Here is a 576716-nt window from a genome sequence, read left to right on the forward strand (position 1 = left end):
GGGGAGGAGATGAGTACCGAATCATGGGGAGGAGGGAGATGGGGGCACCAGGACAATTCTGGCGAAGGAAGAGGGTGAGGTTCCGGGCTTCAAGGAGGGAGGGATCAGGACGGGAGAGGAGGTAGCGGTAGGAGGAGGGGATAGAGGAGGAGGAGGAGGAGGGGGCAGGGACGGGCGGGGAGACATCCATGGCATCAGGGGCGGGGGAAGGGGGACGTGGCGAAGCCTTTTTGGGAGCAGAGGAGGCAGGGGTGCCACTGGGGCGCTTGACGGCGGTGGAGGAGGTGTGGGGGATGGGAACAACTGGAATGTGGCGGGGAGTGGCAGGTCCCGGGGCTGGAGTCGGCGCCGGAGATGGTGAGGGCGATGGCGAAGGCGATGGTGAAGACGACAACGATGACGATGAAGGTGAAGGGGAGAGTGGAGCGTGGGCTGTAGCCCGCCGGGCGACCACCCTGGCGGGGGCCGCAGAAATGGAAGGAGCAGGGGGAGGGAGCGGAGGGAAGGGATCAGAGGAGGTGCGGGAGGGAGGAGCTGGGGACGGGGCGACAAAGAGGGAGGGAGATGAGAGAGTGAGGAGGGGGGGAATGGACTGAGGGGGAAGTGAAGCGGCATACCACGTGATAGTGGTGGCAGCAGCGGAGGGGGAGGTGTATATAATGGCAGTGGTGGTGGCTGTAGAAGACGTGGTGGGGGTTGACATTATGATAAGGGAAAAAAAGCAGTACTAGACAAAGGAGCAAACAAGAGACGGGCAGGGCGACGAGAGATACAGAGGAGAAAGGGACAGAGAGGGACGAAGGAGACCGGGGCCGAAGCCCCACTCTGCTGCCGCTGGGGGGGGGGGGACCCGGCTGGCTGGCTGGCTGGCTGGCTGGCTGGCTGGCTGGCTGGCTCGTGGGGACGCCTCTGCTGCTGCTGCTCCTGCTGCTGCTGCTGCTGCTGGCGGCGGATGGTGGGGGCAGCGAGGACCACCGCTGGTGGCGACCGCTGGTGGCGAGGACTGATGCTGGCCGCTGGATGCTGGATGCTGGTTGGTGGCTGCTGGCTGGGGCCGGCGCAGGCGAGGACCGCTGTGTGCTGCTGGCGGGGACGCTGCTGGCTGGTGGCGTAGACCGCTGCTGGCAGCTGCCGGGGACGGGGACTGCTGCTGGCTGCTGGCGGGGACCGTTGCTGGCTGCTGGCGAGGACCGCCGCTGGCGAGGACCGCCACTGGCGAGGGCCGCCACTGGCGAGGACCGCTGCTGGCTGCTGGCTGCTGGCTGGACTGCTGCACGCCGACGGGCTGGCTGGCTGGCTGGCTGGCTGGCTGGCTGGAACCTGCAACACCTATCACTTCGATTGGTACCAGAACAGCACAAATCGAAGGGCGGTATTCAACCGAATTACCGCCGGAGATCCATCTCTCTTTAGCATCAAAAAATAGTCAGCCATCAAGTTTGCATTCCACCTTCCTTGATATCTCTCTTCCAAGTCATTGACATGCTGGTGATGCCACTCTCCTTTCTCTTCACTGTCTTCACCAAGGTTTGCAGGGAAAAAATCAATATGTGAATGTCTAGAATTAAGCTTACCACTCATGTTACATCCTCATGTTTTGAAATTCTGCAACATTGTTTTAATTATGCTTTTATAATTTAGATCATTGTTTTTGTAGAAAAAGTTAATCACTACTTCTTTAAACGAAGCATTTTTTCCACTGGGTTCATTCTAGTTTCAAACAAACTGTCTTTCATTAAATTTCTGATCTGCAGACCTACAAAGATTTCTCCTTCAAGTTTCTCATAAAATACTTTGGGAAATCTTGTTACCAAGAACAGGAAGTAGTCACCAACTTTTTGCTGTGCTTTAGTGAAATGTTTCATTAATCCCAGCTTGATGTAAACAGGAGGTAATGGTATCTTGCTTGGTTGAACAACTGCTTCATTTGTTATAGTCCATGAACTGAGTTACAGGGTGTTTCATTCAGGTCAGTTAGTTGGCTTATAATGCATGTCTTTGGCTTGGCAGTCCCACTCACAATGAAACATGACACTTTTGTTTAGCTGGATTATTAACCAAGTAACATTCCAACTACTTTTAGTTTCCCACATATTGATCAAAAATGATTTTCGTATTCCACGTATTTCGACACAGCTTTGAATTTTTTGTATGTCTCCTTACAGTGTACTGAATAAGCAACAGGACTGAGCTAAAAAATTTCCATTATGTAAAAGTATACCATTCAGGCTACGGTTTGATAGGTCTTCAACTAACCTCCAATGACTTGAATCATAAGTGACATTAAAGAAATTCAATAAACCGTTAATATTACAACAAAAAACCATATAGTCTTCTTCTTTAAAGAATGTTATTACTTCCTTTTCTCTGGTCCTGTACCAATAGAACGATACTCTGGGAAATAAAAGATGTTATACTTTCAGTCTTGACACAAACAATGTAGCAGCATATTTTGCCAGATTCAAGTCATGAGTTGAATCATTTAGTTCATTACGAATAAACAATTCTGGTGCAGGACCTTCTTCCAGCTTGGTGTTATCACTATCATAACATACATTGTCTGATCTGCTCTCCTGTTGCAAATCTTCAAGAATGGTGGGTGGAATTGGAATAGGGAGAGATTCACTATACATAACTAGTCATAAGGCCGAAGAAATGTCAGGATGTTTTAGATCCTTCTCACTTTTTGTGTGATGACATTCAATGTTAATCATGCAAAACTAAGAATCATATATATGATTTTGTGGCTCCCTCCAAACCCAGGAAACTGAAATGACAATGATTCCATTTTCCCATGTTCCCACAGTCTCAGTCCCTCAACAAAGGTACTACATGCCTTTGGTGGTGCCCAGCTTTCATCTTGATCACCAAGCCTTATACCAAAGTATGTGTAGTAGATATTTTCCCCAAAAGTATTAATGTCCTTTCTTTGCTTAGCAATTATGTAGCTACCATAAGCACAATGGAATATGCTTGGGTTATTCAAACACTTGTGGGAACTCATTTCTAAGAAACTATAAAACCACATTTAACCTCACAACACTATGGCATGTCAGTAATGAACTAAAGGTTCCACCTAACTACCAGGTGGGTGTAACAGGTGTGACCAACTACTCCAGCTTACTAAAAAAAGTTTACCTCACATGCAATAAAATTTCCCCCCATAGAATTTAGGTTTAAATGAAAGATAGGTTCACTTGATTTGTGAAGAAACTGTATGTGGGTGAAAAGAAACCTAATAACAGATCGGAAAACAGCACAGGAAGTATCTGAAGAACAATGAAAATCACGCAAACATAAAACATCGTGTCGCATTGTAGAGTAATAAACGCCAGTTTTAGGTTGTGATTTCGAGAATTTGCTTTCGAATTTCGTGATTAATAGGCTATTAGATGAAATTTGCATGTGCATGTTCTGTTTGCAATACTCTGCTGCACTACTTGTGCACATGTTTTGCACTTATATAATGCATCTAGCTTACTGAAAGAAAAGTTTGTTTTCTCAGGTTTAACTCTTATTTGAGGGTACTGTGAAATTAGTATTACAGCTGTTAGCTCATGCTTCTGTGAGGTCACATATTTTCTGACCTGTTTTGATAATATTGCTATGAAAGTTCACGTGACATCAAGTTTTGTAATATCTTTTTAAGCTAAATGCTCATACGTGTATGGTGCACTTGTGTGATGTTCCAGCGTGCTGTACAACTTGGTTGTTGTTACACTTTACTCTTATTATGAATCGTTTGATTTTATGATTCTCAAATCTTTATGTATTATCTTTTCTTTTCACTATTTCTTTGTATTTTCCATAGTACAATTTTACAACTGAATTGCTATGTTGTTGTAATAGTTATGTTTTATAATTGTGCATTGTGTCAAAATAATGTTCTGAATTATGTACTGGTAACGACTGTCAGTACTGAATATATGAAGTAGTATGAGTTATATCTCTGTTTCGTTTGGTTTCCTGTAGCAATCATCTTTGGTTCTTACTCTGTAGTGTGTGTACACTACATGACAAAACAGTGGCATCATGGAATAGATTAAATTTTATTTTACCCTTTGCTTCATTATAAATTTCATACTGGGTTATCTCTTGCAAACTGTTCTTAAAAACATGAGTTCAGGAGTCATTAACTATTCTAACTGATTTCTACTGAGAAGTATCAGGAGTTTAAGGCACTATTTTATTTATCTTGACTATTGGTGAACGATGTAGAAAACAGAGTGCTAGTATGCTGATCTGACTACTCAGTAGCTTCATGTTATCCTCCAAGGGAAAGTTGTAACCACCTCAGTATAACTGCTTTATTCTTGGAAAAGTATGAGGAGTGCATTGTATCAGAGTATAATAGCACCTAACAGGAATGTAAAATTGGGATATGCTATCTGTCGATTTCATATTGTGTAATAGAGGTAATTTGGATAATAAACTTGATGAGTATGGCAGAAATAACTGTAGTATGATGCAGTGATGACAGGTTTTTGCAGAATTGTTCGCCTAAATGAAAAGCTGTAAGAAAATGAGGTATAGACCAAATAATTCGAAGAATTTATAATTGCATATCGCCTGCTGAAGGAAACTTCATTCAGCCTATTGAGTCCTCTGAATGTGAAACTGCAGCAAATGACTGACAGGTTAGTCTACACTTGAGCCTCAGCATACTTCTTTCGCCTATTTTATTTGTAGTATGTGACATTAACTGGGACACGCATTTTTCCTTACTGGTAGTTCAAAACTTCATGCTATTCCTCCATAATATAGTGAAAATCAGTATATTTGGTCGTTTTATGCTGAGAGACTGTCCATTTGCAGACCTATCCAGATAGACACGTATGTCAAAGTGCTGCTTCTGGGGCTGGGAGATACACTGGCCCTGGATCGAATCCACTTGGTGGATTAATGGCTAGGGTTGGTGTGCTGGCGAGCCTGGATGTGGTTTATAGGGGTTCCCCATATTCCAGTAGGTGAATACCAGGCTGTTACGCAAGTTGCACCTCAGTTACATGATTTGCAAACATTTAGAAAAACTTTCGCTCACTTTCACAGGAACAGCACTATACACAGACAGTTGGGGTACACATATTCCATTCTAGATGTAATGGGATGGCGACAGGAAGGGCATCCAACTGCTCCTTAAACTAATCATAGCAAGTCCATTAATAACCTTGCTGACCTTGCACCAATGCCAGACAAAGGCACAAAGAAAAGAATAAAAGAAGAAGAATATCCATCACACAGAAAGAAAGTTAAATTTAATTGGTGGTGAATGTATTTGTATCCCTGTGTTACCATTGCAAAGGTATTGGAAAGCAATACTTCTTTTTAAGTAACAAAAACAGTGCCAAAATAGGCATAGCCAAACTGAAAAAAATCGTTCAAGAGTTATAATAGGGTGGACCATGTTAGTTTTTCCCTCCCCTTACGATATTATTGTAATTTCTTGTGTTACTACAACGACAGTATTTTTATAGCAGAAACTATCATTCATCCCTTGACCTTTAGTAGCTGTGTTGTGTGTAGACACCCTGATAGTGTTGGAACAGGGTTGTCTCATTCAGTGGAAATATTAAGTTAACAGTCTTATAAATGTCGAAAGGCAACAAGATTATCTTTTACCTAGCTTCATTTTCAAATATTCTGGTGTTTGGGAGAAATTATTGTGTATCAGTCTGACAGCATTTTCACTTTTAAAGGACATATCTTCACTTTCGGTCAAACTGATTAGAGGAACCTGTAAGCTCTGTCACTAATGTTGACTTATTTCTAAGAAATATCAGATTTCAGTTTTCACATACTATATCACATGTAATTTTTTTTTCATAATTGACTATTTGGCCAATGAATCAGCTGCTTGCGAATCTCAGACACTTTTCTTCTGCACACTTTTTTCGATGTGTCAGTACTGACAAGGAGACAGCCAGCAGCACAACTGAAAGAGTCTCATAATCCATCCAGTGCCCCTGCATACATCAAGTTTCCCAATATACAAGAGAAGAATGTTACAGCACAAGAGTGTTTCTTCTAATTCAAAACAGATCCATTTCCACAAGTTTGCAATGTCACACATTGCAACCATAGAAAAGAAAAGTCCCTAGGCTGTGTTAAGACAAAAGCTGAAACAGCTGAAAAAAATGTTAAGCTTTTTTCAATGGGCAATCAGTAGCCAACTATGAACTGAAAATACTAGATGCTCTTTGTAAATGGCAGGGTTCAACATGAGTGTTGACGCATGTGGTGATATGGTGTATAATTCATTGACATATTTTGTACTGCTTCATAATGTTCAGAATGCATGACCTGAATTTTTATCTATCATGACGAAGCCTTTAGTGGATTAATCACATTTTAAAAATCAATAAACTGCCAAAACTGGTGATGTAAACTTAGTAATTATAAGGTGATTTTGACATAATAAATTTTTATTTAGAAGTCTGATTAATTCTAGTGTGACAGCTTAATTTGGGAACAGCAAACAGGCAATTGCGTGTTGTGCATTTCAGATGCAGCTTCTTCCTCGAACACCTAGTACATGAGGCCCAGTTGTGGCTCAGATAACTACTGTACCTTGAGGTGATATCCGCGCCTCTTGGGCAATTGCCTGACATAAATCCAAAGACGCTACAGAGTGTCGAACTAATAGGTGCCAATGCCTGCCATTAGGCCACCCCTTTGGCTGCAAATGTGACTTTTTACACAGACAGACCATAGCCAGAACATCTCACAATGTTGTTTATTATTGTGTGATCATGACTGATGACTGATGGCACGATGCCAATGGAGGATATGAAGCCAGGTGCTGTGCAGAAGGACCTTGTCATCGGTTTCCATCTGCAGCTTATTTTTCTCCTGGAACCCTACAAAATCTCCAGTGGTTTTCAGTATACAGCAGTAAAATAAACTGTAGACAGAAACAAGTGTCCAAAACCATCATCCACCAAGGCAACAGAGCGTTACATTCATAGGAGACATGGTCTTTCTAGGCAGGAGCTAACTCCATCTTCTCCACTGGCGATCATGGCAGTCAGTTGCAATCACTGAATAACAAAACAATATTACATGATGTTCTGCCTACACTCTGTCAGCATGCAAAGCCATGTTTGCTGCCAAAGGGGGCTGGCCTAGTGGTGGGTGCTGGCGGCTATAGCTTGAACACTCTGCATTGTCTTTGGGTGACATTTATATATGTGTGTGTGTGTGTGTGTGTGTGTGTGTGTGTGTATTAACTATCGCTAGTGCTCTGGTGGAATGCCTTTCTAACTTGGCAAATGGGAAACACATTGACTGATTCGAGTGCAGTTCCTATTATTTATTGTCAGTAATAAAGAGTAGTGTGTCGTGTGTGTGTGTGTGTGTGTGTGTGTGTGTGTGTGTGAGTGAGTGAGTGAGTGATACTCAAATCATAACAAGAAAAATTGGGATCTCTATCGGCAGTTTGATAGTGTGGGTGTGACATCATTGCTGGGCACAGTGCGAGATGGGATGGCAGATTGGCTTCTGACCTCACCACAGTGGTGATAGTCCCCATTAATTGCGGAAGCAGCAGCCACGCAGCCGACATTGGTGTGACATCAGCATGCCCTTCTCTGGGTATTGGGTAGGCAGTGCTCTGCCCACAATGGATGCTGATCTCGGACTACAAAGGCCAGTCATCTTTCATGAGGGGTACCAGCGACTGTGCCCCATTAGCACCTACCCATGTGACAAAGGAGGGTGGCCATGCACTGCTCCTCCCAGACAGTTGAGCCTTGTGCTCATCTCACTAACGTGATGCCTTCTTCAACTGCCATACACTCGTAGTACTTTACATGAAAATACAGACATCAATGCACACGAAAACATATTAACACCAACCGTTTTCTACAGAACATGAAGAGAAAGACATTTAGAGATGACAATGGTGATTCGTTGTCAGTGAAATTAATCTTCCTAAAGAATTATTTAAATTTACAATATCAGACAGACATACTGATGGTGTCCTCCTCATCAGGAGTTTAGTATCCATACAAGCAGAGAATCTGAACGCCATGTAGAGATGAAGCATGGAAATAATGACAATCCTGACCAACATGAAAGACTGTCATCAGCACATGGAAAACAGAGCAGAGTGTGAGGTGAGGATCTGGTTCCTTGCAGCTGAAATCAGTGTAAGAGCTAGCAGGCCAGGTCTATCAGCAAGAACAAGTAAACACCTCCATCAGTGGTTCTACCCATTCCATGTTTCACATGCTCACTCTGTGAGAGCATTTTGTACTATTCCACTTTGATAACCATGTCAACTCATCTGCATCCATCTTGACATCCGCTGATAGGATATGAAATCCGCTTCCCCTGGAAAAAGCCACATAGGGGCAAAAATGTCCTGACTTCTACTGGAACCATGGTCCCAAAACGTGCAAGGGCGAGAGATTCCATGCCAGCAGATCCACTACCGATGCAGGCAACGCCTTTCAGCTATCGCCACCACAGTGGTGGAAGGTTAGGGAGGCTGGGGTGATGGTTGGTCTGCCAGCACTGGCGGTGGTGAGTGCTCAACCATTGGCGAGTGGGGGCAGGGGGAGACCCAGGTCACATTCCATGGGCTCCACATTGGCAGTTGCAGGAGCGATCTCTGTGCACTACTCCAAAGTCAAAGATAGAATGCTGAAAGGCGTGGAAGGCGTGGAGGGAGTGGCAGTAGGCGTGCGTGCTGCCACAATTGTGAGCCTTCCATCAGATACCAACTGGCGTATGGGAGGTAGGAAAAATAACGTCGTCAGCAGCGCAATAACATTTCCTGTTTCATGAAGGTAACTCACAGAAGGCCCAACTTTCTTTTAATGCAGGGTATATTCAAGGTTTGCATTAAATTTACATTCCCTGGGAAATTCAGAGTGAATGGATGTGGAAGTATTTATTAATTGCTGGTCTAAGATCAGTCATCGCGAAATCTACTGTTCACAAAATTAATTTATTAATTGACACCAATATGGAAACCCTTACGGGTGCAATTCCAACAAGAATTTAAAAGAACAATGTGACATATTGTCATGCTGTAATGAGCTCTTAATGAACAATTGCTCATTAAAGGTTAGGAACATAAGAGGTAAAATAATGAAACACGGTTTGCTGCATGGACATCTGGGGAACAAAAATAGGAAACAGAGGAAGTAACATTCGAATCTTCTGTTCACTAATGCAATGCAGGATCTCAGCCATTCTAATCTAACTGGCTAACTATTCACGAAGACTGGGAGAGCACTGGCGAGCGCGCGCCACGGCGGGGAGGGGGGGGGGGGTATATAGATTGTTGGCTAGTAGTGGAGTAGACCACCAACACAGTGAAGGACACAAGAATATAAAAGTCATGAACTGGCAGAAATTTTCCACAGTTATACATAACCATGAAATTACAATGAAATGAACACCCTTAGCTGCTTACAGGGGTTGACATACGTCAACGGGGACAGATGAAAATGTGTGCCCCGACCGGGACTCGAACGCGGGATCTCCTGCTTACATGGCAGACGCTATATCCATCTGAGCCACCGAGGACACAGAGGATAGAGCGACTGCAGGGATTTATCTCTGGCACGCCTCCCGCGAAACCCACATTCTCAACGTATTGTCCCGCACTACATTCGTAGTGCCCCCGCCCATTATACTCATTACTCGCGGCGCGTTGCCGATTCCCGTAAGAGTTCGGGCACTGTGTGTGCATTCGCAGAGAAGAAGAAGACGGTCAAGTGGCCGGTGAGCCTGAACTATCTGTTTACTAAGATCGTATCTGTTATTTCGGACATGTCCATTGAGAATGTGTGCTTCGCGGGAGGCGTGCCAGAGATAAATCCCTGCAGTCGCGCTCTCTGTGTCCTCAGTGGCTCAGATGTACGGCCGGCACGGTAACTCAGCGTGTTCGGTCAGAGAGCTGGTTGGCCTCTGTAATAAAAAACTGAGTGGAAGGATCAAGGATCTACCACCGAACTTGAACAGGATGTCTTGCGACGTCTGCAACGACCAAACACAACGATAAAAAAAAAAAAAGATGGATAGAGCGTCTGCCATGTGAGCAGGAGATCCCGGGCTCGAGTCCCGGCCGGGGCACACATTTTCATCTCTCCTCGTTGACGTATGTCAACGCCTGTAAGCAGCTAAGGGTGTTCATTTCATTGTAATTTCATTCTAACGAGCTGCATGGTCACCGATGGTATCTGTTCTTTTGGACATGTCCGAAAGAACAGATACCATCTTAGTAAATATACATAACCATCTTACTCCGGAATAAGCTCAAGACTCTGTTCGTATTGTATTACGGTAGTATCTGTATGAGGATGAACAACACACAGTTGGCTGAAGGCCAGAAACTTCTCTGTCTTTCATAAATTGAGAAACTGCGAAATATATAAGAAACATACACATATGTGATTACTCATTGGAAACATGGGATTGAGATCTCTCGTTAAAGGATAGCCACAAGTTGGTAACCTTGATCTGACAAGTACATGGTTGACTGATGGCCAGAATCTAGTCTATCACTCACAAAGGAAACAGCACTAAAAACAAAATCCAACAGATGGAACGCAGTACGCGAATAGCAAGAACGCGGAAATACATTGCAAATAGAATCGCCCGTTTTGCAAAGTTTGGGCCTGACTGTAGCCAGTAGCCCTAAGAAATTATACTCATGAACTGTTTCTCTAACTGCACAAGATAATATCTGCAATATCATAAGAGTCCCAGTCTCCACCTCATGTTATTTTTGCGTGCCTCTCCTAGACTTTCCGGTAAGTAAAAATGTCCCCCTAATACCATTCCGCAATCGGAAAGTATAAGCACAACACAATCCAAATTTATTGTCCCTGAAATTTTCTGCCACTGCAACTCCTGAGGAAGGTGACCTGCAAAAGCAGCCGATTCCCATGTTTAACAAACCAGTGATTCATATATTCACCCAAATTGTTTTGCATTTGGAACATGTGATCAACTTACTACATATGATAGAGTTCTTTGTGGCAGCAAATACAGAACCACCACTGGCATACCCTCTCTTTGCGATACACACGTTATGACCACTGACCACCCCGAGATTGAATTCCGCCTGGTGGTACGTGATGTGGTAAGGAGAGTTTATTAGCAGACCAGAGACGAATGGGTAATATTTCTAGTGACGATACTGACCGCAAATGGTAAAATTTTCTGATATAAGACACCTTGACAAAAGACAGATTTTTATGACCTAGTGACTTCAGATGAGCATTTCGAAAACGGCGAACCTGGTCGGCTGTTCACGTGGCACTGTCGTGAGCATCTATGGAAAGTGGCTGAAGGATGGTAAAATTACGAGTAAGTGACAAGGTGTTGGATGCCAACACCCCATTATAGAAAGTGAAGGTCAGAGACTTGCCCATTCTCAAAACAAGATAGGTAGCGAAGGAAGTTTCAAGATAGGTAGCGAATTGTGGCAGATCTAGCGACAGAGTACAATTGCTGGTGTAGGCATGAGTGTTTCAGAGAACATCGCACAGCGCACTTTGTTGACCATGAGGTTCTGCAGCAGATGATCCCTACATTTTGACATACACTGACGGAAAAAAAATCGCAGCACAAGAACGAGTTGTGTGACCTAAACGAAGTTTGGTAGTCGTGTTTCTACGTCTGAAAGATGTCTATTAAAATTTCACGGAGGGGTGGCGCTAGTGGCGCCACTGTGAGGATCCAAATGTGGTTTGATTTAATTACACGCTGTAATGGACGCGAGCGTTAGTTGCCTTTCAGATTGGACGTGGCGAGTTGACGTTAGTCAAGAATGCCTTTAAGGCGACAAAGACGCCATTATCAACAAGTTATTGAGTTTGAATGAGGTCGGGTAAAAGGGCTATGAGAAACTGGATGTTTCTTCTGCGATACTACAGAAGGACTTGGCAGGAATGTAGCCACTGTACATGATTGCTGGCAGAGGTGGCCATAAGAAAGTACGGTCGCAAGACGACCAGATTTCGGACTGCCAAATGGTACTACAGACAGGGAAGAACATCGTGCTTGGCGTATCGCTCTGGCGCATCGTACTACATCTGCATCAGCAATCTGAGCATCAGTTGGCACCACAGTGACACAGAGAACCGTTACAAATCTGTTACTTCCAGGACAGCTCCGAGCCAGACGCCCTTTAGCGTGCAATCCACTGGTCCCAAACCACCGCCGTTTCCAGCTTCAATGGTGTCAAACGAGAGCTCATTGAAGGGCAGGACAGAAGTCTGTTGTGTTTTCTGATGAAAGTGAGTTCTGCCTCGGTGCCAGCAATGGCTGTGTGTTGGTTAGAAGAAGACCAGTTGAGGCCCTCGTACCAACCTTGAAACGTCTCTGTTAGATTCGTTTCATACTATTTAATTTGTATTTCGTGCTGTCACGTTCAATTGTTTACAATTTAGTTATGTACTTCGTGTTCGTCCCCACTCAGTGGTACACAGTTTCATTAAAGTATCAATTTTTATGAGTGAGTGAGTGTATCTTTAATTTGTCTTATATATGGTAGCAGTACAGCACCTGGCTGTCTGCTGTGATAGCAACAGTGTAGCCAGTGTCAAGGCAAAGAGATTTGTACCCTTTCGGTAGCAATTCTACAGTATGAAACTTCCTGGCAGATTAAAACTGTGTGCCCGACCGAGACTCGAACTCGGGACCTTTGCCTTTCGCGGGCAAGAACTTCTGTAAAGTTTGGAAGGTAGGAGGCGGGATACTGGCAGAAGTAAAGCTGTGAGTACCGGGCGTGAGTCGTGCTTCGGTAGCTCAGATGGTAGAGCACTTGCCCGCGAAAGGATAAGGTCCCGAGTTCGAGTCTCGGTCGGGCACACAGTTTTAATCTGCCAGGAAGTTTCATATCAGCGCACACTCCGCTGCAGAGTGAAAATCTCATTCTGGAATTCTACAGTAGTTAAGTTGGTGGCGGAAAGAACTCCTCTGGCCTCTTCCGGCAAATAAATGTCGTGTGACTAGGGCCTCCCGTCGGGTAGACCGTTCGCCGGGTGCAAGTCTTTCGATTTGACGCCACTTCGGCGACTTGCGCGTCGATGGGGATGAAATGATGCTTCCGGATATCTGGGGGAAGTTCGTTGCAGGGCGAGCTTGCTCTCAGCACTCAGAACTGGACCTTTGGTGAGAAAAGACGGTACTCTTAAGAGCGACTTGGCGCTCGTGAGTGTGTTAATGTGCGATGATGTGTAGCTATTGTAACTGATGTACACGTGTGATCTGCTAGTTCGTTTTCAAGTTCGGTAGTCGAATTCTTATAATTTTCAGAGTGTACTCACGAGTATATTTCTTGTATTTAGTAAGTTTTTCCGATCCTTGCTTTGTGTGACCAGAACACATGGTGTAAAAAGTTCGTTACTCGAGCACAGATTTAAAATTCAACTGTCTGACTTTTCTTTTAATTGGAATGTATGTGTGAACTTTTCTCATATGTATGTGTTTTATTTCTTCTACTTTTCATTTCGTTTTAGTTTTAAGATTGTGTGGCTTTGTTCATGCAAAATGGTGGTAGTTTCGCCGTTTGTAATTTCAGGACCATCTTGCATATGTTTTATTCTTAATTTCGTATGATATTTTATTGCTATTTGTGCTTATACGTTTTACATTTGTGTTTTTGAGGTTTTCAAGAGTCTTAGTAATTTCGCTTTGTTCATGAATATTCACGGCATTTGCGGGTGGTTCACGCCAACTTACCTTAGTTTCACGTGCAAGGTGACCCAGATAAATTTCTTTATTGGAAAGTGTTCCAGAGTATTCTTATTCAAAATAATTCAATCAGAGCGATAGGGATGAACTTCTGAGCCTCTGACTTACTGTGATGGGCAAAATTCTTTTTATCTATTTTTTGTGTGTGAATCGTGTATGCTTGTGCGAACTTTTTCCTTGCGCACTGAAGATTTCCTTTTTCATTTATCACCGCAATGTACCACACCATTCAATATAATAACGATATAAGTGAGTTAATTAACCACATAACAGCCAGCGATAGATCGTAGTTTAGAATTAGTTTGTGAATCTTTAATGTGATGTTTTATTTTAATAAATTATGTTAAACTGTGATGACTGTTTCTCGGACAAACCTCCCCCCTTTTGTAAGATAGATTTTAATACATCCCACCTGGCGTTTCTGAAGTGTAAAAGTCAGGCCTTATGTTTGTAGACTTTTGTCTGATTATCTTATTTCTTTGTTGTGGCTTAAGCTTCTGCTTGCTCTGAATTATTTGATTTATCGTTTGTGCTTATATTGTACCCATATTTTCGTTCCATATATGTACTCGGATCTCTTCATTACTATTAACACGTTAATTATGCTTACCAATTCAGTGATTAATTTTCACAATTCTAATGAAACTGGAAGGCGACCCAGCAAAATTTATGGCATACAAAACTTACAGTAGGCTGCAGAGTTCCACAGTGATAAACTTCCCCCGGTTTCTGTTTGAAAATCACTTTCCAGATAACCGTTCACTCATTAATAGCCTTTTAACCAGTCTGCGTGCTGGACACACTGGACCTATACCTTGAGTTACGGCGTGGGGTGCGATTTCATGACAGCTAGAGCACTCTCATGGTTATCCCACACACCCTGACTGCATGTGCGTCAGTCTGGTGGTTCGATCTGTTGTGCTGCCATTCATGAACAGCATTCCAGATGTTTTGCAACAGGATAATTCTCGCCCATATACTGTTGTTTTAACCCAACAAGCTCTTGTTGTCTTGGTCTGGTCGATCACCAGATCTGTCTCCAATTGAGCACATATGGCACGTAATCGGACGACAACTCCAGCATCATCCACAAACAGCATTACTCGTCCCTTTATTGACCGACCAAGTGCAATAGGCATGCAGCTCCATCCTACAAACTGACATATGGCATCTGTGCAGCACAATGCATGCATATTTGCATGTTTGCCTTCAACATTCTGGCAGTTACACCAGTTATTAATGTACCTACCAGCAACACTGGACTCGCATTCGGGAGGACGACGGTTCAATCCCGCGTCCGGCCATCCTGATTTAGGTTTTCCGTGATTTCCCTAAATCGCTCCAGGCAAATGCCGGGATGGTTCCTTTCAAAGGGCACGGCCGACTTCCTTCCCCGTCCTTCCCTAATCCGATGAGACCGATGACCTCGCTGTCTGGTCTCCTTCCCCAAAAACCAACCAACCAACCTACCAGCGTTTAACATTTTTAATGGCTTATATCGCGCTTACGTTAACCTGTGATCTTCCTACGTCAATCACTTCCATATGTAACCCTAGACAAACGTATTCCCGAAATTTCATTGCTCTGCATTAAATATTTTTTGTGTTACATGTGTATGTACTTAATGATATTCTCAGTTCTGTGGGCTACGAATCATTGACATCAATGGAAACGTGTCGCCTCGTCCGATGAAGTAGTTTGTTGTTACAACAGGTCGATAGTCGTGTGCGGAAACGCCCACATCTGGGCGAAAGTTTGCTCGAAACACACCGCACCACAGACACAGGCTGGTGGGGGCAGTATCATGTTATGGGGGACATTCATCTGCACTTTTGTGGGACTTGTGGTAGTAGCCGAAGGCACTATGACACCTGTGTGGTATAAGAACAATACTACAGAGCGCCTGCAACCCTTCACGCTTCGTATTTTCCGGAACGGTGACAGCATCTTCCAGTGGGCTAATTGCCCATACTAAATGGACAGAGTTGTGGTTCAGTGGTTTGGGAAGTATTATAGTGAACTCATGTTGAAGTGTTGCCCACCAAATTCACCTGACCTCAGCCGATTTAAATTGTTTGGGATGCTACTGCCCATAAACCTTCGGCTCGTAATTTACGGCAAATGTGTGGCCTTTCTGTAGACTTTTGGTGTCACATACCTGCAAGATCCCACTAAGAACATGCCAAATCCATGTCACACAGAAGAACAGCTGCTGTACTGCTTTCCAAAGGATCACCAACACTCTATTAAGCAAGGGGCCATAGTGTTTTGGAACATCAGTGTTTATTCGAAACATAAGTTAAAATTTTGCTGCCGTCCACTTCTTGTTTTTCAACCATCTATCTGTTCCTAGTATTACAGGTCCCGTGCGGGGTAGCCGAGCGGTCTATGGTGCCTGGCCTGCAAGAGGCTACATCAGCAGATAACAGAGCCACAATCGTGCACGCAGACTAGGCCACCAGGTGGCAGCGTGAGCGCCTCTAGAGGCCAGAGGCCACGCGGACCTCTTTGCTTTTCTTCTGATATTACTAAACTGCCAGGGTACTTAAGCCAGCAGAGACCCAATCTAGCCAGATTTACATCAAGTCTCTGAGCCAGGCGCTGACTCTGCACAAACAGTTCTTCAATGAGTGTGTCGTTGGAAAGTTCGTAACCTGTGGCGCCATGCTGTGCCAACCACTGCCGACCAAAGGAGTTGCCAGTGTCTGTAATCGCCATCGCTGTAACATGGTCTTTACATTGGGGACTGTAAGGAATTTTGGTACTGGCTGTCGACCTTACCTCAAGTTACATTGTTCTGCTATCAAGTGAATCTGAGACATGACTTATTCTTCATAGAGGCCATCAGCCCAAGTTCAGACTCGCGTAAATTCTGTAAAATCTGTGCACGTTACGAACATTCACAAACAGCTGTTACGATTAACCTTTTTGCCAAAGAGAGTTTTTTGGATTACGTATTTCTTAGTAAAACTCTTGTAGATTGTTTACTTGAGCTGTGTTCTCACTGCTCCCCAACTGATGCTAAACATGTCAAATGGAGACGAGGATTTTTCAGACCCCAGCACCCCCACCAGCTCCAATGCCACCTCGAAGTTCTTGGCAACCCAATACCTTCATGCCTATTCGACGTAGACAGTATCTCTGTGCGTGTGACTCCTGCATTATGACAACATTGGTAGTGACTTTCTTGTTCTCGATGTAGAAGAGACGCATCAGGAAATATCTTCACTGCAGCAGACGCACAGACACAGATGGCTGGCGTCCTTACAACACCGCAGTACCCAGCAACCATCTCAGGAGTACTTCTAGCGTCATTCACCTCCACGCACGTCCGTCATACTATCCTGCTTGTGGTATGCCACCAGAACTTTTAGCCAGCGTCATCGTGACACTGGACGACCCCAGCCACCCCCCCCCCCCCCCCCAACATTCTTCCTGCGTCAACAGCCTCCAGACAGCATCTGAACATTTGTCTGCATTTATCCTCAATGTATACTCCTTCTGATGACTCAGACCAGCGCACCTTCTTAGTCATGCCTATTCACTCCTGTCTGGCGCAGCTCGTGCCTCATCTGCACTTGCAATCTCTGGTCTGGTATTTTATCTCTGCATACGTTTTCCGAATATCGTTTCCAGACATGATCACTGTACTCGTTTTCCTATTTTTTTCTCCTGTGTTCATGTACCCACCTATGCCCTCCAGTCACAATACTATTCAATGTTACGTGCTCTCGCACCCACTTCTGTCCTCCAGGCACGATACTTTTCACTTTCAAGTGCCCCCACACCCATCTATGCCCTCTGGGCACAATACATCTCAATTTCAAATGTTCGTGCACCTACCTACGCTCTAAAGACACAATACTCTTCTATTTCAAGTGCTCTAGCACATACCTTTGCCCTCCAGGCACAATACGTTTCACTTTCAAGAGCTACCGCACCCACTTATGCCCTTTGGGCGCAATACTCCTCTATTTCAAGAGTTCTTGCACTCATTTATGCTCTCCAGGCACAGTACTCCTTACTTCCAAGTGCTCCTGCACGTACCTCTATCCTCTTGACACACTTTTCTGCCCTCTGAGCCCAACGATTTTACTTCTCACGTGCTTCTGAATGCCACTTTCACTTCTCACATGCTTCCGCTCTTATCTACTATACCTTCTGGTCACAACAGCGTACTTCTCTCATGCTTTGGGTACCACAGTTTTACTTCTCAAAATCTCCCACCCTCACATCCGTCCTTCAGGTGCAATTTTTCCATGTTCTTTTAGGAGTGCTTTGGCGCATTTTCAACTGTCTACGTCCAGTATGTCTATTACTACGTTTGGTCTCCTTACAGACTCACTCCTGATGCATCAGTTGCTGTCAGTCTTGCGAGACACTCCAGGTCCACCCCATGCCAACCTCGTGGCATCTCGGGTGCCACCATTACTCAACACTGCCCACACTGGACGCAAGCAGTGGTCACTCATCTCTTGGGTTAGGCCGTGGAAGAAGTGACACTGCCTGCTACATCAATATACCACCTACTAAACCAACCTGGCATGCCCCTGGAAAACACTGCCATCTCCTACAACAAGATTTTCATAGTGTTTTGTTCCAGACTTAGACTTTATCCCTCCCAGGACTATGGACAACGCTGAACAGCTGTATCAGCAGCAGGGTCTGCATTCTTCTGCCTCTTGCAAGGTCAGCTCATCTACAGTCTAGGAACTGACTTCGATGAATGTTGACCTCAATTTTCCTGGGTCGCAGGTTCCATGGGCAGGTGCATGCTTCGCGGGACTTTGAGACGTACCACATCCTCTCATCCTTCACGAGAGGAGCCAAACAGAGCAATATTTCAACTACAGACTGTCATTTTTCCACATAGTCACCAGCATACGTTATGCACTTTTGCCAACGATGAACGAGAGCTTGCTTGCTGCGCTTGTAAAAATCGAAACTGGATGAGGCTAACCACTTTCTTACAGTCTTGACAACTGCGTCCGAGTCTTGAAAATGTTTGTCATGTAGTCCATCTTTCAGAGGCCCAAAGAGATGGAAGTCTGAAGGCGCTAAATCGGGACTGTACTGTGAATGTGGTAAGTCAGTCTGGCAGAATTGTGCAATGAGTTGTGTGGTCGCAAAACGTGTGGAGCCTGGTGTTATCATGTTGCAGGTGAAAGTTGGCCTTCTTCTCTGCCCTTACCTTGGAAATTCAGACTTTCAGCTTATCAATGTCATCGTGTAGCATGCTGAATTGACAGTTTCTCCAGGCTCCTGGACATCCAAAAGAACCTCATCCTGGCTATCGCAGATGACTGTGCACATCACTTTGCTTGCAGATGACTGTGTCTTGAATTTCTTCTTTGATGGAGAATTCGCATGTCGCCATTCTGTGGACTATGTTTCTCATCTCTGGTAACGATACTATTCAGAAAACTGTCACCTTCAGCCTCATATTGGTCCATCATGTCCCAACAAATTTCAATTCAATGAGTTTTTAGTTCTTCTGTAAGCATCCGTGGGATCCATCACACACAAACTTTGCTATAACCAAGATGTACCCACACTGTTTCCAAGGTATTGCAGCCGACATTCAGCTTTGCACACAATTCTCTGGTCGTTATCCACTGATTAGTACGGATGAGGTGATTAAGACGCTGTTCACTACGAAGGATGACTGCTGTGCAGGGTCGACTGGGCTGTGGCTTGTCATGCACAACCATTTCACCACCTTAAAAATGCCGTACCCATCGCCTCACATCACTCACGTCTATTGTATCGTCTCCATACACATTTAGCAAGCGTCGATGGCTTTCAATCTTCAGCAGTGAGGAATTCAAACACACACCCTGTTTTGTACGTGCGTTCGTATCAGACGCCATTGTGGAACACTCCTCTGCTCCCACCAGCTACCACAGAACAACGGAACCACCTGCAAATGAAAGAAGAAGGTTCAAGCTTTAGCAGTACACCAACGACAATTGGCGCGGACATCCGAAGTCACAAAAAAAAAAAAAAAATAAAAATAAAAAATAGAAGGTATTTCTTTCGGAATGCCCCTTGTATGTCTTGCTTCGGCACAAATCACAGTGTGTGTGTGAGCATTAGGAGACACGGACAAGTGTGTCATATGGAGGTTTGTATCAGTCTTGGAAGTGTGCCTGGATAGCCAAAGTGTTTAAGGTGACCGCTCACATTGAGTGGGAAATCTGGGTTGAAGTCCTGGTTTGGCACAAATTTTCATACGTCACAAATAAAATAGTACTGCTGAAGTCAATTTAGGTTTGGAATATGTTAATCAACTTTCATAATATTCACGTTATATTGTTCCACTATCAAGTATTTCTCAGAATTGACTTATTCTTCATTAGGGCCGTCAGCCCAAGTATAGACTCATGTAAATTCAATGGATATTACACACCTTCACAAATAATTGTTATGATTAACTTTTTTCTCCAGGGGGGAGCTTTTTGTTTTGTGTATTTTTTAATAAAAGTGTTCTACATTGTCTACCTCGGCTGTATTCTCACTGCACCTCCACTTCTGTGAGACACATAACTCTCTGCTTGTCTTGACCATTCAGAAAGATTTGCCACAGTGTTAATCGATAAGCCATCCAGTTGCTGCTGCATATGCACCCCACCAGTGGCCAGTAATATTAAGGGCTTCAGATGACAGCGGAGACCTTGGCCATAAGAGTGCTAAGTTGGCGACAGTCGAGGGTAATAACCTAAAATCTGTCGACCATAACCAATGTAACATTGAGCTACCTACACACAGTAATGGATCCCATTTGTATGTCCACACAACATGTGTGGTTCCTACCAGTCATAGATTGTGTGCAAGTATAGAAAGTACTAAACCAAGCAATAGGATAAAAAATTAAATAAACAGTGAGCTAATTATTGTATATTGTTTTTGATCCACTAAAGCTACATTATAACTTGAATAAAAGAACTTTGTGATTAGCAGATTGTCATGGGGGTGGTAGTTTTACTGGCTCGCAACCCGCCACACTTGCTGAGGAACTGCAAGTAGAGTACATACAGAATTACTTTGCCCCTAGCTGCACAGTTAGTGCGGTAGAGAAGAGGACACTGGTGGTGGTGGGGGTTGTCTTGCAGATGGGTGTAGCACCATAGGAGAGATGCAGTTCTATTACTAAAGACATGTCACAAATTTCTATCTCACAAGACTTCTAACGTACAGCTAGCAAGTCTGCAAACGATCGTATTAACAGGTTATGCCTGTATAACCAGTAATTCGACAAGTCAATCATTTATTACTAAAAATACAGTGGGTTACAGGACTGCGCTGAAACTGCAAAAGGGGGAGTGATTTACTTTGGAATGGCTTGTAAACTTGGTTCTCTTTGTCTTGTTGCAATGTTAAAATTAGCTTCTTCTGCCAGAATACAACGGAGGTTACACAATTTCACCTCACTAACATGCTAATGGAGTTGGAATTCTGACCGAATCTTGAAAAAGTCTATTATTAAACAAACAATTGAGAGCAAACCAGAACATTTGCTTAAGAAAAGCTCATGCTCAGTATAAAAATAAATGTGTAATTTCTTCACTTATTTTGTTGCAAACCTATACTAAATCTCCTTAGACCTGCTATCGATTGCCATTGAAATAATGACATTATTTTACTGAAAAAATCCGTTGTTACTCATTTATTGCATAAGATAAGAAAGTGTCACATGTTAACTAGATGTAAAATACTTTGCACTTGACATTCTATGCTTTTCCAAAAACCTCATTTTAGCACTTCACACCGTTTATAGGTTATGAGGGATATTCTGAATATTTCACTTTCACTCTGTAATTTGCACACGTTAGTGGAAGAAAGTGTACTACACACAATCCATTTTCTCAAGACTGAAAGTAGATAAAGACATTGTCCCAAGTTTAAAAGAAAATTCAATGTATTAGCAACATTTTATATGCAGCAATATATTATGTAATGTGCACCAATAAACTTTTCGAATTTCTCATAGTACTGGTAACTCACTCAACGTTAAAATGTCAGAATATCTATGACCATAAACGAAATGAGACAGTTCATCATGAAGCTGATGACTAAGACTATGAGATGTGAAAGAATGATTTTTTTAACATGTAGTTTGTTTAAAATCGTTTGATAAATATTGAAGAGTAGCTGAAGTGTGCATGCCTCCATTGCAGACTTAGCATTGTGGGCAGAGAATGGTTCATTCATAATGAATGAAGTGCACATCTCAGTAGGTGACAGCAAAATGAGGCACCTGCCCCTTTAGAACAGAAGACTGGACTCGCCCACTGCTGAGAGCAAGAATGTTTTTCCGTGTAATGTCCAAGACACCTCGCACGAGTTCTACCTAGAAAATGATGCAATGTGTGACTCAATCATAAACCTCGATAGGCTAATGGCTGGCACCTTCCACCTGACTCACTGCATTGTGAATCACAGAGTTATTTTAATTGAAACATACTAATGTTCTCTTGAAAGTCTTAGAAATATTGGATCCATGTGGCTGTTTCTATGTGTCACTCTCAGGATATCCTTGGTGTGAAGGATGAACTTCATTACATATGACCAGTTTTCAAAATTCATGCTAATTACTAAGCAGAAAGCTTTTTTCTGTAACACAGATCATTATCATTGCATTTAGAATGTGCTGTATGATTGTGCTGTATAAACAGCAGAGATTAGTTCAGGTTCTTTTTTGTGTATGGATGTGATGATTGCTTTGCTCCATTCGCTAAGAGAATTTAGGGATTCAATAGTAAATTATAGTTAAAGTTAGCTAATTCACTACAAAATTTTGTGTAAAACCTGTAAAGGATCAATCAGGCCTTCAACCATTACTGTCTCCTATTTTTCAATGCCACTAATGACAAGATCAAATTATGAGTTTCACAATTTCTACTGTTAGAAATCATATAGAAGTATCCCTACAACAACAAAAAAAGGCATTTGATGGCTTGAAAAGCCATTTTAATTGAAACATACTAATGTTCTCTTGAAAGTATTAGAAATATTGGATCCATGTGGCTGTAAAAGTGCATATTCGTCTGCAATAGCTTGAAGTGTATCTGGAACAGGATCCCGAAACAGGCAAGCCATATCAAATACTTGCACATTATCTTCTAATGAATTTACCAAAATAACATTTGCAAATAATGAAAAATTTATTTGCATCAGCAATAGTCATGCAGAAGGAAATCTCCTCTTACAAGAAAATACTATTAACAAATGGTAGTCATTGTTCATTACCTACATTACTGTAAAAGTGCATATTCCAAGTGTTGGCATTCAATTTGCTTATGAGTAGAAACCACAAATGTATGAACAACTGTGAGTTACAGGTACATACTTGAAAATGACTGTGTAAAAGTAAGAAATTTCCAATTAAAACTCTTTAAAATACATTGTTTCACTCAAGATTAAAAAACACTCAATATTTTTGTACATAAATACAGTATCTTGATTTCTGCTCCTGTCTCTTACCATTATACAATAAAGCACTTTTTTTCTGAAGCACAGTATGTGTAAATACTATAATTGCCAGTGCCTATTACGCAGCTGGAATGCAATAGCAAGAAGCATGAGGTATTAATGTAGAAAGAAAATTTTATAATAGTTTACATACTGTGTTTCAGTTTACAAAATCGAAACAAATCTGAATGGGTTTGCTGTATTAACAAAGAATTTGTGAAGCAATATACAAAAATACATGAAAACAAGATATACTCTAAAATCTGTTAAGCAGCTTACTACAACTGTCAGTTTTCATATTAAATGTAGTAAAATTTATGCAGCAAATTACAGAAAACTAATGTTATGCATTAGTGTGAAATGCTTAAATGCCGAGTACCATTTCAAAACAATGCAGCAATTTTGAGATTTGTGAAAGACAGTGTATTATGCCAGAGACATTGTTCATATTTAAAGTACATTATTTTAGAGTGGGATTGCTGTACAAACATTCTGTTAAACCAGTTAAAGGCACTCAGTATTTTATAGGCATCTTTTACATTTTTGTATGTACATGACAAAAATATACAATAAAGTAAACTCCTGCATCAGTATCAAGAGATGCTTCAGGATTTTTTGTATACGATAAAGGCTCTCATAGGTTCTTCCTTCTCTTATGAATAGACCAAGTAAACAGAAAACTATGCCCGGCATGTGCAACTTTGTGTGGTCTACCTTATTTATTATCAAAAATATGTTTCAATAGAAAGCACTGTTAACTGTGACACAAATTTAGAATAAAATTTGTGCAATGTAAATTTTAAAAGCTTGCACATTTTACAAAGACAGCCATACACTAAACTTTAAAAACTGCTATACTTATTTGAGAATACATTAGAAATTGCAGAAGAATCACAAAACCCACACTTCTAATGTGAAATATCACAAAAAATTCCAACAATTTTTCTCAAATAAAGAGGAAAGGTTATAAGTTCCTGAAGAACTGTTTCTTTAAAATGCAAGTAATATATGACAGAACATATGTTACAATTACATAATTATCTTACTTTTCATTAGCTGTTATATTTAATAGTGTAATCTGTTAAACTGCCTTGCACTTATGAGAGAAAACATAGTAGCAATTTAAATACCTATCGCCTGAAGCACTTGTATATGTATGTATGCTCTGTACTTAAAACTAAGTTTGCTTCTGTTATTGAAAGAGTGGGTATACAATCTTTGTCACAAATCTGTAATGATACAATGCAGAAATGTAGCATAATTCGTTAGAAGTATATATAATACTTCTACAACCTACGAAGACTAAAATGCCCGTGTAGCTCATAGCCTGCATATGGCAACTTCTGTAAGACAAGAATTTCAATTTACTTTATAGACTCTAGAAAGTACAGTAACTTTGTGACGTAAATATCTTATTTTACAAAGTAATTCAACGCAATTCATCTAGTAACTAATTGATTTTCAAGTTGTTAACTGTTTTCTCTTTTTGTGTGTTGCATATTTTCCCCTTTTTTCCATCACAGTCCTGTTCACTGTAAATGTGAAAGCTTCTCTAGATATCCCTATATGAATAAAATACTAGGAAAACATCATAAATTAACAATTTAAAGAAATGATTAATAAAACAGTCAACTGCTTGAAAATAGGAGATTTAAGCATCAAACCTGGCACCAATGTATTGAAAATAAATTAAGTGGATGGAGGTACCACTAAGAGCAAACGATCATATCAACAAATACGGAATTTAAAAATACCCATCTGAACAGTACACCAGCTGCATTTACAGCATTAACAGTGTTACAGGGAATAATGCAGATATCACTCACGATTTTAGTGTTGTGTCCCAGGCAGACATAAAGAAAGTTATCATTTACAAAAAGAATGAGACTTTCTTTTCTTTTGGGTATCTAACTTTCCATTTTCAGAGGGTGAGTAACATTAAAGAAGATGTGCTCATAAAGTGCAATATGGTCACAAAATTTTAACTTAATAATATATGACAGTAACAAACAGGAATATCTGACTTGAAAATTATATGAGGATTTATGACAATTTGGCAGGTAGAATGGCTAATATAACATATTGTTTTACTGTATTCCAAACGTTACTATAATATATTACATAGATGAAAATTTTTGAGATTCTTAAAATAAACATAACAGATAGCTATCATAGTGTAACTTCCATTAGTTAGTGATTGTTTATATATTAATACTGTAGTGTAGTTAATATAGTATGGCAAAAATAATGAACAAATATAGTATTTCTGTACGCAGGTCATCAGAAAATGAGTACAAGCTCAGATTAACAATGATGGGAAGGAAATCCAACCAGCATTTTCGAAGGAACAACTTTAACATCCATCTTTTTGAATTTAGGAAACCCTAAAAATGAGTGACTATATTGATACTCCAGCCTTGCTTTTACCAAATATTACTGCTTATTCTACTACTGTTAAAAGCACAAAATGAAGTTTGTGTTTCATTAGTCTAAAAATTTGTTTTCAAGTGAAGCTAAGCTCAAGCAGTAATGTATTATATCCATTTTGATGTTGATATTCAAGAACTATAAACCTAGTTTCATTCATTGTTCAGACCATATAGGAATTAGTTCCATTAAAAACAGATTTCTGAATGACAATACCTGTAGAAGGTAGGTATAAAAATTCATTGCATTTTTTTGTGATGAAAGAGAATTAAAAGGCTGTGACTTTTTATGAGCTGTAGTGTTTCTTCTGAAGTGAGGAAATGAAATGGTTTTAGCTTGTGTCTCACCAGAATTATGAAGCACTAGGAACAGCAATATGATCTTTACTACTTGATAATTCTATGAATAGTACTATACGGTTCTGTTAATATTATACAATCAATAATTGGCAAAATTTCTGTTACCTATATTTCATAAACATACAAGTCCAAAAGAAAATATCCTTCCACTTTACTATTCAGTATATTTTTTATAAATTTATGAAGGCACTATGGAACATATGACAAAAGAATAAACAATAATTTTCATATTTGGCATTGATTTTTCTACACAAAACCTAGCCACAATCTGTTTCCAGTGTAATTTTAGATGACAGCAAATCTTGAAGGAATGTTATGGCAGGTTTACACAATAAAATAATATTAAATGTAAGATTCACCACTATGAGAAGAGTATGTGATAGAACAGAATTATACACACTGCTCTAAAAATATTTCCATGAATGCTGTTATGTCAAAACTGTCACTGTGACTGACTTTGAGTTCAAAGGACATAAGTATATAAAATTGTCTCACCTCTTCAGTATAATGATACAAACAGAATAATATTCGTTAAATTCTTCATTTGTTTGTATACACTATCAGTAGATGCTGTATAAACACTATCTAGAAACTAAACATGAGAAGTCTCTGTATGTCCATCTTTTCAGAGATGGTTGCAGGACCTCAGCTGGTAAGTGCAGAATGTCAAATCAATTTAGACGGCTGAAAAGTGTTTGATTTGACATTCTAAACATAAGAACGTTTGTGGGGGATTCTGTGAGATGATGTAGAACCTTGTTATTGCCACTGAATGTTTTACAGAATTTGCTTATTCTTAGGAGCCTTAATTAAACAAATTAAAACCTGTTACTGAATAGAGAAAAGGAAAGAAGGAAGATTAGAATTTAACATTCTATCAATGATGACATCATTAGAGATAGAGTACAAGCTCAGAAAATCAACGAAGCTTTTCAAAGGAACCTACCAGGCTTCACATTAAATGATTTAGGGAAAGCACAGAAAACCTAAATCAGGATGGTAAGATGAGGATTTGCACTGCCATCCTCATGAATACGTGTCCATTGTCTGAGCACTGTACTGTCTTACTTTAGTGGGCCCCAAATATATTGGGAATATTGTTTAGTTCAAGAATATTATTTCCCATTGCACCATTTGCCAGTTATAGTAACAGTGTCAACTATAATTAACTGTATGAATTCATTTGGTCATAAAATTTTTCTTCTCATTTCAGTGTATAACACAAAAAGGAACATTTTATCTTGCAAAAGTACTGTTTGATTGTCATTAAGACCAATACATAGTGGTTTGTTACTGAACACATGTTCAGAATGGGTTTGATTAGATGTTTCAGCTATGATGGTTTTCTTCTATGGCTTTCTTTCATATTTCTGCTTCTGGTACTACTGTAGACACATTTGAAATCCCTGTCTGTCTTTCAGAGGATGCAATGAGATTATTACTTGATGTTTATATTCAAAATTGAAATTTTAATGGTACTGCTCATATCCACTGAAATGTAATTCCTGTACATATTGGTAAGTAACAAAATTATGGAGGGTTTTTGTAAAGAGGAAAGCTATTTATATGCCTTTTCTGTCCATTACATTTATAAACACTTACTGGAAACAAAAGCAAGGAATTTGCCCCTCTCAGTATTGACTCTGACTGGAGCAAAAAAGACTCAAAAATTGTAATGCATCTTACTGACATTAATCTGCATATGTATGAACACTATACATCTAACTTTCTCTTAGATGGTGAAACTAATCAAATTTCTTGATTCTCAGAGGTAAATGTCTTTGTAAAATTAACGCATACCATATTTCCTTTGGAAACACACATATATATTGATGAAAAGCTTTTTGTATCAATCTTTGCATCCTGAAACACATGCTGTAGCTGTTTATGATCATAAGAATCTGTCTGAAATATGAGTGTAAATAGCTATTAACAAGATAGTCCAAATTTTTCCTGAGGCAATAGAGTGTTTGTGTGTTATTTATTTTACACTGGAAGATGATGATTATACCAATAAATATTTGCTTGGTCTGCTTTATTTTGAAACTCCTCATTAGTTCTAAATATATATCACATCAAAATGGATATACAAGCATGTATTTTGTGATATTTGATTTCACTGCAATGAAAAGTTCATTTCAGATTGTTGGCCATTAGTTCTGTTACCAAATACTATAAAATTAGAATATAAAAAAGCTCTTTCTCTATGAGTTCTAATATTTAAATCCCTAGTATAACTTTCATTAATGAGGCACCTATGAAATGTGTATGCTTCTCTCCTAGATGTGGGAGGTTTTCAGGCTGGAACTGGCTATGAGTGGTTTAAAAATGAATAAACTTTTTAGTTCATATGAGAGATGTATGAATATTTTATTCTGTTTAAGTGCTGAATTTGATGTTTTGTGATATGTGAGTTAAACAGATGCTAATCTATTACTAATTAAATAACCTTTACCTATTTACAAGCATGTGTATTATGAAACATTTCTGTTCCCAGTGATTTCTAGTCTTATGCCAGGAGCTTTACTTTCAAAGAAATTCTTCTTCATTATCTATGTTGTAAAATTGACTTTTCTATAAAAATATCTAGTGAAACTACTGATTATTAGAATAGGCATTTCTTTCGTAAGAGATCTACTTGGAAGATTTTTAGAGGCATCAGATTGACTTTGTTAGTCACAGCTTTTACCTTGGATAAAATTTTGTTGTCTTACATATTTCATCTATTTCAAATTCAAAAACTAGTTTATTCTTGTTATGGCTTTAAAATACACTACTTGCATTTGTATTAGTTAAGAGGTGAGGGCATCTTTGTGTCTCAATGATTTCAGCAGTCATTTATGTTTTGCTTAAAAGGACATTGTCAAAAAGAAAGGACTGGAACTAGGTTATTTACGTTTTAATGTAACGAATAATCAGATAAACAAAGAATATTTCATAAAATCATAGTGCTGTGATGTCTGACAGAGCATATATTTGTAGAGAATTGGAACTATAGCTGTATAATTTGTTTCATAATGTACTATCACTCATGCTAGGAAATAAAGGTAATAGTTGTTCAGGAAGCAATTGGTGTGAATTTTAAAACCTAATTTGCTACAGTATGTCTAAAATTTTATATTTATTTGAGCGTTTAGGTGCTTAATCTGTGAATACTTTCTAATGAGCAAATCTAGTAAGTATTAGAATTAAAATCCCTAAAGTAATCATGAATTGACACAGGTTTTGTTTTCCCACTATATGTAATCTGATTTCATTCTTAATAAAAGAGAGACATTTCAAGCGTTTTTCTTATCCCAACCAGTACTTAAATAACAACAGAATACATTAGTTGTTGATACTTGTTCCACCAGTTCCATCCAGTCACGTAGAAAAGCACAGACAGTTATGTGTTTCCTGTTTATGAGCTTCGAGAATGTGTCAAAAACGACACTGGAATAAAAATTGTTGAACTACGGATGAATCTCGCTGATGTTTGTTTTGATATCCCGCACTCTGAGAACCTCATGTTCCTGTGTGCGTTTCTCTCAGCTACTGGAAGAACAGTTGCTTGGGAAATTTGTTCTTGCACTAATGCAGGCGCTTGGAACACACAGACAATTAGGCTGGGTTGGCATACTCTCTTCCATAGGCTTCTTGAGACATCTGAAACAAAATAGAAAGTACTGAGACTTACAGCTTTTGTAGATTTATTGCTACATATTACAGATCAGAAACGGAGCGAGTACGAAGCTAATATTGAGGGATGCACACATTAGAAATCAAGGTGCTGCTTTTACGTCGTTGATATACTGGCTTCCTTCCGCTACAGGTCTGCGAATATGACAAGTCAGAACGGCGGAGATTCTGTTCCTTACTACTCGTCAACTTGTTCTTTCACTCTGAAGCGTGAAGGAGTGTAAGGCTAGTCGTGACTTAGTACGGAAGTTGAATACAGGTCTTGCTGTAGTAAAGTGGTACTGACGTCGAAAAAGATCGCTTGTCGGCCTCTAATGGAGCTGTGTTTTGTGACCCTATGGAGGGTGTAAGACGAAAATTAAGTGATGAAGAGTATGCGACTGCAAATATGCTTTATAATAGGAAGAGTGATGTCTGGAAAAAAAGTTCGATGCTATAGTCTACGGTTCAGACGAGAAACATACAAAGTTCATCCATGTCAAACAAATGAGAGCATGAGCGTGAGAGAACATATCTCCTCCATCAAACGAAAACAGAGTACAGAGCAACGTCACCACTATGTCTCCGCGACAAAACAGCGCGCCATTTCTGTATTCCTTTGGTCACGGGAACATCCTTTAATGGGCTAATAGTGAGATGTGATTGAGAAAGTGTCATGACGATCTCTCCGTTGGAAAACGATTCCAGACTAGTTCTCCATTCGGATCTCTGGCAATGGACTATCAAGGGGAAGGTGACCATGACAAAAAGGTTGAATAACTAGCGGAAGGATAGTGTGCTACGGGCCTGGAAATGGATTGGCAGAAGTTTGAACGTGGTAGAGAAGCTGTAAGATCTGTGAAGGGAAATGATAAGGCTCAATCTAGATATAGCGGGCGTCAGTGAAGTAATAGGGAAAGAAGACAAGGATTTCTGGTAAGACGAGTACAGGGTAATATCAACAGCAGCAGGAAGTGGTATAACAAGAGTGGGATTCGTTATGAACAGAAAGATAGGACAGAGAATGAGTTACTGTGAACAGTTAAGTGTTTGTTGCTCTCATCAGAATCAACCAACACTGACAACAATAGTTCAGGTATAGATGCCGACGTCGCATGCAGAAGACGAAGAGACAGAGAGAGTATATGAAGATATTGAACGGATAATTCAGTACGTAAAGGGAGTTGAAAATCGAACTGGGGGTTGGAATTCGGTTGTAGCGGAAAGAGTAGAAGAAAGGGCTACAGGAGAATAAAGGCTCGGTACTTGCAATGAGAGGAGAAAGACTGATTGAATTCTGCAATAAATTTCAGGTGGTTATAGCGAATACTCTATTCAAGAATCACAAGAAGAGGAGGTATACTTGGAAAAGGCCAGGAAATACAGGAAGATTTTAATTAGATTACATCGTGGTCAGGTAGAGATTCCGAAATCAGTATTGGATTGTAAGGAGTACCCAGGGACAGATATAGACTCAAAACACAATTTGGTAATGATAAAGAATAGATTGAAGTTTAAGAGACTAGTCAGGAAGAATTAATGTGCAAAGAAGTGGGATACGAATGTACTAAGAAACGGAGAGATACGCTTGAAGCTCTCACCTATTGCGAAATTTGAATATCTCAGTAGGCAGTTCAGTTGAAGAGGAATGGACATTTCTAAACAGGGCAATCACGTAAGTTGGAGAGAAAAACGTAGGTACAAGGAACGTAACTGCGATTAAATATGGGTAACAGAAGAAATACTTCAGTTGATCGACGAAAGAGGGAGGTACGAAAATGTTTAGGGAAATTCAGGAATACAGAAATACGAGTCACTTAGAAATATAAATAGGAGGTGCAGGGAAATTAAGGTGTAATGGCTACATGAAAAATGTGAAAAAGTCGAAAAAGAAACGATTTTCGGAACGACTGACTCAGCATATGTTGTTGTTGTCTTCAGTCTGTAAACTGGTTTGATGCAGCTCTCTATGCTACTCTGTCCTGTGCGAGCCTCTTAATCTCCGAATAACTACTGCAACCTACATCTTTCTGAATCTATTTACTGTGTTCATCTGTCGGTCTCCCTCTATGGTTTGTACCGCCCCCCCCCCACCCCCCCGCTTCCCTCCAATACTAAACTGGTGATCCCTTGATCTCTCACAATGTATCCTATCAACCGATCCCTTCTTTTGATCAAGTTATGGCACAGATTCCTTGTCTCCTCAGTTCTATACAGTACGTCCTCATTAGTTACATGATCGACCCATGTAATCTTCAGCATTCTTCTGTAGAACCACATTTCGAAAGCTTCTAGTCTTTTTTATCTAAACTGTTTATCGCCCATGTTTCACTTCCATACATTGCTGCACTCCAGACAGAGACCCTCAGAAAAGACTTCCTAACACTTAAATCTATATTCGATGTCAAGAAATTTCTCTTCTTCAGAAATGCTTTTCTTGCCATTATCAGTCTACATTTCTATATTCTCTGTACTTCAGCCATCATCAGTTATTTTGCTGCCCAAATAACAAATCTCATCTACTAGTTTAAGTGTCTCGTTTCCTATCTAATTCCCTTAGCATAACCTGAATTAATTCGACTACATTCCATTATCCTTGTTTTGATTTTATGTTCATCTTATATCCGTCTTTCAAGAAACTGTCCATTCCGTTCAACTGCTCTTCCAAGTCCTCTACTGTCTCTGAATTACAATGTCATCGGAAAACCTCAATGTTTTTATTTCTTCTCCGTGGACTTTAATTCCTACTCCAAAATTTTCTTTGGTTTCCTTTACTGCTTGTTCAGTGTATGTACTGAATAACGAAGGGGATAGGCTACCACCCTCTGTCAGTCCCTTTTCAACAACTCTCTCCCTTTCGCGCCCTTCGACTCTTATAACTGCCGTCAGCACATATAAAAATCAAAACAACCTTCGGTGAAATTAAAAGCAAGAGTGGTAACATTAAAAGTGCAATGGGAATTCAAGTGTTCAATGCAGAGGAGAGAGCGGATAGATGGAAAGAGCAGAGTGAGAGCCTCTATGAGGGGGAGGACTTATCCGTTGACATGACAAAAGAAGAAACAGGAGTCGATAAGGAAGACGTAGGTATCCAGTATTGGAATCGGAATTGAGAAGAGTTTTTGAAGGCCGAAATTTCTAAAATCATTGTGGGAAGTGGCAACAAACCTGTTATTCACGTTGGTGTGTAGAATGTATAAGACTGGCGATATACCATCAGACATCCGAAAAACATCATCCACAGAATTCCCAAGATTGCAAGAGCCAACAATTACGAGAATTATCGCACTCATGTATCCCAGTTGCTGACAAGAATAGTATACAGAAGAATGAAAAAGAAAATTGAGGATGTGTTAAATGACGATCAATTTGGCTTTAGGAACGATAACGGTACTAGAGAGGCAGTTCTGACGTTGCAGTTGATGATGGAAGCAAGACTGAAGAAAAATCGAGAAACGTTCATAGGATTTGTCCACCTCGGAAAGGCGTTCGACAATATAACATGTTGCAAGACGTTCGAAATCCTGACAAAAATAGGAGTAAATTATGGGGGAAGACGGGCAGTGTAAAATATTTACAGTAACCAAGAGGGAACAATAAAATGGAAAATCAAGAACGAAATGCACGGATTAAAAATGGTGTAAGACGGGGATATAGTGTTTCGCCTCCGTTGTTCAGTTTATACATCGAAGAAGCAGTGACGGAAATAAAAGAAAGGATTCGATGATGACATTGCTATCCTCAGTGAAACTGAAGAAGAACTACGGTACCTGTTGAACGGAATGAACTGTCTAATGAGTACAGAATATGGATTGAGAGTAAACTGAAGAAAGTCGGAAGTAATGGGAAGTAGCAGAAATGAGAACAACGAGAAAATTAATATCAGGACTGGTGACCACGAAGTAGATGAAGTTAAGTAATTCTGCTACCAAGGCAGCAAAATAGCCCATGATGGACGGAGCAAGGAGGACATAAAAAGCAGGCTAGCACTGGCAGAAAGGGCATTTCTGGCAAAGAGAAGTTTACTAGATTCAAATATTCAAAGTCTACTATATTCAGATAGGTCTTAATTTGAGGAAGAAATTTCTAAGAATGTACGTTTGGAGCACAGCATTATATGGCAGTGACACATGGACTGTGGGAAAACTGGAACAGCAGGAGAGAATAGCAACATTTGGGATGTTGTACTGCAAAAGAATTTTGAAAACCGGGTGGACGGATAAGGTAAGGAGTGAGGTGGTTTTTCGCAGAATCGGCGAGGAAAGGAATAAATGGAAGACCATGACAAGGATGATAGGACATCTGTTAAGACATCAGGGAATAACTTCCATGGCACGAGGAAGACAGAGATTGGGATACAGCCAGCAAATAATAGAAGACATAAGTTGCAAGTGCTACTCTGACATGAAAAAATTGGCGCAGGAGTAGGCTTCGTGGCGGGCTGCATGAAACCAGTCAGGAGACTGATGGAAAAAAAAAAAAACTAGATGTGTGCCATATTATCCATTTCTGTGATTTTTTCGAAGACTGGTCTAAATTTATATTAATAACTAATCACCATTTATAGAATATTATATATAAACGTAATTGTGACACATTCTCTGACTAGGGATTAAAGATTAAAATAAATGCACGGCAGTCACCGAAGAACCGTTCAGTTGTTGTATCCATACATACAACAAAAATGAACGTATGTATGTATGCATGTTCCACATCTCCTCCTAAACCACAGGATCGATTTCAGCGAAACTTGGTACAGGTGTCATTTACTGTCTATAAAAAATCTCTATGATGGGGAATAACCACTTACTTAACAATGGGGCTGGGGTGGGGGCGAAAAAACAGTGTGGCCGACGACGTGCGAATACCCATAATTTATTCATCCAGTATTTGAGAATGAGAGCACTTACTGACTTGTAGCACACTTCATGCATAATTTGAAACCTTTATGAACTTCTTCTCGCTTATACCTCGCACAAAATGATGAAAGGAAAAAAGTTTATCGCTTAAAACATTTTCGCTGTTCATGCAGTAAAACTGCGGAATGAAACATGACGTTTTACTTTTTACTTCTTTGCTACTAACTGTATCAGCAACATATTTTGTAAACTGTATTTACATGTGGCACTGGATGTATCAGCAAAATTATATAATCATACGATACCTAGTTCAGGAGACATGACATTATAAACACTCAGATGAGCGAAAATGAAACTGCAGGGCGAAATTCGATAGAAAGATACATGAATACATGACATGAAAAAAGCGTTAAAAATTGACACACATGCTTGGAATGACATGGGGTTTTATTAGAACAAAAAAAAAAAAAAAACACCCCATATTGCTAGACGCGTTAAAGATCTCTTGCGCGCGTCGTTTGGTGATGATCGTGTGCTCAGCCGCCACTTTCGTCATGCTTGACCTCCCAGGTCCCCAGACCTCAGTCCGTGCGATTATTGGCTTTGGGGTTACCTGAAGTCGCAAGTGTATCGTGATCGACCGACATCTCTAGGGATGATGAAAGACAACATCCGACGCTAATGCCTCACCATAACTCCGGACATACTTTACAGTGCTGTTCACAACATTATTTCTCGACTACAGCTATTGTTGAGGAATGATGGTGGAAATATTGAGCATTTCCAGTAAAGAACATCATCTTTGCTTTGTCTTACTTTGTTATGCTAATTATTGCTATTCTTATCAGATGAAGCGCCATCTGTCGGACATTTTTTGAGCGTTTGTATTTTTTTTTTTTTGGTTCCAATAAAACCCCATGTCATTCCAAGCATGTGTGTCAATTTGTACCTCTCTATCTACATTATTCCGTGATTTATTCAGTTTTCAAATTTATACTGACATTGTGATCACCCGGTATATGCAATATATATTTGACATGGGTGTACATGGGGAAAGCCATGGGTAAAAAGCTCATCTTAAGCCCCTCGAACGATTTAAACCAAATTTGGTACGCATATAAGCTACGGTCTGGAAAGAAATAATGTTGGTGTAAGAATCACTATCCTGTTACTGGAGTAGGGGTGATATCGTGGAGAGAGAAGGGGGAGGAGGAGATGGACAGACAGAAAGAGGAAAGGAGGAGATGGACCCAGATAGGGGGATAAGAGGAAATGGAGAGAGAGGGGGAGGGCGAAAGGACAGAAAGAGGTGAGAGTAGGAAATGGACAGTGGAAGAAGTGAGGAAAAGATGGACAGAGACATGGGGGAGGAAAAGATGGGCAGAGAGAGGGATGAGGGTGACATGTACAGAGAGAAGGGAGAGGAGATGTACAGGGAAAGGAAAGAGGAGGAGAAGGACAGAGAAGGAGGGAAGAGGAGATGAGCAGCGACAGGGAGGAAGAAGAAATGAACATTGTGAGGGGGAGAAAGAGCTGGACTGAGAGAGGGGGGTGGAGAAGATGAACAGAGAGAGAGGGTAGGAGGGGATGGACAGTGGAGGAAGGAGCAGATGGATTGAGGGGAAGGAGTTGATGCGCAGGGAGGGGAGGAGCAGAGAGGGGGGATGAGCAGATGGACAGAGGGAGGCCCAGGAGGAGGTGGACAAAGAGTGGTGGGTGGAGGAGATGGATACTGAGGGAGAGGAGAAGGAGGGGATCGACAGAAAGAGGAGGAAGGAGGAGATGGACTAACAGAAGACTAGAATAAATAGAGACCCAGGGAACGTCGGGTACTCATCTAGTTTGGTATATAATAACCGTTACGCCGAGCAGTTGCCTAAGAAACGGAAATGTCGAGAGTCCTCGTGTACTCGCTCTCCATTCTATGTTTGTAGAATCTTCTTGTATCCTACAACAGATTCAAGTGACGGGTTTTCAGTTAAATGGGCAGCGGCGGAGACTGTGAATCGACTCTTCGAGCGTACGGAGACGGCGAGGTCGGAGATGAGAGGTCGGAGATGACGTCACAGGACCCGACGGCGAGTTTTAAAGGTAGTATACGCTACTATGCGTATATCGCAAAGATTATATCGTCCCAGGTGATAATTTGCGAGTTAAGATAATGTTTGTCAGTAATTATATTTTCCTAGAAGAAAAGGAGCGATTGCAAATAATAAAATAAACTAAGAGCTGCCGAAGAAGAACAAATAAAAGTTTCCAGGTACAATCTACTTTGTACCCTTCCTTCTAAAGTCATATCACTTTTACTTTACCTGCATGTCAAAGATGTGATACTAAATGACTCTTATTTCCTACTGTATTACAGATGTTCTTTAAAATTACCGTTCTTTCTGAATACAGTTTAACGTCCCGTGTATTATCTAAGGTACATTTCTGTGTTGTAATTCCGGTGCATTTTCTGACGGAGGGAATGTGACAGTGCCTTTGGTGATGTAATTTGCCATGGTAGTCATTAATTTACTGGGAAACCTTATCATTAAATTTTGCTTATTTTCTTTAGTATTTTAGTTTTCTGTTTTGGAATAGAATACATACGATACACTTGTATAGACTCGACAGTTCGCCCCCCGGTAGCTGAGTGGTCGCCGGCACGGTAGCTCAGCGTGTTCTGTCAGAGGGTTACGTGCCCTCTGTAATAAAAAAAACTGAGTTAATCCTCATCAACGAACTTACATGGATGTCTTACGACGTCCGCCCCGAGCAGACGCAACGAACAAAGCGAACAAAATGAGATTAAAAAAAAAAAAAGGTGGTTAGCGCGACAGAACGTCAATCCTTAGGGCCCGGGTTCGATTCCCGGCTGGATCGAAGATTTTCTCCGCTCAGGGACTGGGTGTTGTGTTGTCCTACTCATCATCATTTCATCCGCATCGACGCGCAAGTCGCCGAAGTGGCGTCAAATCGAAAGACTTGCACCTGGCGAACGGTCTACCCGACGGGAGGCCCTAGTCACACGACATTTATACACTCCTGGAAATTGAAATAAGAACACCGTGAATTCATTGTCCCAGGAAGGGGAAACTTTATTGACACATTCCTGGGGTCACATACATCACATGATCACACTGACAGAACCACAGGCACATAGACACAGGCAACAGAGCATGCACAATGTCGGCACTAGTACAGTGTATATCCACCTTTCGCAGCAATGCAGGCTGCTATTCTCCCATGGAGACGATCGTAGAGATGCTGGATGTAGTCCTGTGGAACGGCTTGCCATGCCATTTCCACCTGGCGCCTCAGTTGGACCAGCGTTCGTGCTGGACGTGCAGACCGCGTGAGACGACGCTTCATCCAGTCCCAAACATGCTCAATGGGGGACAGATCCGGAGATCTTGCTGGCCAGGGTAGTTGACTTACACCTTCTAGAGCACGTTGGGTGGCACGGGATACATGCGGACGTGCATTGTCCTGTTGGAACAGCAAGTTCCCTTGCCGGTCTAGGAATGGTAGAACGATGGGTTCGATGACGGTTTGGATGTACCGTGCACTATTCAGTGTCCCCTCGACGATCACCAGTGGTGTACGGCCAGTGTAGGAGATCGCTCCCCACACCATGATGCCGGGTGTTGGCCCTGTGTGCCTCGGTCGTATGCAGTCCTGATTGTGGCGCTCACCCGCACGGCGCCAAACACGCATACGACCATCATTGGCACCAAGGCAGAAGCGACTCTCATCGCTGAAGACGACACGTCTCCATTCGTCCCTCCATTCACGCCTGTCGCGACACCACTGGAGGCGGGCTGCACGATGTTGGGGCGTGAGCGGAAGACGGCCTAACGGTGTGCGGGACCGTAGCCCAGCTTCATGGAGACGGTTGCGAATGGTCCTCGCCGATACCCCAGGAGCAACAGTGTCCCTAATTTGCTGGGAAGTGGCGGTGCGGTCCCCTACGGCACTGCGTAGGATCCTACGGTCTTGGCGTGCATCCGTGCGTCGCTGCGGTCCGGTCCCAGGTCGACGGGCACGTGCACCTTCCGCCGACCACTGGCGACAACATCGATGTACTGTGGAGACCTCACGCCCCACGTGTTGAGCAATTCGGCGGTACGTCCACCCGGCCTCCCGCATGCCCACTATACGCCCTCGCTCAAAGTCCGTCAACTGCACATACGGTTCACGTCCACGCTGTCGCGGCATGCTACCAGTGTTAAAGACTGCGATGGAGCTCCGTATGCCACGGCAAACTGGCTGACACTGACGGCGGCGGTGCACAAATGCTGCGCAGCTAGCGCCATTCGACGGCCAACACCGCGGTTCCTGGTGTGTCCGCTGTGCCGTGCGTGTGATCATTGCTTGTACAGCCCTCTCGCAGTGTCCAGAGCAAGTATGGTGGGTCTGACACACCGGTGTCAATGTGTTCTTTTTTCCATTTCCAGGAGTGTATTTATAGACTCGAGATATTTCTCTGAGCATAATGGAAGCTCTTCAAATTGTATATGTTTCACTATTCTCCTGGTACTGTTATTCCATGATAGACGCAAGTATGGAAATTTATGAGATAAACTGTACACTTCAACATTCTTGTTCACATAATCGTGGTCCCCAAAACTGTTGTTGCACTTAATTCTATGAAAAGTACGATTTTGTCAAGAGTATATTTGTAATAAGAATTCATTCTCAGAAGCTAGATTTTAATATTTAACATTCTAATGCACATCAGACTTAGAAATCTCAGTCAACTGCTCGAATGATTTAGTATCAAGGTACGGTGTTGTCCATTTTGCAAATACTTGCTAAGAGAGCAACATTTGACAAAAAGCTACACACTGATAATGTAACACAACATGAATATAGAGAAGCTGGAATGTATCCATTAAACCCATTTGGCAACTTATCTGAATCTACACTACTGACCATTAAAATTGCTACACCAAGAAGAAACGCAGATGATAAACGGGTATTCATTGGACAAATATATTATACTAGAACTGACATGTGATTACATTTTCACGCAATTTGGGTGCATAGATCCTGAGAAATCAGTACCCAGAACAACCACCTCTGGCTGTAATAACAGCCTTGATACGCCAGGGCATTGAGTCAAACAGAGCTTGGATGGCGTGTACAGATACAGCTGCCCATGCAGCTTCAACACGATACCACAGTTCATCAGCTTTTGGCATGAGGCTCGAAAGAAAGATTTGCATATGCTACAGCTTATGAGTACTTGCCCAGATGCAGAAGACACAAAAGGTACTCACACTGTTGCTAGGAGACACCTTTGGTATCTATCAGAAACAATCATAGGATTCGCTTTTTTTGGACGAACGTATTACTTAGGCCGTTAAGTAAAATATAACTAAAAATGAAGAATTGTTAAGTAAAATATAACTAAAAATGTAGAAATCAAACCTGTTAAGAAAAAGGCAAGGAAACTATTAGCAGGTAAAAACCTAATTTTTGATGGAGAAGCCCTGACTATTTCGTTACTAATAAAACAAAGGCGTTCTCTGAATTCTGGGGGTCCATGACGTGACAGAATACTGCAGTGATTCTCTAAGAGGCCATGTGAACGCTCTTAAAGTGGTCAATGATACTGCAGGAAGAGGGCTTACTCTGATAAAAAAGTTTAACGAATCGGTCGGGAACAAACAACAAAAACAATTCTTGCTGAGCATAGCCGAGCATCAAAGAAAATTTGTCACGAAGTAAGCAAAAGATGAGAGTGCATCATTTAAAATTCATTAATACAACACATGTTTTGTCTATCATACTACCTATTAATCTCAGTGTCTAGTTTTAATATTATTTTAAGTTTGTGATTTTTAATTTTCCCAATAAAAATAATTAACATTGAAATTTTTATTACTTTTCAGAACTAATAAAAGTGTGCAACACCTACATCCAGTCTTCTTGAAAACTGGAATATGTATCTCCTAGATCACTGGGATTCGGGATGTAAACAAAATCTGCAATTAATTTACATTTCATTTTTTGCCTTACAAAATAAAACACCTTCTTGAGCAGCTTGAACAACCAATTTCAGCAACTTTAACTCTTCATATAATTGCTAGTTTTGGAAACAAATAAACCATTTTGGAAACAACTCAACATCTTAATATATGTTGCACAGTTACACTCAATATCTTATGGCATAATTTTCTGGTGTAGCTAATTGCTTAGAATAAAAATACAGGCTGTATAAAAACGAGCATTGAGAGTAACATGTGATTTTCACCCACTGTCATCTAGTAGACACCCTTTCAAGGAATTATGCGTTTTAACTGCTCCCTTACAATCTATATATTTGTTAATGAAATTCATAATTACTATTCTTCCCAAATTTCGATTGATTATTTTCGTCCAAAGTTACAACATTCAAACCAAGAGAGGACTTAGTTTTCATTACTAAAACTTATAGTGGCTCAGAAATGAGTTCAACATGTAACGCCACACGTCATTGATCATTTGTCCAAAAACATAAATTGTTTCGTAGACAGCAAAGCACATTATAAATGTAGTCTAAAGCATCACTTCTGAACAACTCGTTATTTTCAATAGAAGAACAAAAAATGAGAGCAGCGGTGTTTGTATAGACTTGTCAGTGCTAACAGACCAGCAACACCGCGTGAAATAACAGCAGAAATCAATGTAGAACGTATGGCGAATGTATCCGTTAGGACTGTGCGGCGAAATTTGGTGTTAATGGGCAGCAGACGACCAAGGCGAGTGCCTCTGCTAACAGCACATCGCCTGCAGCGCCTCTTCTGGGGTCGTGACCGTATTGGTTGGACCCTAGACGACTATAAAACCGTGACCTGGTCAAATGAGTCCCGACTTCGGTTGGTAAGAGCTGATGGGAGGGTTCTAGTAAGGCGCAGACCCCACAAAGCCATGGATCGAAGTTGTAAATATGTGCAAGCTGGTGGTGACTTCATAATGTTGTGAGCTGTTCTTACATGGAATGGACTGGGTCATGTGGTCCGTTTGAACCGGTCATTGACTGGAAATGGTTATGTTCGGCTAATTAAAGACCAATTACAGCCATTGATGGACTTCATGTTCCCAAACAACGGAAGAATTTTCATGGATGGCAGTGCGCCATGTCGTTGGGCCACAGTTGTTCACGATTGGTTTCAAGAACATTCTGGATAATTCGAGCGAATGATTTGGTAACCCAGATCGCGTGACACGAATCCCATCGTACATTTATGGGGAATAAATGAGAGGTCAGTTTGAGCACAAAATCCTGCACCGACAGCACTTCTCGCAGTTATGGATGGCTCAGTATTTCTGCATGGGACTTCCAACGATTTGTAGAGTCCGTCACGACGAGATACTGCACCATGCCGGGCAAAAGGAGGTCCGACACAATATTAAGAGGTATCCCATGACTTTTGTTACCTCAGTGTATGGTGGGAGTGAGAGAAACCAATGGTCACTGCAGAGCTACAATAAAGAGTGAGTAAATTTAAAGTTGAAGATTACGCACTGGAGAGCTCAGAAGGAGGCAGTTGTGCGGTAGAGGCCGGTGTAGCCGCAGAGGCGCGCCCGCAGCGCCGGCAGCAGCAGCGCGGCCGCCGACAGGTTCTCCAGGAAGTTGGAGCACTCGCACAGCAGCAGGTACATCTTGTCGCCGCTCGACAGCGACTTGTGCAGCGTTATTCTGCGCAGGCCCACCGACTTGGGCAGGTACCGGTACAGCATCCTGGCACCTGCGCAGCCAAACACCGTATCAGAGCACGATTTATCCTCATATCCTTATAGGCGAATACCGGACTCATTCTCAACTGTCGAGTCAACAACATGTTTGTAGAAACGTAGATTAAAAAATGGTTCAAATGGCTCTGAGCACTATGGGACTCAACTGCTGAGGTCATTAGTCCCCTAGAACTTAGAACTACTTAAACCTAACTAACCTAAGGACATCACAAACATCCATGCCCGAGGCAGGATTCGAACCTGCGACCGTAGCGGTCTTGCGGTTCCAGACTGAAGCGCCTTTAACCGCACGGCCACTTCGGCCGGCAAACGTAGATTATGTGTGTAAACATCTACTAAGTTCTGATCTGACCCATCCTTTTCTGTTCCAATGTTTCCAGTTTCTATCTGTCATTCCAAATTCTTGAAACTATGAACTCCGTCTTGTTCGCCACACCTGCTTATCCTACACTACTAGAATTATTTACCAGCCTCTCAATTTCCCTTCCCTACTTATCAAGCCTTGCATATTTGACTCCGTCGACCCTTCGCTTCTCCCACAATTATCAATTCTGTCACGTTCCGAGCCTGTACCAACGCATCCCACTCACACCACACCTACGCACAGTATACAGGGTGTTACAAAAAGGTACGGTCAAACTTTCAGGAAACATTCCTCACACGCAAATAAAGAAAAGGTGTTATGCGGACATGTGTCCGAAAACGCTTAGTTCCCATGTTAGAGCTCATTTTAGTTTCGTCAGTATGTACTGTACTTCCTCGATTCACCGCCAGTTGGCCCAATTGAAGGAAGGTAATGTTGACTTCGGTGCTTGTGTTGACATGCGACTCATTGCTCTACAGTACTAGCATCAAGCACATCAGTACGTAGCATCAACAGGTTAGTGTCCATCACGAACGTGGTTTTGCAGTCAGTGCAATGTTTACAAATGCGGAGTTGGCAGATGCCCATTTGATGTATGGATTAGCACGGGGCAATAGCCGTGGCGCGGTACGTTTGTATCGAGACAGATTTCCAGAACGAAGGTGTCCCGACAAGAAGACGTTCGAAGCAATTGATCGGCGTCTTAGGGAGCACGGGACATTCCAGCCTATGACTCGCGACTGGGGAAGACCTAGAACGACGAGGACACCTGCAATGGACGAGGCAATTCTTCGTGCATTTGACGATAACCCTAATGTCAGCGTCAGAGAAGTTGCTGCTGTACAAGGTAACGTTGACCACGTCACTGTATGGAGAGTGCTATGGGAGAACCAGTTGTTTCCGTACCATGTAAAGCGTGTGCAGGCACTATCAGCAGCTGATTGGCCTCCACGGGTACACTTCTGCGAATGGTTCATCCAACAATGTGTCAATCCTCGTTTCAGTGCAAATGTTCTCTTTACGGATGAGGCTTCATTCCAACGTGATCAAATTGTAAATTTTCACAATCAACATGTGTGGGCTGATGAGAATCCGCACACAATTGTGCAACCACGTCATCAACACAGATTTTCTGTGAACGTTTGGGCAGGCATTGTTGGTGATGTCTTGATTGGGCCCCATGTTCTTCCACCTACGCTCAATGGAGCACGTTATCATGATTTGAAACGGGATACTCTACCTGTGCTGATAGAACATGTGCCTTTACAAGTACGACACAACATGTGGTTCATGCACGATGGAGCTCCTGCACATTTCGGTCGTAGTGTTCGTACGCTTCTCAACAACAGATTCGGTGACCGATGGATTGGTAGAGGCGGACCAATTCCATGGCCTCCACGCTCTCCTGACCTGAACCCTCTTGACTTTCATTTATGGGGGCATTTGAAAGCTTCTGTCTACGCAACCCCGGTACCAAATGTAGAGACTCTTCGTGCTCGTATTGTGGACGGCTGTGATACAACACGCCATTCTCCAGGGCTGCATCAGCGCATCAGGGATTCCATGCGACGAAGGGTGGATGCATGTATCCTCGCTAACGGAGGACATTTTGAACATTTCCTGTAACAAAGTGTTTGAAGTCACGCTGGTGAGTTCTGTTGCTGTGTGTTTCCATTCCATGATTAATGTGATTTGAAGAGAAGTAATAAAATGAGCTCTAACTTGGAAAGTAAGCGTTTCCGGACACATGTCCACATAACATATTTTCTTTCTTTGTGTGTGAGGAATGTTTCCTGGAAGTCTGACCGTACCTTTTTGTAACACTCTGTATAGTCTCTCCCAATGCAACTTCAGTAGCCTCCCTCTCCCACACAATGAAATACTCTCCGACATTTATCTTCCATATTTTAATAGTCGGTTGACCTAATTGAGAAAGAATCTTGACCCGACTATGTTGTTAAAATTCCCTTATTATGAAAGGTAAGGTTTCGAATAGGTACTGAAATGACAAACACTATGAATATTTTACAACTTCTAACTTTATTCAGAAAGTAGTATCAACTCCTGATAGACATGCTCTAAAGGAACTGTACCCATGAAAAGACCAAGTCTTTACACAGAGACGGTGACTAATTAGCACCGTTCCGTCTATTTAAAATGGAACTGTCAGTAATGAGTCCACACCCACGACACGACACACAGAAGTCCCTAGCTTAACGTCTAGGATTCCACCAGCTGCTCTCCAACTACTGCAGATAACTCTGCTTTGCCCTGCATGTCTACTCTCTTCGGCTGCCCTTCCGATTCTACTCTGATTGAAATAGACCCCTCGGCGGGTCCTGCTGTCGAGTTTTATTCAATTTTCCCCTTCGCCCCAGCCAGCCTCTGATATAGCGTGTTGAAGGGCCCACACCATCTCATTGGTTCTAACTGTGTACTATTCTTCGGAGGCTGAGTGGAGGGAGTGAGGCGCCTGTCGTTAAATCATGTTCAAATGGTTCAAATGGCTCTGAGCACTATGGGACTCAACTGCTGAGGTCATTAGTCCCCTAGAACTTAGAACTAGTTAAACCTAACTAACCTAAGGACATCACAAACATCCATGCCCGAGGCAGGATTCGAACCTGCGACCGTAGCGGTCTTGCGGTTCCAGACTGCAGCGCCTTTAACCGCACGGCCACTTCGGCCGGCTGTTAAATCATGCCTTAGGCCTACTATAGGCTCTGCCAAAGACTCTCTCCCTTTATCCCTACCTTACCCTCGTCTGCAATTATATCATTAGTCTTTACAACTTACAGTGTTATCGCTATACGCGACCGTTGCCACCCTGGGGTCTCTGGGCAGTATTTCCCCCAATGCGTTTAGGAGCATCTCCTCTGACATTTTATATAATCTCCATCCAAGGACTGTTCTTGCACCTAGGCGACCAGTATCTCTTGTCATGTTTTGAACTCACAAGACTTGGCCGTTTCCCGTGGGTACTATAACCCTTACCCCAAATTCTATGTCTCCTTCCAACCTCTGTCTCCCATTACACGTTCCCAAATATGAATCCACAAATCGCGCTGCTATCCTACTCCACACGTCAACACTTAACTATCCTACAACCTTATACTCTGCCAGTGGAAGTCCTACCGCTTCTAGTGTAGTGAAATGGAGTGTTTCATTGCCATAAAAAGGCTACCGTCAACAATTTTTAAAAAGGTAACAGCTTTTAGCATTAGCAGTGTACAAGAGACCAGTGACCGCTTTACACAGAATCTTTAATATGAGCTATATTGAACGTTAGTAGACTATTCTAAAAGCTAAAATTCATAACCACTGGCAGTAGCACTGACGGCCCAGAGTCATGTTAGAGACCAGCAGATCTGGACGTACTGTTGGGGATTCGTTGGACGAGCCACCAAGAACTGACTCTGTTGTTCGGATGAAGCAATTTGATGCAAAGTAAGTTAGTTTTCCGTCATTCTCATACGAAGTAATCTAGAAGGTTCAAACCAATCAGGCATTTTAACATAATTATTCCATCGACTCCATATTCGTCTGTACGATGTTTAAATTGCAAATACGTAATTCTTTGACGACGACATATATTCATGTTTCCCCACCGAGCGAGGTGGCGCAGTGGTTAGCACACTGGACTCGCATTCGGGAGGACGACGGTTCAATCCCGTCTCCAGCCATCCTGATTTAGGTTTTCCGTGATTTCCCTAAATCGTTTCAGGCAAATGCCGGGATGGTTCCTTCCCAATCCTTCCCTAACCCGAGCTTGCGCTCCGTCTCTAATGACCTCGTTGTCGACGGGACGTTAAACACTAACCACCACCACCATGTTTCCCATCTGAAAGAAGGATACGCCACGGCGCACACTCCGACGAAATCGCCCATGATATCTCTTCTGAACAATCGTGAAGAATGTGAAAAGCGACCTGTTCATGAGCACTTTGCACCGGGAATCAAAATCGGGCGTAAATAGCGGCACAGCATCAACAATACCTTATGTGTGACACTTGCTAGCAGACCCGACGAAGATACCTAGATGAGTCGTCGAAATATTGTGCATGAAAAGGAGTTGGCAAGGGAGAAAGGAAAGAAGGATTGGGTTTAACGTCCAGTCGGAGACTCGGTCGTTAAAGACGGAACGCAAGCTCAGATATGGCAAGGATTCTGAAGGAAATAGGCCATATACTGCTCTAAGTAACCATCCTGACATTCATCTTATTATATTTAGAGAAATCATAAAATATCTTCCCAAATGTGACGGAGGTAGGTGGCGCAGTGATAAGGCACAGAATTCGCATTCAGGAGGACAAAGATTGATATCCCCGTCCACACATCCAGATTTAGGTTTTCAGTGGTTTCCCTAAAACGCTTAAAGCAAATGACGGGGTGGTTCCTCGGAAGAGGACACGGCCGATTTCTTACCCTATGCTTTCCCAATCAGAGCTTGTGCTCTGTTACTAATGATGTAATTGTCGACCGGATGTCAAGTCCTAAATTTCCTTTTTCGTGCAGGTCTAGTGCACAGTCGGTTCTAGACGCTTCATCCTTGAGAGGCCAGTTGAGGAGCTACTTGACTGAGAAGTAGCGGCTTTGCTCACGAAAACTGACAACGGTCAGGAGAGTGGTGTGCTGACCACATGACTCTCATTATCCGCGTCCTGTGATGCCTAACGGCCGAGGATGACACGGTGGTCGGTCGGTGCCGTTGGGTCTTCCAAGGCTTGTTCGGAGGGAGGGAGGGAGGGAGGGAGTAGTTTTAGTCTTTCATTATCTACGACTCTAGTCTCTGAGTCCGATCGTTAAGGAGAGAGTGAAGGGAGAGAGAGAAGGGAGAGAGAGAGAGAGAGAGAGAGAGAGAGAGAGAGAGAGAGAGAGGTCAGGTTTTCTCAAGGTGAATGATTAATGATGTACTTCCAGATGTTCTGCCGAGTTGTTGTGTCCATTTTATGCACAACATTTTGACGACTGACTCAGCCTCCTTCTTCAGTTGCCTCGAGTTATGCTGTTACGTGTAATCGCTGGCTGGACTGCATTCCTATTGTGAACTACTGTTAGTCTCGCGTCGTCTTTTACAGTTGAGTTCGATTCCTGACGCCTACTAAGCCCTTCGATGCTCTTTAGTTTTCCAGAGCCCGCACTGATATTCCGTGAAACGCACATTCTCTCAGCGTTTCCCCGCTGTGGCGAATGTGGCGGCCGGCGATATCATAATAAACTGAGAGCTGGAACCCAAACCTTTTTTAAACTGAAACACCCGTCTCTGTTTATAGGACTTTCTGACATATTTTTTGATGGATTTTTAAAATTACGTATTCCTGAAACTTGGCTTTGTACCACGACACTGGCCGCTTCTTATTTAATTTGTTATTAATTCATATTTGTAATGTTAAAGATAGTGTAGGTCTCTGAAAGCTGGCTGTGCATTGCATTAGATGCTAATGTGGCATGTCTTACGTGGGACAGACTATGAAACAGCTGAGGAGAGTTGCAATTATCATCACTGACAAACACACGACTAGAACAGCCTAGCAAATCAGCTGATGCCGAGCAGTGTCTCGTATATATTAATGAAATGAAATACAATGAGACTAATATAGTTGTGCAAAAGTCAAGTTTCTAGGACAGTATAATTATGAAACCTGTCGAAATAAAGTTGTCAGAAAACCTGATAAATGGGGACGAAGGTTTTTTTAAAAAAAGCCTAGGGTCCGTTCCGTCATTCAGTTTGTTAATACCTAGCCTGCCATCTCAGCTACCACAACTGAGAGAATTGGCGATTCACGGAATATCAATGTAGTCTCTGAAAAAAAAGAACATCAGAAGGCGTAGTGGGAGTCGGAAATCGAACTGAGCTATAAATAGCGGTGCCAGAGTAACGGCATTCCGCAGTGTGGTTGGAGTCCAGGCAACGAGTTCAGAAAACGGCAGAACTCTCAGAATCTGAAGAAGACGCCTGGGTTGGGCAGATATTGTGCATAAAATAGAAACAACAACTCGGCAGAACACCTGCAAGCACATAATAAAAAATTATGGTGCTCTGAAGTGTAATATAGAGAATTATGATGCAACAGAAGTTGTATTAGAAACAACTCCGAGATTCGCCTGCACAGGAAAAGAAATTCACAACAACAGGAAATTCAAGAAATAGCAATAGTAAATATTGACTAACGGTTGTATACTGCATGGAAGTATACTGGTTGCAATCCTGCCAAATTTCCTCTTCTACCAGTTGGTTGCAAAATCCGAGAATTCAGTTCTGCTAGGAATACGATGAAAGTATTCCTAGGTTCTTTTACAGGTTGTATCCTTACATGACGTGGCGTAAGATGGATTTTTCAGTCCAAGGAAAAGAAACTACCTCGAATGTGTCTGAACCTGTAAACTGCGACATGAAAGACCAGCCCTCTGTCCACTCATTTATTGGTGCCAGTAAGAATAATAACGATAATCATATAATTATTACAGGAGTTTAACAGGTCCTGAAACATCAACCAAATGGAAGAAATATCAACTTAGGGAAGAGAGACAATAGAAAGTTCTTTTAATGCACATACTACACTATAATTTTGTACACGGCATATTGGAAACACTTTCCTAGGATAGCCTCGGGAACCACACATGACAGGTGCTCGCGTGGTGAAAAGAGTAATACTTTTGTATTGTGTAGATCAGGAAACAAAACGAGCAAGAACATAAATGGACAGAAAAACAGGTTTGCTGAATTTTCTAAATTTAGAGTTAAAATTTAACTCCACCATATTTTTGCGCCATAAGGTGCCGCCTAATTCGTCTATACGGTAGACTTTCTTCCTTGCAGAGTTAGTAATATTCAAGATATTATTCGACGACACAACAGCCGAGAGCAAGTTATGACTGTCTTACAGTGCAGTGCGACGTATAGGTCGCGTTTGCTACCAGACGCGGCATTCGAAGTGTAATTTACCTGTCCAATAGAGCCAGTTCTTCTCGAACTTCTCGCCGTCGTCGCCTTCGAACACCTTGTAGACGGAGATGATGTAGCCGGTGGCGGCCGAGTTGGGCCTCTTGGAGTGGGTATCGAGCGGCGGGCGCGCGATCGTCGCCACTTCGTTGAAGAGATCGAGGGTGTGGGCCGCCGTGTAGCGCAGGCTGCGCGGGTCGAACTTCCGCAGAGACGCCGCGCGCAGGTTCCGGAAGAAGTCCACCGGGTCCGTCTGGCTCTTGTTGATCACGTAGTACGAAATGAACGGGAACTCCGCTGCAACAACCACACTTCTATTCCACTACGTCAGTCGTGTGTGTGGTTCTTACAATCTTTCACCTGAACCTCTTCAAGATCTTGACACAGCAGCAAAGTTTATCTGGCAAGTTAGCTCATATAATCAGCTGAAAAATTCGTACAGGGCGTACCGTAATTAATAGCCAAAACTGCAATTTGAGCCCAATTAGAATGGGACTCATTGTGCCGAAAAGCTTACGTTTCAAATACGTAAGGTACGATTAGGGGCGAAATGGAAACCACTACGAAAATCTGACGGAACTTTGCACAGATGTGTTGGACAGTGTCTTTAGTGTGCCTGTCGATCGCTTCAGGTCGCTCTTTTCAGTTCAGAGCGCAAAGTGATCACATAGAAATGCCTAAAACAACAGTGTCTCCCGCCAAGTATGTGGATCTGGTGAGAGAGTTCGCCTGAAGCTATGCAGCCCACATAACTTAAATGTCATGCATTTCTTTCTTCAAGACTATTTGCAGCCGCATTCTGCAGTGGCAATAAAGACGCTCCTGCAGCGTTTTCGACGGTATGTGATCACGCACAATATAGCCCTTACTGGGCTCCTTCCGTTGTTCATCTCTGCTCACATGAACTGCTGGCTACGAAGACAACATTTTGGCACAGACAACGAAAGGCAGATCAGCGTAGAAAATTGGCAGAAAGCTCTTGTCTGTGGAGGGCACAGGAAGGGTTGTACAACGCCACGATAAATGTCTAACTCGGAGAGGTGACTATTCAGAGAGGTAGCTGGAAGGTGTGGCAAACTGTTGCGAATAAAAATTTTTTGATTTTCACCGTGGTTTTCATTTCGCGACCGATCGGACCTTTGTTTCCGAACATTTTCTAAGTGTCCTGTCAATAAAACTCAGTCTTTGGTTTGCCTTTCCCACAACATTTTCTATGTATTCTTTCCTATTTAAGTTGTTCGAAATAGTAATGCCTAGGTATTTAACTGAATTTACGGTCTTTATATTTGACTGATTTATCGTGTAACCGAGGTTTAACGGATTCCTTCTAACACTCGTGTGGATGACCTCACACAAATCCAGATTTGCGCAATAAAATCTAAAAAAGGACGACTGACTGCTGCACTCTATAATTTATAAGTCACATTGGCAATAATCTCTCAGACGGTTCGTTTGCAAACCCATGTTTATTATGATATACCCTATAACAGAATAGGATGAAGTAGAATTGATTTTTTGATGTCACATGACATGTCACACACAACCATTTGAGTGAAAGGTTGGTGGCTCATCAATGAATACATATCTATGCCTACTCAGGTATACATAAAAACAACGTAAACATATGTTAAAAGGAAGCCAACACACACACACACACACACACACACACACACACACACACACACACAGAGAGAGAGAGAGAGAGAGAGAGAGAGAGAGAGAGAGAGAGAGAGAGATTACAACGTAAAAATAAAAAAATGTGTTACATGTCTTCCTCTTCCCTTTTTAAGTATTTTTCAGCGTTTGATTCAGTAGTTTATAAATATGGATGTATACAAAAAGAACGCATGCATCTATTAAAATATAAGACACACATACACAGAGATTAGAACGTAAAAATTTTGAATGTCTGCTACTTGTCTTCCTTGTTTAGAAATTCTTTCACACTTAATAACATTGGCTTTTTAAGTACTTCTCAGTATTAGGTTCTGTAGTTTTTACCATGTAGTCTTTGAAATTGGACCGTATTTTATTCTACATCTACGTCTACATCTACATGTACATGGATACTCTGCAAATCACACTTAAATACCTGGCAAAGGGTTCATTGAACCACCTTCACAATAATTCTCCATTATTCCAATCTCGAACAGCACGCTGAAAAAAACGAACATTTATATACTTCCGTGCGAGCTTTGATTTCCCTACTTTTATTATGACGATCGTTTCTCCCTATGTAGATCGGCGTCAACAAAATATTTTCGCATTCGGAGGAGAAAGTTGGTGATTGAAATTTCGTGAGAAGATTCTGCCGCAACGAAAAAGGCCTTTGTTTTAATGATATCCACCCCAAATCCTGTATCATGTCAGTGCACTCCCTCCCCTATTGCGCCATAATACAAAACTTGCTGCCCTTCTTTGAATTTTCTCGATGTACTCCTTTAACCCCATCTGGTAACGATCCTACAACAAGCAGCCGTACTCTAAAAGATGACGGACAAGAGTAGTGTAGGCGGTCTCCTTAGTAGATCTGTTACATTTTCTAAGTGTCCTGCCAATAAAACTCAGTCTCTGGTTCTTTGGTTTGTCTTCCCCACAACATTTTCTATGTATTCTCTCCAATTTAAGTTGTTCGTAATAGTAATACCTAGGTATTTAGCTGAATTTACGGTCTTTATATTTGACTGATTTATCATGTAACCGAGGTTTAACGGATTCCTTCTAGCACTCGTGTGGACGACGTCTCACTTTTCGTTATTTAGGGTTCAAATCAAATGGCTCTGAGCACTATGTGACTTAACTTCTGAGGTCATCAGTCCCCTAGAACTTAGAACTACTTAAACCTAACTAACCTAAGGACATCACATACATCCATGCCCGAGGCAGGATTCGAACCTGCGATCGTAGCGGTCGCGCGGTTCCAGATTGAAGCGCCTAGAACCGCTCGACCACCCCGGCCGGCTATTTGGGGTTAATTGCCAATTTTCGTACCAAACAGACTTTAGTTTTCTAAATCTTTTTGCAATTTATTTTGATCTTCTGATAACTTTACCAGACGATAAACGACAGTATCATCTGCAAACAACCTAAGACGGCTGTTCAGATTGTCTCCTAAATCTTTGCTATAGATAAGGAACAACAAAGGGCCTATAACACTACCTTGGGGAACGCCAGAAATCACAAATGTTTTACTCGATGACTTTCCGTCAATTATTACCTCTCTGACAGGAAATCACGAATCCAGTGACATAACTGAGACGATATTCCATAAGCACGCAAATTCACTACAAGCTGCTTGTGTGGTATAGTGTTAAAAGCGTTCTGGAAGTCTAGAAATACGGAATCAATTTGAAATCCTTTGTCAATAGCAATCAACACCTCGTGTGTGTAAAGAGCTAGTTGTGTTTCACAAGAACGATGTTTTCTAAATTCTTGTTGACTGTGTGTCAAAGGACCGTTCTCTTCGAGGTAATTCATAATGTTCGAGCAGAATATATGCTCAAAAATCCTACTGCATATCGAAGTTAATGATATGGGCTTGTAATTTAGTGGATTACTCCTACTACCTTTCTTGAATATTGGTGTGACCTGTTCAACTTTCCATTCTTTGGGTACGGATCTTTCGTCGACCGAGCGGTTGTATACGATCTTTAAGTATGGAGCTATTGCATCAACGTACTCTGAAAGGAACCTAATTGATATACAGTCTGGACTGGAAAACTTACTTTTATTAAATGATTTAAGTTGCTTCACTACTCCGAGGATATCTACTTCTAAGATACTCATGTTGGCAGATGTTCTTGATTCGAATTCTGGAATGTTTACTTCGTCTTGTTTGGTAAAGGAATTTCCGAAGGCAGTGTTTAGTAACTCTGCAGCACTGTCTTCAATATTATCTCCACTACTAACAGGCAGAGAAGGCACTGATTGTGTCTTGCCGCTAACATGCTTTACATACGACCAGAATCTCTCTGGATTTTACGCCAGGTTTTGAGACAAAGTTTTATAGTGGAAACTGTTATAAGCATCTCGCATTGATGTACGCGATAAATTTCCAGCTTCTGTAAAAGATCGCGTATCTTGGTGATTTTGCGTTCGTTTAAATTTGGCATGCTTTTTTCGTTGTTTCTGCGGCAGTGTTCTGACACGTTTTGTGTGCCAAGGAGGATCAACTCCGTCGTTTGTTAATTTATTTGGTATAAATCTCTCAATCGCTGTCGATACTATTTCTTTGAATTCAAGCCACACCTGGTCTACACCTATATTGTTAATTTGGAAGGAATGTGAAAAGTGAATTTTTATCTACTTTTTTGAGTAGGTATATTTTTCGTTTATTGTTGAAGGGTTTGGGGGTTACTATATTCAATCTCCCTACGATAACCTTGTGTTCACTAATCCCTGTATCCGTTTTGATGCTCGTTATTGTTACGTTTATAGATGTAGATGTAGAATTATTTCTGAGTTTATCTTACATGAGATGTCGTTTAAGTAATACAGGAAGAGTAACGGGCCTAGTATCGTTTAAGTAATACAGGAAGAGTAAAGAGCCTAGTATGGATCCACGATGTACACCTGCTTCTATCTTCTTTCAGCTAGAACAAGCTTGCTCACTCTTTTGTAGCTTTCTATTTTTGAAATAGGATGAAAACTAGCTTTAAGATATTCCATGCAAGCAATAAACAGTTGTTTTTTGAAGCGGCAGCTTATGGTTTACCGTATCAAATGCATTAGTGGACGTCACAAAAGACACTAGATACGCACAACTTGTTATCCAACATTTGCTTATTTTAGTGATTAGTTCGTTAGTTGGGCACACAGTGTTTCATCTCGTCCTAAATCCATACTGCTTATTCCTAATGAATTTACGAGATTTGTTATACTTTTCTAATTGATTACACTCCATTCACTCACATATCTTCGAAACAATTGGTAACATTGGTACTGGACGGAAAATTTATCTCATCTTGTCTGCCCCTTTTGTGGATAGGTCGAATTCGTGTCTAATTCAGACTGCTGGGACATCCCTCAACAAAAACAAATAATTTTACTTTCTCGGATATTACACATGAGTTAAGTTTAAAGTTTGCAGAACTCTATGCATTCGCACACTCATAAAATGAATGTGGTAGAGCCTGAATACTCATCGTGATGTTGTGTGATGTCTGAGAAATGACTGTACAATATATGATTTGGGAATTGTCAGTTGCTAACATCAAATGATTAAATAAATAAATCGTACCACGGAACGGAAACACACAGTTGTGACTGTTCAGAAGACTGGTACATGACATTTCCCGTTTCAGTGCAATATCGATATATATATCATTACAGTCAAACAGTACGCTTGTATTGTCTGGATGCGTGATATCAGATCTTCGAAGCTTCCCACGCTAACCGAGCTGCCGTAACCGTACACGAAACATGCAAACGTGGGTTCGTGGAAGTCGTAAGTCACGCAAACCAACTACTGTTTCACTATAGATATACAGTGTCGCTATGTCTCCTTCAATCGGCGAGGTCCTGCAGCCCCTGAGGTTCTATTCATTATGAATGAATCATTCGTTGTAGTTTGAATGGATGCCAGATCCCGAATCGTTTATTTTTCAACACTTGGCAGCGTTTCGCATATTATGAATCCTACCGCTGCGTTAAAAGCGATGTCATTCTCAGGAGAACGAGGCAAAATTATTCGAGGCATATCATCGAATACTATGCAATGCGCTCAATAACATATACTGTGATTTTTGTGCTGTTATTTACTCCGACCGCCTCTCTCTCTTGATAAAAACATAAAAACGAGCAACGGCGTATCAAAGAGATTTTGCAGACCTTTTTTTGTTGCCTTCTGCCTCGATATGCTGCAGCAGAAAAAAGTTCCGTGGTCACACCATTCAATATGTGATGTCTTTCTTTCTTCAGCAAGATTGCCAGCTTTACTACTCCGTGAGATGTTATCACATGTAACGGGGTAACGTCTTCCTCACTGCGAAGCTCCTGTAGAAACACGAATCGGTCGGACTGTGCAGATGCCTGAAAATTTGTGGATGTGACTCAGGAAGTTATTCAGAACAATCGTGCACAAAGATGAAAAAGGTCCAACGAAGTAATTAACTCATTCTTCGCATCTGGGCAACACAATTGTTTCTGCTTGAAGAACAGCTATTCTTTTTTTCTTTTTGACAGGGCCGTGGTTCGTCACGGACTGTACGTGGAGAATAAAGGACAAATTATTACCTCTTGTAACGTCATGAGGGTGTTCGAAAACGTTTAAGGAACTGTTGCATTTGTTGTTCAAATGCGTGTGAAATCTTATTGGACTTAATTGCTAAGGTCATCAGTCCCTAAGATTTCACACTACTTAAGCTATATTACCCTAAGGACAAACACACACATCCATGCCCGAGGGAGGACTCGAACCTCCGCCGGGACCAGCGGCAGTCCATGACTGCAGCGCCTGAGACCGCTCGGCTGATCCCGTGCGGCGCATTTGTTGTCAACTGTGTTTTACTTGATCAGTGCTTATGAAATGGAAAACTCATTTGAGAGGCTCTTCTGGATTCCCATTTGTTGTACTGTGGTCAGCAGTTCGAAGACTGATTTGATGTAGCTCTCCACCCTATTCTTTCCTGTGCAAGTCTCATGTCCGTATAATTACTCCATCTGACATCCATTTGAACCTGCTTATTGTTTTGGAACCTTAGCCTCCCTCTACAATTTTATCACCCACATTTCCCTGCATTACCAAATTGGCTTTTACTGATGTCTTAACACGTGGCTATATTTTTAGCCAAGTTATGACATAAAGATCTTTTCTCCCTAACTCAATTCAGTACCTCTTTATGGGTAACGTATTATCTAGTTTTCATCATTGTTATGTAACAGTACACTTCAAAAACTTGTATTCACTTCTTACCTGTGCTGTTTATCCTACATGTCCAAATTCCGTACGAGGCTACTTTCCTGACAACTGTGTTCAGACAGTAGTTTCTGAAACCTAAATCTATATTTGATGTGAACTTAAATTCTATGGCCAAAGGCCACGGGTAGAGTTGTCCCATTTAAAGACGTGCCGTGTATGACCGCGAATGTTGTCCCTATGTTGTGTACATAGTTCCGCATAGTCAGCGCGTACACAACTTTCCCACTAGAGCGCGCCCCGTTAAGCACAACAGCGCAGACGCAGCGCTCGTCCGTCTCCGCACTATGAGATGGCGCTGCCTTAGAGACGGACCAAATTCTGCTTCCGCCGATCCGCGTATTAATATGTAACGCACCAAATGAGATTGCTGCTAACGTAGAACCTTTTCTCCTCGCAGATCACACTCGTGCAGTGATACCTGAACACGCGAGGTATTATAACGAATGTACAGACCTCCGATTAGTCAGTCTGCATTAGTCTGTACCAGTCTGCATTTGTCTGTACCAGTCTGCATTTGTCTGTACCAGTCTGTAGTCAAGTTTTAGTCTGCACCTAATAAGATTACCATATTCCTGTATATAGCCATGAAGATAAATGTGTAGACACTCTCTCAAGTATCAGAGATATGTGAGAACAAGATTAACGTACCAAGACCAAAGGAACTTCAGATTTCAATTGTAAACAGCATCCACAATCAAGTTACGTAATGTCTATGCTTTTTATTATTTTAATAAATGTGTGTAAAAATTAATCAAGTTCTGTTTAAAGCTGGTCACCGTCAATCTGCTACTCTAAGCATGCAAGTGGCATTTCTATCGTCTGACCTAACGGCAGAAGATAAACACGCCACGATAAGACCACGAGACATATTGCTGACACTCGCCTACTTCGTTAGAGCGACAAGTCAAATAATCTGATTGTGTGTGTACCGAAGGTCTTACAGTACGCACACCACACCCTAGATACGGTGTGTGGCACAAGTTTGCCGGCCGCGGTGGTCTCGCGGTTCTAGGCGCGCAGTCCGGAACCGTGCGACTGCTACGGTCGCAGGTTCGAATCCTGCCTTGGGCATGGATGTGTGTGACGTCCTTAGGTTAGTTAGGTTTAAGTAGTTCTAAGTTCTAGGGGACTGATGACCACAGCAGTTGAGTCCCATAGTGCTCAGAGCCATTTGAACCATTTGTGGCACAAGTTTACTACCCACCCACGAAATTTTGGACCTGGACCCCGCGGTCGTTATCCGAGACATATGGTGACGTGACAGTAAACTAGCACAGTCGTGACTAACGAAAACGCATCCATTGTCAACGCTTTCAGGTCAGTTGTGAAGTGGCTCGTGTGTCTTCGTGAAATATCGTCCGTAGTGCAGCACGCTGATATCTCCAATCGTGAACATCCCTGAGAGTGGAAAACAGAGGAAGACGTCGCGAAAGTGGACACATTCAGGTGAAAAAGAGCTTATGTTCAAAGTTGAACAATTGTTCCAGGGAGAAAAAAGGGAATGATACTTCTACAAAAGGTGATCTATCGGGCAGCGAGAAGAAGTCAGAAAGAACAGTAGAATCCATTTTTAAAGGCTTTAAGAAAGCAGAAGAAATCAATGAAAAAACTTTGAAGTGGGGGAAGAAAACATTACTGATAATTTTGAAAGAGAGAGGAGTCACTTTCAAAAAATGTAAAAAAAGGAGAACTATCCTAAAAGAACGTTCCGACATTTTTGCAAAGCGCATGGAATGCTTGACAGCAGCCAGAAATACTGAAAAAGGACCTAATACATCAGTGGTATTTAGGGATGAATCGTGGTTGCATACGCATTATACGACGGCAAAGTGGTGTCAGCATGAAGAAGTTTCGTGTGAAATGGCTGACAGCAGTGCAGGCCAGAAAGCTATTGTTGTCCAAGCTGAGGAGCAATGGGTTCCACAGAGGGAGCAGAATTAATTTATGATTCGAAGTCTAAAACCCATGATTATCACAATGATATAAATGGGGATAATTATCGCAGATGGTTAGAATAGAAACTGATTCCTAATATGCCAGCTGGTAGTACTGTTGTTCTTGGTAAAGCACCATATCATGTTGTTCAGACAAATAATGCTCCCACTATTGCAACTCGCAAAAGGACGCAATTGAATGGCTCATTCAGAACAAACTCAGTGTTGAACCGAGCTCTGGCGCTGCAGTCTGGAGCCGCGAGACCGCTACGGTCGCAGGTTCGAATCCTGCCTCGGGCATGGATGTGTGTGATGTCCTTAGGTTTGTAAGGTTTAACTAGTTCTAAGTTCTAGGGGACTAATGACCTCAGCATTTGAGTCCCATAGTGCTCAGAGCCATTTTTTTGAACCGAGCTTAACAAGGAATCTGCATTTACAAATTGTGCATTACAATAAGCCAAAGCCTATTTTTAAAGCAAATGCCGTTGATTTCACTGTGATTGAAACCTAGTAGAGCTAATATGGTATACAATGAAACAAAAAGTGCAGAAAAACGTTTCTTCCATTAATTTACCTACTACAAAACAAAAAACGAAAAGTATTTGTCTGAGATTGCTCAATATTATTGGTTAAAAGCTTACGAACATGTAAAAGGATATTAAATGAATATTGGAGCAGAGATGGGTTACTAGAAGAAGCTGTAGAGAATATAATAATCAATGTTGGTCTGAGTCAAGATGAATATGCAGCACATGACGACGACAGTGATTTGGGAACGGATTCCAGTGGAACAGGTACAGCAGATGAAGAAATTGGCGTCTCCCCCTTGTGCAATGGACCATTCACTTCATTACTCTAGCCACCGAGGTTAGCGTAGTTTTCGTTGTGTTACTGAAATTGTACCGCCTTGCTTCCTTGCTTCGCTCCGGAACACCGATTACGCATTGACTCATGATAAAGCTGACCGAAGCGGCCCCGCTTCCAGGTGCAATAATATTTTGGTCGACTAATAGACAGGGTGACTGAGCAGTCCGTTACAGATAGATGTGTTGTCAACATGGCGGCACGTCGCGAGTTTATCGACATTGAACGTGCGATGATAACCGGTACAAAGCGCATGGGTTAATTCAGGTTTCCGGTTCGTTAGTGTTTAAAGTGGGTCTTCAGCACGGTAGTACCGATGAGGTCGCAGGTTCGAATCCTGCCTCGGGCATGGATGTGTGTGATGTCCTCAGGTTAGTTAGGTTTAAGTAGTTCGAAGTTCTAGGGGACTAATGACCTCAGATTTTAAGTCCCATAGTGCTCAGAGACATTTTTAAGTACGGTAGCGGTAGTGTTTCTCACACCTGGAAATCGCCACACAGGACAATAACAACCTCCACAAAGCCTCACTGGTCTGCCGTGAGTCAGACAGCTGCTGATTGGTATGTGGTGTACGAGGAACACATTTCTGCCGCGACTGTACGGAGACAAAAGCACCCAAGACCGACATTAGGTCCAATGCCTTGCCGTCAGGTTTTAGTTGCTACTTCTCAAAAATGGTTCAAATGGCTCTGAGCACTATGCGACTCAACTGCTGAGGTCATCAGTCGCCTAGAACTTAGAACTAATTAAACCTAACTAACCTAAGGACATCACACACATCCATGCCCGAGGCAGGATTCGAACCTGCGACCGTAGCGGTCACGCGGTTCCAGACTGAAGCGCCTTTAACCGCACGGCCACACCGGCCGGCTAGTTGCTACTTCTGATCTGCATTTTATTTTCTCTGTACTTCTGCCATAATCTGTTATCCTGCTACCCAAATAGCAAAACCTGTGTCCTGCTTTTAGTGTCTCATTCTCTAAACCAATCCCCTCTGTGTTACATCTGTGTCCTTAGACAGTGAGATCGATAACTTGGTATAGAAGCTGCCGAAGACTCCACCTGCAGCCGTTAAAAACGACCCGCGAGCAATTGCAGCCGGACGTTGTGGACGAGCGGTTCTAGGTGCTTCAGTCCGGAACCGCGCTGCTGCTACGGTCGCAGGTTCGAATACTGCCTCGGGCATGGATGTGTGTGGTGTCCTTGGGTTAGTTAGGTGTAAGTAGTTGATGACCTCAGAACTTCATATGTTAAGTCCCATAGTGGTTCGAGCCATTTGAACCATTTTGAGCAATTGCATGTCCCTAGCCCCTGACGTCAGGCAGGAAATAAAACCGGTCACTTTGCTGTTATGAACTCACTTCGTATTGTGCTGTGTTATTATATTTACCTCACTGATGCTGTGCATATGTGCCACGCTCGTTATAGGATCTCACTCGGACAACTCTTTGGATTGCAATTACACGGATGCTGACGGACTTACGTGACCACGGACTGCCTGGATATTTCTCGTGACGTGCCTTCAATTTTACGACCAAATAGTGTGGACTAGTTTTGTGAACTGTCAAGTGATAATTATGTATCCACACTTACTGTGTGATAAAGAGCGTTTGTTGCACTTTAGCGTGTGCAATATTCTGCATCGTTTAATTCGACTGCATTACAAGTTCGTTTCAAGGCGCTCTACCCATTCTTTCGAAGTTATCTTCCAAGTATTTTCCCACCATGCATGATATACATTAATTTTTCGTGGTGACATTTACAAACATAGTAACCGAACCTTCTTTTTTTGTTCCTGGGCCATTGCACAAGTTCTTACGACAGGAAAAACGAGCTTCTGTGGTTTTTAAATATTCCTGTAGAACTTATTTGCCAAATGTTGGTCATTCTAAACTTTTGACAATTTAAAATTTCCTAACATTTTCGTTGTAAGTTATGCTGTAAAGGTATGTCCACGTTATGCCTCTCTTTACGCGAGTATGCGTCTAAATTTTGCCAGCGCAATGAACACATGGGTGCTATGGTGTTCGCATATTGCCCCAGTACTCTTAGCAGCCCATTGGAGACTCTTGTTTGCCTACCAATCTGGATACATTTTCTTCTTGAAAACTGAAACCAGTATACTGCGATATTCGTATACGGTTTGAACCAGACGAGTCATAGAACTCCACCTTGTGACAGACACTTTAAGCAACCGTTTCTTTTCGTCTTGATCTACAGCCTTGATTCATTTGGTTGATTTGGAAGAAAAGTAGCAAGGCCATTCAAACTCAGGAGAAAGTACCCGCATTCTTTAATTTTTGACATGGCTCGCAACAGCACTAAATTCAGTCCATGAGCGAAGCAGTAAACGAACATTGCAGGAGGAAACATGTTTTTGGTCTAGACTGCAATCGGTACAAATTACCAGCCATAACTTCAGCTCCATCTTTACACTGCGTGATTGGTTTTTCATTGGACCCATAGTCGTGTATCACTTGCAGCACATATGACATAATAACTCGATTTTTCTGTCATCAGAGCTGTTCATAAATTTTAAAAATCTTTCATGGACTTGACCATCGACTGTGACGTAGGGAAATACTGAGGATACCTGCAAAAAATTATTCGCATTAGTTGTGTCATCCAGGAGTACTGAGGCAAAACTGGATTCACCAATATCCTTTCTTATTTTATTTATGATAGCGTTTGCAACAAGAAGTGAAGTCATTCTCTATCAGATTTGATACTCCTGTAAAAACAGAAGAATATTTTAACTGATGTTTTTGCTTTTCGTCTAATTCACTGATGGCATGTAAGTATTCAACTAATTGTCTTTATTAAGGCACCAATGTGATTCACTACGTACTGTGAACTAGAAAAAGAAAAAATAGAACAGTTAAGCGTTTCATTATATCCCTATTCTTTCGTATGTGATTATCACGTTCTAAATTATGAAGTCTCTCCTGCCCAGCCAAAATGCAATTAATTCGTGTCCTCCCGAATGCTTTTTCATTGATTATGGAGAGGGAATACTTATAAGAGCAGTTATGCTTTTTAATGGCCTAATGAACGTTAGCCATGTCACAATAATCAACGCTATTCCGATGGATTTGTCATTTATCAACAATTATCATGATCCAACAACATAGCTTTTGCGTATTAGGATATCCCGTCAGGCACTCGTTGCTGTTGTAAAGTTGCGTATCGAAATGCCATATGCAAGATTTCACCTTAGTTGTTACATAACTGTGATGTAGGTCTACCCTATTGTGTTGTGTTTCGCTTTTCTTGGAAAAAGTGAGTGGCAAAGTTGTGCGGCAGAATTCCACAGACTGCACAATCACAACGCTGCTTTGTTTTGCACGCTTTCTCTGCTCAGAACTACGTTACGCATCGACCTAGGATAGCTGCCTTCCCGCCAATTGCAGTAAATCCATGCGATGTTAATCTCAAACTGTTAAAGCAATCTATGAGTTTGGGGTGACGTAAAACTATGTAGGCCCTACCACATGCGTAATTAGTCATTTGCCTCAACTACGAGAGAGCTTTCCGTGGCACCGCAAAGGAAAATACAAGTGTTAGATCTCGTAACCCCACAGTAAGGCCTGCAATCACCCAAGTGCGGGGCCCGGTGGCCGCGGGTAGCAGGTTAGCCACGCATCCCGGAGCTTCAGCGGTCGCCAGTACAGACCGTTCAGAAAACATCAGTCCTCACTTGAATTCTATCGTGCAGTGAGCGCGAAGTTCCAACGGTTGCTCAGAGTCATGAGAAATCAACAGTCGTAATGCAAATATATGGCATAAAGTTGCATTTATCGGCCAAAATAAGTAATAATAAGTAATAATAAGTAATAATAAGTAATAATAATATTTCCATTGGTTTCCAGTTTTTGCTGGTTAAGCAATGTTTACCTCGCATCCACTGAATACGCACCACTGGCTGCCAATTTCCACAGGCCACGTGTGGTGAGGAATGAAAAGCATCCCACGAATAACGATGAGTATTAGTGTTTTTATGGCATCTCTGTCGCCTGACATCTCACCATCAAACACCAGGAATATAGGCTTATTGGACAAAAAGGGTGGTTCACCTGGAAAGGAGACCGCATGTAGGACACTAGTGCGACCCATTCTTGAGTTATGCTCGACTGTTTGGGATCAGCACCAGGTCGGACTGAAGGAAGACATCGACGCAATTCAGGGAAGGGCTGCTAGATTTGTTATCGACAGGTCAGAAGAACGCATAAGTGCCACGGAGATGCTTCGGGGCCGGCCGCTGTGGCCGAGCGGTTTTAGGGGCTTCAGTCCGGAACCGCGCTGCTGCTGCGGTGGCAGGTTCGAATCCTGCCTCGGGCATGGATGTGTGTGATGTCGTTAGGTTTAAGTAGTTCTAAGTCTAGGGGACTGATGATCTCAGATGTTAAGTCCCATAGTGCTTAGAGCCGTTTTTGATGCTTTGGGAAATCAAATGGGAGATAGTTACCTTGCAATATGACATATCTCAGGGTGATACATAATATAGCTGCACACTTTCAGTGGGCCAAGCAACACAGAAATTCGACAGTAGCTGATCGAAGGAGTGTAGTGTGGTCCAACGAGTCGAAATTGATGTCTGTTCAAACGATACAAGTAATAGATTGCACCGACAAACCAACGACGTGTTTAGCCCACAGGGTGTGGAGGGTGTAGTTCAGGCGGTTTTGCGGTGTTTCGGGGACCTTTCTTGTACGAATACTTGTGCCCAGTCATTCACGTTACCGTCAAAATGAAAGAGGAAGTTTATTTCAACATTCTCTCTGCCTAGGTGTTGTCCTTACGTCCACACATTCATGATGAGTATGCTGTGGACACTACGTCTTCGAAGATGACAAAACGAATGTAAAAAGGGCCGCGTACTTACACGGTCCAGTCATATTAATGTGACGACCTCCTATGTTTTACGTCAACGCGCGATAACCACTCACAAACGGCACGTGGTAGCACTAGCAGTGGAGAATATATACAGCGTGTCGGGGGGGGGGGGGGGGGGGGGCACGAAAATGGTAAGTCGTAGTAATGCAAAAATGGAATGATTACCGGACGTCCAAAAATGCAAGATCATTGACTTGGAAGCATTTCCGAAGTGGCTAAGTTTGTAAATAGTTCTGCCGTGGTTAAAGTATACAGTGTAATGGAGAATGGCACTACGCAAAACCTTTCACCAAAGCAACTGTAGTAAACCACGGGCCATAGATGACAGAGGTGAGCGACAGCTGCAGAGAAGTGTACGTGCGAATAGACGTGCAACTGTTGAGGAAGTGACTGCCCACATGAACCAAGGGTCTAACAACATTGTCTCCTCAACGACAGTTCAGCAAACGTTACTGCGTATATGTTTCTAAAGCAAGTTCAAATGGCTCTGAGCACTATGGGACTTAACATCTGACGTCATCAGTCCCCTAGAACTTAGAACTACTTAAACCTAACTAATCTAAGGACATGACACACATCCATGCCAGAGGCAGGATTCGAACCTGCGACTGTAGCGGTCGCGCGGTTCCAAACTGAAGCGCCTAGAACCGCACGGTCACATCGGCCGGCTCTAAAGCAAGTGCCTGGTTCATGCACCCGTGGTGACTGCTGTTCATTGTCAACGAAGACTGGAATTTGCACGCCAATATCGTAACTCGACGTCCATCAAGTGGTGACAGGTGGCCTTCTCAGACGAATCGCGTTTCTTACTCTGTCGGACAGATGGGCATTGGCAGGTATGGCGTGAAATGTCTGAAAGCAAACACCCTGCAACAATCGCCGAAAGGTTCCAGGCGGAAGCAGCGAGCCTTATGGTCTAGGGAATGTTTTCGTGGCATTACCTGGGTGATATCCTCATTCTGAAGGCAAAATGGATCAACACAAGTATGCATCTATCCTTGAGGATCATGTCAACAACTATATGCAGTTTATTTTTCCTCGGCAAGATGACACCTACCAGAAGGACAGTGCAACATGTTACACAGCTCTCAGTGTACGTGCGTGGCTCAAAGAGTACCAGGATGAGTTTGCCGTAGTCCCTTGGCCACCAGACTCACCGGGTTTAAACTCAGTCGAGTATCTGTGGGGCCACCTCGATTGGGCTGTTCCTGCCATTGATCCTCATCCGAGAAACATAGCGCAGCTGGCCAAAGTACTGGAGTCGGCATGGCTCCTTAATGTAACTGGACAGTGTACGTTCCTGTTTTGAGAAACACTCAGGCATCGTATCACACCTCAACTGGTCCACTGAATCCCAATCCCACAGAAAATGTCTGGGACAGTTGAGGATGATGGGTCGAACGTAGAAATCAGCAATTTGGTACCTCTATAAGGGATCTCATCACCAGTGCGTGGTTTGAGATGGATGCGTCATATGTGAATAATTTGTAAAATCCCTTCCTCGCCGAATGGAGGCGACTATCAAGTCTAGGGGTGGTGTGATGTATGCTGAGTATGACTCACTTTTTGTTCGTTATGCTTGAATACTAGTAGTACCAGTGCATAACGTAGCACTGAATGCGCAGCTCACCATTCTTCTCCATGTTGGAGAGCAGCATGCCCTCGCTGGCGGTCTTGGCGCTGCCCACCTCGCACAGCAGGTCCGAGGCTGCCGTCTTCTGCTGCGCCAGCGGCCGCGCCAGCGGAGACTCCAGCACCGGCTCAATGGGCTCCATGGCCGTCATGAGGTGCAGCAGCACGCACAGCTTGGGGTCGTCCACCTCCAGCACGCTCAGGAAGCTGGGCGACTTCTCCGTCAGCGGCATCTGAAACCGCCACTCTTCGTTAATCACGTGATCTACTCGACATGTGTACGATATACGATATACGATAGTATATCCAAAGATGTGGAATTATTTATTTGCACATATGGCTGCATGCTGGCCATTTACACATTACTTCTCAGATATTGTTGAAAGGAAAGTGCGAGTATTAGTTGAGGACAAATTGGATGAAAATCAGTGTTGGTTTAGGCCTCTTAGAGGTTGTTAGGACCAGATCTTTAGCTTACGGCAAATAATGGAAAAGTGTTACGAGTGGAACACGGAATTGCATCTATGCTTTATAGATCTAGAAAAGGTATATGACCGGGTTACTAGGAGGAAGTTATTGGTTGGTTGGTTTTGGGGAAGGACACCAGACAGCGTGGTCATCGGTCTCATCGGATTAGGGAAGGACGGGGAAGGAGGTCGGCCGTGCCCTTTCAGAGGAACCATCCCGGCATTCGCCTGGAGTGATTTAGGGAAATCACGGAAAACCTAAATCAGGATGGCCGGACGCGGGACTGAACCGTCGTCCTCCCGAATGCGAGTCCAGTGTCTAACCACTGCGCCACCTCACTCGGTGAGGAAGTTGTTGTCTGTTCAAAAATGGTTCAAATGGCCCTGAGCACTGTGGGACTTGACTTCTAAGGTCACCAGTCCCCTAGAACTTAGAACTACTTAAACCTAACTAACCTAAGGACAGCACACACATCCACGCCCGAGGCAGGATTCGAACCTGCGACCGTAGCGGTTGCGCGGTTCCAGACTGTAGCGCCTAGAACCGCTCTGCCACACTGTCTATTCTACGAGATTATGAAATAGGAGGCAAACTTTTGCAAGCAATTAAAGGTCTTTACATAGATAGTCAGGCAGCAGTTAGGGTTGACGGTAAATTGAGTTCATGGTTCAGAGTAGTTTCAGGGGTAAGACAAGGCTGCAACCTGTCTCCACTATTGTTCATATTGTTTATGGATCATATGTTGAAAACAATAGACTGGCTGGGTGAGATTAAGATATGTGAACACGAAATAAGCAGTCTCGCATATGCGGATGACTTAGTTGTGATGGCAGATTCGATTGAAAGTTTGCAAAGTAATATTTCAGAGCTAGATCAGAAATGTAAGGACTATGGTATGAAGATTAGCATCTCCAAAACGAAAGTAACGTCAGTGGGAAAGAGATATAAACGGATTGAGTGCCAAATAGGAGGAACAAAGTTAGAACAGGTGGACGGTTTCAAGTACTTAGGATGCATATTGTCACAGGATGGCAACATAGGGAAAGAACTGGAAGCGAGGTGTAGCAAAGCTAATGCAGTGAGCGCTCAGCTACGATCTACTCTCTTCTGCAAGAAGGAAGTCAGTACCAAGACTAAGTTGTCTGTGCACCGTTCAATCTTTCGACCAACTTTGTTGTATGGGAGCGAAAGCTGGGTGGATTCAGGTTACCTTATCAATAAGGTTGAAGTTACGGATAAGAAAGTAGCTAGGATGATTGCAGGTACTAGTAGATGGGAACAATGGCAGGAGGGTGTCCACAATGAGGAAATCAAAGAAAAACTGGGAATGAACTCTATAGATGTAGCAGTCAGGGCGAACAGGCTTAGATGGTGGGGTCATGTTACACGCATGGGAGAAGCAAGGTTACCCAAGAGACTCATGGGTTCTGCAGTAGAGGGTAGGAGGAGTCGGGGTAGACCAAAGAGAAGGTACCTGGGTTCGGTTAAGAATAATTTTGAAGTAATAGGCTTAACATCAGAAGAGGCACCAATGTTAGCACTGAATAGGGGATCATGGAGGAATTTTATAAGGTGGACTATGCTCCAGACTGAACGCTGAAAGGCATAATCAGTCTTAAATGGTGATGATGATGATGATGAATGGCACAGTCGCTTGAAATGAATGAGAATTAACATATTGGTGGTAGTGTTTAATCGTTATCTGCCTACAGAACAGACTGAATTTTTCAGAGAAAATGATTTCTGAGTAGACATAAAATTTTCTCTCGCTCAGCGCTAAGTTCCAAGCGACTGAAAAAAAAGTGCAGGTGACTCCTGTACATACGAAGGGTAAAAGAACGGACTCGCAGAATTACAGACCGATATCCTTAACATCGATTTGCTGCAGAATTCTGGAACATATTGTGCAGATTTCCTGCAGATCGAGAAGCTTATGTCAACGAATCATCGCGGTTTTAGAAAGCATCGCTAGTGTGAAACCAGCTTGTTCTTTATTCACTTGATATACTTCGAACTATGGAGGCACATTTCCGGAAAGCGTATGACACGGTGGTCCAAATTGGAAATTTATGTTAAGGACTATGGGACCAAACTGCTGAGCTCATCGGTCCCTAGGCTGACGCACTACTTAATCTAGCATACGCTAAGGACAACACACACACCTATGCCCGCGGGAGGACTCGAACCTCTGATGGAGGGAGCCGCGCGAACCGTGACAAGACGGCCTAGAGCGTACGGCTACGCCACGCGGCGGTGCCCCATTGCGGGCTGTTAAACAGTTACGAGCATATGGAATGCGTTCACAGATATGTGGCCCGAAGACTTCAAGTTATAGAACCCAGTAGGGTGTCCTCGACGACGAGTGTTCATCAGAGACACGGGTGTCGTCAATAGTGTACCAGGGAGGTGTCACAGGGCCGCCATTATTCTCCATATACACTCCTGGAAATTGAAATAAGAACACCGTCAATTCATTGCCCCAGGAAGGGGAAACTTTATTGACACATTCCTGGGGTCAGATACATCACATGATCACACTGACAGAACCACAGGCACATAGACACAGGCAACAGAGCATGCACAATGTCGGCACTAGTACAGTGTATATCCACCTTTCGCAGCAATGCAGGCTGCTATTCTCCCATGGAGACGATCGTAGAGATGCTGGATGTAGTCCTGTGGAACGGCTTGCCATGCCATTTCCACCTGGCGCCTCAGTTGGACCAGCGTTCGTGCTGGACGTGCAGACCGCGTGAGACGACGCTTCATCCAGTCCCAAACATGCTCAATGGGGGACAGATCCGGAGATCTTGCTGGCCAGGGTAGTTGACTTACACCTTCTAGAGCACGTTGGGTGGCACGGGATACATGCGGACGTGCATTGTCCTGTTGGAACAGCAAGTTCCCTTGCCGGTCTAGGAATGGTAGAACGATGGGTTCGATGACGGTTTGGATGTACCGTGCACTATTCAGTGTCCCCTCGACGATCACCAGTGGTGTACGGCCAGTGTAGGAGATCGCTCCCCACACCATGATGCCGGGTGTTGGCCCTGTGTGCCTCGGTCGTATGCAGTCCTGATTGTGGCGCTCACCTGCACGGCGCCAAACACGCATACGACCATCATTGGCACCAAGGCAGAAGCGACTCTCATCGCTGAAGACGACACGTCTCCATTCGTCCCTCCATTCACGCCTGTCGCGACACCACTGGAGGCGGGCTGCACGATGTTGGGGCGTGAGCGGAAGACGGCCTAACGGTGTGCGGGACCGTAGCCCAGCTTCATGGAGACGGTTGCGAATGGTCCTCGCCGATACCCCAGGAGCAACAGTGTCCCTAATTTGCTGGGAAGTGGCGGTGCGGTCCCCTACGGCACTGCGTAGGATCCTACGGTCTTGGCGTGCATCCGTGCGTCGCTGCGGTCCGGTCCCAGGTCGACGGGCACGTGCACCTTCCGCCGACCACTGGCGACAACATCGATGTACTGTGGAGACCTCACGCCCCACGTGTTGAGCAATTCGGCGGTACGTCCACCCGGCCTCCCGCATGCCCACTATACGCCCTCGCTCAAAGTCCGTCAACTGCACATACGGTTCACGTCCACGCTGTCGCGGCATGCTACCAGTGTTAAAGACTGCGATGGAGCTCCGTATGCCACGGCAAACTGGCTGACACTGACGGCGGCGGTGCACAAATGCTGCGCAGCTAGCGCCATTCGACGGCCAACACCGCGGTTCCTGGTGTGTCCGCTGTGCCGTGCGTGTGATCATTGCTTGTACAGCCCTCTCGCAGTGTCCGGAGCAAGTATGGTGGGTCTGACACACCGGTGTCAATGTGTTCTTTTTTCCATTTCCAGGAGTGTATATAAGTGATTTGGTGGACAGGGTGGGCAACAATCTGCGGTTGTCTGCTGCTGATGCTGTGGTATATTGGAGGGTGTCGAAGATGAATGAGTGTGACAATACAAGATTACTTAGACAAAATTTCTAGCTGGTGTGATGAATGACATCTAGCTGTAAATGTAGAAAAAGGTAAGTTAATGCGGATGAGTAGGAAAAACAAACCCGTAATGTTCGTATGCAGCATTAGCAGTGTCCTGCATGACGCAGTAACTTCGTTTACATATCTGGTAGTAATGCCGCAAAGCGATATGGAATGGAACGAGCATGTGAGCGCTGTGGCAGAGAAGGCAAATGGTCGAGTTGGGTTTATTGGGATTGGGAGAATTTTAGTAAAGTATGGTTCATCTGTAAAGGAGATTGCATATAGGACGCTAGTGCGACCTGTTCTTGAGTGCTGCTCAAATGCTTTGGATCCGCACCAGGTCGGATTAAAGGAAGAAATCGAACCAATTCAGAGGCGGGTTGCTAGATTTGTTATTGGTAGGTTCGAACAGCATGTAAGTGTTACGGAGATGCTTCGGAAACTCAAATGGGAATCCCTGAAGGAAGGCGACGTTCTTTTCGAGGAACTCACGTTATTGAGCAAATGATCAAAGATTTCTACTGAACTCCTTTACGCGCCACTGATAGTGCTAGTTATGAGTAACTGAAGTAGCATTTCCGTCTTTTTGTAGCTGCGTTGTAGCTAGAGATTCAAGATACAAACAAGAAGATAACTGAAACCGTGTGATGTGTACACTGCAAGAATGGCATACCGTGAGCGAACTACACGTGGCAGCACATAAGACAGTATATCAGGAGCTTACAGGGAATCCGTCAATAAATAGAACTCCTACAATAAAAACAAATGAAAAACAGCTGAAGGAAGAACAGGAGACAAGACACACTGATGAACCAAACCTTTTAGACCATCTTTTTTTTTTTATATAGAATGTACATCCACGTTTGGAACGCAATGCAGCAGCGATTCTGCCTGAGGTAAATTGGGCCAGTCCATGGTAGGTTTCCAGAGATACAACGCACCAAATGTCGACGCACAGGTCACGAAATTCCCTGAAATTTCGGGCCGATGCTTTGTGAGCGCGGGTCCCGCACAAAAATAGGTCCCAAATGTATCTGATCAATAGAATTTGGCGGACAATACATCAACGTGAGTTCAATATACACTCCTGGAAATGGAAAAAAGAACACATTGACACCGGTGTGTCAGACCCACCATACTTGCTCCGGACACTGCGAGAGGGCTGTACAAGCAATGATCACACGCACGGCACAGCGGACACACCAGGAACCGCGGTGTTGGCCGTCGAATGGCGCTAGCTGCGCAGCATTTGTGCACCGCCGCCGTCAGTGTCAGCCAGTTTGCCGTGGCATACGGAGCTCCATCGCAGTCTTTAACACTGGTAGCATGCCGCGACAGCGTGGACGTGAACCGTATGTGCAGTTGACGGACTTTGAGCGAGGGCGTATAGTGGGCATGCGGGAGGCCGGGTGGACGTACCGCCGAATTGCTCAACACGTGGGGCGTGAGGTCTCCACAGTACATCGATGTTGTCGCCAGTGGTCGGCGGAAGGTGCACGTGCCCGTCGACCTGGGACCGGACCGCAGCGACGCACGGATGCACGCCAAGACCGTAGGATCCTACGCAGTGCCGTAGGGGACCGCACCGCCACTTCCCAGCAAATTAGGGACACTGTTGCTCCTGGGGTATCGGCGAGGACCATTCGCAACCGTCTCCATGAAGCTGGGCTACGGTCCCGCACACCGTTAGGCCGTCTTCCGCTCACGCCCCAACATCGTGCAGCCCGCCTCCAGTGGTGTCGCGACAGGCGTGAATGGAGGGACGAATGGAGACGTGTCGTCTTCAGCGATGAGAGTCGCTTCTGCCTTGGTGCCAATGATGGTCGTATGCGTGTTTGGCGCCGTGCAGGTGAGCGCCACAATCAGGACTGCATACGACCGAGGCACACAGGGCCAACACCCGGCATCATGGTGTGGGGAGCGATCTCCTACACTGGCCGTACACCACTGGTGATCGTCGAGGGGACACTGAATAGTGCACGGTACATCCAAACCGTCATCGAACCCATCGTTCTACCATTCCTAGACCGGCAAGGGAACTTGTTGTTCCAACAGGACAATGCACGTCCGCATGTATCCCGTGCCACCCAACGTGCTCTAGAAGGTGTAAGTCAACTACCCTGGCCAGCAAGATCTCCGGATCTGTCCCCCATTGAGCATGTTTGGGACTGGATGAAGCGTCGTCTCACGCGGTCTGCACGTCCAGCACGAACGCTGGTCCAACTGAGGCGCCAGGTGGAAATGGCATGGCAAGCCGTTCCACAGGACTACATCCAGCATCTCTACGATCGTCTCCATGGGAGAATAGCAGCCTGCATTGCTGCGAAAGGTGGATATACACTGTACTAGTGCCGACATTGTGCATGCTCTGTTGCCTGTGTCTATGTGCCTGTGGTTCTGTCAGTGTGATCATGTGATGTATCTGACCCCAGGAATGTGTCAATAAAGTTTCCCCTTCCTGGGACAATGAATTCACGGTGTTCTTATTTCAATTTCCAGGAGTGTAATTCTCCTTAAACCGCTGCAGCATGATTCTGGTCTTGTCTCGTGGACAGTTATTCTGCTGGAAGATGCCATCATCGTCGGGGTGGGCATAAAACATAAAGGGATGCAGCTGGTTTATAGTCTGCAGCTGTCATGGTGCCTTCGATTACTACCTCAGATCTCCTGGAAGCCCAAGTAAATGTCACAACATTTTGCCACTGATCCTCAGTCGAATCTCGATTATATCGTGCCCATTGCAATCATAATTAAAGATGTCGGTGACTCAACAAGTGAACAGGCTGGAGACGTCTGCTGCGAAGTCTCATATTCAACAATGTGCGTTGAAAGGTTCACCAATGTCTACTCTATCGCCACGTCGGGTACAGATCGCCTCCTGTCCTAATTTGGAGAGCAGGCAAGCCCTCAGCCTCCCTGATCTTTCCACGACTGTTGTACACGAACAGTCGACCAGCTTCGCTGTTTCCCAGATCCTAGTTCCCAGCCGTAGGTCATAACAACCTGCCCTTTGTCAGAGTCGTTTATATCAGTGGATTTCCCTATTTACGGCCTGTATCCTGACTAAAACGATTCGCTATTCATCTCTGCGCGACTTAAATGCTCTTACTTTCCTTCCTGTGCTACTTGCTCTCACGCTACCGGGTGGCAATCAGTCTCATGATGAACAATGGTCATAATATTACGAGAAACAGGACTTCAGTCGCCTTACGGGCGTCGAAATAGATCAGTGGTGTCGGTCGAAAATTTGTGCCGGACTGGGACTCGAACCTGGATGCTTCACTTCTCTGGAACGGTTACCTTAACCACCTCGGCCATCTGGACACGCTTTCTGGGTGACGCAAATTCTCAATCTGTCACATGCAGTTAGCGTCACCTTCCATTAGTCCCACTGTTCGTAGCATTCACAAAGTCCCACAGGGGTTAGGGAGATATGCTGCACCTTTCCTCGCGCATATACACTCATGCTCATAAATTAAGGATAATTGCCGAATGTGGTGCCACACAACGTGGCACTACAAAAAAAAACTGGCGCTAGTAACATAGGGAAGACACACGACACAGATCTGTAAGTCCACGGTATTGGTGATAAGTTGTGAAAACCGTCCTGAAACTCATGTGCTACAAAACGCCACTGTTTCCTGCGCATGCACCCCGACATCAGTATGGGATATGATCACCATGTACACATCCACAGGCCGCACAACGGGTTGGCATACTTGGATCAGGTGGTCGAACAGCTGCTAGGGTATAGCCTTCCATTCTTGCAGCAGTGCCTGTCGGAGCTCCTGAAGTGTCGTAGGGGTTTGAAGACGTGCAGCGATACGTCGACCTAGAGCATCCCAGACGTGCTCGATTGGGTTTAGGTCTGGAGAACAGGCCGGCCACTCCATTCACCTGATATCTTCTGTTTCAAGTGCTCCTCCACGATGGTAGCTCGGTGGGGCTGTGTGTTATCATCCATCAGGAGGAAGGTGGGACCCACTGCACCCCTGAAAAGGCGGACATACTGATGCAAAATGACGTCCCGATACATCTGACCTGTTACAGTTTCTCTGTCAAAGACATGCAGGGGTGTACGTGCACCAATCATAATCCCACCCCACACCATCAAACCACGACCTCCATACAGGTCCCTTTCAAGGACATTAAGGGGTTGGTATCTGGTTCCTGGTTCACGCCAGATGAAAACCCGGCGAGAATCACTGTTCAGACTATACCTGGACTCGTCCGTGAACATAACCTGGGACCACTGTTCCAATGACCATGTACTGTGTTCTTGACAGCAGGCTTTACAGGCTCTCCTGTGACCGGGGGTGAGTGGAATGCACCTTGCAGGTCTCCAGGCGAATAAACCATATCTGTTCAGTCGTCTGTAGACTGTATGTCTGGAGACAACTGTTCCAGTGGCTGCGGTGAGGTCCCGAGCAAGGCTACCTGCAGTACTCCGTGGCCGTCTGCGGGCACTGATGGTGAGATATCGGTTTTCTTGTGGTGTTGTACACTGTGGACGTCCCGTACTGTAGCGCCTGGACACGTTTCCTGTCTGCTGGAATCGTTGCCATAATCTTGAGATCACACTTTGTGGGCCACGGAGGGCCTGTGCTACAACCTGCTGTATTTGACCAGCCTCTAGTCGCCTGAGTATTCTATCCCTCATAACGTCATCAATATGTGTTCTTTGAGCCATTTTCTACACACAGTCACCGTTTGCACGTCTGAAAAAGTCTGCACACTTACTCGCTGTACTGTACTCTGACATGCACCAACACTCCTCTGTGTATGTGGTCTGCTGACAGCGCCACCGTGCGACGACCGCAGGTTAAATGCACCGCATGGTCATACCGCAAGGTGATTTAAACCCGCAAACCGCCCACCAGAGCGTTGTTTCACCATCTATCAGCATTATGCTTAATTAATGAGCATGAGTGTAGATATTGAAGTGCTGTGTCTGCTCTGTCAGTGTCAGACAGAGCAGTGGTAACATGAAGTCAATGGAAACTAGCTTTCCTCTCCTAATGCCACTGATGGGCTCCTCACAATGATCTTTTCATGACAGCTTTGCTGATCCTAATATCCAGATAACTATTTTAAGTCCAGGTTCTGTTGAAACTTAGTTTACTTCTAAATTACTATCCATGCCAAGCTGCAAAGAAAAGTGTTTAGTAATAGCTAGCATTGTAAATACACTCCTGGAAATTGAAATAGGAACACCGTGAATTCATTGTCCCAGGAAGGGGAAACTTTATTGACACATTCCTGGGGTCAGATACATCACATGATCACACTGACAGAACCACAGGCACATAGACACAGGCAACAGAGCATGCACAATGTCGGCACTAGTACAGTGTATATCCACCTTTCGCAGCAATGCAGGCTGCTATTCTCCCATGGAGACGATCGTAGAGATGCTGGATGTAGTCCTGTGGAACGGCTTGCCATGCCATTTCCACCTGGCGCCTCAGTTGGACCAGCGTTCGTGCTGGACGTGCAGACCGCGTGAGACGACGCTTCATCCAGTCCCAAACGTGCTCAATGGGGGACAGATCCGGAGATCTTGCTGGCCAGGGTAGTTGACTTACACCTTCTAGAGCACGTTGGGTGGCACGGGATACATGCGGACGTGCATTGTCCTGTTGGAACAGCAAGTTCCCTTGCCGGTCTAGGAATGGTAGAACGATGGGTTCGATGACGGTTTGGATGTACCGTGCACTATTCAGTGTCCCCTCGACGATCACCAGTGGTGTACGGCCAGTGTAGGAGATCGCTCCCCACACCATGATGCCGGGTGTTGGCCCTGTGTGCCTCGGTCGTATGCAGTCCTGATTGTGGCGCTCACCTGCACGGCGCCAAACACGCATACGACCATCATTGGCACCAAGGCAGAAGCGACTCTCATCGCTGAAGACGACACGTCTCCATTCGTCCCTCCATTCACGCCTGTCGCGACACCACTGTGGAGACGGGCTGCACGATGTTGGGGCGTGAGCGGAAGACGGCCTAACGGTGTGCGCGACCGTAGCCCAGCTTCATGGAGACGGTTGCGAATGGTCCTCGCCGATACCCCAGGAGCAACAGTGTCCCTAATTTGCTGGGAAGTGGCGGTGCGGTCCCCTACGGCACTGCGTAGGATCCTACGGTCTTGGCGTGCATCCGTGCGTCGCTGCGGTCCGATCCCAGGTCGACGGGCACGTGCACCTTCCGCCGACCACTGGCGACAACATCGATGTACTGTGGAGACCTCACGCCCCACGTGTTGAGCAATTCGGCGGTACATCCACCCGGCCTCCTGCATGCCCACTATACGCCCTCGCTCAAAGTCCGTCAACTGCACGTACGGTTCACGTCCACGCTGTCGCGGCATGCTACCAGTGATAAAGACTGCGATGGAGCTCCGTATGCCACGGCAAACTGGCTGACACTGACGGCGGCGGTGCACAAATGCTGCGCAGCTAGCGCCATTCGACGGCCAACACCGCGGTTCCTGGTGTGTCCGCTGTGCCGTGCGTGTGATCATTGCTTGTACAGCCCTCTCGCAGTGTCCGGAGCAAGTATGGTGGGTCTGACACACCGGTGTCAATGTGTTCTTTTTTCCATTTCCAGGAGTGTAGTATATGATAAAATGATTCGTTTCAGAAGAGCTAGAGATATTAACTACACAAGAACAGTTTTCCAAAGGAAAATAAGATGATAACTACATCAATATCACATATTTCCAAACTAGTATAACTTCAGTCAGTCTAGCAGCATAGTCAAAGGACAAAGTATGAATGTTCAATGAGGCTCTACAAAGTAGAGAACAATGCCACACTTGGCAGTCGGCATGTGGTTCCTTATTACAATTGAAGACAAAATTGCATCTAGCAAAAGCTAGTCCCACCAATAGTTTAATAGAAATGCGATTTAAAAAACGAGGCTCTGGCAACGTTTTAACTGTGTGCAGCGTGACCAAGAACAGGTAGCATGAACTCTACACTGTGCTGGAGCTGTTCCATCAGCTGGTCTGCGTTAGGCAGTGGCGTGGCTCGGACGTGTTGTCGCGGCAGCAGGCGCGCGTGGAGGAGGAAGTGCTTATACGCCTGATACTCGCGTATGTTTTCGTCTGAATAGATCACCAAGGCACATAATTTCAGAGAGACTGTGATCCAATTTATGTTACACAACGATTATGCCAGACCCAATGCTTTTGAAATATAGCGTTTTTTGAGGGAAGAAGTGCGTTTTCCTGCTGCAGACCTAGCTGGAATACATCTATCCATTGAAAGCAGCACAATGTATGTCAAGATGACCGATGAAGCTGCTTGTGAAAGAACTACCGTCGCTGCTCAAAGGGGACTTAAATTTCGGCGCTCTGATGGTCATATAAGCGATGTAACAGTAGCTCCTTCAGGCTTGGGAGTGAGGGTCATTCAGATCTTTGAACTGCCATTTGACATACCAGAATCGATGGTTACTGAATCGCTGCCACCACACGGGATGGTACTCAGTCATACGTCTGAACGCTGGGCGAGTTTTAGCACCTTTCCTATGTTAAACGGCGTCCGACAGGTGCGGATCGTCCTTAAAAAACATATCCCTTCATATTTATATACTGGAGGATGTCGAGCTCTTGTGATTGACGACGGCCAGCCGCCGACATGCTCTGGCTGTGGTGGAGAAGGACATATCCGCTCGGGGTGCATACAACGCCGTATCATGCAACTGCCACGAGAAGAAGCGCCACAGCGAGAAGTTCCCGCGCAACTGCCGATGACGTACGCGTAAGTGGCCCGCCGGGAGGTGTTGCCGAGTTCGGAGCGTGACACGAACGTGCTGATGCAAGAATGGACCAAGTTAGGGGAACAAGGAGGTAACACGGAGAATGCCTCTACACTCATCTCACGGCAGGTGTGGGAAGAGCCTTCCACACCCTCACAAATAGCACGTGGCATGGAAGTGGAGGTCGAGACTGTGGCGGCAGCAACAGACCAAGTAGCGCCCGATGAACAATGTGAGACGTCGCCTACGGCGGCAAGGGCAGAGCGCGCAAACAACGATCGCCGAAGCGTCGCAAAAAGCGTCGCCATAGTGACACGTCCTCCCCTAGCCTAGGGGCACGGAAGTTCTTCGAGCCGAAGAGACGTCAGACATAGTGATCGTAATTCTCATTGATAATTTGTTGTTGTGTTCTTGCATGTATTCCAGGAGGGGAACCACAGAATTAATCAAATTTCTCTTTTCAGAGTCTTAGCTTGCTTTTTTGCTATAACGTATTTGTGTAAACCGTGAATTCCCGGCCCTCCAACCCCTGCTCACGCCCCTCAGCCGCAGACGGCCAATGTGGTGGATCTAGCACTAGTTTTTCAGTTTCAGAACAAAGAAATGACGACCTTGCTGACGACGGTAGAACTATTCGCTGCACAAGCTGCGTCGGCCACACAACCACAACCAACCAACCAACCAGCCCAACAAGTGCCGCCGACCAGCATACCAACGTTCCGGCGATTTATGAAATCTGAAGAAGAATCCCTCGAATCCCTGACTCAGTTCCAACCATATTGTCGAGTTCATCGTGTTCAGGGTACTGTAAAGTTACAATACTTCCTTTTGATTGCGAGGTACACAGTGTTACACGTTAGTACAAAGACTGTTCCCAACTGGGTCTCCCGACCAAGTAATCGCTGCATTAACTAAATACTATTACCAGCAAGTCCAAGTAGCTGCAGCTCGATATCAGTTCTTTCGCTTGCAGAAAAAATCGGAACAGACGTACCGCCAGTGGTATACAGAATTAACGAGCATGACAAGAAAGTGTAAATTTAAGTGTGTGTGTGTGTGTGTGTGTGTGTGTGTGTGTGTGTGTGTGTGTGTGTGTGTGTGTGTGTGTGTGTGCATGTGTGCGTATTGAATCGGGGACCTAGAAGCGACGGAGAAGCTTCGTCCCGCCGTAGCCCTCAGTGGTTCACAACGCCAGAACAGGCCACAGAAGTCCAACCACCCCATCATCTGTACTAAAATCTACTTTATCCATTTTATAGTTATTAAAAAATCCTTTTTTAAATTTATTAACAAAAAATATTAAGTTTTTTGTGCAGAAAATATTTTTTTGTGAACTTCTTAATGGGGGAATATTAAAAGAATGCAGACCAGAGGTGGGTTTTTATGTTATGCAGAGTCTCTGAAAATTTCATTCATTTATCTATGATAGTTTCTGATATAACGGGCATATGTACTGAAAATTTTAGTTTGTGGGAAATTGACTTTAAAGAAAAAACTTATGAAATTTGTTACTTACAGTTAATTAAAACTGTTCTGCTGCATATGATGGCCCTTCTTTGGCCTCTAGCGGGTCTTACAGCTTCTTTTTCACCTTCCTGGATGTATGTCTTGCTTTCTTGGCCATATTAGATGCAGACCTGTCTGCATCGGCTATCCTCATTTTATCGCAGCCCAGTGATCATATTTTCAGCAGGATTAATTGGCTCTGAGCACTATGGGACTCAACTTCTGAGGTTATTAGTCCCCTAGAACTTAGAACTAGTTAAACCTAACTAACCTAAGGACATCACAAACATCCATGCCCGAGGCAGGATTCCAACCTGCGACCGTAGCGGTCTTGCGGTTCCAGACTGCAGCGCCTTTAACCGCACGGCCACTTCGGCCGGCAGCAGGATTAATTCCCAGCTTTCTCAATACCCAACACTTTCCAATATTACCACCATTGAATGTAATAACAGCATCATGAACTCCTAGTTTCACTGTATGCATGCCTACAAATACAGTTTTAGGAAGGCGGTTCCAAATTATGCTGTTGAAACATTCATTTGGGTTCTGTGTCTGCCTATGCAGACATTTCCTTAGAAGGTCAGGATGAGCCAAGTCACTGAAAATAGGTTTAGTTGCTGTAATAACAGCAGCAGGAAGAGAATGCTGGTGAGAATAAGATTCTCCAATTGCCTGAGCCCTATTGTATTTGCACCACGAATTTTCTCCTGATGGACACAATCCATGACATGGCTTACCATCAGTAGAGGACTTATGGAAGAATATGGCCCAAACATCTCTCTTCATTGCCTCCAGATTTTCTTTATTTCTCCAAATTGCCTGCCCATAGTATACCTGCAAGTTTTCTATTTCAGTTTTAGTTAACCGACCCTATCCTGTCAACAATTTTCCATCTTCTAATTTTTTTCCTCTCATATCAACAGTTAGTTTTCTCAGCCTTTTTCCCAAACGTTTTTGAACATGGCCTACACATCCTATTTTGCTAATAATGGCATCTACATATGGCTAAGAGTTCACCACATTGTTGTATGCCTTACTGTCACCATCGCCCAAATATTTGGTGTACCGTTCGTCTCTTGTTTCTACGGAGCGATGAAATATTTGTTATACTCCATGAACTTCCATACCACCACTTGTTCCTCTAAAATTAGCCACAGAGTTGTGTTCTTTATGTTCATTGACTTTACAACATTTGCAATATTTAGACATTATCTCCACATCTAAAACTTTACCAGTGTCTGCACTCTTGGCAGTCACTACTCCATTCAGAGAAGTATGTCCTCTTTTTGCCAAATGGTTCAAATGGCTCTGAGCACTATGGGACTCAACTGCTGAGGTCATAAGTCCCCTAGAACTTAGAACTACTTAAACCTAACTAACCTAAGGACAACACACACATTCATGCCCGAGGCAGGATTCGAACCTGCGACCGTAGCGGTCGCGCGGTTCCAGACTGAAGCGCCAGAACCGCTCGGCCACCAGCGGCCGGCTCTTTTTGCCAACTTCCATCAAATGCAACTGCAATATCCGAACATCCATAATTTTCTTCCACTGCTTCCCTAGCAGCCAGTTTTATGCTTTCCTCACTGACCTCACATACAGCTTTCTCTAATATTGCAGTCAGTTTTTCAAATTTATTTGGTGGTTGATGTAAGTTCATCACTGAACAAAATATTCTCCCTGCAGCCATGCCCTTCCAAATGGTTAGTAAGGCATAAACTAATCTAGTATTGATTTCAAAAGGGCCACTTCATCTGGTTTTGAAGAACTCATAAACGAAATCACAGCTGAGCATTTAGTGTTAATTAAATCCAAAACAATTCCTAGGACTTTTCTCCCACTGGCACTCTCACTAATTTTGACACTCTATGACTCACCACACTGTCTACATTGTGCAAATTTAGAAATTACATCTGATAATATTCTCAACTTCCCCCATGAACCATGGACCTTGCCGTTGGTGGGGAGGCTTGCGTGCCTCAGCGATACAGATGGCCGTACCGTAGGTGCAACCACAACGGAGGGGTATCTGTTGAGAGGCCAGACAAACATGTGGTTCCTGAAGAGGGGCAGCAGCCTTTTCAGTAGTTGCAGGGGCAACAGTCTGGATGATTGACTGATCTGGCGTTGTAACATTAACCAAAACGGCCTTGCTGTGCTGGTACTGCGAACGGCTGAAAGCAAGGGGATACTACAGCCGTAATTTTTCCCGAGGACATGCAGCTTTACTGTATGATTAAATGATGATGGCGTCCTCTTGGGTAAAATATTCCGGAGGTAAAATAGACCCCCATTCGGATCTCCGGGCGGGGACTACTCCAGAGGACGTCGTTATCAGGAGAAAGAAAACTGGCATTCTACGGATCGGAGCGTGGAATGTCAGATCCCTTAATCGGGCTGGTAGGTTAGAAAATTTAAAAAGGGAAATGGATAGGTTAAAGTTAGATATAGTGGGAATTAGTGAAGTTCGGTGGCAGGAGGAACAAGACTTTTCGTCAGGTGATTACAGGGTTATAAATACAAAATCAAATAGGGGTAATGCAGGAGTAGGTTTAATAATGAATAAAAAAATAGGAGTGCGGGTTAGCTACTACAAACAGCATAGTGAACGCATTATTGTGGCCAAGATAGACACAAAGCCCATGCCTACTACAGTAGTACAAGTTTATATGCCAACTAGCTCTGCAGATGATGAAGAAATAGATGAAATGTATGACGAGATAAAAGAAATTATTCAGGTAGTGAAGGGAGACGAAAATTTAATAGTCATGGGTGACTGGAATTCGTCAGTAGGAAAAGGGAGAGAAGGAAACATAGTAGGTGAATATGGATTGGGGGGAAGAACTGAAAGAGGAAGCCGCCTTGTAGAATTTTGCACAGAGCATAACTTAATCATAGCTAACACTTGGTTCAAGAATCATAAAAGAAGGTTGTATACCTGGAAGAATCCTGGAGATACTAATAGGTATCAGATAGATTATATAATGGTAAGACAGAGATTTAGGAACCAGGTTTTAAATTGTAAAACATTTCCAGGGGCAGATGTGGATTCTGACCACAATCTATTGGTTATGAACTGCAGATTGAAACTGAAGAAACTGCAAAAAGGTGGGAATTTAAGGAGATGGAACCTGGATAAACTGAAAGAACCAGAGGCTGTAGGGAGTTTCAGGGAGAGCATAAGGGAACAATTGACAGGAATGGGGGAAAGAAATACAGTAGAAGGAGAATGGGTAGCTCTGAGGGATGAAGTAGTGAAGGCAGCAGAGGATCAAGTAGGTAAAAAGACGAGGGCTAATAGAAATCCTTGGGTAACAGAAGAAATATTGAATTTAATTGATGAAAGGAGAAAATATAAAAATGCAGTGAATGAAGCAGGCAAAAGGGAATACAAACGTCTCAAAAATGAGATCGACAGAAAGTGCAAACTGGCTAAGCAGGGATGGCTAGAGGACAAATGTAAGGATGTAGAGGCTTGTCTCACTAGGGGTAAGATAGATACTGCCTACAGGAAAATTAAAGAGACCTTTGGAGAGAAGAGAACCACTTGTATGAACATCAAGAGCTCAGATGGCAACCCAGTTCTAAGCAAAGAAGGGAAGGCAGAAAGGTGGAAGGAGTATATAGAGGGTTTATACAAGGGCGATGTACTTGAGGACAGTATTATGGAAATGGAAGAGGATGTAGATGAAGATGAAATGGGAGATAAGATACTGCGTGAAGAGTTTGACAGAGCACTGAAAGACCTGAGTCGAAACAAGGCCCCGGGAGTAGACAACATTCCATTAGAACTACTGATGGCCTTGGGAGAGCCAGTCATGACAAAACTTTACCATCTGGTGAGCAAGATGTATGAGACAGGCGAAATACCCACAGACTTCAAGAAGAATATAATAATTCCAATACCAAAGAAAGCAGGTGTTGACAGATGTGAAAATTACCGAACTATCAGTTTAATAAGTCACAGCTGCAAAATACTAACGCGAATTCTTTACAGACGAATGGAAAAACTGGTAGAAGCGGACCTCGGGGAAGATCAGTTTGGATTCCGTAGAAATGTTGGAACACGTGAGCCAATACTAACCTTACGACTTATCTTAGAAGAAAGATTAAGAAAAGGCAAACCTACATTTCTAGCATTTGTAGACTTAGAGAAAGCTTTTGACAACGTTAACTGGAATACTCTTTTTCAAATTCTGAAGGTGGCAGGGGTAAAATACAGGGAGCGAAAGGCTATTTACAATTTGTACAGAAAGCAGATGGCAGTTATAAGAGTCGAGGGGCATGAAAGGGAAGCAGTGGTTGGGAAAGGAGTGAGACAGGGTTGTAGCCTCTCCCCGATGTTATTCAATCTGTATATTGAGCAAGCAGTAAAGGAAACAAAAGAAAAATTCGGAGTAGGTATTAAAATTCATGGAGAAGAAGTAAAAACTTTGAGGTTCGCCGATGACATTGTAATTCTGTCAGAGACAGCAAAGGACTTGGAAGAGCAGTTGAACGGAATGGACAGTGTCTTGAAAGGAGGATATAAGATGAACATCAACAAAAGCAAAACGAGGATAATGGAATGTAGTCAAATTAAATCGGGTGATGCTGAGGGAATTAGATTAGGAAATGAGACACTTAAAGTAGTAAAGGAGTTTTGCTATTTAGGGAGTAAAATAACTGATGATGGTCGAAGTAGAGAGGATATAAAATGTAGACTGGCAATGGAAAGGAAAGCGTTTCTGAAGAAGAGAAATTTGTTAACATCGAGTATAGATTTAAGTGTCAGGAAGTCGTTTCTGAAAATATTTGTATGGAGTGTAGCCATGTATGGAAGTGAAACATGGACGATAACTAGTTTGGACAAGAAGAAAATAGAAGCTTTCGAAATGTGGTGCTACAGAAGAATGCTGAAGATAAGGTGGGTAGATCACGTAACTAATGAGGAGGTATTGAATAGGATTGGGGAGAAGAGAAGTTTGTGGCACAACTTGACTAGAAGAAGGGATCGGTTGGTAGGACATGTTTTGAGGCATCAAGGGATCACAAATTTAGCATTGGAGGGCAGCGTGGAGGGTAAAAATCGTAGAGGGAGACCAAGAGATGAATACACTAAGCAGATTCAGAAGGATGTAGGTTGCAGTAGGTACTGGGAGATGAAGAAGCTTGCACAGGATAGAGTAGCATGGAGAGCTGCATCAAACCAGTCTCAGGACTGAAGACCACAACAACAACAACAATATTCTCAAATTTATAATAATGTTACCGCACCCCTTGTAACTTACAGTAAATTCGTTGAAACTCTCTTGAAATGGTGAGAGCTTCTTTGATGATGCACTTGTTGAAGAATTACAATTAGGAACATCGTTGCCAGGCGACATAATCTCTTGTACATAAAGCTTTCTAAAGTTGTTTCCTCTAAATTGTCGTTTCTTGAAAATGCCTTTACGTTTCGTCATCTTCAATAAACACAACAAAACACACGTAAACAAGCACTGCGAACGTAAGTATAACAACTACTCGCCATCACACTTGAACAAAACTAACCGCGTGTTTGAAAGCGCGTTGTTTACAAACATCAGAAACAAAAGAATACCGACCGTTACATTCCAAGGATAGCCAACGCACTCGGGAGTTAAAAAAAATGTCTAACGTGCAAGATCTAAAATATATGCAGAAAAGTGGGTGACAGGAAAGTGGGCGTGGCACATAAACACACGTGGTAGGAAAATGCTTTTCAAATGCTCGAAAAAAATTTTGTCCGCAAAATAATTTTCAGAGTACTTAAATAAAACCTTAATCTATCGAAATATGATGAAAACCGAAAATCGATTGTTTTCGACCTGAACCACGGTGTGGTCCCCCTAAACTAACTTATGCTAACAAGGGAACCTCCCCATCGCATCCCCCTGAGATTTAGTCATAAGTTGCCACAGTGGATAGGCCTTGAAAAACTGAACACAGATCAATCGAGAAAACAGGAAGAAGTTGTGTGGAACTATGAAAAAATAAGCAAAATATACAAACTGAGTAGTTCATGCGCAAGACAGGCAACATCAAGGATGGGCTGAACTCAGGAGCGCCGTGGTCTCGCGGTTAGCGTGAGCAGGTACGAAACGAGAGGTCCTTGGTTCTAGTCTTCCTTAGAGCGAAAAGTTAAATTTTTTATTTTCAGACAATTATCAAAGTTCAGGCACACACACACAATCAACTTCGCTCTCCAAAATTCCAGGACATGTTCAGATTTGCTTGGACATATGCAGGATTTGACGGTCTACACACGGGAAAATTTGAAAACGTTAAAAACATATGTTTTGACAGAGCACAGGGAAAAGTGAGTGACTGTGAAACTGTTGGATTCATTTCTTGCAGTTTATATGACAAACTCTTATGTTTTCATCACTTTTTTGGGAGTAATTATCACATCCAGAAGAAAACCTAAATCGGGCAACGTAGAAGAATGTTTTTACCCATTCGCCAAGTGTACAAGTTAGATGGGTCGACAACATATTCCTGCCATGTGACGCACATGCCGTCACCAGTGTTGTATAGAATATATCAGACGCGTTTTCCTGTGGAGGAATCGGTTGACCTATGACCTTGCGATCAAATGTTTTCGGTTCCCATTGGAGAGGCACGTCGTTTCGTCTACTAATCGCACGGTTTTGCGGTGCGGTCGCAAAACACAGACACTTAACTTATTACAGTGAACAGAGACATCAATGAACGAATGGACATATCATAACTTTGCGAAAATAAAGAAAAACTTTTCGCTCGAGGAGAGACTTGAATCAAAGACCTCTCGTTCCGCAGCTGCTCACGCTAACCACGGGACCACGGCGCTCCTGAGCTCAGAATGTCCTTGATGTTGCCTATCTTCGCATGGACTACTCAGTTTGTATATTTTGCTTATTTTTTCATAGTTCCACACAACTTCTTCCTGTTTTCTCGATTGATCTGTGTTCAGTTTTTCATAGCCTATCCACTGTGCCAACTTATAACTAAATCTGAGGGGGGTGCGATGGGGAGGTTCCCTTGTAAGAACAACACACACACCCATGCCCGAGGGAGGACTCGAACCTCCGGCGGGAGGGGCCGCGCAATCCGTGCATGGCGCCTCATACCACGCGGCCACTCCACGCAGATGGTACGAAACTCATAGAAACGTTGCCTCAAGACGGGCTACCGCTCGGGTGGTCATCCGAGAATATTTCATCACTGGAATACGCCGAGAAAGCCGGCAATCACAAGTTCGTTTGTGGATTCATGCTCAAAAGATTGGAATGACGTGGAACGTACCAATTTAAAGGCTATGAATACTTGATTTGTTGTGTGTGTGACTGCATGCTGGCCGTTTATTTAATAATAATTAGCACAGTGACTTAAATTATATAAAAATAAAATCTGTGTGGACAGCCTTGGGGAAAGGAAACACAAATCTAAATTCAAAACTACCTGTTTCTCAGTATACGAGAATCGTGTTTCTACACGAAGCATGAACCTCACCACTAGTACGACTTCTTTGCTGTAATGGGTGAAACTAGTCTCCAAAATGGTCATAAGTTACACGTAAAATGGGTTTGTGGAGCACTTTTCTAGACCTCTCAACATTAGTAGCTACGAGAAAGTCAAAACGAAGTATGTCTCAAAATATAGCATTGGGTCAGAAAATTTCAGTTTTCTGTTTTTCAGCGGGAATATTGACTCCTTTCAGAGAGTGGTGTACCAGGATAGAACGATTAACTGCAGTCGACGTGTGGAAAACAGACGGTTTGGGGACAATCTTGTAGTCGACGTGTTGAGTACAGAGGCTTAAAATACACGTGGTGTTGATTTTGTAGCTAGGTAATGATCCTGGCAGCAGATGGGGTGGGACAGCGAACTTTCACTGGGTGGGGAATAAAAAGGCATGTGTTGGCTGCCGGCCAGGAGCAGCACATCCTGCCTCGCCTGCGTTATGTAAGTGACTCACACTGCTGGCACTGAACTCCGTCTGTTTCTTCCCCGCTCTGTCGTCTGACGAACAGAGGGATGCCCCGCAGCAGACTAAGTGTCCCGCTGATTTCGCCGTCGGTTGGGTGATCAAACCGCATTGAGTTTTGAGGCACACTTTAGCCACCGAATGTCATCGGCACAGGCCTTGTGTACTCACGTGAAAAATGTTCAAAAAAGAAACAGCTTTCTTCATGTAGAGCCTAGTTTCTTAAGGAAATCGAAAAAAAAAAACAAAGTAGTTATCTGGTGTCTTGTAAATATGAACTCGTAATTCGCTTTCGCTAGTTCAAGGTCTACATTCAGTTTCGTTCGCATACTCTTACATCCAGTTTGTCCATTTTTAGTCTTTGGTATCATATAACGCCGTCATGGATCATATACACTAAAGACCCAAAGAAACTGGTACACCAGCAAAACATCGTGTAGGGTCCCCGCGAACACGCAGAAGTGCCGCAACACGACGTGGCATGGACTCGACTAATATCTGAAGAAGTGCTGGAGGGAACTGAAAGCATGAATCCTGCATGGCTGTCCATCAATGCGTAAGAGTACGAGGGAGTGGAGATCTCTTCTGAAACGCACGTTACAAGGCATTCCAGATATTCTCAATAATGTTCATGTCTGGGGATTTTGGTGGCCAGAGAAAGTGTTTAAACTCAAAAGAGTGTTCCTGGAGCCACTCTATAGCAATTCTGGACGTGTGGTGTGTCGCATTGTGCTGCTTGAATCGCCCAAGTCCATCGGAATGCACAGTGGACATGAATGGATGCAGATGATCGAGCGGTTCTAGGCGTTTCAGTCTGGAACGGCGCGACCGCTACGGTCGCAGGTTCGAATCCTGCCTCGGGCATGGATGTGTGTGATGTCCTTAGGTTAGTTAGGTTTAAGTAGTTCTAAGTTCTAGGGGACTTATGACCTCAGATGTTGGGTCCCATAGTGCTCAGAGCCATTTGAACCAGCTGATCAGAAAGGATGCTTACGTACGTGTCACCTGTAAGAGTCGTTATCTAGTCGTATCCCATATCATCCCAACTGTACACGCCCTACACCATTACAGAGCTTCAACCAGCTTGAACAGTCACCTGCTGACATGCAGGGTCCATGGATTCACGAGGTTGTCTCCATCCGCTCGATGCAACTTAAAATGAGACTCGTCCCACCAGGCAACATGTTTCCAGTCATCAGCAGTCCAGTGACGGTGTTGACGGTCCCAGGCGAGGCGTAAAGCTTTGCGTCGTGCGGTCATCAAGGGTACATGAGTAGGCCTTCGGTTCCGAAAGACCATATCGATGATGTTTCGTTGAATGGTTCGCACATTGACACTTGTTGATTGCCCAGTACTGAAATCTGCAGCAATTTACGGAAGTATTGCACTTTTGCACTTCTGTCACGTTGAACGATTCTCTTCAGTCGTCGTTTGTCCCGTTCTTGCAGGATCTTTTTCCGGCCGCAGCGATGTCGGAGCTTTGATGTTTTACCGGATTCCTGATATTGAAGGTATACTCCTGGAATAGTCGAACGGGAAAATCCCCAATTCATCACTACCTCAGAGATGCTGTGTCCCATCGCTCGTGCGCCGACAATAACACCACGTCCAAACTCACTTAAATCTTTATAACCTACCATTGTAGTAGCAGTAACCGATCTAACAACTGTGCTACACATTTGTTGTCTTATAGGTGTTGCCGACCGCAGCGCCGTATTCTATCTGTTTACATATCTCTGTATTTGGATTCGCATGCCTGTACCAGTTTCTTTGACGCTTCAGTTTAGCAGCTTAGTGCTAAGGAACTGGATGTGAGTGGCACGTAAGTATAACAACAGTCTTTCAAGGCATCACTCATGGAACAAAGAGAAGTGACATAGAAACTTCATCTTGGTTGCTCCTAAATTAAGGAACAACAGAGTTCACTGTATTTAATTTACAAGTAAAAAATACTCTCTGTAATCAGATTTTTCATTTTTTATCTCCTTTCCTTCGGGTACTGATTTTCGTAGCGTATGGATCACCGTCTTGGCGCTATCGAAGAGGTGATGTCAAAGGAAAGTACACCTTGAAACTGGGAATGTCTTCTTCACCTTTTTGGTAGTATACACTATTTGATCAAAAGTATCAGGACACCTGCTAGTGGACATTAATGAGGAGTGTGTCCACCCTTCGACTTAGCTTGAACTCGGCTGTGGACACTTTCAGTGGGGTACGTGATTGTCTGTGGAGGAGTGGCAGTCCATTCTCTCTCAAGAGATGAAACCGAAGTACGTAGTGATGACGGACCCTGGGGCCAGGAGCAAAGTCGACGCTCTGACTCATCCCAAAGATGTTCCAATGGATTCAGATCGAGCCTCTGGGCCGACCAGTCTATTTGAGCAGTGTTATTGTCCACGAACCATTTCTTCACCGCTACTGCTTTATGACAATGTGCGTTCCCATGATGATGCGAACAATCATCGTCTCCAGGCTGTTCCTCTGCTGTACGCTGTACAAAGTGCTGTAAGGCGTGTTCATACATTACAGAATTAACATTTACTTAAGCGCAATAAGGGGACTACACCCGAAGCACGAGAAACAACCCCATGCCGAAACACCACGTCCTCCGTACTTCACCGTTGGCACTACACGTTATGGCAGGTAACGTTCTCCGGGAATCCGCAAAACATTTCATCGGATTGCCACAGAGTATACCGTGATTCGTCCCTCCAAATAACTCGTTTCCAGTCATCCACTGCACAGCAGCATCGCTCTTTTCATCACCTCACCGAGCGTGGTGGCGCAGTGGTTAACACACTGGACTCGCATTCGGGAGAACGACGGTTCAATCCCGTCTCCGGCCATCCTGATTTAGGTTCTCCGTGATTTCCCTAAATCGCTTCAGGCAAATGCCGGGATGGTTCCTCTGAAAGGGCACGGCCGATTTCCTTCCCCATCCTTCCCTCACCCGAGCTTGCGCTCATCTCTAATGACTTCGTTGTCGACGGGACGTTAAACACTAATCTCCTCCTCCTCCTTCATCACCTCAAACGTCGCTCAGCTTTGACTACGGACATGTGTGGGTAATGAGGAGCTGCTCGATCATTGTACCCAATTCTTTTTAACTCTCTATGCGCAGTCATTGTGTTAACTGGACTGCTAGTAGCACTTTGGAGACCACGCTTGATTCCGTCCGCTGATTTCATCCCAGTTTTACAACCAGCTTCCGCAATTACTTCTGCTGATTTCACGCTATTTTTCAACTACCCTCCTCAATGCTCGACGGTCCCTGCCCGTCAGTGAGATCTGCCTGGTCTTGGTTGAGCTGTGGTTGTTCCTTCACTTTTCCATTTAACAATCACGTCACCAACAGTCCACTTGGGGAGCTTTAGAAGGGTTGAAATATGCCTGATGGAGTTGTTACTAAGGTGGCATTCAATTACACTACTGGCCATGAAAATTGGACTAATGTATTATACTAGAACTGACATGTAATTACATTTTCACACAATTTGGGTGCATAGATCCTGAGAAATCAGTACCCAGAACAACCACCTCTTGCCGCAATAACGGCCTTGATACGCCTGGGCATTGAGTCAAACAGGGCTTGGATGGCGTGTACAGGTAGAGCTGCCCATGCAGCTTCAACACGATACCACAGTTCATCAAGAGTAGTGACTGGCGTATTGTGACGAGCCAGTTACTCGGCCACCATTGACCAGACGTTTTCAGTTGGTGGGAGATCTGGAGAATGTGCTGGCCAGGGCAGCAGTCGAATATTTCCTGTACCCAGAAAGGCCCGTACAGGACCTGCAACATGCGGTCGAGCATTATCCTGCTGAAATGTAGGGTTTCGCAGGGATCGAATGAAGGGTAGAGCCACGGGTCGTAACACATCTGAAATGTAACGTCCACTGTTCAAAGTGCCGTCAATGCGAACAAGAGGTGACCGAGACGTGTAACCAATGGCACCACATACCATCACGCCGGGTGATACGACAGTATGGCGATGACGAATACACGCTTCCAATGTGCGTTCACCGCGATGTCACCAAACACGGATGCGACCATCATGATGCTTAAACAGAATCTGGATTCATCCGAAAAATGACGTTTTGCCATTCGTGCACCCAGGTTCGTCGTAGAGTACACCATCGCAGGCGCTCCTGTCTGTGATGTGGCGTCAAGGGTAACCGCAGCCATGGTCTCCGAGCTGATAGTCCATGCTGCTGCAAACGTCGTCGAACTGTTCGTGCAGATGGTTGCTGTCTTGCAAACGTCCCCATCTGTTGACTCAGGCATCGAGACGTAGCTGCACGATCCATTACAGCGATGCGGAAAAGATGCCTGTCATCTCGACTGCTAGTGATAGGAGGCCGTTGGGATCCAGAACGGCTTCCGTATTACCCTCCTGAACCCACCGATTCCATATTCTGCTAACAGTCATTGGATCTCGACCAACCCGAGCAGCAATGACGCGATACGATAAACCGCAATCGCGATAGGCTACAATCCGCCTTTATCAAAGTCGGAAACGTGATGGTACGCATTTCTTCTCCTTATACGAGGCATCACAACAACGTTTCACCAGGCAACGCCGGTCAACTGCTGTTTGTGTATGAGAAATCGGTTGGAAACTTTCCTCATGTCAGCACGTTGTAGGTGTCGCCACCGGCGCCAACCTTGTGTGAATGCTCTGAAAAGCTAATTATCTGCATATCACAGCATCTTCTTCCTGTCGGTTAAATTTCGCGTCTGTAGCACGTCATCTTCGTGGTGCAGCAATTTTAATGGCCAGTAGTGTACTATTCCACGTTCGAAGTCATTCAGATGAGAACGAAATAAACTCTTTGACCAATCTTTTTGTATGCCCACTATGACATTTTGCATCTTCAGGAGGTCCGTTTGGCTCTCAACCAATAGGAACCTGTTGCGGTTTTTGAAGCAATGAGCTGTTCCTTGTTTGAACGTGCTATCACAGTTCTGCTCTGTTCCGTTCCCTGTGCTGTCTCTGATTAGAATTTTGCTTGATTTGTGAGGAAGACTTGCTTTGCTAGCTGCGAGCTGCATTTTAGTTTCTACAACAGCGAAGAAATCGGTTGAGACCAATTCAGTTAGCTACCGTAGTGAATGTTAACCGATTTGTTAAGTTGTTCTGGGAGTGGATTCTAAATTGTTTCATAGTTTATTCGCTAGTACTCTGCACTGAGGCTTGGGTCAATATCCATTCGCTTGGTGAAATGGAATTTGCTCAGTTTTGTTTAAATGGATGCTGATTACAGGAGCGAATTTTTTCAATCTGTGGTGCTGTAGTTTCAAAGCCGTTAACCTCTCCTGAATTTTAAAAGAAACGTTGCTTTGTTTAAATGTGTGATATATTCTTTCGATTACGCGTTTTGAGGTGGACTTTTGTATTTACTGCTCTGAAGACCGACATAGACTCGTAAATCAACTGCATTTCTTTGGTATCTATATATTAATGGTATTATTTATTATTTGACACTGCTACGCCGCCATATTGCTATTAGTTATTGGTGTAAATTATGGCATGTGAATATTCAGATTCATAAGAGGCAATCCACTAAGTCTGCAATTTCAAAAGATTAGTAATAAGTATTTTATATTTGCATGAAATTGGCTTTCAGATGGAGAAAGATAAGTCAACGGCTGCTGTTACAGACGAGCTCCACTTTCTCAAACTGAGAGTTTTGTTGGAAATACGACTTGTGTGCTGATCTGAATGGTTGGATTATTCTTTCATGATTGGAATCAGTAATTACATATCTGAAGGGTTCAAAAATGGCTCTGATCACTATGGGACTTAACATCTTTAGTCATCAGTACGCTAGAACTACTTAAACCTAACTAACCTAAGGACACCACAGAACACCCAGTCATCACGAGTCAGAGAAAATCCCTGACCCCGCCGGGAATCGAACCCGGGAACCCGGGCGTGGGAAGCGAGAACGCTACCGCACGACCACGGGCTGCGGACATATCTGAAGGGATATGCACTGCTTGAACCTGCAGGGTGCTTAGGGTATAAGTGCAGATATTGTGGTCATTCGCTCCCTAATATGTACCTACTTCAGTGTGTTAGTTGTTTTGTCTCTTATTCTAATGGTGTCCCTGGAAACATGTCACTACCTGATGTTTTCTGCATGGTCATAACTGCACCACTAAGTGCACTACACCTGTCAGTGCTGTTGTTGTTGTGGTCTTCAGTGTTGAGACTAGTTTGATGCAGCTCTTCATGCTGCTCTATCTCGTGCAAGCTTCTTCATCTCCCAGTACTTACTGCAACCTACATCCTTCTGAATCTGCTTAGTGTATTCATCTCTTGGTCTCCCTCTACGATTTTTACCCTCCACGCTGCCCTCCAATGCTAAATTTGTGATCCCTTGATGCCTCAGAACATGTCCTACCAACCGGTCCCTTCTTCTTGTCAAGTTGTGCCACAAACTCCTCTTCTCCCCAATTCTATCCAATACCTCCTCGTTAGTTATGTGATCTACCCATATAATCTTCAGCATTCTTCTGTAGCACCACATTTCGAAAGCTTCTATCCTCTTCTTGTGCAAACTATTTATCTTGACTCCATACATGGCTGCACTCCATACAGATACTTTCAGAAATGACTTCCTTACACTTAAATCTATACTTGATGTTAACAAATTTCTCTTCTTCAGAAACGCTTTTCTTGTCATTGCCAGTCTACATTTTATATCCTCTCTACTTCGACCATCATCTGTTATTTTGCTCCACAAATAGCAAAACTCCTTCACTACTTTAAGTGTCTCATTTCCTAATCTAATTCCCTCAGCATTACCCGACTTAATTCGACTACATTCCATTATCATCGTTTTGATTTTGTTGATGTGCATCTTATATCCTCCTTTCAAGACACTGTTCGTCCCGCTCAACTGCTCTTCCAAGCCCTTTGCTGTCTATGACAGAATTACAATGTCATCGGCGAACCTCAAAGTTTTATTTCTTCTCCATGGATTTTAATACCTACTCCAAATTTTTCTTTTGTTTCCTTTACTGCTTGCTCAATATACAGATTGAATAACATCGGGGAGAGGCTACAACCCTGTCTCACTCCCTTCCCAACCACTGCTTCCCTTTCATGCCCCTCGACTCTTATAACTGCCATCTGGTTTCTGTACAAATTGTAAATAGCCTTTCGCTCCCTGTATTTTACCACTGCCACCACTAGAATTTGAAAGAGAGTATTCCAGTCAACATTGTCAAAAGCTTTCTCTAAGTCTACAAATGCTAGAAACGTAGGTTTGCCCTTCCTTAATCTAGCTTCTAAGATAAGCCGTAGGGTCAGTATTGCCTCACGTGTTCCAATATTTCTACGGAATCCAAACTGATCTTCCCCGAGGTCCGCTTCTACCAGTTTTTCCATTCGTCTGTAAATAATTCGCGTTAGTATTTTGCAGCTGTGACTTATTAAACTAATAGTTCGGTAGTTTTCACATCTGTCAACACCTGCTTTCTTTGGGACTGGAATTATTATATTCTTCTTGAAGTCTGAGGGTATTTCGCCTGTCTCGTACATCTTGCTCACCAGATGGTAGAGTTTTGTCAGGACTGGCTCTCCCAAGGCCATCAGTAGTTCTAATGGAATGTTGTCTACTCCTGGGGCCTTGTTTCGACTCAGGTCTTTCAGTGCTCTGTCAAACTCTTCACGCAGTATCGTATCTCCCATTTCATCTTCATCTACATCCTCTTCCATTTCCATAATATTGTCCTCAAGTACATCGCCCGTGTATAGACCCTCTATATACTCCTTCCACCTTTCTGCTTTCCCTTCTTTGCTAAGAAGTGGGTTTCCATCTGAGCTCTTGATATTCATACAAGTGGTTCTCTTTTCTCCAAAGGTCTCTTTAATTTTCCTGTAGGCAGTATCTATCTTACCCCTTACATTTGTCCTCTAGCCATCCCTGCTTAGCCATTTTGCACTTCCTGTCGATCTCATTTTTGAGACGTTTGTATTCCTTTTTGCCTGCTTCATTTACTGCATTTACACCTCTCAGTTTAGACGAACCGTTTTGCGTCCACGCATCCACCCTTCAACACCTGACCTGGTGTCCAGAGGAAAGTAAGCATTAATGGCTTGCTGTTACCACATGCGACCTACAAACTTACTACTCCTAACAGCTGTAATTACTGGTGTGCAAATGAACTAACGTAATGTGATCAGTACACTGCCCTCAGTCACCAACAAAAATATCTGCAGTTATACAAATAACATCCCGTAGAAGCCAGAAACGAAGACGCTATTCAGTTCTTAATCAGTTTCTTGATGAATCATTTATCATTTAATGTTTGAACAGAAGTCATGCAAGATCCATTTTCGTTACGCTTAGATTATGTAGACGGGTGTGTGTCGGGATTTATTCTGTTGTGTTTTCAACTTGTTTCCTGGGGTATAAAGAATCACATTTACCTCAAAGTTCAGTTTTCTAACACACATAAAAATTGCAGGGTATTATTATCTTTGCAGGAATAAGTGGCTTCTGCTCCGGTATAAATACACTAACAGGAGGTATGGGGGAGCGATGCTGAAGGAGAACGAAAAAAGAACAAGGGCGTGGGAATTCCTTCCTACGTAACCAGATAGCCAAAGGGCGAGAAAAGATTTCTTCTCGCGTTGTTGCTACCATGGAAACCTCAAACTGGCGCACATCAGGGTCCTCTCTGTTGGTAATTGTAACAACTGTAGAAAGTAATGTGTTGTAATAAGATTGTACATATTCTCTTTTACATTTTGGAAGAGCTAGATTCAAATCGCTGTCCAACCATTCGAACATACACTGCCGGAAAGTGAACTGCAACATTCTAAAGACTATGTTTAGTGCTCATCGGCAATCAGTTGATGCTCAGGAGGCCTGTATGTGCAGCCAGTGCTTTGACTTTGCAGGCAGTAACTGTGCTGGGTTAAGAGGTGAACAGTGTTTGTTACATTCCTTCTAGAGCACAACCATGCTCCATCGACGAGTATGTACTCCTGCTGAACAGCTACAGCCATTTGAACACTATTGCGTTCTTTTCCTGTGGGAAGCTGGATGGACGTATCATTCGATTGTTACACTTGTTGGGCACAATGTATCAGTAGTGTATTGCTGCTTTGAACAGTGGTCTGTGGAACATTCTCACGCCGGTAGACCAGGTTCTGGAGGTCCACATAGTATAGACACACTTCAAGATCGACGCATTGTGCGAGCAGCGATGGCCGAGCGAACGTCATCCAGGGACGAAATCTGGGCACATGTCGCACCTGCTGCGTTACAACACGACACCGCCAAGCATGGCTGCACTGGTGTCGTGGAAGAGTTGACAGGACAGTGGAATGGCGCTCTGTTGTCTTCAGAGATGAGTGGGTTCTGTCAGCATGCGAGTGATGGACTTACCACGTGTATGGCGTTGACCTGGTGAACTGCCAATTACAGAGTGCGTTCGCTCACTACACACAGCTCCCATCGCAGGCTTCATTGTTTGTAGGGCCATTAGTTTACACTCGCGCTCACATTTGGTGATTCAGCAGGGTAATGTAACCAGTGGCTGCAACATTGCACAGGCTTTTATCAACGTGCTACTGCCATTTCTTCGACAGGAATGTGATATGCTTTTTCGGCAGGTCAATGCACATTCGCATACATCTGCTGTGATGCAACATGCTCTTCGTGGAGCACTACAACTGCCTGGGGCAGAAAGATCATCAGATCTTTCGTCAAATGAACACGTATGGGACACGATTAACAGGGAACATACTCGTTCTCCAAAAAAAATTACTGAACTGAAACAGCGGGTGCAAGATTCTTGGGAAAATCTATCGCAGAATGCCATTCGACACCTTTAAGATCGTTCGCATGTGAAAATACACAACTGTGTTCGCACCAGCGGGGGAGGGGGGTAAACTGTGTATTGTTGTTGCTACTGTTTGGGTAGCCTTTTCTGTGACATGTATGTTTCAATTGGTCGTAATTTATTCAAATGGTTCAAATGGATCTAAGCACCATGGGACTTAACATCTGAGGTCATCAGTCCCCTAGACTTAGAACTGCTTAAACCTAACTAACCTAAGGCCATCACACAATCCATGGCCGAGGCAGGATTCGAACCTGCGACCGTAGCAGCCGCGTGGTTCCGGACTGAAGCGCCTAGAACCACTCGGCCACTGCGGCCGGCTGAATTTATTTTCACATGTTCCTACAATGATGAAATATTCATATTCTCATTTGTCAAAATAACGATCTTCACAAAGTGTGGATCTACAGCCATAAGGATGGGTCATCCACCGCAGTGCTCTTGCCTATAAGACGGCACCAGCTGTCTATTACAGGTTTTGTCAAGCACACACCGACTGAGCGAATGAAGTGTAGCGTAGGGGAGAGGCTTGTACCTTGAGTTGGCATGTACCTCAAGCCAATCTTATATCTCTGGTCTTTACTCTCAAACGTGAGTTTTTTTCACACCAAACGTAACCTATTATGAGTACAGCTAGCTATCATACAGGAACAAGGGGCAATTATTTCAATTTCGTAGATCTATCTTTGTTTTGTTTCACCAAAAAGTAAATTTTTTGAGTCAAAATTCAATGTTATTCCAGTTACAGATGCACAAATAAAATTAAATTTAAATGGTTAATAGCTATGATAGACATTTATCTTAATGACCACGTAAATTTTCCCACCATTTTATTATTTTAGGTCATCTTAAGCATTCATTGAAGTGGGAGACAAATTGTGCCTTGAACCAGTTAGTGATATTGCACCATGTTCATGATCCAAAGTACTTTGTAATAGACGTTTGCAGTTAACTGAATAGAAATACTACATTTGCTTAAAACAATAAGAATGAGCGAGAAGGTATTGAACTGTGATGGCGGATACTATCTGAGCAGTGCATGGGAACGAGCGTTCGATGCAGAGAAGCAGAAGGACATATCTTCCAAGGTTTACGTTCCAACGGAAGCGGTGGCGCCACCAGCGCACACACCGACACCGTCTGCGACAGCAGAACGTAATCGCCAACCAATCGCAAGTCGACCAATCAGAAGCCGTCCACGGGCTATATAAGGCTACCACAGCAGCCGCGAAGACAGTCAGTTGCTCCTGGCGATGACGATGGAGGCTATCGTCGAAAGTCTGAGATTTTATTCCGAATTGACACGGCAAGAAAACCGAGAATGTTTTACATATGTGTGAGACTGGTTCTGATCTATCTTCCTACCACAGTTGCGCAAGGATGCCCTGTGAGTGTTTTAGGAATTTGGTGTCGAACTTACGGCCTGCAAGGTAGGAAGATACCATCTCACGCATGCAGAGTTGAGAAGACTGCAGCAGTATGGACAGTGATGTAATCAGATAATGATCTCATTGTTGGATCCACTACACTCTCTGTAAAGGAAACATCATCAGTAACAGAAATTAGTGCTTGGGTTCAGGCGTAACCGCATGTTAGCAAAAATGAAAATCTTAGATTTTCGTTATTAAGGTTAATATTTACTCCAAGTATGACTTCATGTCATAGCAATGTTAGCAAAATTACGTACAGGATGGTAAAATAATGATGTTGGGTGTTCACAACTGTGAAGCGAAATTACTAACTATTATAAGGTTCTTTAATGGTAAGATGGTTAATGACCATGTCTGGTGGTCGATAAAAATACAAATAAAGTAAATACAATTGGGGTGAGAGATATCAAGTACACTAAAATGCACAATGAATATACCCAAAATTGAATGCGGGTCAGCAAAGAGCAATCAAAAAGAAGTCCACAATTAAAACAATTCCATAACTTAAGAGTATAAAGCACTCTACATTGGCTGATAATTATTTTCATTAAATCGGATATCTCACATTTCTGCTTCAATTAAGCCCGAAAACTGTGAATATGTTTAACTACAGGTCATCGTTGAATGTACAAAATTAGGAGAGATGCAGACAACCGTAGTTCTGAGTGTCAGTTGAATGTCACTTGCTGGCGTAGCGCCAGTGTGCATGTTTACCTTGCGTCAGTGGCGGCTATCAGCACGAGCTGTGAACCTGAGAATTTATTCTAAATCTCCCTCGACTGTTAAACACCAGTTGTATACATTTTCTACGTCTTTGGTGAAGCCGAGACTCCTAGATATTCCCTAGCTAAGTTAACTGGCATTGTACACGCTATTTGGTTGGAATAGCACGTATGTCGTTGCTCTCAAATTGGTCGCAAGCATCAACTGTCAGTCCTCGGTGCGATTCTCCATAATAGGAGACCCCGCAATTTAACTCCTTATGAGTTAAGACGAGTCTGTGAACAGGTGTTCACATAATGACTCTCGCAATTTTCTCAGCGTGGCATGAGTCGTCTTTCTCAAACACTAGACGATTTTCTTCAAGAGAAGCAGTTAATTGCTCTGTCCACAATTTGCCTACATCAAAGCTGGTGACCACACTTTTTCTTTCTGGCCAATCAGAGCGTTCGTACTTGTTATAACTCCACGCACTAGAGTTTTTGTAGCGCACCACAGGTGTAGTTTCTTTCGTAGGGCAGAGTTTAACTTGTGCTAAGTACTACTGAGATAAACAACTTTTTCTTTCATGTGAATTTCAACGCAGGTGGCTACAGTGTTTTGAGTTGAGTTTCTCAGATGTTTATATGGCATCTCCCGCTATGTGTCTCTTGAAAGGCTTTCCAAAGGGTCATCGTTAAAATAAGGGCCAAGGCTCCTTTTGCCGGCGGCCTACGCAGTGGCTTCGGCATCTCATTCTGTCCACTAGGTGTCCCGCTGTGAGGTTTCAGCCGTGTGGGACGGTCGTACTGTGATAAAATTCTCCTTCCCTGCAAGGCTGTCCATAAATCCGTAAGAGTACGAGGGAGTGAAGATCTCTTCTGAACAGCACATTGCAAGACATCCCAGATATACTCAATAATTTTCACATCTGGGGAACTTGGTGGCCAGTGGAAATATTTACACTCATAAGAATGTTCCTGGAGTCACTCTGTAGCAATTTTGGACATGTGGGGTGTCGCATTGTTCTGCTGGAATTACCCAAGTCCTTCGGAATGCACGATGGACATGAATGGATGCAAGTGATTAAACAGGATGCTTACGTATATGTCACCTGTCAAATTCGTGTCTAGACATATCAGGGGTCCCATACCACTTCAACTGCACATGCCCCACACCATTACAGAGCCTCGACCAGCTTGAACAGTCTCCTGCTGACATGCAGGATCCAAGGATTCATGAGGTTTTCTCTATACCTATACACGTTCATCCGCTCCGTACAATTTGAAACGATTCTCATCCGACCAGGCAGCATTTTTCCAGTCATTAACAGTCCAATATCGGTGTTGACGGGCCCAGTTGAGGCGTAAAGATTTGTGTTATGCAGTCATCAAGGGTACATAAATAGGCCTTCGGCTCCGAAAGCCCATATCGATGATGTTTCGTTGAATGGTTCGCACGCTGACACTAGCTGATTGCGCAACATTGAAATCTGCAGCAATTTGCGGAAGGGTCGCACTTCTGTCACGTTGAATGATTCTCTTTAGTCGTCGTTGATCCCGTTCTTTCAGGATCTTTTTCCGGCCGCAGCTATGTCGGTGGTTTGATGTTTTACCGGATTCCTGATATTCACGTTACATTCGCGACGACTATAACACCACGTTGAAACTCACTTAAATCTTGATAACCTACCATTGTAGCAGCAGTAACCGATGTAACAGGTGCACCAGACACTTATCTTATATAGCCGTTGCCGACCGCAGCGTCGTAATCTGCCTGTTTACATATATCTGTATTTGAATACACATGCCTATACCAGTTTCTTTGGCGCTTCAGTGTATAAACATGCTATCATACACTATGTGATCAAAAGTATCCGGACACCCCAAAAAACATATGTTTCTCATATTAGGTGAATTGTGCTGCCACCTACTGCCAGGTACTCCATATCAGCGACCTCAGTAGTCATTAGAAATCGCGAGAGAGCAGAATGTGTCGCTCCACGGCACTCATGAACTTCGAACGTGGTCAGGTGATTGGGATTCACTTGTGTCATATGTCTGTACGCCAAATTTCCACACTCCTAAACATCCCTAGGTCCACTGTTTGTGATAGTGAAGTGAAAATGTGAAGGGACACGTACAGCACAAAAGGGTACAGGCCGACTTCATCTGTTGACTGACAGAGACCGTAGACAGTTGAAGATATTCGTAATGTATAATAGGCAGACATCTATCCAGACCATCACACAGGAGTTCCAAACTGCATCAGGATCCACTGCAGGTACTATTACAGTTAGGCGGGAGGTGAGAATACTTGGATTTCATGGTCGAGCGGATGCTCATAAGCCACACATCACGCCTGTAAATGCCAAACTACGCCTCGCTTGGTGTAAGGAACGTAAACATTGGATGATTGAAGAGTGGAAAAATATTGTGTGGAGTGACGATTCACGGTACATAATGTGGCGATCCGATGGCAGGCTGTGGGTATCGCGAATGCCCCGTAAACGGCATCTGCCAGCGTATGTTGTGCCAACAGTAAAATTCGGAGGCGGTGGTGTTACGGTGTGGTCGTGTTTTTCATGGAGGGGGCTTGCACCCCTTGTTGTTTTGCCTGGCACTATCACAGCACAGGCCTACATTGATGTTTTAAGCACCTTCTTGCTTCCCACTGTTCAAGAGCAATTCGGGGATGGCGATTATATCTTTCAACACGATCGAGCACCTGTTCATAATGCACGGCCTGCGGCGGAGTGGCTACACCACAATAACATTCCTGTAATGGACTGGCCTGCACAGAGTCCTGACCTGAATCCTATAGAACACCGACTTTGTGATAGGCCTCACTGATCGATATCGATGCCTGTCCTCAGTGCAGCACTCCGCGAAGAATGGGCTGCTATTCCCTAGGAAACCTTCCAGCACCCCAAGAAACCTTTCAGCACCTGATTGAACGTATGCCTGCGGGAGTGGTAGCTGTCATCAAGGGTAAGGGTGGGCCAACACCATATTGAATTCCAGCATTACCGCTGGAGGGTGCCACGAACTTGTAAGTCATTTTCAGCCAGGCGTTCGGATACTTTGATCACATAGTGTACCTGACAGTATTAGTTTGTCCACTCCAGGAGTCCAATATCAGACAAAACAAATTATCAGTAACTTAAGTGATTACAATGTTCTCAGAATTTGTATTGTAAATTGAATTTGTCACTTCACCGGTTTTAGATCAAGAGACGTAAACATTTTTTAACGAGTTGGTTATACGATTGACCTCTTCTATACGCCGAGGACCAAATTAATTCTTAGCTTCCTACAAGCACCGTGAAACTTCAGGCAACAATTTTCCAGACGCTCTGATGGAATATTGCGCATTGTGCAAATGTGTTCTTTTATGCATACGACCAACTACGATAAGAATCCGTTTTTCTTCCTTATGCGATAACGCGCGTAGATGGTTCAAATGGCTCTGAGCACTATGGGACTCAACTGCTGAGGTCATTAGTCCCCTAGAACTTAGAACTAGTTAAACCTAACTAACCTAAGGACATCACACACATCCATGCCCGAGGCAGGATTCGAACCTGCGACCGTAGCGGTCTCGCGGTTCCAGACTGCAGCGCCAGAACCGCGCGGCCACTTCAGCCGGCAACGCGCGTAGAATGCTCGTCTTCGCAGCAGTATTATTTGGAACTGTTTTCATACAACGATGCTTGAAATCTTAATTCGTTACTAATCCAAGTCCTTCGAGACTTGATTTATGTACTTTATTATCCCTCTTATTACTACCAATTCCGATGCGGAGAAAATACAAATGGAAAGAAATAACTCCTTAATGTATCGAGGAATCGAATAAAGTTTCTCTGCTTTCCAGCCAGGTGCCTTGATCGCTACAACAGCGGTGCTTTCGTTGAGTTGCGAGTGCCTTATGGCTACATAAGCGACAGTCGTAATAATTCCTTTTCTCGATTTTTAGGAAATTATGCGTATGTGGACCCCCATAGATTATGATGATGAGAACTGCTCAGTTTTAAATTATCTATCAATTCCGTCAATTTTGAGTCGATTGCGTGTCATGAATCTTAGGGGCGCGTTTCTCATAAACGGGGGGGGGATGTTGACCGAATATATCTTAGTCTTTCATTTTACGTTGCACACAAGCGACCTAACAAATAATATGAGACGAATCGGTTGGCCTTCCCCTAGTAATTTCTAATGCACTGTTCAAACGCTATCATTCGTAAAATTTCAAAGTACTGAAACGGTGTGGCTGAATTTCCGGCCAAAAACAAAGTTCAGTTCCTGCCCAAAATTATCCAGACTCCGCATTCACTGTCTATGTGAACACAGTGACTCTTCGCAACCGACTGAAGATGGAAAACAGCATGAGAAAAGGGACACGAAGCACAGCAGTGCCGCCTATTAACACTTCGGTAACCAAACCACGCTAGTCATGTTCATAACCTGTTACGAAAGTACGTTAAAAAAAGGAAAGCACGGAAGATTAGTGTTTAACGTACCGTCGATTACGAGGTCATTAGAGATGGAGCATATGATGCGAGTAGGGAAGTATAGGGATGGAAATCGGCAGTGCCCTGTCAAAAACTATGCCGGCATTCGCCGTAAGCGATTTACGGAAATTATGTAAAACCCAAATCTGAATGCCTGGATGGGGTTTGAACCGTCATCCTCCGCAATATGTGTCCAGTTTGTTAATCAGTGTGCCACCTCGCTCGGTATTAAGTTGAAAAAGTGACCATAATTGGAAATATATTGTTTTCCTTACAGCTAACGCCGGCCGGAGTGGCCGAGCGGTTCTAGGCGCTACAGTCTGAAACCGCGCGACCGCTACGGTCGCAGGTTCGCGTCCTGCCTCGGGCATGGATGTATGTGATGTCCTTAGATTAGTTTGGTTTAACTAGTTCTAAGTTCTAGGGGACTGATGACCTCAGCTGTTAAGTCCCATAGTGCTCAGAGCCAGTTTTTTTTAGCTAACATACTGATACGAATAGCTCCCCATGCTGGTCACTTTCCGACCTTACAAAACATTCTAACATACATATTATACTAAATATTAATAAATCGTAATACGATGCCATCATGTACAACTGTCAAACCAAGAAAATACAAGTAAAAATTTGCATATACAAAAATATATCATGTCAAACTATAGCACAGTTTCTTGCTTGTTTACATTGTGCTTTTGTGTTCTTTCTTTCTCTCTTGGGCCGCGCAGGGTAGCCGCTCCTTGTCACGGTTCGCGCGGCTCCCCCCGTCGGAGGTTAGAGTCCTCCCTCGGCATAAGTGTGTGTGTTGTCCTTACCGTAAGTTAGTTTAAGTTAGATTAAGGGGCTCCGGAAAGGCTCAAAATCATGAAAAGTTCAATTTTTACTTTTTTGCGTTTTCTGAATCTGCAGACTATTACCTTTTAATAGATATATAATTTATTCAATTCCGAAGACTACAACTATTTTTAAATTTTTTTTGAAATGTGTTCTACATGGGCGTGACCCACTGTGGCGCTGTTAAACTGCTGTCAAATGGTGTTATTATGCAATATTATGCAATATTATGCAATAATGGAGGTGATAAAACCTATTTTCAGAGACTTAGCAGCACCTGAACTGTTGAAAAAGTGTATTCACGGAAAAACTCAAAACCCCAATGAAAGTGTAAATAGTGTTATATGGTCGAGAATCCCCAAGACTGTATTTGTTGGAATAGAAACACTTCACTTTGGTGTGTATGATGCTGTTGCGACTTTCAATGATGGCAACATTGTAAGGTGCAAGGTATTTAGAAATATGGGAATGAAGATAGGTTCTAACATGGTACGAGCGATGCTTGCTTTAGACAAGGAACGCCTTCGGGCTGCAGACAGGGCTGTAAAGAGTCTAGAAATACAAGCAAGAGTAAACAGGAGGAGGAACAAGAGGAAGCTGGAGGAGGAGTTTGCAGAGGATGAAGATAATCCATCCTATGGACCTGGAATGCACTAAAAAGTTAATCCAATCTTTGTCGCTCGATTCCCAAAACTTTTATTTTCTCATACTAATTACATGTTTTCTAAGGATCTTCCAAACATATTTGTTTCAAACTTTCAGTAAATGTTACACAGTACCTTCTGCATAATTTAACACAGCCTTTTTCCAAAAAAACTGTATATTTTTGAATATATAAATAAAAAATTGCAAAAAAATGTTGTGAATTTTCATCACAATTGAAAAAAAAATCATCTTTAATAACTGAACTAAAATTTTGTAAAATCCCTGTGTTAAGTTGTAGCCCATATTCCAATAAATAATCTGTAAAAAGTTCAACTTCCTACCTCAAATACTTTGTGAGGAAAGATGTAATTTATAAGCGTTATTTTAACATCGCAAGTATAGGGCGTTCCGGAGCCCCTTAAGTAGTGTGTAAGCTTAGGGACCGTTGACCACAGCAATTTGGTCCCAATAGATTTTACCACAAATTTCCAAAAAAAAATATTTTTTGAACCAAATCTGAATTACAGCCGATTTCATTGGTAGCCTGTCTCAGTAAAATTACCTAGTGTTTAAATTGGTACAAAAATATCTTACCTGTCTAAACACAAACACATTTATGACAAGGCTAAAGTTATATGGTATCATATACTGACGTCATGAAATGTGTGTTTGTGGAGTATATTTAGTACTGATCGATTTATTTGAGTAATATTAATCAAAGTCATAGATACTCTGGATTCAGTTAAGCTGCAGGTAAACTACGTTAGTGTCTGTTCACTGTTCAGTTCACCTCTAATTTGATGTATTGTTTATGAATGTGACAGTTTTGTTTCAGCAACAGTATTATTTAAAGTGTTTTTGTGATCAGTTTTTATAGAATTCAATGTCAATTAAAAACTAGAGTTTGCACAGCGTCGTGCAGTGCTGCAGTGAACTCTCGAGGTCGAGTCACAAAATTTGACATCGTCATTTATTACGTACCGAGCGAGGTGCCGCAGTGGTTAACACAATGGACTCACATTCGGGAGGACGACGTCTCAAACCCGAGTCCGGTCATCCTGACGTAGGTTTCCCGTGATTTCCCTAAATCACTTCAGGGAAGTGCCGGAATGGTTCCTTTGAAAGGGCGCGGACGACTTCCTTCCCCATCTTTTGCTAATCCGCTGGAACCGATGACCTCGCTGTTATGACCTCTCCCCCAAATCAACCAACCAATCATTTGTTACGTAGGCGCATTGACTTAAGTTTTAGTATTTTTGCATGTAAAATTTTCTGGTAATATTTCGTAGCTTATTCTGGTAATCTCAACTTTCACCTGCGGCCGCCCGCCATTGTGCTCAGAGCCGACCACGCTTCTGGAGGTCCACCTCGCAGCTGTCCGTCAGGCGAAGTTGGCACCTGACTTCCCTCAAATACGCATTTTTCTGAGTTCTTCATACACACGCGATAATTCTAGAGTTCTCGCTACAAAATTAGAAAATTCTGCAGCATTTCGAGACGAAAACAATAGTAACCGGAAAACTTTTAATCTCGTAAAGAAATCATTTACCAGTTTCCGAAAAAAAATCATGATCACAATCCTGAATAGTCCCCAAAAGTCCTACAAATGCACCGATGAAATTTTCTTGTGCAGATAGTGGTTTATAACTGCAATAATATGTGACCCATTTTCACTATGCTACATAAAAAAAAAATTCGTACAACAGTTCTGTTCACAGTGATGAATAGCACCTCAGTCAATACCTTCGCTGCGCAGTGCCGATGGTACTGTTACCGACGACTGTGCCGCTAGAGCGGAGCTATTGAACGCAGTTTTCCGAAATTCCTTCACCATGGAAGATGAATGGAATATTTCAGAATTTGAAACACGAACAGCTACTAGCATGAGTTTCTTAGAAGTAGATACCTTAGGGGTTGCGAAGCAACTCAAATCGCTTGATACGGGCAAGTCTTCAGGTCCAGATTGTATACCGATTAGGTTCCTTTCAGATTACGCTGATACAATAGCTCCCTACTTAGCAATCATATACAACCGCTCGCTCACCGATAGATCTGTACCTACAGATTGGAAAATTGCGCAGGTGGCACCAGTGTTTAAGAAGGGTAGTAGGAGTAATCCATCGAACTACAGACCTATATCATTGACGTCGGTTTGCAGTAGGGTTTTGAGCATATACTGTATTCAAACATTATGAATCACCTCGAAGGGAACGATCTATTGATACGTAATCGGCATGGTTTCAGAAAACATCGTTCTTGTGCAACGCAGCAGCTCTTTATTCGCACGAAGTAATGGCCGCTATCGGCAGGGGACCTCAAGTTGATTCCGTATTTATAGATTTCTGGAAAGCTTTTGACACCGTTCCTCACAAGCGACTACTAATCAAGCTACGGGCCTATGGGGTATCGTCTCAGTTGTGCGACTAGATTCGTGATTTCCTGTCAGGAAGGTCGCAGTTCGTTGTAATAGACGACAAATCATCGAGTAAAACTGAAGTGATATCAGGTGTTCCCCAGGGAAGCGTCTTGGGACCTCTGCTGTTCCTGATCTATATAAATGACGTTGGTGACAATATGAACAGTTCTCTTAGGTTGTTCGCAGATGATGCTGTAATTTACCGTCTAGTAAGGTCATCCGAAGACCAGTATCAGTTGCAAATCGATTTAGAAAAGATTGCTGTATGGTGTGGCAGGTGGCAGTTGACGCTAAATAACGAAAAGTGTGAGGTGATCCACATGAGTTCCAAAAGAAATCCGTTGGAATTCGATTACTCGATAAATAATACAATTCTCAAGGCTGTCAATTCAACTAAGTACCTGAGTGTTAAAATTACGAACAACTTCAGTTGGAAAGACCACATAGATAATATTGTGGGGAAGGCGTGCCAAAGGTTGCGTTTCATTGGCAGGACGCTTAGAAGATGCAACAAGTCCACTAAAGAGACAGCTTACACTACACTCGTTCGTCCTCTGTTAGAATATTGCTGCACGGTGTGGGATCCTTACCAGGTGGGATTGACGGCGGACATCGAAAGAGTGCAAAAAAGGGCAGCTCGTTTTGTATTATCACGTAATAGGGGAGAGAGTGTGTCAGATATGATACGTGAGCTGGGGTGGAAGTCATTAAAGCAAAGACGTTTTTCGTCGCGGCGAGATCTATTTACGATATTTAAGTCACCAACTTTCTCTTCCGAATGCGAAAATATTTTGTTGAGCCCAACCTACATAGGTAGGAATGATCATCAAAATAAAATAAGAGAAATCAGAGCTCGAACAGAAAGGTTTAGGTGTTCGTTTTACCCGCGCGCTGTTCGGGAGTGGAATGGTAGACAGATAGTATGATTGTGGTTCGATGAACACTCTGCCAAGCACTTAAATGTGAATTGCAGAGTAATCATGTAGATGTAGATGTAGAAGAGTTCTATCAAAAATGATCAGTTAAGCCCTTACTCGAACTCTGAAAACTATGTCTTCAGGTAGCAGGACGGTCCGACCGCCAGCTCGTTAGCAAACCTGCGCAAGGTTACATAGTGTTTCGTTGCCTAATTTGAGTTAACCGTTTAAAGTTAAGTAATGGCAGAGGTAGATACTGCATCGCCTTTAATTCTCGTCATAACGTATATTTAATTTGCAATGCGAAGTGTTCTAGAGTCTGAGGTACTATGGAGATGCTGTGGTAACAATTTGTGGAGCTCTTTTAATTTATTTACTGTAGGCGGCGCAAACTCATTTTCACGTTTGGAAGACGATAATTACCACACACCAGCTCCAGAATATTTTTCAGGCAAAAGAATATCATGAAATTCTGTTAATAGAAAAGGCGAAGATTAGGAAGACATGTCTTTAAAGCTTATTCGTAAAGAAGTAGATAACAATCGGACGACAAAGAACATGTTAACTAACAAGGAGCTAACGAGTACGCAGCAATACTACTCACGCTCGTTTGAACAGTGTCGTTATGCTCTTTCAGTCGGCACCCTTGTGCAGGCGTCGCTCTAGTGTAACTGATATTTATACTACAAAAACGTAAAGTCTACCAGAACTGAAACGATATTTTAAACATAGCTGCACAACAGCAACGGTTTCACGTAATACAATTATACACAGCCGACCAGTTGCAAAGGATAAAGAAATCCTTCACCTAGGTTTCGACAAATATAAATTTGTCTTCTTCAGAAGGTAGCAATTTTACATTAGTAAGGACTAATGTATCATCGCCGTTTTTACAATTTTTAGCATAGATCAGTGTGTCAAAAATATAATATAGCCCTAGAATTAGGGTTTGTCACGTAAATATAAAATAGCTCATGGATCTTGCAGAGCTCACAGCCGACTATTGAAACGTTTTCTCGGCTGGTCAGAATTTAAAGTGATCGATGACAGAAGCATTCTCTTCACTCTCTCACTACTGCAGTTATCGCATCTGCACAAAAAAAGTCTTTGGGGTCTTCTGCAGAACTCTTGGGGAGCTATTCAAGGCTGTGATTATAATTTTTTCTCGCAAATTCGCTAATAATTTTTAGAGGAAATTTACCCGAGTAATATTGTTTTCTTCGCGATATTCTGCAGAAATATTCAAATTTTGTACAGAGAACCCTAGAACTGTAACATATCTATGAAGAGCTGTAAAAAATGTATGATTCGGGTACCAGCTTCACGTGACTGCTGCTTTGCTATCTCCGCTCCGCTCACAGTCCACGCCAAACGCCAGCCAAGCTTGTAAACTCACAGCCCTTATTTAAGAATCCTAGGCCCATACTGTGGACTGAGCATTCACATCATGCAACAAACTCATGGAACGAAATTTAAGAGATACACATAACAAAAAAGCTGAGCTTTAGAATTCTATTAGCTTTAAAAAGGCATACGGCCAAAGTAATCATGAGCTAATCCCATTAGTTAATCAATGCCATGCTACATGAAGAGCTTTTCTCAAATATAAGGAGTATTTACTGCAGCCGGCCGCGGTGGTGTCGCGGTTCTAGGCGCACAGTCCGGAACCGCGCGACTGCTACAGTCGCAGATTCGAATCCTGCCTCGGGCATGGATGTGTGTGATGTCCTTAGGTTAGTTAGGTTTAAGTAGTTCTAAGTTCTAGGGGAATGATGACCACAGATGTTAAGTCCCATAGTACTCAGAGCCATTTGAACCATTCATTTACTGCAGGTGAAATATCAGATGTGACATTAATCTTATTACGCATCGTTTCAAATGCAGTTGGCTTTGTGACACGACAGACAGGTAAGAGACCACAAGTGGTTTCTTTTTGCTGAGCTTGGCAGCTCGTCTGGTGCACCGCAACACTGTCAGCCTCCAGAGCGGGACTCTGGAGGCTGGGTTGGCAGGAGCCACTCTGCGCCCGTGGGACTCACAAACTCGCTGTTCTAGACGTGAAGTTACAAGGCCGTGGAAATTAGCAAAAAGAACAGCCGGCAACTGTACGCGTTTGTGCACGTACTGCAGAGACCGCAAAACTTACAGCAGAGCGTGGCAGACCAGCTTCGAGAGCTCGGCTAGACGATTCTTCTAATATATAGATTAACTATGCAGATAATGTATTTAATTCGTTATTGAGTCAAAAAGGAATTTGTATTGACTTTTTACAGTACCTTTAATGACATTTATAATACACTACTGGCCATTAAAATTGCTACACCACGAAGATGACGTGCTACAGACGCGAAATTTAACCGACAGTAAGAAGATGCTGTGATATGCAAATGATTAGCCTTTCAGAGCATTCACATAAGATTGGCGCCGGTGGCGACACCTACAACGTGCTGACATGAGGAAAGTTCCAACCGATTTCTCATACACAAACAGCAGTTGACTGGCGTTGCCTGATGAAACGTTGTTGTCATTCTTCGTGTAAGGAGGAGAAATGCGTACCATCATGTTTCCGACTTTGATAAAGGTCGGATTGTAGCCTATCGCGATTGCGGTTTATCGTATCGCGACATTGCTGCTCGCGTTGGTCGAGATCCCGAGATCCAATGACTAATAGCAGAATATGGAATCGGTGGGTTCAGAAGGATAATACGGAACGCTGTGCTGGATCCCAACTGCCTCGTATCACTAGCAGTCGAGATGACAGGCATCTTATCCGCACGGCTGTAAGGGATCGTGCAGCCTCGTCTCGATCCCTGAGTCAACAGATGGGGACGTTTTCAAGACAACAACCATCTGCACGAACAGTTCGACGACGTTTGCAGCAGCATGGACTATCAGCTTGACGCTGCATCACAGACAGGAGCGCCTGCGATGGTGTACTCAACGACGAACCTGGGTGCACGAATGGCAAATCGTCATTTTTTCGGATGAATCCAGGTTATGTTTACAGCGTCATGATGGTCGCATCCGTGTTTGGCGATGTGAGGAGAACGCACATTGGAAGCGTGTATTCGTCATCGCCATACTGGCGTATCACCCGGCGTGATGGTATGGAGTGCCATTGGTTACACGTTTCGGTCACCTCTTGTTTGCATTGACGGCACTTTGAACAGTGGACGTTACATTGCAGATGAGTTACGACCCGTGGCTCTACCCTTCATTCGATCCCTGCGAAACCCTACATTTCAGCAGGATAATGCTCGACCGCATGTTGCAGGTCCTGTACGCGCCTTTCTGGATACAGAAAATGTTCGACCACTGCCCTGGACAGCACATTCTCCAGATCTCTCACCAACTGAAAACGTCTGGTCAATGGAGGCCGAGCAACTGGCTCGTCACAATACGCCAGTCACTACTCTTGATGAACTGTGGTATCGTGTTGAAGCTGCATGGGCAGCTGTACCTGTACACGCCATCCAAGCTCTGTTTGACTCAATGCCCAGGCGTATCAAGGCCGTTATTAGGGCCAGAGGTGGTTGTTCTGGGTACTGATTTCTCAGGATCTATGCACCCAAATTGCGTGAAAATGTAATCACATGTCAGTTCTAGTATAATATATTTGTCCAATGAATACCGGTTTATCATCTGCATTTCTTCTTGGTGTAGCAATTTTAATAACCAGTAGTCTAATTTAACCACAAAGATGATGGATCTACCAAGTTAAAGCTCTCATCGAGATAAATCGAATTAGCTATTTACATGTTTATTTATGTACTTGATTAGAGATTGAGAGGTGACTGAATCGGTTGTTTACATAAAGTCAGCATATTTAACAATGTAGTACAGATACACGAACAGCATGGCAGCACGCTGTGGATAACGTAAGCACACATTCATTAGTAAATGTCAGATCATAAGTTTTATTTGTTTAATTACCGATTTTAATTAATTGATTAGAATTTTCCATATGTTCTCTATAATTCAAATTCTATTAAATGTACATAATTTTCGGTAGGAGCTGTGAAAAGAGCAGGTCACTTCCTATAAGACTGATGCGTCGTTTCTACTTATATCATAAAGGTTTGAGTAGAGGTAACGTAAACAAAATATTTTTCTCATTATGTTAAATGTGCAGTCACTTTAATTGATATTGTGGGCGAGCCACTCAACCAAAAATTTATTATTACGTACGAGGATCGTCCAGAAAATAAAGAATGACTGTGATAGCGGATTAGAGAGAGAGAAGATTAAAATTCTGTGACAGGATCAACAACATAACAACGACGAAAACCTCCTGTAGTGCAAGTCGATATTGCCATTTGTAAAACAGCTGCCATCATTAAATATATTATGTTTTAGGATACAGATGCAGGTGTTGCTATATTAAAAGAACTGTCGAAACTAAATGCACCACAAGTGCCATGACTTGATCATTGAGATCTCACTAAACTTAAGGAACTGTAATGCAATAAATGCATACATTGTTGCGGGAATAAAGAAATAAAGGAACTGATTTCTTATTAATTTGTTTTCTTACTTTAAAGTCACCATCAACCGTTCTTCAACAGAGATAGGTCGCTGAACGTTAGTTAAATTCAATTGCAGAACACGTTTTACAGTGGCCACGACGTAATCAAACGTTATAGATAACATTAGAGCATACTTCTTGGATAGAAAAGATTGACATTTCAGTTCTTCATAGAAACGGTGAAATTCTCCCTGAATATTCCTTTCCAAATATGTAGTATTAGCTTCAGTCCTATGCCGTAAAAAATGTTTCTTCAGTATTTGATACTTCTTCCACGAACTGTTCGCATCTGATACGCAGGCAACAGAACGTGACGCGCTCAGGCAGTGTGCTCAGCACCAGTGCGCTCGGATGAAATACACTACTGGCCATTAAAACTGCTACATCAAGAAGAAATGCAGATGATAAACGGGTATTCATTGGACAAATATATTATACTAGAACTGACATGTGATTACATTTTCACGCAATTTGGGTGCATAGATCCTGAGAAATCAGTACCCAGAACAACCACCTCTGGCAGTAATAACGGCCTTGATACGCCTGGGCATTGAGTCAAACAGAGCTTGGATGGCGTGTACAGGTAGAGCTGCCCATACAGCTTCAACACGATACCACAGTTCATCAAGAGTAGTGACTGGCGTATTGTGACGAGCCAGTTACTCGGCCACCATTGGCCAGACTTTTTCAGTTGGTGAGAGATCTGGAGAATGTGCTGGCCACGGCAACAGTTGAATATTTTCTGTATCCAGAAAGGCCCGTACAGGACCTTCAACATGCGGTTGTGCATTATCCTGCTGAAATTTAGGGCTTCGCAGCGATCGAATGAAGGGTAGAATCACGGGTCGTAACACATCTGAAATGTAATGTCCGCTGTTCAAAGCACCGTCAGTGCGAACAAGAGGTGACCGAGGCGTGTAACCAATGGCACCCCATACCATCACGCCGGGTGATACGCCAGTATGGCGACTACGAATTCATGCTTCCAATGTGCGTTCACAGCGACGTCGCCAAACACGGATGCGACCATCATGATGCTGTAAACAGAATCTGGATTCAGCCGAAAAAATGACGTTTTGCCATTCCTGCACCCAGGTTCGTCGTTGAGTACACCATCGCAGGCGCTCCAGTCTGTGATGCAGCGTCAAGGGTAACCGCAGCCATGGTCTCCGAGCTGATAGTCCGTGCTGCTGCAAACGTCGTCGAACTGTTCGTGCAGATGGTTGTTGTCTTGCAAACGTCCCCATCTGTTGACTCAGGGATCGATACGAAGCTGCACGATCCGTTACAGCCGTGCGGATAAGATGCCTGTCATCCCGATTGCTAGTGATACGAGGCAGTTGGGATCCAGCACAGCGTTCCGTATTACCCTTCTGAACCCACCGATTCCATATTCTGATCATTGGATCTCGACCAACGCGAGCAGCAATGTCGCGATACGATAAACCGCAATCGCGATAGGCTACAATCCGACCTTTATCAAAGTCGGAAACGTGATGGTACGCATTTCTCTTCCTTACACGAGGCATCACAACAACGTTTCACCAGACAACGCCGGTCAACCTGTGTTTCTATATGAGAAATCGGTTGGAAACTTTCCTCATGTCAGCACATTGTACGTGTCGCCACCGGCGCCAACCCTGTGTGAATGCTCTGAAGAGCTAATCATTTGCATATCACAGCATCTTCTTCCTGTCGGTTAAATTTCGCGTCTGTAGCACGTCATCTTCGTGGCGTAGCAATTTTAATGTCCAGTAGTGTACTGAAACTTCTATTTTCTCCATGCTATTGTAAGATGGCTTTCGTTTCAGCTTTAAATACTATTTCGCCGGCCGGGGTGGCGGAGCGGTTCTAGGCGCTACAGTCTGGAATCGCGCGACAGCGACGGTCGCAGGTTCGAATCCTGCCTCGGGCATGAATGTGTGTGATGTCCTTATGTTAGTTAGGATTAAGTAGTTCTAATTTCTAGGGGACTGATGACCTTAGAAGTTAAGTCCCATAGTGCTCAGAGCCATTTAAATACTATTTCAATATGTTAGCGACATTTCGTACACAGCAATGTATCACCTCAAATGAACCAAATGCAAAGAAGCCAGCGACCACATTTTCCACTGGTAAACCTTTCAAATTATACGTGATATCCTACTTAGAAATTAAATATCACAATAACTATGACCAATATCGAAAAAATAGACACTTCGTCATCAAGCTGTGTTTTATGTGACTGTTAGTTTCCTCAGAATTGAATGAGAGGTATTATATTATAGTGAAGAAGAAAGCACAAAAAGGATGTGATTTTTAATTTTCTAAAGGAAAAGGAGAAACTCTGCCGAAAAACTTACTCCAAGAGTTGATGTAGCTTTGATTCATTAATATACAGTGTGTTTTACAGCAAGAAAATCGGAAACTCATTTTTTTCAAGTATGGGTATCAAAATGGCTCTGAGCACTACGGGACTTAACTTCTAAGGTCATCAGTCCCCTAGAACTTAGAACTACTTAAACCTAACTAACCTAAGGACATCACACACATCCATACCCGAGGCAGGATTCGAACCTGCGACCGTAGCGGTCACGCGGTCCCAGACTGTAGCGCATTTAACCGCTTGGCCACATCAGCCGGCGTATGGGTATCAGCTGCCGCACAGCTGAGCTGCGCAATTGGGACAGGGTAATACTCCAAGCACTAGGGATAAGTGATTACAAAAATTATTACCTGAAAACAAAAAAAAATATGGGCATATACCAAATTAAATTACTATTAAACTTTCTTTTTCATGAAACTCGATCCGAGATGCCGAACATGGCCAAATAATTCGCAAACCTGTAGGAAACGGCTTTTCTTAAATAAGTAAAGAATTATAGCTCCGATCGAAAACTTTTTAATAAGAAAGGTTTAGAGCTTAAAAAGATGTACCAAGTGCGCTTTTATAAATACCGATTGCTTTCTTACATTTCGAGATACATTGAAAAAACTGCGAAAATCGAGTTCACTATAACTCGTTAACTTTCACATTTCCATGCTTGCTATTTATTGTAAGTGTAGCCTGAGGCAAGTCAAAAAAGTATGTGTTTGAAAAATTAGAAAACTAATTATTTTTCGAGATAATCGATTTTTTGAGGAAAAAGGCGCTCTCGATAACTGGCCAGCTCCTCAGTGTATGGCCCTACAATAACGCTTTTAGGCTTATTTTCCTCGGAAAGAGTTGTGATACCGTGCTGTTAAATAATTTTTTCGATTTTTTAAATTGTACTTTCGTCGGATGAGTTTTTTTACTCTAAATTTATATTTTATCAAAAAACTTCTACAGAGAGAAATTGCTGAATTTCTTCGCGAATTTAAAGAAAGTTCTCTGACCTTCTGGAGCCGAGATAACTTTGTTTTTTTTTAAAAAAAAGTCTAGTGGGCACAGTTAACATTTTACAGCGATGCACTTGATGGAAGAGAAACTGAATACTCATATTTTCAAGAAAAAATAGTAGAATACGTTTCATTGACTATTAGTGTTAAAATTGTGTAGCAAAGATTATCTTCATTCTTTCAACATACTTCTTCATGAAAACGTGGAAGAAGAAGAACAAGCCGGCCACTGTGACCGAGCGGTTCTAGACGCTTCAGTCTGGAACCGCGCCGCTGCTACGGTCGCAGGTTCGAATCTTGCCACGGGCATGGATGTGTGTGATGTCCTTAGATCCAGAGGTTACTTAGATTTAAGTAATTCTAAGTCTAGGGGACTGATGAAAATGGTTCAAATGGCTCTGAGCACTATGGGACTTAACATCGGAGGTCATCAGTCCCCTAGAACTTAGAACTACTTAAACCTAACTAACCTAAGGACATCACACACATCCATGCCCGAGGCAGGATTCGAACCTGCGACCGTAGCAGTCGCGCGGTTCCGGACTGAAGCGCCTAGAACCGCGCGGTCACCGCGGCCGGCGGGGACTGATGACCTCAGATGTTAAGTCCCCATAGTGCTTAGAACCATTTGAGGAAGAGCAAGAACATGAATCAGAAGATAACCCAACAAAGAAAATGATATCACTCGGTAAATAACTTTATCAATATAAGAGGAATGCGTCCAGAAGAAAGAAGACGGGACCAAGGTGAAGACGGAGACATGGTGGCAAGACAGACGACGATGGAGCTCATGTTCCAAACAGACCCGGCCAGAGGCTGAAAACTGTCCAAGATAATAATGATGACGAGGGTGTGTATATAACATAGTTATTGTCACAATGATTTTATGCATATGTTACAGACAGTTACATTATTAAATATTTGTGTAAATAAATAAAATTCTTTCAACTTATTCCTATATGTTGTACTCCTTTAATTTTGTACCTAAAGTACTTAATTACTGAGGTTATGAAGTAAGTATTATACCAGCAACAAGTATAATGTTTGTATCATTAATTAAGCAAAAAAATTAAGGTACTACATGAAAAATACTGTTGTGATCACACAAAATTATCAAAATGACGATAAACGTTAATAAAATGTAAATGAGATGAAAATTAAATATTTGCGTAGCTATCTGCTACTAAGGCGAAAACGACAACATCGTGTTTTTTCGTCAAGCTACTGCAAAGTAAGAACAAGTGATTTTTGTACTATATGGTCCATAAGCAGAGATATCAAAACACGGAACGTTTAGAATCAGTTTTCAGTGGCAGAGTGCGCTGGTTCAGTCCATTCCACGCTCGTACGCTTCACTTTATTACTCAGTTACTAATACTAAAAATGAATGAAACGTATCCTACAGTAATTTTTCCTTGAAAATATAAGTATTCAGTATTAGTCTGTGTCAAAGTGCATCACTGTAAAATGTTAATTTGGTCCATCAGATAAAAAATAGGTTTTTTTCGACTCCCGACAGTCATACAGCAACAGTTTCTAAATTTGTGAAAGATATCAGAAATTTCTTTCCTTAAAATTTTTTCGTAAAATATAGATTAAGGTAGTCAGTTACAAAAAGCATGACCAACAGAAGCTTAAGTGTTTCGAAGTCATTATTGAGCCTTACTGTAACTACGAGAGTAGAAAAAATGGTTCAAATGGCTCTGAGCACTATGGGACTTAACATCTATGGTCATCAGTCCCCTAGAACTTAGAACTACTTAAACATAACTAACCTAAGGACATCACACAACACCCAGTCATCACGAGGCAGAGAAAATCCCTGACCCCAACTAGGAGAGTAGAAATTATTTAATAGTATGATAGGACAACTCTTTGCGAAGAAAATAATCCTAAAAACGTTACTGTACGGACAAGCACTGAGAAGATCTAGCCAGTTGTCGAGAGCGTCCTCTTTTCAAAAATCGACATGTCTCAAAAAATAATTAATTTATTCTAATTTTTCAAATAAGCACTTTTTTGAGGTACCGTGTGATATTCTTACACTAAATGTGAAGTATGGGGCCGAGAACGCTAACGAGTTGTCGACAACCCGATTTACAGCTGTTTTTTCGGTATAGCCTATCAGGAAATATAATAAAGCAATGGATACTTATAAAAATGCAATCATGAGATCTTTTAAGTCCCGCAACATTCTTATTCGACATTTTTCGATCGGAGCTATAGTTTTTTACTTATTCAAGAAACACAGTTTTGCGAATTTGCGGGTTTTTTGTCCATGTTCGCCATGTTGGATCGAGTTCCGTGAAAAAGAAACTCCATTTGTAATTTAATTTCCTACACGCTCATATTTCTTGTTTTTAGGTAATATTTTTTAAATTTAACAATAGGCCGTCATATTTGTTTGGACTATCATTGCATCGCACCGCGCTCCTCTGAACTGTTCGCCTATTCGCGCGTTCCCGTGCCGCGTTCGCATCAGACCGCTCGCGTAGGACCCGGTGATACAATTTAAAATCCTCTTAGATATAGTCAAGGCAGTCGTATAGTAAATACCTGATGTTTTTTTTGTTTAGCTTCGTCAAACTAGCATCCCAGTGGGATTGTGAAGTGATTAAGACATTGAACTAGTATTCAGTAGAAGAGGAATTCAAATCCCTGATCAGACAATCTAGATTAGGCTTCTCGGTTTGCAGGATCTCGATATCGACGCATCATTAAACCCTAATATCGCTCTTTCGTTTCCTTCTAGAATTAATTGTCGTACCCTGACACTATACTTAGAAGGTCATTGTCACGATCTACGAAGTGTACGAAAACCAAGTTCGACGCTAAGTCGATAAACGAAAACACAATAGAGAGCGAACGTTGAAACTACAAGTAACGAGAGTCCGAGATGGTACTGATGAACGAAAGCTGGAAAAACATTACACAACAACACACACAGCAAAAATGTTCCAAATCTAGGTCCACTCCAGAAAGCGAGTTAAAATACTGACGACCCACAACATTATGACTACCTTCCTAATAATGTGTTGGTGCATCTGTGGGACGCAATACAAAACCGATTCTACGTGTCGTGGATTCTACGCGTCCTTAGTACGTTTCCGAAGCCATGTGGTACCAGATATTTACGCACCGTTCAAGAAATTCCCATAAATTACAGACTGGTGGATAGTAGGTACGGATCTGGAGCCCAATAGCGTTTCTGATATGTTCCATTGGGTTCAGTCCAAGCGAATTTGGTAGCAACATGTTAACGTGAGTTCACTGTTGTGCTCGTCAAACAACTGTAACATGGTTCAAATGGCTCTGAGCACTATGGGACTTAACATCTGAGGTCATCAGCCCCCTAGGCTTAAAACTACCTAAACCTAGCTAACCTAAGGACATCACACACATCCATGCCCGAGGCAGGATTCGAACCTGCGACCGTAGCGGACGTGTGGTTCCAGACTGAAGCGCCTAGAACCGCTCGGCCACTCTGGCCGACCAACTATAACATGTTGTGGCCTTCTGAGACGGACTGTTATCCAGCTTGAAGATGCGATCGCCGTTCTAGAAGACATCAAGCATAATTTTCAAGCAGTCCACAGCGGTCATAGTGCCTTTGGTTACTACGACAAACCCCAGAGGAGCTCAGGTGAATGTTCCTCACAGCATAGCACTATCTGCACCGGCCTGCGCCGGTGGCTCAGTGCATATTTCAAGCTGCCAATTTCCTGTACCCATATGTCGGCTTATCCAGACACTACCATCGACTTGGCATAACAAGAAACGTGATTCATCCGACCATGTGACACGTTTCCACTCATCTATGGTACAGTCTCTGACAGCCCGCGCTGAGTGCAATAATAAATGACGATGTCGTTGGGTCAATTTGGGACCACGCAGACGTCGTCTGCTGTGGAGGCCCAGAATCAACAATGTGCGCCGAATGACGCGCTCTGAAACACTTGTGCCTGCACCAGCATTGCATTCTGTCTTCAGCTCTGCCGCAGATTGGCACCTGTCCTGTTTTCAAGAGTGAGCAAACCTCCAGTTCCCTCGTTCTATGATGAGACGTGGGAGTCCAGCATCATGTCGCCTACTTGCGATTTCACTGTTATTCAAGCACTTTCCATAGATGCACACGAGAGTAGCACGCAAACAGCCCACCAGCTTCGCCATTTCCGAGATGCTGGTTCCCAGGTCCTAGGCCATAATAATCTGCCCTTTGTCGGAGGCGTTTATGTCAGTGGATGTCCTCATTATTGGCCCACATGGTCGCTAGGATGATTACCTATTCGTCTCTGCTCCGCTTATACAGTGTTACTCTCTTTGTCGCACCACATGTCTGCAACGCCACTAGGTGACATTCTATATCATGGTGACCAGTTGGTAAAAAGTTTTGACTCCAAAAATAAGATACGCAACTGCTTGATCCGCCCGTCGCGTGGGGTATCTGTCCAGTAGCCGACTAACGGCCATCCCCATGTGATGTGTTTGTCGAAGCACCCAGTTTTTTTGCTGCTTCATTCGGAACTAGGATACAATATCGACACCACTGCTAGCGTCCGTCTTCACAGTGCTGGAGTGGCGGGACGTTGCAATTACCTCTTATTCCTTACCACTGACGCTAGAACAAGCCTACATTTCGTCACAAATTCCAAACACTGCTAGAGCCAATGAGATCATCTTCTGTTCTACTGTGCACGGAGTCCAAGATTCGACTACTGAGAGCCCCAGGATTAATCTCCTGCTATTACCGAGACTCGTGCCTGAAATTCTACTGTCATGTGTCAGCGCACCTCGCATTAATTGTCCCACTCCCAAAAGTGTCCCCATTAGCCACCCCTCCTCGCAGCTGCATTGCATTATATATCTGCTGGTGTCTCCTTGAAGCTGCTTGCCTGCAGATACAATCCACAAATAGAAAATTGTTTGCTGCTGGTTGCAAGTATACAGTAAAGAGTTAATATAAAAACTGATAAATCAGTAAATTAAATAGATGATTTGATGATGACTGGGCAGAAAGTCAAAACTGGAAATATTACATGTGACCTATGGTAGAAAAATGTGATTAAAGGAACAATTTGTGTCCCCTTAAAGCAACTTTAGTAGATTCATGAACATGTTGTAATAAATTCGAGATTGTTTGCACAACCATCTCCAGAAATATTTGAGACTTCTCCACAACAGTCACAGATTCTCAAGTATGAACAAAATCAAATGCTTCGAGTTTGGAGGCTGTGAAAAGTGGGATACCCAAAGGCAGCGTTAGTAAACTGTATAAAGTTCCCAGAATAGCTCTGATGTCTAAAAATTGTGATGTTGATGTATTGGGTTATTTGTTATAATTTTGCTATAACATGGCAATTTATGAGTTTATCAACAGAAGATGACAAAAATTTTACACTGCAAGATAAATGTTAATGATTTATCTTTACACTTCTTAAATTAAATGGCTGTTTGGGCTGCACCCATAATTTTGAGTATTACAGAGATGGTGGGAAGAAAGTGCGATAACTGACATGATTCTACATTATTTTTCCATGTTTGCCTTCAACAGACGTATGTCTTATCGCACATAATGTTATTATAATTCATAACAAAAATTTGCTATTGCTCTACAACAGCAATTGCTATAAAGTCGGTGGATGAAATCATTACATTACTTGCGTTGCTCACGCTGCAATGACTCCCGTGCTAGGATATTAATTTTGTGTTTCAGTGCAAACCATTTGTCATCTACTTGTGCTGTTACATGTGGAAACTACATGACACTTCTCTGAAATAGCATATTGAAGAGTATTGATATACATTCATATAGGTAAGAAATGAGGATTACTATGCTTTCAACTACCCACTTTCAAAGTCACCCAAACATTACTATGACCCATGACAGTGTATTAACTTTATCTTTCAGTACAAAAAGTTTGTCACCTTCTGCTATCGCACAGTGGAGACTGTGTGACATTGTACCTCCCATGCATAATCATCTTAGAGCAAAAGTGTAACAAATTGCTCCATACACCTTCATGTAGTAACAAAGTGAGTCAATGAGGGTCAGATTATTAGTGAAAACTGTCTAAAAGCAGCCAAAATAGTTAAAGCAAAATTATAACAAAATACCACATACATCATGACTTGCATGCAATTATAAGAAACTGCTCCATGTTATAGCGAAATTGAAATCAATTGCTCCACCAAAATTCTAAGAAATTACACATAGAGCAACATGTTATAGCAAAACTCTAATAAAAGTGCCCCATACATCATCATGTTCCAGCAGTATTGTACAAATTGCGCCTGTTATGGCAAAAATGGAAGAAACTGGCCCAAAAATCACCATTGTTACAAAAAAATCTGGGAAATTGCCCCATACACTGCCCGACTAAGCAAGTTGAGACTTGTTCTCACAGGTTTCAACTTTTTCCAGGAAGTGAAAGTGATTAGTCAGCAGTCTGAGACTTATCAATGTCAGTGAGTCAAGACCTGTCCCAACAAGCAAAACGCTTTGTTAGATTTGTGACTCAGACGCCTAGATCAGCACCCTATCCATGGTAACACGAATTATGCATCCCTTACTATCACATGATCATGACATCACACACATATTATTAACCTTGATTGTATGACATCACAATCCAAGATGGTGGAATATATGACGTCACAGTGGCATTTGTTTTAATGAGTGGTGAAGTACTGCACTATGTTCAACTGTTTCGTTTTTATGACACAATACCACTGCGACGTGGTTTCCATCATACTGGATCATGATGGTATGTGGTCAAGGTCAATGAGCTGTGCATGAAACCATGATGACATCACAGTAAAGGGGTGTGGTTTGTGATGTTATGGATAGAGTGCTGATCTGCACACATGATGTCACGAATCTAAGTAACTGTTTCGCTTGTTGGAATAAGTTTTGATTTGCTAACTAATCGCATTTGCTACTTTGTGGAACAAGTCACAATTTGATGGAACAAGTACCACTTCGCTTAGCCGATGATGAATGGGGCAGTTTGTTGGGCATGAGTCTCAATTTGCCTAGGTGAGTGATACATGGGGCGATTTGTCACAATTCTGTGTCACAGTGGAGATGTATGGGAGAATTTTTTACAATTTCGCTGTAAGATATCGACTTACCATAGAGCAATTGTTTACAATTATACTAATAAAATTTCTTCATATAAGTAACTAATCCACTGTTGTTTGAAAATATTGTTATGTGAAATTTCAGTGCTACTTGGTTTCGTAAAGTGCGTAAGAAGAGGCTATGTTATGACTAATTGTTTGCAGAAGTCTGAAAGTAGTGAGTAACTATCAGACTGATCAGATATAATTTATAGGTAAGTGCGTGAAGACTATGTATGCAGAGTTTTTTGATTAATGGAACAGTGTCTTAATTATTGTTAAGGTAAGCTGGTATGTATGTAAATGCGGTAAAATGCACACACTGTTTTATATTGTATTTGTGATTAAACTTATTAACTGGAATGCAACATGTGCACAATAATATACTCAATAGTGTGTGTAATAGTAAGCAAATTAAGCTATGGGCTGTAGGGTAAACGTTAAAAGAATGGTTAATAACACGCCAGCAGTTTCGGATGGGTGAGAGAACTGCTTGAATAATTGAACGTGAAATTGATGTAAGGGGTATTGAGATTAGTGAAACATTATTATTGTGCTGGAAAGCAGCATGCATGTACAGTACGATCAGCTGCATGTGAGTCACCAAGTGTGGAATGGAAATAGAATATGGGATCAACCCGCACAGGGACAAACTACATAAGTGAAATAGTATTTAAAAATCCTTCACCTAAGGGTTTTTGTTAGTAAGAATGGCAGTTCCTTATAGATCACTGTATGAGCCTACATAACTAAAAACCAGTAAGAGTGTCGAGTATCTACACAATGAAAGACAAATATTTTAGCTGTTCTAACTAAGATAATTGGTGCAAATGTTGTATAATCTTATTGTAATACAATAGACTGGTTAATGAGCGTTCAATGTTTAATCGCATGTGGAAAACATGACAAAGGAGCAATCGAAAACTCTTTTCTATGAATGACTGAATTCTGATTAAACACAAATAACTTACTTTACAAATCTATTGTATTCATATTTTTGAAATAACTTGAAATTGTATTACATAACTAGGTACAATAAGTCTTTCTCTGAGTTTACAGCTAGTAATAATAATATCTTGCAGCTCAGCGACCTGATGCAAGTATTTCAATTAGACGCCACTTCGGCGACTTGCGTGTCCCTAACCTACCCTTGTAATCCTACCAGGGAAAGGGGATCTACAGTTTAACGTGGAATCAGAACTACCTGTTCTTCCTAGCAAATCTTCACATCATTGAGAGGGGGAAACTAGGTCAAAGTCAGACTGAAATATATCATGGCCCGACCAGGATTCGATCTAGCAAACTTTCGATTTCAAGATCCACAGTGTACCATTAGACCACCAGGCCCGACAGTTTACCAATAAAAAATATACATCACGAAAATGAAATTTCGACATTAGCCGCAATTGGACACTGAAATAAAATCAATGACGATTAGTGACTTTCAATGCTCGAATACAACTAATGTCGGAATTTCAATTTCCTCATATGATTGCGAGATCAAAAACATGTCCAAAAGAACAGACAACACACATATAAAAAACATATGTATACTGAATAATTGCTTTTTTCAGTTGCCCAGTTCAAAACGAATTTTTGATACTGTTAAAAGCCACACACGCATTATTTTTAATTTTTATTCTTCTTGTTCTTTTGTGCAATTAAGTACTTTCATCCAAGTATAGTCATAGAATAACTAAGTGAGAGACGAGGAGATATTACTCATAAAAATTACTGTAACGTTAGTATAATATCTATCTCATGTAGTTGGCTTTTTCTATAGTCACTAACCCTATCCACTTATAGGGAATGGAATGAAGGTTAAGATTCCCAGAAGGCTTTTGACACCGTTCCTCATAGGACAGTTCTAATCAAATTACGTGCCTACATAATACCGTATCAGTTGTGCGACTTAATTCGTGATTTCCTTTTAGAAATTTCACAGTACGCACTAACTGATGAAAAGTCGCCAATTTAAACGGAAGTGACAGTTGGCGTTCTCCAAGAAAGTGTTATAGGCCCTTTACTGTTCCTAATCTACATATACGATTTAAGAAACAATCTGTGCAGCTCTCTTGGATTGTTTGCAGATGATGCTGACATTTACCGTAAAGTAAAGTCATCAGAAGATCAAAGCCAACTACAAAATTACTTAGCCACGATGTCTCTATTGTGCGAAAAATGGCAATTGACTCTGAATAACGAAAAGTGTGAAGTCATCCACATGAGTACTAAAAGAAATCCATTACACTTCGGTAACACGACTAATAACACAGATCTAAAGGGTATCAGTGCAACTAAATATCTAGAAACCACAATTACGAACAACTTCATTTGGAACGGTCACAAAGAGAATGTTGTGGGGAAGGCAAACCAAAAACGTTTTACTGGCTGAATATATAGGAGATGCAACAGATCTACTGAAGAGACTGTCAAAACTATGCTTGTCAGCCCTATGCTAGAGTAATGCTATATGGTATGGGATCCTTACTAGTTAGGATTGACGGAGGACATCGAAAAAATCCAAAGAAGGGCAGCTCGTTTTGTATTATCGTGAAATAGGAGAGAAAATGTCACGGATATGAGAAGCGATTTGCGGTGGCAAACATTAAAATAAAAGCGTTTTCCGTTGCGGCGAGATCTTTTCACGAAATTTCAATCACCATATTTCTCCTCTGAACGCGAAAAATTATTATTATCGCCAACCTGCATACGGAGAAATAATCGCCGTAAGAAAATAACGTAAATCAGAGATCGCACGGAAACATTTAAGCGTTCATATTTCCCACGCGCTGTTTTAGAGTGTATAACGGTAGAGAAATAGTCAGAAGGTAGTTCGAAGAACTCTCTGCTAGGCACTTAAACGTGAATTGCGGAACAGTCATGTCGATGTAGATGTAGATGTAAATTTAACGCCTAGACATTCGAATTAAGAAAATGCTATGTCTTTGTCACAGGAAACATTCTGTTATTCACCTTAATTAATTTAGGGAAGTAATGGAATACTTAAATATTATACCCAGACGGGTATCTTAGCCCCATTCCATCCGAATGGAAATCCATCGAATTAACCTTTGTGCCATCTCGCTCTGTTCGTATGAAAAGATTGAACGTGCCCTACTCCACATGTGTGTGCTTTTCACAAGAACGTATTAACTCTGTCTGTGAAACAATGAGGTTTTTAAGAGTGAAACAGGAGTACTTCTGTAGTGGATTGGTCGCTTGGTCGCACCCGCTGGTCCTACCCAATTCCGACCAGTAACAACCAGAACTGATGTTTTCGGCTGCCAGCAGGCAAAAATACCCTGCTCTGCGCTGATACCGCGTGGGCCTCAGTTTTCTTACAGAAGTAGTATATGCAGTTTCCCTTGTGCTAACAAAGGATCGAGTGTCGCAAAGGCACATAGGCCTATGGAACGTTCTGTTTAGGCCTATTCACTCCGTAAATATCAACTGTTGCGTGCAAGTCTTGTAAAATTAGCAGGGTATGTACGGAAGGTAAAACAGGTGAAGCTGTCATCACCCCGAAGGTTAAGTGGAACACCGCAGTTACAAGGTATGGTCTTCCGACCTTTTAACTGACTGACCAGGCCAGTCATATGGTCTCTCCAAACCACGATGTAATGGTCATTTTTTATATTAACAAACGTTTCCATAGAAGAAGCAAGTGGCAAGTAGTACCAAAATCTTACGTCTCATCCGGAACGAACCTCAGAGCTTTGGCACTGTAACCAGGTACTTAAACAATGAGGCATCGACCCCTCGTGGTATGTAAGTCCGGAATTCAATAGGCGAGGCCATTGTGCATAGTATCAACTGTCGGAATTTAGTCTCAGAATTATCAGTCAATGGAACGTGAAAAGCTGGCGGCACTGCTTTTTATGGCGAAAGCCATGATCTGTTCGAATGTCACTCTCGTGAAATGTATCGTGTGTGTATCAATAACATCTACATCTACATACATACTCCGCAACCCACCATACGGTGCATGGCAGAGGGTACCTTTTACGACGGATAGTCATTATCTTCACAGTTCCACTGTACGAGCTCTAATGTCTTATATCTTGTGTTCGCGGCAATTGCGCGAAATATACGTTGACGGCAGTAGAATCGTTTTGCAATCAGCTGCGAATTCCAGCACTCTAAATTTTCTCAACAGTGCTTCGCGAAAAGAACGTCGTCTTACACTCCAGGGACTCCAATTTGAGTTCACGAAGCACCTCCGCAATACTCTTGTGTTGGTCGAATTTTATGGAAGCAAATCTACAAGCTCGTCTCTGAACTTCTTCACTGCCTTTCTTTAATCGGATCTGGCGAGCATCCTGAAAACTTGAGCAGTACTCAAGAATGGGTCGCACGCGTGTTCTATTCACGGTTTCCTTTATAGATGAGTTACACTTTCCTAAAATTCTCCCAATAAACCAAAGTCTACCATTCACCCTCCGTACTGCTGAACTTGCGTGCTCGTTCCATTCCACATCGCTAGGTAACGTTATGCTTAGATATTTAATCGTTGTGACTCTGTCAAGCAGTATGTCACAAACACTGTATTCGAACATTACAGAAATGTTTTTCTTACTGATCTGTATTAACTTACATTTTTCTACATTTAGAGCAAGCTGTGATTGAACACACCTAATAGAAATTCTGACTAAGTAATCTTATATTTTCCTACCGTCACTCAACAAAGGGTTCAAATGGCTCTAAGCACTATGGGACTTAACACCTGAGGTCATCAGTCCCCTAGATTTAGAACTACTTAAACCTAACTTAAGAACATCACACATATCCATGCCCGAGGCAGGATTCGAACATGCGACCGTAGCATCGGCGCGGTTCCGGACTGAAGCGCCTAGAACCGCTCGGCCACAGCGGCCGGCGTCACTCAACATGTCCTGTATACTACAGCCGGGGCACTCCTGACGATACCCTTGCCTCTGATGAACACCTGCCGTCCAGGACAACGTAATGGGTTCTGTCACATAAGAAGTTTTCGAAACACTCATATCATTATTTGGGAACCTATTGTGCATGCCCAGACCTTCGTTAAGCCTGTAGTGGGCACCGCGTCAAACATTTTCTGGAAATCTAGGAATATGGAATCTGTTGCCCTTCATCGATGGTTCCCACTATATCATGTGAGAAAAGGCAAGCTGAGTTTCGGATTAACGATGCTTTTTAAATCCGTGATCATTTGTGGAGAGAAGATTTTCTGCCTCAAGGAAATTGATTATATTCGAACTTAAAATATGCCCAAGAATTCTGCAGCAAACTGATATTAAGAATACTCATCTGTAATTTTGAGGGTCCGTTCGTTTACGCTTCTCATATACAGGAGTCACCTGCGCTTTTTTCCAGTCTGTTGGGATTTCGTGCTGGACGAGAGATTTCCTATAAATGCAAGCTAAGTAAAGAACCAATGTCCAAGAGTACTCTCTGTAAAGCCGAGAATGGGATGCGGTCCTGACTTGGCGACTAATTTGTTTCCAACACTTTCAGTTGCTTCTCTTCGTCACGGATGTCTATTTCTATGTATGCCATACAGGAGTCTGTGCGACGGCCAAACGATTTCACGTCTGTACAATACTCCTGCGTGAATGATTTCCTTAAACGCTATTTGAAAACTTCAGCTGTCCTTTTGCTGTCTTCTACTGTCACACCAGACTGGTCGACGAGTGACTCGATGGAAGCCTTCGACCCGATACGTAATTTTGCGATAGGGCCTGAATTTCCTAGGGTTCTCGGCTATATCATTCGCTAACGTATGACGGTAGAAGTTGTAGACTTCGCGCAGCGATATTTTTACAGGCGCAAGATTTTCTGCTAACTTTTGCCTGCCGACATGTCCACGTCCTTTATTCAACTGAGAGTGCAGCAGTTCCTGCCACCCCATCATTTTGAGAATTTTGTTATTAAACCACGGTGGGTCTTTTCTGTCCTTAATCCACTTACTCGGCACATACTTTTCCAGAGCGTGAGTTACAATAAGTTCAAACATTCCCGTAATTCGTCTGCGCCCATCATGTGTCCTCTCATTGTCTAGGTAGCATACTAACAACTGCTTACCTGCTATTTCTATCATAGAAACTGTCCTAGACTTCTTGGTGGATTTATGAACTTTAGTAACCATTGGCGAAATGATGACATCATGATCACTAATCCCTGTCTCCATACGGACACTGTCGATGAAGTCAGGCCTGTTTGTAGCTAAAACATCAAAAATATTTCCATTTTGTGTGGGTAATCGAACTAGCTGGTCAAGACAGCTCAAAACAACACCGAAGTGATTAAATTTAGCTGAAAATGCGGAGCTACACGTGCCACTGATTTTCAAGGCGAAAGGCGATTACAGCGTTTGTAAGTTGTCATTTTCATTTATGGTTGGTTACATTTTTCTCTGACATACTCCATTTTCAGTGTAATGAAATTTTTCAGAACCATCAATTTGTCTCATTGCGTGGTATGAAGCAGGCGATAATTTATTGGATCTGTGTTCTATTATATCCCACTTTACAAACTCGGAAGGAGCAACAAGCGAAACAATTAACATAGCGTCCACAGCTATATCTATATTTCGTCTGCCATCTTACGGTGTGTGGCTGAATGTACTTCATGTATCCGCCACTTTCCTTCATTCCCGTTGCAGGTGCAGATTGTTCACAAGAATAGCGACTGTTGGCAAGCCTCCGTATGATCTCGCATCTGTCTTCATGTTGTTGTACGGATATAAATACGGGAGAAAGCAATACACTGATTGACCCTTCTACTATCGTATGCGCTCGGAATTGTATCTGTAAACCGCACCGTGATGCATAAAGCCTCTCTTGTGAGTCTACCACTTAAATAGGATGAACATCTCAGTGACGCTATCACGCTTCCTAAATGAACCTGTGATGTAGCGCGCTTCTCTTATTTTGATCTTCTCTAATTCATCAATCAATTATGTCTGATAAAGGTCGCAGACTGAGGAGCAATATTCAAGTTTTGGTTGAACGAGAGTTTTGTAAGCTGCCTTCTTTGAGGGTGGACTGCATTTCCTGAGCATTCAACCAATGAATTTCAGACTGTTATCCGCCTTTACCAGGTTTAGTTTTATGTAGTCGCTCCACTTTAAATCGCTTCGTACGCATACCCGCAAATATTTGATGGATGTGACTGCATCTAGTGACTGTTCGGCAATTGTGTAATTATTCAGTAACGCGTCTTCCGCAATGTATGAGCAGTGCGTTACATTTTTCTGTGTAGAATATCAACTCCCAATTCGTGCACCAGTCGCCAATTCTCTTAACGCCTATCCGTATTTAACTACAAGTTCATACAACTGCGACTTCTCTTTATGCAACAGCACCATTCTCACGCAGCCTGGTGGAGTTTCTGGCGTTATCCACTGAATCAGTTGTAGATAACTCCAATGGTAATAGTTATATAATACGTTATTGGGGTACTCCTGAAGCTGCTTTTACTTCCCAAGACTTCTCTCCGCTAAGAATATCATACTGTATTGGTTTTTATGAAACTGCTACTATTTCACTATAAGCGTTTTATTATTCATTTATTTCACACTGCCGTGATTTCGGCTGCATAGCCATTAACAAGTGCAAACGGGAATTGAAACCAATAAAACGTATGGATTATATAGTGCAAGACATAATGTGATAACGCAAGATCAACACAAAATTTAAGGAGAATTAGGTACACAGTCATTAAATAACCGATATGTCTAAACGACATCTCACTGTCGGAATATTACAACACATATGTGGTCATATACGCCAGTCGTCGCATTATAAGTTCTGACTACGAATTAAAAATAATCTTATAACGAGACGACTGTTGTATATGACCACATACGTGTTACAATATTCCCACGATGACATGTCGTGTACACATTTCAGATATTTAATTAATATGTAAGTAATACTGATTAAAACTTGTGTTGATCTTACGTTATCAAATTATGCCTTTCACTATATGATCTATGTGTTTTGTTGGTTTCAGATCACCTTTGCAGTTGATAATGGATACGAAGACAAAATTGCGATAGTGTGCAACAAATGAATAATAAAATCTTATAGTCAAATAGCGGCAATTTCATTCAAAAAGTTCACTATAACTGTTGTTCCCAACAAAGTAGAAAAGTAACGTTTCCATTTTCCTAGGAACTGTCCAACCTAATCACGGTTCTATTTTCTTCATAATGCTTCAATATGGAACTATACCAAACACCTTTCTGAAGTCAGGGAACACGGGAATGTCAATGACCTAAATACTTTTTTAATCATTTGGAATGCTTCGCCTCCCCAACGACCTACGACAGACTTCTGGTAGAAGAGGAGGGATTTACTTCGCTTACTCTATGTAGAATCATATCGTTTCCCCTCAGGTCTAGTTGACTTTCGTGTGGTGAGTCATTTTAGTTGTTTTTTAATCCCGCATCACTTATTTTAATACCTGTTATTTCGGTGTTGGTGTGGCGGTTCAAACGAGGAACCACAATACGGCAATCCTTAGTGAAACAAACTTCGGCGAACTGAATTTAGTACTTAATTCGTCCTGCTGCTATCCTCTTTTCGGTGCCAATATGGTCACTGAGTAGCTGGAAGGAGGTGTTTGGTCCATTACTGAAATATCATAAGACATAAAAGTTTTAGAATTTTGTGTCTAACGGTAGACAGTTTTTTTTAAGAATTCGTTGTTCCCCTCACACATGGGTCTCCTTACGCTTATTTTGACTTTGCCCCGCTATTGTCTAAAAATTTCTGTCTACGCTTAAACGCTTAAACCTGCAGGAAGCTCTTCTTGTTTTCGGAGCAGGTTTCTAGCGCGGCTGTTAAACCACTGTGAGTCTTTCCCATCTCTCAGAACATTTTCTCAACTCATACCCGTCTGGGCAATTTTTTTATTAAACATTTTCAATATTAGAGATGAATATTGGGTGTTGACTGTCAGGTAATCTGCAGTCAGTGTCTTGTCGTACATGCAAAGCGCAAATACTTTCTTACCTTCTTTTTTTTTCAGTTGAGCCCTCATAGCCAGTGACTCTATAACAATATTATGATCATTGATTCTCTGCTCTAAGTTGACGGAGTCGTAAATCGTAAAGATTATGCCTCATTGAGATCAGAATACGAAGGCTTCCAGATAATCTGCTTGAGATAATTGTCGGATAAGGCATGTAGAACAATATCACATGAATCTTTGTCCTTCCCAACCACCACCCTCCCTTTCCCATCTACATCAATGAGCTGAGTTTTCAGTCTATAGGACGTAAGATGAAATTACACCCTAGTACTTTAACATGGCCGGGAAAAGTACATGCGGCCTTCTTCAATATTTCCCTGAAATATCAGACCATCACTGTTCTTGAGGCAGGAAGTCTGTAAAAGCAACCGATTAACGTGTTTGACCCAATCTGCACCCTCCTCTTTGCCCAAATAATTTCGGTTTCAGAATCTGTACTGAACGCGCTAAATATTAGTGTATTATTTACGGCTATACACCATCCCTCCAATAAGTTTCATGTCTGATTTCATTCCTGGCGAATAAGTGGCGTCAGTGCAGAAACTATGATGGCAGCTAGAACCTACAAACCCCCGTGGTGGTAGCAGCGTGTGAATGTGTGGTTGCCTAATGTTTTCTCTGCAATGGAATTCTCACGCCTACAAATGATTAAAGCGACCATGTCACTGACAACTTATACCTAGTATCTTGTTATCGTTTTATTTCACTTCAGTCTTGGAAATCATACCAATAATTCCTATCGGGATTCCATTAGAATAAGTCACGACTTGGATACCGTAAATGATTTGCTGTCAAGAAAACATGTAGAGTGCATCAGTATGAAGTACACAATGTCAGATTCTACCCTATACGTAATTTCGAGGTTGGCAGAACATAGGTTTGACTTTCTTCACAACGTGCCCTTTTCTACTAGACGGAATTCAAGGTGGCTGATACTGATTAGCGGTGAGAAACAGAAGAACTACATTCTGACTGACACTTTCAGAAAAAGCTCAGTGAACAAGCAAATAGAACTCAATACATTTGCTATGAATGCTTCCTTATCCGCCGAACCAAAGGGCGCATATCACCTATTGAAGTCTGGACAGCAGTTATACTACATCGATTATTTGCTCGTTGGAGCTTTGGCCGCTGTGCAGATGATGTACATGGCGTACCTGTAATGCTCTGCCTACACAGTGGACACAGTATGCTGCCCGAAAAACTCCTAGGGCAGAAATTACTTCAGTATAAGACAGAACACGTGTTAAGATTTCTGCTTGTTCATTAGCCAGGAAGAGAAATTCGACTCAAGTATTGTTCCGTAACGAAGCGCTTCAGTGTGTGTCAGGCTCCACAGAGAGGTAAAGAATCGTCACTCGATAAACAGATAACAACTCTGTTTATAGAGAAACGACTTCATGCGCTCCTTGTGGCGAAATCGAAACCTCTCGAAATCTAACAGCCAGATTCTCTGTTGTGGCTCTCGCCAGCGGTTTCTCCAGGCCGATCCCTGGAGAGAAGTTCCTTCGACTGATCCCGGCAGGGAAGTGACTCCATGCCATATGCCTACTGCCTCCTGGACATGCAGCGTCTACGTTTGCACTCAGGCGACGAATTCCAGCTGCCGCTACTGAAACATTACCTTCCACAACATTGGTCATTAATCTGCCAGCCTACATCCTTAGCACTCCGCAAATCAAATATGCGTTTGGCATTTCGGTGGGAAGCATGCCCCCCACTACCTGTAAGAAAATTCCTTGGAGGTCAGCTCGCGACCATCGTTTGTGACCACACGAATTTGTAAACCACCTACTTGCTCTGTTCTCTCTCAGGGCAGTAAATGTGAGTCGCTGCTGAACATGACAACTCTCTTGCCAGAGCCTCTTTAGCCGATAGCGGCTTCCGAGGAACATGTTGTCCACGTCGCCCTTTCTGTCAGCGTTCAGCTCTAATTAACTCCCAGACATACAAAAATCGTTAGTAAGAGGTACCAGAAAGTATCAGTCAATGAAATGATTAACAATCCGATTGTCTATCGTAAACAGTGACATAAGATACCAGGTGTATAAGAATGAAACCGGAATTTCCCTGTAGATGATGCTAGCCGTCAGTGTAGGGTCCGTGAGACCGCATCTGCAGCGTCATCTAATTCCTGTCACGGCTGACGAAGAATGTCAGCACACCGTAACCCAATTTACATACATCGGTATCTGTTTCAAACCCGTAAACAAGTCGAATTTTGTGCCTACGAACTATGATTTGCGGACAGCATTGGCTTTCTGTTATCATTTGGAGAAAACTGCTGCAGAATCGCATAGAACGCTTTTCGAAGCTTTCGGCGGACATGCTCTTGGGAAAACACAGTGTTTCGAGTGGTTCAAAAATTCGAAAGTGGTGATTTTTACGTGAGAAACGACGAGCGCGGGAAAGCACTGATAAAGATCCAAGACAACGAACTGCAGGCCTTCCTGGATGATGATGATACCCAAACTCAACAGGAACTCGCGGAACAATTGAATGTGACGCAGAAAGCCACTTCTCTTTGGTGTGAAGCTATGAAAAAGGTGCAAAAAGTAGGAAAATGGGTTCCACATTAACTGAATGAAAGACAGCAAGCAAATCGAAAGACACTTGTGAAATTCTGCTCGCCAGATACAAAAGAAAGTCGTTTCTTCATCGAATAGTGACAGATGATGATGGATATATTTTGACAATCCTAAGCGTCGTAAATCATGGGTAAATCCAGGAAAACTATCGACATCCACTGCAAGACCAAATCACTTTGGAAAGAAGTCAATGCTCTGTGCCGGCCAGAGTGGCCGAGCGGTTCTAGGCGCTACAGTCTGGAACAGAACGACCGCTACGGTTGCAGGTTCGAATCCTGCCTCGCGCATGGATGTGTGTGATGTCCTTAGGATAGTTAGGTTTAAGTAGTTCTACGTTCTAGGGGACTGATGACCTCAGAAGTTAAGTCCCATAGTGCTCAGAGCCATTTGAACCATTTGGAACAATGCTCTGTGTTTGATGGGATCGGAAGGGTGTCATCTATTATGAACCGCTAAAACCTGGTGAAACTGTTAACATTGTTCGCTACCAACAGCAAATGACCTGTTTAAATCGAGCATTACGCGAAAAACGACCGGAATATGGAAAAAGGCAACACAAAGTCATTTTGCTCCGTGATAACGCCCCATCACACACAGCAAAACGGGTCAGGGAAACGATCGAAGCGTTCAGTTGGGAAATACTGGGGCATGCGGCTTATTCTCCAGACTTGGTTCCGTCCGATTATCATATGTTTTAATCACTGGGACAAGCTCTCGCTGAACAACGCATCAATTCGTATGAAAATGTACGAAAATGTCTAGCCGACGGGTTCGCTTTATGAGAAGAACTGTTTTTTTTTTTTTTTGGAGTGGCATTGATAGCCTGCCGGAGAGGTAGGAGAAATGTATAAATAGTAATGGGGATTATTTCGAATAAAATATTGTTTATCAGTTTCAAACAACAGACTTGTAATTATTGCAACGAAATTCCGGTTTGATACTTCTACACCTTGTAAATATAAATGGAACAGAATTTACAGAATATTAAATGTATGGTGGCAAAATCTTGCCACCTTACAAACAAACAACGGTAAACAACAGATGTACACCTTACCAGTCAGTTGCGAGCATGCAATGTTAAATGGTTGGCGAGCAAGCAGTGTTAAATGGTTGGCGTGCGGCTGTAGAATGTCAGTGTTTTTGTGTTATGTAAAACACCTGAAGCATTAAAACTGTCATCTTAAGGTTTCCCTATGTTTTAGTTATCCAGTCTCGAAACTTTTTCGGCTTTTTGACACGCCTTCGCCACCGGCGTCCAGTCAACATTACGATGTTCATTTCAAATGGAATATAAAATTTCGTTGCTATCCACTTCCGATCTGCCAGATTTGTGGTCCTAATACTATGTGAACATTATTAATGTACAATCAGGTGTTGGGCAAAAATATGGGAACACCGCGAGAAATTCAAGCTTGAACATAAATGCAGATGCTAGCCAAACCTGAAGGTTGCGCTGCTGTATTTGACCACGAACGGCATCTATGCAGTGTCCTCAATACAGTCGTGACCAGAACAGCGTTCTGTGTAGTTGTGAGTGCATTATGTCGGAACTAAGTGAATTCGTAACTCGGCATATTGTTGGTATAGACATGTTTGCTGTTTAAAAAGGCATCGAATGGAAGATTTATATTGCAAACAAGTAAAGCGGGAGAAGCTCATCCGCTAAGTCACTGCGAGGATGAAAGTGCGTGTCGAGTGATCGTGACGGACTGTCATTGAAGAAGATTCGTACGATAAGTATAAGGGCAGCAGTTGCAAACGTCACTGCAGGACTGAATGTCTCACTTGCGAAACCTGTCAGCAGCAAAACAACACGAAAGTAGCTGCAGAAGCAGTGAGTTGCAGGGCGAGCTGGAATTCCAAAACCACGCATCAGTGATACAAATGCCTGTAACTGGAAAACGTGGTACCGAGCCCATAAATCCTGGACTATGGAGCAATGGAAGAAAGTCATTTGGTCGGATAAATCTTGTTTCACACTTTTTCTAACTTCTGGTCGCGTCTATGTCCCAGGGGTGAAACACGGCAAGGGTTCGGTGATATTGGGAGCCATATCTGGGTATTCCAGGGGTCCCACGGTCATTCTGCAAGGTAGCATTACTGTGACAATTTTGGCTGATCAAGTCCATCCCATGGTGATGCTGCGTTCCAAAACGACAGGGTTTCTGTCCACACAGCTTGCATCGTCCAGGACTGATTTTGTGAGCACGATGAAGAATTGTCGCACATCCCCTGGCCACCGTAGACACCAGATCTCCATACTATTGAGGCTTTGTGGTCTGCGGCAGTGGGGAGTCTGGTGCGTTGCATGCTACACCCCAGGGTTTACATGCTTCACCCACTGTCCCTGCTGTCGAGACATCTTCGCGGGTACCGGGCGCGGTTGGGCCACCCTCTCCCCAAGGGGAGTGGCGGGTTCAGCGGCGTTCGCGGCGCACGAGGCGGAGGGTCAATGTGGACGCTGGCCGTGTGGCATCGCCCGCTCTGCCTGTGAGTGGACATGTGGCCGCTCCTTCAGCAACGTCCGAGCAGGCACACGGGGGGAGGGGTTTATTAGTTATTGGGAGATCCAACGTTAGGCGGGTGATGGAGCCCCTTAGGGAAATAGCGGAAAGGTCGGGAAAGAAGGCCAGTGTTCACTCTGTCTGCTTGCCGGGGGGTCTCATTCGAGATGTGGAGGAGGCCCTGCCGGCGGCGATAGAGAGCACTGGGTGCACCCGACTGCACCAATGACTCCTGCCGTCTGGGTTCAGAGGTCATCCTCAGTTCGTACAGGCGGTTGGCGGAATTGGTGAAGGCGGAAAGCCTCGCTCGCGGGGTGGAATCAGAGCTAACTATTTGTAGTATCGTTCCCAGAACCGATCGCGGTCCTCTGGTTTGGAGCCGAGTGGAAGGCTTAAACCAGAGGCTCAGACGATTCTGCAGAGATCTGGGGTGCAAATTTCTCGACCTCCGCTATCGGGTGGAGAAATGTAGGGTCCCCCTGAATAGGTCAGGCGTGCACTACACGCCGGGAGCGGCTACAAGGGTAGCGCAGTACGTGTGGAGTGGGTTTTTTAGGTTAGAGAATTCCATCCCTAGGCCCGATAAGATGCCTCCTGAGACGCGGCAAGGTAGGAGTAGGTAAAATGCAACAGGGAATAACAATATTAATGTGCTAATAGTAAACTGCAGGAGCATCTATAGAAAGGTCCCAGAACTGCTCTCATTAATAAACGGCCACAACGCCCATATAGTACTAGGGACAGAAAGTTGGCTGAAACCAGACGTAAACAGTAATGAAATCCTAAACTCAGACTGGAATGTATACCGCAGAGACAGGCTGGACAGTGAAGGGGGAGGCGTGTTTATAGCGATAAGAAGTGCAATAGTATCGAAGGAAATTGACGGAGATCCGAAATGTGAAATAATTTGGGTGACGGTCACGGTTAAAGCAGGCTCAGACATGGTAATTGGATGTCTCTATAGGCCCCCTGGTTCATCAGCTGTTGTGGCTGAGCACCTGAAGGATAATTTGGAAAATATTTCGAGTAGATTTCCCCACCATGTTATAGTTCTGGGTGGACATTTTAATTTGCCGGATATAGACTGGGAGACTCAAACGTTAATAACGGGTGGCAGGGACAAAGAATCCAGTGAAATTTCTTAAAGTGCTTTATCTGAAAACTACCTTGGGCTGTTAAACAGAGAACCGACTCGTGGCGATAACATATTAGACTTTCTGGTGACAAACAAACCCGAACTATTTGAAACAGTTAACGCAGAACAGGGAATCAGCGATCATAAAGCGGTTACTGCATCGATGATTTCACCCGTAAATAGAAATACTAAAAAAGGTAGGAAGATTTTTCTGTTTAGCAAAAGTGACAAAAAGCAGATTACAGAGTACCTGACGGCTCAACACAAAAGTTTTGTCTCAAGTACAGGTAGTGTTGAGGATCAGTGGACAAAGTTCAAAACCATCGTACAATATGCGTTAGATGAGTATGTGCCAAGCAAGATCGTAAGAGATGGAAAAGAGCCACGGTGGTACAACAACCGAGTTAGAAACTGCTGCGGAAGTAAAGGGAACTTCACAGCAAACATAAACATAGCCAAAGCCTTGCAGACAAACAAAAATTACGCGAAGCGAAATGTAGTGTGAGGAGGGCTATGCGAGAGGCGTTCAATGAATTCGAAAGTAAAGTTCTATGTACTGACTTGGCAGAAAATCCTAAGAAATGTTGGTCTTATGTCAAAGCGGTAGGTGGATCAAAACAAAATGTCCAGACACTCTGTGACCAAAATGGTACTGAAACAGAGGATCACAGACTAAAGGCCGAAATACTAAATGTCTTTTTCCAAAGCTGTTTCACAGAGGAAGACTGCACTGTAGTTCCTTCTCTAGATTGTCGCACAGATGACAAAATGGTAGATATCGAAATAGACGACAGAGGGATAGAGAAACAATTAAAATCGCTCAAAAGAGGAAAGGCCGCTGGACCTGATGGGATACCAGTTAGATTTTACACAGAGTACGCGAAGGAACTTGCCCCCCTTCTTGCAGCGGTGTACCGTAGGTCTCTAGAAGAGCGTAGCGTTCCAAAGGATTTGAAAAGGGCACAGGTCATCCCCGTTTTCAAGAAGGGACGTCGAACAGATGTGCAGAACTATAGACCTATATCTCTAACGTCGATCAGTTGCAGAATTTTGGAACACGTATTATGTTCGAGTATAATGACTTTTCTGGAGACTAGAAATCTACTCTGTAGGAATCAGCATGGGTTTCGAAAGAGACGGTCGTGTGAAACCAAGCTCGCGCTATTCGTCCACGAGACTCAGAGGGCCTTAGACACGGGTTCACAGGTAGATGCCGTGTTTCTTGACTTCCGCAAGGCGTTCGATACAGTTCCCCACAGTCGTTTAATGAACAAATTAAGAGCATATGGACTATCAGACCAATTGTGTGATTGGATTGAAGAGTTCCTAGATAACAGAACGCAGCATGCCATTCTCAATGGAGAGAAGTCTTCCGAAGCAAGAGTGATTTCAGGTGTGCCACAGGGGAGTGTCATACGACCGTTGCTATTCACAATATACGTAAATGACCTTGTGGATGACGTCGGAAGTTCACTGAGGCTTTTTGCAGATGATGCTGTGGTGTATCGAGACGTTGTAACACTGGAAAATTGTACTGAAATGCAGGAGGATCTGCAGCGAATTGACGCATGGTGCAGGGAATGGCAATTGAATCTCAATGAAGACAAGTGTAATGTGCTGCGAATACATAGAAAGATAGTTCCCTTATCATTTAGCTATAAAATAGCAGGTCAGCAACTGGAAGCAGTTAATTCCATAAATTATCTGGGAGTACGCATTAGGAGTGATTTAAAATGGAATGATCATATAAAGTTGATCGTCGGTAAAGCAGATGCCAGACTGAGATTCATTGGAAGAATCCTAAGGAAATGCAATCCGAAAAGAAAGGAAGTAGGTTACAGTACGCTTGTTCGCCCACTGCTTGAATACTGCTCAGCAGTGTGGGATCCGTTCCAGATAGGGTTGATAGAAGAGAGAGAGAGGATCCAACGGAGAGCAGCGCGCTTCGTTACAGGATCATTTAGTAATCGCGAAAGCGTTACGGAGATGATAGATAAACTCCAGTGGAAGACTCTGCAGGAGAGACGCTCAGTAGCTCGGTACGGGCTTTTGTTAAAGTTTCGAGAACATACCTTCACCGAAGAGTCAAGCAGTATATTGCTCCCTCCTACGTATATCTCGCGAAGAGACCATGAGGATAAAATCAGAGAGATTAGACCCCGCACAGAAGCATACCGACAATCCTTCTTTCCACGAACAATACGAGACTGGAATAGAAGGGAGAACCGATAGAGGTACTCAGGTTACCCTCCGCCACACACCGTCAGGTGGCTTGCGGAGTATGGATGTAGATGCAGATGTAGATGCTTTGGAGAGAAGAGTGCATGATCGCTATCCACCTCCATCATTGTTACCTAAACTTGCCACTATTTGGTAGCAAGCCATCTGTAGCAGGGTAGCGACAGCAGCTGATTCGTCATTGCTCTTAACACTAATTACGAAACTTAATATTCGAGCGAATCTCCAACACTCTTTGTGATGTGCAAAAAGGATTTGATAAAAAGTATACGGTGACATACTAGTGGACATTAATATGGGATATGTGTACTCGTCGAACTTTAAAAAAAAGAGAAAACAGCTGCTGGAGAGGTTTAGATCCAAGCGCTAGATTTGTGATGCATTTTAAGTGTTTAGTTATGTGGTACTCTCGCTTAAGAACCGGTGATGATGCAGCTCTATAATTTAGACATTGCTTAGAGTAATATCTCTACATAAGAACACTCTTCCACCGCACAATATGGGCATGGCGAAGACAAAACCACCACCAAACACCCTCCACCGTATACAGTGATCTGTGATATATGTGGGCCGATAAGTCGAGGTATGCGTGTGTATACATTAAAGATCAATGATGTATGTAACAGATGGAAATAATGTTCGAGGAACTGACAGAGAGAAATCTTGAAACGTAAAAGTACGTTAGAGTGTACACTAGGGGTGTGGGAAACTCAGTTTTTGCCTTTTTTCTTGCATGACATCTAACGAATGACGGATGAAGAGCAACAGACAGATTCAATTTCCCCATGTTTTCGGAAAGCAATTGACACTGTGGTCCACTGCAGACGGTTAATGAAGATCCGAGCATAAGGAATAAGTTTTTAGATATGTAAGTAACTCAAAGACTTTATAAATAATAGGAGACAGTATGACGTCCAGTATGCCGAGTGTTTGTTAGACACGGGTATTGTGTAAAGAACCCCAGGAAAATGTTTATATTTACGAAACGATCTGCGACTGTTTGCTGATGACGCTGTAGTATACGCAAAAATGACGTCGTTGAGGGACTGTACAAGGATACCGAATGATTTAAATAGAACTTCTCTTTGGTTTACTGAATGGCAGCTTTCTGCAGATGAGCGAAAAATGTAAGCTAATGTGGATGTGTAGGAAACACAATATTGTAATTTTCGAATACAGCTTGACGCAATCAGGTGGTTTAAGTATGTCGTTACAATGCTACTGACAAGGGAACCTCCCCATCGCACCCCCCCCCCCCCTCAGATTTAGTTATAAATTGCCACAGTGGATAGGCCTTGAAAAACTGAAATCAGATCAATTGAGAAAACAGGAAGAAGTTGTGTGGAACTGTGAAAAAATAAGCAAAATATACAAACTGAGTAGTTCATGGGAAGATAGGCACCGTCAAGGACACTCGGAACGCAGGAGCGCCGTGGTTTCGTGGTAACGTGAGCAGCTGCGGAACGAAAGGTCCTTGGTTCGAATCTTCCATCGAGTGAAAAGTTTAATTTTTTATTTTCAGTTTATGTGACAAACTCTTATGTTTTCATCACTTTTTTGGGAGTGATTATCACATCCACAAGAAAACCTAAATCGGGCAAGATAGAAGAATCTTTTTACCCCTTCGCCAAGTGTACAAGTTAGGTGGGTCGGCAACATATTCCTGTCATGTGACGCACATGCCGTCACCAGTGTCGTATAGAATATATCAGATGTGTTTTCCTGTGGAGGAATCGGTTGACCTATGACCTTGCGATCAAATGTTTTCGGTTCCCATTGGAGAGGCACGTCCTTTCGTCTACTAATCGCACGGTTTTGCGATGCGGTCGCAAAACACAGACACTAAACTTATTACAGTGAACAAAGACGTCAATGAACGAACGGACAGATAATAACTATGCAAAAATAAAGAAAATAAAATTTTCACTCGAGGGAAGACTTGAACCAAGGACCTCTAGTTCAGCAGTTGCTCACGCTACCACGGGACTACAACGCTCCTCAGCTCACTTTCTCCATGATGTTGCCTATACGATCCGTGGACTAATCAGTTTGTATATTTTGCTTATTTTTTCACAGTTCCACACAACTTCTTCCTGTTTTCTCAATTGATCTGTGTTCAGTTTATCAAGGACTATCCACTGTGCCAACTTATAACTAAATCTGAGGGGGGTGCGATGGGGAGGTTCCCTTGTGAGTGATATGAAACGTAACAATCATGCTGGTTTAGTTGGCCCTGAGCACTATGCGACTTAATTTCTGAGGTCATGAGTCGCCTAGAGCTTAGAACTAATTAAACCTAACTAACCTAAGGACATCACACACATCGATGGCCGAGGCAGGATTCGAACCTGCGACCGTAGCGGTCGCTCGGCTCCAGACTGTAGCCCCTAGAACCGTACGGTCACTCCGCCCGGCTCTAGTTTAGTTGTAAATGACGTCGTTTACTGGGAAAATTATTCGAATGTGTATCTTGTCTATAAATGGAACTGCGTACAGACCACTTTTTTGCAACCCATATATTACTGCTCGAGTGTTTCGGATTCCTATGGGAGCTTATACGGAGAACGAAATTTTATAATATGCAGTTGTTCTCCACAGAGAAGTGCTGGCTGCCAAAAGCATTCCTTGCATTAAATGGACCTAAGCAGGTCTCTATTAAAGAAATTACTTCTAGGTTTCTGCAACTGATGTTCGCTATCCTCCCATAAATCCTATGTCAGAGTCATTCCACTTTCGAGTTGGACGTTGGCAAAATGAACAATGCTCTAAATCTTTACATATCTCGCTGTTCTGCGTGTGATGTTGTTAACTACTCATACCTCGACTTTTCGGCCGACATATACACCATAGACCACCGTACACGGCCGTAGGTGGTTGGTAGGGGTTTTTTTCTTCCTTGTATCCACATTGTGTGGTGGAATAGTGTTCCTACGTAGAGATGTTACTGTAAGCAATATCGAAATTATAGTGCTGCATCATGATCGGTTATTACGTCACAATACCCCAAAACGAAAGACATGATCGGTTATTACGCCGCAATACCTCAATACGAAAAACTTAAAATGCACCACAAATCCAGAGCTTAGGTCTAAGCCCTACCAGCCGCGATTTTATCTTTTTAAGTTCGACCAGAGCACAGATTACGTATTAATGCCCACTAGATAGCTTATGCACATCGTAAAGAGTGTGGGAGATTCGCTCGAATAATAAGTTTCATAATTAGTGTTAAGAGCAATGACGAATCTGCTGCTGTCGCTCCCCTGCTGCAGCTGGCTTACTGCGACTTGTGTTATCTGGCACTGGAGATGAGCGGGTGGCATTACCTCTGCTGATAGCAGGTGTGTCGCGTCTTGTAGGCTATGGTGGTGGCCGGCAGCTGTGCCTCTGGTCACTTCATGCCCAGCCGAGCCGGAAGGTGGTAGTGTGCAGTGGCTGCTAGCATTAGTGGTGGCTGGAATGTTGTGGCAGTCTGCATGGGCAGCTTAGAGGTCGTGTGTACTTATCGTGCAGGTCACAGAATATGTTTTTTGCTTGTTTTAAATAAAGTGCATACCTCCTCCTCCATTCCTATCCATGTGCTAGCTGCCCTGTAATTAAGCGATGTATTGGGTTTGTGACCTGCAGTGTGAGATACAGCTGTATAAGAGTTCGTAATTTCAGCGCTTATTTACAAGAAGAGTGAGACTCCCCTTATGGAACCTGATGTGTGAGCCATTGTTTTTAACACACTTCAGTACCAGGTTAGTATACGTGTTACTAATTTAAGTATTTATTTCCAAGACCATAGTAGGTTGTCAGTTGTTTAAACGTGGGATATCAATGTAAATTGTTTGAATAATCCACTGTGCTGTTTGTTAAATATTTAAAGGCTCGTATTTACGAACTAGAAAATGTGGCTATTTTGGAAAATTAGAAGAATGGTAACAAACAGACTCTGGATCGCAATAGAGGAAGACGATCATACGTTGGAGTGCTTGTAGAAATGCTATTAAGCATGATAATCTGCCGCAAAACTGAAAAAAAATTCATAGGAGGTTGAGGCACATGTCAGAACCCAAGTGAGGAGGAGTCATGAGCCGTCCATTATGGTCTACAGAATGCATGTGAAGCTCAGTCGGCCTAGAGTGGGGCGGGGAGGGGAGGAGAGGGGTATTGGGAGGAGGAGGGGTAGGGGAGTGGGGTGGGGAGGGGAGGAGAGGGGTTTTGGGAGGAGGAGGGGTAGGGGAGGGGATGGGGCTTGGTTTTGCAGATAAGTCACACAACTGCCTCAGAACGGACATTGTCCTTGGAGGCCATTGACCTCTGACCTTGCACCTGTGGTACAGCTGCCCCTAAGGTATTCAAACAGCACAACACGGGACAGCACTGGTAAACTGTGTGTGGAAATTATGACGTTCAAACAATTTATGTAGACTGTGAACTCCTTTGTCAAGAAGGTTACACGGTACATGAAGGCCAGATAAGATGCTACAGTATTACCTATTATTGTCCTCATAAAACAGGTGCAATCTGAATTCAGACTACTATAAAAGTTTATCAAAGCCTGTTGCATATAAGCATCCGTGTCAACGACGGCGCATCGACGGAAAATACTTTATAACCATCACAAAAAATTTAAAAGATATACAGATTTCGTTAATTGTCGTTGACTTTTATTAAGAACATACGTTTTAGAGATACGCAGGGTGAACATTAATAAAACTGACAAACTGAGGCGACGGTTTACTGATTAGAAATGGAGGAAAAATGATCCTATGGATTTGTGTCCAGAAACTGACGGTGAGCGTGCAACGAAAACAAATCGTCCAGTAACAAAGTACAGAGCTGCATCGTATCCACGCCAAAACAAATGTCTAAAGTGGCCTCCATGGGATGCAACGCACGGGTTCACACGTTGCATCACGAATCGACACACTCTTTTACGCTTTCTGGTCTCTCTCCGAGACGCGTCACAGGCATCGTGAATGAAATGTTCAAGGGTCTGCACGTTAGGAACTGGTTCAGCATGCACAACGTTTTTCAGATGTATCCAGGGGAAAAAATCTAGGGCGTTTAATTCCAGTGACCTTGCAGGCCATCCGCATCCTTTCCAACGTCCGGGGAAGATGTTGAGGTGTCGGCGAACTGTAATGCGGAAGTGGGGTGGTGCTCCGTCATGCAGGAACCACGTAACCAGTGGTATTGCCAAAGGCACGTTCCTATGTCAAGGCGTTGTCGAATAATAATCGGTCCAACTATTTAGTCGCCAAGAATCCCAGCCCAGACATTGGTGCTGAACCAATGCTGATCAGACGCCTCAACACTCCCGCAATGAGGATTATGCAGACTGATGATTCCAGTTCTGGTAAAGGTTTCTTTGACAGTAAAGAGGACGGATGACAGAAATTGCATAATTGTGATGCTCTGGTGCAAAAACCATTGACAAAATCCTTCCTGTAGAGGGCAATCCGCTGCGGATAATCATTGCACTCGTTGCAGGTGGCAGCGATAGTATTTGTTATCATGCAGGATACACATAATCGTACTTTGGCTTACACCAGGTTGGCTGGCCATTTGCCTGGAGCTTGTACTAGGGTTCATCTCAATATCCAGTAGAACCTGGTCCTTCAAATACTGGAGTAGGCACAGTCCGCCGGTTCTCTGCACGTTCGTCTGTCTGAAAGGACCCATGATCACACAAACGCCCAAAAAGCGTTGAAATGTTCTGTGGTGTGGTTGGTGTCTGTGAGGGTACTTATTTTGGTATAGCTGTTCTGCCACTCGATCGTTTCCATCTGCTTGGCCGTCCACAAACACCATCTCGGATGGTTTCCGACACGAATATCGGACTGTTCTGCTGCTTACATTACGCTGCTGCGTCCATCACACAGCCTGCAAAACACAAGGAACACACGCCACGTGGTCAGAAAAACTTTCATTCGTCAGAGCCATCTTCGGTGGCAACGATGCGTTCCCAAACATATGTTCATAGAATCTTTTCTCCTCTATTTCTAGTCAGTGGTCCGTCCATGCAGTTTGTCGGTTTTATTAATGTTCACCCTGTCTGGATGTCTAAGAAGGGCCCTGAACCTAGAAATATGAATACAATATTTGTCGTGGAAAGTCACATTCGCCACTAAGACTTAAGTTTTTGTGTTAAGTGTTACTGAAAAAATTAAAACAACTATCAAATCTGTTGTAAGACATCATTAAACAAAAAAAATTTTTTTCAACATTTTGAAATATAAAATACGTTACTAGATTACGATATTTTCAAAAGGTGGGCATAAAGCACTCCTCCACCCCTCTTTTCATCGTTACGGAGTGTGCATTGTTTTCAAACTTATATATATATATATATATATATACTACTGGCCATTAAAATTGGTATTCATTGGACAAATATATTATACTGAACTGACATGTGATTACATTTTCACGCAATTTGGCTGCATAGATCCTGAGAAATCAGTACCATTGACCAGACGTTTTCAATTGGTGACAGAACTGGAGAATGTGCTGGACAAGGCAGCAGTCGAACATTTTCTGTATCCAGAAAGACCCGTACAGGACCTGCAACACGCGGTCGTTCATTACCCTGCTGAAATGTAGGGTTTCGCAGGGATCGAATGAAGGGTAGAGCCACGGGTCGTAACTTGTCTGAAATGTAACGCCCACTGTTCAAAGTGCGGTTACTGCGAACAAGAGGTGACCGAGATGTGTAACTAATGGCACCCCATACCATCATGCCTGGTGATACGCCAGTAGGGCGATGACGAATACACGCTTCCAATGTGCATTCACTGCGATGTCGCCAAACACGGATGCGACCATCATGATGCTGCAAACAGAATCTGGATTCATCCGAAAAAAGGACGTTTTGCCATTCGTGCACCCTGGTTCGTCATTGAGTACACCATCGCAGGCGCTCCTGTCTGTGATGCAGCGTCAAGGGTAACCACAGCTATGGTCTCCGAGCTGATAGTCCATGCTGCTGCAAACGTCGTCGAACTGTTCGTGCAGATGGTTGTTGTCTTGCAAACGTCCCCATATGTTGACTCAAGGATCGAGACGTGGCACCACGATCCGTTACAGCCATGCGGATAAGATGCCTGTCATCTCGACTGCTAGTGATACGAGGCAGTTGGGATCCAGCACAGCGTTCCGTATTATCCTTCTGAACCCACCGATTCCATATTCTGCTAACAGTCATTGGATCTCGGGATCTCGAACAACGCGAGCAGCAATGTCGCGATACGATAAACCGCAATCGCGATAGGCTACAATCCGACCTTTATCAAAGTCGGAAACATGATGGTACGCATTTCTCCTCCTTACACGAAGCATGACAACAACGTTTCACCAGGCAACGCCAGTCAACTGCTGTTTGTGTATGAGAAATCGGTTGGAAACTTTCCTCATGTCAGCACGTTGTAGGTGTCGCAACCGGCGCCAATCTTGTGTGAATGCTCTGAAAAGCTAATCATTTGCATATCACAGAATCTTCTTCCTGTCAGTTAAATTTCGCGTATGTAGCACGCCATCTTCATGGTGTAGCAATTTTATTGGCCAGTTATATATGTGGTGTCCCATTTATCTTGACCACCCTAAATGACTGTTTGTCCAGAGCCGGCCGATGTGACCCAGCGCTTCTAGGCGCTTCAGTCCGGAACTGCGCTGCTGCTACGGTGTCAGATTCGAATCCTGCGTCGGGAATGGATGTGTGTAATGTCCTTAAGTTGGTTAGGTTTAAGTAGTTCTAAGTCTAGAGGACTGATGACCTCAGATGTTAAGTCCCATAGTGCTCAGGACCAGTTCTTTGTCCAGACGCAAATTACAACATGTTTCAAGCCAATATTCTTCAGCCGTCAGGGGGACATCAATCAGCATGACTGCCTTCGTTGTAGCTTTGTTTCTTACAAAGATATGAATAGCGGTATGACTTTTTTAAATGGCACCCTGTCTTTTTTATTCGGTAATTCATTTCCTCTCCTAAAGACATATTCAAAAATGTTTCACAGTGTACCACTCACTGAAACACAACGTTATTAATTACATAACACAACACTGATTTTGAGCCTGGGATCACAAACTCGTCCACTTGCTGCAGTTGTCAGAAAACAAATGAAAACCAAGTAAAAACATAACACAAAACTGACTTTGACTCTCCTCTGGAGTTGTTGGAATATCGCGATAGACAACGTCTTTAATGCATCCCCAAAGAAAAAAGTCCAGATGATTTAAATCAGGAGACCTGGCAGGCAAGTAATTGTTCCTACTCGACCAATCCATCTGGCAGGATACCTCCGGTTCAGAATACGACGTGCACGCAAGGCATTATGTGCTGGACATTCATCGTTTTGATACCACATAACCATTCTGGTACTTAGTGGCACTTCGTCCAGAAGAGAAGGAAGAATTCGTCTGAGGAAATATGCTGGGCCGTTTAGACTACTACTGATGAAACAAGGGCCAATAATTGTAGTACCAAGCATCCCACACCAGACCTTAACTCTCCACTGACGCTGATGTTCCAACTGTATAAAGGCATCGTGGGTTGTCGCTGGACCAATAATGCATGTTCATTGTATTCACCTGTCCTTTGTTTGAGAAGGAACATTCGTCGGTAAACAGAACATTGGAGAAGAAGTTCGGGCTGGCGAGGATTTGCTGCTGTGCCCACTGACAGAACTGTACACGATTCTGGAAATCATTCCCATGCACTTCTTGATGTAGGTGTACATGGTAAGGATGGAACCGGCGACGTGTAAGAATAAGATGTACACTGGTATTAGGAATGCCAATCTCGTGTTCAAGCTGTCGTGTGCTCACATGTGGATTCATAGCAACGGAAGCGAGAACAGTAACTTCGCCGGCCGCTGGTGGCCGAGCGGTTCTAGGCGCTTCAGTCTGGAACCGCGCGACCGCTACGGTCGCAGGTTCGAATCCTGCCTCGGGCATGGATGTGTGTGATGTCCTTAGGTTAGTTAGGTTTAAGTAGTTCTAAGTTCTAGGGGACTGATGACCTGAGATGTTAAGTCCCATAGTGCTCAGAGCCATTTGAACCATTTTTGAACAGTAACTTCGGCAGCTTCGTCTGTGCGGGTACTACGATGATTGCGTTGTAGTGGGTTGAAACTTCCCGTTTCCTGAAGCGTCGTAACAAGACGAGAAAACATCCGTCGGGAAGGTGGGTTGTTGTCAGGATATCGCTCTCTGTACAGTTCTGCTGCCTGCGTAGCATTTCAGCTACCTTCAACAACAACAACAACAACAACAACAATAAAAGAAACGCTATTTCGACGCAGTTTGTAGGAATGACAGCCTTTACTGTATGCCTACTCTACACAACAGTATTTAAAAGGACTAAACTACTGTACTAAATGTACCTGTTCATAAGAAAACAGTATTGCAATTACTCTTCTGCTAACTTACATTGCCTATAGATGTAGCATTTTTACCTTATCTTCTTTGGTGTACACTCTACTCACACAACTCTTCAAGTGACGATGGTTGAGGGAATGACGGGTGTGCATTCTACTTATGTTTATATTTGTCCTCTGTCAACGTCAGCACGTGGATGTGTTCCATTACCCCGAGTACCTGCACTAAGCGCTGGGAGCGTCAACGTCAATGAGTTATGTAATTAATAACGTTGTGTTTCAGTGAATGGTACACTATGAAACATTTTTGAATAGGTCTGTAGGAGAGGAAACGAATTACCGAATACAAAATACAGGGTGCGATTTATAAAAGGTCATACCGCTGTTCATATCTTTGTAAAAAACAAAGCTACAACGAAGGCAATCATGCTGATTGATGGCCCATGGCTGCTAAAGAACATTTGCCTGAAACATTCTGTAATTTGCATCTGGACACAAACAGTTATTTAGGGTAGTCAAGATGAATGGGACACCCCGTATATGAGGGTGGCCCAGGAAGTAATGCATCGCATTTTTTTCTCATCCGGAAACAATGCTACGAATGCAAAACGTTAGGTATGTATTATTTGAAGTCTCCTGAATGAGCGAGCCAAGTTTCCGTCACTTCCGACAGATAGCGTAGCTACAGGATAGTTTCAAAATGGCGTCTGTAGGTGATGTACGTTACAAGCAACGTGCCGTCATTGAAATTCTCACTGCAGAGAAAGACACTGTGGGGAATATTCACAAACGCTTGTACAAAGTCTACGGAGCATCTGCTGTAGACAGAAGTACAGTTTGTCGCTGGGCACGGAGCATGGGATCATCAGAAGGCGGTTCGGCGGAGCTCCACGATTTGCAGCGGTCGGGAAGACCATCCACGGCTGTCACACCTGACATGTTGCAGCGAGCTTCCACTTGCTTGGGCCATTAAAGAATGCCATTCGTGGAAGACATTTTGATGGTGATGAGGAGGTGATTCACACAGTGAAGCACTGGCTCCGCCGCCAGGACAGGGATTGGTACCGACAGGGTATACACGCCCTTGTTTCGCGCTGGAGGAAGGCCATAGAACGAGATGCGGATTACGTGGAAAGCTAGGGTGTGTAGATAAAACACCATTCTGTCGTGCGTGTAATTCTTATTATGTTCAATAACGAGCTGTTGAAGAAAAAAAGGCGGTGCATTACTTTCTGTGCAACCCTCGTATACAGGGTGTTACAAAAAGGTACGGCCAAACTTTCAGGAAACATTCCTCACACACAAGGAAAGAAAATATGTTATGTGGACATGTGTCCGGAAACGCTTACTTTCCATGTTAGAGTTCATTTTATTACTTCTCTTCAAATCACATTAATCATGGAATTGAAGCACACAACAACAGAACGTACCAGCGTGACTTCAAACACTTTGTTACAGGAAATGTTCAAAATGTCCTCCGTTAGCGAGGATACATGCATCCACCCTCCGTCGCATGGAATCCCTGATGAACTGATGCAGCCCTGGAGAATGGCGTATTGTATCACAGCCGTCCACAATACGAGCTCGAACAGTCTCTACACTTGGTACCGGGGTTGCGTAGACAAGAGCTTTCAAATGCCCCTATAAATGAAAGTCAAGAGGGTTGAGGTCAGGAGAGCGTGGAGGCCATGGAATTGGTCCGCCTCTACCAATCCATCGGTCACCGAATCTGTTGTTGAGAAGCGTACGAACACTTCGACTGAAATGTGCAGGAGCTCCATCGTGCATGAACCACATGTTGTTTCGTACTTGTAAAGGCACATGTTCTAGAAACACAGGTAGAGTATCGCGTATGAAATCATGATAACGTGCTCCATTGAGCGTAGGTGGAAGAACATGGGGCCCAATCAAGACATCACCAACAATGCCTGCCCAAACGTTCACAGAAAATCTGTGTTGATGACGTGATTGCACAATTGCGTGCGGATTCTCGTCAGCCCACACATGTTGATTGTGAAAATTTACAATTTGATCACGTTGGAATGAAGCTTCATCCGTAAAGAGAACATTTGCACTGAAATGAGGATTGACACATTGTTGGATGAACCATTCGCAGAAGTGTACCCGTGGAGGCCAATCAGCTGCTGATAGTGCCTGCAAACGCTGTACATGGTACGGAAACAACTGGTTCTCCCATAGAACTCTCCATACAGTGACGTAGTCAACGTTACCTTGTACAGCAGCAACTTCTCTGACGCTGACATTAGGGCTATCGTCAACCGCACGAAGAATTGCCTCGTCCATTGCAGGTGTCCTCGTCGTTCTAGGTCTTCCCCAGTCGCGAGTCATAGGCTGGAATATTCCGTGCTCCCTAAGACGCCGATCAATTGCTTCGAACGTCTTCCTGTCGGGACACCTTCGTTCTGGAAATCTGTTTCGATACAAACGTACCGCGCCACGGCTATTGCCCCGTGCTAATCCATACATCAAATGGGCATCTGCAAACTCCGCATTTGTAAACATTGCACTGACTGCAAAACCACGTTCGTGATGGACACTAACCTGTTGATGCTACGTACTGATGTGCTTGATGCTAGTACTGTAGAGCAATGAGTCGCATGTCAACACAAGCACGGAAGTCAACATTACCTTCCTTCAATTGGGCCAACTGGCGGTGAATCGAGGAAGTACAGTACATACTGACGAAACTAAAATGAGCTCTAACACGGAAATTAAGCGTTTCCGGACACATGTCCACATAACATCTTTTCTTTATTTTTGTGTGAGGAATGTTTCCTGAAAGTTTGGCCGTACCTTTCTGTAAGACCCTGTAGATACGAGGGTGAGCTGAAAAGTAATGCCTCATAATTTTTAAGAAGACAAAAGTTACTAGCGTTCTACATCTTTATTCTTCATGTGTACATTTTTCCAGCCCTCTGCTGCTAGAGGGCTCCGAACTGCAGCATGTAACATGGCTGTTTGTAACGTAACTACGTCGGTGCGTGAGAAACAGCGTGCTGTAATTGAGTTTCGAATTCAAAGAGCTCATCCACACATGGAGCACCCTCTCCTTCAGCATCATAATGACAGTGCACCCAAGAGCGCTGCGACATCTGCAACAACCCGACGCCTTGGGTTCACTGTCATCGATCATCCTCCCTACAGTCCCGACTTGGCCACATCCGATTTTCATCTGCTTACAAAACTTAAAGAAAACCTTCGAGGCCTTCACTTCGATAGTGATGAAGCGATGCAAGGAGAGGTAAGATCGTGGTTCCGTCAAAAAAGTCAAACATTCTACAGTGCCGGCATCAACAAACTGGTCCCTCGTTGGGAGAAATGTGTTCACCGCCAGCTTGACTGTGTTGAGGTATAAATATGCAGACACGAAGAATAAAGATGAAGACTGTAAATAAGGTTTGTTTTATTTAAGTAGCTTTAAGAATTTCAGATCTAAAATTCTGGCCTACCGAGGTGGCCGAGCGGTTCTAGGCGCTACAGTCTGGAACCGCGCGACCGCTACGGTCGCAGGTTCGAATCCTGCCTCGGGCATGGATGTGTGTGATGTCCTTAGGTTAGTTAGGTTTAAGTAGTTCTAAGTTCTAGGGGACTTATGACCTTAGAAATTAAGTCCCATAGTGCTCAGAGCCATTTGAACCATTTTATAAAATTCGGAGGTATTATTTTCCAACGCGCACACATACACGTACATGCATACTGCGCAAACTACTGGCAGGGTACTTATCATTTTAGCTAATGTAAGGGTTTCTTCCGGTTCCAATCGCGTGTAGAGTGTCGGAAGAATGAGTGTTTAAATGCCTCTGTGGGCGGTGTACTGTAATTAGCTAAACCTTCTCTTCGCGATCCCCATGAAAGCCCTACTGCTGCAGTATATCCTAGATTCTTCGCTTACTATTGGTTTTTGAAACATTGTATGCAGACTTGGGCAGGATAATTGATGTCCGCCAATTCAGGTTTTTCAGCGTTTCAGTGACGAGTGACGCTCGTCCGTGAGTAAAACAACCTGTTAGCATTCCTACATCCCTTTCTTGTAGACGATACCGGGTGAGGTGACGCAGTGGTCAGCACACTGGACTCGCATTCGGGAGGACGACGGTTCAATCCCGCGTCCGGCCATCCTGATTTAGGTTTTCCGTGATTTCCCTAAATCGCTCCAGGCAAATGCCGGGATGGTTCCTCTGAAAGGGCACGGCCGAATTCCTTCTCCGTCCTTCCCTGATCCGACGAGACCGATGACCTCGCAGTTTGGTCTCTTCCCACAAACAACCCAAACCAACCCAACTTTCTTGTAGACGTCCAGTATCCTCTGTTGGCGCTTAAATGATTGAAATGGCTCTGAGCACTATGGGACTTAACATCTGACGTCATCAGTCCCCTAGAACTTAGAACTACTTAAACCTAACTAACCCAAGGACATCACATAAATCCATCCCCGAGGCAGGATTCGAACCTGCGACTGTAGCAGTCGCGCGGTTCCGGACTGAAGCGCCTAGAACCGCTTGGCCACCGCGGCCGGCTCTGTTGATGCTTTATGGTTTTGATCTAATATAGGAACCACAAGAGATTTGTCTCTTGTGTGCACTGACTAAATATCCGAGTATCCTGCCAATGAAACTAAGTCTTCCACCTGCATTGCCAACGACTGGAGCTACACTCCTGGAAATGGAAAAAAGAACACATTGACACCGGTGTGTCAGACCCACCATACTTGCTCCGGACACTGCGAGAGGGCTGTACAAGCAATGATCACACGCACGGCACAGCGGACACACCAGGAACCGCGGTGTTGGCCGTCGAATGGCGCTAGCTGCGCAGCATTTGTGCACCGCCGCCGTCAGTGTCAGCCAGTTTGCCGTGGCATACGGAGCTCCATCGCAGTCTTTAACACTGGTAGCATGCCGCGACAGCGTGGACGTGAACCGTATGTGCAGTTGACGGACTTTGAGCGAGGGCGTATAGTGGGCATGCGGGAGGCCGGGTGGACGTACCGCCGAATTGCTCAACACGTAGGGGCGTGAGGTCTCCACAGTACATCGATGTTGTCGCCAGTGGTCGGCGGAAGGTGCACGTGCCCGTCGACCTGGGACCGGACCGCAGCGACGCACGGATGCACGCCAAGACCGTAGGATCCTACGCAGTGCCGTAGGGGACCGCACCGCCACTTCCCAGCAAATTAGGGACACTGTTGCTCCTGGGGTATCGGCGAGGACCATTCGCAACCGTCTCCATGAAGCTGGGCTACGGTCCCGCACACCGTTAGGCCGTCTTCCGCTCACGCCCCAACATCGTGCAGCCCGCCTCCAGTGGTGTCGCGACAGGCGTGAATGGAGGGACGAATGGAGACGTGTCGTCTTCAGCGATGAGAGTCGCTTCTGCCTTGGTGCCAATGATGGTCGTATGCGTGTTTGGCGCCGTGCAGGTGAGCGCCACAATTAGGACTGCATACGACCGAGGCACACAGGGCCAACACCCGGCATCATGGTGTGGGGAGCGATCTCCTACACTGGCCGTACACCACTGGTGATCGTCGAGGGGACACTGAATAGTGCACGGTACATCCAAACCGTCATCGAACCCATCGTTCTACCATTCCTAGACCGGCAAGGGAACTTGCTGTTCCAACAGGACAATGCACGTCCGCATGTATCCCGTGCCACCCAACGTGCTCTAGAAGGTGTAAGTCAACTACCCTGGCCAGCAAGATCTCCGGATCTGTCCCCCATTGAGCATGTTTGGGACTGGATGAAGCGTCGTCTCACGCGGTCTGCACGTCCAGCACGAACGCTGGTCCAACTGAGGCGCCAGGTGGAAATGGCATGGCAAGCCGTTCCACAGGACTACATCCAGCATCTCTACGATCGTCTCCATGGGAGAATAGCAGCCTGCATTGCTGCGAAAGGTGGATATACACTGTACTAGTGCCGACATTGTGCATGCTCTGTTGCCTGTGTCTATGTGCCTGTGGTTCTGTCAGTGTGATCATGTGATGTATCTGACCCCAGGAATGTGTCAATAAAGTTTCCCCTTCCTGGGACAATGAATTCACGGTGTTCTTATTTCAATTTCCAGGAGTGTATTTGTCATTCCATTTCACGAATGGGACGGAAATCGGTAGATGTGATGTACATGTATAGACAAACAAATTATTACAGTTTTAGAAAGATTGGCTAATTTATTCAGGAGAAAGAGATTCACAAACTGGGCAAATCAATAACGTGGTGGTCCGTTTCAGGTCCATATGCAAGCAGTTATTCTTCTTGGCACTGGTTGACAGAATTGTTGGATATACTCCTGAGAGATATCGTGCCAAATTTTGTCTAACTGGCGCATTAAAATGCTCAAATGGCTCTGAGCACTTTGGGACTTAACATCTGAGGTCATCAGTCCCCTAGAACTACTTAAACCTAACTAACCTAAGGACATCACACAGATCCATGCCCGAGGCAGGATTCTAACCTGCGACCGTAGCTGTCTTGCAGTTCCAGACTGAAGCTCCTAGAACCGCTCGGCCACACCGGCCGGCTTGCCGCATTCAATGTCCCGAGATGGTTGAAGGGCCCTGCCCATAATGCTTCAAACATTCGCAATTGGGGAGAAATCCGGAAATCTTGTTTGCAAAGGCGGGGCTTAGCAAGCAAGAAGTCAAGCAGCAGAAACTATTGCCTTGTGCGGGCAGGCATTATCTTGCTGAAATGTAAGCCGAGGATTGCTAGCCGTGAAGGGCAACAAAACGGGGCGCAGAATGTCGTAGGTGTACCACTGTGCTGAAAGGGTGCCGCAGATGACAACCAAGGGATCCTGCTGTAGTAAGAAATGGAACCCCAGGCTATCACTCCTGTTTGTCCGGATGTATGGATCACGTTAGTGAGGTTGGTACCGTATCACTGTTTGGGGCGTCTGCAGAAAGGTCTTCGGCCTGGAATCTCATTGACGAGAGACCGCTACGGTCGCAGGTTCGAATCCTGCCTCGGGCATGGATGTGTGTGATGTGTTAGTTAGGTTTAAGTAGTTCTAAGTTCTAGGGGACTGATGACCTCAGATGTTAAGTCCCATAGTGCTCAGAGCCATTTGAACCATTTTTGAACGAGAGTAGAATTGTCTGTACTGAGGCCCGATGACCACCGAAAGCGTGTCTGGGGACGCCAAGGACAGTGGTGGAATTCCAACCTGACTGTCGCCCGCCGTAAGGCCTGACAGCCAGGAGCGATGGTCTGGAGCGCCATTTTATTTCAAAACAGGACCCCTTTGGTTATTGTCCGGGGCACTCTTACAGCACAGCTTTACGTCGACGACATTCAACGCCCCGTTTTGTTGCCCTTCATGGCAAGCAACTATGGGCTTACATTTCTGCAAGATAATGTCCACCCTCACACGGCGAGAGATTCTACTGCTTGTCTCCGTGCTTTCCAATCTCTGAACTGGCTAGCAAGGTCGCCGGATCTCTCCCCAGTTGAGAACTCTTGGAGCATTATGGGCAGAGCCTTGGAACTAGCTCTGGATTTTGATGAACTAACCCACCAATTTGATAAAATTTGACACGATAACCCTCAGGAGGACATCCTACAACTCTGTCAATCAGTGCCGAGCTAAATAACTGCTTGCATTAGGGCCAGAGGTGGATCAACGCGTTGTTGACTAGCACAGTTCCTGAAGCTCTTTCTCTTGAATAAATCACCCATTTTTTCTAAAATTGATATCATTTTCTTGTCTATGCATGTACATCACATCTACTTATTTCCGTCCCATTCCGATGATTTCTTAGTGGCGAGTGATTTTTATCCTACATTGCATTTGTACGAATTTGCTTATTTCAACTGTGACTCGTTTGTAGTGTAGTTATGGGAACTTTTCTGTGTTTTGTGACGTGCCCAACATTTGTACGTTTGCAGCAAGTAGCCAGTCTTCCCACCACTTTAAAGTTTTATCAACATCTACTTGGATACCTGTACAACATTTTTCAGATAGTACTTCGTTATAGGTAACTTCGCCGTCTGCAGAAATTCTGAGGTTTACTCGTATTAATGTTGTGTGCCAGGTCATTAAAATGTATACAACATGAACAGTATGGAACCCAGTACACTTCCGAAGGCACGCCCAAAGTTTATTATACTTCTGTAGATGACCTATCAACAAATCCTCAATCCACTCACAAATTTTGTTTGATACACTATGTGATTTTTCTTTTGTTGATAAATATTGGTGTGGTACTGAACCAGACTCAATTAGGAAGTCAAGAAATACTACATTCAGCTGATTATCTTGATCCTTGACTTCTAAGAAGTTGGGAAAGTATGGGAGAGGTACTGGTGGGAGTAGAGTTGTGAGTCGAGCGTGGATAGCTCAGAGGCTAGGAAAAATGCTCGCTAAAGGCAACGTTTCCGATTAGGGACTGGCAAGCAATTTGCTTCTGGCAGGAAGTATCGTAGAGCTTTTAGACAACAAACAGCAGACACAGAGAAAGTCATTGAAGATTATGACTACAGAACGTTTGATAATTTGGGGATGCATATGTAAATTCCTTTCGTATTTGACACAAAAATGATTTTGATTGTGTGCTGCTACGGTCGCAGGTTCGAATCCTGCCTCGGGCATAGATGTGTGTGATGTCCTTAGGTTAATTAGGTTTAAGTAGTTCTAAGTCTAGGGGGCTGATGACCTTAGATATTAAGTCCCATAGTGCTTGGAGCCATTTGAACCATTTTTAATTGTGTGTAAGTACACGAATCAGCTTTACGATTTTAAAACATTTTCATTTCAAAATGACATTTAGTGATAGTGCCTAACAGTACACTTTCAAAAGAAAAATGCTGAAATTCTTGGAAAACACGCCATAAGACAGCTGCACGAAAATAAATGTTGAAGTCACTTGATATCCAGGTTGAGAGAGAAATACTGTTTTTGTCCACATGCTTTCTTTTCCTTGCGAAAAGTAGGCGACACACAGAAGCCTTTTCTCCGTGTTCACTTGCTCCGGTGTGAAGAGCCGTAGCGTGCCAAGAAGCGGTCACACTGTCAACATGAATCACCGCCGTAAATCACCACGTACTTGGTTCTATTTGAGAACAGCAACTCGTATTTATATGTCGCGACGAGTCCCAGCACCTATCGCCTTTGCAGACGGCGGCACTAGCAGTGTCCCAGTAGCAGGGCCAGACATTTCTGCTCAATTTTAGTTCCGTGTTGAAATCGTGCGCATGTTTCAATATAGGGCATTGCTGGAAACAGCCTCTTCATAGTTGTTTTAACCGAAACTAGTTTTAGAAACTGATTGGTGTTCCCATCAAAGGTCGATTGTAACACATTGTCTTAGATGGAGAAACACCCACAGAGTGGAAGCAGAAAGGAAAAAGACGCTTTCAAGAACATGGTAATGTTTTTTGACTAAAATACTTCAAAAAAATTGATCCATAGCAACACACATGCGGTACAATGATCACAAAAGGCTCTCTCAGTATACTTCACACCACAGTAAAGAGTAGCAACCTCTATTTGCTATAAGCAATGGAATTTTATTTACGCAGATTTGAACGGCAAGAAATCTTCTGCATAACAAAACTGAATTCTACAGCTACGATATTTTTACTAACTTTGCTGATGGATCTTCGTCGAAACTCTTTCGGCTCTTTTTGTTGTATAGACTGTTTCGGCCAGCGTCGCAGAAAGCCGTCGTAAGTTTCACCCTTCTTTAAAATGACAATGCCAGATCACGCCTACGCTTGCACATTTTCTGACGCACATCTACTATATTTTTAACCGTTTTGAATAAGGAGCAAAATTGCTAATAAATGTATTTATTCATCTAGTCTCTGAAATTAACAAGAGTGTATATATCCTAATATGTAACAACTTAGTACCTTTGGAAAGGTTTTATCAGCGAATGTTACAAGTAGTTTTGTAATGACTTTTTTACACAAAACTTTATCCTTGGTTTGTTGACATGTACTATTTATATCGTGTAGCATCCATAAGATAAGTGTTGTGACTTAGAACTATTTTCTGTTATCCTATTCTCTGTGTTTCTCGATCTATATATGGTAAGATACATCCCTATAGACAATAAATAAGTAATTTTTTCGTAATTTTCAATATGTATAGTTTTTTAAACTTCCTGGCAGATAAAAACTGTGTGCCGGACTGAGACTCGATCTTGGGACCTTTGCCTTTCGCCGGCAAGTGCTCTGGCGGAAGTAAAGCTGTGAGGACGGGGCGTGAGTTGTGCTTGGGTAGCTCAAATGGTTGCCGGTACGGTAGCTCAGCGTGTTCGGTCAGAGGGTTTAGCTAGCCTCTGTAATAGAAAACAGAGTGAGCGGATCAACGAAAAACCTGAACCAGTGTCATCGGACGTCCGCCACGAACAAATTTAATGAACAATATAGAACAAAAAATGAGATAAAAAAAGATGGTAGAGCACTTGCCCGCGAAAGGCAAAGGTCCCGATTCGAGTCTCGGTCCGGCACACAGTTTTAATCTGCCAGGAAGTTTCATATCAGCGCACACGCCGGTGCAGAGTGAAAATCTCATTGCATAGTTTTTGTTAACACCGGATGCAACAAACCACATAGATAGACAAGTGTGGGCACTGCAAGAGCCAAAGAACTGGAGGATATGTTGACAAGGGCTGAAATACCAAGGTGCATGGTTTAAAATAAGATAAAATTATTGTTCATCAATCAAGGCGGAATATATTAACATGTGTCCTATAAAACTAACATCTAAGGTGCACAAGAAACTTGATAATATTGTTGTTATTATTCATGAAATACACTATGTCAATGAGTGAACAGTCAATATTAGGGAAAAAATGACAGGCGGCTAATGGAGAAGGGTGATTGAAGTATTATACATTTTTCTTTACTTTAGACCCACTCGCTATTATGTGATTGTGTCCAAAATGAAAATAAGTGTACAGTAAACATTAACTGGAATCTTATATTTTTATTTATTTACTACTAAAATAATTGTACTAATATACAGTTGGATCAAGGCAAGCTATTAACCTCGTTAAACACTGCCAACTTTCTACGAATGCCTCCTACATCTGCTTAAGAGTAACACATCCGCCTGACTGCCACAAAACACTCTGTCCTCGCTCTTTCCACGAGTCAACCACTAACGTCATAGGAGTTACAGCCATCAATCATCTTAGGAAAAAGTCACCTACCAGTTCCTTACTTGCAGTAGGTGCTGAAATCTAATTTCTTCTTGACACCCTTCTGAATGGGAGCCGAACTTTGTTCTTCACTCCTACGCTGCTCCAGAAACCGCTTCACAGTTTGGAAAACCATTAGTTGGGCTCCATTTTTGGCGTATTAAAGTTTAAAGTGATGCTGATACATGTAGCAAGCGGAAAAATTGGTGTCCGGTAGTGTTCTGGTGCCTACGATTGCCGTTGTCCGCTACGCTTACCATGAAATCATCTGGACCGTCATAGATTCTGCTGCGGATATAGCGACCGAGTTCATATTCCAAGATCACGTGAGAAGTTCTTCTCGCTAAAGTTCATAATAAAGAATACATATCAATGAGTTCCTTACCCTCCCCTGACCACTTCACAGATAGAGCATAGGAAGAATTATGAGTCATATTAGCCTAATGTTGTCTTATCTTTACCCAAGATAACGGCATGTAGACCACTAGAGTATAATGAAACACTGGGCCGAATCTTCAAATTTTCTAAGCAGAAGTCCGCCGGGTAGTGCAGGTCATATTTCTAAGCAAAGAGGAGGCAAGAACCCTGTGACCAATAACTTTCCTCTTTTTTGTACACTGTCTGATCAAAGTATAGTGACACATATATGAGGTGTGCCTGGTCTTGGTTTAACCATGGTTGCTCCTTTGTGTTTCCACCTCACAACCTCATCACCAGCAGTCGTCTTGTATGGGTTGAAATGTCTATGATGGTTTTGTGACTCAGGTTCCATCCAATGAGCAGGCCACGTTCGAAGTCACTAAGCTCTCCTGTCCGACCCATTTTACTGTTACAACTCCTCTATTGTCAACACAATACTCTCCGCCTTCCTTCACCATGGCGGATCCGCCTTTCGTGACATCTAAGGGCTTATCCTGCGTTACAGAGCGGTGTCCAGATTCTTTTGATCAGATAGTGTACATACATGATTTCTACTCTTACAAGATGAGCATACAGCATTCGAATTTCAGTAATTTTTTATATTTATGGTACGTGAAGTTGAGAACACAAAGAGAAAATCTACGTTGAAGTTTTTTGACTACGTTTAACATGCTAAAAAGAGGTCGACGCTTTTCGACAAGCAGTGTGGCTCTATGGTTGCTTACTCGCTTACTGTATGGGGAATCTGGGTTCTCATCGTGGCAGAAACAAATTTTTGAACAAAGTTGCATGTTCTATGAGCATTTACGTGAAGTGTAAAAATTTAATTCGTAATTTTTAAATTATGCAGTCTTGATTAACAATCTGTTACACAGGATCGGCAGTTAAAAATTTTTGTTTGCACTGAAAGTTGGATTTTTGTGTGCAGTGTATAACTAGAAATAAAAAGACGTGCATCCATAAAAATAGCTATTAGGCTGTTAATTAGCATGTATTTGACGAATTTTGTATTTAAATAACGTTGATATCCGAACTGAATGGAAAAAAACGGAAAAATAATGACCGAAATCGAGTCTGAATCTTCGAAAGGGAAGATCTTGCACAGAACAGATTTTTAACTTAAAATCAATAACTCGCCACAGAAAGTTAACAAGCGAACCTACAGAAAGTTAACCAGCGAACATATAATAGTATCATTTATTGATGTCAAGAAAGCATTTGAGTCGATAGACAGAGATACATTAGATAAAACCATCAGAGAATTTGATGTTAAAGCAAAATTAGCAAAAATAATTCGTGGTAACAAATACGATATCTAAACTTCAATTTGTGGAAGAAGTATCTCAGCCATTTGAAATAAAAACTGGTGTTCGACAAGGGTATGATTTATTAACTTTATTGATTAATTACTTTCTGGACAAATACTGTAAGGATCTGGAATTTGAAGCTAAAAAACCACAAAATTTAACCAGTAATTCTGGGAAAGAAACAAATGGAATTAAGGCAAACTGCCTGGCTTTGCAGACAATTTTGCAATACTTTCAGAAAAATCTAATAGATGCAGTTACTCAAATAAATCTTCTGGAAGAAATAGCAAATAGAACTAGTCTCAAAATTTCAGCTGAAAATTCAAAATTCATTAAAATCAACTAAAATTCATAGAAACACAAATAGGTAAAACAGAATGAGTAATTAACCTCGTATAAACACTGCCAACTTTCTACGAATGCCTCCTACATCTGCTTAAGAGTAACACATCCGCCTGACTGCCACAAAACTCTCTGTCCTCCCTCTGTGGAGCAAATATACAAAAGAATGGGCTAAAAAATTTGTAGTAGATGGAAGAGTTAACAAAATGAATGAGCATGAGGATATTTACAACAAGAAATGCTTATCCAGAAAAACAAAACTAAAACGCCCTACCACAGTGGTACGGCCAGAATGTTTATATGAATGTGAATGCCTAACAAGGAATTCTGTGCTGGACAAAATAGAGGTACTTTAAATACGGATTATTAGAAAAATAATGGGTACGATACAAACTACAGATGGTTGGGAAATGAGAAGTAGTGAGGAGATCTACAAAAATGTAGATAATATATCAGAAGTAATGACTAAGTGAAAATTAATCTTTTTTTAACATCCCTAGCAAATGACTGAGAACAGGCTAACGAAACACATATTCCTGTATTTCTGGAGGAAGAAATCGACAGTAGCATGGATTACAGAAATAAGGAAATAACTGGAAAGAAACAACATCAAAGAATCAGAAATAATAGACAAAAGCCTTCCAAGAATAAAATACTACTAAATTTAGAAAGTTTTCAGTGGAGAAGAAATAAGAAATCGGGAACAACTTCGACAGCAGGAAGGAAAAGGCAACATGGGGAGAAAATGAGGGAGTACTGGACAAATAGGAAAAAGAACAGAGGAAGAAGAAAAACTGATGGTATTAGGTCATCTCAGTTGGTTAATTCGCAAATAAAAAAATGACCGAAACGAGACTCGATATAGCGAGTTCCAGTCTCATACGCCTTATATATTCTGCACTTCATGGGAATGCTCGTAGAATGTGCACTTTTGTTTAAAATTTGATTCCACCTGGAATCGAACCAACGTCCCTCTGCAGCGAGTGAGCACTCTACTACAGCCCCACACTGATTGTCGAAAGGTATCTACATTATTTTAGCATATTAAACGTGGTCGGGGAATTTCAAAGCCAATTTTCTTGAGAATTTTGGAGAGTTTCGTCGAACTGCTTTGGGAGATGTGTACATGAGTTCTGATCTTCACGTATCATAAATATAAAAAATTACAAAACCCGTTGCTGTGTGGTCCCCTACTTAGTACAGCCTGATGCAGTGTGAACTGTATTCCAGTGTGAACAATTATGCCGGCCGCGGTGGTCTCGCGGTTCTAGGCGCGCAGTCCGGAACCGTGGGACTGCTACGGTCGCAGGTTCGAATCCTGCCTCGGGCATGGATGTGTGTGATGTCCTTAGGTTAGTTAGGTTTAAGTAGTTGTAAGTTCTAGGGGACTGATAACCACAGCAGTTGAGTCCCATAGTGCTCAGATCCATTTGAACCATTTTTTTTGAACAATTATGTTTGAAAATTTTTCTGGGTACATTACGTGATGCCACCTCTCAGCGTATGGGTATACACCCAGCATTGTCAAATATGATCATTTTGGTGGTCCAAGTGTTACTGTGTGACAAGACCTAATCTTTGAGCCGGCCGAAGTGGCCGTGCGGTTAAAGGCGCTGCAGTCTGGAACCGCATGACCGCTACGGTCGCAGGTTCGAATCCTTCCTCGGGCATGGATGTTTGTGATGTCCTTAGGTTAGTTAGGTTTAACTAGTTCTAAGTTCTAGGGGACTAATGACCTCAGCAGTTGAGTCCCATAGTGCTCAGAGCCATTTGAACCATTTGAACCTAATCTTTGAACAGGTACAGTCATCAGTCAGCGTTATTGTGACAGTGTCCTCGTCCCCCATGTGCATCACTCCACGGGAAATTCAGCTCTGACATCATTATTATGGACGACTGTGCGAGACCGCATCGAAGAGCGCAGCTGGAGGAGCTCTCGGATCGAGGGAATATTCGCGCGAATGGACTGACCTGCCCGTTCCGCCGACTTCAGTACCATCGAGCGCAGGTTGGATGCGTTGGGGAGACGTTTTGCAGAACGTCCAAAATACACCAACGACCAACCACCAGGTGTTAACCGCGCTTGTTGATGAATGGAGCGCCCTGCCAAGAAAACCCTTACCAACCTTGTGGCCAGCATACGAGCACGTTGCACAGAGTTCATTACCGTCTTTGATGATGGTTCAAATGGCTCTAAGCACTATGGGACTTAACATCTGAGGTCATCAGTCCCCTAGACTTAGAACTACTTAAACCTAATCAACCCTAGGACATCACACACATCCATGCCCGAGGCAGGATTCGAACCTGCGACCGTAGAAACAGCGCGGTTCCGGACTGAAAGGCTTAGAACCGCTCTGCCAGTCCTTGGTGATCACAACCCTATTAATATCCAGCCTTTTGTAATGTCGAGGGGACCATCATGATTCGAGTTGACTTCAGTATAATTATTGTCTTCGAGTAAAAGTGTCGCCCCTCTTCGTCTCATCGGCAATTTCTTTCCGTTACCTCTTTACTACATTGTAGCAGTTCTTTCTATGTATGCTCCAAGTTTCATCGTGATATGCTACTTTGCAGTGAGACAGAATGTGAAAGTTACTTCATCCTTAAGTTTTGCACAGCAGTGCATATTATGGCCTCTCATTGTAAGGTGGTTTGGAATTTTCCGAAATTTTTCCCGACTGTTGGCGCGAAGTCTGATGATCAAAAACTTCTTCTCCGCAATATACGGGCTATATCTGTGCGACGAAAATTTGCTTCACAGTGACAATTCGAACCATCTAGGTAACAGACTGCCAGAATCATAACACTATTTAGCAATCCTTGCGAGGGATGAGCGTAGAAATCACATACCTGTACTGTATAAATCATGCTCTAACTCCACATTCTTATAGGTGTTGCAATTTTCGGAAATAAAAGTGCACACTTTCTTTATAAAGAGCAATACAACCATGGATTTGTCGACTGAAGGCGAAATTATTCCATTCTTTTCTTAATAAGTATTACAGTCTGAATGGACAAAAGTTTCCGCCGTTTAATAGAATTGTATATATGAACAGTTGTCAGAAGCGGTGTAAGGGGGAACTTTGCAATCAATAAAATAATTGCAGCTTACTACTCACTGGAACAAATTCTATGACGAAATTTCTTCACAAATCTTTCGTCTGATCTATTTTTGCCAATTTTTTTGTTACGTAGAAATTTTATTGAACGTGAAGAGTAGGTACCAACACGATTTAAAACACCTTTTTCGCTTGGAAGCTGTTTACTACATCAAATGTTCAAATGTGTGTGAAATCTTATGGGACTTAACTGCTAAGGTCATCAGTCCCTAAGCTTACACACTACTTAACCTAAATTATCCTAAGGACAAACACACACACCCATGCCCGAGGGAGGACTCGAACCTCCGCCGGGACCAGCCGCACAGTCCATGACTGCAGCGCCTGAGACCGATCGGCTAATCCTGCTTACTACATCAAAAATCCTCTTTGGGTGTCTATTGTTGTCCATTGTATGTGTTTGTCCATAAGATGTTAATCGCTTTTTTTATCATGTCCGTGAGTCTGTGTGTGTTCGTATAATTCTGAGATTGATCTCTTCATCCATATACCATCTTTGTGTACTGCTCCAAAATTTATTCTGAGAATTTAACTGTTTCTTCTTTTTTTTTCTTTGTGACGCCATATTCTCCGACTGTGACCGTTTCTGATGCATACAGAGCTTCTGGTACTTCTGCTGTATTGTAGTGCCCCACTTCGGCGTGTTTTGAAATTTTTTTTAATGTAGTGCGTCCATGTCAGTTTGTACGATTTGTGAAGTTTTTCTGTTCGTTCAGTTTTGGATGCCTTTTTTGATCCCACTATTTGTACGGTATATATTCAACGAGATACTTGTGTTTTTCCACTCTGATAACCTTTCCGTATTCTGTGTTCATGACTTGTGTGTTGTTGTTCTTCCTTTCCATGTACTGCGGTTTCTCATGTGATATCTGTCCCACCCCGGTAGCTGAGTGGTCAGCGCGACAGAGTGTCAATCCTAAGAGCCCGGGTTCGATTCCCGGCTGGATCGGAGATTTTATCCACTCAGTGACTGGGTGTTGTGCTGTCCTAATCATCATCATTTCATCCCCATCGATGCACAAGTCGCCGAAGTGGCGTCAAATCGAAAGACTTGCACTCGGCGAACAGTCTACCCGACGGTAGACCATAGTCACACAACATTTACATTTATATGGTTCCTATAGACCCGTTTTGGCAAAGGCTTCATATATGTACTCCAGTGCTTCTTGTGCCTCTTGTCTGTTAGTGCTGAGTATTGCCAGGTCATCTGCAAATGCCAGGCATTTTATAGTCTTGTCTGCACACGTTCTACGTAACTGAATTCCTTTTATTTTTTTCTTCCCTTTGTCTGATAATTTTATCCAGTACCATATTGAACGTATATAAATACTGACACATTTAATAAAACATTTTTTGTGGGTGGGGGTGGGGGTGGGGGTAGGGGTAGGGGTAGGGGTAGGGGTAGGGGTAGGGGTAGGGGTAGGGGTAGGGGTAGGGGTAGGGGTAGGGGTAGGGGTAGGAGAAGCAGTAGGGGTAGGGGAAGTGGTAGGGGTAGGGGAAGTGGTAGGGGTAGGGTTGGGGGTAGGGGTAGGGGTAGGGGTGGGGGGTGGGGATGGTGGTGGTGGTGGGTGGTGGTGGTGGTGGTGGTAGTGGTAGTGGTGGTGGTGGTGGTGGTGGTGGTGGTGGGCTGGCGGGTGGGCAGGATGTCCCCCAACCCCTTTTGAACATGGCATGCATAAGAACCATCCAAAACTTCGCTTTAAGCGATTTAAGGAAACCGTGATAAACTTAAATCAGTATAGCTGGACGTGTATTTGGACCACAGTCCTCTCGATTGTTAGTCCAGTGTCTTCTTAGTGCGCCACCTTGTTCGGTCCATAGTCACACTCAGCATTCATGGAAGGTAGAAAATGTAATGATTCAATACGCCGAGCTTTCAATGTTGAGAGAACGTTTGAAAACTTCCTCTAGAAGATAATTAACATTCATCACAATGCGAAAGTGGCAGGGTTTGAATGCTATCAATTGTTATAGCCAATGCGGTCAGGGCACTCAAAACGTGTTTTCCCAGAAGTAGTCTTGCATAGTGTCTGTCGGACTCCAGGGGGTAGAGTGGATAGGCGCGGGGCGGCGAGGGGTGTAACTAGTCGTTAAACGACCAGCAACAATGGCCAAAGGCGGTACACCACACCGAAACCTAACTACAATAGCCCGGCAGGAGCCGAGAGGAAAGCTTCGCGGCCGGCCGAAGTGGCCGTGCGGTTAAAGGCGCTGCAGTCTGGAACCGCAAGACCGCTACGGTCGCAGGTTCGAATCCTGCCTCGGGCATGGATGTTTGTGATGTCCTTAGGTTAGTTAGGTTTAACTAGTTCTAAGTTCTAGGGGACTAATGACCTCAGCAGTTGAGTCCCATAGTGCTCAGAGCCATTTGAACCATTTGAAAGCTTCGCGGTTTCGCCACGCGAAACTCAGGTCATTGAACTAAGCAGGAATCTCGAGTAGCTAACAGCAAAATTAGCGAGCCCTGCCAAGAGAGGTTAGCTCAATAGAGCGAGTCTGTGGGGAAAGATAGAGAGCCGAACAACTATGAACATAAAGGAGGAAAGCACGGAGTTGTAACAAGAATGTAGATGGGGGAAGGGTCATTAAAATATCTACCAATGAAAATCAAGCTGTGAGCCAGAGGAGACAACTAAGTTTCCGAGCCGGCCGAAGTGACCGAGCGGTTCCAGGTGCTTCAGTTTGGAACCGCGCGGCCGCTACGGTCGCAGGTTCGAATCCTGCCTCGGGCATGGATGTGTGTGATGTCCTTAGGTTAGTTAGGTTTAAGTAGTTCTAAGTTCTAGGGGACTGATGACCTCAGATGTTATGTCCCATAGTGCTCAGAGCCATTTGAACCATTTTTTTTTTTAAGTTTCCGAAGTTTTAAAAATTGGTCACCAAGAATGACAAAACACATAGCATCTGCTGCCAACAGTAATCACTTAAATGCTGAATTCAGTTCCACAAACACCTTGATGACTTGGCCGCATGCCACTAAGTGGAGTCGTCCACAACAATTTTCCTGTCAGTATGGCTGATGGGGACGTGACACATTTCCGTTTGAACGCCACAGCAATGTTAACATAAGCGCCACTGTAGTCAAGATCTTACAAATTGCGAAATTGTTACACACTACCCGTAAAATAGAGCCTGGCAAAGCACCCAGACTTCGATCTATACTTTTTAAAGCTCATATATTCCATAATGATTATTTATTACTCGTTTGAAAAAGGGAATGAAAGTCAGTGGGAAAGGATACATTGTATCAGATTTGTTGATGACATCGTAGTAGTTACAGACTCCGAAAAAGAAATAAAGAGAGTACTGTAGACCCTATTAAATACTCTTAAACTATGGAAATTAAAAGTGATCAAACGGAAAACGAAAGTAATGGTAGTACGGAAAAACATAGAAGATTGACAAAACATGCATTGACGACTAAGATAAAAATTTAGCACCAAACATATGATTGTAGATGTCAAAAAAAATTTGTGAAAAAAAATTGTTGATCATAGTTCTTTACGGAAGTAAAAGGTGGACTCTGGAATAATTGGAAAGAAACCAACTCGAACGGCTGAAATGTAGATATAGCGGAAAATGATAAAACCTGTTGGACGGAAAGAAAAGCAATCCTTTGTGTCTTAAGGGAAGTCAATGAAGAGAGAAGATTATTAAAAGAAATGGAATAGTGAAAAATTAACTTTACTGAACATATCATCAGACACAATACTTCCGTCGTTAGCATTCTTGAACGGAAAGTGCTAGGAAAGAAAGGAAAATGACGGCCTAGAAAGAAATGGCATTGAGAAGATGTGGAACTGAAACGAACAGCTAGTGACGGAAAAGAGTGGTTGTATCGACAAAGCATTTGCATCTAAAATATTCACATATAAAAATAAACCAGAATGACATAGAATTGGTGTTACTCATTCGGTTATACTTCAGATTCTCTTAGGAGGAGTACTTTATGTGCCTTCAAAGCACGACATACTCAGACGAAATCATGGCTCAATGGTGAGCGTAAAATCTCGCTACATATATCTGTGACAGGCGGAGGGGTACTCACGGGCACTCCGGCAGGCAGGAAGCGGTCGAGGCTGGCCACAGGGATGATGAAGCAGTCCCTGTTGAGAGTCGCCAGCGTCACCGGCTCGGCGGGCGCCTGCTGCTGCTGTTGCTGCTGCTGTTGTTGGTGTTGGTGTTGCTGCTGCTGCTGTTGCTGCGGCGAGACCGTGTTGCTGAAGCTCACCTGGAACGTCACCCAGTACTTCAGTCTTGTTGACCATTGCTCAGTTGAGATTCCATACATCATCTTCAGTCTTCTACATGCAGTTAAGGGGGGTGGGACGTCAAACGGGCCGACTTGAAGTAGGAGAGGCACCACAGGACATTTTAATTTCCACTGTCTATACTTTTACACATAAATACATAAAACTTTGTCAGAATGACCAGGAAGAATTCAGGATTCACAATCATAGCAGTGGAAGTTCAAAAACATACCAAAATAATTTTTTTTTACATGTGAAATTTCATAATTTTTTCACTTACTATTGGCTGCATGAAAGAGAGATTCTGCGATGATTTTGCACATCATACAAACCATACTTGTAAGTGTATGAAACTCTAGAATTTATTTAATTTATGAAAAAATGAATGATCTGTTACATAAAAATCTCAAATTTTACACTTAATTATCTCAATGTTTACCACAGTTTTTAATAGATATAGAAAATTCTAGAGTTTCATACACCCGTAAGTATGGTTTGTATACTGTGCAAAATTCATCAAAGAATATCTCTTACTTTTGAAGAAAAGTGCACCTATAGCAATAAATGCAGCAAATAAGTGAAAAAATGATGAAATTTCACGTATAAAAAATATTTTGTTACTTTTTTGAACTTCCACAGCTATACGTCTGAATCCTGAATCCTTCTTGGTCATGCTGACAAACTTTTATGGATTTATTTGTAAAAGTATAGACAGTGGAAATTAAAATGTCCTGTGGCGCCTCTCCTGCTCCAAATCGACCAGTTTGACGTCCTACCCCCTTAAGTACATTCTAATACTGTAGATTCAAACCTAAATAACATATTATCAATATATGTGGTACCTAAACTGTATCTTTTATCTTTTTATTTGATTACTGAAAGTGCGTAAATTGTACAGCACGAGAATGTTGACGAAACGTGTAATTTCTGTTTGAAAAACTTATTGAACAACACATATTTTGACGAGTTGTCAGTTTGGCAATGTCGTATGATCTCTCAGGTCTTCTCGACGTGAAAAAGTTAATAGTGAGTTTCCATTTTCTGCTCCATATTTCGACTACCGACCCAGCCATCTTCTTCAGGTGCTGCGAGTATTATTGTTATGAGTACACGCTGCCTGCACTCCAACCAGACTGTGAGCTATTGTTCGTCTCACGCCCTTATTTACAGCCGAGTTCGATTCCAGATGTCCACTGAGTCCTTTTATGCTCTTTTGTTTTACAGAGCATGTACTGATAGCAATTCAAATCCAAATTCCCACGGTGTTTTTCAGCTCAGATGAATGAGATGGTCGGCGAGATTTTAATAAATTGAGTGCCGGACCCCAAGCGTTATTTAAACTGAAGCCCCATCCCTGTTTATTAGGTTTTCTGACATCTTTATTTCGACAGACTCCCTAATTATGTTGTCCCGGAAATTTGGCGTTTGAAGCACGATGCTGGTTTCATCAAATTTCATCTCATGATGATATCAAGGCAGTGCTCGGTGACAGCTGCTTTGTTTGGCTGTTTTCAATGGGTGTGTCGCTGATGTTTCTTGCATCTCTCCTTGACGGTTCTGACTGTATTGTATTGTATGTTAACTGGAGGCCTAGAAGCGACGGATAGGCTCCGTCCTCGCCGCAGCCGCAGCCGCAGTGATCCACAACCCCACGATGGCTACCGCAGTCCACTTCACCCCTCCGCCGCCCCATAGAAGACAGAGGGGTCGGTCGTCGAAATATTGTGCAGAAAATAGAAACAACAGATCGGTTGAACACCCGGAAGCTCACTATTAGGCACTGCTGACTGTTCTTGAGCGACAAAAATACGTTGCAACGCAGCAAAATAGAAGAGATTTACTTGCTGATGATATCTCTTCCAACATAAACACTATTTGAACACTTTTTTTATAAGGTCTGTTCTGTACAGATTTTTCAATTGATTTTTAACTAACTTCCTGATCAGCTAGAGATCTGAAACTTTCAACATACAGTCTATTAAGTAAGAGCGTGTTCAGGATTACACAGATGGTAAAAGATAATGTTCACAAAGCATTAGGGGTTTGAGTCGCGTTTATAAAAGGTGTCTGATGCCGATTGCTTGACGTTGGTTTATCGACAGAAATGAAAATTGGGTACTGTAGGAGGGCAATTATCCGAAGTACTTCAGAAAGCTTTGCGGCTACTGGAAAAAGGAGAAAGGTGTTCGGGTACTGGACTGGCTCTCAAAGTCGCCGGACGCTAATCCTATTGAAAATGTTTGGTCTAACGTCAAAAAAGTTGTTAGGAAAAAAGATCTTCACTTTGAAACAGCTGTTAACGCGAATTTGACACATCTGGAGGTCCCTTCCATGTGAATATGTGGAAAACTTCTGTTCAAGCATGCCTCGGAGATGTCACGCAATTATCGACGCTGCGGATGACTATACATATTATTAGCTGTAGTTGCATTTTCCTTTGTTTATATATGACGTATGTATATGTTTTAGTTTGTTGTCAGATACATTTCTCCACTGATTAACTCGACCACGATCTTACTCAAGAGACTGTAGCTCAGAACTGGGTGATAATGCGATATTACCTCTCTTTCTTGTCTAGTGTGCGGCAGAGGATTCCTTGCGTACCACTGTTATTTCCCCCTTTCCTCTTCCAGTCGCGAATGCTTCGCTAGCTTCCGTGTGAGTTCGATTGCCTTTTAACTCTTACCTTCACGGTCTTCTTGCGAGATATACGCAGGAAGAAGCCAACATATCGTTTGACTACTGAAGAGAAACTGAAATAAAACTTAAATGTACCACATATCTTTGTTGTTGTCTCATCCAAATGTTTGAAAGCGATTGAAAAATTTCACATACACAAGACTAAAAAGCAGAAAATAATTGTGTAATAAAACCTTTTTTATTTTACACGGTTTTTAAACGTAGTAAAAAGTAGAAAATGTTTATCCTAACCCCATACAGATTTTTAACCATGTACAGATAATCCTGAAAATTTGTGTTTGTGAATTTTAATAGTTATGACAATGCTTCTAACATCTAAAACGAAAAATGTGGAGCACATGCAACAGATAATAGTAAGGAGTGTAGAAAGTAGGTGTCATTGATAAAAATCATACAACAATTCGTATCATTTACAGTACAGTAAAATTGTTAGTGTCTTAGGTGAACTTTCATGCACCAGTTATCTGTTGGTTGCGTCCTATGGTTTTCGTTTTAAATTTTACAAGTATTGTCATAACTACTAAACATTCACAACGACACATTTTCAGGACTATCTGTATAGGAATAGGAATCAGTATGGGTCTAGGAGAAACTTTTTTCTTCTAGGTAGTCCTTTTAGAAAACGTGTTCAATTAAATAGTTTTTTCATTTAAATGACTCTCCTCCTTTTATCTTGCCTAATCCACATACAGTATTTACCCATAATGTCAAAATTCTTTTGCAGGAGGTTTTTTTCTGATCCTTATTGGTTCGAGGCCAACTTAAATTTGATTGGCGACCACGATATACTGTACAGAAATATTTTACTTAAGGAAGTATTCAAGTTTTAAGAATTGGGTAAACCACATGCACTCAAACCTTCGACCCCACTAATAAGCGCTTGATTCAGGATTGTTATATCACATTTTGAAGCCGTATTTTCTTCTATATAAATAACATTTTCTTCTTTCAGTTCTTTTTAGTTTAGGAAATACTAATATCCAAAAATATTAGTGCCACATAAAACAAAAGATTATTAAAATTTTAGAATGTTAACCATCCAAAATTCCTGTATTGCCATTTTGTAGCCTCAAGTTTTCAGTTGATAAAAGAAATGTATATTATTGCTTGGCAAAAACTGTTACTTAATGAAATATGCCAAATATAAGATTCTGTCTCTAGAATAATCTCGCCTGTGTTTCTTGGAAAATGCGGGAGAAATATGCTCATTCAAAAATCCTTTCATGAAAGTAGATCTTAATATAACAGCCATTTAAAGAATTCACAGTCAACAGTTAAACAAAATAACTGATAAGTAACGCGTACAACAATGCTTACAACTTCTGTCGTTTATGTCATTATTAAAAATAAAATTAGTCTGTATTTTAACTTTTGATATTGTCTGTAGAAAATTTATAATGCTAGTCTTTAAATATGCATCATGAACAATGCCGTAAGTAGTAGTTAGATAGTCAATCAGACATGTTGTGGAAGTCGTCTTTTGAGCATACACTTTCGGACATTCACTGCAAGTCACCGCCATGCTAAAGTCATGTTTAGTCAGTGTGAGTCCCCTCCAGCAGTTACGTACTCATAGAACAGTACTGGAGTATTGTTAATTGCCACTCATACAAGCAGATTAGACTCCATCGAGTCTATGCAGGTTACTGGCCTGGTTCTGTGATAAGTTAGGAACAGTTTCAACTGCAAGCTGACCATCATGTGAATGGTTCTGAAAACAGATGCAATTAACCTGCAATTTAAATTTGTGAAGTTTCACCTTGGTTACTGGAAATACTTACGAGCATATGTTTTACCGTTAGTTGAACCACAAAGAGGACACCGCACGTACATAAGATCAATGATATTACAACTTGTGAGGTAAAGTAGACCAAGAGACCCTGGTCAAACTTAGAAGCGAGTAACGTAGACAAGAAATGGTGGTTGTAACGAATAGTAGGCATAATTAGTAGCGTTATTAATGGGGGAAGATGCCAATACCCACATTATGACAAGTTCAAGCGAACATGGGTTCGCTCGTACGTTGAACACAAGCGCCAGAGGCAACTTCAACTTTACAACTGCTACAGTGAAATGTCGACGGAGTACTACAGCCTTCATTATTCAAATTGTACCTTGACCACTCAGTAGCTTAAAATACTTTCGATTTCAGAAAACAAGCGATTTCAGTCAAATCTAAATTTATAGTTAGGTGTAAACTTTTTGTATCTGCCTGCAGGTAGTTTGTCCTGATTAATAGTGGCATACAGGAGACATAATTGGTATCGAATTCAAAATGTGCACCTAAGGAATGAGTTATTAAATACGAGCCCGCATGTTTATTAGTTCTGAGCTGAAGTGCAAAATGGTTCAAATGGCTCTGAGCACTATGGGACTCAACTGCTGAGGTCATTAGTCCCCTAGAACTTAGAACTAGTTAAACCTAACTAACCTAAGGACATCACAAACATCCATGCCCGAGGCAGGATTCGAACCTGCGACCGTAGCGGTCTTGTGGTTCCAAACTGCAGCGCCTTTAACCGCACGGCCACTTCGGCCGGCCGCTGAAGTGCATATTAATGAGAATTACCCAATATGGTACCTGACAACTTATATATGAAATTACGAAATGTGTTGGAGCACAAACGCAGTTGGCATTGCTTTCTCTAATTTCAGTACCATGTATTTGGGTTTGTATGACTGCGAACCGTAACTGAAGTGTCTTTATGCTGATGCAAATGTGTGAAGGCTTGTGTTTCCCTCTGCGATCTTGATTACTGTGTTTCGTATGTTGAGACCTTACTGCGTGGTATAAACACGGCGAGGTGCAAATACATGTGCTCAGTGATCAATATTTTGCCTGATGTACTCTATAGCGATTTTTCGGTGTTTAAATGTGTTATGCTGCTATTTTGTTTACGTATTTTATTTTGTTCATGTACGAATACTGTGTCTTGTGTGGTACGCAACAAACTGTGATTACTTAGGTCAGTTCCAGTTAATTATGAGGAATGGATAGATTATTGAAGGAAATTAAAGTTTAATGTGTTGCAATGGTGGTGGTATATTGCGAGTCTGACACGCAGGTAGTGTTAACGGTTCTCTATATATCCGTTTGTCTATTTTTTGGACAGTTCATTGTGACTTTAGCACGGTCACTATTTCTCGTTTCGTGAACTGCAGAGAAAGGTCATATTTTGCGAAAGCGTGAGAAAAGCTGATGAGAGCTGTTCCGATATAAGATCTACGCCGAATGACGTAGCAGCTGAGGCAAAGTATACACATTTGATAGATGTCAAGTCGAAATGCCATCTCCAGATTCGGATTTAATTTACGTAGTTCCACTTCGTTTCCCTCTCCCATATCAAGGGGAGACGAGCTTGCGACTATTGATAAATTATCATACCGCAATGTTACATATACTATCAAACGTCTAAAATGACACATCAACATTAATGCTAATACCATGATCGAACCTAGATTTCCTGCTTTTCATCAGCAGTCGCCTTAACTATGAGGCTCTCCAATTTAGTTGGGCTGAAAAGCGAATTTTTATTAGTAATATTCTGTACAGGAAAGTTTTTAATTACTGTCCGTAGAAATGTTTTATATGTTTCTAACGTCTCTAAACTAAACGTTTACAATTAGTTTTGCTTACATTAATTGGAAGCTCCATGTATATAACTTCCCACAGAAAAGTATTGTTTTCGACTAGAGTTGACTAACAAAAAATCGGTATCGGAAGGCGAATACGTAAGTCTTGTATACCAGACATGTAATACAAGTTACACGCGCGCTTTCTCCTGCAGCTTTGTCAAACTGATGTAACACACTGATAAATTTGCTGTCGATGTGAAGTTAAACACTAGAGACAAACAACAAGCACTTATTTCTTGCACGCCCATTAACCCATGTGACAGTTTAAATTAATTGGTGCATGCAAAAAATGCAGATTGACTTGACGGCTGTGCGGTTAGTGACAATCCATAAATCCAAGGGTATACCTTAAGATCACCTGTGGCCTTAGTTTCTTTTCTGTAGGTAACGTGACTATAATCGCTGGCAATCTTTTTAAAATGTTAAAAAAAGAGTTACACTGTGGTTCGGGGTTACACGTTAAGATTTAATTTCCCTTATAACTGACTGAGTGAGTCACTTCTCGGGTTAGAGGACAGTAAGGGCACATCAATTCGAACAGGACCATGCCCAGTAAAGCGCTGTTACGTGCAAACAAACCTTCGGACTGTGGTCAGCTTTACGTATGCACATACTACACATCTTCTTGAACATCTGCAACAAAGGAAATACTTAGTTCACTATCCCCAAAATACGAGCGTGTATGTCAAATCATTTGTCCATCATGATTTTCACATTTTTAACCCATAAACAAAAGTGGGATCGTACTTTTTCACTCTCAATAAAGAAGTATGTTTACTTCTTGTGAGAAGCGTTTGATTAATGAAAAGACATGGATACACAATTAATGAAATATGTTTCGGAAAATATATTGCTGTAGTTCGAAGAAAGGTATAAAAGCGTCAGCATTGAAAAAAGAAAGCTAAAGGTTGACAAGAAGTCTGTCTTAGTCTAAAAGGATGTCGTCCACACCAGTACGTGGACGATGGGACAGTTCTGGTTGGTTGGTTGATTTGGTGGAAGGGAACGAAACAGCGAGGTCATCGGTCCCATCGGATTAGGTAAGGATGGGGAAGGAAGTGGGCCGTGCCCTTTCAAAGGAACCATCCCGGCATTTGCCTGAAGCGATTTAGGGAAATCACGGAGAACCTATATCAGGATGGCTGGAGGCGGGTTTGAACCGTCGTCTTCCCGAATGCGAGTACAGTGTGCTAACCACTGCGCCACCTCGCTCGGTGGACAGTTTTGGGTAGAAGCAATGGTATTTCAGTGCCTGCAATCATCTGCTTTATGTATGTGGCAGACTCAGGAATTGGTAATATATGCGATGCTTTTAGCGGATGAAGAGCAAAGAATGTATGTTACTCTCTTTGAGTAATACGTCTGCCGTGTACGAATATATGTACCTATCGCTGTTGTCGTATCCACAGTGAACGTAATCATGCCGAACTGTAATAAGGTGCACGACATATTATTAAAATAGTAAACAGCTGTTCATGAGCACCATTAATTCTTGGCGTGCTCTCGTTTGAGTGCCGTATCGAGGGTTAGAAGAAAGCTATATTTGAATCACACATTGCGCAGAAACCTCGGCCATATATTCCAAATCGGAGTTTCCTACAGTCTGTTTTCAGTTGATAGGAACAAATTTCGTGAGGGAAAGGGAAGAAAAGATTCGAGTCAGAAAATTGTATGAAGTATGATATCCGCATTCCAGTACGTTTTGACTGAAGCTTACGAAAGGTGTCTGATGATGAATATTCTAGGTAACTGAATTTTAGCTTAGATGGTGCACTGGACTGTGGTTACATAAATTCCAAGAATAGTCAGGGAACGTACAAATTCCTCCCATACATATCGTATGAAATCAGAGAAATTCTGGTCTTTACTGAGAGTTATGAACGAAAGCACACTCAGCACTGCTGTAATATTCTACAATACTTATTATTTATTTCACAAAACGGTTTTCGGCTGCTACACCATTAGCAGGTGTTGAAATGGTGGATAACTGTGCTGTCTTTCCACATTTAGTTGCATTGATTGACTGTTCCGTCGGTTCTTGGCAAAATATCTTATACATTTGTGAATGAAAACACACAAAACATTGGGGTAAAGTTTGGAAGGTAGGAGACGAGATACTGGCAGAAGTAAAGCTGTGAGGACCGAGCGTGAGTCGTGATTCGGTAGCTCAGTTGGTAGAGCACTTGCCCGCGAAAGGCAAAGGTCCCGAGTTCGAGTCTCGGTCGGGCACACAGTTTTAATCTGCCAGGAAGTTTAATATTCTACAATATCATTTATTTATTTACTTATTTTTCCGTGCAATTAAATGTGCCAAAACAGCACAGTCATCCGTCATTTAAACACCTGATGATGGCGTAAGAGCCGAAAACCGGTTTGTGAAATAAATAATAAATATTGTAGAATATTAAAGAAGTGTTCTGTGCATTTTCATTCATAAATGTATGAAATATTTTACCAAGAACCGAGGAAACAGTCAGTGAACGCAATACTGAGATTTATCGACAGGCGTTCTTCCCGCACACCATTCGTGAACAACGAGCAAAGGGAAGAAATGACAGGAGAAAGCAAAGTGAACTTCGCCACATGCCATAAGGCGGCTTGTAGAGCATAAGTGTAAATTGGCATTTCTGTTATGGCGAAGCCTACTCTTAGCCAGCTTTCGTCATTGCCGAAGCCACAAGCCACATTACTTTGGAAATGAATGAAACTAAGTGCGACTGGGATACGGGAAAAAGGCTAACAACAGACAAACCGATCCATAATTTACGAAGTAGGCAAATATTTGGATTAGTTTTACTTTCCTGGAACTCTGAGAAATACTGCACCGGCTCAGTTGATTCAGTCTCTATCAGCAACTCACATCTCTGAAAATAAATATTTTGATGGGGAATAAACTATAGGCAGCATTCGTGTACAAAGCAATGAAAACAGAAACAACAACGAAGCTACTAAAAGTCTGCTTACTAAGAAGTTCTTTTCTACGTACAAGAAATACAGGCCTGAAATCTATAAAAGTTTGCTTACTAACAGACCGCCTGAGTGTGGCTCAACGAAGGGAAGTGGGTCCTGGCAACGTGAGCACCACACTGGCTGTTATTCTTCTGAAAGAAGCGGATGGTATTCGTAAATTTGTGGCAAAGAATAAACAGAAACGGGATACACAATAAAAAAATATATCCAAGTCTCACTACACCTGGAGTTGCCCAAAAATGAGTGTCTGTCCTTCTAGGCAGTTAATGCGCTTGGGCTACCTATATCCACAATTTATACGAATTCTGAATTACTTCAAAAACATTTGTTACCAGACTCCATCACTGGCGACAACGCATGACTTGTGAATACGCCAGTTAATAGAGCATGCTGCTTATTGGATATGAATATAGCCGGTGATGGTCGTAAACTGTGAACAGATAAAATGATTGAATGTAGCAATGAATTTATTAGAACATCTTATTTTAGTGAAAACTAAACATTTCTCGTCGAAGTACTGTAGTTGTTTGCTTCAGCTGTCAATTGCTGGACTAGCGTCACGCGTTTATCTGGTGAGAGTTTTATTGATATCCTGATGTGCACAACGTAAATCACTTCCTCCCATCAAAATTAGTTTCAACCAACTGCCCACCTATCTGTTTGGACTTAAATTGTACTTCACCTTCAAAGAGATTGCGAAACACTGCAGCAACATCAATAATCGTAGGACATATATTTTCCTTCTAAAAAACGTTTGGAAAATCCTTGCTTTATTATGTTTACTACGATGGTTTGTGCAGTTTAAGATTGAAATATTAAGCAATAAAAAAGGTTTTAACTAACAGATATGGGACTGTCGCTTTGGTTGCACAGTACATATACACGGCAAGCACTTATATTGGTCAGGGTTTTGCGCTCACTGAGATCTAATCATCGTGTAGAACTTTGGTAACGCTGAGCTTTATTAGCGTTATGCTAAAGTTATCTAATAAATAATTATTTGTCGAAACAATTCATAAGTTACAATATGTATTAAGAATAGGAAATAATAATAACGGATTACAATAACTCACTTGGTCGTGGTTTGCAGATTTCAGATATGGATTTATATTTCAAAGAGGACAGGTGATAATGCCAGCGGAATCAGACGGAAATTCTAATTACAGCAAGAATTTCAAGGAGCAAAGACTCAATTGCTGTTTTCACATAAGAAAAATCTTACGACTTAACGAGTCGGACTGGGAGACGAAAGTCGTAGATAATGAAAGACTACTGCTCCATAAATGACCACTTTGCCACTATCCGGTGTAACAAATGAGTGCGTGGATCAGTTTTTCTGCATCGTCTTGGGGTACCCGCGTAGCGCGGGGTGCAAAACTTACTGGCTGAAAAATTTACAAATTTCAGTATAAAGTGGACCATCTTAAAAATTCAGGTGACACTTAGATCGGCGAAAATTTTAAACAGAGTTTATTCCACCAAAATGGATCAGAAGGATCATTCGAAAGCAAGGAGTATGTACTTGATATAAGCAGGCGTGTGAGAAAATATCAATAATCAATTCCGCAGAATAGTAAAGTTCATACTCAGTTCAGTTTAAGACAAAGTACACCATTAGTTTACAGAAATTCGAACAGCGTTCAACAGTTCCTTTCCTATCATCAAACTAACCTCATTCTTAAATGCTCAGCATGATTCGTAATTTGTAGTAAGTCGCACTCATGACTAACACAGAAATGTTTATGAGTACCGAAGGACGCTAGCAGTGAATGCGTGTGAGCCGCCGCCCAAACCGCCATACGACACGACGACCCGCTACTACTGAGTTCGCAAAACAGTGTTCGCTCTCTCCATAGAACTGACTGACAGGGACGTAGCAAGGTAGTCTGTCCTCTGGTGCGGAGTTTTAGCTTGTCACCCCCCCCCCCCCCCCCCCCCACCACCACCACCACCACACCGCACCCCTAACAACTTCCCAAAACATCACACAATTTTTTATGGAGAAGCAGATTTTTATGCTAGTGGTTAAGTAAGTGTACTGTTAACTATTTTGAAAAGAGATTTTACTAATTGAAAAAACACATTTTATAAATAACACAGTTTAATTTATTATTAATGAAGCAGTACAACTAACCAAAGGTCTTCTTTGCGATAGACGACTTTAATATCTACATCTACATCCACATCTACATCTACATACATACTCTGCAAGCCACGGTACGGTGCGTGGCGGAGGGTACGCCGTACCACTACTAGTCATTTCCTTTCCCGTTCTGTTCGCAAATAGAGTGAAGGAAAGATGACAGTTTATACACGTCCATATTAGTTCAAATTTCTCGTATCTTGTCCCCATGGTTCTTAAGCGAAATGTATGTTGGCGGCAGTAGAATTATTCTGCAGTCAGCTTCAAATGCCGGTACTCTAAATTTTCTCAACAATGTTCCTTGAAAAGAACGTCACCTAACCTCCAGGGATTCCCATTTTAGTCCCGAATTATTTCCGTAATACTTGTGAGTTGTTCGAACCTACAGGTAACAAATGTAGGAGCCCTCCTCTGAATTGCTGAATTGTTTCGATCTCTTACTTTAATCCGACCAGGTGCGGATCCCTGATGTGGTGTCACCGCCACACTTGCTAGGTGGTAGCCTTTAAATCGGCCGCGGTCCGTTAGTATACGTCGGACCCGCGTGTCGACATTATCAGTGAATTGCAGACCGAGCGCCGCCACACGGCAGGTCTAGTCTAGAGAGACTCACTACCACTCGCCCCAGTTGTTCAGCCGACTTCGCTAGGATGGTTCCCTGCCTACATACGCTCTCATTTGCAGAGACGATAGTTTAGCATAACCTTCAGCTACGTCATCTGCTACGACCTAGCAAGGCGCCATATTCAGTAATTAGAATGAATTCTGAACAGACAATCTTGTGAATCATGTACCGTCAAGAGCGACATTCATCATTAATGGATTAAAGTTAAGTATCAAATTGATTTCGTACGCTTTCTGAATTCTCATTCTTTGTCATGTTCCAGACCTCACGTCAGTATCGTTCTTCCCTCCTCACGCCAGCCTGCGTGAGCTAAAACGCGTGCATTTCGGCCTCCTCTAGAATCTTAAAGGTATACAAACAAGACATTCTTCTTTTGGAAAATTGGTAGCTTACAGAAATATTCTTAATGGTGGAATTCCTGCGATGAGACTATCTTAAGAAGTTTCATCATAACTCTCAGCTAAACTTTGTACCATTGTGGATCGCTTCGTTTCTTGGGTTTTAATCCGATTGCTGTACTCTAAAACAGCAAAAAGGTCTTATATACGTTCCATGGTTTTGCAACTTATGTCATGTACATCTAAATCTACGTGACTAGTCTGCATCTTAGAATTAAGTGCCTAGCGCAGGTTTCATCGAACCACCTTCAAGCTATTTCTCTACCATTCCACCCTCGAAGAGCACGCTGGAGAAAGGAACACTTAAATCTTTCCGTGCGAGCTATAATTTCTCTTACTTAATTACAATGGCTATTTCTTCCTATCTAGGTGGGGGGCAACAAAGCATTTTAGCATCCGGCTAAGAAAGTTGGTGACTGAAATTTCGTGAAAAGATCTCGTCGCCACGAAAAGCACCGTTGTTTTAATGATTGCCTCTCCAACTCACGTACACTATGTGATCAAAAGTATCCGGACACTCCCAAAAACATACGTGTTTCATATTAAGTGCATTGTGTTGCCACCTACTGCCAGGTACTCCATTTCAGCGACCGCAGTAGCCGTTAGACACCGTGAGAGAGCAAAATGGGGCGCTCCGCGGAACTCATGGACTTCGAACGTGGTCAGGTGATAGGGTGTCACTTGTGTCATACGTCTGTACGCGAGATTTCCACACTCCTGTACATCCCTAAGTCCACTGTTTCCGATGTGATAGTGAAGAAGAAACGTGAAGGGACACGTACAGCACAAAAGCGTACAGGCCGACCTCGTCTGTTGACTGACAAAGACCGCCAACAGTTGAAGACGGCCATAATGTGGAATAGGCAGACATCTATCCAGGCCTTCACACAGCAATTCCAAACTGCATCAGGATCCACTGCAAGTACTGTGACAGTTAGGCTGGAGGTGAGGAAACTTGGATTTCATGGTCGAGCGGCTGCTCATAAGCCACACGTCACGCTTGTAAATGCCAAACGACGCCTCGCTTGGTGTAAGGAGCGTAAACATTGGACGATTGAACAGTAGAAAAACGTTCTGTGGAGTGACGAATCACGGTACACAATGTGGCGATCCGACGGCAGGTTGTCGATATGGCAAATGCCCGATGAACGTCATCTGCCAGCGTGTGTAGTGCCAACAGTAAAATTCGCAGGCGGTGGTGTTATGGTGTGGTTATGTTTTTCATGGAGGGGGCTTGCAACCCTTGTTGTTTTGCGTGGCACTGTCACACCACAGGCCTACATTGATGTTTCAAGCACTTTCTTGCTTCCCACTGTTGAAGGGCAATTCGGGGATGGCGAGTTGCATCTTTCAACACGATCGAGCACATGTTCATAATGCGCAGCCTTCGGCGGAGTGGTTACACTACAATAACATCCCTTTAATGGGCTGGCCTCCACAGAGTACTGGCCTGAATCCTATAGACACCTTTGGGATGATATGGAAAGCCGACTTCGTGCCAGACCTCACCGACCGACATCGATACCTCTCTTCAGTGCAGCACTCCGTGAAGAATGGGCTGCCATTCCCCAAGAAACCTTCCAGCACATGTTTGCACGTATGCCTGCGAAAGTGGAAGCCGTCATCAAGGCTAAGGGTGGGCCAACACCATATTCAATTCCAGCATTACCGCTGGAGGGTGCTACGAACTTCTAAGTCATTTTCGGCCAGGTGTCCGGATACTTTTGATCACATAGTGCACCATATCCATGATACTCTCTCCTCTACCTCGTGATAATAGAAAACGAGATGCCCTTCTTTGAACTTTCTCGGTATCCTCCGTCAGTCCTATCTACTGCAGATCCCACACGGCGCATAAATATTCCAAAACAGGGGTACAAGCGTAGTGTAAGCAGTCTCTTTAGGACACTGTTGCATCTTCTAACTTTTCTGCCAATAGATCACACGCTTTGCTTAGATTTCCCACATCAGCTATGTGATCGTTTGAGTTTAATTTATTCATAATTGTAATCCCTAAGTATTTAACTAAATTCACAGCCATTAAATTTGCGTGATGTATCGTGTAACCAGAATTTAGTGTATTTCTTAAAGTACTTTTGTGGACGACTTCACATTTTTCATTATTTAGAGTAAATTGTCATTTTTCACACCATACAGATATCTTTTATAAGTAATTTTTTAGTTGGTTTTGAGCATCTGATGATCTTACGACGTGGTAAATGGCAACATCATCTGGAAACAATCGAAGAGGGCTGCTCAGAGTGTCACCTAAATCGTTTACATAGATTACGAACAGTAGAAAGCACATGAAACTTCGTTACCGAATGTCAGATATCGCTTCTTTTTTACAGGATGACTATCCGCCAGTTACTACGAACTATGAGCTTTCTGACAGGAAATCACGAATCCAGTTGCCCAATTGTGACGATACTCCGTAGGCACGCAATTTGATTAGAAGTCTCTTTCGGGGAACGGTGTCACAAGCTCTTTAAAAATGTAGAAATATGAAAACAATTTGAGATCCTCTGTCGATAGCACACATTACTTCATGAGAATAAAGAGCTAGTTCTGTTGCAAAAGAAGGATATTTTCTGAATCAGTGCTATGTGCCAATAATCTTTTTTTTCGAGGTAATTTATATTTTTCAAGAACAGTATATATTCCAAATTCCTACTGCATAAACGAGAGCAGTGATATGGGTCCGTAATTCAGCGCATTACTCCTATTTCCTTTCAGGAGTGTTGGTGTGACCTGAGCAACTTTCCAGTCTTTAGGTACGGATCTTCCGTCAAATGAATGGTTGTATATCATTGCTGTGTATGGAACTATTGTATCAGCATACCCCGAGAGAAACCTAACAGATATACAGTGTGGACTGGAGGACTTGCCTTTATTAAGTGATGTACACCGAAGATATCTAATTCTAAGTTAGTCATGTTGGCAGCTATTCTTGTTTACAATCATAGAACATTTACTACATCTTCTTTGGTGATGGAATTTTGGGAAACTATATTTAGTTCAAATGTGTGTGAATTCCTAAGAGACCAAACTGGTGAGGTCATCGGTCCCTAGATTTACACACTAGTTAAACTAACTTATGCTAAGAACAACACACACATCCATGCCCGTGGGAGGATTCGAATCTGCGGCGGGAGAGGCCCCGCAGTCCGTGGCGCCTCTAACCGCGCGGCCACTCCGCGCGGCCTCTATTTAGTAACCCCGCTTTAGTGCCATTGTCATCTGTAACATTAACATTGCTAACTTGCAGTGGAGATATTAATTGTGATTTTTCGCAGGTGTACTTTACATACTACTAGAATCTCTTCGGATTTTCTACCAGATTTTGAGACAGGGCTTCGTGCCACGCGGGGTAGCCGCGCGGTCTAGGGCGCTTCAGCATAGTTAGCTCTGCTTCCCCCGTCGGAGGTTCGAGTCCTCCCTCGGGCATGGATGTGTGTGTGTGTGTTTTGTCCTTAGCGTAAGTTGAAGTTCGATTAAGTAGTGTGTAAGCTTTGGGACCGACGACCTCAGTAGTTTGATCCCATAGGAACTTACCACACATTTCCAAATTTTCCAGTGCTTCGTTGTGGAAACTTAAAAGCGTCTCACGCTGAAGTCCGCTGTAAATTTCGATGTTCAATAAAACGCCGCGAAGCTTGGAGATTTTGCGTTCCTTTAAATTTGGCATACTTCTTTCGTTGCTTCTGCAACAGTGTTTTGACCTGTTTTGTGTACCATGAGGGATCGGCTCTGCCTCTTTTAAAATTTATTTGGTATAAATATCTCAAAAGCTGTCTGTACTATTTCTCTGAACTTATGTCACATCCGATCTACAATTACGTAGTCAGAGAGGAGTGGAAGCTTTCGGCGTCAAGCGAATTTTTATATGATTTTTTTTTCAATAGATATATTTTGCATTTATTTTTGTTGGACTTGGATGTGACTGTGTTCAGTCTTGTCACAACGACATTGTGGTCACTAATCCGTGTATCCGTTGAGACGTTGGATTTTTGTAGAAACCTCTCGATGCACTCTAACATTGACCCCCTCAGTTCCTGGTGTAAAGTCAGCGTCTCACCTGCAGCCTTTCTTCAGGAATTTTTTTTTCTGTTAGTTCTTCTTTTTCTCACAGTAATGCGTATTTCGCATTCTCACCACATGTGTCCTTCACAAATCGAAGTGATTCGTCAAGAACATGATCTCTCTTCTGGTTTAAGATGAGCTTTAGACTCCAAGAATGTGTAAATACTTTTGAGCATGGCTTACTTCTTCTGAGACAGGACTCTATAGGGGTTAGATCCCAGATTCCTAAAGTTGTCGGGAGAGAATTGGGTGGTATGTGGTGGTGAGGTACCAATTACGCTCGAGAGCCCAAAAAAGTGGTAAAATCTTAAGGTTCTATAAGTGAACTCAGCTTGTATTGTTGTGGTTGTATTTTAAAAATGCGTCAATAACCATTACATAGTTTTGCTACATAAACAAATGGTACAGGTCTTGTCAGATAATAACATCATGTGTACTGTAGTATTATAACACCAGAAGCTGGCAGCTAATGTCAGATTCTGATATACACATGTAACAAAATTGTGAAGGTTCTCTAATATAAAGTGGAACTTGATGACTTTAAAATGGTTTTACTAATGGATGAACTACTTCAGATATTGCAGCAGCTCTGTGTAGACAATTATTATTTTATGGACCTATATATAATGTAAGATTAAGTTCGGATTTTTAACAAATCTTAGTTGTGGAAGTACGTAAATCAAACCATGACTTGCATGTGTAAAAAAGCTACCAAGAAACAGATGTTTTGTGCATGGAGCAGTTTGTTACAATTTAATTAAAACATAGCGATGTATGGAGAGAATGGTTACAATTTTGTTTGTTGCTTACCTGTAACTAAGAACACTATTGCAAATCCTTAAGGCATCTTTTATATGAATCGATTTTGATACAAAATTCACTGCTTTTGGTAAAAATTCTCTCATTTAGAAATGAAATTGACTGATTTCAACAAAAAAACCTCCTATTTCGCAAATCTTTCCGGTAGTTTCATATTTTTGATGAGTGCTTTCTGCAGATATACGTCCATACATCGACTCTATGTAAATTATCCTTGTATGAACACATAAATTGACCGTTTTTAATAATGACTTTGGATATAAAAGAACATATTGTGCTGTTAAACACTTAAGCAGGAAGTTGGAAACTATTTGTAAATACCAATTAAATTATATGACATGGGTTCCTGTATACATTAGGTGACGTTGGAGATGTACATAAATATTTTGACATGTGTGTGGGAGCTTAATGACTGAACTGTAAGTAATGTTCTGTAAAGAGTGTTGGTTATATATCATTGCGATAGCTATATATAGGGTGTTTATTTGTGTAATGGCTTGGTGTTTTTTAGTGTGGGTCTTATGTAGTATGTTCATCTGTTGAATAGAGGATGCCCATCAGTAGTAATGTATGTAACTTTGATGTGCAGCAGATGTGTCGTTTATTTTTATTGCTGTGCGTGAGTGATGTGTCGAGTTCTATTCTTGTAGAGGCCAACTGCTCCTTCACAATGTTCCTATGTGTAATGCTAAAGTAATAGAAACTTATTGAGTCCCATACGAAAATTCCGCTAGGATATGGGGAGAGTTTGTGGGAAACATAGACAGTCCTATTACTGAATGAATGTATGCTTTCTGCAGTTCCTGACCCATTGTTTTCGTTGACATCGTTCTCTAGACTCATTATCTTTCTGGCATACATCAGTTGCAATAACGTTTGTTTAATCATTTATGTTCTGTGATTACCTTTTGCATTTTGTAAGCATGCGAACTTTAAGTTTTTGTGTAGTTTTTCTATTTTAATTTCTGATTCATCTACCATAAGTGCATCTGTCATATGTATAAATCAGAGTAATATTAATAAACTGTAAATATTTCCAACATACAGGTGTCTTGGTGGCTGTCACAGTCTAGCAAATGACTGTAATACTGTTTTCAACTTTCACCCGACTCCTCGTGGAGTCAGTCGGCTGTGGTTGCATACACATTTACACACGTTAAGACAATAGATGATTTTCAGATGTACATAGCTTTGTCAGAATTTCCATATATGTTATCACATGTTGTGATGTTCTTATGAGACTGTAGGTGTGTTGAGAAATTGTGTAGATATATATTTTGCATGAATCAGGTCAATATTACTAAAGTGAGAATTGTAAAGGATTCTGACATATGGATGCAGGCAGCATGAATTCCCACAGATGCTATGATGAGGCAACGAATTATAATTGTTATGTTATGGGGGGTCTGTGTGTAGGCAGCTCGATAACGGAATCATACATTTTCCGTGGCATACATCAAACGAAGCCTGTTCCCTAACATCGTTTTACTGCTGATGGGTGGTTAGTGGTGTGTGACTTGTCGTGTCCAAGTTGTCTCCCTCGGACGTTTTTCAATTAGATTCTGAATGCTGCTGTATTCTTCCTGAACACCAGAGATCTCTGACTCATGTGTATTTGTAATATATCACCTCGCAAAGCACCATTTACAGATGATATAGAGCTGTGTAGTATTGGTATAAACACATTAATAATATTACTGTTTTGGGAATAAAATGACCGCTGACAAACTGTCGTATTGTGCTGGGGTACCTCTACTGACAAGTGTCTGACAATTCTATAATCCTACTACATTTTGGTATTAAAATATTGGTTCTTCAGTATTAATCAGGTATTGGTCGGTTTTTTCGAACGACGTGTTTGAAACTTAAAGCTCGCGTTGTAAACAAGGCAAATGTGTTAATATATTGCTGTGCGTGGAATAAAATGCAAATGGATGGAATTGAAACAAATGAGCCCTCGGTCACTATTATTTTTAGTCTTATTGACCAGGTTTCAACACTTCTAAGAGTTTCTTCATCAGATTTAAAACAATTAAAATGGCCTATAACATAGTTACAAATTTATAGGAAAAGACATTTTTTATATAAAAAGTGTAAGTACTGACTAACAATAAAGGGCAGAGGCAGTACTTACATGTCACATACAAAATAATTAACGAGCCAGAAGGGCCTTAGTCACAAAATATATAAAAAGTAATGTGTGAAAGCGAGCCAGTATGGGCTGCTCGTATCTGTACAGCCACAGGTTGCAACGGATGGTTTGTTTTAAACCTGTAGAATATTGTCTAAGAGTGTTAAACGTCAACAAACAGTTGTAATGTGCTTCAATACCTCTGATAACCCTTACTACCATCAATATGTCAATTTTATAAATCTCCTACGTTGTGACAGTAAAATCTATGGTCCTTTAGTGTCTAGTGTTTAAGATCATAATGTAAACATAGCTGTCATATTAAACACAGTGGTTCGGTCCTCGGGTTTAAAAGGACAGAGAAAGTGCTGGAGCGTTGGCCACCTCGGCTCACTCTGAAGGTGGGTGGTTGGTATTCAACCGAAATATTAGAAGAAGAAGCTGAGTTTATGCGGCTGCACCCCCGAAATTTGATGGGCCAGTATTTGCGCCGCGAAAACATGAAGATGCGTATCTATGATTATCTATTTCGATATAAAACGTTGTTCTGCATTTGGAGCAGTTGTTTCTCACTTTAACTAAAACGAATTCCGCAGCTACATCCTTTGGGTGTATGTAATTTAACATATTATAATATTTTGCTAACTCTGACGCAGGATCTGTGTCCGTCTCTATCTAATGCAGTGTTAACTGTGCAGAAAATTCAAAATGTCTGTTTAGTGTCATATATGTTTATCTTCTATGTCAGTGGCCTCTCATACAAACTAATGTTCTTTGCTATATGTCACAGTAGTACCTCACACATGACTAACATTATTCGAAAAACCATCAGTTGTGCAAATCTCACTTCTTCGTGTTTAATATTTGTTATGAGTGTTTTTCTGGATTAAACATGTAATTGGAACGATTGTGGATTTTTGACATCTGTGTTTGAACACAGCGATCCAACTGTAATTTGCAAGGATTATACAGGGTGATTCAAAAAGAATACCACAATTTTAAAAATGTGTATTTAGTGAAAGAAACATAATATAACCTTCTGTTATACATCATTACAAAGAGTATTTAAAAAGGTTTTTTTTCACTCGAAAACAAGTTCAGAGATGTTCAATATGGCCCCCTCCAGACACACGAGCAATATCAACCCGATACTCCAACTCGTTCCACACTCTCTGTAGCATATCAAGCGTAACAGTTTGGATAGCTGCTGTTATTTCTCGTTTCAAATCATCAATGGTGGCTGGGAGAGGTGGCCGAAACACCATGTCCTTAACATACCCCCATAAGAAAAAATCGCAGGGGGTAAGATCAGGGCTTCTTGGAGGCCAGTGATGAAGTGCTCTGTCACGGGCTGCCTGGCGGCCGATCCATCGCCTCGGGTAGTTGACGTTCAGGTAGTTACGGACAGATAAGTGCCAATGTGGTGGCGATCCATCCTGCTGAAATATGAATTGTTGTGCTTCTTGTTCGAGCTGAGGGAACAGCCAATTCTCTAACATCTCCAGATACTGTAGTCCAGTTACAGTAGCACCTTCGAAGAAAAAGGGACCAAAAGCTTTATTGGCTGAAATGGCACAGAAAACGTTCACCTTAGGCGAGTCACGTTCATACTGAGTTGTTTCCCGCGGATTCTCAGTGCCCCATATACAGACATTGTGACGGTTGACTTTCCCGTTAGTGTGGAAAGTTGCTTCATCACTAAACACAATCTTTGAAACGAAAGATTCATCTGTTTCCATTTGAGCAAGGATAAAATCACAGAAATCGATTCTTTTAATCTTATCAGCTGCAGACAGTGCTTGAACCAATTTCAGACGATAAGGTTTCATAACTAACCTTTTTCGTAGGACTCTCCATACAGTTGATTGTGGAATTTGCAGCTCTCTGCTAGCTCTGCGAGTCGATTTTCCTGGGCTGCGAACAAATGCTTGCTGGATGCGTGCTACATTTTCATCACTCGTTCTCGGCCGTCCAGAACTTTTCCCTTTGCACAAACACCCATTCTCTGTAAACTGTTTATACCAACGTTTAATACACCACCTATCAGGAGCTTTAACACCATACTTCGTTGGAAATGCACGCTGAACAACTGTCGTCGATTCACTTCTGCCGTACTCAATAACACAAAAAGCTTTCTGTTGAGCGGTCGCCATCTTAGCATCAACTGACGCTGACGCCTAGTCAACAGCGCCTCAAGCGAACAAATGTACAACTAAATGAAACTTTATAGCTCCCTTAATTCACCGACAGATAGTGCTTAGCTCTGCCTTTTGTCGTTGCAGAGTTTTAAATTCCTAAAGTTGTGGTATTCTTTTTGAATCACCCTGTAGTATTCTATATGAAACCCTAAGGTGCTCCCATATAACGTATCTCTTTGTAATGGGTCAGTGCATAAATTAGCAGCGTTTTTCCGTAAGTTTACTAAACACAACGGATACATATAACAGAGACTTTAGTCACCAATAATACATTCTCCTTCACTGTTTACAACAGCCTTCCAACGCTGGGATAGCTTTTCGATTCTGCGAGTGTAGAAACCACGTGGTTTTGAGCCGAATAGCTCGTCGAGCCATGTTCATACCGCATTTACATCCGCAAAGGAAGTTCCCTGGCCGGCCGCGGTGGTCTCGCGGTTCTAGGCGCGCAGTCCGGAACCGTGCGTCTGCTACGGTCGCAGGTTCGAATCCTGCCTCGGGCATGGATGTGTGTGATGTCCTTAGGTTAGTTAGGTTTAAGTAGTTCTAAGTTCTAGGGGACTAATGACCACAGCAGTTGAGTCCCATAGTGCTCAGAGCCATTTTGAAGTTCCCTGATGAGTGCTCGATACAGAGCGGAAAAGATGAAAATCTGGGGACGCAAGACCAAGTGAGTGAGTTCCCATCACAACTACCGTATAGTGTTTTTTGTCAGTTTAGCAGGATCCGAGAGAGTGTTATCGTGGAGTACCATCACTGCAAGCGTTCTTCCTGATCGTTATTCTTGGACTGTGCCTGCAAGACGTCTCAGTTGTCGGCAGTGATGGCTACACCTCGAGGAAGCAATTCGCATTACACCACACCGTCGCTGTTCTACCACATGCATAACATCTGTTGTGCATGCGCGCAGTTGCTGCTTTGTTTGGGCCTTACGTTACCATAAAGACACAATTTCTGATTACCAGTAGGAATGGTTGGTACTGTTCCCGAGCCAATTGATGACGAGCAAGCAGAGATGCACATATAGCCACTCGCTAATTTTCATGATTTTGGCTTATAGCATTCGGTACCTATACATCTGATTTTTGTACCTTCCCCACTGTATGCAAATGTCGCACGATGTTGGAACGATCACAGTTCATCACATTTGCCGGTTCTAGAGTACACTGACGTGAGTCATTGTGTATTAATGCGTGTAAACGACCTTCATGAAACCCTGAAGGTCTTCCTGAACGTGGAGAGACACTAATGTCAAAACGATCCTTCTTGAAACAAGAGAACCATTTTCTTGGCGTGCTCGGGACAATGACATTATCCCCGTACACGACGCAAACGTTCCTGGCTGTCTCCGCTGCTGTCATCCCCCCACTGAACTCTAACAGAAGAGTATGTCGGAGATGTTCCAATTTCTCTACTTGGCGCACTATTTTGTAGCATCCACAGCTCCACTCACTATCTCCAAATGACAAGACAATATGCAAAGTCAAATAGCAACTGTGGACTACAAATAAGAAATGACCATCGATAAATAAACCCATAGCAACCGGAATACCAACATGTAAAACAAAAACGCTACGAACCTATGCACAACCTAACATGTTCGACGGTTCAATCGCGCGTCCGGACATCCTGATTTAGGTTTTCCGTGATTTCCCTAAATCGCTCCAGGAAAATGCCGGGATGGTTCCTTTGAAAGGGCACGGCCGACTTCCTTCCCCGTCCTTGCCTAACCCTATGAGACCGATGACCCCGCAGTTTGGTTTCTTCTGCCAAACAACCCAAACTCCCCCCCTCCCCCCGCCCCCAAAATGTTGCATGCATACTACTTATGCATAGCAACCGTAAAAGCATGTTCTTTTAAATATGTTAAGTCTTGAAAAGTTTACGCATGGAGTCATTACTGCTTTTATTCATTGTTTTTTAGTATGTTATTAACCTTGCTTTCATGTGTGTCAACTTGTTATTTAAGTGAATCAATGGTGGAGTGGCAATGCTCCGTAAATAATAAAGTTTACTTCGATTTTTGTAACCACTATGAAAAAGACAGCGTTTTTGAATGTGCTGCACAGTCCAGAACACAGATCTGTGATTCGAAACTCAGCACAACGTGCGCCTGCAGCGAGCAGCGTTTATGTAGGACAATTTTTTACTGTTAAGATGCGTTTGTATGTCTATGTACCAAAATTTAAGAGCTGTTGTGTAGCAGGGTAGGTGATATTGCAATTATACTGTTTAAATGATATACATTTAGCCATTCACTATCGAGTGCGAATAAAATTTTTATAAATTGATTAAAAACGTAGTGCAGATATATGTTGACAACTCCATCCAGAAAATTGTGAGAAAGTTCACATAATAATAGCGTTTAATTTTGCCTATCATGCCACTCGTATTGGTCCACAGGAACATGATCATAGTCAATTATATAGATGTATCAGAAAACTGGGAACAATTTGTCTGCTATACTGAATGGAAGTCACAAAAGTTATATGTGATATGTGCAAGAAATTACATGAGTAAGAAGGTTTTTACAAATTATCAGTCTCCAATATCTTTTATCTACACTTACTGAATGTCTGTTAATACCTCATTCGAAACATCTGCTTGGTGTTGAATATTTATTAAAGTAAGTATACATATGAGACGTCAACTCCCGCTTATATTACAACTTGTGTTTACATCATATACAGTCGTGGATAGTAAGTAAAGGAACTGTCTAGTTTCAAACATGGGACTGATGTAGGTCAATGAACCCTACAGCCAACAATGTCTATTTTTAAACAGAGTGATGGGGTAATATCCAGAAGTCTGCCCGGCAGCAGCGTTCTGGTGGCTGTGGAAGCTGGGTGGGCCACAGGGGGTGCACTTGCGAAATTTCGCTTACATCACTTGAAATTTAAGGAAGTTAAACATGATAAGGTTTGACCTAAGACCTTTTGTCTTAGGACACTTCGCTGGATGTGAAAGTTCGTGTGGGGGACTTCTGCGGATGTGGGGGATTGTTGTAATAGTTTAAACAGGAAGTGTGGCCAACCTCCTTGAAAATAAACGAATTTTCAGAAATTTAAACATACCAGTGCTCGAACCCAGAACCTTAAGATTCCGATTATATTCTGAGCACCATCATTGTTTAAATTACAAGCGTGTAGAAAATTAAAGATGCTGGGGGTTGAACCCAGAAGTTTCCAACTTAGGAAAATTACACAGGCCAATGTTGGAAAAACTTTTTTGCTGAAAATACCTTATTCTCATGTTTCTTAGGGTGGGAAATCCAAATATGATACTTAAAAAACTGTATCACCCACCATTTCTTCACATTTTACAGTTAAATTTGTTAAATTAAGCGATTTTTGAAGAATTTAACAGCTTTTATATAGTTAAAATAATTTAAAAAGGAGGTGTAATGAATGTAGATGACGTTGGTAGCACTGCTGAAAAACATTTGCTTGGAAAAAAACGTCGATTCTATTTTTGTGTTAACAGGTGGTGTTTTGTTTACTGTCAACCTAACCTCACTTTCCCATTTCCTGTACATGTGATCAGTACAATGTCTAATCGTGGTTGTAAAATCTCTGCTGACAGTTTTTGTTATATTTGTGGTGAATTTGTGATTAAAAAACACCAAAGAAACATTACAGACTTTGTGAAAGAGGTTTATCTATCATAGTTTGCATCTGAACTTGGTACTGAAGATAAATCTTGGGCGCCGCAGAAGGTTTGTTGTGTGTGTGTTGAAGATCTGAGAAAATGGTCCAAAAAGGAGAAAAAAGCCTTTAGATTAGCTGTTCCTATGAAATGAAGGGAGCCAAGAAATCATTCCGATGATTGCTACTTTTGCAGTGTTGATATTACTGGTCATAATTCGATAAACAAGATTAAAAGTAAAGAACTTATTGGCAGTCGGAACAAGCATATACATGTATAGAAAGAGACAGAAGCAATTTTCCTAGTTTTTTCAACAAGGAGGTGATTTAGTGTACTGCTCAGACATTCCCGGTCTGATGAATGAGTTTGGTATCGAATACAAAAAAGAAGATTTGAGGCTGTTTATTGATTCATCCAAAACTAGTTTACAGGTTGTTTTATTACACAATGGTAACATGTATGTATCTCTGTCTGTTGGACATTCTGTACACATGAAAGAAAGGTATTAAAACATAGAAATAGTGCTAAATAAAATAGGGTATTCTTCTCATGGTTGGATGATATGTGGCGATCTAAAAGAAACATGCATACTCCTTGGTCAACAAGGTGGCTTTACCAAATTTCCATGTTTCTTGTGTGAGTGGGACAGGAGGGCTAGGGACCAACATTGGTGGAGAAAGAGCTGGCCTGTGAGGGAGTCTTTAAAACCTGGTGAGAAGAACATTCTACGCAAAAATCTTTTAGATATAAATAACGTACTCCTACCACCTCTGAATATAAAGTTAGGCGTAATGAAGCAGTTTGTAAAGGCTTTGCCTAAGGATGGACCATGTTTGAAATATCTCTGCCAAAAGTTTCCACACCTTTCAGAAGCTAAACTAAAAGAAGGCGTCTTTGTCGGACCTGACATTAGAAAACTAGTGTTTGACGCTAACTTTGGATCCACAATGACCTTAAATGAGACAGAAGCATGGGTATCATTCAAGCAAGTCGTTACAAAGTTCTTAGGACATGAAAAAGACCCAGAATATGTTTCTATTATAGCTACAATTGTAACGAGGTTTAAAACTTTAGGATGCTTAATGAGTCTGAAAGTTCACTTTTACCTGGACAATATGGGAGATGTTAGTGAGCAGCAAGGAGAGCGTTTTCACCGGGACATTAAAGTGATGGGAGAACGCTACCAAGGCCGCTGGAACACCAACATGATGGGAGACTACTGTTGGTCACTTCACCGAGACGTTCAGCAAGCGACTCGTCGTAGAAAAAGCCACACAAGAAGCTTCAAAGAAAAAAGAGAAAGAAAATACAAACCGATTCCAGCTGACAAGTGAAACCTCAATTAACATCATTGTTTTAAGTAGCTTAGTGTAAATACAAACCATGCTTACGCTGTAACAAAGCGTTTCATTAATTTCCCCGTTTACCGTATAGATAGGATTTTTATACTATATAGTAAAAATCATATTTCTCGAAAAATATGGGTGATAAAAAACTAAAGCTAGATTTGGATTCAGCTCATAACAATCTATAAAGATCAGCTATCAAAGTCTCAAAAGTTTTTCAAAAAAAATTTTCTTTGGCCTGTCTTATAAAAGTGGTGGTTGCACTTAGGTACTTGCATTGCGAAATTTCACTTAAATTGGATGATATTTAAGAAAATTAAAAGTGGCAGGACTCTAACTCGGAACCTTTCTGATGTATGGGCTGGGACGGGGGCAGGCGTGGGGCTGGCAGAGGTAGTCTGGGGACGAGGGGGGCGGGCGTTGGACAGTTGCCTAAAAGTGAAAGTAGGTCGAGAATTTAGCTAGGACAGTTGATCGGATGTGATAGTGTTTCTGGGTAATTAGTGTGACGTAGTTTGTCCGCAGCTCGTGGTCGTGCGGTAGCGTTCTCGCTTCCCACGCCCGGGTTCCCGGGTTCGATTCCCGGCGGGGTCAGGGAATTTCTCTGCCTCGTGATGACTGGGTGTTGTGTGCTGTCCTTAGGTTAGTTAGGTTTGAGTAGTTCTAAGTTCTAGGGGACTGATGACCATAGATGTTACGTCCCATAGTGCTCAGAGCCATTTGAACCATTTTTGTGACGTAGTTTGCACCTGCTCTGCCTATTGCTCCTTGCTAATAGCAGCTGTAAATTAACAGAACAATATTAAAGGTGTCTGCCTACTATCAGGCTCCGCATAAGTTGAATAACCGCCAGAGGAAATGCACCTAAACGACCGCTAGAGAACACAGTATCGCCGCAGCGTTGCACTCGCATAGCGAGTCCCCCACCCATCTTACCATGTGAATACGCTGGTCAATAGTCTTCTTCGCGGCTTCTGTAAATACGGCCGCCCAACGAAAGGCCATTCATTTCTACACTAATGTCTGATATTGTCGGTTAATATCATCACTGTACTACAGACTATTTAGATAAGAGCCCCGCTTGGTACTTGGTCTTCCCCTCTGGTCACGATTCGGATTGTGTCTGTCTTTGTTCTTGGCCTATTGAGATTGTTGTGATGAAGGTTCCAGTTATGCATCTCGTTGTTTCATAGGTTTCTTTGATCCTGTCCTAGTCTGTGTCTCGTCTGCCATATGTCAGCCGTGTTTAGCCCGACTACCGCTCGGTGTTCTCTTCCACAGGCGTCCCTCCACCTTGTGGTTTCTCCCGTTTCTCTCCTGGGTTCTGACACATGCTCTGATACTAGGCTACTCGCGGGTATAGCACTGGTGAAGTTGTTCAGTAGCATGGACGCTAAATTGGTTTGGCTACTGGAGCAACAGCTGCAGCTACTGCAACAGCAACAGTTTGAGACTTGTCACAAAAGTCGGTATAGTTCAGGTTGACAAACTTCGAGAGCACAAACCCACTTTTCACCAGGCCTCAGCATCCCCTGCAGTCAACGTCCCCTTTCGTCCTCTGTTGTTTCCTTGTTTCAGTGACGCTATGAAGGACTGAGACACATATTTGCATCGACTATAGCAACAGTTCACTGCGTTTCACGTCCCGGATGCTTTACTGTAGCGGTCGTTATTTCTGTCTTGGGCTTCGCCAGACATATTGTGTCTGCTTCAAGAATTGGCATCTCTGTCTGACCTTGTCACGCTCTACTTTCAGGAGCTATGTGCTCTGTTGACTAATTATTATTCTGAGAGATATCATGTTGTTACCTTCAGGCTCAGGATTCACCAATACCATAAACAGCCGGGACAATCATACTGCTCCTGGGTCACTGACTTGCAAGCTCTAAACTGCAATTGCGGTTGCACTTGGACCAGTCAAGATTCAAGGCTTTGTACGTGGATTCTTTAATTCGTGATGTCATGCTTCAGCCGGCACCCGATCCTAAGGTCCGCACAGAGACGTTGATACTGGATAATCCATCGGTGGAGGACATCTTGCACATTGCACACACATTCGAAACTGCGCAGGCTACTGACGAACGACTCGCGGTGAGGCCACAAGTTGTGAAAGTTGACGCGGCACCACTCATACCATCCATGAGTCTGAGGACTAGGACGACCCCCAGGTTGCAGCAGCGCTCGGATTCGTTGTTGTCCGCCGCCTGTAAGGCATCCGAACTTCCGGTCGACCCTTGTCGACAGTCACGAGGCCACTTCCTTCATGCCTGCAGTGTTTTCCCCCTTACTACCGAACAGACTGTCCAGAGCGCTGTGGGTCCTGCATGCATTGTGCCTAAGAGGGGCTTCTCCACTCAAAGTGTCGAAGCCGAGCGATCCGCCCCATTCCCGCCCCACGAGTGCAGTAGGTCACCGTACATGCGCTGCAGTCAATAGCGCCTCTGGGCGACCCCTTTCGTATGGGAACTGCTTCTGATGCTTCGCATTTCTCACCAAGACCTCCGTTTCCTGGTGGACACAGAGCCACCTTTTCTTTGATCATTCAGGTGACGTATGAACAATTAAGCTCGCCCGAATTGCCCCCGCCCTCGCGCGGTTTGGTGGCCTATGGGGATGGTTCTATTCCTCTTTGTGGACAGTTATCGATCACTGTAACCTACAAAGGCGTTACGTTACTCATTATGCTACTTGTTCTCGATCACTTGTCTGCTACCAACTGTCTTGTTATAGATGCCTTTACATTATTTGGATTTTATATTTCTGATGAAGCCAAGGCCATGTCAAACACAATTCATTTCCAGGAACTGGGTGATCTCTGCACGGCGTTTCCATCTATTTTCAGCCGCGTTTGGGATCGGCTACAAGCGTTCAGGTGCACATCACCCTTTGGCCAGACGTTACGCTTCGTTTTTACTGCACCAGACCAATTATCGTTATCTTACGTTCTGCTGCTATGCGGGAGCTGGACCATCAACAGGCTGATGGAGTTACCAGGCTGGCGAAATCTAACATATCAACCACTTCACTAGTCATCATCAGAAAACCCAGTGATTCACTTTGACTGTGTGGAGATTTCAAGACTACAATCAATGGTCGATTGCGAGTGGAAACTTGTCCCATCCCTTGGCCAGAAGGCTCACCAAACTTGCTGGAGGGGCATAATCCAAGGTCTGCTTCACCTATGCACACCTCCAGTTACCCTTATATGAGGAATCGCTGACCATAATTGTCATTAATACCCGTTTTGGATTATATTAGTACAATTGACTCCCATCTGGCATTGCCTCAGCCCTGTAATCTTCCAAGGGTTCCTGGAGCAGCTGGTGCAGCAGGTTGTGTAAATTACTTGGATGATCTCTCTGTAATGAGACCATTCCGGCAGGAGAATTTTTATAATGCTGCAGACCTAGACCGGAATTGTCTTTTGGAAAAGTGTAGATTTTTTTAGCATGCAGTGGGGTAACCAGGGCACTGGCTCACGAAAGAGGAAATGAGGCCCACTGATTGGGATGCTCCTTCTACAGACTCCTTGCTCCATAGACCAACTTACCTGAACTTCAGGTGTTCCTGGGTGAAAAAAACTGGCTGTGACTGGACTTTAGCCGCCTGGGGTAGCCGATCGGTCTGAGGCATTTTGTCACGGTCCATGCAGCTTCCCCCGTCAGAGGTTCGAGTCCTCCCTCGGGCATGAGTGTGTATGTCGTCCTTAGCGTAAGTTAGTTTAAATTAAATTAAGTAGTGTGTAAGCTTAGGGACCGATGACCTCAGCAGTTTGGTCTCATAAGACTTTACCACAAATGTCCAATTTGACTGGGCTTTAACCTAACTGAAGACAACGCTAACATCGGCTGCTTGCCTCATGTCGTTATTTCCCAGTTCCCCGTTGGTTGTGGTGGCCAATGCATCTGCCTGTGGCATCGTGGCGGCCTTGGTGTACAGGAATGGGGCTGGCTCTAAATGGCCTATAGCATACACATCCAAGACATTGACTGCTGAACAGTGGTTCGAAAAGGAGAGATTGGTGATAGTATTTGCAGTTAAAAAAATTCATGTCTATCTTTTTTGGACACAGTTCTCTCCAATTACGTATCAGAAACTGTTGGTTGCATTATCTGGGTCATGCCTCAGCCTCCCAGAATAGACAGCCCAGTGCCTCCAGTGCCGGGCATTGTTCCTGAGTGCATACAATTATACCATCTAGTATAAGCCCATCGTGCAGCATTCCAATGCCGACACATTTTTGCGTCTCTCTTCTGGCCTGGAGACAGATTTCGACCAACAGGAGGTCTTATGCTTCCACATCGACACTGAAAAGCAACATACATTCGACAGTTTCCCCATTATGGCCACCTGTGCCGCCACCACCATGCACTGGGACCCCACCTTGTGGCAGGGTCTCCGCTATATGACCCATGGATTGCCACATTACCTCACCTGCTGGTTGGTGAATGAGCTCATCTCTTGGCTGTTGAAAATGTCATTATTCTGGAGACTGAGATGAACATGCATTGTGTGACCTTCCCAGCAGAAATGCTCCTACGGGTATTGAGCTTGCTGCACCAGAGACATTAGGGTATGTCCTTCATAAACACATTACCATGCCTACATGTGTACTAGCCAGGGATCAACAACGACATTGAAAGAGTGGTCCGCAGCTGCATTGCATCTGCCTGGCACCATGAAGCACCCCTACAATCTTTTGCCCCCCTCATCTACCGTCCATCTCCCTTGGGACCTCATCCATCTTGATCATGTGGGCTCATTTTAGGGATCGATGTGGTTGCACATTGTGGATGCTTACTCAGAGTAAGCCAGCCGAAGTGGTCATGCGGTTCTAGGCGCTGCAGTCTGGAACCGCGAGACCGCTACGGTTGCAAGTTCGAATCCTGCCTCAGGCATGGATGTGTGTGATGTCCTTAGGTTAGTTAGGTTTAACTAGTTCTAAGTTCTAGAGGACTAATGACCTCAGAAGTTGAGTCCCATAGTGGTCAAAGCCATTTACTCAGAGTAAGCTCATGTTACACATGGTGTCTAACACAACCGACACCAACCTCAACACCTTGGCCCAAGTGTTGTCCATGAAAGCATTGCCTCACACATTGCTCTCTGATAATGGGCCACAATCCACAGAATCCAACTTCAAAGATTTCTGTGGTACCAATAGCATAAAACATATTTCCAGCCATCAAATGGTTCAAATGGCTCTGAGCACTATGGGGCTTAACTTCTGAGGTCATCAGTCCCCTAGAACTTAGAACTACTTAAACCTAACTAATCCAAGGACATCACACACATATATGCCCGAGGCAGGATTCGAACCTGCGAACGTAGCGGTCACGCGGTTCCAGACTGTAGCGCCTAGAACCGCTCGGCCACCCAGGACAGCTTCCAGCCATCCATTCCATCCTTGCTCAAATGGTTCAAATGGTGAAGCGCAATATCGCATTTAGACTTTTATGCAGCTATGAAAAAACCTGTCAAATAGTCTGCCATTAAATCGGCCCCCACCCTGTTTTTGAGCACTTTTAGAACCATGCTGGTTAACAATTTTAGCCTCACCAAGCTGCTTCATGGGCAGCGATCATGGACCCAGCTTCATCTTCTAGGCCGGCCGAAGTGGCCGTGCGGTTAAAGGCGCTGCAGTCTGGAACCGCAAGACCGCTACGGTCGCAGGTTCGAATCCTGCCTCGGGCATGGATGTTTGTGATGTCCTTAGGTTAGTTTGGTTTAACTAGTTCTAAGTTCTAGGGGACTAATGACCTCAGCAGTTGAGTCCCGTAGTGCTCAGAGCCATTTGAACCATTTTTTTCATCTTATAATGCCAACCCCTTCAGAACCCTGTTGTCATTCCTCGCACCACTAATGTGTCTGGCATGGTTATGTGCGCCCATTCCTATGGGAGTACTGAGGCTTGGAAACTGATGATAGTTTTTGTATGTCCATCCTTCTGATTGGAGGTTTGAGGAACTTTGGCCACTTACTTATGTAATAAAATGGAACACCTACAGCCATCGTTGTGATGTTATTTATTATATGGCTACCAATTTCGGTGTTTTAGTACACCATCTTCAGGCCTTAACTGACGCTGAGGGGGTTAACTCCAATTATATACGTGATTCATTGGTGGCCAACATCTGTAAACTCGGTTTCGCAGACTACCTGATACCTCGATGATGGGTCTTCAACCATCAGCTACAGCTGTTAGTTGTTGGTTTGAGACACAACAATTTTGTTACAGGTGGTCCGGGAAAACCAGTTCGCAGAGTTTGGCCACTGATGAATCGTGTATACGATTGGAGTTAACTCCCTTGGCGTCAGTTAAGGCTTGAAGATGGCGTACTGAAGCACCGAAACGGGTAGCCATATAATAAATAACACTGTAAGGACGCTATAGCTCTTCTATTTTATTACATTGATGATGGTGGTGGAGACCCACCTTACCTTGGTCCATACACAGAAAGGAGTTCCAGCACTGGCACCACAGTCAGCTTTGGCCGCAGGTACAGAGTTGCACTTACCACTACCTCCTCCACTGCCTACTAGTAACAATGTGGTACCACAGACGTCCCCCCCCCCCCCCCCTTGCGGCACTCTAGGACTCTCCTCTATGGCATGAACGATCCATTCGATATACATGCGGATAGGTGGAACCCCCTGGCATGTCCACTGCTAGCGATGTCCTGATGGATGCCTCCGAACACCCTCCCTTCACGCAGCTGGTAGCTGAAGGGATCGGGTCTTCACCTGTGCCTCCCTTCAACCTCATCAAAGCAACGTCCAGGCTGCTTTCTCCCCTACATACCTGATTCAGGGGGAGGGGGATGAAGAAACTGGTATCAGACTCTGCAGAAGATGAATGCCCGCCAGAGGAAATGGACGGAGATAGTTGCTAGAGGGCATAGCATCGCCACAGTACTGTGCTAGCATTCTGAGTGCACCATCTGTCTCACGACGTGGACACGCCTGGCAGTAGTGTTCCTCGCGGCCGGCATAAATACAGCCACCCAGCAAATGGTCAGTCAGTTCTATATTCGCGACCAATATTGTCGGTTACTATCATCATTGTACAATGGACTGTTCGGCAACTATCTCGCTTGGCACTTGGTCTTTCTCCCCAGTCGCGATTTGGATTGTGTCTCTCTTTGCTCTTGACCTGTTCAGATCGTTGTGGTGAACGTTTCCGCTTTTCACCTCGTTGTGACGTAGGTCGCTTTGGGCTTGTCCTGGTCTGTGTCTCGTTCACAGTTTCAGCTGTGTTCAGCTTGACTATCACTTTGTGTCCCGTTCTCTTCCGAAGGAGGCCCTTCCACCTTGCGGCTTCACTCGTTTCTCTCCTGGGCGCTGATAACCGGCTATTCGGAGACATAGCAGTTAGTGTAGTGTATTACTCGTTAAATATACAGTGTGGCGTTAGTTCTGCTGCTCACTTTATGCTCTTTAGTGAGCTTATTTAATGAGCGGATTTATGCCACGTAAATAATTGCAACTACGGTGCCTCCGTGCTTGCCCCAAAGGTCATAATTGAGATTCAGATCTCTCTGTTCATCGGTCCAAATTAAAATATTCTATTGTTTCCCTATACCGTTAAGGTATATACCAGGACGGTTTCTTTGAAAATCCCCAATCCGAGCATGTGCTTCGAGTTTAATGTCACTACACTAGTCTCTGCTGTGCCGTGTATAAAAATCATACGCAGTGCTTGTTTCTGTCCGCCTATCGTGTGCCGCGCCGATCTGCCCCGATAGTACAGCGCTTCCGGGATACTGGGAGTCGTGCGGCTCGGTATGGAATCTGCCAGGAGGATTACCGATGAAGGCCAGAGTGCCGGCCAGCCTGGACGTGGTTTACAAGCAGATTCACACATCCCAATAGGTGAATACCTCGCCAATGCCAACGTCTCGTCTCAGTTACACGATTTGCAAACATTTGGAACACATTCTCACACTCACATTTGAGATTACGCTAGCCACAGACAGATGACTATACAAACTTCGCTCCAGGGGGAAGTGGTGGCGTTAGTAAGGGCGTGCAGCCATCCACTGTCACTACAGTTGGAGTCAGGAACGATGGTGGTCGGATTCAGGCTTGTTCTGCGCACCTACGTCACGCATACTTCGATAGCCAATGAGCGTTCAGTAGTGTTCTGTGCACTCCTCTCTGAATGTCGTAGCTAATGCGAGCATTAAATGTGATCGTAGCGAACTATTTAGTGAATTTCTATTTCATTTATTGCGACCTATCATCGCTGATGGTGGTGGTAAGACATAAATTCTGCATAAGCAAGCGAGAGATATACTTTGCAGGATATACGCTTCATTCAAGCGGAAAGCACGCGCATGCGCGTAGGGCAACTTCGCTTGGAATCGTGAGCAGTGCCATCACCGGCGACATGCGCGAACCGCTATCGTTCGTGGTTCGGACTGTAACATCGTCTCCTCCAAAAATAATATGCCGATCCTGTGGAGACACAAAATGAGGCAACGAAGAAGAAGAACTCCCAACCATGTGGTTTTCGAGTGCCCTCTCTTCAATGATGTCGCGACAACACTCCGAGACAGACTTCCGAACAACGACACATACCAACTACTCAGACAATGCACTGGCAGATGAGGTATCACGGAAAGTGTTAGCAGAATACCTGGGGGACCAAGAATAGGTACCAACTGACTGAGACCGACTGAGACCAGATCCCATTCCCATACCGCCTGTGCGTGGAATGGCCGACTTCCATCATAGTTGGAAACCGCCACGTACGGGACTAGGGGGAAGGGGGGGGGGGGGCAATACCACCGATTATGACAAAAGCACCGGATATGACGTAGGCTAAGTTAGTTTTTTGTAGGATTTAAATTTAGGACATTAATTCAGGAAACTGCAGCGAATACCAACTTTGGCCAGCCCAGTGCCAGGGGCATGCTCCTCGGGGTTAGCTCGTGGAGCCTGGCTATTTTAAGTAGGTTTGTACTTTACTGGCACACCTGTGACGCTGCAGGTAGTAGTCATTCTAGATTAGTTAATTAACAAGTAGGTTAAATCAAACTGCCCATTGTTGTGCCGGCCGAAGTGGCCGCGCGGTTCTGGCGCTGCAGTCTGGAACCGCGAGACCGCTACGGTCGCAGGTTCGAATCCTGCCTCGGGCATGGATGTGTGTGATGTCCTTAGGTTAGTTAGGTTTAACTAGTTCTAAGTTCTAGGGGACTAATGACCTCAGCAGTTGAGTCCCATAGTGCTCAGAGCCATTTGAACCCATTGTTGTAGAAAACTAATAGACTGTAGTAATTTAAACTGTAGCACTAACATAACTGTAATAGAAAGCTGCATTGTAACTCAATTTATGTATCACTTTATGACCCACTAATCATGTTAGGAGGTGGGTTAACATGTATAATTAGTATTGTTATGGAAATAAAGACTTTTTTTAGAGAAAAGGAAGAAGAAGTAGAAGAAGAAGAGCCTATGTCTTGAAGCCTAGTCCGTGCGCTATACAAGCCAGTTCTGCTGGCTCAGCGACTGCACTGTTGACGTATGACGTCAGCGTGGGCCACCCCGGTCTGGTTGACATGCCATCGCTTTCCCAGTCTCTACATCTCCATGCACATACATACTCCGCAAGTCACGGTAGGGTGCCTGGCGAAGGGTACCCTATACACTACTAGTCATTTCCATTCCTGTTTCACTAAAAACATAGAGCGAGAGAAAAATGACTGTCTATATGCCTCCGTATGAGCTTAAATTTCTCGTATCTTGTATTCGTGGTCCTTAACCGATATGTACGTTGGCTGCAGCAGAATCGTTCTGCAGTCAGCTTCAATGCCAGTTTTCAAAATTTTATTAGCAGTGATTCATTTAAAGAACGATCCCTTCCCTCCAGGGTTTCCCATTTTAGTTCCCGAAGGATGTCCGTAACGCTTGCATGTTGTTCGACCCCACAGGTAACAAATCTGGGAGCCCGCTTCTGAACTGCTTCGATCTCTTCCTTTAATCCGACCTCGTGCCGATCCCAAACACCTGAGCGGTACTCAAGACTAGGTCGCACTAGCATCCTGTACGCGGTATCCTTTAGGGATGAACCACACTTTCCTAAAATTCTCACAGTAAACCAAAGTCGACCATTCGTCATCCCTACCACAATCCTCAAACGCTTGTTTCGTTTCACATCACTTTGCATCGTTACGCCCAGATATTTAAACGACTTGATTGTGTGAAGCAGGACGTTACTAATACTGTATCCGATCATTTCGGTTTTTTTCACATTAACATATGTTTTTCTCCATTTAGAGCTAACTGCCGCCGGCCGCTGTGGCCGAGCGGTTCTAGGCGCTGCAGTCCGGAACCGCGCTGCTGCTGCGGTCGCAGGTTCGAATCCTGTCTCGGGCATGGATGTGTGTGATGTCCTTAGGTTAGTTAGGTTTAAGTAGTTCTAAGTGTAGGGAACTGATGACCTCAGATGTTAAGTACCATAGTGCTTAGAGCCATTTGAACTAACTGTCATTCATCACACCATCTAGAAATTTTGTCCAAGTCATCTTGTATCCTACTACAATCACCCTACTTCGACACTCTCCCTTACACGACAGCATCAGCAAGAAAATTGCTGCCCATCCTGTCCGTCAGATCATTTATATGTATAGAAAATAACAGTGGTCTTATCACGCTTCCCTGGGGCGCCCCGGACGATATTACTATCTCTGATGAACACTCGCCGTCCAGGGCAACATACTGGAGTCTTCGAGCCATTCATATATCTGGGAATCTACTCCGTATGCTCGTACCTTCGTTAACAATCTGCAGCGGGGCAGTCTGCAGTGGGGCACCGTGGCAAATTGTTTTTGGAAATCTGAAAATATGGAATCTGCCTGTTGCCCTTCACCCATAGTTCGCAATATATCGTTTGAGAAAAGGGCAAGTTTCACAAGAGTGATGCTTTCTAAAACTGTGCTCATTCGTGGATAGAAACCTTTTGGTCTGTAATTTTGCGGATCCATTCTTTTTACCCTTCTTATGTACAAGAGTCATCTGGTCTGTTCTCCAGTCGCTTGGGACTTGGCGCTGGGCGAGAGTTTCGCGATAAATGAGTGCTAGTAATGCGCAAACGCCATAGAGTACTCTTTGTAAAACCGAATTTGGATTCCATCCGGACCTTTCAACTTACTTGTTTTCAACTCTTTCAGTTGTTTCTCTACGCCTGGGATGCTTACTACTGTCTACTACATAGCCTCTCGCTATGTTTGTACGAGTCTCCTGCGTGAAAGATAAACTCGAAATTTAAAACTTTGGCTTCAGTTTTGCTATTTGTGCTACCACACCAGACTGGTCAACGAGTGACTGGATGGAAGCCTTAGAGCCGCTTAGCGATTTTACATAGGACCAGAAGTTTCTCTGATTCTCGGCCAGACCTTTTGCTAATGTATGGCGTTGGTGGCTGTAGTACGCTTCGTTCATAAATCTTTTCACAGACGCAAGAATCTCTACTAACACTGCCTGCTATGTTGTGCGCTGAGGTTACTCGCCGGACCAGCCTGTTGTGCAATGGCTCTATAAAGCCCTAAATTTATCCTCCTTTATTAACTATTCAGTGGTTAGTTGGGAACGGTTTCACATTTCCAGTTCATGTAGAGCCAGTTTATCCATTTTTGTACGTCTAGCCAGTTAAAGAATTGACAAAGGTATTTTTTTATGATTAGAAGTGTGTACGTGGTACCAAGAGCAATTACAGAATATCTTTACTCTGGATGGATTAATCTAATTATACAAATACTTTTTAATTTCCAAAGAGAGGAAGTCAAACAAATATTGATGGAATTAAAAGCATTAAAATTCTTGTAGGTTAGAGCTGCTGACAATCACAATGTAAGAATACATAGACGAATAGCAGAAATCACGTAATAAGCAATATCAAACACCTATATCTCCTCCCCGTAAGATTTATGAAGTTGCAGACTGGTGAAACGCACGTCATAGTACAAGAAACGGATTGGTGAGCTGAAAAACGGGCGGGGTGGACTACTAGTGCATTGTCTCTGACCAGGCGGGATAGCCCATTGACCGGGACTCTCACTTCCACATGCAGCACAAAGATGGCCAAGTTCACACGAGATACAATAGAGATGACTACCGTAGCCCCACCTCTCCTGTCTAGCATCGTGCCAAACTACGCCTTAGAGTGACAATTTTTCCGCCATCAGATTTTGTGGCCGCTCCCAACTGCTCTGAATGTCACCTACTCTTGATACGTTGCACTATATTAGTGTTGTTTTCCAACAGAAAGTGGCATACTTACCTCGTTTTATTCCAGGTGCTGTATTCCAAGAGTATGGTGGTTGCTGGTTTGTGAGAAGGAACTTCCACAAATCCTTTAATGGGGGACAGGTAACTCGTATTTCCTGCCCTGCTAATTCAGAAGAAAAACAATCCACTGAATACGTCAGAGGTTTCTTCATCCAGCAACTGATGCAGCAGCCTGTACAGCTGAATTTTGGAATAGATGTTATAAGCCTACGTTGATGGTATGATTTACAGATACTATTCTTTCAGAAGAAGGCATGTTGCCCAAATACTAATTTTGTACATCTAAGATTATTTTACTGTAATATATGTTTAAACGTTTCTTTATAGTAATTAAGTTCATATGCGAACTAAATTTTGTTGCTCTCCTTTGATTCCTTCAAAGTGCTGCAATTTTCGAAGGCAGTAATAAATGATCAGCCATAATATTCTTATACATTAAATGTTTTCGCAGTTGTGAATATGGATTATCATTAGCTGTATAATGGAATGACTACAGTGCATATTTGTGCCGGACTGGGACTCAAACCCTTATCTCCTGCTTATCGGAAGTTCCATGCGGCTTTTCGCGGATGATGCTGTAGTATACAGAGAAGTTGCAGCATTAGAAAATTGTAGCGAAATGCAGGAAGATCTGCAGCGGATAGGCACTTGGTGCAGGGAGTGGGAACTGTCCCTTAACATAGACAAATGTAATGTATTGCGAATACATAGAAAGAAGGATCCTTTATTGTATTATTATATGATAGCAGAACAAACACTGGTAGCAGTTACTTCTGTAAAATATCTGGGAGTATGCGTACGGAACGATTTGAAGTGGAAGGGTCATATAAAATTAATTGTAGGTAAGGCGGGTACCAGGTTGAGATTCATTGGGAGAGTGCTTAGAAAATGTAGTCCATCAACAAAGGAGGTGGCTTACAAAACACTCGTTCGACCTATACTTGAGTATTGCTCATCAGTGTGGGATCCGTACCAAATCGGGTTGACGGAGGAGGTAGAGAAGATCCAAAGAAGAGCGGCGCGTTTCGTCACAGGGTTATTTGGTAACCGTGATGGCGTTACGGAGATGTTTAATAAACTCAAGTGGCAGACTCTGCAAGAGAGGCGCTCTGCATCGCGGTGTAGCTTGCTCGCCAGGTTTCGAGAGGGTGCGTTTCTGGATGAGGTATCGAATATATTGCTTCCCCCTACTTATACCTCCCGAGGAGATCACGAATGTAAAATTAGAGAGATTAGAGCGCGCACGGAGGCTTTCAGACAGTCGTTCTTCCCGCGAACCATATGCGACTGGAACAGGAAAGGGAGGTAATGACAGTGGCACTTAAAGTGCCCTCCGCCACACACCGTTGGGTGGCTTGCGGAGTATAAATGTAGATGTAGATGTAGATCGCGAGCGCTCGTCTTACCATTTGGCTAGCCGAGCTCTACCCACGGCCAGACCCAAACTTCCATACGTCATTAACCATTTGTGTCTACAACCTGAACACGCACATCCATTATGTGTATTCCCGTACAGAGGAGTCATTTTACTTGAAAGTTGCTTGCCCGGTGTCGGCGGATAAAAACGATATTGCAGTGCCTGTGGTATTCCGCATTACATGCACAGTTCCTTTGGACATGCATGCATGTCCGAAGGATCTTTTCATCGTAATTCGAAATAACACAGGCACTGCAATATCGTGTAATATTGTGAAGACCACAATGCTATCGGGATATGTAGACGTCGGTCTTACACAGGGAACATAATGCAATACGAAAACTGTTTAACAGGTACTAAGAAAATGTAGAAGTATTTAGTGTGACTTGGAGTGTAGAGAAATGAGGAAAACGCTCAGGTTTAAAATATAAAGAGCACACAGATTATGGTGGCCCCTGTGCTAGGCGCGCTTGCCATGTAAACGGAGGGCCAATTGGGTAGTCATGTAATTACTTCATTAGCGATATGGAAGTGGGTGAATGGCGGTGATTCCGTTCGTACACTGCAAAATGGTCGAAGTCTACGCATCATTCAAGACCGTAATTTTCGGAAGGTTCAAAAAATGGTTCAAATGGCTCTGAGCACTATGGGACTTAACTGATGAGGTCATCAGTCCCCTAGAACTTAGAACTACTTAAACCTAACTAACCTAAGGACATCACACACATCCATGTCCGAGGCAGGATTCGAACCTGCGACCGTAGCGGTCGCGCGGTTCCAGACTGAAGCGCCTAGAACCGCTCGGCCTCACCGGCCGGCTTTTCGGAAGGAAAACAGAAGGAATTATGTGGTGCAATTGACAATGGAGTACTTATTTGTTAATTGGTTTGGCCTACTAGGGACCACATGAAATAACTAATGTAGTCTTCCTTTTCTCCTTCTTTCTTTCCTGTAATTTTTCATTCTTTCCCTATGTTTTTCTTTCCTTTCATCTGTTCATATTGCACCTGTATTTTTCTTCGTTTTCTTTTGGAAGCCCTTGACCTTTTAATTTTGCTCTGAACCTTTCTCTTTCTCCTATTTCTTCCTCCATGACTTCCATTTCCATCAGGTCTGCTTTAATTTCTTTTGTCAAAATCATTGATATTTTGGGATTTCTGTTAAAGAAGTTAAAAATTCTTTTTGTTATTCTTTTTTCACCTAGCCTTTTTAGGCGTCTGTAGAATGCAACTCTTCTGCTCCTCATCGTGTCTGATATTCGCTATATTTTTTCATAAACTTGTTTATTACTTCTTATTTCCATTTCCCATTCTCATATTTTGGTCCCAATATTTTCCTGATTATTTTCCTTTCCTTATTTTATATTTCACATGATGCTTGGCTGCATTTAAGGAACGGCATTCTGATGCATAAAGACAGTCTGGTTTAATTACAGTATTGCAGTGCCTTACGCCAGTTTTGATCTCAAAAGCCTTGGAGTTTTCGCCTAAAAATTTAATTTTGCCTTTTGTATTTGTTAGTGTGTATTTTATGATTACTACCGATTTGTTGTCAGCTCCAAACTCTTTTAAGGTGTTGAATAATGCTTTCCTGTCAATAGAATCATATGCTTATTTGAAGTCTACAGATGTTATATTCATGCTTTTAGATCTCATTCTTCTACATCTGATTATGAATTTCAGAATTAAAATTTGTTCCACACAGTATCGTCCTTTTCTAAACTCCCCTTGACACTCTCCTAACTGCCGATCCAGTTGGCTTTCCAGCCGGTTTTGTAACGATTTTGAAAGGAGTTTGTAAGTCACTGGAAAGAGAGATATTTCTCTATAGTTATTGGGTTCAGTTTTAGCTCTTTTTTGTTGATTGGTTGAATTAATGCTGTTTTCCACTACTCTGGTATAGTTTCTGTTTCCCAGATTTTTTTCAAGAAATCCATGTTGCTTCTTGACTCGTCCAGCACCTGCAATTTTTCACATTTCAGCAGTTACTGAATCTTTAATGATATTTTGAATTTCATCGATGTTGTGTGGTTCTAAGTTTGTGTGAATGTATCCTGGATTTTGGTCTGGGAAGTTTGCTTTTGGTTCCTCACAATTTAACAATTAATTGAAATAGCTTGCTAATATTTCACAATTTTCTTTGTTATTTAGGGATAGTTTTCCGTCTTCATTCTTAAAGCACAATTTAGGTGGATGGTACGTTTGGAGGCTTTGTTTAAAAGTTTTCATATAAGTTCCTAGTACTGTTCTTTTGGAAGTCTTCTTCGATTAGTGATAGCTGGTTTCTTTCAAACTTCCTTTTGATTGCTCTTATCTTTTTTGATGTTTGAGACCTTTGTTGTTTAAAGTTGATAAAGTCTTCACTATTTTGTGGAGTATTGTTTCTGACAGTTTTTTTTTCTAAATAGTATTGCATTTTCAAATTGTACATTCCACCATATATGCTTTTTGTGTCTATTGAGGGGTGCTATTTCAAGGGCTGTTTTGACTAATTTCGCCTCCCAGTGTTCTGAGTCTATATCTAGCCGTTCTTGAAGGACGGCCACTGTGGCCGCGCTGCTGCTATGGTCGCAGGTTCGAATCCTGACTCGGGCATGGATGTGTGTGATGTCCTTAGTTTAGTTAGGTTTCAGTAGTTCCAAGTCTAGGGGACTGATGACCTCAGATGTTTAGTCCCATAATGCTTAGAGCCATTTGAACCATTCTTGAAATTCATGTTTGTTTACTTTCAAAGTTTCTGGATTTATTTTACAAATCCTACGTCCTTCTCTTGGAATCCTTGTTTGTGGCACAAATTTCATTTTTATTGTGGTTAGACAGTGATCCGTTTCGACATTCGCACCGCTTCTAACTTTTACATTCACGATTTCTTTTTAATTATTAAAAGATATAGCTACATGGTAAATCCGAAATTTTCCTGAGTTAGTATTAAGTGATTTCCAAGTTTTCTGTTTCCTCGGCAGTTTCTTAAAATTTGTGGATATTAATTTGCGGTTAAAGCCTTCGCATAGTCTGCTGGATAGTCTCCAACAGTTTTGCTGAACTTTCTTTCTTTTCTAATCTGCACGTTGAAGTCCCCTAACAAAATTTTAACAACATAATTTCAATATACAATGGAGTATTTTGCTATGGAATACATACGCGTTTCGAATAAACCACTAATTTCACCTGGATATAAGTGGGGTTTCAGAAGATGTAGCTGTAAATGTATTCATGTTGATACAATAAAATCATGTGTATCAACTGTAATACTCACTCTTTACGACGGGAGCGACTACGTAACGGAACGAACCATAATTCTTGTTAAATAAGGTAGATGGTCATACCCGTACATGCCGTCCTCAGTAGAACGCCAGCTCGACACATGCCCAACGAGATGTCATTAGGGATGCTGTGGTAGTGTTGTGTTATAAGGAAATTCACCTAGACTATACTGTGAAATGCGAGAATAAGTATGGAAGAGTGTGACATCTCGTTGCCTGGAACGACTGTTTATTAAAAACCTGGCCATCAAAGCCGTGACCTAATTTCCTTTTATTGCTGACTGTCTAAATTCCTTCATGATCGACGCCTTCCCTACAGAGTATTACATTTACCAGCAGCCTAACAGTCCTTCCAATAAGGTCAGAATTATGATGCAGTGTTTGGGGGCAGATTCCAGATGACCTCAGTGTTCTGCACTCCACAGACTGCCTTACCACATTCTGTCCTGATCCGCATACAGCAACACCTGGTACAGCGCTTTTCAGGTGGTCGTGGCACCAAACCGGGCTGTTCTGCCCCAAAAACGCTGCCCAAAAGAATATATCGTTTCCTCCAGCCCAGCCAGAGATCACTTGCACTGGGACTGTCAATGGAGAGGTGTTTCTCGGTAGCTGACGTGAGGCATGTCCCGTTCTGACGTCAGACGGCGCTTGTGATATGACCACCGCTGGTGCCGTGCTCCGCTTCAGCTTCGACCCTGACTTCAGCCTCGCCACCGGTGCAGTCTCAGCGCCAGACGACTGCCTCCTCCGCCCGCACCGGCTACTAGATGCAGTTACGGCCCTATCAGCGCCAGCTACATAATGCTCTTGGGCGTCGAATTGGGTCCACTCCGGTGGAGCCGCTCAGCGCATTCCAGCGCCTAGCACTCCGCTGTCTCCGGAGGTCCTGACTTCGTCCTGCGTCACACCGATGCGGCTTGCCGCCGCCGTGCCTGCCGACAGCGTTGCTGGCAGTTACTTCGCGATGGGTTGTGCTGAGAGGGTCTACCTCTGCATGCCCACCCCTTACATTTGCCGCCAGCGTTGCTGATGTCGCATATTGCCGCGTCAAATTTGGAAATTTGTGGTAAGATCAACTGCTGAGGTCATCGGTCCCTAAGCTTACACACTATTTAATTTATCTTAAACTGACTTACGCTAAGGGCAACACACAAACCCATGCCCGAGGGAGGCCTCGAACCTCAGACGGAGGGAGCCGCACGGACCGTGACAAGGTGCCCCAGACCGCGTGGCTACGCTGCCGCGTCAGCAGTTCCCGACCACGGGCACTGGCCGACTTTGCTGGTTACAATGAGCTGCCAATAAATCTGTCGAATGTCTGATATCATTCTCTTGCTTCGCTGTCACCACAGACCCGGCATTACCCATTCCACTAGGTCACCCCTAATCGCCATTCTGACGGACAGGCAGACATTATGCTGACCTTGGCTTACTATGTAGCGATTAACAACCTGGGCCGCTATACCTGATAAATGTGTAACATCATTACATGGGATAACGAGTGAAGCCTTATTTAACAGTATGTAATGGTTAAAAATCTGACGACGAGAAATTGTTTTTTTTTTTACTTTTTTGTATTTCAATTCCCCATCGGGGCAGGCTGGCAGCAGCGTATGCGCTGTTCTTCAGCCGAAAGACATAGAACAAACAATAGAAGACATTTAAAAATAACAAAGGAGAGAATACGGTGAACATAGATATAAAAAAAGGGGGAACATCATGGAAGGCAATAGACAAAAAACGAGGTGACTGTAAAATGGAGATAAAAAACTGTTTAAAAGTAGCACACACAAAAAGCCACACACTGCGACAATTAAAAGAACACAAGGCACAGTATGACTGGAGCATAAAAGGTATCGATGGATGGTGTAGCACATAACAAACACTGTCGACGAACCTCAAGGTAGTACACAATTAAAATCACACCTCTTGACGCACAGGAGAAACGGCACTAAACACAACACTGATGTGGCACACTGACGATGATCAAAACAGAGGATCTGCCAGGCGCAAGGAGATGAGGGAGACCGGAAGAAGGGAGGGAGGGGAAGAGATGGGGGAGATGAGCGGGGGGCGCGCTGAAGAGGGCCAGGTAGGGAGGGATGTGGAAAGGAAAGAGGCAAGTATGGGGTGCAGGGTCTCAGAGGAAGGGGGGACGGAGGAAAAACCGCTCTGGGAGAAGGAGGAAAGAGGAAAAGGGGGCCCTGGGGAGGGAGGGGGAACAAGGCCAGGTTATAGTTGGAAGGAAGGGTAGATGTCACGGCGAAGTTCGTCATCCGGGAGGGGGAGGCGTTGGAAATTGCCCTGATGATGGAGATGGATGGTGTGGAGGTGGAGAGAGGGAGGGATACAGTGATAGAGGCGCGGCAATGGGCAGGGGATGGAGAGGAAGGAGGAAACCAGAGGGCGGGGGGGGATCATGCCTGCGGACAATGTAAAGGATGCGGAGATGTTGGAGGAACAGGAGGAGGTGGGGGAAGGGGATCAGTTCATACAGGAGCCGTGTGGGGGAAGGAAGGTGGATACGGAAGGCAAGGCGGAGCGCATGGCGTTCAAGGATTTGGAGGGCCTTGTAAAAGCGGGTGGGAGCGGAGATCCAGGCAACGCTGGCATAACAGAGGATAGGACGGATGAGGGATTTGTAGGTGTGGAGGATGGTAGAAGGATGCAATCCCCATGTCCGGCCAGACAGGAGTTTCAGAAAGCGGAGGCGGGAATGGGCTTTCTGCTGGACGGTCTGGAGATGAGGGGTCCAGGTGAGGTGTCGGTCGAGGGTGAGGCCAAGGTATTTCAGGGTGGGGGTGAGCTGAATGGAGAGAAATTGTTCCCACTATCACTTTTTATATATATGGGGTGTAAAAAAGAACTACGTACACAAAATTTTAGAAGTTTAGATAACATCAGGAAAAATAATTTTTTTGTGTGACAAAAATGTCAGACATGCACCGTTTACTCTACAGGGTGGTCCATTGATCGTGACCGGGCCAAATATCTCACGAAATAAGCAACAAACGAAAAAACTACAAAGAAGAAAACTTGTCTAGTTTTAAGGGGGAAACCAGATGGGGCTATGGTTGGCCCGCTAGATGGCGCTGCCATAGGTCAAACGGATATCAACTGCGTTTTTTAAAACAGGAACCCCCATTTTTTACTACATATTCGTGTTGTACGTAAAGGAATATGAATGTTTTAGTTGGACCAATTTTTTCGCTTTGTGATAGATGGCGCTGTAATAGTCACAAACATATGTCTCACAATTTTAGACGAACAGTTGGTAACAGGTATGTTTTTTAAATTAAAATACAGAACGTAGGTACGTTTGAACATTTTATTTCGGTTGTTCCAATGTGATACATTTACCTTTGTGAACTTATCATTTCTGAGAACGCATGCTGTTACAGCGTGATTACCTGTAAAGACCACATTAATGCAATAAATGCTCAAAGTGATGTCCGTCAACCTCAATGCATTTGGAAATACGTGTAACGACATTCCTCTCAACAGCGAGTAGTTGGCTTTCCGTTTTGTTCGCACATGCATTGACAATGCGCTGACGCATATTGTCAGGCGTTGTCGGTGGATCACGATAGCAAATATCCTTCAACTTTCCCCACAGAAATAAATCCTGGGATCCTGGGACGTCAGATCCGGTGAACGTGCGGGCCATAGTATGGTGCTTCGACAACCAATTTACCTGTCATAAAATATGCTATTCAATACCGTTTCAACCGCACGCGAGCTATGTGCCGGGCATCCATCATGTTGGAAGTACATCGCCATTCTGTCATGCAGTGAAACATCTTGTAGTAACATCGGTAGAACATTACGCAGGTAATCAGCATACAATGCACCATTTAGATTGCCATCGATAAAATGGGGGCCAATTATCCTTCCTCCCATAATGCCGCACCATACATTAACCCGCCAAGGTCGCTGACGTTCCACTTGTCACAGCCATCGTGGATTTTCCGTTGCCCAATAGTGCATATTATGCCGGTTTACGTTACCGCTGTTGGTGAATGACGCTTCGTCGCCAGGTAGAACGCGAGCAAAAAATCTGTCATCGTCCCGTAATTTCTCTTGTGCCCAGTGGCAGAACTGTACACGACGTACAAAGTCGTCGCCATGCAATTCCTGGTGCATAGAAATGTGGTACGGGTGCAATCAATGTTGATGTAGCATTCTCAACACCGACGTTTTTGAGATTCCCGATTCTCGCGCAATTTGTCTGCTACTGATGTGCGGATTAGCCGCGGCAGCAGCTAAAACACCTACTTTGTTGCAGGTAGTGGTTGACGTTTCACATGTGGCTGAACACTTCCTGTTTCCTTAAATAACGTAACTATCCGGCGAACGGTCCGGACACTTAGATGATGTCGTCCAAGATACCGAGCAGCATACATAGCACACGCCCATTGGGCATTTTGATCAGAGTAGCCATACATCAACACGATATCGACCTTTTCCGCAATTGGTAAACGGTCCATTTTATCACGGGTAACGTATCACGATGGAAATACCGTCCGCACTGGCGGAATGTTGCGTGATACCACGTACTTATACGTTTGTGACTATTACAGGGCCATCTATCACAAAGCGAAAAAAGTGGTCCAACTAAAATATTCATATTTCTTTACGTACTACACGAATATGTAATAAAAAATGGGGGGTTCCTATTTATAAAACGCAGTTGATATCCCTTTGCCCTATGGCAGCGCCATCTAGCGGGCCAACCATAGCTCCATCTGGTTTCCCGCTTCAAGCTAGACGAGTTTCGTTCTTTGTAGTTTTTTCGTCTGATGATTATTTCGTGAGATATTTGGCTCGGTCACTATCAATGGACCACCCTGTATAGTGCTCCATAAAGGTTTTGACGCTGATGGTGTTCAGAGACGGGGTTCCAAATGCCGTATGTTGAATATTGTTTTAGAGAAGTTCCTGATCTCCGATTCATTTCTTTTTGTGCGGGGAGAGACGAAGCATTTGGTATACGAGTTACCGATAGACACTCCAGAAAACCTGATTGCCTGTTTGGCTGAAGCCATTATTCTTGAATCACCTGGTTCTTTTGAGCGTTTTTTACTATTATTAGTACGCAGTTGTGTGTTAATGTAAATGGACGAAATTTGCAGCAGCATCTCTAAAACAATATTCGTCACTCGTCAGTTTGAACAGCGTCTCTGAGCAGCACTAGCGTCGAAGCCCTCATGGACTCCGACTGGGGAAACGCCTGTCACATAAAGGAAGTGTTTCGTTTTATATCCTCTAATCACTCTAAAATTTTGTGTATATATTCGTTTTTACATCCTGTGTTGATATCCAAATGAAGATGAGAACAGTGCTGTCCCCAGCAGTGCTTCTACACTGTTAGTTTCACGTCGTGCATCAAAGTAGAAACTGTATTCCGCGAGGTCGATCATGCAGGCCGAATGCGACGGATTAATACTCGTAGTACGAACGAGACAGACGTAATAGGGAATTTGTCTACTTCTTATTACGGCCTTCCTTAGTTTGACAATGTGAAGGATATACACAAGACACTGACAATATGGATACGTAGAAGACGACTGAAAACATGCAGATCCATAGCTGTCGGCAGATGTCTGCTGTCTCTAATTGGGTGTTACATCTTTAAAACATATCACGTAATCGAGCGATCATAATTATATGAATTTATCAGAAATTCTCATCGCTCGAAATCTGGGAGCATAGTATTCTGTGATGCATTTTCCTGCTGTAGGAAAGGAAGGAGGAACGGCTGAACGTTCCGTCCAATATGCGATTATCTGCTGAAAGTCCGTAATTTTTGTGAATTCGGAATATGAATACCGCGTTCTGTCCTGAAAGCCCACCATCACGTGTTGTACACCAGAGGGGTGGTGAATGGAATTCTAAAGTTGAGGCAGTGTTCTACCGACACATTCTGGCCTTCTTGACAAACAGGATCTTCAGACCATATCGATCTGTCTCATCTTCCAATACTACCATCAACTCAAGATATTTATCCAAACTATGCTTCCAGTTATTGCACCTAAGTAGAATAATTCGTGAATCTGTATCAGAAGAGGAGGTTCTTTTGGGAATACGAAAAGACGTAGCATATGGTGCTGGCCACACTCTGAGAGATGTTGATGGACACCCGGTCACAGATCCATCGTAGCTCACTATCACCTTCTTCAGTCGCTCACTGGACGCTCATTCTGGAGGAAAAATGTTCCAAATACTATCCAGCGATCCTGGTTTGTACTTTCCGTAGTTTTCCTGTATAAACTGAGGCGAATTCCACCATGTATCCTTTGAAAAGAACACAACCGATTTGTTTCCTCGCTCCGTCTTTAACGTCCTCATCCTGGACGGGACGTTAAAATCTCTCCTTCCTTCCTGTGGCTCATGGAGTTTAAGATTCAGTCTATGTGTGAACCTGTTACATACGAGGTGCGACAATAAAGTAATGAGACTGATGTGAAAAAAGAGTTTCTTACCGTTTTAGTCAAGTTTAGTGTTGTCTCCTTCAGAGTAGTTCCCTTCTGATTGTACACACTTTTTCCAGCACTTCTGCCATTGATGGTAACATTTCTGGAACTCATCTTCTGTAAAATCCTCCAAGACCCTCGTCACAGCTTTTTGGACATCTTGTGTTGTTTGAAAATAGTGTCCCTTGACCGCCGTTTTGACTCTTGGAAATAGAAAAAAGTCGCACGAAGCTATACCTGGTGAATAAGGTGGCTGTGGTAGTACTGAAATTTGTTTTGAGCTTAAAAATTGCTGTAGTGACAGAGCAGTATGGGATGGCGCATTATCGTGATGCAGCATCCAACTATCAGCAATGTTGGCAAGGACACGAAGAACTCTTTTACGAAGTCTTTCTAAAATTTCTTTGTAGTAATATTGGTTAACTGTTTGTCCAGGAGGCACCCACTCTTTATGAACAATTCCCTTGGAATCAAAGAAGCACACAAGCATGCATTTCACTTTTGGCTTTGACATGTGAGCTTTTTTTGATCTAGGTGATCCCTTTGCGCACCATTGCAAACTTTGGCGTTTTGTCTCTGGATCCGCGCGACCGCTACGGTCGCAGGTTCGAATCCTGCCTCGGGCATGGATGTGTGTGATGTCCTTAGGTTAGTTACGTTTAAGTAATTCTAAGTTATAGGGGACTGATGGCCTCAGAAGTTAAGTCCCATAGTGCTCAGAGCCATTTGAACCATTTTTTCTCTGGATCTTACTGGAAAAACCAACTTTCATCACCAGTGATAACGCGGCTCAACAATTCTGGATTGATTTCCGTTTTGCTCTAACAGATCGGCTGCCACATTTTTCCGTGTTTCTTGCTGTTGTGGTGTGAGATTTTTGGGGACAATTTTTGCACAAATATTTGTCATACCAAGATCTTCAGTTATTATTAGACGAACCGTTTCCGGATTGATGTTCAGTTCTTCTGCAATCATTTTCACGGATAATCTTCTATAAGATCGCACGAGTTCATGCACCCTGGCCAAGTTGACATACGTCCATGAGGTTGATGGTCGTCCACTGCGGTCTTCATCTTCAAAATTCGTTATACCTTCACTAAACATTTTATGCCAACAAAAAACTTGAGCTCTTGACATAACCTCCTCTCCGAAAGCCTTCTGAAGCTTACCGCAAGTTGTTGTAGCGTTTTCACCCAATTTAACGCAAATAGAAATGGCATACCATTGCGCAATATCATGCGGTTCCATTTCTGTGACGAAAGACACAAACATGTGTTAGCTTACTACAGCACAACTCACGACTGAGCAGTTGCATCGATGCACCACTTGGACTAGAAGCAGCTTGTAGACTATGGTCAAGATATTGTTCTTACGCAAGCCTGCAGGGTTGCCACATCTTGCAAAGAAAACAGGTCTCATTACTTTATTGTCGCACCTCGTATTTGTCATATTTACATAGTCAGGACGTAATTTATGTCCTACAATCACTACGCTATATATGTCGAAGATGGTTTAATCTTGTAAAGTAACTAAGTAGCGATGGCGGGAGTAAAATAAGGAGAGACTCTGCATTGACATACACCATTGTAAACTAATATGTCTGAGAAAGGCTCTTATGCACTACTGATTTGCTTATATACAGTATGTTGACTCAGTCCATCTAACCGTTTACAACAAGTGTTGTTCAAATGGTTCAAATGGCTCTGAGCACTATGATACTTAACTTCTGAGGTCATCAGTCGCCTAGAACTTAGAACTAATTAAACCTAACTAACCTAAGGACTTCACACACATCCATGCCCGACGCAGGATTCTAACCTGCGACCGTAGCGGTCACCCGGTTCCTGACTGTAGCGCCTAGAACCGCACGGCCACTCCGGCCGGCACAAGTGTTGTTACCCCAATGTATGGGAAAGAGTAGCTCCACTGTTCTGCGTGCAGAAAGGGTCTGACATATTCCTCTTACCTCACAGATACGGCTTCAAGCGTTCTCGATCGTAATGAGAAACGAATTCATAAGGATAGCGGTGAATGTGCACATTCTATTGGAACGATAAGCATCCGAAGAACTCTAAACGTCAGATTCTTTCAGATTCCGCGGTTCTACTGCGGTACATGGTAAAAGCTACAAAATTCTAATCCCACATTTCTCTTCTTAGCAAATGCGTCTACTTCGTCCTCTTTCTTTCCATGTGAGACATTTCACGCCCATTTTGGGTGTATCCGAAGAGGGTGGTTCATCATTTGCTCTTTTACAATGTTCATACGCAGAGCGAATGCGCTAAATGTGTTCTCCACAATTTTCTGTGATATCTGGAAAACACCCAGGTACCGTATTACATCAAAACAAGTATTTCGTCAATAAATGGTTACAGAAGGTTTTCAGAAATCGAATCGCTGAAACTGGAGTTAACTAAAATAAACAGAACAAAGCGTAAACGAGACCTGTGACTTGGAGTACTGTGTGAAATACAGACATGAACAGAACCTTTCTTAGTAGAATATGAGAGAAGAATCAGCAAGAGTATGATAATTTTTAAATAAGAAAAATAGCAACAATAAGTAAAAAATGATCATTCCATTCACAGTTCGACTTAACAAAGCACCGTGCTCGCCCGCTGAAGTTTCGGCTATATCATTTGACGTGACAAGGATTCGCCGTTTTCAAGTACACTCCTGGAAATTGAAATAAGAACACCGTGAATTCATTGTCCCAGGAAGGGGAAACTTTATTGACACATTCCTGGGGTCAGATACATCACATGATCACACTGACAGAACCACAGGCACATAGACACAGGCAACAGAGCATGCACAATGTCGGCACTAGTACAGTCTATATCCACCTTTAGCAGCAATGCAGGCTGCTATTCTCCCATGGAGACGATCGTAGAGATGCTGGATGTAGTCCTGTGGAACGGCTTGCCATGCCATTTCCACCTGGCGCCTCAGTTGGACCAGCGTTCGTGCTGGACGTGCAGACCGCGTGAGACGACGCTTCATCCAGTCCCAAACATGCTCAATGGGGCACAGATCCGGAGATCTTGCTGGCCAGGGTAGTTGACTTACAGCTTCTAGAGCACGTTGGTTGGCACGGGATACATGCGGACGTGCATTGTCCTGTTGGAACAGCAAGTTCCCTTGCCGGTCTAGGAATGGTAGAACGATGGGTTCGATGACGGTTTGGATGTACCGTGCACTATTCAGTGTCCCCTCGACGATCACCAGTGGTGTACGGCCAGTGTAGGAGATCGCTCCCCACACCATGATGCCGAGTGTTGGCCCTGTGTGCCTCGGTCGTATGCAGTCCTGATTGTGGCGCTCACCTGCACGGCGCCAAACACGCATACGACCATCATTGGCACCAAGGCAGAAGCGACTCTCATCGCTGAAGACGACACGTCTCCATTCGTCCCTCCATTCACGCCTGTCGCGACACCACTGGAGGCGGGCTGCACGATGTTGGGGCGTGAGCGGAAGACGGCCTAACGGTGTGCGGGACCGTAGCCCAGCTTCATGGAGACGGTTGCGAATGGTCCTCGCCGATACCCCAGGAGCAACAGTGTCCCTAATTTGCTGGGAAGTGGCGGTGCGGTCCCCTACGGCACTGCGTAGGATCCTACGGTCTTGGCGTGCATCCGTGCGTCGCTGCGGTCCGGTCCCAGGTCGACGGGCACGTGCACCTTCCGCCGACCACTGGCGACAACATCGATGTACTGTGGAGACCTCACGCCCCACGTGTTGAGCAATTCGGCGGTACGTCCACCCGGCCTCCCGCATGCCCACTATACGCCCTCGCTCAAAGTCCGTCAACTGCACATACGGTTCACGTCCACGCTCTCGCGGCATGCTACCAGTGTTAAAGACTGCGATGGAGCTCCGTATGCCACGGCAAACTGGCTGACACTGACGGCGGCGGTGCACAAATGCTGCGCAGCTAGCGCCATTCGACGGCCAACACCGCGGTTCCTGGTGTGTCCGCTGTGCCGTGCGTGTGATCATTGCTTGTACAGCCCTCTCGCAGTGTCCGGAGCAAGTATGGTGGGTCTGACACACCGGTGTCAATGTGTTCTTTTTTCCATTTCAAGGAGTGTAATTTTACTTTAACTTTCTGTTTCAGCTTATTCGCAAGTATCTTCCAGTGTATCCATCAGCTTGTTTCTTATCTAACTTGCTAAACACGCGTTATTAAAATTCCTATTACTAAATAAACCAAATAACATTTTATGTATAAAATATGCTAACGTTTGATATAATTATTAGGAAAAGTCATGTAGGCGTGAAAAGTATGTAACATACCAGAAAAAACTTTAGGAACAATACAAAATACAGCTCCCAGAAACTTTTCACTTCATAAATATTTCCTGTCTAGATTACATCTGGCAACGGCCTTGCCGCAGTGGATACACCGGTTCCCGTGAAATCACCGAAGTTAAGCGCTGTCGGGCGTGGTCGGCACTTGGATGGGTGACCATCCAGACCGCCATGCCCTGTTGCCATTTTTCGGAGTGCACTCAGCCTCGTGGTGCCGATTGAGGAGCTACTCGAGCGAATTGTAGCGGCTTCAGTCAAGAACATCATCATAACGGCAGGGAGAGCGGTGTGCTGACCCCACGCCCCTCCTATCCGCATCCTCCACTGAGGATGACACGGCGGTCGGATGGTTTCAGTAGGCCACTCGTGACCTGAAGACGGAGTGCTAGATCACATGATTTTTCTTTGTCTGTCTGAAATTTATCTATTCGTTTTAATTTCTTCTATATACACTCCTGGAAATGGAAAAAAGAACACATTGACACCGGTGTGTCAGACCCACCATACTTGCTCCGGACACTGCGAGAGGGCTGTACAAGCAATGATCACACGCACGGCACAGCGGACACACCAGGAACCGCGGTGTTGGCCGTCGAATGGCGCCAGCTGCGCAGCATTTGTGCACCGCCGCCGTCAGTGTCAGCCAGTTTGCCGTGGCATACGGAGCTCCATCGCAGTCTTTAACACTGGTAGCATGCCGCGACAGCGTGGACGTGAACCGTATGTGCAGTTGACGGACTTTGAGCGAGGGCGTATAGTGGGAATGCGGGAGGTCGGGTGGACGTACCGCCGAATTGCTCAACACGTGGGGCGTGAGGTCTCCACAGTACATCGATGTTGTCGCCAGTGGTCGGCGGAAGGTGCACGTGCCCGTCGACCTGGGACCGGACCGCAGCGACGCACGGATGCACGCCAAGACCGTAGGATCCTACGCAGTGCCGTAGGGGACCGCACCGCCACTTCCCAGCAAATTAGGGACACTGTTGCTCCTGGGGTATCGGCGAGGACCATTCGCAACCGTCTCCATGAAGCTGGGCTACGGTCCCGCACACCGTTAGGCCGTCTTCCGCTCACGCCCCAACATCGTGCAGCCCGCCTCCAGTGGTGTCGCGACAGGCGTGAATGGAGGGACGAATGGAGACGTGTCGTCTTCAGCGATGAGAGTCGCTTCTGCCTTGGTGCCAATGATGGTCGTATGCGTGTTTGGCGCCGTGCAGGTGAGCGCCACAATCAGGACTGCATACGACCGAGGCACACAGGGCCAACACTCGGCATCATGGTGTGGGGAGCGATCTCCTACACTGGCCGTACACCACTGGTGATCGTCGAGGGGACACTGAATAGTGCACGGTACATCCAAACCGTCATCGAACCCATCGTTCTACCATTCCTAGACCGGCAAGGGAACTTGCTGTTCCAACAGGACAATGCACGTCCGCATGTATCCCGTGCCACCCAACGTGCTCTAGAAGGTGTAAGTCAACTACCCTGGCCAGCAAGATCTCCGGATCTGTCCCCCATTGAGCATGTTTGGGACTGGATGAAGCGTCGTCTCACGCGGTCTGCACGTCCAGCACGAACGCTGGTCCAACTGAGGCGCCAGGTGGAAATGGCATGGCAAGCCGTTCCACAGGACTACATCCAGCATCTCTACGATCGTCTCCATGGGAGAATAGCAGCCTGCATTGCTGCTAAAGGTGGATATAGACTGTACTAGTGCCGACATTGTGCATGCTCTGTTGCCTGTGTCTATGTGCCTGTGGTTCTGTCAGTGTGATCATGTGATGTATCTGAGCCCAGGAATGTGTCAATAAAGTTTCCCCTTCCTGGGACAATGAATTCACGGTGTTCTTATTTCAATTTCCAGGAGTGTAGTTGTATGACAGAGTGGAAAATTTGACTGATGTGTGTTGGACAAAGTCTGAAATATCGTTGCTAAACCAACGTTTGAAGTGCAGTAACTCCCTAAATTATCTGCTAATCTTATTATGAATACAATCGCAGAAGTAAAATATGCGTAAAATCCTGCACGCTTAGACAAAATTAAAGAAATTGAAACCCTTCCGGTCTTGATAAGGCGCTCACTAAAGCTTGTCAATGTCTAGGAATGGGAAAGATTAGCCAGAGCTACTGCAAACAAGGCAGACAATGGTTCAAATGGCTCTGAGCACTATGGGACTTAACTTCTCAGGTCATCAGTCCCCTAGAACATAGAACTACTTAAACCTAACTAACCTAAGGACATCACACACATCCATGCCCGAGACACGATTCGAACCTGCGACCGTAGCGGTCGCGCGGTTCCAGACTGTAGCGCCTAGAACCGCTCTGCCACTCCGGCCAGCACAGACAATGAGGACGTAACTTTTATTATTCATGATTGTGATCATCTTCGAAAAGTAAATAAAAATCGAATGGATAAAACTGAGAAGAATCCGTTGATGAATTTTAGAGAGATTTAAAAAACGAATATTTCGTACATCATCCATGCGATCTAGACAGAAAAGTTTTAGTGAAGTGCAATAAGATCGTATATTCATGTTTGGAATTCGATTCCCTTTATTCACAAACTCAAGGAAGTCACAATGAAAGAAAAATGTTTTTATTAAAAAACGCACGTGGCCACGAAACACGATGTCAGAATTGTGAGCGGAAAATGATCCTGAATGAGAGGGACTGGAAACACGTTTCACAGCTTGTGAATGAAAATGGCTTCCAACCCGACTGGAATTGCTACAGGCAGTCCTACATGTTAGCGAGAGAACATTGCGACGGGAACTGAATGCAATGAACTTTTGGAGTCGGTCACCTGGCAAGAGGCTATTATTGCTCACACAGGCACGTTAAGTTGGGGCTAGAAATCATCGAACGTGGACAGTAACTGACTGGCAGACTGCAAAGTGGTGTGAAGAATAATGTTTTTTCCTATACATTATTCAAATGACGCACCTCTTCGAGCGCACCGAAGGCCAAATGAAGCATGTCATCCTGAATGTGTCCAAAGTCAGGTGAAACGAAGAGGTGGGCGTGATGTTTCGGGGGGTGCTTTTCTTATCATGAATTAGGCTCGCTCACGGATGTGACCACTAACATGAACTTGTTTATTTAAACTTCCAGAATGACCAGGTGATGCCTTTTAGTCAATATCTGCGTGATGAATATGCTACTGATACTTCTGTTTTTCACGACAACTTCAAATGTCACCGGGCTAGAAGAATAAGTGACTGGTTTTTGAACACTCTCCCATTCTACTACAGCTGGACGCCTGCAAAATCACTCCATAGAAAATCAATGGGACGTATTAGAACAGCGGGTAAAACGTCGACATCGGCATCCCCGGAATTTGGTGGATTTGGACGATCTAAGCCTCGGCGAATGGCTTAACGTGGATGTGACGAATCCGCAAAACCTCGTGGACTCAATTCCTAACCAAATCCAGGCGGTTATCAATTACACGGTATTAAAAGTCGCTTGTAAGGATTTCTCTATTGGTGATTAATTTTTTGTCCGGTGAGCTAACGATTCGTTCCCTCAACGACATTTGTCAAGTATAACTGTCGGCCAAGCCCGGTGACTCCAGTTACGACTAACTTTCGTCTGGTTCACTGCTGAAATGTTTCACTCTTTTCGTTTAGAAGAAGCTGCTCGATTAAATCTCTATAACGTGATCATTTTACGTTCGAACTAGCTAATTTTATGTTGTTCCAACTTATCGTAAGTGAGCTACATAAAAACTGCGTGAAAAATGGCACGTAACCGTTACAATTTCTTTTTGTGTGATTGGACTTGATTTGATTAACACAGGGAGACAAAAGCAACAGTGATCTTAGCCCACTGTTTTCCGAACGGAAACTAAGTTTATTGTGGGGTTTCGCTCCCTGAGATTCAAGAAAAGCCAGCCGGTATCGTTAAAAAGTAGTAGGAGACACTTAACTAGTTCCTTATCATACCCGAGTTTTTCAGGACTAATGACCAGAATATTTTATGTCTTTTGTCCTCCAATGCTTCGCATTGGAGGATTAGATGTGGTGTGATTTAATTCTCCTCATCAATTAGTCTACATTTAGGGGCATCTTCCTCCATACACACCGTGTTCGTTTCTTGAAGTTTCCATAGCCAGTCATAAGTCCTACAATGAGTTTAATCTGTCTCCTGTTGAAGTACAAGATTACAGGACTTATCTTGAAACATGGTTTTGGCGTCATTAGCTTGCCTTGTTTTTTTTTTTTTTTTTTTGGATCATGGTCCAGTATTGTACGCGCTGCCTCCAGATCCAGGTCCATAGTTTTGATTTTATCATCGCCTTAGTGATGTTTAGGCCATGGTCTGGTCCAATAGATGGAGTCGTCACGCTTGTCGCTTTTAGCATTGTCTATATGTCATTTGATCTTCCGTTCGCATGGAAAAGTCAACCTGCATATAAATATATGCTTCGATTTTAAATAAATTCTACGATACTAGCGTTTTCTTAATCCTTTTTAAGTTCTCATCAGCAGTTAGGGTGATAGGTTGGTATTATAATTTATGGTTTTTGACTTAAAAGTCCTTTCAAAAGCAAAGTGGGGGACGTAGTTAAAGGCAGTATGAGAAGGAAGAAGGATGGAAGATTATGGCGCGGATGCACTAATATCGTCCGAACTCCTATCGGAATCAATAACTTGGCTGGGGAGCAAATATACGAGGGACGCTGCACTGCAGCGTGCGATTGGTTTGAAAATTTGAGTCGGCCAGGGACTATGTCCGGATGGCCGAAGGGTTTACGGCAAAAGGTAACCACTCATGAGAAGCGGTAAATTCGGGTTCGAGCCACTTTCCGGCACAAATTTTCAACTTTCATCATTGCGTTACCATAATGCCCTGTGTGGATGGAAGTCACGAATCCCCATCCGTCCCTCCCTTTCTTTTCCCATTCCCTATTTCACATAAGAAAATTATAGCTTAACATCTCATTGAGAACGAAGTCATCAGAGGAGCAGTTGTTGGCCGAAAGCAGTGCTCATGCCACATTTTCCCACTATTGCTTGCTGTGATGGAAATATTCTTTCCTGCCCTTGCAATATCACGCATACAAGAAACAATGGTAGGGGGCAGAGCACGTCCAGCTTCTCGCAGCAAACTAAATAACTTTCCAGCCAATTTACCATAGAGATTAACAGTTGGCATATTGCATACGAATGCCTAAAGGCATTGATGTTATTTGACTTTGATACAAGTCTCTTGGTTCCTCTAATTCCAAGGATTCCTTTCATATGCATGTCCCGATTGGTCCGAGTTCAAAACAACTTCCTTACCGAAAGATGGGATAATTTTGTTTATCTCATCCACAAATTTTCGGAACGATTTCGCAGTTTTCTGTGCATCTTCAAGTTGACCCTTTGTTTGAAATTTCGTTATCTTACGACTTCCAATTCTGTAGCACTGTTAGAAGTTATGCAACCATCCACTGGTTCTCTTGAATCGCTATAATCTATGTCTCGCGCAATTTGATGTGCATAACACCGTATGTCAGTATCAGGCACTGATCAGGCAACCTCGCTCGGTGTTCTTGCTATATAGCCGACTCCAGTGAATCATATTACCAACAGTGGAAACATATCTTCAGCATCGACACTAGAAGAGTATAAAAAACTTCAGAACTTAGTTCATCATCCACTACAAGGTGTTCCCTAGGCAGCTGATATGCACAACACTATGATATCTGTTAAGTCATGTACGATCTTTCCCTAGTTTATGGAGGACGGTGATAATTGCTTTCCTCCAACATAGTTACAAATATTCTCTACGCCAAATTTAATTTTTAAATAATATGAGGAGAAATTTCTTTGGCTGAATATTAAATTTTCGCAACTGGCTGTTGACTCTGCTATCAGGAGTATGTTGAGAAAGAGCAATTGTACTACTCTTGCATGCTGGAAACAAGAATCCCAACTACTTGTCTCCATGTCACTCTGTGGCGGCGAAATGCTACCTGTGGCGGTCACCCCAACATAATGTTCTGCCATTGTCTGACAAGTGTCTGCATTGCTCGTGTGTAGACTCCCATGTGTAAGTACAACTCGTTCGTGTAAGTGCAGCTGATGAACTGGGAATGACTTATCGACATACAATCGAACATTTTTGTGGATTATTTTGGCTAAGAAAATTGCACTGTGAAGACTGGTCTACCCTTTAGCCTGTGCAGCCAAATCTGCTTGTCCACCCGCAACTGGACGCTGATTCAATATTTGAACACAGGTAATTGGTTGTACAATTTTTAATGAGCCCTGCCGAGAATTAATTTCAGCAGCTTCCTTTTGGGCACTGACCTGTCTTGAAAATGAATACATGTAGGTAGGGACGCTAGGAATGGAGAACATAATGCAATGCTAAGGAGCTTGAAGTAATGCTAAAACGAGTGATATGCCAAGTTCTGAAGATGACAGAATCATTAGATATAATAACACTCTCATTGATTCTTTCCTTGAGGCGGATAGAGATAGACCTCCATTTAACATTTTGAAAGTTAAAGTCCCCCAGACATGAGAATGGTTCTAAAAGTCTCTATAGTCTCACTCTTTCCGAAATACACTCCTGGAAATGGAAAAAAGAACACATTGACACCGGTGTGTCAGACCCACCATACTTGCTCCGGACACTGCGAGAGGGCTGTACAAGCAATGATCACACGCACGGCACAGCGGACACACCAGGAACCGCGGTGTTGGCCGTCGAATGGCGCTAGCTGCGCAGCATTTGTGCACCGCCGCCGTCAGTGTCAGCCAGTTTGCCGTGGCATACGGAGCTCCATCGCAGTCTTTAACACTGGTAGCATGCCGCGACAGCGTGGACGTGAACCGTATGTGCAGTTGACGGACTTTGAGCGAGGGCGTATAGTGGGCATGCGGGAGGCCGGGTGGACGTACCGCCGAATTGCTCAACACGTGGGGCGTGAGGTCTCCACAGTACATCGATGTTGTCGCCAGTGGCCGGCGGAAGGTGCACGTGCCCGTCGACCTGGGACCGGACCGCAGCGACGCACGGATGCACGCCAAGACCGTAGGATCCTACGCAGTGCCGTAGGGGACCGCACCGCCAATTCCCAGAAAATTAGGGACACTGTTGCTCATGGGGTATCGGCGAGGACCATTCGCAACCGTCTCCATGAAGCTGGGCTACGGTCCCGCACACCGTTAGGCCGTCTTCCGCTCACGCCCCAACATCGTGCAGCCCGCCCACAGTGGTGTCGCGACAGGCGTGAATGGAGGGACGAATGGAGACGTGTCGTCTTCAGCGATGAGAGTCGCTTCTGCCTTGGTACCAATAATGGTCGTATGCGTGTTTGGCGCCGTGCAGGTGAGCGCCACAATCAGGACTGCATACGACCGAGGCACACAGGGCCAACACTCGGCATCATGGTGTGGGGAGCGATCTCCTACACTGGCCGTACACCACTGGTGATCGTCGAGGGGACACTGAATAGTGCACGGTACATCCAAACCGTCATCGACCCCATCGTTCTACCATTCCTAGACCGGCAAGGGAACTTGCTGTTCCAACAGGACAATGCACGTCCGCATGTATCCCGTGCCACCCAACGTGCTCTAGAAGCTGTAAGTCAACTACCCTGGCCAGCAAGATCTCCGGATCTGTCCCCCATTGAGCATGTTTGGGACTGGATGAAGCGTCGTCTCACGCGGTCTGCACGTCCAGCACGAACGCTGGTCCAACTGAGGCGCCAGGTGGAAATGGCATGGCAAGCCGTTCCACAGGACTACATCCAGCATCTCTACGATCGTCTCCATGGGAGAATAGCAGCCTGCATTGCTGCGAAAGGTGGATATAGACTGTACTAGTGCCGACATTGTGCATGCTCTGTTGCCTGTGTCTATGTGCCTGTGGTTCTGTCAGTGTGATCATGTGATGTATCTGACCCCAGGAATGTGTCAATAAAGTTTCCCCTTCCTGGGACAATGAATTCACGGTGTTCTTATTTCAATTTCCAGGAGTGTAGTTTCACTGAGAAAGATCATACTCCTTTAAATTGTCACACGAACAAAAAATGACAGACATGGAAATCAGTGACCGCATAATAGAAAATCAGCTAACGTTGCTCTGTAGAGAAAAGATGACCTGATGAGATATCTTTGTGATTCTACATACAGTAAACGAAATAAGTCGCTCCTCTTCTAGGAAGTACGTTACTGGAAAAACGAAGCGTTTCATGTGATTAGAAAAATACACAGGTCTTTCTCGTTTCCAAGAATGGAAGTCAAAACAGATATAAAAAGCTACGTGCCTGTATTCCTGACGTTTTGCTGTAGAGTTTTGGAACACGTTTTATGCTCGCATATTGACGTTTCTCTGGGGACCAAAAATGTTCTCTGTAGAAACCAACATGGATTCGACTTATAGCAATCTTGTGAATCTTAGATCGTTCTGCTCCTCTACGAGATCCAAAGACAGAAGATCCGTTCCTGAATTGATTTCGTGTTCATTGACTTCCAGATGTCTTCGATATAGTTTCGCACTGACCTATTACGAGCAAAATACGAGCGTACGCAATATTAGACCATCTTCGCGATTGTGTCGAGGAATTCCTAGCAAACAAACCACAGGACGTCCTTCTAAATCCAGAGAAATATTAGGAAATGAAACTATCTTCGGGTGTAGCGCATGGGAGTATTACAGGATCATAACTGTTGACCTTATATATAAATGATCTCGTCGATAACGTCAGAAATTCACACCATAGGTGCTGTTGTGTATGGAGAAGCACCTATGCTAGAAAATTCTAGCAAAAGTTTTCAAACTTGCAATCGACTGCTTATTGGCCCAGGGCATAGCAGTTGATCCTCAACATAAACAGGTTGACAGCCATTAAATATCTGCAACTGTGTGGATGAAGTGGTTTGAAGTGGAAAAACCACCAGAAAGACAGATGCCAAACAGATGAGCCATTGGAAGGTTCCTCTGGCAGCCTGGCCCACCCATTAAGCAGGTAGTCTACAAAACCCATGTTCTCTTGATGTATGAGTACTGTTCTTCAGTTTCTGACCGTACCAGGTGTAATTTATTAAGAAAAATGGAGAAGATCCAAAGAAGAGCAGCACGTTTCGTCATATATGTGATATAACATGAACCATCCAGAACATCAATAAGCATTCGCTAATATTAAATATGAAGAAGATTTTTATGAGTGATTTCACGCCCATATATTCAAAAAGGGCTAGAGGTCAGCAGAATGACTTGACGAACCTGGCCCATTTCACATAGAATTGTGACGTCGCGTGTGCAGGTCAGTGCTCTACCCCATGACGTCACAAGCCACACACTACTGTTTTTAACGTCATCATAATGGCATGACATGGCCCTTGTCTATAAAGTCATCATCAAGATTGTACAACTCACACCCCCTTTTCAATGATGTATAATCATTACAAGACGAATCTACATTGTCGGGAATTTCGAGACAAAATACCAATGAAACAGGCAATCAGTTTGTAGCAAGCATCTTCAGAAATATATCCAATAGACTTTTATCATTTCTCAAAATAATCTTCACCTGAAATGCGTAAATTGGCCTCAGTTTAAAAGTGTCCTAACGATTTGAATTTTGTGCCATGTTCAAAAGCAGTCGATTATTTGCCAGAAATACGTAACAAAATTGACAATAATGGTGTAACTTTACGCTAGTGATCTAACTTGCTGCTTAACCAGCATTTGGCATCAAACTTATTTCGGTCTCTGAACCACACTTGCTGCACGGAACAATGGAACCCTCAAATATTTCCGCCTTCAGATTATCTGTATTATTTGTCAAAAATACATAAGTGAACAAATACACACACACACACACACACACACACACACACATACATGAAATGTTTATGTCATGTGTCAGAATGTTGTTTCCATTTCTAGACTATGTAAAGGGTAACGTTTTGAGAAGCTGTTTAATGCATTATATCTTGTAATCTACATAGTTTCGTTGTAAGCAATGAGAGCTTTGTAATACATGAAATACGAATGTAAACAAAACACAACACAACACAGGCAAAGAAAATGATGGAACATACTTCCAAACACAGTGAGGAAAGTTCGAATTCTTGAAAATATAACATTTGCATCAAAATAAAATTATTTTTTTAATACACGTAAGGATTTTGAATACTGTTGCCATAATCTAATTGTTCCACATTGTTAACTAAAAATCACAAGGGTTGCATAATAACACTAGTGCTCCAACTTAAATGTTAAGCAGCAGTAGTTGAAAAGCTTAGATAAGTCTTTGTACCTCATATTTACGAAACGAAAACTGTCTATATTATTTATCAAAAAAGGTAAGAATTTGTTCTATAACATTACTAAACATGCATGGCACTTTTGCTAATCTAACTTACAGCTTATCGTACAGTTGTTGATAAGAGTGATTTGGTATTTTCCAGTTTTATTTCCCGGTCTAAATCGTTTCTATTAGTTGTCAAAAGCTCGCCTTAGTTCAGCTTAAAACTGATATTAGAGTCATAAAAACATTATAGTGAACCAATGAGAGGGTGATAACTTTATCTTGCAGTACAAAATATTTGTCATCTGCTGCTGATAATGAAAACCTATGCTGTCACACAGTTAAGATTACATGACACTTCGATGTGGCAGCGTACTTAACAGTGGTAACATACATTATTACAGGTAAAAAATGAGGACTACTATGTTTTCAACTATTGAAATTCAACGACTTTTCAAAGTCATCCAAAGACTATAGCAGTTCAATACCAGGGGAGTGACTTTATCTCACTGCACAAAACATATATCACCTTCTGGCGATGCTCTTGCGGAGTAGGAACCACAAGACACTTTGTCCTATACATCATTATTTTACTTCAGAATTGCAGCAAGTTTTCCCACAGATTCCCATGCTCCAGAACATTTGCTTCAGTTCAGCTAAAACCAGTACAGCATCTGCCAAAGTCTAATGTTCAGAGCACAGCTTTTGCTGCAAGAAGAGCATCCGTTCTTCAACTGGATTCTGTACCACACTGGACAAAGCACTTGAGTACTCCTTCTACAACACTCATTTCACAGTCTTATTATACTGGCACAGCGTATGTTATGATCTGAGTCAACCTCCCTAGTAGTGGAAAAGAAGTAACCATGACGAAACTGTAACAAATGGCCACAAACATGGACTTTTTTTGAGAAATTATATCACATTGTCCCCTACAGCGTCATGTTAGAGCAAAATAGTAGAGAACTGCCCCATACATTGCCACATTACAGTAAAATTTTAGCAAATTATCTTAGACATTACCATTGTTACACAAAATTCTAATAAACTGCCCTATTTACTGCGAACACATGGTAGTCATTACTGTGGGGCAATAGGGGATACTTGACATATGATGACTGTTATTATCCCAGATATGATCAGTTCTTATGATGAGCACTCTATCCAGGATACTGTTGGGTCGGGCAATGATGACCAGTTGACATGGTGACTGTCATCATCCCTTAATCATGGTAACTACCACTACCCAGAATGCAGTTGGGGCAATAATGTTCAGTCGGCAAGATGACTACCACTACCACAAACACTAGTTAGTGGGGCAATGACGTTCAGCTGATATTTTGACAGCCATTACCCCCAATCATGGTGTCCACCAATACCCCAAAGGTGTGGTGACAGAATATGGACCATAACCTGATAATGGGTGTCTGCTGGATCTCAGACAACATTGTAACACCAGAGGGTGACACCATTTGCTATAATCAGATAGTAGGTCTCAGCTGCTGTATGGTAAAACTCCATTGTAACACCAGAAAGTAACAGTGCATGTGGCATAACCTGACAGTGGGTGTCCGCTATTGGATCTCATATATTATCATAAGCGTCAAACAAAACTGCTCAATACTTCACCATTGTCACACGAAATAACAAATAGACACATACATTGCCATTGTTACATAGAATTTTAGGACATTGGCTCATACATCACCAGTGTCAAAAAAATGTAACAAATTGTCCCACTTGTCACTGAGTACACAATCTGAGTTTTGTCGTGGCAAATTACAAGGTGTTACAACAAGCAAAAGTAAGTAGGCAGAAAACTGACACTTGGCAATGCCCGGCAAGTCAAGAGTTGTTTCAGTAAGCCAAATCCTTAATCTGATTTGTGACATAATGTGGGCAAGCCACTTCCCTATCCATGACATCACAAAGCATGCCTCTTACACTATCATATCGTCATGATGTCAATTGTGGGTCATTGACCTTGCCTGTACGACACCACGATCGAAAATTGTGGCTATACAGGATGTCCCAGGAGGAATGGTCAGTATTCAGGGATGTGACAGGAATGGTCATTTGACGCAAAAAAGTCTAGCAAACATGTTTTCTAAAATGTATACCTTAAGAGTATACCTTAGAAGTCGTTTGACAACTGAAAATGCTATATTCTCTTTTCTCTGTGAGGTACTGGATGGGCTAAACAAAAAGTTTCGAACTCTTGGCGTATTTTTTGATTTAACAAAGGCATTTGACTGTGTTGATCTCACAATATTGCTCCAGAAGCTGGACCATTACGGAATAAGGGGAGTAGCTCACAATTGCTCCACCTCTTACTTTAGCAACAGGCAGCAAAAGGTCATTATTCACAATGTTGATTACGGCTGTGATGTGGGATCTGAGTGGGGTACTGTCAAGTGGGGGGTGCCCCAGGGATCAGTGTTGGGGTCGCTCCTGTTCCTTATTTATGTAAATGATATGCCCTCTAGTATTATGGGTAACTCTAAAATATTTCTGTTTGCTGATGACACTAGCTTGGTAGTAAAGGATGTAGTGTGCAAACTGACTCGGTTTCAAGTAGTGCAATACATGACCTCAGCTCATGGCTTGTAGAAAATAAACTAATGTTAAATCACAGTAAGACTCAGTTTTTACAGTTTCTAACACACAACTCAACAAAACCTGACGTTTTAATCTCACAGAAGGGGCATATGATTAGTGAAACTGAATAGTTCAAATTCCTAGGTGTTCAAATAGATAGTAAGCTGTCGTGGAAAGCTCACGTTCAGGATCTTGTTCAAAGACTTAATACTGCCATTTTCACTATTCGAACGGTATCAAAAGTGAGTGACACTTCGACACGTAAATTAGTCTACTTTGCTTATTTTCATTCACTTATGTCGTATGGTATTATGTTTTGGGGTAACTCTTCCCATTCCAGGAGGATATTTTTGGCTCAGAAACGGGCGGTTCGGGCAATAAGTGGTGTGAGTTCACGAACCTCTTGTCGACCTCTGTTCACGAGTCTGGGTATTTTGACATTGGCCTCTCAATATGTATACTCCTTATTGTCGTTTCTTGTTACCAATATTAATTTACTTCCAAGAATAAGCAGCTTTCACTCTGTTAATACTCGGCAGAAATCAAACCTCCATTTGGATCGGACTTCCTTAACTCTTGCGCAAAAAGGTGTGCAGTATACTGCTGCATCCATTTTCAATAAGTTGCCACTCGAATTCAAAAATCTTAGCAGTAATCCACGCGCTTTCAAATCGAAACTGAAGAGTTTCCTCATGGGTCATTCCTTCTATTCTGTCGAGGAGTTCCTTGAAAAATTAAGCTGATTCTCATTGTATTGCTGATAGCGTTTGCTTAAACTTATGGACTGACTTTTTTCAGGTTCATGAACATTTATTTTTATCTGTTATTACTTTTATGTTGTAAGTTCATGTAAGTTCCGTGACCTTGGAGATTTGCTCCTCAATTTGGTCCTACGGAACTTGACAAGTAAACATCTTCCTCGCGAAAATTTTTGAAGGCAGATTACTATGTAAAACTTAACGAGGTAGTTCCAGGAGAGTTAGTTTGCAGATCTCTAAAGAACCATGTAATTCAGGCATGATCAGGAAATGAAATACACGGACGAATATAAAAGATGTTGGTTGCAACGAAAAGTCATAGCCTTTACAACATGACATAAGAGTTGACACATTGAGATCAAAAACGTGACTTGACATCATTTCTGCTGAATATGAGTTATTACTGAAGTCGTTATTTTCACACGGTTCAGCAACTGTTGGTTCTAAAATGGGACTTACTCAGTGATTTTTTTCCCTGTCTAAACCACTGTTGAAATTCCGTTTCGTGCTGGAGGAGGGCTTGTCACTGAGTCAAGTTCCTATATTGCAAAAAAGAACTTGGGTCACGATGGCAGCACTGCAGCAGGATGCAGTAAAGAGCTGTTCAGATATCAAAATGGCGTCAGTGATGGAACCGTCAGACGAGGCCGGAGATGATGTACATGAATTTAGAAGGAAGAAACACATACCGGTTACTGAAATCTTTTATTTGCGGCAGTAAGTGTATTTGGCATTCATAGATTTTCGGATAAGAAAGCTTTCACCTGTATGTACGATGAAGTAACCGGAACGAAGGGTCCTCATGCAGTAGTTTCTCTCTTTATGGATTTCGTAACGAAAGATGAGGCCTCTAGTGGGAAGACTTTGTATGCATTTTCAGATGCCCGTACAGGAAAGAACGGGAATCGCACAATAGTTTAATTTTGCTACAATTTAGTTCATAGTGGTGGATCTTCAAACGTTTTCCATATGTTCTCTACCTGTGGACATCCTTACTATGCTTGTGGTAGGGTTTTCACAAGTGTGGAATTACGAAAAAGGAAACAGGACACAGTACATACTCCCGAACAATGGTTCACAATACTACAGAAAGCAAGGAAACACACGCATCTTGAACTAAGCCCACGAGACGCATTTCTTGAGTATCAGAAACATCTAGACTCACTTTTTAAGAAGTCTGCAGCTATGAAAGGAGAAAATTGGATTGTTACAGAATACAAAATACTGGAGCACGCTGTTCGGTAAAAATGCGTCTCTGTTTCACCTAGTAGCATTGAAATCGTGAAATAAGAATTTCCTTTGATTAAGACTGAGATAGTCCCTCATTTTCACAATGTGCTGAGAGCGTACAGGGACGTCGTTCCTCTGAAATCTAAGAAACTACAAGATGTTTCACTCATAACTGTCACTATCCATTTGCAGTTTTGTGAATAATTTTGATAATATTCTTGAAAAAAAAAATGTGCCATTAATAAAGTGACTGGTGGAGACGAAGACATTGAATCTGAAAGTGAAGTTTCGGACAATGGTAAACAGTGACAAGTTTATGAACATATGTGTCTGTCAAAATAAACAGGGCTGTTTAATAAGTAAAAAATCTGGAATTAACTCTTCCACGTTACAATCTAAGGCACTATAAAGGATACTGAGGTCCATTATATTATCTATTTTGATACGTATTGTTTAATTATGCGTTTTATACAAATAATAATAATGTGTATGAACATGTTGAAATGATTAAATAGTATACTTTGTTTGAAAATATGCTATTTTTTAGTTAGACGATGTTTATGATAAAATGAACGTTGTTTCAATCAAAAAGGGTATGTCAGACATTTTCTGTTACTATTATCTTTTATTTGCCTCTATTCTATGATTACAGATTTTGGTATAAGGTTGTATTCTTCCTGAGGAGCATGTGGAATTATCTAGAGGGCTAGAGAATAACAGTTTTCAAGATTATACAGTTTCTTCAATAAATCTAAAAACTACTGTTGAGTGACCTGTCCCCCTTTTGATCTCAACACCTCGGTTATGTAGGGTGAGTCACGTAAGATATAAGGCCCCATTTGTTCCAGGTTTTCAGAACAGTACGTAGAATAACACATAGTCTTTTAGCCATTTAATATTCTTAATCTTTATAACAAATAGGTATTTGGAAAGTAATTTGGATTTGAATGTAACTGCATATTTTCTTAATGGAATTCTAACGATGTTCTATTTGAAAGAGATTGAAAATCCTATAAAAAGACGTATACATTGACATAAGGCTTGCTAATGTTGGCACTGAAAATCTTTTGAAAGTGCATGAGAAATGTGACGTAGATGAGGAACAAGGCGGCCGGCATACACTAATGCCGTGTTGACACAGCCAAGCGAGAGATCTCATTTCAGGATATATCGCAATATGCAACTTGTGTTGAAGATGTGGACAACAGGTATTTTCAATGATTTGGCTGTTCCCTCACTGACTCGGTAGTTGTAAATATACAGTTCTACTGACCGAAATCGTAGCTGGCAGTGTATCACATAAAGTTGGGACAAGGGGAAATTCGTTTTATCTTAGTAGACTAGGCCTATCTTCTTGCAGCAGTCCGGTACGAGAGCCCCACGGAGCGTTGAATGTGGTTACACCGCGATAGCGGATTCTAGTTGAGTTGTCTCTCAGTGTTAGTAATACTTTAGATAATTTTATAAAAATATCAACGAAAAAGATAACGAAGAGTCTATCACTCCACTCGTCGTTTCAAGAGCTCTTAAATGCTACTAAGAAGTACGCCATTCGATTACAAAAACGTATCTGCTTTAACATCTGGATTGATATAAGAATTAATAAACTCATTCGACAACATATTAGCCATGAAATTACAATGAAATAAATACCTTTAACTGCGTACAGGCGTTGATATAAGTCAACGGGGACGGCTGAAAATGTGTGCTCCGACCGGGACTCGAACCCGGGATCTCTTGCTTACATGGCAGACGCACTATCTATCTGAGCCACCGAGGACACAGAGAATAATGCGACTGCAGAGACTTACGTCTGGCACGCCCCCCGTGAGACCCACATTCTCAATTTATTGTCCTGCACTATATTCATAGTGCCCCTGCCCATTATACTCATTACTCGCCGGGTACTGTTTGTGCATCCGCATAGAAGAAGAAGATGGTCAAATGGCCGGTGAGCCTTATATATACAGGACATGTCCGAAGGAACGGATACCATCTTTAAATTGGCTCAAATGGCTCTGAGCACAATGGGACTTAACTGCTGTGGTCATCAGTCCCCTAGAACTTAGAACTACTTAAACCTAACCAACCTAAGGACATCACACACATCCATGCCCGAGGCAGGATTCGAACCTGCGACCGTAGCGGTCACGCGGCTCCAGACTGTAGCGCCTAGAACCGCACGGCCACCCCGGCCGGCTAGATACCACCTATATATATATATATATATATATATATATATATATATATATATATATATATATATATATATATATATATATATAAGATTCACCGGCCATTTGACCATCTTCTGTGCGCATGCACAAACAGTGCCCGAACTATGAATATAGTGCAGGACAATAAGTTGAGAATGTGGGTCTCACGGGAGGCGTGCCACAGGCAAGTCCCTTCAGTCGCACTATCCTCTGTGTCCTCGGTGGCCCAGATGGATAGAGCTCCTGCCATGTAAGCAGGAGATCCCGGATTCGAGTCCCGGTCTGGTCATACATTTTCAACTGTACCCGTTGACTTATATCAACGCCTGTATGCAGCTAGGGGTATTCATTCCATTGTAATTTCATTCTAACTAGCTGCATGGTCACCGATGGTATCTGTTATTCCGGACATGTCCGAAAGAACAGATACCATCTTCATATAATCATATTAGCCACCCACTAGTTGCTTTGGAGCGCTGTAGACCATGCACTACTGGCACCAGGCTGCCATGTAACCTTCCACTGCTAACGTCAGCCATGGCAGTGATGTGGTTTTTAAGAGGGAGTGGGTTGTATGGTATCAACGCAGTATGGTAGGCCGACATGGAGACATGGTAGAATGTTAGAAAGGAGCTATCGTATTTGAATCGTATTTAGAGGTGCCAATGACCAACCCGTGAACGGAGTTACCCAAACAGTGTACCATTCGCAGCTACATAACATTACTAGTTTCAAATACTATGATAATTGCTACTGTGAGTGAATTCTGTTTCTGAGCGAACATTGTGAATGCAATTGACGTTTGGAGTTAGATACCTCGCAAAAAAAAAAAAAAAAAAAAAAAAAAAAAAAAAAAAAAAAAAAAAAAAAAAAACTACTCACAGTGGCACTGGCACACCGAGCCGCAGATCTTGAGTGGTCCAAACAACACAGAAACTGAACAATAGCTGCCAGGCGCTACGGTCGCAGGTTCGAATCCTGCCTCGGGCATGGATGTGTGTGATGTCCTTAGGTTAGTGAGGTTTAAGTAGTTCTAAGTTCTAGGGGACAGATGACCTCAGATGTTAAGTCCCATAGTGCTCAGAGTCACTTGAACCATTTGAAGTAGCTGCCAGGAGGCGAGTAGTGCGACCCGACGAGTGTGGATGATAACGGCAAATTGGCGGGATGTCTCGCTCAAAGTCAAGGGTGCTTTAATAGATAACGTCCATCGCAGCATGGACCAATTTCAGAGGGTTGAATTTATAAATACATGTATCCTGTCGAGAGCAGGTCTTTCCACTCCCCACCGTCATAGCCAAACAGATAATAAGCAAGTTGACCAATTTTCTGTGGCGGGGGGAAATATTTCGAGTTGACGTGAAGACTGTGAACCGCGACCCTCTGCATGGCAGTATGTGTCTGGCCGAACTGAACGCCAAAGCAATGGCTTTGTACATTAAACGGATGACATCCTTAATCCAAAGCTACTCTGACACACTTACGGCTAAGTTGTTTGAGGCAGTCGCGCCGAAAAGCGTAGAACCGCCGATCAATGTGCAGACGATCAACTACCAGCTCTCCCACATCCGCACATATTATCTGGAAAAGAGCTACTTGAGCGAGGTCCTTCTCCAACATCGACCCTTAACTGCCAAGGACATTCTGGAGCACAGGAAACAATATGAGGGCAAGAACAAAATCGAACAAAAGCATCCTGGTGTCAATTGGGATGTCCTGTGGGCGAACATCAGCAGCAGTGTACTTCCGTCCTTGGTCAGGTCGACGTGGTACAAAACGGTCAACACTGTCAGCACAAATGAGCGCCTGCATGCGATTGGGCTAAGCGACACAGCCCATTGTCCAGATTGTCACCAAGTGGATACTGTTCTCCACAGATATACTTGCAGTCACCGCATGCGCAATTGGCAATGGGTTCGTCAAAAAGTCGCCCTTATAACTATGACTTCTGAAAATAACATAGACACGAACTTACTGCACAGGCCAGACGTCAAATATTTTCCGCCAACTAAACATAATGCCGTCATGTGGTTGTTGGGCCACTATACAAGTTACGTATTCAATCGGCTGACGGGCGACGATTACACCGAATTTCTGTTACACTTGGGAACGGAATATCTTAAAATTAGAAACTACGTGGATCACCGTTGCAAGTACGGTAATATGCTCCACATTGCATTCAATAGAACAGGGATTGGCTCAAATACCGTATTGATGCTTTACCAAAAAAGAATAAAAAATTCAATGTTCCTTTACAGTCAATGTGAGTGGTGACGGATGTGGGGGCGGCACCAGCCTCGGACTAATTGACCCCTGACCTCCTTGCCGCCACCAGCCTGCCACGCTCGTCGCACGGCCATTGCAGTGGAGTGGCTTCAGTACTTATATATAATAAAAAAAAGTTGGATTCATGATAGGTTCATATAAAAAAAATGTGGCCGAATGGGTAAGGCGTAGAACTTAAAAAAAAAAGTTGGATTGTAGATAGATTAAAAAATAAATAAAAAAGGTGGTCTGTTGGATTGATGATTGTTTCATATACTTATGGTCTGGAAAAAAAAAGTGTCAGACGTGGTCAGAACAATGTTCTCATTGTTGTGCGTGCGTGTCAGAGATAAGTGACTTAAAAGTGGGGGAGCTGTTGGCTCTCGTATTGTGGGTGCTTCCACATTCAAGGTAGCCGAAGTGTTCGGTGTTTCCAGAGGCACCGTATCGAAGATTTATACAGCATACAGGGAAAGCGGAAAACCACCATCCGCTAAGTCACAAAGCGGACGAAAGTATGTGCTGAGTGATCGTGACAGACGGTCACTGAAGAGCACTGTGACGAAAAATAAGAGTACTACAGCTGCAGCTATCACTGCAGAACTGAATTTCGCACTCGTGAATCCCGTCAGCACCAAAACAAAACGAAGCGATCTCCATAAGCTAGGAATTGCAGGACGAGTTGGAATTCCAAAACCCACTCAGCAGTGGTGCAAATAGCCGTAAAAAGGAAAACGTGATGTCGAAACCAAAAGCATGGACTATGATGTAATGGAAGAACGTTACTTGGTTGGCCGAGTTTACGTCCCGAGAATGAAATACGGCCGGGATGCGGTGATGATTTGGGCAGTCATACCATGGTATTCCATGGGCCCCATGGGTACTCTGCAGTGTCGCTTTACTGTCAAGGATTATGTGACCATTTTGGCTGATCAGGTCCATTCCATGATACAGCGTATGTTCCCCAATGGTGATACTGTGTTCAAAGACGAGAGGGACCCTGTTCAACAGCTGCATCGTCCGGGACTGGTTTTGTGAGCATGAGGATGAATTATCGCCTCTCCCCTCGTCACCATAGTCATCCGATCCTCAGTGTTATTAAGCATTTGTCGTTTGCTATGGAGAAACGGATACATGATCGCTACCCATCTCCACCTTCGTTACCTGAAATTGCCACTATTTTGCTGGAGCAATAGTATAAGATCCTATTGGAAACAATACAGGACCTAAATGGGAATGCAAGTTTTCTCGGCGAATCCCGTGACGTTTTCTCGAATTATCAGCAGAGTCTAGGTATCATTCTGTGTTTAGACAATTTTACACTACTGGCCATTAAAGTTGCTACACCAAGAAGAAATGCAGATGATAAACGCGTATTCATTGGACAAATATATTATACTAGAACTGACATGTGATTACATTTTCACGCAATTTGGGTGCATAGATCCTGAGAAATCAGTACCCAGAACAACCACCTCTGGCCGTAATAACGGCCTTGATACGCCTGGGCATTGAGTCAAACAGAACTTGGATGGCGTGTACTGGTACAGCTGCCCATGCGGCTTCAACAGGATTCCATAGTTCATCAAGAGTAGTAACTAGCGTATTGTGACGAGCCAGTTGCTTGGCCACCATTGATCAGACGTGTTCAATTGATGAGAGATCTGGAGAATGTGCTGGCCAGGGCAGCAGTCGCACTTTTACTGTATCCAGAAAGGCACGTACAGGACCTGCAACATGCGGTCGTGCATTATCCTGCTGAAATGTAGGATTTCGCAGGGATCGAATGGAAGGTAGAGCCACGGGACGTAACCCATCTGAAATGTAACGTCCACTGCTCAAAGTGCCGTCAATGCTAACAAGAGGTGACCGAGACGTGTAACCAATGGCACCCCATACCATCGCGCCGGGTGATACACCAGTATGGCGATGGCGAATACACGCTTCCAATGTGCGTTCACCGCGATGTCGCCAAACACGGATGCGACCATCATGATGCTGTAAACAGAACCTCTATTCATCCGAAATAATGACGTTTTGCCATTCGTGCACCCAGGTTCGTCGTTGAGTACACCATCGCAGGCGCTCCTGTCTGTGATGCAGCGTCAAGGGTAACAGCAGCTATGGTCTCCGAGCTGATAGTCCATGCTGCTGCAAACGTCGTCGAGCTGTTCGTGCAGATGGTTGTTGTCTTGGAAACGTCCCCATATGTTGACTCAGGGATCGAGACGTGGCTGCACGACCCAGTACTGCCGTGCGGATAAGGTGTCTGTCATCCCGACTGCTATTGATACGAGGCCGTTGGGATCCAGGACGGCGTTCCGTATTACCCTCCTTAACCCACCGATTCCATATTCTGCTAACAGTCATTGGATCTCGACCAACGCGAGCAGCAATGTCGCGATACGATAAACCGCAATCACGATAGGCTACAATCCGACCTTTATCGAAGTCGGAAACGGATGGTACGCATTTCTCCTCCTTACACGAGGCACACAACAACGTTTCACCAGGCAACGCCGGTCAACTGCTGTTTGTGTATGAGAAATCGGTTGGAAACTTTTCTTATGTCAGCACGTTGTAGGTGTCGCCACCGGCGCCAACATTGTGTGAGTGCTCTGAAAAGCTAATCATTTGCATATCACAGCATCTTCTTCCTGTCGGTTAAATTGCGCGTCTGTAGCACGTCATCTTCGTGGTGTAACAATTTTAATGGCCAGTAGTGTACTACACGTCATCTTCAGGGAATGTGTTGGGTTCATTCCATTGCGTGTCTTCATAGCCGCTGGATCATAGGCTCCTCTGCCTCGTCTGCAAAAGCTGTGCCAATTGCGCGCCTCTGGAAGGCGTGTCACGGACGGTGGTAGTGAAAGCCGCGGACAGTGACCACGAGGGGGGGGGGGGGGGAACTCGCGGCGCGCGGAGTATTCGGGCTGCGCGTCCTGACGCTGCCTGTCTGTTCCATCTGCTGCCTTCGTCGCCTTCACATCAGAACATTCTTGGCGTATTCTTGCAACGGTCACTTCCCATGCGAAGCTCAGCTGGAAATCAGTATCCCGGTTGACAAGATCATTATGGACCTATATCTCCACTGCCTCTTTGATGATCAAGTCCCAGGACCCATTCCGGCCGGGGTGGCCAAGCGGTTCTAGGCGCTACAGTCTGGAACCGCGCGACCGCTACGGTCGCAGGTTCGAATCCTGCCTCGGGCATGGATGTGTGTGATGTCCTTAGGTTTGTTAGGTTTAAGTAGTTCTAAGTTCTAGAGAACTGATGACCTTGGAAGTTAAGTCCCACAGTGCTCAGAAGCATTTGAACCCAGGACCCATTCACTCGGCACAGCACGTTGGTCTGTTCAAAGTTGAACATACGACCTTCGTTGAGACTGTGGTCTGCGACTACAGGTTTGTCCATTTGGCCGAGACGAACGCTTATCCCATGTTCTGAGCGGATCCACTTTCCGTTCATCAGCTAAAATCAAAAATATGCTTGGCTCAGTGAAAGACAAATTACGACTACGCGCACCTGGAATGTAGAGCATCAGTTGCGAATGTGGCAAATAATACATCGGCCAGACGCAGCAGCGGTGTATTACGTAGCGCCGCTCGGAACATGTTTCACCCACAATGTGGAACCTCTCAAGCAGATGATGGTGGTCTTCAGTTCTTTTCCAATGAAATGGAATCCCACCACCTGACGAGGGAACTCGAGGTCGTGTGTTTCCCGATGCGATTTACAAGTGTGCTGAAATCGCCTAGGACTCTCAGGAACATGTCGCTGTTTCTCGCTGTTCTAGTCGATAACGTTCAAACCGGATTTAAAAGATCGCGGACATCCCAGTCACAGTGGAACGCATCCGAGCTAAGGGCAAGATAGCTCAGTGCTACACACGCCAAGGCACCGATCATGTAGCCCGCTACTGCCACATGCCAGCATGTTGTGTGAAATGCGCAGGCCCACAACAGAGCAAAGAATGCTTAAAGGAAAAGGAAGGCACTCCTCTGTAGTGATCTACATGTAGCCAGCCAGGCTGCAATGCCTTCAGAAGACCTGCCAGAACATTTCCGCCATGCGTCGGCTTCTCGTGCATCGCCAGGGGGACGTACCCACCCGCCCCCAGCAGATGAATCGGCCAGCAGAGGCACCACAGGAGGGGCGCGGACGCCAGGGGAGCGTCCCAAACCCTCTATGCAGCCGTATCAGCCGGATCATGATGGACCGCGATCAGCAGTCCCTGCCTAGAAGCGGCTCGCTGCCCTAGCTCCGAAGGCGGCCACATTCAGGAAGCCATCGAACTCATATCGCTTCTGCAGTCACTGAACGACGTCACAGGTCAGCTTCTGTCTCTCGTCGATCCAGTCACGACGGCCCTCCAGCTTCGCTGTCGTCGCCAACCAGACCCAACATGGATATGGCCACATACAAGGTATGACTCAGAAGTTTCAAGACTGAATCATTTCTGAGTAGGGGAGCGCGCGCGTACCGGTTCCGCCAAGTGGGAGTAGTAGTGGGGGGTCCCGGGGAACGAACTGACTCTGCGGCAGTTGCCTCCGGAACCCTGGAGAGTGCGCATTGCTTGCAGCGTGAGTGCGTGTCATTGACCTCGGTCGAAAAGTGGGAGAGGCGAAAATGGACCAGCACTTGGAGCAGCGTTATGCGATTAAGTTTTGCGTGGGACTGAACAAAACAGCCACGTGGACTCTCGGTATGATTCAAGAGGCCTTTAAGGAAGAAGCCATGTCCCGTGCAATGGTTTTCATGTGGCGCAAACGTTTCAAAGATGCCTGCGGGAATGTTGAAGACGACGACTGCTCTGGGAGGTCATCATCAAGCCGAGCAGATCAAAATGTGGCGACAGAGTGCGGGAACTTTTAAACAATGACCCCCGTCTTAGTACTAGATTAATTGCCGATGAACTGGGACCCAGTCAGAGGTCGGTGTGGAGGATTGTGACGGAGAATTTGATAATGCGAAAAGTGGGTAACAAACTGGTGCCAAAAGTTTTGTCGGTAGATCAGAAGAAACGGCGCATGGCTGTTTGCAAGGCAATGCTCCAATGGTTGAATGTTGATCCGATACTTCTGGAGAAAATGGTTACTGGCGATGAGACCCGGGTCTACAAGTACGATCCTGAGTCAAAGCGTCAAAGCTCAGAATGGCACACTGCTTCCTCGCCGAAGCCCAAGAAAACCCGCATGAGCAAGTCGTGTGTGAAGTGCGTGCTGATTTTTTTTTAATGGTTCAAAAAATGGTTCAAATTGCTCTGAGCACTATGGGACTTAACTTCTAAGGTCATCAGTCCCCAAGAACTTAGAACTACTTAAACCTAACTAACCTAAGGACATCACACACATCCATGCCCGGGGCAGGATTCGAACCTGCGACCGTAGCGGTCTCGCGGTTCCAGACTGTAGCGCCTAGAACCGCTCGGCCACCCCAGCCCGCTTTTAATGGCAAAGGAGTGATTCAAAAGGAGTTTGTTGCTCGTTGATAGACTGTCACATGTGACTTTTATGCTGGAGTGCTCCGCCGCTTGAGGGATCGAGTTCGCCGCGTCCGCCCGGCGATCAAGGGCGATTGGATTCTCCACCACGACAACGCGCCAGCTCACACGTCGCGCGCCGCTCCAAAATTTTGGTCACGTTCAACGTGACAACATTGCCGCAGCCACCCTACAGCCCCGGCTTGGCACCATGTGACTTTTTCCTCTTCCCACGAATCAAGACAGGCCTAAAAGGGAAGCGATTCGACTCCATCGACGCCATCCTGCAGGATTCGACGAGAGGCCTTGACAGCATGATGCCCGAGACCTTCCAGAAGGGCTACGAACAGTAGAAGACGCGCTGGAAGCGCTGTGTTGATGCTGAAGGATCAGATTTTGAAGAATTTTAGTCCGCCGTACTTAAATGTCCAATAAATTTCTAGTTCTGAATTAATTGTTGAAACTGTACCCTGTACATGGGATAACCATCTGCACCTTTAATGCAGGAATACTGTGACCCCAACAGGGTGAATTTCGCTAATTCCTCTGAGACGAAGCAATAGGCATCTGCCTCGTAACTGAGACTTGGCTCAAAGCTGGGGTGAATGTAAAAGCAGCCAATTACTGCTTTTGCCGCACCGACAGGCCGATGGCGGGGAGCGGAACAGCTGTCTACGACAAGTCTTCGCTGTGGCACTACAAAGTCGTGCTTCCAGAGGTAGACACATCGGAAGGCCAAGGGGTAGCCCTAACACTTCAACTGGGAAGATCACCTTCACCTCAGTCTATTGACTACCCAGAGGCTTGCTCCAGGAAGCAGATTTCGACGCTCTGTTCACTAGCGTGTGACTTTTCATTGCCGGGAACTTCAATGCGAAAAACTTGGAGTAGAATTCTCGCCTCACCAGCACCAGTGGGCGTCGTCTCTCTCACGCTCAAAAATAACAGGAAGCCTAAATCTGGTGAACCGGATGGTGAAATGAACCGTCGTTCTCCGTATTGTTAGTGTTTTAGCACAGCGTTAGCTTGTTCGCTCTCCTGAATAGACTTAAATGTCGATATATCATTAAAATAATGTTGCACTTGCCTCCTGTTGGGACGTGATTGACATTGCTCTACTGAAAGGAGGTGGTTAACACACGTCCGCCACGACGCAGAACGATCGTCTAAATTATCGTAACATGAAGAGCGAGCGCTACAAAGACGAAGTGTTCCACCTGCTCGAAGACATCCCTGACGTGGATGAAGTGGGTGCTGATGCAGCCCTGGCCTTCCTCAAACGAAGAATGCTCCGGGCGACACTCAGATGGCCGCAACGACCGCGAGATCTTTCACATCAACTACCGCCACACATTCTGGAGGCAATCAGTTTCAAGAAACGGCGATTCCGTGAATGGCAGATCACCCGCCAACGAGATACAAATCACCAGCTGAACCGCATGAGGAGAGAGATCAAGGCGGCCGTTGAGGAACGAGGAACTGGGAATGGGGCGACCTAGTGAACACACTAAACCCTGATGACGGCAGCTCCTGGAGAATCGTCAAGAACCTCCTGCGTCGACGACAACCCATCCAGCTGCTGCAGGACGACCAGGATTTCAACTTGGAGCCAGATGCTACTGCAAGCGTAGTTGCTGATGCCTTTGTAGCAAATTTTACGCCTGTGACGGACTTGGTGGACGAAGACCACACTCGTCACGTTGAAGAGCAGGTGGCCGCCTTCCTGGAAGCAAGACCTAATAACGACATAATTCAATCGGTCACCGAGGAAGAAGGCGTAACACAGCTCTGCTGCCTTGACATCAGGAGGGCAAGAGGCAGTGATGGGATCAATAAGATCTGCTGAAGAACCTGCCACCGTCGGTCCACCGACCATTAACGGGTATCTTTAAGCGGATTCTGCTCTTGGGGGTCTACCCTACTGTTTGGAAACATACGGAGGAGGTACCCATTCCGAAAACCGACAAGGACCCTCTGCAGGCCGTCAGCTTACCGGCCCGTCAGCTTACTCCCACCCCTCTCGAAAGTCTTCGAGGGGTTGAAGACGAAAAGGCTGATGCAACATGTCACCCAGAAGAACATTGTACCAGATGAACATTTAGGATTCTGGAATGGCCACTACACTACTCATCAGATAATGAGGTTGGTGGAACCGCCCATGAGAGCACTGAAATCAAGAGAACACATTGGGGCGTGTCTAGGATCTTCGTCTGGCTCTTTGAGCCTGAGAGATAACGACGTCACATGCAGTTCTTCTGTTGTCTTACCTCTAAGGTAGGATCTTCCACGTCACAGCAGACGACGGAACGTCCACACAGCGGCAGTTGTGTGCAAGGGTGCCGTAGGGGTCGGTACTTGGCCCACTGCTGTAGTCACTGTACACGGCCGATGCATCACGAATGGGGAACGTATAGTTAGTGCTTTACGCCAACTATACAGCACTGTTCAACTGTAGCATGAATGCATATGCTATTAGACGCCGACTCCAGTTCGCGTGCGATGCACTGGGAGCATGGTCGACGAAGTGGCGATTGTAGTTCAAGGCAGCCCAGAACCAGGCAGCAGTCTTCATCCGAAGCCGGCTTCCGCCAAAACGGTCAACATCCTGGGAGGTCCCATCCCACGGAAAAAGACGGCGAAATACCCAGGGATAGCTCTGGAACAGCGGCTCACTTGGAAACCGCACGTTCGTGACGTCAAAGCTAGCGAAATAGGGCGACTTCGCGCCTTATATCCGCTGCTGAAACCGAAGTCGCCGCTGACCCCCTAACACGGCAAAACGCTATATCTATGATATGCAGCTGACTAGCACATCGGAGCGCTGGAGAGGGTGCAGAACAGAGCTCTCAGACCCGCTCTGCGCCTCGCCAGGGTCCGCAGCTCGTGGTCGTGCGGTAGCGTTCTCGCTTCCCGCGCCCGGGTTCCCGGGTTCGATTCCCGGCGGAGTCACGGATTTTCTCTGCCTCGTGATGACTGGGTGTTGTGTGCTGTCCTTAGATTAGTTAGGTTTAAGTAGTTCTAAGTTATAGGGGACTGATGACCATAGATGTTAAGTCCCATAGTGCTCAGAGCCATTTGAACCATTTTTGGAGCCTCGCAAGGCTGTACCCAACTCGCCTACTGCACGAAGACACAGGTACCGCGCTTTTGCAGGACATATTCCGGAAAATGGCACGTGCGTTCTACGAGAAGTCGGGACAATCCCCGAATCGACATATCCAGGCCTTGGGCCACCAACAACACCGCAAGCTGACCGCACGCTGGCCTGATGTATAGCGAGAATAATTTTCTCCGCATTAGACAAAAATAACATACATCCTCACCCACAATCACATCATCACCAACATTGTTAGCTCGATTAGCACGTAATTTTGTTTTCATTTCAGGTAAACATGATGCCAATTCATCAACGAGAGGTCACCAAACTCTGACCAACTGAAGGATCACCAGGAGTCATTCCTAATAAGCGTGCACTGCTAACATCTGGAGCCAAGGAATGGCTCGTCATTCGACGAACAAACGAACAAATGAACCTGATACTGAAAATCACTAGCAGGAAACTTGTCGAAACGTTTCTGCAGGACGACGCCTTGACTCGGCTAATACCCCGAGAAAACTTCATTATACACGACCTATATCCGTTTCGAGACGAATGGAAGCCGTTTTGAATGGCAACAGCTTTCCTACACCATATTAGGCACGGTAATGTGTTGTGTTTGTGGTGTTTCCATTTTTTGTTCATACCCCGTACGTAGTCTGATGACATCTTAAGGAAGATGACATTGATTCATCCTAAATTGGGATCCTAAGAAATGTACTCAGCAATGCTCAGCATTTATTAGAGTTTGTCAGGACAGTGGCAAACTCAGAAGTAAAACATTATTCAAGCATACCAACTCCATATCAACAAAACTATTCTCAGCAGCCGCAGAGGAGTTTTCAAATCCTTAAACTTATAAAAATAAGAAGCAAAACGTGTTCACGAAACACACCCGAACTGCTTTCGCTTTTCTGATGATATTTGTTTTGTTTTTGGTGTGAACTGATTTCAAGAACTAATGGAAGAACTGCAGATTTGAAAAAAAATCGGAAAATCGATTATAATGAGAGTAAAATAATTTATAATCAACACTGAGAATGAACAGTGAAATAATTGAACGAGATGATGAGTTTTTTTTTTTTTTAATGTGGAGCAGCCGACGAAAATGGATGGACTCGTAGGAAAAGAAATAAGCCGAAGTGTAAAATGCCATGGAGTGCTTTTGGTTAACTACATAATTTTTTTTTTCAATTAAACTTCCGATGCGACGGGCGTGGGAAGTTTATGGTTAGTGTATTTTACCAGTTCTGAATGTGGCAGTGAGAGATGGATTTTCAACGCAACAACCATTCCAAATTTGTGACTGCTCATTGGGAAATGGAAAGATGGTTTTAGGTAATTACCAGGAGAGACAGAGACATAGTGAAATTCATCGCTGAACAGAGTGGAATGGAAGACGTACTTGTGGATGGAATGAAAAGGAAATGTAAATCGACGGGACACGTAGGCTGGCGAATGGATGGAAAATAGTCGAAGGAAGTTCTTCGACAGACGTCAATAGATAAGAAAAGATGGAGTCAGCAGCCTAATGGTAGGTAGTTGGGTTGGGTTGTTTTGGGGAAGGAGTCCAGACAGCGAGGTCATCGGTCTCATCGGATTAGGGAAGGACGGGGAAGGAAGTCGGCCGTGCCCTTTGAAAGGAACCATCCCGGCATTTGCCTGGAGCGATTTAGGGAAATCACAGAAAACCTAAATCAGGAAGGCCGGACGCGGGATTGAACCGTCGTCCTCCTGAATGCGAGTCCAGTGTTTAACCACTGCGCCACCTCGCTCGGTGGTAGGTAGTTATACGACATTACAAAACATACAGGAGCAATGTGGATGCCCGCAATGCATGAAACCGTGTGGAGCAATGTTTTGTTTAGCACTGGGTACTGAATGGCTGACTCTCGCGGTGAACAAGAATAACTCTTCACATTACAGCTTTTCAACAACACGTGTATGCTGGAATTTCACGACAGAAGTACGTAAGCCACTTAGGGTTCAGTATAACAAACTGGACATGCCAACATCATTAGGAGTATCTATCACATGATGCGGTTCATCTTTAGTGTAATTTTCTTAGACAGAGTTTTATTACAGGCCGCTAGTGATATATGGAATGAATCTCTGTCTCAGCAGAACAGGAATAGGTTGCAGCAGGAGTCTCGTAGTAAATATATTTGTACACTATTTTGAACGGTTTGTTTCTTATTAAAATTAGTCGAATAACAGTTACCTGTTTTGGTCACATTGGAAAACCTACCGAGGAAAGCGACATGTATAGTAAAAGAATAAAACGTGACTCATATACGAATTAAAATTAAAGCTTGTGCAGTAATGTTTGCGAAAAATTCTCTCCCTTCAGCGAATGTGAAGTACGATAAAATGTTTTTATGTAGGCTTTCGGCTGACATCGGCTAATTAAATTTATCTCTCAATTTTTACCTTGTCTGGGAGTTCCGATTCATGTCTGATCCAATCTCAAACTGCCTTTTTAGCTGTAGTAGTTCGATGATTAATGTCGTTGAAGACAAAAGCTCGTCCTCATTATTTAAAGGCTGCGGCCCTGCTTATGTCTGCATCACTTTCGATAACAGGATGTGTGGGAGAAGAAAGGCTCTTTACTTAAAACACGCTGGACAGAGGCATGTAGTTTTTCGGTCAAATCAACGTTTCTAAACCAGAATTCAACTTGGTGCAAACAATAAGCGTTAATTCAGTATTTCCCGCCTGGTGTTTGTATAGATAACGCAGAACATGGTCTGTTTATTTTTACGCACAGCAGCAGATGATTGTCATGACTTGGGAACGTAGTTTTTCGAGGCTGCATTCTTAAATAAATGCTTCATAGAGATCTTGTCACGTCAGATTGTCAGGCTCGAAGCTTTCGATGACTTGCTTCGTCGTCCTCACCAGGAGATATTTCAAGAGACCATTAGGTGCTTTAGTTGTAAAAAGAACAAGCTCCTACGTTATTACCTCAAAGCAATTATACTACACTCCTGGAAATGGAAAAAAGAACACATTGACACCGGTGTGTCAGACCCACCATACTTGCTCCGGACACTGTGAGAGGGCTGTACAAGCAATGATCACACGCACGGCACAGCGGACACACCAGGAACCGCGGTGTTGGCCGTCGAATGGCGCTAGCTGCGCAGCATTTGTGCACCGCCGCCGTCAGTGTCAGCCAGTTTGCCGTGGCATACGGAGCTCCATCGCAGTCTTTAACACTGGTAGCATGCCGCGACAGCGTGGACGTGAACCGTATGTGCAGTTGACGGACTTTGAGCGAGGGCATATAGTGGGCATGCGGGAGGCCGGGTGGACGTACCGCCGAATTGCTCAACACGTGGGGCGTGAGATCTCCACAGTACATTGATGTTGTCGCCAGTGGTCGGCGGAAGGTGCACGTGCCCGTCGACCTGGGACCGGACCGCAGCGACGCACGGATGCACGCCAAGACCGTAGGATCCTACGCAGTGCCGTAGGGGACCGCACCGCCACTTCCCAGCAAATTAGGGACACTGTTGCTCCTGGGGTATCGGCGAGGACCATTCGCAACCGTCTCCATGAAGCTGGGCTACGGTCCCGCACACCGTTAGGCCGTCCTCCGCTCACGCCCCAACATCGTGCAGCCCGCCTCCAGTGGTGTCGCGACAGGCGTGAATGGAGGGACGAATGGAGACGTGTCGTCTTCAGCGATGAGAGTCGCTTCTGCCTTGGTGCCAATGATGGTCGTATGCGTGTTTGGCGCCGTGCAGGTGAGCGCCACAATCAGGACTGCATACGACCGAGGCACACAGGGCCAACACCCGGCATCATGGTGTGGGGAGCGATCTCCTACACTGGCCGTACACCACTGGTGATCGTCGAGGGGACACTGAATAGTGCACGGTACATCCAAACCGTCATCGAACCCATCGTTCTACCATTCCTAGACCGGCTAGGGAACTTGCTGTTCCAACAGGACAATGCACGTCCGCATGTATCCCGTGCCACCCAACGTGCTCTAGAAGGTGTAAGTCAACTACCCTGGCCAGCAAGATCTCCGGATCTGTCCCCCATTGAGCATGTTTGGGACTGGATGAAGCGTCGTCTCACGCGGTCTGCACGTCCAGCACGAACGCTGGTCCAACTGAGGCGCCAGGTGGAAATGGCATGGCAAGCCGTTCCACAGGACTACATCCAGCATCTCTACGATCGCCTCCATGGGAGAATAGCAGCCTGCATTGCTGCGAAAGGTGGATATACACTGTACTAAAGCCGACATTGTGCATGCTCTGTTGCCTGTGTCTATGTGCCTGTGGTTCTGTCAGTGTGATCATGTGATGTATCTGAGCCCAGGAATGTGTCAATAAAGTTTCCCCTTCCTGGGACAATGAATTCACGGTGTTCTTATTTCAATTTCCAGGAGTGTACAACAGCATTTCCTAAGGATCTTATCTAATCCATGGAGCTAGACATTGCTGTACGTTGTTCTTGATGAACACCACCACCAGCTCCACCATCCCTACTACTGCAACTACGAGTACTATTACTTCTACTACTAGTACTATTTCTACTGCTACTATTATTACTACTGCTACTACTTTTATAGTACCTCGAATAATGGCACCGGTAAAACAAACATAGCTGCTTCTACTAGCGCTGAAAAAAGAACAACAACAGCAACAACAACTACTACTACTACTGCTGCAACAATAACAACAACAACAATAGCTACTACTACTACTACTACTGCTACTACTACCACTACTGCTATAACATAACCTACTACTACAACTACAACTACTGCTAACTACCACTATCAGAACAACAAAAATGTCATTGTAAAACATCTGATATTACTATGCTACGCACAATTTCTTTAAACTCTACTTTCGTACGTTAGACGATATCAGTTTCCCATCACTCTTGATTTCAGTCTTGTAGCTGAAAACTGGTGACGCAGATCTTGAATTCATTGGGCCAGTCCTCAGGCTGTTTCATCGACGATCATATTTGTTGGATGTTTTGAACAGTGCCAAACAATTCCATCAACGTTCTATCTAACTGTATGACAAAACTAACGATCTTATATATGTTTTGCTATAGTGAAATGTAGTGCGGAAGCTGTTTGTTGTAATGTTAGAGGGGAAGCGATATCGCCAGCAACAAGTCAGCTGTACTTATTGCCCTGGTGCTGGGACTCGCTCTAAATACTTCAAACGGGATGAAATGTGTTGTTCGAGTTCCAAATCGTGGTCGGAAATGTGCAGGAACTGTCATAGTGACGAATAGAAATTACCTCGTGCTGGCAGGGAGGACAGATCTCGCACACCCCGCAAGTCGTTGATAGACATGTCTGTAATAAAATAATTGTTGCCGTAGAATCATCAGAAGAGGCAAGAATTAATATAGAAAAGAACTATCTTTAAGCGCAGCTGGAAAATGCCAGGGGTGGACGGTGGTAGTTTATTCCTTAGCTCTGCAAGGTAGTTTGTTTTTAATTTTAATTTCCTAAAATGTATAAAGAAGTCTGTAATGTAGTTTATATAATATCTTTCCCTGCAAGAGTTTCCCGGGATGGTTTCAGGAATGCACGTGCAGCCTCTTTCAGATTTGCAGCTTGTTTATTGATTGATATTGGTGCTGCAACCTTTAAGGGATACAGCGAGGAAGTGCAACGGCTAAGGCACTGGACACGTATTGGAGATGCTCGGGGTTTAGATCCCCGATTGCCGCCTTCCTTGGTCCTGAGGCAGCACCGCTGTCTTAGAACGCCGAGGTAGCGGGCTCGAGTCCATCTCAGCAACTGTTGTAGGTTTCAGTTTGCCGTCCCTGTTCTGTATGGGTTAGCAATCAAAGGATTTAAAGGGAAATGCATTCATGCGGTAGAGGTGTCGGAAAAAGATTAATATTCGCTTTGCTATTGCTTCTGTTGTCTTCTGTATATTTTCCTAGATCTCCACAGTAGTTTCCATTTTCCAGCCACTTGTAATTTTATTGCACCCACTATTTTCCTAACAATCTGTCTTTCAGGTTTCTCTATTCTATCCAAGGGCGCCCATACCCGGGGGCAAGCTGGCGAGTGCCCCCCCCCCCCCCCTGGCTCTTAAGGAAAGGAAGAGAAGTAGTATATCAGGTCTTTTTCTTTCGATAAAATGATTTGGAAGTCTGTATGATGCAGGTTTTTAAAAGGGTCGGAACTGGAACTTTCTTATGGTTGCTTACAAGTCGCCATTCGTCTTCCAAAATATTAAAAATACATCATAACCCCAGGTGTATACCCCCCTTCCCCGCTAACTATCATATAGGCGCTTTTGATTCTGTTCAGCATATAGTTCATCGTTAAATATTCAAATGCATATAAACATTCTGATCATACTACTGTACTATATTGTTTTAGATTTACTTTTATAGCTACACAGCTTTTTTTGTAGAAATCTTGTGAGAAAACCATATGCTTTTTCCATTTTATTAACTATTACATTAACAGCAGATTTTTCTAGACCATTTTGCTATTTGATTTCTCCAAGATATATCTGTTGGTTCCCATCGTCCGTTACCCACATTGCCTCGGTAACTAGCCTAGAAAACGTACTGTGTTAAGCAGTCGTGGTGTCCTAAGAGAAGAATCCTCACCCAGAAACCAGCAGTGGGAACCTTTGTTTCTTTGTAGACACACAGAACACTGTGCATAGCAGACGATACAGGAGAGTGTAGCGGAGCTGCAACCGAGTCTCAGTCTCCAATTTGCGAGACTGCCCAGGTTGACAGGAGCTAGAGTACACAGACCAGGTATGTCTTATGTGATATCGAAAAACACAAACAGGATCCTTATGGGAAGGCAGAAATCACGAGAAATATTTAGCTTTATAATCAGCAGCGACCTGGTCTGACCGAAGTGGTGCCCCAGTATTTAATAGAAATGGTTCTTCCAATTTCCTGTGTTGTGGTCCAGTCGTGCAGAAAGGTACTATTCGTGCGATACATAAAGCTCTTAACATCCATGCCGGCCGGCGAGTCAATATCAATGCCACTGTCCAGGTAACCACGAGGAGTTTGCGCCACTGAAGTATGCGTACAGCGGGTGTAGACTCAAATTCCACGTTAGCGAGAGCTACACGCTATCAAGCCAAGATTACCTCCGGTTATCAGCAGTTTTCTATGAAACCCATCGTACTCATAGTAGAGTTTTCGTTTTGGCAAGGTTACTCTCATCACATTTGACGATTCGCAGCAAAGTCGCTTACACCATATCGCTAATGCACTTTAACGATTCCAGTGTACACTGGTAAGTCTCGCATGAGGATTTGGATAATCCAAATACCACTCTAGAAGTGACTCCTGAATTAACCAACGGAACATCTATCACAGTAGCAACCTGATTTGGTGCTAAAGAATTTAATTCTGCCTCTTTTTCACACACTACCACTCTACTAGACAAATTGTTAATAGAGTTAGTGGCCACTTCCTCAAGTCCGTTTTGCCTCAGCATACAGTTCTTATCATTGTCACCCAGCTCATACTGCATCTTTTCCAACGTTTCTCCGAAATCTTCTTTCACATTGTCGACTCTGGTGTTAACCAGGCCATCCTCCTCGGAAATTTTGCCTGTATCTGCCGTCATAGCTTATAGTATTTATGAACAGAAATCAAATGTTATTGACCATGTGAACTGCTGCAATTAATGTTGTACCATATAATCTATTACATTCTGATTGTCTATTCTTAGTTTCAAACGATTTTCTCACACCACGCACTTGTAAGGTTGCTACCTTCGCTATTCGAAGGTACGGCGCCGACTTCAGTGCAGTTATCTGTAAATCATCTAGATACGTTCCAAAGATATCCGTTTCTACGAAGGGAAGCAACATTTCATTAGTGAAGTTTTCATCTTTTCGCAGTAAGTCCTTCTTAACTGCCTTGTCAATGTGAAGCTGGACGGCAGCTATAACTGACGAACCGTTTCCGGCAGCCCCATCGGGTCGCCGTCGAACCTTCACTATATTACCGTTTCTTTCTGTCTATGAGCGTGATAATAATCCCGACTACAACCTCCTCAGAAATGGCAGTCATATTCATATGGCAGACGTCTGTTATTTTATGCATCTGCACGCCTGCCATCTTGAGATGTGTCCCCCAGGAGTCATTGCTCTAATATCGTGTAACAAAGCCTCTAGCGTGGATAATGGCCTTAGTTCGGCGAGGAAGGGAGTCCAAGAGTTTCTTCAGGAATGTCATAGCCAGCAGAAGTCACTCGTTGATGATGACATGCCGTAGAGCTGCCATACCGCGGAGACGTTGATTCCTACGTTACAGCCGCTGTCCCAAATACTTACAGGCATTTTCTATGGGTTTAAGATCGGGTGACTTCGTGGGCCAGCCGAAATGTGATTGGCTGCCAGAGTGTTCGTCAAACCAGAAGCAGTTCTGTGAACAGGGCTGTTGCCATCTTAGAAGATGGACATGTTCACACCGCACTCAGTATGAAGTGCAAGATTTAATGTAGAAACAACATACTGGTTAATGTTCACGGTAACCTGAGTGATCTGGCCACGGATATGGTACGAGAAACACACCCAAAATATCAAAGAAACACTTCCGGCCTGTTGCTGTTGCTGTTTTTGTCTTCAGTCCGTAGACTGGTTCGGTGATGCTCTGTGCGATACTCTATCCCGTGCAAGTTTCGTCATGTCGCGATAACTAATGCACCTTACACCCATTTGAACCTGCTTATTGTAAACATCTTTTGTTTTCCCGTTACAATTTTTACTCCCCAAACTTCCTGAAATTACTAAATTGACGATTTTTTGAGTCTCAAGAAGTACCCTGACAACAAATCTCTTCTTATAGTCAAGTTGTAACATAAATTCCTTTCCCCGATTCTATTCAGTATCTCTTCATTAGTTATTCGATCTACCTATCTAATCTTCAGCAGTCTTACGTAGCACCACATTTCAAAGGATTCTATTCTCATCTTGTCTGAAATGTTTATGGTCCATGTTTCCCTTCCGTATAGGCTACACTTCGCACAAATCTCTTCAGAAAAAAACTTCTCGACACTTTAATTTATATTAGATCTTAACAAATTCCTCTTTTTCAGAAACGCTTTACTTGTTAGAGCCAGTCTGCATTTTATATCCACTATTCCTCGGCAGACGTCAGTTATTTTGCTGCCCAAATAGCAAAACTCATCTACAACTTTTATCGTCTAGTATGCTAATCTAATCCTCTCAGCGTCACCTGATTTAACTCTACTACTTCCCATTATCTGGTTGGAAGAACCATTTCTATTAAATACTCGGGCACCACTTCGGTCAGACCAGGTCGCTGCTGATTATAAATCTAAATATTTCTCGTGATTTCTGCCTTCCCATAAGATCCTGTTTGTGTTTTTCGATATCACATAAGACATACCTGGTCTGTGTACTCTAGCTCCTGTCAACCTGGGCAGTCTCGCACTTCCTTTGCAAATTGGAGACTGAGACTCGGTTGCAGCTCCGCTACACTCTCCTGTATCGTCTGCTATGCACAGTGTTCTGTGTGTCTACAAAGAAACAAAGGTTCCCACTGCTGGTTTCTGGGTGAGGATTCTTCTCTTAGAACACCACGACTGCTTAACATAGTAAGTGTTCTAGGCTAGTTACCGAGGCAATGTGGGTAACGGACGATGGGAACCAACAGATATATCTTGGAGAAACCAAATAGCAGAATGGTCTAGAAAAATCTGCTGTTAATGTAATAGTTAATAAAATGGAAAAAGCATATGGTTTTGTCCATTTTACAGCTTCTTTTTAAGACACAATCCATTCCGTTCAGCCTATATTGTAAGTCCTTTGCTGCCTCTGAAAGATTACAGTGTCTTTAGGAAACGTTCAAGGTTTTATTTCTTCTTCTTGAACATTAATTTCCTTCAGTCTACTGCTTGCTCAGTCTACAGATTAAATAACGTTGAGGATAGTGTATAGCCCTGTAACACTCCCTTTTCAATTACGCCTTCCCTATGATTCCCTGTTATCAATTTTGTTGTCCAAGACTTTCTACTAGCTTTTGTCCTTTTTACCAGTTTGATACTCTGCTGCCTTCACTATCTTATTTCTCAAAGCTATCCATTCGTCTCCTGTTTCAGTGAATCATTATCTAATGCTCCCTCTGAAGTTCTCCACATCTCAGTCTTTCAATTTATCCACTTCCTGTCTCCTTAATTTCCTACCTTTTGGCAATTCCTTCAGCTTTAATCTACAGTTCGTAAGCACTAAATTATGGTCAGAGACCGCTTTTCTCCCTGGAAATTGCATGCAGTTCAAAACCTGGTTCCGAAATCTCTGTCTTACCATTATACAATCAATCTGTAACCTTCTAGTGTTTCAATGTCTCATACACGTGTAAATTATTCTCACATGATTCTCAAACCAAGTATCAGCGAAGATTAAATTTTGCACTGTGCAAAATTCTATTGGGGCGGCCCCTTCATTCCCGTTTCACGGTCAGTGCTCTTCTACTATTTCTCTTCTCTTCCTTTTCTTTCTATCAAATTCCATTTCTCAGTCACAATCAAATTTTTATCTCCCGTAACTACCTGAATAATTAGTTTCATTTCATCATATATTCTTTCAATCTCTTCATCATCTGTGGAACTACACACATCAAAAAAACTTTTTCATCACACCAGTTCCCAGGACTCCTGAAGACAGACGTTGACTGTGGATATTGTTTCACAGACACAGTCCCTTGGACAGTTCAGAGATGTCACCAAATCCTCCCAAAGATGTAAACAACCATGCATGAGCAGCGCCTATTAGACAGAGGGGGTCCGACTGCCGATCAGTTACAGCCATTCCACCGGGAAGGAGGTACACGGCTCGTGTTGTCTGTAGTTCAACCATGCCTAGACAGTCAATACCGCGGTTCGATCGCGTCCGCATTGTTACTTTGTGCCAGGAAGGGCTCTCAAAAAGGGAAGTGTCCAGGCGTCTCGGAGTGAACCAAACCGATGTTGTTCGGACAAGGAGGAGATACAGAGAGACAGGAACTGTCGATGACATGCCTCACTTAGGCCACCCAAGGGCTACTACTGCAGTGGATGACCGCTACCTACGCATTATGGCTCGGAGAAACCCTGGCGCCAACGCCACCATGTTGAATAAGGCTTTTCGTGCAGCCACAGGACGTCGTGTTACGACTCAGACTGTGCGCAATAGGCTGCATAATGCGCAACTTCACTTCCGCCGTCCATGGCGAGGTCCATCTTTGCAACCACTACACCATGCAGCGCGGTACAGATGGGCCCAAGAATATGCCGAATGGATCGCTCAGGATTGACATCACGTTCTCTTCACGGTGAGTGTCGGATATGTCTTCAACCGGACAATCGTTAGAGACGCGTTTGGAGGCAACCCGGTCAGGATGAACACTGTCCAGCGAGTGTAGCAAGGTGAAGGTTCCGTGCTGTTTCGGGGTGGCATTATGTGAGGCCGATGTACGGCGCTGGTGGTCATGGAAGGCGCCAAACGGCTGTACGATACGTGAATGCCTCCCTCCGACCGATAGTGCAACCATATCGACAACATATTGGCGAGGGATTCGTCTTCATGGACGACAATTCTCACCCCCATCGTGCACATCTTATGAATGGCTTCCTTCAGGATAACGACATCGCTCGACTAGAGTGGCCAGCATGTTCTCCAGACATGAACCGCATCCAGCATGCCTGCGATAGATTGAAAAGAGCAGTTACGGACGACGTAACCCATCAACCACTCTGTGGGATCTACGCCGAATCGCCGTTGAGGAGTGGGACAATCTGGACCAATGGTGCCTTGATGAACTTGTCGATAGTATGCCACGACGAATACAGTTATGCATCAATGCAAGAGGACGTGCTACTGGGTATTAGAGGTACCGGTGTGTACAGCCATCTGGACCACAACTTCTGCAGGTCTCGCTGTATGGTGGTACAACATGCAATGTGTGGTTTCCATGAGCGATAGAAATGGCGGAAATGATGTTTATTTTGACCTCTATTCCAATTTTCTGTACAGGTTCCGGAACTCTCGGAACCGAGGCGATGCAAACTTTTTTTGATATGTGTAATTGGCATATAAACCTATACTACTATGGCGAGTGTAGGCTTCGTACCTATCTTGTCTATGACAGTGCGTTCACTATACAGTTCGTAGTAGCTTAGCCACAATCCTGGTTTCGTATTCATTCTTAGTCTTACTCCGACATTACCCTGTTTTATGTAGGATTGACGTATCCGTGTCCAGATGTCCACTTCATGCAGGTCCCTTCGGAACGTTCGCTCGTAAACTGGTTGAGATTGACCTGTATTTATTGACAGTAGCAATTTATCTCCAAGTTTGTACGCTCTGGGTGTGTGCAGTACGGTGATAGTTCAACAATAATTACGTGCTGCACTGCAGGCCGTTGTTGGAAGATGATGATTTAGAATGGTAGTTTACACAGCTCGAAACGAACAATGTTTCAGGCGCTGTCGGAATTTCTGTCTTATCCTGCACAGATTGCGCTACATGATTGTCTTCTTTCCCAGCTCAGATTAATCGAAAATAACCGCACAGCGAAAATTTACGTGTGACGAGAAACTGAGCAGGACAGTTCTGCTTCTAAGAAGGATAAAACAGCGGAGAAACAAAATTACATACCAATTTCGTCTGTGTGTTGCAGAATTTTCGAACATATTATGGAATTAATGCAGGAAAGGAAGGTTTCTCTAAGAATCACTATCCACTCAAGAAAGGCAATTGGTATGAAACTCCTTTTGAGCCTTTTTCACTTGCAATGTATCAGAAATACACTTCCCAGTCACATTAATGTGGCCACGGCCTATTTTCGACGTGCAATAACCACTCTGAGCCAGTTGATGGCGACACTAGCAGTGGAGGGTAAACACAGCGTATCGGGGAGACGCGGGAAGCAGCGCAGTCGTAATTGTAATGCGGAAACGGAGGGGTGTATCTGGCGAAAAAAAGGGCATGGTTCAAATGGCTCTGAGCACTATGGGACTTAACTTCTGAGGTCATCAGTCCCCTAGAATTTACAACTACTTAAACCTAACTAACCTAAGGACATCACACACATCCATGCCCGAGGCAGGATTCGAACCTGCGACCGTAGCGGTCGCGCGGTTCCAGACTGTAGCGCCAAGAACCGCTCGGCCACCCCGGCCGGCAAGGGCATGGTCATTGGCTGATCGGCCAAGGTTGGAAGCATTTCCGAAACAGCTAAGTTAAACTGTTTGCGATCTGCCGTGGCTAAAGTACACCGTGCATGTCAAAATGGCGCCATCCAAAACCGGAGACGAGGCAACTGTGGTGCGCCAGGGGTCATAGACGATGTGGGTGAATGGCGGCTGCGCAGATGTGTACGGCGAATAGACTTGCAACTGTTGAGCAGCTGACCGCCCAGATGAACCAAGGGACTACCAACAGTGTCTCCTCAGCGACCGTTCAGCGAACGTTACTGCATATGGTCCTCCGCATCAGGAGACTGGTTATTGCAGCTGTGCTGACTGCCGTTCATCGGCGACGAAGTCTGCAATTTGCGCACCAATACCGCAACTGGAGGTCCACTTAGTGGCGATAGGTGGCCATTGCAGATGAATCACATTTCCGGATACATCGGACAGATGGCTATTGGCGTGTACGGCATGAAATGTCTAACAGCAAACACCCATCAAAATCGTCAGAAGGGTCCAGGCCGGAGGAATGGGGCGTTATGGTCTGGAGAATGTTTTCATGGCACACCCTGGGTGATTTCGTCAATCTGGAAGGCACAATGGATAAACACAAGTATGCATCCAACCTGGGGACCTTGTCCTACATGCAGTTTGTTTTTACTCGGCACAGTAGCGCCAACCAGCAGGACAATTCAACGTGTCACACAGCTCACAGTGCACGTGCGTGGTTCGATGGAAATGGAAATGAGCGTTTGGTGTCATTGGCCGGGAGGCCCCTTACGGGGCAGGTCCGGCGCCTTGGTGCAGGTCTTATTACATTCGACGCCACATTGGGTGACCTCCGCGCCGGATGGGGATGAAATGATGATGAGGACAGCACAACACTCAGTCCCTGAGCGGAGAAAATCCCCGACCCAGCCGGGAATCGAACCCGGACCCGCAGGACGGCAATCCGTCACGCTAACCACTCAGCTATCGGGGCGGACAGCGTGGTTCGATGAGCATCAGGATGAGATTACCATGCTCCCCTGACAATCAAACTCCCAGGATCTAAACCCTATCGAGAATGTGTGTGACCAGCTCGATCGATCTGTTCGCGCTATGGATCTTCAACTCTCAACCTAGCGCAGCTGGCCGCCGCACTGGAGTCGGAGTGGCTCCCATCCCTGTCGGTAGCTTCCAAAACGTCACGGGCTCACCTTCTGTACGTCTTGCACCGATGTGCGCTGCTAAAGGTGGTTATTCAGGCTTTTGACAGGTGGTCACATTGACGTGACGGGACCATGTAATATACAAAACGTATTTGGCTGCGAATGACAGTTCTCTTTAAATGTGCATAGCTTCTGCTGCGTCCTCCAGAAGATACGGTACACAGCCTACATAGATGAGCAATGAGTGGCCTATGACTCGGACGCAGCATAGTCCAGACATGGACTGTGTTATACAACTGGCTTAAGTCGCCCAAATACCAAGCGACTGGAAGAAAGAGCAGGTGACTCCAGTAAATAGGAAGGGTAAAAGCACGTATTCGCAAATATTACAGACCACTTTCCTTAAGGGGAGGTTTAGTATCTTTTGGTTAAAAAAATCGATTTTTTAAAATTGCATTTTTGGATCCATAAAAGTGTTTAGAATCCACTCCTGAAACGGTTTTTCCGAATACGGCGCGGAAATGTTTGTTATTCGCGGTTGAACAAAAAAATGCACCTGCCTGAAATAGGCCTTTTTCACTCACTAGTTTTTTTCTTTCGGAGGACGAGTTATTGGACCGGTGCTTGAGAGGAAACACACAAAATTCAAATGAAAGTATGAACGCGTGTGTTTGGAAGTTAGTCCCCAAGCATTTGCATTCTGGTGCGAAGACTGTGGATATTGCGACTTTCCTGTCAGTGAGCAGCTTCAACGAAGGGTACTCAGCAATTCTGAAGACCATGACAACGATGGACGTCACCGTGGGACTCTATTCGACGCAGTTCGCCAAGCATCCGGACGACCACCGGATTCAAGTGGCCGAAAACCGCTTGTCACTGGCCGAGCCGCTCTGGAGCTGCGCAGGATGGCCCAGATCGAGCAGAACGCCATCTTTGACGAAGAGGAAGGACTAGTTTATGGACCCAAAATGGTTCAAATGGTTCTGAGCACTATGGGACTTAACATCTGTGGTCATCAGTCCCCTAGAACTTAGAACTACTTAAACCTAACTAACCTAAGGACATCACACACATCCATGCCCGAGGCAGGATTCGAACCTGCGACCGTAGAAGTCGCGCGGTTCCGGACTGCGCGCCTGGAACCGCTAGACCACCGCGGCCGGCATATGGACCCGGAATAGCAGATGGAAAGTAAGTTGCATAATATTGGCTTTATATGTAGTCAATACTTCAAACGAGTTTTTCTCGAAATGACTTCTTTTTTATCGCGCGGTATGGTAACTTCAAATCTACTGAACCGATTGGCATGATTCTTTGTTTCCGATGAAGCTAACTAAATTCTCTAGGAGTTGTACCACTTTTATTCCGATCCATCAACTATAAATATTTTTACTTTGCCGACGAAGTCGAAAAATCGATGAAAAAAGCCCTATTTTTTCAAATGGCCGCCATTTTGTTTCCTATGATCCAAATACGTAAAGCGAGGTACAACTACTAAAAAATCTTACATACTTCGCTAAAGTTAACTCAATTTTGATTTCAGACGAGCCGGCTGACCTGTGACATACCGCGCGTGGAGGTCTACACTGAAATTTTGTTTCGTTCCGATGGCACGTCCGCCTTTGCTCTTCGACATTTCCGGTCGAAAAAATTCCAGTGTGTAGAGGAATTTCACATTGGTATCTGTAACATATTCTGAGAAAAAAATTCTCGAAGAACACGCCTTTTTCGGGCCAAAGATAGTAAACCCCCCTTTCCATCGGTTTCCTGCGGAATTCTTGAACATATTTCTCAGTTCGAACATAATAAATTTCCTTGAGATGGAAAACCTTCTCTCCACGAAAGCATCGCTCGTGTCGAATTCAGCTTGCCCTTTTCTCACGTGATATCCTACGAACTATGGATGAAGGGCAACAGGAAGATTACATATTTCTCAAATTCCGAAAAGCAGTTGACCTCGTGTCCCATTGCAGACTATCAGCGAGGTTACGAGCATACGGAATAAGTTCCCAGATATGTGAGTGACTCGAAGACTACGTAAGTAATAGAACCTAGTAAGTTTTCTTCGACGGCGGGTGTTCATCAGAAACAAGCGTATCGTCTGGAGTGCCCCAGGGAAGTGTGATAGGACCGCTGATATTTTCTTTATACATAGATGGTCTGGCGGACAGGGTGAGCAGCAAACTGCGGCTGTTTTCTGATGATACCAGTGTGTAGGGGAAGGTGTCGTCTTTGAGAGACTGTAGGAGCATACAAGATGACTTAAACAGATTGCCTCTTTGGTGTTATGAATGGTAGCTTGCTCTAAATGTAGAGAAACGTAAGTTAATGCAGATTAGTATCAAATACAAACCTAAAATGTTCAAATACAGCATCAGTAATATGCTAGTAGACACAATAACGTCGTTTAAATTCCTGAGCGTAACGCTGCAAAGCGATATTGAATGGAACGATCATGTAAGGATTGTACTGGGGAAGGCGAATGGTCGACTCCACAGAATTTTAATCTGTAAAGAAGACCACATATAGGACACCAGTACGACCCATAGGAAGACATCGAGGCAATTCAGAGGCGGGCTGCAAGATTTGTTACCAGTAGGTTCACTACACGCAAGTATTACGGAGATGCTTCGGGAATTCAAATGGGTATCCCTAGAGACAAGGCTACGTTCTTTTTGATGAACAATGTTGAGAAAATTTAGAGACTCGGCATTTGAGGACTGTAGAGCGACTTTTCTGCCGCGAGTGTACATTTAGTGTAAAATGTACGAAGATAAGATTGAGAAATTAGAGCTCGTACGGAGGCATACAGACAGTCGTTTTTCTCTCTCTCTCTTTTTGCTAGCGGAACAGAAAAGGGAATGATTAGTAGTGAAACAAGATACGAGCACCCTCTGCCACCAGCGTACGGCGGCTTGCGGGGTATGTTTGTAAATGTAGATGCAGATGAAGTAGATCTAGCGGTCGCAGAATCTGGCTTCGTCTGCAGCAGTTCTATAGGGTCTCCAGCACCATCGTCAGGTTCCACGACGCGACCCTAGGATTTATACGTACTCTAGATGAAGTTCTCGCTGCCGCAACTATCACAAGCTCCCTACCAGTGCCACGACTGGCAGAAACGCTGCAATTTTCACGAAGTTCATATTCCTCTTCGATCTCTTTTCCTAACTCACCTCCAATGTTGGAGTTCTCCAGATCTCTGGAAGTGGAGTTGATGAACTCTCTTTCTCAAGACCCAGTGACCAGTATCCTTCCATTTCCACCGTCTGAACAGAGGTATAAAGGGTGATTTTTTCCACCATGTACAAGTTATATGGATTGATCGATGAGAGGAACGGAACAAAAAAGTTCTAATGAACTTATGACCGAAATTGCATGGTTTCCATGCTAGAGACCATTTATTCAATCATACAGGGTGTTTCATTAAATGTATTTGCCTCTGTAAGTTACGAAGTAATAGGCAACGGAAATATATATTGCGGTAGGTCACTATGAGAAACGTTACAATGTCTGCAGAGCTATGAACATAGTTTATTGTGTTATTATCCAAATAATTACAGCAGAAAGATACAATTTTTAAATGGAAAAATAGTTGTTTCTATCATGCACTGGAATCAGTAACACCAGCTATGTATACATCAATTGAAATTACATTCCTATCACCTTTATTTTGGGAGCTACAACCCTTCAAAATTTCAGGGGCGGATACCACATATGCTGCGCATAACGCAATGCGCCTTCTAAATGTGGGACGGCCGAGTTGTAATGCCGCCGGTGTCACGGAGGGAGAAGCTTCCTCGATGCGCTGTTAGACTGCCGACTGTCTCCGCACACGGCCGTATACCCGACAGTTCGAGCCACACAAACAAACGGGGCTCAATATACCACAGTTACTGACATCGGATGAAGGTGCCATACACGAACAACGAGTACGTTGACATGTTGCTGATGCTCGGCGAGTGCCGACACGATGCCGCTCAAGCAGCCATGGCGTAAGCCGTGAGATATCCCAGGCGAAGGGCTCCGGCAGCCATTACGTATTTAGGTGCCGAACGACGACTTCGGGAAACAGGCGGCATGGTAGTGCGCCGCAGTAACAGGCGAAGAACTGCAAGAAGTGAGGAGACGGAGGTGTTTGTTTTAGCTGCAGTACACCACGATCCTCATGTCAGCTTACGAGCCGTTGCTGCAGTCGCTGGTGTCAGTCTCACATCTGTGTGGTGTACAGTACACGGCCACAGGTTCACCCGTACCGGCCGTCACTGACCCAGGAGCTGCATGGGAACGATTTCCGTGCGAAAGTTACATTCTGCGAATGGGCCACGCGTAATTTCACGCTGGAGTCTTTACAAGGTGTTATGTTCTCTGATGAGTCCACGTTCACACATTATGGTGCAGTGAATCGCCATAACGTGCACTACTGTGCCGCAGAAAAATCCTCGGTGGGTACGACCTGTCGACCGTCAACGTAGGTGGCCTGTTAATGTATGGTGTGGAATCCTTGGGGATGAAATCATCGGTCCATACTACTTACCAGGTACACTGACAGGTGAGTTGTGTCGCGCGTTTATAGTCGACAGTTTGGGTGGTCTTCTTGAACATGTGTGTCTACACACGAGAGTCCATATGTGGATGTAGCACGATGGTCACCCAGCCCATTCTGTGCGTGCTGTTGTGGAAGAACTAAACAACAGGTTTTCAGGAAGGTGGATGGGGCGCCATGGTGGTGGTGGTGGTGATTAGTGTTTAACGTCCCGTCGACAACGAGGTCATTAGAGACGGAGCGCAAGCTCGGGTTAGGGAAGAATTGGGAAGGAAATCGGCCGTGCCCTTTCAAAGGAACCATCCCGGCATTTGCCTGAAACGATTTAGGGAAATCACGGAAAACCTAAATCAGGATGGCTGGGGACGGGATTAAACCGTCGTCCTTCCGAATGCGAGTCCAGTGTGCTAACCACTGCGCCACCTCGCCCGGTGGGGCGCCATGGTCCTCATTCATGGCCCGCAAGATCGCCCGATTTAACACCATTAGATTTCTTTTTGTGGGGATATCTAAAGGATCGTGTTTATGTCACTGAACCCACATCCCCCGGATGATCTAAAACGGTGCATCGAGGACGAATGTTGCTCTGTGACACCGGCGATGTTACATCTCGTCCGCAGATCCTTTAGAAGGCTCATTGGATTGTGCATTCAGGAACATTGTCACACATTTGAACATCTCATTTAAATCAACTTCCCACCGCCAGAACATCTGTCACCCACCACACAGCCATGTATTATGTACAGCGTGTGGTATCTGCCCCTGAACCTTTGAAGGGTTGTAGCTCCCAAACTAAAGTGATAGGAATATAATTTCAATTGATGTATACAAAGCTGGTGTTACTGATTCCAGTGCATGATAGAAACAACTATTGTTACATTAAAAAAATCGTATCTTTTTGGTGTAACTCTATCGATAATAACACAATAAACCATGTTCATAGCTCCGCAGACAGTGTAACGTTTCTTACGGTGATCTACCGCAATACATATTTCCGTCGTTTATTACTTCGTAACTTACAGAGGCAAACACATTTAGTGAAACACCCTGTATATTGTTACAGAGACTGCGGTCTAATACGCGTTGTACAATGCAGCCACAGTTACAGTATGTGTTGAGAATGGTTTCCATGTGCCTCAACGCATGCGTGAACGTACCGTAGCATGTTTTGTCTCACACGTTCACATCGGTCAGTATGCTTCCGAACAGTGTCTAAGGGAGCATAAATACGCTGCTTCAGTATCTCCATATCTGGAGTGGGCTGTGCTTACACGATACTTTTGAGATGGCCCTATAACCAGAAATCGGACGGTTGAAGATCCGGTGAACGAGCAGGCCATGTAACTGGACCCTCTCGTCCGATACATCGACCAGGGAAGACACGATTGAGATTCGTCCGGACGTTAACGGCAAAATGGGCTGGAGCACCATCATGTAGCAGCCACAAAACCCTTCGAATCATCAATGGCACTTCTTCTATCAGGGGAGGCAAAGTCACCCGCAAGAAACGCCGACTAGGCGAGCAGTCCGGAACCGCGCGACTGCTACGGTCGCAGGTTCGAATCCTGCCTCGGGCATGGATGTGTGTGATGTCCTTAGGTTAGTTAGGTTTAAGTAGTTCTAAGTTCTAGGGGACTGATGACCACAGCTGTTAAGTCCCATAGTGCTCAGAGCCATTTGAGCCAAGAAACGCCGATAGTTCCGGCCTGTTAGGCGACGTGGAAGGCAGACTGGCCCCAAAATCCAATTATCCCGTTCCATACATTCCGGCTGCACCGATGCTGATGATTCGCTGTCACCATACCATGAGGGTTCTGCATACTATACCACAGATGACAGTTTTGAAAGCTGAAGATACCACTCTGTGCAATGGTGGCGTCAAATGTGAATTGGGATGGATGATACAAATCCCGTAATCGTGGGTGACTGGTGAAGAAACCAGTGACAAAACTGCTCTCGATGTGGAAAGTCTATCGCTAGTAAGCCCTGCACAGCCTGTAAGTGATAAGGGTAGTAACAATATTGTCATGCAGAATGTTCCACACGGTCGTCTGTCTTACCCTGTAATGGCGGCCAACTGCCTGGTACTGACACGGCGGTCGCCTTCCACAGCGTTAATCACATTTTCCTCCAAGTCTGGTGTCCGAACATTTCTGATACGTCTTTCATGATTTCCCACTTCCTGAAACGACCCTGTCTCAGACAAACGGCGAAACACTGTTGCAAACATTGAATGCTGTGGCTATTGTCTCCTGATAAAGCCTTGCTGCCCGCCGCCAGTTGCTATTTGCCTTTTCGTAAGTAAACACCATGTCGGCAAGCTCTCGATTCGAATACGGAACCATTGTGTACAACGCTGTATCACATCCACTACAAGGTGAGTCAGCAAGAGAAGAGAATCGGACACAACATTACCAATTACTATGGCAGGAGAGCGCGCTAGGGAATGACGTATGAGGAACAGAACCACCCTTTAGGAGGAAGCCATGCGTACAGTAATTGTGGCTGCATGGTAAGCACGAATTAGACCTCAGTTTCTGTAACAATATATAACTAAATAAATGGTCTCTAGCATGGTAACCACGCATTTCAGGATGTTCATTTCATCAGTTCTTTTTTGTTCCGTATAGTCTCATCGATCAATCTCTAGAGTTTGTACATGCTGGAAATATCACCCTGTGTAGAGCAGTCATTATTACACTGGACTCACATTCTGGAGAAGTGTGGTTCAAATTATCATCCGGTCATGCAGATTTAGATTTTCTGTGTTTTTTTTTCTAATCTGATTAAGTCGGCTATTGGCATATAGCCGTCGTCTATCGCCATTTTTGACGGGTCCTATCGAATATCTCTACCAAATACACAAATTCTACCTAAAGTGGCAACAAGCCTCCGTTTTCTGTCTGGTAGCTTTGCCAGTCTGCAGACCGCCACTTCTTCGCTTACAAGGGGAGGCCGCCAATTGTGAAATTCAGATTCGGTTCATACTGCGCATAATAAAAGCTGATGGCCAGAGGTGTAATGTGGCAAAGCACCAAGATGCACTTCTCAGCCGTTGCCGAGAAAATCGACAGTTAAAAGAAACCGTTGCGGTGAAATACTCTTTACGATTAATAATTTTCTACAGCGTCGTGGCGCAGCGGTAAGCTCTCGGGTTCGTAATCTGAAGGTCGCCGGATCGAATCTCGCGCCATGCAACCTTTTTTTCCTATTTGTTTTTTGTAATTCAAATGTATACACACACACACACACACACACACACACACACACACACATATATATATATATATATATATATATATATATATATATATATATAAAATTCCTGGCAATCAGTTGCAACAATTCTGCATATAATAAGTTGTTAAAAGTCGTTTGTCGTGGAAAAACTGGCGACTTCGAACATCATTATGTTTCCCGCGAACAAAGTTGTATTTCACAAATGTTATTAACTGTCTTCATACTGTTTATCACGTATAGTTAACGGAAGACGTAGAAACGATATTCCGAAACGAATACGTATAGTGTAAGTCAAACGTTCGAATTAGAATAGAGACCCCACGAACACAAATTTGCTGTGGCAGGTATGAAATATAAACTCCGTTACTCGGTCGTTACACTTGAAGGACAGATGTTGAATGGGCCGAAACGAGCCGCCGCATAACAGCGTAGTTGGCTGCTAACTTCGAAAGAAGGTAGATGCGGTCCCTAGGGCGACTTATAACATCGTCGAAAATCAGTGCGTACGTGAGAGCTTTGGTACACCCTGTTAAACAAACGGAAAAATGGAGGCGGTACAATTGGAGAGCTATCCGGCCCTTCGCATGAAAGTGATGTGATCGAAGAAGATTCTATGCACAGTGAAGTGGCGAAACAACAATTGAAAGATGCGTTGGTGTATTTTGAAAGCCTCCTTCGTAACAGTAACAGCATCGCAGCAGAACCGTCATCATCAATCAACGAAGAAGCCATGGTAATTGGGGAAGAAATGTTCCAGAATACGCTGCAAATGCTCGCCGAAAAAACCCTCGTTCATGATGAGGAACTGATAGACATTAATGAAATCGACGATAATAATGCCTCCGAAGACGTTGAAACGAGTCCCATTGCCAACGAATCATCAGACGAATACGTGCCCGACGAGAAGAAAAAAAAATGGGTACGACTATATTTCTCTGGATTACAAAATTAGAGCTGTCAATCTGGCCAAAGAACATCCAGGCTGGAGTCTCAAAACTCTACAAAACGAGGGGTGCTCTCGTTTGACAAATATGGGCTATTTATCCAGGTGGGACGAGCAAATCAAACGTGGAGGTAGCAAATTTGATAAATATTGTACCATCGATTCATGGGTGCATGATCGCTTCGTAGAAGCTCGACAAAACTTCCAGCAAGTTACTACCAGAAACCTGCAGCAGTGGGCCTTGGGCGCTACAAGTCATTTTCCAGATTTCAACTTCAAAGCTTCAAATACATGGGTCACCGAATTTAAAAAGAAGCATGGGATTTGGCAACGGAAAATCACAAAATTTGTTTCCTGGAAAGAGACGGCTACTCAAGACGAAATTTTGGCCGCAGCGGACACATTTCGGATCCAGACGCGAACGTTGATAACTAACTTCGACAAAGATTACATAATTAATACTAATCAAACAGGTACGTAAAGAGCTGTTCACAAATGTCATATGACATGATGATAGAATATGATAATCTGATATATGATATACAACACAGATTTCATATATTTCTTATACAAACGATATTTTTATATTTGTTTGTCAGGGTGCCAGTACCAGCCCACGTTCAACAGAACTCTCGCCGAAAAAGGGTCAAAGGCTGTCCTGGTAACCCGACACGACATGAACAAGGTGACACATTCGTATACGGCACAATATTCAATCACGATGTCTGGACGAGTCTTGCCTCTTGTTTTCGTGTGCATCCAACAGTCCACAGGTACGTTTGGACCCAGAGTACAGAAGACAGTCGACGAGTACGCCAAGAAGTATACCAACGTTGTTATTACATCCTCCAAATCCGGTAAACTAACAACGGGTTTGTTCATGGACTTCTTCCGTTATGCTTTGCAGCCATACGTACAAAAGAAAGAATTTCTCCTTCTGATCGACTCTTGGGATGGGCAAACGAACCCGGCGTTATACGATGAGATGTTTCAGGACGATAAGAAGTTACCAACGTGCACTATAAAAGTCATTCTTCCAAAGTGCACTCCTCTCGTCCAACCGTGTGACGTGTATTATTACCGGCAGGTAAAAAATTTGACCAAGCGCCTTCAAAATTGTGCTTTTTTAATCGAGTGAAACCGTGACATCAACCCCAGAGACGATTGTATAAAAATCCAATTCATCGTCCACCACCAATTGTCTTCTCCGATTTTTGCCGATATGATACGAAACGCGTGGTATGCATCAAACCTGACGAACGATAGAACAATTTTTCAGAATGTCAATCAGGTATGTTGTCCAACAGATAATTTAATAAACAACTGTTCTTGTAAAAACGCATCGTTTATCAGATGTGCTCGAAGTCGTGCTGTTTTCTGCTTTCCATGTTTCTATGATAACTATCACTCTGGTTCGTGCGATACTCCAGCTACTTCTGATCACTAATTGTTAATTATGTGCGAGTGTATACCGAACTTTTCAATAAATTGTATCCACTTGAATATTATTTGTGATATTGTGTTTTATTTCAAGTATTATTTTTCCACGAAAAACGACTTTCAACAACTTATTATATGAATAATTGTTGCAACTGATTACCGGGAATTATATATATATATATATATATATATATATATATATATATATATATATATATATATATATGTGTGTGTGTGTGTGTGTGTGTGTGTGTGTACATTTGAATTACAAAAAGCAAATAGTAAAAGAAAGTTGCATGGCGCGAGATTCGATCCGGCGACCTTCGGATTACGAACCCGAGCGCTTACCGCTGCGCCATGACGTTGTAGAAAATTATTAATCGTAGAGAGAATATCACCGCAACGGATTCTTTTAACTGTCGATTTTCTCGGCAACGGCTGGCCATGAGCTTTTATTATGCGCAGAACGAATCGAATCTGAATTTCACAACTGGCGGCCTCCCCTTGTTAGTGTGATCGCATTGGAGTTAATTTTTACCAGAGCCACTGGCTGCCGATGATGAACTCCCAGTCTCAGAAACTTTCATCCAATTGTAACCGTTCATGTGATTTACCTTACAAATTCCATTGCATCTATATAGGTAAGATAATTTGTTTTCACATTAGGTATTTTTGACCGCAGAGAAGTTAAGTATAAGATATAAAACGTTTGTGAAAGTCTTATATGAGATTTATGTAGATGGCTCTGAGCACTATGAGACTTAACATCTGAGGTCATCAGTCCCCCTCTGCAGATAAATTTGAAAATAATATAACATCGAAAGTGTGCTGTCCAGTTGTTCAAGTAACTTTTCGGTCGACGAGTGACATTTGTCTTATAGCGACTTCTATTTAGTGATGATCCATGTTTCCAAAGCATTACACTGTTGCAAAAAATTTATATAAACCATGCTTTGTTGAATGTGTACTGGGGCAAACGCCGTGTATAGCTCGTAGGTTACAAGCACAAAATGCCACAATGAATATGGGGTCGTTGGTACTGTAGCCGGCCACAGCTCGACGTGTTAATGAACGAGCGCTGCTCGCCGCAATAACTGTTCAGTACCGTAATTTATGGGCACTCTGTTAGCACACGCGCAGCATAGCAAATTACGTTAACTATCTTATTTATGGAATAAGAGCTCAACTAACAGCTTTTGATGCCGGCTTCCCTCATAACCCTAACGATTAGTTTCTGCCCACAAATCACAAATGTTATGCGAATCTCTTAGAGGCTAGTTCGTTATCAGAGCACAGTATCTAAATAGAACTCGTAATGAGAATAAGTGAGTATTTTGCTGAATGTAGTTAGTTAGACTACTAGGAAAATAGTTTAAAAACACGTGTGAGGCCCGTCCTAGAATTTTGCTCATACACTCCTGGAAATTGAAATAAGAACACCGTGAATTCATTGTCCCAGGAAGGGGAAACTTTATTGACACATTCCTGGGGTCAGATACATCACATGATCACACTGACAGAACCACAGGCACATAGACACAGGCAACAGAGCATGCACAATGTCGGCACTAGTACAGTCTATATCCACCTTTAGCAGCAATGCAGGCTGCTATTCTCCCATGGAGACGATCGTAGAGATGCTGGATGTAGTCCTGTGGAACGCCATGCCATTTCCACCTGGCGCCTCAGTTGGACCAGCGTTCGTGCTGGACGTGCAGACCGCGTGAAACGACGCTTCATCCAGTCCCAAACATGCTCAATGGGGGACAGATCCGGAGATCTTGCTGGCCAGGGTAGTTGACTTACACCTTCTAGAGCACGTTGGGTGGCACGGGATACATGCGGACGTGCATTGTCCTGTTGGAACAGCAAGTTCCCTTGCCGGTCTAGGAATGGTAGAACGATGGGTTCGATGACGGTTTGGATATACCGTGCACTATTCAGTGTCCCCTCGACGATCACCAGTGGTGTACGGCCAGTGTAGGAGATCGCTCCCCACACCATGATGCCGGGTGTTGGCCCTATGTGCCTCGGTCGTATGCAGTCCTGATTGTGGCGCTCACCTGCACGGCGCCAAACACGCATACGACCATCATTGGCACCAAGGCAGAAGCGACTCTCATCGCTGAAGACGACACGTCTCCATTCGTCCCTCCATTCACGCCTGTCGCGACACCACTGGAGGCGGGCTGCACGATGTTGGGGCGTGAGCGGAAGACGGCCTAACGGTGTGCGGGACCGTAGCCCAGCTTCATGGAGACGGTTGCGAATGGTCCTCGCCGATACCCCAGGAGCAACAGTGTCCCTAATTTGCTGGGAAGTGGCGGTGCGGTCCCCTACGGCACTGCGTAGGATCCTAGGGTCTTGGCGTGCATCCGTGCGTCGCTGCGGTCCGGTCCCAGGTCGACGGGCACGTGCACCTTCCGCCGACCACTGGCGACAACATCGATGTACTGTGGAGACCTCACGCCCCACGTGTTGAGCAATTTGGCGGTACGTCCACACGGCCTCCCGCATGCCCACTATACGCCCTCGCTCAAAGTCCGTCAACTGCACATACGGTTCACGTCCACGCTGTCGCGGCATGCTACCAGTGTTAAAGACTGCGATGGAGCTCCGTATGCCACGGCAAACTGGCTGACACTGACGGCGGCGGTGCACAAATGCTGCGCAGCTAGCGCCATTCGACGCCCAACACCGCGGTTCCTGGTGTGTCCGCTGTGCCGTGCGTGTGATCATTGCTTGTACAGCCCTCTCACAGTGTCCGGAGCAAGTATGGTGGGTCTGACACACCAGTGTCAATGTGTTCTTTTTTCCATTTCCAGGAGTGTATCTAAGAACCTCAAGACCCGAGTTTTCTGCCAACCATGTTTGGAGCAAATCATGACACCAAGGTTATGTGAGAGAGTATTATAGTATTTATTTTACAATTAGAGCTACATAATGAGGGCAAATTGTGTCTCCATAATGAAATTGTAGGAGCAGGAGGGGAGTGGTAAGGTGCTAAGCCACTTTACGAACACACCTTAAAAACAAAATTGTTGCTAGTCTCTTCAAAAATTTACACACCTTAACACAGATCATCAGTTCAGAAAACTTTAAACAAGCTCTGATAACTGGCATTAGAGAACATTACTAACATTACAACTCTGATTACTGGTAGTAAAATAATATTAACAATAAACAATATGTACAAAGAAAGTATAACGTTTCTCCTTAAAACAAATACTTACAGCTCATAATTTCACAAATGGCTGACTTGAGAAATCAGTCACGACAATGAGCTGAACAACAGTTACAATCATTGCTTATACATTCACAACCAAGGGATAAACAACAGTACTTAACATGTGGGTCAGGGGTGGGGGTGGGGGTGGGGTACAAGGGGTAAGGGTAAGGGATAAGGGAGTGTTTATGTGCCACAATATTGGTATTAGTTTTAAAAATGGTAGGTACTTCAGTGCACTTGCTGGCCTCTCTCTTTACAATAGTCCACAACTTGGCCCTTCTGGTTTGAATAACTTGTGGTACATGTAACATAAACCTGTTAGCACCATGTATAGACAAGAAGTCACAGTGCTTAATTAAGATATGTAATAATGGCAGCAAACATACATAACCCGGTGTGCATGCGCACACAAAATCTGCAATGAAAAACAATGACAAGTATTAAAATTATCACTTGGCATTACAAGCCACTGACCCATTTAATTTTAATATTTTAGTTTAGCCATCTGTGAATTCAGCAATTGATGATTGCTCCCTCTCAAACTGACTTAACAAACCAACAATCTGAATTACTTCCAGACACTTTGAGTAAAAAGTAAGTATTTGAACAATGCAAACAAGAGCATTTGACTTCATGAAACAATTCTGGATCAGCAGCAGTGCAAACAGTTTAAGCCAGTTACTCATGTTTCCACACACACTCAGTAAGTCAAAAGCTAATTCACAAACACCACCTCAGTTTAAAAGAAACAACAGGGTCAGCTCACTTCATCATACTAAAATTATAAACAATTCAGTGATCATACTCCCACTTAATTTTTAAGTAATGATTGAGTAAACGAATCTCCATTTAAAGCATAAAATATCTAAAGTACTCTAGAATAACAACAACAGCATGTTATTGTTCTTTAAATATGAACACCATGCTAAATTACAGCCAACTGAAGCTAAGATTTCTTAATGGGCAAAAGAAACTTTAACAGCAAAATGTGGCCAAATTACTGATATCAAATGACTTACACCAACCAGCTGTTCAACACATATATCCTTGGTAGTGCAGTCACATCACAGAATAATGTATAATAGTGTAACTGTACTCACACTTCCTCTATAACTGGGGTGTGGGACACACTAATGCTTTAAACAGCAACTCAGACATCAAACCAACTAAACTGACAAACAGTCACCACTGTTTGTGAACACCAGTGCAAATTGGCCCCTCAGATTCGAATACACAGCTCTCATTTGACTTTTACTCTGTCACAAAGACAGCTCCGCACAGTCACGGCAGGCAACGTGTTCTCACTGCACCAACTGCTCACAATACCAGCAGCCGCGTGACCCGCCATCTCTTTGAGTATCCTTGCACTATCGTGGAACCAAACTTCAAGGACTCAAGAGTAACCAACATGCTACACACATTTACATTCTACATAGCCGTCCACTCAAAAACCCTCACACCAGTGTCTCTGACTGGAGGACTAAGTAATAAGTGACCATTGACAACAAGAGAGGCACTATCTGTCCATCAAGCCAGCACACATGGCTCACATAAATTGATACCAGTTTTATCTCACAACATAGACATATTGCAGTATATGGTTTTGTTTTTGTCTTATTGTAAGGCATTAAAAGTGGAATTATAAGCGACTACATGATAAGCCCAACCAACGAAAGGAAAGACAGCTAAAGGCAGATACTTGTAGAAAGGTCCATAAAATACGCCATAGAGAAATGGAGGTGATAAACTGAAGATTAAATTTCCTTCGCCATATTGCTGCGACAGATAAAAAGTAAAATGCGGTCGACAGCCCACATGTCATTCACCAAAACAGCTGGTAACTCAGACAGCAAACATAAGTTGGAACGTAAGTGATTAATAAAAGGGCATTCTGTCAGGAAATGGCAAACCGTCAAAGGTTGAGGGCAATGAGCACAAAGTGGTGCAGGAGCACCACTTAACAATGGTGATGGCTAAAAACACAATGCCTAATACGCAACCTAGCTAAAATGATCTCACAGCAAGATGGCCAAGATGAGGTCGTCCAAGCCGCTGGGAGAGGTTAAATTTCCTGGAGCTCGTTCCCATGAAAGGAGGACCAGTGATGAGTCCAATGTGCCATTACCTGCTGACAGACGGCAACACAGATATCATTCGAGGGAATGGAAGAGCTAGGGGGCTGAGGCACGAGGACTGCAGCATTGGCAACAGCATCAGCAGCCTTGTCTCCCATTGGATCAACATGACCAGCGACCCACTTAAACATCAAAGTGGCTCCATCAACAGCGAGAAAGTGATAGCTTTCCTGGGACCTTTGCACTAAAGGATGCATAATGTACCGCACACAGAGGCTCTGAATGGCACAGAGAGAGGCGGGATGTGTACTGCATGGCCCTACACAGGGTGAAGAGCTCTGGTGTAAATACTGAACAGTGTTCTGGAAGCTGATACTGAGAAACATCAGTGCCAGTGACAAAGGCACACTCAACATGGTGGTCAGTCTGAGAGCCATCAGCGTACAGAAAGGTACTATTGCCAAGTTCCATGGGAATGTCGTGAAGCTTACAGCGATAGAGTGAAACTGGAGTATTGTCCTCCTGAAACGAATGAAGGCCAAGGTGAACACAAGACACTGCACAAAGCCAGCATGGTAGGGGTTTCACACCCATCAGGAAAGTGGCAGGTAGCATGAAGTTAAGCTGCTGGAGCAAGTGCCAAAAGTGAACTCCAGGAAGTAACAGAGAGGAGGGATGCGCCTCATACTGAGGATCAAAGGAGACATTGGAGAAGGAGGCACAGGATGGGTGGCTTGGCATGACAGACAAATGACTTGCCTATCTGCTGAGGAGGAGGTCACAGTGGTTTGACAGTGATATTTTGGCAGCTTCTGCATACAGACTCTCGACCAAGCTAGTGTAAAAGGTGCCAGTGGCCAAACGGATGCCAAGATGGTGGACTGTACTGAAACAGTGTAAGATGGGCAGATGTGCAGATGCATAAACGTAAACCCCATAGTCTAGTTTTGAATGGGCAAGGAACCGGTACAAATGGAGGAGGGTGGTCTGATACGTTCCCCAGAAAGTACAGCTGAGAACACACAGGACATTTTGAGAGACCTCATACAGCAGGCAGGCACATAAGACATGTGGGAGGACCAAGAAAGTTTCCTATGGATCATGAGCTGCAGAAATTTCGTAGTTTCAATGAGTGGAAGAGCAACAGGCCCAAGATGTAAAGACAGTGGAAGAAATCAATTGAGCTACCAGAAATTTATACAAACGGTTTTGTTGGCAGACAAGTGAAAACCACTCTCAATGCACCATGTGTAAAGATGATTGAGACATCGCTGAAGATGCTGCTCAAGAAGGCAAGCCTGTGAAGAACTGCAATAGGTGGCAAAATCGTCAACTGAAAGGGGTCTGGAGATGCTTGGCAGGAGACAAGCCATAATAGGGTTAATGGTGATAGCAAAAAGGATGAAGCTCAGCACAGGATCCTGAGGCACACCGTTTTCCTGGATGAAGGTGTCTGACAAGGCAGAACCCACAAGTACCATGAAAACATGGGCTTTTAAAAATTCCCGAAGGAAACGGGGCGTGTGGCCACAGAAGCTCTGCATGTGGAGAATACGGAGGATACCAGTCCTCCAGCAGGAGTCATAGGCTTTCTCCAAATCAGAAAAGGCAGCCACTGTCTGGTGAGGGTGGGTGAAATGACGAGATAGTCAACTGCAGAACAGCATACTCAAAATCCACTCTGCGCAGTGGTCAGAAAATTTTGAGACTCGAGCCACCATACCAGCCAGGCACAAACCATATGTTCCATCACATTGCAAACACAGCTGGTAAGAGAAATGGGGCTACAACTAGAAAAAAGGTGATTGTCTTTGCTGGGCTTATGTATGGGTATGACAGTGGCTTTATCCCAGTGTCTGGGAAACGTGACCTCTGCCCAGATGTGATTGTATGTGTGAAGGAGGAAGTGCTTGCCCATAAGAGAAAAGTTGTGCAACATCTGAATGTGAATGTCGCCCAGCTCTGGGATGGAGGATCGGGATGAAATGAGAGCAAGATATAGCTCCAGCACAGTAAAGGTGGCACTGTAGCTCTCACCATTCTGAGAAGAGACTGGTATTCCCCAAGCCTTCTCCACTCATTTCCGATGGAGGAAGGCAGGGTATTAGTGTGAGGAGGTTGAAATCTCCACAAATTATTGGCCTCAGGTGTTTGAGATAGCAATAGGGTACACAATGACATTGGCTGCTACTGTCATGCTGGAAATCAGGAAATGGACCTTGGTCCCAGAAAGCTGTTGGAGGTTGTTCCACGTGATGAAAGAGGGAATGGAACTGTTGAAGGAACTAGTTAATGAAATCCAGCTAGCTTTTTTGTTAACCCAAATAATGCAATGACACTGTGCATGAAACTGTTTGTATTGAATGGAGTTTGCCATCATAGGATGATAGTTAAAAACATGGAGAGCATGTCTCCATGTGCGAATAGCATTCTGGCACACCCCAGTCCACCAAGGGATCTGGACATGGTGCAATAAAGAGGAAGTGCAAGGACTGGTACGTTCTGTGGTGGTAAGGATAACATTTGTAAGATATTCTACTTGGTCATCACTATTGGGGAAATGCACTTCATTTAAGGTCGCTAGGGAGGAGTAAAACCTCCAGTTGGCCTTAGAAAGCTGCCATTTGGGTGTGCACATAGGTACATAGGTGGGATAGAAATCAGCACACCGACAGCACACAGGAAATGGTTGCTCAAGTACATATCAGAAAGAATGGACCATTTGAGATGACCGGAAGCTGCACAGTGGAGAATGAGAGGTCCAAATGGGAATAGGTGTGTGTGGTGTCTGAAAGGAACGTGCATGCTCCTATGTTAAGGCAGATGAGGTGAAGTTGACTGATAAGGTCAGCCATCAGGCCACCTGGGAATACTCCAAAGGAGATGGTGCACATTAAAGTCAATGAGCAGCAGAAATGGGTGAGGGAGTTGCCCAATAAGCTGGAGGAAGTCTGCCTTGATGACACTGAATGATGGAGGGATGTAAAAGATGCGAACGGAAAACATGAAGTCAGGAAGGAAAATATGTACTGCTACAAGTTGAAGCAGGTTAGTCAGGGAGATGGGTTGACTGTCAATGTCATACTCGATGAGCAGCATGACTCCCCCACAAGCTGGAATGCCATCAGGGGAAAGTCAAAGTAGACCAGAAAGAAATGCGGCCGGTGAAAGCTAACATCGTGACCCCACTTTATTTCCTGGAGGCAGAGGACACACAGACACTGCGTTTCGAAGGGCAGCCACAAGTCCTCTTCATTGGATTGAAGGCCACAAACATTCCATTGGAGGAGAGTCATGATGAGGAAAGGGGAGGGGGGAAAACGAAGGGATGCCATATCGGCAGCTCCCGAGTGTAGCCTTTGATGACTCACTGCTACATGACACAGAGACTAGAAGATCTGGGTCCATGAGGTCTGCAGATGTGTTGGCATTCTCCTTCTGTCAGTCTCCACAGTCAAGCCCAGAAAAAGGTTGGCAGTGTGCACTGGCGACATGTAGGCTGGCTGGGTGAGTGTTTCATGTGGTGACACCATCAAAGAGGATCTCCGAGATGGTGAAGCAGATGCCTTTGTTTGACTTTTTGGAGCCTTTCCAGTTGGCAGGGGAAGACTCAGATGTTAGTTGGCTGGAGGGACGTAGAAAGTCTTTGTGGGAGTATTCCCTCTGTCCATTCGGGCCCGCTGGTTGTGTAGCAGGTGACATTGCCCCGTGCAGCGAAACTTTGGTGGCTTGCTGCACAGCTGGAGGAGGAGGACACGAGGATGCTACCATGACACAGAGATATTACAACCATTGTGCTGAATTTTGTGTCACATGTTTGCATGGCCATGTCCCTCATGGAGCGAGAAGCAGCAAGAACAGTACTGTAAGTGGCAGATGGTAGAACATAGAGTTTACGACTAGCCAACAACTTGCGAACAACAGGGAAAGGCACTTTTTCGTTCACCTGGATCTCCTGGACAACCCAGTCATTGAGATACATGGGACAATCTTGGGAGGAGGTGGCATGATCGCCATTACAGTTGATACAGTGGGGAGAAGAAGGTGGACAATTGCCCTCATTAGTATCCCTACCACAGGTTACACATTTGGACGGTTGTCATCAGGACATGCAACTGTGGTTGTAACAATGACACTGGTAGCAGTGCCAGGTTTGAAATGTACTGTTGAAATGTGATAACTTCATAACCTGCTTTGATCTTTGATGGAAGCACCACTCTATCATAAGTCACAAAGCGACTGTGTGTGGGCACTAAGGGTTCATCTACCTTTTTCATCACCCAATGGACTGCAACAACACCCTGATCAGAGAGGTATGTCTGGATTTCTGCCTTGGTCAGGCCACTGAGCAGCCTAGGGTCAGTAACACCATGGAAAGAATTCGCCGTTTTATGGGCCTCCACACGAACAGGATAGCCATGGGTAAGTGAAGCTGCAAGCTGTTGTTGTGCTTGAGAATCAGAAGTACTCTCCCAAAGCAAAGTGACATTGTGTAAACGATAACAAGATTGCACAGTGCCAGCAACTTCATCAGCACTTTTCTGAATAATAAATGGATTTACCTTAGGAAAGGACTGACTGTCTTCAGTATGTGAAAACACAAGGAACAGCTGGGAGAGTCTTTGAATTGTTAGCCTCATTCAGTTTATGTTTAGTAGACATTGGCTGTGAAGAAGGTGACTGGCTCATTGTGTGAAAATCCCCTGGACTGCCAGCGTATCAGATGGCATGCTCCTTCCAACTAGGAGACCCTCTCTCACAGAGGGGGGGCTCACTCACCTTAGGTGGTAGTTCACACCTCCTGAACATCTGACAGAGGGACCAAATTGAACAACTCAGGCAATCTCCTTTCCCTGGGCTTGGCCTGTAACAGGGGGTATGTGCAAAACTCACCAGTCAACCTGGGGCAGGACATATGCGTTACCCAGTCATCTGTTTTGTGTCAGATGTGTAGGCTGGCCTTCAGGAGTGCACATGGAAGAAGAAGAAGAAGAAGAAGAAGAAGAAGAAGGACCTCAAACACTGAAGCGCAGGAAGGGCAGGAGAAGGGGAATAAAGAAAGAAAAAAGGAACGAAAAACAGTGGAGAGACTGTTCTGATATCAGCTACTGAAAATGCAGAACTCATTTCCAAAAACATTCCAGACATGTTCCCCAAAGAAGAGGCAAAAAAAGTAGCAAGAGGATAGACATGCAGCATGGACAGGAAATGACGCTGCAATGGTTTGTACTTTCGGAACAACGGTATGACCATACTAAACATCAAACATGGGAGAGTTCACACTCTGTGGTGTAAAACAGCACTCATGATGCTTACTGCATCTTGTAGAGGTTCATTCTTACTTCTAAAGCAATGTTTAAATGACACGATCTTCAACCACTGTAAAACCATGTGTCATCAGTTTCTGACTTTTGGTACAATATGTGGCCTATGATTAGCAATATTTCCTTTTCAACTGTCGAAACTACTATACGTTAAATGATTTTTCCATTGGAGCACATAGGATCAATGGAACATAACAGCGAAGTGCTGGCAGCCTACAACTGCATGAAATCTTGCAACTGCATAAAGCTTCTGGCACACATGAATCTTCTTCAGGTTTGAGTCCGTGGCAATTTTTGTCCTACATTTGAATCTGCTATGAAGTGGTCCCTCACTTCCAATAGAAAATACAATGACCTCGAGTATCCAAAAGCAAGCATCATGTTTGTGTCACCTCTAACCGCACTAGCCACCAACACGTCCTTATTCTTCCACCAACAATGTAAGGAAAAGGATAGATTGCTACTCACTCTAAAGATAACATGTTGAACTGTGGACCAGGACAACAAAAAGAGTTTACATTTTCAGCTTTCAGTCAAAGCCTTCTCCAGTAAAACGTGCCTGTCATGTGTGTGTGAGGTGTATTTGCTTGTGTGTGTTTCCTTTTCAGAAGATGGCTTTGTTGTGCCTATATGCAACTCAATATGTCATCTTTATGGTTAGCAGCAGTCTGTCCTTTACCTTATATTGTTGATATTACAACCTGGAGTTTCCATTGTTTGCTTATTGTTCCACCCACATGTGATGGTTGTAGTGTAATCAACAAGAAATAGTAATCCACAAACTTCAGAAGATTCAGGTTGTTCTGTTGAAGATAACACGACAAAGCAAAGCTAAAGATTATTTGAATCAGGGTGGTATTGACAGTGAAACAGTGATTACAGTCCTACTAGTCATACTTTTTACATATATTGTCTCTCAGAAACATCAAAGGAAGTATCAAGTGACAGCCATGTCTCAAGGTATGTATGATTCAACCAAAGCTCGGTCTAAATATATTTGTTGCATATTTGGGAAACCAGGTCATGTTAGTGCACAATGCACAGTTAAATTGTCCCAAAAGCATAAAAATAACAATTCTGCAAACGTAGCAAAAAATGTGCAAGAGATAGGTGGAAGTGAAAATAATTTTTCTTTCTCAGCTGTTACTGGAGGTTTTGCAGATAGCAAAGTAGAGTTGTTTCTGAACTTGTGGCAACAGAACATGTAATTAATGAATCTGTTCCTATGATGCATGTGAAAGAACTGGAAAATCCAATAGAACAAAGGTTGCCAAAACAGATACAATTTTGTTTGCCAGAAATGTTGTAGTAGTTGATAGTGAAGGCATTTATCTGGAAATAAATTTGAAATAAAAATAAAAGATGTTCTTACAGTGTCATGTTTTCTAAATAATTTGGCAGTGTGTAAACTAGAGATGACTGGACACTACATTGCTTTGGAAAATTCAGTGTATTCAATTCAAAAGGGTAATAAAGTTGTAGCTCAAAGAAGAGTTTCAGGCATGTATACCCTTTTGTTCAAACATACTAAGAGTTCTATTTGGCATCGCTGTGTTTCTGACAGTGGTGTAGAGCTGTGGCATATGTGCTTAGGGCACTTGAACCTTGAAAATCTAAAGAAACTTAATTATCTAGCACTGGGAATGGACCGAGCATTATCGTAAAGTTTTATAAACCCATAAACAAATGTTTGACCTTCACGGATGGTAAACAGACATAATTACCACATATTCAGTCTCGTGTTTGAGCCATTCATTTGGATGAATACATAATAATGTGCTTGGTCCTATAACGATTGTTTCTTTTGATGGAAATAAATAAATAGTGACTTTCACTGATGACTGTACTCACTTTACAACAGATTACTCTCTTCAGCCAAGCCTGAGGTGTTTCATTACTTTAAAGTATACTATGGGATGGCTACTGCTCATTTTAAGAAGAAGATCAGCAGGTTTAGATGTGACAGTGGTTGTGAAAACATTTCAAATGAAATGATGAAATTCTTTGAAGGAATCGAGGTGCAGCTCTAGTTAACTATAAGGTACACACCTCAGCAAACTGGAGTGGCAGAATGACGCATCATACTATCATTGAAAAGTTTCATTGGATGCAAACTTGGAAAGCAATTTTGGTCATAAACGGTACTGCCAATTGTTTCTATCATTACCTGCATTCCAACCTCAGCTATACACGGAGAAATTCCAGCAATGCTATGGTATGGAAGGAAGCCAAATTTGAAGGAACTGTGTGTGTCTGGGTGTAATGCATACTTGCACATTCCAAAGGAACTAGGGGCTTGTAACTTTCGCACCAGGTGATTAGAATATTTAATGATGAGATATTGTCCAAATGGTTACAGATTATAGTGTCCCATACAATACAAGATTGCATTTGTAATGATGTAATTTTTGAAGAAGGTAATTTTCTATTTGAGGGTCAAAGTAGTGGTGACTGGATCTTTAAGGAGACTTTTCAAATGGACAACATAACACAGAATATAGCAGATGACAATACCATCAGAATGAAACCAACCCTGAGGAATCTGAACAAACTGTTGAAGATAACTCAGAGCCCTTCACTTCAGAAGAAGTGAAGAAAGTAGGAGCCACTGCTGAAAAGCAGTAGAACAACAAGAAAACCTAGATACTTTGATGATTATTTGGTATTAGCCTTGAATGCAGAAGCATTTGTGAATAACTTATCTCAGAAGTCTGAAGATGTGAAGTGTCACCATGATAAAGAAGAATGGACAAAAACAATAAAGGAAGACCTGGACTCTGTCATCTAATGGAACTGCACCACTTCCAGCAAATAAGAGAGTCATTAACAGTATGTGGGTGTTCAAAGTAGAAAGAGATGCATCTGAAAATACTGAAAAATATAAGGCACCTTCAGTTATTAAAGGTTGTGTTCAGGTAAAAAGACAAGACAATGAGGAGACATATGCTCCAGTTGCTTGACTCCCAACAGTGTGAACTTTTGTTAGTCTGGTGAATGAACATGATTTATTTATGGAACAAATGGCTGTACAAAAAGCATTCCTGCATGAAGAACTGACTGAAGAAATTTATACAAAAGTTCCACAAGTTGTAAAGAGTAAGGAAGGACTTGTATGCAAACTCAACAATATTTTATATGGGCAGAAGCAGGAATCAAGAACTTAGAACTTTAAATTTGACAGTTAAATGAAGGAAATCAGGATTCGAAAATCTGAAGTTGATAGCTGTCTCTCTGTTAAAAACACTGATGGATATAATACTTATTTGCTACTGTATGTAGGTTATATTCGAATTGCTGGAAAATCATTGATACTAAGAAGTAGTAAAAATTAAGTATATTAAAGGAACACTTGACATTCATCTGTGTCACAAAAAGGGAAATTCAAGTGTTCGTCTCTGACTGGGCAAGTGAAGACGATTGAATATCTACAACAGCATACATAGTCCAGGTATTTCGAAATACTGTTTGTTGGGCTAAAAGGAGGCAGGAGCGTAACATATTGCTTCAGCAACAGCTACACAGACACCCTGTGGCTGACGAATCTTCTTGAAGAATTTAAAATATTTATGAAAACTGAACACTGTATCACGCATGTCTATTACAGAAGTGGGAACTTGGAGGATTGAGGCATATGAATATTAAATTCGATCTCATACATCAGCTGCTTCACGAAAGACATCTGAATTTTCAACACATCAGCTATGAGGAATGAGACGCAGATATTCAACAAAAGCTACTATGAGTGCACAGTTCAATAGACCGTGTCCAAAGATGGGATTAGTGAAATTTGCAGATACTTAATGGAAGTATCAAATTGAGGTGAGGGGTGTTGAAGTAATGATTGTTAAATAATCATACTTGGAACTTTTCTTCTTTTATTTTATTTTATTTTTATTTATTTATTTATTTTTTTTTTGTGTGTGCTTTTCTGTGTTTTCTCACCCCATGATTTTTATAGCAGTAACTAATAAACTGATATTATGTATCTACATACCCGGTAATTCCTAGCATTAATGACACACATTTCATCCCCAGTTGTATATACACTAGTGATGCACAGTTAAAGTATCAATCAATGATTTTTTTAACAACAGCCTTTCAGAAATTCACCAGATTTACAGAGGGCATAAATTCAAAAGTTTTTGCAAGAGTTATGGAAAAAACCCACCCTACACTGCAAACACACTATACCCAAGGTTTTAATACCTTCCACCATACAACATCAAGTTAGGCCTACATATACAAAACACTGTATTAAAGCTCATGGCGAATATTTGCTTTGTGGGGATATGAATTCTCATATATTTTTCACTAATACATGACGTTTACACTGCCGCAGACGTTAATTTTCACAGGGCATTTAACCAGTTCCACATTACAATATCAACAAGCAAACACAAAACATTAAATATCTATGAATATCATGGCTTTTTGGACATAAAAGGAGGTACCAATCAAAGTTTCACTATTTGCCGAACGGGTACGAATTGTACCTTTTGCAACTCCCAGCCGTTTCGTAACTAATATTCCTTTTATGCCTCCGATCACACAATAAAAGTTTTGTTAACGCAAAAAATTAATTTACAGTCGATTCACGCTGTACGGTATCGTTGGTTGATGGTAGCTCAATTCTCATTGGTTGACGGCACTGTTGAGGCTTGACTTTCTAATGGTATGTATTTTAGGTCGAGGAAATATGTGGGTGTAGGGATTGCTAGCTCAGCAGTTCTACAAGCACAGCTACCCCAGTCTGGATGGGGCGCTGGTAAGGAGTGTGGAGGGGTGGGGTGGGGGGGGGGCGGGTAATTCGGAAAAACTGGTAGTTGTACATTACTTTAAAATAAAATAAACTGCATCACAATAAAATACCTAATTCTGATATTGTGTGTTTTTCCGTTACTTGTTACTGTTGGTTCATGACTTTTTATTTATTTATTTATTCCATGTGATCTGATGATACACAGAGTGTTACAGATGTCGAAAAATATCGGTTAACATTGTTAACATATATTAGCTGACAGTATCCTAATGTATTATATTGGTTAAGTTTACTTCACTCCAGTGCTCAATGTTTTCAGTTTAACATAAATAGCAGGATTAGGTATTCATTTACAGAGTAAAATCAGCTACACAACAAATATGACTTCACAGCTTAGCTAAATTTTATGTTGTCTTCGATGGAATTAATACTAGTGTGAAGATTATTGAACTGTTGGAGGCCCATGTGGAAAGCTTCCTTTTTACACAGTTAGTGTTTGTACATAAAACATGCAGATTTGAGTTTTTCCTAGTGTTGTGTTTATGTATTTCATTATTTTTTACCACTCTGGAGGCAGTTGGCACTATGTGGTTTCTGAAAAATTTTAGAGTCTCGAGAATGTATAGGCAAGGCAGTATAAGGATTTCCAACTTTCCGAAGATGTGTTTGCAGGAGTCTCTGGGTTTGCTCTCTTCTGGATTTTGAATTTGCTTAGGGCAGTTGGAGAATTTCCCCAAAATATCACACCATATTTTAGGTGGGCTTGTATGTAAGCATAGTACACCTTGGTTAGTGTTTTCTGGCTAGCACATGATTTCAGTACACTCAATGCATAACAGCCAGTACTAATTCTGGCATTTACCTTTCCTGTATGTGTATTCCATTTAGGTTATCTTGAACCCAAAGACCCAGGAATTTGAAAACAGTGTCAGTACCTATTGGCTGGTTATTTACAGTGACATGTGGCTGAAAGGAATTTGCATTTTGTGTTGCGCAAAAGTTCATGGAAGCTGTCTTTTTGGTGTTGATAGTTAATCTCTTGATTTTAGCCCAGTTGCTAAGTTGTCCAGTTTCCAAGTTCACAGGTTTTTGCACAGACTCTGTATTCTCCCATTTGAGGAGTACAGTTGTATCATCAGCAAATATTATTGTTTTGTGTGCATCTACATTCAGGCTCAAGTCATTCATATACAGGAGGAAAAGTAGAGGTCCCAATACTGAGCCCTGTGGTACACCTTGCTTTACAGTTTTATTACTCAATAGGATTTCGGTTATTGAGTTGATTTGTCTATTAGTGTATTTCATGCTGACTCTCTGCATCTGATTGGTTAGGAATGAAGCAATCCAATTGTTTTGGATTCCTCCGATACCATAGTGTTCTACTTTTTTAGCAATATTTTGTGGTCAAAAGTCTTTGACAGATCCAGAAATATGCCTGTTATAGCCTGTTTTTATCTAACAGATCTAATAGCATATTTATGCAATCATATTCTGCAGTTTCAGTTGATTTGTTGCTTCTGAACCCATGTTGAGCTAAACTTAGTAAACCTTTCTTTTCAATGAAATCCATCAGTTTTTTGTACATAATTTTTTCAAAAACTTTACAAAAGCAGTATGGGATTGAGATAGGCCTGTAGTTATTCATACCGTTATTATTACCTTTTTTGAAGACAGGAATTAGACCTACTTTAGAAAGTTTCAGAGCTTCAGGGAAAGTACCTGCCTGGAAAGAACAGTCACAGAGATGAGTTAATGGTTCAGTAATTGTGTGTACACAATTTTTGATGACAGTTACGGGGATAACATTAATTCCAGCTAAATATGCCTTTTTTAAGTCTCTGAGGACTTTTGCAACATCATTTTCAGTGACTTTGGTAATGAAAATTGACTCTGCACATGTGTGATATTTTTGGTTTGCTGGTCGGTAGTTTGTGTTAGGATTATTTTTGATTAATTTTCCAGCTATGCTTGCTAAGAATTTGCTGAGAGTTAACCACAACTAAGGGATTAGATATAGATTCATTGTTGAGTTTCATTTCTATGTTCTTGTTTGTAGCTTTGTTTTCCCTTTTTATAATATTCCACATTGCTTTTACTTTATTGCTGGATTTGTCAATGTACTCATCATTTTGCATCCTTTTTGCCTGTCTCTTCTTATGATACGTGCATAGTTTTTATAGTATTCTGTTAGTTGAGGGGAGTCACTACTTTGTTTACATAACATGTGGCGTATTCTTTTATGTTTGCAAGAGATTTTTATAGCTGGTGTAATCCAAGTCTTGTTTTCCTTATTATTATTTATTCTTACTGGTTTTTGTGGAAAAGCCTCTTCAAAGTGGTGGATCATTGTGTCAAGAAATATGTTGAATTTCATGTTGACATCATTGGCTGTGTACATCGCTGTCCACTTTCTTTACTAAGGAGGGCATTTAGCTTGTTCAAGTTATCTTGAGTGAAAAACCTTCGTAAAGTTTTAGGTGGGACTGGGTTTGAGGTATCTTTGCTAACATCGACCTTTAGAATGACAGCTCGGTGGTCGCTGAATCCTGCATTATAAAGGCCTACTTCTAATGTTGGGTTAAGTTTATTCCTATTTGCAAAAATTTGATCTAGAGGTGTCTTGGATGTGGGTGTTATTCTAGTGGACTCATTTACAAGGCCATGCAGATTATAAGTTTTTGCAATGTTAATCAATGTCTCCCTGTTTCTGTTGTGGGTGAGAAAGTCTATATTAAAGTCACCACATATAATTACATCCTGTTTCCACTGACTTATTTTGGATAGAAACAAGACCATTTGTAACACAAAATCATTAATAGTACTGGAGGGGGGACGGTAAATTGTAGCTACAATTAGATTTAGATCTGTAAGCTTTATGGCTGCACATTCAAAGAACTTCTCTGTTCCTATTTCCTTTAGGGTAGGAAGTGGGCTGTATTCAATGTGTTGTTTTATGAAGATAGCAACCCTACCATGTCCATCATTTGCTCTGGAGTAGTGTTCACACAATATGAAATTTGATAGTGAGATTAACTGAGGACCAAACTGTGATTCAGACCACTTTGTGATAAAATCAGTCTTGAGAGAGAAACTGTCACTAACAAATGGCAACAGAATGGGGAAGATGATGAAATGGAATGCAGACAAACTGAACATCCCTGATGAAGTAAAAAATACCAAGTAACACTAAGCAGAAAGTTGAGCAATGAAGAGACCACAGTAGGAGTAGATGAAACGTGGAACAGGTTTGAAAAAGCCATTGAGGATGCTGCAGAGGAAATAATAGGCATAAGACGAAACAGAAAAACCCAGGAATGGTTTGATGAAGATTGCAGGTCAGCAATAGAGGAAAACAACAGGGCAATAACAAAAGTGCTACAGAGAGAAACCAGAAATAATGTGGAACAATATAGAGAATGAAGGAGAAGAGCTAACAGACTGTGCAAGAGAAAGGAAAGAGAGTGGAATAAGAAGAAATTTCAAGAACTAGAAGAACTAAAGGAACAGGGTGAAATAAGAAAGTACTATCATGCCATAGGCAAAAGGGAGGAAGAACAGATAGTGGGAAGATGGACAGAGTATTTCAAAGATACACTAAGCACAAGCCAAGAAGATGAAGAGACAGCCGCACAGGAGGGAAGAGTGGAGCTGGAAGTAGACAATGAAACCAATGAGGCAAGAAAGCCAACACTACAAGAGGTCTCCCAGCCTGTGCACAAGTCAAAAAACAATCAAGCCCCTGGGGAAGACAGCATAATTACTGAATTAATAAAAACTGGTGGTGAAGCTCTAATAAAGGAACTGCACACATTAATATCAGATATATGGGAAACAGAAACTATGCCAGATAATTGGAAAATTGGAATAATAGTCCCAATTTATAAGAAAGGGGACCGAACAGCATATGAAAACTATAGAGGTGTAACACTCCTAAATACAACTTATAAGATCTTCACAAGTATATTAAAGGAAAGGATACAGAAGTGTGCAGAAGGCATACTAGGGGAATATCAGTGTGGCTTTCGACCAGGCAGAGGAGCAACTGATCAAATATTTGTGATAAGACAAATGATGGAAAAGTTCTATGAATATGATATAGATCTGCATTTCCTATTCATCGATTGCAAACAAGCCTTTGACAGAGTAAATCGGCAAGAACTATACAGAGTACTGAAAGAAGTTGGTATATGTGCTAAATTAATAAGATTAATCAAAATGACAATACCAATGACAGAGACAAGAGCAAAAGTAAAGGTCCTTAGCAGAACAAGTGAAAGCTTTGACTTTAATAAAGGTGTGAAGCAAGGGGTAGTCTCTCCACTGTGCTATTCAATATAGCCCTGCATAGTGTGGTACATAAAATCAACAAAAGAGGCACCATATTTATGAAAACTAGGCAGATATGTGCATATGCTGATGACATTGCTACAGTGGGAAGAAATACCAATAGGCCTACACTCCTAGAAACATACCAGGCAATGGAAACAGAAGCCTTAAAAATTGGCCTCACAGTAAATGAAAACAAAACAAAATATATGGTAATGTCACAATCTGAGGCCAGAAGAACCCCTAAAAACCTAAACATCAATGGGAAATGATTCAATGGAGTGTCCGCCTGCACGCGAGACACTGGTAAGTTTCATAAGCGCGCGCGACCGGGTTTCAGAGCGACAACGTGGCTCTTGCTACCCGCTCAAAGTCAGGCCGTCATTGGCTGCCTGCCTGAGGTCGCTAGGCAACGGAAAGACGCTGCCGACTGTCAATACCAAAGACTCGTCTCCCAGACTATGGCCACGCCATCTCTTTAACCGGGCTGGCGGCAAAGTACTTCGCTGTATAACCGCTGTGTAGCGCCACCATTACTTCTCAGCTATGACACAGAAAATAAAAATCTGCAAGCTTACGCAGCATAGCTACATGTGTTACCTCATAAGAAATTGCTTACAATCAAAATTAGTAAGCGTATCAGCTCCCTTGGGAACGTACACAATCATTACCGAATGCAGAAAAAAAATTGTACCCATTCAAGAATCGTAAAGGATTGTTTTTATAACTCGTAGATGCTGGCATGAAGATTACAAAGTTCTCTTTACTGATTCACCTATCATACCTAAATTTTTGGAGGCCTCTGATCAAATGTGATCTGCGGCCGTAATCAGAATATAAATATGGTGTTTGTCATGGAGATCAATAGCGTTACTAATCTGCAGCGTTTCCTTTTCCGTCTTTGCGATGTTGTTTTCTGTTCGTTAATGGTGGTTTTAAGAAGTGCTTGATCGCAATTAACGAATTCGCGTCTTGCATCACTCTGTTAATGCTAACTGCCATTTACCAACGTAAATTAATCGCAAGTAACAACTAGAGGCACTTGCAAGCACAATACTAATTATCTGGCCGGCCGAAGTGGCCGTGCGGTTAAAGGCGCTGCAGTCTGGAACCGCAAGACCGCTACGGTCGCAGGTTCGAATCCTGCCTCGGGCATGGATGTTTGTGATGTCCTTAGGTTAGTTAGGTTTAACTAGTTCTAAGTTCTAGGGGACTAATGACCTCAGCAGTTGAGTCCCATAGTGCTCAGAGCCATTTGAACCATTTGAACTAATTATCTGCTAACTGGTATTTCTGGCCAGGTGAACAATGCCAGTGCAACCAAATGATATGTTTTCGCCTGTACATACAACTATTAGTACTTGTCAGGACCTAAGATTAACGTCTTCCGTTACCAAAGGGGCAAAAAGTTACGTGAGATCGTGTTGTTTATATTTGCAACTATTCTTCCTCATTTGTTACATGATATACAAAAGTTACGCTTGTGCACAGAAAAAAATTCTCTGGACAATTATGTTTTACATTTCTTTTTTTTTCCTTTATTGTTTCTTAATAACCCTGCTCATGTGGGCTGGCAGCAGCACAATTCACCGCTCTTCAGCCAAGAGACTACATAAAACAACACAGAAGTAACGGTACGTACGTAAACTATGGAGATAAAAGATGAAGTTTCCACATGAAAAGGGGGAACAAAGGGCGTTAAAATTTACAAAACAGGGGTAGTTTCACGAGGCATGTTTATATAAAATCCACATATAATTAAAATGACACTTGACGAAGACGAGCACATAATCACTGGTGGCACGAAGAGTACAATTAAATACGCTGATCACAGCAATAAGAGCCACACGGGACGACGACACTGACCACACACTGCACACGGCGAGCGCCGAAACGCGATAGCATAACTTACATTAAAATCAGAAGGACCTGCCAAAGGATGGGAGGTTAGAGAGGAGGGAGAGAGGAAAGATAGAAAGATGGTCGGTGCATGAGGGGAGGGCGCAGGAAGGGACACAAGGGGAGAGCCGGTAGCACACCATTGGCAGGAGACAGGGAGGGTGGGGAGGGAGCAGCCTAGGAAAGAGCTCAAGTACTGGGAAAGGAAAAGTGAGAAAGATGCCGGGGGGGGGGGGGGGGTCAGGAGGGAGAAAACTGCAGATAGGGAGGGGAAGGAGGTTAAGTGCAAGGGAAGAGAAGAGTGGAGGCCAGGTTCAGACTTGGAAGGAAGGATAAATATTGGGGTGAAGCACGTCATCCAAGATGGGAGATGTTAGAAGTTCCTTTTGGATAAGAGGTGGAGGGTGATGACTTGGAGAGAGGGTGGGACACATCAGTAAAGGTACAGTAGGAGGTGTGGAATGGAAAGGAAAGGAACACCAGGGGGTGAGGGGGATCGAGGCAGCTGTTGGTGTAGAGGATACAGGTATGTTTAAGGAAATGGAGGAGATGTGGGAAGGGGATGACGTCATTCAGGATCCTCATGGGGGACAGGAGACAGATACAGAAAGTGAGGCAGTACACATAGCATTCAAGAATTTGGCGGAATTTATAGAAATTAGGAGGGGCAGAGATCCAGGTGACACTAGCATAACAAAGAATGGGACAGATCAAGGATTTTTAGGTAGGAAGAATGCAATCCCCAAGTCCACCTGGAGAAGAGTTTCAGGAGGTGGAGTCTGCTGTGGGCTTTGGATTGGATGGTAGAGAGATGCTGAGTCCAAGTGAGGTTACGGTCAAGGTGAGGCCAAGGTATTTCAAGATGGGGTTAGGATAGGGCAGTAATAGATGGGGAGGTAGAAATCAGGGAGTCAGAAGGAGTGGGAAGAGAATACCATAATGAGTGCATGGTTTTGGAAGGATTGATTTGATGGAGCCACTGGCTGCACCAAGTAGTAAACTGGTTTAGGTGGGTTTGGAGGAAGCGCTGGGACAATTGAAAGTTAGGATAGAGAGCAAGGAAGGCGGTGTCATCAGCATATTGAAGGAGATCGTGGGTGGGATGGTTTGGGCATATCAGTGTGTAACACCATGGCTCTAATGCTCTACTAATTTATTTTGCTTTTTTGTTTATTTAATGTTACTTCATTGAGCTTCGGTAAATGTGTTTGTTTGAATCGATAACACAAAATTGTATACTCTTTTCTTTGTTAAAACTTTGATGTCGTAATTTGTTTCAATGCGATGTAGTGTATCTGCAATTTAAATGCTTTGACCCATTTGGAGGGAACAAAACTTACTGTATATAATTGTAATTTTGTGTGAATAATTTATGGTAGACATGTTAATATATGCAAATGTTCTGTGTTATTCAATGCGTTTGTTTGCTGTTATGTAAACTGCTGATCCTCACTTAGGAATCTTAGTAATTTTGTGTGTAAGAGGTAGTGTGGTTCCCCTCGGGAACGGAACTGTGTAGCGCGCGAATTGTGGTTGGCCTAGGTGGAAAAGGTGGAACATATAGTCAGTCGGAGGCGAGCTGCCAGTCGGGGACGAGCAGTCAGCCAGAGATGAGCTAAGAGTCCGTGCACTGCCGTGTAAAAGTTGCATAGTGCTGGTTTCGAGAGAGGCTTTCCTGTTATTTTCCAATGCCTCGGATGGATGGATAAATCGCTGGGCTATTCTGGAATTTGTATCTATCATCGCCATCAAGAAATGACAGAGTCCAGCAATTCTGTCTGCAATTCCATCTACCAACCTGCAGTTGCCACCACATTGCGCAATCACTGTAACATAATATTATCACGATGTACAGTGAAGGATCAGCTTAATGGATGTGTTATTGTGCTGAAATATAAGGTAATTTATATCTGAACTTATGTACCTACCTTGACTTTTCTCCTCATCATAATACCTCTCAGGGTCCTCTCCGTTTGAACTAAAGTAATCACCGAGTATCCCTACTGAAAGAACTGTTATGACCAATGTTATGCTAATTTATGCCTCTTGAACTCAGTAAAAAGAAAGTTAAAGTTAATGTGACAAGAGAGTGAGTTAAAGTAAATGTTGCTTGCTGAATATAATTTTCCTAGTAAAAATGCTTATTAATGTTTTGTTGCCAACTTCAAATTAAAATTTCTCAAGACTGAGGCTTATAACGTTTTGCTTAGTAAATGATCACATTATTGTCTGTAATAAATCCTAAAAGGTGAGTCAGTTTCTTGCAATTTGGTCAGTATTGTGTTTCGCAGTAGTAAAAGTGAGAAAGCTGCTGTTGTGAAACTATATATTCATGTTTGCTAAGTGTTTGTGTATCTTGTGCATTAGAAGTGCATGTTAATAGTAATATTATAAAGACCATTCACTTTATGTAAGCCCTGAAAGTGATAGTGTTTTTTTTTCTGTACGTGTTATAACTGTGCAAATAGTTTTTTTTGTGCTGCTCCAGTCGTTAGCTTCTATCTTAAAACATAGGTGTGTCAGGATTCATTGCACTCGTGTGTGGCCAAGTTTAGGTTGTGTTTGTCCGTTATAGTTACTTATACCTATTTTCCTAATCGAGAATGTTAATCTTTCTCTTGCCTAGTTAGGCTGGCGGCCGTTTTCTTTATCCATTGAACAGTGCAAATAGGCAAAATTACGTTTGGTACTGTTTTAAATATTTACGTAATTCTAATTTTCATTTCCGATAAGCCACTTCCGTTGGGTACAACACGGTCAATTTAACAAAATTCCTCTCAGAGGGTAACACTGCTCTGTTGATTTGCACTATAATTGCTTTTACAAAAGAGCTAAATGTCACAACCTGTTTCTAGCATTGAGGTTATGGTGCAGTAATAACAGCAGTTAGGAGTGTTATACGTGGCGCCGCGTGACAGGACGTTGTTCAATTTGCACCTACAGACGGAAAAAATTATAAGTAGTTAACATTGTACAAACATAGAGTGAACATAAAACGTTTGTTTGTGTATCTTGTGCATTAGAAGTGCATGTTAATAGTAATATTATAAAGACCATTCACTTTATGTAAGCCCTGAAAGTGATAGTTTTTTTTTTCTGTACGTGTTATAACTGTGCAAATAGTTTTTTTTTGTGCTGCTCCAGTCGTTAGCTTCTATCTTAAAACATAGGTGTGTCAGGATTCATTGCACTCGTGTGTGGCCAAGTTTAGGTTGTGTTTGTCCGTTATAGTTACTTATACCTATTTTCCTAATCGAGAATGTTAATCTTTCTCTTGCCTAGTTAGGCTGGCGGCCGTTTTCTTTATCCGTTGAACAGTGCAAATAGGCAAAATTACGTTTGGTACTGTTTTAAATATTTACGTAATTCTAATTTTCATTTCCGATAAGCCACTTCCGTTGGGTACAACACGGTCAATTTAACAAAATTCCTCTCAGAGGGTAACACTGCTCTGTTGATTTGCACTATAATTGCTTTTACAAAAGAGCTAAATGTCACAACCTGTTTCTAGCATTGAGGTTATGGTGCAGTAATAACAGCAGTTAGGAGTGTTATACGTGGCGCCGCGTGACAGGACGTTGTTCAATTTGCACCTACAGACGGAAAAAATTATAAGTAGTTAACATTGTACAAACATAGAGTGAACATAAAACGTCCAGCGGCACGAACCTGTACATTATTTGACAGAACGGATAGTGAAAGTTCAGTTTATATTGGAAACTAAAGGTATCAGTACTTAATAATAGTTAAAATGGACAGGAAAATAGAAATAAATCTAGACACGCGAGAGCAGAATGCAACTGAGAGCAGTTCAAGCAGCACACCAACAGATGGCATGACGCGCGAATTAAATTACGTACGTTATCACGCAGACGTCAATAAACAGATCGAAGCTATGAATGTCGCGCATACTAAGCAAGGCAATATGAGCGATGTTGTGGAAGACAGTGGTTATGTTAATGAATCGCGGGATATGTTTGAATCACCAAAAACAGAAAGGGGTGTAGGATATGAACACGAAAAGGCAGTAGAATCTAAAAGTGAAAAGACACTTGACCTGACTGACTTGCTTAGAATACTGTCTGCGCAAAATGACAATATTAATGCACAAATCGCAGCACTGGGGCAACAAAGTGTAGAACAAAGGCAGCTAATTACAATACAGGGTAGTGATATTAGTAAACAAATGCAAGAGCAGGGCAAGAATCTTAGTAAACAGATTGAGAAGGTTGATGTAAAAGTAGACGTTGTGAGTAACGAAATTAAAAACCTCAAAAGCGAAATTACTGTCATCAATGGCAATATTGCCAACATACAGGGACAGATTGATGACATTAATGAAAGATTTGACACTGAAGTAATTAAAATCCAAGATCAAATAGAACCCTTAGTCTGTACTAAAGTGGATGAAAAGATATTCGGTATTAAATCCGAAATACAAACCGAATGTAACGAGGAATTTGCACAGATCAAACAGTCTGTAACAGAAACAAGCAGGGCTCTAACCAAACAGATTCTTACTTGCGAAAAGAAGTGTGAACATAACACTTCACAAATCCAAGGCAAAATGTATGACTTGGAAAGAAAAATACAAACCGGACCTACACATATTACTGAAAGAATGCCTCTCAGTAAAATATTAGAGGGCGAAGAGAAATTCGACCCTGCAAAGAGGCATAATGGATGGCACCCTCTAGACTTTATAAAGAATTGCGAAAGAAATTTTCCTGAATATTTGTCTGACCAGGAAAAAATTAATGTCGTAATTAGTGTACTAACAGGAGAAGCAAAAAGATGGGGGTTGAATCTGGATACAAACCAGATGTCTTTTGAAAATTTTAAGCAAAAATTAATTGACGAGTACTGGTCAGAACAAAAACAAGACCAGTTGTGGCGTGAATTTCTAATGGCCAGACTGTATGATGTCAGAGGTAGGCAAACCATGAAAGAATTCTGCGAATCATGGTACAGAAAACTGATACATTTGAAGGCTAGAAGGACTGAAGCTGAGATCGTTTGGGTTCTTTGGCAGAAATTGCCTGAGGATTCTAAAAGATATGTTGGGAGTACACACAGCAGTTTTTCTGCGTTTCTGGAAAGGGTAGAGGATGAAGATCATTGGCGCAGAAATCGCGAGTCCCGTCCCCATCATAACAACAATTATTCGCGCGAAAATAATGACCAAAACGAAAGACAGGAGAATGATAGATTTCGCGTAAACACGATTCAAAGAGGTCGTGCGAGAGGCAGGGGAAATTTTACGACGCGCGGCAGAGGATACATGGCGCGGAATTTCCAAAATAGAGAAGAAATGGAAAACTGAAAACCGCGTGTGTTACGGGCCGGATTCACGCGGAAACTGGTTTTGGGCCCAAAGAAAAGATGTCCAATATTAGATTCGAAAAGGAAAGATGTAAACCACGAGGCAGGAAGGTTAAGGGCGTGCCTATAGCAGACGGGCGCGGAGTGATACATAGTGGCGGTCCCAGTGCGAAGTCACGTGACAGTTCGTGCTCGGGCCAGCGGTTGCCGGAGCAGCGTACAGTGCATTTGGCAGCAGACACAAATGGCAGACGTCAGAACAAGATGGCTGCCGTAGAGAGAGACAGAAGAGACGGGATCGGACACTTCCGATGGCCGGTTTCAGTAGTAGATGAATGTAGAAATGAAAATAAAGTTAATACGTCATATGATAAAGATAACTCAGTAACGGTTTCGTGCGAAAAGACTTTATTAAAGAATGAAAGGGAGACAGAAAAGGCGAGTGAAAAGGGAAATATTGGCACTGTTAATGATGTGTATGAGGTAAAGGACGTAGATGTGGGAGGAGTTATGATGAATAAAGAGGAAAGGGAGGTAGAATATGCCACGCAAAAGACGTGTGCTCAATTAATAATAGGTAAAAATGATGTAAAGGAGGACGTCAGTGAACATTGCATTGTAAACAGTGTAGACAAAATTGTTGTTGATGGAAATGTGTTTAGTGATTCTGAGGTAGAAGGGTGTGGTAATTTCGCACGATTGCCTGAAACTGATAGCATGGAAGAAAATGAAATGAAAATTATCGAAGTACATGACGATTATACTAAATATGAAATTAAGGCCGAAATCGTTCAAAGTGATATAACAGAAGTGTCTGACTGTCCAAACGGTGTACATTGTGTAGAAAATGAGTCGAAATACGAAGTGACTGAAACATCTAGTGATAATTTGCCTCACTGTTTAAAAGTTGCATTCCTGCTCGAATCGGATGACGAAAATGAAATCAGTGATAGCTCAGACGAAGGAGAGAGAACAGATTCAGATACAGATGAGTTTTCGGAGGTAGACAAATCTACTTATACCTTTACAGAAAGAGGTTACGAAAAAATTAATGACATCTTTTCGAAACAAAATCCGGAATGTGTAACTGAAACAAAACCGAAAGAGCCGCCGGATGACACTATATTAGGGCAGGCTTTACTTAATGTAATGACAGAAATAGATTTACTAAAACTTAAAGAACCTCCAGATACAAACATAGTAGAACGTGAACTGTTAAAGATCTGTAAAGATGTAGAGGTACACAAACCTAAAAAGCCACCTGATATACAACAGAAATCAGTAGGTAATATTTCCTGGAAAGATATTATGGTTGAGCAGGATCTGTTATGGGAAGAGCAGGAGGAAAAGGAACAGAGAATTATTAAACAAACTATAATACCGGTAAATGTTTGTAACACTGAACTGCAAGTACTTTTAGACACAGGATCCCAAATCAGTGCCATATCAGAATCATTCTTTGATCATATTTCCTGTAAACCAGGGTTAGTAATAATGTCTGTTAGTGGAGTGAAAATTATAGGAGCTACTGGTAGGTCCAGCAAGCCCATTCAAAAACAAGTACTGATGGACTTTGAAATAGGAAGCCAAAAATTTGAACATGATTTTTTAGTGGTCCCTGAACTAAGTGCTGAAATGATTCTAGGTATTGATTGGCTAGACAAGGAAAAAGTAATTTTAGATTGTGGTAATGGAACTGTTAAGATTAATAAGGAAACAGAAACAATAGAAATTAAATTTGAAGGTGACAACCAGGTCCAAGCTGTGAATGTAGAACCCATTTTGTTAAAAATAGAATCTGAAAATGATGGTTTATCCCAAATATATGAAATATACCATGTGAGAAGTTTATTGCAGGATGACCAAAAAACCGACAGTTTTAGGGAAATTGTTGACGTTATCCAAGAAATATCATGTGAACAGAAAGGTGATTTATTTGATATCTTGAATAATAATAAGAAAGTGTTCTCTGATAAACCAGGTGTCGTAAATAACTTTGAATACCGTATGGATATCCTGGAACATGAACCATTCTTTGTCAAACCATATCCTATACCTATAGCTAAGAAAGAAGCAGTACAAGCTGAGATTGATAAAATGTTGGAATGGGGGGTAATAGAAAGAAGCAATAGTGAATACCATAGTCCACTTATTATAGTCAATAAAAAGGATGGAGGTGTAAGAGTAGTCATTGATGCTCGGACATTGAATAAGATTGTCAGGAGAGAAGTAGACAGGCCTGAAAATTTAGATGATTTATTACAAAAGTTCCATAATGTAAAGTATCTAACTAGTTTAGACCTTACTGCCGGATATTGGCAGATCCCATTACACAAAGATTCTAGGAAATATACAGCTTTTTTGTTTGCAGGAAAATGTTACCAATACAAAGTTGTACCATTTGGTTTGAATCCTTCTGTTTCTGTTTTCATTAGGGCTTTGGATTCTGTATTAGGAAAAGAACTTTGTACCAGATTGACTGTGTATGTAGATGACCTATTGATTGCTACTGATAACTGGGAGGAGCATTGTGATCTGTTAAACAAAACCCTTATTGCTCTTCAAGCAGGGGGCATGACTCTAAAGTTAAAAAAGTGTGAATTTGTGAGACAAGAAATTAAGTTTTTAGGACACATAATAACCACATCTGGGATTGGCAAGGACCCAGAAAAGCTTAATGCTATTGAAAAGTGCCCTCCTCCAAAGAACCGGAAACAGTTGAAAGCGTTTTTAGGTCTTTGTGGGTTTTACCGCAAATTTTTAACAGCCCACATTTGAATAGCTTGTTAAAGAAAAATAGTGTATATATTTGGACATCTGAATGTCAGAAAGATTTTGAAAATTTGAAAACTGAGCTAGTAAAGGAAAACATTTTACATCACCCAGTTTTAAGTAAGCCATTCCACATGATTACAGACAGTAGTGCTTATGGTATTGGTGTTGAAATATTTAAGGAAAACACAGAATCTGGGGAGACAGAACATAATACCATTGCTTTTGCTAGTAGGACTTTAACTAAATATGAGAAGAACTATACTGTTTCAGAGAAAGAGGCCTTAGCAATCATTTGGGGATTAAAGAAATTTAGGATTTATTTATGGGGGCATAAAACCATAATTCATACAGATCACAGGGCGTTAACCTTTTTGAAGGATTGTCGACTGTTTACTGGCAGGTTGAGTCGATGGGCCCTGTACTTACAACAATTTGATTATGAGATATTATACATTAAAGGCAGTGACAATTATGTCGCTGATTCTTTATCACGGTTGCCTGAAGGTATGAACAACTTACCAAGGGAATGTAATGAAGATGGCAAAATTTATATAAGATATATTAAGGAGGTTCCAGGTAGAAAAAGAATTGAGCAAATTTGTAAAAGTATGAGGTTCCACCAGAATGAGGATGAAAATTGGAAGTCAGTGAAAATTAATTTTAGTAACCCTAATTTCCCACAAATCAGTAGATTTTACAAGATATTTAATGGAGTTTTGTACAGGAGAAAGAATACCAGCACTGAAGAATGGAAGGTGTGTTGGCCTAAGCAATTTGAGACTGAAGTAATTTATTATTTTCATCTTGCCTTAGGGCATTGTGGTCCCAAGAAGTGTATTGAAAAGTTAACTGATGTGGTTGCGATTAACGTAGGTGCTACTAAGAAAATTACTGAGAGAATAAAATCTTGTGATGTATGTCAAAGGGCAAAAGTAACAAATAGAGTAAATCAAGGTTTCATGCAGAATACAATACCAGAGGACACATTAGAATTACTGTCAGTGGATTTGTATGGTCCGTTACCAAAAACCTCAGGTAATTGGTCTTATATTGTTGTAGTGTTGGAAGTGTTCTCCAAATTTATTAAATTATATCCAATCAGGAAAGCCACTGCTAAAGTAGTCTTTAGCAAGATGACTGAGTATTTTAACACCATTGGTAAACCCAAAGCAGTTTTGTCTGATAATGGACCACAGTTTATCTCAAAAATCTGGAAGGAAGGCATGAAGCAACATGGTGTTCAAGTTAAATATATTTCAGCTTACCACCCGGCTAGTAACCCTGTCGAAAGATATATGCGTGAATTAGGAAGATTAGGTAGAACCTACTGTCACCATAACCATAAGGCTTGGGGCAGATTTGTAAATGACTTTGAAAAGACCATGAACACCTTATACCATGAAACCACCGGTTTTACCCCTGAAGAAATTCTGTTAGACCGTAAAAGTAAAAGTATTATTGAAGAGATCTTGCAATTCCCCCCTATTGTAGGAATTAACCTGCATGAGAAAAAAGAGTTAGTTAAGAAAAGAATGAAAGAGAAAGCGGCTGCTAGATCTAAAAGGCATGATAATAATCTCAAAACAACTAAATTTAAGCTTGGAGATTATGTTTTAGTGAAAACCCATGAAAAATCAAGTGAAATTAATAATGAAATTTCTAAATTCAAATACATTTACAATGGGCCTTTTGAAGTGCAAGGAACTCGACATGCAAATGCTTATTTTCTTGTGTACCCTAGGTCAAGGAAGCCTTTAGGAGTTAGAAATATAGTCGACCTGAAGTTGTATGTCCATAGAAACCAATGATGAATGAAAAGTAGTACCCTCAGGGGACATGCACTCTTTGCATTGTCAGGTGCCTGATGAGCACCAGGGACCCGAGTTGTTGCCAGCACTACTTCCATTTCTTTTCGTGCTGTCAACCTTCCTCTTCATCATTCAGAACTTTTACTATCTTCTTTCCTTCTTCTCTATCAAAGTAAACTGAATAGTGTAGAAATAATGTAACATACTGTGTATTGTTTGTGAACAAATAGAAATGAATGATTACATTGGGTACACTAGAAAATGGCCAAGAATAATGAAAGTGTAGTGGGTATTGTAAAGGAAAAATGTATTGGAAAAGTAATTGGAAAGAGAAATATGGATGAGAAAGGTAAGAATACTGAAAACAAGGTAAATGAATAATATAATATGACTAAATGTAAATGTTTTTGAAAGTAGGGATAAATATGATGTTGAAAAACTTTGTGTGTTAAAAAAACTGTGGAGATGAACCTGGCTAATGTGTGTAAGATGGATATGAGACGTATATGTCTAGTGCCACCAAAGGCAAAAAAAAAAAAAAAAAAAAGCACTTCCAATAGGATATAAAATTATTGCCCTGGACTTGATATATGTAATGACCTAACTGTGTGTGGAAAAACAATGGTAAAGGAGTAGTAAGAAATTCTTAATCCTGTCTTGATCCCAAGTATGGCATTTGATTGTTTCTTGATTAATGTATATGTTACCTGGTGTTGACATTTGAAAAGAAATGGTTTTGTTGCCAGTGTCTAATTACTGTTTCAAAGTTGCAGGTTTTGTATTTTGTACCATTAATGCAAATGTTACCAAAGATGTGACGTAATGATGAAAAACACAAAGATGATGACAATAAACTGCTCAAAAGTATGTTGTTGGGCAGCTAAACAAGACAAAACAATAAAAATTGCAGTGGTCCTAAAGCTGAGGGCTACCCAAATATGCAGTGTGAGCAGTAGCCAAAGGACTTGCCATTGTGGGGCAAAAAGTTGATAAGTGGTTATGAACTGCCAAACCTAGAGGATGAGGCAGTGTATGAATTGAAAAATGGCTGTTTTAGTGTTCTTAATCTAAATTGTGTTTTTGTGCCTAGAGGTTTATAGATAAAGACTGCCAAAACAATAATGGGCAGAATGTATAACATAGACTGCTAGTGCTGAGGCAAGCAGTGAACGTAGTTAGGTTTATTGGTCAATGTGTTATGAACTGACTATTCTTTCTGAAGTCAGTGAAAATTTATTATAAAATATAAATGGATTCTTATTCAAATGGATGTAGATGTTTTGATGCTAGGGTTTTTGGAATAACTTAAAGTTTTGGACTGTCTGTTTTAGAACACAGCAGTGATGATTAAAGATAGGTTCTGAATAGGTTAATGTGTTTATGTACAACAAACATTTTGGACTACTATTAATGAAGAGCAGATTTAAAGTTAACTGTTTTGAGAAAACCTTGAAAAGTTACTTTTGTATTTAAAGAGTCAGTTGGAAAAGGGTTCTCATAGCTGTTTGTGTAAATACTTGTGCATATGTGAAAGCAAACTGAAATTTTCAACATTCCATTAATTGCTGAACCTTGCAAAATGTACTATGATCATGAGTATACTTGTGTGTCTCTGAAAGTTACATTCTTTAACAACATTGAAAGACAAATTTGTGTTTTGTTGAGTTGAAATGTTCTGTGCTATTGTATATGTGTTCATTATTATTATTTTTTATTTGAAGGCTATACTTTTTCTACTAATATGAAGCTTATTTTGTGTACTGTTTGTTCTGTTTTGTTGAACTGTATGTGTATGAAATGAACATGCTTAAAGGTATCTTGTGTAACGATGCAAAATTAATTTCCTTAAACCAGTGTGAAAATGAAAATTAGTGTAAATGTCTCATTTTTGAAAATGTGATTGAAAAAAAAAAATAAAAATTCTTAGTGTATATGCTGTATGTCTGTAATATGTGTATTTTTTTTCTCCCAACTGAAGTTGGATGGTACAATTTTTTTCTTTAGCCAACACCACTTAGGTGTTATGGATGTTTCCTTGAAGTATCCCTTACAGGAAACTTCAACGAAACATGGGGCATGTGTAACACCATGGCTCTAATGCTCTACTAATTTATTTTGCTTTTTTGTTTATTTAATGTTACTTCATTGAGCTTCGGTAAATGTGTTTGTTTGAATCGATAACACAAAATTGTATACTCTTTTCTTTGTTAAAACTTTGATGTCGTAATTTGTTTCAATGCGATGTAGTGTATCTGCAATTTAAATGCTTTGACCCATTTGGAGGGAACAAAACTTACTGTATATAATTGTAATTTTGTGTGAATAATTTATGGTAGACATGTTAATATATGCAAATGTTCTGTGTTATTCAATGCGTTTGTTTGCTGTTATGTAAACTGCTGATCCTCACTTAGGAATCTTAGTAATTTTGTGTGTAAGAGGTAGTGTGGTTCCCCTCGGGAACGGAACTGTGTAGCGCGCGAATTGTGGTTGGCCTAGGTGGAAAAGGTGGAACATATAGTCAGTCGGAGGCGAGCTACCAGTCGGGGACGAGCAGTCAGCCAGAGATGAGCTAAGAGTCCGTGCACTGCCGTGTAAAAGTTGCATAGTGCTGGTTTCGAGAGAGGCTTTCCTGTTATTTTCCAATGCCTCGGATGGATGGATAAATCGCTGGGCTATTCTGGAATTTGTATCTATCATCGCCATCAAGAAATGACAGAGTCCAGCAATTCTGTCTGCAATTCCATCTACCAACCTGCAGTTGCCACCACATTGCGCAATCACTGTAACATAATACTATCACGATGTACAGTGAAGGATCAGCTTAATGGATGTGTTATTGTGCTGAAATATAAGGTAATTTATATCTGAACTTATGTACCTACCTTGACTTTTCTCCTCATCATAATACCTCTCAGGGTCCTCTCCGTTTGAACTAAAGTAATCACCGAGTATCCCTACTGAAAGAACTGTTATGACCAATGTTATGCTAATTTATGCCTCTTGAACTCAGTAAAAAAGAAAGTTAAAGTTAATGTGACAAGAGAGTGAGTTAAAGTAAATGTTGCTTGCTGAATATAATTTTCCTAGTAAAAATGCTTATTAATGTTTTGTTGCCAACTTCAAATTAAAATTTCTCAAGACTGAGGCTTATAACGTTTTGCTTAGTAAATGATCACATTATTGTCTGTAATAAATCCTAAAAGGTGAGTCAGTTTCTTGCAATTTGGTCAGTATTGTGTTTCGCAGTAGTAAAAGTGAGAAAGCTGCTGTTGTGAAACTTTATATATTCATGTTTGCTAAGTGTTTGTGTATCTTGTGCATTAGAAGTGCATGTTAATAGTAATATTATAAAGACCATTCACTTTATGTAAGCCCTGAAAGTGATAGTGTTTTTTTTTCTGTACGTGTTATAACTGTGCAAATAGTTTTTTTTGTGCTGCTCCAGTCGTTAGCTTCTATCTTAAAACATAGGTGTGTCAGGATTCATTGCACTCGTGTGTGGCCAAGTTTAGGTTGTGTTTGTCCGTTATAGTTACTTATACCTATTTTCCTAATCGAGAATGTTAATCTTTCTCTTGCCTAGTTAGGCTGGCGGCCGTTTTCTTTATCCGTTGAACAGTGCAAATAGGCAAAATTACGTTTGGTACTGTTTTAAATATTTACGTAATTCTAATTTTCATTTCCGATAAGCCACTTCCGTTGGGTACAACACGGTCAGTTTAACAAAATTCCTCTCAGAGGGTAACACTGCTCTGTTGATTTGCACTATAATTGCTTTTACAAAAGAGCTAAATGTCACAACCTGTTTCTAGCATTGAGGTTATGGTGCAGTAATAACAGCAGTTAGGAGTGTTATAAGTGGTCTACAGGAGATATAGAAGAGGAGAAAGGATGGAGCCCTGGGGGCATACTTGTGGTAAGGTAGAACATATGGGAATTGGCATTGTGAATGGTGACATAGGATGGACGGTGGAGAGGTAGGAGGCAGTGAGATAGATAAAGTACATAGGAAGGGTGTAGGTCTGGAGCTTGAAAAGGAGTCCTAAATGCCATACACGGTCATAGGCATTCTGGAGATTAAGGGAAAAAAATAGCAGAGCAATGGGGTGGCGGGCAGGGAAGGGGGGGGGGGCAGGGTGAGGCAGAACATGGAGCTGGTGCAGGGTAGGGCAGGGTGCAGGGGCAGGGCAGGGCGTTGGGGGAAGGCGACAGACAAAAGGGATGGTGTGATGGACTGGGATGTGGTCACTGCCAATGGGATCGAGGACTCCTGCATTGTTACACCCAAGGAGGTTGGGGGAAGCGAGGACAGTATTGGAGATGGTGTTACTTTTGGGACAGGTATGCTGAGGAAGGGACAGTCACCTCGGATGGTGGAATGGAACTGATACCACCACCAGGGGGTTCGCAGGGTCACAGCTATGAATGTTAAAGTCTGCAGTAATCACAAAGGTGGACAATGTGCAGTCAGTAAGGGAGAGGAATTCATAGGCGATGGGCACTGGAGGACAGACATAGATTGTGAAACAGGTGACAGTGAGGGCAGGGGGGAGGGAAAGACACTGAGGATCAGGCGTTCGGTACCATCATTCAGCAGGGGCTGTTGCCACACAGGGATATGCTTCAGGTTGCCAATAGTGACCCCATCTCATGTTAAGGGGCAGGGATTATCAGTATGGTTAAGGACATAGGGAGAGGTGTGGACAATGTGGTAAGGCTGTAGGAAGATTTCATTCAGGATGAAGGCATCAACCTGGTGTTGGGACATAGTAAGCATGAATAGGGGCTTGTTTGCAGGGAAGGGGAGGATATTTTGATAAAGGATACTCTCGTTGTGCCTGGACAGAGAGAGTGGAAGTGGAAGGAGGTCAGGCAAGAAAGGTTTTGTAGAGGGTGTCGAGATAGGTAAAGACAAAGTGACTTGGTTATGGGAGTAGGTGGTGTAGGTATTCAGGTGCAAAATGGAACAGGTGGTGAGGGAGATCTGCTGGAGGGTGTGTGGGCGTTTGAAGGGGTGGATGTTTTGAAGTACGATGGTAAGGAAACAGATGATGTCTTTGTCTGTGGAGGTGAGGATGGGTAGATGGAAGTGTTAGGGTGGAGGGTTTCATCAATGGTTCAAACGGGGATGGTGAGCTCTAGTTTGGTTCACGGGGGGTTTGCCTTGCATTTAGAGGATTAGGTGGGCTGGGCTTCATTACATGTATTTCAGCAAGGAGGGGAGACCAGGTTGGGACACTTTTTGAGGAAATGAGAGGCTTTGCGGTGGGGGCAGGTGGGAGGACTTTCACAGGCAGAGGAAAGGCTAACGTTACAGACAAGGTACTTTTGGCATAGGTATAACTGTGGGGGGGGGGGGGGGGAGTGGGAGGAGCCAACAGGGTTCTGGCAGTAACAAATAAGGGCTCCCTATGTGAGTAGGTGGTCGATGGAGAAGGGGGATTTGGTGAAAAGATGCATAAAGAAGGTGCAGCCGGAGTCACTGTAGATACTGCAGGTGAAGCATATTTTGAGTGTAGTATGGGCATTCAGTTCCGCCAACACCTCCATCTCCATGACCACAGGTCTGAGCTTTGTGGTCATGGAGGTGAAGGTCGGAGGGTAGTGGGGGTTTGGGGATAGTGGGGATAGAGGATGGGATAAGAAAGGGTGTAAGGGTGGCTTGGGGGCCAAAGGTGACACGGGAAATCTTTTTGAGGTGGTCAGTGCCGAGGGAGGGACTGAGGTATTCGATAAGGATGGAGTCCTTTTGGGGAATGAGTTGAGAAATGGGGGCACTGGGGAAGCTTTTGCAGATTTACAAGGTGAGGGCATGGGCAGGAAGGAACTGGGGGTTGCGGCGGGAGAGGATGAAGGTGTGCATGGCAGGTGGTTGGGATGTGGGAATAGGGGGTGTATCCATGGGTTGTCAGAAATGGTGGGTGATGGAGACGGTTTTTTCGTGGAGGGGAGGAGTGGAGTTGACACTATGTTGTTTAGGGTGTTTTTTTGCTGAGGGCAGCCTTGGTAGAAGGGTGAGGGGTAGGGTTAAAAAACTGTAGAACACCAAGACAGAGAGGAGATAAAAAACGACTATACATCAGGCCCTACTGACGTAAGAGAAGGCAGTTTAGAACAGGGGCATGTAGAAAGGGCTTAAAGAGGCTCCATACGGAAACAGACCCAAAACAAAAAATTTAATATGCTTCACCATGTTGCTTTGGCCGATAAAAATTAAAACATGGTCGACAGCCCATGCATCATTTGCTAAAATGGACGAAAACTCAGACGGCAAACCCAAGTGGGACCACAAATGGCTAAAAAATAGACATTCTGTCACGAAGTGGCGGACAGTTAAAACTTGGGCGCAATTTGTACACAGTGGTGGGGTAGCGCCAATTATAAAATGACGATGGCTAATAAGGCAGTGTGCAATATGCAGTGTAGTTAAAATAACTTCGTCCTGGCGGGAGGGCCGATAGGAGGTCGTCCTAGCTGCTGGGAGAGGCTTAACAAGCTGGAGTTTATTCCCGTGAAGGGAGGACCATTGGCGATGCCAAAGGGACACTACCTGCTGACAGACGTCAACACAGAGATCATCGCAGAGAATACATGAACTAGCAGGCTGTGGTACGTGGACTGCAGCCTTGGCAGCAGCGTCGGCAGTCTCGTTTCCTGACAGACCGATTTGACCAGGAACCCACAAAAACTACACAGTGACTCCACCAGGAAATCTGCAAATAATGCAGGCTGTCACAGATCTCTCCCAGCCCTACTATTCATCCAATACTTACTATTACTCGTATTTCAGCTGTGTGAGTATTGTTTAGCAACTTGAGGCGGCCAGAGAAAGATTAGAGCCACAGTAGTGTCGAAAATTTAGTAGTATGTCAATTACGGGTGCAATCGTAAACAAATATCATACTATCACTCCAGAGAGACTGGAGACTGGAATACACTGTTTTTCTAGGTTGTTCCTGTGTTATGGAAATGGTACAACCACGAACGATAACTATACATATCCTAAGTGTTTGAAAGGGCACTTCGAAAACACCCCATATACTTTTTCATATTCTGCACAAAATATGAGACAGAGGATTGAGATAAATTTGCATCACAGACAAAGCGACGAGGTAAAGAGTTACATTCAGCCTGAGCCAGCATTCAACCTGAGCTCGCATTCAGCAACATTGTGGGCCAGCAAGTGTACCAACGTCTGTGATATCTTGGTTGTAGCCCCAATGAGCCCCATAAGCGTAACAGCTGTTAGTGTTTGCTGTAGAGTGTATTTTTATACCGAGTCAGGGTGACAAAAACAACTTAAAGAACTCTTTATCTCTAGTTCTTATGTAGCGATAACATATGTGTAACCTCCGACAATGAAGGCCGCCTTAAAATGTCATGTAAAATTTCTAGTAATATTTGCACAGTTTTCTACGCACTTAGGAAGTTTCTTTAAAACTTCAACACGTCACGAAGAAAAGACGTGACACTAGAGCTGTGGAGAATAATGGTAGCTAACGCATTAATCAAGATTATCGGGGAGTGTAGTAGAAAATCTGAAAATAGAACGGCTGGAACTAAAAGTTTTCATACCCAATACGCAAGAAAGAAATCAAGTTAGACGCCAACATCTACTAAGGCAGCTTCCTATTGCTAACCGGTTACAAAGTTCTTTAAAGTCCGCAGCTCGTGGTCGTGCGGTAGCGTTCTCGCTTCCCGCGCCCGGGTTCCCGGGTTCGATTCCCGGCGGGGTCAGGGATTTTCTCTGCCTCGTGATGACTGTCTGAATCCGCGCGACCGCTACGATCGCAGGTTCGAATCATACTTCGGGCATGGATGTGTGTGATGTCCTTAGGTTAGTTAGGTTTAAGTAGTTCTAAGTTCTAGGGGACTGATGACCATAGATGTTAAGTCCCATAGTGCTCAGAGCCATTTGAACCATTTGAAGTTCTTTAAATGGATATTTTGAAGAAGCTCTCACAATAGCGTAACTGAAATGTTCCACAACCGCCAGTGCGAGGTACTAAAAGCAAGACACTGTGCATCAGGAAACGGCTAGGACTGAGAGCCTGCTTTCCAAATGACTCAAGGAATGTTCATTAGCGTTCATAACTTGAGTACAATCAAGTATTGAGGGTATACTGTCTAAATAGAAAGGTTACGGAAGCACGTTAAGCTTAATCACAATGAATGTGGCACCTAAGAAGGTGCATGACATGCAATTAGCGAAGTTATGACAGTGAAAAATTTGCCGCACAATAATAAAACAGTTAGGAAACAATTATGGTTACCCACAGCTGCACAGATGCCTGACAGTAACAGGGCATGCCCTCTCTTTCTCTTGGCCTTATTCCGTATCATAACATGGTGGGCACTTTAATTCCTGGATTTGGTAATTTTTGTGGTAGAGGGTGGCTGGATGATCTTCCTGTTACCATTCATTTCCCATCCTGGACGGAATTCGTGCATGCCACGTTTTCCTAAATAGTTGTCAATCGTGTAACGTGAGGCAGAACGTGGGTACCAGCCCTGTATTCACCATGCTGGATGTGGGAAGCCGCCTAAAATCCCCATCCACACTGACCAGCGCACAGGACGTCGTCGTCAATGCACCGGGCGGCGTGGAAGTGGCGTGCTAACGTGCTCGGCTACCTCCGTTGGTTGTGAGGACCCTGTATGGCGCATTTACAAGCGCTGATGGCTTGCGATAGCGTTTTCTGATAAACAGCTGTGCCAACGTCTAGGTAAGTCATTTATCGCGCCAGACGGGCTGTAAATGCACCTCAGATGTGCTCTACAGGATTCACAAGTGATTACGTTGCTGTCTAGTTCTTGGTCCATGCGGAGAACATGTTTCTACCCTACAGCCATTTCAAACCTATGGTTATTTGTGAGGATGTGGCAGCGAATGCATGACTGACTTTCAGAAGTCTTTGGCCCATCAGTCAGTCTAGATACGACTGTACATCAGGGAATGCATTTCCAATACAGTGTAATGTAGTTTATTAAGTTCAATGCAGAAGATTTTCTGCATAAAGTTTTTAAATAGCAGTTGGGGTAGTTTAGAATGACTATTTCGTGACTGTCACGAGTTAAAAATTGAAAGAGAAGTTGCTTATTAATGAGAGATATATTTTGCGGCAAATTAATAGCTGAATTCGGCAATTGACAGTTGCATCCAATAAATGATGAGTTCAGATACTGTCCGGCTACAACTTTTAAATAAAATGTATTCCTCAGCTGCTTCGCAGTATATCACCAAAGTACCTAGGTTATCAGCAGCATCCACGTCATTTGTCTCCCAACTCTGCGTAAAGGAGGCTGTATGCAGCAAGAAAACCAAGTCCATCGTGTTTTCACTGAATGCATGTGGTGTCTGTTCTTTCGGACATCTTCGCACGTACGCACACACACACACACACACACACACACACACACACACACACACACACACACACACACACACACACACACACGACGGCCAGTGAGCCCTTCAGAGCAGATGCATACCAAGTTCGAAGTCTTATGTGAATCGGCGAGATGCCGCGAGTAATGAGGCTAATCAGCAGGGGCACTACATCAGTAGTGTGTGGTGTAAGTTGAGAATTCGGGTCTGACGGAAGGCGGGCAAAACTAGTCCGTGCAGTGATGGTGACCCCTGTGTTCGGTGCATCTGCCTAGTAAGCAGAAGACCTACGTCCGAATCCTGGTCCAGCACAAATTTTCAACTTGCTCCATTGATATAAATCAGTGTCCACTTGTAGGTAATGTCTTTAATTCCTTCGTTTCTTGTTTTCACTGTAATGCGATCTAGATGCAAGTCCTCTCCTCACAGCAACCGCAACGAGATTCGTCTCCCAAGTGTAACACTTCCTTCACCATATCCTAAACGTCAACTTCGTCCTATATTGCGTCCCAAACGCAGCTTCTTCCTTATTCGTAAACTTTTTTTAAATTTAGAAATGGAGTACCTGCAGTCCCACACTTGCTCAGTGACTATCACTAGGAGTTCTAGTCACCTCCGTGAATGGATAGTTAGCTATCTTGAGTTCACAGGATGAGGGTCTGTACGTGTGGGTGCAATCAACTTTTAAAATGGTTCCATATGGGTGGCAGTAAACAAACATTTGAAGAATAGTGGTACAGAGCAGAGAGGGAAAAACGTTCCAGGGCGAAACGCGGGAAAAGTTGTGTGCAACAATCTAGGCGGGTGGTATGCTTGCTGCACATAGCAGCAGTTCATCGAAAGATGCAGGGATTGTTAATAACGAAGGTACGGTTGTTGAAGGCGCCGACCAAGTGTCCTGGGCCAGCTGCAGTGGTCTCGGTCCTGAGTCGTGCCGAAATCGTCGTAAGAGGGGACAATTTTATAATAAAATTGACCCGTCGGTGTATATTACCACGGGGAGGGGGGGGGGGTTGTTTGTAACTTGCGTGTTGTCAGCTTCCCAGAGTGTGCATGATATGCTGTCAAGTATAGTTAAAAAGGAGCCAGTCATCTTTGCTGAGACACGAGGGCTCGCCGAAATCATACCTGTGTTTTTGCTAGACTTCCTATAGTTGATCATTTTTTACCAGACAGTTTTCTTTTTACATAGCTGGTCGGTTTTCTCTAAAAAGAGAATTTTTGGAACTACGCACCCACAACGCCTCAGCACGATCACTTCTCATTGGTACCGACTTCCACTGCTCCACTTCTAGCCCCCACAGTGATTAGTGATGCCAGTTACTACATAAATCAACATAAAATATTTTTCGAACAAATAGGCTGATTTAAATTAATGAAGCGTCATTGCATGCACGCCAGTACGCAGAACATTTTGATACAAAACAGGACATAGTTATCTTAATTCATATTCAGGAAACGGTTAATGTAATATTTACATTTCTGCGCAAGTTAACGTGTACAAAAAAGATACTACAGACACATAAAATACATCGTTTTATATGTATTGTTCAATACATTTCTTTGGATGCAACCAGATTTCATTATCATGCACTACCTGCCACTTAAAAAGACAGTTCATTCCTTCTCCCAGACAAAGAAGTAACCAACATTTTTATCGAGAATGAGTTAGAGTCGCAATAGTGCTGTATCTAACGTTCTGAATCTGCTTGTTAATTTGATTCTGCCACTTATTACTTTTGGTACCAATGTCGAACTGAAAAATACGTTGTTGCAGGGGATAACGCTCTAATGCAAGCTCATGCATAACGGCATGAATGTTGTAAATGGTAGAGCGCAAAAACGCTTGAATAAAGGAAGGAAACCTCAAATTAACATTTGCGAGAATAAGGACAATAACTGCTAGGCACTGAGTGGTAGCGGATGTTTTTACATACCAAGAAGAAATAGTCACGCTCCTGGAAAATTTATGTGTGGTGGGGTGAGTGGGACAACATTGGAACTGTTACTCGTTATGAAAGAAAGATCTCTCACTATTCGCGTAGCCAAAAACTTGTGGTGTAATTTATAGTTTTAATACAGTAGTGTAACGTTCACCGAAACTGAAATGTTTTGGGCATAATTCCGATTCTTCAAATGCTTTTCAATCTAACATAAGCCTAAATACGATAGATTTTGAGAGATATGATGAAAATATTAGGAATGGAATTTCTATCTTTTCTAGTAAAGAACTTGCCACTATTGGATTTTACGCGGAGATTTATCTAAAATAATAAGGGACAGTTCTCTCAGGGATTTTATGTAATTTATTATGACAAGAGGATACCATTTTTGGTTTTCTAGTGCACTGAGATGGTGGATGTGAAGAGTCGTAAAAGAGAAGAAAGTGTATTTTTTCCATTGTTCACATAGGCCACAGAAAAGGAAAGCTATACGTTTGTCAGAGGACACGATGTAATGTTTTACATATTACAATTCTCAGATTTAATTTTTGATAAACAATCTGAAGCGCAGTTCGCTCCTCTAAGACAAAAGATGAAAGCTTTCCAACAGGCTTCATAGAATCGCGCATCATGACAAATACAATTAATTATGTCCAAAGCACGAATGCTACCTCAGATTGTTTGGTTGGTTGGTTTAAAAGAGGGGGGAAGTTACCAAACTATTAGGTCATGAGTCCCTTGTTCCTAATAAAACAATGCCACAAGTGTGAGAATAAAACACACGAGACATATAACACAAAACGGAAAGAAAGGAAAAACCACAAGAATGAAGGAATGGCAACTAACACTAAAAGGAACACAAGAGGACAAGAAAACAACAGAGAGACGCTAGAAAAAGAAGCGAGTGAAACAAGAAAGCAGATTACATTGGCTGGCTGACCACGAAAATGAAAAGGAAAACCCAGCCACTCTGCAACACATTAAAACCTCCACCCTAAAACCACTAGCATGGAGGACTCAGAGGGATAAAGGATATGCGCTAAAACTTAAATCAAATGATTAAACCCACCCTCACGAATAAAACGTAAAACTGTATCCCCAAGATTTCGTCGCTGGGCAGTCAAAGTGGGATATCGCATCAGAATATGGGCCACTGTCAACAGGGCGCCGCACCGACACTGAGGCGGGTCTTCACGCCACAAGAGGTAACCGTGGGTCGTCCAAGCTTGGCCAATGTGGAGCCGGCAGAGGACAACTGTTTCCGTGCAAGAGGCATGGAAGGCTTCCACACATTCGTAGTCTCCTTAATGACACGCAGTTTGTTGTCCGTTCTGTTATGCTATTCTGTCTCCCAAAGCCGAAAAACCCTGCGGCGTAAGTCAGAACGCAGGTCAGGTTCAGAAATGCCCATATCCAGAAGCGCTTTCCACGTAGCCTGTCTGGCCAGACTGTCGGCAAGTTCGTTGCCTGGGATGCTGACGTGTCCTGGGGTTTACACAAGCACCACTGAACGATGGGACTCGTACAGGGCACTTATTGACTCCTAAATGGACGCCACCAAAGGATGGCGAGGGTAGCACTGGTCGATAGCTTCTAAACTGCTCAAGGAGTCAGTACGCAGAAGAAACGATTCCTTGGGGCATGAACGGATATACTGAAGTGCATGAGATACGGCCACCAGCTCTGCAGCTATCAGATAAGCAATGCTGTAGAATATGGCCTCTGTGGACAAAGGAGGAGCCAACATTACCATCAGCCATCGAGCCATTGGTGTAAACCACTTCAGAGCCCCAGAACACTTCAAGAACGAGAGGAAGTGACAGCAGAGAGCCGCAGGGTTAACGGAGTCCTTAGTGTCATGTGAAAGGTCTAAGGAAAGCTTCGGTCTACAGCTACACCATGGAGGTGTACGTGAACGGACCTCGAGGAGAGGTGGTGAAGGGAAGGACTCCAGTTCAGACAGAAGCAATCGTTAGCCCTGACTTAGGCCGCCTATGTGGGGGATGAACCGCCATGTTTGGGAAATGAAGACAGTAATTATGATGTTCAGGAGAGCTATGAATGTGGGGAACGTAACTGGCCAGCAGTTGTGCATGTCTGATCTTCAATGGACGGACTACAGCCTCCAACAGTATGCTTGTCACCGCACTCATCCTAAGAGCTCCGGTCGCTAGTCAAACTCCGCAGTGGTGCAATGGGTCGAGCAAACGCAATGCTGAGGGCGCCATGGAACCATAAATCACACACCCATAGTCAAGGCTGGATTGAACAAGGTCTCTGCAGAGCTGCAGCAGCATGGAGCGATCTGCACCCAAGTTGGTGTTGCTCGGGCAGCAGAGGGCATTGAGGTGCTGCCAACACTTGCGTTTAAGCTGACGAAGATGGGGAAGCAAAGTCAAATGAGCGTCGTAAACCAGAACTAAGAATCGATATGTCTCCACTTCAGTGAGTGGATCGTCGTTAAGGTAAAGTTCTGGTACCAGATGAATGGTACGAAACTGACAGAAATGCATGACACACCTCTTCATGGAGGAAAACTGCACCTCGTGGATGGCTCCCTGTAGGCAACACCAGTACTGGAGCAGCCGAACAAAATGCAGAAGTCGTCTGCATACAGAGAAGGTGAGACGGAGGTCGCGACAGCTGCTGCTGGACCGTTAATGACCAGTAAAACTAGAGATACACACAATACAGAGCCCTGTGGGACTCCAATCTCCTGGATATGGATGGAACTATGGGAGGCACCAACTTGGACACAGAAAGTACGAAGTGACAGAAAGTTTTGGACAAAAATCAGGAGCGGGCCCCGGAGACCCCACTCATACAATGTGGCTAGGATATGATGTCGCCAGGTCATGTCGTATGCTTTACGTAAGTCAAAAAAGGCAGCAACCAGGTGTTGGCGTCTGGAAAAGGCTGTTTGGATTGCAGACTCGAGGGACAGAAGGTTATCCGTGGTAGGACGACCCTGCAGAAGTTGCCCTGACATAGAGCCAGTAGGCCACATGATTCCAGGACCGATCCCAACCGCCAACACACCATACATTCCAGTAGCTTACAAAGAACGTTGGTGAGGCTGATGGGCCGATAGCTATCCACATCAAGCGGGTTTTTTCCGGGTTTGAGCACCGTAATGATGCTGCTCTCCCGCCATTGCGATGGAAAGGCGCCATCGCACCAGATCTGATTGAATCTTGTAATCAGATGAGATATGTTTAATCATTGGCTGTGGACTCGATCAGGCCCAGGAGCTGTGTTGGGGCAATGTGCTAGGGCACTGAGGAGCTCCCACTCTGTAAATGGAGCGTTATGGGATTCAGTGAGTCATGTAGTGAATGAGAGGATTTTCCCTTCCAGCCGCCATTTGAGAGTGCGAAAGGCTGGGGGGTAATTCTCCGATGCAGAGGCTCGAGCAAGGTGCTCGGCAATCGCGTTTGCGTCGGTAGATAACACGCCATTTATGGTAAAACTGGGTACACCTGTTGGGTCTGGTACACGAAACGGCGTTTGATCTTTGCCCAGACTTGGAAAGGTGATGTATGGTACCCAATGGTCGAGACGTATCTCTCCCAACACTCCTGTTTCCATCGTTTGATAAGTTGGCGAACGCTGGCACGGACGGCTCCAGAGAAGGGTGACTCTTATGCTGCTGTAGAGCTCGCCGACCTCCTTAATTGCTTCAGCGACTTCTGGCGACCACCAACCGACTGCCTTACGCCGGGGGCACCCTAAAGAGCGAGGGATCGTGTTTTCTGCTGCAGTAACAATTGTTGTAGTCACCGGCTCAACCACTATATCGATGTTACCATGCGTGGGAGCTTCAATGGTGACAGTAGCGGTGAAAGTTTCCCAGTCTTCCTTGTTTAAAGCCCATCTGGGCAGGCGTCCATGGGCCTGATGGTGGGGCAATGACAGGAAGATGGAGAAGTGGTCACTACCACACAGGTCGTCATGTGCTCTCCAGTGGATAGATGGGAGAAGTACTGGGCTGCAAGTTGATAAATCAGTGGCCGAGTAACTACCATGAGCCACACTGAAATGTGTGGTGGCCCCAATATTTAAGAGGCAGAGGTTGAACTGAGACAGTAATGTTTTGACATCTCTGCCTCGGCCAGTAAGCACAGCGCCACCCCACACGGGTTATGGGCATTGAAATCTCCCAAAAGTAGGAAAGGTTTAGGGAGTTGATCAATCAGTGCAGCTAATGCATTCAGGGGTACTGCACCATCTGGAGGAAAATATACACTGCAGACAGTTACTTCCTGGGAACCTGGATTCCTGGAGGGCAATGCAGATAGCAGGTGTAAAGCTTAACAGTTGCTGTAGCTCAGACAGGTAGTGGAAATAATCGCAGCAGTTCCACTGGAGGATGACGTCATCATGAGACTAGGGAAGGCATGGAACATTCAATGAAGCAGTTTTCACCTCAGAGTAACTTGCTGCCATGTAAGTATTGCCTGAACAGTCTATATCCATTGTATCTGAGGGTCTGGCGTGATCTATGTCCTCAGCAGACGCCAGGATCTCCATACCATCCTCAGACACAGAGCTTGTAGGTATCGGTGGTGTGGGTGCCACAGCAATTTCCTTGGTCTCAGGTGTCTCCTTTTTGGATTTCTCTCGCTGCTCGTTGGGTTTCCCTGACTGGGAGGACTTCACTGGCTCAGGTTCTGGGACTGAGGATGAGCATGATGCCCTACAACCAGCTGCTTTTGAGCCCTTCAAACACTGGTGGGTGTCATCTTTCCCACTAGCTGAAACTTGAGAACGGAGTGACCCAAGGGACCCCTTCCTAGCAAGAGAAGCCAAAGAAGACTTACGCTTCTCCAGCTTAGAAGTGGGGATGGACGTCCCTGATGGTTGGTGGATGTTGCTCCCGAAGTAGGTGGTGTGGGAGCAACAGGGAGGGAAATGCCCCGCACAAGCAAGGGTGCAGGTGTAGTATTCCAGCTCTGAGAGGTGACTGGGTGTAGCGGAGCTGATAGTGCCAGAACTGTTGTAGTGACGGCGTAAGACCATGTCTTACATACAGGATGCAGGCGTTCAAATTTTCTCTTAGCGTCAATGTAGGTTAGTTGGTCCAGGGTCTTTTACTCCATGATTTTCCTTTCTTTCTGGAGAATCCTGCAGTCTAGCGAGCAAGGCAAATGGTGCTCTCCGTAGTTGACACAGATAGGAGGTAGGGCATGTGGAGTATTGGGATGTGATGGGCATCCACAAACTCGCTGTGTGTTGCTGAAAGACATATGGCCGAACTTCCAGCACTTAAAGTAGCTGCTTGAGGGGAGTACTACACAGTATTAGACCATCATCTTGACCTTCTCGGGCAATGTATCACCTTCAAAGGCCAAGATGAAGGCACCGGTGGCAACCTCATTAATCCTCGGACCCCGGTTGATTCACTGGATGAAATGTACACCTCGCCACTCTAAATTGGCCCTCAACTCATTATCAGACTGCAAAAGGTTTCTGTCGAATACGATACCCTGGACCATATTTAAGCTCTTATGAGGCGTGATGGTTACAGAAAGATCTCCCAGCTTGTCACAAGTGAGTAATGCCTGCGACTGTGCAGAGGGTGCTGTTTTGATCAGGACTGACCCAGATCCAGATGTCATTTTGGACAATTCCTCCACCTCCCCAAACTTGTCCTCTAAATGCTTAACAAAAAACTGAGGCTTCATCATCATGAAAGATTCCCCATCAACTCTCAAACATACAAGATACCGGGGCGAATAAGATCCGCTGGCATACTTAGCCTGATGTTCCTCCCATGGTGTGGCCAGGGAGGGGAATGATTTGGGATCATACTTCTGTGCATTGAATTGAGCTTATGAACACTTAGAGGCTGCTGGTGTGTCACAACCAGCAAAAGATGATGAGCTAGCTTCATTGCATGTCATCTGCTCTGATGCCACTGCTTCCCTTTCATGTCCCTTGACACTTATAACTTCCATCTGCTTTCTAGACAAGTTGTAAAGAGCCTTTCACTCACTGTATTCTACCAATGCTATTTTCAGAATTCCAAAGAGAATATACCAGTTGACATTGTCAAAAGCTTTCTCAGAGTCTAAGAATGCTATAAATGTAGATTTGCCTTTCCTTTGCCTACCCTCTATGAGAAGTCATAGGGTCAGTATTGCCTTGCATGTCCCACATTTATCCAGAAACCATACTGATCTTCCCTGAGGTGAGCTTCTATCAGTTTTTTTCCATTCTTATATAAATAATTCATGTTTATATTTTGCAACCATGACTTGTTAAATTGGTAGTTCACTAATATTCACATCTGTTAGTAGCTGCATCCTTTGGAATTGAAATTATTACATTCTTCTTGAAATCAAAGGGTATTTTGCCTTTCTCATACATTTTGCACACAAGATGGAATAGCTTTATCGTGGATGACTCTCCAAAGGCTATTAGTAGTTCTGACAGAATGTTGTCTACTCAGGGGGCCGTGTTTTGACTTACGTTTTACAGTGCTCTGTGAAATCCCTCTTACAGCATCATATCTCCCATCTTATCTCTCTATATATAATCTTGCCTTCAAATTCATCTCGCTTGTAGAGCCCGTCTGTCTGCCCCGATAGCTGAGTGGTCAGCACGGCGGTTTGTCATGCCAAGGGGCCTGGCTTTGATTCCCGGTTGGGTTGGAAATTTTCTTTCCTCAGGGACTGAGTGTTATGTTGTCCTCACTATCATTTCATCATCATGAGTGGAAGGCAAAGGGAAACCACCACTGGAAGCACTTCCCTAGACGCTCAGGTGGTGGACCTCTCTGATGAGGCTTCCCCCATGACAAGACCTGCTATAAAGCAGAACACAAAGTTTTTTTCATAGCCCCTCTACATACTTCCTCCACCTTTCACCTCTCCATTCTTTGCTTAGTACTGGTTATCCATTCAAGCTGTTGATTTCATATAGCCACTTCTATTTTCCCCAAAGGCCTCTTTAATTTTTAATTTTCTTGTATGCAGTATCTATCTTTCCCCTAGTGATGTATGCTTATACATCCTTACATTTGTCCTCTAGATATTCAGTGGTCACTGTGAATCTCACTTCTTTAGACATTTTTATTCCCTTTTGTCAGTTTCATTTGCTGCCTTTTAATATTTTCTCCTTCCATCAGTTTAGTTAAATATCTCCAGTGCTATCCAAAAATTTTTACTAGGCCTTTTCTTTTTACCTATATGATCCTATGCTGCCTTCCCTATTTTTTTCTCTTGAAGCTACCCATTCATTTTCTACTGTATCCCTTTCCCCTCTTCTAGTCAGTTGTTGCCTAATTTACCCTCTGAAACTCTTAGCAACCTCTTATTGTTTCAATTTATCCAGGTCCCATCTCCTTCATTTCCTACATTTTTGCAACTGCTTCAGTTTTAATCAACATTTCATAAGCAATAAATTGGGGTCAGAATCCACATTCACCTCTGGAAATGTCTTACAGTTTAAAATCTGGTTCCAGAATCTCGGTCTTACAACTATATAATCAATATGAAACTTTCTAGTGCCTCCAGGACTCTTCTGTGTATACAAAATTCTGTCATGATTTTTAAACAAAGTGTTAGCAATGACTGAATTATGCTCTGTGTAAAATTCTACCAGGTACCTTCCTCTTTCATACCCTTCCTCCAGTCTGTATCCACCTACTATTTTCCTTCTCTTCCTTTTCCTGCTATTGAATTCCAGTCCCCAACAAAATTAAATTTTCATCTCCCTTAACTATCTAAATAATTTCTTTTATCTCGTCATACATTTCCTCAATTTCTTCAGTAAATGCTGAACTAGTTGGCATATTGAATTATGTTATTGTGGTGGGTGTTGTAACGGAACATATTAAAGGCTTTACTTTACCGAAGTATGCGATACCCTCCAAATTCAACCAGTTTAATGAGTAGTTATGATTATAGAAAAGTTATTGTGTATGTTAACAATGATTGCACAACATGTCTCCATAAACAGTCAACCCATTAAATTATACTGAATAAATGACCCACACAAAAGTTAATATCACTTGATCACTGATACAGCAAATGTCATCATGTAAAAACACTAAGTTCATCTTAAATAATTAATATGAAGTACGAAAAATACTGGCCAACTTAGGTATTTTGGAAATCCTTAAATAAAAATCACCCAGTGAAACCTATTTGTTCACTAGGAGCGTTTTCACTCAGTATTCAAGTAATCAATCCTATTTTAGACGAAAACCAATGTAGTTCTTAATAATTCATGTTATTTGCTTTTTTATGCAAATTAGAGAAGTCAATTGACAAACTTCTATAAAACGGCCTTTTTGTAACAAAGAATTATTCTGGCAAGTCAACAAATCTGTCTGTCATTTTAATAACTTGTTAAATTATGTCACTCGATGCAAATTAATAACTTTTCTGCACAAATTATGATAACAGATGTACATGTGACTTATAAACTATATCTCTTTTTAGTAGTTCTTTGACAATGTTACAAATACAAGCAGCAAGAAGGGTCGGTGCACAGTCAGAATGTCACTTTGGTAAAGTGTGTTTGTGTGTTATTGTTTGAGGTGGATAAACAATGCAAAGAACATGTAAAGGAAGTACTACTTTGTGTTGTGTCATGGTCTTTGGTGGACAGTGGAATTAAGATGGCCACCAGAGTAATAAATATTTGATGTTTACATATTTGTTGGTTTCGCTCGTTCTTTATCATCAACAGCACATAAAAAACACGGGACCTCATGTTTTTAACCATAGACAACCAGATTTAGAGCCAGCATCAGCATCGAGACACAGCATCGATCCAGCAAGCAGCAGCGTTTACCACAATAGATTTCAATGGTGCCAACCTAACATCAAGTGCTAACAAGCTCCGTAAATGGGAGTGAAATAGTGCGATTATAGCAATTAGCAATATCTACAACTAGGCGACCATTACAGTGTGTACTTTGTGTTTTTCTTGGATACAATACTGTTTTCACTATGCTGTTCATAGTAGCTTATCTCCATTCCTATTTTCTTATTCATTATTAGAAATGCTTCTGCACTATCTGTATTTGATTTTGCATTTATAATCCCGTACTCATCTGAACAGAAGTTTGCTTCCTCTTGTCACCTGACTTCACTACTACCCACTATATCTCACTTCAGCCTAACAATTTGCACTTTTCATATTTCCTGAACTAACTGCCTGATTAAGGGCTCTAGCATTCCATGCTCTGACCCGTAGAATGCAGTTTTGTTTCTCCTGATGACGACACCCTCCTGAGTAGTCCACATACAGAGATCAAAACGGGGGGGGGGGCTATACCTCCTGAATATTTTGTCTAAGGTGATGCCACCATCATTTAACCATGCAACAGAGCTGCACCTCTTCAAGGTATGTTATGGTTGTAGTTTCCCTTTAATTCAGTTATGTACAGTACCAGCATAGCAAGGACATGTTGACTGATGTTACGAGAGCAGATAAGTCAGCCATCCAGATTGTTGCCCCTGCAACTACAGAAAAGGCTACCAACCTTCTTCAGGAACCATACGTTTGCCTGGCCTCTCAACAGATACTCCTCCATTGTGGTTGTACCAATGGTATGGCTATCTGTATCGCTGACGCACATAAGACACCCCACCAATGCAAAGTTCACAGTCCAGCAACACTTATATTTACATTGTTCATTCATCTACAACCACATAAACTTACCATAAATGGGTGTTGAAACAAACATTTATTTTTATACTAGTGCACTAATATAGAAATTCTATAAATGGGAAGACAAGATTAGATTTAAGTTTGCTTACCACTATGGTGATGAGAAATATTTGTATTTAAACCAATATTAAAATGCAAACTGACATTTTTATTAAAATTTTCTAGTATTAAATAGCTAAATTACGTTATGATGTGATTTTCTGTACATAGCTAAGATGCACTGTTCTCTTGTTTCTGTACAATGATACCTTTACTTCATCTACAAAGTCTTTCTTTTAAATATTACTTTTCATAACTAGCTCATCAGAGTCACTTGTTTTATATTTTTTACAATTCTCTTCTTTTAATAACTCACAATAGTTAATGCAAATCAGCCTATAACACGTTGTCACTTAAATAAATTCTTGGTATTCTTTTAATTTGTGTGATTATTTCAAAAATTCCACCATTAGCTTTTAGTGTCTCAAGATCCATCACTGCATGAACCATTTATTGCCTGTGCATCAAACCTGCATACTGTCACCAAATAGGGTGACTTTTGCTCTGTTTCATATCAAAATATATAGATCTTGCTCTACCTTGCATTTTCCATATTGTAAGTAAAAATAAAAACAAAAAAATAATGTTACAATCTTTTTTTTTCTCACGCACAGATTCATTATTCACTTCCAGAGAAAACTGAAACACTAGGAAAATTGTTATGTAATAGTTATGTGTGTCAGGGCAAAGTATGGCATGACCCAAGGAACACTTGAATGTATACTGGAAAAAGTTGCTTCTAAGCTACAAAGGGTTTCAAGATTCAAAAGTATCACAAAGGACCTGAAAATTAGATCAGATCTAAGACATACTGTTTTATCAAGGTTTACACAATTATGGAGAAATACAGATGGATGACATATACTTACCAGTTGATTCTATCCTTATGTCAAAAGATGGTATACAGGAAAAGTATTATAAACTTAAGAGATTAGAATGCAATATTTGGTGAGGGTGGAGATAGAGAATAAACAGGATAATATGATGTTGAAGAGGAAAATGAATTAAGGTCTTGACTACAAGAATTCTTAAAGACATGTGATTTCATTCCTGTCAACCCAGCACAACGAGTGAAGCAGAAGGAGATAGACACATATAATTGCCGGTGATGGCAACTGTTAACATATATATCAATGTGATTTATCTTCAGGAATCAAAGACAAGCAATTTGAACTCATTCAAGATCCAACGTAAACTCAAATCACAACCAAAATGTTTTCAAGAGCTGACTGTAAAGAACAGAAAGGATGTAAAGTACCAGAAAGATAAGAGCTCTTTAAAAATATGTTCATGGAGCCAAAATTTATTGAGAATAAAACTTCCATTCATGAGAAATGTAAGAAGTTCACTGAAAAATTAACAAAAGCATCAAAACCATGTTTTTAAAATGTGTTAGGAAATACTTCAAAATCTGTAGCTGCAGAGGCAATTCTTAATTTCAGGCAATACAACAGACATAGCCTAGAAAACAGTTTTATTTTTCAGATGTCAGCAATAATAAATAGAGAGACAAATCAGTGACTGATTTGACAAATCACCCAGCAATCTAGTTTGAGGTAAATGTGCTATAATGTTATGAGGTGGAAACTAGCAAGCAACAGATCTGAAAAGTTAGAAAAAAAAGAGAAGGATTTTGACAGACCAGAGAAAAGTGAAGGGAGACAGAAAATAGAACTCATGATGTGACATCATATCCAGGAAAGAAGAAGCATATGTCATGAAGTTTCAGCAAAGACATAAGCAAAAAAAATTTTAATTACAAAAAAAGGAAAATATAGTAAATGAAAAGAAAGGTGCTGGAGGAACAAACAGAAAAAAACAAGAACTAAACACATGCTGTGGGGGATGTATCAGTACAGTATACCAAGTAGTTTTCCACACCTTAAGACCTACTGAAAATACATAATTGAAATAAAGAAAATACCAGTTTTGTTTGAGTAAGGAGAACATGGGAAAAAATTAACATGGAAAAAAGGAGAAATGAATCATGTAGGAAAAGAAACTTTTGAGGCACCAATAAAATTGTAAAGAAGTTAAAAATTATACGAGGAGAACATTGGAAAATCATAGTAAATGGGAAAAGAATTATGAATATAAGACAAAATGTATATACATACCTACAGTAGAAAATAATTCAATTAACAGACTTGTAAATAATTATAATAATGTTCGGGAAGATGATAGATGCTGAGTAACAGAATTTGAAAGACAGCCAAAAGGGCTAAAAAACACTAGTTGGAGGCAATATCCAATTAAAAATATTAAAGTCATTTTGAAAAAATGCTTGCAATAATGTACACAGTAGAATAAATGTAATATATTTAAATATATTGATTTGACATTCGTGTTACACATCCCCAAATCCAAGAATAACTTTCTTATGTGATGATTGCAGAACTAAGAGCCTCAAAAATGTGTTTCATAATTAATGACTTGAATCCCTTAAAACAAAATTGTGGGAACCTTATAACACAGGCATTGTAGTATAAAATAAGCAATACTGATGTATAAACGATTATAACAGAATATTTATGGGTGAATAAATCTATTATGAAGAGCCTTCTTTGCATTAAAAGGCCTTTGAGAATGTTAAGTGAAATGCAATCTCAATGCAGTCGTATTCAGGAGAGTAAGGTGAACTCTCTATCTAGTCATTTGCATCAGGTAATGTAAGCAATGCTTTCAATCATGTTTATTGCCTGCTATGCGAGGCACTTAAATGCTGAAGAGATCAACTGGAGTTATGAATCTGTCTTCATAGTTGGAAATATATTTTCTGTCAATGATGCTGCAAAGGCTCTTATGTTTTTGTCTCAGTACACAAAGTAAGCTATAAAGAAAGTCTGAGAACTAGAAAGAAAGAGACTAACTCTTTATTTTGCTGGTTGTGATGCCCTGTTAGAAAACAGCAAAAAAGGAGTTAAAAAGCACTTTACATAATCAACATAATACTAAAGTAACAATCTGGCTTTAAGATAAATAATGGTGACAAAAAGTAGAGAGACACACTGACAGATTGTTTCACATGCATAAATCTAATCTCAGGATGGAAATGGATAAATACAAAGTCCCATAAACTTGTTACCACATCCACTACTGCTCTTAGTCTACATAAATGACCTCACAAGGAGGGTAAATACTTGTTTGCTGATGACAGAACACAATAGCATGGGGGTCTGAAATCAACCATACCTCACACAGCTGAGATGATTACTGAACAAACTTAAACTGATTTATTACACACCACTTAAATGTTAACCCCACAAAGCATCATATCATGCAGTGAAATCAAAGAAACATAATCTGCTGGTACCAGAAATAGATTTTAATCTCTATACTGAATATTAAATAAAATACTTTGCGTAAAATTCCTTATTGTGCAGTTCGATAAGAAGCTCCAATTCAGCACATAAATAATTTAGGTCCAGTCTCATTTACACTTGAAATTATCTTATTCTGCATTTATTTGAAGACAAAAGAGGTGTCTTATTTAGCACATTTTCACTCCCTGCTGTTTATAAAATTTTCTTCTGAGGCACTGTAGCTAAGAAAGTCAATTCTTAATTTAATAAGAGTGAACAAAAAGAATATTTTGTAATGTAGACAACTGCACAACTTACTGGTGTCTTTTGAAGAATATTGGAATACTAAAGCTGACTTTCCAACAGTTTCAGTTCTTGATGGTACTTACTTCTGGTAATAAAAATCAGCTTCAGACGACCTGCAGTTTACTCAGTGTAATAGAAGACATGAAATTATTTTCATACTGAATTTGCCTCCTTGTCTATGATACATAATACACTACATCATCAAAGCATTTCGACTGAAAGCTAGCAAAGTATTTATTCTTTTTCATATACCTGTCAACAACTCAACACTTCTGGCATCTGGTGAGTTGTCTCCTTTATCCTTAATTATTTTAATTCTGTCAGAACTTTCCTTACTGTATTTAAGGAATAAATTATTTAAAAGTAAATAGGGTCACTCTGTAGAAAACTTGCAATGCCATTAACCACAGAACTGCTTCTTGCTCTTGATAAAGACAACAGAGTCAAATCTCAAAATCAACAAGAGAATGGTCCTTCATTAAGGAGACTCCAAATGGAACATTCAACAGAGATTTTACTGATTAATCACTAAATCATATTGATTTTATTAAACTGGAAAGTTACCAGTCCATCGGAAAGAATTGCAACATAACTTCTGACTGAGAAAGGAGTGACAGTGCCCACATAAAACATTTTACACAAAATTTACAGTTATCCAGAGCGACAAAAATATCAGTAAAGGAAATGAAACAGAGAAAGATTAAACATGTTATAACATCTCTTACTAATAACTAAATTCAGTTAGCAATTAATTCTGGTATGAATACATGGTGTCTGTTCTTTCAGACATGTCAGAAAGAACAGACACCACCCTTTCATACAACTGATTCGCCTTGATGGACAATGAATACACCATCTTCAGTGCAGATGCACAATTACATTTGAACTCCCATGAAAATCTCAAAGCACTGAACGTGGAAGACATGGAGGGGGACTGTGAATGGGTGGCACTAGGCGGGAATGTGGGTTGGCCAAGAGGAGTACCAAGATAGTCCACACAATTGCAATAAATACTGTGGCAGGATGGTGCAGTGGTTAATGCAACTGTCTAGTAAGCAGGAGATCCTGGGTTTGAATCACAATCCGACACAAATTTTCACTTGTCACTGCTAGTTCTGCCAAATGGCCTGATGCAACTGACATCTATAGTTCCTTCCCTTTCCTGTCATTCCCCCCTTCATCTTCAGTTTACATAAATATTTTTCTTTGTTATTTCTATGTTTCTTGGATCATAATTGCAACCTATTGCTAGGATATGTAATGTGTCAGCTTTTAAGTTACAGTCCACTTTTTCAATGAGAAATTCTGAAACATACTACCTATTTTTTGAGCTACATTTATACTTAGCTATGTTCAATCTCTCTCTCTCTCTCTCTCTCTCTCTCTCTCTCTCTCTCTCTCGCCCCCCCCCCCTCCCTCTCTCTCTCTCTCTCTCTCTCTCTTTTGCGTACACGCGCGCACACACGCACACACACACACACACACACAGGCACACACACACACAGAGAGAGAGAGAGAGAGAGAGAGAGAGAAATCTTTACATTGCGCATTCAAAAATTCTCCTATGGAGTGTAACATCAAGTGGATATGACTTCCGTCTGTGTTTGAAGCTAATTTTAAATTTTATTGTCTATTACACTTTTTTACATCACTTAGAAGTATTCAAAGACACTTATGGTTAAATACAACACTCGTTCCTGTTACATGCTATGGCTGGGTGAAAGAGTGTATGTCTTTTTTGCTCCTAGTATTAGATTTACAAATGAAAATTTTATTTCCAAATTGTGGTTGGCTGTTGAAAATAAACTTCATATGGAGTAATTCTACTAAAAGATTGTTGTCAGTATGTCCAGTTGGTTAAAGAGCTTACTATAATGCAGTGTGATAACAACTGTCAAATAAAAGTAAATAAAAATAAAATTCATTATGAATGTTAATCTTGAAAATCACAGATAACTCGGATTGTTTAAAAAAATTGTAGTTGAAAAGTTTGCTCCTTTTTGTTATTCAGCTGCAGTTGATTCTTCCTGCAAATTTCTTAAATGATAATGGTCCAGACAACACCAGTGTTTCAGTAATGTGTAAAGTCACAAAGGAAGATTAAGCTGTACACAGATTTATTTAACATCACATCACATAGTGCAGCTCAAAATCTCACACTGTTTTGATTCTCCTACATGATCTCTCAAGGGTCTTATACACTCTCAAACTATTTGAAAATCATTGCACATAGTAATTTAATTAATTACAATCATACAAGTAGTTCAAAATTATGGAAAAGGTTATCATTCCAAGACTGCAAGTGAAATACATGAAATAAGACACAAAGTCAAATACATATTTGTCATTTTCATGAAAAAATAAGTGAAACGATTCAAATAAACAAGGCTAATTACATTTTTATTAATTACTGAAACTGACATAGTCCAAGTATTCCTCCCTTGTTTCCTGCTTGAAATATGAGTGTGAGGAGGAAGTCTGGGTCAGTTACACAAACAACACTCCCAATTTGCAGTAGTTGCTCCTGAACATATCAAAGGCTTACACAGAACTTACATGGCGGAACTGCACAAAGATAATGTTTAGCTTAGTTCAAAGACGATACTCAGATCGATTCTGGTGTCGACCTCATTGGCGCCACATAGGCCCCCCCATCCCCCTGCAGTATGGAGTACTCTTGAGAGGCCGGGGGGGGGGGGAAGGTGACTATGGCATCAGCAGGGGTGGTCTGTGGTGGCCGGACCACGGTCAGCCCGACAGCATCGTTGGGGAGCTGTGTAGGAAGTTGTCGTGAAGGAAGGTTCGGTGACCGAACCTGGAAGTTGTTGAAGCGCGCCGGGCATCGTGTATCATCGTGTAGTATTATAGAGATGTTGTGGATTATGTCTGGGGGACAGGCACAAGCACCTCGAGTGAGGGCACGTTCAAGATGGGGAGGGGGGGTGAGAAACCTCAACAGGGCAAGGCAGGGGATGGTGTAGAGGCCGAAGGGACCGGCGAAGGGTCCATCGGCGAGGGCGTGATCATAGGTAAGCTTGACGTGGGGAGCATGTGATCTATTGACAGAGTGCGTGACACTGAAGTAGGGGGCTAGGTCAGAGGAGTGCTCGACGATTGGAGCTGGAAGTCACTTGACCGAGTGTGTAAGTCCGACGTGGAAGGAGTGGTCAGAGCGTCGTGAGCCACAACAGTGAGTGGCGTAGTCGTGGCCTGAAGGGGGGTAGAAGCAGGCTCGACATGAGCAGGCTTAAGTCTGTTGAGAGAGACTGTAACAGCTGAATCTTTTATCTGGTTGTCATAGGTGTTGGCTGAGCATTGGGGAACTCGGTATGGCCCGGTATATGGAGGTTGGAGGGGAGCATGGACAGTGTCATCTCGGAGCATGACGTATTCGCAATTGTCCAGAGATTTCGGGACTTTAACCTTAGGGTGGGAGTGGCTGGCAGGCAGAGGGATATGGAGGTTGGTGAAGTGGCGTCTGACGCGGTCCACGAAGGTAGGTAAGTCAGACAGGGAGAGAAGCGGAAGGGCTCACAAGTTCGCCAGGGAGAACAATGTTCTGGCCAGCTAGTGTGCCTTTGAGGTCTTCCTTATAGATCGCACGAATGCCAAGTAGCACAAGGGGAGGACCCCCATCCATAGAGAGTCGTGGCATCAAAGAGCTGCCTTGAAAGTGCGGTGCCAGCGCTCAACTAGCCCGTTGCTTTGCGGGTGATATGCTGTGGTATGGATGCGCCTGATGTCGCAAATGTTACAAATCTCATTGAACAGGGCCAACTTAAATTGTCTGTCTTGGTCAGTCATGATGATAGCTGGACATCCGAAACGCGATACCCATGACTCGACAAAAACTCGAGCAACAGTTTCTGCCATAATATTGTGGAGGGGGACAGCCTTGACCCAAATTTGTTTGGCCGATAGATGAGAGAACATAACAAGAGCCGTTAGAAGGGGTAGAGGGCCGACAATGTCAATATGAATATGCTGGAAACGCCCAGGAGGGATCGAAAAGGCGCCGAATGGGGGGTGAAGTGTGCTTGTGTACTTTGCATTGTTGGCACGTGACGCAGGAATGTGCCCGTTGCTGGAAATCCTTGTTGACATTTCTCCACACAAAGTACTCTGCTAATAGGCGGGCGGATGCACAAACACCAGGGTGGGCTAAATTATGCAGTGCATTGCAGACAGCTCGATGGAGCGTGGTTGGGATGTGGGGGCGTAATGTGCCCATACTGTCGACGCACCAGATCTCACCAGAAATGCCAGGGAAGGTGGTGTGGACGAAGTGTAGTGAAGAGTTAGGGTCTGAAATCAGGCTTTGTGCGTCCTCGTCGGCGGGTTGGAGGTTAGGCAGTTCAGAGAGGTCTAACAGCGAATGGACGGCATCGACTCATGAAAGGAAATCAGCAACTATATTGTCAGCACCCTTTATGTGTATGACATCGGTAATGAACTGAGATATGAAGTCCCTGTATCTGAAGTGGCAAGGAGGCAGGTCAGCTGGTGGGTTTGCAATGGTCGCAGCCAGGGGTTTTTGGTCTGTTAAAACAGAGAAAGGGCGTCCCTCAATGTCAGTCATAAAATGTTTGATCGCTTCGTAGACCGCGAGCCACTCCCTGTCAAACGCGGAATATTTCCGTTGTGCATTGGTGAGCTTGCGTGAGAAGAACTGCAGAGGCAAAGTCTGGCCATCGATTGTCTGGCTAAGGACAACGCCGATGGCAGCATCACTCGCGTCTGTGGTGATGAAAAGCTGTGCATTGGGATGAGGATGCGCAATGCTGCAAGTCTCGGCAAGAAGATTTTTGATGGCAGTGAAAGAGTCAGTCATAGCAGGGGTCCATGGAACGGGCTAAGATCCAGAAGTGTGGGTGCCTGCCAAGGCGTCCATCAGTGGAGTCTGAATCTCTGCAGCCCAAGGTAGATGTTGGTGATAATAATTAACCATCCCCAGAAAGCACCGGAACTCTTTGAATGATGCAGGTCTAGGTAGGTTTAGTATTGTTTGTACTTTCTCAGGGGGCGATGAAATGCCATCGGCAGAGACCTGAAAACCGAGAAACGTGACAGCGGGTTGATGTAACTGCAATTTGTCCTAGTTGGTCTTGATGCCTGCTGCCGTGAGAGTGTTCATAACAGTTTGCACATGTCGAATGTTATCCTCGATGGAGGAGCTGAACACAAGAATGTCATCAAGATATGCAAAGCAGAATTTTAGTTTGAATAGCTCTTCGTTGATGAAGCGTTGCCAGGTCTGGGTTGCGTTTTTCAGACCGAAGGGCATGAATTGAAACTGAAATAAACCAATCGGGGTGGTGATTGCTGTCCTCTCGATGTCTTCAGGTGCCATGGGCATCTGGTGGTATGCCCGTTTGCAATCAATGGCAGAGAACGTGGTCGCACCTGTGAGAGAACTGGTAAAGTCGGCAATGTTGGGTATGGGGTAGGTGTCCATAATAGTTCATACGTTTAGTCGACGGTAGTATCTGCACATGCGCCATGACCGGTGTTTCTTGGGTGTCATATGTATGGGCGTAGACCAGCTACTGGCAGAGGGTTCAATGACACCGGAGCTTAGTAGTTCAGAAATCTGTTTTTTAAGGTCAGAGAGGCGCTCGAGACAAAGTCGATGTGGTTTACAGGAGATTGGGGGGCCTGGCGTGTGGCGAAGCTTGTCAACCATGCCGTTGGTGACGACGGAAATGTTGCCGGCATCACAGGAGGCGGTTTGTTTACAATGTGTGGCGGGCGGGCCAGGCGAGGCGTGGTCATGGTGTTCGGAACCACTCGGCAGATCCGACGGGAGCCGAGGTGGTGAAGTGTCCCAGGAGTCAACGTGACAAGATGGCCACCGGCATGAAGCAGTGACACCATGGTTGGGTGAGCTCAGTAGAGCTCGTGAAGCGTTAGTGAGTCCACTTCCAAGGGCGCGGCCTGTGGCAGCACGGTCACAGGCGAAGCGCTAGGCGCGAGTGCACTGTTTGTGTTGTCAGTGGCGGTCGCACGGTGACGCGCCGGAGCCGAAGTTGCATGGTTTGAGGTGCTGTCCGCAAGGGGAGGGGTAGGAGCTGTCAGTTCGGGAACACATGATGCTTGTCGCACATGTGCACTCGTGTCCGGCCGAGTGTCAAATGCTGCAGTGTTAAGGGGGTGTGGTCCTGTGGAACTGTCAGTACACTTTATGGTAGACTAGATAGCACAGTTGCGAGGGGTAGCGTGAGGTAAGCACACGAAGGCTCGATTGCTGGGACTACAAGCAGATTCGGTGCACTTACTGACCTCGCTTTGTCCTTGCTGCAGTGTCTGTAATTCCTTTGCTGCGTCGGAGAGCTGGAGCTGAGTTTCGTGGAGCCAGAGGAAGAGCTTGAAGTTTTCCTTGTGTAGGCAAGCGACGTTTTTGAGCTCGACAAGGCATTTATGCGTGATTTCTTGTAACGTCGTCGGCAGACACGAGCATGTACGGATGAGATGAGCCAGGATCGATTTTTCACGGAGGGTTTGCTCGATGGAGCACAGGGGAAGTGAGTCTTGGACGGGTGATGAAACATGGTGTTTCGCACTGGGTCCGGTGAAAGTTTATGGTATCGCAAGAAGTCAATACCTAGTATAGGTTCTTTAATTTCACACACTAAAAAAGTCCACTGGAGTTTGCAGTTTACGGAGAGTGAGATGACATGTGAAGTTGAACCTGAGCATTGTAGTTTAGTTGAATTCACGGCTTGCAGTGAAGTTTGATGAGGGCAGAGGTTCGACGACGCTAAGGACGTAGGCAGCAGTGAAACATCGGTGCCTGTGTCCACTAGGAAAAGGTATCCTGATGAAATGTCTTTACTGTAAACTCGTCCACAATTATCCGGTCATTCCCAGACAGAATGTAGCACTGGGGGGGGGGGGGGGCTGTCATGTTGTGCGTAGGAGGCGTTTGGGAAGTAGCAGGGTGGTCTGCAGTTCTGTGCTGCCCTACCAAACCGTGTGTGGAAGTAACAGTACAGGTGGTGCGGTTGCATTTCCTGTGGAACGTTCGTTGCCAGTGGCGGTGGCTGAGGTTCACTGGTCGCAGCAGGTTCGGTTGCAGGAGAGCTGTGTCAGAGAATAGAGATCAGCACTGACCAGGGCATGTAGCCATCTCCAGAGCTGGGAAGGTTTGTCGTTGCCTAGTTGCTCGACGTGGAGCACTTGCCGTATTGCCACCTCTGCTGAGCGTGCAAGCCAACGTAGAACTGTCTTTTTGGCTAGAGTGTACCGGGTAGATGAGTCCGGGGCGTCAATCAGGTCAGAAATCAAGTCCTCCTGGTCGTGCAGGTGGGTGATGAGGCACAGAAACCTGGCTGACTTATCAAGTTTGTAATAGTCGAACACTTCGTCCACAATTTTGAACCAGGTTGTATCTGTGTCGGGATTAAATGGCGGCAGCGTCGGTAAACATTAGAGAATGTTTGGAAGAACAGGTTGAGTTGAGTTCGTCAGGCACTGCCTGAAACAAGCTGTTGTTGCTGTAGTATTCCAGGAGAGTGTGCCTCCAGGGGATGTGGTAACGACGGCTGTTCGGGTGGCAGCGTGAAGGTGACACGTTGTGGTTGATCGCGATCCGTCACGCTTTGGAAGACCAACGTGGATGAGGCACCAAGATGTGCCAAGAACGGTAGCAGAAGCTCGACTGGAGCTGGCACGTGGGCGACAGGTGAGATAAAGTTCAAAGTTGGAGAGCGCGTGTTAGTCCGCGGAAAGCTCGACGTATGATCAGAGCTGGGACCACCTGTGTTGCAGGAAGGCTGCGGAGGTGCGGGCTGTCCAGAAGCACAGTGTGGGAAATGATGTCGAACATGGGGTCGGAATGTGTGAAAGTTCACTGTTCATAGTCACTCCACTCAAAATGGTGTGCAGATAAGGTGAATGTCATGGCACAAAACACAGGCATAGTAGTAGAACGGAGGTGGAGGTCAGGCACAGATAACAAGTAATTGTTCCTGTTGCAGGCCAAGGTATTGAAGTAGGAAGGTAAGTGCTGATGCTGAACCGAGGCAGGTGCGGGCATGGTCAGATGCTGAGTAGGTTGACCTGTGAACGAAGCAGTTCTGGCCATGTGGCCGATATCCGCGTGGTATTGGATGGATTGTGGCATGGCAAATCGTTGTCCTGGCGGTGGTAGGTTGTCCAACGAAGCAGTTGCAGAAATCGGCATTGGTCCCGCACTGCACGGAGATCCGTAAGAGGGAACTGAACCGTTGATGAGGGAGGGCACATGTGGTGGGAACAAAGGCGTCTGATAGCCAGAGTCATGCACACTCCTAATCTCACTTATTGTTGCAGGCTCGAAAACGTCCGGCGAAATCGTTGTAATCGTCAAGTGAGATGCATCATGTTGCATTCCTGGCGGGTGTACATTGCCCGCAACACGATGCATGTTGATGACAAAATCCGGCGTTAGTCATTGGGCCGAAGTCATTGTTCGAATGTCGTGTTCATGTAAAACACGTGAAAATACCCGACGTGGAGGCTACCAACATGGTAAAATTGCGAAAATGGAAGATGGTTCAACTCAGGGTCGCCAGTGAGGAGGAAGTTCGGGTCGGTTACACCAAACACCACTCCCATTTTGCAGTAGTTCGTTATTGAGCTGATCATTAATGGGAAATGGCTTTGTTTGGCTGCTTGGAGACCATTTGCAGCCATTCAATGATGGAATTTTTTGGGACGACAATATGCCACATCACTGGCCAACAATTGTTCTCGATTGGTTTGAAAAATATTCTGGATAATTTGAATGAATGATTTGGGCACTCACATCACCCGATATGAATCCCATCAAACATTTGTGGAACAAAGTCAACAGGTCATGCACCAGCAAAACTTTTGCAATTATGGATGGCTATAGAGGCAGCATGGCTCCATATTTCTGAAGGGGACTTCCAACGACTTGCTGAGTCAATACCATACCAAATTGCTGCACTGTGCTATGCAAAAGGATGTCCAACATGATATTAGGAGGTATCCCATGACTTTTGTTACCTCAGTAGACATATATAGGTCCTGCCTAATGACTTAACGGGGAATGTGATGGAAAATAAACATTTATTTAAAAACTCATTACAGCCATATTTATTAATGTTCAAATCTAAAATTTTGCATGTGTAAAGCAAAAAAAGATGTGTTTTAATAGAAAAATATAATAAAGTATGCAGGATTAACATTTTGTCAGAAAACTTAATTTTTAATTCTTTAATTGTCTTTTTTATAAAAAAAGCCATAACTCAAATTATAATGATGCAATTAACCTGAAAATTTTATTGTAATGTCCTGAGAAGGTTAAAAGACCACTGAACTAAAGTTATTAATTTATGGTACAAATTGTATCATTAACAGAGTTTTTAATTTTGCACATCCAAAATTAACTTTTTTTCTACATACAATCATCTAAAAATCAGAATGTAATTGCAGGATCTCATATTTTTTAGTTCCAGAGAGACAGCAAGATGTTGCAAACTGTTCCTGAAAATTTCATAGCATTAGCGAATATATTTTTTGAGAAAAGGTTTCTAATAATGTACAAAATGAAAAACAGAGGAAATGAGGTTCAAAGATTTTCTTCTCATACTTCTACATGTACTAAGCTTATCTCAATTTACTGATACTCTAAATTCTCCATGTTTGTCTTCTCTCCTCTTTGAATTTGCCTGGCCTGTACTTACAAGTAAGAAACTGATTTGTTAGCTTCCTTGATCCTGCTCTCGTTGATGGTGTAAAACACTTTTGTTACAAACACACCAAGATCTATACCAATTCTCTTCAACACTTCAATTTTGCCTTTATTTCCATTACTGTAACATAAAACTGCATCATAGACACCTATTTTGAGTACTTCAAGTCCACAGAATGTCCTTTTCGAGCATCTAATCCCAATTAAATTACTGAGGCTCTGATTTGCATTTTGTGTCTTTCTGCGAAGGAACTCCCTCAATAAATCAGGGTTTGCAAGAAACCTGAACATGGGCATAATTGCATTCATAACAGTTGCTGGTAATAAGTGTTTGTGGGAATACGTCACACTTCTGTTGTTGAACTTACACCAATCGTCTTTCAGAAACAGATTGTGCATTAGTGTTTGGTCAGTGGATAGTTTACGGAAAAAAAATGGCCCACACAGCATGCCTCATTGCCTCGAAATTATGTATGTTTTTCCTGATGGCTCTTCCCTAAAATAACTGAAGAGTATCAATCTCTTACAGAGTAAGTCTGCCTTTTCCTTCTAGTGGTATTCCATCCTCAAGTACTTCACCTTTCTTCTCTTTCAGCAAGCGACAAAGCCTGCCACAAACCTCTTTTGGATGTGGCCAACACATTCCAGCTTTTCTATTGTTGTATTGTATGGATTTTTATCTGCTACACGTTTCAACTAAGAGGAGTTGCCATTACCAGGGTATTTAGATTATCTAACACCATTCTGGTCCTCAAATCTGGAGAACATCTTCATAACTGCAGCAGCCCCCATGCCACCATTTGAGCCACTGTAATTTTCAGAGCATGCTGCTGCATGCTTATCTTGTCACTGTTTCTCACTGTCTTCATTGTTGGACATTTTCCTTGTTGCACACCGGTGGCAGTATTTAGACATAATTTCTACATCTAAAACTTTACCTGAGTCAATACCAATAACAGATGCAACACCATATGGAGATGTGTGACCCCTTTTCATCCAGGTCCTGTCTACAGACTCATACAGGTCAGTAACATTTTAGGAGATTCACTGTCGTGAATATCTGCCCCAGGATCTGTTTCTTTTTGGTTTACTTCCACAATTCTTCCACTGCTTTCTTCAGAGAAACTTGGGCAGTATTGCATACAGCATCAGACATTTCTTTATTTATTTTTTCAAACCTTGCACAAAATGGAGGCATGTTCAGAAAACCACACAATAAATTACCTTCTTCCCTGCCCTGTACAAGGCATCTCAGAGCATATGATAACCTAAAATTGCTTTAAAAAAATACAGCTTTTTGGAGGAGGAAAGTGAAAATTTATAGCCACATGAATTACAAATTAATTTAGAATTACAAGCTATTTCCAATCTTCTTTCTTTCTTCAACAACAATCATGCATTCTGTATAGCCCTATTGTCATGCTTTTCCAAAGTGATAGAAACAATAATGAAAAACAGGCTTTTGAGCTATCTAAGTAAATTCAATCTCCTCTGCAATGACCAGCATGGTTTCAGGCATGGTAGAGGTACAGAATCTGCAATAGCACAATTTACAAAAACAGTTTTAGAAGCACTAGATGAGAACAGCTATGTAACTGGCTCTTCCTAGACCTGTCTAAGGCGTTTGATACCGTTGACCACCAGAAGCTGTTGCATAAATTAGAGGCACTAGGAGTAAGAGGAGAGATTCTCAAATGGTTTCATTCTTATCTAGAAAACAGAGTACAGTTAGTAGAGATCACACATGTCCCCAGTGGATCAAAGTACATTGAGAAACATACATGTGATCCACAATATATCAATATTGGGGTCCCTCAAGGAAGTGTACTAGGCCCTGTATTATTTCTGGCATATGTAAATGATTTCCTGCAACATATCAGCCATGGAGAGAAGATATTGTTTGCGGATGACAGCAACATAGTAATCACCAGTAAGACACCAGCACAAATGTTGGAAAATTCTACTGAAATGCTGAGGGATGTTCACAAATGGTTTCAGGAAAACAAAGTAACTCCCAACGAAAAGAAAACAAATACAATATGCTTTAAAATGAACAGAAAACAGAGTCTCTTACATTTAAAACTAGATAACATATCCATAGATGATGTACCTACAACAAAATTCTTAGGGTTGCACATTGACAGCCAAATGAAGTGGAATGAACATGCTATGAAACTCTCTAAAAAGATATCCACAACATGTTACGCACTTAGAGTCCTTGTATCCGCATGCAGTAGTGAATGTTTGAGAACTATATACTTTAGTTATGTTCATTCAGATATCAGTTATGGTATTATTTTCTGGGGAAACAGTGCTCAGAATTTACAAAGAGTATTTAAAATGCAAAACAGAGCAGTAAGTATTATAACAAAAAGCAGTAAGCGGGCCCACTGCAGAGAACTTTTCAAAATGTTAGAAATTCTAACTGTTCCTTTATATTCCAAACCACAGTGTACATCAAGAAAAATATAGAAAATTATAGCACAAATTGCAGTTTTCATAACTAGAGTACAAGAACAAGTCACTGTCTTCACCCAGACAGGAAGAATAAACTTAAGAGTCAAAATAGCTTCTCGTATGAAGGTGTAAATCTGTATAATAAACTGTCACAGAAAATAAAAGAAGCAGATAACATGTACCGCTTTAGGAAAAATCTTAAATTGTTTTTGCAGGAACACTGCTTTTACACTATAAGTGAATTCCTTAGTACAAAATGATTGTAAATAGCTTTTGTTTCACAATATTTTGATAAGCAGCAAAAATGTATAAATATATGAATGTATACAACTGACAACATCCATACATTTTAAAATGTCCACCGATGGCTAAATAAATAAATAAATACATAAATAAATAAATAAATAAATTTTTACAGCTAACACATGAATGTAGAAACTTTATAGCTTGGCAGAGAAGCTCTAAATCAAAAAGTCTGAATCCAGTGGAATCCATATCAACATTATTCAAGTACCTGTACAATTCTCCTGTCCTGAGATTCGATGCTGAAGCTGAGAGCTTATGTCATTCGTTTTGAGCTGCTTCCTCTTTTTTGTTGGTAAACCAATTTCCATGAAACTTCCATTTCCTAAACACAGTTTTTCCACCACCCATTATGCATAAATCTTGACTTCCACATAAAGGTTTGTGAATCCAACCTCCCACTGACTAATATTAGTTAGTATTCTCAAAACGTAAATAAACAACGTGGAAGAAAGTTTTCAGGCAAAGATATAGATGCCAGCCACAGATATAGATGTCAGCCAAAGGTATCAACAAAAAAAATGGCCTTCACACTGACAAAAATTCCACTGAAGCAAGCCGTTTCCCAAATGTCAGAAAAGGTGGGAATGGCTGCCAGCGCAGAGTTAATCAGTTCAACAATTTAAAGGTATTTCTAAAACCGCTATCATGATAAAATTACTACACACACAACACTTCCTCTGGAAGTGATTGGTCATGTGACACAGTAATGTTATGTATAGAATGAAACTTTTTCAACTTTTCCTCATCAATCTTATTCTTTAACATAACTCATTTTCAGTAGTGTTGGAATGAGGAGATAACTGTGTAGATCACGAAAATGATATTTTTGAAAAATCGATTTTTTGGATCAAAATCCATTACATCCCCCTGTAACAGTTAAACAAGCAATCTAAATTATCTTTGAAATCCTATGAAAAATGAGCTGTTACATTTTGATAACACTTCCCCCAACCCCCTCCAGAAATATTTTACAACCACAGCTTGGACAAAACTTTTGCAGGCAAGCCACAAAACAGCTAACAGAGCACAAGGACTTATGCATTCATACATATGACAGTAATTACTACACACACAACACATCCTCCAGAAGTGATTGCTCATGTGAAACAGTAATATTATGTATAGAAATGAAACTTTTTCAACTTTTCCTCATCTAATACAGGATTAGTCTTTTTCTTTAACATAACTCATTTTCAGTAGTGTTGGAATGAGGCAGATAAATCTAACATTTATCCTAACTTTCCTTTTGAGGCAGGCAAGCACAACTGACATTTCAGTCTTTCACTTCAAACATGACACACAGTGACAATACTATAGATCTCCCTGTACAAGTTTTCATAGTCAGTTATCATTTCCCCCTGTGTACTCTAATCTCAGATGATCAACCATAAGTACGTCCCCATTTGCTAAAAGCACATAAATAAGGTATCAGTATATCCCAATGCAGATCATTTGCAGCCAAATACATATTTTCTTTCCACAGACAGCATGTCAGTATAAGTGCTCTTCCTTTCTATGGCAGGGCACTTCAAGTAAAATATCAGTTCTCTCTTTCCAATATGTAGCAAATCATCAGTAGTGCATATTCCCTATAAAATGATTTCAGTATTGATTTTATTTTACTAATCCAAGTAATCATAATATTGTGCAATTTGCATGTATAATTTTGGACAAGTCAGCCTACATTTTTACAAGTAATTTTTACAATTATATTCTTGCAATTTTAATTGTTTCATGAAAGTTTGTTCAATATTACAAGAAAATAATAGACATTACATTGTACTTTTACTTGTTCATACTGGAAAGAAACATGAGCTAAGTGATCAGTTATTAAGAAATTTATTAACATTTATCACCGTTTTTAAAAAAATCATTTACTGTGCGAAAGATTTACTCCAAAAGAATTTTTTTTAATTTACATGTGAAAACTCTTGATATTTCTGGTTATTATTATTATTATTATTATTATTATTATTATTATTTATTTCAGCTGATTGGTTATTATACATCCATATCCCAACATACAGGAGACTCTTTTGGTATCAAGATGTTCTGGACTGAAACATATGTAGGTCAGACTGCTGTCTTGTTTTGTAGCTATGAATGTGTTCATTTAATATTAGTGGGCTGTCAGTGTTAATAGATAGGTTGTAACAGATGATATAATACTGTGAATGTAAATAGATGGCAGTGTCAATTAGAAAGTTTCTTGAAATGTTGCCTACATGACTTATTATATCTCAGGTTGCATATTATACATATCGCCTTTTTTGAATTTTAAAGATATCTCTGCTGCGGGGTGAGTTCCCACCAGAACATGATCCCATACTGTAGTATGGAGTGAAAGTAAGAATAATATACCTGTGTGAGGACTAATTTGGTGACTGATTTGGTGAATAATCTTAGAATATAACACACAGTTGATAGCTTATTTGAGATGTAATTGACATGTGTGTTCCACTTAAGATTTTCTTCAAGCCATATACCAACAAGTGTAATTGAGCTCGCACTGTTGAGCTCTTCCTTGTTCAGGAGCGAGTTGGAGATTTCTCATTTCTGACATGAAAGGCTGAAACTTATGTAGGTTTGTAGCGACGTGTAGCCCAGCATTTTGAGGGATGTGCGCAATGCTGCACCAAACCATGCATGTTTCCAAATGCCAGTGGCAATTGAACATAGGCGCTTCATCTGATTGCCTTTCTCCTGCCAGCCAATGGGCATTTTGTGTGAGAGGTCGCAGGGCCTGAAGGTAACGCACACGGATAGTTGAAGACAAAATTGATCCACCACCTATCTGCATCACAAGAAGAGCGCATCCATCAGTTATTAACTCAAGAAGAAATTGTAGACCAAAGTCTGTCACAGTATCTTAGAAGTAAAATTGACTCTGGTACAGTACCTGATCAACTGCTACGTACAAGCTGGAGCAGTCGCTTACCCCCATCTATCAAGTTGATTATCGCGACACTGTTGGAAACACACACACACACACACACACACACACACACACACAATCAATATGTAGGTGGGAGATGCTGTCATAGTTGGTGTGGGCCTCTGGGTCGTTTCTGTTGTTCTGTTGTTCTGTTGCTTGGGTTGGCGCTGGAACAGGCAGTGGGTGAGGCAGCAGTTGTCTGTTTGCTGGGGGTAGCTCGTGGAAAATATATGCCGGTTTGACTCTGTCAAAAGTGACAGTGGTACGTGTTCCATTCAGGAGACTGTCCAGCGCCAGGCCTGAATGGCTGTGGGGTGCATATCTACTGGATGAGCTCTCTGACACACCTAACAAGCATAGAAGGAACCTCTTCTCATCTTGATGCTGCTTCTATGAAATCACAAGGTAGTCTCAGCACTTCCCCATATACTAGATCAGCTGAGGAACCGCCCAGCTTGGGTCTGTATGCGTTTTTGGTGTCTGAGTAGGACGATTGGTAAAGCCTCAGTCCACCCAGTCGCATGGCACATCAGGGCTGCTTTTAGAGTGCATTACCATTGTTTCACCATTCCATTGCTTGCCAGGTAGTAGCTGGCTGTCCAGAGATGGTTCATGCTGCAAAGTACTGACAGTTTTGTGAACAATTCTGACTTGAGTTGTCTGCCTCTGTCGGTTGTAACATGGAGTGGGCAGCCAAACCGCGATATCCAGTGTGACAAATTGGTACTGCTTCCAGCCAACGAGTGAATCTGTCGATGATGCTGAGCAGGTAGCATTCAGCGTTTGAAGGTGGCTGTGGTCCGATGATGTCAATGTGAACATGTGTGAATCACACTGTGACATCCTGGAAATAACCTAGTGGTGCATGTACGTGTCTGCTGACTTTACTGCATTGGCACTGGAGACAACACTTCGTCCACTCTCTACAATCCTTCTTTGTTCCTCATCACACGGAGCGATCTAGAACCAGACGGAGCATAGATCATGTACCTAGGTAGCTCAGACTGTGTAGGGATTCGTACGCTTGCTATCGGAAGTTAACAGGCAGGTATGGACACACCGCAATAGAGTTGCACGTCAGCGCCTGGAATGTATACAGACTGTAGTCGTAATGGAGCCTGTGGTCTTGCAGCTCTTGGTCTGACCTCTGTGCTTCTGTGAGTGCCATCCAGTCCAGTGTAGAGACACTGCCGACGCAAGAGAGACCATGCACCATGATGTTGTCGATCCCAGAAATGTGTGTTGCCTTGGCAAGCAGTTCAGATTATTTTGCTGGAAGGCGAATGTCGGTGGCTTGTTGTCTGTAAATATTGTGGGGCCTTGACATGAGGATAAAAGTATTTGGACAGCCTCATACATTGCCAGCAGTTTGTGGTCGTACACACTCCATTTCTTTTGCGAGGTGGTCAGCTTTTTTGAGAAGAAAGTTAGCAGCTGCCAGGCCTCATGAATGTGTTTGTTGAAGCACACCGCCTATTGCTGTCTGTCTTTCATCTACAACCACAGCCAACAGTGAATTCGGCTCAGGATGTGCATCCACTACCACTTGCTTTGTTTTTCCAAAAGTCTCGACCAAGTCATCCATCAAGGTAATTGCATATTGCCTTTAGCCTTCAGGTCCACCAGCGTGGTTGTCAGTGGCTCTCTAACTTCAGCTGCATGCGGCAGATGCCGCCAATTGCTAGGTAGCATTTTAACTCCTTACGTGTGTCCGGCCGGGACAGCTGGCGGATAGCATCTATTTTATCCAGCAATGGTAGCGAGCCTGAATGAGTAATGCGGTGGCCTAGGAAATCAACTTGTGACTGTCCAAAGATACACATTGCCACATTCAACACAATTCTGTACTCACTTAGTCAATGAAAAATCTCAACAAGATGCAAGTGATGTTCTTCTGGTGAGGCTGAGAAGAGCAAAATGTTGCTTAGGTAAGCGAAACAGAATGACAGCCTCCCAACACTGAATCGACGAACTTTTGCCATGTTTGAGGTGCATTTTGGAGACTCAGAGTCTCAATTTTGCTTTCAAATAAGCCAAACAGCGTAATAATTGCAGTATTCGGTATATCTTCATCTGCCACCAGATCTGTGCGTAGGCCTTGGCGCAGTCTAGTACACTATCCATGCAAGTGGCACTCATTGCATTGTTGAAGTTGAGCAGAGGTATGGGGGACTCTTGTGCCAGTCGTTGTGGTCGGCAGGAGTTCGGCACCCCTCAGTTGTCTTAATATAGTGCACAGTGTTGTGCCTGACATCCTCCGGTAAGCCTGGTAGATTTGTTAATACTGGAAAGTCCTTCAATAGTGCGGTGTACTCATCATCAGGGTCAGTAATCACCTGGGCAGATGTCACCATTCTTGCCACAAAATCCAGCACTATCATTTGCAGACGTAGAGGCAAATTACTTAGGCGTTCCTGCAGATGCATCTAAATTTGCATTGGTGGTGAGCCATTTGGAGCAGCAATATGCAGCAGATGTGCAAGATATCATCATCACACCACCTGAAGGGAATGCATATGAGCAGCTGAAGATAGAACTGATCTGCCGTGTATCTGCATCACAAGAAGAGCACATCTGTCAGGTGGTAATGAAGAAGATATTGGAGAATGAAGACCGTCACAATATCTGTGATATCTTAGAAGTAAAATTGACACTGTTATCATACCCAGTCATCTGCTGCATACCATCTTGAGCAGTCGCTTATCTCCATCTAACAAGGTGATTACTGTGACACAGTTGGAGATGATGTTAGTCGCCATGTTAGAATTGATGAACAAGGTGTTGGATGCAGTCTCACCAGTGCCTATAATGCTATCAGCCAGGCAGTGCACAAGTACAGCCACCACAGTAGCACAAGCTGAGTACAATGCATTAACAGCAAAGGTTGATCAACTGATGCAACAGATTAGCTGGCTGGTAGCATGTTGCAGCACCCGTGGAGATAACAGCTGCCCAAAATACACGAGACACTCCCAAAAATGGCTCTGAGCACTATGGGACTCAACTTCTGTGGTCATCAGTCCCCTAGAACTTAGAACTACTTAAACCTAACTAACCTAAGGACATCACACACATCCATGCCCGAGGCAGGATTCGAACCTGCGACCGTAGCAGTCGCACGGTTCCGGACTGCGCGCCTAGAACCGCGAGACCACCGCGGCCGGCGAGAGACACTCCCATAGCAGGGCTGTGTCCCACTCGCCTGTACAATCACCTGATGTACAGTAGGTCATGTGCTGGTACTACTGGGATTTTGGGGAACGTGCACAACGTTGCACCAAACTGTGTGTGTTCCGAAATGCTAGCGGCAATTGAACGTAGGTGCTTTGTCTGATTTCTGTTCTCCCAATAGCTGACTGCACATCTAGTGGTCATTTTGTACATTTTTACTAAAAGCATGACAGTAGTACGCAAGACCTGATTCATTTACACTGTTGCTAAAGATTGTTTTTTGCACAATTGTAGTGAGATTGTTCTCACTGAGCTATTCACTCAGTAATGACATAAGTGGTTTAATGTTTTGACCTTGGTTAGCTTTGTCTGCACCTGTTACCAGAATACTTGTGTCATCTGCAAATAGTGTAGCATGCCCTGAAGTATGCTTTGTGTTAATGTCGTGAATATATAACAGAAACAGTATGGGTCCCAGGATTGAGCCTGGTGGAACACCATATTTAACTGGCATTTTCTCAGAGGAGTGCACCAGTGTGTGATACTCCTTGGACATCATGGTGCATTGCACAAGCTCCACTGGATCCATGGATGCCCAAGTGAATGTTCACCAGAGCATAGTGGAGCTGCCATCAGTTTGTCTCTGTCACTCAGTACAGATGTGAAGGAGCTGTTCCCCTGGAGCAGGATGGATTTGAGACCTCCCACTGACATGATGAAGAAGATATCAGGATTCATCAGACCATGCAATGCAGAAACTATGTAACGTTGAGTGCCCCCCCCCTCCCCCCTCCCCCTGCTCAGGTAATCTAGACAAAGCATCAGCTATAGCATTCTCCCTTCCTTTAATGTACTCTGTTGAGTAATCAGAATGTTGTAAATAAACTTCCCACCTGCTGATGCTCCCTTGAATACAATTTACATTCCTGAATATAACATAGAATTTTATTATCTGAATAAGGTAATTCTTCTCATGTTTCTATATATTTCTGGTTTCAAATTCACTTGAATCATGTTCTGCATCACCCTGTCTAATTTTTCCTGAAAAAAAGCAAACACCCAAGCCTGAATCGTTATCATCAGTTACTAAACAGAATGGCAAAGAAAAATGTGGTCTGTGTAGAATCTCACTCTTACTAAGTATCTCATTTATTTCATGAAGGGCAATCTAATACTCTCAATCCATTCCAATTCGACACTTCTCACTCCATTGCCATACAGAATTCTTTTTCAATGGATTTTTTAAGCAAGGTGCATTTAAAGCATGAGTCTTGATATACTTTCTGTAGGAACCTACAAGACTCAAGAATGATTATAGTTCCCTCTTGGACAAAGCCTTTGGAAATTTTGCAGTGTTTTGGATTTTTTCCATTATCAGACGAAATTTCCTCCTCTGTTATTCTGTGGCCAAGAACACAGCAGATTTGCATTTCTCTAACTTGAAAGACTTACCTCCCTGTCTCAGTTTCTCCCCAATTTCCCTTAAGGCATTCATATGCTCTTCCCAGGTCTTAGTGGATTATAAAACGTCATCTACATAAATAGACAATCTTGTTAAAATTTTCTGCCCCAAAATGAATTCCAGTTCAGTTACAGAAACATCCAACCCAAATAGAACCAAACAATACTGAAAACACTTACCATCATATAAAAATGCAGAATAATTTCTACAGACATATTCTAATTCATTTTGATAAAAACCAGAAGTTAAGTAAAGACTAGTCATTTATTTTACATTTTCAAATATTCAGTAACTCATCTGTGTTTCTGGGTGATCAGCCTCTCTTTCTCAAAGTACTTGTTCAGATGTCTAGAGTCCAGAACTAACCTAATTTCACCATGTCATTTAGAACCTATAACCAACAGGTTATTATATCGATTACAGCTTCTTTAAACACTTTCCACTACCCTCCACTTTTGCATTTCCTGTAACTCCTTTTTCAACTGCTTTTCTCTTACAGACAGGTACACCATACAGCTTAATGAAAAGTGGTCATGAGGTTTTAGCTTTAGTTTACATTGATAATCCTTCACTGCATTTGGTTTCTCCCCAAAAATAACATTACAACCCCATAAAATTTTTTCTAGTGCCACTTTATCCTAGTACTCAAAAATTCAGCTTCCCCTATCATTTTTACTACAAGTTCACTGGAAAAATTGTTAGTTGTTTCCCCATTACAAAATTCTTTACCCTCTTCATAGTATCCTCTATCATTAAATTCCTCTACTCCGCCCCCTCTCCCCCCTCCCCCAACACGATTGCAGTTAATCTTACTTATCATAACAATGTCTGTCTCCCAGAAATTCCCCTCTTAGGATCAGTAAATAACAATTTCATCTCATTTCAATTAAAACAACTTTAGCCTTTACAATCCAATTCATTCCATGGATTAAACTTTCATTCAAATCCTCAGTCATCACTAAAAATCCCTGCACAAAAGAAAGATACCATTTGTCTTCAAAAACAATAGAACTTGTTTTGAACCTAAATTTTACTTTTTCAGTGGCATCTTCAGTCTTGACTTCAGTTACAGGAAACCCATAGTCAAGTATTTCAATGAAAGCCATCTAAATGTAAGAGCTTGAAAGACTGCAATAATGGAATTTAACACAAAGAAACAAACAGAATTTGACACAAAACTATCCATAAGAAACGACATTGTAAAAAAGGAAAAATAGATACAATTCTTGGGAATCACAATACAGGACAACCTCAAATGGGACATGCACACAGATTCCTTATTCTGTAAGCTGTCAAAGAATGTATTTGCCATAAACATGATTACCAAATATTGTACAGAAATGTGTGTACTAAAGACTGCTTATCACAAACTATTCTCATCAAATTTAAACTATGCTGTAGAAATATAGGGTGCAACAAGTCAAGTCAACCTAAGCACATTATTAACACTACAGAAACAAGTTATCAGAATTATTTGTGATGTCAAATCTAGAGAATCATGTCAGAACCTGTTCCCAAAATTAGGTGTGCTTACCATGTAGGTGTAGGAGGTGCGACAATAAAGTAATGAGACTGATTTTCTTTGCAAGCTGTGGCAACCCTGCTGGCTTGTGTAGGCACAATATCTTTGACCTTGGTCTATAAGCTGCTTCTAGTCCAAGCAGCACATCGATGCAACTGCTCAGTTGTGAGTTGTGCTGTAATAAGTTAACATGTGTTTGTGTCTCTCAGCATGGAAATGAAAGATATTGATTTGCCTTCGAGTGCTGACAACTTTAAGCTGTCACTAGATGCGCAGTTTCACTACGCACATTTGAAAGGGTAATGGTGCCAGCACTGTATGAAGCAGCTGGTTCTGCCTCCGCTCACTGCTCCTCTCTCCTCGGCAGGCCCACATCTCCTGCCCTTACAGACAACTACTGAGTGAATCGCCAACTTACCGTGGATAAGCTTTTTTTCAGTTGTTGATGTGAAACCTGCCATTAATACTACCAGGCTCAACAGATGTGAAATTTTTTTATGTAAATAGACTGAAGCGGCGAGTGAAAATTTGTAGCAAGGCCAGGAATTGAACCCGAGTCTCCTGGAGATTCGATTTCCAGTCTTTGTACACACTTTGACTCGCCGCTTCAATCTACATACGTAAAAATCATATCTGTATGAGACCAGTGACGACTCTGAAATTGTGTCATTTCATTTTTTTAAGATGTGAGAAAGCTGAGATATGTTGCAAAGTTAGTGAGCGCGTTACGAAATAAATTAATAACAGTAATCATAGAAGGAAAATTAATTCTCTCAGTACAGTTGAGGGCATTGATAAGATTCTCAAAGAAGAAAACAGTCTAATTGTTAAAGCAGATAAAGGAAATTCTTGTGTCATCTCACACAAAGATGATTGTGTTAACAAACGATAAAATTAGTTTTTCATAACTGTCATACCTTAAGCAAGCACACCTTAGAAACTACATTACAAAGCTTGAAGAAGCTGTGGATTCCTGCAAATCTCTTTTTCGCACCCAACGGCCATGGTAGAGCGTTAAGTATGAATCGCAGGATACCAACATTGTGATAGAAAATAAAGATACGTAAATACTGTTTGCCCATTCATCCAATCGTATAATGGTACTGGTAGGCCTTAGTATTTATTGTCCAAGAAGTTACTGTTTGTTCTCGTATGTCTGGATAAAATCTTCTCGGTTTTCAAGCAGAGAGCGGCAGATTCAAACGTGGCGCCTACCCCTCACGCCACTTGATGTCTCTGGGTCTCGCGGCGGGCCGTAGCTGCTACGAGCTGCCCCAACTCACCTTCCGCGCAAGCATCGTTTCGGTTTTTTATGAATGGTGACAGAGACTGCAGTCGTGCCAATGTAAGCGGAAAACCGTGCCAGCCCCGGCAGTCAGGATTTTACTCCCGACGACGATGTTGGAGATAACGATCGAGAACTCGAGAATTTTATTTGAATTAACATATTGTATCAATCGCACATTTTAGCTTGCCCCTATGAGGTGAATGCAATGAGTGAAAGCTTATGATCTGTTGGCTGCTGAGCCAAGCCACGTCTCTTCCTCCCTAAGCAGTCAGCTTATAGCTCATTAAACAAACGTACATGTAATGGACTACTGCGTCGTAAAAGTTGATGGCGAGTCATTATAAGAACCAGGTACAGCCTTTTCCCTCATTCTTGTAAATAATAATAAGAATCACTGTGCACAACATCGCACATGGATCGACAGTATGTTCACAAATGGTTACTTATTGCTACGGCGCTACGTAGGCAAGTTTAGGAACGAGTGTAAACTTTCCAGAGCGGCACGAGGGCAGCCGACTTGCACCGATCAGACAGGGGCCAAGTTAAAGTGTGTACATATGTAGCATCTTTCTCTATGAAAATAGGGAAAAGTTTGTTAACCCTTTAAAAAAATAGCATCTTTCCTCCTAGCCGGATACTTGCATAGCTTGATATTACTAGTCTTGACACTAACATTCCAACGATTCGTGTCATTGAAGCCAATCTCACTAACAAGTAAGCACATGAAATTTATTTCAGACGAAATTAAAGAAATTATAACACTCTTGCGAATTGTTACGAATTATTCTCTTAATGCGAATTTCATGATACCAGCTGCAATGTGTTACTCACTTATGACATGAAAATTTGTGTCACGATTGGGTAACACATCTGTACCCAGTGCTGCTGATATTATGAAATTAGCACTCAGTGATTAAGTTGGAATAATATTTCATACACATGTCGATCGTCAGGTCATACAAAAGTATCATAAGCCGAGCCAGGGCATACGAAGACAAAAAGGGTCTCGATTCCTTGTGGCAGTGTCATTCTCCCTGAGCGGGAATCAAGTAATGTTACGAGCTTAAAAGGAGATGTTCATGGTTCAAATGGCTCTGAGCACTATGGGACTCAACTGCTGAGGTCATTAGTCCCCTAGAACTTAGAACTAGTTAAACCTAACTAACCTAAGGACATCACAAACATCCATGCCCGAGGCAGGATTCGAACCTGCAACCGTAGCGGTCTTGCGGTTCCAGACTGCAGCGCCTTTAACCGCACGGCCACTTCGGCCGGCTGAGATGTTCATGATTACTATATAAGGAAATGGACAGTGAAATATGGAGGTTTGGTTTCCGCCAGTGAGCGTGCACCGATAGCCGAATTGATAAGGCGACCGCCCGCGATAAGGGGAAAGGTGGGGTTCGATTCCCGGTACGGCACAAATTTTCATATGTCGCAGTTGGGTAACACATCTATACCTATTGAACTGATGTCATGAAATTAGCAGTCAGCTAATAATTTGGAGTAATATTTCATACAGCTACTGAGCTTCAAATCATATGTACAATGCTAAGTCAATTATTATCCTCAATTTAGTTATATTTTTGTTTAGTTTGATAGTACTGTCGTTTTACGTCGGTGACGTATGCTTTGTTTATTTGTTGTTATATCTTTGCAATTTTCAAACTGCTAGATTAGTTTCGTTGTCACTGCCTTGCTGTTAATCATGGCTGCTCCGCTGTCTATTTGCACGAAAGAAGAGCAACGTTCAGTGATCCGCTTTTTGTGGTCGGAAGGCGTATCAGGGGCCGAAATTCATCAAAGACTTTCGGTATAGTACGGGAACAGTGTCCTGCCACAACGGAGTGTCTACGAATGAACTGAAAAATTCCGAAATGGTCGCACGAGGGTACGCACGATGAGGGAGCCGGACGACCGTTTACCGCCACAAATGAAGAAACCATTGAGCGTTCACGTGAAATGATTCTCTTAGGCAGACGAAGTGGCACATCGTCTGCAAATTAGTCACAGTTCTGCCTACGAAATCATCCACAAAAGACTTGGGTTTCATAAAGTTCGTGCAAGATGGGTCCCAAAACAACTCACACAGTTGCATAAATAAACGCGTCCGTTCCGATAGCTGAGTGGTCAGCGTGACGGATTGCCGTCCTACGGGCCCGGGTTCGATTCCCGGCTGGGTCGGGGATAGTCTCCGCTCAGGGACTGGGTGTTGTGTTGTCTCCATCATCATTTCATCCCCATCCGGCGCGCAGGTCGCCCAATGTGGCTATTACTCGGCTGCGCTACGCGGAAAATGGTAGTCTTTACACTGTCCTAAGTGTTTCAAAAGCGTAAAATACAAACAGCAATAGAAACCTAGTCCCAGAAAGAATACCCTGAAACTGGAATTCGGGAAGGACAACGAGCGGCCAACTGCTCTCAGAATAAGACATGGCTAACTACCTCCATGCAACTAACAAGCGCCGGTCGTTGTGGCCGAGTAGCCGGCACGGTAGCTCAGCGTGTTCGGTCAGAGGGTAACGTGCCATCTGTAATAAAAAAAAAAAACTGAGTTAATCGATCATCAACGAACTTAAACGGATGTCTTACGATGTCCGCCTCGAGCAGACGTAACGAACAACAGCGAACAAAATGAGATTAAAAAAAAAAAATCGGTTCTAGGCGCTTCAGTCTGGAACCGCGCGACCGCTACGGTCGCAGGTTCGAATCCTGCCTCGGGCATGGATGTGTGTGATGTCCTTAGGATAGTCAGGTTTAACTAGTTCGAAGTTCTAGGGGACTGATGACCTCAGATGTTAAGTTCCATAGTGCTCAGAGCCATTTGAACCATTTTTTTGAAACTAACAAGAGATCAAGTAGGCAGTGCACAACTTATCACTAACGAGTCAATCTAGTATTTAAAAACTGGTTCTAACGTAGTGTGCGAGTGCGTAAACCGTTTGTAGTGCTCACTTTGAGTTAAGAAACTAAGTTTATCGTTAGTCCAGCCGAAGGCAACCTGAAAAATGTGCGTGTCTTTAACATCCAAACGAAGTAATAAAACTCAAATTGCAGCCTTATGGAAACGTTCTTGCAGTCCGGAACGAGGCCTGGGCAGATTTTTATCCGTTCCCCGTCCCAGATGGAACAAGATCTATCAAAATGGAAGTTAAAGACCCCTAGTCCGTGTGTACTGAGTATCTGGGGCTATTAAGCACGCATTGCGTGCATGGGGCAACTACCAGCATGCTTCAAATGTAATCAAAAAGATCACGTTAAACTGTCCCAGACGAAAATTCCATCTTGAACTCAACTTAACTAAACGTAAACCTATCACAAGCTGCGACATCGTCGCGAAAAAACACAGTGCCCTGTATATGTAATAAGTTTCTTTTAATTTACTTCTATGGTCACAATCTTTTTTGTTTAACAGATTACCGGTTTCGGTCTTTAATGACCATCATCAGATCTGTTTCATAAAAACAAAGCCATGTGATGTGATTTATATGTATTTGACGGTGCTGGTGCTGATTCCGCATTTAACATTTGACGAAGCCACAATGGCTGTTTTTAAGAAACAGATCTGATGATGGTCATTAAAGACCGAAACCGGTAATCTGTTAAACAAAAAAAGATTGTGACCAAAGACGTAAATTAAAGGAAACTAAACGTAAACCTTTATTTTCTGACCTCGTAGCAGCAATAAGTAGTGAAATGGTTGCAATCAGAACGACATCAGCTGAAAGTAATTCAGTTGTTGTTAATTACCCCGAGACTGTAAACAATAAGCCTGAACATGGTAGTGATGTTCCAAATGAAACTGTATCTCAGCCTTTAGGCTCACGTGGAAACAGACAGACCGATTTAGGAACGGTTAATACTGACCCATTATCTGACATTCAGGCCCATGCCGTTAGTCTAGCTAAAGATGATAGCATGGGTGATACGTTAGTAATGTCGAGGCAACATATGGTAAAAAATCAAACCCACCAAGAGACACTGCAATCGCGGTCGGACAGTTTACAACACCAACACAGAAGTGTCAACGATGATGGTCGTTCATCGTGATGCGATGGGCAGTGTTCCGGAGCCAAGTCTTTAAACTAAATAGATAGGTGTGCCGACTTATAAAAAATACTGGGGAGGGGGGAGGGTCATACTGGGGGTTTGCCCCGGGAACTTTTTTAAATTTTAGAAACGAAATGATCGTATGGCATTTATTGACCTGGATATCCCCTTCGGGGTTCGGCCGCCGTATTGCAAGTCTTTTTAATTGACGCCACATCGGGGACTTGCGTGTCAATGATGATGAAGGACACACAACACCCAGTCCCCTGCCGGGAATCGAACGCGGGCTCCCTCGCGTGTTAGGCGGTATCGCTACCGCTGCGCTACGTAGGCGGACTAAATTTTAGATGAAAAATAGTGAGTTTTAAAGAATTTTAAGCATTTTAGAGTCATATGATCAACATTAGAACCCCGAAAACTGGACTCTCGATGACTCGACACTCCGGGAAACTCGACAAGCCTGACACATGTTTTGGCTTTGAAAAAAGAAACAAAACATAAACACGCACGCTATTTTCGGAAAAAGCTAATTTAATTTACAGTAATAATTATGCTTATAGACTATTACAGAGCAGTGAATACATAGCTCTGAAAAGACTGAAATTATATTTAAATAAATCCTAAACTATCATTAAAAAAATAAAACATAAAATATTGCTGTCGCACAGTAATAGCACTTTGATTAATAAGTGAAAGAGCTAATTTAAGCTTACTTTGAATAAGGCTCAGGGTTCATTAAATAAAAACAATATTTCAAAGGTAATGCTTTAATACAGTTTACCGAGCGAGGTGGCGCAGTGGCTAGCACACTGGACTCGCATTCGGGAGGACGACGGTTCAATCCCGCGTCCGGCCATCCTGATTTAGGTTTTCCGTGATTTCCCTAAATAGCTCCAGGCAAATGCCGGGATGGTTCCTTTGAAAGGACACGGCCGACTTCCTTCTCCGTCCTTCCCTAATCCAATGAGACCGATGACCTCGCTGTCTGGTCTCCTTCCCCAAACAACCCAACCCAACTAATACAGTTAATAAAGTTAATATAGTATGCCTAACACTTTCAGTCAAAAAGTATGTAAATAGCGGGTTTTAATTGGGTCTTACACCCTAAAAATATTTAAGTATTTGAAAATAACTAATACAGTACTATAGTAATACAGTACTAAACTAGTACTAATATTTCGAAACTGAAAATTTAACATTATGTATGCAATTCTCTGTTTTATAAAGATTTTTAATATTGCTCCAGGCGGTACAGTCTGGAACCGAGCGATCGCTACGGTCGCATGTTCGAATCCTGCCTCGGGCATGGATGTGTGCGATGTCCTTAGGTTAGTTAGGTTTAATTAGTTCTAAGTTCTAGGCGACTGATGACCTCAGAAGTTAAGTCGCATAGTGCTCAGAGCCATTTGAACCATTTGAACCAATATTGCTCCAAATATCATTATTGGGGGTAGAGTGTCTTTAGAAAGGTGCAAATGCCGACCGTCTGACTGGATTACTGAATATGAAGTCGTTGATGACTGGTTGGATAGCCAACTCATCCAAAACATCTCGGTGGGCATGAAAAGCAGCCAAGTTGTTCAATCGCTTCTGTACCATTGTTGATCGGAGACATAACTTCAGACATCTAAGGGCGCTAAATGACCGTTCTGCTGTTGCTGTCGTGATTGGAACTACTTGGAGAAGCTTAATGCACTTCACTGCTTCACAGAAAATTTCTCTAACTGCAGGCTCTTGTGTAATGTACTTTGTTACAGAACGCATGTTTTTTAAGACCAGTTGCTTTTTATTAGCGATATCGGCTAACATATTCAAGTTTAAGCGCAGTCTCTCAATATCTAGGACATTTTCGAAAAACCTAGTCGATTTTTCCAAATTTGTTTCACCTCTGTTTACTAAAAAAAAATGGTTCAAATGGCTCTGAGCACTATGGGACTTAACATCTGTGGTCATCAGTCCCCTAGAACTTAGAACTACTTAAACCTAACTAACCTAAGAACATCACACACATCACACACATCCATGCCCGAGGCAGGATTCGAACCTGCGACCGTAGCGGTCACGCGGTTCCAGACTGAAGCGCCTAGAACCGCAGGGCCACACCGGCCGGCTCGTTTACTAAAAGAAAGCAATCTTGTTCAACTGCAATGACCTGTGTGAGGCCAGTTGAAGCAAACCGCTCAGTAATGCAAGATTGCACCGTTTCACAAACTTCACTGTAAACAGCTTTGTAGTATTCCTTTGGGGTTTTGAAAGTGTGTAGTGAGCTGACTTGGCATTTTGCATACTTCTTTGGTATATTTCGATTCCGAGGAAGCGTAAGATCATCAACTTGTGAAGGTTTTTCTTTTAAACACAATTCCCAAAAGTGTCCAAAACTATCACGCCTTCCATTCAATATACAAATAAAGCCCTCATATTTTTTCCAGATCAGCAACACATAGATGAGGACATTGAATTTTTTCATTGCCTTCTCTACTGGGTTCACTGCATGGCAATAAAGACGTTAAAATAAAGAACTCTTGAATTGTAACATTAACTCAAGGTAGCCTGCACATTTGTAACCTGCCTCTGTTTCGTCCTCTGCAGAAAATGTTTCAAAAAAACTCTAGAAGTTCTTCAAAGTTTTTCAATATTCTCAAGATACTAGAAGCTCGCATAGTCCATGGAGTTGAGCAAAGGGGTCGTAGACCAGCTTGGTCCTTGATGCTCTCACTGCGTATGCTTCTGAAAAGTCCCATTCTTTTGTTGAATTTCCTTACGGTGTTTATTAAGTCCTTGGCTGAAGCCATAATATCCCTCATAGACGTAATATGGCGGAGACTGTCTACAACTGCCAAGTCTAAACTGTGAGCAGTGCAGCGCATAGAACGTGTTTTTGGTTGTACATCCAAAACTAACTTTTTTAGTCCTTTGAACTTACCTCTCATATTCGAGACGCCATCATAGCACTATCCTCTTAAGTTATCCATTGAAAAATCAAGACGAGCAAAAACGTCTTTTAAAATACTAAACAGAGATTGTGATTCAGTGTTGAGGGATTAAGGAATCATCAACAGTATGAATACAAAATGACACTTGTTCATGACTCAAAGAATTACTTATTTCCTGAACCATAATAGAAAAATGTCTCAACACAGACTTCCCTTGTAGGTCAATGATCTCGTTTTGAATATCGTGGGACATCCACCTAAACCTCGAAAGCCCTAACCAATCTTTAAACTCAGGTATGTTATTCTTTCTAAGTTCCAACAATTGAAAAAAAATTGAGTTTACATCTTCGTGCCCTCTAATTGCTAGTCTTTGTCGGCATAGAAATTACACGGTAGTAAAAATTGTCTCAAGAGCAAAACGGCCTTTCTTCATATCACTATCTAACTGCTCATTCAATTGGGAGGCCACACTTCGGTTAGTGATAGAATTTAGTTTCAGAACACCTTCTTTATGCATAAACGTACTTTCATGAAGACAGATTTTTTCCAAAGCCCTTTTCCAGTTAGAAAACCCTACGGAAGTAAATGCATCTTCTTTTTTTGAAGAAATTTGTAATAGATTTTTAGCATCTGCCTCTTTGCAGGTTTTGCAGTAACATTTTTCGGTAGATGCTTCATATTCTAGCCATGTATATTTGATCAACCAAGTCTTCTGAAATGATGTTCCCCTACCGGGTTGTCCAGATTTCGACTGTGAACAGTTCTCGCCTGAAGACGACGAAGTAATTGACGACACAATAATTGTTGGAGGTTGAGTTACAGTATCCTCAACTTCCAAGCGCGCCTTTTTTGTAACAGATTTATCCATTGCAAACTTAATTCACAATACATTAAGAGACTAAAGTAAACGAATAAAATATAGTCATATAAAATAGTCCACTAGACACTAAAGTCGGAACACTAAACACGTCTGCAGCATGCACTGAATGAAACTATCCACACTGAATGACTGCGACAGCCGCGGCGTTGTAACGCCTGGAAGCGTCAAGGCGACGCGAGGCGGAGGGTTCCAGGTGCTTCTGTTCCAGTCCTTTGATGTCACCGCGGCCGCAGCGCTGGCCCGTCGACGCCAGACTTCATCCGAAGGTTCGCGCACTGAGACAAATTCTAAGTGTGCCCGCAGCACCGTAACACTATCATGATTTACACCACTCGTTTTCAGTTAACCTGCATACTACCGTATTAATTATTTGTTTTAACTCATTACTGAATGTATTTTAAAAGGTAACTATCGTCAAACAAGGAAAATAAAAAATTTCAACATAATTTTGGGATTTTACACAATATAATATAACTAATAATTTTCTTAATTATTGGGGGGGTCTCCATACACCCCCCCCCCCGTCCGTCCCCAAACGAATTTTTGAGGATAGATGATATATCCAGCGGAAGCATCAGGGGATTCACCATCAGAAACAATAAATTTCTGCTATTAGTAACGAAGGAGGGCGAATCGATGTAAACAAAAAGTCCGCAAAAATTTCAGTAGGGGAAAGCGAGATTGAATCTATAAAAATGTCAGACTCAGAAGCGATCCCCCATTCTGGACGTTATTAACTGTCTGCAGACAATCGTAAGGGAGGAAACAAAGGGTGGGATTGTGGGGTAAAGTAGAGCCAAGCGGAAATGTGGAAAAGAGAGGCAAATCCTAGCCTCTGTTTCAGTCCAAACCAATTACAATACCAGGAACAACAAATATAAACACCGGATACATTAATTCAGATCCACAAAAGACATTTATGACCTCTCACAATTATAAAAAGTGTACTTCAAATATCAACAGAATATCACATAATTTCCAGCTGAAGCATTGCTGCAGGAAGTCGAAACCAACAGTCTAGATGAAACTGCAGAATGAAACGCAATTTTCAACAGATCCGAAAGTGCGCGTGCTTCGATATTAACAAAAGAAGGCATTCAAGTAGCAGAAACTGGGAAGCTATTAAGCAGTAGAGGAATATCAGCACAAATAGAAGACACCATCTTTCTAATTGTGTATGCTCCGTCTACAAGCAGTCGTAGAGAGGCGAGGGCCGACTTTTTCAAACAGGATATTATGTTTGTTTTACCAGCGACCTGGAGTAGAGCAGAATTTTGTGGTGATTTTAATTCTTTTACTAGCAAAGAAGACCTAAAGTCAAATTTAAACAGATGCCTAGAACTCGAATACATGGTTAGAAATTGAAATATGATTGAAACGTGGGAGGTAACAAAAGCAGACTCAGTAATTCACACCTAAGTCACTATTCATTCGGCGAGCAGAACAGAACGGATTTACGTCGCACAAGTCTTAGTATATAACGTCACTACGTCAGAAATCTAGCATGTAAATTTTTCTGATCATTGTGCGTATATTACCAGAATCAATTTACGGAAGCAAACAACTTCCTTTGAAAAATGACACTGAAAATTAAATGCTACGTTACTCAGAGACGAGGAATTAAGAATTGTGGTGCTAGAAAATACAGATACAGCACAATGACATTAAGAGTTTTTCGTATCTGGTTGTCTACCTTTGTTACATAGTTTGAGAAAAGCGTATTTATGCCATCAGCTGTACAACTGTATGTTTATTCTCTACCCGTTTCGATTATTACGATCATCTTCCTGTGGAGATGATTGTAATAATCGAAACTGGTAGAGAATAAATATACAGCTGTGCAGCTGATGGCACAAATATGCTTTTTTCCAAACAGTAACCGTACCTCTTTAAGAAGGTGGGATCGGATTAATAGATGTTGACGCGAAATGCAAAGCATTTTATTACACACCGCCCTTAAAATATCAAAACTCAGCCCTACCAGTGTGATAAGTATATTTCTAAAAGAGGTCTGCCAGAAACCCAAGCAACACCCGTCACTATTGGCAAACTACATTGAAAGCTCAACTTTCTGAGCACCGCCACAGCCAAGATCAGCTACGTAACCCAGTAAGAAGAAATGTGCAACGCACAGAAATACTACGAACATACACTCCAGTCCCATTAATGTTATCACCGCCTATGTTGACGTCAATGTTCAATAATCACTTACAGATGGCAGGTAGCAACACTAGCAGTGAAGCGTATGTAAAGCATGGTGGCGGGACTCGGAAAACAATGCAGTCGGTGCCATAATGTGGAAACGAATCTGTATGTTTGATATCCAAACGGGGACGAACATTGGCTTTTTGGCCAAGGGTAGAAGCATTTACGAAACGGCTAAGCTTGTAAACTGTTCGCGTGTCGCCGTTGCTCACATATATCGTGCGTGACAAAATGGCGCGGCTACGGAGATTTGTACGGACGAATAAACAGGCAACTGTCGAGAAACTGACCGCCCAGATGAACCGAGCGGCCACCAGCAGTGTCTCCTCACTGACCATTTAGCGACCTCCGCAGCAGGCGCCCGGTCCATGCACCCATGCTGACTACTGTTTATCGGAGACGACGGCTGAAATTTGTACGCCTATACCGCAACTGGAGGTCTACCGAGTGCAAACAGGTGGCCTTTCCAGATGAATCACTTTTATTATCCAACTGCGTGAAATGTCTGAAAGAAAACACCTTGCAACAATGTCTTAAGGGTCCCGGCCAGAGGAGAGAGTGTTACGGGCTAGGAAATGTTTTCCTTGTATTACTTGAGTGAACTTGTCATTCTGGAAGGCACAATGCACCAACACAAGGAGAGCATGTCCATCCCTGTTGGAAGTTTGTTTTTCCTCGCACTATAGCATCTACCAGCAGGACAATGCAACGTGTCACATATCTCTCAGTGTACGTGCGTGGGTCGAAGAGCACAAGGATGAGTATACCGTACTCCCCTGGCCACCAACCTCTCCGGATTTAAACCCAATCGAGGGTTTGTGGGAGCACCTCGATCGGGCTGTTTGCGCCACGGATCTTCAGGCGAGCAACCTAGCGCTGGAGTCAGCACTGGAGTCGGCATAGTTCCACATCCCTGTCAGTACCTTCCAGAACCTCTCTGAATATCCTTCTGCACGTCTCGCAGCAGTCCGCGCTGCAAAATATGGTTATTCAGGCTTTTCACGGGTAGTTACATTAATGTGACTGGACAGTGTATTAAGAAATGTTCAAGTCCTAACGGAATAGAAACCAAATACCCTCATGTCAATTGATCTGAGGTGTGGGAGAACGTTTACAACAAACAGCTTATGCCAGAGTTAGGACGGAATGGTACAATGTCGTCAACGAAACAATCCAGTGCGCATAATGTTATACTCTATCCATCTTGCGTTTTCATCAAATTGTGGCAAGTGTAATGAACAGGATACACTTATACACCAGTTCACATGTCATGACACAAGCGTAATCTGGGAATTAACTGAACAAAAACTTGCATGATTACTGCGAACGACACCGGAATATGTAAAGCAAGATACAAGAAATTGTCATCAGGTCAAAAGCGATACCCCGATCAGAAAAACAGTATGGTAATCTGGCTGTCGGGTCAATTCCTACAATACCTGATAACAACAGAAACACCGAGTTTAACGGAATTTTATTTTAAACTGACAACATTGCACCATTAACTGCAGAGGAAACGCCATTATCAAAACAATTTTGCAAACTACGCAAGAGCATTGTAACTCTAATGTGTCATGTTACGACCAGTGTATAAATTGCTGAATCCTCTCTTTTTACTTTGTAATTAAGATTAATACTTTTAGTCATTGTGTTACTTCTATTTTAAGAACACCTTACGATCTCGAAGTAGGATAAATGTAGTAAAAAGAAAATATGCTACAACGAGAGAGAAAAAATTTATTTTATTTATTTTTCTAATTTTCCTGAAAACGAAACAACAACCTCAGTTTGTATAGACGACAATCGATTGGATTTAAACAAAATATCAAATTATTTGCATTTATAAAGAAGGATACATTCAGTTTTTAGAAGGAAGAAAACGTAAAGAATTTAAGAATAAGAAGAAGTTACTTTATATTTCAAGGAGGAAGAAATATACAACCATCAAAAGGGAATTTACTGTTCTATTACTTTTCTTTTTCAGATCCACAGAACCAAAAATATTCATAATTTAATTCACAATTAAGAAGAAACTTAATTTAAGTAAACAATACAAAAAGAAGAAGTTGCCACATCAAATGAAATAGATAACCCTTGATTACTAAACCCTCACAAAATTTGCGATTACAATTAGTAGCAATTCGCGGTTCCCGCCAATCTGGTATTGTCAGTATAGGTTTTAAAACAGGACATCTTGTACTTATTTTGTATGTGAGATACCTTGTAATTAACTAGTGCATAAACTCTAAATTATGGCTTCCTTTGAATAAAATATGAAGTAGTAAAATTTACGATGGTTTAGTAACAATGTAACATTTTCCCCTCCTTTACTGTTCTAGCGCTAACTGCTTGCATTTTCCAGGAAAACTGTTATGTTTTCACAAACAATATAAAAGACACAGAAGCCAGGTGGAGGAGGTAACTAAAGGTAAGCGAATGCAAGGGTTATAGATAGAGCGAAGAAGGAAAAAAAAGGGCTGGTGAACTCTCCAGTCTGAATGTGGTTTTTAGGTGGTTTTCCAAATCCAACTAGCGGGTTGATAGAGGTTGATTCTTACAAAGAAGAAGACAGCAACCAGCCACTATTAATACTGCTATTTATTTAGGTAAATAGCGCCGTTACCGGTTTCGGACTGGTAAGTTCATCATCAGACGGTTGTTTACATGATTTTCAAGATACACTTTACATTATCGTCCGTGAACAGCCGTCTTATGACGAACTTACCAATCCGAAACCGGTAACGGCGCTATTTACCTAAATAAATAGCAGTACTAATAGTGGCTGGTTGCTGTCTTCTTCTTTGTAAGAATTAACCTACATTAATTGTACACAGCCACGGTCTCACCATGTCAGTTTTAGACAAAATAGCATAGCAACGGGTTGATATCTACCGTCTGCTTCAGATATACTCTACTCAAATATTATGAAACGTCCTTACACTTCAACATGATAATTTTCTTTAGATGCTGACACATGGGGGTATACAGATTGCCAGCCGTTGTGGCCGATAGGTTCTAGGCGCTTCAGTCCGGAACCGCGCTGCTGCTACGGTCGCAGGTTCGAATCCTGCCTCTGGCATGGATGTGTGTGATTTCCTAATGTTAGTTAGGTTAAGTAGTTCTAAGTCTAGGGGACTGATGACCTCAGATGTTAAGTCCCATAGTGCTTAGAGCCATTTGAACCTTTTTGTATACAGATTCTGTCCAAAGGAGAGTAGTGGCGTTAGGAAGGGCATCCGGTCACCAACTGTCGCTAACATTGACAAAACCCGCTTAACAATGCCGACCACATAGAGAAAAGGGAAAAGGCAACGAATAAGGTGAAGACAGGGAGGGCATTTACAACCCCCTATCGTGAAAACTCGCTCAACAAAGACGGTGAAAGTTAATGCAAGTTCACTTTCGCAGAGCGTCCCGAAGCCGAAAAACACACACTTCCTCCGCCATCTGTGCTTAATATGGAAATTTTGCATGTTGTCGACAATGCCTGCAAAATAAACCTCTTGGAAGAGTTTGCAACCTAGGGGAGAGTTGCCTATGTTGAACCAGCTGCTAATTTAAATCACAACTGTAGAATTCGTACATCTTGTACTGTCCAACATTTAGTGAGGCCAGGGTGAACTACGTGCTTTTTGGTGCCATATTTTCAGCTATGAGATCTGTGTGTTGAGTAAAAGATCTCTTAAAGACAGTGTTGATTTTCTTCTGGTTTTCATCTAATATTTTGTATACGTGGCGAAAAGAAATACTGTTATAAAGTGAGCGGCAACATTATTTTTGGATGGATATCCGTGAAATAACCGTAGTTTTCATGCATTCATGAATCCGTACCCATTGTGGTTCGTTTGTGGGAAATTCACAAATTCACCAGTACAATTTAAGAAACTTGCTCCTATAGGTTTGAAAAAAAGTGTTAAGCGTTATTAGTACAACAGAACATTTCGAAATGATGTGGTGAATTTTCAAATGCGTTCATTATCCAAAGTTTAATTCAATAATTATTTTGTATTACGACATGGCAGCAAAAATGTGTTGTGGAAAGTGGGGCACAGATGATTAGCATAAGCTGTAACAGTGTATCTAAATGGATATCATGAATAAAATGAATGTGAACGTGTATGCAATGTACATAAGCAAAAAACCAAGAGACATGCTGAAAATGAAAACACGCAAACGGGGATATGAAAATTTATGGCAGCATTAAGGAATTGGAAGAGCACATTCATACATTTGAAGAGATGATGTTCGGTTTAAGCATGTCGATTTGAAGAGATTATGTCCACTTTCAGTATGTCGTATGCAAGAACATTTGCGTTCGACATTGAAGGCCTAGCCAAGGAGCCTGTGAGCTGGAGCACCCACGGAAAAAAAAGCTAACCGAAGCAAAGGAGAAGAAATCTGGATCAACAGCTCCACCAGTGAATAGAAAGTGTTTTGGCGACTCTACAGGGAGACCGCAAAAGAAACTCATTTGTAAAAGGGTGAATATGGATTTCCAGCATGTTACGTTGATAACAGGACAGCAACTTGTGTTAACATGTTCAATGTAGAAAACAGCCAAACAACAGCTGTAGGTCTGTCCTTCCATTTGTCAATGAAAATCTTCACTTAGACACAAAGCAGTCAAACACTCCGTCTTCAGGCCACAGGTGGCCCATCGGGACCAACCGACCGCCGAGTCATCCTCAGCTGAGGATGTGGATAGGAGGGGTGTGTGTTCAGCACACCACTCTCCTGGTCGTTAGGATGGTTTTCTTTGACTGGGGCCGCTACTATTCCGTCGAGTAGCTCCACAATTGGCATAACGAGGCTGAGTGCACCTCGAAAAATGGCAACAGCGCATGGCGGCCCGGATGGTCACCCATCCAAGTGCCGGCCACGCCTGACAGCGCTTAACTTCGGTGATCTGACGGCAAGGCCGTTGCCATACTTAGACACAAGGATATACAATATTAACATGGTTTGCGTGCTACCAAAGAATACACCACTTTTTCTGTTTGGATGATTTGAGACTGAGTTCTGATACCTGAATCCCATCATCAGTTAAATAAAAAGAACTGAATTTCGCAACTTTCACTGTTTTCTGCATCAAACGCGAGAAAGGTATTGTCAGTTGTGCGGGAAAGATCGAATAGAAGAAATGTTGAGGAGCATGAAAGGCTGTTTAGGCTACAATGAATGAAATCTCAAAAGGAGTACAATTTAGTCAGCTCCCCCTCTATATTTTCATGTCTTATACAGTCATGAAAATTAGCCCATTTTAATATAGATACTAGTTTTAGCAACGGATAATGCGGAACTGTGTGGCACACTTTCCATGTTCCACACATCAAAAAAGTTTTGCATCACCCCAGTTCCCAGAACTCTGGAAGACAGACATTGACTGTGGCTATTGTATCACAGACACAGTCCCTTTGACTGTTCAGAGATGTCACTAAACCCGCACAAAGATGTAAAAAAACCATGCATGAGCAGCGCCTATTAGATGGAGGGGGTCCGACAACCGACCAGTTCCAGTCATTCCACCAGGAAGGAGGTACACGGCTCGTGTTGCCTGTAGTTCAACCGTGCCTAGAAGGTCATTACCGCAGTACGATCGCGTCCACACTGTTACCTTGTACCAGAAACGGTTATCAACAAGGGAAGTGTCCAAACGTCTAGGAGTGAACCAAATCGATGATGTTCAGACATGGAAGAGATACAGAGAGACAGGAACTGTCGATGACATGCTTCGCTCAGGCAGCCCAAGGACTACTACTGCACTGGATGACAGTTACCTACGGATTATGGCTCGGAGGAACCCTGACAACAACGACACCATGTTGAATAATTCTTTTCGTGCAGCCACGAAACTCAAACTGTGCGCAATAGGGTGCACGATGCGCAACTTCACTCCCGACGTCCATGGCGAGGTACATCTTTGTAACCATGACACCATGCAGCGCGGTACAGATGGGCCCAACAACATGCCGAATGGACCGCTCAGGATTGGCATCACGTTCTCTTCGCCGATGAGTAGCGCATATGTCTTCAACCAGACAATGGAGACGTGTTTGGAGGCAACTCTGTCAAGCTGAACGCCTTAGACACACTGTCCAGTGAGTGCAGCAATATGGAGGTTCCCTACTGTTTTGGGGTGGCATTATGTGGGGCCGACGTACGCGGTTGGTGGTCATGGAAGGCGCCGTAACGGCTGTACGATACCTGAATGCCATCCTCAGACCGATAGTGCAACCATATCGGCAGCATATTGGAGAGGCATTCGTCTTCATGGACGACAATTCGTGCCCCCATCGTGCACATCTTGTGAATGACTTCCTTCAGGATAACAACATTGCTCGACTAGGGTGGCCAGCATATTCTCCAGATATGAACCCTATCGAACATGCCTGGGATAAATTGAAAAGGGCTGTTTATGGACGACGTGACCCACCAACCACTCTAAGGGATCTACGATGAATCGCCGTTGAGGAGTGGGACAATCTGGACTGACAGTGCCTTGATGAACTTGTGGATAGTATGCCACGACGAATACAGGCATGCATCAATGCAAGAGGACGTTCTACTGGGTATTAGAGGTACTGGTGCGTACAGCAATCTGGCCCACAACCTCTGAAGGTCTCGCTGTGTGGAGGTACAACATGCAATGTGTGGTTTTCATGAGCAATAAAAAGGGCGGAAATATGATGTTTATGTTGATCTCTATTGCAGTTTTCTGTACAGGTTCCGAAACTTTCCGAATCGAGGTGATGCAAAACTTTTTTTGATGTGTGTACATAAAAACTGGCCTGTGTCCCCATTTGTAAGTGGTTCCTTCCGAGTATACCTTAATTGCTTCAATTCAATATGCACTAGTGCCTTTTACTGTATTAACGTATTTTACTCATACTCTACTTTGGCGTCAATTTATAGCCTTGCTCTAGAATATACACGTTAGTTGTAACGCCTTACCAGCTTACATGTATTTTTAAGTTAGGTTTTAATTATCGCTTTTATAAGCCACAGACACGTTCTCCATGTACGAAAACAACTCCTAAACCTGCACTGCGGTCCCTCATACACCTGCAAACTCGCTTCCAGCTGCCAGCCCCGTCTCCAGGATGCTGGGAAGTACAATGAACTGCCGCCACACCTGCGGCCATTGGACCACCACCAACTTTTAATAATTAAAATTCTGTACCAGCCTTTTGTTAGCCCCCTTCGCTTAAAATTTATATTGACACTTGGTTTAGCGGTTTTGTATAACATACAACTTCCTTTTTACATGCATTAGCCATACTTTTTATATGCAAAATAATGTTCCTTGTTGATAACGCACCTACTTGTCTCTCTATATAAATGAGATTCACTGTAGGTCGGTGGTTACACTTATCGCAAAAACTATGTAAGGTAAACTTGCATAATTCTGTAACTTATTTAATTTAGTGATGGTCCTTCGTTTGACCAATATGGAGCTATGCGAGCTGCGAACGTGATTCCTTTTCTCCGTCATAGATGGCAGGAACTGTACTTTCTTATAGTGTAGTTATGATTAAGATAACAGTGACTCTTCCGTGACGTTTAGGAACTTTTAACAAGGAGAGGTCCCAAGCGGTTGCATCGACTTTTTGAAACCAAATATACGGTGATGTAGGTAAAGATCCCAGGTATCACACCCTGCAGCCATTCACTCTGGTGGGTTTTCGTTTGCGAGTAATCGACGAAAAAATTTCTGAATTTTGCGCGATTGAAAAAAATATGTCACATACACTCGTTTCGTGATGTAATGGATAGGGTAAGGGTGTCACATGTAAGAGATTGTGGGTTCAAGTCTCATTTGGTACATTAAATATACCTATTTTTAAATATTTATCTAAATGATGTCGATCATTATTTTTCTGATAATAGGTTTAAATGTAATTTTTTATTTCTTTTCTTCTGTCGCATCATTTTAATCACCATATGAACTACTTCATTTTTTCATTATTTCTTTATATCACTCCTTTTCCACTTGGAATTCTTATGAATGTGAATTTAATTAGACATATCTATTTTAATAATCAGCTACTGGAAAATTCAGAAGACGAAATAATATATTTACTCGTATATCGACTGTGCAGTGGCGTGAAAAATGTTTTTTTCGTCACAAGACGTGCAGTTTTTTTTCACAGTAATAGTCATAGAAACATTTAAAACGTAAATTCCTATTGCACTATGGAAAAAATAATGAAGATTTAAACAAAAGTAGGGTTTATAAGTGAAATGAAATTCAAGCAAAATGAGGAATAGATTTATGACTGCAATAACCTGGACGAGAAAATAGGATTATCAAAATAAAAGAAGTTACATCGAAATTAATACATAAAATTAATTAAAAACACATGAACGAAGATTTCAAGGGGAGAACGAATGCTAGGAAGAAAAATAAGAGCAAACGATGTTCTGATTAAAATGATGTGACAAAGTATGGAAATAAAAAATTGCGTTTCAGTCAATTAATTGCATAAAAGTGACGATCAAAGACAGTTCTATACACATTTAAAAATAAAAAAAGTAATGCACTTCACAAGAATTGAACCTGTAACCCCATGCATGTATAGCACTTATCCTATCCGTTATACCACAAGGCTATGTAACACACCTTTTTTTAAAGCTATTGAGCGTCATGAAAAAATCCGAAATTTTTTTGCGTCAGTTACTTGCAAATGAGGGTCCACCAGGATGAATGGCTGCAGTGTGTGATGCCTGGGATCTTAACCTACGTAACCGTATAGATGCTTTCGAAAAGTCAATACCACTGTAAGGGATCTCTCCTTGTAAGGATGGTGTACGCGTCATTGTCAGAAACTCCTCTTGAGAAAACTCGTCTGCAATTGTTGAAGCTTTTCAAGTTGCAGTTGGTAGAATTTTCAACTTGTGCAGCAATGTTGGAACCTCCTCTTGAGAAATCTCGTCTGCAATTGTTGAAGCTTTTTAAGTTGAAGTTGGTCGAATTTTCAACTTTTGCAGCATTATAGGCAGGGTTGCCAGGTTTCAGTGAGGGAAAGTAGGAACACATTTATCGACAGTGACATTTTTTAAAATAATTCTAATTACTGCGCATTTTCTTCATAATACACTGAACACAATGAAGAGGAGTACTTTTCGTTGAGCGTGCAATTCTCAACTTTTTTCATTAGACAGTACTGTCATATAAAAAAATCACTGCAACTTTCATCATAATTGAAATAAGTGTACAGTTCATTTTTTATTAGATCAACTGAACATCTGTTTCGCTCATCCCTGTTTAATGTTCATAATGGAGAATACTCTCTCCGTGAATGCATTTGAGGAAAGTATACTCAAGGCAAATGTAACTGAAGCTAAAACACTACACAATTTTGATGAGCCAATCATTTCTATACCGTAGACCCTCTTTGTGGTATTGTCATAGTAGCTAACTTTGCTTTTAAATGCTCATCCCTTTTCCCCCAAAACAAATCAGAAACTGTAGCGACTTCATAATACATAATATCTACACTAAGGAAATCAACAACACAAAGTGAGTAGGCTCATTTCAAAATATTTTGAAATTCAGTTTTTTTTAATGATATACAGTCCATTAAGGACAAAACGTTACTCTCATCAGAATCAAACCATTTGTTAAATATTTCAGACAATATATATATATATATATATATATATATATATATATATATATATATATATATATATACTCCTGGAAATTGAAATAAGAACACCGTGAATTCATTGTCCCAGGAAGGGGAAACTTTATTGACACATTCCTGGGGTCAGATACATCACATGATCACATTGACAGAACCACAGGCACATAGACACAGGCAACAGAGCAAGCACAATGTCGGCACTAGTACAGTGTATATCCACCTTTCGCAGCAATGCAGGCTGCTATTCTCCCATGGAGACGATCGTAGAGATGCTGGATGTTGTCCTGTGGAACGGCTTGCCATGCCATTTCCACCTGGCGCCTCAGTTGGACCAGCGTTCGTGCTGGACGTGCAGACCGCGTGAGACGACGCTTCATCCAGTCCCAAACATGCTCAATGGGGGACAGATCCGGAGATCTTGCTGGCCAGGGTAGTTGACTTACACCTTCTAGAGCACGTTGGGTGGCACGGGATACATGCGGACGTGCATTGTCCTGTTGGAACAGCAAGTTCCCTTGCCGGTCTAGGAATGGTAGAACGATGGGTTCGATGACGGTTTGGATGTACCGTGCACTATTCAGTGTCCCCTCGACGATCACCAGTGGTGTACGGCCAGTGTAGGAGATCGCTCCCCACACCATGATGCCGGGTGTTGGCCCTGTGTGCCTCGGTCGTATGCAGTCCTGATTGTGGCGCTCACCTGCACGGCGCCAAACACGCATACGACCATCATTGGCACCAAGGCAGAAGCGACTCTCATCGCTGAAGACGACACGTCTCCATTCGTCTCTCCATTCACGCCTGTCGCGACACCACTGGGGACGGGCTGCACGATGTTGGGGCGTGAGCGGAAGACGGCCTAACGGTGTGCGGGACCGTAGCCCAGCTTCATGGAGACGGTTGCGAATGGTCCTCGCCGATACCCCAGGAGCAACAGTGTCCCTAATTTGCTGGGAAGTGGCGGTGCGGTCCCCTACGGCACTGCGTAGGATCCTACGGTCTTGGCGTGCATCCGTGCGTCGCTGCGGTCCGGTCCCAGGTCGACGGGCACGTGCACCTTCCGCCGACCAGTGGCGACAACATCGATGTACTGTGGAGACCTCACGCCCCACGTGTTGAGCAATTCGGCGGTACGTCCACCCGGCCTCCCGCATGCCCACTATACGCCCTCGCTCAAAGTCCGTCAACTGCACATACGGTTCACGTCCACGCTGTCGCGGCATGCTACCAGTGTTAAAGACTGCGATGGAGCTCCGTATGCCACGGCAAACTGGCTGACACTGACGGCGGCGGTGCACAAATGCTGCGCAGCTAGCGCCATTCGACGGCCAACACCGCGGTTCCTGGTGTGTCCGCTGTGCCGTGCGTGTGATCATTGCTTGTACAGCCCTCTCGCAGTGTCCGGAGCAAGTATGGTGGGTCTGACACACCGGTGTCAATGTGTTCTTTTTTCCATTTCCAGGAGTGTATATTCAGTGCCCTTCCATTTATACTGCGTCTATACTGCCAGTACTGCACTGTCAATTATTGACAAGAAAATAGCTAATCACGGTTATTTGATCATTGTGATCAGTGAAGACAAACAAGAATAGCGGGAGATGTCAACTTTCAGAACGAATAGCACCACGGCGGAATTAATGAGGGAATTATTATTTGACAGAACAGTGCGGCCTTCATTACGCTCCTTGGGGCACGGTAATATATGACATCTGATAACATCACGCGAGAGTGATCTTAAAAACGTCATAGAACAAGAGGGGAGTTCCCTGATCTCGTCAAGTCGTTCATTAGAAGAAACAGCATAGGAAACAGGACGCTCGGTTTGGAGGCCTGCGACGGAAGGAAGATTAATGTTTAACGTCCCATCGTCATGGCTGTCATTAGAGACGGGGCACTCTGCGGTGCCAATTGTTTGGAGACGATGACCAGATGTGAGTTCTGTACAGAGAACGTGAGGCTATGGAGTGTGTCGTGAACAAGGCACTGTATCTGTGGCGATTCCCCACTTGTTTGTAGTGTTTCCTGGTACTCCATCTGAACAATTTTTTCACTGTAATGAATACTTCATAGCAGATGGAATGCAACACGCCTTTGCAGAAGGGCGAAATCGTCAGAAGTAAAAGTAATTTGGGGAGAGAAGAGAAAGTGTTATAAGGGAGATTAATAATCACAATAGGTATAAATGATCTGTTAAATAACTTTGGAAGCGCCGCAGGACCGACTATGGACGATGTCGTAGTACTGAGGAAAGTTGCGCTGCTAGGAAACTATAACGAAACGGAGGAAGACCTGTAGAGGACCGATGCTCGGAGCAGGAACTGGGAGTTCACCCTCAACGTAAATAGACGCAACGTACTATGCATAAATAAGCGTAAGCGCCCATTTGTGTTCCACTCCATTATTGGTGATCAATTAGTAGAAAACATGACAACTGTAAAATAGATAGGAGTTGACTTCAGAAGCGATCTAAGGGGGAACTCATAACCGAAAGGAATAGTTTACAAAACACTTTTCCGACCAGTACTTGAATATTGCTCATCAGCCAGGTACCTTACAGGTATAATAAGTAGAGGAGATATAGAAGTTCGAAGAAAAGGCGCCCGTATCATCAAGGGTTCGAAAAGTGTGCTCGAGAACACTACCAACATGCTCATCAAACTCGAATGGCAGACGCCGTAAAATTTGGAGGGCGTACATTTAAGAAGAGTCAGATAAGGGACAGTAAAATTTAAAGTATACAGATTAAAAAATTAAGTAAACTGTTTATTATTTCAAAAGGAGTCACCAAAACTGTTAATACATTTATCCTACCGTACCTCTTAGTCCATGGGCGGGTCCTCATGTTGCCAAGGCTGTTTCGACCATACTACAGAAGTTTCGCTTTTAAGCCCCTACAAATCCTACATACAGTCTAGATCTCTCCCCATGCGATTTACATGTTTCTGGAGCTCTGAAGAATGACATTCGCGGCCATCGATTTGCTTCGGGCGACGATGTGTACGCCTGGGCACAGTCATGGTTCAGTAGCGAACCGCAAACATTTTACCACGAAGGCATTGACTGTCTTGTCTCACAAAGAGGTAAATGTATTAACAGTTAGGTGATTAATTTTGTGCCGGCCGGTGTGGCTGTGCGGTTAAAGGCGCTTCAGTCTGGAACCGCGTGACCGCTGCGGTCGCAGGTTCGAATCCTGCCTTGGGCATGGATGTGTGTGATGTCCTTAGGTTAGTTAGGTTTAATTAGTTCTACGTTCTAGGCGACTGATGACCTTAGAAGTTAAGTCGCATAGTGCTCAGAGCCATTTTTGATTAATTTTGATATAATAAACAGTTTACTTACTATTTTTCATTTGTCTCGTTTTCGTTTGGCTGCTCCCTGTATTACTTTCTCTCAAACCTATATTGAGAAATGACTATGACAGAAAAACCTTGGGAATTACTAGTCATACGGAGGGTTACCGTCGGCTGTTGTTTCCGAAAGCGATTCGCGAATGGGTCAGGGAAATTTGGAAACGTTAGTGACGGCGGGTGCATCCTCTGCCACATATCATAAGGTGGCTTACCGATTATAGCATATATCCCGAAAATGGTGGAACATTCTAGCAATCTAATTATCCGCAGGGTTGACAAATAATGTCGAAAATTGGTTTGATGTCCATCCTAGGCAATCACATCGTTAGCACATACAATCGGTACTATTGCAATGTAATGAGAGAGATGAGATCTCTTCGTGATCAAATTTCTGCATCTGCAAATACAATTCCATTGAGATGGCGTGATTTACTTTATCCCTCAAAGCAACTTTAGTTCTCTTGTTGACTTTATGGATGTCGACCTGCTACACGGGAAGTCTGGAAAGGATCCTTCCTGATATTAGGTACGTACTACGAAATATCTGTTGCACTGGCGTAATTAGCGCCATGTAACAGCGTGTCCACCTTTGCTGCGGGCTGGCTCACCTGTCGGCTGGCGGTGGGCGTGGGCGTGGGCGTGGGCGTGTCGGGGTCTGAGCCAGGGCGCGCGGACGCCTTGCGCCTGGTGCCGCCGCCGCCGCCCACCGCCCACTTCATGAGCGTCACCGACGGCCGCCGCGGCGACGACGCCTCGCTCGCCGCCGCCTCAGCGCACCCCTGGCAGCCCCCTGCAACAAAGCACAGTCACACCCTCCTCTGTCCAGGGCAGCCACTCAGCCACTTTATCCCCATCATTTAGTACAATACACATCACCCGGATCAAAGATGAACTCTAAACTTTGAAGACGTCTAACCTCGGGCAGCCTATATTCTCCCCGCCATTTAGTGTGAAGCATAGTTGTAAAACTACCTTAGGATACTGTAGACTACCATAAGTAAGTGGAGACTACGGCAGTGGTCAGTTAAGGTCATACCCACATTACATGTATGTAGGGAGTGTTGCATACCTATCGGGCGTTACCCCATAACGATCGCTTTATTTACGTAAGCAATCAGTGTCTTACTAGGTTCCCCTATAAACCGGAAGCGGTGAATCGTCTAGAAACTAAGTGAGGATATATCTCTACCTAGCTCTCCCCCTTTCTCTTAATAAAAAATAATTAGTATTTATAGCAAAACTGAAATTGTCAGTATTTAATTCAGGTTTTTCTAAAAAATTGTTGATTTGTTATATGAAACAGGAGACTGTTGTAGTAAAATTGCAGTAAACAATTCAGTTTATAGTATAGTACTAGAAAAAGCAATTTCCTCAACCAAAAGGTAAAATAAAGAAAAAAATGCAAAACAAAAATACATCAAAAATAGCTTCAGCACTTCTTCGAATTAACATAAACCACGTTTCTGTTATTCATAAATAAGTTTCACATTTATCAATAACAACAGAAAACTCTTGCTTTTGTCATGATGAAGAAAGATCTATTGAGTACAAAATAACAACAATAATTATACATATGTCTTCTATGTTTGTGTATTTAAACTGTACTTTCATCAAAAGTAATTGCTTTATTAAATAAAAGCGCAGAAAATACGTGGTCAACTAATTTTTATTACTTATAAAATGCAATTTACATTCTGCAAAAATGGCACAACTAACGCAAAATGATTTGCGGTTCTGATCGTGTGCAAAACAAACAACCAAACAAACAAACAACAAAGCGGAGTGATCGGCTAGCATTTTCTCTGCCAACAATACCGGTAATCCTACCATTTACTGCTACCGAACTGTGGTTTTGGTACTGCGCAGATCTAGTGTCAAGGCAATGACAACGGCACTATAAGACGCTAAACTGGGAAGTGCGCCAAGGCCTGTCGGAATTCACACTGAATTCCTTCTGAATCGTGGTAAATACACCAATAAATGACTAGCGGTGTTCTTGACCGATCTCATAATGACAGTGAGAATCTCGAGTGGAATGAAAAAGTGCAACGTCATCGCTATCCGTAAGTCAAGAAAATCAAGCTACGAGTCAAAAGCCTATCGTCCAATAGCCCTTGTTAGTTAAATACACAAGCTTCTAGAAAGAGTCATTTACAAGAGAATCTCAGCTGTAATACTCACTCACGACCTGTACAGAAGCAGGTTATCATAAGAATTTGAGAACGCTAACTGCATTTATAGACAGATCTCTAAATCGCTTACGATATAGTTACGAGACCACGGTCTCCTCTACAAACTTATTCAAATAATCCCTTGCAGAAAAGCATTAAAACTTAATAGCAAACTTGTCAGCAGGTCATTCGGGGTCATACTGGGCAACAGGATGAGCCCTTCCAAGCCGCTAAACGGGGGACTACCTCAGGGATCTACCCTCAGCCCACTGCTGTTCAATCTGTACATCTTAGATATGTCTGAAAATAGATCTCATAAGTTTGAATACTTAGATGACTCGATGCTGGCAGTGGGACACCGAAATTTTGAAGAAACGTAAGCCATCTCAACATCTGATCTGGCGATAATGGGAATATACTTTCGGAGATGAAGACTGAAACCAAAGCCCACCAACACAGAAACGGCTTTCTTTCATTTGGGCAACAGGTTGGTGAATAGACAGCTACAGAACCATTTTGGTAACTGACAACTGCACCACAATCAGCACTGAGAATATCTGTAGGTTATATCGATACTGTACTGCGAGAAGCATCTGGAAAACATCGCAATACGGACATCCTGCATAAGCAGCGCGGAACAATCAGGGGCTACACAGTTGAAACTCTGCGCACTTCATCACTTGGACTAGTCTACACTACAGCCGAACAGGGTGCTCCTGTATGACCCAATAGCGCACACACCAAATGCTCGATGAACAGTTGAACAATACATGAGAATCATCCAGTTGTACACTAAGATCAACCTCTATCGAATGGAAGCCTGTATTGCACCAAATTCCGATCCTGGCCTTCGACGAAAAGCAGCTCTTCTTTATGAATTAAGCGCATACAAGGCAACACGCAGCTCCCTATCCATAGATCCGCTGTTATCCTAGAAAGAAACCGGCTTCGATCAAGAAAACCACCCATGCAAACAGCCATGGAATTGCACATGTCTCAGTTCAACTTAACCGGCTCATAGGAACGAAATTTGACAGGGGCTTGCCTTCCACATTGCGACAATTGGCCCTGCATGAGAAAGAAACCGGACTTCGAGCGATCACGCACCAATAACGGCACAACCGCGGACTCTATTTATAGATGGAGTAAGGCTCCATCTTCAAAATGTAACTGTGGAGCAGCCAGGCAAACCGTTCGCCACATTGTTGCAGAACATCCCAGCGGGACATAACGGGGAGTTCTCAACAATTTCGTAATGGCAACGAACGACGCAATTGATTATACTAAAAATTCAGTGTTTCTGCACACATCAAAAAAAGTTTTGCATCACCCTGGTTCCCAGAACTCCTAAAGGTAGACGCTGACTGTGGATATTGTATCCCAGACAAAGTCACTTTGTCTTTTCAGAGATGTCAGTAAACCTGCCCAAAGATGTAAACAACCATGCACGAGCAGCGCAATTAGACGGAGGGGGTCCGACAGCCGATCATTTCTAGTCATTCCAGCAGGAAGGAGGTTAACGGCTCGTGTTGTCTGTAGTTCAACCATGCCTAGACGGTCAATACCGCGGTTCGATTGCGTCCTCATTGTTACTTTGTGCCAGGAAGGGCTCTTACCAAGGGAAGTGGCCAGGCATCTCCGAGTGAACCAAAGGGATATTGTTCAGACATGGAGGAGATACAGAGAGACAGGAACTGTCGATGACATGCCTCGCTGAAGCCACACAAGGACTACCACTGCAGTTGATGACCGCTACCTACGGATTATGGCTCGGGGGAAGGATGACAGCAACGCCACCATGTTGAATAATGCTTTTCGGGCAGCCACAGGACGTCGTGTTAAGCTGTGTGCAATAGGCTGCATGATGCGCAACTTCACTTCCGACGTCCATGGCGAGGTCCATCTTTGCAACCACGACACCATGCAGAGCGGTACAGATAGATCCAACAACATGCCGAATGGACCACTCAGGATTGGCATCACGTTCTCTTCACCGATGAGTGTCGGATATGCCTTCAACCAGACAATCGTCGAAGACGCGTTTGGTGGCATCCCAGTCAGGCTGAACGCCTTAGACACACTGCCCAGCGAATGTAGCAAGGTGAAGGTTCCCTGCTGTTGTGGGGTGGCATTATGTGGGGCCGACGTACACCGCTGCTGGTCATGGAAGGCGCCGTAACGGCTGTACGATACGTGAATGCCATCCTCCGACCGATAGTGCATCCATATCGGCAGCATATTGGCGAGGCATTCGTCTTCATGGACGACAATTCGGGCCCCCATCGTGCACATCTTGTGAATGGCTTCTTTCAGGACAACGACATCGCTCGACTAGAGTGGCTAGCATGTTCTCCAGACATGAACCCTATCGCACAAGTCTGGGATAGATTGAAAAGGCCAGTTTGTGGACGACGTGACCCACCAACCACTCTGAGGGATGTACGTCGAATCGCCGTTGAAGAGTGGGACAATCTGGACCAACAGTGCCTTGATGAACTTGTGGATAGTATGCCACGACGAATACATACGTGCATCAATGTAAGATGACGTGCTACTGGGTATTAGAGGTACCGGTGTGTACGGCAATCTGGACCACCACCTCTGAAGGTCTCGCTGTATGGTGGTACAACATGCAATGTACGGTTTTCATGAGCAATAAAAAGGGCGGAAATGATGTTTATGTTGATATCTATTCCAATTTTCTGTACAGGTTCCGAAACTCTCGAGAACCTAGGTGGTACAAAACTTTTTTTGATGTGTGTATGTAAATTACATGTGCTAATGCTTGTGTTTTATTTAAAACTGTACTTGGAAAACCACATTGTTGTGGTCTTCAATCCGAAGACTGGTTTGATGAAGCTCCCCATGCCACTCTATCCTATGCAAGGCTCTTCGTCTCCAAGTAACTACTGCAACCTACATCCTTCTGAATCTGTTGACAGTATTTATTTCTTGATCTTCCTCTACGATCTCCCCCCCCTCCCCCCCGCCCCCCTCTTTCCTCCTCCCCGACACACACGCTCAACGCTCACACTTCTCTCCGGTTCTAAGTTGGTGATCCCTTGATGTCTCAGAATGTATCCTACCAATTGATCCCTTCTTCTAGTCAGGTGGTGCTACAAATTTCTTTTCTCCTCAGTTATGTTCAGTATCTCCTCACTAGTTACGTGATCTACCCGTATAATCTGCAGCATTCTTCTGTAGCACCACATTTCAAAAGCTTCTATTCTCTTCTTGTCTAAAGCGTTTATGGTCCATGTCTCACTTCGAAAAATGGTTCAAATGGCTCTGAGCACTATGGGACTTAACATCTGTGGTGGTGTGGGCTACAGTCTCGATGTCTTGTTGACTGTTTTCCTGTGTGTTATTGGTCTGTTGTTGCTGGGTGGCCTGTTGTTATTTGGTGTTCCCCGCCCTGTGTTTACGTGTACGTCTATTCCTCCTCTGGGCTTGGGGTTCTGGGAGTTCTTGTGTGGGTGTGTTTACCTGTATAGTGTGCGTTTCTTTGCAACACATGACTTCCGGGAGTGGGGTCGTGTTGTTTGGGGGCATAGGTGTTAGCACCGATGCTTGTTGCTTTTCTAGTGTTGTCTGTGGCTGTTGTGTAGCTGTTGCAGTGGCTTAAGTATGCTATCGGCGGCACCACTATTGGCCGCTGGAACCACGTGTTCCATTGTGGAGCCCTCACACTAAAAGCGGGCCAGGAGGCGCGCGCCGCCACAGCTTAAGGCGCGATGGTGCAGAGACCCCTAGGGGTCTTCGACGTCCAAGACGTCCGGCGCAGATTCAAATTTCGCGGCACCCGGTACCAGACCCCCCCCCCCCCCCCCAACATGCTTTATATGCCCTCCACTGCTAGTGCTGCCACCTGTCGTCTGTGAATGTTTGTTTCACATTGACGTCGAACGTAGCCGTGGACACATTCCTGTGACTGGACCGTATATAAGAGATCTATTCATGTATTATAGTTAGTTCATACAGCCGGACTTCGAAAATTAATTATCTTAAACTTTTCCTTTGTTCACAACTTCTACCACGTGTACCATGTATCAGTGTGTGAGCACTTAACCTTTGTTTAATGCAAAACTCGTTCCAGTCACTTATGTTGCAGTTTGCTCAGGGGATACTTTCTAGATGCTTGCAACGCTGGCATTAATCTTTCTTAAGATATTTTCAGTAATCCAGGTAAAGCAACGGTAATGCAGTTCTTCGAGTCATCGGCGGCGGAGACGACGTGATCGTAAATTATTTCTTTCGACAAACATGCTCAATGTTTTCTAGTTATTAGACAGTGTAGGCAACAGACGGCATAAACATTTGTCCCTGCACAAATCGAGACTATAAGACACGCCTTGCCGCACTCTGAGGCAGTAAAAAATGAATTATGCAGTTCAAGTGTGCTCAAATGTATGTGAATTCCTAGGGGCTCAAACTACTGAAGTCATTGGTCCCTAGACTTACACACTACTTAAACTAACTTATACTAAGAACAACACACACACCCATGCCCGAGGGAGGACTCGAACCTCCGACGAGGGGCAGACGCACGGACCGTGACAAGGCGCCCCAGGCCGCAATTATGGAGTTAATGTTCTGGTTAAATAATGAGTTGTTGTTACTCCTGAGTAATCCCCCTTTCGTTACGCCTTGTGTAATTTTTGCCGTCTCCAAGATAAATTTTCCAGGTCAGATAGCCTTGTTAATGGGTCGTATTTCATGTCTGAGGGTATATTTCAGGGCGTAACCGGGTTTATCACTTTGTATGATCACTCGGGTATAGTTTCGAAAGAAGCGGAAGGTTCAAATGGCTCTGAGCACTATTGGACTTAACATCTGAGGTCATCAGTCCCATAGAACTTAGAACTACTTAAACATAACTAACCTAAGGACATCACACACATCCATGCCCGAGGCAGGATTCGAACCTGCGACCGTAGCGGTCACGCGGTTCCAGACTGAAGCGCCTAGAACCACACGGCCACACCGGCCGGCTGTCTCACTTTGATACACGGCTATATACTCTGTGGTGTCACCGCCAGACACCACACTTTCTAGGTGGTAGCCTTTAAATCGGCCGCGGTCCGTTAGTATACGTCGGACCCGCGTGTCGCCACTATCAGTGATTGCAGACCGAGCGCCGCCACACGGCAGGTCTAGAGAGACTTCCTAGCACTCGCCCAGTTGTACAACCGACTTTGCTAGCGATGGTTCACTGACAAAATACGTTCTCATTTGCCGAGACGATAGTTAGCATAGCCTTCAGCTACGTCATTTGCTACGACCTAGCAAGGCGCCATTATCAGTTACTATTGACATTGTGAAGAATGTTCAGACAAGAGCTACGTTCAACATTAATGGATTAAAGTTAAGTATTCCACCAGCTACATCCTTTTTTTTTCTAGTCTAACTTTCTTGTCCTGTTCCAGACCTCACGCCAGCCTGCGTGAGCTAAAACGCGTGCCTTTCGGCTCCCTCTCAACTTCGTTGGTTGGCTCCTGCCAATCCACAACATACTCTATAGAAATGCTTTCGGAAAAGACTTCCTGACACTTAGATCTGTACTCGATGTTAACAAATTTCTCTTTTTCAGAAACGCTTATCTTGTAATTACCCGTCTACATTTTATATTCTCACTACTTCGGACATCATACGATACATACACCCAAATAGCTCACTGCCTGACGGTAAAAGTGGAACACCCAGAAGGAGAAGAGGAAATGAAATGAAACTTCATGTTCAGTGAGTATGTGATGTCATTTCAGTGTTGAGAAAATTAGGTCAAATTGAGAAGGAAATTGGCAGAATGAAGCTATTCAAAAAAATGTTGAGATGTGTGTGAATTCTTAAGGGACCAAACTGCTGAGGTCATCGGTCCGTAAGCCCACACACTACTTAACCCAACTTAAACTAACTTACGCTAAGGACAACACACACACACACCCATGCTCTAGGGAGGACTCGAACCCCCGACGGGGGGAGCCGCCCCGATGAAGCTATATATTTATTTATTTATTGTTCCGTGGGACCACATTATGGAGAAGTCTCCATGGTCATGGAACGAGTCAATACATGAAATTATAACACGATTGTAGAAACAGATAAAATGAAATATAAGAAACATATTCAGTTGTAGATTGTAGAAACAGATAAAATGAAATATAAGAAACATATTCAGGCGACAAGTCGTAAGTTTAAATAAAGAAAATCAACAATGTAACATTGGAATTTGCTTAATTTTTTAGCTCTTCCAGGAGCTCATCGACAGAATAGAAGGAGTGAGCCATGAGGAAACTCTTCAGTTTGGACTTAAAAGTGTTTGGGTTACTGCTAAGATTTTTGAGTTCTTGTGGTAGCTTATTGAAAATGGATGCAGCAGAATACTGCACTCCTTTCTGCACAAGAGTCAAGGAAGTGCATTCCACATGCAGATTTGATTTCTGCCTAGTATTAACTGAGTGAAAGCTGCTAACTCTTGGGAATAAGCTAATATTGCTAACAACAAACGTCATTAAGGAAAATATATACTGTGAGGGCAATGTCAAAATTCCCAGACTATTGAATAGGGGTCGACAAGAGGTTTTCGAACTTACACCACACATAGCTCGAACAGCCAGTTTTTGAGCCAAAAATACCCTTTTTGAATCAGAAGAATTACCTCAAAAAATAATACCATATGACATAAGCGTATGAAAATATGCGAAGTAGACTACTTTTCGTGTTGAAATGTCACTTATATCGGATACTGTTCTAATGGTAAATAAAGCGGCATTTAGTTTCTGAACAAGATCCTGAACATGAGCTTTCCACAACAGCTTACCATCTATCCGAACGCCTAGGAGCTTGAAATGTTCCATCTCGCTTATAATATGCCCATTCTGTCTGATCAAAATATCAGTTCTTGTCGAATTGTGAGTTAGAAACTGTAAAAACTGAGTCTTACTGTGATTTAGCATCAAATTATTTTCCACAAGCCACGAACTTATTTCATGAACTATATTATTTGATAATGTTTCAGTATTACACACAAGATCCTTCACTACCAAGCTGGTGTCATCAGCAAACAGAAATATTTTTGAATCACCTGTAATACTAGAAGGCATATCATTTATATAAATAAGAAACAGCAGTGGTCCCAGCACCGACCCTTGGGGAACGCCCCATTTAACAGTGCCCCATTGGGACTGAACATCACTCTCAATATTGCGGAGAATTACCTTCTGCTTTCTGTTCTTAAAGTAAGAGGCGAACCAATTGTAAGCTACTCCCCTTACTCCATAATGGTCCAACTTCTGCAGTAATATTTTGTGGTCAACACAGTCAAAAGCCTTCGTTAAATCAAAGAAAACACCTAACGTTCGCAACCTTTTATTTCATCCGTCCAAAACCTCACAGAGAAAAGAGACTATAGCATTTTCACTTGTTAAGCCATTTCTAAAACCAAACTGTACATTTGACAGCAAATTCTGTGACTTTAAATGCTCCAGTAACCTTGTATATACAACCCTCTCGATAACTTCAGCAAACACCGATGGCATAGAAACAGGTCTATAACTGTCAACATTATCCCTGTCTCCCTTTTTATAAAGTGGCTTCACTACCGAGTACTTTAATCGGTCAGGAAACCGACCACTCCTAAAGGAAAAGTTACAGATATGGCTAAGTACTGGGCTAACATACATCGAACAATACTTCAGTATTCTGCTAGATACCCCGTCATATCCATGAGAGTTCTTGGTCTTTAGTGATTTAATTATTAACTCAATCTCCCTCTTGTCAGTAGCATGGAGGAGCATTTCAGGTAACAGTCTCGGAACACTTTCTTCTAAGAGCGCTATATGATTCCCTGTTGGGACTAGGCTTCTATTTAGTTCACCTGCTATATTCAGAAGGTGATTATTAAATACTGTACATATATGCGACTTATCAGTAACACGGACATTCCCACTACGCACTGATTCTATATCCTCGACCTGTCTCTGCAGACCAGCCACTTCCTTTACGACTGACCATATGGTTTTAATTTTATCCTGAGACTTAGCTATTCTATCTGCATACCACATACTTTTTGCCTTCCTAATAACTTTTTAAACACCTTACAATACTGTTTGTAATGGGCTGCTGCATTTAGATTGTGACTGTTTCTAACGTTTTGATATAATTGCCACTTTGTTCTACAAGATATTCTTATCCCTTCAGTCAGCCACCCAGGCTGCCTGTTTGTGCTAGTACCCTGTTTTGAACGTTCTAACGGAAAGCAACTTTCAAAGAGCACGAGAAAAGTCTTGAAAAAAGCATTATATTTATCGTCTACTGTATCAGCGCTATAAACATCTTGCCACTCTTGTTCCTTGATAAGGTTTACAAAAGTCTCTACAGCAACTGGATCAGCTTTCCTAAAAAGTTGATAACTATATTTAACATGTGTTGCAGCACAAAAATCTTTTAGACTTAAAATTTGTGCATCATGATCTGAAAGGCCATTCACCATTTTGCTAACAGAATGCCCTTCTAGTAATGAGGAATGAACAAAAATATTGCCTATGGTTGTTCTACTGTTCCCTTGCACTCTCGTTGGAAAGAATACGGTTTGCATAAGATTATATGAATTAAGGAGGTCTACCAGCATCCTCTTCCTTGCACAATCACTTATACAATTAATATTTAAGTCACCACATATAACTAACTTTTTGTATTTCCTATAAAGTGAACCAAGAACCTCCTCTAGCTTTAGCAAAAATGTTGTGAAATCGGAGTCTGGGGATCTATAAATAACAACAGTAAGAAGTTCAGCTCCACTAAATTTAACCACACCTGCACAACATTCAAACACCTTTTCAGTGCAGTACTTTGAAACATCAATTGACTCAAATGGGATACCGATTTTCACATACATGGCTACTCCCCCACACCGCAAAGAGCTCCTGGAAAAGCTGCCAGCCAACCTGTATCCTGGTAAAGAAAGTCTCTGAATTATCTCCTTATTTAAGAAGTGTTCAGATATACCATTAATTTCAGAGTCAACATCTATAAGCAGTTCACTAACTTTATCTCTAATACCTTGTATATTTTGATGAAATATACTAATTCCCTCATTAACCGGATACCTAAGCTTTGTCGAAAGTGGTTTCTTTGTTAGAGAGACTTCCCTTAAGCAGGAATACCTATCAGCTGACTTCAATCTAAAAAAGGTACAGCTGTAACACCCACAACTACCGGAATTTTGCCGTGAGTGATCCCACCACCCCCACCTATGCTGTCACCTATAAGCTTTGCCAACCTCCCCTTTCCATACCCGTTGAGGTGCAGGCCATGTCTAGTGAAACCCGTCCTGCTGATAGACTCCACCGACACCACTGACCGCGCGACTGCTACGGTCGCAGGTTCGAATCCTGCCTCGGGCATGGGTGTGTGTGATGTCCTTAGGTTAGTTAGGTTTAAGTAGTTCTAAGTTCTAGGGGACTGATGACCACAGATGTTAAGTCCCGTAGTGCTCAGAGCCATTTGAACCATTTGACACCACTGAAATGTGACTCATGCCTTCTGTCATCAGCGCACCCCCAAGTCTCATGTTATTACGCCTGGCGGCTGTATTAAGATGAGGCCGATCGTGACGCTGAGACAGTTCAACGAAATGCACATTCGTGTTGCCAGTCTGAGTGGCTCTCTTTTCCAGGTCACCATCTATGTCATACTCCCCATCCCTGTCAATACCATTACCAGCCCCACCCACAATCACTACCTGATCCTCTTTAGTAAAATCCCTACATAACCCCCCTATGTTAACAGTCACCTGAGCCAATCCTGCATTAGGCTTCACAATGCTGGTGACCTGGTACTCACTCCCCAACACTTCCTGCAACTGCTGGCCTACACCTCTACCATGAGAACTACCTAACAGCAGAACCTTCTTCTTTCTCTTAGACTTTGCAACTGTCCTAGCCACCGTAACTGCTGAGGTCTGCTGCATACTTTATGAGAATGACGTTGCATGCCTTAGGACCTGGATGCATGCTTCTCTTGAGGCAAGCCGGCCCACAACTGTTGTAACTAGTGTGTGTCTGGAGAAAGGAAGTCTCCGTCATAAAAACCAACTTGGATTCCGCAAAAACAGAGATCTTGCGAAACTCAGCTCGCACTGATTCTTCCTGAGATCCGTAGCGCTGTAGACAACGGCGCTCAGGTTGACGTCGTGTTCCTCGACTTCAGGAAGTCATCTCACATCGTTCCGCACTGCCATTTAGTGAGGAAAAAAAGAGCTTACCAAGTATTGGTCCAGATTTGCTACTGGATTCAAGATTAACTTGCACATAGAGCTCAACACGTCGCTTTTAACGGAAGAAAATCGACGGATGTAAAGGTAATTGCCAGAATACCCCAAGAAAGTGTGATAGGACCGTTGCTATTTACAGTGTATGTAAATGGACTAGTAGAAAGCGTCGGAAGTTCTTTAACACTATTCGCAGATGATATGGTTGTCTATAAGAACGTGGTATCTCCAGAGTCCAGTAACGATTTGCAGAGGTTGACCCTGAACGTAAATACAGTAAACGTAACATAATGCGCATACATAGGAAAATAAGTCTACCACTGTACAGCTACACTATTGATGACATTGAAACAGTATCATCCGAAAAATATCTAGGAGTAAACTATCCAGAAGGATCTAAAGTGGAATTAACCACATAAAATAAATAGTAGGAAAAGCAGATGCCACTGATTCACAGGAAGCATCTTAAGGAAATGTAACTCATCCACGAAGGAAGTGGGTTACAATGTGATTGTTCGACCGATTCTTGAATACTGTTTATCAGTCTGGGATCCTTACCGAGTAGGACCGATACAAGAGGTAGAGAAGATCCACTGAAGACGAGTTCTACATACTTAGGTTCTGTATAATATATTAAAGCTATTTGGAGGACATTGTTAATTCTTCAGTTAGAGAGTTTCATGATGAATTGAATTATGTATATTTTATCCCGCCCGGTTGGCCGTGCGGTCTAACGCACGGCTTTCCGGGCGGGAAGAAGCGCCTGGTCCCCGGCACGAATCCGCCCGGCGGATTTGTGTCGAGGTCCGGTGAATCGGCCAGTCTGTGGATGGTTTTTAGGTGGTTTTCCATCTGCCTCGGCGAATGCGGGCTGGTTGCCCTTATTCCGCCTCAGCTACACTATGTCGGTGATTACTGCGCAAACAAGTTCTCCACGTACGCGTACACCACCATTACTCTACCACGCAAACATAGGGGTTACACTCGTCTGGTGTGAGACGTTCCCTGGGGGGTCCACCGGGGCCGAACCGCAGAATAACCCTGGGTTCGGTGTGGGGCGGCGGAGGGGTGAAGTGGACTGCGGTAGTCGTCGTGGGGTTGTGGAGCACTGCGGCTGCGACGGGGACGGAGCCTCTCCATCGTTTCTAGGTCCCCAGTTAACATACAATACAATACAATGTATATTTTTAAAACTAGTAACATAAGGTGTGGACGGTTAAGCCATAAGACGGCCGTACACAATCTTTTACCTTCAAACGGAAGAAACCTTCTACCAAGGAACACGTGATATATGTACTGATTTTCTTTAACGTCTTAACAATTTCCTTTGATGAATAGAGCGGTCTAAGGCGCTGCAGTCATGGGCTGTGCGGCTGGTCCAGGCGGAGGTTCGAGTCCTCCCTCGGGCATGGGTGTGTGTTTTGTCCTTAGGATAATTTAGGTTAAGTAGTGTGTAAGCTTAGGGACTGATGACCTTAGCAGTTAAGTCACATAAGATTTCACATACATTTGAACATTTTGAACTCTAACGAATATTTGTGTTAACTGGCAATAGCTTGTATTGCAGAAAGTTTTCAACTTTTAACTGGATGTTGATAATAATAATAACTCCTAATTTGATTGTTATTTGTGTCTAGTAGAGTAATAATGTATTATATAGTCTGTTAAATACAATACTGACAAAAATTTCACAACTGAAACACCTTTTAATTTGAATAGAACATTTGCTTCTAGGTGCTTGGCCATGTTGTACCTTTGATTACTTTTTCACATGTGGAAAATTCTTACTTTTCGGAGTAATTTTTTGTAATTTCAGAAAAAGACTACAACACACATAAAGGACTGGCTAGAGGCGGAAGTCTGAAAATTTTCCAAGGTACAACACTGTCCCCTACAACTGAGCCATCAGAGTTCCCTCACCACTACCAGACATGACCTGTAGTACGATGACTCCCCACAACATGACGTCACGAGTAACACCGCTGTGCCTCTCCAAAACATTGGAAGAATGGGACCTCCCCCCAGGTCGCCGCAACACTCACCGATGATGGCCATCCAGTACTGCAGAACTGCGATTCATCGCTAATACAATATAACGCCATTCATTAGCAGTCTATGTTTCCCGGTCACGACACCATTCTAAACGCAGTCGTCTGTGCTCTGATGTCAACAGCAGCCTACGGATTGGACGGTAATTCCCTGGTCTGTCTGCTACTAATCTTTGAACAGTGGTTTGGCATGACAGAATACTGCAAGGAGTCCATCACATTTCTCCGATGGCAGGCGCAGACGGGGAAGAGTTACGACGTGCATGGTGTTCAATACAGCGACCCTCTCTTGTGGCTGTCCGATGTGGTCCACCACAACTTGACGAGGAGTAGGCCTGTCCTCACGTTCCTATACAGTCCGATGTCGGGTGATTATTACATCTGAATATTACTCGATTCGACCAACCGACCAATGGACACTCACAATGAGCCCCTTTTTAAACTCTTCCGGTCCCTGTTAACGCTGTCCCACACAAATACATGGCACCTGCATCTCCTCCACAATGGTCACTCACCGTCTGACGCTGTTTACGCACCTTACCAGGCCTGATAAGAACACCAAACACGAACAACACAAATACGATCTGGTGAGCGCACTGCCTGTCGCAGAGAAATGCAGCTCTGATCATTTACATACCCGCCGATGGTGTGTACGTGTGCGAAGTTACTTTGACATTCGACCATGTCTTCCGGGTGCTTCACTTTTTCTGTGAGCCAGTATTGATTTTTTCTTAGATTTTGGGAGTTTAGTGTAATGTAGCAGACATAGCCAGACGGCTGCAGGACAGTATCTTTTGCAGCTACTCTCGTGGAAACGGAAAGTGTTATATTATGAGCACCATGAATACCGAATGCTACCAAACTGATATTTCAGTACTTCCTTGTATGTTGTACATGTTGAACGAAATTTCATGTTTATGTGAGTTATTTCCAGTATTAATCGTGTGCTTTCTGGTGTTCACCCGAGCTTTTGATTCCATTTTATGCACAATATTATGACGACCGATCCAGTCATCGTCCTCGGGTGCTGCGAGCTGTGAACTTTTGCGTATTCGCTGCTTGGACTCCATTCATTTGAACATCCGAAAGCACTCCATTAATCTGTCACATGGACAAAGACTGGAGATAAAATTATTTCCAGTGTTTTCTACACATGAAGAAAGGTGTCAATTAATGATGGCTACTGTAGTGTCGATACCATACAAGCGGCAATGTTCTGGGTGCAATGGGTCCACTGTTGCCCAACAGCGGTAGCAACAGCGACCGGTGTAGCCCAACTGCCAGCCACACGAGTGGCACGCCCCCTGAGTTGAGGCGCCACCGGCCGGCCGCTGAGATCGAGCGGTTCTAGGCGCTTCTGTCCGGAACCACGGCTGCTACGGTCGCAGGTTCGAATCCTGCTTCGGGCATGGATGTGTGTGATATCCTTAGGTTAGTTAGGTTTAAGTAGTTCTAAGTTCTAGGGAACTGATGACCTCAGATGTTAAGTCACATAGTGCTTAGAGCCATTTGTACAATTTCTGAGGCGCCACCGTCGCGCTTTGATCATGTATTTCAAAGCCTGCCCGAGCGCAGCTCTCCCGAGTTTCCCTGGTCACCATTGTGGGAGGCCCCATCCTGTGGATCAAGATCGCCCCCTCCTTCGTAATCAAAGTTGACCAGTGGCTGACATGCCTACCGCACATCCGTGAGATTCGAAATAGGACCGTGAGGTGCCTGTGAGTGCTCTACCCCTTCCTCGAACCCTAGACGACGCTTGCCCCTCGCCATGGCATTACGCTCTAACTGACACTAGTCTGACCAGTGTTGGAGTACGCGGCCGTGGTGTGGGGGAAGGCCACCGGCTCCCACACTGCCCCCCTCCAAAGGGTACATACCCGGGCGCTGAAACTGGCGCTACGCCTTCACGGAATGTACCCTTCCATCAACTCCACGAGGATATGGGCCTCCTGCTGTTGCAGGACAGGTTCCACAACACTGCTCGCAACTTTTACGAGAAAGTGGGCCACTCCCGCAATTGGCTCTTGAGTGGCTACCGACACCACCACCGACCAACTACGCATTGGCCGGAGCTGTCGCGGGAGTAACACTCCGCAACACCCAAGGATCACCCCGCACATTAAGCCCAAGGCCAATCCACCACGTTAGGTTCCACCCCACCAGGAAATGCAGGAATAGCACTTCGGTGCTTAGCCTGCAAAAGGACAGGTTCAGTTTTCTCATCCAACCAAGTGAAGCGAAGCAAGTGAACCTCTCCCCAGTTAAGTAGACCCATTCCAGCAGTAGTTGAGTATCGCTGTAGTTGCAGTCGCAACTTTCCCTACAAGTGTAGTGAGTCACAAATGGCCTCATTACCTGACTTAAGTTTAATTCTGTTGATTGCAAGGCGTATGTGGATTTTGAACTGTTCCAGTGTTTATCTTGTCGCAGCGTTGCACAAGCACTCGTATAAGGATTTTGTTCCGGCAGAAAATCAAGCTCCGGCACGTCGGCCTGAATTAAACAGCAGAGAAGGCTGTGAGACGACGTCAGCCAATAGAACGCTGACTAGAAGAGAATATAAGCGCCCCTCCAGCTAGCCTCAGCCGCACTAGAAGACGGGCACTAGAAGAGGTGCACTAGAAGACGAGCCGTCATCCTAACTGTTTAGCCGAGTCTTGTGCCTCAAAAAATGGTTCAAATGGCTCTGAGCACTATGACTCTGCTGAGGTCATCACTCCCCTAGAACTCAGAACTACTTAAACCTAAATAACCTAAGGACGTCACACACATCCATGCCCGAGGCAGGACTCGAACTTGCGACCGTAGTAGTTGCGTGGTTCCAGACTGTAGCACCTAGAACCGCTCGGCCACCTCGGCCGGCGGGCCCAGGTTCGATTCCCGGCTGGGTTGGGGATTTTCTCCACTCAGGGACTGGGTGTTGTGTTGTCTTCATCATCATTTCATCCCCATCCGGAGCGCAGGTCGCCCATGTGGCGTCGAATGTAATAAGACCTGCACCAAGGTGGCCAGGCTTGCCCCGTAAGGGGCCTCCCGGCCAATGACGCCAAACGCTTATTTCCATTTTTTTTGTGCCTTATATTAACTGCTTGCATGGAAATTGTATGTATCGAAGGGCATTGATTATTTGCGTGTCCCCAATTGCTTGCGACAGTTCATTGTGAAAAAGGCAAAGTTAAGTTTTGCCAATTCAGTTATTGTAATAAACTCCATTAATATGATTTGCTTGTATGTTGTCTAGCTATCCGAGAAAGCAGCTTCCTAGGCACCCTATATTACACGAATGGACAGACTCCCACAGATTTCGTCAAGGATTCTTTGTACTAAGTTGACTATATTACAATATTTCTGACAGTGAATGCATTCTCTTTTGCTTTTGGTTTCTGTCAGAGAAATTTTGATGGCGAGATTTTACTTGGTCACCTCAGCTATTGGATGTGTGTATAACGTTACTGCAACGTTTCAGGTGGAGATAGGTACGTAGTATACCCAGAGAACGTGCAGATTCAGGTTATTTCCATCTCTCGTGCCGTTGTTAAAGTGAGAATCATTGCTGAGACGGATATGTGATCAACATACCGACCAGTCACACCAACAGTTAGCAATAGTGCAATGACTGCAGAATGAGTGGTGACGAGATGGACTCAAGACAACGTTGAGGTAAGAGCAGGCATGAGTCCTTCCTGAAGGACGACACCATGAGGAGATCGTACGACTGTATGACTGCACCTGACGAATAGACGGATGTAAGCGGCTGAAATTGGTGCAGAGTTCTGGGAGCAGAGTGTCAACACGAACTGTCGGGAACAGATTACTGGAAGCTGGGTTGTGATTTCAAGTTGTCAAGCGTCGTTTACCGCTGACACCATACCTCAGACAATACAGACTTATGTGATGTAGATCTAGAGTCTACTGGGACATTGAGTGGCACTCTGTGGTTGATCAACCATAAGTCTTGTTTCTATTTGTGGCGGTCAGATAGCACGTCAGTAGCCGGTATAGTGGAAGGTCACTGGCAGCAGCGGTTCTCGAAACCCTTACCTCTCCAACCCTAGGAATAATGGTGTGGAAAGCTAACGGATTTGACAAAAGGAGTGATTTGGTAATTATTGAATGGAGGCTAAACGCTGGTAAGTATGCGCCAAGAATGGCAAAACCTGTTGACCAGATAGAATTGGAAGGAAAATCAGCATTGGCCGTATTTTGTTGTTTTATTGTCAGCAAGTTTATGTGATCGCTCTAAGCTTGTGGTTATAACTTCATACCAGTGCCTACCAATTTTTGTTGTATATTACAGCACTGAGGATGGTCACTAAGTGACCGAGAATCGATTTTGCTGACAATAAAACAACAAAATACGGCCAATGCTGATTTTCCTTCCAATTCTATTCACTATTTGGTCGTGGTATACACAACACGCCATGGAGTTGCCAATCAATCGTGACCAGGGTACCAAATGGCATATTTCAGCCGGATATAGCAAAAACCGTCGGTATAGGTCACACCACAAATGCCTTTTAGCATGTACGAATCTTTGACTGGCCAGCCCAATCTACAGATTTGTAACCCATAGGGAATACATAGGATGATATCAGCCTCCAACGAGCAATATTCATAACCTGAGGCAGTATGTGTTTCAGGCAGGGCAAGAAGTTCCTCAAGATGACATTCTGAGGCTATCTCACTCCATGCCACAACGAATACAAGAAGGTAATCGCTCATACTGATGTGGATGATAGGCATCAGTTGCGAATCGAATGCAAGATTTGTGATGAGCATCCCCATGAAGTGTGTTATGTACTGGACTGACGATTTCTTGGTTTAGGACTTTCCATTTCCGTCAGTATATTTCGATCTTTGTATGTGAAGTGTTAATACTAACATTTATTGATTCAGCCAACAGTTAAGAGTTTAAATACTCTCAGCATACCTTCGATTCTGTAAAGTGATGTTTTTACATTGACAATCGGAATCTCGTATTATTCTTCTATCGTAATATAGATAATTAATTTGGTGTCTATATTGAGAAAATATTACTAATGTACGAGGAATGTTTTCAAACTCCTACTAATTCGTGACTGGGTTTTGTAAATGCAATGGGCAGTGCAGTTGACGAGTGGGAGCGAATTTTCGACGTAGAAGCCTTGTTACGCAATCCTGTTCTAAAAGCAGAGATCATAATCCGACGAAGTGTAATTGTTAAAATTATAATTGGACTGAACATTATGAAATATTGTCAACCTAGTATTTGCGAAAAAAATGTTGAATGGTGCTGAGATTATATTTAAATACCGTTGACCCAAAAGCATTGTGAGGCCCCTAATACCGTAAGAACAAAATATTTTGTTGGAAATGTAGGATAAAATGAATTCTGTACAATTTCATCATTGGTTCCCTGGGAACTAGACCATGACTTAAAGCACGTTTTGTGACTGCTGTCTCGTCCCTACTGCGGGAAACATCATCAGAGGCAGTAGAGATGTATATAGCTGATTCTCCAACGTTAATTAATTCCCAGGAAACAAATGTCACGAAGGACGTAAATAATGGTAGTGAAAGTCTGCGCTGTACAGTTCCGATTATGATTCTTTTTGGTTATAAATAACTGGTGTTAAAGTGAATTGCTATTGTTAAAACATTTTCTTTTATTTCTGTCTCAGGTTTCCTTATATCAAACTGTGTCCATTGTTTGCCACAGATAATCTAAAGCTAATTCTTTTGTGAACGACTGTGCGTCCATTATCATATTTTGGCGCTTGTGAAAATAAATTTATAGATCAGAGAATAATTTGTGCAAGCTAAAGGAGACTACTTTAGTCACCCGATAACTCACCTTTCGGTAAACCACAAATCGTTTCTGATACAAGTTTATTATATAGAGTATCAACCTGAAACACTCCACGCTGGAAGAATTATGCCTGGATTACCTGTGACTGGTAGTAAATGGAAGACGTTAAGATATTTCAATTAAAGATAGTAATCACAATACCACAAGGATTATGGTTGTCGTGTGAAAGTATTCCGACCTGCTTAGTTAGACAGCCCACCCATCAGCATGTACAAACTTGCATCTACCAAGTAGCTTGCTATCAATGAAGTTTGAGATCTTTCGCATACGACAAAGTGAGAATTAAATCTTTTAAGTTTCCAGACAATCGAGGTTTTTCCCTTTTTTTACCTTCACTAGTTCTACATGACACGATATCGGATCGGTTTTTATGTCTGATGTATAATTTATCGACCCTCGGCCACACTATGCGGCACACCCAAGTTCTTGTTGCCATATTGTAGACCTACAGACGCGTCAGCCAGAAATACACCACGACAATACGTGGCAGCCTTACGTAACAACTATTGTCCAAACAGCGCTTGGACGACGTCCATACTTAAGATCACACACTGAGAGTAAAGTGACGTGGTAACGCCAATTCCATCAAAACCTTTCAAGCACAATATTGTATTTATCAACAGATTTACTTTATGTCTCTTACTTGTTTCTGAAAATGGAGCTTCTGTTTTCTTCCTGAACTAGAAAACAAATAAAAGGTAGGTCAATGTAGTCCATATTTGCAATCTAAGCACACATTAATCCTTCCCATGAACGTCTGACTTTATTTGATATTGTATTTCATGTGTCAGGCTCCTGCAACGAAGACTAGAGAATCAGTTGATGAGCCGACGTCCCTCTCCCCTGGGACAGGTTTTTAAAATACACATTTCGTTTTAGTTTTCAATGTTCAGCTGATTAAGCAACCAGTTTTCTCACAGGAGTTAACAACCCACGTACTCTAACGTCTCTAAGTCTGTTTCTACATCTACACTCACTCTCTGCATATACCGATAGGATAGGTAGCAAAGGGTTCCTCAGAAATTTAAACACAAAAAAAGGCGACGCACCACGAAGTAATTATGCGCAAGGGACGGAAACCCTTAGATGTGAAGTACATGTAAAGACAAACAAATCCTACAATTTCAGAAAGACTGGGTGGTTTTTTCAAGAGAAAGAGCTTCAGAAATTGTGCAAGCCAATACCGCGTAGATCCACGTCTGGCCCATATGCAAGCAAGCACTCCCCTTGGGATTGACTGATATACCGGGTGATCAAAAAGTCAGTACAAATTTGAAAACTTAATAAACCACGGAATAATGTATACAGAGAGGTAGAAATTGACACACATGCTTGGAATGACAAGGGGTTTTATTAGAACAGAAAAAAAGCCCACCCCATATTGCTAGACGCATGAAAGATCTCTTGCGCGCGTCGTTTGGTGATGATCGTGTGCTCTGCCACCACTTTCGTCATGCTTGGCCTCCCAGGTCTCCAGACCTCAGTCCGTGCGATTATTGGCTTTGGGGTTACCTTAAGTCGCAAGTGTATCGTGTTCGACCGACATCTCTAGGGATGCTGAAAGACAACATCCGACGCCAATGCCTCACCATAACTCCGGACATTCTTTAAAGTGCTGTTTACAACATTATTCCTCGATTACAGCTATTGTTGAGGAATGATGGTGGACATATTGAGCATTTCCTGTAAAGAACATCATCTTTGCTTTGTCTTACTTTGTTATGCTAATTATTGCTATTCTGATCAGATGAAGCGCCATCTGTCGGACATTGTTTGAACGTTTGTATTTTTTTGGTTCTAATAAAACCCCATGTCATTCCAAGTATGTGTGTCAATTTGTACCTCTCTATCTACATTATTCCGTGATTTATTCAGTTTTCAAATTTATACTAACTTTTTGATCACCCAGTAGTTGTTGGGTTGTTCCTGAGGGACATCGTGCCAGATTCTGTCCAACTGACGCCTTAGATCGTTAAAATCCCGAGCTGGTTGGAGAGTCCTGCCCATAATGCTCCATTCGTTCTCACTTGAGAGATTCGGCGACCTTGCTGGGCAAGGCAGTGTTTGAAAAGCACGAAGACAAGCAGTAGAAACTCTCGCCGTGTGCTGGAGATCATGATCTTGCTGATATGTAAGTCCAGGATGGCTTTCCACTAAGGGCAGCAAAACGAGGCGTAGAATATCGTCGACATTCCGCTGTGCTGTAAGAGTGCCGTACATGAAAACCAAAGGGGTCCTGGTACGAAGTGAATTGGCATTCCCGGACGACCACTCCTAGCTGTCGGGCGGTATTGGGGGGTGACAATAAGGTTGGTATCCCACACCTGTCTGGGGCGTCTCCAGACACCTCTTCGCTGGTCGTCGGGCCTGGAAACTCATTGCCTGTAGCAGAATTGTCTTCAGTGATGAGTCACATCTGAAGTGAGCCCCAATGACAAGCGAAGAAGTGTCTGGAGATGCCCTGAACAGCGGTAGATGTCAAACTGACTGTCACCCACTATACGGTCCGGCAACCAGGAGTGATGGTGTCGGGTGCCGTTTAGTTCCATAGGAGGACCTCTTTGGTTGTCATCCGCAGCGTCCTTAGGGCACAGCAGTACGTCAACGATATTCTACGCCCATTTTTGTTGCCCTTCATGGGAAGCCACGCTGGGCTTACATTTCAGCATGATAATGCTCTTCTGCACACGGCGACAGTCCCTACTGCTTGGATTCATGTTTGCCAAACACCACCTTGGCCATCAAGATCGACAGATCTGTCCCCAGTTGAGAACGTTTGGAGTATTATGGACAGGACCCTCCAGCCAGCTCGGGATTTTGACGATCTAGCGCTCCAGGTGGACAGAATTTGACACTATATCCCTCAGGGGAACATCCAATAACTCTATCAATCAATGCCAAGCGATGAGCTGCTTGCATAAGGGACAGAGGTGGACCACCCGTTACTGACTTGCTCAATTTGTGAAGATCTTTGCCGGCCTGGGAGGCCGAGCGGTTCTAGGCGCTACAGCCTGGAACCGCGCGACTGCTACGGTCGCAGGTTCGAATCCTGCCTCGGGCATGGATGTGTGTGATGTCCTTAGGTTAGTTAGGTTTAAGTAGTTCTAAGTTCTAGGGGACAGATGACCTCAGAAGTTAGGTCCCATAGTCCTCAGAGCCATTTGAACCATTTGTGAAGATCTTTCTCTTGAATAAATAACCGAATTTTTCTGAAATTGTAGAATTTGTTTGTCTGTACATGTAGTCACATGTTCCGATTTCCGTCCCATTCTGATAATTCCTTTTCATGCGTTGGTTTTTTGTCTTAGAGTGTGTGCCACGCCTACTCTCCATGGTACAGTCGTGAGCGGTGCGCTGAAGGAACGATTGTTGGTAAGCCCACTTAAACTCTTTTATTTGACTTTCATGATCTTTTCGCGAGATATATGTAGGAGAAAGGAATATGTCAAATGACATTTGTAGAAAATACAGTCTTGTAATTTTAACACTAAACGACAGTGATGCATAACAACTCTGTTGTGGTGTTTGTCACTGGAGTTGACTGAACACATCCGCAACTATTTATCGCTGACAGAACGAACCCGCGAAGAAACGCGCTGGCTCTTCTTTGGGCCTTCTCTATTTCCTCAAACATTCCTATCCGTCAAGGATCCCAGAATGAGGAGCAATAATCAAGTATCGATGGAACGAGTGTTTTGCAAGCCACCTACATCGCTGATGGACTGCAGTTCTTGAGGATTATTCCAATGAATCGCAGCCTGCTATATGCCTTCCCTACTATTGGTTTTGTGATATTATGCCACTTTGAATCGCACTGTACACAAAATCCCAGATATTTAATGGATGTGACTGACTGAAGTGATTGTTCGGCAATAGTACGATCAATCAATAACGGATGGCTTCGACTATTTACACGAAATGAGTTATATGTCTCTATGTTATGGATCAACGGCGAATTCCTCCACCAACGTCGTTCATGTGCAGGTCTTCCTGCGTTTAGCTACAGGTTCCCACCGTTGCGATAAATGTAGACACCTCAGCATTATCCTCGAACAGCTTCATGGAGATTCCATTGTCCAAAAGGTCATTTATATTCATTGCGAATAGTAGAGGTTCTATAACAAACCCCCGAAGTACGCCCGAAACTAGTTTTACGTATAAGATTTCTCTCCGTTAGGAGCATAATGCTGTGTTCTGTTAGCTAGGAACTCTTCAATGCAATCGCAAAGTTCATTTGATAATCCGTACGGTTTTATTTTGCTCATTAGGAGACAATATGGAGCCGTGTGGAATGCCTTCCACAAGAAGAGGAACACGGGATCAACCTGCGTAGTGGATTCCTTCCCCTACTTACGTCGGCGTTAATTACGAGTCTAGCAACAGCATGCAAAAACGCTTGTAACATTTATTTATTACACAATCATGCTAAAAAGAATAGTGCAGAAGTCACTCGTTAGGTATGACTTAGAAACACAATTTCCAGTCTTCGTACTCGTAGTCTTGCAGGCAATGTGTCAACTGCATTCTGCACTCCCACATTCAGAATTCAAAAGAAATAAGAGTACCAATAACGAAACTCAGATTTCCACACAAAAATAGAAAATTTCTCCTATCAGTCGAATCTTCTGTGATCTACAGCAAATATGTCCACTGTCGGGGAAAAAATGCAACACGCTTACGGACAAGGTCATTGTACTGACAAGTGATGTGATAAGTAGTTCATCATTGGAAGAGCAGAATATGATAACAAATTCCGACCAAATGAAATGCAGATGTCCCAGTAAAGGATTTCCAAACAGTCGCATCAACATAGTGTACCCCCTCTGGCGGCAACGCAGGGGTGCATTCTCGCAAGCAAATGATCAAAAAGGTGCAGAATGGCATCCTCCGGTGTACTGTCCACAGTAACTTGCACCTTTTGTTGAAATTCGGCAGTGGTACGTGCAAGCACTGGAGAAGGAGTGAGTTCCAGTTTCGTTATGTGTCATACGTGTTCAATTGGCGAGAGATTTGATGATCTTGCTGGAAAGGGCAGTTGCACTTTGTGTCGCAGCAGTCATCTGTGAACGTGCTACACTATGTGATCAAAAAGTATCCGGACACCCCAAAAAACAATTGTTTTTCATATTAGGTGCATTGTGCTACCACCTACTGCCAAGTACTCCATATCAGCGACTTCAGCAGTCATTAGAAATCGTGAGAGAGCAGAATGGGGGGCTCCGCTGAACTCACGCACTTCGAACGTGATCCAGTTATTAGGTGTTACTTTTTCATACGTCTGTAGCCGAGATTTCCACACTCCTAAACATCCCTAGGTCCACTGTTTCCGATGTGATAGTGAAGTGGAAACGTGAAGGGACACGTACAGCACAAAAGTGTACAGGCCGACCTCGACTGTTGACTGACAGAGACCGCCGACAGTTGAAGAGGGTCGCAAAGTGTAATAGGTAGACATCTATCCAGACCAGCACACAGGAATTCCTAACTGCATCAGGATCCACTGCAAGTACTATGACAGTTTGGCAGGAGGTGAGAAAACTTGGATTTCGTGGGCGAGCGGCTGCTGACAAGCCACATATCACGCCGGTAAATGCCAAACGACGCTTCTCTTGGTGTAAGGAGCGTAAACATTGGACGACTGGACAGTGGAAAAACTTTGTGTGGAGTGACGAATCACGGGCCACAATGTGGCGATCCGACGGCAGGCTGTGGGTATCGCGAATTCCCGGTGAACGTCATCTGCCAGAGTGTGTAGCGTCAACAGTAAAATTCGGAGGGGGTGGTATTGCGGTGTAGTTGTGTTTTTCATGGAGGAGGCTTGCACCCCTTGCTGTTTTGCGTTGTACTATCACAGCAGAGGCCTACATTGATGTTTTAAGCACGTTCTTGCTTCCAACTGATGAACAGCAATTCGGGGATGGTGGTTGCATCTTTCAACACGATCGAGCAGCTGTTCATAATGCACGGCCTGTGGCCGAGTGGTAACACTACAATAACATCCCTGGGATGGAATGGTCTGCACAGAGTCCTGACCTGAATCCTATAGAACACGTCTGGGATGTTTTGGAACGCCGACTTCGTGCCAGGCCTCAGCGACCGACATCGGTACCTCTACTCAGTGCAGCACTCCGTGAAGAATGGGCTGCCATTCCCCAAGAAACCTTCCAGCACCTGATTGGACGTATGCCTGCGAGAATGGAGGCTTTCATCAAGGCTAAGGGTGGGCCAACACCGTATTGAATTCCAGTATTACCGATGGAGGGCGCCACGAACTTGAGGGTCATTTTCGGCAAGGTGTCCGGATGCTTTTGATCACATAGTGTATAATTCAGGAGTCAATTGCCTCATTCTCTTTCCTGTTGTGCCACATTCCCTACCTGACGTAGAGGTAATACAAAACTCCTAAACTATATTAAATTCATTTAAAAAACAATTGAAACCTTCACTGTTTTGTAGGCTGCTGAGGACACTGAAAAGGTGGTTTTATTATTCCTTGACAGTAACAAAGTGACAACCTCATATACCATCCATGCAGGTATGATATAGTCTTTAATTTCCTAAAGCACAATCTAGCACAGTTGGTGATAATATTAATTAGTAGACCGGAAGAAAGGGAGCAGGAGTTCTGTATTTGCATGGGATGCTAATGCATTTTCTCCCACCGTTTATAGCTCAATATAATGGCAGTACTCTCATTCTTGCTATAATTTCCAATAGAAAGTACTGGCTGTATCTGCAGAGGTGCAGAAATATAGTGTGTTAATCTAATTTCGGCAGTTAATCAATTTTTTGATATTTTTTCAAGAGAGAAGGTTGCAAGTTCTGCATAACTGTTCAAAATTCATATAGAATATAGTGTGCTAGTCCGATAGAGATAGCACATCTTTCGAATTAAAAGAATGGTGTGGACCAGTATTGGAAGGTTGTTTCAGATTATTTAACGTAGTCAGGCGAATTCTGCGCACTATCTGCTGTTCTACCACACCCGCTCAATTATTCGTAAGTAATTTACGGAACTTAGCTGAGTGAGGTGTGACAGTGGATAAAACATTGATTTTACATTGAAGAGTAGAGACTCTAAAACTCTTGATTTATTTATTCCATGGTTTGTCTAAATCAATTCAGAGAAATACTGTGATGTTACCTTGATATACTCCATCTATAATGATTCTTCAAATGACACCATGATGAACTAAACTTCCATTCTGTACGATTTTTGCAATATGAGGCAACGGTACCACAACATACATAAGAATATCTCTAATCACATCAGCCTATACTCAAGTTTCCTACAGTTTTCTTAGGAAAAACCACAGTCTTTTGTGTAATTAATGCATGATGAAGTGGAAGGGAACATTAAATATCAGTTTAATTTCGAAAGCCCTACGCTATCAGTAAGTCAATTTCATTATGCGACATTTGTGGACGCCTGGATCTTTAAGACTCGTGAAACACTATTGAGTAAATTTTAACGCGGCGACATTTGTGACTTACTTCCTGAAGTCCCTGCGTAATTCGTTAAAAGAAGAATATTTTGATTCAATCATAGAAACAAATATAGAATAATGAATGTGAAACGGAACTTATTATCCCGTTCCATATTTTTTTCTCAATAAATTCCAGTACAGAAGAATTAAAACGGAGAGTTTTTACTCTGCATAAATGAATCATTGAGTAACAAGCAGGAGAGAAAGGACCAAACGGTGTTTATTTATTTATTCACTGACTTTTATATCATGTGTCATCCTCTCTCTTGTGCGACCTGGCCTGTATGAATGAGAAATTATGGGAAGTAGCGGAAAGCTTTAGTCAGAGGTTGTAGCACTGCATGAGTAGCGTGGTTCTGTGGTAGGATAGTACCAACCCCTAAACGCGAACAAGTTTGGCAAAGACAGTGTGCAAGTCAGGTCAGCGAGGTCGCGAAGGCACGAGTATTGGCTCTGTCAAGGTGGCGAACCACCCCCTCCACCACCTTTTGAACGAGCTAGTTAGGCGATGTGGCGACAGGTCGACTGGTTCCTGGGTAGCGTCGCTGGGCAGACGTGGAAGACGAAGCTCTCACCTTATGGTAATATTAACAAATGTATTAGAATGTTTCAAATCTGTTTGTTACTAAAGTCCAGATATTGAAATCAGGTGTGATATTACAATGAAACCCCCATGATGTTGTTGTGGTCTTCAGTCCAGAGTCCCTCCCGCTGCGATTGTATTCAGTACCTTCTCATTAGTTATGTGATCTACCCATCTAATCTTCATCATTATTCTGTAGCACCACATTTCGAAAGCTTCTATTCTCTTCTTGTCTAACCTATTTATCGTCCATGTTTCACTTCCATACATGGCTACACTCCATACAAATACTTTGAGAAACGATTCCTGACACTTAAATCTACACTCGATGTTAACAAATTTCTCTTCTTTAGAAGCGCTTTCCTTGCCATTGCCAGTCTACATTTTATATCCTCTCTATTTCGACCATCATCAGTTACTTTGCTCCCCAAATAGCAAACGCATCTACTACTCTAAGTGTCTCATTTCCTAATCTAATTCCCTCATCATCACCCGATTTAATTCGACTACATAGCATTATCCTCGTTTTGCTTTTGTTGGTGTTCATCTTACGTCCTCCTTTCAAGACACTGTACACCCCATTCAACTGCTCTTCCACGTCCTTTGCTGTCTCTGAAAGAATTACAATGTCATCGGCAAACCTCAAAGTTTTTATTTCTTCTCCATGGATTTTAATTCCTACTCCGAATTTTTCTTTTGTTTCCTTTACTGCTTGCTCAATATACAGATTGAATACAGATGTTTCTTAGAGCCTCATTTAGCAGGAGCTGGAGATACGCATCTTGCAAATCAGTTTTCTTAAAAACCTATCCACCAGTGAAGCGGATCATGATGTCTTCTACTTTACTGGGAGTTAACCGCGGTTTGAAGTCTCCGCAAACTCTTAGCAAAGCATTTGGTTTTTCCATGATGATGAGAGTGGGCCACTGACTGTTGGGGACTTGGGCCAAGGTTCCCTTGTTTTGTAGGCGTTGGAGCTTGCTTTGAAGATTATCCCTAAGCGCAAAAGGAACATAGTGTGCATTAATGGAGTGGGACATTGCCGAAGAGGGAGTGCAAGATTACTTCAAATCTTGCGACGCCGGTAGAGGGACATGAAAAAACTTACTCATATTTGGAGGAGAGATCCTGCAGCTATGAGCTGGCCATGAATGATTGGATACTGTCTGTAGAATTGTGGACTTAGAATCCCAAGACGCTGAAAAGTTCCAACCCCAGAATGGTCGTAACCCCCATTGCATCAACTATGAGGAGGGGCGCTGTGCATGTGGCTGTCTGTTATTGGACGTGCACACTAAACTGACTCTTGACCTCGATGGTGTCTTTGCTTAGGTTTTGAGCTGTTTGGAGGATGCTTGGAGTGGAGAGGGGCCAAGGTGGCGATACATTTTCCAATCGGTAGTGCTCATTGATGAGCCTGTATCGATTTGGAAAACCACTGGATCCGCTGTGACAGCCACTGTCAGCATTAAGAGCCTATCGGTGTTAGGTAGAACAGGTTGGACAAGCAGTAAGTCAGGAGGGAAAATACTGAGCACCTCATCTGATCTGGAATACAGGGAGTCCAGGTTAGCACAATCAACGTTCATTTTGGGAGGTGACTGACAAACTTCCGCCTTGTGTCCCGTTTTTCCGCAAGCAGGTCATTTGGTTCCTCGGTAGTGGCTCTTTTGACGCTGATGCTTTACGAAACAGTTACTACAGGTGGGCAACTGTTGGGGCATCAACTATTCGCAGCGTCTTTGCCTGTGGTGAATGACTCGTGCCAGTGTTTAAGCTGGGACTGAAAAGCTGGGCAGGCGAGTCGAGCAAGCAGCAAACACCTGAGATTGGACCTACAACACTACTGAGAATCTAAAAAATTATTCAAAGGCCCTGATGATGGGAAGACACTTATCAAATGAGAAGTCCTTAAGCTCAAGGTGACCATTGAAGAGTCCATCATCAGACAAGTGAACGAGGATCATGTCCTAAACCAAGGATGTGTCATACAATTGTTTGCACTAGGGGTTTGCACAGTGAAAACGACAGTCTCTGGATAGATCTTATAACCCCGCTGTCTACTCTGTACATTATTCCTCACTGAGTTTATGACAGTTGGAAAAGATCTTATGTGCAGCTGTGACATGCGCTTGGGAGTCAAAATAGTCTAGTAAGCATGACTTTAACTGCTCATACTAAAGGGCATGTGGATCAACCTGTATCCTGGGTTGCTGCAATGAATAATAAACTTTGGGGCCTGCACAGGCCAACTGAACGTGCACTGCTGAAAATCGTCAGCGATACTATGCACCATGAAATATTCAAGCTGAGCTACGTAATTTGTCAATGGATTGACCTTTTCGTCAAGTGGTTGGAACAGGATTGGGGTGGGGACACTGTGAGTAATTCTTTCACCAGCGGATTAATGTGTGACAGACAGTGTCATGTTGATGGCAGCCACCTTCTCCAGTAGCAGTTCTTGATTCTACTGCATATGCTGGAGAAATAGTAACACTTGATGGGCAAAGTCCGTTGGATCAGACATGCTGGAACGGAAAGTAAAGGCCAGTCGAATAAATATGATGGCTGAACAGAAACGAGATATTGTCCCAAGTGCCACATTTTAGAGGAATGGTAAATGATGCAAACATTGTAGTACTGATTCTGGGGTTGAGTTGTAACATTAAGAGCTGTAACATTAGGAAATCCGAAACAGTCACAAAAACTCAAATATGAATTTCATAAAGACATTCAACAAAAATTTCCTAATATAAACTCTTAAGATTAACTGTTGACCAACTAGCTTTATGAAAGTAAGATTTCTACAGTCCCTGAACAACAAAAGTGCTGCAAAAAGTAATGAGAAATAACCCAGTTTTGGATGCAACATTTGCTAGATACTCAGAATGGGATGAAACTTTGAACCTTTAAGCATTAGGTTTCCCTTGATATACCTATGTCGTGCAAATAAATATGTACCAGATTCAATGATTATCCCTTACTGAAGACAAAAACAAGAAAGCCTTGCTAAAAAATAGATATTTAGAACAACATGGACACAAAAATAGCAAAATCCTGAAGTACCATCTCAAGAACAAAACTGATTTCAGCACATAAACAGTATGCGAGCTCTCGGGAAATAGGCAGATACTTAACGGCAGTGTAGTTTGCAACAGTCCGAAATACGTAGGTTGTCCATTAATTTTATTTTTGTTATTTTGTAAGTGCTTCTGTGTGAAGTATACAGAAACTGACATGCGCCGGTGTTTGAAAGTACAGTGCCGCGAAACTTTCCCGCTGGACGCCAGAGACGCTATACACAAGCGACATTTGTTCTGTGATTTACTCTTTCATTGTTGATTTCTGTTCCACGTTCTCCTCCTTGGCGAAAGAGTGAATCCAAGTGTGTTAGATACGGAATAATTTACCGTACTGAACTTTTCTCACGCCTTCGTAAGAGTTATCGATTGCAGTGTATTATTGTCTGTTCCGCCCGCAGGGTTTCGGTAATAAATTATTACATCAAGCTGAGACAAGCCTACTTCCCTTATTCAGCCTATAAGCACACGCAGATGTTAAACCGTCGATCGCGGTAATTAAAACCGGTACCGATTTGAATTACCGCGATCGATGGTTTAAATGGTTCAAATGGCTCTGAGCACTATGGGACTCAACTGCTGAGGTCATTAGTCCCCTAGAACTTAGAACTAGTTAAACCTAACTAACCTAAGGACATCACAAACATCCATGCCCGAGGCAGGATTCGAACCTGCGACCGTAGCGGTCTTGCGGTTCCAGACTGTAGCGCCTTTAACCGCACGGCCACTTCGGCCGGCGATCGATGGTTTAACATTTGCGTGTGCTTGTAAATTGAATAAGGGAATTAGGCTTGTCTCAGCTTACGTAATAATTTATTAACGATACCCTGCGGTCGACACAGACAATAATACAATGCAATCGATAACTCGTGCGAAGCTGTGAGAAAAAAGTTCAGTACGGTAAATTATTCCGTATCTAACAACACTTGGATTCACGCTTTCGCCAAGGAGTAGAACGTGGAACAGAAATCAACAATCAAATAGTAAATCACAGAACAAATGTCGCTTGTGTATAGCGTCTCTGGCGTGGTTAGGGTGTGTAATTTCTTTGTAACAAGAACTAGGTTCGAATGGAACTTTCACCAGTAGATATGGCTAGAGGGTATGGCAGTTGCGGAATCGTGATGGAAGAACTGCGTTTGCTGTCCGTGAAAAGCAGGAACCTGCGTTGGTGATCGTCGATCGGCGTAATGCAAACAGCGACGATTGACGGGTAATCTTCTCTCTTAGAGAAAGAGCGTCACTGGAGGGAAACGAATCCAACGTGCACTCACTGTTTGTTCTTTGGGGAATCGTCCACCAGGTGAAACAGACCATTCCAGGAGCGATAGCTCAAGTTGCAGTCAGCTGCGGATCGTTGTTCACGTCGGCAGTTCTCACATCTGTCTGGCGTCTGAGTTCTGAGACTATTACCGCTTCTTAGCAAAGATTGGTGGAAGCTATGAGGACAGCCAGCCTCATTCGTGGGGTCTCTGGACAGCTATCGATTTCCAGCACCTTTCCGAAGACTGATTGGTGTCTTGTGGTCTGCAGTCAAATGGACAGTTTAAACCAGAGGCTTTGTCGACACTTTGACGAGCTTAGCTGTGGGTCCTTCGACCTGTGCTACACAGTGATAGAGTGGCCTTGTGTGAGTCAGAAACGTACTATTACGTAGGAAACGGCGACACGTGTGGCGTTGAACGTGTGGAATGCTGATTTAATTATTCATTATTGGGTTACACGGAACTGCAATATATTGTAACGGAAGCTCGTTACCTAAGAAACCACTTGGTTAAACCGGTATAATATAAAATATCACGAGTAATAATACTAAAATATCTGTCGGTAACTACTGAAGAGATGCCGTAGTGTTCCAGAATTTAACTCTGCAATAATGTAGTCATCCTCACACAATAGTAGGAAGTGAGGATTATTTGAAACCCAAAACAGAAAGTAGACAAATTACACACTTCGCGGAACCTACATGGGAACGGAAGGTTATACACAGGAGGCAGTGGAGCACTTATAGCAATGAGCAGTAATAAAAGGTCTGCGGAGCCAACATAAATTCTGTACGGAATTTATGTGGATAAGAGTAATCACCGATGCCGATTTTAATTGATAGTTTAATGTTTGTATCGGCTGCCAGATTCAGACACATAGATCGTGGTGTCATACAAAGGGAGACTAATTTCGATAATGTGGAAATATCGTGATCTTACTTAAGTAGTAGGGGTGAATTTAATTTGCCTAGTGTCGACTGAAAAAAAAAAAGCTATGCATATTTTACGATGTAAGGGCCAACTGAGCAGTGAAGTAGTACTACAGGGGTTATCAAACAATGGTCTCAAACAAATAATCCGACAGCCCACAGATGAAACGAACATGTTAGATCTGCTACAAAGAGACACGATGTTTTCAAGAAATTCAAGACAGATGGTTTAGCGATCATATTGCTAATGCGGCGACGATGGTCTTCAGAGTCCACCAAGAAAGCTAGGATAGTATTCATGTTCTTCGAAAGCGATAGAGTAGCGTTAACATCTTACTTAAAATGCAGAATGAGAACATTTAATTTAAATCCGACAGACGTAAACACGGTGCTCCAGAAAAATCCGTACCAAGCAAGGTAGTAAAATAAGAGTTAAGACCCCCTTGATTTAGTAATGTTATTTAGACTATGTAGAGACAACAGAAACTGTTAAGCACTCGTCACAAAGAGAATTCTGACAAACTGATAGAGATAACTTAATGACAAATCGTGCGTCTGTAATGAGGCCTATGTGCGAAGTCTACAGTATTTCCACAGTAAATAAACAGATGGAAGCCTTCCATCCAGACCAACGTACATCTTCCTGGAACTGAAACTGAAGACAACACACAGATTATTCTTGCGATCAACCACCCAAGGCCGCCTACTACACTCCTGGAAATGAAAAAAAGAACACATTGACACCGGTGTGTCAGACCCACCATACTTGCTCCGGACACTGCGAGAGGGCTGTACAAGCAATGATCACACGCACGGCACAGCGGACACACCAGGAACCGCGGTGTTGGCCGTCGAATGGCGCTAGCTGCGCAGCATTTGTGCACCGCCGCCGTCAGTGTCAGCCAGTTTGCCGTGGCATACGGAGCTCCATCGCAGTCTTTAACACTGGTAGCATGCCGCGACAGCGTGGACGTGAACCGTAAGTGCAGTTGACGGACTTTGAGCGAGGGCGTATAGTGGGCATGCGGGAGGCCGGGTGGACGTACCGCCGAATTGCTCAACACGTGGGGCGTGAGGTCTCCACAGTACATCGATGTTGTCGCCAGTGGTCGGCGGAAGGTGCACGTGCCCGTCGACCTGGGACCGGACCGCAGCGACGCACGGATGCACGCCAAGACCGTAGGATCCTACGCAGTGCCGTAGGGGACCGCACCGCCACTTCCCAGCAAATTAGGGACACTGTTGCTCCTGGGGTATCGGCGAGGACCATTCGCAACCGTCTCCATGAAGCTGGGCTACGGTCCCGCACACCGTTAGGCCGTCTTCCGCTCACGCCCCAACATCGTGCAGCCCGCCTCCAATAGTGTCGCGACAGGCGTGAATGGAGGGACGAATGGAGACGTGTCGTCTTCAGCAATGAGAGTCGCTTCTGCCTTGGTGCCAATGATGGTCGTATGCGTGTTTGGCGCCGTGCAGGTGAGCGCCACAATCAGGACTGCATACGACCGAGGCACACAGGGCCAACACCCGGCATCATGGTGTGGGGAGCGATCTCCTACACTGGCCGTACACCACTGGTGATCGTCGAGGGGACACTGAATAGTGCACGGTACATCCAAACCGTCATCGAACCCATCGTTCTACCATTCCTAGACCGGCAAGGGAACTTGCTGTTCCAACAGGACAATGCACGTCCGCATGTATCCCGTGCCACCCAACGTGCTCTAGAAGGTGTAACTCAACTACCCTGGCCAGGAAGATCTCCGGATCTGTCCCCCATTGAGCATGTTTGGGACTGGATGAAGCGTCGTCTCACGCAGTCTGCACGTCCAGCACGAACGCTGGTCCAACTGAGGCGCCAAGTGGAAATGGCATGGCAAGCCGTTCCACAGGACTACATCCAGCATCTCTACGATCGTCTCCATGGGAGAATAGCAGCCTGCATTGCTGCGAAAGGTGGATATACACTGTACTAGTGCCGACATTGTGCATGCTCTGTTGTCTGTGTCTATGTGCCTGTGGTTCTGTCAGTGTGATCATGTGATGTATCTGACCCCAGGAATGTGTCAATAAAGTTTCCCCTTCCTGGGACAATGAATTCACGGTGTTCTTATTTCAATTTCCAGGAGTGTATATTGTTTTAAAACCTTCTACCACTTTTTTCATTTTAGTTAATGTCCTCAGTTTTGGCTTGGTGTTTCCTTTTCTACTTTAATGTGGTTACACACATAGTTTTATGCATTTTGTTCCTTCCCCTGGTATCAGGCGATAGGATTCTTTTGAGGTATGGTTTTAATGCGATACCTGTTTGACTAAGGAAAAAGGAACTGATAACCATGCAGTTTAGTCCCTTTAATCTCCAAATCAACAAACCAACACAAAGGTTGTGGAAATAGTCAACTCCACAATTAAAAATGGATTTATGCATCGTGATATTATTGCTATACCAATGCTTGACCTCCGCCCACACTAAAAAACGAGTGCTACTAATGTAAGTCCTCCCGGTATTGGAAAACATTGACGACTACTGAATTCCAATAAGGCACCAGTCTCTTGTGAGATTACTGTTATATTTTAGATTGAATACGCTGCGGAAATTGGTCGCTGACCTAGATCACGCGCACCAAACAGTCCCGTGTATCAAGTCACAGAACACTCCTTGTTATAAAGCTGGTAAGGAAACGAATGCACAGAACTGTAGATGAATATATTTAACGACCATTTGCTGCCAGGTTTTTAGAGTATGTTCTAAACTCGAACGTTTAGTGCAGCGAAAGAACCTTTTTTCCTCGGAATCAACACTAGTTAATGTGGAACACTTCGCATGAAACACATGCCACAGCTTTAAACACGATATATTGCATGTAGCACATACACGGGGACAGGTAGATTCCAAAAAGGCGTTCGATACTGCACTACACTGTCGACTGGTAACCAACACACGATCGTGCGGAATATCTACACAAATTTGCGTTTGGCTTTGTAAAGTATCTGCATCAAGTACACATACACACAAACACCATACAGTAGTATTTTGTTTTGTCTCATCTATATTTGCATAAAATTTTTTAAATTGCTTTACTAAAGCTTTTAAAAATTATGTTCAAGTCATGTAATGATTGTAATGTCAATTGTTTTATTTGATTTTACGTAAGTTTGTAACAGTAGAATTACGTAAAAATGTGTAAGAGAAATCAGTGATGAAAAGCATTGTATAAATTTTCAACCTGAGTGGAGTTAAAAGTTAGATACCTTTCGATGGGACGTACTGATGACGTGGATGCGTGTGGAAAGTTACGGCGCCCGCCAAAAGACGGCGTCTTAGTCAGTTGGTGGACATATAGTGAGTCGTAAGCAGTTAACAGAGAGGTACGGACACAGTACTAGTATGAACTATGCCGAGTTAATTATTTCTGCTGATAAGTCAGTCAGTATATAGTAGCAAGTCGAACGTATGTGGAGAGATAATGAACAGTGCTCAATGTTTAAAATTGTTGCCGACAGTTGCTCATAATGACTAGATGGACAGTGTCATGTGTTCTGTACAAGGATGTGGTCATTTGGAAATGTGAGCAATGAAGAATATTAAAGTGCACGAAAGGTGGTCTTGCATTTCTCTAAAACAGAATTACCAGCTTCAAGTCGACGATACATCAGATGCAAATGTTAGGAAAGGAATTGTACATGACTTCATATCCAGAGAAGACGGATGTGCAATTTGTACGCCATTTGCACAAATCGAAACCAGATTCATGAGAAAAAACTTCGTGGACTTCGCCCATCCAAGGGGAGATCTGAGAACTGTGTTTAGTTATCTTTGTTACACAGTGCAGATTATTCTCTTGTTTTTATTGAGTTTAATATACAGAAATGTATAAATTTCGTGTTGTTAACAGTTAAAGACTACCGTGTCATTTCCTTCATAGTATTTTACAGTGTGTATAAAATGTACTGTGGATTAGTGAGCCAATTATATGGTGAACTGTTAATGCTGCTTCTCAGCAGCAAAAACAGTAAACACTATTAAAGAAGCTATTCCTTAATATCTGGTTGTTAAACGTTCGAAAGCTTCATGTTGCACAGTGCAATGTTCAGTGAGATTTTAAACCTTTGAAATAAGGAAGTATCAACTCCAATCCAGTTGAAATATATTCAGATAGACAACGCATTCAATTACTCTCTGTTTAAAACCGTTTAAAAATACTGTTTTCAGATGAACACAGTTTTAATGTTAGTAGTAAATATGAGAGATAAGCCTTTTTATAAAGCTCATGTAAGTCTTAGGTTTCTTACATTCATAGGCTAAATGGCAAAAAGAGAGGTCCTGTATATGCTATCTCCAAGCTAAGTGAAAGATAAAAGTGCTGAAGTACATATACTCTTGCAATTGGCGCAAGTGAAATAATTTAGCGCAAACAAGAAATTTTACTTTACATAGATTCACTGAAGTCGATACAAGTTTATTTTCATAGTTAACTGGAGCTGTTTGACATACAATAACAAATACTGTGTAGTAAAATCAAGTTTACCGTATACATAGTTTGCGCTTCGCAGATACATTCAGTGTGTAGGTTTCGATCACAGATACTTGAGCAAGAACTTTGGTTTGTTTCACAGAATAATAATTTTTTTTGGAAAGTGAATTATTTTTGCTGCTTTACAATTAAAGTACACAAAATGCATTCAGATTTTGTCTGGTTAACAATTTTCGAAGCCAAACTTTCACAGTATTTCAAACACAGTAAACTTTCAGGTGGATTGACTAATGGTAAGTGCCAGATTATATCTTAGCCGTGTATGATGCAATGCTTCGAACTTTACTGGTGTGGAAGAAGAATAAGCAACTAGGAATTAACATGGGATACTGACTGCCTTTACTGTTAGTTAGGTCATGGTCTAGGCACTTTGGAAGTGTACAAGGTAGTTACTGTGTTAAACTGGAATTGATTACAATTATTTTCATTTCGTAGTAAAGTGACACCATAAAAATAAATACTTAACGCGTCCATTTATCTGTTGAAAATAACCAGCTCTTATTGTTACACAGTTCTAACTGCGTAAGTAACTTTGATTATTGTCCTTGCAATTGCAAAGTGTCATTAAGAAACTGCTAGGCTGGAAAAGTGGCCACTGCAGTTTATGAATCAATAAAGAGGTAGAGGAAGATCGTTAGAGCGTGAAGAATTTGTGGCGAAATAATCTAGTCCATTAGACTGGATGACGAACGTTGAATAAATTAGAAAGTAACATCTCCGGCCGCTGTGGCCGAGCGGTTCTAGGTGCTTCAGTCCGGAACCGCGCTGCTGCTACGGTCGCAGGTTCTAATCCTACCTCAGGCATGGATGTGTGTGATGTTCTTAGGTTAGTTAGGTTTAAGTAGTTCTAAGTCTAGGGTACTGATGACCTCAGATGTTAAGTCGCATAGTGTTTAGAGCCATTTGAACCATTTTTTTTAAAGTAACATCGGATGCACGTCAAGGAAGACTAATAGGCTAGCTAATTTTCTCAATATACAAAAGATAATCAGATATGGTCACGAGCACTGTTAAACTAGCCACGGATGTTGTTGTTCTGTTCGAGGACGTATCGTCACTGAGGGATTTTAAGGAAGTGCGGAACAGATTGACATTTCCACTTGGTCTGCTGAATGGAATCTCTGTTTAAATGTGACTAAGGCAAGATAATGGCCATAACAAAGACAGAAAGAACGATAGCTTGTACGTACAAGATCAGAGGTTAGCTTTCTGAGGCTGTCATGTGATTTAAAAGTCTAAGAATCATACTATGAAGCGAAATGAGTAAAAGAGAAGGCAAATGGAACACTTAGATTTTTTGGAACAGTTCTGAGAATGCTCTGTGAATTTATAAAAAAAAAACACCACTTTTACCACGTTTAAAATTCTTATCAAGCAAGCGTGGCAGTACACATTAAATGAATCAAGGGCATGCTGGAAGGATAGTAGCAAGTCAGTATAGCCCATATGAAAATGTATCATAGATGTTCGCAGAATTTAAAAGGGAATCTCTAGATGATCAAGTTCTCGCGAAACTGTGTTGAGTGAATTGAGAGACCTGTCACTGGCGGAAGACTGTGCAGCTCTTCCGCTGCTTTCATTGTATGTCTCGAATAGGAATCATGTGTATGAGATAAGAGAAGTGGCCGTATACCGAGGAATACATGGTGTACATAAATTCCCGCTGTCATTTCAAAAAATCGTAACTTCTAAACTATTAGAAATTGAGAATCGTGGTTTGTAGTAAAACTTTTAGCATCTCTCAGAGTTTCTTTCCGCTTTATCCATTGTTGCAAATTTGACACGGGGTGTATCAAAATATAGACAGACTAGGAGGAGGCCTTACGCGTCATCTGGTATGCAGAATCCAAATCTGTGACAATGCCACTGCTGAAGTTTTGACGCCAGTGTGGGAGGGTACCACCGGCAAAAACAAGCATAAAGAGGCGGTCCAAAAGCTTTAAACAGACAGACAGTGCCGAAGACCTTCCTCGAACTGGACGGCGCTCTGCTTCTCAAGCGTGTGTTGATAGAGTACAAGATGCATTTCGACGCAGGCACCAGAAGTCAATTCATCGTTCATCACGCGAATCGCAGGAAGCGAGATCAGTTGTCCATGAAGTGTGTCGTAAGTGGTTGCACCTTTTTGTGTACAATGTGCAAATGGTCCAACCATCGCAGCTAAATGATCTTCCTGTGACATATGATTTAACGTGTTCTATGTTGACTTTCATCGACGCAGACAGTCAGGCAACATTACACATTTCTGGACATGTGAATCGCCAGAAATTCAGGAATTGGGGCTTCGAAAACCCACACAGTAAGTGTTAACACATCCGTGATCGCCCGAAGTAGAATGTTTGGTGTGGCGTAGTGTACAACAGGGCGATAGGACCATTTTTATTCGCAGAGAAAACCATAATAGGAGATGTTTACTCGGACATTTTCGAACAGTTCCTGCTACCACAAATCGAAGAGCTGTAGCCGTCCATATCCTCCAGCAAGAAGGTGCACCCCCACATTAGAGTTTGAACGTGCGGAATGTGTTGAGGTGGATGGGTCGTGATGGTCCCATCGCATGGTCCTCACACTACTGACGTAGCTTTACTTACCTATGAATCCCTTACTCGCAGATCCCTGACTCCCGTAAGAGACCGGTCATGGTGTCCATCCACTCATACACAAGTAAGGTTGTTGCAAAATAACGAACAGACAAAGAGATTAATAAAATTTTAAAATTTTGTACAGGTAGTACAGCACTGCTTAGCCCAAGCGTTGCGTACTCGACCCTAGTGCACTAGCTGCACTTTGGTGATGTAACACTAAATGACGATCACAAATTTGTGCATGTTTTAATTACTATGGCAGTGAAATTTTATGTTTTATTGACGTCTTTCGGTTGTATTTTAACGTACGTCCGCCACAACATGTAACGCAGTGAGTTTGAATAATTTTTTGTTTTCGTATCGAGATATTATCTTTCCCCTATATACGCCATAACATGTTTTCACCGTTAACTTGTGCATGTAGTCAATATTTCACTCCGACGAAGAGGATTTTATAGTCGTTGAAACCACGGCCAAGGGGCTCAAATAATGCTTCCACTTTGCAACTGAATAGCTGTTTATTATTTCTTCAAGAAGATCAGTAAAAATCGATAAGGCTCATAGAACTGTGCCAGAACCATAACCTTCAACAATCGAAACTTTTACGTTACCTATGCAAAAAACTTATAAGCCTTCCGCTTCTTTCGAAACTACTCGTGAGTGATCACACAAAGTGATAAACCAGGTTACGACCTGAAATGTACCCCCAGACACGGAATACGACCCATTAACAACGCTATCTCACGTCGAAAATTTATCTTGGAGACGGCAAAGATTACTCAAAGCCCAACGAAAGGGGGATTACTCAGAGGTAACAACAACTCATTATTTAACGAGAACATTAACTGCGTAATTCATTTTTTACTGCCTCAAAGTGTAGCAAGGCGTGTCTTATAGTCTCGATTTGTACAGAGACAAACGTTTATATAGTCTTTTGCCTACATTGTCTAATAATCAGAAAACAGTGAGCATGTTTGTCGAAAGAAATAATTTACGGTCACGTCGTCTCCGCCGCCGCATGACTCGAAGAACTGCATTACCGTTGCTTTACCTGGATTCCTGAAAATATCTTAAGAAAGATTAATGCCAGTGTGGCAAGCATCTGGAAAGTACCCCCTGAGCAAACTGTAACATAAGTGAATAGAACGAGTTTTGCATGAAACAAAGATTAAGTGCTCACACATTGATGCAAAGTACACGTAGTAGATGTTGTGAACAAAAGAAAAGTTTAAGATAATTAATTTTCGAAGTCCGACTGTATGAACTGAATATAATTCATGAGTAGATCTCTTATACACGGTCAACTCACAGGAACGTGACCACGACTACGTTCGATGTCAACGTGAAACAACAACTCACAGACGACAGGTGGCAGCACTAGCAGTGGAGGGCATATAAAACATGTTGAGCGGCGGGGAAGGGGGGGGGGGGGGGTCGGAAAACAGTTGAGTCGTTGTTGTAATGCGGAAACGGAACGATTTACCGGACGTCCAAAAGGGCATGATCAATGGCTTTCGGGCCAAAGGTGGAAGGATTTCCGAAACAGCTAAGTTTGTAAATATGCCCCCGTGGTTAAGCATACCGTGCATGGCATAATGGCGCTATCCAAAACTAGCGCTAAGGCAGCTGTGGCTCACCACGGGACATAGATGAATGGAGTGAACGACGGCTGGGGAGATGTGTATGGGCGAATAGGACTGACCACCCAAATGGACCAAGGGGCTACCAACAGTGTCTCCTCAACGGCCGAGCAGCGATCGTTGCTGCGTATGGGTCTCCGCATCAGGCCCCTGGTTCATGCACCCATGCTGACTGCTGTTCCTCGGCACCGAACTCTGGAACCTGCTCGCCAGTACCGCAACTGGACATCTACTGAGTGGCGACAGGAGGCCTTCTCAGGTGAATCACGGTTTATGCCCCATGGGACAGAAAGCACCCTGCGACAATCGTCGGAAGCTCCAGGCCGGAGGAGAGAGCATTATGGCTAAAATGGTTCAAATGGCTCTGAGAAGTATGGGACTTAACATCTGAGGTCATCAGTCCCGAGCATTATGGTCTGGGGAATATTTTGTAGAATTAAGTGGGTGATCTCGTCGTTATGGAAGGTACAATGGATCAACACAAGAATGCATCTGTCCTTGGGGACCATGTCGGTACCTAAAAAAAAAAAAAAAAAAGGCTCTGAGCACTATGGGACTTATAATATGAAACACAATTAGCTCTTTATACTCATGAAGTAATAAGTGCTATCGACAGGGGATGTCAAATTGATTCCATTTTTTTAGATTTCCAAAAGGCTTTCGACACCGTTCCTCACAAGCGTCTTCAAATCAAACTGCGTGCCTACGGAGTATTGCCTCAGTTGTGCGACAGGATTCGTGATTTCCTGCCAGAAAGGTCACAGTTCGTAGTAATAGACGGAAAGTCATCGAGTAAAACAGAAGTAATATCCGGCGTTCCCCAAGGAAGTGTTATAGGCCCTGTAATGTGCCTGATCTATATTAACGACATAGGAGACAGTCTGAGTAGCCGTCTTAGATTGTTTGCAGATGATGCTATCATTTACCGTCTTGTAAAGTCATCAGATGATCAAAACGACTTGCAAAATGATTTAGATAAGATATATGTATGGTGCGAAAAGTGGCAATTGACCCTGAATAAAGAAAAGTGCGAAGTTATTCACATGAGTACTAAAAGAAATCAGCTAAATTTCGATTACGCGATAAGTCACACAAATCTGAGGGCTGTAAATTCAACTAAATACTTAGGGATTACAATTACAAATAACCTAAACTGGAACGATCACATAGATAATATTGTGTGTAGAGCAAACCAAAGACTGAGATTCATTGGAAGAACACTTAGAAGTTGCAACAGGTCTACCAAACAGACTGCTTACACTACGCTTGTTCGCCCTATTCTGGAGTACTGCTGTGCGGTGTGGGATCCGCATCAGGTGGGACTGACGGATGACATCGAAAAAGTACAAAGAAGGGCAGCTCGTTTTGTATTATCGCGAAATAGGGGAGATAGTGTCACAGACATGATACGTGAATTGGAGTGGCAATCATTAAAACAAAAGCGTTTTTCGTTGCGACGGGATCTTCTCATGAAACTTCAATCACCAGTTTTCTCCTCCGATTGCGAAAACATTCTGTTGGCACCCATCTACACAGGTAGAATGTTCATCACGATAAATTAAGAGAAATCAGGGCTCGCACGGAAATATTTAAGTGCTCGTTTTTCCCGTGCGCCGTTCGAGAATGGAACGGTAGAGAGACAGCATGAAGGTGGTTCATTGAACCCTTTGCCAGGCACTTTATTGTGAATAGCAGAGTAATCACGTAGCTGTAGCCCGCATCTCGTGGTCGTGCGGTAGCGTTCTCGCTTCCCACGCCCGGGTTCCCGGGTTCGATTCCCGGCGGGGTCAGGGATTTTCTCTGCCTCGTGATGGCTGGGTGTTGTGTGCTGTCCTTAGGTTAGTTAGGTTTAAGTAGTTCTAAGTTCTAGGGGACTTATGACCACAGCAGTTGAGTCCCATAGTGCTCAGAGCCATTTGAACCATTTTGAACGTAGCTGTAGATGTAGAGGTCATCATCAGTCCCCTAGACTTAGAACTACTTAGACCTAACTAACCTAAGGAAATCACACACATTCATGCCCGAGGCAGGATTCGAACCTGCGACCGTAGCAGCAGCGCGGTTCCGTACCGAAGCGCCTAGAGCCGCTCGGCCACAACTGCCGGCTGTCCGTCCCTACATTGAGTTTATTTTTCCACAACACGATGGCATCTATCAGCAGGACAATACAACGTGTAACACAGCTCGCGGTGTGCTGGCCTGGTTCGAGGAGCACCAGGATGAAAGTACCGTACTTTGCCGGACACCAAACTCCCCGGATTAAAATCCAATCGAGAATCTGTAGGGTCACATCGATATCGCTGTTCGCACCATGGAAACTCAGCAGAGAAACCTAGTGCAGTTGATCACCACACAGTAGTCGGCACAGCTCCACATCTCTGTCGGTACTTTCCAGAATCTTACTCTCTCGTTTTGCACGTCTCACAGCGGTTCAAGCTGTAGAATTCAGGCTTTTGACAAATTGTCACATTTATCTGACTGGACAAGTTAGCCATTATGGCCATGAACAGACATTGAGTCAGAAAATTTACATCCGTTCCGAATATCATGCCACATAATTAACATACATGATTTTACGAACTTTTTACAAAAGCAATTACGAATCGAAGAAGCTATTTTAAGTCACTTGAATTTAGAGATTGTGTATTCATAGGCGGATAGCGATGACCACTCGTTCTGAAGCAGCTGAAAACGCGAACAAGGATCGAACATTATGCACGGCAAATCCACAGGAAAAAGTTAGCGTGAAAAGGACACGATTTTACTTAGCTTCAACACTATCGCAGTTCCCAGTCATCTGAATTCGGCATGAATCCTCGCTGCTTGCTGCAATCTCAACTCTATGTTGAAACTTACTGGTTGAATGTGCCCGTACGAAATACACAAGATAAGTGCTTGAACACTTCTGCAACGGCGCGCTGTCTAGGTTGAGAGTGCCTTTGTGTTTCAAACTGCATGAGCTCTCTGATTTGTTAGCGATGATCAAAGTTCCAGCCATGCAGTAAGAGATCGCTTCTCTTTCCGGTTTGGCAAAAATGTGCTGCTCCCACGGACAGGGACGACTGGTGACTCACCGTCTGTGAATCAACAAGTGACTTGAGCCTGCGCCATGTATGAAAGGTGCTCGCTACGAATTGGTCCCTTCCAAACTAAGTACATGACCATCTTCAAGCTTAGCTGAGATAGAGTTTCAGATACACCATGTAGCCATATGTGAACGTCCTGAAATAATTAATTATCAACAGGAGAGTGGCTATCGATTCTGCTCACTATGGATCAGCAGCAAATTTAAGACCCATCCTTTCAGCACAAAGAGGAAAAAACCAATCATATCCCTTACTTACTTACTCTCCTGGCCCCACAAACCAGTCTTTGGCCACATTAACTAGCCTCCCCGTCCTAACGTACCACTTTAACGAAAAGAAATAAATTACAAAATGTATTCAGATAACTTGCTAGGTTATTGGAAAAGACATAATCTTCACAGTGAAGTAGATGGTACAAAACGCTAAGGTAATATCAGGGATCTAAAATGCAAATAAGTATGCCAATAAAACGATTATTGTGTTCAAGCCTTTAAAGTACGGCTACTTACACGAAGAAAATATTCATGATCGCGAGTGAAGAAATCAATGTGTACAAATAGTCGAGATATACACAGTGACGAACCGAAAGCATGGAAGGAAACTGAACAACAGGATGGAATAAATTTTTTTGCGTATTGACTTCCGAGAATACTCCAGGAATTTCAAAAGACTGATTCAAGGATAAAAGTGTCCACCCGTGTGATTCCGAACGGAAGATAGAACTCTAAAAATATAATAGGAAGAAAACTGTGAAACGTTAGAAAAGTAGTTTGAATACTTTCCAATTTTGGAAAAAGTCATTATAATCGTAACGGAGAAATTTGTGGAGCTTAGCTTGCTGTTGCGCCCCTGAGATCGCGACGACATCAACACAGAGTTAAGAGACTGAAAAAGTAACAGGCTTTATCTAAAGACTCCTTAAAAGTGCAAGAAGCATACTCCATAAGAAGTAATAGCCATCTTGCAAAGGTGCGACAAAGAAAACCTTCAACAGAATAGGAAATTATCATTAATCCATCCTTCCGTAGTACCTTATATCTCCCAGGAATACACAAAACTTTACCCCAATCCATTCTAAAGCGTCTATAAGAGAGAATGGAACACAGACTTAGGAAACAACAACGAGGTTTCCGGAAAGGATGCTCACCTGTAGATTAAATATTTAAACTAAAAGGGAGGCAGAACATAAATTTCAATTTTTGCAGATTCCAAGGTGACCTGTGACTTCATCGACTACGGATAGTTCTTTGGCATTATTGCTATAATGCCAACTGCCTTTTCGCAGTGGTAACACCGGTTCCCGTCAGATCACCAAAGTTGAGAGCTATAGGGCTTGGTTAGTATTTGGGTGAGTGACCGTCCGGTTTGCCGAGCACTGTTGGCAAGCGGGGTGCACTCAGCCGTTGTGAGGCAAACTGAGGAGCTACTTGATTGGGAAGTGGTGGCTACGGTCACGAAAACTGACAACGGATGGGAGAACCAACCCGTATCCGCATCCAGTGACGCCTGCGGGCTGAGGATGAAGCGGCGGTCGTCGGTACCGTTGGACCTTCAAGGCCTCTTCGGAAGGAGTTAAGTTTAGTTTTATTATTGCTATAATGGGAATCGGAAAACTTATCCATAATAAGAGAACTATAACAGCGAAGAAATCCAAAGAGAACTTTAACGTATTATTTCCGTCCCTCGTGCAGTGAAAACAGATGATGTAAAAGGTGAAAGACTCGCAACAGTCCTGTAGAGTTGAATGCTGGAGACATTAATAAAGTAGCATCGTAACGCATTAAAAAAGTGAGCTCTGTTCACAACACTGCGGATTGGGACGACGAAATCACAATAGAAGTAGGCCATGGAGGACATAGCCTTGATGACAGAGAATTTCAAATTACAACAGAATAAACTTATGTACTAAAGGAAACTGCAGAGCCAACAGGTTTTCATGCACCCTTTTTCTTTTTTCTTTTTTAAAAGGAAGTAATGTGAAACACAGTGGAAAAATAATCATACCGTAGCACAAAAGAGGTTAATGTGCTCTCGTTTCAAGAGCCTCTGACTGAAATGTGGGATACCAGATGCCTCATTCTACCTTCCTCACCACCTTTAAAAATGTTCCGAAAAATTCTGGCACGCGAACATGTTCTTAAGGATTGAGATAGCGTAAAGAGCGATGCCAATGGACAGTGGATGACTGGAAACGAGAGATTTTATATCATGAATCACGCTGTATCATGTGACAATCCGACAGAAGGGTTTAGGTAAAACGAACGCCTGGAGAACGTTATCTGCCATCATTTGTTTTACCAACAATGAAGTACGGAGATGATAATGTCACGGTATGGGGGTGTTTTACGTAGTCAGCGTGTGGTCCCCTTATGGCACTTTAAAAGTGATTAATAAGAGAGTATATGAACAGGTCTTACAGCATTGCGTACTGTGTGGAGTAGAGGAAGAATTCGGAGGCGGAGACATGTATTAGCCTGACACTGTACAAACATTCCTGAAATGGGTTGGTCTGCCCAGTTTCCTGACCTGAACCCAATGGAACATCCTTGGAATGAGTTAAAACGTCGACTTCACTCCAGACCCCAGCGTCCAACAATACTACCTCTCCTGGTTTCAGGTCTCGAGGAAGAATGAGCTGCCATTTCTCCACAGGCATTTAGACACGTCACTGAAAGTGTTCCAAGCAGAGTTCAAGCCTTCGCACTGGCGGAGGGTGGACACACCCCATATTAATGTCTAGTAATAGATGTCTGGATATATTTGATCATTAGTGTACAGTGTGCTAAACATATTGTATGGATGCAAAGAATCTGGATCAAAAGAAAAATCATCGAATATCCGAATGTTAAGGGTCCAAGCTCGTCGATTATAATAAAACTTGGATATGTAACTCGCCGACTGTAAAGATAATCAACCATACTCTTTTGTAATTTATTTGTTGATAGAATTTTGCCAGCCGCGGTGGTCTAGCGGTTCTAGGCGCTCAGTCCGGAGCCGCGCGACTGCTACGGTCGCAGGTTCGAATCCTGCCTCGGGCATGGATGTGTGTGATGTCCTTAGGTTAGTTAGGTTTAAGTAGTTCTAAGTTCTAGGGGACTGATGACCATAGATGTTAAGTCCCATAGTGCTCAGAGCCATTTGAACCATTTTTGATAGAATTTTGGGAAATGACAGAGATAAATTTGCTTCGTAGATAGAGCATCTGAATAAAGCGTACGTGCTGCTAATAACTTTAATGTTTAATTCTGCATCAGAAGTATTCAGAATTATCAATTTCACTATAATGTCACCCTATTAACTTGTATAATTGTGCGAACTGGATTGTGTCGCTAATGTCGTATTTTTCAGTTACCGCATTTTCAAATTGATTTCAGAAATACTCGTAAGCCAGCAGGATAGGTAGACGACCAGTTTGCTTCCACAGTGTAAGGTGACTCACACGGCACTACCTTGATCTCGTGAGACTAGACAAGAATCACGTAAGTGATGCGCTAGCTTCAGGTCAATATTAGACAGCACAGCTCTCCCAATAATCATTACCAAGAGGACTTGCAACACATTCGGCCAATAATTCAGTTTTCTTTTGGTCTAAGTTTCTTGTGTGACAAAATACCGTCATATCTGAATTGCTAATAACTACGAGACAAACAGTGTAAACAATGGTTGAGCTCGAAATGGAAATATCATATCTGTACATATCTGTCGCTGAGTATTAGATTTGCCCGTGACGTAATCGTGTCAGTTTGGGTGCAAGCGTGTGATTGATATGAATTACCTCTGTGTAAAGATATAAATTGATGTAGCGTGGAAATAAGTTTACCTAGGACACTGATTCGTGTGTCATTGTGAAAAACTTGCGGAACACTACTAGGGCCCAAAATGAGACTATAAAATGTTCACCGGAGTGTACCTGTAAGTGAAAATTGTTAAACCTAACTAACCTAAGGACATCACACACATCCATGCCCGAGGCAGGATTCGAACCTGCGACCGTAGCGGTGACGCGGTTCCAGACTGAAGCGCCCAGAACCGCACGGCCACACGGGCCGGCTACTGCGTCCATGCAAGCCTTTTCATCTCCAAGTAATTACTACACTCTTGATCTCCCTCTACGATTTCTACCCCCCCCCCCCCCCATGCTTCCCTCCAGTACTAAACTGGTGATGCATTGATGCGTCAGAACGTGTCCTACCAACAGATCCCTTCTTCTAGTCAGGTTGTACCACAAAGGACTTCCTGACACTTAAGTCTGTACTCGACGTTAATAAATTTCTCTTCTTCAGAAACGCTTTTATTGCCATTGCCAGTCTGCATTTCATATCCTCCCTACTTCAACCATCATCTGCTATTTTTATTCCCAAATACCAAAACTCATTTACTACTTTAAGCGTTTCATTTGCTAATCTAATGCCCTCAGCATTACCTGATGTAATTAGACTGCATACCATTATCTTCGTTTTGCTTTTGTTGATGTTCATCTTATATCCTCCTTTCAAGACACTGTCAATTTCGTTCAACCACTCTTCCAAGCCCTTTGCTGTCTCTGATAGAATTACGACGTCATCAGCAAACCTCGAAGTTTTTTTATTTCTTCTTCCTAGACTTTAATTCCTACTCCAAATTCTTCTTTTGTTTCCTTTACTGTTTGCTCAATACAAAGGGTGAATAACATCGGTGATAGACTACAACCCTTTCGCACTCTCTTCTCAACTACTGCTTCCCTTTCGTACCAACCGGCAGCTGTGGCCGAGCAGTTCTAGACGCTTCAGTGTGGAACCGCGCGACCGCTACGGTCGCAGGTTCGAATCCCGCCTCGGGCATGACTTTGTGTGATGTCCTTAGGTTAGTTAGGTTTAAGTAGTTCTAAGTTCTAGGGGACTGATGATCTCAGATGTTTAGTCCCATAGTGCTCAGAGCCATTTTTGAACCTTTCGTGCCCTCGACTCTTATAACTGCCATCTGGTTTCTGTACAAATTGAAATCTATTATTACATTATTTTGCAGTCAATTAGTCCCCAATAACAACACTGTACACAAATCTGGCTCTAATCAGGAACTTCATCCCTTCCTCACTACTTACTCCCACTGTCCTTACGATGTTGCGCTTATCTCACCACCTCAGTTTGTTATCATTATGAACTTCATAAGATTAATTTTTACTTCTGTTTCAGTTTCTTCTGCTAAGACCTCCTTCATGTAGTTTATCCCTTATACACCACCTGCCTCGAACTAGCCGTCAGTTTTCCTGCTCATTTTAGGGTCCTCCTTAATTCTTCTCTTCTTTTTATTCTTCTCCTTCTGTATAATCTTCTTCTTCTGCTATTCTTTCATTTGTAATCGCTTCTCCTCTTTTCCCATCTCGATTTTTAAATTGCGAGGTACCTCTGTTCGAGCCACCACTTGCCACAAGGACGGACTTCTGCTACGGTACCTGCTTATTATAATTCCGATTTCCTTCCTCATGAACTCCCCTTTACGGCCAGTTCTGTCTCTAATTAATTGTTCTCAATCCATTGTGGGTTCAAGTACCACAGGTCAATGAGACAAGTTTATTCGAAGCTTGGAATATTTCATCTATTAGCTTCTTAGGTACGGAACGTCAGCAAAATTTTTCTTCTGCTATTTTAGGCAATGCCACCAAAGTGACTGCCATTAGATACAGATATCTTTGTCACCACTATCTGAAAAAACTCATGCTAGACAATACTGTGGCTACATTATTTTGAGTATTGTGCAACCAATACTGTTTTAGAAACATTTCAGCTTACAAGTATAGTATCTAACATCAATCTCCTTATAACCTACTTACCACACCAGATATTTTATCTGTCAACCCAGCATTCGGGAACAGTCAAAGAAATTGCTCTATAAAAGCTACTGGATGGAGTTTTCTCTTTTTCTCAAAACTGAAAAATTTACAATGGAGTAATAAATGACTATCACTTGTACCTCTGCTTTCATCTCTATCGTCTCTTTCTTGAAACCATATTATAAAATGTTTATTTGTCCCACAGGTAGATGTAAATTTTTCTCTAGCTTCTCATTAAATTTTCACTATTTTTGCCTAGCATGTAACACCTCTTTATTCTTGCTCCAGTTTTTTTAACACCTCTAGTTTTAAAAGTCTATGCCAGTGTACAATAATTATACACATGATTTGTGATTCGTGTGGTTCCCATTTTTCTCAAATATTTCTGAAGGACTTTTAATTTTTATTCGTCCCTTGACAAGCAGATGAGTAGTGAGAACTTCAGCTCACGACCATGTATCCGAACCCAGAGTACACCCCTTGTGTTCACTCACAAAGTGTTCGCCTACGCGCACACATGTGCCTCGACGAACAGCCGAGGCCGTCGGTTTATGTTGAGCGTCCCCCACCACTGTTGACGTCTCTCACGGCGTTATCTGCTTCTTCTTTCGTCTCTCAGAGCGTGCCAATTACAACACTGACTCGCTATTCTTGTTGCCACTTTTATCTCCACTAGCCAACATACCGCACTCTGATGTCGTACAACACTTTCTCAGTATTTTTCTATTCTGAGGTCAATTTTTCGTACTTTAACTCGCTTGCAATGACGATCTTGACAACCTGCAGCATAATGCGATACGACGGTAGTTCATCGTTATCAATCCGTCGATAGTTTTTACGCCACTTTAATATACGTAGCATCGTTGCATCAATCCTGATGTGGGGAAATGGGTATCATATGGGTACCGCACTGAATCATAGCAATTGCGTAATTGATTATCATGGTGACACGCAGCACCATGCACTTTTCTTGTCCAGTATAAGGTTCCAAACCTCATTGTAGACTTTCTACCATGGACACCTCATACTAGAAAGTTCCCAAGCTGAAATTCAATGGAGTTTTTGTCAGAAACAGTTTCTTCGAAAAGTCTCTGTTATCTTCGGTTACTATGTTGACCAAACAGCCACTAATTGTTTATTATGTTTCTGCGTTCATTATCACGTTTTAGAAAGTGACCATGATTAAAGTCAACTGCCTTTGTGTCAGCGAAAGATAATTTATTCCGAAAATTAGCTGTCATCTTTGCCTGCTGAGACAGCCAATTACTAATTAATAATAACTATGTTTCTGCTTAAAAGTAGGCGTCATTTATTACTTTAACTCTCCATTGCGCTAGCTAATTATTGATGAAAATCTTGTGGCAAAAGAACGTTTTGTTGCCAATTTAAAAGTACCCTAAGGAAGATAATACAATTGCTCTGCCAATTTGTGTTGAGAACGAGTAGCATACTTCTGTCCAGATCAGCTTTCCAGTCTTCTCTTTCTCTAGTTTAAAATGCTCAACGGAGCACTCCTAATTCCTTTTCCGTTTCTAAACACTTATTTATGTTCCCCTGAATAAAACATTCTGGATCTTAATAATAAAGTGGCTTGTTGAATCGATATGAAGCATTTTTCTGACCTGTTCCTACGCAATGTTGGTTCGGTCTCCATAAAAATGCAGTAAAGCAGGGTAAGTGTTTATGTGTAGGAGTATGTGTATGTTTCGAGATTTAGGGCACGCTACGGCATGGTTATTACATCTTTTGTTAAAATGGCCTGAAGCGAATATCGTCAAAATATGTGAAACTTAAAAACGCGTTAAATACAGGCTCACCTAGTCTAATATTAAACGCGCTCGCCCTCACTCTCGATCATATTCATCCCCGCACTCACACCATCACTTATGCTCTAAAAACTATAAACACGGTCATTTTAAAAACAGGATAAAGTAACAAAGCAATAGCTATAATGAGGGCCCTGGGCAGTATAGGTGGATAATTAATTACAAAATACCTCGTCGAGCCAGCCACCCTCGTAGTCAGATAGTTCACAGAATCTCGTTGCCTACTTAGTGGACAGATGTTCCGGTAAACGCCCACAGCTCGAGTGGTTAGCATTGCTGGCTCTAGATCGCAGGGTCCCGGGTTCGATTCCTGGCAGGGTCGGAGATTTTCTCTGCTGTGGAACTGTGTTGCCCAAATCATTTAATCTCGTCTTCATCATAAAGACGCGCAAGCAGCTGAAGTGGCGTCAAATAGAAAGACCTGCACCAGGCGCCCGAACAACCAAAGACAGGGGACTTGTGCCATACGATCATTTCATTTCTGATAAATTAGCCACAGTCGCTCCAAAGGTGGCATTTCGTAATCTGTACGCCATAACAGATGCACTATGGAAGGTCCTCTTGCTGGGTTAGGAAGCCATGTGTCATCAGGCTGTGAATATGTTTCTGAATTCCCATCTGCTGTGGTACCCAACCCAACAGAATGAAACTTCCTTCCTCAGCCTTTATAAGTGGGGAACACTATCCTCGACCAGGACTCGTTTATATGGTGAATATTAACAATGTAGACAGTAAAATATCGCCAGGGAGTTGGAGTAGATGAGCAATTTCTCAGCACAAATCTGTCGTCTTGAACGCTGGAGTGGGGTTCTACATCTACATCTACATTCATACTCCGCAAGCCACCCAACGGTGTGTGGCGGAGGGCACTTTACGTGCCACTGTCATTACCTCCCTTTCCTGTTCCAGTCGGGTATGGTTCGCGGGAAGAACGACTGTCTGAAAGCCTCCGTGCGCGCTCTAATCTCTCTAATTTTACATTCGTTACTATTTGCCCACACCGCACGGCGCTAGGTTGCACTTTGCATAGGCCCCAAACTGCTTCATTGTTCGTGGGAGAGCAATGGTTTGTTATGTAGGTGATTCTGCAACATTGAGAAACCTCTAAGTCTGACATGCCACGAAGCGCTGTCACTGAACGGATCGGGTCTCCAGGATCAGCACCTGCGACACGTCTAATCCCAGCGTTGAAGATACAGGAGTTGATGTTGTTGAGAGTGATATAAGAGAGGTGGTTAGAGAGAAAAATGGTTCAAATGGCTCTGAGCACTATGGAACTTAACATCTGTGGTCATCAGTCCCCTAGAACGTAGAACTATTTAAACCTAACTAACCTAAGGACATCACACACATCCATGCCCGAGGCAGGATTCGAACCTGCGACCGTAGCAGTCGCGCGGTTCCGGACTGAGCGCCTAGAACCGCTAGACCACCGCGGCCGGCGGTTAGAGAGAAAGAATACGATGAGACGGACATAATTTATGGGAAGTGCATAGGTCTGGAACGTAAAGAGGAGGTCGGAATGCCATATGCGATCATATATTTTTTCGAGATCAAGAGACACATCAATTCGTAAGTACAGCTCTATCTAGTGCTGCGTGACGGCTCATGAAGTGAGCACAAAATTCATAGCTCATGGGCCATGCCGTTTTCCCAGTAGCCACTGACAGTACATACGTATGTATTATCATTAACACCAAACCAAGCTACATATGTTTCAATAAAAAAATCTGTGATAAAGATTTTATAAGTCATTTTGTATGTTGCATTTTCCCTGAGATCATAACACTGGTTTATACTTGATAACCAAACGATATACTTTTCATAGTTTAAGCCAGTTTGGAACAGATAATTATGCATTAACCGTGCGACGTATAGTCATAATGTATAAATAACTTTTTAGTATTTATATTGGTTCTATGTTTTAAAAAAGGAAAAAATGTATTTTAGTATTTAAGGATACCATCATAATTGTATGTACTTATATTACACTTTTCCTTTTAAACATTTTTTTTAAAATATAGAACACAAACTGCGACAATAAAGACGGCGCTAGTTACTATCGGCGTCACATGTCGAGGTTAGGTAAATGAAAATATGAGCAGCAAGCTCAGTTTAACTGATGTTCGTTATCTGTAATGCCTGGAGGTACCATGTCGTATTATATTTACAGTGAGTCATCGTGAGTTGGATACAATCATATATAAATTATGTCGATGATCTTGATGTAGTAGCTCTCCCTATTCTGTACGCCAGACGCGTACTCTCTGCTCCCCAATACTCTAAAAAGTTCAGTGCCTTCAGGGATCTTGCCTTGAGATCTCTCAGACGTGCCAGCTGCAACTTCGAATGAATCGGGAAGCCCAGTAATTTGACCGATTATTTAAACCTTAGAAACGTATCCCTCAAATGTAAAACAGATATATTAAAAATATCGTACGAGTGGTTAAAATAAAAAAAAACACACACACACACACACACACACACACAAACACACAAACATGCGCGCGCGCCTCTTGTCTGCAGACAATTTACAAGCGTTTTGTGTAGCTCATTCATCCAACCTGCTTAATGTTAGTTGCAATTGATGTAATACTGATGTATGTTTGGAGGAAGCAAAAGAAGTAAACCCTGCAAAATCGTGCGCTAATGTGGGACAATGGACTGGCCTTCCTACAGTGGACGTTATACAATTGATGGCAATAGTGAAGAGAGCTATACTCAAAATACTTGCTTGACAGAGACCATGCGCCTGTGGTACGTTAGTGATTACCTTTCGAGCATTTGGAACTGCGTATTAGTTCGGGATGCAACATACTGTTGAGATAATTATTTCACTTTCAGAACAATTACGCATAATCGAAGAAAAAGTTACACAAATCAAGGCGCCTAAAGGATAAACTCAAACGAAAATAACTAATCCGGCTAAAATGTATAAGCCTTACCAAAAGCATCAATAATAGGTCATAGTATAGTTTGTTTACTGTAGCACAGTGTGTTTCGAGTAAACTAAAGGGTAAATACACCGCCACCCTTGCTACTTATATCAAAATTACGTTGTTCTTGACAATTCTACAGTGTCAAAGTACGAAATATTGTACTCTGAACACCGGACACAACGAAAACTGCTAAACTGTTATACACGCTTTCAAACGTCAGTACATGATACAAGCAATACACAGATTTAAATATAATGATATTACTCAATCTTTGTTTCATGAAATTCCCTTATCTGTGCTAAGAAAGTAATATTAGCGAGACAATGTTCTTAGCGAGACAAGTTTCTTATTTCATTACACGGCGATTGTACATACTAGTGACTCAGATTTAAACCCTTTTGAAGTGTGCTTCTTATATAAAAGATGCCCATAACGCCTACTAATAGGCTTTTCCCTAAGATGAAATGTCCTTCACAACTGTGTGATGTTTATTCGAATCGCTGAGATTCGCGTAAACGGCAATGCGTTTGTTATGTCATGTAAGTTTTGATTTACCTCAACAAATGGACAGAAAATAATGAGCCGTTGCTGAAATGTTATTGACTACTGTCAGACATAACGACACGCAATGAGACACACACGCCAGCATTACATAGCATTATAAACGCATACCGTGAGCTTTTTGCTTGAGGGAAGTCATTTTCTGTGAAGCCTGTTTTATCTTCAAATAACCACGTCATTTCATTACTTAGCGATTAGCTAATTGGCATTATAGAGCTACGTCACTGTGCCATCACACAAGGCATTAAAATACGTTACTGTAACTTCGTAATGAAAATACACATGCCGTAGTCAGCGTCATAAAATCGAATGGAGTGTATGTCATTGAACTTAACATAATGACAGTTTTTTACTTTATGAAATGCAGAGAGTTCACCTGTTCCCGACAGCCCAGTATATATTCTAAATTAAAATATTAGGGCCCCTTAAAAAAATCAGCCGCAGGATGTACACTGAAATGGGCTGAATGAATAATAATGGCGTTGTCTACGGAAGAAGGTGTGGTCGCTATACGAGTGCAGAGCAAATGAGTGTAGTGCGTTTCCTGGCAGCGGAAGAAGTGTAGGGAACGGAAATTCATCAAAGAATGGCAAAAGTGTACGAAGAGCACTGCATATCCATTGCAAGGATCAAGGCCGCGATTCACGCAAGGACGGTTCTTGTCGCCCGCTGACATACTATCCGAACGCCACACCGCAAACCCGATACCATTGTCCAACAAGTGGATAACCTTATTAATTCACGACAGGAGAAAGAACAGCAACGGCTGAAAATTTTTAATTTGCTGATTGCAAATCTATTTCACCTACTGTGTAGCTATTTTCAGTTCAACATAAATACAAAATAGTAATGAAAATCAGGCACTAAAACATAAGAGAAACCATATCACAAATCTATCAGCTTGCAAAAACGTAAATTTGTATAGGATTATATCCAAGTCCGATGAATCACTGTAAATATAGTACCACATAGTACCATTAGGCATTACAGATAGCGAACATCAGTTAAAATGAGCTTGCTGCTCATATTTTCATTTACCTAACCTCGACATATGACGTTGATAGTAACTAGCGCCGTCTTTATTGCCGTCATTTGTGTTCTACATTTTAAGAAAATGTATAGAAGCAAAAGTGTAATATACGTACATACAATTATGATGGTATCCTTAAATACTAAATTATATTTTTTCCTTTTTTAAAACATAAAACCAATATTAATACTAAAAAGTGATTTATACATTATGACTACACGTCGCACGGTTAATGCATAATTATCTCTTCCAAACTGGCTTAAACTATGAAAAGTAAATCGTTTGGTTATCAAGTATAAACCAGTGTTATGATCTCAAGGAAAATGTAACATACAAAATGACTTATAAAATCTTATCACAGATTTTTTTATTGAAACATATGTAGCTTGGTTTAGTGTTAATGATAATACATACGTATGTACTGTCAGTGGCTACTGGGAAAACGGCATGGTCCAAGAGCTATGAATTTTGTTCTCACTTCATGAGCCGTCACGCAGCACTAGGGCTGTACTTACGAGTTGTTGTGTCTCTTGATCTTGAAAAAACATATGATAGCATATGGCATTCCGACCTCCTCTTTACGTTCCAGACCTATGCACTTCCCATAAATTATGTCCGCCTCATCGTATCTTTTCTCTCTAACCACCTCTCTTATATCACTCTCAACACCACAAACTCCTGTATCTTCCATCCCACTGCAGGTGTGCCCCAAAGATATGCCCTCTCTCCTCTCCTATATGTCCTCTACGCCGCTGATATGCCAACGCCACTTCCTCCTCTTCATCTCCTCCAGCATACCGATGACAACGCCTTCCTATCCTCTACCTTACCCTCCAGAAATCCCAACTATCCTACCAACTCCATCTCAATCAGTTCACCTCCTGGTGGAGACAATAGCTCCTCAGCGTCAACCCTGCTAAAACCAAGGCAATAATTGTAGCCTGAAACACCAGCAGTTTCCACCCCCACAACTTTTTCCTTACCATTTACGACCATCCTTTCAAGTTAACTAATACAGTAAAATGCTTGGACTAACCACTGACCGGCAACTCACGTAGAAACATCACCTACTAACAATCCAACAGAAAGCCAACAACAGCCTAAAACTACTAAAACTAGTCGAAATTGGTATTGCACCACTCCACATCTACAAAATCTTGATCTTACTCATCCTTAGCTACGCAGTTGTTGCGTGGAACTCTACCCCACCCACCGTCTATTAAGTCGCTCCAGATCTTGGAACGCCATGCATTCTGCCTCGCTTTCCACATCCTTTTAGCTTCCCCTTCAATGATCCTTTATCAACTCTAATCAGATTCCCGCCTCTTGTCGCTCACACTGAACACCTCCGAAAATCCTAAATCAGCAGCAAAGTCGATTCCAATAATCCTATAGTTTCCCCTCTACTTGCCAAACCTCATATGCTGCCACGCCTTTACCAACATATCCCATCAATCCTGCACCTACTCTCACAAAGAAACTTCAACCATCTCCCCCTAGTAGATAATGAACTCCACCCTGACGTTTACCTATCCTACCAGCTCTAAATCCACTGCACCCATTCCACCTCATCGGGTCTCCCTTTATCTCCCCTTCCAATATGTTCTTATCCCATTTTTCCCCCGTCTGCCCTCCTTTCCCTACCACCTTTCCCTATCACATTTTTAGCATCACCAATACCTTCCTCTACTTCAACCTCTACTCTGTCCCACTGCTACCCTTTCGATACTATTCACCAGTCCACCATCCCTATACCGCCACATTCCTACCCCCCTCACCGACAAACCTTTTCCCTTTCAACAATGGTCTCCATATCCCAGGGCGTGTCCTTCCAGTTTTAATGCCTGGAGAGTGTTTATTTTAAATATCAGTGTTCATTATCAAGTTTTATATGTTTTTGATGCGCTCTTATTGTGTTTCGTGCTACTTTTTATTTTATTTTTTTAAATAGAAGAGCAGGAAGTCATATCTTTGGTATATATAGAAATTACATGTTATATTCACCTTTAAAAAGATTTAAATTCATTGTAAATATCTCACCTGTCTGTTTCATGTTCTTTCTTCTCATTTAGTTTTTATTGGCAATTGGCTGAAGAGTGGGTTACTGCACCGTTGCTTCCCGCCCCCCCCCCTCCCCCCACTCCTTGCCCATATGGACATGAGAAAACTTCTTTTTATTTATTAATGAGGCGGTTTCGGAAAGCTCTCAAAACTGGGTGCTACTTATTGCTAATTGCTCACTGACCAAGGTGGCATAGAAAGATCTCTGATAACAAAATATTTCCATTTCCTGAAGAAAGTCCAAAACTCTGCCCTTATCCCCTATACGCAGCAGCTTCAGTTTCGAGTTCAAATCAGGAGGACCATGCCAATTGTCAACAAGATGTGCAGCAAAATTTGATTTTTCAGCTATATCCCTCCTCTCTATTGCCACATGTTCATGAAATCCAGTCTCAAGCCCTCACCCAGTCTATTCCACGTAACAGGCATTATTTCAGGCTTGAGATTAGATTCCGTAAGCATGTGGCATTAGAGAAGAGGGATACAGTAGAAAAACCAAGTTTTATTGTCCATATTGTTGACACTGGTCATGTTCCTCATCATCTGAGCTCACCAATGAAGCTGCTGCATAGATGGGATAGGGGCAGAGTTTTGTATCTCCTTTAGGAAATGGAGATATTTTGTTGTCAGAGATCTCCTCAATGAGCAGTTGGCAATGAGAAGCGTCCAGTTTTGGAAGGTTTCCGTAACTCATCTTATTAATAAAAAAGAGGGCTTCCACATGTCCAAAGAGGGACGCATAACACTTTTTGCGTTGGTTGCTTCATCCTCCTCGCTGCATATGGGAGGAGGGGTGGGGTCTGCCAGCTGTACAATATCCCATTCTTCTGCTTAGAGCATTTACAAAAGTTAATGAAGAAATGACAAAACACATTCATGGATGCAAAAAATTAAAAAACAATTGAAACACATTGTAGAGATGACTACAAATATACAGAGCGGTTTTCTTTGTTTAAAATTTAAAATTTAAGTAAAAATTATGACAGGTAAAAATAAAAAGACATCTTGTCAATTAAAAAAGTTAAAATATAAAATGCTGATTTGTTGAAAATATTAAATTATAGACACAGAAGAATGGGAAATGAATGTTTCACACGAATATATGACAGATGGGCAGCTGCATAAGTCAAAAGATTAAAGGCCGAGGTATTGATTGATTAAAATAGACATATAGATAAGTGAAGTGATGACTACCTGGGTTATGGGTATCATGGGAATGTAGCATTTGGGGAGTGCGAGGAGGCTTTCTGTGTATGAGGATGTTTGGAGGAGGGATTTTGGAAGAGTCAAGATGGATGCAGTTCCGAACCTAGAATCTGGAAGTGGGTGGAGAGGAGTGGAGAGGAAGGGAGCCCTGACAAGAGGTAGGTGGGTGGGTACTCTTAGATCTGATAAGATGGGTGTATATCAGGGCAGATTTCATGGTCAGGTGAGGAAAACGACTAAAGTTTCCTTGGGAGAGGACGTGGAGTGCGTGGAGGTTTAGTGTTGGGGGAATATGGTGGTAGAGGCGTTGCGGAGTACCAGGATCAGTGAGTAGGGGGAAAACTAGTGGGTGGACAGTGTCGAGTTTACGGGTAATGTAGGATACTTGGCGATGTTCAAGATGGAAGAGTAGGGTGGGGAATTTTGTAAGTTGACAGAGAATGTGGGTGGGGGGAGTAAGCGGATCATAAAGGCTAGATGGTGGCGTTCGAAGATCTGTATGGCGTGATAATACAAGGGAGGAATGGAAGTCCATGCCCCATTTGCATAGGAGAGCATGGGTCACAACAGGAATTTATAGGTGTAGAGGACTATGGAAGTGTGCTATCCCCATGTTCGGCTGGTTAGTAGTTTTAGTAATTTTAGTCAGTTTTGCGCTTTATGTTGGATGGTTAGTAGGTGAGGTTTCTAAGTTGGTTGCTGGTCGATGATTAGTCCAAGATGTTTTAGTGTATTAGTTAGCTGGACAGTCATGAATGGTAAAGTAAAACTTGTGGGGGGGGGGGGTTGGTCTATAATTTTTGCCTTGGTTTTAGTAGGGTTGACTTCGAGGAGCCAGGTTGACTTAGAGGAGCCAATGGTTGCACCAAGAGGTGAAACGATTGAGATGGAGCTGGATGGGTCGTTGCAGTCTCCGGAGGGTAGATAAGAGGGCGAGGAAGGCTGTGCCATCGGTATACTAGAGGAGATAAACAGGAGGGGGAGGCTTTGGCATATCAGCGGTGTAGAGGGCATACAGGAGAGGAGAGAGGGCTTGTCCTTGGGGCACACCTGCAGTGGAATGGAAGATACAGGAGTTGATGTTGTTGATGAAGACATAAGAGGGGCAGTTAGAGAGAAAGGATGCGACGAGAAGGTTATAATTTATGGGAAGTGCACGGGTCAGAAACTTAAAGAGGAGACCAGAATACTACACATGGTCATGTGCTTTTTCGAGATCAAGGGACATAAAACCTCGTAAGTACAGCTCTATGCAGTACTGCGTGATGGCTTATTACGTATTAACAAAATTCGTAACTCATGGACCAAGCAGTTTGCCCAGTAATCGCCGATAGTGCATGTGTCCGTGTCATTATTAACACCAAATCAAGCAACATATGTTTCAACAAAAAATCAGTGATAAAATTATGTAAGTCATTTTGTATGCTGCATTTTCCTTGCGACTGTGACACTGTTTTATACTTGACAACCTCACGAGTTACTTTTCATAATGTAATCCAAGAGAGAGACTATTATGCACTCAGCATGAAATATGTATCCATAATGTATAACTTATTTTTAATGTTAATATTGGTTTAAGGTTTTAAAAAGTTGTTAACAGTATTTTAATTTGCGCCACCTACAAGTTGATTACCTTCTTGTTATAACATAATTACTGGATGTATTTTAATATTTAGGGTACCATTGTAATTTTATGTATTTATATTACATTTTATCAGTTAAACAAAACTTTTGAAAATGTAGACCACAAATGACAGTAACAAAGAAGGCCCTAATACTATCGACGTCATATGCTGAGGTTAGGTGCATGGAAATTTAAGCAGCACTCTCTCTTCAAGGGACGTTTGTTACGTGTAATGTCAAGTGAGACCGTTTGTAACTTATATTTACCAAGAGTCATCATGACTTAATATTCCGGCATGTAAATTTACTGTTTTACAAGCTGATATATTTGTGATATGGTTTTATTTACATTTTAAGGGACTCCAGACAGGTTGCAAATGGTTCAAATGGCTCTGAGCACTATGGGACTTTACTGCTGATGTCATCAGTCCCCTAGAACTTAGAACTACTTAAACCTAACTAACCTAAGGACATCACACACATCCATGCCCGAGGCAGGATTCGAACCTGCGACCGTAGCGGTCGCGCGGTTCCAGACGGTTGCACCTAGAACCGCTCGGCCACTCCGTCCGGCCAGACAGGTTGAAATATTGAAATATTCAATTTATGTTTTTTTAATTGACCATAATCTACGAACTGTCCCCTTTCCAATGATGTATAATACATACATATTATTGCCTTATTTCTGGTGTCTTCAATCATTTAAACAATGTACTGTGCATGCATTACCACGTAAATTTGACAGTTCTCAGACTGAAATTTGATTTTTTGAAGCCCTTGCCTCAGAGGGCAATTATTTAGGATATGGGGATTCAAAAGCTTTTGAGGAAGATGAGGTAGAGACGCCAAATGGAACAAAATGTAACTAGCACTGAGCAGGAGTACAAAGGTCACGTACAAAAACGAATGGGTTACAGGCTGTGACGGCTGAAAACTGCGCACAAGGGAAAGAAATTGGAAGAAAGCAGAGATTAGGTGGTAAGAACAAACTAACAGAATCTGTCATAGAAAGAATTCAAAATTATTATGACATGACCTTCAGGCGAAATGTTAGTTGCGCAGAAGATATGAGAAAAGCTGTATGGGCAGTTTTTTTCACGTCTCTTGAACGGTTATCCCCTTCGGAAAGTGGTTCATGGAGCATATAAAGCAGATCACGGCAAAATGGTGAGAAATTTATTCTCGATCAGCTATTCCTTTTGCCATAGTGGGAGGTCTCGAAAGAAACTTTCATAGATTTTTCAGATGTGAGTCTATTGAAGAAACGACTTCATGGCCGCACCCACAATCCTATCGAGTTCATCAACACCATAATATGGACCAGATTTCCCAAGACAGTGTTCGTGGCAATTAATACACTGCACGTTTGCTATCTTTGATGGAGGGACAACGTCCAGTGAAGGAAATATTGCAAGGTGTGAAGTCCTTAAAAGACTGCTACAAATTCTTGGTCCTTTCACAGTGAAACAAATATTAAATATAGATAAACAGAAATTTAAATAGACAAAGCTGGTAGAGACCTTGAAACAAAGGTAAGTCAGCATAGACAAACAGGAAAAAGCATATTGCAAGATGAGGTGCAAGAGAATGCAGACAACCCATCATATGGAGCTGGGATGCAATGACAACTTTAATGGTTCTTTTAAAGAATGTAGAGTACTTTTTGTCAGCTTCTGCTTGCCAGAATTGGTTCGAAATTGCGAGGTATACTCATTGTGTATTGTGTATCGTGCATGTTGTAACATATGGGTTTTATTTTTTTGTAAACCTCAAAGAAATTAGCCTGCTATACATAAAAGAGTGTAGACAGTTTTTTTTTTCATTTTTATGTCCACTTCTCACAAAAATTATTACTATCTTAATACTAGTCACTGCTTTTAAAAATTCCTTTGTAAACTTGGTTAGAAATGTGCAACTTACAGGTCATATATTTTCTAATTTTTTTTCCCAATGGTTTCTGAGAAAAGGTACCTTTTATGTGAATAAATTTTACATTATATAAGTTAGGGGGTTTCCAAGCGGTCTGGAGCTCCTTAATGTCTGATTCTCATTATGTGCTTGAATTTATGTAGCACTAAATACATGTACACAGTAGCTGAAATCGACTTGCAATAAAAAGATTAAAAATATAGGACCGATGCTGCACCACCTTCTATCGGGAATCTCATCAATACGGTCGTGAAGCACGCTGTTCCTGCTAGAACCAAACCTGTTCTTATCAATTATTGAAGACCGGCTAGTTAAACTGAAAGCCACTGGCCCAGAGGTCGGACTGAGCGTCGGAGCTGCAACGGACTCTCAGTGCTCTTCGTACACTTGTGCCACTCTTCCACTAACTTTCTTCCTCTCACTTCTTCCGTTGTAAGTAAACTCACTACACCCCTATGCTCTTCTCTTTAAGGTCCCATTTCTCTTTATTCAGCACTACTTACAATTGGCGCAGTGGGCGGTCGAGGCATTAACGTGCTCGCTCTGTCGTCACATGAGTGTACATCAATGTCACTCAAGTGCCGCGTTTGGGGCCTCAGCGCTGTTATAGGGGCCACACTTCCTTCAATAAGCAGTGACAGTACGATCCACTCAGCGATTTTCATTTTAAAGGCTCCGGCTAGTTTCTTTTTGAATGACTCTAATATACTTGACAGGTAGACAGAAATAACACTTATCAACATTTTTCGTATTGTTGCCATGTTCCGTGATGCACACATAGGCAATTGTGATATGTTTACAACAAACCCTGACACAGCGAGCCGTCGCTGAGGTGAGACCCTGGCTTCGCTCTCGGGAAGGTAAAGTGGCCACATCTCCTTCGGTCATCCAGATTTAGATTTCCATGGAATCCATAAATCTCTTAAGACGAATATCGTGATGGTTCCTTTGAAAAGTATACAGCCTATTTTCTTCCTCAATCCAAAGTTGTGCTCGATCACCAATCACCACGTCCTCAACGCGAAAAGCTCTAATATTTCTTAAAAGTCAGCCCTCCTGAACTACACAGGATATCTCGCACTCTGTCGTCACGAGTGAGAATTTGCCCCATCACCTGACAAAAAAAAAAGTGACGCACCCAGAAAGGAAGGACGAAACGAAATGAAACTTCACGGCCTGTGAAGGTATGTGGTAGTATTTCAGTGATTACAATATCGAGCCAAGTTTGCATAGAACTTGGTGGTATGAACTCACTTATCAGTAAGACGTCGCTCCCCCTCAGACCTGGATGCATGCACTGGTTCAGTTCAATAGGGTCTAAAAGCCTTCGTATCCTCTTCTGAGGCCAGTTGACCCACAACTGTTGCACCTGGTCCATAATATCATAGATACTGGCACTGAGGCGGAGTTGACGTCAAAACTAGTCCCACACATTTCCCATCGGAAACTTATCTGGGGTGCTGCTGGCCAAGGTAGTGCCTCAAGGTCATGTAGGCTGTTCATACAGATGTGTGCCACGTGTTGACTAGCACTGTCCTGTCGAAAAATGGCACCACAATACTGTCGCATAAGAGGTAACACATGAGGAGGCAGGATGTCCGTGACGTATCGATCTGACGTCAAATTTCTCTCAGTCACTACCAACAGTGACCTGAAGTCATACCCAATGGCTCTCTTGACCAGGATGCCTGAAGTAACGCCACTGTACCTCTCCAAAACATTGGAAAAATTGGATCTCTCCCCAGATCACTGCCACACTCCCTGACGATGATTATCCTGTAGCGCAGAACCAAGATGAGCAGGCTATGCTTCCCGGTCACCATTCCAAATGCAGTCATTTGTGTTGTGGTATTAACGGCTCTCTATGCAGTGGACGGCTGCTCCTAGTCTCTAACCACTGGCGCGGGGTGACACAGAATATTACGTCGAGGCCACTACTTATTCTCACGTGGCAGGCGAATATGTGAAGGGGTTACGATGTAGTTGGTTCACAACATAGGGAGTCTCCCTTGTGGTGCTTCGACGTGGTCGACCGGAAACTTGACGGTGAGTTTAAAACTCTGTGAAATCCTGGTAAGACTATCGCACAGGTGTGCGCGACACTCCGTGTCCTTCAAAGTGATCATTCAACATCTGACGCTGCTCGCTCCTTTTATATACACTATCAGGCCTCGTGACAACACTAAACACGAAAAACATTAATTCATTCTGATGGCCATTCCTACCTCTCACATAAAATGGTGAGTACATGTACGAAGTTATATTGACATCCGACCCTGTCTTCTACGTGCTTAACTCTTTTGTCAGGCAATGCATCTCGTTAAATTCGAAATTTCCACCATTTTTACATCAAGCAGTAAAACTCGAAACACGATAATGCAGAATACTTATACTTTGAGTTTGGTTGGTTGATTAGGGGGAAGCCGGCCGCGGTGGTCTCGCGGTTCTAGGCGCGCAGTCCGGAACCGTGGGACTGCTACGGTCGCAGGTTCGAATCCTGCCTCGGGCATGGATGTGTGTGATGTCCTTAGGTTAGTTAGGTTTAAGTAGTTCTAAGTTCTAGGGGGCTGATAACCACAGCAGTTGAGTCCCATAGTGCTCAGAGCCATTTGAACCATTTGATTAGGGGGAGGGAACCAAACAGCGAAGTCATCGGCCCCATCCGATTAGGGATGGATGAGGAAGGAAGTCGGCCGTGCCCTTTCACAGGAACCATCGCGGCATTTACCTGACGTGATTGAGGGAAATCGTGGAAAACCTAAATCAGGATGGCTGGACGCGGTTTGAAACGTCGTCCTCCCGAATGTGAGTCCATGGTGTTAAACTCTCTCATTATATACTTTGAGAATGACACCTAAGAACATATAGGGGTGATTAGAAATAGTCTGAAAAGCTTTCAAGGGTATTGCTGGGGAGGTTCTGCTGAGAAGTAATTGTTCAGAAAAGAATTCGATACGTTGCGCCGCTTACAATTTGTTCACAATTGAAGTTAGCTGATCAGGTCGTCTCGCCCGCATATTCAAGAAGTCTGCCAGAGGCAGTGTCGCCTGACGTGTTCTTTGTTTTGTTTCCTCAAACTAAACAAACGGCTCTTTCGTTCATTTATCTTAAATTTATCATTTCCAGAATGGCACATTTAAAGTGGTAATGAGCATTTGAACAAGTGGTAACTCACGGACCTACAGATGTCTGTACATTACAGCATTTTTTACACGTGCAAGTGCTTGAATTAGCACGCGCGACGACCTGTTTGGATAATTTCAATGCTAAATGACTCGAAAACGGCGCAACGTATCGAATTTTTTTTGTTAAGGAATATTTCTCAGCACGACCTCCTCTGCAACACCCTTCCAATCTTTTCAAACTGTTTCTGAACACAATCTATTCTTAAGTTTGGAGACCAAGATACAAGTTGACAATGCCTCTAGTGCTCAGAGCCATTTGGACAATGCCTCTGAAAATGAGGTTCCTGCATTACATATGTAGGAAAAACTACACCGATGGAAAGGGAAAGCGTTACACAACGAACACCTGACTGAACGCTACAAGACTAACAGTCAATTATTTCCATTCCTCTGGAATTGTCTGACTACAGTTTCTTCCTTATGTGAACTTATTTTTAGTATTTTCGTTGCAGAAAAAGCCGTTCCACCATCTGGAGAATGTTGTGAGTACATGATGGCAGTTGGATATCTCTAACGTTACTGGAAATTCTCAACTGGAGATCGCAATACAGGGTGGCCGGAGTACTTGCACGTGCAGTGGATCTGCATATTTTGGACCATGAGAAGTTCGAATCATTGGCATACTGGAACGGCATTTTCTGTACCGAAACTACTGAAAATAAGCTCACATAAGGATGAAGCTATAATCAAAAAATTCCAGAGAAATGGAAATAATTGATTGTTAGTGTTGTAGCGTTCCGTCAGGTATTCACTGTGCAACGCTTTCCATTTCCGTCAGTGTAGTGCATGGGAGCATGACAGCAACAGATCGCACAGACAGTTGACTCTTGACTGTAGTGTTACGGCACAAAATTGTAAGGGGTATAACTTAGGAAAAAGATTATTCGCTACGCCACTGGCAAATGCAAGTCATGTCAGACACTATCTTCCGAATGAGGATACGCATTCAGCTGAAAGGAGACTGCAACATAAAACCAAAGGAGGCGAGACAAGCATAACTGTTAGGTGGTATGACATGTTGCAAGAAACTGTCTCTTTCAGAAGGGCACGTAGCGAGGAACTGACATAACAGTTAACAGCTTGTGAAGTGAATATAGCAGAATAACGAGGATACATGCACTGATTAGGTACCGAGCCTCGTGTCATACCCTTACTCAAGTCCCTTTAAATGCACTAGCTCTAAAGGTCTCATCATGAGTTGGGATCAACGGCACTCAGAGTAATAACACTCGATTCCACGATTACAATACTGTAGTGAATCTATGTCCTAGATGCTCCAACACAGTCTACGAATTAGACGAATATTTACTCGAGATGATGGCTTCTGCCTGATAAACTTCATGCTGCTCGCTACCTACCATCTACTGATGGAGGCACTGACTATCTTCCGACAAACCACATCTCAGGGTGCTACCAACACTGAACTTCAATGTGGAAGCCAGCAAGAGGACCTCTTGTGGTCCACATTGCTGTTCAACACTCAGGTGTCTCTGGGTGCTGAAACCTACCAGGAGTAGGGAGAAGATCAACCGACCAGACGACTGTCAACACCACGCATATCGTGAAAGGATCATTGTAGAATTCAGAGTGGGACCGAGGACACTCCAGCACTCCAGCCACCCCTGCTCGTCGGCAAACTGCTGTGAGGCCAGGGTCACTGACATCTTCTCCTGGATGTGAACCGCTGAGCTGACTCGACGGATGTCAGCTACAATCCAGCACACAGCTGAATGAGCAACAGCCGAGGCTGGTGTGGAACAACGACGACTTGTAAACACTGAAAATAAATACTGAATTCTAATTACGTGTTACTAGAGTTGATGACACATCACAGGTTCCAAACAGCCATCCTGCCCTCGCGCAGAGGTGTCTCCGCTCGGCCCTCTGTTGTAGTGGAATGATGACTGCAGAGTCAGGGATGGAGTCAGGATAACACTGTGACAAGAAGAATACAAGGCCGACCTGAAGGACTGCACCGCAAGGTTTTACGAATATGTCACTAACTCTGACGATGGCTGACTAAAGTTTAAATCCGAGCAGAGATTCCAGGCGGAGTGTTACCAAAAAACGGTAAGCTCCAGCTTGCTGAAAGCTGGGTCGAGATTCCCAGTTGCCACTAGTCGTTTATCGTTGATATTATACCACCGACAACAGGGACTTGAGTCGTTGAGAGCCAGTGTCATTTGAGGCATTCTGTGGTGTTCAGTGATAATTATCGCTTCAGCTTGTGGAGGTGAGATCGAAGCCATCACGTCCACAGACACAGGTAGCAACGATTCTCGACACATATAACTCTCCGACTTCTGGAATAATTAAGGAGGTATTGTATATGACAATAGGATTGATTTGTAATTGTTGAAGGGAGGCTGAAAACTCGCTAGTATGTTGCGTGAATGATAAACCCTGAGGTCATACCCTCCATGACCAGGGTACCAAATGGAATATTCCAGCAGAATAATACAGGTTACCACAGTACAGTACACACAACAAACTCCTTGAGGAATGTGTGGGCTCTTGACTGGCCAGCCCAGCCTCTGATTCGTCACGCATAAAGCATGTGTGGAATGCGACGGGAAGACGTATATATTCGTAACAGGCTTCAGCCAGCAATCTTTTTTGTGCTGGCGCAGTACGTGTTTCGGATATGGTAAGAAAGTCGTCAAAATGACATTCAGAGAATGTTTGCTTCCCTGTCACAACGATTAGTATTGGTGTAGGTAGGGGTCAAATCTCATACTTATGCTGATGACGGGCATCAGTTCCGGATGGAATGAAAGTTTAATAATTTAGTACCAGTTATGTGATAAACATCTGTAAAAAGTTTGATAAATATCGGGCTGATGGAACACTTTCTGTCGTCATTAGTGTATGTGCTGAAACAACGTATAAGCATTCATCTTCAACAGCCAGTCAACATGCGCTGCTGGAAGAAAGCCTCTTCTAGACTTTCCTATCATTGCGGTGTTCAGGTATTATTGTTGCTAGTGCATGATTTTTAATAGCATTAACCCACCTTCTATAGGACGTCGTCTCGGTCTTCTTTTACGTCTTGCAATGCAGCAAAATAAGCTGCCGTAACCCATTCATTTTCCTACCTACATGTAGCACCTACCTCCATTTCATTTTCATTACGGTCATAATTATTTCGTCTATTCCAGTCCGTTGCCTGATCAATTGTTTTCCATTCCATCCTACAGAACGCAACTCTCCACTGGTCGTGAAGCGACCCTAAGTTTTTGAATGCTTTTCACAATCAAAGTCATCTTACTGCTATCAGTCTAAACTGATAGTGCATAGTAATTGTTAATTTTCAGTTACAGACTCAACGGAAGCTTAGTTTATAAATCCCCATTTTGTTTTTCAGAATGACTCCAGGCTATCTTCGCTCGTATATTAATCTCTTTTCGTGTCCGGTCAGTCAATTATTCAGCTGCACTAAATATTACAACTTATTAATAGGCTATACTAGTTTATTGTTAAAACGTACATCTCTACTTCCAAACTTTCTGTGTTAAGATCTTTCGTTCATTGTTGGAAGTTTTGTCTACACCAGAGACAAAGAATAGCTTAACATCAGGTGACTGAGATGTATACTCCTTACTCCTGTGACCAGATTAAGGGTCTGAATGTTCCTCTAGATCTTCTAAGAACTTTTTGTTGATCTGGAACCCCCTTCCATCACTCTTCTTTCCATTTTAAAGTTATCGCTATTCTTATGAAGTTCAATGGAAGCTATATCATTCATTTGTTTATTGTTCAGGATACTAACGTCTGTTGAATCAATACTCTGCTTCTCATGGAGTGTCTCTGTAGATTTTGTTAAAACTGATTCAAATGGTTTCTCTGAATCAATGAATCTCATACAAATTGGTAATTCACACGCATTTTTCATTGTATAGTTTCTTCAGCACTTGTAATTATTCTATTGTCATCTAAAATTTTATGAAGCAAGTCTCTTTTTTGCCTGATTATAATGTAATTCTTTTTCCAAACAGGTTATGATAATTTTAGTGAATGTCTTGTATATTACAGAAAGGAAGCTACTACATCCGTAATTTTTACACCTTTTTACCTTTTTACCTTTCTTGTGAAGGAAAACAGTTACAGCAATTTTACATTCTTAGCGACTTGTTTTCCTCAGCACACATTATGAATCAATATTACGAGCTCCTTTCGTCATACGTTTCCTCCAACTTTCAATGTGTTGCTATCGAAACACAATTTCCTGGCCTCTTTTCTTTTTTCATACAACGAAAGGTTTTATTAGATCTTATTCGATTTACTTTTTGACTGCCGTTATTTTATTTATTAATTATACTTGTTTCTGACTCATGTCACACACTATACGAACAGCAAAAAGAAATCTTGAAAATCGTGTACAATCTTCTCTCTGTAATTAGTTACTAATGAAATGATGAAATGTGTTTGGTACTAAATATAAATTCTGTTTTATTTTCGTTATACATTAATTAATTAGATCAGTTGTTTCTACTACAAAATTTTTACACTATGCTGTAACATGGGTTTGAAGATATTTACGAACAGTTATGTTTAATTTAGCACATTCTATCATATTCCTACTATCATTTCTGGAAACGGTTGCCTTCGCTTTCGAAACTGCCTCTTTTCATGTGAGACTTTGTGCTTCGTTTGCCTTGTTTCTTAGTGCTTGTGACTAATGTTGCTTTTACACAAGTATCTTTGTTGAACAATTACCTATTTCGTCTATGTCTTCAGACCTACATTTTCGAAATCATACACCAATACTCATACCGGGTACGGAACAATTGTAACTACTTAGTATATATCAAACGAAGTGAAAAAATACATATATATATTTACGTCTACTAGTGATTCAGGCATTTCAGAAATATATCTGATGATCACACATGATACTGATGCTACAAAGTTTTAGTTTTGGGAGCATTAGAGGTCTTCTGTTTAAAGTACAAATATGTAAATTTGTCATTAATGTGAAACGAGACAAATGTGCACGGAGCAAGAATGTGAGTTACACGAAACAGAAATCAAGATTCCGAAAGGGTGGTTTCCTGAAAGCAACCTTTGCAAAATATGGAGCGTTGAATTATTACATAATTTTCACAGCTATAAGAGTGTTTCCGACCAATAATTGTGCTTACTGGTCATTAAGAAAGTGAACCGTGTAAATGAACGAAGGAAATTTGTTGAAAGATCTAACATCTTTCGATATAACTAACTTTTGCAAAGAAAGGAAATACCTGATGGAATACTCTGAAGTCAGTATTGAGGAATTGCCCAACGCCCGTCACATTTAGATCCCTCAAAACACACACAAAAAAGTACCACAATGCCTTCGGCTGAAAAAGCAAACCACAGAACTACAGCGAACATTCCATGTGTGCTTTGTAATAATGTAGTGGTAAGCCATGGCAGGTAATCAATAAGAAAAAAAACACTAATGCGATTTCATTTATCGTGACTGAAGGAGATAAAATGAAAAACTAGGTAAACTTTCTAACTCATTTCGCATGTTGGATCTTGATAAAATATTCATTGTGCGCCAGCTGTTACTGAACGTGGCAATAAAAACAATGCTTTGCGTGCAAAACAAGTAGGCTAGCCCTTGTTGCGCAGGAAGTATTATAACGGAACAACCAAACTAAATAATAAATTTTTCAAAATAATTTTCGATGCAACTGTACTCAGATAAGTACATATTCGAAATGTAAATATGTTTATAATTTATGAAATGAAGAACCGTATATATGAAATACTTTGAAAACACTCACATGTGGAAAATTTGTTTTGATAACTGCAAAAGGCTGTACAGCCCAAAGGGTTTAAATAAACTCATGTGGCATTTGTTGACACACTATTAATTCGTCTATGAAATTATAAAGTCGTGAATGCAAATATTTTCGGACTTACACGACGTTATGAAGATTTGTGAGCTACGGCTGCCATTGGGAAAATGGCCCTGGGAAGCGTTATGTTCGTCGGCGTTAAAATATTTCATTTAAGACGTGAAGAAGCTGTGTAAGGTCACTAGTCACATTTTTCTCGACGACGCAACTAAGACAATACAAGACGTTTACATTTTTTTAGTAGACCTATAACCGCAACGAGTGCCACTTATAATTGTGCAAGTGTTTCAGACTGAATATTGCGATTCATTATCCAGTTTAAATCGAATTTTATTTAACACAAAGACCAGTCTCGATCCTAATTCCTGTCATATTTCACAACTAATAACTTTTGTTAAAATGACGCGCTCAAAAATCGTGTTTGCATAATCTTAAACTATGGACATTTACAGTATGATGAAGTTCATTTACCATTCATTTAAACAGAAATGAATACATTGTCTATGCACTGGTCGCTTTTATTTCTATGATTGCTGACGCAAATTTTTCTGAATGAAAGTTCATAATCTAATAAGAAAATTTTCGATAATCGCTAAAGTAAAAGTTTCAAAGATGGTCGCCTAAGCGAGGCATCAGAAAAAGTACTGCATCTTCAGTTTCATGTAGCAATTACTTTAATAACATTGATTACTAATTCACAGTAATTTTCAGAATTAACAAAGTAAACTAATTCCTTCAAAGCTTGGCGATCTAAGACATAGTTACAATTATTATTTCAGAGGGTTAAATAAGGTAAGACACAAACGTCTCTTTCCTGTGTCTGCAATGAACGACTGTTGGACTGGCGCATGTAATCACACTGTCAAAACGACATCGAAGGTAGGCGGTATTAATTTTAAGGAAATTCAGTTGTGACAGTGGGTGAAATATACGAAATATACGATATTCCTATATCCACCAGTTGCTTTGGTGTCGGTAGTCGATCGCCTTTTTTGTCTAACAACAATCCAGTTAGATTAACAGTGATGTTAATATCGTTATCTTCCAGTGTAATAAGAGTGCAAATACCCCACTGAATGATGGGTGTACTGTCCGTGGAATAGTGCCTTTTGTAGCTCAGTATAAAAGTTTTGGCCGCACTTGGGTTTTTTAAACGATACTAATAGATGAAACAAATAAACGTTACAATGCCCCAACTTCACAATTTTGACTCTTTTTATCTAGCAGGGACATCAGGTACTCTCCGTGCAAACGCACCGTTCGCCACAGATCATATTCTATAGTTTGAATAAAGTGTCCATGCTTTGCGCAACAGATTCATGAAGGAAACTCTTCTGAATGTTCTGCCTCAAATGGAACATGTTTCAGTCTCAAAAGATTAGAAAGATTTAATTAATTTATGTAATGAACGAAGGAACTGTGCTTTATAATTCATTATCTTTGAAAGAGATGGGTTAGTGAAAAATTATAAATTAGAAGCGTATTTTCGTGTCACGTTCGGGTGGTATTATCTCCAGTGACTGTACTATACAGTATAAAAAATGACTCAAAATAAATATGCTTGTCACGAAAGCTTCATCGATCTCTGCTATAACCGCTAGAAGAAACAGAAGCCATTGTGCTAGTACCTCAATGCTTTCACACTCAGCGAGCGGCGCTGTTGTTAACACACTGTGTTCAAGTTTACTACGGCTACTTTAAGAATTCTCCTTTCGCCATTCAGATACACAATTCGTATGGTTTTCCTAAAGCAATTAATGCGAATACCGATACGGTTTTTTTTGAAAAGGACACAGATTATTTTCCAATTAATCGCTATCATATAATTTTTTTATCTAATGCCCCTGCCCTCAGCTCGACATTAAATCTTAATGTTTCTTATTAATACTTTTATTAGAGGCACAAGCTGACCGTTTACACAGTGGCACTGAAGGCAAACGATTGTTTGTTTCTGAAAGTAAAATTAAGGCTATTAAGTGCTGAATGTTCACGCCTCAGAACAATTAAGACAAGAAACATGTATCAGAAAAGGTAGTGAAATTGCTCTGCCAGTTTGTAAATGTTACTAATATTCTGTTTTGACACAGTACGTTGTCACTGAGAGCTCCATCTAAATACTATTGGTAAAACGTGTTATCTGACGCGGAGCTCATAATGAACTTAATTCCATGCTAGGCGCGTAGATAGCCCATCTAGGATACACTATAGAAAAATATGCCATGTGTCGAAATATTCTGAATCAAATAGTCTATTCAAAATTTTTTACTAGCTCATCGTTCAGTTTCATTATAGTGGAACTTCATTTATCATCTTAAGTACATCAAGTTTCTATGAAATTAGGTATACTCGTAAATATATGTTTCTTTTAAATATTTGACTAAGCAAAGAAAAAATCAGTATGGTGAAAATCGAGAGGAGGAAGAATACACAGTTTGTGAAATCCAAACCGTTACCTTTTCCATCAGGCACGACATTCACTACGAATTGGCTGCTCTTACGGCAAACTTACGTTTTTGGAACTTACTACAGAAGAAAACACAGTCTTTTGTCTTCTTCTCGCAACTCTTATTTTAGACAATTTTACACACACACACACACACACACACACACACACACACACACATATATATATATATATATATATATATATATATATATATATATATATATATATACCAAGTAAGTTAAATTAGTCTGAAATTTATTTCAAGGCTTATATTATTGCAACTGATAGAATTTCGTACTAATATGTACAGACCAAGTACGCAATTTAATGCCTAATTTAGTTGGTTGGTTGGTTGGTTTTGGGGAAGGAGACCAGACAGCGTGGTCATCGGTCTCATCGGATTGGGGAAGGATGGGGAAGGAAGTCGGCCGTGCCCTTTCAGAGGAACCATCCCGGCATTTGCCTGGAGTGATTTAGGGAAATCACGGAAAACCTAAATCAGGATGGCCGGACGCGGGATTGAACCGTCGTCCTCCCGAATGCGAGTCCAGTGTCTAACCACTGCGCCACCTCGCTCGGTGCCTAATTTAGTGTTTCCGAAGGACGTCGATATGAGCTGCGCGACATGGACTGCATCGATTCCATCTATGTGGCGACTCCTTAGAGGAAAGGAACACCGCCACTGAAGCTGCTAAGGTCATATAAGATGTGCATCGGCTTTAGTCAGTCTTTCTGTTAGAGCTGGGTGCGGGGACACACATAGAGAACATTTTACTTGAAGCCTACATGCTGACGATTATATTATGGACTTGGTTGTGCCTTCAGTTCTCCCTGGTATGGTTTTCTTTGTTCATGCGACGGAGTTGGATTCACGTGCTGTTCTTGATTTCGCTCACGATTTGCACGGAGCGTTCGCCCAGCTACGAAGACTCTGCCATTACCGGACTTCGTGCTTGGCACAGTATTGATACATGAAGCGTATACATTTACTATCGAAAAAATAAAATTGGCACCGTCCCTCTGATCTATTCCATGTATGTTGTTCATTAGCAACATTTTAGAGCCGCCGTGAATTTAACGAAGTATAACGACAAATACATAACTCTGTTGATAGTCAAATTTTGTATTTTAAACATTTAAGGTCGTTGTCCCTCAAAGGCGCGCAGATCTACGGTATATCATCAGGGTTTGAAGTTTATATTAGCCCACCAGTAAAACAGATGACACAGTGACCAGAAGAATTGAGCAAAGTTCAAATAGTCATCTGACTGTACATTATGTGATCAAAAGTATCCGGACACCTGTCTGAAAATGACTTACAAGTTCGTGGCACCCTCCATCGGTAATGCTGGAATTCAATATGGTGTTGGCTCACCCTTAGCCTTAATGACAGCTTCCACTCTCGCAGGCATACGTTCAATCAGGCGCTGGAAGGTTTCTTGGGGAATGGCAGCCCATTCTTCGCGGAGTGCTGCACTGAGAAGAGGTATCTATGTCGGTCGGTGAGGCCTGGCACGAAGTCGGCGTTCCAAATCATCCCAAAGGTGTGCTATAAGATTCAGGTCAGGACAGTGTGCAGGCCAGTACATTACAGGAATGTTATTGCCTTGTAACCACTCCGTCACAGGCCGAGCATTATGAACAGGTGCTCGATCGTGTTGAAAGATGCAATCGCCATCCCCGTATTGCTCTTCAACATTGGGAAGCAAGAAGGTGCTTAAAACATCAGTGTAGGCCTGTGCTGTGATAGTGCCACGCAAAACAACAAGGGGTGCAAGCCCCCTCCACGATATACACGAGCACACCATAGCACCGTCGCCTCCGAATTTTACTGTTGGCACTGCACTCGCTGGCAGATGACTTTCACCGGGCATTCGCCATAGTCACACCCTACCATCGGATAGCCACATCGTGTACCGTGACTCGTCACTCCACACAACGTTTTTCCACTCTTCAATCGTCCAGTTTTTACGCTCGTTACACCAAGGGAGGCGTCGTTTGGGATTTACCAGAGTGATGTGTGGCTTATTAGCAGCCGCTCGACCATGAAATCCAAGTTTTCTCACCTCCCGCCTAGCTGTCATCGTACTTGCTATCGATCCTGATGCAGTTAGGAATTCCTGTGTGATGGTCTGGATAGATGGCTCTGAGCACTATGGGACTTAACATCTATGGTCATCAATCCCCTAGAACTTAGAACTACTTAAACCTAACTAACCTAAGGACATCACACAACACCCAGTCATCACGAGGCAGAGAAAATCCCGACTCCGCCGGAAATCGAACCCGGGAACCCGGGCGCGGGAAGGGAGAACGCTACCGCATGACCACGAGCTGCGGACGTCTGGATAGATGTCTGCCTATTACACATTATGACCCTGTTCAACTATCGGCTGTCTCTGTCAGTCAACAGACGAGGTCGGCCTGTAGGCTTTTGTGCTGTACGTGTCTCTTCACGTTTCCACTTTACTATCAGAAACAATAGACCTAGGGATGTTTAGGAGTGTGAAAATCTTGCGTACAGACGTATGACACAAATGACACCCAATCACCTGACTACGTACGAAGTCCGTGAGTTCCGCGGAGCGCCCCATTCTGCTCTCTCACGATGTCTAATGACTACTGAGGTCGCTGATATGGAGTACCTGGCAGTATGTGGCAGCACAATGCACCTAATATGAAAAACGTATGTTTTTTGGGGACCAGAGAAACACCGAGCGAGGTGGCGCAGTAGTTAGCACACTGGACTCGCATTCGGTAGGACGACGGTTCAATCCCGCGTCTGGCCGTCCTGATTTAGGTTTCCGGTGATTTCCCTAAATCGCTCCAGGCAAATGCCGGGATCATTCCTTTGAAAGGGCGCGGCCGACTTCCTTCCCCGTCCTTCCCTTATCCGATGAGACCGATGACCTCGCTGTTTGATCTCTTCCCCCCAAACAACCCAACCCATCCCAACCACAGAAACACAAGGACAATGGCTATCAAACACCCAAAAGGGTATCTCGGAAGTTGTTTTTGAAGCACTGGCAACTGGACAGACTACTAGCGAGTTCGGGCAGACGATCGACGCTGGTAAGTGCACCGTAAGAAAGGTGATAATAATGAGTCTACAATTTAAAAACGCTTGGGTGCTAGAAAGACGAGAGACGCATAGTCAGAGGATGAATATATCTTAAAAAGTTAAGATGTACAAGGAAACTTACGGCAAATAACAGGTCGTTGTGCTCTTTAAAGGGCCAAAGGAAATAATTATAAAGCGAATTATGTTCCGCGCGTTTACGTAAACAACGAAATATTCTTGTAGTACAAACATCTTTAGGCACATCTGTGACGTCATCAGTGTTTCATGTTTTATTTTGGTCTGGAGAGGATGTGATTAATGGATTAATTACTGGGCAATAAAGTAGGACTGAAGACGTTGTGTCTGTTGTAATCAATAGGTAATGGCAATTATGAACATTGAGCGAAAAATTAGGGCTAAAGCATTTAAATCTATTGAAATCATTAGGTAACGGTAATGATATAAAATGTTTTACGCTCATTTCTTCACTCAGTAATTATTCTGTGAGACATGTCATTTTTTGTGGCTGAGTAGAACATGTTCCACTAAAAATGAAACGATGATATGGCATCATTGGCGGGGCGACCCCCAACAAGGATTCGGATACAGGTGCAAATCTTTCTGTTTGTCACTTCGGCAACTTGTGCGTTCGATGAAGATGAATGATTAGGACAACATAAACATCTAGTCCCAAGCGAAGGAAGCTTCCGGGTATTGAACCTGGGGACCCACTATCTGGAGGCAGTGGCGCTAATAACTACACGACGAGCTGCTGACAGGATGGCACAAATGTGCAGAAAGGTACTTGGGCAATAGGAAGATCTCTTTGCTTAATCAGGTACAACCCAATTCCCATTATTGAGTTTGCAAACGAAGCTGATGCTGTAGAGTAGAAAACCAAATGGTTCTACTACTACTACGAATAATAATAATAATAACAATGTTACAGAAACTAAAAACCATAAAAATCATGAAAGACATGCCAATACTTAGTACCGCTTTCTATGTTCATAAAAATTTAGTAGATAACATTACAGAACTCAAATCCAGTTCAGAAAGACTATCTCTTCTCACAGTTAAACGCAAAAATATACCTTTGTTAATTGTCATGCTCCACTCAATGATGAAAATACAAAAAATCCGAGTAAAGTAGAAGCATTCTGGGAACTTCTAGAAGAAATATCAGAAATTCTAAAATCAAATTTGTTATACTAATGGGGGATTTTAATGCACAAATAGGGAGAGAAAAATCGTTTGGAAAAATAACAGGCTATTATCCAGCCCATAAATGAACAAACAAAAATGGCACAATACTAATCAGTCTTTGTAAAACATTTCAGTTGAGGGTAATGTCAACATTCTTCAAAAAAATTACCAAGAAAGGCAAAAACATGAATCTCTCCGAATCCGTCGCTAGGGGAGTTTCAGTTAGATGACGTGGCTATTTCTAAATGCAATTTTAAAGAAATAATCAATGTAAAAGTAGCGAGAAACAGAGAATTTCATTCTGATCACTACCCGACTAAAATTAAACTGAAACTTCTCCCCAATAAAAACCAAAACAGACAGCAAAAATTAATTAAATATAATACAGACAGGTTCAACATCACCAAAGAGGTAATAAAAATTTTCAGGAAGAAATTAACTAAATCAGGGAAATGGGAAGAAATATCGAAAGAAATCAACAGGGCAGTGAGAAATGTATTTGAATAACAAAAATGAAGAAGAAAGTCTGGTGGTATGAAATCTGTGAAGAAGCAGTTACAGACAGAATAAAACAGTGGAAGAAATGGGAATTTTCTGGGAAGCCTGAACACCTTGATGAATTCAGAATGCAAAAGAAAGAAAGAGCAATAATAATAAAGAGTGCTAAAAGATCTTTTGAGAAATGACAACTTGCTGACATACAAAAAAAACTTTGTAAGAAATAACTCCCACAATTTCTATCAGATGTTTAAAAGTCATCTAAAGGGCTACCAAGCTCCAAGTATTTGCTTCACAGATGAAAATGGGAAAGTAGGCCTAAACAACAACCAGAACTGTGAAATACTAAGAAAGTACTTTGAAGAACTAGTGAACTGTGAAGAACCAAACAGTGAGCTAGAATTTCCAGATCTCCATGAAAATACAGAAGCAGATCCACCATCTACAGCTGACGTTATTTTTTAAAAAAATAAGTACCCTGAAAAACAACAAAGCCAGTGGAGAAGAATCTATTTCAGCTGAACTTATTAAATGGTCTCAACCAAAAATTATAACTAACCTTCAGCTCACGTTTTAAGAAGTATTGGAAACTGAAAAGATACCAGAGGACTGGAAAGTGCCTCTCATCAATCCCTTCTACAAGAAAGGTGATAAGCAAAATATAAATAACAACGGAGGTATATCTTTGTTGCCAGTGGGCTATAAAATATTTTCAACAATACTACTAAACTAGGTAAAAGCAACACTTGATAGATATTTGGGAGAATATCAGAGAGGATTTAGAGGAGGCAGATCTTGCTCAGAACAGATTTTAAACCTAAAGTCCATAATTCGTCACAGACTTACAAACTCCAAAGATATACTTGTAACATTTATAGATATTAAAAAGTCACATGACTCTTGATAGAGAAACACTAGCTAAAGAGATCAGAGAATTTGGCATCAAATCTAAATTAGCAAAATTATTCGTGAAACGCTCACAGACACCAAATCAAAAATAAAGTTTCAAAGTGAAATATCGGAGGCATTCAACATAAAAACAATTGTAAGGCAAGGCGATGGCCTGTCTCCACTCCTCTTTAACGGCGCAATAGAGAAAATAGTAAGAGAATGGAAACAAAAACTAAAAGAACAGAAGCTATCACCAATCAGACTGGGATCTAAAAAGCAAGGAATTGAAATTCACTGTTTACCATTTGCGGATGATTTTGCCATTCTTTATGAAAACCGAACAAATGCTGGAATACAAATCAATCTCTTAGAAGAAATAGTCAACAAAGCAGATTTTAGAATATCTGTGGACGAAACAAAATTTATCACAAATATAATAAATACTTTGGAGTCCCTAGCAACAGATATTGGCCAGATAATGAGGGCAAATAAATTTAAATATTTGGGAGAAATTATCCAAAAAAAATGGCTTAGAAAAATTTGCTGTAGAAGAGAGAGTACATAAAACGGAGAGAGTTTATGGAGTAACTAGGAATGTGCACAACAAAAGGTGTCGGTCCAAAAATTTGAAGATACAGCACTACAACACAGTAGTAAAACCAGAATGTCTTTATGCATGTGACTATTTAGTACTGAACTACAAATTACACAAACTTGAAGTTCTAGAAGGAAAAATTATTCGAAAAATACTTGGGCCACCAAAAAATACAGATGTATGGAAAATTAAGAAGCAATGAAGAAGTTTATCGCAGCATAGAAAACATAAATGAAACACTACGAAAGAGGCAACTGCCATTTTTTGGACACTTATACAGAATGAACAGCAACAGGTTAACGAAACAGATTTTTAAAAATCTTTGGGACAAGAAGTCAACAATAGGCTGGATTCAAGAATCTAGGAAAAATTTTCAAAGAAACAACATAAGTGAAAATGATGCAACAGAAAGAGAGAATTTCAAGAGGAAAGTGTCAAAAATGGAAGGATTCCAAGGCAGGACGGAGAAGAAGACAGAGTCAAAATGATCCGAGGAGAGAAAAAGGATACATAGTGAAGAAAGAATACTGGAGGAAAAAGAAAGAGCAAAGAAGGAAGCATTGAAATTGTTGTGTGGTCCTTAGATAACCCAAACGAAGAAAGAAAGAAGAAGAATCATAACAATAAAGGAACAAACATACTGCACAAAATCTGTCACTCCCGAATAAAACACATGCTGACAGAGACATTGGCAGAAATTGAACATGGCTGAAACCGTTCTGCCAACATGAAAAAGTCTGTAACATGAACACACTAGCATCACATGTGGCGCACAGTGCATCTTTCCCTTAAACTTCTGCAAACTACTCACCTTCGTCAGAGACAGCATTTTTAAACAGTGGCTCGTGACGTTGTTCGAGACTCAAGCGAGCTATATGTCATAGTGATAACATGTCTCGTCAGCTAATATATTGAAGCGCCAAAGAAACTGGTATAGGCATGCGTATTCAAATATGTGAGCACACAGAATACGGCGCTGCGGTCGGCAACGCCACAACAAGTGTCTGGCGCAGTTGTTATATCGGTTACTGGTGTACATGGTAAGTTGTCAAGATTTAATTGGTTTTGAACCTGGTGTTAGGGTCTGGCGCACGAGCAATGCGACACAACATCTCCAAGGTAGCGATGGAGTGCGGATTTTGCCGTACGACCATTTCACGAGTGTACCGTGTGTAGTGGACTGACAAGGCAGCCAGTCCACAGTGACGGGTAACCGAAAGGCACGCGTACACACACGCCGACTGGCGTTAAGTCTGAAACAGGATACGTGATGAAAGCTATAAAGAAAAGAACGGAGCTTCTCGTATACTTAACTTTAATTCATTGTGGTACATTTCTCTTGATAATACAAGTGAGACTCTCTCCAGATATGGTTAATGCGCCTTGCTAGGTCGTAGCCATGGACTTAGCTGAAGGCTATTCTAACTGTCTCTCGGCAATTGAGAGAAAGGCTTCGTACGTGTAGTCGCTAGCAGTGTCGTCCGTACAACTGGGGCGAGTGCTAGTACGTCTCTCGAGACCTGCCGTGTGGTGGCGCTCGGTCTGCGATCACTGCCAGTGGCGACACGCGGGTCCGACATGTACTAATGGACCGCGGCCGATTTAAGCTACCACCTACCAAGTGTGGTGTCTGGCGGTGACACCACACCGTGAATATCAGAAATCCGGTAAAACATCAAATCTCCGACATCGTGGCGGCCGGAAAAAGATCCTGCAAGAATGGAACTAACGACGACTGAAAGGCATCGTTCAAAGTAACAGAAGTGCTACTCTTCCGCAAATTGCTGCAGATTTCAATGCTGGGCCAACAACAAGTGTCAGCGTGCGAACCATTCAACGAAACATCATCGATATTGGCTTCCGGAGCCAAAGGCCGTTGATGAATGCACGACACAAAGCTTTACGCCTCGCCTGGGTCCGTCAACACCGACATTGGACTATTGATGACTGGAAAAACATGTTGCCTTTTCGGACGAGTCTTGTTTCTAATTGTATCGAGCGGATGGACCTGTACGAGTATGGAGAGAACCTCATGAACCCATGGTTCCTACACGACAACAGGGGACTGTTCAGGCTGGTGAAGGCTCTGTGGCGGTGTGAGGTATGTACAGTTGGAGTGATATGCCTGATAAGCCTAGATACGGCTCTGACAGGTGAAACGTACGTAAGCATCCTGTGTGATCACCTCCATCCATTCATGTCCATTGTGCATTCCGACGGACTTGGGTAATTCCAGCAGGACAATGCGACACCCCACACGTCCAGAGTTGCTACAGAGTGGCTCCAGGATACAATTCTGAGTTTAAACACTTCCTCTGGCCACCAAACTCCGCAGACATGAACATTATTGAGCATATCTGGGATGCCTTGCAACGTGCTGTTCAGAAGAGATCTCCAGTCCCTCGTACTCTTACGGATTTATGGACAGCCCTGCAGGATTTATGGGTTCAATTCCCTCCAGAACTAATTCAGACATTAGTCGAGTCCATTCCACGACGTGTTGCATGCTCGCGGGGGCCCGACACGATATTAGGCAAGTGTACCAGTTTCTTTGGCTCCTCAGTTTGTATTATTAGTTTAGGGTGAAGGACAATTATGTGGTTCAGGGATTCATAACATAGAAGGGAGAGCCTCTCTGAATGCTCGTTCTTTATGCCTGTGAAGTATTTTTGTAAGACACTGACTGAACCGTGTTAAAATGCGGATGGTAATGGCTGAAACGTAAAAACTAACTTTATCAGACTGAAAACTGAATGTAACGTCATTGTCATGCACAACAAACGACATCATTTGCTCTGTGGAACATGAGTCAAGAATGTGAATTTGTGCAGGCAACATGTATGAAAAGTAATACATGCTTTTGTATAGATGATTTCATTAATTCATCTTAATTAACATATCATCTAACGCGACAAACTTGAAGTCTGAATGAGCTTCTGCTTCGACTGAAGTAGTTCAATTTCTTAAATAGGTTGTTTCTAAAAAGCGTCTAAAGAAAGTGACGCAGTTGTTTCATATCAGGACTGGTGAGTTACTTCACGGAAGTTATCCCGCATAATACCTATTATCTGAATGGAAATTAAATGTGGCGTTGACTATTGAAAAATGTTACTAACTGTAGGTGCAATTTCTGAAAAGCAAACCAAAAGTAAAAATCTGAATCATTTAAAGCAATCTTATGTTGTAGTTGGAACTGTGTGTTATGTGTTACTAGAATCAGCGCTGAACAACTGAAAATTTGTTTCAGGGAACGAAAGACCCTTTAGTCAGAAAAAAATTCAGCAGCTATCGATAGAGTATTTACTATCGGTCTTTAAATGATGAGAGCTGTGGATTCATGAGATTTATATCACAGCCCTGGTACAAAAGTCAGTAAGCCGGTACTGGGAGACAAAGTGATTTGAGAACACAATGTAAACCTTACATGTCTTAACTTTTCCTTTATCTGTGAGGACTCACCCATGGACGGCAAGAAGTTGGCAGATCTACACACTAAATTTATTTTTATACATACACATGCTAATGTAGTCGGCAGGGTACAAGGAAGAGAGTGTGTGAAGTACTCTATAGACAGGTAGAGAAATCCAGTAAGCAACGTTATTTATGTGGAGCAAGAAGTTTTCCTTACAGTTTTACACAAAGGTAGAAACATGCAGAGTAATGATTCAGAAAGATTTTCGTGAAATTCCAACAGGTAATGTAAGGGTCAGGAGTTCTTAGCGGGGTTCTCCTCAGCTTTTGTCAAGTGGTCAGAGACTGCTGAGTGGTTGGTTATAAACCTGTGGTACAGGTGGTGGCCGCATCTTCCCACTCACGGTATTCCACGTGCGTTGGGTAGCATGGACTTTCTGTTATGAAGACGGGTCTCAGAAAGTGCTCAATAATCGACGGAAAGAGGACAAGATTTGAATTATAGATGCGTAATTCATCAGGGACTGATTAGTCAGAGTGGTAGTAACACATTGCACTTCAGTGTGTGTCTTACAGATTGTTCCTTCAATACCGTTGGACATTGTAGGTACTTGCTCGTTCTTATGGATCCTTTTCGTAGGACGTTCCATTCTATGTGTCATTTGCGATGGAGCTCATGCTCCGATGGGAAAATTCAATGAAGATAGCACTGAACTGAGCATTCTGGACTCTCATTCGAGAGAAGCGGTTATGAAACCTTAAGCCTGCCATGTAGATTTAGATTTTATTCCATAAATCGATTAATACAAATGCCTGGATGGCCATGACAGATTTCTAGAGTCATCCTTCTAGTATCCGAGTTAGGCTCCGTTCCTAATGATCTCACAACTGACGAGACATTTAATGTTAATTTTCCTTCTGTTCAGATTGGAGAAATGACTCTAAGCACTATGGGACTTAACATCTGAGGTCATCAGTCCCCTAGACTTCGAACTACTTAAACCTAACTAACCTAAGGACATCCCACACATCCATACCCGAGGCAGGATTCGAACCTGCGACCATAGCAACAGCGCGGTTCCCGATTGAAGCGCCTAGAACCGCTCGGCGGCAGCGGTCGGCGATTGGACAAATATGGGGGAACAAAGCAGCATCTGCCTTATTAATGATCCGGCATTCGTATGAAGTAATTTACTGAAATCATGAAAAACCTAAATCAGAATTTCTGAATGAGAAATGGATCCTCGATGGTTCCGAATGATGTTAAAATGTCTTAGCCACTGCATCAGCTCGTTATGTGTTGAAAAGATCGCAACAGTACTCCAGGTGATAGGCAGAAAAATTTGCTTAGTCCCCGTAACTGAAGACCTTCGTGAAAATACTGCGATTTTATATGCATGCAGAACTTTTTCAGCAGTGGAGAGGTAAGTTTGTCACACTCACTTTAATAAAAGAAAAGAATTAGTGAAAAGTTTTAAGGATGAAAGGATGTAAAGACAGACTGACTGGGAAAAGATGTAGGAAGGAAGATTAGAATTTAACATCCCATCGAAAGTGTAGTCATTAGAAATGTGGAACAAACTCGGATTGTTTCAAGGATGGAGAAGGAAATGGCCCTGCCGTTTTCAACCATCTCGGCATTTGCATACAGCGATTTCGAGAAACCACGGAAAACCTAAATCTGGATGGTCGGATGAGAATTTGAACTGTCGTCCACCTGAATGCGAGTCCAGAGCACCATTACAAAGAACTGCACTATTTATTCAAAAGTATCTGTAAATCCCAGTGTAAAGCGAACCTGATCACTAAATTTTACAAGAGGCGGATACGGAGAGTATTTCGTTGTCAATAGAGAAGCAGTAATGGCAGAATGGGTCGGTCAGGCGAACTTAGGGACTTCAAACTAATTCTTTTAGTGCTGCCCAAGTCGACTATTGGTGGCGTAACTGTGAAGTAGAAATGCAAAGGAACTTCCACAGCTAAACCAAGATCAGGCAGACCTCATGAACTGTCGGACAGGGACAGCTGTTGCGGAGGATGGTTGTAACAGATCGCATGAATTAGTGAAAGGAAACACTAGTGAGTTCCAATGCTCTGTCAGCAGTCCATCTAGCACTATGACTGTATTTCTGTAATCAACGGAAAGCCATGCTTCAGGTGGTGTGAAGAGTGACGCCACTGGACGCTGGGTGAACGGAAACAAGTGATTTGAAGTGATGAATGACGCTATACCTAGCCGAAACCCGATGGAATGGTTTGGGTTTGGCGAATGCTTGGACAAGGTTATGTGTCATCATGTTGGAGGAGATTAGTGTTTAACATCCCATCAACAGCGAGGTCATTAGAGACTGAGCCCTAGCTCGGGTTAGGGAACGATGGGGAAGGAAATCGACCCTGCTCTTTTAAAGGAACCATCCTGGCATTTGCCTTAAGCGATTTGGGGTAATCACGGAGCACCTAAATCAGGATGGCCGGACGCGGGTTTCAACTGTCGTCCTCCGCAATGCAGGTCCAGTGTGCTAACCACTGTGTCGTCATGTGTAGTGACAACAGTGAAGTAGAGAGGAGGTGGTGCTACGGTATAGTTTATGCTTTCCATAACCCGCCAGAGTAGCCAAGACTGCTAACGCACTGCGTATTGGACTCGGGTAGGTGCGCCGGCCCCGGATCGAATCCGTAAAGTGGACTAATGACCAGGGCCAGTGTGCCGGCCAGCCTCGATGTGGTTTTGAGGGTTTTCCACATCCCACTAGGTGAATACCGGGCTGGTCCCCACGTTCGCCTCAGTTACACGACTCACTGACATTTGACACACGTTTGCACTATTCCTTGTATTACACTAGACGCAGACAGTTGGGGTACACACATTCCGTCCCAGGGGGGTACGGGGTGGCGACAGGAAGGGCATCTGGCCACCCCTCAAAATTAACATGCCAACTCTGGTTAACCGTAACAGCAGACCCCGCCAGTCGGGATAAATGCTTGGAAAGAGAGAGAGTGTATACTTTCCATATTGCATTTAAGGAAATCCTAAATGTGGAAGGGAGTGAATACATTTTCATAATTTGTACGGCGTACAGTAGAGTAACAGTTCTGAAACGGTTATGTTTGCATCAGCTTTGCATCAGCTTGACAATGCACCCTGTCATAAAGCAGCATCTCTCAAGATATGGTTTCAGGACAATAACATTCCAGGAATACAATGGCCTGACCGGAATCCCGACCTGAAGCCAATGGAATACATTTGAGATGAGTTAGAACGTCAGCTTCTCTCCAGACCGCAGCGTCCAACATCATTGTCTTCTTTGGGTTCGGTTCTTGAGGAAGAACGGGCTGCCATTTCTCCACAGACATTCAGATTAAATGGCTCTGAGCACTATGGGACTTAACATCTGAGGTCATCAGTCCCCTAGAACTTAGAGCTACTTAAACCTAACTAACCTAAGGACATCACACACACCCATGCCCGAGGCAGGATTCGAACCTGCGCAGACATTCAGACACCCCATTGGAAGTATCTTCAACAGAGTTCAAGCTGTCATAAATGCGAAAAGTGGACACTTCCCATATTAATGCCCATTATTTTTATCAGATAGTGTATGTAGTCTGATGAAAATTGTTTTGGAAAATTAAATTAATGAAGTTGCGTCACAAATATTTCGAAACAACGTATTACAAAATGGATGTAAAGCATTTTACTGGTGACCCGCCGTTTGCACAGCGCGTTACTTCTTAGTACACCTGGAAAGTAACATCATTAACAGTGTCCATAACCAATGATTTATTGTGAACGTTGAAGTAGAAATTATCTTCTGATATTTGATTAAACAATAGGGTTTGAATTGTCTCCTTGGTGTCAACATCTGATTTTCTATGGGATGGATACCTCTCGTATTATAAATGAATGGACCACAAATCGGAGGATGACATCATAATGGAAAAAGATACTAGTTTTGATAGAATGGTCAATGACGTAGTCGGATGCAACCGTTTTAGTTTCTGTGTCTGTCGGTCCATTATGGCCTGGGGGACATCGGCTGGAACGTATTTCTTGATTCAAAATACTTTATCAACAGCCGTATGTTTTGGTTTATTTTATTTTATATCTCAAATGCTACCAGTTTCGGCAACTCAATGTTGCCATCTTCAGGCCCCATACGCTATTACCGTATTAATAATCTTATTTAATGGTGCCATAAAACTGGAATCGTAAATCCGATCGTTATGCAACAGATTCCTGTGAACGGGTGACACTGACAAGGTTTTAGTTTCTGGTTTTCTTAAAGTTTTTGGAATTTTAGTCATACTGCCGTTCCGGCTGCGCTAGGTAGATGTTAGTTGAAAACAAGAATGGTTAACACAGTACTACGCAATACTTACAGAGACGAACTAAGATACCACTAATGTGGTACAGTACTCAGTATAGGAAGACTGCTATTGACGACGAAGTCATTAGAGGCAGAACATGATTTTGAATTGAGTTAGGGGGAGGACGGAAAGGGAAATTGACCGTGACCTACTCAATGGAATCGTGCTGTCATTTTCCTTGACTCGTTGAACGACGTAAGTAAACCACGGGGATACATAAATCTAGATACCCGACCAGGAATTTAAAATGTGGTTCTCCAGATTCATCGTCCAGTGCATAAATATCGGAAGAGACTCAGTGGCTGAGGCAACAGATTATAAACCTGAAAAACGGACCCGACTTCTCGGCGCTGCGATTTAAGCTTCAGTGGGAGCACATGCAAATAATTTCCTGCAGGTGACTACAAGAACGCTAAAAAATTCGAACGAGTGGTATTAATATCAAGACTATACAGGAGGAGTGCCCAGTCGTTAAAACACTGGACTCGCACTCTGGACTAACTGGATTCGAGTTATAATTTACAGGGTGACAGTATAGAACTATATGAAATAAAATCGTTATAATTTCTGAACGTTTTGCGTTAGGACCGTCAAACTGCACGGTTGGCCGCGGGACATGATGGAAATTATTTCCCATCAGTCTATTTGGTTTAACGAAGAAGCCCATTTTCAGTTGGATGGGTTCGTCAATAAGGAAAATTGGCGCTTTTGGCGGACTGAGAATCCGCATTTCGCGATCGAGAAGTCTCTTCACCCTCGACGTGTGACTGACCGGTCTCAAATGTCTAGTCACGGAACAATCGGTTCGTTATTCCTTGATGGCACTGTGACCACCGAACGGTACGTGAAGATTTTGGAAGATGGTTTCATTCCTGTTATCCAAACTGATCCTGATTTCGATAAGATGGGGTTCATGCAAGACGGAGCACGACTTCATCGAAGCAGGAGAGTGTTTTGATGTCCTGGAGGAGCACTCTGGGGACCGCATTCTGACTCTGGTGTACCCAGCGGCCACTGGCATGGGCCTCGATTGGCCGCCATATTCTCCGGATCTGATCACATGCCACTCCTTTTTGTGGGGCTTTATTAAAGACAAGCTGTACAGCAATAATCCAAAAACCATTACTGAATTGAAAATAACCATTCAGTAAGTCATCGACAACATCGAAGTTCCGACACTTCAGCGGGTCATGCAGAAGTTCGCTATTCGTCTGCGCCACATAGTCGCCAATGATGGCAGGCATATCGAACATGTCATAACCTAAATTCGAATATCTTCAGTGACGTTTACATGTTGAATAAAGTCTGTGCACGCCATAGTTTGTAACTAATTTACGTTTTTTTCATATATTTCAATAATTGTTACTCTGTATGTGTAGGTTGTTTTGTGAATATCTTAGCTTTCTGATTTATCTGGAGGAAAACGGTGGGTGACGTGTAAGATATTCGCGCTCCAAGGAAGCCCATATGATACTCGTAGTTTGTAGGGGAGGGCCAAACCGGAGGGTATGAAGTATTTTTAATGTTTTAGAAACGGAATTCCGACCTTCAAGTAGCCATAAAAAGGTATCCGTTCCGACCCCTTAAAAACCTGCGTAATACCTACTTTAAAATCATTTTCTTGAAAGAAAAACATCTGATTAAACTACGTTTTTTGCATTCCGTGAGAACTGGGGGGGGGGGGGGGAGGCACTTGTCCCCGGGTATATGCGCCCTTGTCACGCGCCGGAATATACATTTCTGTCCCTAATTTTACACCGAATAAACCTTTATAATTTATCAAGGAATTTTGTGTTTACTATATATACCTGTCAATTTTTTATAAACCGGGTTATCCATGTGTGACAAGTGTGGCTCTTGCGCTGTTTAGCTAAACTGAAGTGTTTTGTGGAACTTGAGATATAGTTTCATTGGGATGACTGCAATGGGGAAGAGAACTAGGTACTCAGTGTGCCCTTAAAATAAACTGTTTTCGTGCAAAACACAGAAATTAAATAAAGACACGCCTAGCCTGCCGTAAATGGATTATCAAATCACGATTCACAACTAGTCACATTACGTAACTGCGTTGCATGTACAATAGAAACAGTTAAAGAAACAGTGAGGCTGATTAACGATGATGTAATGAAATTTTTGAGAAAGCTTAAAAATGCTTTTTCATATGGGAAAAACGGAAAGAGCTTCAATATAAAATTCTGGGAATACGTTCTACGTGGTTTTCTTGGCAGTAGTGTTCTGTAGGCGGTATGAAATTGCCAGCTCTGACGTTTGGGTGTGATTCTGCCCGACAGAGGGATCATCCTAAACAATATCATATGCCCTAACTCCATGGGATACGAAGAAGAGGTTTGGGTTTATAGAGTACATGATGTACAAACCTGACTGTCAGTACTTTACTCCTCCGACTCTTTTCTTGTGGCCGAGTTGGCGATTTCCTCTATCGTCAGGATACCTCGGTGTGAAGCTACATCGCGCCTTCGCAGTGGCCTACAATGACTGCCTTAGTTTTCTGAGGCAAGAATATGAGTAGTTTTGTGTGTGAGTGTGTGTGTGTGTGTCACAAGGCTCGCTGAAATTGTTCTGCCGTACCGCACTCGAAATTAAACAAATTATAATAATATCAATGACACTGCATGTATACTTATCATATTTTATGAAATTATTTCTGTACAATAACTATAGCAACGTACTTAGTTGTGCACTGTCAACTTCTTACTTTCATTGTCAAAGAATTTCTCGTTTCGTAGCTCTCAGTCATGCCCAGATTTTGATGTTACATCTGAGGAGCTGACGATTCGAGACCATGTGACTACCCTAGAATTTTTCTGTTCATTTGAATACTTTTCGAAAAAAAATAACGGTAATATTAATACAACTAATTCACAATAATTTACGCCAATGAAGGAATGTTACTTCTCCGCGCACAGATGATACCAGTTGTGTGATATTGCTTATAGTAATGAGACAGTAAGAACAAATTGTATGTATGATCACTCTCGATGACAGGTAATAATTGTCACTATCATTAATTCATTAATTACAAATAATCGATTGTCGTGAAGGTCTCAATTGTTTTGAGTTCATTTCACCAGTAGCTTAAGAACTTTATAACCACGGGAGTACGGTAGCTGTGACAAGTTGCATTAACACAAATAAAGTGCAACACATTCTGTAATAGGAGAGTGTATATGCCTATGAGCGATAAACACACCCCTTCGACATTAGAACTGTTAACCGATTGTCACTAGAAAACTGTCTTTCTCCCGTAAAGAAAATACACAGTATCTTGAAGAAATTTTCTCGGGTTATCGGAGGGATACCAGTAAATAGCGTTTAAACAAATTCCTTACATTACATCTTCAGATGTCACCTGAAACGAATGAAATCGTTACTTCGAGACGACGCAGTTAGTCGGTTGATAACACTTGAAAATTTTATCAGTGAACTTCCGCGAGAAAGTCTCCATTTGTTTCTGTAGTATGTGAGCACCGAAAATGAGGCGCGAAAATTATTAGAAGGCCATTTTGTTTTGTAACTACAATAGTGTGCAAATTAATTGCGAGAGGGTCATATTTTAATGGAATTGTTGGTTATCTGTAACAAATTTTATCTGTTTATTTATTCGACTCTTGTCGGACTATTGTTGCCTTGACCACGAACAACAATTGTAGGCCTAGATCCTCTCCAGTTCAGGTGAGAGCGTGTATGTGTAGCAACAGCGAGTGTTACTTCTGTGCTTTCGACAGGAAAACTATGTGTTTGTGTTAAAATGGACGTTCCATCTAAGAAGGGGAAAAATATTTGCTCTTCATGACTGTGAGAGTTGCCTCTGTTAAGGATGTGAGAAAATCTGGTGTTCCTGAACTTAAGAGGGCATTTAACGATAATGTCTCATTGTCTCTAACGAGAAAAGGCAGATGTGGACGAAAACGGAAAACCACCCTATAACGGACAAAATTATACTTAGAACCAGTAGAATTCATCCTTACGAGACAGGTAAGGACTTCCAGAGAGATTTATTGGCTACTGTGGCTGAAGTTGACTCTTTAACGGTTCGGCATAGGCTTCTTGACTCTGGGCACAAGGCGCGAAAGCAAATAAAGAAGTAGTTGTTAAGATCTGCCATGAAGAAAAAACGGCTGCCATGGACCAAAGTAAAAAAATCTTGGACCTTTGGTGACTGGAAACGTGTAGTTTTCAGTAATGAATCACATTTTATCGTTCATGTTTATACAGCAAGGGTTGTCAGGTGAAGCACCCATGAGGCAGCTAAGCATCTTGAACAGACCGTAAAATAGCTTCCCTGAAAATATTTTGGGGTTTCTTCACTGTAAGTGGCTCAGGGACACTATTTCAGTTGATGGCATGATGAATTCAACCAAATACATGGAAATTCTTAGGCGCAGGATTGTGCCATTCCTGCAGACCTCCATAGATGGTGGAGGGACACTTGTATTTCAACATGATCTGACTTTGTGTCACACTGATAAAGCAGTAAAGACGTCCATGGAAGAAAACAACATTAATGTGCTTCAGTGACCAAGCCATTCACCAGACCTGAAAATTTGTGGAGTATTGTGAACAGGTGCCTTGGTCGGAGTTGTAAAACTACCACAGGCTATCGTAGACTACCTTACGTTAGCACAGACAACGGTAGTTTTCCTAGTAGCGTTGGTCAGTTAGTATTCCTTGTACGTTATGTGTGTTGCATACATGTTGGGCAGTGCCTCATAACGATACCTTTCTTTACGTATGCGATCAGGTCTTCAATAGATTCCCCCAAAAACCGGAAGCAGTGAACCTTCTAGAAACTGAGTGAGGATACATAAAGGGCCGGCTAACCTACGGAACATTATTGTTCTACATAGTTCTCCTCCTGTCTGTTACTTAAGAATAAACAGTATTTATAGAACAACTGAAACTGTCAGTGTGTAAGTCAGGTTTTATTCGAAAATGGGATTTGTATCGTGAAACAGAGGGATGTCGGAATAAAAATAAAGAAAATAACACAGATTTATCATATAGTGCTAGAAAACGAAATTTACTCAATAAAAAGATAAAACAAAAAAGAAACGGTAAAAGAAAAATTTATCAAACAGCGCTCATTGTTTTGTCGAACTTACGTAAAACATGTTTCTGTCATTCATAAACAACTTTCTCATTTATCAATATTAACAGGAAATAATTGCCTTTGATCATGATGAAGAACGTTCTATTGAGTACATAATAACAGCAATATTACATTTGTATTTTATCAAAAGTAACTGGTTTGGTTAGATAAAAGCACAGAAGTTACGCGATCAACTACATTTTTTATTTCTTTTAAAAGGCAATCTACATTCTGTAACGATATGAGTTACACAATGGACAAACACTGATATTCGGTTCTAATTATGTGCAAAACATGCAACGAAACAAAAAAAAAAAAGTCGTCGGCTCCCATTTTCTCTCTTACACATTCATTTATGTTTCTTTCCCTGCTTTACTACATCATTTATGTTGTGTACCAATACTACTGAACCGTAATTTTGGTAAAGTGCAACTCTAGTCTTGGTAAAATGAACTGTTCAACAAAAGAACGTATGTTAGTAAATGTGGTAAAAGTGTGGTTTCACGATGACGAAGTACGAAAAATTTGTAACCTGGTGGAATGTATGCGACAACGTGTCCAGAAGATCATTAAAGCAAAACGTGGCTACACTGGTTACTAATATTCAGTAAGCTACTAACTGTATTATACGTATAAAATGTACGTATAAATGTACACAGATGAATAGTTCTGTGCCAACTCATTTGTACACTACTGCAAGACTATATTCGGTAGAAGAACATTTGATACTAAGTAGTCAATATGAAGCCACGTTTCGTGTAGGGCACCGTTAAATGAGGAGTGTAGAATGAAACACAGTACGGGAAAAAAATTAAGCGGAAGTAGTATTGGCCATAAAATGAAACAGCGTGTATTATAAATGTATGTGGATGCATTACGTTGATTACAATTTCATGTAAACCACTGAATGGACTTGGTACCAGTTGAATATTATAATTCTCAACAACAGATCGCAGCAGCTCGAGTGCTCGGATAAACGCTCCACTATCGATAAGAAGAGCGACGTCACCCGTTGTCCCCTTAGCTTGTCCACCACTGCAGCAACTGGGCGTGATACTCAAAAAATGTTCAAATGTGTGTGACATCTTATGGGGCTTAACTGCTACGTTCATCAGTCCCTAAGCTTACACACTACTTAACCTAAATTATCCTAAGGACACACACACACACACACACACACACACACACACACACCCATGCCCGGGGGAGGAGTCGAACCTCCGCCGGGACCAGCCGCACAGTCCATGACTGCAGCGCCTGAGACCGCTCGGCTAATCGCGCGCGGCGGTCGTGATACTCTGTTGGTACTCGACATCAAGGCAAAAGAACGTGGACAGATGTGCGAATGAATATTTTCTTTTCGAAATACTGTATCGAGACGATTTTTGGTAAAAAGCTAGAGCCTTAGGACTCATGATATCATTGACATTTATGAGTGAAGTCCATCTGACAAGACAGCACTACAGGGAAGTGATGGGAAGCAGAAGCGGTGTGGCTGTGGTCGAACCGTAAACAGAGAAGCTCAGAGCGATGTGGAACAAGTGGTAGCGAGAACGATGTGTTGATTCGCGAAACGGTATGACAAGCGAATAGGAAACCAAAACGAAGCACCAGGTGTCGCCAGCCAAACGTAGAATAACGAGAGAGCAAGCCCAAAGCAAGACAGTGAGACGTAGCTGGGCCAGTTCCAAGATGCTGAATGATATGTGAGGCATAGCTTCATAAGCGGAGAATCATTGTCTGACCGCCACTCTTGTGTCTTTAACGGCGTTACCCAGAAACTCCATATTAGTCTAGTCGGCTAGCATTCAAAAAGAGGGGATACCTTTAATGAACTTTTGGCACATTGTATGCAGATGGTCTGCAGTGTATAACCGAATTTTTCGACCACGAGCACCCTGTGCTAACTTAGGGGGGAAATGAAAACCGCGCGAGTTAAGCACTTTTTTCTGTTTTTCCTGTATAAAATTTACTTTTGCGCCCCACGACAAAAAGGACATAGACGTTTCTCGTAGAGCGTCAAATTTCCTGAAATTTTTTACTTGTTAAACGTCTTTTAGCACCAAATACCATGATACAGAGCTTCAAAATAAAGGAAAATTTTTCAAATCATCAAGAAACTGCAAAAGTGCACCTATTTTCATTATAGATCTACTTTTACAACATTTTTTTAAAACATAGTGGTATGTTCCGCTAACGGTCAACGTTAATCAACCGCAAGAAGCCCGCTCGACCTGTCAATGGGATGTTCATTTCAGCTTGGGTTGTACAGTTGGACTGGTGTACTTGGGTTATCCAAAGCGGTCGGTACATTCCATCCTCCAGCCACCACCTTTCATCATTGTCTGAGCCGTTGTTGAAAACAGGACTTCTTTTACTTAGCATTGTCATCCTGCTGCTTCGCTATTGATTCTGTATTTCCGCACGATACAGAGCTTCATTAAAGCTGAATGTTTGTGAGATTGGAACATGTACTTCGAATGTGTGAAACAAATGATTCCTTACTTTCGTGCAGTATGTCATTTGAATTAAACCAAGAATGCACATCTGTAAAGTGAGGAAATTAGCCACCTTAAAGAGATATTTCATCCTGAGTCTCCTTCAGTACTGTAAGTGGTGCTGTACATTGCATACCATCACACTGTATAGCACCACTTACTGTACTGAAGGAGACAATTATGTAACGATGTAAACGTAGATCCAAAGATGACAACAGAGAATTGTCGAAATCCGTCATCTATATGAATAAATGATTTTAGCGCTATTGGCTGTTGAAAGTTTATTAAATATACACTGGTGTCCAAAATAAAGCAAGAAACGGAAATTTTGCAAAGCGGCGTTTATTTTGCCACAGAACTGTATAAACAGATGATAGTAAAGCAGAAACAATGTAAAGAATACAGAATGTAATCAACTGCAACATGCATAACGGTAGGCAAAAATGTTCTTCGTTTTTTTCAACTTAACGGATTAGTACACACATTCTGACAGCTGGTTAAAGTGTTCAGTATGGGTATGACCACCCGCGGCACCAATACAATCCTAACAACGACGGGACATGCTGTGAAATCTCATGTTGGGGCAATAACACCCATTCTTCCTGGAGAGCTGCTCGCAAGTCTTGGGGAGTGGTTGGTGGATGCTGACGTGATGGAACACGTCTCCCTAATGCATCCCCAGACTCGCTCTATGCGATTCAAATAGGTAGAGCGAGCAGGCCACGCCATGCGTGCAATATCTTCCGTTACCAAAAAGACATCAACCAGCCATGCTCTATGAGGTCGCGCATTATCGTCCATCAATACAAAGTCTGGGCCCAGAGCACATAGTAACAACCGCCCTTGAAATCCCAAGATCTCCTCAAGTGAATTGACAGCAGTTAAACGTTGCTGATTCACCTGTGCAGTTTAATGAAAAGGTGTGCGAGTTGTCAGTATAATCCCTGCTCACACCATTAGGGTCCTCGATATCGGTCTATTTCAACGATGTTTGGGTCCCGAAATCGTATTCCACGTGCCCTCCAGATGCGAATCCGTCGAGAATCGCTCTGCAGCCCACATCGGGATTCATCTGTGAAAAGAACTTTGGCCCACCGTTCGACCGTCCAGGTGGCTTATTGATGGCTGCACTCTAGACGTTTCTTCTGTGAAGACAAGCCAGAGGTAAACAGACAGCAGGTCTCCAACAATAAAGCCCACTCAGCTGAAGCAATCTACACCGTTTGCCTCGGCACAACACGTCCAGGAGATGCTGCGAGGTCAAATGCCAGTTGCAGTGCTGTAATAAGGCGGCACCGTTGTGCCCTGACGGCCAAATAACGGTCCACACTCTCTGATGTCACAAATGATCGGCCCTGTTATGGTCCCTCGGATACAGTTTCTGTCTCTACAAACTGTCGCGTCAACCGAGAAACAACAGAACGATTCAAATTAAGCCATCGGGCCACATCAATTTACGACTCTCCTGCTTCCATTGTTCCTATGGCCCTCCGCAGCAGAGAGTCTGTAGGCGTCTTCTCTGTACCATATTGCACCGTTTGTGACTGTGTACACAGCGATTGTGGATGTGGGACTACCCTGAAAACACTACCCCGCTTGATAGGTGCCCTGACGTGATTGACAGTTTGGTTGTCCGTTGATCGGAATGACATCTTCCGTGCAGAAAACGATCGTAACGACACCTGTTGACAGTTTGTATGATTATATCGTGAATTAGACTCAGGATGGGGAACCAGTGTACCTAATATTACAGATCGTCCGCACGCTGACAATGTCACAGGTGTAGTATGGAGGTCTGTATGATGGTCGCTGCATAACGGGTAGTGTTATGTCTCCGTGGCCTTCGGATACGCTGAGCCTCCGTCACTTTAGTGAACAAATTGAGATGTTCACAATGGTGCATCCAGGAACGTCTGAACTACTTGTAGATGTGAGGCCTTTCCGTGTAACCAGGGTTCTCTGAACATTCACCATTCCTTGAGACTAAGGAAACAGTGTCAGCACAGGAAAAATTGGTCATGAAGAGATGAACTGTTGTTAACTCGAGAAATCAACATCACCTGCATGAAGAGAACAGTGGAAAAAAAAAATTGAAGATGTGAGGTTCAAACGAAAGAATAAGGTTGTTACTCTAGCTTCAATTTCATGTGCCCTGAAAATTGTAGACAGAATAGGTACTTTCGATCTTCTTACTCCAGTTCAATGATTTTATACTGCCAACCAGTTTGGTGACAACTTGAGAGAATTGTTCAACTCTGAGCTTCCATCGTTTCTTCATTGAGGACCGTATAAGGGCACAAAGTCAGTGAAGTATGTAGCTTCCTCTCCTATACAGGAAGTGGACCTTGGGATGCGCAAAATGTGCAGTAATGGATGGTGGATACCTTCTACATAAAGATGTATGGAGAAGGACTGTAACAGCCGCGTCCGAGTGACTGTATAGGCTCTATCTCGACATTTATGGTGTAACCGCGTAGTAGATTTTCTTCATAGTGACGTCCATTACCAAAACACCAAAGCATCAGGCTGTACTGAATAGGGTATAAAATTATTATCAAACGCCGCGCGGGGTAGCCGAGCGGTCTAAGGCGTCTTGTCACCGTCCGCGCGGCTTCCCCCGTCGGAGGTTCGAGCCCTCCCTAGGGCATGGGTGTGTGAGTCGTCCTTAGTGTAAGTTACTTTAAGCTAAATTAAGTAGTGTGTAAGCTTAGGGATCGATGACCTCAGCAGTTTGGTCCCATAAGACCTTACCACAAATTTCCAATTTTTTTTATCAAACGACAACAACAAAAGGAACTTCGCTTCGGTACTGCCTAGTGAAGTGGGAGCAAAGGGCATTGTGATTAAGAACGCAATAGAAGATGCCGGTTTGGTGATAAGGAATACCAGTACATGATAGGCTGATGACTATGGTAGTGTTACCATCACAGACGAAGACTTAGATATCCCGATGTTGCTAAAGGCATTAGTCTTCTCAAATCAACAACTATTTTCAGGAAAGTGGGAGGGATAATTCCCTCAGTATTCCGCAGTCGCCAATATTATACAAAATCTGTGAACAGAATATTCTTTTCCCTTAATGCAGCAAGCGTATTCACCGCTACTTCAATCCCTCTTTGGAATACGGAAGAAGAAAGATTACACCATTTACGAGAAACATTCTTGGTATTTTAAAACAGCCAGGCGCAACAGCACAGCAAATTTCGGAAATAGAGGAAATGTTTCTTGTGACATTCTACGATGCAGACATAAACAGAGATACACTGGATAACAGTTGCTATTAACAATTCTCTAAATCTGCGGAAAAACCCAAAAGCCAGCTTGTGAGAGCGCCGCGTAATCGAGCCGCCGCCCAAGCTAATAAGGACAGGGGTAATTCCGATGAAAACAACAAAAAATGCAACTACAGGCTCTTCACTGAAAATCATACCTTGCAAATGTACGAAAGGCTTAGGACAGGGGCCAGCAGCTTCAAAAAAGTGGGAGTCTGGTTCTCTGCCATTGGCAAACAACGTTGCGCCCGTGGATACGAGAATTCACGGATGCTAGACCTCAACGAAGAGGATGCCGAGACACATTGCAACGACATGGAAACCCTAACCATCGAGTCAGATCCTGATGGCACAGGATCAAAGAAGTCAAGGCTTCACTTTTTTGTGTGGTTATGCATTCTGCCACATGTTTTCTCATTCGTAGTAATTTTCATTTTTAAAGGTACATGTAGCTTACAAGAAATTACATTGTGTTAGGTCGGGGAAGATGTCCTTATGTTTTTTAAACACTGACATTTAGAGGCAACTACTACGAAAAGCGTGCGTTTTTTGCCATTTTTGTGCAACCTTAGCAGAAATTATCATTGCATTAATGAGAGGGCTCGTGGTAGTGGCGGGGCAGTTCTTGATGTTAGGCGTTGACGGTTACAGGGACCTGCCATTATCATTTTTCAGCTTTTATAAGAATTTTTCTGTTCTTCTGAAGCACTGTGCCTTGATAAATGCATAGTGTAAAAGTAAGTTTGACCAATGCAAACTGTAGAAAATTCTGCGCTAGAAAGGTCGGAGTGCTTTTTGCTGTAGGATGCAAGGAAAAAATTTATAGAGAAATAACCTGAAAATGCCAAAATTTCGTGATTTTTCTGCTACCCCAAGATAGCGCAGGGTTTTCGAAATAGAAAAACTGGATTCTATACTATACGCCAACCTTTAGAAGTTGCGATGTAATTACCGTTTCGGCTATATGAGCGCTTGACTCAGTTCTAGAGCTGCACAGGGGGAAAACCGAATGTTGTCGACTCGGATATCTGTAGTCCCTCTGATTTGTAGTCTGAGTCGACATTAACAGCTTATGATACTAAGCAGTCTCCACAACCACTAACTGATGTGTCAGGAAGATACCTGCAATGTCTCTCCTCACTAGAATTCGGCAATAGCATCTGCTTTATTGCTCCACAGCATCGGTGAGATTTGTACTTACCTCTCGGTTCCATCGCAACACGGAAATTGGCAGTTTGTCGCCAAACTGTCAATGGTGTAACTACTACCAGTCGGTGGCCCCTGGTGAGACGTGCAGATGGCAGATGCCGTTAAAGATGTTCCCAGTATCTGTGTTTCGGTGGAAGGCACATGTGCGATAGAGTTGGAGGACTACCTACTAAAAGTACGAAGACACTCTGCCTCGAGGTTCAGACATGTTCCAGAGTAAACGTCGCCGCAAAGTTGATTGCCTCCGATTTTCTTCTGTGTCTAACATCGATATGCTCTAAAGTGCTGGACATTTTACAATTTTTGACCTGTCAGAGACTCACAACGTACATTCAGTACGACGACCCACTTTTGCGACGTATTGTATCAGAATTTCGCGTATCGTTACATACTTTTCATTATAGTCATACATTATGCTATAAATGTCCCTCTAGTACAACCTAAATACACGGCTATAAAACATATTTAGAGAAATTGTGAATTTGATTTCAATAGACTTACAATTATTCTCAACATGGCTACCGAATATTCAGCAACACAGAACTTAATTTTTTTTTTTAAATGGAACTTCCATTTGAATGATGAAGTCTTTCATTTGTAAAGTATGCGAACATCCAGACTTGGCATGAAAAATTCCATGGAAACATAATGATCGCATAAAGCATTTTTGGCGATCAAGATGTTTCCACGGAATTACTACATGCCAGAAAATGAAACATATGGATCATCAACCTTGTTGACCTGCGTTCTGGTTACCAACATTTACGTCGTGTGATGAATGCTGTTTAATAAATAACATTATCTAGTCTTAAATGATGTTCTTAGCATCCAATGAATCTAATGTATAAGGAACGTATAAGAAAGTGCTTCTTTTCTTTGCTATTGAGCTTCTTGAATTCTACTGTCTTTACAGTTCCATGGATGCAGAGTGCAAATGTTACGAAACTGATTGTATATTTTCATCAGAGGATAATACTAGTTGCGAATCATTTCAGCGCGTATGTAGGCTGAGCAGAGCCTAATACATGTCCACGTATAGCGTATAAATGAAGGACTGTGGTGGAGCAGTGGATGCGGTGCTTCGGTTTCTTCCAGTGGTAAACTTTGAATGGAAAGAAGCTTACCTTCGTCGTAGCCTCGGATCATACAGACTAGGTGGCACAGTGATTAACATTCGGAAGGACGATGGTTCAAATCCGCGACCGGCCATCCAGATTTAGTCTGAGGTACTCTGATGAACACTCGCCAGTCGATACGCATCAAGGGAGGTAAGACCACGTTCTGAGTAAAGACACTTCGATGACAAAATTTTATCAGTAAATTGTCGAAGCATTCGCAACAAAGTTCGCTAATATACTGCACTCCAGGAAAGTTCTCGTGCTCCAATTATTCTCGGGACCGAGAGCTGGGTGCAACCCGAAGTGGAAAGCTCTGAAACATTTAGCGAGTCATGGAACGCAAATCGGAAAGACAGATTATAGGTCATAGGAGGGGGAGCGTTCATTACCGTAGACAAAAATATTGTCTCTATTGAGATCGAAGCTGAGTGTGACAGTGAAATTATCTGGTCGCGTATAGCAGGTCTACGTGAAACCAAGCTAATTGTTGGATGTTTTTACTGCCCACCAGATTGTGTGACAATTCTAGAGCCATTGAAAGAATGTCTATGGTCATTAGTGTGCAAATAGCCAGATCATGCACTATTAGTTGGAGGCGACATTAACCTACCGAGTATAGACGGGATTCATTTCAGGGGTACAGACAGACTGTCAGGCGAAGTACTTTTGAACACGTTTTCTGAAAACTGTCCAGAGCGGCTAGTTCGGCAGCCCACATGAAATGGAAATGTCATAGACCTTATAGCTACAACGTCGGTATAGAAGCGGCGATTAGCGATCATTATAGCAACTATGGTTACGAAAGTTAGTAAGGCTAGGAGAGTGTTTCTGCTAGAAAGAGCAGATAAGCAGTTGTTAGCATCACACTAAGACAGTGAATTGACATCACTTAGTTCCAGTAAGATGGGCGTGGAGGTATTATGGGCAAAGTTTAAGAAGGCTGCAAATCGTAATCCGGAGAATTATGTGCCTAGTAAGTGGATTAAGAACGGAAAAGACCCACAATGGTTTAATAACGAAATGCGGAGAATGCTGAAGAAGCAGAGGCTGTTGCACTCTCAGTTCAAAAGAGAACGCGCAAATGATGACACGCAAAGGTTATTAGAGATTCTTGGTTCTGTGAAAAGATCTATGAGCGAAGCACACAACTATTACCATCGTCATACCCCAGGTAGAGTCGTTCCTGGTAGCCGAGTAGTTAGCGCGACAGAATGTCAATCCTAAGGGCCCGGGGTCGATTCCCACCTGCGTTGGAGATTTTCTCCGCTCAGGGACTGGGTGTTGTGTTGTCCTAATCATTATCATTTCATCCCCAGCGACGCGCAAGTCGCCGAAGTGGTGTCAACTCGAAAGACTCGCATCCGGCGAACGGTTTGTCCGACGGGAGGCCATAGTCACACGACATTTACATTTTTACCGCAGCTAGAGATCTGGCAGAGAACCTGAGAAAATTCTGGTTCTATGAAAAATCGCTAAGTGGGTCTAAGGTTTCCATCCAGTCACTTGTTGACCAGTCTAGTGTGGCAACTGAAATAGCGAAACGAAAACCCAAGTTTTAAATTCCACACTCAAGAAATGGTTGACGCAGGGGAATCATACAAACGTACCGTCGTTTGACCATCGAACGGACTCCCATATGGACGACATAGAAACAAGCGTCCCTGGCACAGTGAAACAAGTGAAGGAGTTGAAAACAAATAAGTCACCAGGACCGGATGGAATCCCAGTTCGGATTTTCAAAGAGTACGCTACGGCATTGGCGCCATTCTTAGCACGCATATCTTGTGAATTTCTCACTCAGCCCAAAGTCCCAAGCGATTGGAAACAAGCGCAGGTGACTCCTCTGCATAAGAAGAGCAAAATAATGGACCCGCAAAATTACACACCAATATCTCTAACAGGTTTGCTGCAGAATCCTTGAACATATTCTCAGTTCGAATCCAATAAATTTTCTTGAGACCGAGAAGCTTTTATCCACAAATCAACATGGTTTTAGAAATCGTCAATTGTGCGAAACACAGCTTTACCTTTTCTCACATGATGTACTGCGAACTATGAATGAAGGGCAACAGGCAGATTCCATATTTCTAGATTTCAGAAAAGCGTTTGACACGGTGCTCCATTGCAGGCTGTTAAAGAAGGTGTGAGCATATGGAATAGGTTCACAGAAATGTTAGTGGCTTGAAGACTTCTTAAGTAATAGGACTCAGTATGTTGTCCTCGACCGCACTGTTCGTCAGAGAAATGAGTGTCGTCAGGAGTGCCCCAGGGAAGTGTGATACGACCGATATTATTCTCTATCTACATAAATGATTGGGCGGACAGGGTAGGCAGAAAACGCGGTTGTTTTCTGATGATGCTGTGGTGTACGGTAAGGTGTCGAAGCTGAATGACTGTAGGAGGATGCAAGGTGACTTACACAAAATTTCTAGTTGGTGTGATGAATGGCAGCTAGCTCTGAATGTGGAAAAATGTAAGTTAATGCGGATGAGTAGGGAAAACAAACCCGTAATGTTTGGATACCGCATTAGTAGTGTCCTGCTTGATAAAGTTGCGTCGTTTAAACATCTGGGCGTAGCGTTGCAAAGCGATATGAAATGGATCGATCATGTGAGGACTGTGGCAGGAAAGACGAATGATCGACTTCGGTGTATTGGTAGAATTCTATGAAAGTGTGGTTCCTCTGTAAAGAGGACCGCATATAGGAAGCGAGTGCGACCCATTCTTGGATACTGCTCAAGTGTTTGGGATCAATACCAGGTCGAATTAAAGGAAGACATCGAAACAATTCAGAAGCGGGGCGATAGATTTGTTACCAGTAGGTTCGAACAACGCGCAAGTGTTACTTAGATGCTTTGGGAACTCAAATGCGAATCCCTGGAGGGACGGCGATGTTCTTCTCGAACACTACTGAGAAAATTTAGAGAACCTACATTTGAAGCTGACTGTAGAACGATCCTATTGCCTCCACCATGCTTTGTGCGTAAGGACCACGAAGATAAGATTAGAGAAATTAGGGGTCATACTGAGGCATATAGAGAGGCGTTTTCCCCTCTGTTCTGTTTGCGAGTGGAGCAGGAAAGGGAATGACTAGTTGTGGTACGAAGTACCCTCTGTCACGCGCCGTGAGATGGATTGCAGACTATCGATGTAGATGTAGATTTAGATGTAGGGGTTTTCCGTGATTTCCCTAAATCGCTCCAGGCAAATGTCGGGATGGTTCCTTCGAAGAAGCACGGCTGATTTCCTTCCTCATCTTGAAACATTCTGAGTCTATTCTCCGTCTGTAATGACGTCAAGGTCGACGAGACGTTAAGCCCGTATCTTCTTTTCTTCCTTCGACGTATCATACACCTCCAGAATGGCAGGACGATCCCATATGGTTGAAAAAAAGTGAAGGCCACTGCGAAGTAATATATGCAATTGGGATCAGTGATGTATATTTAATGTTCCGTTAGTGCAGAAGATTGCTTGCTGGGTCAGCAGAGCTGACCGGCCGGTGGATACAGACCCAGCAAGCGGACATTAATTATGCGAACGCCCGCAAGAGTGCCTTCTGTCGTCACCACCTCCCTCTCCAGTGAACACAGATTCCAAACGCAACGGACGTCCGTGATCTGCATTTGGGTCAGAAGCTGTAGCCAGAGTAAAACCTTTAAAATGTACGCATACGAAATTAGACTGCAACGGATGCAGGTGCTAGTCTAACATCTCTCAAACTTAAGATCAATAAAATAGTTTCAAATCGAGCAAGTGGCACAGTGGTTACGACAATGGACCCCTATTGAGGAAGGGCAGGGTTCAAATATTCTTCCGAAGATGGAGATTTACATTTCCTGAAGTTTCCCTAAATTTCTTAATACGAATGTTTGGTTGGTTCTTTTCTAAAGTCTTTGTCCAATTGTGAGCTTTTGCTCTGTTTCTGATTACCTCGTTGTCTACAGGTATCAAACCTTAATCTTCCTCTCTTTCCATTTTTGTAACCTCAGTTTCGTGAAGTTCTCTGTTATTTAGTAAGTAAACGTAGTGCAAGGCAGTTTTGAAAGCCTTTCCTGGTCTTACGAGAAAGCTTTGAGAAACTACTGGATCCTTAATATGGCAACTGTTTTTGGATGGTCCAGACGTGTTGTCGGCAGAGTCCGAGATCGCAAGGATTCTGCATTATAATGTGTGCTTCTGATTAGTGTTCGATGAGGAAAGAAACTTCTTCGATAGCGTCCGAGTTTTTTAAGGCTTCATACTAGAATGAATTGCTTAGAGAAAATTTTTGGCACTATTGTTAGTTATAAAGTGTCGAGAAGTGCCAGCAATGATCCTGATTCTGATTTTTATTTACAGATCAGTGCATTATTATTTTAGTTGTATCCCCAAGCGATCCAGTATTCTAATGTTTCCGTCAACTTGCAAAAATGTTTTAGCTGTTAAACATTGTGAATATTGCGTATGTTTTTGGATAGGGTCCGCCATTAGCAAAACACAATTTTGTTTTTTAACCCAAACATGTTTCACTGCAGTTGCAGCATCTTCAGTTGGCTTTTGTTTTCCATCCGTTAAAGATAAATATTGTTAAAGCAAACACCGAAAAAGAGCTTCAACCCCAAGATGATTGTGAATATTGATTTTAAAAAGGTCTGAAGTAGATGCATAGATCTAAATAGAAAACCCACCAATGTCTGGTACAGTTGTGGATAGTGTGTAGGATTACAGGAAAACTTCACTGTGAGACTTAGAAAGCATTTCAAAAGCAACGGTAGTGTGTAATTCATAGCTCACTTGAGGCTAAACAGTCGCTGTATCATTGTAAGAGTTACAGAAGCGAGTGAGTGTACCGCGGATTACCCAGTTCACTACCACCAGCGCCACTACATCACAACACGCCGGTGCTTAACTTTTGAAGGTTGCACCATAATATAAAAGTGACATTAAAAATTGTAACAATGTTTCCAAACTTCGTCAGTGTATGCTTCAGTTTATTAATGTCAATATGGTAAGGTCTCAGAACCATCAAATGAATATTTTAAGCACAATATACGATCTTAAAAAAACACATAAGTGGCGCTGAATAGTAAAATTAGAAAGCTAAAAATTGGTCAGAATATGCAAATGTATGTCACAATTAAAAGTCAGAACTCTCAAATTCATCAGAGCAATGTTTTGGTCAAAATAGGCGTTTTTACGAAAAATCTAAAGAGCTAAATATTAAACTCAGAAAGATGAAAATTCGTATGCTGCCTCAGTTTGATGTAAAACCATTAAATATGTGACGCTAATAAGCTACCTCTATTCTTTTTCAAGTTATTTACTAAAAACCAAATTTGGAACGAAAATGTCGTTATTCATGATAGATTAAGCGTCATTTGTATTTGTAATAGGAAGTTCTACTTACAGCACTCGATTTCATACATGCAATAATACAACTGTACCAAGTACCAAGACTGTTGTAAATCGCAGTGGTTACAAGGAGTCTTAAAGAGACAGTTCAGAGGTCATGTTCTACTGTCGGTTCCCTTCCAATAGCTCTAGCCAGCAAAGTTTAAATGCAGTCGAGCAAAATCTTTTTCAGTAACTAAAGCAAACGTAACTTTATTTATATAAATATTAAGAAGATTATAAATTGTTAAACGACAGAATTATTTATTAATACATGTCCAAGAAAGGGGAAATTTAGATACTGTTACCTGTGCCTAGAGCGGTTGATAGCAGATGTTCCGTTCGGCGGTCCGCTTCACCGATATAGGAGGGTTGTCCAGAAAGTAAGTTCCGATCGGTCGCGAAATGGAAACCACTGGGAAAATCCGGTAAAGCTTTGCACGGATGTGTTGGGCAGTGTCTAGTATGCCCGTCGATCGTGTCGCGTCACTCTTTTCAGTTTTGAGTGAACAGTCAGCACGTAAAGTGTTATATCCTAGCCAGTAATGCCACCCGAGCCCGCTGCCAAAAGGTTGGCAGCATCAAAGTCCGGACGCCGTCCGCATAAGCAGCGCCAGCGAGACAGGAAATCGCCGCAAGTCTGCGCGCGCCACCGCTGGCTTCTGGTTTCTTAAGCGCTGGAGTCGCGAGCGCTAGGACAGTTCTGTATTCGCCGCTCAGTTGTATACTCGCCACCGAATTGTGTACTTGCTAGTCAGTTGTGTGTTCATCGCAGCAGAGTTGTTGTTTGTCGTCAGCCGACGCTGACCTAGCCGCTCCGACTCGAACTAGACAGATTTCTGTAGACACGGAGTTCACTACTGTGTTTCTGTATCTTCGTTAATAAAGATAAGTACCGACTTTTATTTAATCAGAGTGTTTGGGTTTTCATCTTTCTGTTCACTGTTCCAGCGGACCGGTCGGCCCGCTATTAAAAGTGTGGCGGTGACTTCGTAAGCCGTTTCTACAGCGAATTGTTTGTCGCTACGAACGCCGCCACAAAATAAAGATGCGTAGGAAATACCGTCTCCCGCCAAGTATGAGGGCCTGGTTAGAGATTTCGCCTGTGTCATGCAGCTCACATAACACAACTGTCGAGCAGTTCCTTCTACATGCCAATTCTCGGCCGCACACTGCAGGGGCAATGAAGACGCTCCTGCAGCGTTTCCGATGAGAAGTGTTTGATCACCCAGAATACAGTCCGTAATTGGCTCCCCCTGAGTCTCATCTCTGCTCACAACAACCGCTGCCTACGAAGACACAATTTTTCCACAGACAACGAGCTGCAGACCAGTGCAGATAACTGGCCTAAAGCACAGGCGGCTGCTTTCTATGACGATATTGGAAAGTTGATACAACACTACGACAAAACTCGAAGCTGGAGCGGCGATTATGTATAAAACGTTTCTGGTTTTCGCTGTGGTTTGCATTTCTCGACCGATCGGAACTTACTTTCTAGACAACCCTCGTATAAATACAGCGAGAGAGGCAAGAAGAGACACTTCGCACCGAGATATAAATCTGTTCGCGTTGTGTCTCGGATGAAGTCAGAGCTCGGAAGACTTGAATGCATTTTCGGTAAAAGTAGGAAGTGAGCTCGCGAGGACTGTACACCGTACTGGATCTCTTAGATCTCGCTGAAGTAACTGTCTGTGTGCGTCTCGTAATGTTGACAAAACCGTGTGGCAAGTGGCGACATTATTTTCCACTTTTAAGGCGAGCTATTAACTTTTGATGATTAGAAGCCAGGGCGATAGACCATTTTACTCGGAACTTCCCGGAGAGGTCGCCTCTGAACTCTTAACAGTGCTATTTCCGATAGGTACATTAGATAGAATACTAAGACCTGTTTTATGTGTGTGAACTTTTACAGAATATATAATTCAGTTAAACGTCCAAACTTTAATTTATAGTCGTAGTTCCTGATCCGGCTGAATAAATAGCAAGTAGGAGCATTTTCTTTCAGTCAGCACAAAGAGTAATATGAACTTACAGACTCGAAACTATGGTCAGTATGTTCTCCATCGCTTTCCGGCTGACCGCTAAAATAGTTTTCAGGCTCTTGTAAACGACGAAAGTAGATGTAAGGCACGCACAGACAATTTAAGAGTCTTTTCACAACTATATAACGGAATTAACGACCATTTGATTATTTACCCACCACTCCACACATTCTTTCATTCATAGAATTCAGAAGGCTGCAAGTAATATCACGTTTGTGCTGTGTCTCTTGACGTCCAGAAAATCTTCGATAGTGTTTCGTACTGAAGTTCGTGAATAAAATACATGCTTGTATTACATGACACCAGGCGTGTGATTAGACTGAAGACTTCTGGCGAGCAGGACTCAATAGGTCGTTCTCAATGGGGCGACGCCGCCAGCGAGAGTATTATTAGCCTGCTTCGGAGAAGTGTGACACGACTATTGCTGTTCCTACTGTTACTGTCTCAAGGACATAGTACACAAGGTCAGTAACTCTCTGACGCTGAGAGAGAGAGTTTTTCTGTAGAAAACTGTTGTGAAGTACTCGAAGGCTCCCCAATGGTATTAACGCTTGGTATAAATTGCTGGCAGCTGACCCTCAATGGAACCAAATGTAATGTGCGAAAGTAAGCTAAAAGACATGATTTTTGATTATTTCATCGATAAACAATCGTACATGTCTAATATATGGGGGCAACGGCCTTGCCGCAGTGGATACACCGGTTCCCGTCAGATCACCGAAGTTAAGCGCTGTCGAGCGTTGCCGGCACTTGGATGGGTGACCATCCGGGCCGCCATGCACTGTTGCCGTTTTTCGGGGTGCACTCAGCCTCGTGATGCCAATTGAAGAGCTACTCGACCGAATAGTAGCGGCTCCGGTCAAAGAAAACCATCATAACGACCAGGGGAGTGGTGTGCTGACCACGTGCCCCTCCTATCCGCATCCTCAGCTGAGGATGACACGGCGGTCGAATGGTCCCGATGGGCCGCTTGTGGCCTGAAGACAGAATGCTTTTAATATGTGGTGGTATCCATCCAGATAGATTCACTCTGGATCTAGAAAATAAACCTAGTTGAGAAGTTAGATGCTAGAATCATAAGGAAATGTAGTTTACCAGCCAAGAAGGTCACTTATAAAATTATCTCCGACTGGTCCTTTAGAGTTTATCCCCTGTAACGATTACCACGATGGAGTAGCTAAAGAGAAAAGGCTATTCATCGCAGTTTCTCTTTTTAGTCACATCAAGGCGTTACTGAAATGATCATCAGAATCCAGAAAGAGATGCTACATGAGACACTTATTCTTAAAATTCCGTGAGCGTAGTTTCCAATACCACTCAAGAAATTTCTGAAATATTCCTGGCAGATTAAAGGCATGTGGCGAACCAGGACTCAAACTTTGGCATTTGCCGTTCATTCTGGAAGAAATTTCTTGTTTGGAATGACCAAGCGATAACACATAATGACCACAGTTGCACAATAAGTCAAATTCTGGTTTACGAAGTGGCGTACCGACAGCCAGTCCCTCCGCTCAACGAGAACGTGTGAAGCCGGTTCAGTATACACTGATGAACCAAAACATTTCGATCACTGCCCACGGCGAGGTTGAATGCCTCCTTGTGATGTTGCGGGAACGTGACGTAGTAAGGAAAGAATGTAAGCGGAAGAGAGACGAATGGGCAGTCATTATAGCAACGGTACGGGCCGAAAATGCGGAAATCCACCGATATAAACGGTTTTGACAAAGGGCACATTGTTATCGCCCCGTGGGTGGAAACGATCATATCTGAAACGGCGAATCTGGTCGCCTGTTGGTTTACTACTGTTGTGAGTACCTATGGAAAGCGGTTGAGATTGTTGAAATAACGGTTAGGCCGTATGGTACTGGACGACCACATTTAATCACAAAACTTAGAGGTCGGAGAATCTCCCGCTGTATAATCCAGCTGATCTGAAGCCAGAGTACAATGCTGGTGCAGGCACAAGTGTTTCCGATCTCACCGTTCAAAGCGCATTATTGAACATGGAGCTGCGCATCACACGACCCCTGCTGTTCGTGTGTTGACCCAACGACATCGTCAATTATGATCGCAATGGCGCAGCATCACTGACTTTTCACCGTGGATCAATAGAACCGTGTCGCTTGCCGAATGAATTGCATTTATTGTTACAACAGGTGGATGGTTGGGTCCTTACACGACGTCATCCAAGCAGATGGCTGCACGAAAGACGCACCGCGCCTCAGAGGCTGGCCGACGGAGGCAGAATTATGCTGTGGGGTATAGTAAGTTGGGCTTCGATGGGGTCTGTGATGGTAATCGAAGGCATCATGACAGAAGTGAACTACGTCAACTTTATTGCGGAGCCCTTGCATCGCTTCATGCTTCATGCTTCTAGCAGGATAACTGTCCGTATTGCAAGGTCCGAATCGTGCCACAGCGTTTTGAGGGCATTATAGTGAGCTCATGCTGATGTCTTGGACAGCAAATGTGCCTGATCTGTATCCACTGCAACACACAGTGGGAGCCGGCCGAAGTGGCCGAGCGGTTCTAGGCGCTACAGTCTGGAACCGCGCGACCGCTACGATCGAAGGTTCGAATCCTGCCTCGTGCATGGATGTGTGTGATGTCCTTCGGTTAGTTAGGCTTAAGTAGTTCTAAGTTCTAGAGGACTGATGACCTCAGAAGTTAAGTCCCATTGTGCTCAGAGCCATTTGAACCATTTGAACATAGCGGGCGCCAGCTGCTTGCCCATATACCACGATCCCGTAATTTGAGGGAAATGCACTTCCAGAATCCTGTCAAGAACTTGTAGAATCAATGCCAAGCATAATCTCTGTTGTACTGTGTTTGAAAAGTGGAACAACACGCTATTAAATATGTGGACATAATGTTTTGGCTCGTCGGTGTATACTCACCGTATGATGGCTTGTTCAGTACAAATGTAAGTGACATAATTTTTACATGTCGATCGCTCTCCTCTGCAACCAAACCCCATATTAAGTCCTTTGACTTCATTTATATTTGTACTGAACAAGCCATCATACGGTGAGTATACACCGACGACGAGCCAAAACATTATGACCACATATTTAATAGCGTGTTGTTCCACTTTTCAAACACAGTACAACAGAGATTATGTTTGGCATTGATTCTCTCTCTCTCTCTCTCTCTCTCTCTCTCTCTCTCTCTCTCTCACCGTATGATAGCTTGTTCAGTACAAATCTAAATGAAGGCAAAGGACTTAATATGGGGTTTGGTTGCAGAGGAGAGCGATCGACATGTAAAAATTATGTCCATAATTTCGTTCCTCAAGGACTAAGAGCCTATCCCTTCCTCCATCCTCCCCTCCCCCTCTCTTTCCCTGGCGTTCTACTAAGATGTTACTAGCGCCCTTGCTGGAATGGTGTGAGACGAATGTGTTTAAGACATTCAAAACGTGTAATATACCGTTGCAGTTGAAAGCTTATTCACTCGCGTAATTACTCTCCACTGTTCATAAAGCAGAAATCACAGTCTGTGTTCTGAAATTTGTTAACAACGTTGGTAGAATAACAAATTAAAGCCTGAAATAACTGTTCTTAAGGTCGACATTGGTTCCACAGTAGCTGCTACTACGTCGTGCTTTGAACGAATTCCATATGGAATCATTGATCACAGATAATTTATGAAAATCGTTTCTGTAGTAGGGTGGATAACAGTTTAGCATGTCAATGATTCTTGCAACTGGATGGAAAGTAATGGCTACCCCGTCACAGCGTAGAGGCGGGGAATGGGACAGATTCTGTAGCATTTCTGTCCAGACTAATCTCTTGACGTGTAGCATTGATGATCTTCAATTAAGTAGGTATCGCTCATTCGTACACCATGCTCACATAACCTTATCAGGATCACACAAAAGCTTTATAAAAGTGGAACAGACCTCACAAAATCCGTGACAAAGGCTTTTTAAAATATTCAGTGCCTTCAGAGACCTTGCCTTCTGATGCTCTAGTTATGGTGATCACGACTGCTTCGAGACATATATAAGGACTCACCCATTTTCTGAATGATATTCCCTTTTTGTACGTAAATTAAAAGAAAATAGTACTACAACGGTTAAAAATCAACATACAATCACTCACTCATTCACTCACTCACTTACATACATACATATATGCATACACACACGTCTCTTCAGGCTACGCCTCCAATCAACATACAACCTCGGAACCGACACGTTAATCTTACACGGTTGACGGAGAAACAAAAAAACTCCAAAACCATCCACAAACAATGAACGCTTCATTAGACTCCTTGCCATGGACGTTACATTGTTAATTCAATAATGACGAGAGTCACACTTAAAATATTGCTCTGAGCGACACAACTTCTTGACGTAAATTCGATATCTCCAGAACTAACGCTGAGAGAGGCTAACGAGCATCCTCGCCTATAGTATCGTAACCTGCCAATGGATTACCAGTCGTTTTAAGATCTTTCCTATACAGCTTGTTAAGGTGACGCCTCAGTAATTACTGGGACAAGTGTGGTCCTTACTTGGTTTGAAGAGTAATACTACGACTGTTCTAGAAGGATTTTGTTTGATAAGCCTCCAAGGTGCCACAGCGCTTGTATTTTGTTTGGTCGTGATCTGAAACATTATCAAGTGTCTCAAAGAGTGCCAAATCAGACGTAAGTGATGTTATGTTTCTGATGTCTGATAATTTGGTTGACTCCTTACGACGACTACAGTACTGTTTGTGTGGATAGCTTAATTTTTCAACTCTGTTGAAACCAGGACAATTGAGACGGGTTGTCATATGTTCGCATTTGGAACTGTTCAGTTATGCGCATGGAAATAAAATCAAAAAGAAACTTTACTCCAGTTAATAAAACCCCGGGTAGTGGAGAACTGCAATCATATAAACACGAACATCTTTGACTCATTACGCATTATGGTGTATTAACTTGACTGTCTACAAGTACACTCATATCCAGAAAAAAAACCACCTGGAACGACTACAGATAGGACGTTCATATTCACAGGACGCGTTCATTGGCATGTTTTGCAGAAATGATCAGCATTTGACCTACGTCGGCCCGTGGGTTCAAGGTCAATATCGATATCGCGGCACAGCACCACCAACAGGTAAAATGTGGCCTGCAGGTCTCGTTGTCGGTATAGAGTGAAGGTAATGGATCAGTGTGATTTGAGCACACGTGCAGGATGCCTCGCAGACGTATTCGCGACCCGTACTGTCAAATCAGTGACTTTGAAAGAGGGCGCATTGTTGGCATGAGATAATGCAACGCATCATCCATCCTGGAAACTGCTGCTCGTGTGGGACGAAGTGTTTCGGCAGTGTAACTGGTGTGTGCAGAACGGTTCACGGAAGGCCGTAGCACACGACGAGATGGGTCAGAGCGCACCACCCAGACCCCCAAAGAAGATCGACACCTCATCAGAATGGCATTGTAGGACAGATCTACATCCTCCTCGGCTCTGGTGCAACACTGGAACAGTGTAACACGTCGTACACTATCAGGGGTCGCCGTTTATTACGGCATGGATTAGGTGCGCGTCGTCCATTTCTCCACTTACCTTTGATGAATGTGCAGAAACATGCTATAGGGGAATAATGTATGGAACAACGTCACTGGGAAAAGGAATGGCATCAGACAGTGCTTCTGGACGAGTCCCGGTTCTGTTCGTTTGAAAATGATGGCCGCATTTTGGTTCGTTGCAGACAGTGGGAGCGGCATCACAGTGACTGCATTCGCAGCCCAAACTCAAGGCCTTATGCTGTGGGGTGCTATTGGGTACAACCACAAATCACAGTTCGTACGTATCCAGGGCACTTGACTAGTGCGACCTACGTGAATGACATTCTGCGACCTTTAGCCACACCCTTTCTGCGCAACAACCCAGACGACATTTTTCAACAAGACAATGCACGACCACATTTTGCTTCACGAACAGGTGCCTTCTTGCTGTATGGCCTGCCAGATCACCAGATTTGTAGCCAAATGGTTCAAATGGCTCTGAGCGCTATGGGACTTAACATCTGAGGTCATCAGTCCCCTAGACTTAGAACTACTTAAACCTAACTAACCTAAGGACATCACACACATCCATGTCCGAGGCAGGATTCGAACCTGCGACCGTAGCGGTCGCGCGGTTCCGGACTGAAGCGCCTAGAACCGCTCGGCCCCACGGGTGGGGGGGATTAAGTGAAACGACGGGTGCAGCGCTGTGACACAGTGCCAACCACCACAGATGAACTTTGGAAACAGGTGAATGCAGCATGGATGGCTATACCGCAGAATGGCATTCGCGTAACTAGCTATCAGGACCCATGACGGACCCTATACCTACTAGGCAACAGGACACATGCTGAACCTAGATGATTGAAATACTAATCATTATGTACAAGTTCTGGAAATATGATCGTTCTATCTCTAGTCATTCAACGTATTCTTTTGTTTTCTAAACAGAGTGTATTAATGAATTCAGCTATGGAAAGGCTACATATTTGAATCTACGACCTGCGGTCTAGGAATACAAAAATGAATTTACTTATTTTCATAAATACTATTGCAATTCAAGGCCGATATGTCTGCTTAACATTACAGCTGTTGGTTGCTTTGATGTGCTTTCCAAAAATAGACTAGAATTAACTGTAAGAGGCTGACGCTGACGCAAAAATAAAGTGTTGGGTTAGCCATTGTGAGACAGAAACACCGGTGACGCACGGATCTATGTTTCTCGTTATGTAACATGACTGCTCGGTGTGGCTGCAACGTAAATAAAGAAAAAGCTTCGATTTCCAATTGGTGAGACGTCATTCATAAGAAAACTGGCTGCTTTCTGCGCTGTTCACGTGTAAGTGGCAGTGTTTCACGACGAGTCGGAAAAATGCATTGAGTCGAAGGCAGACGGCCGCCCCTCTATGATTTCTTTACGTGTTCTCGCTTCCTGGCAAGCCGATTCTCACGTAACAGAATCTTGTTTCGAAGGTATTGCGACTGATGCTAACGTTTCGTATCTGCCTGTCACTATTTCCAGTATTTTGTTTTGACAATTAGTCTCCTATTACGTAGTATTCTTTGCAGAAACACACTGTAGATGATTTTGACATTGTTCAAATGGTTCAAATGGCTCTGAGCACTATGGGACTCAACTGCTGAGGTCATTAGTCCCCTAGAACTTAGAACTAGTTAAACCTAACTAACCTAAGGACATCACAAACATCCATGCCCGAGGCAGGATTCGAACCTGCGACCGTAGCGGTCTTGCGGTTCCAGACTGCAGCGCCTTTAACCGCACGGCCACTTCGGCCGGCTTTGACATTGTTCTGCCACAACAAAAGTATAAGCCTAAGCAATAAGTAGGGGTTTTAGTGTGTCCGTCTGCATGGCAAATTGTTTTCAAGTTGATTTTATTTTGTTCATTTACTAGATACCATAACCTTCACTATAAACTACATTTGTATACGAATAACTTAAAAATGTCAGCAGATGAAGTCGACACATTGCACGAAAAATGACGTCGTTGCGCAGAGACAAAAAGAGTGTTTTGGAACAGTCACGCAAAGAAGTCATGTATAGAGGGAATCATATCTATATGATCAACGAGGTTAGTTTTAGTGCTTCATCTGTCGATATTATCCAGTTATTGATACACAAATGTAGCTTATAATGGAAGCCATGGTATCTAGTAAATGAACAAAATGAAGTTAACTTGGAAGCAGTTTGCAGTGCTGCTAGACAAAATAAGCCCTCACATATTTCATTATACTCACTTTAAGGGGGCCCAAATGACCTATGTGATAATAGTCTATCCAGCATTTCTTGTTTTGTGAATAATTGTGTACGAGTTTGATCTTACCATATCACCTCATAGATACACACGTGTTGTGTTTGTTATAGGTTTTTCGTGTTAAGCCTGCATTTACATCTTTTCATTGTTACAATCATCCTCTTAACAAAGGAGAAGGTATTACGAATCGGACAATAATAGAAGAGAAATAATAAAGCCGATTACACATTCAAGATACTCGGTCACAACCCTGCAGCGTAGCGTCCGATGACATACAGGTCCACTTACAACTACTATATACCAGAAAACTGATGGATTAGACTAGGAATATTCTGAGACAACGCAAATGCAGCCTCAGAAGGAGTTTATTGTAGCGTCTCCTTCGATTTGCTTATTATGTATATCTGATATCACACCTCATTTGGACTTGCTAGGATTTGGGAGAGATTGTTGTACTTGGAGGACAGTGTACCTAGGAAGACATGAGGTTTCATGACCGGTGTTTCACTTTAGTGACTGATTTTAGATAAACGTTAATGAACGCGCACTAAAAACCGCCATAGGCAGTTTCTTGCATTTTCTACTGTTTTTGTTGTTGTTGTGAGACATGGGGGTGTGATTTATGCATCGTTTCTAAATATTACGAGTTCTACATATTTAAGTATTATGAATTATATGAATTATATTTCGAGGATATTGTTAATTCCTCAGTTACACAGTTTTGTGGTGAGTAAAATTCTGTGTATTTTTAAAACTAGTTTCATAGCGTGTCGACGATTAATCCATACTTCGTCGGTCGTGTACCATGTTGCACCTTGAAACGAAAGAAAATCTGCCATGAAACAGATGATATTTGAAAATGCACTGAGGTTCTTTATTGTCTGGACAATATTCCGTGTCTTGAAAATGGAAATTTGTGTTGGTTGCCAATAGCTTCTGTTTCGAAATGTTTTTAACTTGCAATTGGTTTTTAATAATACTACTTCTTCATTTAATTCCAGTTACTGATTATTGATGTGTATAAGCGTGATAATGGAATGTAACCTTGGAACTTGGGTACATGACAGATTACGTTGCAACCTAGCGCCCACCAAAATTCTGTTCACAACACTAATGCAGTTCTTAATAGTATAACGCTGTCGTATGAAAGTTCACATTTTCATGTATTTTGTTAATAACAGCCGCTCGTACCGTTGCTGATGACATTCTATATGCCGAAAAAACGGCAACAAACGTAGAAAATGTGCCGACAAAATGACAACAAAAATTGACACCATGCAATGACTCAAATGTAAAAAGGTACTTCAAAACTAGTCATACAATACAGTATCTGGAAGCAAACAGTGCGCCTGTAATACCGTTTTTGTAGTATTTTGTAACGATGCCAACTTTGCATGTTTTAGAGTAAAGAAACCCACTGATGATGGCGAAATTTTAGCTGAAACTACTTTGGGGAAGAAATTAAACAAAACTTTTTTGCGTAGGTAAAACAAGGCTTACGAAAGTCTGCAGCCGAGATTCAGAAGCAGTACTTCTTTTGGAATATGGTCATCTCGAACCTAACTATGCTGTAAGTAATTACTCTAGAACAGCGATTACAAGAATTTGACGAGATGAGAAGAAGTATAGCAGCACGGTGAAACTTCTTCTAGCAGCCACAACCACCTCTCCAACTGACACCTATCATCGCTCGACTGAACAATTTTCTATAACTGCTCGTATACTGAGCAGAGCGGTAATAGGGTGAGATACTATAGAGCATGCCTTAACGACACCGATGTCAGAGAGGGACGAAGTTTCTGTCTCAGAGAGAAATAAATACAGGAAACGGAATCTTCAGTGCGAAACAATGATCCTGGAATCACTTACCCTAGAAGTACCGAGACTGTTATTAATTCTGGAGCACGTTTTTCGAACTTGGCATATTTTATATATAAGGCTGAAGTTTTAAGTGCGACCGTTTGCCCCCAGCGTAAGGGGGTTGTGCTGAGTGCGAGTCGGTGTTCGCGCTACGTCAGCATCAGCCGAGGAGCAACAGGCAACGGACTACGCTACGTTGGCAGTGCTACAACCAGCTGGCCTGCTGATGCACAGCGCTGCTGTTTCTCGCGCCTCAACACAACATCGTTGGTAAGAGCAACTATCATTCCGCGTAAAGACGCAGCAAGATCCGTTATTGTATCATTACAAGATTGTGGAACAGTCAGTGGAATCAGTCAAACACACATGACTCACATGTACAAACAAATGACTACATGTGCAGAAAAATTGCTTAATTTATTCAAGGTAAAGAGCTTTACAAACTGAGAAAGTCAATAACGCGTTGGTCCACCTCTGGCCTTTATGTAATCAGTTATTCGGCTTGGCCTTAATTAACAAAGTACACTCCTGGAAATGGAAAAAAGAACACATTGACACCGGTGTGTCAGACCCACCATACTTGCTCCGGACACTGCGAGAGGGCTGTACAAGCAATGATCACACGCACGGCACAGCGGACACACCAGGAACCGCGGTGTTGGCCGTCGAATGGCGCTAGCTGCGCAGCATTTGTGCACCGCCGCCGTCAGTGTCAGCCAGTTTGCCGTGGCATACGGAGCTCCATCGCAGTCTTTAACACTGGTAGCATGCCGCGACAGCGTGGACGTGAACCGTATGTGCAGTTGACGGACTTTGAGCGAGGGCGTATAGTGGGCATGCGGGAGGCCGGGTGGACGTACCGCCGAATTGCTCAACACGTGGGGCGTGAGGTCTCCACAGTACATCGATGTTGTCGCCAGTGGTCGGCGGAAGGTGCACGTGCCCGTCGACCTGGGACCGGACCGCAGCGACGCACGGATGCACGCCAAGACCGTAGGATCCTACGCAGTGCCGTAGGGGACCGCACCGCCACTTCCCAGCAAATTAGGGACACTGTTGCTCCTGGGGTATCGGCGAGGACCATTCGCAACCGTCTCCATGAAGCTAGGCTACGGTCCCGCACACCGTTAGGCCGTCTTCCGCTCACGCCCCAACATCGTGCAGCCCGCCTCCAGTGGTGTCGCGACAGGCGTGAATGGAGGGACGAATGGAGACGTGTCGTCTTCAGCGATGAGAGTCGCTTCTGCCGTGGTGCCAATGATGGTCGTATGCGTGTTTGGCGCCGTGCAGGTGAGCGCCACAATCAGGACTGCATACGACCGAGGCACACAGGGCCAACACCCGGCATCATGGTGTGGGGAGCGATCTCCTACACTGGCCGTACACCACTGGTGATCGTCGAGGGGACACTGAATAGTGCACGGTACATCCAAACCGTCATCGAACCCATCTTTCTACCATTCCTAGACCGGCAAGGGAACTTGCTGTTCCAACAGGACAATGCACGTCCGCATGTATCCCGTGCCACCCAACGTGCTCTAGAAGGTGTAAGTCAACTACCCTGGCCAGCAAGATCTCCGGATCTGTCCCCCATTGAGCATGTTTGGGACTGGATGAAGCGTCGTCTCACGCGGTCTGCACGTCCAGCACGAACGCTGGTCCAACTGAGGCGCCAGGTGGAAATGGCATGGCAAGCCGTTCCACAGGACTACATCCAGCATCTCTACGATCGTCTCCATGGGAGAATAGCAGCCTGCATTGCTGCGAAAGGTGGATATACACTGTACTAGTGCCGACATTGTGCATGCTCTGTTGCCTGTGTCTATGTGCCTGTGGTTCTGTCAGTGTGATCATGTGATGTATCTGACCCCAGGAATGTGTCAATAAAGTTTCCCCTTCCTGGGACAATGAATTCACGGTGTTCTTATTTCAATTTCCAGGAGTGTAGTTAGATATCCTCCCGAGGGATACTGTGCCGAGCTCTGTCCAATTGGCGCGTTAGATTGACAAAATACTGCGCTAGTTGGCGGTAGCTGTCCATAAAGTTTCAAACGTTCTCAGTTGCGGAGAGATCCGGCGACGTTGTTGGCCAAGGCAGTGTTTGACAAGCACGAAGACAAGCAGCAGGGCGTGTGCGGGCAGCATTATCTTGTTAAAATGTGAGCCCATGATAGCTTGCCATGAAGGGCAACAAAACGGGGCATTGAATATCGTCGACGTACGGCGGTACTGTAAGGGCGCTACGGATGACAACCAAAGGGGTCTGCTAATAAAAAAAAAATGGCGTCCTGGGCCATCACTCATGGCTGTTGGGACGTGTGGGGCGCGACAGTCAGGTTGGTATCGTACCGTGATCCGGGGCGTCTCTAGAGACGTCTTAGCTGGTCATAGAGTTTCATTTCAAAGCGGGTCTCATCACTGGAGGCAATTCTACTTCAGTCAATAAGATTCCAACGAAGAGAAGACGTCCCGGGCAGTGGTGGGATGCCAATCTGACACTCCACCAGGAGTGATGGTCTGGGATGCTATTTCCTTTCATGGCAGAACCCCATTTGGTTGTCATCCACGGCACTCTTACAGCACTGCGGTTCGTCGACGATATTATACAACTAGTTTTGTTGCTCTTCATGGCAAGCTATCCTTGGTTTACGTTTCAACAAGGTAATGTCCGTCCACACACGGCGAGAATTTCTGTTGCTTGTTTTCCTACTTTCTAAACACTACCTTAGCCAGCAAGGTCACTGGATCTCGTTGTAATCGAGAACATTTGCAGCATTACGGGCAGGGCCTTAAAATTAGCTCAGGATTTTGACGAAAAAAATGGTTCAAATGGCTCTGAGCACTATGGGACTCAACTGCTGTGGTCATTAGTCCCCTAGAACTTAGAACTACTTAAACCTAACTAACCTAAGGACATCACACACATCCATGTCCGAGGCAGGATTCGAACCTGCGACCGTAGCAGTCGCACGGTTCCGGACTGCGCGCCTAGAACCGCGAGACCACCGCGGCCGGCTGATTTTGACGATCTAACGCGCCAATTGTACAGAATTTGGCACGATATCCTTCAGCCGGACATCCAACAACGCTATCAATCTATGTCGAGCCAAATAGATGCCTGCACAAGGGCCAGCGATGGACCAAAGCTAACTGACTTGCTCTATCTTTGAAGTTCTTTCTATGAATAAATCATCTAATTTTTCTGAAATTGTAATCGTTTGTTTGTACATGTACGTCATATGTACCTGTTTGCGTGGGATTTGGTTAATTCCGTCGTGGAGAATCTTTTTGTTTTGTTTTAGAATATACATTAAGTATCTGGAAGTATGGGTAGGGAGTGATTTGAAGTGGAAAGCCACAGAAAACTTATCGTAAAGTAGATATCTTAGGTGTTGCGAAAATATCTTAGGCGTTGCGAAACAAATCACTTAAGAAAGGCAAGTCTTCCGGTCCAGATGGTATACCGATCAGGTTCCTTTCAGAGTATGCAGACACAATAGCGCCTTTCTTAGCAATCATATACAACCGTTCACCTGACGAAATGTCTGTTCCTAAGGACTGGAAAGTAGCACAGGTCACACCAATATTCAAGAAAGGAAATAGGAGTAACCCACTGAATTACAGACCCATATCACTGACTTCAATTTGCAGAAGGATTTTGGAGCATATATGTACTCTAACATTCTGAATCACCTTGAAGAAAATGACTTATTGATACATAACCAACACGGATTCAGAAAATATCGTTCTTGTGCAACGCAGCTAGCTCTTTATTCCCATGAAGTAATGAGTGCTGTCGACAAGGGATCTCAGATCGGTTCCATAATCCTAGATTTCCACAAGGCTTTTGATACCGTTCCTCACAAGCGACTATTAATCAAATTGCGTTCATATGGAGTATCGTCTCAGTTGTGTGACTGGATTCGTGATTTCCTCTCGGAGAGGTCACAGTTCGTAGTGATAGACGGTAAATCATCGAGTAGAACAAAAGTGATATCTGGCGTTCCGCAAGGTAGTGTCATAGGAAGTCCCCTTAGATTGTTTGCAGATGACGCTATAATTTACCGTCTAGTAATATCATCAGACGGTCAATTCCAATTACAAAATGATCTAGAGAGAATTTCTGTACGGTGCGAGAAGTGGCAATTGGCACTAAACAAAGAAAAGTGCGAGATCGTCCACATGGTCACTAAAAGAAATCCGGTAAATTTTGGGTATACGATAAATCGCACAAATCTAAGGTCTGTCAATTCAACTACATACCTAGGAATTACAGTTACGAGCAACTTAAACTGGAAAGTCCACATAGATAATAGTGTGGGGAAGGCGAAACAAAGACTGCGCTTTGTTGGCAGAACACTTAGAAGATGCGACAAACCCACTAAAGCGACAGACTACATTACACTTGTCCGTCCTCTGCTGGAATATTGCTGCGCGGTGTGGGGTACTTAGCAGGTAGGATTGGCGGAGGACATCGAAAAAGTGCAAAGAAGGGCAGCTCGTTTCGTATTATCGTGCAATAGGGGTGAGAGTGTCACTGATATGATAAGCGAGTTGGGGTGGCAGTCACTGAAACAAAGGCGGATTTCTTTGCTGCGAGATCTATTTACGAAATTTCAATCACCAACTTTCTCTTCCGAATGCGAAAGTATTTTGTTGCCACACACCTACGTAGGGAGAAATGATCATCATAATAAAATAACAGAAGTCAGAGCTGGAACGGAAAGATTTTGGTGTTCCTTTTTCCCACGCGCCGTTCGAGAGTGGAATGGTAGAGAAGTAGTGTGAAAATGGTTCGATGAACCCTCTGCCAGGCACTTAAATATGAATTACAGGGTAACCATGTAGATGTAGCAAAGGCAGATACCAGACTGAGATCCGAAGCAAGTGTAGTCCAACCATGAAGGAAGCACCTTACAAAATCCTCGTTCGAACGATATTTACGTACTGCTACTGAGTGTGGGATCCTTACCAGATAGGACTGTTAGAGTAAATTGAGAAGATCCACAGAAGAGCTGCGGGTTTCGTAACAAATGGTTCAAATGGCTCTGAGGTTCAAAATGGCTCTGAGCACTATGCGACTTAACATCTATGGTCATCAGTCCCCTAGAACTTAGAACTACTTAAACCTAACTAACCTAAGGACATCACACACATCCATGACCGAGGCAGGATTCGAACCTGCTACCGTTGCAGTCGCGCGGTTCCAGACTGTAGCGCCTAGAACCGCTCGGCCACCCCAGCCGGCGTTTCGTAACAGGTTCGTTTAGTAAGTGCTAACGCGTCCTGAACATGCTTACCCAACTCTAGCGGCAGGCGCTAGAACAGAAAAGAGGCCTTCTACATCACAAACCGGTTTACTGATAAAATTGTGAGTGCATACTTTCCTATAAGAATTAACCAACATGCTGCTTCCTCCTAGATAAATTTCGCGGAAAGACCATAAAGCCAACATTACAGAGTTTCGAGCTCACTCGGAGGCTTATCAACCATCATTCTTCCCACTGACCAACAAGAACGTTGAACGGAAATAACTAATGAGCCAATGAACGTACAACAGTGTTATGATAAAACTGAATCATCATAGGCTCTTAGCACTATGGGACTTAACATCTTAGATCATCAGTCCCCTAGAACTTAGAACTACTTAAACCTAACTAACCTAAGGACATCACACACATCCATCCCCGAGGCAGGATTCGAACCTGCGACCGTAGCAGTCCCGCAGTTCCGAACTGCAGCGCCTAGAACCACACGAATCATCATAGGCACAATGACACAGATAAGAGTAGGTAAATTAACAGAGGAATTGAAGAAGAACGTATCAATTTTTGACTATAGCGCAGGTGATCTTTATTGGTCGGTTGCAGTAACAAAAACGTAAAAGTCTAGAGAAAACACTCTAGAAACGGATAAAAGGTGTGCAAGTCCAGAGCTAAAGATGACACACTGTTCCGCAAACCAGACGCAGAACGTTTTTCGTTAAAGTTAAGAAAAAATGCAGACGTGAAGGTCGTATCAAAAATTAATGACCTAAACGAACACGACGAAACAGAACTTATACATAAATAAAACCACACGAATACCGTAGTCATCTTGGAAACTACATCACAAATTGATGTGGAGCACATAATGAGACAGAAAATGCCGCAAGAGAGAATGAAATGCGGGTTGTCTAAGAAAATGACATCATTGATTAAAACGAACAAAACCGAATTCTTGGCTACCCTTGGCGTAGCAGGTCGATTTATTTACCAACAGTCATTGAGGTTTATCTTACATAGTTCACCTGAAAGCGAGACCCTAGGTCCCTAGCCCCATGCGCTGCTGCTAATGTCAGCACTACGGACTCACCACCACGGTCACTTAGTGGACGAGCAAATAGGAAAAGAGGCCAAGCAGCACACGAAGATGGCAACACTTCTCCAGCTACTCTGTTCTGTGTGTAATGCAAAGGTAGCCGTGCTGTCTGGAGCCGTAACTACCAAGTATGTTGCGAAATAATTTACCAGAAAAGGGGATTTCTCAGCGCAGACTCTGCCATCGGAAGCTGCCGCAAACATCTGCACATGCAAGTGCTCTGGCGATGATGGAGTTACCTTAAAGGTAGTATTTCCCGCCCGCAATCAGTGAAGGCCACAACAAACGAGTTTATTAAGCTACAACTTCGTTCCTACAAGTAGATAGAGCAAAGTTGAGTATTGTGTCCAGAATCACGACGCCATCTCCCTCTCCATATAACGATAAGGCATTTTAAAGGGGCCTAGACCTATGCGAAATATCCCAAAGCAATCAGACCACGCTGCACTCGTCTTGTAAATATGATGCAGAGCATACTACAGCCAATATGGACATTGAACTACGTCTGAGGAAACCAAAGAGCCCCTCCAACAAAAGCTTCTGTTGCAACATTTACACGTCGACAGAAAGAAAAGGGATTCTGTTTTACTACGGAACGTAAATAGTTGGAGGAAGTCAGGATCCTAGCGCAGGGTTGACGTTAGAGCTTGCATTTCTAAGAAACAGATTTGAAATTATCTGGCGCTCCTGTGTTAAGTGGTGACGACCCAAGTGGGAAAAGAGTTATACGAGGAGTTTCCATCTTCATACGTGACACATACTACTTCATAGCTCTCCCTGTCAACTCCAGCCTCCAAGCACTTTCTATTGCAGCGGATGTGCAAAATGCTGCTGTACGTTCCCTCTATCTGCCTCACCCCCCACCCCTCTCCCTTTCCTCACTTCCCCCGTGTTCCCTCTCATGAACCAGTTGGCCCAGAGACTCTTACCAACCTTATCACACAACTCCTCGGCCTTTTGTTCTCTGTGGGAATTTTAATACATGCTACGTGCTATGGGGCTCTTTTACCACCTGCACTTGGATATTGTTATTGAGACACCCTTGTTAGCAGATTTGTACCCTGTGAATATGGAAAAACTGACGTAATATCCTTGGAGAAAAAAATCCGCAATCACCGGTTTTAAAACAGATTAATTATCCGTCCTGATGGCATTATTTTTTCTAAATGACTAGTTTCGGGCCGACATACCCATCCTCAGATCTTAGTGTATCGGTTACAAGAGAAACTCGTCAACTATTAACAAGATTTGCATGCTAAGTCATATATTAAAGTTTTATTATGTGGCATAGCACGTAAATCTATTTTACAACGAGAGCCCAGAAATAAACTTGAGCGGGGACTGACCCTCTATTTTAGATGATTACAAGAGGAGTGTGTTGCGCGTTTTAAAATGTTGTGAATTTTCCAAACTCCAACCTAAACTGTTATGCTGGAGGTTCTAGAGTTTTTTAGAGTGGATGGCGCAGCCATGATTTTCTTTAACGAGAAACCATATGTATCCGCTATAGACTTTTAATACTTTCCTTTTTGAGCTATCTTTTGGAGAACAAACATATGGCAAGCTTTATTGTGTGTGTGTGTGTCTGTGTCTATCTGTCTGTCTGTGTGCTTTACATCAGAAGTTTTAAGAAATGTTTTATCTTTTCTTATCCATGTTTTGACAATTCTACTCGTTTATTCGACATCCGTCTCACCAACTTCAGTATGGATGCTAAAGTTTTCTATGTAGCGCACCCAGTCACAGTAGCAGCAGTACTTGGGTAATGTATTAAAGGGTAAACAGTTATATTAGCAGGCAGTAGTGGATGATACTTACTATATGCATAATCATATCATAGAAAATATGTGTGTTTATGTGGTATGTTCCAGTAATAATGATAAGCTGAAATTCTGAAAGAATAAATAAGAAAACAACGATCTCCTGCGAGGCAGTGAAGTGAAAGACCCACCACGAAGGAATTATAAGAATGGGACAGATATCGGTGGAAACGATGTACATGTACACACGAAGAAATGATTACAATTTCAGAAAAAAAAACGGATGATTTATTCAAGAGAACGAGCTTCACAAATTGAGCAAGTCAATAACGCAGCCGACTGCTGTGGCAGAGCGGTTCTAGGCGCTTCAGTCTGGAACCGCCCGACCGATATGGTTGCAGGTTCGAATCCTGCCTCGGGCATGGATGTGTGTGATTTCCTTAGGTTAGTTAGGTTTAAGTAGTTCTAAGTCTAGGGGACTGATGACCTCAAATGTTAAGTCCCATATTGCTCAAAGTCATTTGAACCATTTTTTCAAGAACGCCTTGGTCCACATCTAACACTTATGCAAACGATTATTCGGCCTGGCACTGATTGATAAAGTTGTTCGACGTCTCCTGAGGGATATCGTGCCAGACTCTGTTCGACTTGCGAGTTAAATCGTCAAAGTCCCGAGATGGTTTGAGGGCCCTGATCATAGTGTTTCAATTTTCTCAATTTTGGAGAGATCCGGCCACCTTGCTGGTTAAGGTAGGGTTTGATAAGCACGAAAACAGGCAGTAGAAACTCTCGCCGTGTGCGGGCGGGCATTATATTGCTGAAATGTATGCCCAGGATGGCTTGCCATGAAGGATAACAAAACGGGGCGTAGGATGTCGTCGACGTACCATTTTGCTGTAAGGGTCCTGCTATGAAGTGAAATGGCATTCCAGACCATCACTACTGGATATCGGGTCGTATGATGGGCGACAGTGAGGTTGGTATCCCACCGCTGTCCGGGGCATCTCCAGACGCGTGTTCGCTGGTCATCAGGGCTCAGTTCGAAGCAGGACTCTTCATTGATTATTACTCCGGGACTAGACCTACATCTACACCTACATATACACTCCGCTAGCCACCAACCGGTGTGTGGCGGAGGGCACAATTCATGCCGAAATCATATCCCCCCCCCCCCCTCTGTTCCATTCGCAGATCGCGGGAGGGAAAAACGACTGTCTGAACCCCTCAGTACGAGCTCTAATTTCCCTTATCTTTGAATGGTGATCATTGCGTGATTTGAATCTTGGTGGTAATAATATATGCTCTACATCCTCGGCGAATATCGGATTTCGGAATTTAGTGAGCAACCCCTTCCGTTTAGCGCGTCGTCTATCTGCGTCCCACTTCAAACTTTCTATGAGATTTGTAACGCTCTCGCGATGGCTACATGTACCAGTCACGAATCTTGCCGCTCTTCTTTGGACCCCCTCAATCTCTTGAATGAGACCCAACTGGTAAGGGTCCCATACAGACGAACAATATCCTAAGACTGGACGAATTAACGTACTGTAAGCAGTTTCCTTCGTTGAACGACTGTATCGCTTCAGGATTCTACCAATAAACCGCACTCTAGAGTTCGCCTTGCCCGTTGCTTGTGTAAGCTGATCATTCCATTTAAGATCATTTCGAATAGTCACACTCAGATACTTGACCGATGTTACCGCTTACAAAGACTGGGCATTTATTTTGTACTCTTACATTAATGGGGATTTTCGCCTTGTTACAGCCAGTAGGTTACACTTACTAATATTGAGAGATAACTGGCAGTCATTACACCACGCATTTATTTTCTGCAAATCCTCATTGATTTGTTCACAACTTTTGTGTGATACTACTTTCCTGTAGACTACTGCATTATCGGCAAACAGTCTAATGCCGCTGTCAATACCATCAACCATATCGTTTATGTAAATCGTAAAAAGCAGCGGACTTTTTACGCTGCCCTTGGGCACACCTGAAGTCACGCCTGTTTCTGTTGAAGTCACCCCATTCAGGACGACATACTGCTCTCTATCTGTCAGAAAACTTTCTATCCACTTGTATTCCACACGACTACACAGAGTGTTTCACAATTCGTATAACAGACTTGTACGCTTTGTAGAGGACGTGGTAGATAACGTTTTGATAAGGAATCCGTGTCTATAAATGTACCCTTTGGATGTAAAGAAAGTTGAAGATCGGATCATTTTCAAATTTTCCTCTTCGCGGTACGCACACAAAATGAGAAGAGGGCGCCATTGTCAGCCGCTCTCGTAATTACGGCTACACACACAACTTTCGTCCGACTACAACAACGACTGCAAGAAATTGGTACTTTCGCAACTGGGAGGGTTGACTGTGTTGCTCCACGCACGCACCGCACTCTCGAATTGTAGGGTACGTTCTTCGTCACGGAGAAGAGAACCCGACGACGAGTACCACAAACTTTGCCCCTGTCATGGGCTCCTGTAGGAGATTTACAAGTGATCAACCTTAAAACTTATTTTACATCCAAAAGTCACATTTCCGGACATGATTTCCTTATCAATGGTGTATCTACGAAGTCCCCACTACAACCCGTAGCAGCCTGTAATACGAATCGTTAAACACCCTAAACAATAAATGGTTAAGGTTCTTCCGTAGGGAATAGTCACATGGTCACCTGGAATTTTATCAGGAAAGAATCTTAGAATTGGTGCGACATTGACGCGTTTCCCTTGGCAACCACTTTAGCTGTTTCCTTCAGGACAACTACGGCCTAAAACAAGTACATCAAACAATGACACCAAGAGCAGTTCCATTTCATTTTGTGTCAGATACATTTCGTATCGATCCGAACAGCAATATCTCACATGAATGCTATGAGGAGGAGAAGTATTGATGCTCCAGAATACTTTAAAATGTTAGCAACAAAATTTGTGCTCTATAATAAATCCGAATACAAAAGAAAGCCTGTTTCCGTGGTGCGCCCTACAGTACGATTCTGGATTACGTATGCAATCACACTGGGTATCATCTAAAATACTGTAAAACGGAAAAAGGAACAATCTGGGATTGCAAAAAAATATAACAGAACGTGCTCTTCAGTTCGTAACAACTATACTACTGTTTTGAGACGTAGAACAACTTTCTATTGATGTGTTTATTCGTTATGTGTGACTTCAGAAAAGAACAGATTACAATGTCCTATGTCCTATTTGGACGATATATGCAGCTAAAAAAATTTCGCTCCTGACTTTTAACTTGTACTTCAGTCAAACGGATGAACGTAAAATCTCTCTGCAATAACGCATCTGTTGTTCAAATGGCTCTGAGCACTATGGGACTTAACTTCTGAGGTCATCAGTCCCCTAGAACTTAGAACTACTTAAACCAAACTAACCTAAGGACATCACACACATCCGTGCCCGAGGCAGGATTCGAACCTGCGATCGTAGCGGTCGCGCGGTTCCAGACTGAAGCGCCTAGAACCGCTCGGCCACCCCGGCCAGCGGTGTCCTCAACTATCAATGCATCTGTTGTTCATTTTTCATAATATGGAAGTAGAGATATCCATCTTTACAGGCTTCAAATTTGCAATATTTTCACATATACAGGTAGGCATGTTATGTACATAATCTTTTCGCAGTCTTGGCCAGAGGTTGGAGCTTGATACGGTATTTAATCTCAGATAGAAGTAAGGACTCGAAGTGAAGAAGTTAGGTCGAGTGGACATGGTTAAGAAGAGAGGTGGAAGGGCGCATACCGTTTAGAACTCCAGAAAACATTAATGCAATAAGGCATTCATTTCAGCAGCCTGCAAAGGTATCTGCTCGAAGACACCATAGAGCTCTTCCGTTATCTGATCGGAGTGCACGTCGAACTTTGCAACAGAACGTGCAGTTTCATCCGTACAAGATGGTCGTTGTTGAACAATTGCTTGCACGTGATTACGACAGTTGTGTGACGTCATGTGCAAATATTCTTGAAGATATGCCTGAAGATGTTGTGGTCCTTCGCAGCAATGAAACACACATTCACTGGAATATGTGGCTGGTCTCATTAATTTGTCAAAATGGAAAGATATTCTGTTATTGGTACCATTTACATGAATTGTTTGCAACATGCCAATATTGTATCGTAAACATAGGTGTTCAGAATTTATTACTGACGTGTTCGTGCCGAGTGTAGCTTTGTGCAGACTTTTTTTCACTGCTACTAATTTTTATCTGCCGCGTAATCGATTAGTCGCTGCATTTGGCTGCAGCGGTTCAAAGTACTAAATTAGGAACGAGCAGCCCCCACAGTAAATTCACCGTTGTCCGAGTCTGTCGTATGGAGATGGGCCAGTTTATGCTTTGTGTTCTAGCTTTCTGTCCCTTTTAAGCGTTTTTTAAAATAAATACAACTGAAATTTGGAAATAGGAAAATACGGTGATTTATTTTCGAGAAGGCGTCCGTACTGGCGAAGATGGAGACAGGAGGAAGGTAATGGCGAAATCCGTTCCCGGCACCTAACACACTCCCCTTGGAAAGGAATGTGGCAGTTGCTGTGCGTACAGTACCCATCAACCGATGGCTTACGGCCACTTGTCTCCATAGCTAAGGTAGTTAACGTATGCTTTTGTATTGGAGCTCGACTCCCAAGTGCTTTGTTCGAACGCTTCTGGTAGAAGAAATTTTCACCTTCGGTATTTAGCCGACAAGGGGAGGATAGGTCGTGGCGTCAAGTTATTGATCAACAGACCTTGCACCAATGTCTTACAGTAAAACCTAGACCCCTCCACAGCGTGTCGCGGAGTCAAGGCCTGTGGCACTGTTACTGATGATAGTCCGTCCGCCGGAAGGGGACTACATGGTCGTCGCACTATTCGTGAGAAGTAGGTTACGTGCTGGCGGCAGGATTCACTCTCTTTCCTTCATCCACAAAACAAGACAAACACAGCTTTACACTCTACAAGTACTCGTACTGTCCGCACGATGCAGGATAAGCACGTGACACATCATAACATGTTAGAGGAAGGCAATGGGAAACCATCTACACTAGGACTTTGTCACGGAAAGCAATGTAGAGTTCCTGTAACTAGCAGTTTGTCATGGAAAGCAATGTAGGGTTCCTGTAACTGTTCCCAGTAGGCTACTCCTGAGTGCGAGGACTATAGAGATTTCGAATTTTACCACGAATAGTCGTGCAAAACTCGTATCTGCTGCCGTGGTCACTAACGCAGACCTATGCGACGGTGCTCAACTCGGGGTTAAGCCGGTAAGAGATCCGATGATTGTTACGGCCTCAAGTCAAGCACTGGCACCCAAGTCGGAAACGAGAGCGCAGAGAGAGCGGTGAAGAAGACGTCAGCCAATTGCATGCTGACCGACCCCTCTCCAGGACGACAACGCGACGGCAGTGGCCTATATGCGAAGAGGACATAAGCGCGGCCCAGTTCTACGAGAAGCTTCAGGACCAGCGACCTGAATAGAAATGTCAGAGCTCATTACCTTGTTCATACATTCTATGTAGCACAAACTTGGAACTCTTATACTGATGAGATTTCTTATTTTATCAGTCGCCCTTTGCTTGCGACACATCTGTTTAACACAAAGTATTGTCAATTACTTTTCGTAATAAAACTTATTAATACGATTTTCTTGAAGTGTTGTCTAGCAATCTGAAAATGGCTCTGAGCACTATGGGACTCAACTGCTGTGGTTATCAGTCCCCTAGAACTTAGAACTACTTAAACCTAACTAACCTAAGGACATCACACACATCCATGCCCGAGGCAGGATTCGAACCTGCGACCGTAGCAGTCGCACGGCTCCGGACTGCGCGCCTAGAACCGCGAGACCACCGCGGCCGGCTCTAGCAATCTGAGAAAGCAGGTTTCCCAGACATCCCATATTCGACGACATAGGCAGTATTCAACAATGACAAAACACTTTCTGTGTGCCGGTCGGTGTTGCCGATCGGTTCTAGGCGCTACAGTCTGGAACCGCGCGACCTCTATGGTCGCAGGTTCGAATCCTGCCTCGGGTATGGATGTGTGTGATGTCCTTAGGTTAGTTAGGTTTAAGTAGTTCTAAGGTCTAGGCGACTGATGACCTCAGAAGTTAAGTCGCATAGTGCTCAGAGCCATTTGATCCAATTAAGTCCCACAGTGGTCTGAACCATTTGAGCCAACTTTCTCTGTCAATATTTGGCCAGGAAAGGAAGGAGTGTGGTAGCGTAAGGTTCCTAATCGCCAGTCTTTGCGCTCAAGTCTTGGATTAAATTCCAAGCCACTCCTCAGTGTCTCGTAAATGAGGTCATGTGGCACTGTTGATGCAGATCCGTCCGTCGAATTGGGACGTTAGGCTAGGTAGGCGCCTCGGTGCCATTCGAGAGGAGTAGGCTATGTACCGGCACAGGGATTCACCCTTTTTCTTGCCTTCATCCACAACAACGGAAACCCAACACTACACTTCAAAAATGGTTCAAATGGCTCTGAGCACTATGCGACTTAACTTCTGAGGTCATCAGTCGCCTAGAACTTAGAACTAATTAAACCTAACTAACGACATCACACACATCCATGCCTGAGGAGGATTCGAACCTGCGACCGTAGCGGTCGCTCGTCTCCAGACTGTAGCGCCTAGAACCGCACGGCCACTCCGGCCGGCCAACACTACACTGCACAGGCACTCATCTATCTCATCCACACAACACAGACACACTCGACACTTCGTAACAAGTCGGAGGAAGGCAATGGCAAACCAGCTCACGCAGAACGGCGTTGCAGAATTCCTCCGTCAGCTCCGCTATACTCATTCCTCGAGTATGGCTCTGCTTTGATTTTGGTTCAAATGGTTCAAATGGCTCTGAGCATTATGGGACTTAACAGCCGAGGTCATCAGTCCCCTAGAACTTAGAAATACTTAAACCTAACTAAACTAAGGACATCACACACATCCATGCCCGAGGCAGGATTCGAACCTGCGACCGTAGCGGTCGCGCGGTTTCAGACTGTAGCGCCTAGAACCGCTCGGCCAGTCTGGCCGGCTTTGATTTTGAGTCGTGCGGAGTTTTCTATGTGGGCTGGTACACCAGTGGCTCTCCTCCCCTTGCGTGCCAAATACTGCCTACGGAAATTTATCGACACGTCACTAGAAACTATCATTCCAGCTCTAGCGCGAATTAGGGACGCCGAGACCTGAGCGGACTCGAGGTAATGTGATGCTAGAGCTATGCGGGGGTCGACGAAGAGGAAGTGTGCCGAGGTAGGCGTACCTGCGGTGGGCGTCAGGAAGATGTGCGTGCGGTAGGCGTGCGTCTCCATGGCGGTGTAACCCGGCTCTCGGCTGCGCCGCACGCCCCGGCTCGAAGGCCCGAGGCGGCCGCCGTAGCCGCCGCCATCCGAGTCGCCGTGGAAGTGCTTCCGGAACAGAATGTTCATCTTGCGCTTTTCACTGGCTCCGACGTGCGCTCTATTCCATCCTTACCGCACCGGCCTTTCTGTCACACCGGTTTCGAACGCCTCCGTCTCGTTTGTATTTTTCGGACGGTCAGTGCTATAATCGCACCGTCTGTCACACGAACTAGTGACGGACGACGTATTTGTCAACAACCAGACACTAGACGATTCGAAGCTCGCGGGCGACTGTGTTGACAAGAAGAGGTCTGGCAACTGAAAGGGGGCGCTCGGGGTCTTGGCAGGCGGCCTGGCTGCACGGACGGCGAGTGCCAGAGGTTGCGGTTCCCCGCCACTGCCCTGTCCTTCAAGTCTCCTATTGTTCGAGGCCCGAGCCGGCGAGTCTGACGCAAACCCTTCAAACTCCTCGAACTGGCAAGTTTCGCTTCTGCCGGCGGAGTAGCGGCTTCGACCCGGCGCGGGCCACGAGGGCGCGAGCGGGCAGGTGTGTGGCGACTGGCGGCTGTATTTGTGAGCCGCGCCTCGCGCCCCGCGGACTGCGCACGCCGCTGCGCCCCTCCACGCCGCCGCCGCCACGCCGCCTCCGCCGCGCCGCCGCGCGCCCAAAATACAGCGCCGCTCACTTATAAATACGTGTTCGCAAATTTCGCTAGCGGCATTTTTAAACATAGCCGTGGAGGTGACGGGCTGGGGAATCGTTAACTCGCCCTCCGGCACTCGCGTCGGCCACTCTACTCGGCCGTGCCTGCCTCGGCATACGATTCTCACCGACGGAGTTATTTTCGGTGCTGTCTGGATCCGGAACCAGACGAATAATTTAAAAAAGTGGCAGAACGTGCTCGCTAATTTAAAGTTTAAATAAAGAGTAGATGACCAAAATAAAAAAGAATCATTTTTAACCATAGATCACTAAACTCTCGCCGGCCGCTGTGGTTGAGCTGTTCTAGGCGCTTCAGTCCGTAGCTGCGCTGCTGCTACGGTCGCAGGTTAAAATCCTGCCTCGGGCATGGATGTGTGTGATATCCTTAGGTTAGTTAGATTTAACTAGTTCTAAATCTAGGGGACTGATGATCTCAGATGTTAAGTCCCATAGTGCTTAGAGCCATTTGAACCATTTTTGAACTAAACCCTCGTAAAAGTTACAATTGGAATTGGTACCAATTCGAGTTTCCCACCAATCAGGTACTGTCAGCATAGGGTGTAAAACAGGACATTTTATATTTACTCTGTATGTGACATTTCACTGTAGACCTAATCATCTTGTGAATGTTGCAGTTCTTATTTCCGTGCTTGTTAAGAAAATTGGAGAAAATTCTGCCTTATGCGCGAGATCCCCGTGTCTTGCATAAGGCGAAATTCCTCTCCAATTTCCTAAGCAAGCACGGAAATAAAGGAAGCTGTCTTGCTGGAGGCGGTGTTCCTCTCCAGCTTATAATTGTAATTAACTAGTGCTAAACTTTCAATAAAATATGGATTAGTAAAATTTACGATGTTTTAATAACTATGTAACATTTCCCCCCTTTAGTGTTCTAGGATTAGACAATGTGTCACTCAAGCGGTGTCCTCAAAAAATGGTTCATATGGCTCTGAGCGCTATGGGACTTAACTTCTGAGGTCATCAGTCCCCTAGAACTTAGAACTACTTAAACCTAACTAACCTAAGGACATCACACATACCCATGCCCGAGGCAGGATTCGAACCTGCGACCGTAGCGGTCGCGCGGTTCCAGACTGTAGCGCCTAGAACCGCTCGCCCAACCGGCACGCGCCCGGGTTCGATTCCCGGCGGGGTCAGGGATTTTCTCTGCCTCGTGATGACTGGGGGTTGTGTGATGTCCTTAGGTTAGTTAGGTTTAAGTACTTCTAAGTTCTAGGGGACTGATGACCATAGATGTTAAGTCCCATAGTGCTCCGAGCCATTTGAACCACCCCGGCCGGCGGTGTCCTCAACTATCAATGCATTGTTCAATGCGACTTCAGAAATTCTGCATCATTCTCACGAGCATTTCTTGAGGAAAATGTCAGATTATTCCTGTATTGTGTTTCTCAGTCCTCGACTTGTTTCTGAGCAACTCTCGCCCTTAAGACGCCTTCCTAGAAAAATTGCAGGGTGTAAGGTCTGGCGATCGTGCAGGCCAGAGGATGACGATACGTGAAAAAAATTAAACGTAAGGGAAACATTTGTCTGAGCACATGGAAAGAAATCTAGGCGTGTTAACGGAGGCTCCATCCTGCTGAAATCATACTTGGTCAATCTGCAGCGCACCGAGTCTTGGCCGGCCACTGTGGCCGAGCGGTTCTAGGCGCTTCAGTCTGGAACCGTGCGACAGCTACGGTCGCAGGTTCAAATCCTGCCTCGGGCATGGATGTGTGTGATGTCCTTAGGTTATTTAAGTTTAAGTAGTTCTAAGTTCTAAGGGACTGATGACCTCAGATGTTAAGTCCCATAGTGCTCAGAGCAAGTTTTGAACTGAGTCTTGATGAAAAGATGTTTAGCGTGTGAGTGTATCTTTGCGACATTAATATCAGAGTAGTAGGATCCTCTTCAAGAAAAAGTAAAGACCAATTATCCTAACTCCTCCATCTACGCACTATATAGTAACACGATCGTTATGTAGTGGTTTTTCATGAAGTTTTTACGATTGCCGCATCCCGATTAGTGAATGTGAGTTTCATCACCGCAATGAACGATAATATCTTAAGGTGTATTTTCAAGGATGTTTGCGTATGACCTATCAGAACTGTTGTAATCACGTTCAAACAACTGTTTAACAACGACCATCTTGTAGGGATGAAATTTCGAGTCCCGTTGCAAAATTAGACGCACACTCCGATCCGACAGCTGAAGAGCTCGAGCGTGTTTTCGAGCATGTGTCTTTCGAAACGGCTTAGATTAACGTCTTACTACATTAAGGTTTGGTTGGTTGGTTGGTTTGTTTGGGGAAGGAGACCAGACAGCGTGGTCATCGGTCTCATCGGATTAGGGAAGGATGGGGAAGGAAGTCGGCCGTGCCCTTTCAGAGGAACCATCCCGGCATTTGCCTGGAGTGATTTAGGGAAATCACGGAAAACCTAAATCAGGATGGCCGGACGCGGGATTGAACCGTCGTCCTTCCGAATGCAAGTCCAGTGTCTAACCACTGCGCCACCTCGCTTGGTACATTAAGGTTGTCTGGAGTTCTTTGTCTATGACAATACATGTAAACAAACTTCCCACTGCGTAGATATCGTTTGTATTGATACCGTTTATGCTTTTTATTTGAACTTTAAATTAGGAAGAATGTTTTGCCGCATCCTTTAGTACGGTAGTGTGGGCGACTGTCGGCTCCTGAGCAACTGTTTTTGAATATTTCAAATTAAATCTCGAGAAAATGTTATACAAAAGTAATTTCTAAAATTGATCAATTTTCATTATTTATCATACGGTGTCATTAGAAATCACATTGACGAACTTAAACTAAGATAATATTCGTAATGAAACATGTAGGCTACAAAAATAGTGTATTGAACTATTAATCATATTTAGACAGTACTCAATTTGTCTCGTGTAGGCTCTTAGCGAACATTAGTAAGCCCTCGATTCTTTCGAGAATCGCCCTCCCATTTATGAAACAGCTTCAAACTTCTAATTACTTTGGAAATGAATTAACGTGTTAAATATTTAATGTTGGTCGGTATGTTGGGAAGAAAAAGTTTGTCTGAAGTGGCTAAGTGCTCTCATTGTGAAACCCTGGATGAATATAAAGTAGGTAATTTACTCTCCACTTTAAGCAGAAGCTAGTATTTCGCGCATACCATTGTTTATGACGTAATCTCTCCAAAACTATGGGTCGTACAATGATATACATTTCCAGGCACATTCAGCTGTATACCCGCCAGGGTAGCCGAGAGCGCTAATGCGCTGCTTCCTGGACTCGGGTCGGCGCGCCGGAACCGGATCGAATCCGCCCGGCGGATTAACGACGAAGGCCGGTATGTTGGCCAGCTTTGGTGTGGTTTCTCGGCGGTCTTCCACAGCCCGCTAGGTGAATACCGGGTTGGTCCCCACGTTGCGCCTCAGTTACACGACTCACAGACATTTGCAGACGGTCGCACTATTTCATGGCTTACACTAGGCGCAAACAGCTGGGGTACACTGCTTACGTCTAAGGGGATTCGGGGTGGCGGCAGGAAGGGTATCCAGCCACCCTCTGCAACTAACACTGCCAAATCCGTAATAACAAGGCCGACCAGTGTGACGCGGGACAAGGCCCAAAGAAAGAAAGTACATTCAGTGGTGTATGTGGATATTGCCTGCAATGCCTGCAAAATGTATTGTCAATAGGGTTAGTAATAAAGCAGTAATAAATTAAAACGTAATGCCCGATACTGAAGTTTTACTGTAATCACAGGGAAAATAAAGTATGTTGTAAACTTTTTTTCCTTTCATCATTTTACGTGAGGTGTCAGTGACGAAAAGGTTCATAAAGATCTCAAAGTATTTGAATGATTTTGTGATGAGTTTAGCTGCCATTCTCTTTATTTGATGTACGGTTTTTCTATTTCGGCCTTAGGCCAATTGCAAGAATCTAAAACGGAAGCCTTATACATTGGATGCATTAGTATAACTTAATACAGGAATGCATCATATCCTAAGATATACTAGGAGTATAACAACTTACTTTATGGACGATTCTTTAATGGTATATTATGCCATGTACGTCCTTGTTCTTATAACTGGATGTAATTGTCAAAAAATAAATTAGAGGTAGTTTTTCGCTATTTTAGGAGAATAGTACTTTTGAGCTCTTATACATAAGGTCGGTGTTTCTAACGTATTTAAAGTATCCCTGATTTGCAGATAAGAGGGAATTTTACCTTATTTCCAGTTTTGCTATTTCACGTGCGTGAACTGAACGTATCAAAGCTGCAGTACGTGTGGAGTAAGGAGTGAGCGGTAGGTTCCCATAAGGGTTAGCAAACGGGGTTGGCCATCTGGCGTTTTCGGAGTTAGTGGGATGAGGTGACGCTGCAGAAATCGCTCGTGACACCGGCAAAGAGATATATAGGGAAAGTACATTTATTCTGGTGCTAATCAAATAATTGTTACTAATAAATATCTGCTAGCAAAAGTTGCCTTTTGCCACTCAGACATTAGGAAGTGTCTCGCGTCATAAATACTATCTTTCAGTAATTTTACAATGCCAGGAAATGTTGATATTAAGAAATAAATGAATAACTTTGGCAGAACTAATGATGTGTGGTCTTCTACGAACTATACCGGTAGTCGGCAGTCATCAAAGTGTGCCTTCCGATCTAGAAATGCGGTAGACCATGCCCTCGTACAGTTAATAGTTAGCTTATTATCAGTGCGAACAAGTTCATTTTACGGCGTTTCTTAAATAAACGCACAATAATGGCATCCTGTGTAAAAATTATTTGCACAGAAAACTTCATCCCGCTTCATTAAGTAAAACATTGACAATAGTATTGCACTTCAAGAATCATGGGGAGCTGCTACGGCTCTACAACGGGACATAAAACTACGAGAGAATCTCCGCATAGCAGATAGGAAGATTCCTACACGGGGGTGGGAAAGTGTTGCCAGTTATACTGTACGTTCCTTATGCCACCATCTACGGACTCACCAACTAAACTGAGACAAATGGTTCAAATGGCTCTGAGCACTATGGGACTCAACTGCTGTGGTCATCAGTCCCCTAGAACTTAGAACTACTTAAACCTAACTAACCTAAGGACATCACACACATCCATGCCCGAGGCGGGATTCGAACCTGCGACCGTAGCAGTCGCGCGGTTCCAGACTGCGCGTCTAGAACCGCGAGACCACCGCGGCCAAACTGAGACATTTCTGGAGGTTTAGTACGAGTGGGGGGAGTCTTGTACGTACTTTCACTAAGTAGGTTTTAATTAAATTTTTGTTACTGTAATTCTATAATAATTTATTATTACAGTTGTTTTAATTACGCTAGACACCTTACATCAAATAACGAGAATGGCAGCTGAAGGCATCACGAAACCATTTAAAAAATTATCGCAGCTCCAGACCCTATTGCAATGAACCTTATAGTCTCAAATTAATTATGAAGTTTGCTGGAAGTTGCTAAGCGCTCTCACTGTGATTTTCGAATACTGGATGAATATATTTGGAATAATGAAATTTATTCATAAATTCAACTTAATTGTAACAGGTTTAGATGTACTCAAGCCTTACGTAGTACGTCTATATTACACACTGAAGCGTCAAAGAGATTGGTATAGGCATGCGTATTCAAATAGAGACATATGTAAACAAGCAGAATACGGCGCTGCGGCTGACAAAATGTCTGGCGCAGTTGTTATATCGGTTACTGCTGCTACAATGGCAGGTTATCAAGATTTAACTGAGTCTGAACGTGGTATTATAGTCGGCACACGAGCGAAGGGACACACCATCTCCGAGGTAGCGATGAAGTGGGGATTTTCCCTTACGACCATTTCACGAGTGCACCGTGAATATCAGGAATCCAGTAAAACGTCAGATCTCCGACATCACTACAGGAGCAAATAGATCCTGCAAGAAGAGGACCAAAGACGGCTGAACAGAATCGTTCAACGTGACAGAAATGCAACCCTTCCGCAAGTTGCTGCAGATTTCTGTGCTGGGCCATCAACAAGTGTCAGCATGCAAACCATTCAACGAAACATCTTCGATACTGGCTTTCGGAGCCGAAGGCTGTTTGATCAGCTGCATCCATTCTTGTCTATTGTGCATTCTGACGGACTTGGACAATTCCAGCAGGACAATACGACAACCTATACGTCCAGAGCTGCTACAGAGTGGCTCCAGGAACACTCTTCTGAGTTTAAACACTTCCACTGACCACCAAATTCCCCAGACATGAACATTATTGAGAATTTCTGGGGTGCCCTGCAAGGCGCTGTTCAGAAGAGATCTCGATCCCCTTCCCTCGTTCTCGTAAGGATTTATGAACCCTCCAGAACTACTTCAGACATTAATCGAGTACATTCCATGTCGTGTTGCGGCACTTCTGCGTGCTCGAGCAAGCCCCACACGATATTAGGCAGGCGTAATAGTTTCTTTGGCTCTTCAGTGTAGTTATGCTGAATATCAAGCCAGTCGGTTTTTTAGAGATTCCTCGTGGTCGTGCGGTAGCGTTCTCGCTTCCCACGCCCGGGTTCCCGGGTTCGATTCCCGGCGGGGTCAGGGATTTTCTCTGCCTCGTGATGGCTGGGTGTTGTGTGCTGTCCTTAGGTTAGTTAGGTTTAAGTAGTTCTAAGTTCTAGGGGACTGATGACCATAGCTGTTAAGTCCCATAGTGCTCAGAGCCATTTTTTAGAGATTCGTCGGAGATTCCTGACATTCGCAGTAACAGTGTCTTCCCAGGCTTTCTTCCAATATTGCACATTATTAAGGTTTTTTTTTTCTAAGCATATATGTTCTGAAAATGGTGGTTTACTAGAGCGGAGTCGTTTAATATTTATTGAGATCAGAGAACGAATGAAAAGGACGTTGTCGATTGTTTTCAGTTTTTGTACCTTCTGTAAAATGCGCTTGTTGTCTTCGCAGTTATGGTGGTAGTATATGATTAAGGACTGGGAGCCAGAAGGTGGGAGTGCTGTTAATAGCTACCGAAATCATTCGTATTGCGTGATTTAGTTCCATGTCTATATTTCTTTAATGTTAGGGCTGTTAAGCGAGATGGGGAAGCAGTATTCTGCTACTGAATGAAGCGGAGCTAAAGATGTTGTTCGGAATGTGACGAAGTGTCCCATAGGTTCTGTATGACAATATTCTTTGCGCAGAGTTTTGCAGTTGTCGCTGTCAAGGGTCCCTTATAGCTTACGGCTCTGTCTAAACGAACTCCTAGATACTTAGGAGCTTTGTTGTGAGTTGAAGCGACTTTGTTCAAAGAAATTCTAAGTTCCGTTTTTGTAAATTTATATCTCAGGTAAAAGCACGAACCCTCCGTCTTCCTGGGTTGGAGGCTCCATTTACAGAAATAGTTACCACTGTACTCAAATCATTTGTTAGAACAGCTTCTGTTTTCTTACTCTCACCATCTATTCTACTTTACAGAGAAGACAAGCCTCCGAACCTCACGCTCTGTGGATAATCGTGGACGTCTGTGCCTGCTGCTCTAACATTCTTTTGTTACCGCGCTCGGGCCCGCAACGCTACCATGGGGCATCCAACGTAGCGGTGGGCAGTGGTCATAATGTTTTGGCTTTTCAGTGTATGTTTGAGTTGTGTCGCTGTTCTTACCGGGGTGTGGTATGTCACTGCCGTTTGGGTGTATAATGCATCCAGTAATGATTAAGTCTGTGGTATTAGTCCACTTTTGCAGAGACCATCAGTATATCTTTATAATACAGTTCACACTTGTGTACTATTTATTTCTTAACCTTCTTGATGACACTACTTTCTGATGTTTGATTGGAACACCTCCGGTGTATGATGGACGCCGAAGAAAGATCACATGTTTTATAATTGGCAGACTTGAGCAAGAGGTTGCTTAATAACTCCACCGAAGTAATCAATGTTGGTTACCACATGTAGATGGCTTGAGTTGTATGTATACACTGTATAAGTAACAGGACTGAGAGCCACCTTTCATAAGCGTTGCACTTCTCTCTCTAAAAATTCCGCGGAAAGTACATCTTTACTGTAGAAATTTTGCCACCACCCGTTAAAAGTGAAAGTTTCATGTATTTTCTCCATGTAGACTGTGAATTTGCTTTTCGTAGCACAGTTTGGAATGACCTTTACCTGCTAAACGGCACCTTTTCCACGCTAAGAAGGCTTTCAGAAGTAAATGAAAGTGCTGCTGTTTTCCTGTGTCAACGCAGACAGTGGAGAGACATCACCGTACATCCTGAGATCCAAAAACCACAACAACGCACTTTTGCCAAAGTGGGCTTTTGAGAAACGACTGATTCAGTTATTCTCCTTTACGAGAAGGGAGACTGAAAAGACACACAAAATATAATGTATATGCTGTTATCCGTAATAAATAAACTGTTTACTAAAATTATCAGGATTCGCATGAAGAAAGCATTAGATGTTAATCAGACAAAGAAAAAACCTAATTTTAACTGGATGTAACGCAATGGATCATTCTCAAGTCGTGAACGAAATTACAGAGCGAAACAATGTGTGTGAATTACACTTTCTGTAGAAAACAAAGGTTCTCAGAAAGCTTTGTCGTGTTCCGTCGAGGCTCCAGGTTTTGGAATGGACTTATTTGTATCAGTGGAGATTAAATATTATTTTGCTTTTCTGTTCCTTCTTAGCTGACCTTGCCTTAGATGCAACTTGGACTGGATGTCCCTGAATGATTGAATATTAGCTGGCTTTTGTTTTTCTGCTTAGCTGACAATTGCCTTGGGTCCAACCATCTATAACTTCTCCTCTGATTGCACAATTTATGATGGATGTAGTGCGCTTCATCGTGGTATTAAGTCTGATGTGGCACTGACGTTTACTGACGCTTATGGTGGTCAAAACTGCGTTACTCTAGTTATTATCCGCGTTGTCAAAAACGATACATAAGGAATCACAGCTTTGGGAAACTTCCCGCCCTGGATGTTATTGGTTAGAAGAGTGATGTTGTCCGACCCTGAATGGTCATATTCTGCCTACGCTAGTGCATATGTTGCTGTTGACAATTCATTATGTATTTGTTCACGACGAGGTTGTGAATATAGTCCTGATGAAGTATTATGTATCTGGATTAAAGGTCGTGAAGCTATTATAAGCGGCGATCAAAACGTTTCCGTGTCTAGGCGTTGCTGTAGCGTATATGCAACCCAGTGCGACTCCGATGCGGGTATATATTGAAGGCGTTTGTGGCATCTCATCTTCAGAAATTGAACGTTTTGTCGAACATCGTACAGAACAATCAAGAAAGCCTAATAGAAGTTCGTATAGGGGTACCGAATCTAGTAAGGGATAATATTAATACTGGAGCATAAATTAAATGTAGTAATATTAATATCAACATAATTATTATAAATTCCATTAATTTCATTCTGAATTAACAATTTCACTTTGAATTAACATTAATTCGGCACAATTAAGTATAGAAATGTTAATACTATCATCGTAATTGTGTATACATTACATGAATTTCAGTTTGAATTAACATAAAAATACATCTCAGTTATCTTTGTCCTCAAAAGTTTCTTTCAGAGAATGAAACAATACATGGTGTACAGGAGGGATGTAAGATAACAAGTCTAACATATCGTTATTCTTCAAATTTCTGAGTAGTCGTATTTAACCGTATAGTGGCTCCTGTTTTATACTGCTGAGGTGGTCTGGACGTCCCTTCTTCCCTTTTTCTATCTCCAAGACGAAAATCTTCATACCAACATTCAAAGTTTTCTTGTAATGTATTTTCGTAGGTTCAGATCTGATACTGAATTTTTAGCAAAGATAATGGAAACCTTAATGTATTAGTTTTGCTGGTAACTACTACCTTCTCCAAGGCTACCGTCGAAACAAATTCTTCCTGCTGCATCTGTACTACTGTAAATGGCTTGTTTCTTCACCCTGAGGAATGATATTTTATACCAGTCTGAAGCTCTGTAGATAGATTTTTCTTTTCCCTGGACTTCCACAGAGTCAAAATCAGCATCATTTGGCAGATAAAAGTGTCCTCGTGTCATAGAAATACGGTCACGAACATCCACTTGAAGTAGATCAGTCACAAATTTCAAACAGGAAAGAGCCATTTAAAAATTCTATTTTGTTCTGTGCATGCGTCACTGCACATTAATATTCTCGTACTAGCCACTTCTTTAATGTGTTTCACTATACATGATGAAATTTCTTACCATCCTCTCGAAGCTATAGTTTCGTCGCATACTCGTACATACTCGAAAGCAGAGTCAGTTCTGAGGGCATAACAGCCAATATTATAAAATTATAAATTACGTTTATAAAATACTACTGAACATGTTAAAGTTGGAAATCCCAGGGTTTTTTCAAATCAAATGTAAAAGCATAAACATCTTCGGAGTTAGCTTTCGATAATTCCTTATGCACTTTCATCGAATATCGTGCAGATTCGGCTGTTCTTAAATGTAATTCATGTTTCACTTCAAATTTTTTCTTGTTTTCGCCCTCAGCAACTGAATCCGATTCTGTGTGCACCTACCTCTTCTTACCGAATGAAAACTTAGATTGAAATTGTGATTGAAAATCTTCCTATACAAAGCCTCTGACAGTGGTTTAATGTTATCTTCAACACTATTTTTCTTTACATAAATTGTACAAAACTCTGTTGTTTGATTAAGGCTCAAGTATCGTCTATTAGAGTTTTATGATCGAGAATGATGTGACTGGTGACATGGAAAACTTTTAATGTGGGAATGAATATGGCTAGCTGTACCTTCTGCAGCTTTACTGGAAGTTTTGTAATGACCTGTTGAATCACTATCAGGCTCCTCACATTTCTTTACTTTTCTTGTACATCGAGTCATCCTGCATTCGGAAATTTGAAAAGTTATCCGAAAATATTTTTTGCAGGCTGTAACTGAATAACACTTTTTATAGCTCTTTGTACTAAATTTACTGTAATGGAATAACTTTTTGTTTCCTTCAATAATTGTTCTCATACTTTTCTCACACATATTCCATATGTTGTTCGGAAATTTTTACACTGTTCGTCAGATAGCAAAAGACTTCAGTCATAATAAACAGCTTGGAAGCACTCCGCACAAGTCCATTTTGCTTTGTGTAGAACATTCAGAATGAACGTACCGTAAAATGCTCAATTTTTCAATATCGCTACATCCATTGTTAGGTTTCCCTTCATTTATTCTTTGGGCTGCGGATTCGCAGAGGCCATACAGATACTTCCTCTTGAAAAATTACTGCTATTACAATCCAGTCTTGAAGACACGCGTCGTCCCTCGGCAAGTCTCTTCACATGAACGTTCTTAACATTCTGCGTCTTTATTCTTCATGTATACATACGAGGACTATTCGGAAAGTAAGTTCCGATCGGTCGTGAAATGGAAACCACTACGAAAATCCGATGAACCTTTGCACAGATGTGTTGGGCAGTGTCTCTGGTATGCCCGTCGATCGTGTCACGACGCTCTTTTCAGTTCTGAGTGCACATTAAGTACTTAAATATGCCTAGGAAAAACGTCTCCCGCCAAGTATGAGGGCCTGGTGAGAGATATCGCCTAATGCCATGCAGCCCACATAACACAACTGTCATACGATTCCTTCTTCATGTCAATTCTCGGCCGCAGTCTGCCTTTCGCCCCCTGTATTTTATCCTTGCTACCTTCAGAATTTCGAAGAGAGTATTCCGGCCGACACTGTCAAAAGCTTTCTCAAAGTCTACAAATGCTATAAAATAGGTTTGACGTTTCTTAATCTATATTTTGCCTCGCGTGTTTCTATATATCTCCAGAATCCGAACTGCTCTTCTCCGACGTCGGCTTCTACCAGTTTTTCCATTCTACTGCAAAGAATTCGTGTTTTTGCTACGTTGCCTTATTAAACTGATAGTTTGGGTAATTTTTACGTATGTCAGCACCTGTTGTCTTTGTAATTCGAGTTACTATATTCTTCTTGAAGTCTGAGGGGATTTCGCCTGTGTCATACATCTTCCACAGCAGATGCAATAGTTTTGTCCTGGCTGGCTCTCCCAAGGCTAACAGAAGTTCTGACGGAATGTCATCTACTCCAGTGGTCTTGTTTCGACTTAGGTCTTTCAGTACTTTGTTAAATTCTTCTCACAATACCATATCTCCCATCTCATCTTCATCTACGTCCTCTTCCCTTTCTATAATGTTGCCTTCAAGTTCATCTCCATTGTACAGACCTTCTGTACTCTCCTTCCACCCTTCGGCTTTCCCTACTCCGCTTAGTTTTAGTTTCCTATCTGAGCTCTTGATATTCATACAGCCAATTCTCTTTTCTTCAAAGCTGTATTTAATTTTCCTGTATCTTTCCCCTAGTGATATATGCTTCTAAATCCTTACATTTGTCCTCCAGCCATTCCTGCTCAGCCATTTTGCGCTTCCTCTTCATCTCTTTTTTTAGACGTTTGTATTCCATTTCGCCTGCTTCATTTTCTGCATTTTTATATTTTCTCCTTTCATAAATTAAATTCAATATCTCCTGTGATATCCAAGGATTTCTACTAGCCTTTTGTTTTTACCTATCGATTCTCTCCTACCTTCACTATTTCATCTCCTAAAGCTACACATTCGTCTTCTTCTGTATTTCTTTCCTCTAGTCAATTGATACCTAATGCTCCCTCTGAAACTCTCAACAATATCGGTTCTTTCAAATTATCTAGGTCCCATCTCCTTAATGTCCTATCTTTTTTCAATTTCTTCAGTATGATTCTGCAGTTCATGACCAATAAATTGTAGTCAGAGTCCACATTTGACCCTGAAAATCTTTGTCTTACCATTATATAATCAGTTTGGTAGCTTTCGGTATCTCCTGGTCCACTCCACGTATACAATCTTCTTTCATGATTTCTAAACCAAGTGCACCAATGATAAAACAACGCTCTGTGCGAAATTCTACCAGGCGGCATCCTCTTTCATTATTTCTCGCCAGTCCTTATTCACCTACTATTTTTCCTCCTCTTCGTTTTCCTACTAACGAATTCCAGTTCCCATGAAAATTAAATTTTTGGCTCCCTTAACTATCTGAACAATTTCTTTTATCTCTTCATACATTTTTTCAATCATCTGCAGAGCTAGTTGGCATGTAAACTTGTACTACTACGGCTTGTGTGGCCTACTGTCTATCATGGGTACGATAACGTGTTCGCTGTGCTGTTCATAGTAGCTTACCTGCATTCCTATTTTCTTATTAATTACTAAACCTGCCACTATTTGGTTTCGTATTTATAACCCTGACTTCATCTGCCCGGAAGTCCTGTTCCTCTTGCCACCGAATTTCACTAATTACCACTTTATCGAATTTAAAACTATCTATTTCGCTTTTTAAATTTTCTAACCTATCTTCCCGGTTAGGGAATCAAACGTTTTCCACACTCTGACCCGTATAACGCCAGTTTTGTTTCCCCTAATGACAACATCCTCCTGAGCAGTCCCCAACAGGAGATCCGAATGAGGATTTGCTTAAGCGGATGTCATCATCATTTAACCATACAGTAGAGCTGCAAGCTGCGAGCCCTCGGGATATATATAATACGGTTGTAGTTTCCCTTTGCTTTCAGCCGTTCGTAGTACCAGCACAGCAAGGTCATTTTGGTTGCTGTTATAAGACCAGATCAGTAAATTACCCAAACTGTTACCCCTACAATTGCTGTAAAGGCTGATGTCTCTCTTCAGGAACCATTCGTTTGTCTGGCCTCTCAGGGGACACCTCCCGCTGTGGTTGCACGTACGGTACTGTTATCTGTACCACTGGGACACGCAAGCCACCACACAGTGGCAACGTCCATGGATCATAAAAAAAGTCACAAAGTTGAAATTAAAAGAGTTATCAGGCTAGAAGATTCCATTCAACCAAAATTATTGTCAGTAATCCTAGGCGACGTATTCAGATCCTTCCACTGGTAAAGGAAGGAGGACTATATATTAAAGAAACACATCTGAAACACCTCCTTTTCTTCTAATATTATATTTTTTCTTCTGCTGCAGAGAAACTTCAACTACAAATGCAAGCAAGTTTGAAAGTAGGCGTGGAAACCGAAATAATGTACAACCAACACACTAAAAAATATGGTATAAACTGACAATGGAATCTCAGAACTAGCTGATAAGTTTTTGTATTTAGTGCTGTGTGAGGCATTGACTGAATGGGCACAAGAGCAAAACCGACCTGGACCGCATTAGGTGAACTGAATAGTATTCTGAAAACACAGCTTCCAATGTCTGTGAAAAAGGAAAGTTAATAATCAATTTGTATTGAAAATTTTTATTTATGACAGTGAGACATGGACTTAAAACACTAATATAATGTTTAAGCACAGTGTTTCTCAGCGAACAAGGAAGACAGGCGTGTTGGGAATCACTAAGAGAGGCACAGAAATGCAAAAATGGGTAAGAGAATACACTGGAGTGTAAGTTGTAATTACAACTATAATCAAGGTGAAATGAAGATGAGCAGACGGGTGGTAAACAGAGCAAGGAACTTGTGTCCCCGACTTAGGGAAATAAGAATAGACTTAGAAGATTTCCTAAAGGATGGTGCGTAGACAACATTAGAAAACATGCAGAAGCAATACGGATTCGTGTAGCTGAATGAAAAAGTCTAGAGAAAGCCTTTATAGAATAGTGAAAGTCAGGTGGCTGCCAATTTTTTCATGTGACTGTGCGATAACATTGACACCACTGGTAGGGTTGAGAGATGGCACAGAAGTTAATATGCACGACCCATATTGAAAGCGGTCTGTTTTTACGTACGAATGTCGTGTATTCGTCCGTGCATAGACAGGCACTTGTCTGCCTCAAAGACTCTACAATTATTTATTCGTTTCTGTTGGTGAAAACTGTGAGTTGTGCCTTAGCAACTCACCTGAACTTTGACGGGAATGAGCCAATATGGAAGCTTGGCAGAAGAATCGGTACGCCGGGCCGCGCGGCCGGGAGGCAAAAGGTCACTCGGCATTCTGCTTCCCCCTTGCTGCTTTGATGTCGACGTGGCGATTCTGTCTCGTAGAATAGATTCTTTTTTCTTGCCATACTGAACTGGGTATATTCAGTCAGCTTAGCTCTAGATTATAGTTCGATGGTTGCTGGCCCGCAGGTTTGCAATGCATTTACAGGATTGCAAGTTACGCGATTTTCATATCAGACAGCAAGAGATTTCTTTCAGCGATACATTTCTGCAGTCGAGGTTAACGTGAGGTATGTAACATCTTCGTTAGTCCACTCGGCTTTTCAGAACACGGGTGATCAATATCCAATTTTATTTCGGTCATCCAAGGTTTCAAGTTGCTTAAATTATTGCTTTTCACTCATTAAATAATCCAGCGCGTTGGGGGTATAAGTACATATATTTTTATTGGTGACTGAGGATAGTGTACTGAACAACATTACATTAGTATTTACTTCATTTGCAGACTAATAGTTACAGCTATTAAGAGTAGTATGTTTTTAGTTTGGTTAGTACCTTAAAGTACATATGGCAAGAGCAAGCCATTAATACTTATTTTTTCCTGGGCAGCAAGTCAGGCGTTGAAATGTGGATTCATGGACGCAAAACAGTTAGACTATACTGAAATGCGCAATCCACTTAGTGAGGCAGTTACGCAGTGGAGAAAACGGCCGGCCCGAGCGGTTCTAGGCGCTTTAGTTTGGAACCGCGCGACTGCTACGGCCGTAGGTTCGAATCCTGCCTTGGGCGTGGATGTGTGTGATGTCCTTAGGTTAGTTAGGTTTAAGTAGTTCTAAGTTCTAGGGGACTGATGACCTCAGATGATAAGTCCCATAGTGCTCAGAGCCATTTGAACCACATTTTTTTTTTTTTTTTTTTTGCAGAAACCATCAGGTAGTAAACTACACACATTAAAAAAAGTTTTGCATCACCCCGGTTCCCAGAACTCCTGAAGACAGACGTTGACTGTGGGTAGTGTATCACAGACACAGTCCCTTTGACTGTTCAGAGATGTCACTAAACCCGCCCAAAGATGTAAACAACCATGCATAAGCAGCGTCTATTAGACAGAGGGTGTCCAGCAGCCGATCAGTTCCAGTCATACCACCAGGAAGGAGGATCGTGTTATCTGTAGTTCAACCATGCCTAGACGGTCAGTACCGCAGTTCAGTCGTATCCGCATTGTTGCTTTATGCCAGGAAGGGCTTTCAACAAGGGAAGTGTCCAGGCGTCTCGGAGTGAACAAAAGCGATGTTGTTCGGACATGGAAGAGCTACAGATAGACAGTAACTGTCGATGACATGCCTCGCTCAGTCCGCCCAAGGGCTATTACTGCAGTGGATGACCGCTACCCACGGATTATGGCTCCGAGGAAACCTGACAGCAACACCTCTATGTTGAATAATGCTTTTCGTGCAGCAACAGGACGTCGAGTTAGGACTCAAACTGTGCGCAATAGGCTGCATGATGCGCAACTCCTCTCCCGGCGTCCATGGTGAGGTCCATCTCTGTTACCACGTCCTGGGACCTCTGCTGTTCCTGATCTACATAAACGACCTGGGTGACAATCTGAGCAGTTCTCTTAGGTTGTTCGCAGATGATGCTGTAATTTACCGTCTAGTAAGGTCATCCGAAGACCAGTATCAGTTCCAAAGCGATTTAGAAAAGATTGCTGTATGGTGTGGCAGGTGGCAGTTGACGCTAAATAACGAAAAGTGTGAGGTGATCCACATGAGTTCCAAAAGAAATCCGTTGGGATTCGATTACTCGATAAACAGTACAATTCTCAAGGCTGTCAATTTAACTAAGTACCTGGGTGTTAAAATTACGAACAACTTCAGTTGGAAAGACCACATAGATAATATTGTGGGGAAGGCGAGCCAAAGGTTGCGTTTCATTGGCAGGACACTTAGAAGATGCAACAAGTCCACTAAAGAGACAGCTTACACTACACTCGTTCGTTCTCTGTTAGAATATTGCTGCGCGGTGTGGGATCCTTACCAGGTGGGATTGACGGAGGACATCGAAAGGGTGCAAAAAAAGGGCAGCTCGTTTTGTTTTATCACGTAGCAGGGGAGAGAGTGTGGCAGATATGATACGCGAACTGGGATGGAAGTCATTACAGCAAAGACGTTTTTCGTCGCGGCGAGATCTATTTACGAAATTTCAGTCACCAACTTTCTCTTCCGAATGGGAAAATATTTTGTTGAGCCCAACCTACATAGGTAGGAATGATCATCAAAATAAAATAAGAGAAATCAGAGCTCGAACAGAAAGGTTTAGGTGTTCGTATTTCCCGCGCGCTGTTCGGGAGTAGAATGGTAGAAAGATAGTATGATTGCGGTTCGACGAATCCTCTGCCAAGCACTTAAATGTGAATTGCAGAGTAGTCATGTAGATGTAGACACCATGCAGCGCGGTACAGATGGGCCCAACAACATGCCGAATGGATTGGCATCACGTTCTCTTCACCGATGAGTGTCGCATATGCCTTCATCCAGACAATCGTCGGATACGTGTTTGGAGGCAACCCGATCAGGCTGAACGCCTTAGACTCACTGTCCAGCGAGTGCAGCAAGGTGGAGGTTCCCTGCTGTTCTGAGGTGGCATTATGTGGGGTCGACGTACGCCGCTGGTGGTCATGGAAGACTCCATAACGGCTGTACGATACGCGAATGCCATCCTTCGACCGATAGTGCAACCATATCGGCAGCATACTGGGGAGCATTCGCCTTCATGGACGACAAGTCGCGCCCCCACCGTGCACATCTTGTGAATGACTTCCTTCAGGATAACGACATCGCTCGACTAGAGTGGCCGGCATGTTCCCCAGGCATGAACCCTATCCAACATGCCAGGGATAGATGGACGACGTGACCCACCAATCACTCTGAGGGATCTACGCCGAATCGGCGTTGAGGAGTGGGACAAGCTGGACCAACAGTGCCTTCATGAACTTGTGGATAGTGTGCCACGACGAATGCAGGCATGCATCAATGCAAGAGAACATGCTACTGGGTATTAGAGGTACCAGGGTGTACAGCAATCTAGACCACCACCTCTGATTGTCTCGCTGTGTGGTGGTACAACATGCAATGTTTGGTCTTCATGAGCAATAAGAAGAGTGGAAATGATATTTATGTTGATCTCTATTCCAATTTTCTGTACAGGTTCCGGAACTCTCGGAACCGAGGTAATGCAAAACTTTTTTTTTTTTTTTTTTTTTTTTGATGTGTGTATATGTCGTGTTTGCGGGAGGAGTGTTACACGCAGAGAAGAAACAACTAGCACACTGAAGTGGGTACATATGAAGTCTTGAGTTATACAGATAGGTTTGTGACGGTGCTGAACTTCGATATACGAGCCAGCGAAGAAGGAGGGCTCATGATTACTTCTGCTATCACACTAGCTCTGGCCTTTTCAAGTTGTTAGGTGTTACAGCGTACAGAGAGCAAAAACATTTGCATCGCACATACAGGGTGTTACAAAAAGGTACGGCCAAACTTTCAGGAAACATTCCACACACACAAATAAAGAAAAGATGTTATGTGGACATGTGCCCGGAAACGCTTAATTTCCATGTTAGAGCTCATTTTAGTTTCGTCAGTATGTACTGTACTTCCTCGATTCACCTCCATGATTTCATACGGGATACTCTACCTGTGCTGCTAGAACGTGTGCCTTTACAAGTACGACACAACATGTGGTTCATGCACGATGGAGCTCCTGCACATTTCAGTCGAAGTGTTCGTACGCTTCTCAACAACAGATTCGGTGACCGATGGATTGGTAGAGGCGGACCAATTCCATGGCCTCCACGCTCTCCTGACCTCAACCCCCTTGATTTTCATTTATGGGGGCATTTGAAAGCTCTTGTCTACGCAACCCCGGTACCAAATGTATAGACTCTTCGTGCTCGTATTGTGGACGGCTGTGATACAATACGCCATTCTCCAGGGCTGCATCAGCGCATCAGGGATTCCATGCGACGGAGGGTGGATGCATGTATCCTCGCTAACGGAGGACATTTTGAACATTTCCTGTAGCAAAGTGTTTGAAGTCACGCTGGTACGTTCTGTTGCTGTGTGTTTCCATTCCATGATTAATGTGATTTGAAGAGAAGTAATAAAATGTGCTCTAAGATGGAAAGTAAGCGTTTCCGGATACATGTCCACATAACATATTTTATTTCTTTGTGTGTGAGGAATGTTTCCTGAAAGTTTGGCCGTACCTTTTTGTAACACCCTGTATATGATAATGATTATTGTTTCAGTTTTGTCTTTGGTAACTCTAGTTAAGCCCTCAACACTTTAATTATTCCGTTGCGGTTTACAAAATTTATCGTGATTACGACGCCTAAGGTTACTCACTCATGGATCAGATTTCATGTAAAGGGCTAACGTTTTAGAAGGTAATACCGGAGCCAAAGCATCTTATGAACGCATGGGTTAAAGTAGACGTTAGTGGAGGGCTTTCAACTTTAAGAATGAGTACCTTTCAAATCCCCATTCCATCTGCTTAATTTAGACTTTTTCGTGGTAAGCCTAAATCACTTGAGGCGACTGCTGGAACTGTTCCGTCAACACGTCCACGGCCAGTTTCTGTCTCCACCTCCGTCTAAATGTGCTATTTGTCAATCTCTGATGGCCTAGACACTGATATATCCTTCTTATATGTTTACATTGATTAGCTGGCTAATCCACAGTATCTGTGACGGCAGCCAAAGAGTTTACCAAATCATTCTGAACAGAGCTGAAACTATGAACTGGAGAGTGCTATCGGCAGGAAATGTCAAGCTGTTTCCATATTTTCAGACTTCCAGAAGTCTTTCGACACTGTTCCTCATAACCGTCTTCTAATTAAATTGCATGCCTATGGAGTATCGTCACAGTTGTGTGACTTGATTGGTGATTTCCGGTCAGAAAAGTCACAGTTCGTAGTGACTGATGGAATGTCTTTTAGTAAAACAGAAGCAATATCTGGTATTTCCCAAGTAAGTGTTACAGGCCCTCTGCTTTTCCTGATCAATATAAACGATTTAGGAGACCATCTGCGCAGCCCTCTTAGAGTGTTAGCAGATGCTGCTGTCAATTTCCGTCTTGCAAAGTCGACAGATAATCGAAACCAATTGCAAAATGATTTAGACAAGATATCTGCATGGTGCAAAAAGTGACAACTGACTCAGAAAAATGAAAAGTTTGAAGTTATCCACATGAGTACAAAAAGGAATTCGCTAAATCTCGGTAACACGATAAATCACACAAATCTAAAGACTGCGAACTCAACAATACAGTTAGGAACTACAATTATGAATAACTTGAATTGGAACGATCACATAGGTAATGTTGTGGGGAAAGCAAACGAAAGACTGATTTATTGGCGGACCACAGAAAATGTAACAGGTCTATTAAAGAGACTGTCTACACTACGCTTGTCCGCCATCTTCTGGAGTATTGCTATGAGATGTGGGATCCACATAAAACAGGATTGACGGAGAGCATCGAAAAAATTTAAAGAAGGGCAGCTTGTTTTGTATTACTGCGAAATGGGGAGAGAGCGCCACGGATATGATACGCTAATTGGAGTGGCAATCATTAAAACAAAGTCGTTTTCTTTGCTGCAGTATCTTCTCATGACATTTCTATCACCAACTTTCTCCTCAGAGTGTGAAAATATTTTTTTCGGTACCCAGCTACACCGGAGAAACGATCATCATAATAAAATAAGAGAAATCATAGCTCTCACGGAAAGATTTAAGGGTTTGTATTCCCCGCACACTTTTCTACAGGGAACGTTAGAGAAGAGGCTTGGAGTAGGTGCAATGAATCTTCTGCCAGGCACTTAATTGTGAACTGCGGAGTAATCATGTAGATTTAGATCGATGGAAGTAACTTCCTGGGAGTCGGTGATATGTGTGCAGTAGAATGCTCTTGGTCTGGAACATGTCGGCATAAACCTCCCACCGTAGCTGCTAAGGAGGCTATGCCTTTATTAACGAGAAAGGCAGTGCAGTGGCTAAGAAAATGGATATATATGAACAGGGAGCAGGTTTCAAATCCTTGTCGTACCATTGTGATTCAGATTTCTTGAAGTAAGTTGAGGCGAATGCTGATTCGTTCCTTCATCATGGCCCATAACAATCTCTTTGGACCTCCTAGTAAAACAGAGCTAGCAGTCTCTTTCTTCAATATCGACTATACGTTATCTTTAACCAGCCTCCCATTATTTCTTGATTTCTTCCAGATCTAAGAGCAGCATAACTATTTTACGTATCTCACGACGCTTGGAGCCGTGAAGTCGCTCTTTTAACCTGTCAGGTACAAGCTAGACTGTGATATTAGCGTACGCAATGTAATCCATGGATTTCGTGGGATAAGATATCAAAGAAAAGATAAAAAATATTACTATTTTCTTATTTGTGATGAAAAGATGAAAGTACACATCATGATATTAAAACCTAAAGTCTATTCTACACTCCTGGAAATTGAAATAAGAACACCGTGAATTCATTGTCCCAGGAAGGGGAAACTTTATTGACACATTCCTGGGGTCAGATACATCACATGATCACACTGACAGAACCACAGGCACATAGACACAGGCAACAGAGCATGCACAATGTCGGCACTAGTACAGTGTATATCCACCTTTCGCAGCAATGCAGGCTGCTATTCTCCCATGGAGACGATCGTAGAGATGCTGGATGTAGTCCTGTGGAACGGCTTGCCATGTCATTTCCACCTGGCGCCTCAGTTGGACCAGCGTTCGTGCTGGACGTGCAGTCCGCGTGAGACGACGCTTCATCCAGTCCCAAACATGCTCAATGGGGGACAGATCCGGAGATCTTGCTGGCCAGGGTAGTTGACTTACACCTTCTAGAGCACGTTGGGTGGCACGGGATACATGCGGACGTGCATTGTCCTGTTGGAACAGCAAGTTCCCTTGCCGGTCTAGGAATGGTAGAACGATGGGTTCGATGACGGTTTGGATGTACCGTGCACTATTCAGTGTCCCCTCGACGATCACCAGTGGTGTACGGCCAGTGTAGGAGATCGCTCCCCACACCATGATGCCGGGTGTTGGCCCTGTGTGCCTCGGTCGTATGCAGTCCTGATTGTGGCGCTCACCTGCACGGCGCCAAACACGCATACGACCATCATTGGCACCAAGGCAGAAGCGACTCTCATCGCTGAAGACGACACGTCTCCATTCGTCCCTCCATTCACGCCTGTCGCGGCACCACTGGAGGCGGGCTGCACGATGTTGGGGCGTGAGCGGAAGACGGCCTAACGGTGTGCGGGACCGTAGCCCAGCTTCATGGAGACGGTTGCGAATGGTCCTCGCCGATACCCCAGGAGCAACAGTGTCCCTAACTTGCTGGGAAGTGGCGGTGCGGTCCCCTACGGCACTGCGTACGATCCTACGGTCTTGGCGTGCATCCGTGCGTCGCTGCGGTCCGGTCCCAGGTCGACGGGCACGTGCACCTTCCGCCGACCACTGGCGACAACATCGATGTACTGTGGAGACCTCACGCCCCACGTGTTGAGCAATTCGGCGGTACGTCCACCCGGCCTCCCGCATGCCCACTATACGCCCTCGCTCAAAGTCCGTCAACTGCACATACGGTTCACGTCCACGCTGTCGCGGCATGCTACCAGTGTTAAAGACTGCGATGGAGCTCCGTATGCCACGGCAAACTGGCTGACACTGACGGCGGCGGTGCACAAATGCTGCGCAGCTAGCGCCATTCGACGGCCAACACCGCGGTTCCTGGTGTGTCCGCTGTGCCGTGCGTGTGATCATTGCTTGTACAGCCCTCTCGCAGTGTCCGGAGCAAGTATGGTGGGTCTGACACACCGGTGTCAATGTGTTCTTTTTTCCATTTCCAGGAGTGTAGATCAAAAACCACTGCTGTTCATCGTTATTTAACTCATCAACTAATTAAGCTTTCTAGGTCCACAAAACAGTTTTAATTTTGAAGAGGCTCGAAACATGTCGCTATACGAGATATATTAATTCAGCGCAGTTATACAGGGTGTTATAATGAAAAGTGCGAGATATTCCTACAGGAGGTAGTATTTGGTCAAAACTAGAAGAAAAGTTCCCAAATTGATACGCCCAAAAACCAATTTACTTATAACGAATAATGTGTAGTATTCCGTAGTGTATGCCGTCCTAATGTTGCAGTAAGCTACGCGGTAAGTTACCAGGGCTACAGAGGCAACGTTACCCTTGCGTCGTTCATGAACGACGGGGCACCACACCATTTTCTACAGATCGGGCGAGCAACGTTTCACGGTCCGTGGATTGGTCGAGGTGGTCAGATGGTATGGTTTGCCCTTTTACCGGACTGGAATCCGTTGGATTTCTCGCTACGGGGACGTCTAAAGGAATTGATGTGTGCCCAACCCATCGACAACGTGCAGACGTTACAGAAGCGTGTGGCCAATGTGCGTGGAGCGTTCTACAAGTAATGCAACACTTTTTTGTAGGCCAATTTCGGCTGAAAAAATTCGTAATTTGTTGTGGGAGATCGTGGAATATATATGTACTTAACTATATTACTACACAGTCCAGCAAGATTCCCTAGAGATGGTCATGCATAGATGCACATAGTCTTATTATCATATTCTAAAATAAAAATAACAAATAAAGTTATGAAACTAGTGTAATTAATAACTAAAAGCATTCTACGTTAGATTGTCAGCTTCTGTGGTTCTCTCTCTCTCTCTCTCTCTCTCTCTCTCTCTCTCTCTATATATATATATATATATATATATATATATATATATATATATATCACATACACACACCACACCACACACACACACACACACACACACACACACACACACACACACACACACACACAAGAAAGAAGTGTTACTTGAAGATAAAGATAAAGGAGAGCAGGAGGTACAAGCAGCTGTGAACCGGCTGGTATGTGATGTTGTTTACAATTTGAAGATATGATGGAGAAGTATTTGAAATCGAGGTAGTAAAACCTGGTCTGGAAACTACCAAGTCGAATGTTTACAAGATGAAACGAGGAATTTTCAAATTTACCTTTAGTCTGCTGACTATTAAAAACCTAATTAGAAGAGGTTTTGGTGATTTTATTAATCTACAAATTTTCAGAATCGTTCAAAACGATGACCCACTGTTTCTACCCATACATGACATCGACTCACAGAAATGTTGCTCCAAAAATGTTACAGGCAGCGAAATGACTTTTTTACGCCTTACACCGCCGCCACCCTCCACTCCCCTAGAAAACGTCCAGTGTAGATAAGGTGAGCGAGTTGGGCACGGAGCGGGACCTTTTATGATGTTAGCTGCGGGATTATCTTGATAAGGTACTGGATCCTTTTCGGGATGACGAAGGCTTAAATCACTGTCCGGTCCTACATAATTACGTTTCTTGTGGCTTTTCTAAATTGCACAAGGCAAATGCCGAGCCGCTTCTTAAGAAAGGACGTGGCCAATTTGCTTCGCTATCCTTCTCCGGTACGAGCTTGTACTCTGTCTCTAATGACCTTATTACTTACGGGGCGTTACTGAACAGTCATCTGCCGGCCGCGGTGGTCTCGCGGTTCTAGGCGCGCAGTCCGGAACCGTGCGACTGCTACGGTCGCAGGTTCGGATCCTGCCTCGGGCATGGATGTGTGTGATGTCCTTAGGTTAGTTAGGTTTAAGTAGTTCTAAGTTCTAGGGGACTTATGACCACAGCAGTTGAGTCCCATAGTGCTCAGTGCCATTTGAACCATTTTGAACAGTCATCTTCATTTCTTACATCGGATTTGCATCTCATACAATATCAGAAACCAAGTAGGTCATAAATAAATTTTATTATGTGATTTTTATCTGTCTTAAGCCTACTGCAGATTAAGAGATTGTTACACAAGACGCATTTCGTTTTTATTCCTGAAGTAACATCAGGGTTAGTTGATGTTTATTTTTCTTTATTACATATTTTGAAGACAACAGATTTGCCCCTCGTTGTTAGTAGAAGTTGTAGCCGGAAAAGCTTGGTTTCACTCTCATCATTCTTTTTTCGGCTTCTGGGAATCCGCTTTTTCTGTTGCTGTGTTTGATTCTTCGCTCTTTTCTACATCTTGGTAAAACTTCGGGCAAGTGTCATCAACACAAATTTTATTGTGGCTTCACTGGTATTCCATTCAGTGCAGTTGTCTTCAAAATATGTAAAAAAGGAACAATAAATACCAGTCACCATTGATGACGGCGTGTCAACAAGAACCAAACACGTCTCTCAGATTGCAGCACGCTTAAGACATGTTGTTGTTGTGGTCTTCAGTCCTGAGACGGGTTTGATGCAGCTCTCCATGCTACTCTATCCTGTGCAAGCTTCTTCATCTCCCAGTACGTACTGCAGCCTTCTGAATCTGCTTAGTGTATTCATCTCTTGTCTCCCTCTACGATTTTTACCCTCCACGCTGCCCTACAATACTAAATTCGTGATTCCTTGACGCCTCAGAACATGTCCTACCAACCGATCCCTTCTTCTAGTCAAGTTGTGCCACAAACTCCTCTTCTCCCCAATCCTATTCAATACCTCCTCATTAGTTGTGTGATCAACCCATCTAATCTTCAGCATTCTTCTGTAGCACCACATTTCGAAATCTATCCTCTTCTTGTCCAAACTATTTATCGTACATGTTTCACTTCCACTCTATACAAATACTTTCAGAAACGACTTCCTGACACTTAAATCTATACTCGATGTTAACAAATTTCTCTTCTTCAGAAACGCTTTCCTTGCCATTGCCAGTCTATATTTTATATCCTCTCTACTTCGACCATCATCAGTTATTTTGCTCCCCAAATAGCAAAACACCTTTACTACTTTAAGTGTCTCATTTCCTAATCTAATTCCCTCAACGTCACCCGACTTAATTCGACTACATTCCATTATCCTCGTTTTGCTTTTGTTGATGTTCATCTTGTATCCTCCCTTCAAGACACTGTCCATTCCGTTCAGCTGCTCTTCCAAGTCCTGTGCTGTCTCTGACAGAACTACAATGTCATCGGCGAACCTCAAAGTTTGTATTTCTTCTCCATGGATTTTAATACCTACTCCGAATTTTTCTTTTGTTTCCTTTACTGCTTGCTCAATATACAGATTGAATAATATCGGGGAGAGGCTACAAACCTGTCTCATTCCCTTCCCAACCACTGCTTCCCTTTCATGTCCCTCGACTCTTATAACTGCCATCTAGTTTCTGTACAAATTGTAAATAGGCTGTCGCTCCCTGTATTTTACCCCTGCCACCTTCAGAATTTGAAAGAGAGTATTCCACTCAACATTGTCAAACATAAAACAAAAAAAATGATTGTCGGAAGATGGCTGTATATACAAAGATATTAACAAATAACATTAGTTCATCGCACTGCTTCGGCTCAGTCGTTTCCGGACCAGCGTTGCTTATTTCAGATTTATAAGTTAGCCCTTCTACCTCATCCCTGAAACTTTGTATCCTCATCAGGGAAAAACCTTTTATTCGTAGCAGAAATATTCTATAAGACGTTCTCGCGACGTACAACTTTCCAGCTAGACGGTTAATTTGCGCTGAGTAGCGAAGTGAACGTTATTTTAAGAACAGGGCGACCGCGTTTATGATAAATGACATGTCCATCCTATTTCTGATACAGTGCTAAGAATTTGTGCTGCCAAACGTGACGTAGTTGTGGGAACGTGTATACAAGGTGATTCCGTGAAGATGTTACAAACTTTCAGGGATGATGGAGAAGGGTAAAAGGAAAAAATGTGTAGTAAACGTTGGCTCTAAAATGCATACCTTAAGAGCTAGGAGCAGTTGTTCATCTTCACTGGTATGAAATATATTTCTTCTACTGAACAAGAGCTCATAGATCTCAAGGCGCGCATTTTAGAACCCGTATTTAGTGAACACTTGTTTCTAATTTTGATCCATGCAACCTTCTCCAAAAATACAGAAACCACAGAGCCTGCAGTAGAAGAGATTTGTTTGGCAGTATCGAAGATAAACAATTAGTCATAGCCCTTATGGTATGTATTTTAGAGCACATGTTTATTCGGCATTTTTTTCTTGTTTTGGTCCATACTACCACCTCTGAAAATTGCCCACCCTACAGTCTTAGCAACGATAGGACGAGTACACGTATTCCATTGTCAGATGTATGAGAACTATTTTCGCTAATAATTTTCGACTCAGTCGTTTCCTGACCAGGGTCCCTCACCTCAGATCGATACATTTACCCTTCGCCATCATCCCTGAAAATCTGTAACATCGTCACGGACTCATCCTGTATAACTATAGGGCATATTGTACGACAAAGAGCAAATGACTGAAAATTAGGAAACAATAACTGCTGCTTTCGAGGATTTGGACAGCTCTTATACAGCGGCTGTGAGTAGTTGGTGAAAGTGCAAAAGCCAGATGGGAGTCGACCTGCCGCCACCTTTCGTGGAACGGAACGCTGGCCATTTCTTGTAACTTGCTCAGCGCTCAGATCGACCGAACTGCTGGCGTGGACCCTCTTAACATAAATCAATAAGAAGGCCGGCTGCTGTCCCTGTACGAGAGGAACTCCACAGCTGTAAGGCTTTGTGTTGAAGGATATTTCTTTCCACCCAACATCTGGCTGGTGAAATCCTCTTCCACGTTTATTAAAAAATGTTTATAAAATCTTTTTCGAGGTGTAAGGAAAATTAGCTCCTGAATGCAAGGTTTTCAGGATATTAACTTGATACTGTATTTTACGGATTATAAGGCGCATTTTTTCTTCGAAAAAGTGCCTCCAAATTTCAGGTGCGTCTGTAAAAATGTAAAGTATTTGATTTAAAATTCCCGCCTGTCTTAAAAATGGCCATGTATTCGATGTCACGGGAAACTTATCTCTAGCAGGACACATAGGGTTCAACTGGCAGCAGCAGTGGAGCGATGAGTTGCTGGGATTCACAAGCTTGCTAACACTGTCTCCCTCCCGCCGTGCCATCAAAACCGTCTAAGCTATGATGCGTCATTGTAGTCCACGGTGCCAGTGAACTTGAACTGAAAGAGATTTGTATTATCGGTAACGATACAATACTTTTGGTAGTAGCTAGTTTCGTAACGGGAAAAAATAAAACGGAATTCATTTGATGCGGGCTATAAACTGAAAGTAATAGCATATGCAGAAGAACATGGAAACGGAGCAGCATTTCCACCAACAACAAAAACCATTCATTGGCGCGCTAGTAAAGAAGAACTGAAAAAAATGAGGAAGACAAAATGTGCAAATAGTGGACTGAACGCAAAGTGGCCAAGACTAAAAGATGAGCCAAGACTGGAGGATGAAGTACTGAAATGGACTCAAGGGCACCGTCAGAATAGCATTGGGATTAATACAAAAATGATTCAAATACACGCTCGTAAGCTAGCGCTACAGTGGAACTTAACAGACTTTTAGGGTGGAGTTGGCTGGTGCTACAGGCTCATGAAGCGTTGCGGACTTAGCAAGCGAACCAGAGTCAAAATATCTCAGAAAATGCCCCAAGAGTATGAAGAGAAAGCATTATTTTTCCATCGGTTTATTATTCAACATCGAAAGAATACCAACGTGGAGCTAAGCCAAACAGCGAATATGGAAGAAACTCCTCTGACATTTGATTTGCCGAGCAACAGAACTGTTGCCATGCAACATGCTAAAATTGTAACTATAAAAACAAGCGGATATGAAAAAATGCCCTACACTGTTGTCCTTTCGTGTTGTGCTGACGGTACTAAACTTATTCCAATGATTATTTCAAAGTGCAAAACAATGCCAGACTGAAATACCACCAGGTGTTGTTGACGTACATGACAAGGGCTGTATGAACGAGGCTGGTAGGAACTTATGGATTAACAGAATATGGGAGAGAAGGGAGGGTGATTTATTGAAGAGGAGTTCTCTTCTTGTAGATCAGTGTAATAGTCATTTGAAAAATTCTGTGGAAGAAAAATTGAGACAAGGAAATATAGATCTTGCTTTTATTCCGGGAGAAGTTACTTCACAACTACAACGTCTTGATAAATAAACCATTTAAAGTGTATATGATAGAGCAATGGAACAAATGGATGTTGGACGAAACCCAACACGAATTCACGCCGAACGGAGCTTTAAAGCTAAGTACAATCAAACAAGTGTCTCAACTGATAAAACAGTCGTGGGATAGAGTGATAGAAGACACTATTGTTAAATCTGTCAAGCAGCGTGGCATAAGTAACGCTCTAGATGACAGTGAAGACCATCTTATTTATTAAAAGGACAACAATGACGAGGAAGAGGAAGAAGAAGAAGGTTCAAAATTAATTTTCAGGGATTTTAAAGGTAAGTTCGGTTTTATAAACTAAGAATATTTTTTAGTCTGGGTTTGCAATCTAATATTAAAAATGATAAAAATGTTATTTTAAAAAATTACTTGAAAATTAATGTGCATCTAGCAGTCCGTAGCGTCTTATAGTCCGTCAAATATGGTAGCTATTTTCAGAATTTAGTAACTATCGTTCCAGTGTGCCCCTTTCACTTGTAGATGATTTCTGCGCATCGGGACGTGACATATATGTAAGGAGAAAGAAAGGGAGCAAACAGAAAGGGCCACCTGGTATAGTGAGCTAGGACACACCGAGACATAGTTTCGTCCCTGGAGTAGGTTTTATTTCTTCCCACAAAATTACATCTTTCATTCGCGAATTGTGTGAGTAGTGGTTTAAGCATAACTGTTAATGCAGCTGACTAATGATTGTGTGTAGAGTTTAATCTAATGTTTTTGTTTTACGATGACGAAAAAAGGGAAAGGATGAAACCTAGCATCGTAAGATAGCCTATTTCTCTCGAGTAGTGCTAAGGGGCAGCCAAACATATTGTCCCCCTCCGATGGATCGGTCACTGTGACATGCTCTTTCATCATGGGTTGCAACGGAGAGTTTTGAGAACCCAGATTATTGGCACAAAAAAAGAGAGCAACCTATTTTAGTGACAATGAATTGCAGGACCAGAAATTCTGCAGAGAAGTTATTGGGACTATCAGCGTTAAATTACATCAGATCAGATACTGTGTAGTTCTTCGAAGTGTAACGTGAAAACGACAACCAAATTGAATTAGAATCAGCTCATATATTTTACTGTAAAGCGAGGAGAAATATTCGTGTGTAAGTTTTATCACAGTCAACTAAATTAAGAACAGTATTACAGAATCTGAATGACTCTCAGACAGAATGGTAAGGTGTGTTTTAAAAATAAAACCTGTTACACGATAATCATTCAAATCTGCGCTCATATTCTGATGAATATGTACAAGATGTCTATGAAGAGTCGCAAAACTGATAAATAATAGCAAATCTCACTACAAGATTTTGATGGAAGACTTTAGTGATAAGGTAGGACAACACCTAAAGAACGATTCTCTAGCTGAACGGTAACTGTCAATAGGGGCGACCTGTGTGTCTTTAAACTATTCTTCCAGGAAAAAAAAAAGTAAGTAGAAAATTGACTTCACAAGGCCCAGATGGTACTAAAATTGAAACTGTTTATATTTCACCAAATAATAATAAATAAATATAAGGCGATTTGACGATTCTAAAGCACTTTCTAGATGAAAATAATCATAGACTCATAAGCTGCAGACAAAAAATAAATACAAAGTTAAAAAGAAACAGCTCAAGAGACGGGAAATGAAAAATTTAAATTATGTGAATAGATTTAAGGTTTGTGACTTAAAACACTTTCAATAAAACAAGTGCAACATTTTGTAAAATAAATATTAAAGGAACACATAAGAAAGGAATAATTATTACACAAACACCAATACGCCTCGCAGAAATAAAAAAGGCAAATGAAGAGGAACTGAATATGGTCCAAGGTAGCTAAAGCACTTTCAATGTACAGTTTCAAGCAAATGGTAATAGGAATGTTATAGAACATGTTAAATTAAATTAGATCATTCGGATGTGTCTTCGACTGTATGACAGAACATATGATGATTAGAAACGCTACTGAAAAAAAGAGAATATGACGAAGACAGTAACAATTGTTGAATAGATACCAAACTTTATCACAGTAGAGGGAAAATGTGCAAGCATTCAAAGATTTATTTAAACGTTTGTGTAAATACATAGCCGCGCGGTATTAGCCGAGCAGTCTAAGGCGCTGCAGTCATGGACTGTGAGGCTGGTCCCGGCGGAAGTTCGAATCCTCCCTCGGGCATGGGTGTGTGTGTTTGTCCTAGGATAATTTAGGTTAAGTAGTGTGTAAGCTTAGGGACTGATGACCTTAGCAGTTAAGTCCCATAAGATTTCACACACATTTGAACATTCTTTTTTGTAAATACATAAACGAATGGGAGACAAATAGTCAACAATGATAATAATGACATTCTGAAAGTAATCTCAGACGAGATTCATTTTAGGTATGAAGATACCAAAAGTGCCAGGTGATGACGAAGTTTCAGCAAAGGTGGTTAAAGCTTGAGTGAAACTGATACAAAAGAAGCTTGCAAAAACCGAGAGATGTGGCGCAGTGGTTAGCACACTGGACTCGCATTCGAGAGGACGACGGTTCAAACACGTTCCGGACATCCTGTGGTAGGTTTTCCGTGATTTCCCTAAATCGCTTCAGGCAAACGCTGGGATGGTTCCTTTGAAAGGGCACGGCCGACATCGTTCCCTAACCCGATGGGACCGATGACCTCGCTGTTTGGTCACCTCCCTCCAAATCAATCAACCAACCAAACTTGCAAAAACGTTTACGGACTCTGAGAGGAGTAAACCAGTTCCGTAAAACCTGAACAGTATGGTAATTTTGTATATCAAAGAAACGAAGACCGATAAAGTATAGAAATCTGTGGACCTAACAACCTCTAATTGGTAATGTACGACGTATTCATGAAATTGTCATCAACTCCCTTGAACTAGAAACATAAAAAAACAAAAGAACAGCTGGCTATAGAAATGGATATAGAAATGGATCTCAGCAACGCTGAGATACGTGTTGGCGGTTATTAGGTGACACTAAAAAACTAATAAAGCGCTCAAGGAATATACTACAGTGGAAGCCGTAATTACGATGTATAGGAAATAGATTGAATGTGGTAGTGACATATGATCAGACGAATAGATAGGTGGAAGATTCGAAGAGGTAAGAAGAGGGTAAGGCGAAGACTTTATGGAAGATCGATAGACGTCATAGAAAATACAGCACTTACTCCAAAGCCCACGGTTTAAGACCACAGCACGTCGAGGTGTCTAGAGAAGGTCTCTATTAAATAGTGTAGGTAAAGCGCCCGATGATGATAACAATGTTGTTGTTGTATTCTTCAATCTTCACACTAGTCATACTTGTGAAAGTGTCTTCATTTTTGCATAACACAACCTACGTCCACCTGAACATGCTGACTGTATTCGAGGTCTGGTCACCCTCTACAATTTTTACCGCCCCCCCCTCCCACCCCTCATACACTCACAAATTTTCCTCCGTTACCAAATTAGCGATTCCTTGATACCTCATCATGCGAATGCGTCATATCAATCGAATTCTTATTTGAGAGTCTACGTTGCTTCACGTCCATAGTTATAACCTTTATGTACCCTACACGTGAACCCGGGTGATGTTGAGAAAGCATCATTGATAAAATGAGACCGAACTGTCTGGAAAGACCTCTCAGTCAAAGGACCTACAAGAAGTCGGAAGGTCCCTTTCAGGATCCACAAGTTCGTATAACTGGACCATTTTTGCTCATTTGTCAACTTAATATCGAAGGAATAAGCCGATCGAATTGTGAATATCTTTCTAAGCTCTCACAGAAATTTACAGACAATGTCATCATGCTCCAAGAAACTCACACAGCAGACGATGAACATTTACAGAGCAGATGGAGAATATCAGGCTTTAAATTAATAACCGCTAACGACTATCAAAGAACGGCCTTCCAACATACGTCAAGAATCGTAAACCAACTTACCAACTACTGTCGGCAAGCTCTAAAAATTACATTTTTTATTAGTATGGTAGCAATAGAAAATATGACCATAGTCAACGTGTACAAACCCCCAGATACTAATTGGCCTAATCCTCCACTACCATCTCAGCAACACCCAGCTTTATTCCTTGGTGATTTCAATAGACATCATCACTTCTGGGAATACAACAAGAATAACCTTAACGGTCCGAAAGAACGGATACCATCTTCATATATATATAGTTAAGGCTCACCGACCATTTGACCATCTTCTTCTGAGCGGATGCACAAACAGAGCCCGAACTCTTACGGGAATCGGCAAAAAGCCGCGAGTAATGAGTATAATGGGCAGGGGCACTATGAATATAGTGCGGGATAATAAGTTGGGAATGTGGGTCTCACGGGAGGCGTGCCAGAGATAATTCCCTGCAGACGCACTATCCTCTGTGTCCTCGGTGGCTCAGGCGGATGCCGGCACGGTAGCTCAGCGTGTTCGGTCAGAGAGCTGGCTGGCCTCTGTAATAAAAAAAACTGAGTGAAAGGATCAACAACGAATTTTAACGGATGTCATGTGACTTCCGCTCTGATCAAATACAACGAACCATAACGAAAAAAAAAGAAAATCGATAGAACGTCTGCTATGTAAGCAAGAGATCCCGAGTTCGAGTCCCGGTCGGGGCACACATTTTCAACCGTCCCCGTTGACTTATATCAACGCCTGAACGCAGCTAGGGGCATTCCTTTCATTGTATTTTAATATTGTTTCATGGCAAGTTTGTAGTACCTGTTGGTTATATGAGTACATAATAGATACTATCAATTTTCATCACTCTCTTCTGTACTCCCATTTCATTTTTAAAGGCTTGTGACGATAGATCGCTTGTCTGTATCTTTTTGTGCAGGCAGCCACTGGACCTGTGAATGTCCTCCACACTACACTGAAGAGCCAAAGAAACTGGTACACTTGCGTGATATCGTGTAGGCCCCCCGCGAGCACGCAGAAGTGCCGAAACACGACGTGGCAACTAATGTCTGAAGTAGTGCGGTAGAGAACTAACACCATGGATCCTGCAGGGCTGTCCATAAATCCGTAAGAGTACGAGGGGGGGGGGCGGGGGGGAGGTCTCTTCTGAACATCACGTTGCAAAGCATCCCAGACATGCTCAATAATGTTCATGTCTGGAGAGTTTGGTGGTCTGCGGAAGTGCTTAAAATAAGGTGTTCCTGGAAGGACCGAGCAAAGTCGAGACAGGCCGACCCCCCCCCCCCCCCCCTACCCCACGCTTATGCGGCTCTCATAGACACTTCACGATTGGCTTGCCACTCCATGGTTGCCCTGCCGTAGAATGAGCAGGATTCAGACAGTGAGAGGCTGTAACGACAGGTATTCTCTCTCTCGCTACTTATATCGAAAACTGATATGAGAAGAAATCTGTAAGTGTAGTTGCCCTTTTGGATCTATACAAACAATGTTTGGCGAGAAGGTCTTCTTTTGAGATTCAGGAGTGTTATTCCACGTCGTAAACTTATGGATCTACTTAACAACAAGCTAAAGATTTGTTCTGACAGAAGCAAGGAATTAAAATAAATGACGGTTTATCTCAAAGATCTGTTCTGGCTCTCCTTTTCAGTCTGTACACACACACACACTGAACTGGAAACATCTTCAAGAAAATTCATTTATGCTGATGGCATTTTTTGGTAGCCCAGACCTCCAATTTTTTATGATGCTGAAACCTGAAGTCTTGGATGTATACTTCAAGAAACGGTGCCTGAAACTAAACCGTGCATTTTACCCATGCATCAGGAAGGCAAATTACAAACCAGAAGTTAAACTCAGAGGACAAGTCTTGCCTTGCTGCAGTACACCAGAATAACTAGTGTTAAATGGAGAGAATTCTAAATTACATGAAACATCCTTCACATGAAGCTGCTAAATTCGAAACGAGAAACAACATTCTTCGAAAACTTGATGGTATCTCATAGGGAGGTAACGTTCATGTGTAAGGTCCACAGCCTTAGTCCTGTCATACTCTGTAGCTGCCCACTAGTGTTCGACCAACAGTGCTCACACTGAGAAGAGAGACGTGCAACTAATCAGGCAATGCGAACAATTACGGGATACATTTGGAGTACAAACACCCTATGCTTTCTTGTTCTCAGCAAGATCCTACCTCCAGTTCTAAGAAGATCAGAGGCACTCCTGAAGGTCTAGAACAAAATTCAGGAGAATCCTGAGATACCCATTCATAGGGATACCGCAGAAGTAGAAGACCAGTCCTGGAAATCAAGGAAACCACCGTGCCGCACAGCAGAGAGCCTTCTTGGCTACTCTTTGATTGTAAACCACTCATGGAAACTCCAGTGGGAGCAGTCAACTGTAGTCAACAAACATCGAGTCTATTTCCCCAGACGTAAGTGGAGGATCATGAACGAGATTCGAACCGGACAAGACAGATGTGGTCATCTAATACACGAGTGGCGATGGGCTATTTCTGCAAACTGAGACTGTGGTGCCTCCTTATAGTCAATCGGCCATATCGTTGCTGACTGTGCTTTTCGAACAGGAACAATAATGGACATACATCACGCAGCAGCTGAAGAGATCGAATGGATCAGGGAACTAGATGAGAAGATATAAGATTGTACGAGCCTACAGATCTTATTTTAGTCGGGTTGTGCCTCAGATTTCTTATTTTCCCATTTCGATTCATTACCACCACACTAGCTACTAGATCTGCTCATCTAACCTACAGAATTCTTTTGTAGCACCACATTTCAAAGTCTTATATTCTCTTCTTATCTGAACCATTCATCGTCAACATTTCCCTTCCACACAGAGCTACATTCTAGACAAATACCTTCAGAAAGGACTTCATAACAAGTGTATTTTGCATTCGACGTCAACAAATTTCTCTTTTCTGGAAATGTTTCTCTTCTTAATCATGAGATATTTTGCTCCCCAAACCCAAACAACAAAATTAATCGACTACTTTTAGTGTCTCGTTACCTAATCGAATTCCCTCGGTGTTAACTGATTTAATTGAGCTGCATTCCGTAACTCCTGTTTTACTTTTGTTGTGTTCATCTTATAACCTGTTTTCAAGACGATATCCGTTTCGTTCAACAGTTCTTCCAAGTCCTCCTCCTTCTATGACAGAACTACAGAGTGTTCAGGAAACTCAAAATTTTTTATTTCCTCTACCTGATTTTTAACTCATTGTCCGAATTTCCCCTTCGTTTCCTTGATACTTACCTCAATGTACAGATTCAATAATGTCGGGAACAGGATGCAACTCTGTCTCACTCCCTTGTCAGCTACTGTTTCCCTGTCATGTCGCACAACTAGTACAATTGCAGTCAACATTGGCAAAATGTATCTTGAAAGCTAAAAATGTAATTTTACTTTTATTCAACTTATTTTCTAGGGTAAGTCATGGGGTCACTATTGCCTCGTGTTATCCTACATATCTCCCGAACCCAAAGACATACAGGCCGGCCGCGGTGGTCTAGCGGTTCTAGGCGCTCAGTCAGGAACCGCGCGACTGCTACGGTCGCAGGTTCGAATCCTGCCTCGGGCATGGATGTGTGTGATGTCCTTAGGTTAGTTAGGTTTAAGTAGTTCTACGTTCTAGGGGACTTATGACCACAGATGTTGAGTCCCATAGTGCTCAGAGCCATTTGAACCATTTCGAACCAAAGACATACAGTATTTCCCTAGGTCGGTCACTACCGGTTTTTATGTTCTTCTGTTTTCTGCAACGATTGCGTACTAAACCGATAGTTCTACAACATTAACACTTGTAAGCATTTCCTTTTTGTGGAACTGTAATGATTAAATTTTTGTTGAAGTTTAAGAGTATTTTGGCTGTCTCATATGTGCACCGCCACTAAACGGCATCAAGAAGGCGCTCATTCAAGCGCCAATGGAAAAAGTGGGCAGCTCCACACCCCCAGGAAGACAGGGTTCAGCGCCCCCTCTCAACGCTGATTTAACCTCGCTGCTTGGTCCAGTTCGGTCGCAGACTTGTAGAGCATCAGTACTGAGTAGTAGGCGGACGACACTTAGCCTGCGTTTTGTGAGTAGTAATAATGAACAGTAATTGCTTGTAGGAGGCACAAGCAGCCCCTCAACTTAAGTTATATCTATTTTCTTTGCAGAAATAAGGTGTTCTATTAATCTTGAAGTTGTGTACAAATGATTTGGCATTCCTGCTACTGGTCATCGCAACTTCTCTCGTTCCTTGTTTGTGTCGGTGCTGACTCCCCCAGTAGCCGACACAACATCCGGCGGCGAGATTTCCAGATCCAACACTGCCTTAGCTCTACGCCACTCCGTCACAGCCCGTCACTAATATTTCTCTGTGTTATTACCTTTGTATAATTGTTTATATAACTGTGTTGCGGCCCTCCTCTCATTAAAATGACCTCTAACCCGCCTCCTACACCATCTGCCCCTATGCCTCCGACTGCTACTGACTTTGATCCAATGTAGTTTATTCAGTTTCAAAACCACCAAATGTCATAGGTGATGATGACTGCCCAGCAGCTTATTAACGTACAAGTCGCTGCTGCATCAACTCCGCCACATCCACGGCACCGCATCCATGCGTTCCTCCATTCTGAGCTTTTGATGACGAACAGGAGGTATGAAATGAGTACTACGCTCACTTCAACGCTCATTGTGCTACCCATCAACTGCAATGTACTGTGAAACTTTTTTTTTTCAATGGCCGGCTCAAGGTTGGTTGGTTGGTTTTGGGGAAGGAGACCAGACAGCGTGGTCATCGGTCTCATCGGATTAGGGAAGGATGGGGAAGGAAGTCGGCCGTGCCCTTTCAGAGGAACCATCCCGGAATTTGCCTGGAGTGATTTAGGGAAATCACGGAAAACCTAAATCAGGATGGCCGGACGCGGGATTGAACCGTCGTCCTCCCGAATGCGAGTCCAGTGTCTAACCACTGCGCCACCTCGCTCGGTCCCGGCTCAAGAGTATTCCGCTTTGTTCAGAAGTTATTTCCGTCTAGTAGGCCGGAGTTGCTAGTTTTTGAAAATTTTTGTTTCCCCCCTCACTAAGTATTACGAGGCTCAAGTTCAGATTGCTCCAATTCGTTACAAGTTCTTTCGATTTCGGAAACGGCCGGAGTGTCCGAGCGTTCTAAGCGCTTTAGTCTGGAAACGCGCGACCGCTACGGTCGCAGGTTCGAAGCCTGCCTCGGGCGTGGATGTGTGTGATGTCCTTAGGTTAGCTAGGTTTAAGTAGTTCTAAGTTCTAGGGGACTGATGACCTCAGAACTTAAGTCCCATAGTGCTCACAAGGGAACCTCCCCATCACACTCCCCTCAGATTTAGTTATAAGTTGGCACAGTGGATAGGCCTTGAAAAACTGAACACAGATCAATCGAGAAAATAGGAAGAAGTTGTGTGGAACTATGAAAAAAATAAGCAAAATATACAAACTGAGTAGTCCATGCGCAAGATAGGCAACAACAAGGATGGTGCAAGGTTAGGAGCGCCGTGGTCCCGTGGCTAGTGTGAGTAGTTGCGGAGCGAGAGGTTCTTGGTTCAAGTCTTCTTTCGAGTGAAAACTTTAATTTTTTTTATTTTCAGACAATTATCAAAGTTCAGGCACTCACACACAATCAACTTCCCTCTCCAAAATTCCAGGACATGTTCAGATTTGCTTGGACATATTCAAGATTTGCCGGTCTACACACGGAAAAATTTGAAAACATTAAAAACATATGTCTTGACAGAGCATAGGGAAAACTGTGCGACTGTGAAACTGTTCATTCATTTGTTGCAGTTTATGTGACAAACTCTTAGGTTTTCATCACTTTTTTGGGAGTGATTATCACATCCACATGAAAACCTAAATCGGGCAAGGTAGAAGAATCTTTTTACCCATTCGCCAAGTGTATAGGTTAGGTGGATCAACAACATATTCCTCTCATGTGACGCACATGCCGTCACCAGTGTCGTATAGAATATATCAGACGTGTTTTCCTGTGGAGGAATCGATTTACCTATGACCTTGCGATCAAATGTTTTCGGTTCCCATTGGAGAGGCACCTCCTTTCGTCTACTAATCGCACGGTTTTGCGGTGCGGTCGCAAAACACGGACACTAAACTTATTACAGTGAACAGAGACGTCAATGAACGAACGGACAGATCATAACTTTGCGAAAATAAACTTTTCACCTCAGGGAAGACTTGAAGCAAGGACCTTTCGTTTCGCAGCTGCTCACGCTAACCACGGGACCACGGCGCTCCTGAGCTTATACTCTCCTTGATGTTGCCTATCTTGCGCATAGACTACTCAGTTTGTATATTTTGCTTATTTTTTCATAGTTCCACACAACTTCTTCCTGTTTTCTCGATTGATCTGTGTTCAGTTTTTCAAGGCCTATGCACTGTGCCAACTACTAACTAAATCTGAGTGGCGTTCGATGGGGAGGTTCCCTTGTCAGAGCCATTTTTTTTAACCTTCTGCAGTGGAATGCAAAGTGACAAACAACTTTGCGCCCGACCTCTGTGCCCAAATAGACCACCGCGCCATGGCCAGAGTAAACAAGCGTCACCGCATATATCTGCTGTGAAATCGTGTCTCCTCTGCTTTCCCACGCATAAAAGACAACATTGCCCTTAGCGGAACGCGACTTGCTTTGCTTGTGGGAAGCCACGTCATGTACAGTCTGTGTGCTTGCAACAGAAAACTAACTCTACCCACGTTTCCTCTTGCCAGTGCAGAGTACCTTTTCTCTCAGTGAATGTAGTGTTTTGTAAACCGGCTACCAGTACTAGTAATGAAAAAATGCGAGATGTGCCCTCAACCTGCCCAAATGCTGTGCAATGACAATCAAACGTACTGTTTGCGAACTTAAGTCATTGCTGGACGTCCTGTGCGATTTCAGTTACACACTGGCACTTCGGTTACATTGCTTATTCATGCCACTTATGAACATTTGGGCTCGCCACAGTTGACAAAATTTTGCATGCAACTTACTGCCCATAAAGGTCAGGACATTCCAGTGCTTGGTACACGGACCGTGACAAGGCGCCCCAGACCGCGGCCACGCAGTACAGCAAACGATGATTTCACCAGCCTGCCATCCATGGTCCATCCAGTTCAGTCGCAAACTTGGAGGGCATCAGTACTGAATAATAAGAAGACGACACTTATCCTGCATTCTACCACTAGTAATAACGAACAGTAAGTGCTTGTAGGAGGCACAAGCAGCACCTCAAGTTATATAAGTTATATTTATTTTCTCTGCAGAAATACAGCCTTCTACAACCATGCATTTTGTCCATACATGTATGGAAGAGAAACATGGACGATAAATAGTTTAGACAAGAAGAGAATAGGAGCTTTGGAAATGTGGTGTTACAGATGAATGCTGAAGATTAATGAGGAGGTATTCAGTAGAATTGGGGAGAAGAGAAATTTGTGGCACAACTTGACTAGAAGAAGATCACCAATTTAGTATTGGAGGGCAGCGTGGAGGGTAAAAATCGTAGATGGAGACCAAGAGATGAATACACTAAGCAGATTCAGAAGGATGTAGGTTGCAGTAGGTACTGGGAGATGAAGAAGCTTGCACAGAGTAGAATAACATGGAGAGCTGCATCAAACCAGTCTCTGGACTGAAGAGCCTGCCGGAGTGGCCGAGAGGTTCTAGGCGCTTCAGTCTGAAACCGCGTGACCGCTACGGTCGCAGGTTCGAATCCTGCCTCGGGCATGGATGTGTGTGATGTCCTTAGGTTAGTTAGGTTTAAGTAGTTCTAAGTTCTAGGGGACTGATGACCATAGATGTTAAGTCCCATAGTGCTCAGAGCCATTTTGAACCCATAGTGCTCAGAGCCATTTTTTGAACTGAAGACCGCAACAACATCCATCCATGCTTAGCTAGTTTCCATTATCTGTCAATCTCATTTTTAGATGTCTGTATCCATTTTTCTTGATTCATGTGCTGTAGTTTTTGTATTTTCTCCTTTCATCAGTTAAATTAAGTATCTCCTGCTTTCCAAGCATTTCTACTGGGACTTTTCTTTTTGCCTATTTGATAGTTTGCTAAAAACTAAACTAAACTAAACTCCGGCCCTGAAGGCCCAACGGGACCGACCTGCCGCCGTGTCATCCTCAGCCCACAGGCGTCACTGGATGCGTATATGGAGGGGCATATGGTCAGCACACCACTCTCCCGGCCGTATGTCAGTTTATGAGACTGGAGCCGCAACTTCTCAATCAAGTAGCTCCTCAGTTTGCCTCACAAGGCCTGAGTGCATCCCGCTTGCCATCAGCGCTCGGCACACCGGATGGTCACCCACCCAAGTGCTAGCCCAGCCCGACAGCGCTTAACTTCGGTGATCTGACGGGAACCAGTGTTACAACTGCGGCAAGGCCGTTGGCCTTGATACTTTGCTACCTTGACTATTTCATCTCTCTAAACTTCCTATGCCGCTTGGATTGTAATTTTTTTCCCCAGTTTCCGTCAATCATCGAGTAACGCTCCCTACGAAGCTCTAATCAACTTCTGGTTCTTTCAACCTACCTGAGCCCTATCTCCTCTACAATTCTGCAATTTCCGCAATTTCAATCGGTAATTCATATCCAATAAATTATAGTAAGAGTTGAGTTCCGACCCTTGAAATATTTTGCAATTTAAGATCTTTTTTACGAAATTTTTCTTACCATTATATAATTTATCAGAAAACTGATGGTATCTCTACATCTCTTCCACGAATATAATCTCCTTTCTTGATTCTTATATCAACTGTTTCGATAGTTACATTATGCTACGTGCAAAATTATATCAGTATGCTTCCCGTTTCATTCATCTTCCTCAAGTCCTTGTTCTCATACTATTTATCGTTCTCTTCATTTTCCTACAAGCGAATTGAGGACCGTTTTGGTGAATCTAAACATTTACAAAAAGTAAAAGTTGTGGGAACTCCTTTTTTAAAATAAGTTTAGTAATGCATGAAATATAAATTTAAAAGGACATATGTTTTCCAAATTACTAGATACAAAAAACTGTCTCATCCAAATAACATTTTTGTATAGATATTACAACAAAGTGTACATTCAAACGGGAGGAGTTTTTTTCGAAACTGGACAACTGCAATACCATCCTCTTTTAAAATGACCAATAGTCTGTCATTTGTGATAACGTCAAGTTAACTTACATAATAATCCTAAACAATCCATATACCACCATATTCAGCTTCATTGTTGTCAATGTCAGTGTTACTGCCATCCCGAACAGCTTCTGTATAAGCCGGCCGTGGTGGCCGTGCGGTTCTAGGCGCTTCAGGCTGGAACCGCGTGACCGCTACGGTTGCAGGTTCGAACCCTGCCTCGGGCATGGATGTGTGTGATGTCCTTAGGTTAGTCAGGTTTAAGTAGTACTAAGTTCTAGGGGACTGATGACCTCAGAAGTTAAGTCCCATAGTGCTCACAGCCATAGCTTCTGTATAAAACACATCTGCTTCATCCGGGCAGTTGTCAACATACTTTAGTAGTTCTTAGCACTGATTTTATTTTCTAAACTTAGTAATGCAGCACTACACATTTCTCTGAAGTTGGTGACACAATTTTTTCAGCACTTCAACCAAGATTGCAGATCCATATTACGTGTTTTTTACTTTGCACTCAACACGATTTTTTCCCAACCGTCTGGGATACGAGAATTCGCGCTTCGCTTATTTTGAATGGCAACTTTTTAAAATGACTTTCTTGATTATGGATTTCATATCGTTGATTTTACCGTCTCTCTCAAGTGCCATACAAGTGCCACGTGGATCAACACAACATTGTACTATGAAGGCAGTGTGATAGTCTCTAGTTTTCTATGTGTTTCTCAACCACACAGAATTCCCTGTAAGGAGGCATATACGTAAATGTACCTCCTGAATGGACAATAATGTAGGTTTGTCGTGAAAACTATTGATGCTTCAAAAAATCCAAGAAGAGAATAGCCGTCATCACTGAATTTTTATATTATGAACGGCATGCGTCTGAGAAAATTGTTAATGTCAGTCTGCAGTTTTTCGCTCCTTGATTTTTCTTCTCCAAATTTGTTAAAAACGTCTTACAGCAGAAGCAATTTGATTGGCTCCACGTGACGTTATGTTTCGAGCCGTATGTAATGGCGAGTATTTTGGTGTACTCCATTTATCTCCATTACCGTACAAGTTTATGAAATCAGATCTGTCCTGAGTAAAATATTATCCTAGTGGACAGTTTTGGGAGGGTTGGTTCTGCTGCCAATCAAAACACATACTGATGGTATGGTTCAAATGGCTCTGAGCACTATGGGACTCAACTGCTGAGGTCATTAGTCCCCTAGAACTTAGAACTAGTTAAACCTAACTAACCTAAGGACATCACAAACATCCATGCCCGAGGCAGGATTCGAACCTGCGACCGTAGAGGTCTTGCGGTTCCAGACTGCAGCGCCTTTAACCGCACGGCCACTTCGGCCGGCTACTGATGGTATCTGGTACACGGTAAAGCCCGGGAAATTTTGCTTTAAAGTGGATGTAAAACAGAATGTCGTGCAGATGTCACGTTTTGGAAAATTCCTCTTTTATTAGATGTTAAGTTCTGCAAAAATCTGCAATATTTCATGCGTGTTTAATGATGTACATGTCAAGTTCTGTTAAATTTAAACAAGCACAATCGATTACACTCATTTTAAAATACAATATAAGACAAAGAAAGGCACACCACGAAGGAATTATCTTAATGGGACGGAAATCGGTAGATGTGAAGAACATGTACAGACAAACTAATCATTATAACTTCAGGAAAATTGCATGATTTATTTAAGAAATTCGTAAATTGCGCAAGTCAATAAGGCGTTGGTTTACCTTTGGCCCTTATGCAAGCAGTTATTCGGGTTTCCATTAAATACCAAAATCATGGAATGTCCTCCAAGAGGGATATGGTTCAAATGGCTCTGAGCACTATGGGACTCAACTGCTGAGGTCATTAGTCCCCTAGAACTTAGAACTAGTTAAACCTAACTAACCTAAGGACATCACAAACAACCATGCCCGAGGCAGGATTCGAACCTGCGACCGTAGCGGTCTTGCGGTTCCAGACTGCAGCGCCTTTAACCAAGAGGGATAATGTGTCAAATTCTGTCCACTTTCTGCTTTAGATAGTCAAAATCCCGAAATGGTTGGAGGGCCCTGTCCATAATGCTCCAAACGTTCTCAATCTGGGAGAGATCTAGCGAGCTCGCTGGCCAAGGTAGGGTTTGACAAACACGGAGACAAGTAGCTGAGACTCTCACTTGCTGAAGTGTAAGCGCAAGAGGCTTGCCATAAAGGGCAACAAAACGGAACATACGCTACTGGCCATTAAAATTGCTACACTACGAAGATGACGAGCTACTGACGCGAAATTTAACCGACAGGAAGAAGATACTGTGATATGCAAATGATTAGCTTTTCAGAGCATTCACATAAGGTCGGCGCCGGTGGCGACACCTACAACGTGCTGACATGAGGAAAATTTCAAACCGATTTCTCATACACAAACAGCAGTTGACCGGCGTTGCCTGGTGAAACGTTGTTGTGATGCCTCGTGTAAGGAGGAGAAATGCGTACCATCACGTTTCCGACTTTGATAAAGGTCGGATTGTAGCCTATCGCGATTGCGGTTTATCGTATCGCGACATTGCTGCTCGCGTTGGTCGAGATCCAATGACTGTTAGCAGAATATTGAATCGGTGGGTTCATGAGAGTAATACGGAACGCCGTGCTGGGTCCCAACGGCCTCGTATCACTAGCAGTCGAGATGACAGGCATCTTAAAAAATGGTTCAAATGGCTCTGAGCACTATGGGACTCAACTGCTGAGGTCATTAGTCCCCTAGAACTTAGAACTAGTTAAACCTAACTAACCTAAGGACATCACAAACATCCATGCCCGAGGCAGGATTCGAACCTGCGACCGTAGCGGTCCTGCGGTTCCAGACTGCAGCGCCTTTAACCGCACGGCCACTTCGGCCGGCACAGGCATCTTATCCGCATGGCTGTAACGGATCGTGCAGCCACTTCTCGATCCATGAATCAACAGATGGGAACGTTTGCAAGACAACAACCATCTGCTCGAACAGTTCGACGACGTTTGCAGCAGCATGGACTATCAGCTCGGAGACCATGGCTGCGGTTACCCTTGACGCTGCATCACAGACAGGAGCGCCTGCGATGGTGTATTCAACGACGAACCTGTGTGCACGAATGGCAAAACGTCATTTTTTCGGATGAATCCAGGTTCTGCTTACAGCATCATCATGGTCGCATACGTGTTTGGCGACATCGCGATGAACGCACATTGGAAGCCTATATTCGTCATCGCCATACTGGCGTATCACCCGGCATGGTATGGAGTGCCATTGGTTACACGTCTCGGTCATCTCTTGTTCGCATTGACGGAACTTTGAACAGTGGACGTTACATTTCAAATGTGTTACGACCCGTGGCTCTACCCTTCATTCGATCCCTGCGAAACCCTACATTTCAGCAGGATAATCCACGACCGCATGTTCACGGTCCTGTACTGCCCTTTCTGGATGCAGAAAATGTTCGACTGCTGCCCTGGCCAGCACATTCTCCAGATCTCTCACCAATTGAAAACGTCTGGTGAATGGTGGCCGAGCAATTGGCTCGTCACAATACGCCAGTCACTACTCTTGATGAACTGTGGTATCGTGTTGAAGCTGCATGGGCAGCTCTACCTGTACACGCCATCCAAGCTCTGTTTGACTCAATGCCCAGACGTGTCAAGGCCGTTATTACGGCCAGAGGTGGTTGTTCAGGGTACTTATTTCTCAGGATGTATGCACCCAAATTGCGTGAAAATGTAATCACATGACAGTTCTTGTATAATATAATTTTCCAATGAATACCCGTTTATCATCTGCATTTCTTCTTGGTGTAGCAATTTTAATGGCCAGTACTGTAAATACCATATGTGGCAGGTTTTTGATATGTGGTCACATTAATGTGACTGGACAGCGTGTTTTAGTGCAAAAATCATATCACTGTTATAAACGGATTCTGTTTTAACACTAACACATAATTACTTACATGATGCTAGTAACGATAATGACGAACACGTCACTGCAAGAGGTATGATGCGGCAAGTTAGAGAAGAGGCGCTGGAAACAGTGAAAGTTAATTCCAAACTTCTCCTAATAGGAAGTTGAAAGTCTAAAGTGTCATCACCGTGTTTAGTGACGATACACTAGAGAACATGTAGGATGATTATCACGAGAGAGGCTTCACACATATGAGGATCTCCTGAAAAGATTCCAAATCTGATGGCTAAAAGTAATATTAAAAGCTTGCTGGACTATGTGGTAAATAAAAGAGAAGGCAATATAGTTTTCATAGCAAAACGTTCGCTGCAGTTCAACGTCATCAAGCAGTGTAATGGCAAAGTTTGAAGGAGCACGAGAATACAATTCTCCCGTTCATTATTGGAATTTACAACATTGGGCATTGTACATAACCAGAAATCTCTCGTTTACAAGCTATACTGCGTCACTGGAAATTATTACTAATCTGAAAAAGGAGTTTAGGATAACTATGCTCTAAGCACTAAAAGATGAAGACGATGAAGAAGAGATGATTCAGAGAGCTCAAACATTTGTTGCTGAAGTTAATGCGCATATCACGACAGAAAACATCCAAATGGGTTCTGTATGGAACTGTGGTCAGAATCAGTTCAACTAAGACCTTTCTCCCGAAAGAACGCAATCCAAGAAAGGGGAGAGAAATACTGTCTCGACGTTGTAATCAGCTGAACGTACAAAACACAGCTACACGATCGATAGTGCTATATAAAAGGAAGGAAAATTGGCAGGTAAAATCTATATATTCTTCCAAGAACCAAATGTAAACTTTGTATACCGTGTGTCAAGTGAAACAGAAAAAACCGTGCCCTCCAAATGTATTCGTAGATGCAAGGGCGGTCGAGAAGGTGACGAAAGAATATCTGAAGACGTTTTTCCTTTTGTTGTTGTGGTCTTCAGTCCTGAGACTGGTTTGATGCAGCTCTCCATGCTACTCTATCCTGTGCAAGCTTCTTCATCTCCCAGTACCTATTGCAACCAACATACTTCTGAATCTACTTAGTGTATTCATGTCTTGGTCTCCTTCTACGATTTTTACCCTCCGCGCTGCCCTCCAATACTAAATTGATGATCCCTTGATGCCTCAGAACATGTCCTACCAACCGATCCCTTCTTCTAGTCAAGTTGTGCCACAAATTTCTCTTCTCCCCAATTCTGTCCAGTACCTCCTCCTTAGTTATGTGATCTACCCATCTAATCTTCAGCATCCTTCTGTAGCACCACATTTCGAAAGCTTCTATTCTCTTTTTGTCTAAACTATTCATTGTCCACGTTTCACTCCCGTACGTGGCTACACAACATACAAATACTTTCAGAAAAGACTTCCTGACACTTAAATCTATACTCGATGTTAACAAATTTCTCTTCTTCAGAAACGCTATCTTTGCCATTGCCAGTCTACATTTATATCCTCTCTACTTCGACCATCATCAGTTCTTTTGCTCCCCCAAATAGCAAAACTCCTTTACTACTTTAGGTGTCTCATTTCCTAATCTAATTCCCTCAGCATCACCCGACTTAATTCGACTACATTCCATTATCCTCGTTTTGCTTTTGTTGATGTTCATCTTATATCCTCCTTTCAAGACACTGTCCATTCGGTTCAGCTGCTCTTCCAGGTCCTTTGCTGTCTCTGTCAGAATTACAATGTCATCAACGAACCTCAAAGTTTTTATTTCTTCTCCATGGATCTTAATTCCTACTCCGAATTTTTCCTATCAGTTCTGAATCCACATTTGCCGACAAAGTCACTACTATTTTGTGGCTCCTGCTCTGGACATGGATGAACAAGTACTACTGTAAGTCTCTGGAGGGAAAGATGCGGTTTTAAAAATCAGTCCACCTACAACAACAAAATAAGCACAACCTATGGGCGCGTAATTCTTCAGGCAATATCAGACATACGCCAAAAGAACAACTGAATTTCTTAAACTATGTTCCAGGAAGATGCAGCCTAAACTGCGTGACATTCTTTATAATGAAAATGCATTCGGTCATTTACAAAAAAAGTGGTTCAAATGGCTCTGAGCACTATGGGACTTAATATCTGAGGTCATCAGTCCCCTAGAACTTAGAACTACTTAAACCTAACTAACCTAAGGACACCACACACATCCATGCCCGAGGCAGGATTCGATCCTGCGACCGTAGCGGTCGCGCGGTTCCAGACTGGAGCACCTAGAACCGCTCAGCCACAGCGGCCGGCGGTCATTTACATTCATCTGTGGAACTATACAGGGTGTTACAAAAAGGTACGGTCAAACTTTCAGGAAACATTCCTCACACACAAAGAAAGAAAATATGTTATGTGGACATGTGTACGGAAACGCTTACTTTCCATCTTAGAGCTCATTTTATTACTTCTCTTCAAATTACATTAATCATGGAATGGAAACACACAGCAACAGAACGTACCAGCGTGACTTCAAACACTTTGTTACAGGAAATGTTCAAAATGTCTTCCGGTAGCGAGGATACGCGACGATTTGTGGCTGATCTGACGACAGAGATGGCGCAGGCACCAGTGTTTCGGAGCACACCGTCCAGTGCACAGTGTTGAGCATGGTGTTCCGCAGCAGAGGACCCCTACGTGTTCCCACCCTGACCCAACAACATCATCAATTAGAATTACAGTGGGCACGGGCACAATGGGCCAAAGGAATCGTGTTACCCGGTCGGATGAATCTCGCTTATTGTTAAACCAGGTCGATGGTCGTGTCGGGATGCACCATCATCCAGGAGAACGGGTGCTCGAAACATGGAACCCGCCACGGAGACAGGCCGGTGGGAGCAGTATTATGTTATGGGGGACATTCACCCGGGCTTCTATGGGACCTACAGGAGTAATCGAAGACACCATAACAGCTGTGGACTACGCGAGCATTATTAGACACCACCTACAACCCCTTACGCTTGATGTCTTCCTCAACAAATTTGTGGTAAGATCTTATGTTACTGTTTGGGTAATCGGTCCCTAAGCCTACACACTACTTAATCTGACTGAAACTAACTTACGCTGTGGACACACACACGAGGGAGGACTCGAACCTCCAACGGGGGAAGCCGCGCGGACCGTGACAAGACCCCCTAGACCGAGCGGCTACTCGGCACGGCTTCCTTCCTCAACAGCGATGGCATCTTCCAACAGGGTAACTATCGGTGCCACAAGGCCAGAATAGAGCTCCAGTGGTTTGAGAAGCATTATACTAAACTCACGTTGATGTATTGGCCATAAAATTCGGCTTATCTGTATCCGATGCAAGCCATCTAGGACGCTATCGAGCACCAGCTCCGCGCCCACAAACTAACCTCCCGTTAATTATAGGAAGTGTGTGACCTGGCATAGGCATCTGGTGCCACGAGCGTCTGAGAACCTGCCAAGTACCTGTCGAATCCATGGCACGCAGAATCACTGCTGAATTGCGTTCCAGAAGTGGACCAAAACGCTTTGGAGTAGGTGGTCATAATGTTGTGGCTGATCAGGGTACAATGTGTAGTTATGCCACATGATCAACTAGCTTTTCTTCATCGTGCGTTTTGTAGTCATTCATATTGTTTTGGGTTTTTTACGTAAAGTCCTTACTTGAATGTATAGTTCATATATCTGCGCTGCTTTTGGGTTCTACAACGACATCTGTAGTGACATCTAGAGTACGTTTGCAAAAATGCAGAAAAACGACTCTCACCAGAACATTGAGAGGTACGTAAGTGTCCTGTAACCAAAACTTCATTCGGATGTGCTCGATGGAACGTAAAAACTTTCCTCGTTAGACTTTAAAATAAATGGGTTGTTACTCATGTCCCCAAACTCTTGCGATAATTTACGCTGCAAGACAAGAGACACTTATCTCGTCGATAGATAAGGACGTGGCTTCCGCTTGGATATATACACATCAAAAAATGTTTTGCATCACCTCGGTTCCGAGAGTTCCGGAACCTGTACAGAAAATTGAAATAGAGATCAACATAAACATCATTTCCGCCCTTTTTATTGCTCATTAAAGCCACACATTGCCTATTGTACCACCACACAGCGAGACCTTCAGAGGTGGTGGTCCAGATTGCTCTACACACCGTACCTCTAAGACCCAGAAGCACGTCCTCTTACATTGATGCATGCCTGTATTCGTCATGGCATACTATCCACAAGTTCATCAAGGCACTGTTGGTAAAGATTGTCCCACTCCTCAACGTCAATTCGGCGTAGATCCCTTAGAGGGGTTGATGGTCAAGTCGTCCATAAACAGCCTTTTCAATGTATCCCAGGCATGTTCAATAGATTTTTATGGTGTTAACAAAGATAAAATTGCATTGTACTTCCACATTTGTAAATATAAGTCGAATGTCACAAAAGAATTATAATATATTTCATGGGTACAATACGTGTTTTTACATACCTTAAACGTCAGCATAATCATACAGTCCAGTACATATGAGTAACTAATGTTCAAATATTCATCGTTAAAAATTATTTCATGAGTACAAATGTTAGACTTTATATGAGTATATAATATGGTTTCCTTCCAACAGAACGCAGCAAACTGAAAGGGTGTGCTATCAAAGTCGTCTAGCAACCTCTGTAGAGGTCACCAGTACTGAAATGCTACAGCCTCGCACATAATTGAAACGTTACTTGCATTTTTAGTCAGTGGTAACACACCACTTTTAACTGGACAGACCATCGTTACAATTTATCAGTTGCCACAAAGAGATGATTATTATGACAACTGTGATGCGCATTGAAAAAAAAAATCATACAAAAATTATGATGGAACTTCGGAAAATTGCAAGATAGACAACCGTACCTTTTGTTTACAGACTAAATTTCTTTTCAGTTTTTGAACCGCTTACTTCATCGAAAGGAGATACCTTACTAGCTTAAGCGATGAAGGTGATTTTTCCTACTAGAACGTAGGACTCTCATGACGGTATCATAAGAAATTCCTATGGGCCTGCGTAACTGTGTAAATCCACTTATTACAGGGAAAAAAGTAGTATATTTGAAGAATCATGACATGTAAATCCACTGTGATAAATTGTTACATTCCTTTGTTTTTAAGCACTTAAACAACAGTGAACGCCGCTGCTTGTTGGACGTATCAAGTTGATCGAGACATAGTCTGGTTTTGAAACATTTTGTACTTTCTACTGCATATATTCGTCTTATAATCATGCAGTAGAATGTAGGAAGAGCTCCTTCGGAAAGCGCACATTGTAAATCTAATTACATTCACAATACAGCGCATGCCCTCCCCACTGAGTGAGGTATTATCACAAAATGTGTCTGTAGCGACAACCTCCTTTCGCCAAAGTCGTTTCAACATTCGAATGTATCCTTGTGTTTACGTCTGTTAGTGAACTGGGACATTACCACAGAAATAGTTCCATTGGCGTCTGTGACAACTACTAAGGCGGCACCTCATTCAGACCGGACACTGCTTTGATCTTGCACTGAATACATCGCTCAACTTTTCAAAAGACTCGGCTGAAAATTGCTGGGTCCTGGAAAGAGGACGACACTGTTTATATTAATGACCTATGCATATTAATTCAGCTCTTGAGGAATTAAGATGCGACAGCTAAGGTGAATGCTGCGAGCGAAGTGTCTCATGCCTTTAAAAAAATATCTTACGGAAGAGTCACCGAGCTTAAATAAATCTTTGCCTTTTCCTTGGCGTCAGAAATAGAAGCGGGACGTGTGGAACACCTCGTGGCCTGTGTTCTCAGTGGACTGCGGTACTGAGAGACGTTTTACCACGCAAAAAGGTCGATTTATCTCGTATGCATGGCATTTTGCAGTTGATAACGTACTGGGTGCGGACTGTGCACAAAACAGCACCTACTAATGCTACTTTACCTTGGAACATCCACACGCTACATTGTCCACCCAGCTGTTAAGAAGGAGCAAAAACTGTAAACAACAACCTATTTGTTATATTTTGCTACACGCTTGCTAATCTGTTCACTATCTTTCGTTTATTTCTAGGGTTTTTCATTATCTGTAGCCCACATCTATTGTCGTAAGTCTGTGTGTGTCATACGGAATTACTCTCTTCGTTCCTGAGTGCACTGTGTCAGGTATCTACAAGGACGTACTAAAAGGAAATGCATTCGAATTTTTTATGTGAAAACTCTTAAAGCTTTTTAAATAAAACAAACGTTATTAACATTCTCCATCTTTACGGTTCATTCTTACATATTGATTTATCAATACATCAGCCGGGCGACGAATACGTTTCTCCCAAAGAGAGTACAGTTTGTTGATACCGTTACTGTAGAATTTTTGTCTTAGTTGATGACTTAGTTGATGGAACCACATCCACATCTCTGTTTGCATCGCTTCATCACTGTCAGAGTGCGTTCTGTAAGTTTTGGAAACAGATTACAGTTGGATGGAGTCAAGCGGGAATAGCCGGCCGCTGGTGGCCGAGCGGTTCTGGCGCTACAGTCTGGAACCGCGCGACCGCTACGGTCGCAGGTTCGAATCCTGCCTCGGGCATGGATGTGTGTGTTGTCCTTAGGTTAGTTCGGTTTAAGTAGTTCTAAGTTCTAGGGGACTTATGACCTCAGCAGTTGAGTCCCATAGTGCTCAGAGCCATTTGAACCATTCAAGCGGGAATAATAAAGATGTCGAATGTTAATAACGGCTGTTTTAACAGTTTTCACATTTAAAAAATCGGAGGCATTACTATTCAGCACACCCTCGTATCTGGCTCGCGTGGATTGCTGCAATGACTGGCTCTGTTGTACCGGGTACAGCTGTCATAGTTCTGCCATTGAGGATTAAAGTAAAGCTGCATTCATCTCGAAGGTTGGATTGAATGCCGCTCTGCTTTACTAGGCATGGTCTTATTGAGACAGTGTCCCCTTGATTTCAGAAATTGAGAGTGAAAGAATTATGTCAGTGGACTATAAAATGGCAAAAGAACGAACCCGCAGCGTTACAGACCAATATCTCTAACATCGATTTGCTGCAGAATCTTTGAACATATTCTCATTTCGAATGTAATAAATTTTCATGAGAGCGAGAATCTTACTTTCACGAATCAGCATGTTTTTAGAAAGCACTGATCGTGCGAAACTAAAAAAAAAAAAATGGCTCTGAGCACTATGGGACTTAATAGCTGAGGTCATCAGTCCCCTAGAACTTAGAACTACTTAAACCTAACTAACCTAAGGACATCACACACATCCATGTCCCAGGATTCGAACCTGCGACCCTAGCGGTCACGCGGTTCCAGACTGAAGCGCCTAGAACCGCTCGGCCACTCCGGCCAGCTGCGAAACTCAACTTGCCCTTTTCTCACATGATATGCTGCGAACCATGAATGAAGTGCAACAGGCAGATTCCATAATTCTAGATTTCCGGAAAGCGTTTGACACAGTGCCTCATTGTAGGCCATTGAAGAAGATACGAGCATATGAAATAGGTTCACTGATATGTGAGTGACTCGAAGACTTCTTAAGTAACAGATCACAGAATGTTGTTGATGGCGAGTGTTCATCAGAGACAGTGGAAGCGTCAAGAGTGCCGCAGGGAAGTGTGATAGGACAGCTGTTGTTCTCTATAAACATGAAAGATTTGGGGCAGGGTGGGCAGGAATCTGCGGTTGTCTGCTGATGATGCTGTGGTCTACGGTAAGATGTCGACGTTGAGTGACTGTAGGAGGATAGAAGATGATTTAGACAAAGTGTCTAGTTGGTGTGATGAACGGCAGCTAGCTCTTAATATAGAAAAATGTAATTTAATGCGGATGAATAGGAAAAACATACATTTGATGTTTGAATATAGTATTACTAGTGTCCTGCTTGACACAGTCATGTCGTTTAAGTATTTGGGGGTAACGTTACAGAGCGATAAGAAATGGGACGAGAGTGAGAGGATTGCGGCGGGAAGGACGAATGGTTGATCTCGGTTTATTGGGAATATTCCAGGAAAATGTGATTCGTCTGTAAAGGAGATGGCATGTAGCACTCTAGTACGACCTATTCTTGAGTACTGCTCGTGTGTTTGGGATCCGGATTAAAGGAAGACAACGAAGCAATTCAGAGGCGAGCTGCTAGATTTGTTACCAGTGGGTTCGGACAACACACAAGTGTTACGGAGATGCTTCAAGAACTCAAATTTCAATCCCTGAAGGGAAGGCGACGTTCTCTTGGAGGAACACTACTGAGAAAATTTAGGGAGCCTGCATTTGAAGCTTACTGCCGAAAGATTCTGTTGCCCCCAACATACAATACCTGTAAGGACTACGAAGATAAGGTATGAGAAATTAGGGCCCATACGGAAGCATATAGTCATTTTTCCCTCGTTCTCTTTGCGAGTGGAACAGGAGAGGAAACTACTATGAGTGGTACAGGGTACCCTCCTCCAAGTCCCGTAAGGTTGATTGCGGAATATCGATGTAGAAATCATAGTCAATAATGCCACTTGCCATTATTGAGTTAGATACTGTGGACTGCTATCCGAGGACACTGGCTTAGGTCTAGTTATAAACAACTGTACACCAGCCATCATCCAACACACAGCAGTCATTACATTTTCTTTCGTCTCAAACACAAAAACAGACCCGCACCACGAAGGAATTACCCAAATGGGACGAAAATTGGTAGATGTAATGTACGTGTACAGACAAACAAATGATTAAAATTTTTGAAAAATTGTATGATTTATTCAAGAGAAGGAACTTCACAAACTGAACAAGACAATAATGGGTTGATCGGCCTCTGGCCCTTATGCAAGAAGTTATTCGGCGTGGCACTGATTGATAGAGTTGCAGAATGACTCCTGGGGAATATCGTGCCAGATTCTGTCCAATTGGCGGGTCAGATCCTCAAAATCCTGAGATGGTTGGAGGGCCCTGACCAGTACGCTGCAAACGTTCCTCCATGGGGAGAAATCCGGCGACCTTCCTAGCCAAGGTAGGGTTTTGCCAACACGAAGACAAGTAGTAGAATCTCTCGCCGTGTGCGGGCGGGCATTATCTTGTTGAAATGTTAGACCAGGATGGTTTGCCATGAGAAGCAACAAAACGTGGCGTAGAATGTCGTCGACTTGCGTGCCCCAAAGCTGGCCACAATGCTTGTAAGGAGTTCTTCTTGTAGGATGTTCCATTCGTCCACTAGCGCGGTTGAAAAGAGGTAGACGTGCCGAAATACGTCTGCCCAACGTATCCCAGACGTGCTAGATGGGATTTAAGTCGAAGGAACGGTGAAGCCAGTCCATTTACAGAATATTCTCTCGCTACAGCAATCATGTTCGATAATATTCCTAGGTGCATTACGAGTTCCCAGCTATCGCCGTGTGAAGATACGACCGGCATTGTATAAAACGATCGCTTTCTTGGTCCAGATGTTGTGGTGGCGGAGACATAATGTTCCGTGGGAATACTAACCTCTAAATCTTTGCACAGGGTACACTTCCCTGCGACGTTATTCTGACACTAGTACTTACTTCGCCATGTTTAGGAAAGATGTAAGGAAACTTGCTTGCCGGAATGCTAAATGCCATCAAAAACAAAATAAAATTTCCAGTTGATTGGAATGAAACTGAAAGTGTACCACGTGACTGGACGTCACCATTTTTGAAGCGCAGAAAGTTGCTGTCCACACGCACCCACATCGAACGAGCCAAAGTAGAGCAACAAGTTTCAATAGATAACAACATTAAAATCTTTTTCAACAATCTTTCTAGTGTCTATGAAGGTTTTCGCAAGAAATTCCAGTCTCAAACTGTCTACAATATTGGTCAGACTGCAGTGGCAGCAGTTCAAGAGCCAATGAAGATTAATGCACGAAAATGCGCTAAACAGGTTGAAGCCGTAACTTCTGCAGTGAGAAGCACCATGTTAACTGTTACTATTGCAAGTGTCAATTCACTACCATCATTTCTGAGTTTTTTTCCAGCAAGAGACTTGAATTACACTTCCTTTCAAATCCACCACCAGAAAGACGAAGTTCTAATATAAATCTGATTGGATATCTGAACAGGATTTTTAGTGTTTCATGAGGCACTTTCTAAACCATGCGAGTGTCGCCAAAGATAGGTTTGCCTCGCTCCTTCTGGACAATCGCCTGTCTCACCTGGACACTAGTAGAATTGGACATGGTCATATTAAATTGAATTGTTCTTTGGTAGTTTTCACCGCACACATGTCATAAATTAGAGCCTTTTGAGATGTATGTTTTTGGGCAATTCAAGAGTTCCTCAGCTAATACCTTAGCATGATTCATGGCGACCGGTATTTGGCCATTCAATGAAGGTGGCACGGGAACTTCCTAATTTGAAACGGAGGCCACACAAAGGCCGTTACTGATTGTAGTGTGGGGTTGAGCTCATTCGAAAGGGCGAGACCTAACCTTTAAAAAAGGTTAGTTCAGTAGGGATCACGCAGTGGACGAGAGAGAAGGGCGCGCGTGTTCGCGTCGCGACTTACTATTACAATTGCCGTACGGTAATCGCAACCCAGTGTACATTCAGGGGACAGTTTATTATCGCGCATGCAGGTCGTGTTCCTGATCGAAAATCGATTGTTCTGTGGCTGTACAAGTTTTTGGATACTGGTAGTCCGCAGAAAAGGAAACCAGGATTTTCTAGAACCACAAAGATACCAGGAAACGTAGAGATTTTGCATTACCCCCATGCGACCTGCATGCAAATATGCAGCTGCTCTTGTAATTTCTGCTCGCACGACGAATTTTCATGAAGACTTGAAAATTCATCCGTACAAACTGACAGTTGTGCACACACTTAATCCACACGATTTTGTTTCACGAAAAGATGCATGTGAAGCCTTGACAAAAACCTGCCTCATGACACCCTTGTGTTCTTCAGCGACAAGGGACATTTTCATTTGGCTGCAAGCAAGAATAAACAAAACATGCGATACTGGAGTGACTCAAATCCCCGAGAACTTCATGAGCAACGTCTGAATACGGAACGTGTGACAGTTTGGAGTGCATTATCCAAAACTGACAGTATTAACCCAAGGTTTTTCGAAGAGGACGATAGTGCAAAAAAAAAAAAAAAAAAAATGGTTCAAATGGCTCTGAGCACTACGGAACTTAAATTCTGAGGTCGTCAGTCCCCTAGAACTGAGAACTACTTAAACCTAACTAACCTAAGGACATCACACACATCCAAGCCCGAGGCAGGATTCGAACCTGCGACCGTAGCAGTCGCGCGGTTCCAGAGTGTAGCGCCTAGAACCGCTCGGCCTTCCCGGCCGGCGACGATAGTGCAGTTACAGTCACTTGTGAGCGTTATGTCCTGATAACTGAGAGTTTTTTCTTCCAAAACGTGAGGAAATAGACGAGGACGAAGTCTGGTTCCAACAACACGGCGCCACGGCTTGCACAGCACGGAAGTCAATGACTCTCTTGCGTGAACACTTCATCTGTTTGAGGGGCGATCTTCAGTGGCCAGCACGCTCGCCAGATTTAGCCCTTTGCGACTTTTTATTATGGCGATATCTTAAATCCTCGGTGTATACCAATCGTCTCTGGATTCTGGGTGAGCTACAGAACAATGTTGCGGAGCGGGGTAGCCAGCGATCTGAGGCGTCTTGTCACGGTCGGCGCCGCTTCCCCGGTCGGAGGTTCGAGTCCTCCCTCGGGCATGGGAGTTGGGTCGTCCTTAGCGTAAGTTAGTTTAAGTTAGATTAAGTAGTGTGTAAGGACCGAAGGGACCGAAGACCTCAGTAGTTTGGTTCCATAAGAACTTATCACAAATTTCCAGAACAATGTTCGTGCTGTTGTTGCCAACACAGACAGAGACATGCTGAAGAAAGTGGACCAAAACTTCCGATTTCGACTCACAAAATGCATTGAGCAGAAAGAAGGCCAACATCAGGATATCAGTTTCAAAACCTAATGAAATGTAGCTTTAAAAGTACCTCTACGTAAAGAGAAAAGAAATCGATAGCTTCAGTACTATCTCTTTCATGATGTTTTAGCATAGTGAACTTCCCGCGCGGCACCCTGAGTATTTGATGAGAAAAACTTTGCTTCGGCCGTGACTGTTCGTTCAAAAGTGACTGAAAGGGCAAATTATGTGCTTCAGGGGGAGAACAATGTTAATGATAGGACTATCTGTGACATTGCTTCAGTTTCATCTTCAAGAGCAGGTCCTTCCACATCATAGCCAGAAATTCACATTAGCTCACAAAATATTACACCGTTCCCAAAGCTGGCGAGCTAAATGTTATCCATGAGCGGAAGCAAACTGTCAGTGCTGTTCTGACTCATAGACAGCCACACCAAAAAAATAAAAAAATAAAAAAAAAGTGCGACAAGGGAGCTCATGTAACGAAGAAGACGGCAGATTCTGCAATGAGTGTGATGACCGCTACTCCAAATTAGTGCACCCAACAAAATATTTTTAGCTTATTATGTGTGGAGAATGGACCCATGATTATTGTGCAAAAATATTATATTTGCAATATTAAATTTGCAATTTGAAAATTATTTATCACGATAAGGATTTTTCGAAATGTAATATTATTAGTGATTTGTAATTACAAAACACGCTTTTCTATAATCAACATCGTGACCATCATCAGACAGTTGAATCATGTGTTGATGTGGCCTATTCATTTTGCGTGCAACACAGGATCTCAGCAGGTTCTTCCATTTCTGCCGACGTTGAGTTTCTCGTTGCCAATGGAATCCAGCTGTCTTTTGTAAGTCTCTGTCCCATCTGTCCCCTGGTCTTCCCCTCGGTCTTTTGCGATACCTTGGACTCCAGTAAAATATTTATTGCGACCACCTGTCATCAGTTCTTCGAGCGACATGACCACATCCAGTGTAGCAACAAATGTTGTTGTTGTTGTGGTCTTCAGTCCTGAGAGTGGTTTGATGCAGCTCTCCATGCTACTCTATCCTGTGCAACCCTCATCATCTCCCAGTACCTACCGCAACCTACATCCTTCTGAATCTGCTTAGTGTATTCATCTCTTGGTCTCCCTCTACGATTTTTACCCTCCACGCTGCCCTGCAATACTAAATTGGTGATACCTTGATGCCTCAGAACATGTCCTACCAACCGATCCCTTCTTCTAGTCAAGTTGTGCCACAAACTTCTCTTCTCCCCAATCCTATTCAATACTTCCTCATTAGTTATGTGATCTACCCATCTAATCTTCAGCATTCTTCTGTAGCACCACATTTCAAAAGCTTCTATTCTCTTCTTGTCCAAACTATTTATCGTCCATGTTTCACTTCCATACATGGCTACACTCCATATAAATACTTTCAGAAATGACTTCCTCACACTTAAATCTATACTCGATGTTAACAAATTTCTCTTCTTCAGAAACGCTTTCCTTGCCATTGCCAGTCTACATTTTATATCCTCTCTACTTCGACCATCATCAGTTATTTTGCTCCCCAAATAGCAAAACTCCTTTACTACTTTAAGTGTCTCATTTCCTGATCTAATTCCCTCAGCATCACCCGACTTATTTCGACTACATTCCATTATCCTCGTTTTGCTTTTGTTGATGTTCATCTTATATCCTCCTTTCAAGACACTATCCATTCCGTTCAACTGCTCTTCCAAGTCCTTTTCTGTCTCTGATACAATTACAATGTCATCGGCGAACCTCAAAGTTTTTATTTCTTCTCCATGGATTTTAATACCTAATCCGAATTTTTCTTTTGTTTCCTTCACTGCTTGCTCAATATATAGATTGAATAACATCGGGGAGAGGCTACAACCCTGTCTCACTCCTTTCCCAACCACTGCTTCCCTTTCATGCCCCTCGACTCTTATAACTGCCATCTGGTATCTGTACAAATTGTAAATAGCCTTTCGCTCCCTGTATTTTACCCCTGCCACCTTCAGAATTTGAAAGAGAGTATTCCAGTCAACATTGTCAAAAGATTTCTCTAAGTCTACAAATGCTAGAAACGTAGGTTTGCCCTTCCTTAATCTAGCTTCTAAGATGAGTCGTAGGGTCAGTATTGCCTCACGTGTTCCAACATTTCTACGGAATCCAAACTGATCTTCCCCGAGGTCGGCTTCTAATTGTTTTTCCAT

The 576716-nt window shown here is 42.9% G+C and overlaps 1 protein-coding gene and 1 pseudogene across 1 annotated transcript; both read right to left on the reverse strand.

Annotated features, from left to right (window-relative positions):
- Nucleotides 1-29113: 29113 nt before the first annotated feature.
- Nucleotides 29114-380795, reverse strand: LOC126248866 (uncharacterized). Its single transcript, XM_049950308.1, has 7 exons — nucleotides 380758-380795; nucleotides 178134-178187; nucleotides 171017-171199; nucleotides 65762-65996; nucleotides 49525-49818; nucleotides 41985-42207; nucleotides 29114-29615 (listed from the first exon to the last, which is right to left on the reverse strand). The coding sequence occupies exons 2-6, from the start codon at nucleotides 178185-178187 to the stop codon at nucleotides 41993-41995; spliced, it is 981 nt and encodes a 326-aa protein (XP_049806265.1). The 5' UTR covers nucleotides 380758-380795; the 3' UTR covers nucleotides 29114-29615; nucleotides 41985-41992.
- Nucleotides 380796-557823: 177028 nt separating this feature from the next.
- Nucleotides 557824-557941, reverse strand: LOC126250072 (5S ribosomal RNA; annotated as a pseudogene).
- Between the last annotated feature and the right edge of the window lie 18775 nt (nucleotides 557942-576716).

The sequence above is a fragment of the Schistocerca nitens genome, chromosome 3 (assembly GCF_023898315.1).
Source record: "Schistocerca nitens isolate TAMUIC-IGC-003100 chromosome 3, iqSchNite1.1, whole genome shotgun sequence".
NCBI lineage: Eukaryota > Metazoa > Arthropoda > Insecta > Orthoptera > Acrididae > Schistocerca > Schistocerca nitens.

Excerpts from the sequence above, each read along its gene's own strand:
- LOC126248866 (XM_049950308.1), bottom strand. The coding sequence starts at position 178,187 with ATGTTCAAGAAGATGTGTAGTATGTGCATACGTAAAGCTGACCACAGT. Across the intron at positions 65,997-171,016 it reads TCCTGCCTGCCGGAGTGCCC|ATGCCGCTGACGGAGAAGTC; the intron begins GTGAGTACCCCT and ends TGGCGGTTTCAG. Across the intron at positions 42,208-49,524 it reads GAACTGGCTCTATTGGACAG|GTGCCAGGATGCTGTACCGG; the intron begins GTAAATTACACT and ends TTGGCTGCGCAG.